This window comes from Dendronephthya gigantea, unplaced genomic scaffold (genome assembly GCF_004324835.1).
Source record: "Dendronephthya gigantea isolate DGI-Jeju-01 unplaced genomic scaffold, DenGig_1.0 000023F, whole genome shotgun sequence".
Lineage (NCBI taxonomy): Eukaryota > Metazoa > Cnidaria > Anthozoa > Malacalcyonacea > Nephtheidae > Dendronephthya > Dendronephthya gigantea.
The window spans coordinates 1,664,455-2,241,170 of record NW_021163033.1 but is presented as its reverse complement, the minus strand read 5'-3'; the positions used below and the strand labels follow the sequence as shown (position 1 = coordinate 2,241,170).

Sequence of the window (576,716 nt, the reverse complement as noted above, 5' to 3'; positions counted from 1 at the left end):
TCAAGCCCAAGCATGTACTATACTTCAATGACTTAATAATAAAATTGTGAAAATGATTTAATGTTTGAAACGTCTGCAGTATAGGTCAGAACTTACATTTTTATAGGTGAATAATTAATATTTATTTCTATTAATTATAATTGAGAACATTTTAAAAAATTAATATTACCTACGGAAAAATCAATTTGATTATATCTATCACACTGAAACAAAAAATGTGATTATTAAGGCCGTTATTGACATTGTGATTGTTGTTCTAAGTATTGATATTTTTTAGTATAGCCTACACATGTTGGCCATTCACGTGGTCCATTTTGTGCAAAATAATCTAGTTCAGAATGCATGTGCATTCTATACATGTGTATAGACGATTTTCAGAAAGGATTGTCAACATATAAACTAGAATACGCAACAGCTACAAGAAAAAGAGAAATCGATTGCAGTGTTGTTATTGCGCTCGAAGCGGTAACATCTGTATTCTTAAAAATTGGTTTGGTTTGCTTTATCAGCCAATCATATTCCTTCATTTTCCCCTGTCTTTTCAACTCGGGGCCGACTAGCTCTGCTGTTTTCTTGTGATAGTCATTCAACCATTTCAGCTGAAAAAGTCAATAATGAGTGAGGATATTTGATGCCAACTAGTTTGCATACCGCACTTCGTGCCAGCCTGCACGATAAACCTGGGCGCCCAGTATATAATAAAAGCCCGTATTTATACTATGAAATATTTTGGAAAAATCTGCGCGCTTCCTACTTTCAAAAATACATGTATTCAAAGGGCCACGGTCATGATTTGTTCTCTCACTATTTTTGTCAACTATTTTTGCAGGTAATGAGGCATCTATTACTATAAATGCTTGGTTTAAAATTGGGGACTATAAGGGAAGACTTGTTTAGTTCAGAACTTGGCCTTTCATACCTGATGGTCACTCATGATAGTTTCATCGATAAGCTTTCTTTGTATTGGAAACTATATGGGAAGGAATGCCATAAGTTCACGAAGTTATGGCGGTATTTAATGTATTGTATTTATTTTCTCGAAGAGAAAACGTACTCCCGATGTAGTAAATATTATACATACGTAACAAATAGGTTCAAACTTAAGGTAGTCAACATTGTCGAAACGATTCTGTAATAACAAAAAAGTATAAAAAACAATGAATTTTGAACTGTTTTAACGTACTGCCCATGCAGTTCTTGTAAAGATTGAATGCACGGAATTCACAGTGGTTTATGAAAGGAAGAATACTTACAGAAGTACTTCCGTTTTCTACAGTCAATGTAGTTTCGATTCTGACACCAAAATCACCATCTTCATAGAAACCAGGTTCTGTAACGAATTTGATAGCTACAGAACTGTCCAGAAATAACCTAACACTACGGTTGCGGCTCGGTTGCGGTCGACCGATAAAAACAGCAGACGACCGCAATGGAAAAGATACCTTCGCAGTGGCCGTTCGCTTCCGAACGAAACGTTATGAACAACTGAGAACGAGTCGACAACACAATAATCAAATCGAAAAAAATCTTAAGAAATGTCTGTCAGACCGAGGAAGGCCGAGGTTTTACCTCCGTCTCACCACGGTTCGACCTCGGTCTGACCTCGGATCAACCGCGGTTTTTGTAAGGTTATTTCTGGACATTACTGTATGAATATAAATTCAGCACAGCATACGAAATCTGCAAGCAAATAATTATACTCACCATCAGTGATCACGAAACCTACATCCAACGGTTTTTCCGACGCCGTTGGGCAACCAGGTGCAAACCAACCTGGACCTGAATGAAAACGTTGGTAGAATTTAAGTTTTTCAATAAAAAAAAATATAGGAATTTGTGGAGTGTAGATCGTGTCATCGCAGTTACGTGGCTGTGTTACATGACAAAGACAGTTCTCACAAACTTATTTGTCAGTAGAGCAAACAATTGCTGTAATAATATTCTTGTAACTTTGCATGACATAAAAAAGTAAATCAGCTTGTAGGTACACCACGTAAGTATTTAATACTGTATTAGATACTTACGTGGTGTACCTACAAGCTAATTTACCTAAACTATTGCTAAATCAAGGAAGCAGCTTTGAACACCCATCCCCTCAAAAGCAACATCGCAGTTTATTGCAATGCCGCGAAATAAGGAGCGATGCAAATAAAGCAAAAGTGGCAATTTGAACTGTCACTACCTTCATGGATATAAAGATATGAACCAATTCCATGTCCTGAACCATGTCTGTAATTCCAGCCATTTCGATACAGAGGTTCACGTTGAAATATTTCGAGTGCGCGACCTAAATATAGCAAACATTTGTAGTTTTTATGCACAATCAAGTCGCAGTATGATATTTTGCACCCAGTTGGGTGCTTTGTGAACTTTGTTGAAAATCGCGTGTTTATGGTTCTCGTCCTAATTGTTTCACCTTCTTACTTTTTTAGTTTCCAATGAACAATATATACTACTTTATATACAAAGCTCAGAAGCTCCCCTCTTCAAAAAAACTAAGGTTTGTTGAAAAGTTTATAGAAGGAATTATAATAGTGTTGTATTACGATTTGCTCTATGACCTTGCAAAGCTTCATTGCAACTTAGACTAAGGCCTGTTTTAAACGTCGTGCATGCTTCTTGTGTGCCGAAAAAAAACAATCGTTTACATGTAAAACAATCGTTGATCAATCGAGATGCATCATTATGTATTGTTTTACTGCATTCAGAACGCGACAAAAAAGCCAAAAAATGGGTTAAAGCGAGCGTACCGTACGTTCCTTGAGGGAAAAACGCTTTTGCAACATCGATATGTCCCATTAACACGCGAGTAAATGCACTCTGTAAATGAAATTTAAAATCTCATACGGAAAGACAAAGAAATTGCTTTGAAATTCGAAATAGGATTCTTGGTTTAATTCCTAATATCTTTGAAAATGAGCATTATGAATCACTGTTTCGGGAAATCATTTTTACCTTTTGTTTTGCCGTTGGCGTTCCAAAATGGACACTTCTAGTGACATCTGTAGTTCCTTCTCTATAAAATTGCACACGAGATTCGAAAGAAGTAAAACTGAGATTTGCGAAATATTCCTTGATCGTGTGATTTATAGATAAATCACAGATAAAAACTAGACTTACATCATGTGTAATGCATACCAGAGATAAAAACTTACAAATATTGCGAGCCTGTGTCAACCAAAAGGGTAGATTGATTTGTCACCCGCCTGTCAGTTTTCTTCGACGCTCTGTATATGAAGCAATGAAATAGAAGAAAGAAAGTCGTTTTCATTATACAGAGAGTTTGCCCATGATGTCATGCACAACCACCGTGCATGCTTTTTTTTCGAAGTCAGAAAATATTCAATATAAAACCTATATAGCGTTTTCTTCAGTTTCCTACAGTTTTCTTCTTTGCAAAAAGCGAATTAAAATCTATAACCTATAATTGCTTCAAAATGATAGCATATACGCGAGACTTTCTACTCGTTTGTCAGTAAGCAATTGCGACCGTTTTAACTCACGTGTAATGGATTACTGCGCTGTTTGGCCCAAATCCAATGATGGAAGGAAAACTAAGGCCTTTGTACAAAGCTTGTTTGCTGAAAATATAGACCAGTCACATCAACAATTCTTTCACGGAAACGTAGCTACCGCAGGGGTATCAACTATCACATGCATGGCATCCCGCCTCACAAACCAGGCTTTTAGAAGGCAGGTAGAAAAGCCTGGCTTGCAAGGTTGTAAGTAGTCTTGCTTTCCAGCATGAAGAAGAATCTTTGGGGATTTCTTATAATTTCGGGTATTTATCACAATATAGTAGTGATTTACGCATGATGTTTTCTCAATATGTCACCTGCGAAACTCTATCATTTTTTCACCCAACGACAGCTCAGTGATATTCGCTTTCTTTGCCACCTTTTGAAAACAGCCAAAGAAATGAGATTGCACTGGAACATTGGCCACACATATCATGTGACAACTATGATGACATGATCATGCACAGCTTAAAAGGGCATCTTAGAATGATCGAATCATTTCTGCAAAGGTTGGTTGCAAAGTTTTGTGAAATTTAAGGCCATGAGAATTGGTAAGTTTTTTTTTCAAACATGTACGATGAAAACAGCAATGTTTAGCCAAAGGTATAGTCATTTTTCCACACGCAATACAATATAAATATGCACAGAATTACTCCGCACAGAGTCATTCTATTATATACACGTACATTTTACAAATTTAAGAGCCCACAATTTGTGGTCTTACTTATTTTCAAATGCTATTCCTAGCAGTGATGGATTAGATAATTTAGATTCCGCGGTACCTGCATTGCATTATTCATAAATTTTCTTTATAGCTCTATATATACGATTATCGACGTTTATCGAAGTTTTTTTACCTGTTTTTCGGCATATAAGAAAAATTCCGCCAAAGCAACGGAATCCTTTAGCTGCAAAATATTCATTGAGTTTAAAATACAGAGCTGTTCAAATCAGAATATAGTTCATTTGCTTGAAGGGCGTAGCAAAACCGCTTAATTGGCGGGGGGGGGGGGCGTATATTCATTAATTCATCTTTATATACCGTGGGAACAATAGCGCACAAAAAAATCAGTCGGGCTAAGACAAATATATGAATATACACCCACCCTCCCAATTAAGCTTCAAGCTACCGTCCTGGTTGCTTGTGTTAATCCCTAGGAAGAAACGCGCAGCCTACATCGTATTGGTCAGAATTGTCAAATTCTCTTCTGCTGTAGCAAAATACTTTCCTACAAGAGTGGGCAAATTTTTGCTATTCCAGACCAACGTGCGTGTAACGTTGAAGACTTTCAAATCATATATAAAACACATATGAGTCATATTTTTGCAATTTTACTACATTACAGGGTCGTTATACATACGTTAGCTCTTTTCATTCCTTCCAATTCTACTTTATTCTTTTTGCCTTTCATCAAAATAATGGGTGAATAATCAAGATACACTTTGTCCTAAACAAGACGTTTCAGTAAATAGCGCATCGAATATTTGTAGCGTAAAAAATTTAATTTCATTGTGCATGTGGCCTGTAGCTTACGTCAGCAACACGTTGTCTTAGAGCATGACTATCCGTTGGACTGAACTAAAAATTTAGAAAGAAAGAAAGAAAGAAAGAAATGCACGGTGTTGAATTCTGAGCAACATGCATCAAAACATTAGAAATATACACATAAGAGTATGACTAAGCAAGGTACGTACTTTCGGATGCTACATGTTTTAGCACGAGTAAATTCTAAACAAGTTCGGATACGGGAGGATGCGTGCGTGATAGCTGTATAATATTCACCAGCATCATATATACAGCACTACATATATGATAGAAGATCGACGTTTTGATTAAAGTGAAAAAGCGCAGAATGCATGCACCTGTTTAGATACAAGATATCTCCTAAGCAAACTCTTGAATAATATAAAAAAAGTCATCCAATAGTAGATGAAATGCTTTTTCGCAGTCATGCTTTTTGAATTCCTAGAATGTATCGCACATAGCTAGTTTCTTACCCATATTTTTGTGTCGGGCGGTAAATTATTGCTTATCTCATGCAATTCATCTACAACTGAGTCGTACGACTTTGTCTTCACACAGTAGGATTTGCCGGAGCACTTTCTTAGCTGCAAATGGTCTTGAACGTTTTTTGATGATATCTTGTCTCCATCCACGAAAAACCTGTGTTTACAAACATTTGCCACCTTTTAAGACCTTCCCACAATCCTTGCAAATTTAACAAAGAAAAGGGATTCTTTGCTTGGTCGTATTTTTTGCCGAGGATCAGAAAACACGCAAATTTAGTTAGGATAAAGGCACAACTCGCATATATGAAGCAAGTCATAGCCATTTCAGTCCGTATAGGAGATTCAATAAATCTAGTCACATATCGTTTTGTCCAACAGCACCAAACATATAACCTAATTACTTACAGAACTTCATCCATCTTAACGATAACATAAGCAAAGAATACAGGATTGTATGAAATTTCATCACCACGCAAGTTTAATAACCCTGAAGGTAGCAAGAATTTCATATTTTAGTTTGATATGAGACTTCTGAGTGGAAACCAATGCCAAACATTTAAATTATCATTCCAATTATTTCCTTGTGTCTACTGCATGGATACTTACAAGCGATGGAATCTAAACTCTGCACAACATGAGCTGCTGTTTCCTCTTCTTTCATTTTCTTCTGAACATCTACAACTTTGTCATACCAACGCTTACCTGTTGTGAAATGATTGATTGTAAATTCTAAAAATCATTTCAACCTTATTAATGAAGATAGACGCGCGACAATGAACCTGATGAAAATGCATGCAGCAGCCAAATGAGTGATCATGATAACAAGGGGAAATTTCGTTTTAGACCAGTCAGCAAGTTTGTTTGTCCATTTTCAGTAACCCAATCAGAATGCATAAATTTTGACAAAGAGTACAATATATACCATTTTACATGAAGTATTTAAAATTTAGGCATTCTGTTTGTCTTGGCCTGAAAAAATGTAAACAAATATGGCGATTAGTTTAAAACGAAATTCCTCCTTGTTGATCATGACAGTTTCAAATGATCATCGCCCATGCGTAATCCGTGCATCAAAAGTTACATGTAACTACCGTCTGCAAAATTACACAAATTGAGTCAATTAAACATTTCTGACATAATTTAAATTCAACAAGTCAAACCTGTGTAAATAAATGGATGAACTACGATTTTTTTCTTTTCCTCTTTTGGCCGACCTGTCCATATGGCATCTACCAGATTTGTTTGAACGCCTCTCAATGTGATATTTTTCTTTTTCAATGTCTATAATTGTAAGAAAGTTTTCAATTAAATCTTGTCGTTTTCTGCATTTCCCTTCGACTAGTACACGTTATAGTGTGAAAAGGAATCGGTTCTCCTTTCACACGAGAGTTTTTTCCAAAACAATATCTCGATTTGAAATCTCAAAACTCAAAGAAATGGCTCATTCTGTTCATATGAAATCGTAATCTTCAATAGCGATACCTTAACTGTCTTGTCCCAAAAATCTGTAGAAGGTAAAATGTAGATAAAAAACAATATTAAGAAGCAGTATGATCTTTAATTTAAATAGTACATGCATGCATCTTACCTATACTGCGCAGAAAAGGATCAATTCCGACAACATCCCCAGAATTTAGCACCTGAGTTTACAATTGGTCAGTTTGAGTGGGAAAATCAGGGAGACATTTAAAAGGCAGCGAAAGCCAATCAAAATTGCCGCTTCGTCATTTACCATTATATTATGATAATTATATTTGTGAATACATCTATTCAACTATATAGGACTTAACGAACCTGTTTAAGCCACTCAGATTGCGATGGAACCCCTTTTCGGCCTATAATTTATAAAAGAATGTTCTATGTTAGGGAATTATAAAATACTTGAAAGCACTACAACTAAGAAGCTTGATTCCAAGCTGAGTTTCATATCATTAGAAAACCTTTTTTCTGTAAAATCCAATTACAGTCCAGCTGCTTATCGGCTTGAAGGAAGTATCTCCCATCGGTCCACAATGCACTGCCGCTTTTCATCGTCACTATGGCTGTACCTTTTAATCCAAGAATATAAGATAGTAGTTATATTTACGTTAATGGGAACTTGCTGATTGAAATATAGGACTACCAATGCCATTATTCTCAAGAATTATATAATTATTGGTTCGTGGATGAACTGCCTTATATTGCTTTCGGACCATTTGCCGGTAGTTGTTGCCGGTTGTTTTCGTCATGCAAAAGTACAAGAATATTAATGTTGGGTCTAAGAGGTAGCCTATATTTTAATGATCATTTTGATGGGGTGCAGCACGACGTTGAACAATCGTGCTTTTGGTCATTGTAAAACAACCTATAGCCTATATTGTAAAACAGCCACCCCCGAATGAGCGCCGCATTTGCGATAAATTTTTCTTAAGAGCGCTGCCCCCGAATGAGCGCCGCACTAATTATTTTCAAACTCGGCTGATATAGCTGCAAAAATATAGAATATCTAATATAGATGAAATTTCATTCGGAATTGCACTGTTTTTAAATAGCAATCGTAATTTAAATGTTGTGTAATGCTTACCAGCAGATCCGCTGAAACCACTTATAAATTCACGTCGCTTGTCACGTTCTTTCACGTACTCGTTCTATTACAAAATAGAAGAATGAACTATCAACGACTACTCAAAGAATTAAAAAGGTGCACATCATAGATGCGAAACTGGGTAATGAAACATAGTCTTGGTTGAGTCGATCAAGAATCGTTTCAAGAAACCTAACTAAATCTTAATCTGACTAAATGGTGCATGTATTATGATATTTGCAGATCATAATGATTTCCCGATAGCCACGGGGCTATATATTTCAGTATTTCCTTATTTATTCACTTACATTAATTCTATATATCTGCATGTTCAACATTAAAATAATACTTGCATCCTGACACAGTAAGGTTATACTTATACAGCTTGTGTTCGTCGGTACTTTGTGCATGAAAAATTCGTATAATATACTAATTTGGCAAACACAAATAGTTTCACTGTTAGTATCAAATGAAAGTGGTAAGATAGATACTTATAAGTAGGCCTATCTTCGGCAGTGCAACTGACTTTGTATTTAAACTAAGTCATGCAAAAAATGAAACAGATGAATGTGTATTTACTCACCCCATGTGAATCTGTTGAGGGAACAATGTAAGCTGCCAAGTTTTCTTTTTTCATTTTTTCGCGAAGTCTTTCTATGCGGTCTCCCGTTTTTACCACCGATCTGGGATAATACTTTCAGAAGAAAAACACAAATCGCAAATAAACTACATTCAAAACTGGTCGACGCTCCCAGAATGCTATTAATGGATGCCTTTAAAAATAGCCGAATTCATTCATATTAGAGACGGGAAACTTATGTGAATCCGGTCACAGACGCGTTTCTCATCCGGACTTTCCCGTCTAACTTTCCCGTCTAACTTTCCCGTCTAAACAGACGGGTAAGTTGGGCGGGAATCCTGTCTGGACGAGAAACACGTCTTAAATTCGCATTTAGACGGATAAATCAGACGAGCTTCTGAAATATCAACACGGTCAAGGATGGAACAAGGCTAAGAGAAAACAAACAAAATTTTTATCGTAATAATTACGATACCCTTTTTAGCATCACCCGACCCATCACGTATCAATTTATCCATGCATTCCTATTCATATTTAGACGGATTTTTACCATTAACTTTCCTGTCTAAGATGAGTTTCCCGTCTCTAATATGAATTCGGCTAATGTAGAGATTAAGTTTAATTTCTCCAACGTTCATTTTAAGTATTGGATAACCCAAAGAAAAGTCTTCCGGTCGATGTATCATTGTTGGTTAGAGCTTAAGTTTTAATCGGCTTACATATCTTAATCTTATAAAGTCTTACGTTGATAGCAAAGTCTGACTATTAAACTCACCGGTGGGTTTTGTCCACATGACCTTACATCAGCGCCATCGCCTGAAACGTGCCCAGCTTCTATCAACACTGTCGAAACAGAAACATATTTTCGCATAGATATTTAGTCATTACCCTAGTTTAATAACAATCCTCGTAATTTTTCCTTTTTTTCTTCTTTATTGCATTTTGGCCCGCGTTTGATTCTGACCCCCCTATCCTCCCCCCCCCCCTAGAATGTCAAACTATGTCTATCAGTTTATGAATGTGTATCTACACATCTAGGAAAAAGAAATAAAATTCTAAACGCAATTTTAAGTCGCTTGATATGCTAAAACTAGGCGCGTGCATACGTTTATAAAATTTATGTGACAATAGTTTAGACAGTTTGTCTCTATCGAGTGGAGGGAGGAATATTTAATATATTCTTTTTAAATGCTCTTTGTCTAGGCTATTCAAAGCATCCTTCACCACAGTAAAAAGTATGCATATCTATGTCTGTCATCTTGTTTTCATTATCATAATGGGCAACTCTGCCAAAGGGGTGGAGAAAATCTGCTCTGAAGAGAGAAAACTTTAGCTGTAGGCCAATAGCACAGGTCGTAATAATATCGATTGATCAAGACCACATGTAAGTGACAATGCCGATACAAACGTTTTAAACAATTTATTTTATATTTATATAGGCTATGAAATCGACCCTAAGAAGTCACATGTGGTGGCTTTATACGTGGTAACGTACCACGAAGAGTTGCACTAATATATATATAATTTGTTACGTCATTACTATTCTTCATATAAAGTTTCATCCTAATTAACATTATTGCATTAGATCATTAGCATTAACATGGAGCAAATTGCAATGCGGCGTATTTGAAGTCATTTAAAACACTTGAACTTGCGCATATAAAAAACGTGAGGCAATATGTTAAAACGCTTCTTCTTGTGTCTCAAATACTACATCATAAAAACAGTCACTCGTGCATGTTCTAAACTCTCGTAACCGCAGAGCTATATCCTTAATATCAATGATCGCGTGAGTAAATCCAATTTTCAAAGTCCCATGGGAATTTCAGACTGTCTAGGTATCCTGGCTGTCTAAAAGCCCTGTTACACGGTGCAATTTTTCTTGCAACTTGCGCATGCAATGCAATTCTTGTTTTGAGAGATGTAAATTTGGCAACTACAGAATTTTTGTCTTTATTACACTCCAGTGCGATTCTTACACTTAGATTTGGAACTGTTGACTGAATTACATCTCTTAAAAGTAGAATTGCTTTCAAGTTGCAAGAAAAATTGCACCATGTAACATGGCCTTAAAGCGCGGAAAGTCACGGATGCTCGTGTCTTATCATATGCAAGACGGCAGCTTGACACCGTCGTGCTTGTAGCTTCAAATTCGGTCAGAAAAAGTTCTCCCAGCCTTTAAGTAGTGAAAGCACTTTCTTTTAACACAAGCGCAATTATGTCAGAGCACAAACGGAACGCTCCGCCCATTCCTTGGAAACAGTGCGTGTGGCATTTCAAATGTCATATATTAAACAACCCAACATGCGTTGGGAACGCTTGTTGTTTTGCACGCAAACGGAATCCGCTGTAAGTTGAATTAAGGCGTTTATTTATTATTATTATTATTATTATTATTAAAAATTTATTTAAACACGGTAGCCCTTCAGCTAGAGCTGATTTTCAAGGAGCCGTTTATACTATTATAATACATTAGTTAAATAAAAAATAAATTAAACTAATATCTAGACTATAGAAAATATTTACAGTGTGACATCAATCGGTATATAAGCTTGTGTATACCGATTGATGTCACTAAAGGCTGACACGCGACTTTTCAGCGCTGATTTTTAAGCGGAATCCAGTATATATATCGTTTTAGTAGACTATTAGGTATATGTATAATCCTAGTATAAATAGTCGCGGCTTGTAGTGAGTAGTTTAATTAATAGGTCCGTATACTCCCACGAAATCAGCGCAAACAAAAAAATTGTTCAGTGCATAAGCACAGCGTCTAGAGCGGCTCTAAATTTCCTCTCGTCCGAACTAATAGCAATGGAACAACTAAAAGACTGTGTTAGAATCCTCAGTTGACTAACCTGCTAAAATGAATACATCCACCAGACGTTTCATCATGTCTGCTCTTTGAAATGAATAACAAACACAAATAATTTTTGTTATAAATGCCGTACGTTGCTAATATTCTCAAGCGTGTCGGAAGCATATGACTTGGATTTAGTCTTAAATGTCAGAGATCATGCAATTTATTGATTGAAATATAATGCACTATATATAGAAGATTATAATGATCATGCATAGTTGTGAAAAAATTTTGGCTACCTGCTGTGTAAAGATTGCATAATTAGATACATGTTTAAATCGTTTCTTAAGTCAAATATTCAGTCGTTCTGCCTAAGTTCCAAAAGAAAAAGTCAAAGGAAGCAAACGCTTGTTAATTTCAAAATAGAAAGCAAGCCTATCGTTTTAATCAACAAGAAACTAAATGTTTTTAACCTTTAAAGAAAAGATGATACTGTTTACAACTACATATTCAGTGTATAATAATCAAGATGACTCGTTCAAGAGAGATTAGGACTGCCTTCACACGGTGCCGGATTCGCTTGTCACAACATCTTCGTTTGCCAATATTAAGCAACGATTATTAGCAAGCGCTTTTTAATTTGAGAGATTTGGTATATTTTTTCAGATCTCGGACATTAAAGATCTCCACTGTCCTTCATTAACTTCGCAATTTAACTTGTTCCGATGGCAATCCTAGAGTGTTATTTAATTTTGACTTATCCACCGTTTAAGCTAAACGGGCTGGATACAACCGGCCCCTGCATGGCTGCATGTTTAATTTCAAAACTTCAGTTTGTTCATCAAGGTTTTAGAACAATTTATTTGGTTTCAAACTAACGTCAAAATTTAATACGAGGCAAAACACCCGATTTATATTCTCGTATATCAGGCGTTTCGTTGAAGAATCAAAGTTAAATATTCCCATGCAACATTTAAATTTTACATTGTTGTATAGTTTTCAGTTTGTTACTGTTGTGTTTCAGATGAAACTGATGGTCCACCATCACGCAAAGCGTTTTACTTGGGAAACAATCAAGTTTATAATGCTTTTAACCTGATAATAATCTGGATAGTAAGGTTGCCGGTCCTGCCAATAGAAGGAACATTATAATCGCAAAAAATTTTGGGGATCAAAAATGAAAACAAATAGGTGAAAAAGGGCCGAGATTTGAGCCCTGTGGTGAAATTTTTCGCATCTAGACATCTATACTTATATGTATATATATTCACTTTTTTCGGGAACTTCGGATACAACCCTGACAAGCAGAGGATTTTTGTGCCCCAGTGACACGCACAATTGATAGACGCAGAATTAATTAAGAAGGTGAAATTTAAACTATCAGACCTTTTCTGCTGAGCCCGGTTGTGAAGGATGTGCGACACTGATAAAACTTTAATTTTATAATTGACTGTGATCAAATTCTCATTCGTGTTAGGCAGCGGTTAGGGCGCGTTCAAAAAAGTATCTATGGCGTTTATTTATACATTCTTGAATAGGCGCTGCGGCGCTTGTTTGATAGCGGCGCTTATTCGAGTATAGCCGCGCTTGATCGATCATTTACGGTAGTCATTCCGATATAGAAATACAATCATTCTAAATTCCCAAACCGGGGGGTGGCTGTGAACTGAGTCTTTTATATTATGCTCGCGGCGTCAAAAGATGAAGTGCACCTTAGCGAAAAGGTAAATATAAATTCTGTTTCGCTTCATCATAATCTATAGAGAGACTAGGCCTGTACATCACACTCTTAGCAATCAAAGATCAAAATGTGCTATTGATTATCAATGCTAGCATTTTCTTAATCAATGAAAGAATTAAAGGCAATCTAAAATTTAAAGCGATTGATATCAAATTTAGGGCAAACCTATAAGGCGATTGAATTCGCCCAGTCAACGAGTTCGAGTCTAAGCGTAGCGTTTAGAATACTGAATACAGGCGTATGAATGCGCGTATTCGTGTTGTGTGCGTATATTGAGGTCAGGCACTGAGTCTAGCCGTAAATATGTCAATTCAGGTATGTTATTGATGGCTTTGTTTTTATGATTTGATGAAAAATAGCATGTGGAAATGTTTCCAGCATCCTTCTTTACATTGGCTGCGAATAATATTTAAAAGATTCCTTCCTTTGTAGGCAAAATTCGCAGAAAGGGTCATAATATTTTCTGATTATATGTAACCTGATCGTACAAAAACAATGTGTACTCAGGAAGTTGAGCGATCGCAGGGCTATACGAATAATAATCGATGACTCATTTTAGTATGTATACTGTAACAAATAACTTTAAAACATCAAACCGACATCCTTTATTTAGCTCGCACAATCTATCATAATATTTGAGGTGGTAACGTCTGTTACGCTATGCGTGTTACATATAGGGGTATTTTACCTATAGGGACATGTGCGTATAGGGGCATGTCACGTATAGAAGTATTCGACATATAGCGGCATGTTACATATAGGGGTATTTTACCTATAGGGACATGTGCGTATAGGGGCATATCACGTATAGAAGTATTCGACATATAGCGGCATGTTACATATAGGGGTATTTTACCTATAGGGACATGTGCGTATAGGGGCATATCACGTATAGAAGCATTCGACATATAGGGGCAAATTACATATAGGGAATGTTATACCGATAGGGACATGTTATCCAGGATCGAAAATATCCATGATAGATTTGGGAGATCTTTAAGATTGTACCCCTTTAATTTTCCAAAACGGAATAAATCGTCATTTTATTGTGACGGATTACCTCAAGGTTTTCGTACATCCTAGGATAAAAAGGAACAGATTCATTGCAGTTGGACTGTTGATGTTAACGTTTGTAATCTGGAAATATCGTGCAACCTCAGGAAAATACGGAAATTTAGGTGAAGTAGACATCAACGAGAGGATTTTTAAAAATCTTACTTTTTTCGCAGTTGAGAACGCAAGAATAATAAAAAAGAGTTTTGGGAGCCACATTTTGATCAGATTTGCCAATTCATTGAATAAGAAAGGTGCCGACACTCAGGTGATATTGACTGTCACCAATGCAATGTTACCGAAGAAAATTGTGTTTGAAAACGTGCTCTCAAATGAATATCCGACGAAAGAGAGAACACGTACAACGAGAAGATATGTTCGGGTATACGCTGGAAACGACGAAAAAATAACAATGAGCATTCGGTCATTGATCACGTTGTCAGGTGTAGCCAAAATTGGTGGGAGAAAAGTCGTGGCACCAAGGGTACAAGATACCTTTTTTGGGCCCAATTACCGTTACCCTCTAAAAATGTATTTTAACACAAGTCACTTCAACAATATTCTTGCACTGAGTGATTACGCAACTTTGGTCAGCGGGAAAGAATACGATACTGAATGCTCATTGGGTAACGCAAGTCACGTGTTTGTTTACTTTATGTATAAAAAAAATGACGAACGAACAAAAAATATGCTGCATGTTAGTCAGATGAAATACAACGCCATTAAAAAGTTAACGAATGAAGTTGGTTGGGTTAAATGCCCAGCTCCCAAAGGCCTCATCAACGGAAAATCGAAGTCAAAATATTTTTGCGTCAGTGTAAAAAAGGTAACAGATTGGTCTGTGTTGGAGGAAGGAGTCATTAAAGGTGCGAAATGCTTAACTCTCTCAATGTGGCGTGGCATTGGAGGTAGTTATAGAACAAACTTTACTAAAAAACATCTTAAAGTTGCTACTAGGGACGTTCAATTCGCTATCAAACCATCAGAAAGTATATTAAGTGAAGCTGAAAAGTTTCAGTGGCGTAAGTTAGATGGCCATTACATAGGTGTACATATACGTGGTGGGAAAGTTTATGAATCACATGGTTTTCCCCGATTGAAAAGCTGCCTGCGCGTACTGGTTGAACTCTTAACAGTTCTCAAATGTATAACGCGTATTCCTCGAGTGCTGATAGCATCTGATATGACAATATCTAGTTCTGATGCCTGGAGATTAAAAGGGCATAAGAATCATCGACAAATTCATCATCTTCATCGTTCCCTTATATCAAGTACCGGTGCTGTTGAGTACGAGCCAACCGCTGAAAATGTTGATCGTGGGGTAATTGCATTGGTGGATATGACTTTGTTGTCCCATGCGCAGCATCTAATAACGGTCGGCAAAGGTTCGTTCCAGGAATGGATTAGGATCAAATTCTTAGAACGCCATCGTGATGATCTAAGTCGAACATGGTCGCATATTTCGCTCTGTTCTGATGAAGAATAAAAATATTTTCAAGATGAGCTCGAGACAATATGATTTTGACAGCCTTGAAATCGTGCGTGAAAATATACTTCCAACGGCCATACAGGAAAAATGGAGCCTACGCCAAGAAAGTTTACTGCCCATTTCAATGTATTTTAGCATAATTACCTTCGTCATTCTGGCCCTATAAAGCGTAGGAAGATTTCTTCACTCCATCTTTTTTAACATCTTATATGTTTTCTCAATGCAAAAAAGTGATTTAAGACCTTTTTATTTATGCATGCATGTCTGTATGACCAGTGGCAGTCCAGGGTGAGTCAGAATAAATTACTACAGCTCTAACTTGCAATCATATTGATAGATTTTTACCAAAAACGTTGTTATTATAGTATTTTAAAGTTGAAATTAGGCTGTGTAATTTATTCTGACTCACCCTTAGACTCCGTTTACACTAGAACGAAAGTTTCCGGATTTGTAAAATTATCCGGATTCATTGTTACACACATGTATCGGATTCGTCAGGTGTTTACACTACACTTTAGTTGTCTCTGAATGCGGATTTGTCCGTTTAGAGTTTAGACTCACATTATTTGTTCTTGGAGAATTGTTTGGTCGTCACGTTTGAATTTCTTCGGATTCGTCGTGCAAAGCGTTTACACAAGAAAATTTTCCGGATTCAAATGTTTCTGGATACGAAGTTTCCACAAACTTTTACGGATTCAAAGTTTCCGGATACGGCTTAAAACCGAGTACATTTTCTATCGGATTCGTTGTTGCGTGTGTAAACAGCAACTTAATCCGCCAGTGCATGTGTATGCCTAAAAAATGAAAAAGTAAACTTTTTTGACGTAGTGTTTGAATCCTCTATAGTTTACTGATACGACTGATCGATACGACAGAGTTTCCCGATACGACAGATTTGATAAGCTAATTACTATATTTCATTTGTAAATTTACCACCGGAAAAGTTTCCTAAATCGAAATTGAGTAATAACTTGAAGATTATTTGCCTACTTACCGAAACGTTTTGTTTGACGGGGAAAAAACCGGCGGCATGTTGAAATAACAAAAAATTCGTGGACCCGATATTGCGAAATTCTCGTCGCGTGTTTTAAAAGGGAAAACACCGAATATTAGGGAAAACCCGCCAAAAATGTAAGTCGGAAACGTTTCCAAATTAGCAAGAGTTAAAAATAGATTCATTTGAATTCAAAGCAAGATTATTTTGATGTTAGAACTCAGGTGAATTATTTAGCAAATTAATTAATAGTTTATCACAATATTATGGATTCATAATATTACAAGTAGTTATTTCAAATACGTTGCAGGCAAACAAAAAGGAATTGTATTATGTATTGATAATTGAGCGTTGGTTGCCTGGTGCTATCTCAGTCAAGACTCAAGTGTAATAAACTTGTTTTGGCGCACTTGTTTGGGATGCATAGGGCAGTTTGGGGAAATTTTTTAAACCTTGGGTTTTTAAAATGCTATCCAGTACAGGGTTTTGAAATAGAATTAGGCGTTTATTACCGCGAAACATTGAAAGTCTTTGAGATGAACGTAATTCTATAAGAGCAAATATATTGTGCTAAATCATTTGTAGTTATTTATAGTTATTAGAATTGTATGATTTATTAACAACCTGGTAAATCCTTAATCAAATAGCAAATACAAATATGAATATAGATATTGTTCGCCAAAATATAAAAGTGCCGCTGTTATTCGCAAAGCGAATATACTTTTGTGTACGTCCCCTCACCTCTTAAAATAAGGTGTCGGTGGAATAGAGTCATCAAGCCGAGTATATTCACGAAACTTTTGATGCATGTAATAGTATGGAAATATTCCACCCTCCCCCCCACGCTTCCTGTAAATTGACACTCGGAAGTACAACCCAAACTAATCACTAAATACATTGTATTAATGTGTCTATATTACTATGTTTAAACAACGATTTAGAATGTTCCATAAATTTATGGATCATTATATCAAACTTTTAAGCGACTTGGGTAACCTCCTGCACTCATTAACAAGAGATATTTTTTAAAGAATATTTACTTTACAGTTATATTCTTCCTAGAAAAAGCACACACTTCTGCGAACGTTTATAATAACTCGCATTGTATTTCGGCTAAGCACAGCACGATGCCGGTCACGAGGCCATGATATTGCAAAATTAGTTTCGAGGTTTGTCTTATATAAGAGAGGGAAGATGCTTTCTATAGCACAGTCGATGTGGGCTCATTGTGCAACAAAGATTTTAGCGAATATATATATATGCGATGGCTTTTTCACCAGTAGAAAATGACGAATCTCGATCTACTTCTGGTTTTGACGTCCCATCTGAATGTACAGAAGGCAAGTCAAAATATTTTCGTTGTTTGAATTCTAAGCATATGGGTTCAGGATGATATGGGGTGAAACATTCCAAGACTTTCAAACCACCGATGTATTCTACACGGAATGCCGCGACGTGAGAATCCGCTTGAAATTAAATCATCACAAAATTACTGTTTTGAAATATCGATGCGCCGAAAGTAGGGATCGATCGATGGCTGACCTGAGCCAGCATAATTACACATATATAATCACAGTAATATAAAAGAAATAGCACCGAAATTTACGCTACGGATTAACGATGCCAATCTATTTGCTCAAAGTCAACAATGGTCAACAAAGACTTGTTTAAGCACTTGATATTGTTATATATTCATGCGGATATAATACCAAAAGATGCCGATTTTTGGATTTAAACGCCTAACCTCATTTAATGCCATAATGCATGGAAGAATAGTACTCCTGTGAAATTTATAGCGCTTGCTTTTACAGTTCGTCGAAGGTTTTTGCCCAGGATCGAGAGTTGACATAGTATGTTAATAAGTAGATGTGTTTATTTTATCTCCGCATGGTCTTATATCCGTATATTTATCCTTAATATTCCACGTGTCTATTCACCGGTTAATTTCTTTAAATTACTTCTTTAAACTTGCTATAACGCATGATATTAATATATATGTATCTTGAATATATAAAATTTCAGTGCTATTGTAGTTTTGTGTGAATCATAATGTAAAGTTTCAAACACATATTACGCGGCATGAAAAAAAAACTCGTTCACTTGTATACTAGGCCTATAGATCGTATTACAAAACATTGAAACACTCGTATAGGTCGTGGTTTATGTCGAGTATTTTTGAAATGCGTTACTAAAAACACCCCAAATCATGTTAGTTGATGTCTAATTTATATTTTAAATGTGTTTGACTATTTTTTACTATAATTCTGACGAAAGAGGGTGTTATTGGAAAGGTAAATGACTGCTCTTTCGTACTAACTACGTCGGATATAATTATATATCATTAAGTCCAATACATCCTGTATGTCTATTAATTTTCTTTTCTTTTTTCTTAAATATCTTGCAATTTTTAATCTATACGAATTTCATCCATCAGTTATGCGTTATTCATGTGGTGCTTGTCCAGAAGGTGGCTATCCCTATGAGATCATCTCGCTAATGAAAGGATATTCTACGAACAGTGACCAAGGAAAGCAAAAGCGTGCTGGATCGAGCACTCTGGTTAAAGGATCTAAGAATGTCATTGTTGACACTGGAAACCCTTTTGAAAAAGAGAAACTCTTAAAGTAGGAGAGCACTATCATGTAATTTATTAAGGCGAGGTTGCATGAAGCAAACATCTTTATTTATTTTTTAACTGTTTTCAACCACACTTAGGGGGGGGGGCTGTTGATGTATAATTCCACATGCCGTGCATGATCAACACTCGATCGAGAGCTTGCATGCATCATGAAGAGCGAATGAACCGTCTAAATGCGAATTACGGTTCCCTTTTCGGCGAAGAATATGACCGATGTGGATTTCCACTTAGTCGAAACGTCGCCAGTCAATTTTTTGTAATTCAGTGCCTTTCTCAAATCTGCTGCTGACGGGACACGATGTAAATCATGACTGGTCGCTAAGATTCCATGGCACAACCTTTTTAACTAAAAAACTCTCCCTTAATACCATGTATCTTAATCGAAAAGGAAACTATTCAGTGGAACGCAATCGGTAATCTCAAGTAAGCACAAATGATGCGCAGAGTAATAATTCTTATAAGGATTGTTTTTCATTGTGTTTATGTTCTCATTTCTTAAAAACCTCATTTAAATTATATTTAATATCATCTAGGGCGTTGGACGAAAGTAATACGAGTCCAAATGATATTCATTATGTCGTTTGTACTCATTGTTGCTTAGATCACGCGGGAAATTTGAACCTCTTCCCTGATGCTAAATTTTTGGTGTCGAATGTCTGCATGTCAAAGCGAGGCGTTTACGATTGTTTAAAAACATTTCCTATCAAGATAGATCACGGTAAGCTTGAGCTACGAATATTAAGCGACTTGTCAAATTTGCTTACATCTCTCTGGCTAAGCCAATCAGAATCCTAATTCATATACTTCATGTAAAATGATAAATAATGTACCTTTTTACCGAATGTAGTCAAAATTTTGGTTAGTGTTTGGGTTATTTAAAATGTGAACAAATTTCCTGGTTAGTCTGAAACCAAGTTCCCAGTGTTGGCTATAGTGGTCTTTAAAGAAAGTTTACGGTCTACGACGCGGTCATCCCACGACGCCAGTCACATATTTTGCTTGAAATAGCCTATGAGAAATTCTCCTGCCTGGACCTGTTGATGATATTGCAAAAACTCCGATGTCTGGTTGATATTTCCGTTTCATTTACGCGATAAAATGCACTTTCACATTGCAACGTCTTTCATATCGTTGAAAAGTGGCGAAAATGCCTCATTTGTAGGTGGTCAGGCTGTCGTAAGATAAAAAATTACGATACCTTTGCGTCCACGAACTGACTGCTTTGTAAATCGTCTTCGTTAGTTCCCTTTAAATGTAGACTTAACAGTAGTTTTACTAAAAATTTAAATGATATTTCCCTTCAGTTGTTAAAAAATCTGTAATAAATAACTGGTATAATCTCACTTTTACACTAAATATTTTCGGGCGCTTTCTCTTCCAGAGTTAGAGTGTAAGACTGAGAATTTGTAGCTCAATTGTTGTTGTGAGGGCAATTTAATATAGACGCAACTGGTTTTCTTTAGGGCTGAAGGTAGTTAGAACACCTGGAATTTTTGAAAGTGATATGAGCGTGATTGTGGAAAATACGCGACACGGCACAGTTGCCATCACAGGGGATCTTTTTAAGAATGAAGGGGATTTATCGGCGCAGGGAGAAAGTCGTAAAATGATTCTTAATCTTGCAGATTTCATTGTGCCAGGTCATGGAACAATGTTCAGAAATACGGAAAAATACACGCATGGCAATATGCATACGTCTTTACCAGTAGTTGCTGTGAGATTTTTAATTATTTTCGTTTCTTTTAAAAATCATGCACATACGTATTATATTGTAAATTACTATAATCTAATAAATAAAATTGACCGTTTGCTTATCATAGTTTTTCTTTTTTTTAAGTTTTGTATTAAAATGCACGTCACAAGTGGTGATGTGTTGCTTCCGATCCGGATTTCTTTGTGATAAATTTACCCGTTTTAAAAACTTAAAAAACTCATAAAATATTCAACAAAGCAAACAGCTATATTCTATACATCAAAATGAGAATAACAATGATAAACCAGCACGATAAATACGGATTATAAAGGATTGCTCGCCATAATTCCAAAACAAAGATACTTTTCAACAATGTGCTAAAGCACTTCCCAGGATGTGCATCAAGGCCTATACACCATGCACCGATATATACCATGACGTTTACAATCATATGACTGATTAGGGAAAACCCCATGATGACACTTGGGGAAACCCCAAAACAAACAAACGAGGTTATGATTGTAGTTTTTATATAGTAAGAACACGTGTTATGGTGACTGGATGACAGCGGAAATTACCAATACAAGATTATTCGAGGTATGAATCATTTGCGAGACCTGCACTGCACAAGCTGAAACAAGTAGGTCCGCGGGAGAAATCGAAACAGCATTGATGCTTGCCACGCAGGTGAGCCTACAAGTTGATGCAATCTCAAAATCAATATCGGCATGGATCAATATCAGCCGCTACATGTATTTGATTTGTTTTTATCTTCCTTGCACACACACTAACGTCTAATTTAGGGGAGTTTCAGCCCGGCAACCGGGGCCAAAATATTTTTCAATTACATGGCAAGATTCAGTCCGGGCTGTGTTATGACACGTCAGAATTATTTTAAGACCGAGGCTGAAACTCAGCCCGGGCTGAAAACACTCCATGTAATCATCCTCTTAGTGTTATGAACATCGAGAAATATAATTATCCCAAGACAAATGCATCTGTAGTGTGGTAAAAGATGTTTCTTCTAAAAAGCGATGGAGTTTTTGGAGGTGTCGATTTTTAAGTGCGGTTGTTAGGCTTGTATATTCTTCCATGCTTGTCAACAAATAGCTTGGTCGCATTTTGGTCAAAGCGATTTAAACAACAGGTAATGAACGACTAAAATGCGACGTATAAACTAGGCCAAATTTTGCGTGCATGTGCAGTACAGAAAGAAAGAAAGTCCGACGGAAGACATTTTTGCCAATGGGAAATTTTTGCCAACAAGGGAAAATCCCAATCTGCCTTTTGTCGGTCATGCGCGCGCGGAAGTGAAACGTGAGCAGGCATCTTTTATTGTATATTTATTGCACAACGTATATGAGTTCATTTCAAAACATTCATTTCATATCGTTGTTCCGACAAGATTCACGCTGTTTGGCAAATATAAACGAATTTCACAAGATTCACTCTTCCCAGAATATTTGATTGCCAACACTTGCCTCCGCGAACAAGGCAAAAATTCTGGGAAAATAATGTAATGTAACTTTCGTTCGAAAGTAGGCGAGGGCGAGCTCGCCATGACGATGCATGAATCGTTTCAATAATAAAGAGGAAGTACACAGGAATTGTGTGGATAACATCATTAACATCAGCGTTCTACGAGAGTGTGTTCAAATGGTGGTTTATTGATGGCTTCTCCACGGACTCCTCCGACAGAACACAGCGATCGCGAATGCAGTCGCGAAAATTGTTCAAGGCGAGCGAGACGTCACCATGTCCACGACTCTCCGGTTCAATGCTCCGAGGAAGAAGGCAAGTTGAAAACATTTTTGTTATAAAATTCTGAGCTTTTTGTTTATATGATAATCACGGTATGGACTTGAGTAACTTTGGGCACAGTATTTGCACGCAGTAGGCCTGATAAAAAGCCTATAACAGCGCCTTCGACGTCCATTGCCCGATCAAGCCCTGCAAGGTCAAAAATACAAACAAAGACTTTCCGCGTGTAAAAATTGAAACGCTTTTCACGGGTAGATCTTGAATGCCTTTAACCTTCTATATATAGACCTTTCTGCTCAAGCAAATATGAATATCTGATAGGTCTACTTCAGTAGAATAACACTTAATAACAAATATACAATTGCATGCAGTGGTCAGTTCATTAACTGTTATTCGTTTATATATTTATGAGTTTATACATTCATTACAACCCAAGCCACAGTCTATATATACTGCGCTTAAAGTAAGGCAGTTGTTTTCATCTTGATGGCTTTGCTTGAAGTTTTGTTCTGATAGAATAACGCGTATATATTGGCGATTAGGTTTGTTAACCATTTCAACGAAATGAATCTTAATATTGCATATAGCATGCATATAGCATATAGCATGTAATTATTTTACTGAGATCTTAACCCTTTAGTGCACCATGTCCAGTACACTGGACATAGCATTTTGATGTATTGCGCAACTTAGAAACATTCAAATTATGCAATTCGTGTTTTTATCCACGCGTGGGTATGTCACACTTATGTCATTATTTAATTGATGAGTCAGCTTTTATTCTGTGGAGTCCAAGATGGCGTCAAGGCCGAAGATATCAGTGAGGTGAGTTTTTTCAATTTTAACGCTTTTCAAGGCAACAATAAGTATGGAGATAAGCTAATAACTGTTGTTATACATAGCGTTATGTTTATACAATGATTATAAGTTATTTTCATGTGCCAATGACTTATATTTTACGAAAAATATTCGAATTTTGTTATTGTCCAATATACTGGACATTGTGCATTTATGTAACTATTATATTCTGAAATATGATAATGGCTAATAACCTGATTATTTCGCTTGAAGAAAGAAACATTATTGCGCTTTCTTAGTTTGTTTGTATACATTCTTTAGTTCATTTTATGGCAGTCGAAGACCTCCTGTGAATTTTACTACTTTGCCAACAGCAAATGTTAGTGAAGCTTCATCAGAAGAAAGTGATGATGAGGCATTTGATATTGAGTCTCAAGAAAATACCACAACCTCCGCTTCGGGTAAGTCTATTCTACGTTAGATTGTTATTATTTTTAACCAGATATGTCAGAAATAATAAACATTCAAAATTGAGTAATTATTCTCTATATTTACTTACACAGAAAATGGCAGTGATCAAGAAGAAGTTCTAGATCAAGCACCATCGTCTAGCCGTGAAGAGTTTGAATAGCTGTTGAGGGGAAATCAAACATGGAAAATTCCACCAAATTCAAACATTGATGAGAGAAAGCTAAAACTCAACCCAAATTTGGAAAATAGTCTTTCAAAGAATAGCCCACCAATAGAGTTTTTCAATTTGTTTGTTACAAGTGAATTGCTGGACATGATTCTAGAACAAACTCAAATATACGCAACCTCCCAGTCGATAAACAACAGCAGTGCTAATGAGGTCAATGAAATCAAAGTGGAAGATATTCAGAAAGCATTTGGAATCATTCTGTACATGGGTATTTTGAAGTTGCCCAACAGACGAATGTATTGGCAGCACAATACTAGAGTGGACATTATTGCCAACACAATGGGAGTGAATCGTTTTGCCAAAATCATGCAACTGCTTCATTATAACGACAATAATTTGATTCCTGCCAGTAACAGTGAAGATTACAACAAGTGTTATAAGATCCAGCCCCTTGTAGATTATATCAGAAACAAGTTCTTCGAAGTTGTCGTCCCAGAAACCTATGTCGCAGTCGATGAGCAGGTTGTCCCCTTCAAAGGAGCCAGTGGCCTAAAGCGCTATCTCCCAAAGAAACCAAAAAAGTGGGGGTATAAGTTGTGGGCTCTTGCTGGTGTTTCAGGGTATGTCTATACCTTTGAAATAGATGGAGAGAAAGGGAAAACTGGTCCTCCAAGTGGCTGGGATGCACCAGAAAAGTGTGGTGAAAGTGGGTTTGTCGTTTTGCGTTTGATCCAGAGGCTTGAAGCAAATAAGCACAAACTTTTCTTTGATAATTTTTTTTCTTGCCCAGAGCTAATTGCATATTTAGGTACTAAAGGTTTTTGGGCTTTGGCTACATTGAATTGTAATAGGTCTAGAAAATGCCCGTTGCCTAGCGAAAGCCAGCTGAAGAAAAGTGGCAGAGGTTCTTCAGAACAAAATGTAAATAAGGAAAGATCAGTGGTCGTAACGTCATGGTATGACAGCAAAAGAGTTTTGATGATATCCAATTTTATTGGAAGAGATCCAGTGGGAGAATGCACCCGGTATGTCCGCAAGGAGAAGGCAAACGTAAATGTCAAACGACCTGCTTCGGTTCAGTTGTATAACAACTACATGGGAGGTGTAGACAAGTCCGATATGATGCTGGCCCTGTATCGCACAAAATATAGATGTCGAAAGTGGTACCAGAGAATTGCATTGCACATGATTAGTCAATGTGCTGTGAATGCATGGATAATTTACAAAGAGATTGGAGGAACTAAAAGCTATTTAGATTTCCTCACTGAAGTTTGTGTCACCCTCATGGTTGGAAAGCCAAGAAGTGAGGAGTCGGATGAAGATCTGCCCGAACCACCACCATCACCAAAGAAGAGAATGAGAGCCTCAAGCATTCCTGAGTCTGTGAGATTTGATAAGTATGACCATTGGCCTATTCTCATGGACATACCAAATGCACAAAGATGCAAAATGGACGGTTGCAAAAAGAAAACAATGTTTATGTGCAGCAAATGCAATGTGTATTTATGTGTCACTAAGAACACTTGCTTTTTAAATTTTCATGGAAAATGACTTTTATGGGTTGTAAAAAATAGCTAGCAAACTTGGTAGGGCAAAAAACTTTACTGTATAAATAAATTTTTTTAGATATTTTTCAATGTTTTTTTTTTAAAGTTTATTCCCGACATGCACGTTGTCCAGTGCACTGGACAAAAATTTTCTCCTTCTAATTAACTTTTTTTTCAAAAAAAAAATTACTATTCAAAAATTAGTTGTTAAGGTAGCACTTTCACCAATTTTCATTAAAATCAATGCAGCGGAAATGCCTCGTGCACTAAAGGGTTAAGTTCATCTATACTGTGGTTAAATAAAGTAAAGCAATTGATTTCATCTTGGACTTGAAGTCTTGACTTTTTTTGATGGAATAAAGCGTATATTTGACTATAAGATTTATTGAAAATTTTTAAAATTGTAATTGTATGAATGATGTATGAAACTTGTATGAATTCTTAGCCGTTTTTATATGATAAAGACGCTCTCATGCACTACAGATCAGTTCGTAACCTCCGATATACGCAATTTGCATGCAAGAAATGCAAGATAGGCCTAATATAATCGCTATATCTACGCCGTTTTGGTAGCTACTACCCGACCTGAATATATATACAAAGAAAGGCTATTATATAAATTTGAATTCAAATCTACAACGACTCTTCAAAGTCAAAGAATATTTAATTATAGCTACCTTTCGTAAATAACATGCATATAGGTATGCGATGTGCAGAATGTGCATTTGCTCTAACCGTTTATGTATTTATATAAACCACAGTTTATATTAGTATATAACTTTGCCTAAACTAAAGCAAAAGTTTACATTTCGATATCTTGACTTGAAATTTTGCCGGGTTTGTTGAGAAAACAAGTATAACACGTATTGACTATTGTATATTGCGTTCGTAAACGGTATTTGACTTTTAAAACTTTCAACGATTTTAACTTTACAACAAGCCTGCAAGTACTAGACTTTCAAACCCTTTAATCTATATATGTTTAGTTGAACTTTGAAAGCGTTATATAAGAATGAAACCACAAATAATCGCCTGTACGATTGCATGAGTAAATATAAACAAGGCCTTTATTATATATGCTCATTGAAAATTGTGAGAAGATATCTACAACAATTTGCCTCAAACTGCCCAAATTATCGATACTATCGATTTTGACCTTGATACTGCAATATTACTGCGCAAAATACTGTACACATACGGCCAAATAACATGTGAAACAAACCAAAATAGCCCAGGAAAATCGTGTATTTTACATTGTATGCAAGACAAAGGTCTGTATATATTCGTTCTAAATATTGATGTCAAACGTCAAACAAAAACGAGATATATATCGATAGAGATCAATTGATTTATTTAGTATCACATTTAATATTAATATAGTTGGCACTGTCGTGAACTTGATGAACGATTCAAGCTATATAGTAAACTGACTGCAGACGGCAGATCTATATATAGAACTTAGTGGGGACGGTATAGTAAGATGCTTTTCATATATGCATATGCATGTATAAAGGGATAGCTATATCCTGTTTGTATTGTGCAGTCAAATATCAAATATATAAGAAAAAAAAGAGTATAATATCATAAAGAGAACCTCTAAATCCTTCACTTTGCATGGACTTCAAAACCCAGTAAAGTGGGAGAGTAAGTAAATTTATATAAGTATAGCTTTATAAAATTATAGTACTGAGCTTAATTTAGCATTTTAGCTCCTCGAAATGTTACCCTTGAAACATTAATTTGATATTGGCCCCATCTCGTTATAAAGTATATTTTGTTTGTTCAATTGGCCAGTAAAATAAAACGTGAGAAAATGCCTTGAAAATGTATATCCGCGAAAGTAATGTTTGATGTCATTGTTCAAAAGAAAATTCACTTAGCTATGTATAATTAGCTACATAGGTTATTAATAGCATGAGCTGCAGTTGTATAATATATTGTGTATTATAACTATTTATGTAATTATATTATAATTTCATATGCTTGTCCGATGATAGCATTTCTGCGGTGTATCAACAACGAAAACTACATATCATAAGGTTAATTGGGAACTGCCGATTTGTGCTTTTAAAGGACTGCACAAATGGATTTAAGGTGGTCCAATACAAAAAGATCATGATTTATTCAGTTATAAAAATTTCAAGGAAAGCAAACTTAAATGTATCCCTAAGCGATCCTGAATATTTACCGATTCAAAAATATTTAGAACTAAATAAAGCCAATTCTGTCGTTTTAGAGTTAAAATCTAGTTAGCTATCGTGTTTACAAAATTCGTCTATTTTCCACCATTGGGTGTGTCTGGTCTGGGTAACTATAGTGATTGAAGATTCTTACAATTTTTTTTCACTCAAAGCAACTTGACTTGCAATATGGCATGAAAAGATTTTTATATTTTTCAAATTAAATTAAAGAAAAAAAATTTTGGTATCGGACCACCTTAAAGTTGAATATTTTGCATGCATAACTCGTGAACATATTTTGCATGAATATTTTGCATATACTTTTCTTTCATAATCCACAGGCAATCTACCCGCCGCACTTTTTCGACAAGATGTATGTCAGGAAGGTGGTGCCTTTAATTTTGAAATCATCTCGCTGATCAAAGGTTATTCAGAGAACAGTGGTCCAGGAGAGCAACGTGCTACCGGTTCAAGCACTCTAGTTAAAGGACCGAAGAATGTTATTGTAGACACTGGAAATCCCTCTGAGAAAGACAAACTTTTGAAGTAAGACAAGCGCAGTTGATGGGATTTTTTAATTATATGAAGAAAAAACGATCAGTTAACAAAAAAGGTTCTTCACAGAAATGAACGTTGCCTTTTTGACGTGAATATTTCTAACATATATTTCATTCTCTTCACGTTTTAAGCTGGGATATAAAATGTCATTTAGGGCACTGGACGAAAAGGGCCATTTGCCTCCGGAGGAAATTGATTTCGTTGTTTGTACGCATGGTCACTCCGATCACGTGGGAAACTTGAATCTATTCCCGGATGCAACATTCATTGTTTCCTATGATGTATCAAAGAAAGATCAGTATATTGTTCACCAATTTAAACATGGCGTTGTATATAAAATTCATGAGGGTAAGATTGATTCATTAAGGCTGTTAAATAATAAATGATATTAATTAGTTATTCGCCAATATTGCTTAGGTACTTGCCAATATTATTGTTTTTTATGGCTATTTCGATTAGATTACTTAATACTTATAATAACTCGTACGAATGTGTAATTTAGAAACCTTTCTATATACTTTGATGAATTTATAATTGAATAACGCGATAATCATTTTAGATTATCATGTCAGTTATTCCTATAATGCTAACTCTTTAGATGTGGAAGTATGGCCAACTCCAGGGCATACGGACAGTGATGTTAGTGTAATTGTGAAGAACACTCGACATGGCACAGTGGCCATCACGGGCGATCTATTTGAAAAAGCAGCAGACCTTGCACGAGAGGACTTGTGGAAGGCGTATAGCGAGCACGAGGAATTGCAGAGAGATAATCGTGAAAAGATTCTTGGTATAGCTGACTATATTGTACCCGGTCATGGAGCAATGTTCAGGAATCCCAGAAAGTAAACTGTGTGATATCAAATATTTCTTTCTAAAAAGGCAAAGTTTTGCCAGACATGTATTTTGTATATAGAACGCGGTATGCAAATATGCCAAACAAATACACGAAGTGTCCATGTAACAATAGAGATTTGCAAAATATTTTTTGGAAGGGAATTCAGTATACTGGAGTGATAATTTTAATGTATATGTAACATGTTTGGCAGAATTTCGAAAACGATTGTCTTGAAATGCTTATCTTTGTTTTATATGCAAACATTTCTCTATCTTATGATATCACACAGCGTGTTCACATTTTTAACTGTACTATTAAAAACAAAACTATGTAATATTTTGTAATATTTTAAAATAAATTTCATTCTGTTTTTGTTTCAAGCCACCTACTGGGTTTCAAGACGCTGATCGTTTGGTTTTCTCTCATTTTATGCTGCTACCAGTCCCCTACTATGATGCATGTCTTCAAATTCCTACATCACCCAACTGTTTTTTCACTGCGACTTTGTGTACAGCTAACATCAAGTAACGGCTCACATACAAGCTTTAAATCTAAACTGTAGGCGCATGTTGGTATGATGGCCGGTAAAATTGGCGGGTAATTACAAAATATACTTCGTTGAATGTAGGACCATTCGACGAAATCTGTATAAAATTATGAATGGTCAGATTTGAGGCTTGCTGTGAGTCTCTGACTTGTAAATTGTACTGAGGATTTGCAGTAAGTGTCCATAATATCTGATTGTTTCAATATTGTTTTATACTGTTGTACATTATAGCTCCACTCAAGCTTTCTAGATTCAACATGCGACTCTGGGTCAGCGACAACATGCGACTCACTAGTTAACCATGCGGATGATGTGGTCAATTTAATTGAGAAGCAGTAATGCAGACAAATATGAATATTAAATCTATTTTGTCAGGCTCTACAATGAATTTGTCCATCAGGAGCTACAGATCTGATGATCATCAAGAGAGCTTAAAGTTCATTGAACAAAATATTGCGCAAAATATCGATCTAGTGTTCAAAGGATTGGACTCAAATGCAAAAGAAGGGAGAGAATAAGGGAATTTATTTGATGAAGGTATGTACTTCATGTTATCGGGATTATATGGATCAGCGTGAAAACAATATGCGCTTGCATTTTTTCTCATTGTTTTTTAAGAACACCTGGTTTTAGAGCTTTTATAGTTTTATTCGCAATTCGCAGGGGGGGGGGGCGAGGGAGTGAGACTGAAAGAGTGAGTCTGAATATCACGTTATGAGCCTGATGTTTTTATCCGATGCCTTTGTGTGAACGGGTTCAAACACTATTTCTGCAACTATCTCTGAACTTATTGTATTATAAACGCTTCATCATAAAACATTTTGAATAAGGTATGTCAATCTAGTGTTTCCTGGGTTAAAACATGATTTATGAAATGAAATATTTCTCTTCTCCAAATACTCTTTTCCCTTAATCCTAATTGCACCCTGTTTAAAATCCTGCTAAATTTTTCGACACTTGCACAATGAATATAGAGCAGCGAATACCGTTTTTGAACAATCAATACCTGTATATATTTTATTATAATTAATGATAATAAATAAATATTACATTTAATAACATACTTAGTCTTAGCATAATATAAACATACATATTAAGCTGATATAGCCTTTTTACATAATCTTACTATATTTTTCTCATGGCCGCATGGCTGTGAGTAGATAAACCGTAATTGTTTTCAACGATGGTGATTATTAGGTGCTGAAACAGCTTAGTGACATTTTGATACATATAGTTGTTCATGTTGTTCAAATGAAATAAGTCAATTTGATTTCATCGTAAGTCTATGATGAGGTCTCTGACTGCACTAGGATGAATTGAATAATGTATTTAATATGAAAAGCTGGGACCACGTTTTCTTTGGGCAACTCCAAAAAAATCGATTCTCATAAGATTATAAATTTCAATTTAAAATCTCTGTCTAAAACATTGGTGGTGGTGGGGGGTGCTAAATACGGGAAGCAATTGGACCTTAAGGCGGTTTTCCACTGGGCGGAATTTTTCGGTCGTCTGATATTCTTTTCATTTGTGAGAATTCAACCGTAGCGGATTCCCTTCATCGGTCACAATTGAACTGAAAATCGAGCGAAAAATTTCGTTGAAATCTTGTGGAAAACCGCAATTAGACCGATTCAAACATGTGATGTTGTGCATTAGGGCCCAGTGCAGTCTTTTATGGATGGATAATCTATAAATATCGTTAATTACTCGAATAAAAAAAGTCTTCTCGACATGAACGTAGTAAAATCTTCCCAATTTCGCAAAGTGTTTTGCAGCAGTACAACAGAACAAACACTCCTTGCTCACACTCATTTCCGTAAGTTAATGCCGAGTCAATAAATATCCACTGATGTCCATCATTTACAGACAGGTTTCTAAAACCTCCGTCTTATTGCATAACTCACAATCTACTCTGCAGCACCAAACAAATTGGCAGTTACATTTTACCGTCTTGGTAACCATAGTCCTCTTGTAGGTTCGCCCGCAACACATCGTGTCACAACCGTCGTTGCCTAGCGACGTACTGTTGCATGTTCGGCCGTATGTTCCCATGATGCCCATCGGGAGGTTTTGCACGCAAAAGTTCTCGGACTGAGCGAAATACGTGAGCTTTTTATCCAATTTTTCCTGGCCTTTTTCCCGCCTCGAGCGGTCTTTATCGTACAGGACGTTCGTGGTCTTGTTCCACTGCGACCTGATCGAATTTTTGTAGAGTTGCCAAATTTGTTCGCCGACTTTTTCAACGTCGGGAGCGACATGCCAACACGTTTTGTGCGTGCACTGGTCTGATTTGCCATGACACTTGCATTTTACCGTCTTGAGCTGACGAACAATCTAATAAAAAAGATATCAATTTGGTTAAGTTTTCAAGACTATAGAAGGAGAAAGGAAATGTAAAAAACATTTCTAATTAGAATTTAAACGGCCTTAAATAGGTGTTCAATATCTGTCTGATGCTCCACTGGAATGTAGCTATCGAGCCAAATAGGAGAGTACGAACTCGAATTTGTATTTCCTGAAGAGTACAAAGACTATCATATTATGACCGCCGTGCCTTTATGACGAGAAACTCGCGATAGGGCATTACATGCACTATACGACCATTCCGCATGTCTTTCCACTTCCAAAACCCGTATCGAAACATGAAGCAGACTAATATCTGGGTAGTTATTGTTCAATTTCAAACACATGCGTGGTAACATAAGGCCAAATTAAGGTATAATCATAATTAATCCGAGCGAAATTCTGGATACGATGTTTTTCCTTGCCAATATTTCTCAGAGGATTACAAAACAATTAACAAAAGAACAATTGCCGAACATTTATGGTGTTGCATTTTTTGAAACTTGCTTATACTGAAGTAAACTATTACTATTGATTATACTACATCGACCATCGTACTGCATTTTTCATTTTTTTCCACACTGGTATTCACCTTGATGGATTGTAATAATTGTTATTTAAAAAATTTCACGCTTTTACTTAATGAACTTTCGGATTGTTGGCCGTATTCCTAGACAAAATGGCATTAGGGATGCGGCCTAGTGTCGCGTGCTCGGCGAGGGGGGTGGATTTCAAAGGTGACTTTGCGACCACAAACCGCATTTCACACATTAGAGAGGAAACAAGGGCGTTGTCTGATTGCAAGTTTGGCAAAGTCATGCTCGGTACGGATAGAGGGAAAACCCCTCAAAAGTTGTGATATCCGGCATTAATCGCCTTGTTATCGTACGGAACATGTGGAATTGCAATCAAGGATCGAAAATTATGGCCTTGAACCATTTCGCGGTTTTTTGAAAGGTTTGGCTATGCCAAATGCACGGATAAACAAAATCCTGGGAAATTATAAACAGGTCATCGCAATAACAACTTAGCTGGCTATCCGTTTTAACGTTGCATTTAAACAGTGCAGCTGCGGCAACTGATGACCTATTACACTGATCAAGTTACAATGTCTCAGCTCGAACATACCTTTCTTCCAACTTCCTGGTTATGACTCTTGGTCTTTCTAGCGTGGTTGTTAATCTTCTTTGGGTCCATAAAACGTTTCGTGAAATGTGTACCGTATTGCATATTATCCGGGCAGCCACCCCAGGAGAACGATTGGCTTGCCCTGTTCATTTTGCGACGCGAATGCTTTGGGCGGTTTCCACAGCCGCAGTGTTTGTAGTTCTGTGTCGCGCACGCCTTGGCGACTTCTACCATAACGCTTGCTGATGTAAGGGCTTGCACGAACGCCGTCTCTCGAGAACCTAAGGAAACATAAACGGTTGTTAATGTAGGGAAGTTGTTAATGTAGGGAAGTAGCGTACAAAGCATGCTCGTGAATAAAGTTCATAGGACAATAATTCTTTCCTATATAGTAATAAACTCGTCGAAAAAGATTGCGGTGATCTGGAAAGCAGTAGAACGCGGCTGGAAAGGGCGCCTTTAAAATCGTCTATTATTATTTATAAAGGGACCTCAGACTCTGTTCGCTTGCGATTTTGCACTAAATGAGCACGAGTGTATCGATATATTGTCCAAGTGGGTCCAAAAACCTTTATACCAGTATATAATATATCGATTGTATTGCCTTCCCGTAAACACACAATGATTATATGTAAAACTATATGGAACAAGAACATTTGCTACATTTTTGATGCGGTACAATTTGCTCTAAAATCGGGGGGAAAACAACCAAACTAACCATAACTAAAATATATTTGTTTGCATCGTCCCAACGACGAAAATCGTGGAATATGCAACAAGGGCTGTGTTCTTTGTGGTTTAGTACAGCACTTTCGCGCAACATTGAATGGCGACGCTTGGAATTTCAAGATTAGGAAACAAGGAAAACAATTACTCTCTATAGGGCCACCTGGTTCATGCAAAACGTAGCAATACAGTACACTCATCAGTCTGATTATAGATCAGAAGGAATGATCACACGAATTTCCCAATAAGTGACATCTGCCAGAAATTTATATTGAATTTTGCAATGAATATAAAACTGTTTGTCACGAAAGTGTCAAGATTACGCCAAAACTGCAAGAGTTTAAATGCCAAAATGGCGTCGATTAAGTTTGATCGAAATGTATTCGTCTGTGGGGTAGATAACCCCCTTATTGTAGCATCTATGGGATGTTTTGTGCTTTTAAATGATTGTGAGAAAAATGTACATCGCTCATTAGAATGAATTCAGCATCCTTATTTAATTTTGCACCGCCTTAAGGCATAGCTGTTCAACTGAATGCGAACTGAATGAAGTTATCTTATTCACCTAAATATATCAAAAGTAAATAAAACGGTCGCTTGATGGCTGAAAGGAGCCGATTGCAAACTAACCTCACGAGTCAATTAAGCGTTGAGATTTTTGAAATTCTTCATCCATTTTATTGTAAATTAGTTATTTTTGAAAATACCGATTAGCCAAACGTGCTTCAAATCATTGAATTTTTCGTTGAATTAGACATAAATCTCTCAGACTACGGCGCCATTGTTTTCAGCAATATATTGCAAGGTCAAGCGTCTCGTCTTTCCCGGCATTTATAAAACTTTAGGATCTACGACGCGGCAGCTCGACGGCGCTACGTCGATTTATTAACCTCAAGGATAAGCCACATGGAATTTCATTAGTGAAATAAATGTCTGACACATTTGATAACCTTACGGAGAGCTAAGCTCGATAAAACCGTTGGAGAACTTCATGTAACCCTCTTTATGAAGCAAATTATCACGATGCAAATGTGACATAGTATTGCTATATAAAGTTCTACATGTGCATGAAGAACAACAGCATTATCTAAGATACTCCAGGAACCGTATATTATTTATTACTTTAGCTGAATTTTTCCACCACAGTATGCTTCGAGAGAAAGTTCATCCTATTTTACACGGTAAACTTTTGTTATTTGGTGTAGATTTGATATATATAGAGAGAGAGGTATTCCGCGTGATTATATTCATTCAGTTGGATCGGTATCGTTTTGTTCAACATGGGATACGTTGCCAAAATTAGCGTGCATGTCCGTTCACAGTGTATAGTGTGTCATGGTGCTAGTTAGCGCATACTGAGTGATGTCCAAAATAAAAAGCGCATCTTTTGAACCATATGAAGAGACGTGGAGACGTGCGAAGACGTGTAGGTCGTGTCTCATCGCGATTAGAGGGTACTCGGCGTCGTTAGCATATTTCGCGCGAGCACTTAGTTGATTTAGCTGTCAAATTATCGTGACGAAAGTGATCTGTGTGTGTTTATGGAATGCGCGACACGATATTTAGGGGCCTTTAAGTAATTAAGTAAAACGATGGTAATAAACTAACAAGCCCTTCGCTCTCAACGAGCGATCAAATTGCATATACTTGCATGCAAACTTTCCTCAAAATTACCCAAATTTGATTTAGCTTGTGAGTAAAAAGCGAAAAAAGTGAAATGTTAATATTGGCAAGATATACAATGCTGAGTGGCTTCATGCTGGTTATATTGCAATGCAATTAAACCCTTATTCATAAGCTATCGATTGATACCAACGAGGAGTATGTGTGCAAAAGATGTAATCTTTTTGATTTGTGATAAATTAATTCACCTCGTGTATCTATTTTATCAATGCTTTAATCGAACGCCAAATAGATTTGTATATATAAGGCCATATCACAAAATCAGTATTTAAAAGGATATAATCAGATATAAGCGAATGAAATTTGATTTTAATTAAACGAGGTTGCATTGGTTGTGATGGTTTAAATGTAATTAAATCGCTGGATATACACAATTTTCTCATGAAAATATTGCATTCACATTGTGAGTGTCATAAAGTGACCTCCAAGCATGCATTGATGTGAAGAATGAGGATTTTGTAAACATCTGAAAACCAATCGTGTATTTACGTCAATGGTTCGGCAATTAGTAAAATTGTTGATGGAAAAATTACTAAGTCGTGGTTAAGTGACTCTTTGATCGCGCATTAATGAAACAGACATTATAACAACCTCAAAAAGGCTAATTCAAGAGAGTGAAGTTGGAATGCAAGATAGATGATCATGGAACTGTTGCCTTAATTGGAGAACTTTAAGACCATAAAAATATCTATTTGGAACACTTATGCAATCATGCAGTATCCCTAATTTAGTTAAGACCCGTCGGCGTATTCTTCATTTTGAATTGCATGATTACCAACGTAGATACACATTGTGCTTCAGAATCGGCCACCATATTATCTTATAAACCAATTATCATCGAGTGAGTGCGTGAGAGACAGTGGATTTATTAATTAAAAAAAAGAGTGTGTAAGAAACTATAAGTACGTACACTACATGCTATGGGTATATATAAGGCCTAGACTATACTTTATTCAGTCGTGGTTCGAGAACCCGTAACATTTATCGATGACCATGAAAGTGAATTGGTTTGCTATAAATTAAAGGTTTGAGTGAAATTATTTTATTCATCGTTCAATAAGGTCTTTGTTGTTTTTAAAACATCGCACAAAATAACGCCCTCAATTTAATAGTGTCGTCGATTCTTCTGGAAAACACCATGCACAGTCATGCGTTTCAGCTGGACTGAGTTGGAGAAAAAATATCGTGATCAAGTTGCTCGAAGGTCTAACTAAAATGAATTTAAACTCTCCTCATTATGACTAATTTCTCTCAGGAAATATGACTTTTGTACTAGTGTATACCAGTGCATACTTGCAAACAAGACAGTGAAAGTTTAGGCGGGGGCAAAAAGAAACACTCTGCCAATGGTTTGTTATCTGAATACTTGGAAAACCCTCGAATTTATGCCACAATAGCAGGACTAAAACAACATGTTATTTTCTCCGTTGGAAAAACAGTCTTCTTTTCAAAGACGTGCAGAGAGCGGCATATTTAAGTCGAGCATGTTTGAATACCAGAACAGTGAAGCTATTAGCACTTAGGATCGAAACTGCGCATTTTGTGTCGGGAAAAATGTCGGTTTTGTTTTATTAAATGTAGGAGCTGTGCGTTAATTAAGAACCGTTACGCAGCGATTGTTGCCACGACAATTGCCCGTGCTGTTGTTGATTTGACCACCATGGGCCATTTTCGTGATGGCGTGTATTTTTAGAAAACAAACTCAGAGAATATAGGCAAAGGTGCATCAATACCAGATTTGTTTACATTATAAAACACCTCGCAAGTTCTCTCCGTCCATGTTTTGGTAAGAAAAATGAAAGGCGTAATGAGTACTGAATTTGAAGCAACAAAGATGTATATTGTTAACATCAAAGCGTAATTTGTAATTGTGAAAATAAAAGCTTAATTTGTAATAAGTATAAAGTCGATTTGCAGCTCAGATAAGCCTAAGGGAAAATACGAAGATAGACTGATGCGAATGTTTGTTTGAAATATGCAGTCGTGCACGTTCATCCTCAGACATATAACGATCTATACAGCCAAATTAGACGGGATGTATTACGATGATATGACGGTAATTTACGGAGCAATTAAATGAAAACAAGATGTTTCGTTAAATGTACAAATCATTAAGGTACACTTAATTTGTATACACTTGAAATCATTAATTTTATATTCTTGATATATTGGACTCTTAAGCCCCGACACGCGAATAAGGACGGAACGTGTTTTGCCGTGTTTTAAAAACTTCAGTAGGTATTAAAATATCAAAGGCATTGCTTTATATATTAGTTTGTGTTTATAATTATGTTAAAAGATTCTCTATCGCAATTATTTTTAGAAAATTCTCATTAAGCACAAAATTAATATGAATGCGATGCATTGTAATTGTCGCAACTCGAAACGTCGTCTAGGGGTTGATCAAACGAAGCTTTTAACAATATTAGTTGCACTGCATGTGCAAACGTTTAAAAGAGACTCCATACTTGAACACCAAGCATGTATAGATTATTCTTAAGAAATCGGAAGAGATATTCCAACTTAATTATCAATTTGTTTTTCATATTGGATCGTATTATTTTTAGAGTTTCTTATGGCTAGGCACTTGAGATCCAGTGTTTTTACCTCACAGGGGTCTCCAGGGTCAATGTTTTCATCACAAAAGGACGGAAATTGGAATTCCGTTATACTTGATTGAAACAATGTAGTAACCGGTGTTGGCTATTCGCTCAATTTCGACACTTTGAATATGGCTAAGTATCTAAGCACGAGAGATAATGTCAGAAAATAAAAGAAAAATCTCATTGCCTTCAAATTATGTCCGCCACAAGACGTCGATGATGTATTACGTTTCCGTACTATTGAAAAAGCGTAACAATCATTTGTACAACCACAAACATTGTCTCTGTTTACCTTATCTACACCACATGCAAAGGGAAGTGTTTTATATTCGGATAATTTTATACCAATTTTCCGAGTGGGTATGCATGTGGTCGAATATGGATTTCTAATTTTGTAGAGAGCATGTAATATTCCGTTTCTATATATACATTATTCAAACTGCATGTAAATATATTTTTATTCATCTTAGCAACTGAAAATCGTTTACAGCAAAAGACAAACTAAAACGGATTATATAGACATAAAGATGGGAAATCCTATTTGTGTAGAGTTCAATAGTCGGATATTACTTTTTTATTAATTTTTTAGTATTGATAAGAAGAATCCTCAAATCACTACGAGGCCAAATTAAGCGATAAGAACTTTTTCTCCAAACCTATTCGAAAAATGTTCATCAAACCAAAAAACAAACGATATACTTTTATTTTGTAGTGTGAAAGAGAAAAGAGAGAAAAATTTGAATTTAGAATCATTTTTATTTAAACACTCGAAACTATATAAAACCGACATTCCAAAATTCAAAACAACAAAAGGCGTTTGTATCGTTTTGTATAAGTACTTCGCACTTTTTATCAACGCTACTTCTCGACTGAGAGTACATTTCCGTTCAGTCGTGTTCACTTAGCCATACATCCTTCCGTAGTTCAGAAATTTTACAATGCATATTGCACGATGCTTTCAACTTTACAAACAACTAGCTGCTAGACGTTCTTTATATAAGCTGCTTATAAAATGTACACAATTTACTTGAGTATGAATGATGTGAAGAAATGAATCATTATTAAGCCATTTTTATGCCTTGAATTCTACACATGAGCAGACATTATAAGCTGATTATGAATTTAAAACGGAGCACAATTTCTATACGTGCTGGCGATATAGCCAGAAGGTGCACCGCTTTAGATAAACGAGTGATCAATTAAAACTAATTACATTCATTAATTTCTCATTAAATGTACAGCCATGTAGGCGATCTAGTGAATGTTCATGCAAATTTAACTTAATAAAAGAGTGCATGCACATGCGAGGACTTTTTTTATTTTCAGCGGGTTAATTCAATGGCAGTTGTGCTATATTTTGATCCCAGTTTTGATCCAAATATGGCATTAAAAGGTTCAATATATATCTTCAAAATAGAATTAGATTAACCATTAAGAAAGTGTATGATTTATAACTACATCACTCGTATGATTGTGTCAAAGTCATTCAACAGTGTGTTTAACAAATGCAAAATAGTCTAGAAACTTCGAAAAAACAGCAAGCATTTTGAAACTTGATTATCCCGACTTGAATGTGATTGTATCACATGTACTTGAATGCTATGCAGTGCATGGTTGCCGCAATTATATTGTTTTATACGGTGTTAATATATAACACCATGCACCATTATATGACATGCGACATGATTCCCATCAAAATGATGTATGAGGTGCGAGGTTTCGCAAACTTTCCCACCAACTCAAACTTTCCCACTGTTTCAAATCGAAAGCCTCACACGAATCTAATTTTTGTCAATCGAATCTTAAAACTCATCCAAAAATTCCCCGCGATGTAACAAAAACACGATGGAGGAAGGGCATTATTTTCACTCGGCTGGACGCAGGATCTGTGACACAACTGATCAGACCAAACAGCAATAATATAGCGCTTTCTATAGATTGTTCAGCTATATTTAGTGAAACTCCCAAAGAAGACTGAACGGAAGGGAATCTTAATTGTGTGTAAAAGTTTTATTTGGGGAACCTAGCGTGAGTTCGCCACGGGGGATCGGACAATTTTGCATCCAAATTTAACGCCATCTTCACAAACAACAATTTGATTGAATTTGGGAAACCAATCTGTCATAACTAGACAATATCTGGTTGACGTGTTATTTATCCGACATATTTTTGCATTTATATAATATCAGGCATATTTTAAACACTCGACCGAGTAATGTGGAATAAGATATGGCTTAAATTCTAGCGAAGTTCGTGGTTATAGATTTCATCGCATGCTTTTGTGCAGTAAAAATAGCCTGAATTTCAAATTCCATTTACCATTTGTCCTGCATTTAAATATTAATTAAAAATACCACGAGTGGTATTGCCCACACGCGTTTTGTCACCCTGTAATAAATTATTGCGTGCTCCAGACTTGAATGATATCATATTGGCATGAGTATTGACATGTTAAATGTATCATGCAACAAGAGTTAGTTTAAATCATTCAAATGTATCAATTTTGCTATCGAAGTGCAACAGTTTCCATGAACCACGCAGTTCATTAAGTGTTTCGAAATTGCGATAGATTTTACTATTTTATGTGAGAAATTCTGAAATTTTTCGGGCAAGTAAACGTTATACCGTGCAGAAAAATTGGTCACACCATGCGAATTATAGAACAAGGTGTTTTTGCCTAACGTGACTGAAATCGAAACCGAATTGTTTGTGTACTGTGTTTCTTCACCCTGGCCCGCAGGTCGAGGATTGCTCGAGTACTTTTAATTGGTTAATTGAGTCGTTGAAACCTCGGGGCTTTGGCTGGCAATATGAGATAATTGAATAAGATGATTACAAAACGATAGCGTAATAACCTGTTTCCTCATCGCGGGCATTAGCGTTTATTCAGCTGAAGTACCTGCTGGGGCTTATCGCGTGGTTTACACGGAACACAAAAAGCTTCAAATAGGCTTCCAATATGAGAATTCCGCGTCAACATTCATGACATTGCTATACGTCGATCAGCTAAAACGTTGGCATGTGCGCGCGCACTTGTTGAAAATGACCGATCCGTCGAACGATCCGTTTGCTGACAGACAGCAAAGTTAAAGGGGTAGAGGAATGAAAGACGAAGACAGCATTGCTTAGCACTGTTGAAAGCACAACATTGGTTGCATACTTTGAAGTATATCTGTAATAGTATATTCAAATCAGACGGGCATGCACTTCATCTTGTCATAGAGCTTTATCTATTTTTGATCAGGATCGTCTTGGCCTATAAGTGTGCGTTATTTGTTCGGATTAAAGAGAGGTCAAATATTCTTGCTTTGTAGTTTATAGAGCATTTTGCCCTTCGAAAAGGACGTCGAGATTTTTTCTAATATTCGAAACTTGCTTAAAAAAATGCGTAGCTAAATAGTCTACTTCACTGTGCACAGTCCACTTTACATCGTGACACAACACAGAACCGCTTTGTTATCCATAAAAAAACACATTGCGATGACACATTTTTTAATAACATTCACGCTGCTTTCTCTGTTTTTAATATTCCCGAGTCGACCACCTTGCGCCTTATGATTGAAATATGTCGCAGAATTTTTGCTAATATACCCGCCGTTTTCAAACATAAGAGCTTCTCGTAATGTAATTGTAGATTTACGATGTATGAAAAGTGCAGAGAAACATTTTATATACAAAAAACCCTTTAGGGTATTATAACGTTTATTGCTGAACAGAAGCGTCCTATCAAATTTGCCATTTCAAACGTGAACTGAGTTGCCTAGTCTGAAATATCCTGGTCGCTATTGGTAACAACACTCTGGGAAGCGTTTTCCCTTCAAATGAGTCAAAATGTCATGTCGCGTTTCGTTTATATCTGAATCGAAGTGTTGAGTTTCTTCGTAAAACAGTTTCGTTCATTTCATATAGCAAATAATGATGTGCCCTTGTCAACGATACGTTTCAGCGGAGTGAATTTCTCAATCAAAATAAACGGCTGAAAGGGTATACAAACCATTAAATATGCAGACTGTGGTCTCAAGGAGTTAAAGTACTGTAATTATCTGTCCTTGAGGCCTGCGATGTTTTAATTAAGCCATTATTACTCGAGTCAAGGCGCCCGTTACGTCTCTGTAACGACGTACGTGGATTCTTCGCTCAATCTATGTCAATATGAACACGATTCTGATGTTAAAGATTACATATTGTTATCGCACCGCTTCCGACGCTAATCTTACAGCTGACACTTGAAATACGATCGAAGTCAAAGGGACGTTTAAAACTCAATACAATTCGAGATGCATACGCTTAGATCATACAACATTATCAACAACTTACGCCTCTTGAGAATTCCACTTTCTTCGAAGACTTGGTTCCAAGTTAAGGGCGAGCAATTCCAGCGATAATCTTTGAACCTTTTTCTGCACTCCGTCAGTGCATTTCGTACACCTCTCTCGACTATTTTTATCATATCTGGCGATCTCATGCAAATGCTTCGCTGTCGCTTGTCGAACCAAGACATGACCCTGCAATACCTTCGGATATGCGCATTTCTGGTTCTACTGCGCTTTCTGGTCGTTTTGTTTCCATCACTAACGTAAAACACGCTGTAAGCAAGAAAAACAATAGGATACAGTCAGGGTGGAAGGCTTGTCAGGATTACGAGAATATGATTGTGGGATTATCTGCTTGCAAATACAAGGAATCGCCGGAGATGCAAGCGTGCAATCTTTCATGCATGATGCATTGGTGCTAAACATCTTTCAGACGTATCCTCTCAATGCGGTTTGACTGGTGAAAATATACAACACCCATTTTGTGCAATAAAAATACTGCTTGTTCCTGTGTGGAGATTATAAGCGCTTGATTAAATGAAGATGTTAAACAAATATTAGAGTAGGACTAATATTATTATAGCTATATAGTACTTCGCGATACCGCCAAAGAGAAAGTTAATTATCCATGTATAAAATGTCCGTCAAAATACACCATAAAGATAGGAAGTATTCTGGTGTTACCCTAGGTGAAATGCCAGACTGTTTCACTGTAATATATACAAACGATACAAAATTGTTTTGGCCACAAGGTAAAATTATAAGGAACTCTGGAATCAGTTCAATATTCTCTTATTAAGCGGCCTTGCTTATTACAAGGCTGCCTGACTATTAGCACATAGGCTTGGGCAGACGAGATTGGAGCCCGCGTGTCTGTTCAACGTTAAACGATTTTATTCATTTTTAAGTACCGGCGGAAAGTTGCACTGTAAATTTATTAAAATTGACTGAAGATTCAATACACGTAACAAAAATTGTATATTTTATAAAATTCGCGAGAATATTTATCTTCATAGGATTCGCATCAATCTTGCCAGCACACACGTATGGTGCGCGAAAAAACAATCCTCCCATTTTTTTCGGAAACGTAAGAATTCGTACAGTAAAGGTCAACTGGGCTTATATCAAGTTATTAATGGGATTTAGACGCGAGGTAAGACATATTTATTTTCGTGACATGAAAGGGATTTGATAAACATGCGTTATGTCAACAACATACTTGTTCAAAACAGCCATGTACCAATATATTTGTACATATATAAAGCTCTAATCGCAACATATAGCAAAAGCAATATTCACGAAATAATATTTGAGAACATTTAGCGTTTTAGCATAGCAATTAATCATCAAAGTAAAACAAATTGTTTCATTTGAATTTTAGGGGGCGGTTTTACCCTTAGAATTGATAGGACGCGTGCAGAGCGCTTAATGAATGTAACCGAAATTTGAAAACAATTCGCTGACTGTTTTTCCTCTGACAGATCCGAAAGGCTAGGGTTATATCTTCATATATCTGTACAGGAAAATTTTTTGACATACCTCACGCAGATAACCGCTATCAATAGAGCGTGAAGAAATCGCGGTCTGTGCGATGACCTTCCATTCGTTGCCATGATGAGGATACGGGATTTTTAAGTGGGTCTGAAGACGAGATAACGCTGCTTCCAAGTTACGCTGATGACTGATTTGACGAGTTTATGTGCTTCGATTTATGTAGCGAGTATCAAAGACACCCACTCGGTCTCGAACCGGTAGAATGTGTACACGTTGCGGTAGTGAGTTTCCTACCTCGCCCACTCTGCGCTTTCCTGCCTTGGCTGGTTTGGCTGATTTCGGCTTCTGCTTGCCGCGTTGTGGTAAAGGCACTTTATGTCTGAAAGAGTAACAACGAGCAGTATCCACTTATGAGGTTACCTCACAACTGTGCCGTGTCAAGGACAACAGCGCATTTTAATAGCCGCGCGCCTGTAATTATATCTGCGCGCATCTGATTGGCTCGCGTGATCGCTAATAGTGTGAGAAATTATTCAAGCAATCAATTGCTCAATCGCACGCAGGGCCATCGCTGCAGTGCTGCGTTTTAACAATCGTCAGGTCGAAAACTGTCGGGGAGTCGAGCTGACGTTTCCGAGCGCGTTACCTTGACGAGATCATGATTTTAGGAAGGAAAATGACTTGTAGGGATATTGGACGAGTCTTTAGCAGATTTCAGGCCGCGCGTCGTTTGAAAGCGATAAAGCAATTACGCGCTCAAAGCTAGGTTTAATTAACAAGTCTCTTGTGTCCTAGGCTGCGAGGATTAAAAATAACCTTTTGGAAAAACTATTCGTGCAATGTGACATATACTAAGTGAACATTATTGGGTCACTAAGGGTCGCAAATGGGGGTGTCACGACTTAGTAAGTTCTAGCAATAAACACCTGTGTGATTTCAATTCGAATTTACCCTAAATGAAAAGTTTGCCGATATGGGCAAAATTATGTGATAAAGTCTTAGAAATCAGAGTTATAATTTTCATGCAGTTATGCACTCAATGACTCAAACATACATACATGTATATTATCTTTTTATTACAAGCGTGTGTCCAAGCACAAAGTCGTTTCGTGCCAAATTTGCAATTGCACAAAAGCGGAGGACCATTGAAACGATCGAATGTGAAACTGTTGCAAATAAGTATAACTTTACGATGAGTAATTGTTTGTGCAATTATTGTATTTGTATATAGAGCGGCTATGTTTGCAGTAGCAATTTTATTTAGTCGATTATTAAAAAGTCGTTCCGCATACCGATGTCATGTTATGATCGGATAAACCGCAATGAAATTAACTTTTTTCAACACACTTTCTGCCGAAAATTAAAGGCAACTGAGTGAACGCGAGAATATGCCATAAGGTGGAATATGCATGTTTGAAATATATATACATTCAACATATACGATGAATGTTATATTTTACTATGCTCGTGAACTAGTTTAATGTTCGCGGGAGTGTACTTGACGAATCAAGACCATATTTAGGTATACTTGATCCTTAAAATTGTATACGGAGAAGCACAGAATAACAGTGAATTTCGGAGCATTTGGTTTATGAATTCATACAGTTCAGTCTGACAATAGCTTCACTTCCGAGTGGCAAGCGAATTGCTATTAATAGTATTATATATATTTATTAGATAGTCTTAGCTAGTTGTAACTTTATGAAGCATCATATGCTCGAATTGTATTTTTTTAACAATGTAGTTTAATCTTTCTTTTAAAACGAGATGTGTTGGAACTTTGCAACAAAGAAAGCCTCGTCACAAAGACACACTACAAGTATACCACTAACATGTATACATGCATATAATATAATATATATGCTTCTTTATTTCGATCCCTTTTAGTTAAATTAAAAACAAAGGTGGGTAACTGGCAATAAAATCGCTTGTCTGCGTTTGCGGGCCAATATTCGTAAGTGTAGCTACATACGCTTAGTTAAACATACGATGGAAGTATTTGTATCAATTTTAACGAAAAGATCTTTGTTGGTTTTTGGCTGTGGTCGTTTCGTCACCTGTTGTGTTTACACACTGATTTTATTAGACCTCGCCGAGTTTTGGCGGCAGGGTCTTTCCGAATCCAACATGCGTTGGACAAAAAGCCCTGTTGCTATGTCAATGGCAGGCGTTCATATATCTTTGACCTCGACGATGGGCAGTGATTGAATTTGTATAAATGAACAACACTACCAATTGGTAATTTCGTCAAAAACAAACACATTAACAAAACAGTACACGGTGTAATGTTTGTGTAGGCCGAGCATTCTGTGAAAATATTCGCAAGTCGATGATAGCTTACACGCCACATCATGCCGATGTTTACTTTACAGAAATGAACGAATATATCTGTAATTTTCATCTGGAATTTGGGAATTGGCAAAAGGAATTGTTTGCATGGTTATATATGAATGAAATTGTTAGTCAATCGAACATATATAATCGCTTCGGATGCCAGCTATATATTATAACTGAATGCTAATGCTACATATATATAGCAGTTAATTTCATAACAAAACTATACAAAATATATCACGGCGAATTCGGTTATTGATCAAGAGACAGTTGTTTGAAATTGAAAGTCGTAAAAGTAAAGAAGTATCAGAATTTAGTTTATATATCTGTTCATCTAATAACCAATTTCAACTTGAGTCGAAGTCTTATATGTATGCACATATATATGTTTACATGGGACATTTAATTCAGGGGGCGGTTGTTCGAAAGGCGTTTAGCTTAAACGGTGGATAAGTCAAAAATGGAAAACAAAATTATCTATTTATTGAACAACTGAGCTGAAATATTTCGATGTAAATGGTTTAATTGTCAATGGAAGTGCATATTAAATGCATAAGATGCAGGTTCAGTCATTCACAGGATGTATGAGAGTATTCTTAAACTTTGGCTTATCCACCGTTTAAGCTAAACGCCTTTCGAACAACCGGCCCCAGTTAGTTAACAAAATGTTATATACCATTAGCTACATATATATATGCACCGTTTAGCTGAGCGCCGATCAGCTGGCCTTTTAGAACTATAGTAAACGAAGCAATATTCATGAATAATACTTTTATTTCAAACGATCAAGGGCAGCAGTTGTATAGTCAAGTTTTACATGGACCTGCATGCATGCGACCCGCGCCAAATTGACCTCCCTTAGCTCTAACTTATAGTCTCGGTTTACAATTAAGCACACTGCCACTGGCAATAGTATCTTATTTCCCTGAACCTGACGAGTGTACACTGCACTATAGTTGAAGTCGAAACAAATGTATATATTCAGTGGCACATTCTCCATTTTAAAAACGTTTATAGTATTTGATTCACTTCATGTTAGTCTGGCGATCAACGTTTTGAACTATAGGAAGTTAACGAGAGTCAACCTTTTTCCTGTGGTCGTTTTCCCAGTGGCTAAATACGGGTTTTACGAAGTTGAACAAGCGTATGGTCATGATTATAAAATGGATCGTCATCTTGAGCTTAATTTTAGCAGTGTTCTTGACCGTAAATCGCCCTCAATATAGAGATTTAATATCGTGACGAGCAATTCTCTTTTTTTTTTGTAACTAGATAAAATATGAGAACCAGAATCAGGCCTCATGCGCGCCCTCATGCCCTCCCGTGACAATTATCATATGCTGTCTTCGACTTTATATTTGGAATGTACAAAACTTCAAAAGTTACTCTGAACTCAAACATCCGCGGTTGCGATGTGGCTCGTATCCGCTCACAATCATGCATGCAAACTGCGTAACCTATATTGTCATGATAAAAATATGCTTTACTCCATGCCAAAGAATGAGGAACTGAAAATCATAGTTTCGAGAAAGCCAAGTCATGAGTGCCTGTTTCATATACGCTTTGTTTGAATGAATGAATGCATGTATGTATATAATAAAGGTCCGCGTACGCTATGACCTGCATGCATATTAGGCGAGGTTAATTCCGGTGACTTGATTATATTGCGTGCATTTTCTATGAGGGAATTTTTCACATAACTTTTCACATTATTGGACATTCCAGCTAAAAATTCTTTAGCAACATTTTTTTGTTTTTATCACAGTGATGAAATCATATAGCAATAGCTACATAAAGTGCTTTTAAAAAACCATGCATTGACATTTTTTAGCCTCTCGGCAGGCGCAGAATTTGTACCAAAAGTCCAAACTATTTCTTCTATGAAAGATATTAATTCAAATGTATAGGTGTAAGAAATGAGTATATTTAAGACTTTCATGTTTTCGCTAATATTTTCATTATCAACATTTTATTGAGTTTTTCTATATTATCATATATATAACATACATGCATTCACGGGCTGTTTATGTGCTTACCAAAGCGAGTTTTATCGAAGAAAACAGACTAGATTACGCGAACTGCATGAATTCAGTTTATATAACGTCAACTTTTAAACGGTTTTCCATTGTGATGTTGGTAAGTGGTAACTCAGTGCCTTAAATGTTACTAATCACCTGGACCGCAGGCTACGAAAAACATTCTTCAACTGACAGTCTTGACCTGATGGCTGCTATTTCAAAAAAGAAGCTTAACTGAAAACGTTGCCCGAAGCCGTGGCATGCAAAAAATCGTAAACAACTCAATCTAGAACATAAAACCCAGGTATATCCACCCTCCACTTGACGGATTTACCTTTAAACTAACGTACATCTATGCGTGTACACCGTCATACCGAATCCCCTCAGGATCTCACAGCCAGGGAGAAAACGTTTATCGTCTTAAAACCGGGAGATCATAGGCGATTAGCAGACATTAGCGGGTTTTAGAGTCTTAGAAATAAACGCGATCTTGAAATTCCAAAGCCAAAGGGTATATGCTTTATTTTTCGGTTTCGAGGTAACGAGTAAATAAAAACGATGGCGACGTATATTAAGTCTATATAGAGCCATCGAATTTAGAGTTCAAGGGCGCGAATGCTATTTTCTTAAAGCGTTTACATTTTCTTCAGATTATTGACGCTTAGAGCGTTTAAAATGCGACAAGATATGAAGATTTGACGGTCTCAAGTAGTGTTTGAGGTTTTTTTTACCATATGCAATCAAGGTTGAAAGCTGCCCTTGCATCTGGGAGGTCAAAATGTTCTCGCGTAAACATTGTACTCGGATTCACTTATCGAACGTATATTTCCTATTTCAGCGAAGTGTCAAATAGCTTGGTTTGAGCGTCACAAACTAGACAATCCACCCAATTCTTCCTTCCGCTGTGCATGTCACAAGACGTATATAGTTTTGCGCACATATTCTTGTTTTAGGGATTATGGGCTAAAGGCGGGTATACCGCAAGGTCTCTTTTTGCCAGCATAATTAGCCCGACTTAATTGTCGCGTTTTATGTTTTCGCGAGACATATGAAAATATGCACGAAAACAGGAAATATCATGAATTATAATCATTTCGCATTAGATATGCCATTCATTGATTTATGTTTGGGAAATTTTTGGCGACGAATTCGCCGTTCGTTTAAATCCCTATAAAATCCTTAAAATCTTCGCAAATCCTCAAGAATTTCCCGGTCGACCCTGTCTAAAAGGATTCCAGTCTAAAATCCCCAATCAATCCCGTAGTAAACTAGTAATCTCCACAATCCCTTCTCACTATACTGATTTGCTGCCGGAAAGAATGAGGGCTCTGGTGAACATTATGTATCTGCAAAGGAGTGTAAATTTGGGTCGCAATTATGCAAATATATACTCTATATTTGAACCAGCGTAATTAATGACCAAGCCTTATCGAGAATCATAGACGGACTCAGGAAGCGAAAGTTTACTTTGATATGCCCTAAATGTGTTTTGAAAACCCCAAATAACCACAGGGAATAAATATGAAACCAATACGAAAAGTTGCATTCTTTATAGCAATACATGAACATATATTACAGAATGTGTCAAAATATTTCGCAACAAACCGCCGGGTATAGTTTCATGAGGCATTTTGCTTGCCTTGAAAATGAGATCTGTTTATAACCATTTCCGATTTCTGCCATTTAATTCTGTCGCAACCATGTTGCGATTAGGAAACCTTATAGAGTCGACTTGCCGCTTCAGCCATGTTTTTTTATAAAGAATATTCGCCCCCTTACCTTGGAAGGAAAAAACGACCCATTTTAGGAGGCTTTAAATGCGCGGCAAAAATGCTTCCGGTAGTCGCTTATCAGCGCAGAGCTCTATTTCAAGACTCGATTTGGTGAAATGCTAAGCTGATTTGAGTAATTTAGTTTTTTGTGGAAGGGGGTTCAGCAAAAATAGCTTTTTCAAGTTTTAAATTCTACATATCCTTACAAAATATAATCATTTATTTAGGCAGTAACAGATATAAGCATAATCAGTTCAAATTCATGGCAGGAATTAAAATTTGAAATTAGATTATATGTAGGCCTTATACAAGCTGTTTCGTATAGTTCTTGATTTCTTGTCTGCTAAACGTCGTTCAGATTACGAGTCGTAATACACACGTACTAAATAGAATCACTGACATAAGGATTAATCGAATCAGTTCTGCCTAATGTCACCAGTCACGTTAGGAAAAGACCACATCAGTGCAAACAAGCATATATTGGAATTTGGAAACACGCGTGCACGGAAATATGCATATCATGCATATTGGAAACGTTTTCTCATGAACGCAAGCTTAAAACATGCCTGATTTTGTGTGTCCGTTTTCAGCTCACCATGGGATTTGTTATATATGTGTATAGTATTGCCAAAAACCATAACATTAATGCTCTTTTTTTGTGTATGTGGATAAAATCATATATAAACATGGTAAGGTCAGATTAATATTATTAAGTATAGTGACCCTAATGGTATTGTAAAACTGCATGTCCAATTTGTCATTATTGAATAAGTAAAGTAAGATATGCAATTTCATTCACAGAATCAATTCTAAAAAAATGACATTTCAGAAACAGCTTTTAAAATGCACATTTAATTATTGAGCTGACCGATATAGAACAACATTTTATGAGTCAAAATGTCAAATACTTTGTGTCTAGATCCTAAAACTTGCATGGGTACCTTATAGCTCCTATACCCACAGTCAGAAAGTCTGTCCATATTGTTCACCATATTGTGGACACTTGTCAACAACTCTAAATATCTTTAAAACTTTAAAAATATTTCTCATTGTTGTTGACAGCTGTGAACAACATGGGCAGCACAACATTGTCCAATCCGGTTCTTATATCAATATTGCAACATTCTGATCGAGGTCAAGTGCTATCGTGAGTGCATTGAGCCGCTTTTCTCGTTACGTTATACTTCATGTAAAACAAAATAAAGGCATACTTGTGTTCCCTTGATACGCGTTTATGAATTTTCACAGTTTTAATTTTGTCGGTGTCGTAAACATGCAGTGTAAATTACATTCGATAAATGCCCTCACGTTAAAGACGATTGAGATATTTAGATTAAGAAGTGTTAATCCTCATCGGCTGAATATCCCACAGTCAGTACATAACTAAGACACTAAATTCTTTCATGATGATTTTGAGAGACATAAAAGACTGTTTTGTAAGGTTATTATATTACTTCACGTCTAGCAGCGCTTTTCAATAATAACATACAAGTGATACAACTTGTAATATAATAACCTTACAAAACAGTCAGACAGTCAGATCGAATTTTGCTTATGCGGCATACAGGTTTACGTGATATGGCGGCTTTGAAAAGAATTTTTCAAAGTGACTATATATACATGAAAAATGGACCTTTCTTACATACAAAAGAGACTTAGAGTGATGTAAAATGGACAGCGAGGCCACTATTTAGTTCGTTCTTCACTGAGTATCAAAGTTTTTTTACCACAGCTACTGAACCTAAATCTTAAATAGCCAGTAAATTCTAAGAAATTTGTGCCAATAATAAAGCATGTATAACCGTATTAAACGTTATAGTTCTCTTACTGAATATCGTCAGCGAATCCTTATAACTTAGGAATTATCGTTAAAACTTCCAATGCGAGAACTGAAACTTTCACTAGCAGAAGTTTACATCGCAAAAGGTAGCGCCTTACCTTGATTTATACCCTTCTTTTCGCCAACAACCAGGAATTTTGAACACAACCTAGCGGTGAAGCACGCAGAATGACGAACGTCAAACTAATCCCAACTTTTTAAAAAACCGAAGACATAACAATTCAGCAATTACCTATATTACGTTTCAATTTTCCGGCAAAACAAGAAATTATCGATCTAGGACTAGAAGTATGTAAAATAACACCAAACACGATATCGTCCAGTTTCTTATGATCAGTTTACGATCTCAGTTTCATCATAGAAACTCGGTTGCATGCCCTAAATACATCATCAGTAACCATGTGAACAATCATGCAGTTTTTTAATCCTTTAATACACCGGTATAAGGCTTTTTCGATTAGTATGTATTGCAATTTGTCAAGCAGGCGATCAGGGTACTTTCATTGCCATTCTGATTTATTAATATTTAGATTGTGGATAGACTTATACTCATTTTAAAACTGGCGGACAAATTATAACTGGCCATTTTACTTCTGGTTGTATCGATATAGAATTATGTAAAATAACACCAAATACGGTATCGTTCTGTAGTCAGTTTTTTTACGATCTATTGCGTCATAGAAACTCGGTTGCATGATTAAATACATAATCAGTGACCATGTAAACAATTATAAAGATTATTAATCTTTTAATATTCCCCAAGGCTTTCTATATAGACTATAAGTTTATACATATATTGGAATTTGGCGAGTAGGTGATTCTGATAGTTTAATCCCAGCGCTGTTCTGAGAATGTTTATCAGTATTTGGGTTTTCGATAAATTACAAAGCGGCGGACAAAATATGCATATATATATATATATATATATATATATATATATATATATATATATATATATATATATATATATATATATATATATATATATATATATATATATATATATATATATTCATTTATTTAATCTTAAAACAGTTTAGTTGCTACTTTAAGTTTCATGCATCTTGCAATCATCAGGCAACTGTTTATTTTGGTGACGCTATTCACTAACGGTTCTTTGTGCACGTGCATGCCCGTTGGTTGCGCGCGCCCGCTCGTGAATTTTGCCCCGTGGAATTTTTCTGTATGACTACATTTCGCGAAAAGTTCTGATCGGCGATTTAGGCTTTTCCTTGCCTTTAAAAGGCACAGCTTTTCTTCAGTGCATAGCCTGCAGTGTTTTCCGTTTTTATAAAAATATTAAATTTCAGACCGTGTTGAGCACGAGCCTACGCTTCCGTTCTGCATGCAACTTACGATTTAGCTTGTAGGAAAGTAAAAATAGGAAACAAATAATAGCAAAGTAAGATCAGTTCTATTATTCCATTATAACAACTATTTATAATTAATAGGCAAGCATCTATTTATCTATCAATAATTATGTCAATATACGATACTTTTTTTGGAACACGTTTCATTTGTAGCTACACCCCCAGCAGACTGCCTGAAAGTCACGCGAGCAAAGTTAATTTTAGTTACTTCTTTCAAACTAAGCCAAACTTTTCGATTTGGTAAGGAGAGCGGCGAGCTTTAAAGAGTTTTCTATATTTAACTGACTTCATAGGACCGAGATTTAAATTTGCCTTAAAGAGCCGGATAAATTGTTGCTCTTGACTCTTGCGTTGATTATCAGTAATAGGATGCGAGCTGAGGAGGTCTATCAGCGTATATAGGTACTTGAGTTAAATTTCATGTAAAAATAATTCAGGAATATATCTATTTCTTCTTGTCATCGCCTTGAATATTTTCAGTAAATTGTTATTTTTACATGGTTTCTATATTCAGTATTTTTGTCATCACCTGGATTATTTTCGGAGATTCAAAGAATAAATTCTTTCAGTGCACGAAATGTATAGCCTTCTGATCCCGTTGACAAATATTCCATAAACTTGTATGCCTGTGAAGGTCGCGGTGGCCGCGAATTACTAAATTTTTACTTTTTTTAAACATGTCTGGTCACTGAGTGTCTCTTAGTGATCTACGATGCGCACATGTGCGCAAAATATATGCATAATTTCTGTCAAAAATAGCTGGGCCGTTTACACTGTACTAAATTCACTATTAATAAAACGGCACGCCTAAAATTAGTACCCCATCCCAATTTTATCCGTGTTTAACCTAGCTGCCAATACAGATGCCTATATCGATACCAGGGGTAATGTATGATTTGTGATTTGAAATGGTTAACTTGCATAGAAGCTGAAAAGGCCGGTCTATATTGATAGTTGATACATATGATTATAACATGCATACTGAAGTTACTGATGTAACTACTTTTGTTTTACCATTGTGGACAGGCATATATAGCACCCCATATATAATGTGAATTTGCTAAAGAGAACGAATGTTTTAACTCTGTTGAAATATATAAACACCTTGTCTATGTCTTATATTCTGATTAGAGCAGCCTTAATGGAGGCAATCTTGATAATATCGTTCCGCGGGAAATTCCTCCCCTATACCCCTTTTCAAAAGGCGTTTCTTCAAAAGAAACCACTTTAACAAATTGACCCTTAGTTATTGCCAGGTCATTACGGGGGTCATAAATCTACGTAGTTTAGAGAGAAGATTCTGCGGACACTTAATGTTTCGTCTGCACTCGAGAAAATTGAGGAAACGCTGGCATTTATGGTGTATGTTGACAGCGGCGTCTTTGCAGACCACGCAATATACAAAACAAACCATATTACATGATATTTGAAGTATACCCCCCGCCTATAATTTTTAAAATGGAAATAATCTTGATGTGAACAACAGTCCCAATCTCTCGTAAAATTCACACTTGTGGCCATTACGTCATGGACGTTCTTCCTAATTATTTGAATTGTGTAAACATATATCACACGCACAATAGATGCATGTGTCTGAAAAATTGAAGTAGGAAGTACTTAAAACTAATCCCATTGGTAATTACCGGTATATGAAGTCGAATATTACAGCATCAATAGACATGGGAAAAGTATATAAAAACGTCGATATATTGTATATGAATGACCTTTGTATGTTACCTTTGTGCCTTTTCATAAACTTACATCTCAATCAACGTGTGGTATTTTGCATATTTGGGGTTGGATGCCAATCTATATATGGTGAAACGTCTTTATATTAATTCATTGGAAACGATTCAAAACATAGTCAGCGATATGATGATATAATTTATTAATGAGAAAATCAAAATAGGTTGTCAACAGATCGATTTTAAGGATTCGATTTTCGAGTATTTTAACTCGTTTATATATTCTTGGAGTGATTCTTCTAGTATCTATTATTATTTATTATAACCTGCTGTAATATTTTTCATAACAGCTTAAAAGTATGAACATTTTCTTAACTTAATTGTACATTCTCAGTTTCTTTCTATATTGGCGGATCGCGTGAATATAATATAATATGTCAGTTTAAACTCACTGAAACCTATACAGACTGTAGTACTGCATGCACGTAAGTGTTTGGTCTCACAATTAAGAATGGCTGGGGTCTATCTCATTTTCCCAAGCATTATTCTGCAGCGTATAGCTTTATAGAGGTCACATCATATTTATTGCACGATTATTGTCTGTATGCGAAGATTTCACGAATGATTTATAAACCTGAAATCTGAACGCTTATTAAGCGACCAAAATGTAATCCGTGCCGCACAGAATGTGCGGCAAGCTATATACCCAGCACTCCACTCGAACATCAATCACCATTGCACGCGTTTCACGATCAGTGCTATATAATTTTAGTTAATGTAATTTTATATGCACATGGCATGTCATGTATTTTTTGCGTCGACAACAAATATATGAAGATGCTTCGTACGTCAATTTATGGGGTCAGACAGTCATTACATTTAATAAAGTTATATTTAATCGAGTACTACATTAATAGAATTTAATTTTATTAACAATGCCAACACAACACATGCACGCGAATTTCTTCTACGTATACTATGTAACGAGTGTTCCCTTCCAAAAATGTGTTCACTGGATGTATTTATTAGTAATTCGAGTATGGCCTTAGTTACACCGCCGAAATCTCTTATATTAATCAAATTTGGAATTTTACAGGGGAAATTTCAGGGGCATATATACAAAGTGCTTGCATGAATCAAATAAACGTTCTCTTAGTGTTTGGTCATACATGATTTCCTTTACAATTCCTATATTGCTTATATGATTAGTCTATCTTTAATGCGTGTTAACAGAAAATAGGCATGCATGCTCAGACCTGTCAGTAAATCTTTCAATTCAAATTTTAAGTCAGTCTTGAACCAGTTAAGGTAAAATTTAAAGTCTAGATCTATTTATATATTTTTGAAATAATTACAAATGAGCTTCGAGAAAATTATGACAATGTTGCATGTCTCCAACTTGATAAAAAATTATACCTGAATGTTGAATGAAGTGTGAAGTGTATTGAGGTGTTTGATCCTAGAGTATAAGATTTTTCTAATCACGACAATATTAGTGTCCTTTGGCACGTTTTCATCGGCGTAAAAAACACATTCCGGATTTCATCGAAGTGTCTTTGTCAGAATGTGTTTCTCAAGAATGTACCCCCTTAAAATGTTTTAATATTACACCTGATATTTTTTCGAAGACAATATTCTGTGTACATTATAGTAAAGCTCTGGCTATTTCTGTACGAAAACAAGTTCGCCCTGTCAGTAAATCTTGGTCAAACAGTCACTGGAATCACTTCCTCAAAGAGAACAGGATGTATTATGTCAATACACGATACTTTTTTTGGAACACGTTTCATTTGTACACCCCCAGGAGACTGCCTGAAAGTCACGCGAGCAAAGTTAATTTTAGTTACTTCTTTCAAACTAAACCAAACTTTTCGATTTGTATTGAAATACAACTATAACTGGTTCTATATTGAAACAGGACGTGAATAATAACCACTCCACCGTTATCAGAGCGGATTTATTTGTAACGAGTAATTATAGTAACCCTTATGTGCGATCATGACCTTCTACTTTTTGAGAAACGTCTCACAACTCACAAGAAGCCATGTTAATGCTGATACAGCACATGATACAGAGAAAATCCATGCATTATCTAAATCTATGAAATACTGAATGTCCATTGTTGCAACAACAGCTTTTGTTTGATACATGAATGATGAATTCATCGTTTTTTATCTAGAAAATGTTTTGCCGAACATTTTAATAAAACCGCGTCTTATGTAAATATCCGTCGCTGAATACAATTGCGCAAGGTAAGGTGTGTTTTCCCATGACGGGATTATTTCAGTCTGAATTTACCACGAATTTGGAATGCAATCAAAAATCACACCGTTGGGGGGTAAATTTAACTGTTTGAAAATAACTGTGGATCCGATGCATTCGTGAAAACTGAGTCACTGCTTTAAACTTATTATTATTATTATTGAAATTACTCATTTCAACAGATTCAACCCTGATAGATAAGTAGTAAGAAAATAGAAACGACCGAGAAAATGAATCATTGCCAAGTCTGAGAATACGTGTCGTGTGGAGTAAGTACATTGCTTGAAGTCTTGAACATGGTTTTTGCTGAAAGACTGTTGACTAACTGCACCTCCGAACGCTGCATGGCAATTGGCACTTTTTGACTGAGAAATTACATACACAAAGCAAAAGAGACCAACTTGCTTCGTTTTCAGTATGCATGATAACCCTTTGTATCGTAAAGGCCCGTTTACACTTGCAATTTTGCTGTGGTTTTCGTCTTTCGAAACCTGTTCGTTTCGTCTTGTGAACGAGTGAACTATTTGCTGATGTTCAATTCTTATACATCAGGGTTTGGTTGTATCAAGCCCGTTTAGCTTAAACGGTGGATAAGTTCAAAATAGAAAGCAAGTCTGCCGTTTTATTCAACAAACGAACTAAATATTTTTAACCTTAATACAAAGATACCGTTTACAACTATATATTCAATGCATAATATTCACGTTGACTCATTCAAGAGAGTTGTAAGAGTGTTAAGCTAAACAGGCTTGATACAACCGGCCCCAGATCTATGCAAAGAAGATAATCGCACATTAAATAGCAACAAAAATCCCAATTGTAAACGAGCCCTAAAGAAATTAAAATTAATCAACATAGATAAAAAGTAACTGGAATCGGATTCGAAGGAGGCCCGCAACCCCTGTTATTTTGAACGGGGACAATTTGAGAATTTATAGACAAATGCGTGGGTTGAAGCGAAATGACCGTGTACTTTGTAACTGTGATGTAAAAGAGGCGAGGTTTTCCATGTTTCTCTACTAGTTGAGATGGGAAGTCGCCTAACTTGCATTATAGACGGTTTTCAAAGATTTAATTTATATTTTTTCATAGTATTGTAATTTATTTGATACTGCTAGAATAGTCTGAGTAGAATTTTATTGCGGCACTCCCATAGCTCATTGATGAGATAATCCCAGCTTTGTGTATAACTGAAATCAATTCTCTCCTTGAATGACTCGCCAGCTGTCGGTGACATATGAAAAATAGACTATACTCCCTAATGTTAGGAATGCAACAACGGATTATATCACAATTGCTGCGTATGTAGGCTCTGGTCGGAAGGGTGTAAAGTTTTAAACATTCTATACGACGTCATCGACGCATTGATAGACCACCCAAACAATAGAATATCGTAATTGGTGAATACCTGCGCACTGCTCCTTAAATATATCAAACGTGGCCAAAATGACAAATTTACTAACGGATGTCTTGAAAATTCGTGTCACCGGCAAGTTTTGCGGTGTATAGACATTGCAAACGAGCTTAACAGATGCTTAGACACATCAGACACGGTTCTTACAAGTTAAACACATTCAGGATGTTTTTCACACATTATTAACAACCCAAATTGTGCAAATATGTTTATACTTCATTAATATATTTGCTGGTCGAGACAAGTCTTTGTAGGCCGATAGGTTGAAGTCACGAAAGGCTTTTTGTAGCACCATGCACGCTGTGGCAAGTTTTCCCAATTTTTAAAAAGAGATATTTGGCTCATATAAAGAGTATATTTAGCTACTTTAGTGAACCACAGTGAACCAAGACGTTTTTGGTATTGATCCTAACCTTTCTTGTTAGTACATGCACATGACAATTTATAGGGCAGAACAGCGTTCTGTTTTGACTGTTTGAGTAATTGTGTACAGCAGAAGCTGAAGTGATAAATCAGTCCCAATCGATTTGACATTTAGCAACATTTTGTCCAACACAGATTTTTGTTTTTTGTATTAATCTTTCGAATCAAAATACTTTATTCATGCATATCCAAACATCAAAACTTTGCTCATTCTTTTATTATACTGGTTTTCCATTCACTGCAAACATTCGCGAGGAATTTGATATCCTATATATTGCTTTCGTTTGAAGCAGAACATATAGCAAATTTCATTGCATGACCGCACAGAATGTGATTGCACAAAATCGACTGTAAAATGTTTCACTGAATGGAAATTCCCATTGAATGTGGTATCTGCGGCTCAAAATTCCTTTCACGTTTTGGAGATGATGGGTAATCTTGTGTTTGTGTTGATGCCGCGCCTGAAAACAGGATAATTAAATAGACTTTGATAAATTGATTCTGTAGTGCCTTTGAGAAGATTTGAATATATAAGCTACTTGCCTAAAAACATGCGCGGATGCCATAAATTATATTGACCCACCCTTTAGGTGGTTTTGTCGTAACTACGCCTTATTTGGATCCGTATATGAAGGCTATTGACTGTTGTATGGTAATTCTGACGAAGCATACGGCAGGCAATTAAAGTTTATATCAAAGATCAATCAAGTTGTTTGGTTTGAGCGTCACTTGAAAACAATCTGTTGACAATATAATTTAGTATTGTTCCACTTCCCGTTTCAAAAATGCTACCAAGCTGTTTTTGCCAAATACTGATAGGCATATGAAAAATCAATTACATGAACTATTTGCCAAAAATAATAGCCCATCGGTATCGTCAATTTGTTCGGCTGGAGTTTGTTCAAATATATTTTTCATGGGAAACAAAAATATAAATGACATATTGAGGTGCGTATCATATAACCTCTTACAACTCCTGCTAATGTCATGAGCCCGCAACACGTGAGCCCGCAACACATGAGCCCGCAATACGAGTTCATTGCGGTTACATAAAATCGAGCCCTTTTTCAATAGCTGTCCTTCTGTGTCCATTATACTAAATATTATAATACCGTCATGCAAATGTCAATATAATTTGTTAATCCAATGAAACCAAGTCCCGCGTATACAAATTCCTTCGGACTTTAGCGAATAGCGCTGATTTTAAAGTTCTCGATAAAAGCGACCCGCACGGAAACCTTAGTGATGATCGTATTTTCTATCTAATTATAGGGTTTCTTATAACAAAAGCTCGCGATCAATATCGCCTTAAACGCATTCCTTGGGTAACAAATACAGGGCAAACCTATTTCCCGTATATATAATCCAATAATTTGTTGAGATTTTCTACAAATTGAACCGAAAACTTGTTATAATAAGCCATGTATATTTCTCCCTTCGTGGAGAGTTGAGAAACGTGTTTTCACAACTTACAAGGGCGTGTTAAATATTGAGACGATGAGAATGGCTTTAAATTGAAAAACCATGTTTTTTAACCGAACAAGATAATCGGTTCAACACTTTTAATTTAACTTAAAAGTTCCTTACGAATGGCGCCTAGCTAAAAAAGTCAAAACGCCTGTATGTATATCTTTAAGAGTTTCAGGCAGTTGATAAACTGTTTGAAAAATCAGATTCCTCTCTTGCCTTGTCATATTTATATAGCGTAAAATATAGACTAAATGAGCTCCGCAAACTCAGAGATGTAATCTGTTATCTAAACATTCAATTATCCAATATACGCATTAGACTCTGATTCCTTTATTGTGCACTAAGTGCAAAATCTCCTTTGTTTAATTAAAAGTACCGATGAAAAGCGAAAAACTATCAAATACAAAAGGTTTTAAGAGACACTGAGGAAATTATCCTGATTTTACACGCATTTGAACCGAATGGATGTGCATGTGTGGTCCCTTTGAGCGTTTGGGAGACAACTTTAACAAAGCGAGATACTGTTAACTGTTCAATGTTTCTAGTTTTCTTAAAATTGGCTTAAAGGCCAATATGAAGTTCATATCCTGCTGTTTATATAGTTTTATCTGGTTGCAAATCAGTTCTGGATAAAATCAAAACTTGAGTGTTTGATCTGACATAAACATGCATCACGTTATTCAGGGGTGATTATATAACTTCATGCATGGGAACCGGAACACGCTGTCATGCACTCCGTTGAAAATGAGATTTGCGGTACAAAGTTTTTAAGCAGAAACGCCGGCTGTAGTGGCGCTGGTTAATCGTCTAAAAATCACAATAGACCCATATTAATATAGTGTATACATTTTGATCTAACTAAAGAGATATACCACGGTGAATTTGTGCAGATTCACTTGATCACTTGGAGTTGGGTGCAGTATAAGCAAAATATAGAGATTCTTAATTCCTACATCAATTGTATAACCTTATAGTATCTATTGTGGTTTAATATGAACATGTAAAATCTTCTTTCAAGACCCTACAATCATGTGCAAAAATTATGAGACTTTACGTATTTTAAACACATTTTTTCATAGAAACAACATTGTTTTGGGGGGAGAGGGGGGTAGATACTAGGTGTCATGACCGTGTCTCAATAATTTTTGCACATGATTGTAGGTCGAAATTCGAAATATCAAGATTCATTCGACTGCATGGTGAAGATGTTGAAGGAATTATTGAGAGCTACCTGCAAATGTCAAATTCATGCACTGGTCTTAAACATTTGCCAAGTTGCCACACCGAGCAAAACTGCTGAATTTACCTCTGATGATGGTCAAGTCAATCCATAATTGCACCGCTTGCATGGTATACCATTTCAAATTATTGATAATCTCATGCATACCCGGTTTTTATACAAAGCTGCCCAACTTGGAGATTTCAGGAAGTTGTCATTAGTTTCTGAGCTTCAACTGCCTTTAAAAGCTAAATCAAGGAGTTGGGTAATTCAATTTAGAAATCGTAGGATTTAAAAGTTGACAATTCACGTGTTTTTATCCAATTATATCTCAGTCAGTGCCAACCCTATAAATATTTTTTCTGTTTACACTACCTGATGCGTTTAAATGGTGCTTGTGAGGCCGGGTGGAGAAACAAACATTAATGCCTTTAAAAGGGAATTGAAAAGACAAATTTATTTCTCAGCTTATGCATGTGAGTGACAAAAGAAGCTAAACATTAAAACTTTTAACAGAAGTAGGGAGCATTCGATTCATGTCTTTCAGTTTGCATTGTGAACGCCGAGTGAGGAAAAACAGGGTAACCTATAAAACAACTTTCCATTTTTTTTATCAGCAACTTTCTATATAGCTATTTTTCATTTCTATATTTGTATAAGTAAAAATCTTATAGTATTGTAGCAGAACAATGCCTTAAGTTGTAAGTCATAAGATATGCGGTACCTTTGAACCAAAGGTCAGGAAGTTTGTAAGATGCATAATTGGCCTGAACTGGGCACTCAGGTGGAAACGTCGAGAGGTTTTCCTGGTTTATGAAATAAAACGGATCTACTATTAAAACACATACGTTTAATTCTGTACAGATAAGATAAGTAGTTTTTCTTAAAAACTTCACATGCAATCACAAGTTTTGATAAGCATATATAGGCTACCACAACGTTGTTATTCAAGATTATCCTATCATAATTTCCTTCTGTAAAACAGTAATCGCGCGATTCTTCGAGCACGGAAGATCATATCCAAATCCTCACATAGAGAAACCGCATCTGCATGCTTTACCAGGCCGAGGGACGTTTTTGAAACCGACGGAGAATATTTTTCTATCCGGACCTCGCAGCCGGTAAATAACATAATTTTATAATTACATAACCCCTTTAACTATATACTGTTCCTTGTACAATGAAATTACAATAACATAAATAATGACTCTCCCGATAAAAGCCTGTTTACACTACACTCGATTTATTGGCACGGCACGGTTTAAATGGGTACCTGTTCCCATTTCAACTGTGCTCGGCCTTCTTTTTAGTAGCCTGAACACTAATAAAGTTGAGCACGGGTGTCAATTTTAGCCGTGCCGTGCTATAAATTGAGTGTAGTGTAAACGGGGCTAAAGTCCATTAGGTCGAATATAGGCTTTTTTGCATTTTCAAATTTGCTATGTATGATAACTTGCTTCCATGGTGACCATTTCTGGGTTCTTCTAAATCATTTATCTTGTAAATTGTTTTTCCAAACTACTCCTGTATAAACTCCACACACTTGAACTTTCATCCTGTTAATTATTATAACATTCATAACATGCCTTTTTTGGATGTTTATTCTAAGTACACACAGTAATTTGTTTTAGCAGTGTTTTCATTAAATTTGCTCTTTGAAATTAAATTTGTAGACACATCAAATCATCAGTCAAATTTTGGCAGCTGCCAGAAAAATTCTGCGAGAACGAATTAACGAGCGATATTTTCTCGACCAGAAAAACTAACTGTTCGTGTGTACATGCAGCTTACGAGAAACATAGATGTCTATGATATGCCATAAACAAACAAGTATAAACACGCAGGATTAGTATGTTAAGAAGAAATCTTGTCAAGATGGAGTAGAATACTCGTCTGTTCCTGTGAGGTCAATCTTGTCTATTGATATATACAAATATAAAAAGCTATATTTTGTTTGTCTTTGCCAAGGTATGTATATATTGAAGATCCATGCATGCACTTCCTTCGAGAATCAACAAGATTACTCCGAACTAGTAGATGATCCCCAACAAATAATACGTGCGAAAGTGAAAAGTAAAAGTAAATTGTATTCTGGTTTTATCAAAAGGTATACAGTCAAGTTTTACTATCCAACCGATATCCTTTTTATATCTATAGTGTTTTAAGATGCACCAAATCTGCTGACGCGGACGTGAGGTAAAAAGCCGTTATTTCTACATGTTCACATGCATCGGGGATACAAATTATAAACTTTGTATAACCATGTCATATCTGTATGTCACAGTAAACCAGATGTCTTGTTAATAAATTGCTCTGAGCAAATTGCAACCGAAACTTGTAAGTTCCCTCGTATTTAGCTTATATCATCTGATTTATTTTAATATGCACGCAATTTTACATGCATTTAAGATGTAGCGGTAGTAAATTTACAGTAACCGGCCGCAAAGTATTGAATTATATAAATGTATTTATTTACACTTGCGAGGAAACTTGCAAGTTCCGGTTTCAATTTACTGAAGGCAATTTAACAGTATTGTCAGCAATGTTGCAACATTGCGGGGAACAGAACACCCGGTTTGACAAATTAAAACTCGGTTCCTATTATATTAGCGGCTGTTTGCATGTCACCACAGTTATTAGAATATACATGGTTTGGAGACTATAGATGGAAGTACAATACAACTCATTATCTATGTTATTGTTCAGGTCACATGTCTATTGTATTTTTGCCCAACTAACCAATAGCAATGGCTTGGCTTAGCTCCTCAACCGTGACTTGAACAACATGTTAATTCAGACCTTACTATTGGTTTATTTGTTCAAAATACAATAGACACATGACGAATAAGGAATAATTTTTTGCATAAATGTTCCCCGACATAGTTAATGAGTTCTATTGTACTTTTATGTAGCCTCTAAACCATGTATATTCTATTTACTGTGATGTCACGACCGCGTCGTTGTATTTTTCAAACTCGCTAAAGCTAAAATGAACGGGTGATAGTTTTATTCAACCGGCCCAATTAAAAAGTGCACCATGTTTACAAATTTACAGATATTCACGAGAATTTTCTACATTGCTTTCTTCAATGATTATGCATGTATATATATTATACACTTAATGTATGCTCCCGAGGGAAATAGTGAGTTTTGTTTTCCCAAGAGTCTGAATGTTTTGAGACTCGAGGGAAAACAAAACTCACTATTTCCCGAGGTAGTTCACAAGTGTTTTGTTATATAGGAACGAAAACATACAAATGATACATGTTACGCAGTAATTTCGTTTAAAAAAGAAACCCACTCCCTTTACTTTGTTATGACAAGAAGCGGGCAACAATTTTTACTTGTTTTCCTGGCGGGAAACATTGCATTTATTTAAAGTCATGTGACTATACGAATGAACTAATCACATTCAAAATACTATACAACAATATAAATCATATGCTATATTCATGCAGATATAATCAGATTAAATACTTGTACCTGCCAATTTATTCCTCGCCATATATCATTTCATTCGCATTTTGATCATTATGTAGAATATAACATTACTAGTGGAAAGCTCACAAAGTTCCGACAGGTGAAAAAGAAACATTAGGAGCGAGTTTACAACGCCAACGGCGAAAAATGATCTTTTGGCTCACTTTCATCGCTTTATGTCTTGGAAAACACTTTGGTGAGTAGATTATATAGTATCTTTTGCTTTTTTTTACATAGTAGTTGTGCATAGTTTAATCAGTCATAAAAAAATTACAAACCGAAGAGACTGAGCAAAACGTAACACGCACACAAACTTTGAATAAACAAAACATCTTGTGATTTGTGAATACAATTTATGAATACATTTCTTGTATATTTCAAGTGCAAATATAGCTACATGCCTTACATGCTATACATGCCTTAAATATAGGTACATGCGCGCTACTACAGTTTTCGCGAAACGCGCATTAAATACCGGTTAAACCTGTTTGCTCCGAAAAATATTGAGAAATTCGTTTGCTTATATTTTTCTGTTGATTTATGGAATTTGTCAATTAGTTTGGGAAACTCTTTGAAAGATTCCTTACTTCCTGATCACTGACCAATCACGATGATCCAAGCACTTCATTGGTCAATGCAATGCCCACTAAGAAATGATCAATAGTTAGATCAGGGAGGTTTTGGAAATATCATGAATTGTGTAAGCCGACTGATCATGATAAATTTGATTTGAATCGCTCGATAATTTCGGAGCGCTTTAATTGCATCGAGTGTAAATCTTGGTTTTCACTCACGACAAAAGCATAAGTGTAAGAAGAGGCAAAGGCAAAACATGCGTCACAAGCATCAACATGCATAAGCACAAACATAAAGTGAACCCTGATTCCCATTTACTCGTGAAGTGTCGTGATTTGACAACAATGACAGATTTGAATAAGGTATAAAGACAAATTTACATCCGGGCTATTTTTCATCCGTGAAAATGACTTGTTTACGACAAGTAAGACTAAAAGGAAACCAGGCTTAAGGCCGAGGCTCGGCGATGAAGGAAAAAATATAAGAATAAAAAAAAGATAAGAATTCTGTCCATCCGAAAGTGCTCATATTCATAGGTTGTGTATGCACATACATTTTACAGGGAACGCTAAAGGGAACGCTATGAATGATATAACTGTCAACATATCAATTGACAACCGTGGTCTTGTGGTGACTGACACTGGTGAAGAGCACAATGTTAGTAACGAATGGCGACAACCTGAGCATTTCATCTTGCCAGGCGACATACAATTTGTGACGATAAAAGCTCGGAATGATCCAGGAGGTCCTGGGGGAATTCTCGCCTCCTTCAGCAATAACGTCACCACGGATGCTTCATGGGAATGTGCGGATATGAAAAGTTGCCAGACCTCTTGTGGTAATGTGAGATCTGAACCAGCGTGGAAGCAAGCCGTGACTTATGGCCAAAATGACAATTCGTCCACGATATGGTATAGGGCCAACAGAGGTAAATTAGACGGGATTGAATCAAAGGCATACTGGATATGGGTACAGAACTGGACGGCGACAGATGTATGGTGCAGAAAGACGTTTGGTAAGATTTATACGACTTCATTAAAGAATGTCATGATTTCTTTACTCCGTATGTTTGATTGTTTAAAACGGTGAAAATTGGTGTATTTACTTGGTGTATTTACTTGGTTGGTCAAACCTAATCGGCCAATCACAACGTATTACTTCCAGTGGTCTATGCACCAGTAACGAGTTTTCAACCCGATGTCTGAAATCTATACATCAGCTTATCTCTTTCTAAACGTCCATGATTTCATTTTCAGAAACTCGCTTGAAAATTCCAATTCGGATGCCAATATCCCCGCACGTTAAAGGCGGGAAAGGTAGGAAGTTATTACAATCCATCGCCATCTTTACTCAGTGAAATTTCGCGTAGACGAAATGAATCTATATTTTTGGAACTTGCAAAAATGAATTTTAATAAAACGTTGTGCAAAAAAATTATAGTTGATATATTTCTAACGATAGAATCCCATGCAGATCTATGTCTTTATCTATTTTTCAAATGGCTTGCTTTATCAGTTTAACGCTGCCGGGAATTTTTTTGAGTGGGCAAAATAGACGGTCCAGAACCTTCCCACGTTCTAATTGAATTTAGAAAATTACAAATCTGAAAACCTACAAATCTGAAAGTATATCTCACTGGCGCATACATGCTCATAATAAATTTCATAATAAATTAAAATTTGATTTCAATCAATAATTTTCATTTCAAAAATAGTTGATTTCTTAATGCCTAATTTCTTTAATTTCTAACTGTTATAAACTGAAGGAAGGTATAAATTGAAAGCTAAATAACCCCTCTCCAGACTGCATAAAAACTAATTAAATAAAAAATTCAATATATCCTGCAAAAAGGTTTGTTAATTTCTATTTCTCAGTTTAATAAGACACCCTGCATGGGTATGTATTTTCCTTGTCTTTCTGCAATAAATCATAATGCAATAATGGAAAGAATACAATGGAAACACTCCCGTTATTTCCTTCCTAGCTTGCGAACCCATGTATGCAATTCGTATGGAGAATTACAAGCTCGAGGGCTCCGTTTTTTATGAATTTCACGCCAAACATGTTGGGGATTGCGGCATGAAGTGCTTTGCAAATCATCAATGTTTGTCGTTCAATTACATCTCCTCTTCAAAGATTTGTGAACTCAATGATTCAGCTGAACAGTTGGGCTCAGACAAAGTGAAACCAGCTCCTGGGGTTACGTATTTTTTACCGAAATAATTCATAAACATGCAGACACACCTAGCCTCTTAAACGAGTGTCTCTTAAAGTGGACAAAATAGTTAAGTCATACATGCACCATGCACTGTTTTATTTCTTTCTTTTAATCTAAATTAAAGCAATAAATTATCTCTATAATCTACTATTTTTTAGTTTTAGCTGTATATTTTTGTTTACCTTTCCGGCGCTTATTAGGGCTGTTTACATGATCTGGCTTAGACCAGAGTCCACGAAGCGTGAGATGACTTCGAGGTGTTGAAACATGTGTTTATGACACGAAACAAGCACATGCTATTGTTGGGATGACTAACAGGGTACCAGGATTGTGTTATATGCTCATTTCAACACGTCAAAGTCATCTCACGCTTCGTCGAATCTCGGCTAAGTGGGATCATGTAAACAGCTCTTAATAGATAATGAGATGATAATGAAGCTTAATGAGATTTATCACATAATCTATTGTTTGAATTGCATTCGCCGCGACCAAAATGCGACGTATAACCTAGGCCTTAGTTCCTGTTGAACTAGTTTATATACATGCAAATGTGTTTCCGCCATTTTGTTTTTTCTGTTCAAAATCGTCAATTGAATTGCAGTATAAATAACTGTAATTCTCTGGACCAGTCAGAAACCAATCTTATTAGTCATCCACAGCACATCGGTCGTAGAGAATCTACGATGAATTTCGACGTATTAAGACCAGGCTTTATATCAGTGCTAAACTGATGCAACTTGAGGTTGAAGCGTTCAAAATAAATGGAAGAAATCTTAAAACGAGGAAAGAATAATCAGAAGTGTGTCTATGAATATTGAGTCTTGAGATTAAAGACACATTTTTGGACTTCGATTTGCAATGTAACATACGTGAGTGCGCATTATATACGTTTAACTTTAGTTAGTAATATATATATCTTACTTAGCAGCTTAAATTCCTTGGATCAGTATGGTAATGGACTTCGTATTGTTATTTGTTTTAGAAGCTATTAAAGACCCCCATTGCAAAGTAAAACCATACACTGATTCACAACAAATATCTGATTTCAATGCAAGATACCTTTTTGGGACACCCTGTATACAGTTTAACCAATCAACTGTTCTGTCATGTTCTGTTCAATGTCCTGTTCATGCAGATAACGTGTTAATCCCCACGATCGGCACACGTTAAATACAATATCACATGTCATCGTCAACTTAACACACTATATTTACATACAATACAGTATAATCATTTGCGTGGCCAGCCAGATGATTCAGTCCCGCAGTGCAAATTTTTAAGTTGTTATCATTATTTCTCCAGAAATTGATTGTTTCTGCAGTAAATTAGCACAAAATATTGGCATAGTGGTACTACATTGTCCGACTACTTTGGCTATAGAACATAATCATTTTGCTGGTGCATGTGATTATAAATCCAGCCGATTAATAGGTCTTCCAAAGCTAAGGATCATTTCTTTTAGCTCTTTGTCCTGGGAAAAATCCACGCCACTTCCAAATACCAGGGCCTGTTAATGTAACAATATTCACAATGACTTTTAGAACCACTATCTGGGAGAGAGCAGCACTATACAAACGTATTTTAAAGAGCGGGAGACTGGTTGCGAGTTACGCGAAAACGAGGTTAGTCTCAATATCATTGTTCATTAACTTTATTTTGTAACTTCATTTGGCTTGTCGCGAGTGAGACTTTAAAATATAAAATTTAAAATATTATACATTGAACGAAAGATGTTATAGAATGCTTTAGTCATAATAACATTTCATTTGTACGCGGGAAAATTTTTGAATCTAATGGTGTTTCAAATTGGCTTTGAGGGGTTTATCATCGAGTCCTTATAATCCCCGCTTAATCTTTTTATTACTGACTCTTCTACCTGACATATATTTCTTGCAACTTCCATCATATTTTGGCGCTCCTGAATTTGCTGTCGCAAGCTAGTGAAGATAGCAAATAAATGACGTAACGGTAAATTATTCTCATATAGAATATAGTAACGAATAGGTCAGTATTTTATGCTTAGCGCCTACTTCTCCCCCCCGTCCTGCGTTTTGGGTTCATGCAGAAAACTGGGAATGAGAGACAGTAGGAAGTCTCAGTTTACATATAACTTCGATACAGCGCATGTTCTGGGTCAGTCTTTTCCTTGACTTTGAACTACGTAAAGGCTACTATGCAATTTTGATAAACGCAATAAAAGTTTTACTTCGATTCTTTTTTAGTTTCCCTCTCGGTCTTGTTAGTTTGTTTTCGAGTTTGTAAGTCCTATAAGAAACAAACAAAAAATCAAAGTCATAGAAAGGCCACACAGTTTTTATGCATGAAGACAGTAAGTTTGTTTGTACCCACAAAGTATTTTTAATACCAATAAATTGAAATGCAGAGATGGATAACAATATTCACATTTAACGCTCAAGCACCAGGAACTTCCAAATGTCCTTATTGCCTATCAAGTTTTCAATTTTCGTTGGCCTATTTAGCATTTTATAAGTTGAGTTAATCCCCACGAGCAAAAATTCGCGAACAAGTCATTCAAATTTTAACATAGTGATTAGTTTAGTTTTGGGTTTTTTCGGGACACCCTGTAGAACTGGATGTGTGAATGCGCGGAGCGGAATTTTTCATAGTCGGCACGCTTTCATGCAGAAATAATATGAGAAGAGCTGTACTATAAGCTTATATGCAACCGTTTATAAGTAATGATTACACCATCCCCCGTTACACTACAATACTTATCAAACATGGTATAACAGCGGTCTAAAAGAGGCTTCTCAGACAGAGACCCATGCCCCCTTTAGGTCGAAAATCCTTCTAACTTCCTTGGCGAAGGCTCTTATATTAGTCTTAGCCTTTTATTAGGTCGAAACGTTGAGTAGTTTTGGCACTTGACTTCTCATTCACGGAAGTTTGAATATTTCGACCTAAACTAAAGGCCATCTCGTCCGGGAAGTTGGTATGCGTTACAATTTTCTGTCTATTTGGGAAGCCGTTATACGAAGATAAGTTTTTCGGAGTCGTCCGAATACTGAAGTGGGCGATATACGCTATTCCAGATTGCTACACAGTGGGTTTTGGGTGGGTCAAATTCTGCCCCTATTGAAAGGTTTGTGGACGTGGTAGTTATTATTTTCAACCAATACTAAGGAAATAGGCATTTGCCACTGCCCATTCCCAATCAAGTACAATATGAGCGGGAACGTCCTTCTACACAAATCGACCAGTCACCAGTGTCAAGGACCGTCTGGTAACATGAATATGTGAATATGCCCCCCCCCTCTCTTAACGATCTTTCGCCGTCCATGCTGTGAACATGTTCATCGTAATGATGACCAATTGACCATGACCATCCAAAAGAGCACACAATTTGTACCGTAAGTGGATTGTGTAGACATAAGTTTTACGAGTAATTTTCCCAACTCCCATTATTGCATAGTGTGTTTTTTTTACCCAATGTCGCATGCATGAGGCGTGCTTCACGGGTACCATGCATGCATGAGGCGTTTTCCACACAGGTACCATGCATTCTCCGTGTGGAATAACGGTCCGCGCGCGTGATGTACTTTTCCCTGACGTGGCATTTTTTTAACAAGTAAATAATTAATACACTTCCTTAGTTCCAATAAGCTGAAGCAGCTTCAAGCATATATATTATTTATATGAAAAAAAAAGTTTAACACACGCACGTGCTTGGTAATTGATGAGAAAAGGAAGTGTCAGAAATTGTCACATAAAAATTAAAAGAAAATAAAGGGGGATTCCAAAACGTTTAATGTAATTGTAGATAACATCCCGCATAATTTGCTTTATCAGCCATTCGAGTAGTTTTCCCTGCTGCATAAATCTGCATGTGATTTTCCTGCATAGTTAATCAAGTAGTTTCCCCTTTGCCGGAAATGCCAAATCGAACGTTTCGAATCGCCCCACTTCCGTCATGCGATCAACGTAAAAGCAATATATAAACACATTTGCATTTCGAATGTCTTCATTTTGTACAACCGTATTCAAGCGTGCTGTAAAGGCGTGATTATTGATCGACCGAATTTACGTTCACGAGAGCTAATGGCATTCACAGTAACGAGCCCAAATGTCGTGTATACCGATGAATATATCGAAAGTTTGTTTCACTACGAGTCTTCTGAGGTGAAACAGCATGGCGGGAAAATAGAAGTGATTCCTAAAAGGACGGTTTATACTTTTAAAACCGAACGAAAAGTGCCGAAACTCGGCTGCATGCTCGTTGGCTGGGGTGGCAACAACGGCACAACACTTACGGCGTCTGTACTTGCAAATAAACTCGGCATTTCATGGAATACAAAGTCGGGTATAAAGAATCCGAATTACACCGGCTCTGTGACACAAGCTTCGACGGTAAGCTTGGGAACAGGGCCAGATGGAGAGGTTTTTGTCCCTCTCAAAGCATTGCTACCGATGGTCGAGCCAAACGATATAATATTCGACGGTTGGGATATCAACTCGATGAATATAGCGGATGCCATGCAACGAGCCGAAGTTTTGGACTTCGACTTACAGCGTCAACTTCGCCCCCATCTCGAGAAACTGACACCCCGACCTTCGATCTATTGCCCAGATTTTATAGCTGCAAATCAAGCCGATCGAGCCGACAATGTCCTCAAAGGCACTAAAGCTCAAATGGTCGAACAAATTCGGGCGGATATTCGTGATTTCAAAGCGAAAAATGACCTCGACAAGGTGATTGTACTTTGGACGGCGAACACCGAACGATTTTGTGAAATTCGAGCTGGCCTGAACGACACCAGCGAGAACCTGCTTGCTTCGATCGCCCGCAACGAGGACGAAGTGTCTCCATCGACCCTGTTCGCCGTTGCAAGCATCAAGGAGGGCTGTTCTTACATCAATGGTTCTCCACAAAATACCTTCGTACCAGGCGTGGTTGCACTTGCCGAAAAATGCCAAACATTCCTCGGGGGAGACGATTTCAAGTCTGGTCAGACCAAAATCAAGTCGGTTCTAGTTGATTTCCTGGTTAGCGCTGGCATCAAACCCGTGTCGATCGTGAGCTATAACCACTTGGGAAATAACGACGGCAAGAACCTGTCTTCGGCCAAGCAGTTTCGCTCGAAGGAGATTTCCAAGAGCAATGTGGTCGATGATATGGTGGATTCCAACCCTATTCTGTACGAGAAAGGTGAGAAACCTGACCATTGTGTTGTTATCAAGTACGTACCCTATGTGAAAGATAGCAAGCGTGCCATGGATGAATATACCTCTGAAATATTCATGAATGGCACAAATACCCTTGTAATCCATAATACATGCGAAGACTCCTTGTTAGCCGCACCAATCATCCTGGATTTGGTTATTCTCTGCGAGGTGTGTGAGAGGATAAAGTTCCAAGCTGGTGGTGACACCAAATTCCAGAGTTTCAACACCATACTTTCCATTCTGAGCTACCTACTTAAAGCACCTTTGGTACCCAGTGGTACACCAGTGGTAAATGCTTTGTTCCGCCAGCGTGCTTGCATTGAAAACATTTTCCGTGCTTGTGTTGGGCTTGCCCCCCAGAATAATATGTTACTGGAGCATAAGCATTCCTGTGGTACCAAGCAAACTAAGCAAGAACATGAAATAAACGGTTGGATAGAAAATGAAGTTAAGTCTGACTTGATAAATGGACTCAATTCTGATCTTATAAACTCTGATGTACGTCACATACCCCAACTGAAGTCTATTGTATAATTGTAGTTATACTATTCCCTATCAAAACTTACATATTGTATTTAATTAAGAGATGTTATGGTTGTAATGCTATTTGATTTTTAGCTATTTATTGCTGTTAAAGAGTAGCATTGTCTATTTGTTTGGTAAACTTTGAACAATGCAAAGGACATTAGATGGCATTGATTTACAGGTACACTTGCACGCTAACAACAAATATGAAGTTTATTTTAGGTCTTTATTCATAATTCTTGCAAAACCGTTGTACTGTTTGTTAATATAAAAGTTTGATCATTTACATTCTACCTTTTTTATTCATTGGGCATGGGATGCATGGGAAGTTGTGGAACTGGGGCTATTGAGGGACTATTAAGGATAAATAAATTTAAAGCAAGATAAGGTGATGAACCCTTATTTTAAATTATGAAAATCAATGAGTAAATTATGCTTATAGCTAAGAAAAAATCGATTTTAACATTGTTTGAATTCTTTAAATGGTAATTTTTTCCGCACACAAATGTGTAACTATGACATCTTAAACCTAGGGTTCTACATTTTTTCACTCCCAGAAAAGTCACAAAACATTGCTACAATCATGAAGCCATTAACTCTTAAAGTATAGTCAGACGATAGTTTATTGGTATGACCTAAAAAGCTCAAATTTAAGCCCTTAAGAAACGGTTAATTAATAACTGGCAATGCGCCCACTCAGCACTAGATGTATTGTCGCTATTAAAGCGCCTTAGTTTTATCAGTAAAGGTGCTTGAGAAATAGGCAATTTACTGTATAATGACAGCAATGAAAATATTTTGTCATGCTCTTAAAATCGTTTCGATTCTTTATAATGCTCGTACAGAGCTGAAAGCTTTGTCATTGTGAACCAGAATTTTGTAAACAGATTTACGTCGCGACTACTACATAGTCATACTAGATTTGAACTTTGCACTAGAAACGCTGTTGTGCAATGTATAATTATACAGTATATATTTCAAGGCATTTAAGGAATCTACGATCGATTCTTTTCTTTGTATTTCTACAAGGGCACCGTCCTGGGAGCTTTGGTATGTATCGCAGCTAGGCACCGCGCAGAGCCCAGCTTAGCTATTCCGACTAGCGGCTGCTAGCCCATCAACTAGCTCATCTATTTCAAAGTGGAAAATGTAAAACGAATTTTTTGAAAAAAAGAGTTGGAAAATTACTAGCAAAATGTGTTTATAAATATTAAAAATCTGCGTATAGGCTTTATAGTGTAAATATAGCCTCTTTGTCTTTGTTCGAATCTCTCGATTTCATTAAAAATAATCATGCATACATGGTCATGGTTTCACTTATTTTTGAAAGACTATTCAAAATTTCAAAAAAAATTTCGCAATCAGCAATTGCAATACACAGGCATATATTGAGACATTGTGAATAATATTATATTGGTCTATACAGCATATATCACCAGCTAGATTACGTCATTGTACAATACGAACAATGACGTTTAAAAGCGTGTGCCGGTATCACATGCTTGTGATACTGCGCTGACAGAGAGCTGATATTTGATTCTGTGTACGGTAAATAGTTCCGTCTGCCAATAAAGGTCACACTCAAGAATCGAACGATACGAAGTTCAACGAAATAAATTATGAATGAAAAACTGCTATGGCAACAACACCGATATTTTCACTTTGAATTATTTAGAATAATTCTTAAACCGTGAGACATGGCAACGTCAACCGGGTATTTCCACATAATCATTTTTAACGGAGTACATTCATAATTTTGTATAGTTAGGCAGAAGCATCATAACTTAGTAAATTGCGATCTGTATACATTTAATACATTGACAATAATATATGATACAAGTTGTAAATATAACTTTGTGAATTGATCTAGCCCCATCGTAACGGCCCCAAGTGTTCAAAATGTAGATATCCACGACCGATTTGTTTTGCATAAGTCAGTGCAAATATGTCAGTGCGCGAGACGATATATTTTGAGGTATTAAAGTATGTTTTTACACCAAAAAAGCACGTGCTTTTGTAGTGTTACCACTATACCAGGTACATATCTCTCAATATCATCTCACGCTTGGCTTATGTAATCTCGAATAAGCTGGATCGACATGATTCATGTAAACATGTATTGGCTGTTTTCACACACTAGAGACGCATAATGCGTCTGCAATATTTTTTGACTGGTATTCGTCTTCAGTATAAAGACGGACAACAGACGCGTAATACCTCGAGACGATTAAATAATATTAATGTTCAGTTTTTCGTCTTAGCATAACCAACGGTTGTTGGTCTAGACGGATAATGCGTATGTTGTCCATCTTTATACTGAAGACAAATAATCAGTCAAAAAATATTGAAGCACCTCTGGTGTCAAAACGGCCATTTAAACAATATTAATCTTTAATATCACTGTATTATAGACCCATTATAGCCTATTTACGCTTGGTAAACGGGCACGCTGAAATTATTTCACCTCACGTTATGCCCTACATATGAACTATGAGTAGAACCGTGGTAGACCTTATATGACAATTGTTTCAAAACTTGATAATTGCAAGGTATACATTAGGCCTCTTGCGTTTTGTTAAATAAGCGTGCCTTGCAAGAAAAATCCAGGGGCAGGGTTGTATAGCCCTGTATCTGCAGTGGGCTATACTATATAAGAAAACTGCTCGAGTCTGCCATAACACTGACCTGTGTCTGTATGGTCTGACTCGGTCGTTTCAAATTTAAGATTTTACGGAGTACAAGTACCATTAGTTCAACCAGTGTATAACACTAGAATAATCATATTGCTTACCTGTAATTCTGCCATCAATTTTTCACATCTTTTTGTCACCTCTAAAGAAAAAGTCCCAATGTCAGTATGCCATGCAATGAGATATCTAGTTTACCTTTTCGTGGCACACCGCATTTTAAAACTAACCAAGGCGTTGTCTTCCTATATCTCTTAAATTGCCTTCTTCCTCTTCCAGTGCCTTAAATATATGAGACAAGAACGTCAACAATAAAACAAAATGACAACAAAACAACAACAACAAAACAACAACAAAACAACAACAAAACAACAACAAAAACAACAACAAAACAACAACAACAACAACAAAACAACAACAACAACAAAACAACAACAACAACAAAAAACAACAACAACAAAAAACAAAAACAACAAAACAAAACAAACAAAAAAAAAACAAACAACAACAACAAAACAACAACAAAACAACACAACAACAACAAAAAACAACAACAAAACAATGACAAAAACAAAACAACAAACAAAACAACAACAACAACAAACACAACAACAACAAAACAACAACAACCAACAACAAAAAACAACACAACAAACAACAACAAAAAAAAACAACAACAACAAAAACAACAACAACAGCAAAACAACAACAACAGCAACAACAAAACAACAAAAACAACAACAAAAACAACAACAAAAGGTCAGTAAATCATTACTTGAGCATTACGTGATTTTTAGTGATAAATTTCGAAATGCGACTATAAACTAGCTAGCTCAATACTTGGGGTGGGGGGTAACAAACAACCCGCACCACACTTTTCCAGTTGTGACGTACAGTACCTTAGTCATGTACACATATAACACAGCTATAATTGGCCAAACTCTACTATATATAGCTTATTGTGTTTATTGTAACACACTATGCTATAATAAGTATAATTGTGCCTGGCATAGGCATCACGTAGCTATGTATGGAATATTCCGAATCAGAATTTGAACGTAGCCAAAGTGTACCTCAGTAGTAAGACACAATCGGGAATACGTACCTGCTGGTACTTTTGTATATCTTTGCATAATCTTTGCTGTTCATCACATTGGCTTGCAAACTCGCTACATTGTTGTTAAATTAATAAAAACGCCTTAAATAAGCGAAGTAAAAAGATCTTGTTTAATGGCGGTGAGGAGGTCGTGGTGGGAGGTGCCCTGGGGGGGGGGGGTTACATATTTCCTAGTACATTGTTAAATTAGGGGTTGACAAAAATATGGAGTCACTAAACTTCATGCAAACAACTTTTACAGTTTTATAAACTCATAGACAAATCAAAGTATATTTATTTTGTATATACAGACTTTATCAGCTTATTTTCTCTACTTTTCATTACTGATCAATCAATTTCAACCATATGTGAAACAAATTCTACCCTCGCTAACTTCATTTTCAACACCCACAATGTATTACGATTTACGTACTCTTCTTTTTGTTCACTGGTCTTCCCCGAATCCATATCTCCGGAAGGAAATAAAATTTTCATTTTTACGTAACCTGAGAGCAACCTAAGAAAAAGAGTTATATGAGCATAATTTTAGTGTCCGGACGGGACGAGAGCCGAGTAAAAAGAGTGATTATTAAGCGCTGTCTAGGTTCTTAGGGAGTGATTGCTGGCCTAAACTGTGAGTACTGAAAAAGATGAGGGAATATTGGTTTATGGCGAATATTGGTTTATCACAAGATGAATGGAAGTGGAAAGGTGCATCTGCCATCCATGTGACCTTGGAGCTAGTTTTGAAGCTAGTTACAAAGAAGCTAGTTACAAAGGAGCTAGTTACAAAGGAGCTAGTTTTGAAGGAGGGTTGTGTATGCTAGTCACCATGCAAACCAGGAGATAGGAGTACAAACACAAACTGCAAGAGATATCAGAATGCACACTTGCTTTAGAAGAGATATAACATTTTTCTTACTGGTATTGTAAGTGCTTATAGATATTACCTTGAAAGTCTCAAATCCCAATTTCACAATAATATGTAATTTTAGTTACAGCCTATATATATCCTACACCACTACTGTATCTCCTAGACTAGACGGATGTACACTCTTTAGCAATATGCCAAAATAAATCCATCCCTGCCTGTAAACCTCAAATGTTCAAGTTAGGGCACCATGAATATTGATTTTACCTTTCCAGAATAAGTTGTTTGGTTGAATGTGTTGAGGAGACATCCAGTAACTCTTCTTGAAGACGTGACACACTATAAGGCATGAGTACAAAAAATCACTTTATTTTCTTAAGACTAGAATAGTAAATTTATGCACCTCTTTGATCTGACATTTAGATTGATAATTAAACATCACTGAAGTTTCCTCGTTTTTTAATGGTAACTAAATACAAACAACAAACCTTTCACACAATTCCTCTATGCTTGATTCTTCCTTGCCTTCCAGCTTCTCCTGATCTAGTTTTCTCACTTAAATACCCATTATATTTTTAAATTTTGCTAAAGCAACAATATTGGCATTCATACAGAAGACATTTATACAAAGTTACATACAAATCTGTCTACTAATGGGCATATCTTGGCTATAGATGCAAACAAGTGGGGTGATCAAACTATGTATGACTTACTGCTGTTAAGCTCTGTTTCATAATTCAACCTCTGCTGTTCAAGCCATTCCTTGCATCTGGAGAATGATGAAAGCATTAGGAGTAAATTTGAATGATAGCTAGCAATAACGCTAAGCATTTAGGGTACATGTTTTGTGCACGCAGTGATAATTTGGTATGTCATGTATGAATGCTGTAGGGGTATGAACAGTACGTGCTTTAGATATTTAAATTTAGGAGCAAATCATGAAACCATTGGATATCATGTTGAACTTGAAATCTTACATTTTCATTCTAAAAATAGCATTTTCATAGCTGTATGCATGTATGCATTTCCACCCAAATTTAGTATAATTCATATGCAGGACACCCCTTTCCTGCCACAGGTCTCCTATAAGGAAGCCTATCATTCTAGGGGAAAGTTTGTTTTGTTTGAACATTTGCACATTAATACTATAGAGATATGAGTGAATTATTGTTTAAATTAAATCAAATACAGGTTCAAACCACAGACGAAATACATACATGGTACATATGTTGTACCTCATATATGGTGGCTCTTACTTGAGGGTATGGTGACTTAACTTAATTTGAACATAGATCTAAATTACTCCTAACTGCAGCTTGAGGCTAGAATATGTGGTTATATGTAGAGCTATACAGTAATATATATGTATTTTGAATTCAAGCACAGTATAAAGATAATCTAATAGCGTTTAAAAAGTGTATGTAGTGCAATCAAACATGCCCTCACCCTTTCAAAGACATCAACGATTTGCTGGTATTGTCTTTGCTATTGTTATTGGCGTCCATTTGATCCATTTTAGCACGATATCCAGTGTTTAGTTGACATCCGCAGGATCTCTTTAGTAAATACTTTTTTGGAGTTTATGTGCCAGGTTTGTTTATTTTCTATACGATTGTTTTCTATCCAAGTACCACCAGTCAAGTAGCATAATAATAAAATGCTGAACAGTTAATTAGAAATTTCGCGCCCTTTTTTTATTTTTATCAAAAATGCTTCATGTATTAAGTAATCAATATTATAATATATAACAAGGGTGTAAAACGATTCTTGTAGATGATAACGAGAAAAGCATTAGATCGAAACAAGAGCAGTTACTTTTTTTTAAATAAATTGTTATTGCCTTATTGGCTTTATTGATATCGAAATTTTTTCGCACGAACAACGAAAATTATTGATAATAAAGTGGAAACAACATCCCTCATGGCAACAGCAATCACTGCATTTTCAAGGTGTATTTTTCAAAATGTCTTAAAAAAATGCGATCTAGCTTCCTGCAGTTAGTACATATGCTTGATCATTGTTTCTAATACTAAAATGGCTAATCGCGGTAATGAAGTGCGTGGTTTGTTGGACAGAATGACTCTTGGCGTTGTGAAAACTTTAGGTATAAAATAGGTATATCTAACATGTGATTGTTGTTTATAGCCACAATATTTCTGAATTATTTTATATTTATGCTAGCATTTCGTTGCATCATTCATCAAAATGTTTGTGCCACCTAATCGACTTTTATTTTTGTCGTATTTGAATATTATTTTTTTGTCTATAGCTTTGAAACTGTTAATTTTCTAGGTTTTTCCCTATTATAATTGTTAACACACTGCCCAAATATATACTTTTAAATTCTAATCAGGGGCATAGAGATGTAAAGCGAGCCTGGGCATTATTTGGGTGTAGATCTGCTTAAATGTTCAGCATTTGAAACTTTGATGGGGCCTGATTTTATCTTCAAGAAAAAAATAACATTTTACAATATTTCTTTAACCTTTTACAATATAAATCAAGTCAATAAAACAAGTCTCTGCAGAAAGGTGCTGTTACACTATGCGATTTCCTTGCAACTTGTAATGTAATTCTACTTCTGAAGCATCTAAGGTTGTCAAAAACGAACATTTCCTTCCTATCACCTGCTAACGTCTTCTTAGCATTTTGAACTGAACACTCTTTACTAATTAACATCCCTCAAAATTATAATTGCATTGCAATTAAGTTTCAAGGAAAGTTGCATAGTGTAACAGCATCTTAATTAAAGAAGGTAAACTGAATCGAAAAAGCTAATTCACTGAGGCATTATATTTTTTCTGTTTTTGTTGTCAGAAAGCAAGCCTGGTGTGTGTGATGTTCGATTTTTTGACAAGAAACCTGCTGATAAAAGCTTTATCTATTCCTGGGAACAGGTTGGCCTTGAACAAAATCTAATACAATTTTTTTTTGGCTAGTGATATGGTTTATACTTTATGTTGCACAGTTTCGACCTAATAAACTTCTTGATGCAATATAAGTCATAAATGTTGCATGTTAAGGTCCATTGATGCAATGGAATTTCTTGTTATGTGGTTTTTACCCTAATGCATATGTTAACAGTTGTGGCAATAGAAGTGTTCTGAAAAATTTTCAAGTAGTATAAAGTAGTTTTTGAAAATATCTGACAAACTCTCACTGTAAATTTCCAGAAAAATATAGGCAAGTGAATTGCTCACAAGTTTTCAAAACACTTAAATTATGTAGACTGTCTAGAAATTAGAGTTTTCCATCAGTAAAAGAAGAAAATGTTGCATTTGGACTTTAATTTATTGGAATGACAATTACAACATAACATGGTATGGTTTGTTAAAAGTAGTTAATACTGTTCATTGCTTTGCAGAAAAATATGTGTGCATTACCAAAAGATCTAAAAGATTTTTATATGACAACAGATGGTATTTCAATCCAATGGTCCATTAAATTTGATGGTAAGGAAGGTTTCTTTGTACTTATAATGTCATTTATTCATAAAACCAGCAGACAATAGTGATGATTGATTAACCAAACCAACAATACTGTGGCTAAATTATTGTTGGATGTATGTATGGTGATGTCATACGCTAGCTTAAAAACGTATTCCAGACAACTAATTCGCCTTTAAAACTGTGGCCAACTTTTTAATGCTTTCTCTTGCAAACATTCAGGTTCAACATTGCCAACTGGTAACATGGAGATAAATTCAATATCAAATCTAACTCCTATCAACCAGTCAATTGTGGTTTCTGATGATAAGCCAACACTGTTAGATATTGATGACTTATCTGATGAGGAAGATTCACAAGGTGTGGTTAGAGTTGTATAAAGAAAACAATATAAACACACTCACTTGTGGTTTACTTTGCGCTAAAGCATTGGTAAACAAACATAGAAAGCAGATGGGCTAGAGGATGGGATAACCCCCCTGTTCACTTGAAACCATATGCCTCTGTAATGTATTCATCACGAAAAAATCAGCCTGTACATACTACACCATTCAAAAATCAAAATGCTTTACAACGTTGTGGTAATGTGTACAGTGTCTGGTAAATTAAGGTTTAGTATTTCTTTGTTTTCTATTTATATTCGTTTTCCTTATATACATTTTCACATTCTTTTAAGGTCATTTCAAGCCACATTTTGATGAGAGAAATAAATGTTTTGAGCTGGATTCCTGCCTTGGTTTTGCTAAAGTTTGTTTAGTTTATAAGGACATAGTGTCAGGTATGTACTGCATAGTTTTAATATGCTTTTCATATAAATAGAATGTTGCTAATAACATGTCAGATCAAAATTTCAGTTACACTCTAAGAGTGACTCCAGGATCCCATATCTGTTGTGGGGGTCATAGAGGCCAGTCATTGCATGTCCTACTGTATAATACATGCATGTGATGTGGTTAAGGTTACCGGTATCAAGATTTGTTTCCCAGTGCGGATGTTTAACACTAGTTTTAGAGGGTGCATGGGTAGTGGTAGTAAAAGACACAAGTGTACAGTATGTATAATAATGTACCCTTGGACAGTAAATATACTATTAATTTGAACCTGAAACTGATGTATTTATGGATGCAAAGCACTTTAATGCGCAGTAACTTTGCTGCTGTTTTAAACCACCATATTAGAAACACAAATGGCAGGCTATAGTAAGTCAAATATGGCAGTTTCACTTATAGTCCAATTTCACAAGACACTTGTAAATTTGATGGAGAGATTGAGAATGTATTCTAAGCCTGCCTGTCTGAAACATTGCTTTATTATTGCTCAAAAAGTTTCGTTTTGGAATCTCAGTAGTTTTACAATTGATGTATTTTCTCTCGATTTTTTCAGCCGGTTTTACCAATTCCAGTCCCGAAGTCTGGTTGCTCGACCGTTCATTGCGATGGACATATCTCTCATCGTCGTTTCAAAGTTATTTCCGGATGTTGATTGTTCATCTTGGGTTACCTCTGTGGCAATACCGTTTCACGCCAACAGGGCTTAGTCCGGAGACTTTGGTAAGCGGCAACTTTAGTCTTTACACACGTTTACTCGGTATCGTAACATGCGTACAGTGTATACATTAGTCCGAGGCCGGTTGTACGTAGTCTGGATGGCGAATCCAAATTTATCAATTTGAAGTGTTTATCCAGGTTAGCAAACAACGGGCAATTTTGAGCGATTGAAAAAATCACTATCCGATGAATAGCGCTAACCGGCTTTCATACAACTGGCCCCAGTTCCGTGTAGCCCAGTGCAGTTGACCATTACAGCATTATTCTGTAATTTTTACACTTATGGTCTGCAGTAACTGTATTAGCCATTTCCCAATCGAAAAGGGTACTGGGTCTAGTCGCGAACCGCAAAGCATCTATGGACTCTTTGGGGGGGACAGGAAATATAAGTCTGAAATCATTTGTCCCTCCAAACAGTCCATGGATGCTTTGCGGTGCGCGACTAGACCCAGTACCCTGCTCGATTGGGAAATTGCTAATTGCCTCCGGTATTCAGCCTTGGCACAGTTAGGGGATATACTGTAGGACCTATTTTGTGCATTCCATCCACCGGAATAGTACCCGGACAAGCTAGTTCAGCTCGACGAGCTCGTTTATTTTTAAAAAATTGTCAAACATACATAGCATTGGCTAGCTATAGATTAATGCGTATGTGATATCACAGAATTCTATGCGTGGAAACACGAAATTATCGTATAATAACCCGACGTCGTTCAACTAATCAGTAGCTAAATTTTCTATAATCACCTTCGTGATTCTAAAAGTATTCAAAATTCCGATATAGCAATGGTTCAACTTGTATGCACCAAACAGAGTTGAGGACTGTGGTGAAGAACAAACCAGCGAATCCGGAGAAGCAAGTTCAAAATCTAAACAAGAAGATCAGCTCGTGAATCACCTCGATACAAACAGAGTGTTCAAGGGGAAATCTGACGCCATGAAACCGCAAACAAAACAAGGAAGAAAGAAGCCTGGAAGCAACGTAAGGACAAATACATCCACGAGATTTCTAGGAACTTCTGGCCCAAGGACACATCGATGATGGATCAGGTAACGTGAATTTGAGTTGTTATTTGCAGGGATTAATATACTCGGAGGTTGGTGGGCGATGGTGCTATACGTATAAAATGCTTCAAATCTAAACTTTTAGATTTGATATCATATTTGTTTAGACGAAATTAACCAGTCACCTATAAGCAGTGTTATCATATATGTTTTTCCGGTAATCTTAATCGGATTTCGGTGAATTCGAATCAACAGTAGCTTGATTTGATGTCGTGTCATTTGTATGAAACGGGAACAGAAATAGAATAAGGTGCGAGCGACGCGCTTCTTCAGCCAGCTAGGCAATCCTGCGGAAAATAATTTTGAATCAGGTTTCAGTGTAATGTGGTATCGACCGTAGCTTTAAAAATCTGTGTGACACAATTACATTTAAAGATTTGTGTGATACCGAATTAGAGCAAAATGCTTTTTCAGCCACATCAAGCAATCACGTATGTTTCTCCAGAAATGCTCTTAGTCTGGTTTCGATTAACGATATCGGCCAGTGCAAGCGTTTTTAACCTAAATACGAACGTAATGTCGCGATGACGCAGCGCAATTATCTTTTTTTGATTAATAGGCGGAGATTTGGCAGACGCCAGATCGAATTCTAATTTACCTATTATCAATGTCCAACATATAATGTTTAAACATGCCTTGCTACAGCAATGATGTAAATCGTTTCTCAAATTGTGCATGGTAGCTATTACCTGTTTGTATGAATATGCAGTATGGCTTCTTTATAATCTATTTTATCTTGCAATACGATCGCTTGTGAATAGATGAAAATTAGCTCGAATATTCACACTCCCTTTTATACAGCGCATTTTCCTCGCATGAAATTCGATCCAACAATAGATAATGAGGTAATAATGAGGCTTATTCATTAGTTTATCATCCCTCATTATCGATAATTTGAATAAACCTTTCTTATAATGACGTCAAACGCGGAAAGTCCGATGTTACACGAAATTTGATTGGCTCCACAAAACTATCGAGCCAATCAAACTTATTAAAAAAGTCTATTGCATCCGACGCGAACGAAAGACCTTACTGTAAAGTTTTCCATGTATCAAACGGCTTTCTCAAATATTATATGTCGAACATTAATTTATGTTTCCACTCAGGAATTAATATACAACTTTGCGTGACTAAAGGTTTCGAAATAGTAACAGTGCCAATATCGGTGCGGAAAAAGGGGCCGGCTAACCGCATGCGAGCGTCTTTCGTGTAATGATAATTTTTTCCCAAAATATATGTGGGGTTCTCCTCAGATGAATGTTGAATGGCCTAAACTGAGCCGATAGAGTTTTGTTGCGGCAGGCTGGTTCTTAAGTTCTTCCGTGACATGTAGTTTTTTTAGTACTGCTCACAATTTTTGCACTTAGTGTAAATTGTAAATTGAACCCAACAGTTTAAACATTTAAACTTGCACATTTTTATTTTATTACTGTTAATTTTCATCAACGGTTCGGATTCTCGTAATACTTGATGTTTATTTACTTGTAGCCACCTTGATCACCAAACAACTTCTTAATCATTTCATTGTGTGGATTGACATCACCCAGGAAATGTGGTACTTCCGTTTCCATCACATTCACGAGTACTTTGGCCGCTAGTGCCAGGGCGTTTTGGTCGGGATGGAAGCCATCGACTGGTTCGATAAGCTGCCAGGTTTCGTGATCTTTTCCCATTGACTTCCACATCCTGATAGCTTCCTCGAAGAAGTTTGGAATGAACGCCAAGTCGAAATTTTCATATTTTTCCGTCTTCGCGATATCCTGTAAAACTGCGCTCAGTTCTCTTGCGCGCTTGGACGTTGCATTTCGTATGGTCTCGTTGCTGTTGAGCCAACCTGCGCACGGGGAGATTTGCAGGCAGTTGAGGAAATCGTACAATCTAGCGTACGTGACGTCGTTTCGTAATTTTCCAATCGGGTGTGTACGGTTATGCATCGTGTCGTATAATACTCGTCCGTCCGCCAAACCTATCATGGCAACATGGCTGCCGTTAGGGAGGATCTTATCTAAACTTGACATGGTTTTCAACGCGTTTGCTCTCATCTGTTCAACCGTTGTCATACCTCCGCCCGTCGGGTCGCTGTGACAAACATCGTTGCCGACCAGCGAGTAGAAAACTAACGCTGGTCTGTCCGCTTTCTGGTCACGTGCCATAGCCCCGACGAGTTCGTCATTCATCGTAAACGAGTCTGCGCCGTTCTTCCCAATATTTTGATAATCTCTGTGGTTGCAAAGATTGCGTTCCACGATGTGTTTATAAACCGAATCTATTGGCCCGGAGATGATGTGCGGCCAATCGGATTGCTTGTAATAACCTGTGAAAGCTGAACATATTGGCCAATCAAATTCGTTTGTGAGAACAAACCACAAATCCCTAAAAATGTGTTGCGTGATTTCCGTCGCTGTCAGCCATTCAGGGGGAATGCGAAAGTGGGCGGTCACGGAATCCCCCAGCGCGATCGTCCCCTGGGGGGAACTTTTCGAACACAATATATCCTCCCATGTACGTAATTGCAGCAGATTGATCCCGTGTATCCCGTTGCAATTCGAATCGAAAAGCACATCGTCGTAAATCGGTTTTTTTCCCGGATAATGCGTGCCCAAAAAATCGTTACAATCCTTGCCGCGCCAGACAGAACCCCGCAACGTGAGATACGAACTGAAGCCGTCTCCGTCGAAGTCGAATTCCGGTTTTTCTTGTTGATATACGTGCTCAACTATTTTACAAATCCTGTCGATCACGGGCAACGTACAAATGTCAAAACCGAGCCCGAAGTCTTCGCCGATTCCTTCTGCTTCTACCGAGTTTGAAGGCAGTTTCTCATTCGCGAATCTTTTGGCACTTTTGAGACTTGGAGTAGACGGATGTTTTGGGAAATGCGGATATGCCTTGCACTCTGGTTGACCTTTCTCTGTGTAACATATATTGATTTTATGACAAATAACATCGGGAGAGGAAAATTGATACGGTAGAACTAGAACCCGGTGCATAAACACTTTACCGAGTATGAAACAGCCGTCGGTTAATGGTTGTGGTAAATACGAGCAAAGTCGCTTAAACGACTCTTCGAAACTTATGTTGTGGTACTCTGATAGTTGTTGGTTTAAACTGACGATTGCCGTACAGCCTAGACAATAGACACCGCCGTTTACACCTTTCGGTATCGCCTCTGAGCGAGAGACCATGAACGATGCCACGAAAATGTAAAGTAGATATCTTGCTTGAAATATGAACGCCATTTTGAGCGCTGATTTGTGATATATACTTGACCTAAACTGTATACACTTGCACAGACTTGTATATGCGATACTATTGCGTGGCCATAAGTACATCACGCGAGGGATATTTACTGAGTGAAGTGGCTAATATTTTACCTACGTCATGTAGGGATTAAGCGTCACATTTCCATGTGCGAATGCGGATTAAGTTTCATGTTGCTCGTATACCGTAATTACTCGAATAAACGCCTCCCTCGAATAGACGCCGCCCTTGAATTAACGCCGCATGGACAAGCAAAAATATCATTAAACGCCGCCCTCAAATAAACGCCGCAACCTTTTTGTCATTGCGGCGTTTATTCGAAGCATTTATTTATAACCACAGTTCAATTTTCCTATATAATTATATAAATAGAAAAGACACATAACTTTTATACTTAGTTTTTTTGGGGATTGATTGTATTGGTTAAATTGGCGTTTAAATTACACACTGAAATTCAGAGTTGTTACGAGTTTGCAATAAACGCCTCCCTTGAATAAACGCCGCCCTCGAATAAACGCCGCATCTTAATTGCTAAAAATTTTATAAACGCCGCGGCGTTTATTCGAATAATTACGGTAATTTCGATTTCAAGATAATCAAACTGAAATTCTTTTTTATGAACGCTTGTAGTAAGTCAATTTTAATTTCTCTCAATGTTAATATTTGTATTGTATGAGTAATATTTACATATCCCAAGTGAAATATGGATTTAGTGAAATGCAGTGTTTCCATGCAAATTTTTTCATTGATGATTTATTAAACTTCAGTACAAATGCATTAGAGCCATGGTGTAAATCAAATGTCTACAACTTAATATATTAAATATGTTAAACTGCCATCGTTAAGCGCCTGCCTGGGTGTAAATTTGTCTTTTTCTCTGCATTTGAAGTGACCATTGTTTAATATATTGTGCAATATATTAGATTATTTCACCGGGTGTCCCAAAAAAACTTCACATGTTTGATTTTGTAAAGTTGTATCTTTAATATTAAATCATGTACCCAAAATCTTCTGGATTATCTTACGTTACTCACACATACGCGTCCGTGTTGTTCTTTCTTTTCCCGCCTTATTCTAATTACTCCAGTTATTTATTAACTCAACATTACAGATTTCATATATGAAATGATAAAGTAAAAGCGATAAAAGCTGTCAAACCAGAAGAAACCCCATTTAATGTAGAAATGGCTAACTTAATTTTGATATTACATTTATAGTTGATTTCAGAAAACGTTTGACGCTCCAATTGCAAACTATGTTTGGAAGCTGTCAAGTGGGCGGGGAAGTTCTCACTTCCGTTTTGTAATTCGCAACGAAGTTCCGAAGTTCAAAGAGAACTTTGCGGGCAATTGGAATAAATCGCTATAAAATGGCCACTATAAAATACCAGGGCAAAGCCTTACAATAATATTTCTTTGCTGCATTGAAATTGCTATTTCCTATTTGTGGCCATTTTATAGCCATTTAGTCAAATTTCCCGCAAAGTTCGACTTGAAATTCCGAAGTTCGATTTGAACTCGCGACTTCGTTGCGAACTACAAAACGGAATTAGAACCCTCGCCCGGCGCTCAGTGCCAATAGACTGTTCAATTCTCGTGTATTTTCTTATAGATTTAAATGGCATGCATGTGTAACTTTTATGCTCGTTTTTCTTGAGGTCGATTGTATTGGTTAAATTTGGCAATTACAAAATAAATTCACAGTTGTTGGTACAAAGTTGGCAATATACGCCGCCCTTGAGGAAACGCTGCATTTTAATTAATTACTTATAAATCTTCTGGGCAATATCAAAATAAGCTGTTTTAGCATTAGAAAAATTCTATGTGTGTGCAGTCAACAATGACCGATTTGAATACAAAAATAAAGGCAAATTTTGTCAGATCCAATTCACTTCTGATGGATGTTTTATAGCCTGTTGATTTGCAATGTATATAAGTAGCAATGCCACTAAAACCAATGCTGTACTTCTTTATCAATAACAAATTACATTCCATACCTCAAAAGTCAATTGGATCAGAAAATTCACATATTTAGTTCACATGTTCACGTATTTGTAGTTCACATATTTACTAAAAGTCGTCAAGATTTTAGCTAAAATGCTATTTAGATTATTGGTCTTGTCCACGTGTTTTTGTACCTTTCGTCCCCGGCAGTTTTCCGGACACGTCGTGGTAATATACATGTATCCAATGACCAAGTATCTGTCTGTCGCGTTTCTTTACGTCGCTGGTACATAACTATATTCGCCACCTTCAGGACGGGCGTTCTTGTTGGTCAGCGAGAACAACGCAGTTTTTATTCTATTTAATCGTTTCACTCATAACAACTAAAAGTGTAAAAAAAAACATTACTTTGGCGAATTGGTTTTCGGGGTTATTTTAGGGAATTGGACTGAGTTTAGTCGTTGAAATTATTATAATGCAAAAGGATGTTAGGTGTATAACATCACTATAATTATGCAGTGATGTATATTTATTCGCATGTAGGGTAGTTAAAATTCTTTGAGCCTAAGTAGCCTAATACCTATCTGCTAGCTTTTAGAAATAATTAGTCCTTACATTGTTTGAAACATTCTTCGGAGAGATGTATATCGAAACTTTGTTTTATATTGTTCTTATTCCTGCCACTGGTAATGGTCACCTTTTAATTGGGAGGGAAGTTTCTTAGGTTTCTTATTAAATTATCATGTAATGCCCAATCTTATTATTACGAATTGGTAGTTAAAGTCTGACATGTCTATTTTGAGTATAATATTTAATGCAACGGTCACTTGAATATACGACTACCCAGGAGTATTTATTTTATTCAACACAGAAGGGGGGGGGTTGTGTCGTAAACTGCAGGCTGAAAAATTTTTGTTGAGTATATACGACTCAAATTGCATTGAAAGCCGTTAAGATCATATGATTCCTATTTTGTCACCTGTTTTATATGGTTCATGTGTTCAGTACTACTCCTGCAAGCTAATATCAGATATGACAAAAAACAGTGATGCTGCAGTGAAAAATATGTCAGCACTTATATGTGGACACACGTACGCCATACGAACCTATCTTTTTCAAATTCTTTATAACTTCAGCCAAAGTTGATCACACGCGGCCGCTGCCCCGCACTCCATTGCTACGTTTTCTTTAATACAGCTAATCATAATGCGTAACTCGTGTACGCATGATTTGTGTAATAGAGAACCACAGCAACTTGTTACCACGAAGTGTTCCCCCGCCCTCTTTGGTTTGAGGCAGAGGAAACAGAACATGGTTTCATCGTATGTTGCTCTGCAGATCGGACACGTGATGTTTCTGCTGTCAGTGGATGTCCTGAGCCATTCTCGGAAACACGCACAGTGATGAAAATGATTACAACACGGCATTTTTATCGCCCTTTGCTGTTTCTTCGTGTTCTTTTCCAGACAGATAGAGCAATGGTTTCCTTCTACATTATCTAACCATGACAAAATGCCAAATAATGGCAAAATCTTTGAAGATTTTGTATTCTCCTCAGATGCTAAAACACCAATGGTTTCCATCTTTAAATTCTATAGAAAGCAAAGAAATGATATCGTTATTTTTACCCGAAAAACGTACCTGAATCTTTTTGCTCAAATAGCATAACTCAAATTGATCACATGCATACAGGGTGTGTCAAAAAAACGCAACCACTTAAATATGCAAGAATATTAATATTTTTCGGGTTTGAACCATATAGTTCGGCTAAAATAACTTTTAGCATTTTAAATGAAGGATTAAGAGCCATTTTCAATTCCCAGATGTGCTTATCTATTGCGCTTTAGAGCTGTATTAATGTTCTTGCATATTTAAGTGTTGCACTTTTTTTGAGACACCCTGTATAACGTAAGAAATCTCATGCTTCATATGTCAAAAACGAACCATGTTTTGATGCTTACTCGAGAAATGATATATGAGTTGTAGTTTAGATCTGAGTTTTAAAAATATAGTGTCATTTTAAGCATTGAGGAAAATACCTAAAAATATTTGGAATATTCGAACGATGTGATGCATATGTGTATTTAAAGCGAGGTTAATTATGGGAAGTATTTCACCAGAAGGAAAGATAATTCCCGATAAATTGAGAAATAAAATTAGTTTATAGTTAATTACAGTTAAATTAAGCAACTATACTTATAGGTAAGTTCATTAATACCTAATGAGGTGTCCAAGCTTTAACTTGGAAGTAATTATTGTTCAGTTACTCAAGTGAGGCATTAACTTCTTGTCTTAGGCAAATACATGTGAAGTATCACTAAGAAAATGTTTTAGGAAACATGTAAGCAAATACCTATATATAGGAAAATTAATCAGCAGTTCCATTCCAAAGAAATTTAAGTTACTTTAAGCAAGTAAGTAAGCATTAGATAAGTACCCTAAAAATGAGTTGAATGGGCATTTATAAATTGGCAACTATATATAAATGATTAACCAAAACACGTATATGGTACAGTATGCTTGTGCAAAGAAGGTGGTTATTACTCAGTTACTAAAGTAAGTAATTCCTTGTTCTGTTAAAGCAATTGCAAAACGAATATAGTAACTTAATAACCTATGATTTCAGCACACAACTCAGTTTTAATAATTAAGCAAGAGTACAAATTGGCCATTGCATGGGCAGGCAAGTGAGTGACTAATGCTCATATTGTATGCATGCTTGTGCCCAAAAAATATAGGCATTGCTTTAGCAAGTGAATAATCAGTACTAAAGCAAGTATAACCATGCAATTACTCAAGCAAGCATGCAGGCAACATATCACCAAACAAAGTAAACAATTATATAATTACTTAAACTAGATTATGTATGGAGTACGTATTTCTACTATACATAACTTTGTGCAAATAGTTTTACTTTGTATATATGCCTCGCTGTAGCGAGATATGTTAGTGTAAGCCCTCGTCGATGTACTTGGTCTCGCTATAACATATTTGTTTAACAAAGTTGCTATATGTACAGGCGAGTGGTTTTGGAATAGTACGTTTTCTTATAGCTTCTTTACAGCTTGAAATTTCTACACTATAGCTATCAAACGTTTTTTAACTAACAGCTTTTGTTTGATATATTGCCCAACGTGCTGTGGGGTGAAGTACTTCAGCTAAAAATTCCACAAAACCTAAAGACATTGCTTTAATTTCTCTCTTCTTTTCTATACAAAGTTTTGATCGCCTGCATTCGAAATGCTCGTGTGAAATGTGAAAAAACCTTTCTTAATCAATCGAAAGTTTCAGGTAAATCATTGAAAAGGAAGCTCTTATTCGAGTGGAAATAACGCCATAGGATGTTACAACGCCATTGATATTTTAGAGTCAGTGTGCTTTTACAATACAGACGGTAATTTCGAAAATATATCGCTAGACATTGTCTTTCTATTACACTACTGTGCTTTAAGTAACGTAATAACAATACTAAAATCTAAAACATGCTTTAAATACGTATAAAATATCCTTACGTGACAAGTTAAAATTCAAATCCAAATCTTCGAAGAAATATACTAGCTATAGGTGACATGCGCCGTATGCGCCCACGTGCATGTATTATGATTTCCGTCGTTTAAGCTTTCCCGCCATCAGGTATTTCATGTTTTTTGAGATGCATTTCGTTTGGCATTCGGCATTTCCTTGACATGCATTTCGTTGATGTTTCAGACGCTCTCTCTGCAAGTCAACCAATACAAGTCTACCAAAGAGAAAAAACATTTCATCACATCGTTAAAAAAACACTTTATGTCATCATTAATTTGAATATACTTTCAAAGCTATCATAATGTATTTTAATAAAAATTAAGGTAGCTTTTAGATTCATCCTAGCATTCGATTCCATTTATATTTCCTAACATTCGATTCCATTTCGTACCAGTATAGCTTCAGCATTATACAGACACCAAAAGTTTGCTTGAACATAAAAAGGAAAACGTGGATGCGCCATGTTGCAGCGGTAATTCAATTATTGTCGATATAATGGACTGGATAAATTATATACTTTATCCATACATAATTCTATAGCTGTTGTGCATATAAATATCCAAGTTATATAATTTAAATATTTATAGAAATTTTGAGACAAAACTACCTGCCTATAACCAGTTTTCGAAATCCAAACATATGCTATATAGTTTATTTATTGTACGAAACGTGTCATACAGAATATATCAGAAATCTTGTATGAAAGTATGCCTTAACTTGTAGTTTAAGTTCTGCTTGTAAACTTACATTCGGCGCCTAGCTATGCACGCATAACATAACATAGCTTTTTTTAATGTTATTACTGCCGTTATATTATAACTTTACTAAAAAAAGATCGAGTCGCCTTGTAGTCGTCTTGTTCCAGGCCTTGCTGCATGACATACTCGAAAATTATTACATTGGCGAGGTTTCTGTGAGCATCTTAGAATTTTCCAGAATATATTGCTTGAAGTATCAGAATGCCGAATTCTACATAATAACTGCTTAGTTACCGTAAAGATTCCAACAACGTATAGATCGTAGTCAAAATATTGGATTTTACCCTGCAATATTTCGACTTTGATTGATAGCAAGTTGATTGAACGCAGCCTATGTTTTGATTACGTGAAATGTTTATTCTTTTGGTGTCAAAATCGCCGGTCTTTCATTTAAATACTGTAAATTTCGCGTTGCTTCAATTGTATGAGTAACGACGATTTACACATCTTTTCTCCACTATTATAAAGCTGAATAAAGCTCGTTCTCCCTGGTGCGGCACATGTGGATTCACGGCATTCAAATATATCAGGAACCCTTCACTTTCACATTTATCGACGTGGCCAAAGATTCATTGACACATAACGCATAATGTATTTTGATATAAACAAAACTTCTAAATAATTGCATTACATTGTATTTGACATTTAGCAATTCCCAATATCTTTCATATGGTAATTTTTTATGGCGTCTTTCTTTTAACTCCTTCAAGGGTAAAATGAATTCAGTCTGTGAAAACAACATTCTCAACTATGCTTTTATATTATACTGCATGACTCTGTTTTTTGTTGTACGAGCATGATCTTGCTTTTCTATTGGCTAGCAGGTTTGAAATTTAAATGAGCAGGGGCTGGTTGTGTCAAGCCCGTTTAGCTTAAACAGTGCATAAGTCAAAATTAAATAACACTCTTACATCTCTCTTGAATGAGTCAACTTGAATATTATGCATATGTTGTTGTAAACATTCTCTTTGTATTAAGGTTAAAAACATTTAGTTTCCTTCTTGAATAAACGATAGACTTGCTTTCTATTTTGAACTTAACCACCGTTTAAACTAAACAGGCTTGATATATAATTATTAATATTAAGGTTATTAATATATTTTTTTTTTGGGAACATCGAACGCGAAGAATGGTCGAAAAGAAGGGTCTTTTTTGTTGACGGTTGCTGGCGGTTGTTTTGCTGAAAATATTTTTTTGTTAAGACATTGTATAAGTGATATATCAGTTTAAATTCAATCAATTATTCCATTGTGTAGCAACATGTAGGTCGAAAATGTCTATAGACGAGCTGGAGCCAGCAATGTCAGCGAAGTATTCACTAATTTCATACAAAACAAGATGAGAAAAGCAAGCAACTGGAACATCTTTCAGATTTCAATTGGCATGTGGCGTAGGTGCGATATATGTGAGTACATATAAATTGCTAGAAATTGTCACTAGAGCGCCATTCCTTCAATTTCCTTATTTGCGCTGCGCGCGCATTTCAGCTAAGCGATGTTTCAGATAACATCACTATGCAGACTTAGGTTAACGGGTCGCTTATTATAACTGCCTTTCCTGACACTGCGTTGAGCCCACGCGTATCTGTCAAAATCCAGTGAACTCTATGTGAACAGGTGCGATAACTTGTGTGTTTCCAAATATCAGAGTGATTCTACATAAAAAATCCTTTAGTTCCCTTAGAAATTTCTAGCAACGTGTATCTCATCAAAATGTTAGATTTACCCATGCAATATATTAACCTTTCACAGTGTAAACTGGACCGAATAACCAGAAATGTTCATTCCTCTGGTGTCAAAATTTCCAATCTTCTTTAGATATTTTAAATTTTGACTCTTTAATTCTATGAGCAGCGACGGTTTACACATCTTTTCTCCATTATAAAGCTCAATAAAGCTCGCTTGCTAAGGTGCATAAAACTGGATTCATGGCATTCATGCATTATCAGGAACAGAGGAATATCACATTTAATCAACGTATCCCAAATATCAATTGACGATATGTAATGCATGATGTATTTTTACATCAACAAAACCTCTGAGTATTATTTGGCATTAGCAATACCTAGATCTATTTTTCATATATATGGCGTCTTTCTTTCACGGACTAGGGGGCTAAATATACTCAATCCCATGAAAAAAAACATTGTCACTAAAAGTAACTCTTAAAATTATAATTCAAAACTATAAACCTAATTTGTATCTCACTAATAAAACCTTTACCCTACGTGTCTTAAGAATTATATTATTTTAAGATTACTTTATGATTACTCTATCAGAGCATATATCGATATTGACACAATTCAAAATTATTTATAAAGCTATCGGATCTCTTTCACCGTCTTTAATGTTTGGAGGAGTTTTTTTACTCTCTTGGGTGGGCATACGTCCTCTTGAGGGCCGTAGCTCTTTGTCAATGGTGTCTGGCACGCCTTAAACAATTAAAGTATAGGTGGTTGTTTCGGGCCTTTTTTTCTTTGAAATAAACCTCTAGTATCAACTAGTGGTTGGATTGCTATGTGTGGTTGAGAGTATATGCTTCCTAGAAACGTGGATTGGTGAATCTTCGTGGATCTCGGGATAAGTTTATACGTTGATGAGGATTAATTATGCTGTTTGTTGGATAATGTTACAAGGTATGGCCAAAACAAAATTGAAGTATGGTCTTATGCATACTACGGTATATTCCTATCTTGTGTGTCGCTAGAAGCCGAATATGCTTTCAGGGAAATATGCCTTCAGGAAAAAGAGTGTGATGTCAACATAAAATTGTAGAAAGGATGTGTTGGTGTTACCTGTTGGAAGATTGGTACCTTCTTGAATCCCAAATATGATTAATGGTACAGGCACGGTGTACCCTCCTGAAAAAAACAATGTAAGTGTTTGTATGAAATGGAATATTAATGGTTGGCCTCCCTTTCTTTTTGTAATATCCCATCATTTTGTGGTTATAACCTAAAAGAACACCTGGTTTTGTGCAATGGTTTGAGGTGGTATAGAATGGTTGCTACCCGGTAATGTACCCCACATAATTTTATTCCCTTAACTAAGAACAAATGGTCTAGAAGCAATATATGGATGTAGAACCAAGGGGTGTGTAAAGGCGTCAGGCATTATACAAAAAAATGGCAGTACCTGATGATGAGAGATTACTTTGTGTGTCACTGGAACTAGAAGCCATAGTTCTTGTGTATCTCCCTAAAAAGGCAAGGGTATATGTGATGATATTAAATTAATAAGGACGAGAATTCCAATTTGTGTTAGTGGTTGAACTTATTATCTTTTTCTATGTTTTTGAGACCTAAAACATCTTGGTTTTTTGTTGAGCAAGTTAAGTTCCTCAGAACAAAGGAAGTAATATTTGTCCATCTGTAAGTTGTGAAGGACAGTAAATATTTTGGTTGTGTGATGGAAAAACAGTCTTGTTGGCTACATTCCCTCTTTCTAATGCTATATTATATGCTATTATTTGGGGGGGGGGGTATTGTTAGGTTATGTTGTGTAAAGGCCAAGAGTGTGAAGCCTGAGGTCATTTTAATTCTTTCAATACCTGCTAATTGTTGCTCTTTGAGCTTTAGATCTGGTTATTTCTCAGCTGCTGCTTTAGAAATTTTCATATGGCAGTATGGTTCTTACTGTTGTTTCTCTTGACTTCACACCAACTAAATAACCTTGAACATAATAAAAAATTAAGTTCAGACATTGTTAATCAAGGTAGCTTTATTTTAATTTCAGAATTTGCCTGTCTTTTTTAGAAACTACTCTTGTAGTGCACAGCCGTTATTCTTTGCAAACAACGCGACACTTTAATAGTCATGGATTTTCTTTACTAAGTCGCATGGCACGATCGGGATCTCACAAAAAAAACTTTCCGAGAAATTGGGAATTTCAGTGAATCTGGATTTCCAGAATAGGGAACATTTTGTGGAAATTCTTTCGATTCTTTCACGTATATATAATGGTTTGGCAAAAAATAGCAGTGATATATTTCTGATTTTGCATCAAATGCAGTAAAAATTGTTCTATCTAAACATACAAAGTCGCATTAAACGAAGAAATACTTACAACATTTTTCGCCGCCATGTTTGGGAAAGTAATTTCGCCCTGTTTTGTACGACACGATATACGCATGCGCCCATGATCCATTGTCGTCGCTTTCCGTATTATTTCGTATGTCTTCGTATTGTATAGCCTTTTGGATGTCGTCGACACTGAAGGTTTGTCGACCTGATAAATTGATCAGATTATTTGGAGAATTTCAAGTAGTTCATCTGAAAATGGCAAATTTTCAAAAACTTGGTAAGATCTGATAATGACAACCGAAATTCGTGTTCAACTGTTTTAGCCCTGCATGCGAGTCTTATTGCAACACCGCGTTGAACGTTAAAATTGAACAAATATTCTTCTCGATTCTTGCTTTTTATTAGCACAGAAGTGTATCAATCAGACGATCGATAATGACACTAATCAAAATTGAGTTGTACAATTGGGCTAAAAAACCATGACTTTCGTTTAAAAACCTGGTACAGTGCTTGGTAAATATCGTATATATTACTTATGTAAGCTCCGATCGGGTCTTTAAACGGCTCACATAGTCACTTCTTGTATACCTCAAATTTTTGCTTGAACTAGTTCAGTATTTTACATATACAGAATGATAACGCTAGCTCACATTGTTTAGCGATTGTTCGCTAGGGTATTCGATAATTCACTTTGATAAAAATATTGTTTTGTATATAAGCGATTTGTAGTTGTATAAGCGATTTGTACTTTCTACTGTTTTGAAAATATGCTTGCGATGTAAAACCCAGCTGGGGTGCTTTGGCATAACTACATGTTATTTTCATGATCATTCAAAGTTCTATTTATTGCTTATAATACCGAAGGAGATATATTTCACCTGTTTATAGTTATCGCCTTATGTAACCCGTGCTTACGTGAAAAATCCACTTGTTGTTCACTAAATTAAAAGTTTATTTGAAGAAATCGAAATTATGCTCACCTTCTATATCCTAACTAAAAAATTTAAGTATTGACAGACCATTGAAGCAGCATATCAGCTTTATCATCGATACTTTCCTATTAGAGGCTTTAAACGAGGAAGCATTTGATACGAGAACCATCATTATCTGACAATTTATCAACATCGTAAACTCTCTTATCCTTTAAAAATTCTTGAATCGTTGTTTTAGTCCGTTATATAACTTTCGTCTAAGGTTATCGCTGAAGCTTTTACCTGTAAAAGAAAATAACATTTATATATCAATAACGGCGAAATTACAGCTATGATGTTTAAACAATATTCTGAAAAGCATACTGGCTTGTATGTTCATTCATTTTGATGAATGCTACAGTATAAACAGCACTATACGCACAAATAGTGCCAACTGTGTTTCTGAACTGAATGTCTGTATGTTTTTGCATTTAAATATTGCTTTATATCATCCAATCATTTGTCGGTATTAATCATTATGTTCGGTATAAATAGTTGTTATATTTCATAGTTGGTTGGTCGTTAAATTCCTTCACAATGGGGGTTAACCATGTCGCACATTGTGCTTTCGATTTGTGTTGCGTCAAGCACCTCGAGACTCGATTATCTGTATCCTAACACCCCCCCCCCCTCACACACTTTTTTTGCGTTCACCACATATAGTTACCCTTCTCTCATGCAACATGCGAGATGCTGCTTTTGAAATGGTTCTTATAATATAGAATAAAAGTTTCAGTATATACTTGTACCTACATATACCATAGTATAAGTGTTACTAATTTATGTTTGGAAAACTGATCTTACTACAATCTCAACATATTCTTATAAAACAAAAATTTTTAGTACAATTATTGAAATCCTTGCTTCATATATAAGTGAATCTCGCAAATTCATAACATAAGTTCTATATTGTATAATGAACTATACATTCGTCTTTACAAGTACATATGCTGTTTGCTCTATACATGACTATTTAATTTATTCTAATTCATGACGTTTTGATGAAAAAGAATATAAATATATTTGTTACCTTCAAGATTTGCAATCCAGGCAGATTTTATTGTATAACACATGCTTTTATTCTATATATATGCACAGGAAACTATAGGCATGTGTCTAACTCATTGATGCATGTCCACCGTATCTATTTGCTACTTTGTGATCGACTTCAGTCTTGTGTCTCGATGCCCAATATTTGTAAGGATTATATATTTATAAGGAAAAACTGCACGAAAAGCATTAATGAGTTACCATTATGCATAAATATCCATTTATGCATGTAGTTTAAATAATCGTAGTTGCATGATACAAGACAATGCTATACCTGCCTACCACCTGTTTTTAAAAGCGAAACTTGATATGCTTACACTATTTCTAGTTACTTGCTATAATATAACGATTTCTCATAAAATAACGTATGCATGCCGTACAATAATGTGATCGATATTTACGTCTTTAGCTATATTACTTTCCTGCCGAATGTCAGCTGCATGCGACAACCTCTTGACAACGGCTATGTATATATCATGTATACAAGACGTTTGACCCGAAAACATATATGAATTTCATATGTAAACATGCAATGTCTTGGATTATATGAACTGAGACTGAGTCGTAGGATTTCTTCAGACATAAAAGTAAACCAGGCCTATAAAATCTATATATTTCAATTAGCTGTTCCTGTTTCATTTTGGAAGTGACGTTACTATTTAATTTTTCGAACCATAACAATATACAAATAGACTAATGTGAATGGTTTTCAGGAAAATGTTTATTACAAATACGTCTTTAACTGTTGTAGATTAAAGAGAATATTTGTAGTAAGTATTCAATTCAAGCACAATTTTCGTATATATGCCTATTTGCCTATACTGTATTTTCAATTATACCTTTAATGTTTCATTCTTTCTCAGAATTGCTAGTCTTTTCCTAAATTTTCGCCGATTCAACTGTAAGACAAGCGATAATCCGCACATATCCGCCATATCTTGAATAAAGCTCACACAATTCTTCTTCAATAAAAAAGACAAAAATGCATCATGCTTTTCCCTCTGTTCTAGCACCGATCTGCTGCGTGTACAAATGCCACGAATGATATGCGAAGTTGGCTTTTTGCGGGGGCGGCACATTGAACTGTAAACAAACTAGAATCCGGGGGGAAAATTGAAGCCAGTGCTTTTTACGTTTTCTGAGTTTTGAGCCGAAATACTTAACGCCTAATGTTGAGCCATATATGAAATTAAAGCGATTAAAAAGTTATATTTCGTGTAGAAATTTCGAGACTTGAGCTTAAAGGGAAATATCTAAAAAATATTTGAAAATTTCCCGGTTTTTTTCCGATTTGTAATTGTTTTTGTTTTTTTTAAATATTTCCTTTGTAGTTTAGTCTTGAAATTTCCACACCAAATGTAACTTTTCAATAGCTTTATTTTGACACACTGCCCAATGTCTGGCGTCAAGTATTTCGTCTCAAAACTCAGAAAAACTATTTTGACTTCAAGCTAAATAATGTTTGTCAGGAGTTATCGTTCCAGTTGTATAGAGTTCACACTGGGGCGGCATCAAGCGAGTCACGCCGGGCCGTACCGAGCCAAGCGATTTGAGTTTTACGAACGTCACCGAAGTCTGTTGACGCTTAAAAATCCAATCGCTCTATACCTGCACAAACATTAGGATCCGTAATGAAAACAATTAATCAAATTAAAATTACTCCTGTGTCAAATATACTAGGTCTACGATTCGTACTATAGACTAACCCTTACAGATATATTATTCTTTCCTATTTAATTGAGCCAACGTCTTTCCCGCGAAATAACCCTGACGAATGGATGATTTTTTATAACTTACCATCAAATGTGATATAACTGCCTAAAATAGACAAAAACACTTCTCAAACTGAGGGTCTTCGTCAGGAGAGTTAGTTGTTATATTCTATAAGCCTATAAGCTACTATATCACACGCTCTCGAAGTTTCCTTGTCAAGATGGTTTACTTCAGAGCCGTGTAATCAGCATGGTCAAGTAATAAAATTGCATGTAGACTATTAAAATTTTATTTAAATCGTATATTATCAAGACTTTCTTGACGTACGTTATTAGAGTTCTAATTTTTTTTAATATATATTAACACTATTTTCTCAGAACTAATAGAATTATAAATATATAATTATATTGTCCCAATTCCAAATTTATTATAAAGCTATTTGGTCACTTTCTCCGTCTCTAACGTTTGCGCGAGTGTTTTCGCTTTCTTGAGTTGGCGTACGTCCTCTTGAAGACTGTGGTTGATCTAGGTCCCGTGGCACTCCTTTAAGAGTAAAGTCGTTTGGGCTTATTTATTTTTAAATGAAATCAACTATTAGTGGGAGAATTACCCTAATGTATGTTATTAGAATATCATGCAACGCTCATCTGTTGTCCTATTTTATCGAGAGGGGTTTATAAAACAGGCGAATCGTTACTTGCTATATCCTAGTAAAACTCAGAAAGCTTATATGTTGAGGAAGCTCTGTTTTTCCGAGAAAGAAATGCATTGCTCCTAACTGTAAACATTCCAATGTACGAACTTGTTACGGGTCACACCTAGCATGGGTATATATATATATATATATATATATATATATATATATATATATATATATATATATATATATATATATATATATGTATATATATATAGAAAAAGGTTGCTTGTCAACTAGAGAGATATTATTCGAACATAACCACTGCTTTGTATTTTTTAATATCACTTTATTCACAAACGTTTTCGCTCTCTTAGCTCTTCAGGCTCTCTTAGCTCATCACCTGAAGAGCTAAGAGAGCGAAAACGTTTGTGAATAAAGTGATATTAAAAAATACAAAGCAGTGGTTATGTTCGAATAATATCTCTCTAGTTGACAAGCAACCTTTTTCTATATCTACACTTGTATTTGGCACAACGCAACTTTTATATATATATATATATATATATATATATATATATATATATATATATATATATATATATATATATATGTACTATTATGACAAAGAAAGGTGATGTGAACACAGAAATTTTAGAAAAAATCTGGATGTACCTGCTGATGTTGGAGGAATTGTACCTTCTTGTACACCAGTTATATTTAATGGGACAAATTGGGTACTCATTCCTAAAAAACAAATGGTACTTTTTTAAGAAAGAAACAATTAGTATCAGTATAAGTAATAGAACACTGATTCCTACTTGCACACCATTTATATTAGATTGAACAGGGTTGATATATATTTTTAGAAGTTTTAAAACTGTTTTGTGACAATAGAATATGTTCCTTATGAAATACAGTACTGTGCAAAAGTTTTAGGCTCCCAGTCAAATTGTCACTTGTTAGTAAAATTCACGGGATTGCAAGACGATCTAGGTAGAAAGACTTGTAGTGGTCTTGCACTTGGTACAGCCACCATGAGAGACCATTATTGCGGCACAATGCCCCGTCATTAACCTAACAAGGTTTTTGTTACATCTGGATAAACAGCCTAACGTGATGCCAAAATGGCATCTTTGATTCTTCCCAATGAATCTCTTCTTAACTTTTTCCCAAAAATGTTCAATGAGGCTTACGTCAGCAATCTCTTATAGCCCTGGGTTGGTCAATATCACTTTCTTTCAGGCTCTTTTCTGTATGACATGGTGCCCCATCTTACTGAAAGATATAATCTCCACCACAAAGCCATCTCATCTATTAGGAAAGTTCTAGATACAAGCCAATCATACCATTTTCCGTATCTAGTCGAAAATTTACGATCTTTGGACTTTCTAAAAGGTGGAGAGAGCTTTGCGGTTGAGACTTTATCTTTGAACAAGATAGGGCACCATGTGACAGAAAAAAGCCCCACAGAAAGAAATATCAATCAGTACAGGGCAACGAAAGAATTCTGACCTAAACCTGTTTGAATATCTCTGGGAATAAGTGAGGAAAAGGTCAGATAGAAGACTGTAAATTCCCTCACGTGAGGCTGTTGATCCAGATGTAACAAACAAGCTTGTTGCGTCAATGACTGGGCATTGTGCCGCAATAATGGTGTCTCATGGTGGCTGTACCAAGTGCAAGACCACTACAAGTCTTTCTACCTAGCATGCCTTGCAATATCACGAATTTTACTAACAAGTGACAATTTGTCTAGGGACCTAAAACTTTTGCACACTACTGTATGTGGTAAGACAGAAACTTGGAAATGTTTTCTGTGATTGTTGAATATTACTACCTCAATAGTCTTTGAAAGATGGTTATAACATGTTAGTAATTCCGGAATGAATTTAGTGGGACTTATTGAAGTAAATAACAAAATATTATTGATGTATCTTAATAGGCGGAAACTGGCTGAAGTTGCTATGTATGCAACTGGAACTAAATGCATTTAATGCTGCACGTTTCTGAAACCTCAAGAGGTCTTGTATGAGAAGTCATGCTAGTTTTTAGTACCTACTGTAATGGCTCACTGAATTTTGGAATGTATAGATTTTGATATAGGTGAATGCTTCTTTTTGTTGTCGTGAATCCACAAGAACCTATCAACCTGGAACATAAAAAAATATTCAGTGACATTTTTGTGCTGCTTCTTATTTAAAGACTGTTTGTTCCCTGTCAGTGCATAAGTTTTCTCAAACAACTGACATGCCTTGAAATTTAATCCTTTAAGTCAGATAAACCTAGTCCGAGTTTTGTTTTTTAGGCTTACTTTTAATGGAATTTTTGGGCTTACTTTTACCTATTCTGAATACTATACATAACTTTGTGCAAAATAGTTTTATTTTGTATATATGCCAGGCTGTAGCGAGATATGTTAGTGTAAACTTTCCTCGATGTACTTGGTCTCGCTAAACATGTTTGTTTAACAAAATTGCTTTATGTACAAGCGAGTGGTTTTGGAATATAATGTTTTCTTATAGCTTCTTTATGGCTTGAAATTTCTACACTATCAAACGTTTTTAAAAGCCATTGAGTAGTTAGCCTACAACGCCCTTTTTGTTTTAGAGTCAGTTTACTTTTACAATACAGGCCGTAATTTCGAAAATATATCGCTACACATTGTCTTTCTAATACACTACTGTGCTTTAAGTAACGTAATAACAATACTAAAATTTAAAACAAGCTTTAAATACGTATAAAATATATTACTTACTTTTTACTCTATACTCTTTATATTCTTGTGTAAAATTTCTATTCGCGGCGAAATATCCTGAATATAGAAATATCACGTGATATGTGCCATTTACTATGCATGTGTGCTCATCCATAATTTCTGTCGTCTAAGCATTCCCGCCATTAGCTATTTCGTGTTTCATGAGATGCATTTCGTTTGGCATTGGGCATTTTCTTGACATGCATTTCGTTGATGTTTCAGACGCTTTTTCTGCAAGTTTACCAAAGAGAAAAAAAAATTAAATTCCATACATCATGTCATTATTAATCTGAATACTTTCAAAAGTATCATAATGTATTTTACCTAAAAATTAATGTAGCTTTTGAATTCATCCCAATATTCGATTCCACTTCGTACCAGTATAGCTTCAGCATTATATAGATACCAAAAGTTTGCTTGAAACATAAAAGAAAAACGCGGATGCGCCATGTTGCAGTGGTAATTCAAATTATTGTCGATATATACTGGATATATACTTTATCCATACATAATTCTATAGCTGTTGTTCATGTAAATATCCAAGTTATATATTTTAAATATTCGTAGAAGTTTTGAGATATGGCTTACGCGCCTAGCTATGCACGCATAACATAACATAACTTATTTTTTAAGTTAATACTGCTGTTATATTATATCTTTACTCAAAAAAGATTGAGTCGCCTTGTAAAAGTAGTCGTCTTATTCGAGGCCTTGTTGCATGACATACTCGAACATATTACATCGTCATCGGCAAGGTTTCTGTGAGCATCTTAGAATTTTCCGGAATATGTTGCTTAAAGTATCAGAATGCGGGATTCTACATAATAAATGCTTAGTTACCGTAAAGATTCCAACAACGTAGATCTTAACCAAAATGTTGGATTTACCATGCAATATTTCGACTTTGATTGATAGCAAGTAGATTGAACGCAGCGTATGTCTCGATTACGTGAAATTTTTTTTCGTTTGGTGTCAAAGTCGCCGGTCTTTCTCTTAGATTCTTTAAATTTCGCGATGCTTCAATTGTAGCTAGGAGTAGCGACGATTTACACATCTTTTCTGCACTATTATAAAGCTCAATAAAGCTGGTTTTCCCTGGTGCGGCACAAGTGGATTCACGGCATTCATATATATCAGGAACCCTTCACTTTCACATTTATCGACGTGGCCAAAAATTCATCGACACATAACGCATAATGTATTTTAATATCATCAAAACTTCTAAATAATTAAATTACAATTGTATTTGACATTTAGCAATTCGCAATATCTTTCATATGGTAATTTTTTGTAACGTCTTTCTTTTAATTCAGTCTGAGAAAACAACATTCTCAACTATCGGCTTTTATTTTATACTGCATGACTCTATTTTTTGTTGTTTCAAAACGCTGTATGGCAGGGTTTTTTTGTTATACATACACGAACATGATCTTGCTTTTACTATTCGCTAGCTGGTTTGTAATTTAAATGAGCAATGAGTTTCATTGTACTTCCATCTAGTCTCCAAACCATGTATATTCTAATAACTGTGCTTCCATTTAATCGTATCTAAATGTCATAAACAAGTCATTTTCACCAAGGAGAAATAGTCTGGTTGAAAATTTGTCTTTATTTCTGTATTCAAATTGGCCATTATTGACTGCATTGCATGCACATAGAAATATATCACATCAGCCGCCTTGACATGTTCACGACTTCACGAAAACCAGGCATTATTGCTGAAGAGTTTAAATTCAATCAATAATTTCATTGTATAGCAACATGTACGTCGAAAATATCGTATCTATAGACGACCCTGAGCCAACAATGTCAGCGAAGTATTCACTAATTTCATACAAAGGAAGATGGAAAAAGTAAGCAACTTAGAACAGTAGGCCGTATTCTGTGGCCGATTATCGTTCAGTTTCGTTGCCCCCCTTCGGGCACTACTTGAAAACACGATAGAAAATTAGGATAAATTATAGAAAGTCTAAATTCACTTGTTTTCACCTCCACAAACCTGCAGTTTTCGAGCATTTCATCTTCGAAAAATCGGTAAATTTACATGTTTCGCAATACATCGACGCCATTTTGATTCAGGAAATGTTGAGGATACTTGGTGTAATATACGACGTATATAGCAGATTCAGCAGTTTTATACCGGTATTTAAATGAAGTTTCCAGCATTTTTGCTATGCAAGCAGCTTCAACCAGTGAACTGAATTGAGTTCACTGGCTTCAACAAGGAAGCTTTGAGTGGCGTTTCACGAGGTTTTTCGCAAATTTTCTTAGTTTTTTAAAACTAAATTAGTCAGGGAAGACTTAGACAACAATTAAACGGAGAAGCATTCGACAATTTGCGATTTTTTATAGCATTCAGCTCTTGGAATTTACAAATAAATTAGAACAACTTTATTTACACGCATCAAAATCATCAACGAGCGTTTTGTTTCTAGTCAAGTTATATAAAATAGTTACTACACAATACTTTTTCAGCATAACCTTTGTTTTATATTAACTACAAGTATAATACACACGTTTTCTCAACAAAACTATTAACAAAATCTCAGTTTCTTGAAAAAGTTAATTACCAAACGCCTTTATCTTATCATCAATCCACTAAAAAGATAATTAGAGTACATCTATTTAATACGTGATTTGCAACGTAGAACTACTGTACATGTTAAAATATTAAACACGCATACCAAAGTTGATATCAGCCTGATGTTTTAATACCATGTTGCTGAGCCGGACACGAAAACCAGGAAAAACCCCTCCGGAAAAATCTGGAACGTGTTCTCCCTCCCATGCTGCAGCAACGCTTTTGGAGGTTAAAAGCTAGCACTTCTCTAGAGTCATCCACACTTGTTGAGGCTTTGTCTCCATACAATAAACAAGTAAATTTGTTCAGCTCATTGACAAGATCTTCTGAAGGAGGGAAGTTTCTTCCAAGCATTGAAAAGCACTCAACAAACTCAGGAATTTCAGCCAATGTTTTCCACGCAGTTTTTTCCCCTTTCCGTGAAAAGAGCTCGTACTGTCACAACCTAAGCGTTAAGGGAAAAAATATATTTTCTAATATATATATTTATATATGAATATTTGAATATCTGTCTAATACCATTACCGGTAAAAGCATGAAAGCCTGGTAAACAAAGAGCAACATCCACGCCCAAGAATTTTGAGATAATTGCTACAGATACGCAACGACGTCTATCTCCCGTGCCAGTCAAAAAGAAAATCTCTTTCTGTATCTGTTGTTGCATGGCAATCGTAAGTATAAGAACATCTGTATCAGGGCTGTTGATAATAACTTTATCGTACGTTGCTGCTGCGTGGTTAGCATGTAGAATTAAACGAGTGTCTGCTTCTTCGTGGTTGCTATGAAGCGAAGCCACCTCATTACTGGTAACACGATCGTTCGGGGAATCACCGGGATATAAAACATAGCATCTTTCTTAGTTAGCAGTTAGGTACATAGTTGAAATGGAACACCACTGAGAGGAGTTACATGACCTCCAGTGTTCACATAAGAAAGATATGAGGGATTCCTTATTTTCACCGCAACTTAAAAACTTTTTCCACTGTTTTGGAACACTCTGATCTTTTCCAAAGATGTGAACTTTCTGGACTCCTTTTTCAGCTCTTCGTTGTCTCTCAGCATTCTTTATACTCAACAGAGGATACCTGTCTGCAACGAAATCTAATCGTTTGGAATTATACTTTTGTGCTAGCGTTATGAGGTTGTTTAAAAGAGCATCTGCAAATTCGCCAAATGTTTTCCATTTTCCTTTCATTGCCTGAATAACTGCCATAGCATCTACAATCAGTGCATTGTTGTTAAATGCACAAACATTGACTTCTGGATTTCCAGATTAATTTTCCAATACTTCAGCAAGTTTAGACTAGGCAGTTTTCACAAGTCCTCCAGTTGCCGTAGACAACGAAAGAGGGTATGTACCAAGGCTGTACGAGAGCAATTCATTTAGATCGACATGCCGACTCTTAGCAATGACCAATAATCGAGCAAACAAGTTTCTGTTTAACATGATGTTCACCTTCTTTCCTTCTTTGTTGTTCAAATATACGGATTTTGTTGAGGAAAATGTCTGAAGTTTGTTCTTTTTCAACTTCATAAAGATGTCAGGGTCTTCGCTCAACAGATTCGTTTTCGTAAATTCCAAAAACTGTTGCTCTCCAATGTTCTCTGCGTTCAGAAGAGTATCCGCAACATCATTTCCAACCATTACACCACTTGCCAAACTTATTAGCTCCTCTTGTTCTGTTTCAAATGGGTTTATCATACTTGAAATTGTACTCATCACATCAATGACAGATTTCTCATGGCGCTTGCACTTTGTATGATCAAGATCTTTGCGATTTCTGAATATAAAATTTAAAAAAGTTGAATGCATATAATACCTAATGATGAACAGCAGAATGCACAACGGCCCAATTTATAAAATTACCTTGGTATACAACTATTTCCAGCCATATCTTTGCACTTGTTTGTTATTGAAGCTCTTTCTGATTGCGAGAGTAGCCATCTATGAACAGTTGAACGATTCATTGAAAACCCAATCAAACCACCTTTCGTTTTAGAATCCCTGTTTGCAGTCTGCTCTATTGTCTGGTCACATGCAACTGCAGAGAAACCGTGTCTGCTTTGACGCTGAACAGCAAAGTTCTTAGAGATTTCTTCACGAATTCCTACACAGTGAAAAATATATAGGAGATTTCTTTGGTTACAGTATAATATTACAAATAATATTCTTTACTGGTGAGCTCTTTGCACGTGGTATGTTGTAAGTAGAATAATCTTCCTCTCTGTTCGAACAATCCTGCTTCAACATGAATAAAACTATATACTGTACCTGGGTGCGTACTTTCCAATGCGGTCATTTCTAGCATATATGCCGAGCCATATCTGGAATAATTGACTCTATCACAAATGAAAAACCATGGAAGCATAGCTCTGAAAGCTGCTAAGTGGAGATCCCAGTTTACTTCTCTTGTTGCTCTAATAAACATCAGTAGTACACCTGTATGTGTAAAAAATACTCTATTTTTAACGAAGAACGAACTGCAACAATATTAATGGAACATTGTATAATACAATTACCTGCCATCTTGATATACATGCTCCAAAATGAAAATGTTCTAGATTTACTACACATATCGTTAATGAACAACTCATATGATTGTAATATTTGCAGCATCTTTTGATTTTCAATGCCATCAGTAAGGAACTTGTCGTGTGGAAATGAATTTGCCATACTCTCAATGAATGAAGAAATATCGTCCTGGTCTTTTTCCGTCATGGAATCCAGAAAAGCTTGAAACCTTAGACGTTGAAGTGCTTCATACATAATCTTGTGACATGACACAGCCCGGTTGTAATGCTTGCCAGAGAGAATACCTTTGATTGATCCTTCACTCACAATACCAGATTCAATAAACGCATCCTGCAAGTAGAACAAGAATAAAACTTAATACTATACTGTATATAGAAATAGAATGAAAAGTGAAACTTTTACAGTTTTCTATTTTTGCCTCTTCTAAGTTCTCATCATTTTAAATGCACCTAATATGTTTAATATGATCATTTGGCCTTGTACAGCACCTAACACAAGAATCTATTATCATCAATTAATGGCAATTGAGAACTTTTGCTATTCATTTATTCAAAGTGAGGTTGGGATTGGTATTTTGCTCCTCAAGAACAAATACACTGGACATGAGGTTGCTGCACAATACAAAACAAATGCAAAAAAATGAGTCCTTACCTTTAAGCCTCCATCTTCAAAGATCTTTGACATGGCAGAAAGGTAACACATGATGGTGTGAAACTCACCAAGGCGAACAACAAACCGATTTAAGAATGTCTCTTCTTTCCAGCGAACATGTTGTACTTTAGCATAAACAGCTTCATCGAAAACTAACACAGCATATCTCAGCTCTAATTTATCTGCAATCTCAGTACTCCGTGTGAGGATTGTGTTGATGGTTGAATATTCTGTTGGGGATGCATCAATGACTGGTAAATATCCAACTCTGGATACATCAGGTATTTCATTACTACAAAGCATGGTGTTAAATCCAGTCCATCCTGGCAATACTTCCTCATCTGAAGAACATATATACTTTACTAAAATATATGCTAAGTCCAGTTTATAAGCATTAATCACGAGATCTTCTTTGAACAAAAGTTCTAGACATTCAGGATCCAGTTCAACAGTTTGAAATTCTGGTGTCATCTTTACTCCTATACTGTAAGGCACAATGTCAGTTGAAGGCATTTTTACTGTGCGTTGTGTCTTTTTAATAGCAGTTGATGGGTGTTCTGATGAATTCAATGGTGTTTGAACTGAGACTCTTTGTGTAATGATACCATTGGTTACATGAGTCTGCTTTTCAATCTCCTCTCCAAAATCTATGTTGTCGTAAACCAAGTTGACATACTTGGTTGCAACAAATTCCCTTTGAAGAATGTTTGATGTGTTAATTGTTGTTTGAGCAATTGCAGAGTCATAGGCCATGGTTGATGATAGTGATACACAATGTCCAAAACCATTTAAAATATTAATAAGGCCAGAACAGCCAGATATTTGCCGAACAGCTATTGCCAATGCTAGGGATTTTGGTGTTTGTACTTTCCCTTTATTAGCAACATACACCAAGTCTTGACATAGAGAAAAAACCTTTGCTGTTGTTTTCTCTTCTAATTCAATGTAATCAGTATCCTCTGGGTCATCTGAAAACCCTAGCAGCCATGTCATAAAATTAAACAAGCAAGGTGTTACCACTTTTCGAACATTTTCAGCAGTAATATCCGATGCAAGTGGTGGCCAGTTTTCATACCAAGTGGATGCTTGGTCTTCAACTCACTCTTTAATGTCATGCCTACTGTATACAATTCTTTCAGTGTTGCTCTCTATCATGCATGTTGCATATCTTCACCATCAATTTCAAAAGAATCTGACTCTTGTGAGCTCTGAGATGGTTTCCTCATTATTGCCATGAAACTTTCTGCTACACTTGCTGCTTGACGACCACATTCTGCATAAACAATCTCACTCTTAGATCGAACCTTTGGTCTATGAAATACAAGGTGGAAACCTTTTACGCAAGCGCTTCTTCAGTCGGAAGGATCTATAACTCGAGGCATCCTCTTTTTCAACACGTCGCGCAGTCTTGATGAACTCTTTCGTCAGTTTCTTCATGTAGAATATATTATCCTGTCTAATAATTCTTGCATTCACAAACTCCATACAGAAAACATCAAAGGACTTCTCATATTTGCATTCATGTTTTTCTGTTTCTTTCTCATTTGACTGTCTAGTGTGCCTCAGAAATGATGTATACTTTTCATAGCAACGTTTATGGTATTTCACTTCCAAAGCTACCATGTCCTTATTAGCAATTTGTATTAAAACACTTTCATCATTTTTCCTTGTTGCAGCTTCCTTGAGTTTCCCCCCATCAACCGTTTCTGCTGATACCAATTTGTCCAACTTCCTTTTTTCGATTTCTAAATATAGACATGTAACGAGCTATTCTTAGAAATTAATAATCGTCGAAACATGAACGCATGACAATTTATGATCTACAACAAATCTTATTAAAAGATAAATACAAAACTTTAGAGAGTAAGAAAAACCCCTTTTAAACAGACTTACCGATTCAGTGAAGTAAGACTTTTCTCTCTTGCAAATAATACAAATGTGCGGCAACACGTGCGGATTCCTCGATCATACTGCCGAACTCGTTGAGGCGGAACCCAGATTAGACCGCAGCATCTTTTTCGCAGGTTGAACTTCTTCTGGTTCTGTGTCGTCAATTTCACCAACAGAAGATGAGAGTTCAACTGCTTTACGTTCTTTTTTTTCATCCTGACACCGCACTTGAGTCGGAAGACGCCATGTTTACAAATAAAACTGCTGAATCTGCTATATATTTCGTATATTACACCAAGTATCCAGAACATTTCTTGAATCAAAATGGCGTCGATGTATTGCGAGACATGCAAATTCACTGATTTTTCGAAGATGAAATGCTCGAAAACTGCAGGTTTGTTGAGGTGAAAACAAGTGAATTTGGACTTTCTATAATTTATCCTAATTTTCTATCGTGTTTTCAAGTAGTGCCCGAAGGGGGGCAACGAAAATCGTTTTCTAAGCGACTTTTCGTGCCACAGAATACGGCCTACAGGGACATCTTTCAGATTTCAATTGGCATCTGGCCTAGGTGCGATATATGTGAGTACATATAAATTGCTAGAAATTGTTACTAGAGCGCCATTCCTCCTATTTTGCTTATTTGCGCGCGCATGTCAGTTAAGATATGTTTCAGACAACGATTGCGGCCAAAAATACTCGTCAGCTTTCGCTCCAGTCTAAAATTAAAAGGTCACAGTCAAATCAGACAATTTCCGACGCAAATGAGGGGTTGATCTGCTGCTTCGTGCTTAGATGATAAATTGTGACATGAAGCCTGCAGCTAACGTAACGAAAGCTTTGCAGATATCAAGTGCTGTTAATGAATATTTTTTATTCGTCATGCAAAATTGCAAGAATATTAATACTACTCATTCCTTGAAGTGCTTTTAGTGTTTCCTTTGCTCTATTGTTGAAATTTATTATTTTAACTTTTTATACTTTGAAGTTGAGATGCGGAATATAGAAAAGCGGTTGTGCCAGACTAAAAATGAACTTGCAATTCTAATTATAAGTAGCTTCGACAATTTATTTTTAAACTATATAAAACTCACTATAAACAAGCTGCACCCAACACAAACAATTTCACATTCATACTTGCATTTATCGTTATATGTTTGGTTTTCATAATACCGTTTATGTCTATTTCACTTGTAGCCACCTTGATCACCAAACAACTTCTTAATCATTTCATTGTGTGGATTGACATCACCCAAGAAATGTGGTGTTTTTGTTTCCATTACTTTGACAAGCACTTTCGCTACTAGTGCCATTGCATTTTGGTTGGGATGGAAGCCATCGACTGGTTCGATAAGTTGCCATGTCTCGTGACCTGCCCCCATAGAATTCCAAATGTTTATTACCTCTTCAAATACGTTTGGGAAGAACACCAAGTCGAAATTTTGATATTTTTGGGTCTCTGCGATATTCTTTAAAACCGCGCTCAATTCTCTTGCGCGCTTTGACGTTGCATTTCGTATGGTCTCATTGCTGTTGAGCCAACCTGCGCACGGGGAGATTTGCAGGCAGTTGAGGAAATCGTACAATCTAGCGTACGTGACGTCGTTTCGTAATTTTCCAATCGGGTGTGTACGGTTATGCATCGCGTCGAATAATACTCGTCCGTCCGCCAAACCTATCATGGCAACATGGCTGCCGTTAGGAAGGATCTTATCGAAACTTGACATGGTTTTCAACGCGTTTGCTCTCATCTGTTCAACCGTTGTCATACCTCCGCCTGTCGGGTCGCTGTTACAAACATCGTTGCCGACCAGCGAGTAGAAAACTAACGCTGGTCTGTCCGCTTTCTGGTCACGTGCCATAGCCCCGACGAGTTCGTCATTCATCGTAAACGAGTCTGCGCCGTTCTTCCCAATATTTTGATAATCTCTGTGGTTGCACAGGTTGCGTTTCACGATGTGCTTATAAACCGAATCTATTGGCCCGGAGATGATGTGCGGCCAATCAGATTGATTGTAATAACCAGTGAAAGCAGACATCATTGGCCAATCAAATTCGTTGGTCAAAACCAACCACAAATCTTTAAAGATGTCTTTCGTGATTTCTGTCGCTGTCAGCCATTCAGGAGGTATGTGAAAATGAGCGGTCATGGAATCCCCTAACGCGATCGTCCCTTGAGGGGAACTTTCTGCACACAATATATCCTCCCATGTACGTGATTGTTGCAGGTTGTAACCATAGATCCCGTTGCAATTCGAATCAAAGAACATATCGCCGTTAAATGGCTTTCTTCCAGGATAATGCGAGCTAAAAAAATCGTTGCAATCTTTGCCCCGCCATGCGGAACCTCGAAGCTTGAGGTAAGCACTAAAACGATCCCCGTCCAAGTCGAATATTGGTTTTCCTTGTCTGAATACCTGCTTCACTAAACCACAAATCCAATCAATCACAGGCAACGTACAAATATCAAATCCGAGCTGAACGTCCTGAGCGATTCTTTCTTCTTTAATGTGATTGGACAGCTTCCCATTCGCTAATCCTTCGACGTTTTTATTAGTTTTTGTAAACTGATCTTTGGTCGTCGTGTCTGGATATAGTTTGCACTCCGGTTGACCTTTCTCGTTGTAACATATGTTGATTTTATGACAAATAACATCGGGGGAGGAAAACTGATACGGCTTGATTTTGTGCATAAATACTTCACCAAGTATGGAACAGCCGTAGGATAATGGCGGCGGAAAGTAGGAGCAGAGTTGTCTAAACGACTTACTAAAACTTACGTTGTGGTACTCCGATAATTGTTGTGTCAAGCTAACAATGGCCGTGCAGCCAAGACAATAAACACCGCCGTTTGCTCCTTTTTCTACCGCCTCTGAGCGAGAGATCATGAACGAGGCTCCGATAATATAAAACAGAAATCTTTGTTGGAATATGACGGTCATTTTGAGTCCACGTATGCGACAGTATCTACCCCTGAACTGTTTTGTAGAAACGATAATACCTAGTCATAATAATACCACGCGACCATGATTATACTTACAAAGAGAAGGGAGCAATATTAAACTCATGACATGTGGCGATTCATTTTCTCCTTTCGATTTCAAAATAGTCAAATTAATTTGTTTTTAATGCTTACACGTGTTGTCATTGAAGCAATATAATGACTGGCACATTAATATTTACAAAGGCATTGTCTGCGGCCAGTTTATTTGGGGATTTTTGTAATTGAGTGCGCCGGAAAAAAGCAAAAATATTGTTAACGAGACGCCGATTTTATTACTCCGGCGTCAGCGACGGAGTTGAAAATTCGCCCCGGTTTTATTATTTTTTTTTTTTTTCTTATTTTTCGTCGTCGCAAGTCTGAAATGGCGCGAAACATTCTAGTATTTAAAATGTGTATGTAACCGTATTTATATACGTCCGAGTCTTATCTCCCAAGAGTTGTGGTGGACAGCTTTGGCTAATTTTCCGATGCGCGATTCGATTTCGCTCGCATGATACGGCAATTCCTCCAAGAGGAACAAATAAACCGTTGTTTTCATGCTGTTCGATTAAGTTCAGATTGAATTTGTGTAAGAATATATTTATACATGTAGATTCTGGTCCTATTTTAATAATATCGCTGTTATTTCGCCGTTTAACAAGATGATGTGGTCGTGTATGTGCGCGTTGACACGTCTTAGTTTGCACAGGATTGAAGATTTCATATAACTATACTATATAAGCGCGAATTCCAAAGGCAAAGTGTAAAACAAAGCGAATGTATCATGTTAAAGATTATTTTTGAACAATTGAACTTGTATGCTTTTTAAAGTACGATGTGATTCTTAATTTCGCGATCGAACATTTAGGTTCGCAAGGCATCTAAATGCGAATATGAACTGTATTGTAATAATAATAATAATATAAGTTGTAAGTCGAACAATTAGGGGTTAGGTTTTTTTCTGATAATTATCAACAGCCAAATTTTGATTGATGGTTTGCCTCCCTCTAATTGTGGAGATCGGACATTTAGGACTGAACCATTGGCAAGATTGGGCAAGGGATTCTTCAGGGTTCTTTACTTGGCCCTGCGAAATTGCTCGATGATTTTTCTCCGGATTCTAGAATTAGGACCGAACATCATCACCAATAATGCATGAGGTTCCACAGGGATATATATTGGACCCTCATATTTTAGTTTTACTATCGTGAATGGTCTGCCAAATAACAATCTAAATGATACCGAATACGATCATTAGTTCAGTTGCGCATATAGATCAGTGTTTCATACATCAGTTGCACATAGAGTTCAGTGTATCATTTATTTGTCACAAAAAGAGTTCCTCAGGGTTCTATATTGGACCCACATGTTTTAGTTTTATAATTATGAATGACCTGGCAGAAAAAACGTCTTGAGCAAAATGAAACCGAATACGAGTATTAGTTCAGTTGCGCATATAGATCAGTGTATCATTCATCAGTTAGTCATGGAGATCAGTGTATTTTTTATCGATGGCGCACTGAGAACTGTTTGCCATTCATCTTTTGCAAAAAGAGATCAGCACACAATAATTCTGACAATTTGGGCATGGCTGCGCGAGGGATTATCGGTTAAAATTGTTTACGCAATCATAGACCTCATCCTTTCGATGTTTATAGCGTAGTTGGACAATAGAAAATGAATAAATAAACTAATTTTTATTACGTTATTTATTTAAACCAATTAGATATTGACTTATGGAGAGTAATGGATGTGGGATTCTGATAAATTTTTTGAATGAACTCTTAATGTGGTAACTCTGCCGACTTTCATGTCTTAAGAACTTAGGACTGTGTGTGGTGGCAGCGGTCTGCCATTTGGCATTTAAAAAAGTATAGAAACCCTGCCCAGCTATTGGTGACTGAAAGGGCAAATTAATATCAATTACAATAAATTTTCTCTGAATTTGTCGAATAATTGTCGACTGAATTGAAATAGCTGGAGTGGAAATCAATGTGGGTTATATCACGTTTGCATACATCACGTGATTCCAAGATGGCGACAGGCAAGTTATAATCAGTGATGCTTTTTAAGAATTGAGGAACCATATTCTGTTTAACGTTTAACGGCAGCTTCTTTATAGAAATGTCCAATGACCGATATAATCAGAGAAGGTTAATAAAATGTTCTTTCTTTAACAACGACGTGATAGACTTTGAGTATTTACGTGTTAAAGATTAGACTGCAAACAAAACTGAACTTTTCTTGTTCTATAGTTAGACATTACTTCTAAAATACATTACTCGATCAATATTACTCTACTAATTTATTTACGTTTCTTTCTCTCCACGATGAAGAATTGGAAGTCAATCTCTATCCTCTATTAATTTTGTCGTCATGACTATATTTATATGGAATGTTTGATGCATGGCTATAATGGAAGTGGTTGATCATGTATAGATGGCAATAATTCTTGCAATGAGAAATGACCTCTTGGTGTTGCAATTCTTTCTTGTTCTATTATCGAATTTGTTCCAAAGCCAATAGCCAGTGGAAGTGGTTGATCATGTGCACTTCTAGTGCTGGTTGGTAAAGAGCGAATGGTTTCTTGTAAATGAGGCATTGTTTCTTGCACTGAGAAACGATCTCTTAGTTCTGTACTTCTTTCTTGTTCTTGCCTAGGGTTTGTTCTTAATGTTCTCGACATTTTTATCCAAATATCTGTAACAAGTAATACATACCAATCGATATCCTATTAGAAATTATATCTCCGGATATTTTTATCAAAGTCTGTTGTCACAATTGGTACCTTGAAACTGACTATAAACCTATAAAGAGCTATTTTAATTAGATATTTATCACAAAAGTCTTGGAATTTAGGAACAGAATGGTGTTAATATATAATCTACCCCATGCAAGTTTATTTACCATCTTTGTCAAATAGGACTGGTGATCCCCACAGAGCTTATTGCCCCATTGACAGGGTACTCTAATTTATATACTAATTATATTCACTACATCCAAGTTGGCTGTACCATAGAGACCTGCTATAATCTTCACCATATAATTTTCTTATACCTATGAACTAGAATATATAGCCTCCCATGTTTTAAACTACAGTTAATGTGGATGCTGCCACTATTGTCACCTTGAAACCTATTTTAAGGAACTTAATTTGATGTTCTTTTTGATGTTCTAAGACTTTGGATTTTAACTTTATACTATGCCATATAAATGATATAATAAAATTGTATTAGTAGAGTTTATAACAAGTTTCTATTGTGGTAAAATGAATGGATTTTTTTTACATCTCTGGTCTATAAATATATGCTATTTCATGAAGGCAAAATAAACAGCAGGAAGTGCTGTCCTTCTGGACAACACCTCACCACGTGAAGTGCATTTGTACAGGTCATTTTGGTCGAAAACGCGACCTGATGACCTGACCTAGAGACTCGATGGGTCAGTCAGAAAATATTTGAGTCGAGCTGACTGACCTGAACAGGGGTCCGCCTGTTCCCCTGTTATCTATAGAGGTCCACCTGTTATCTAGAGGTCCACCTCTTCCTCTAGAAAAACCTATTGTTTTTGCATGCTCTGTCGGGTTTTGAGTGCCCTTACTGTCTCAGTATAACTAATGGTGGTCCCTAGATCATCAGATCTTAACTCACTGAACAACATGCACAGAGCTGGCGCACACCCTCTGCAACTTAGAGGTCCTCCTGTTCCTCTAGGAAAAACTTAGGTTAATTACAGCCTCTAGACCTTTTTTTCGAGCACTTCCTGCCCAAATTATATGCCACAAAAATGTATAATTGTGTTGGTGCTTTGCTGAGTTGCCAGACGTTCAAAATCCTTATAAAGAATCTCAACATATAAGCTACATTAATTGCAAAATAAATATGCAAAAATATTTCATGTAACAACAATAACAGCTTGACTATAAAATTGAGTTACAAATCTTCACAGTTCAACAAATTATGTTGTAAAAACTGATTTTCACTGCATGAGCATAGTTCACGCATGCACATCTCCAATCTAATTTGCCATTATTTCACCCATAACTATGGCTAAACCGTCGTTTTACAAAAAATATATAAGCTACTTAAAAAAATAGAAATAGAAATTATTACTTTAAGACTACTTTAATCTAAAGTATGATTTTCAATTAATCACAAAGCCGGTGGAATTCCTGTCGTATTGTTGGTGTGACTTGGTGGAAGTTCTTCAACAGCTGTTAGAGGTTGCTCTGTTTCAGACAATTCAAATTCATCTGGTTCACGCAGATTAGAAAAAGGCGCTCCCATTGTTGTCAAATTCTGCAACAAAATTTGCGACTATATTTACAATATGCTTGTGAAAACAAGGGGGAAAAATGTTGACCAATCAGGGCGTTTGTTGACATTTTGGTCTCTAGACCAATCAGATTACGTGGAATTTGCAAAATGTAAACAGAAGGAGTGAAATCATAACACCCTGTTCTAAGCCTTCTGCAGCAGTCAATGTTTAGTTTTTCAATCTTAAAACACTAGAATCTGATAAAGCAATTCCTTTTCTACAATTTTGTCGTCGGATTTTTCCAGAATCGTCCTGGAGCGAAAATTATTTATGTTTGAATTGTCACGGCATGACCAGTGTAGATCACCAGTCCTGTCTCTAGACTCTACAGAAATTGCATTGTTTACAAACTGATTTCTCTAAAAAATAATGGTTACCAAGACGTTAACTAAATAATATATGACAAAGAGTGTATATTTACATTAACTAACAAATATTGCTTTGCTTACTTTTTAAAATATTATGAATATTATATCGTATACAGCGGGGAAAAATCGCGCGCTTTTTCCGAAAATGTTTCTTTTTTCTCAGCGTATGCAAAAAGGATACTACAAATTGTTAAAGTGAATAAAGTCTGTCAAAATGCCAAAATTTAAAAAGCAATGCAACAATCCGTTTCATAAAAAATGGTCGGGGCGTGAAGGAGAAAAGGTTTTAAATCTAAGAAATCGTGGCCTGCTTGTAATTTCAGTAGTTTTTGAGCAATATGTTAAGGAAGAACTTGGCGAAAAATCGTCTTATGGAATCCAGAATCTATGCGCAACATGCCTGCACAAATGCTTCACGAAACGGAAATTTACGCGATTGCTTCCTAAACAACAAGCCGACGAGTTGAAAAACAACGTGAAAAGCCAGGTATGACCTACAAAAAGCATTAAACTGATCAGTGAACTTGCTGTAATTATCAAAGAAAATCCGTTATTACAGAATGACAACATACTCTGGGCCCTCACATTGTAAATGCCCATACTTTTACATTTTAGAAATAAGTGGGTGGGGTGTGTAGGTGAAGAGCTGAAACCATATAATTACCTTATGGCCATTAGTATGGCCCTCAGAGAAAAAAAAGTCAATTAAGCACACTTGTAATTTAGCTTGTGGTATTGGAATCTTCTGCTAAAAACGAGATGAACAGGCAAGAATCTGAAAAAGAAACTACTGAAGTCAGCTCCCAAGGTGAAACTTCAACGGCTTACATCAACTCGCCTGTAGTTTTGAGTGGTGAAGAAACAATTTCCTGTTTCCAGCCAAACAATTGCAATTAGCAGTCAAGAATTGGAAAGCAATTCCAAAATTGTTACAGCCGAGCAAGAGTGCCAAACAGATGATGGTGTTTTTATGTCAATAGACAAATATGAAGAACTTGTAAAAAAGGCATCCTATCCAAATTTCAAAAATGATTTGAACAAACTCAGACCTGTCATAACAAAATTGGCAGAGCCTGAAATGGATCCTGATGTGTTTGAGATTATGTGCAAAGATGTTGGTGCTGATAAATTATATTCATCCATACAAGAAGCCATAACATTGGATCCAATGTCTGAAAAGAGAAAAATCTTAACAAAATGCGCACAATGGTCATAATCTACACCATGTTATACTCACAATCACAAAAATGCAACTCATTTCAAGTCACACTATCCAGGACACTGCAGCAGTTTGGAATCAGCAAACAAGGGCTTGAATCTCTACGGAATCTTGGAATTGTTGCACATCCTAAGACAGTCAACATATTAACTAAATTAGCCTCTTCAACCCACACAAGTCATGTTGTTACATTCATTACAGATGCAATTAAGAAGAACCAATTCCTTATTTTATGCATCGATGACTACCACAATATTCACACACAACACCGCCCGGAGACAAAAACCCAGACTCAAGTGGTTCACATGGCAACTTTGCTTTTAAAAGTGTTCCCAGAAATTCAAGCAGTTCCACATCAGGGAAGTGATATACTACCAAAACATCCAGTTGAAATTCCTGATGTGAAAAACTTTATTTCCATTAACATGCCAAAATTAGCTAAAACATATGCTGAAAATATGCCTAGCTGGGCATTATCAAAATATTTTGATCCAGAAGCTGAGAGACAACGACTTCTAATTCATGATTATCAACAAGTGGAGAATCATAACATTACATGCATGGATAACACCAAACTGGTTGACAGCATCGAGTTACCTCTCAAATCTGTAGAAAATGCACTAACAGCTATAAACAAAATGCTTACAAGTGGCTTGGAAATTTATCTTAAGGACTTTATTGCACCCTTTGTTGGGGACTGGCCCATGCAATATTTCATTAGACAGTTGGTTTATTCATCATCTCCCAGTGTGCCAACAGTGTTGAAAAATGTGGTTCCCCTGATTGGTCCACTACATATATCCTTAAATGCAAGAGAATGTGTCTTATTGAATTTTCACAATGTTTTTGCTGACCTTTATGCTTTCATCTTTGGGAAAAAAGCAAAGCTGGCTAAGAAACCAAAACCATGGCGTACATCTCTGTTGCTTGAAATCATTTATGGCGGATGGACATTGATCAGGGATCTTATTCTCTCGATGTTCTACAAAAGCAAAGATATTCAGTTTTTAACACTGTTAAATCTTCTCGACAATTATATCCCATTGGTGTTAAGTATCTACTCAATTAACTTCAAGTGTAACAAATTTGAACTTTTTTTCCAGTCCATACTTCACTGTTGGGTTATGTTTGTAATATTCCGAAGGCGCCACTATAACAAAGCTTTGTTAATAACCCTGTCAACATTTCTTCATTGGCAAGAAAATGCTTCAACTATGCTTGAAACCATTGGTCAACATTTACCTGCATTCGATGAGTATCCAGTGGAAAACTTTCACTCAGTCTTGAGAAAACAAACCAAAGAAACTGATACAGCTGATGAAATTTCACGCAAAGCTAAAGAAATTGATGCTTGCAAGCATGAACTCCATTTCTTCCAATCTGCATTTGTTCCACCCAGAAAGCCAAATTACAGCAGAAAGCGAATTGACACCTTAAAAGTGAAAGCAGCAGAATTCCTCACCCTGAAGTTTGAATCTATTTACACCCACCCTAATTCAACAATTCAACAACCCCAAGCCCCTAGACAGCCAAAACATACCACTAAGTGGAAGCTACCCCACCTTTTTGGTGAGAAGATCATGACAAATAGAGTCCTTCCACTTGGATTTACATCCATCAAAAATCCCCCAAACCCAAACAGGTAAAATTATAAATTAAAATTCAATTGACTGAGCCATGGATGATGCAAATTTTAGGGTGATTACATTTACAAGCCAGTCAGGGTGAGTTTAGCCACCCTACTGAAATTTATAACAGACAACATAGGTATTAAATAATATAACCAAAACACATGAATATAAGCTCACAGTTTGCAACGGTGGGCTCCTCTGCCCCTTAAGAGTTAGAAATGCATGTCTTATCGTAATATAGGTAATAATCTCCTGCAAATTTTGCCTGACAAGCAAAGTTTTTATTAAAACCTGTACTAGTTACTAAATTGAAATTATATTAAGTCTTACTTTATATATTCCCTGTCATAGAAAGTGCGATTTGATCAGCTGCGAAAGAGTTAACCCTCTCTGGAACGTTTTCCGCGGATGTGGCCATTCATTTCATATCGAATGCCTTCTGCCAAATATTAGCAATTGCCCTGTTTGTGAAGCAACGTTGCTGTCGAGTGTTCAAGATCTCGGTACGACTGCAAATAACGCTGTATTTACTCCAGCGACCTACTTTGAACCCAGTGAAGATGAAAACGATGAGCAGAGCGACGACAGTGATAGCGATGTTGGAGAGACCGAAGACGAACAGAATAAAACAACTGTGGACGAACTGCTGCGAAAAATAAACCTTTGGCAAAGGCCATCCTCTGCATTGCTGTGAAAGGCAGAAATCGCAAGGGTAATACAGGCCTGTAAATTCCAAGAAGTAAACCGGATGTATACCTACACTTTAGTGGGGCGTTTCCGCATAAATTACGCTCGAGTTTAAAAATACAACGTCAAGGATTAAGTTATTTTTTTCATAAATCGGTTTAAATCGAACCCGGCACTCTTAAATCTCAAATTTGATCGTCTGTTAAAACACGACTTTGTCCAGATAATTCAAACATAAATAATTTTCGCTCCAGGACGATTCTGGAAAAATCCGACGACAAAATTGTAGAAAAGGAATTGCTTTATCAGATTCTAGTGTTTTAAGATTGAAAAACTAAACATTGACTGCTGCAGAAGGCTTAGAACAGGGTGTTATGATTTCACTCCTTCTGTTTACATTTTGCAAATTCCACGTAATCTGATTGGTCTAGAGACCAAAATGTCAACAAACGCCCTGATTGGTCAACATTTTTCCCCCTTGTTGCTTGTGAAAGATTTTCGAAAAACTAGTAAAGCAATGAACGAGCATTAAATGGTCACATTTTAAAAGGCTAACAATTGCTGTGATCAATGATTTAGCTAACTCAAATCCTACCGTATGATTGGTGTGACTTGGTGGAAGTTCTTGAACAACTGTTGCATGAGGTTGGTCTGTTTCAGACAATTCAAATTCCTCTGGTTGGACTGCACCACCACAACACAGCTTAGAACAAAATCCTCCCATTGTTGTTAAATTCTGCAACAAAATTTGCTACTACAATCTCGGACAAAAGTTGTTGTAACACCAATCCCCTCCCCCCAAATTCAATATTGCCACGTGAAATCTCCATACAACATTGTTGCCACGTGAGATCTCCATACAACATTGTTGCCACGTGAGATCTCCATACAACATTGTTGCCACGTGAGATCTCCATACAACATTGTTGCCACGTGAGATCTCCATACAACATTGTTGCCACGTGAGATCTCCATACAACATTGTTGCCACGTGAGATCTCCATACAACATTGTTGCCACGTGAAATCTCCATACAACATTGATTTTGGGGGTGGGGTGTTACAACATTTTTGTCCAAGATTGTACATTTAATATATGCTTGTGAAAGATTTTCGAAAACTAGTAAAGCAATGAACGAGCATTAAATGATTACATTTTATATGGCTAACACTTGTTAATTGTGATCAATGATTTAACTAAATCAAATTCTATCCTAGTGTCTGTACACACACAACACGATAGGTACTGAATCCATCAACAATGAATGTATATATTCATGCTGGAGCACCTATGTGAACCAAATTTGCGAGTATACTCGCGTTGTCGATTTACCGGCTTATCAGGACGACAATAGAGCAAAAGCAATTTGATTTATTTTTGAACATAGTTATGAAGGTTTGGAACAGCTTGTTTGAAAGTCACAACTGTATTCCAAAAGCTCAGTCACCTTCAAACTTATTGAGTGGGAGATCTCAATCTTCGCATAAGGTTTCCATAGCGGTATTTCCACTCAAATAGGACCTTGATTTTCAGTGTTTTACCTTGGATCTTAAGATTTCCACACATTAATACAGGACTTTCTCATTAATCAGTGATAAGAAAATTTGTCCCACTCAGTGAGCTTTTTGAATACTGGCGTGAGTGTCGGCGTGATATATATAATTATGTATCCTACAGGGCATTACATGTATATATTGAACCTTGCATGTGTATGCTCATTTTGAAATAATAATCAAAATTACTGTAAGTTGATTGCGATGTTTAGGTCACCATTCTATCCCTAATTCTAATCCCGAATTTTTTGAAATTTTGGATATATATACCGTAGATTAACCTAAGGCTTTATTAAAGGGACTCTTTGTTTCTTTGTTTTTTGAATGGGCACTATTTTTTAGAAAGGTAGACATTTATATATAATAATATTCTTGTATATATGTTTGCATGAAGTTCCTGGTTTCGTAAGATATAAACATTATTTGGTATATATTGTTTATCAGTAAAAACATTATTGCCTAAACGTACTTTCGACTTAGGATATCACCACATGCACAATATACTGGTAAAAGAATCAAAACATACCGTTTAAATCAATATGATAGCGTTTATATGACTGGGGACGATATAGCCACGTTTCACTGTTTTTTTTTGCATATAATTATTTAAATGACTATGTAATTTGCATATTGGATTTCGGAGCATGTGTAGTTATCTAAGAATTCTTCAAACTATATACTTATATACAGTGTGGGCAAATATTCTGACTTCTGTTCGCATGAGACAAGAAATCAAAGCCTTACCTACAACATTGTTCGGCTTATTTTATCAAATTGAGGCTTTTAGGGTAACATGACTAAAAGGCTTCACAAATGTTATTCCAAACTACAGGTTGATTTTTAAGATTATACAGTAAATAACGTGTAGTTTATTGAGAGTATATATCTACGTTTTCTGCTCGGAAAGCTGCTTGGAAAAACGTATATAAATATAACACTGACGTCAGCACTCGACTAATTTATAACTGGAAAGTAATGTTATATTAAAAGGAAGGTTTGTCTTTAATTCCTATAAATATCTCTTCTATTACATTAGTATGTAATTATACATTAATTGTGTCCTGAACACGTGCTCTCTTGGAGTGTTCCATGTTTTGTTTCTCATCAGTGTAGAAGTGATTTGGAATGTTCAGAGAAGTAAACAGGCTTTAATAACTAATACATGCAGAGATTAGCCAAGGCAAACTTCATATTAAAAATTAATTTTAAGTAGTTTAGTGTCTAAATGAATGTTATAGAAGTATATTTCGCCAAAAAGTATTGGGGATTGGTTCGTTGCAAGATCAGGTTACATTTTTTTTCGCATATAAATCAAGGTTTTCAATAACAGCTTTACCTGAAGGTTGGTTTGATAATTTGCTGATGCCAAAATACCATGACAATGCAATTGTCACAGTCACAAAACACTTTCCCGTTTCAACCAACATGTTGTTCAGACTCATAGTGACCAGTGCTTCCAATGTGTTTTGAGCACAAAAAGGGTCGTAAATGTCTATATATTCTTTTCTTTAACAGCCGGTATTTCATTTTCAAATTTAATCTTCGCTGATTGTGTGCCAATAGAATTAACTATTCAAGACTGGTATGCAAGATGGTTCCCTTTTGGTTTTCACCTTTTTTCCAGCGTAGAAGGTATATTCATCTTTGTAATGAAGGGTAAAGTTTTTTTGAACTGTCTCCATATAATAAATAGTGATGGTATATATGATTTATACTAGATCGCTTTTATTATAGATGTATGCATGTTTATTGAACATACGCGACTTATTGCAATTAAAGCAGGCCGTATTATATAAATTTACTCAGTGTTTGGACTATGAGACTGTGGAATCTGACATAAACCAATCAAAGTCGACCTGTTAATTAATTAAATAATAGTTATAATCCCTCGAGATTTTCTTGCTTGTTTTGTACAAACTTATAGGTGAATTGATACAGGTGTCACTGTCCTGCTGAATAGTAATAGATGGCCTTCCTCGTTTAGTGAAAAGTTGCGAGCAAAAGACTGAAACAATTAGCCAAAACCTCACTGGGAATACCAACATTTAATAAAAGAGAGAGGGCGATTCTGATCTCGTTACCACTTACCAGTTTTTGTGAGCACGAGAAAGCAAGGCGTACGCGATTGGGGGGCTGGTTATATCAAGCCCGTTTAGCTTAAACGGTGGATAAGTCAAAATTAAATAACACTCTTAGATCTCTCTTGAATAAGTCAACTTGAATAGTATGCACTACATTAAAGTCCAAAACATTTAGTTCGCTTGTTAAATAAAACGATAAACTTGCTTTCTATTTTGAACTTATCCACCGTTTAAGCTAAACGGGCTTGATACAACCGGCCCCTGCATGTATTAGGGCCTGTTTATATGAAACAGGCTAGCTCAGCATTGCCGGGATCTCGCTTCACATATTTCACTATATTTGTAAAATTGCATTCAAATGGACCGGGCCAGCCCGGTTCTGGCGGGATCCTTTCTATCTTTACATCTAAATCTAATCACAAGTTTCATGTAGATAGAATAACAAAAGATATAATTGACTAAATACTGCCGAATGGATTTCTATTTCGACAACCCTTCCGCGCGCTGATTGGTTAAAATATGAGTGCAAGATCACATTGCTAGTACTTGCTTGATTAGATTTTTAATGTCAAATACCGAAATAAACATTTAATAAATATAGTAAATTTATCAAACTCGTGAACATTTGCCACTAAAATCTTTCGTATATCTAGCATTTTAAAACATATAAATGATTTGCAACTATGTCCAAATTTGCCTTAAATTTTAACAATATTCCCATAGTTTAGGACGTTTCAGTTATATAAGTACAACGGACAAAAATGCAAATTGCATGCCTTAAATGCAATAAACTATCCAATTATGATAATGTATTATTCTGTAAAGGCAAACAACTTTTTCCCTGGCTTATTGAAATATTGGTGTGTGCAAAATCATATTATAATGTAAATTTACAGTACGCGCGTGCTGATTGGGCGAGAAGCGTGTTTCTATAACTGTGTAAAAACACGGAAATTCTCCAGCCAAAATTGACGAGCCGGAAATTCTCCAGCCAAAATTGACAAGCGATGTAGTGTAGTAAGAATTTGTAATTGTTTCTCGTTCTCCCAAACTCCCACGCGTGTTTCGATGACTGTATAGAAACACAGCAAATGTTTTCTATTTCTTAATAATTGAACTCTAAAAGTCCAGACATCAAAGTTACGATTACTCCATGTATGACTTGCATATAACCAAATTTACCATAGCTATAGTTTCACTTAAATCTATAGATTACTTAAATCTATTTATATTATTATAGATGATTATATTTAAATATCTGGTAGGAGCAGTGATTCATTTTAGCAGATCCTTTAAGGCTGTGTATAAGGTACAAAATAGCACCCTTGTATATAATTTATAATTAATGATTGGTAAACCTTTAGAAATAATCGATATGTAGGTCGGTCCGAAAGTTACAGTCAGAGTTCTGAAAAGATATTCACACTCCAGTTATCCGTTCCAGCCAGTGTAACTCGAAAACAAGCAATGTTATGTAACAAAAAAAATAACATGAACGTAATGATTGTAAACTATTTATTTAATAGAACTCTCAAACTATCATAGTTAAGTTAAATTATATGACGGAAAGTTCATTCTTCCAAACTTGGTTAAATTCATTTCTAAATATATATGAATTATTAATGTTTTGAACTTCAAAATCGAAGCATCAAAATTCTACAATAGCTTTATTTATGATTAACTTAATCATGCACAATTTACCCCTATTTACGCATGCCGTTTTACAATAACGACTTTACTCCAAAATATACTCAATTAGTATTACTTTTTAGACTACACTAGTCACAATATAATTACTGCATATAAATATTACGTAATAGTAATAAATGTTCTTGATTCAGAGCTTTGTTTCTTCAGAATCATTACAAAGCGATGGGCACAATGAGAGACGTGTTATTGTGACTTCCTGACATTTCATCAACCACTATTGGAGGTTGTTGTGTTTGGGACAACTCGAGCTGTTCTTGTTCCGCGCCACAACCACACAGAAATGTGCCTTTCAGTTTATCGAAAACGGTTACATTTTATATGGCTAACACTTGTTAATTGTGATCAATGATTTAACTAAATCAAATTCTATCCTAGTGTCTGTACACACACAACACGATAGGTACTGAATCCATCAACAATGAATGTATATATTCATGCTGGAGCACCTATGTGAACCAAATTTGCGAGTATACTCGCGTTGTCGATTTACCGGCTTATCAGGACGACAATAGAGCAAAAGCAATTTGATTTATTTTTGAACATAGTTATGAAGGTTTGGAACAGCTTGTTTGAAAGTCACAACTGTATTCCAAAAGCTCAGTCACCTTCAAACTTATTGAGTGGGAGATCTCAATCTTCGCATAAGGTTTCCATAGCGGTATTTCCACTCAAATAGGACCTTGATTTTCAGTGTTTTACCTTGGATCTTAAGATTTCCACACATTAATACAGGACTTTCTCATTAATCAGTGATAAGAAAATTTGTCCCACTCAGTGAGCTTTTTGAATACTGGCGTGAGTGTCGGCGTGATATATATAATTATGTATCCTACAGGGCATTACATGTATATATTGAACCTTGCATGTGTATGCTCATTTTGAAATAATAATCAAAATTACTGTAAGTTGATTGCGATGTTTAGGTCACCATTCTATCCCTAATTCTAATCCCGAATTTTTTGAAATTTTTGGATATATATACCGTAGATTAACCTAAGGCTTTATTAAAGGGACTCTTTGTTTCTTTGTTTTTTGAATGGGCACTATTTTTTAGAAAGGTAGACATTTATATATAATAATATTCTTGTATATATGTTTGCATGAAGTTCCTGGTTTCGTAAGATATAAACATTATTTGGTATATATTGTTTATCAGTAAAAACATTATTGCCTAAACGTACTTTCGACTTAGGATATCACCACATGCACAATATACTGGTAAAAGAATCAAAACATACCGTTTAAATCAATATGATAGCGTTTATATGACTGGGGACGATATAGCCACGTTTCACTGTTTTTTTTTGCATATAATTATTTAAATGACTATGTAATTTGCATATTGGATTTCGGAGCATGTGTAGTTATCTAAGAATTCTTCAAACTATATACTTTATATACAGTGTGGGCAAATATTCTGACTTCTGTTCGCATGAGACAAGAAATCAAAGCCTTACCTACAACATTGTTCGGCTTATTTTATCAAATTGAGGCTTTTAGGGTAACATGACTAAAAGGCTTCACAAATGTTATTCCAAACTACAGGTTGATTTTTAAGATTATACAGTAAATAACGTGTAGTTTATTGAGAGTATATATCTACGTTTTCTGCTCGGAAAGCTGCTTGGAAAAACGTATATAAATATAACACTGACGTCAGCACTCGACTAATTTATAACTGGAAAGTAATGTTATATTAAAAGGAAGGTTTGTCTTTAATTCCTATAAATATCTCTTCTATTACATTAGTATGTAATTATACATTAATTGTGTCCTGAACACGTGCTCTCTTGGAGTGTTCCATGTTTTGTTTCTCATCAGTGTAGAAGTGATTTGGAATGTTCAGAGAAGTAAACAGGCTTTAATAACTAATACAGAGATTAGCCAAGGCAAACTTCATATTAAAAATTAATTTTAAGTAGTTTAGTGTCTAAATGAATGTTATAGAAGTATATTTCGCCAAAAAGTATTGGGGATTGGTTCGTTGCAAGATCAGGTTACATTTTTTTTTCGCATATAAATCAAGGTTTTCAATAACAGCTTTACCTGAAGGTTGGTTTGATAATTTGCTGATGCCAAAATACCATGACAATGCAATTGTCACAGTCCACAAACACTTTCCCGTTTCAACCAACATGTTGTTCAGACTCATAGTGACCAGTGCTTCCAATGTGTTTTGAGCACAAAAAGGGTCGTAAATGTCTATATATTCTTTTCTTTAACAGCCGGTATTTCATTTTCAAATTTAATCTTCGCTGATTGTGTGCCAATAGAATTAACTATTCAAGACTGGTATGCAAGATGGTTCCCTTTTGGTTTTCACCTTTTTCCAGCGTAGAAGGTATTCATCTTTGTAATGAAGGGTAAAGTTTTTTGAACTGTCTCCATATAATAAATAGTGATGGTATATATGATTTATACTAGATCGCTTTTATTATAGATGTATGCATGTTTATTGAACATACGCGACTTATTGCAATTAAAGCAGGCCGTATTATATAAATTTACTCAGTGTTTGGACTATGAGACTGTGGAATCTGACATAAACCAATCAAAGTCGACCTGTTAATTAATTAAATAATAGTTATAATCCCTCGAGATTTTCTTGCTTGTTTTGTACAAACTTATAGGTGAATTGATACAGGTGTCACTGTCCTGCTGAATAGTAATAGATGGCCTTCCTCGTTTAGTGAAAAGTTGCGAGCAAAAGACTGAAACAATTAGCCAAAACCTCACTGGGAATACCAACATTTAATAAAAGAGAGAGGGCGATTCTGATCTCGTTACCACTTACCAGTTTTTGTGAGCACGAGAAAGCAAGGCGTACGCGATTGGGGGGCTGGTTATATCAAGCCCGTTTAGCTTAAACGGTGGATAAGTCAAAATTAAATAACACTCTTAGATCTCTCTTGAATAAGTCAACTTGAATAGTATGCACTACATTAAAGTCCAAAACATTTAGTTCGCTTGTTAAATAAAACGATAAACTTGCTTTCTATTTTGAACTTATCCACCGTTTAAGCTAAACGGGCTTGATACAACCGGCCCCTGCATGTATTAGGGCCTGTTTATATGAAACAGGCTAGCTCAGCATTGCCGGGATCTCGCTTCACATATTTCACTATATTTGTAAAATTGCATTCAAATGGACCGGGCCAGCCCGGTTCTGGCGGGATCCTTTCTATCTTTACATCTAAATCTAATCACAAGTTTCATGTAGATAGAATAACAAAAGATATAATTGACTAAATACTGCCGAATGGATTTCTATTTCGACAACCCTTCCGCGCGCTGATTGGTTAAAATATGAGTGCAAGATCACATTGCTAGTACTTGCTTGATTAGATTTTTAATGTCAAATACCGAAATAAACATTTAATAAATATAGTAAATTTATCAAACTCGTGAACATTTGCCACTAAAATCTTTCGTATATCTAGCATTTTAAAACATATAAATGATTTGCAACTATGTCCAAATTTGCCTTAAATTTTAACAATATTCCCATAGTTTAGGACGTTTCAGTTATATAAGTACAACGGACAAAAATGCAAATTGCATGCCTTAAATGCAATAAACTATCCAATTATGATAATGTATTATTCTGTAAAGGCAAACAACTTTTTCCCTGGCTTATTGAAATATTGGTGTGTGCAAAATCATATTATAATGTAAATTTACAGTACGCGCGTGCTGATTGGGCGAGAAGCGTGTTTCTATAACTGTGTAAAAACACGGAAATTCTCCAGCCAAAATTGACGAGCCGGAAATTCTCCAGCCAAAATTGACAAGCGATGTAGTGTAGTAAGAATTTGTAATTGTTTCTCGTTCTCCCAAACTCCCACGCGTGTTTCGATGACTGTATAGAAACACAGCAAATGTTTTCTATTTCTTAATAATTGAACTCTAAAAGTCCAGACATCAAAGTTACGATTACTCCATGTATGACTTGCATATAACCAAATTTACCATAGCTATAGTTTCACTTAAATCTATAGATTACTTAAATCTATTTATATTATTATAGATGATTATATTTAAATATCTGGTAGGAGCAGTGATTCATTTTAGCAGATCCTTTAAGGCTGTGTATAAGGTACAAAATAGCACCCTTGTATATAATTTATAATTAATGATTGGTAAACCTTTAGAAATAATCGATATGTAGGTCGGTCCGAAAGTTACAGTCAGAGTTCTGAAAAGATATTCACACTCCAGTTATCCGTTCCAGCCAGTGTAACTCGAAAACAAGCAAGTTATGTAACAAAAAAATAACATGAACGTAATGATTGTAAACTATTTATTTAATAGAACTCTCAAACTATCATAGTTAAGTTAAATTATATGACGGAAAGTTCATTCTTCCAAACTTGGTTAAATTCATTTCTAAATATATATGAATTATTAATGTTTTGAACTTCAAAATCGAAGCATCAAAATTCTACAATAGCTTTATTTATGATTAACTTAATCATGCACAATTTACCCTATTTACGCATGCCGTTTACAATAACGACTTTACTCCAAAATATACTCAATTAGTATTACTTTTTAGACTACACTAGTCACAATATAATTACTGCATATAAATATTACGTAATAGTAATAAATGTTCTTGATTCAGAGCTTTGTTTCTTCAGAATCATTACAAAGCGATGGGCACAATGAGAGACGTGTTATTGTGACTTCCTGACATTTCATCAACCACTATTGGAGGTTGTTGTGTTTGGGACAACTCGAGCTGTTCTTGTTCCGCGCCACAACCACACAGAAATGTGCCTTTCAGTTTATCGAAAACGGTTACATTTTATATGGCTAACACTTGTTAATTGTGATCAATGATTTAACTAAATCAAATTCTATCCTAGTGTCTGTACACACACAACACGATAGGTACTGAATCCATCAACAATGAATGTATATATTCATGCTGGAGCACCTATGTGAACCAAATTTGCGAGTATACTCGCGTTGTCGATTTACCGGCTTATCAGGACGACAATAGAGCAAAAGCAATTTGATTTATTTTTGAACATAGTTATGAAGGTTTGGAACAGCTTGTTTGAAAGTCACAACTGTATTCCAAAAGCTCAGTCACCTTCAAACTTATTGAGTGGGAGATCTCAATCTTCGCATAAGGTTTCCATAGCGGTATTTCCACTCAAATAGGACCTTGATTTTCAGTGTTTTACCTTGGATCTTAAGATTTCCACACATTAATACAGGACTTTCTCATTAATCAGTGATAAGAAAATTTGTCCCACTCAGTGAGCTTTTTGAATACTGGCGTGAGTGTCGGCGTGATATATATAATGTATCCTACAGGGCATTACATGTATATATTGAACCTTGCATGTGTATGCTCATTTTGAAATAATAATCAAAATTACTGTAAGTTGATTGCGATGTTTAGGTCACCATTCTATCCCTAATTCTAATCCCGAATTTTTTGAAATTTTTGGATATATATACCGTAGATTAACCTAAGGCTTTATTAAAGGGACTCTTTGTTTCTTTTTTTTTGAATGGGCACTATTTTTTAGAAAGGTAGACATTTATATATAATAATATTCTTGTATATATGTTTGCATGAAGTTCCTGGTTTCGTAAGATATAAACATTATTTGGTATATATTGTTTATCAGTAAAAACATTATTGCCTAAACGTACTTTCGACTTAGGATATCACCACATGCACAATATACTGGTAAAAGAATCAAAACATACCGTTTAAATCAATATGATAGCGTTTATATGACTGGGGACGATATAGCCACGTTTCACTGTTTTTTTTTGCATATAATTATTTAAATGACTATGTAATTTGCATATTGGATTTCGGAGCATGTGTAGTTATCTAAGAATTCTTCAAACTATATACTTTATATACAGTGTGGGCAAATATTCTGACTTCTGTTCGCATGAGACAAGAAATCAAAGCCTTACCTACAACATTGTTCGGCTTATTTTATCAAATTGAGGCTTTTAGGGTAACATGACTAAAAGGCTTCACAAATGTTATTCCAAACTACAGGTTGATTTTTAAGATTATACAGTAAATAACGTGTAGTTTATTGAGAGTATATATCTACGTTTTCTGCTCGGAAAGCTGCTTGGAAAAACGTATATAAATATAACACTGACGTCAGCACTCGACTAATTTATAACTGGAAAGTAATGTTATATTAAAAGGAAGGTTTGTCTTTAATTCCTATAAATATCTCTTCTATTACATTAGTATGTAATTATACATTAATTGTGTCCTGAACACGTGCTCTCTTGGAGTGTTCCATGTTTTGTTTCTCATCAGTGTAGAAGTGATTTGGAATGTTCAGAGAAGTAAACAGGCTTTAATAACTAATACAGAGATTAGCCAAGGCAAACTTCATATTAAAAATTAATTTTAAGTAGTTTAGTGTCTAAATGAATGTTATAGAAGTATATTTCGCCAAAAAGTATTGGGGATTGGTTCGTTGCAAGATCAGGTTACATTTTTTTTTCGCATATAAATCAAGGTTTTCAATAACAGCTTTACCTGAAGGTTGGTTTGATAATTTGCTGATGCCAAAATACCATGACAATGCAATTGTCACAGTCACAAAACACTTTCCCGTTTCAACCAACATGTTGTTCAGACTCATAGTGACCAGTGCTTCCAATGTGTTTTGAGCACAAAAAGGGTCGTAAATGTCTATATATTCTTTTCTTTAACAGCCGGTATTTCATTTTCAAATTTAATCTTCGCTGATTGTGTGCCAATAGAATTAACTATTCAAGACTGGTATGCAAGATGGTTCCCTTTTGGTTTTCACCTTTTTTCCAGCGTAGAAGGTATATTCATCTTTGTAATGAAGGGTAAAGTTTTTTTGAACTGTCTCCATATAATAAATAGTGATGGTATATATGATTTATACTAGATCGCTTTTATTATAGATGTATGCATGTTTATTGAACATACGCGACTTATTGCAATTAAAGCAGGCCGTATTATATAAATTTACTCAGTGTTTGGACTATGAGACTGTGGAATCTGACATAAACCAATCAAAGTCGACCTGTTAATTAATTAAATAATAGTTATAATCCCTCGAGATTTTCTTGCTTGTTTTGTACAAACTTATAGGTGAATTGATACAGGTGTCACTGTCCTGCTGAATAGTAATAGATGGCCTTCCTCGTTTAGTGAAAAGTTGCGAGCAAAAGACTGAAACAATTAGCCAAAACCTCACTGGGAATACCAACATTTAATAAAAGAGAGAGGGCGATTCTGATCTCGTTACCACTTACCAGTTTTTGTGAGCACGAGAAAGCAAGGCGTACGCGATTGGGGGCTGGTTATATCAAGCCCGTTTAGCTTAAACGGTGGATAAGTCAAAATTAAATAACACTCTTAGATCTCTCTTGAATAAGTCAACTTGAATAGTATGCACTACATTAAAGTCCAAAACATTTAGTTCGCTTGTTAAATAAAACGATAAACTTGCTTTCTATTTTGAACTTATCCACCGTTTAAGCTAAACGGGCTTGATACAACCGGCCCCTGCATGTATTAGGGCCTGTTTATATGAAACAGGCTAGCTCAGCATTGCCGGGATCTCGCTTCACATATTTCACTATATTTGTAAAATTGCATTCAAATGGACCGGGCCAGCCCGGTTCTGGCGGGATCCTTTCTATCTTTACATCTAAATCTAATCACAAGTTTCATGTAGATAGAATAAAAAGATATAATTGACTAAATACTGCCGAATGGATTTCTATTTCGACAACCCTTCCGCGCGCTGATTGGTTAAAATATGAGTGCAAGATCACATTGCTAGTACTTGCTTGATTAGATTTTTAATGTCAAATACCGAAATAAACATTTAATAAATATAGTAAATTTATCAAACTCGTGAACATTTGCCACTAAAATCTTTCGTATATCTAGCATTTTAAAACATATAAATGATTTGCAACTATGTCCAAATTTGCCTTAAATTTTAACAATATTCCCATAGTTTAGGACGTTTCAGTTATATAAGTACAACGGACAAAAATGCAAATTGCATGCCTTAAATGCAATAAACTATCCAATTATGATAATGTATTATTCTGTAAAGGCAAACAACTTTTTCCCTGGCTTATTGAAATATTGGTGTGTGCAAAATCATATTATAATGTAAATTTACAGTACGCGCGTGCTGATTGGGCGAGAAGCGTGTTTCTATAACTGTGTAAAAACACGGAAATTCTCCAGCCAAAATTGACGAGCCGGAAATTCTCCAGCCAAAATTGACAAGCGATGTAGTGTAGTAAGAATTTGTAATTGTTTCTCGTTCTCCCAAACTCCCACGCGTGTTTCGATGACTGTATAGAAACACAGCAAATGTTTTCTATTTCTTAATAATTGAACTCTAAAAGTCCAGACATCAAAGTTACGATTACTCCATGTATGACTTGCATATAACCAAATTTACCATAGCTATAGTTTCACTTAAATCTATAGATTACTTAAATCTATTTATATTATTATAGATGATTATATTTAAATATCTGGTAGGAGCAGTGATTCATTTTAGCAGATCCTTTAAGGCTGTGTATAAGGTACAAAATAGCACCCTTGTATATAATTTATAATTAATGATTGGTAAACCTTTAGAAATAATCGATATGTAGGTCGGTCCGAAAGTTACAGTCAGAGTTCTGAAAAGATATTCACACTCCAGTTATCCGTTCCAGCCAGTGTAACTCGAAAACAAGCAATGTTATGTAACAAAAAAATAACATGAACGTAATGATTGTAAACTATTTATTTAATAGAACTCTCAAACTATCATAGTTAAGTTAAATTATATGACGGAAAGTTCATTCTTCCAAACTTGGTTAAATTCATTTCTAAATATATATGAATTATTAATGTTTTGAACTTCAAAATCGAAGCATCAAAATTCTACAATAGCTTTATTTATGATTAACTTAATCATGCACAATTTACCCCTATTTACGCATGCCGTTTTACAATAACGACTTTACTCCAAAATATACTCAATTAGTATTACTTTTTAGACTACACTAGTCACAATATAATTACTGCATATAAATATTACGTAATAGTAATAAATGTTCTTGATTCAGAGCTTTGTTTCTTCAGAATCATTACAAAGCGATGGGCACAATGAGAGACGTGTTATTGTGACTTCCTGACATTTCATCAACCACTATTGGAGGTTGTTGTGTTTGGGACAACTCGAGCTGTTCTTGTTCCGCGCCACAACCACACAGAAATGTGCCTTTCAGTTTATCGAAAACGGCTCCCATTTTGTTGAAAGCTGCAAAAAATGTGCACAGAGCAAGTTTAGTTTTTCTTATTTTTGCAGCTCGTTTGTTGGGAACGTGTCCGGCTGGGTTACCCTACAGGGTTTATTGCATGTATCGAACCAAGTATGTATTCCTTTTGAAATGACTTTTATAAAAACGACAATAAACTGCTGGATAATATTAACAACGCTATCAATAAGCATTAGACATCTGACATCTCACGATGATAAGTCAGCATTTATTTTCCATATATGCAATCTTCAGACGGTTCAGATGAGATTTTATATTACTGGCAAATACAGATGCGTATTACTGAATATCATCTGGCGGCTAAAAAATTGATACACCGTATCCGTAGGATTTTCTATTTATCACCTAGATTATATTCACTAGTATGAAAAAGCTATTTTAAATAGATAATTCGGTTTCTTAATTTTAAAGGCGAACTGTTTTGGAACAGACGCATCAGCTATAGACCTTTAATTGTAAATGTATTTTGTTTGGTTTCAAAATTCTCTAGATATTAAAATAATTTAGACACAATTATCAAACATGAGTGATATCGCCATTAAACATGTTCTTCAATTAAGTAAATATTGACGTTTTACTATCAAAAGAGAAAAGACATACCTTTTAAGAACGGCCATGCATTGATAGTGCTAATATGCAAGCGCGCGAGATGAGCTGTTTTGATCAGTAGCGTAACCAGCAGGACTATATTTGTCCCGCTATGCTAATATTTTGGTGTTTATTGACTGTGAAAACAACGAATTTCTAAAGAAATGAATAATTATAATAACACGAATGTTACATAGCGGGACAAAATCGTGAGGCTGGCTAGGCCACTGGTTTTGTTGATGTAGGTTTGATAGCAATTTGCATGTTAGGCTGGACAGGTAGAATATTTATGCCTTCATTTGCATAAATCGAAAGAACTGAAGCATTAGCGCAGTTGGAAGTGATTATAGTCGGCTGCTTCTGAATGTTAAGGGGGTTACCCGAAATACGTCACATAAAGGGATGGGAAATATCTGTATATAGGCGTGGAAAGGCTTTACCTAGATGGGAATTAAACTATGGCGTAAATTGTTTCTGATCAGTAACAGATATGATGATACCTATTCATGATCAATAACAGACAGATACCTATTCATGATCAATGACAGATATGATACCTATTCATGATCAATAACAGACGTTATTATATCTTGATATAGAGTTCCTCAGTTCCTCAACTAAAACATTTTCCGTTCATAGATAGGTGAAGTAGTGGTGTTTTTTTCGTTTGTGACAGTTTTTTGAAATAGTTAAATGCAAATTTTGAACAGGGATATTAGGTATTCATGTGTTTGAGTAGAAGACTAAAATTGGATATATCTATCAGGCAAAACACAGCTAGAGCTAAAATCTTTTTTCAACTTGCGCTTATAGCAACCGTCGCTATGGCAACAGAGCTGTCTTTAAATGACTGCCCAATGGGGTTTAATCCTACTTATATCGGAAACGAGTTCGGTGACCCCCAATATTTTTTTGGTCATTAAACGTTTACGCCATAGATGTTTTATCAATAGAAAATTCTGTAATGCGGACGTTTTTAAGAATCCAAAATAAGTTTTTAAAAAGAAAAAGTTAGGTATGCACTAAAGCTGTTTTTACCTCCGTTTAAATCCTAAGCTAATTTCACAAAGTTTAGGAAATCTTCGTTATTGCATGTTCCATAATTTTCACTTTTTTAAAATGGTCTTAACCATGAGACATCGTTTTCGCAAACACACACGCTTCTCGCACGGGTAAATGGACTCAAATGAAGCTTTGCAATGAATATACACGTTGTGTACCTTCAAACCTGTAACTTATACATTGTTGTTCGCAGAGAACTACAAGAATATTATGGCTGTCTTTGTTTTCATATGCATAAATGGATGCCGAACTCTTAAAGCCCACGCTTTTCAGTCAACGAAATTGTATAAGCGGTAATTATAAGCACAATGAATTAATTGCAATGCTCCTGTGTTTAGAAGAATTTTAGATATTTTAAACAGTCAATGGGGGGTGTAAGTCAGACAGAAGCATTATACAGTTTGAAAACAGTTCAGAAAGACTGGGATATTTCTGGAAGGCCATGTTTTCGCATATAAATATAAAAACGATTAAAGAAAACCGTCATAGTAGCTTCTTTAATAGTCAGTATATATACATCAACCGCCAAAGATAAACCAGATAGACTACTTGGTATTGAAATGTTGAGCTTGTCCTCAACGAAATATCAACGACAGCAAAATGCGGGGGCGTCATGTAATATAATTATCCAAACCATAAGACATAATTAACATATAACATTCATTGTAATTCTCAGTGTGATATGTGATCCGATATGCAACGAAATACAGCTGAGACAACAAATTCTGTAGGTGTTCTTGCAATCTAACTGTCGCGATTTTTAGTTATTTTTGATACTAAAAATATCACGGTAAAATATTTTTAGCATTATTTATATTGACATGACAAACAAGTTAGAAACATTCTGTCGTTTCTGTAGCAGGTATTTATATATATTCACATAATCCAAGTTGAGGCAGTATTTACATTGTTTAGGGTAGCTATTTTATAAAGGTCTCATATTTTTTAAAACTTAATTTTGAATATATGTACAAATTTATATATGCATATAGCTAAAATTGTTACCTTCTAACATGAATTACGAAAGGTGGAAGCAGCTATGAAGATTCATTGTATTACAGAGCTCGAGAACAACAAAGAATCAGTTAGCTTCCATCCCTTACGCCACATCTTTTAAGGTCTGTTTACACGAGCGATGAGCGATCCTATTTTGTCTGATTGAATTCACTTCTAACGTATGGTACGTACTCTTACGGCAGTCCTGCGTAGTTGGTTTGCTGCCATAAACTTCGCATGTCAACAGACAGTATAATATGCATCATAAATGAATTAGATCGGACAAAATTTGATAGCATGAACAGATCTTCAACTCGCTACAATCATGCAGTTCAACATCAAATTAAGCAATAAATCTCGCTACCATACAATCAGTTTAACCTACAATACCCTGTCTATCCGTTGTTGTCCCCGTATATTGTATTTCTTGCGGATTCTTGCGTGATTGGTTTGCCCTGAGTGCTTCGTCGTACGCTACTCCCCGCGTTAGCTCATTGTCCGCAGACAACTCATCTGAGCTATTATTTGATTCTTCTTCTCCACCCAAGTTAGCTGTGGATTGGGAATTATTGTCTTGGAAGTTATTTCCCGTTTGTGATATGGCGTCTGCATCACTGCTTGAATCAAGCTGATCTTGACCAGTCGGTTCTTGTGAACTTCCTTGTTGTATCTCTCTGTTTTCAGGTAATTGTGCAGTGGATTCTTCTGTTATCAGGCAGCCTCGAAAACTTCGTCGTAGGCTCCCAGTCTCTCCCAGAGGATTCGTTGACGAGTTTCCTGAGTTTATATCCCTTTCCACGTTGTCGTTGCCGTTTGCGGGCCCAGGATGGTCTTGTACTACATATGCTTCAAGCACTTGATTTGGTTGCAGTCTGCCATTCCCTCTGTTATTATTTCTTCCTCTTGGTGTGATTCTTCTGCGAATAAAGCTCCCTATTGACCTAATTCTATCCCAGAAATTTGACATGTTCAGAACCTGGAACGTACAGAAAAAAACTTTATATTGAGCACTCATTGTTCAAGTACGGACAACAAAAGTTTGTTACTATTTTCGCATAGTCTTATTGTGTGCATGCAGTACACAGTTTTAAATCAAGAGTGCTGTATAGGTAACAATAACGGTAGCCATATTGTCTTTCCTTGTGCTATACAGCTAAGAGTTTACCTTGGTATTGTAAGCGAATCCAATAAATAAAAAAATTGCAAACTCCCGTTTTCAAAAATTAATTATAAAGAATCGCAGTTCGTGGAATTTAAATCATATAATCATTCACATTGTCAATAATACGTGCGTCAGAGCTCAGTCTATAAAAACAATAATAATACTTTATGACTAAAGATACCTGGCATACCTTCGGAGGCACTATATAATATATAACAATATTAACAAAGGTTCGATTTAAAAATCAATAAATAATTTGCCACATATAATTTTAGCTGTTTAAAATATTCCTTTTATATGCATTCTTTATATATCGTACGCGCCAAGATATTGCATTTGTATTGTCCAAAAAGGGTGGTGGAAAAATCGCTGTGGTTGCATTCCTTATAAATATATTGAAGGAATAGAGGGAGATGAATCTAAGGGAGATAGATCTAAAGATAATTGTAGTCTGTTGTGTAAATAAAATCGGTTCTGTAAATTGTGTGTTATCTTCTAGAAGTTTATTTGAAATTCCAAACAATGTGGCTTATATAAATGTGCGTAACATATATATGTGAACATTGCCCCTACTGCAATTTGCCTACCCATTTCCCGGATTGAAATAATCAATGACCTTCCACATTAGGGAATCGCAAGGAAGATTTTCTTATCCATCTTATCTGAAGACGAAATACAATTCGCCATAGTTTTTTAGGATTATTTTCCTACGTTAAGAGCAATTGCGTCATATGAATTAAACCACGTAAACATTCTAGATCAAAATATAATTACCCAAATAGAAAATTCTGATTATCTCGCTTTCCAGCGTGGTTCAATTTTGTTGAAGGTAACTGCTGTTCTTTACTGAATACATAATGATTGTGATTTCCTTATCTGTTGACCAAGTTTGATTTTACTTTCAAAAGACAGATCGTTTGCGCTCACCTGAAATTGTCGAAGTTCAATAATACATTCCTAGCATGCAAAAATGCATGACGAACGATGACACAACAATTTTGTACCATTGAATGCTGCTGCTATGCTTTGGTCGCTTCATCTTCACTGAAATGATTATCATCGTAAAAATCTAATACAACAATATTTTTCGAATGTGTTCACGTTTTGTTCGTCACCCGCCATAGGTGAATTATTTCCCTTCTTGAAAGTTCATATCTTAAAAGTTATAGGCTTTATCCACCAACTCTGTCGATGATTCAACGGCATTCGCCATGTGAAAAACGAAACCACGGTTTGTTTTCCACCACATACCGTAGCCAAACTGAAATACCCCGAAATGAATTGCCATCTTCAACGTCCCTGCACGGCAGTATATGTATCTTAAATCGATACGTGGACACCATGCGAGTATTCGGAACGGACTGCGCCAAAGTGATCAATAATTGTTTAGACACCTACTTTTATTCATCTTCTATTAAAAGGGCCAATCAATAAGCGTTGCTTTTATTAACACGTGACTCTTTCAAATGGTATATCTGTTTTCATGGTTATTTATAACTATTTGGCTTGTCTAATAAATAGGTTCTCACAATCCCGCTGTGTTTAAAAAATTTCGCACATAAAAGTGATGCAATACATATATGGCCTGCCTTTACACTTGATAGGAAGAATTTTTTTGATTCGCCAATATGCTTAATGATAATGATATTTTGTAATATAACTAACCTACATCACCAAATATATATATATATATATATATATATATATATATATATATATATATATATATATATATATTATATATATATATATATATATATATATATATATAAAGCTTCAAATCATTGAAATCAAAAAGTTAAACATCATTTGAAGAAAAAAATATATATATATAACGTTTCGGGGCACAGCCCCTTCGTCAGAATATATATATATATATATTATATATTATATATATATATTATATATATAAATATATATATTTATATATAATATATGTATGTATATATATATATATATATATATATATATATATATATATATATATATATATACTTATATTTAATCGGAGTTGTTTTTTCAGTTTTATTGCCATATATACATATTAAACTTTTCGTCTTTCAACCGATTTGCACTACGTGCTCGTAGAAATTTTATGACGATTTTGTACGCACAAAATATTGTGTTCATAATTTACGCCCCTAAATCAGTTATCAGGTTTCCTAAGTTGCCAAAAAGCAATTGGTCGTATTGGGGTTTATCGCTGGACTTGTACCGGTCGGTTGATCAGCAATTCGTTGACGTATATATCCGACGGGTTACTGTCGTTTATTAACCAGACAGCATATTCTTGTGAGGCGTAATATAATAGGCCCAGATAGGAAATACTAATTTCCCATCGCAAAAATTTTGGAGAATGCCCACTCAACCGCTTATGTATAAGCTCCCAATTGCAATTTAAGTTCTATACGTTTTGTTTTTTTCTACGGCTGTTCAGTGAGCTCTATCAAGATTGGAACGATAACTGACGGGTCTTTCATAGCCTAGTAACAGGCCTTTTTAATTATGCAGGGCAGCCCGCGCAAAGAGGCCTAGCACAAAGTATTCAGATTTCAAAAAGTGTCGCTTATGCAAATATTTTGAGATCAGTATTGCATGAGAAAAATTTTCTGGCCGCCATTTTGAATTCAGAATTAGAAACATTTTGTGCTGGTCCTCTCCCGCACGTCCAAGCCGGTGACGTCACAAGAATGCAAAGAGCGCTGAGGGGGGCTAAGAACTAGTTGGTGGGTTGTCTGGCCGTATATTTAAAGTCGAATTGGGCACCAGGGCCAGGAGCTTTCTAGCTTTTGTCGACTGTTATGACAAAAGCAATATAAAGAGACTCGTGCCCATGCAATGCACCTTCAAAGTGGTTTCAAAGGACAAAGATCGCAACCGAGTTATCGATAGTTCCAGTTCACATAGAGTTCACTGTCTACAGACTAGGAGAACTTTCGGTTTGTTGGCAAAAGCAAAAGCAGGAATTATGTTTTGCCGGTTAATTTGACGATATAGTTGACCGCTGAAATTTTGGGAAAGAACGACACATTTGGTGGTTGTATTATAAGTATAAGTAGGTCCACATGCGTGCAGCGGCAAATGTTTATTAATTTAATTTCGTTATTATTCATTATTTTTATGTCCATATCTTACAATGAGGCGCAATGTCGCTTTATTTAGCAGGTCTTGCTATCGTTACTGCGTTTGGGACATGTAGAAGCATTCCATATTTAGATTTGGTGTACTGGCACCATAATATAATATTCTAAACTATTAACACTGACGATAGAAATCCAGTACAAGTAACTATGAATTTATAAATAACAAGCAATTTATCTTTATACAAGTATCCCGTAAGGCACAAAATTTAACCTTGATTTTTTCCTGGCAATAATAAATAGCCTAGCATTAAATTAAAGAATCCACTTAGACGAACAATGCGAAAGCTTGGTGTTGGCACAAATCAATTCAAACCAATTTATCAACGGTTATTCAGTATTCTGATTGTTGATATTCAATTGTTTAAGCATTCCTTGTTCGCCATCCCAACTGTAAATTATTTTTACAGTAATAGTGGATCTCTTTCGCTATCTCTCATGTGTTCAGAAAGTGCTACGCTTTCTTGAATTGGTCTTCGTACTCTTAAAGAGTACGTCTGATCCATAGCGGTCGGTACTCCTAAAATTGCAAAAAATATCGTGATATGTTCTCGTAATTAAAAACTAATTGGTAGTTAGTTGAATTAAAGTTTATCTGTGGGAGTGAGTCTCGCTGTAGCTATGAAAGATCATGATGGAAGTGGGATGGGTGCGTGGAACCATCTGGTTCATAAACTGCAGAATGGTTTGCGTTTTACAAGCAAGTTTGTTTTCAAGCATGTGCAACTTAGTTGTGTGTGCAGGGTGTATGTTGGGGGATAGGGGAGTGACCTGAGAGAGAGTTGAAGGGCTACAAATGGTAGGGTGATATAGGGGAAACAACTATAGGTTAAAGGAAAAAAGTTAAATGACTATTTATGGTGGGGAAGCCAAAAGAGCTTTGGAAGAAGAAGGTTTCCAAAGGTGGGGGACGCCAATGTATTATTATTGTATGGTAAAGAATAATTTGAACTCGTATCAAAAAAAGAAAAAATACTTGTTGTACCTGCTGTTTCAAGGTATGTGCCTTCTTGTATCCCAATTGTACCAGATGCGACAGTGTTGGTTCCTGGAAAGTACAGTAGATGTATTTTGCTCTTCTAGATTAGTTCTAATTTAGAAGCTTACACCATCTGTTGTTGCAACATAGTAAATTTATCCTTCTATAGAAGGGCATGTGTATATTGCTGCATGTAGTAGAATCTGTTCTACTGAGAGTGGTGTGGTGATTAACTGTGATTGAATTGAGCAAAGTAGATATAAATGGGATACCAATGAGATACGCGTGGTTATCTGGAGTTAGTTTCCGAAGGTAAAAACTTTTAGTATCTGCTAATCATATAAGATATATACGGCTGAATAACACTACCAACCGAATATTATTTTTTACACTGATGTAAAAAAGCTGGAGAACCAAAAAAAAACCGGCTGGAGCTAGGAATTATTAAAGAGAATCGCCAATTTTTAATTACTAAGGTTTAATCAAGGTTATGCTGGACAGAGGCAAATTTCAGAGCGATTGAAAAGAATACTATTCGGGAAACAATGCCAGAACCGGACTGATGTTTTCCCTTCAGTTGAAAGATCTATGTGAGATTAGGCTACTGTAAAAAGCATAAAAGGCTGCAGATGTATTATGTCCTGAGGAATTCCATGTTCTTTGAAAGACGTGAATGGTACCAGATGATTACAATAACTTTGTATGCTATTGAGGCAAAGTGCACTGGGTAGATATCCCCAAGTGAAGTGTCACAAGAAATAAATCATGATTTGCGGATTGTTCTGTTTAGACAAAATAGGCAGGAATATGCATGCATCTGCTATATATGTATAGTGCTGAGGTTTGTACTCTTTCCTAAAGCTTAAGATGTCCAGGATTATGTTGTAATGCCTGGTTAGTTGTACCTGATAATGCTCCACTGACATTTCTCCTTCGCCGAACTTCAGCTCTCGAAGACATTTTGATATAGACGAATATAGAGAAAACAGTTCTCGCTTCTGTTCAAACTGCCTGGACTTAAATTACTGTGACAAAAAAATTTATCTTACATTAATATCTATAACTTTAGAAGTCACCCCAAAGGGCAAATGGGTTTTTTTTTCGCATTCAACATGGCCGCCATTAAATGGCTTCATCAGTTAGATTTTCGTCTTCATATACATCATAATTGATTTGTTGCTAGCTATCGAAAAGTTAATAAAGCGATTACCGTTAAATTGCCCATAAATATACGTTTCTTGCGGAAAATATAAGGAAGAAGTAGCTACTTACCGCTAATGAATAGAATCTTTCTTGTTTTTGATTGAAATGTCTTTTCGGGAATCATTCTCCGCACCCCTATTCCATAAAGGATGTTGACCCCCCGGTTCCATACTTGTTTAACTTTCCATTTTTCCTCATACGCTTACATGGCCTAAATGATAATATAAATTCAAATTAAGACGAGTGCTAAAATATAACCGAAAGTAGTATACGATTAGATCGGGCGAGTCGCGATCTGGTTCATGCGGTTTACATCACTTTTATGTATTGTAGAAACCTTGTCTTAACATCCATTCTTTAGCCTCGCAGTTAATGCTCGCGTTACGCGTTGAAGTAAATTTACAAGCATTATGTTTATTTTCAATTTTGCATATATTTCTATATAATTTTATTATTTTTTTATTTATACTTCATATAAAACACCAAACTATACTTTTCATATTACTGGCCTCCATGCATGAAGGTCGCTCTGGTTCAACTGCGTTTTTTACCACTTATTTGTGCTAATATAATGTACATTCAGACTTTTTGTGGAGCTACCACGTAGAGACGAATGTGGACCTCTTCAAACACAACCATTCCATATTCGACATGTCATAAAACTCCTTGAATACCATATACAGCTTTTATAAATATTAGCGTATGCAAAGTGCGTTTAACTCCCGATTAATATGAACCTTCATTCTTAAAAGAAATGCAGAAAAGAACTTACCCGGAACAAAGACGGTCTCTTTGATTCTTTCAAATGAAGATTTTGTATTTCCTGTGCATCGTTGTTCCTTTTTCTCTGAAGAGGGCTTTAACCATCCTGTTACGTTCCATATTCGTTATATACTCTCCCGTGGTCTAAAATGTTATTAAACAACCCAACTTTTTATGTGTATTTGGGTGTTTGTGTCGGTTTCGCAGATATCCGAAATTGCTAGCTTTATATAGACTCTTTATATAGGGGAGAAAAAGACAGAATTTTGCAAGACATGCCTTTGTTGTTTCAATGAATTGCGTACTCATCAATCTCTGTTTAGCGTTTCCATACCATTATTCATGAAAGTAGTGCATTTGTAATAAAACAAATACCTCTGTGAGTTCAGACAAGAACGAATACCTTTATCCCTTTCGCTACAATTTTTTTCGCAAAGTCAGGCTGATTTTGAAAGCCTCGATTTTGAAATCGCTCACAGGCAATCTCGTTTGTAACATTTCTATCCAGTATATATGATCTTGTCTTGACTGTCCAACCCGAATATAATATGTTATTTCAGCTAGCTGAATCAGACGTTAAATGATACCGATTTTAAGGCTTCTATAGAGACCTCTATATTCTATCAGTGCTTATAATCTGTTTAGATATTTTATATTTTCTGACTCTTGTATCACTAAATTATCATTGAGATTGTGAGTGGTAGCATTAACAACGATACCTATACCTTTGAGATATCTAATTGGACTCGCATTTTGTGTATAATTTACAATGCTGAAGTCTAATAGCGAATCTACCATGCGTGACGTGGTTATGATTCTACTTACTGCCTTCCACCACGTATTTAACCATATAGAGTGAACACATAGATCAACATTCGGAACAATTATACCGGCCATGGAATGGATATCCAAAAAAATGCAATTCCATTTCAATATGAGCGTTAACAACATCGGGCATCGCACGCCATGAAAGTTGTATAACTTGTATTGCTTAGTCCTTGTGAAGTAGGTTATTATCAATCGCCTTATTTGTCATTGACAAGAGCTCCTCGACATTGGCATAGTCTTAACAACTTTTTAAGATGACATAAACCTTATACTTATCATCCAGCATGCAGTAGGTAGTTTCGATATTGGGGACCAATTATTTTCGCTAATTTATTTCACAACAACTTTAACGAAATAATACGAATTCATTGGACGATTTGAACAATCTCAGCAACCACCTGCTGTTGTTTGTAGAGTTACCCGCCACAATCACTTTAGCGAAATATACCCAATTATAGAAGATGCGGACAGATTCTATGAATATTTAATAAACCCGAATAGCCTGCGACGCTTCCAATATTATCAAATATCAACAGATGAAAAAAGCTTTATTCAAACGTACGTTAAAACATTGCATTATATAAGAACGTAAGATTTCTCACATATCCTTACACAAAAAATATGAAAAACACCAATCAAACCCGATATCTTCCTTTGTAACTGATATAGCTACATATACAGAGAATCTCTGGAACTAGGTTTGCTGTCAATGTCTGGTCGATGTTTTTGTATCGAGAAGCCTAGCTTGGACTTTTGTCCAAGGTTCGTGGTGCCCGACAAAACATTGTTCATACACAGTATATAGCTGCTTGTTGATATCATGCACTTATCTAGACCTCGTTGCAAATGAATGCGCAGGTGCCCAACTATAATGGAAAGCTCTATACAACGCGGCAAAGCACTTGTTCTCACGTCTTACGCCTGTGTTCTAAAGGCTCACTCACACTTAAACTCAGTGAGTAGAAGGCCTGAATCTCCTCATAACGATTCCATGACAATTTTCCACTCGAATAAGAGCTTGATTTTTAGTGTTTCCCCCTAAATCTTTCCTTTGATCAAGAAAACACTTTTACATTGATCATGCAGGAACATCAAAATATCTCGCACTCAATTTTTAGAATCCATGTGTAGTCTTTGGGGTATCGTATTTGTTGATGGGGTAATTTCAGCTGTTTGTCTTTGCGTTTCTGTTCTTAATGCTGTGCTCTGTTATGTATATTGGATCTTATAAAGTGAGCACAAATTAATTATCCTAGAGCAATATCGTTAAATACAGAATGAGTGGAAAGAGAGTAAAGTTTAAATAAAGTACTCTTCAGATTTTAACAGCAAATAATGCAGGCTCAGGACGGTTTGCGCCCACGATAATTGCCCAGATAGTTATTATAGTACTTCGTGTAAATGGGCTTTGCCTTTTCCATCTGAAATATTTCTAACTTTAATCATCTGTTTGTAGGTACCACCTACACCGCGTGTATTTGTAATAACTTTTTAAATTTTGACAATTATTCAGTACATGACTAGTCAATTAAGCTTAGAGCAAATTTCTAAACCTAAAACGCCCGCTTCAGTTTGAAAAGTACTTTCAAAGAAGTATTTCATGCAAGTTTAGTGGAAATTAAGGTTACCACATATTTGTGCTTTCTAAAAGACCATCAAATTTGTACCGTTTCGCTAGATATTCTTTTTTAACTCAAGAACATAGTGATGTTTTTAAAATGTCTCTTACATAGTCATTAATAAAACCAAGTTCATATTCTTGCTAAGTTTCCCCCAACTATCGTTCTGGCTACGTCACTGCTTGTAGTATGTGTTGATTGCAGAGGAATTCTAAATTATGTCCTTTTGGGACCATGCATGTGCCACATTTGAAAATTTACATGATATCTTTTTAAGACTATTGGCTATTTAATGTTACCTTGTGTTCTATTACAATGGCTGGTTAATTGCATGTACCTTATAATAGTTAAGAACTGGTGGCATCAATAAACTCTGAAATGCATGGATATTTGATGAAATTGAAATCTGCTTTTAGATTCATAGCAATCATAAGATCAATTTAGATTCATAACTTTTAGATGCATGGCAATCATTGTGCTTTGGCGTTGTTACCAAAGATGTGGATGTGTTACAACATTTTTTTATCTCTTGATGCCAGTCTAGTGAAAAATTTTACTTTTTTGGAGGCTTTTAGTGCTGGAAAAGAAATAGAATAATAATATTTTGCCCTTTTGCATTGCTCGTTTGTAATCAATCACAACATCCTCGATATTTCTAAATCGCGAACCTCCTCAATATCAACTTCATCCTCTTCCAATCCATCCCAACACTTCACATTTAACATTTAGCAAATTGCAATGTCTTAAATACGTGCATGTACTTTCTGTTATGTATTTACTAAATAACGTTTATCGACGATTTTTGCACGAAAACTAAATACTACAATCATTATATTAGTTTTCTAGTAAACAATGTTTTTAATGTATGATTATTGAAATCCAAGCTTCATATTGGTGCAGTGGATATTATAACTCCCTCATCGCTTCATCACGTGCAGGTAGAGAAGCCATTAGATGTTTCACTCGGTTTTGTACAATCGATTCTTGCATGATCGGCTTGTTTTGGAATATCGTGGTGTGCATATCCATCGATAATTGGGCATAGAGTGCTATATGCTGGTTGTTGTTTCTTCCGATTGCTGGCATTTTGAATTATAGCTGTAAGTAAGTACACAAAACGGCCAGGGTTGGCGAAAACGATAGTATACAATATCAATATTGTATTATTACAGACAATATGAAAAAATGCAAAAATAGAATAAAAAAAACACATTATAACTTACCAATGCATACATCTAAATGTCTGTTTAAAACCATGCGATACCAAGGAACTCTCTCTCTCTCTATATATATATATATGGAAGGCTCGCTCCCGTTCAAAGTGTGAAGCCAAACATGGCGGATCATGAAGGCTGCTTGGGTACCGAACCAGACCTCCAGGAAGCGTATAATGCGCGAAACGCGCGTGGAAATTAAAAACATGAATTATAAAACTATGACAAAAAATAAGAAAGCTAACATTACGGCCTTACCTGGCAATGTTATTCTTTCTAGAGAGGTAACTTATGCCGTATATTTGTGTTTTGCGTGGAGGTCTGGTTCGTCACCCAAGCAGCCTTCATGATCCGCTATGTTTGGCTTCACATTTAGATTACGCAATGTACTAGAGCGAGCCTTTCATATATATAGAGTTCACTGTGCGAGACGGGTTTTGGCCATTGAACAAACACGACCGAGTACCGACCGGCAACCGACCGAAGACTTCCACTGTATATTGACTGAAAAACATTTATCATGGGTGCCAGTCTGTTTTATATTTCGATTGTATATCAAGGTCATTGTTTTTGCACTGCAAGCCCGCTTCACCATTATTGCAAGCAGGAATAATTCTCAACACGAGTAATTGCTTCCCACATTGGCGCAATTAATCTCTTTTCGTAGCTTACGCCACTAAATTTTAAATGTTCAACCATGTTTGTTAAGGCATCCGTGTACTTTTTGTCTTCGTTCGTCAACTTTCAATGTCACAGTTGTATATATCCTGTTGTTTTCATTTGTGATCTTATGTAGCCGTAAATTAGTGCTTTTTCGTGAAGCTTTCTGGCCATCTGTAATTAATTTTCTTGGCTACGATCCAAATGCGAAAAATAGCTGTAGAATTTCGTCATCGTTTCATATTTCTTTTTCTTTATCCGCCATATAGTAAGAAAATGATTTATGGAGTGCAGGATGGTTCCACAAAACACATTGAAATACGACGGGGCAGTCAATACGAGCACAAGTAAGTAAAATAAAATGCCGAGTGCTTGGGCCCTAAACAAAAGTAAGTTCGGTTTAAATAATGAAGCAATCAAGCTTGAACTGCACTCAACTACCTTAAACCCTCCTTCGCTGCCACGAAATTCTCAAAAGAAAAATCGTACACGAAAGAGGATTTTGATATTTAGCGTTCATCACCTAATAGCAACAAAATAAAGGGATAGTCGAGCGAAATTCGAAGAAAAGATGCGATTCGTTCTAAAAGGAATTAAAAAGGATGGCAACATAAGCAGGGTAAAGTTGTACATAGAAATTCGCTATTACGTTGTTATGTTACTATACAACGTGATTGGCGTTGAATACCATACCTGCCAGAGGTTGAAAGTTTCACTTTTCGTAACTGTCTTTGTTAGTTGTGAGTCGAGCATCTCTTCGTTTTAAAGTGTAAACCAAGTAATAATGTGGGTTTCACTTTTACTTCTTTTGAATGACAAAGGATTACCGGGAAAACTCCAACTGTTTTTGATCGATCCATCCAATTATAAAGAATTATTCAATGAACAACCAAATATGGATCAATATTATTGTTCAAAAATCAAAACATGAATGAGTTTGCGTAAAGATAACAAACAAAATCGCTATCGTCGACAGCACAACAGACAGGAATAATAAAAATTTAATAATATATAGAGTTTTAAAAGAGCCACTGAAATTTTAACCTGAAGACATAGATATCAAAAACAACATTTCAGGCTTAAAACACAAACTTCGTCGGAGTTTCAAGACTATGTTTCAAACATCGGATAGATAAATGAGTAGAAACATCTGTCAACGACACCCAAACGAGAAGTACGCTTAAGAATTGTAGGCGTTCTAAAAAAATTAAATTCAGCTTTAATGCAGAATTGTTCCCAACCGGAAAGCTCGCATTTTTAATGGCTTATTTTTATGTCGTTTTTCCTTGCGTTGCTGTTCCTAATGCACAAAACTGTGATATTGGTCGGAACTTAAATGTTGGCATTGGTTTCGAGAGAAATATCGAAAAATTGAGAATGAATGGGGATATGATAGAGAGGAAAGTTATTGACATGAAGTACTGCATGTGCAACTCATAACAAGCACAAGATGGGGCTCATGAGATAACACGCGTCCGCATTAGACCCTTAACCAAATAGGTATGCAACGCGCGAAGGTAAAGGCTGTAAAATAGTATCCTCAACTCGTCATCTCTGTGCCATATTATATTGTTGTTAAGGCAAGACGTGTTTTGGCCAATTATTGAATGCAATATTGCAGAATTGCTCGAAAGCGTTATTGTAGTGCACGAAAGGTGAAAGGTTTTATTGCACGAGATAAACCTTCAGTTTTAACAAATATTTAACGACTCTTGCTTTGCTTTAAATAAATTATTACTGGGCATTTTACTTTGTCTTGGATGTAAATATTGCCCACGCGACCACTTATGTGACCTTGCATGCAACGTTTCCAGTTTAATATATTCTCGTGATTAAAGCAATCGTATCTTAATTCTGTTGAAACAAAGCACGCTATCAGCATGTATCGCTTAATTTGTGGCAGTTTTCAAAAGTCTTTGTTGGCTTCCAAGAGCCTATCCACATACATCTCTTCGGGTGGTTTAATTCATTGTGTATACGCGTGCGTAAAATTACTCATTTTAGGATTTTATTTAATCCATAAACAGGGTTGGGGCTCGCTTTACCAAATCTTTTTATATTTTATAAACGTTTCATGAAAAGATCTATGGATACTTTACAATGTGATCTAATAAATAGGGGAGGTAAATAATTATTCTCAAAATTATGTGGAAATTTGTAATAAGTCAGCATCAATCGTGACGTTTGGGATGGTGAAGAATTAGGCTTTAAATTGCACTATATAATATGCAATAAAATTTTGTAGTTTTTATGTTAGTATTAATAATTATACAGTTCTGTTATGTTGTTTCGAGCGACGAACCCACTTCTTGGACAGGCGTCGCGTGTTCCTCAGGAGGTCTTCTTTCACTTTCACCTTCTTCTTGTATCCCAAACTTTGTTCTTCCTGTATCTAAACGACATATCTCAGCACAGAGAATATTTAAGAAATGGAAAACATTTTCCGTGTTTCTATACAGTTATATGATTATTTCGAGTTCTCCCAAACTCCCACAAGTGTTTTTATAATTGTATATAGAAACACAGGAAAAAATGTTGTCTATTTCTTTTAATATAACTATAACTGGATAAAACGATTTTGTACAAATATTATAATTCGATCCAATTCGATCCTAACCTAATGTTAACGAGCTAAAGTCTTTGTTTCCATTTCATTCGGCACATAAAAAGTTCAACGTCGGAAACGGGCCTTAGCCCTACTTTCATATTTCATATCTCTCTAATTGGAAAAAAAAATACAAATGATCCTTTACCTTGGTTTTCATCTCTTTGTGGCGATATATTAACCTCCTCTACAGGTGCAGGTTGAATCGTGTTGTCTTTTACAAAACATGGACATCGCCATGGACATGGTTTTAACCAACGCGGCATTTTGTTGAATATCTAGGCAAGAAGAAAATTATGTTTTTTACTTCTTTTACTGCCCCGGTGCTACCCAGTTTGATGGTAATATGCTATTGAGGTTGGCTACTTATCAGATTTTAGAAACATTGTATGATTTTGTTGTGCATCACTTCCCACTTATTTCAAAATAATTGTATTCTAAACATTATGGGCATTTCATTTTCTTCTGTTGAGCTTTTTAAGCTCATCTTTATGCTCTTTATATAAGACTTCCGATAAACCGGATGCATGAAAATCATGGAACGTAGGCGAAATAACATTCGCAAGGATTTGTTATATCTTGCTCTATTTTATTTACTGAAACCCTCATTATAGGTAAAGGAAACAGAACCTGATATTTTTGTCTTATAGGTCAAAGTACATACCCTTTTAGTGTTAACTGAAATTTTATCTAACAATCGAGGGGAATTTCGATGCTACGCATAGCAACTATATTTCATTCAAACAAAAATTTCTTACTTAATTTGCATGCTAATTTCGTGTTCAAAATTGTGTGTCATGTTTCTCTGAAAAATAAGGTAGGAAATGTTACGTACCCTCCGTTCACTGTATTGATTATCTACTGCTTTTTAACAGCTCGATACACGAGAAAGCCCATCGTCTGGAACGGACATAAGACATGTATTTGGTTGGGCTTTTCGTTTGTTATTGTTTTAAAAAAGCCATGGCATTATCAATGCGTAGTAACCATGGCCATAGCCATGGTAACCATTCCGACCGCCGACAACGCGATTTAATTTCCGATATTTTGCTAAGGAACTTATAGGTAGAAAACCTAAATTCCTCGAATAATCGCGGACGGCAGTATACTGAAGTTCTGTGTCGTGATCGTTTTTTTCAATTTTTTTAATATTACTAAGATCTCAATTAAAATATTCCCTGTATTCGCATATAGTATACCTACCTTATCCAGTATGCGATTGTCGTATTTGATTTGATATTAGGGAGCTTTAGCGGTGACTACGTGTACGACTTTGAGTACGACTTTGAGTACAAGAAGGTTGTCTTCTCCTGTTTTAGAAGCAATTTTTTCACGCAAAAAGCATTTTCCTTTGCCAACATATATACACGTCATGTGTTGCTTAGGGATCGCTATTTTGGAATTTGCTTGATCCTGCACCTGTAAACACTGCCCGAGATGACTGCCCGGGAAAATAACTTAATTTAGCCTATATACTTAATATTGAGGTCAAGTTCCAGCTTTAGTTATTAAAACAGACCCAAATGAAAGCTTGATTTTCAACAAGTAGCTACCATGTAGCTTCACAAATCTATAGGAAAACGTTCTAGCATATATACATGCGGTTAATCGCCCACCATCTGTAATGGGGAAATTCTGACCTTAAAGATCACACTACCGTATGAATTATCTAGTAAATTAAAAATAGTAATAGGCAAAACTGAACCCTAAAAGTATATTTAAGTCCTGTAAGCCTCTGTAGCATAATCTTTATTATTTGCACGCTATATTGCCTATGCTTTTTATCTCTGCTAAAAATAACTGCTACTTTTGTGACCAGAACGTTCTCGGTTTCTTTGCAGAGATTCTGTGGGAGCACTCTCGAAGATTTTGTGAATTGAGCACTTGAAAACATGGATTACTAATCTTAAGGAAGCCCTTGGAGAAAATATCGGTGAGTGAATGAAGCAAATGAATACCTTTTCTTATTCGGATGTTTTTGCATTTACATTTTTACTCAATTGACCTGCAAAATCACAAAACAGACAGATGATTATTTCATTTATGACCTGAATCGAGTCTCATCATTGACAAATCAGGCAGTGCTTAGAAAAGTCATGAGCGATTGAAGCAATTCAGTGCCCAGAGCAAATATGCACGGCACATGAGAAATGTTCTCAGAATCGTTGTGAGCAAACGAGTACTTGCTCTGAGTAAGTTATCATTGGATTTTTTTTCGAAATCCATATACTATGGAAATTTGCTACACCGATACTGTTTCCATATACTATATCCTTAGTATGGAAATGGGAATTAGTATGGATATTGTAAACTTCCATACTATTTCCAACTAGCATGCATATATACTATATCTAAATACTATATCCATAGTATGGAAATGGGAATTAGTATGGATATTATAAACTTCCATACTATTTCCATGCAACTAGCATCCATACTATTTCCATATACTGTATCCATTTCATGGAAATGGGAATTAGTATCATCCATACTATATCCATAACATGGATTTTAATCAATTCCTGAGTATTAGCAGAATTATTAAGTTACCCAGAGGCAATTCTGGGCGAATGAGCAGCTCACTTGTCCAAAATTGCCCCTGGGACGAGCAAGTGTTCGACGGCACTTAATGAAAACTGACTTAATTATAAGTAAAAGCTCATATTAGTTGTCAGCAAATGCGTTAGAGCTCTGAGCAGTTACGAGCTTATTATTAAGAGCCTGTTTACATGGAGCGAGTTATCCCGGCTAGGCGAGGTAAGAAGCGCATCACATCAAAGGCCTAACCTGATTAGTCTTTCATTATACCGCAGTCATTAATGAATACTTAATAAGTAAGGGCGCAGAGCAGTTGTATAAAGAGTTGATTGTTGCAACAGAATGCAATGCAATGTTTTCTGTTTGGTAATAAAATTCGGCATGTAAAAGAAGCTATTGCCGTTTAAAGTTTAATGACGCCCACTCCTATCATTTACTCTTTATCCCGCTCTTTTATAGCCAATTCAGAGCACCCACAATACTCTGTATCCCACTCCCATCACTTACGCTTTATCCCGCTCTTTTATAGCCAATTCAGAGCACCCACAATACTCTGTATCCCACTCTTATCACTTACTCTTTGTCACGCTCTTTTATAGCCAATTCAGAGCACCCACAATACTCTGTATCCCCACTCTCATCACTAACTCTTTATCACGCTCTTTTATAGCCAATTCCGAGCACCCACAATACTCTGTATCCCCACTCTCATCACTAACTCTTTATCACGCTCTTTTATAGCCAATTCAGAGCACCCACAATACTCTGTATCCTCACTCTCATCACTAACTCTTTATCCCGCTCTTTTATAGCCAATTCAGAGCACCCACAATACTCTGTATCCCACTCCCATCACTTACGCTTTATCCCGCTCTTTTATAGCCAATTCAGAGCACCCACAATACTTTGTATCCCACTCCTATCACTTACTCTTTGTCACGCTCTTTTATCGCCAATTCAGAGCACCCACAATACTCTGTATCCCACTCTTATCACTTACTCTTTGTCACGCTTTTTAGCCAATTCAGAGCACCACAATACTCTGTATCCCCACTCTCATCACTAACTCTTTATCACGCTCTTTTATAGCCAATTCAGAGCACCCACAATACTTTGTATCCCACTCCTATCACTTACTCTTTGTCACGCTCTTTTATCGCCAATTCAGAGCACCCACAATACTCTGTATCCCACTCTTATCACTTACTCTTTGTCACGCTCTTTTATAGCCAATTCAGAGCACCCACAATACTCTGTATCCCCACTCTCATCACTAACTCTTTATCACGCTCTTTTATAGCCAATTCAGAGCACCCACAATACTCTGTATCCCACTCCTATCACTTACTCTTTGTCACGCTCCTTGAAAAGCCAAAGGAAGTGTGGCATTAAAAAATCTTATATAGATAACCTATATGTACATATATTATACAATTAAAAAGGTTGAAACGGATCTAAAACTTTATTTAAAAGACTAAATTTTCGATCGCTAACTGCGACCTTCTTCAGAGTATATACAAGCCAGAATAAAACAGAACAGCCCTATTTAGCTGGTCATGTCCAATCAAGTGTCTCTAGCAAGTCATTAATCTATAGTCTTCTGACAAAAGGAATGTATATTCGTGGGAACTCTTTGTGTTCATTAACTGCTTCTTTGTTATTTAGCGAATGAAATTCTTCAAGGAACATGCGTTTGTTATAGTTAATTGTTCGCCCCTTTCTCTAAAATATCCACATCCTCTGAAGCGACAGCATGTCGTATAGACTTTGATATAAACCGATCAACATTGGCCTTTTATGACCTACAAAAACTTGTGGGAATCCTTCTAGCAATAAGAACCCGTGATAGAAACACACTCAGCTTCTAAGGAGGGTGCCTATGCAGGGTGCAAACAAGGAGTAATAAGCAATAAGCAAAGAGGAGAACAAGCGAATAAGCAAACAAAAACTGCTTGGCTTTAAATATTGAGTATCACAGTTATATCAAAAATTATTTATGAAGTATACACTGCATGCATGAGCTTGTAGTTATAACGATACATCAATAATTGAGTGATATAATGTCACTGAGACTTCGAACAAAAGTTTTCTGTTATTCTATCGATGACTAATTTACTTCATTTGTACTATTTATCAGTGCCCCTAAGCATATGCCCATGGATAACGGTGTATATTTGGGTACTCTATTTATATAAAGTTTTTACATTACATTACATTACATTACATTATAATAACATTTATCATTACACTTTTTTTCAAACCGTTGTTTCGCAACCGACTTTACTTTCAAATAATTTATTATTATTTAAGACTACAATAATAGTCAGCAAACGTACATTTACTATTTGATAATTTGATCTGGGGTATCACAGAGATATTGGGACAATCAAGGCACGGTTGGTGCGACCTGATGCCAGTTCTTCAACAATTGTTGGAGGTTGCTGTGTTTAAGACGATTCAAGTTGATAATCTGGTTCCTCGTCATAATCACACAGAAATCTACTTTTCAGTTTATTCCAAACTGCTCCCATTTTTTTCAAACTACAACAGAATCCTATCAAGAATTTCAATGAACTACTGAAACAATGAACCAGGAATAAATTTTCACAGGCTATATATAGACCTTTAATATTCTGAACTATTATTTATTAATTAGATGCATGCATGTTAATACATCTGTACAGTCACAACTGGTTACTGAATGTGTCTTCTTCAATGCATTCAAAAAAATTCATGCTGTCAATTTTGAGAATTATCGCAAGGAAATAAAAATAGCATGCAGTGGAATTCATTTTTAATGATAGGAATAAGAGGTGGTCGAACAGTGACTTAAATTTAGAGCCCTGATTGTAGCCAATTTAATCTGTGATCATGCGGTGACGAAATTGGTGCATGCATGTTTCCATTTTAACTATGCCGTGTCAACAAGTTAGCGTTAGCGAGTAATGGCGCTTGTGCATGACATGCGTTCTGTAAAATAGTTATTCTCTCAGGGTTCTAATCTATATCGAATAATGTATGTATTCTATTCAAAATACTTTCAAAATGGCAGGAATTATAAGATAATGCATGAGTTGTTAATAGATAAATAATGTTATCAATAAGGATTTTACATATAATGATGTTAAGCCAATTTTTTCCTTTCATAAATGAGTCAAAATTTTGCTACGTTGCAATTTTACTCGTGTCCCAATAAAACCCCTTTGGAGGAACTGTGAGACTTCTATTTATTACCCAGGCCCTAATAGATGACATAAAAAAGTTTATCTAAGAGGGATTTTTGTTTCTTATTCTATAGAAGGGTCTTTTCTTTGAACAAATTAAATGGATTAAATACTTCACCCATACTTTCATGCATTCTAGAGCATAAATTATAAGTTTGAGTTCCGTAAAATATCAACATTTTGATTAGTAATTGTCGCCATAAAACGCGTGTTATTTAACTATAAAGAAATAATAAAAATATATATTGGTTAAAGAACAATAAAAAAACTTACCGTTTAACTGTACTTATCGCACAGTTCTGGTGAGGCAAAACTTCTTAGTAAATTTGCATATTTGTTTGGCGAAAATTCCTTTATATAAATCCGATATTGAACCATGAACCATAGCTCGTTAAGTTATGATGTAAACGTTTATGAAAACACTCCAGATTTACTTAGTAAGCAAGAATCAGATGTAACTGGCATGAAATAGCTATATTTCACAACGGTATGTTTATATTGGCAAACTGTAATCGAACGATACACCTGTCATTATACACGGAGATTACAGCCTTTACCTTATTATTATATATCGTTGTATATATTATATACAGGTCTATATATAGCATATAGCATTGAGCGGTTTTATAAAAATTAAACTTATACTTTTTGGGGAGGACAGTTACAGAGACCAATTAGCGGATGCAATATAGCAAACCGCGAATGGCAAACGGCTGATTTTAAGTAACCTTTTAACAGTTTTTAAGCAGTTTTTTTGCACTTTCTCGGCTACAATTTGTCTCAATTACATTTATATTTGAACATAATGCACCAAATTCCTGGCTTCTAAGACCTTGCCTTGATTTGCCGAGGTTGCAAAAATTCCGTATTCAAATGAAATCTTATTATATCTTACCAATTTCGACTACAAGCTGGCTATAAAGCTAAGATAATCAAGTAATCATTTCTTTATACAGTACAGGGCAATTCCTTATACAGTACAGCTAGAGTTTGTAGTTGTAAATGTGGTTATAGTAGCATATAAATAAAGTTTTATATAGGTTAACATGGTTAGCTTTTTTACCGATTGAATATTCAAAAGAATATAAGGGGGTGCATAAATAAAATATTAGCAGCTAACAGTAGCTATATGTAGAAGATTTAACAAGGTAAACTAATTCGCATGTCCATTTGAGGTTTTTTGCAACTTTTCATGGATATTTTGTATGGTACTAAAGGTAAATGCGCGTTGATATTTTGAGAATTTGTTGCCTAGATATCAAGTTTCTGAAAGATGTTTTATGTCCGAATTAATTAATGTTATATAGATTAGCTATGTGATAGTCTGAAGGAATATAGTATAAAAGTATTTTGCCTGAATGAAGTATTAAGATTGCTAATTTATATAACAAGATCAGATTGGTTTGCATTTTGTTTTGCATGTATAAATTAGGGTTTTCAATAACACATAACGTCACCTGAAAGTTAGTTTGATCATTTTCCTGTGCATTCCTGAAATAACTGAAACCAAAATACTATGACCAGCTCTTATAGAATCTCAAAACACTTTCCCGTTTAAACCTAAATGTCGTTTGAAATCTTGATGGTGGCCAGTACTACGTCCAATGATTAAGTTTTCAGCGCAAATAATCTTGTGAAGTATTTCTTTCATTTCTTAATAAGAGTTGATATAAAACTTCGCTATTCTATGTCCGTATTATTGACTCTTTGAGACTGGTGTATAAAATGTTTTCTTTACTGCGTTCCCACGTCCCTGTAGGAGGTACATTCATCTTACAATGTCGATAGACAAAGACGTTTTTAAAAGTTACTGAAGCTATCGTGTTTTGATATAATCCACGACTCCTGTTGATTTTAATTTATATGTATTAATCCTTATGCATTAAACATATTTCAAAACGTTGAAAATATACGTAATAAGTCGTTTTAAATGAAAATATAGGCTGCATCAGGCTCGCTATAGGCCTTAAAATTAACTAGTCAATATATATAAATTATTCTTCTTAATTTGAATTATTAGTCGTTCTGTGTTTTATTTTAAATGTAAGTAACTGCTGATTATAATAACCCGTTGTGCTGTTAATAAGTGATGGACTTTATAGACGTTATACTTTGTTAAACTTTGAGGAATATTTGATACACATTCTTCATTTCATTTGGATGTTTATGGAAGCATTTTCTTATTAAAAATGAATTAGAATTAAAATCCAGTATCGCTATAAAAGTAATTTTACGTAGTTAAAATCATAGCATATTTAGAAGGTCGCTTTTCCGTTATGATCACTTCTATGACGGACTACAGACCAAAATAGCATGTCTTCACCATGACGTAGTATTCTCGCATAAAATTAGATTATAATATATGTGTGATATAACTAGCAATTTCATTGGCTAATGCGGGTGCATTGTGCGGCATGCTTGTTTGTATTTCTTGAAATTTTCCCGCCTCTTGTGGAAAGTAATTAACGTCCAAGACTTAACAAAATGAGTTAACATCTTGAACATGAAATACTAAAATGCAATAGTCTAGTTCTGAAAACCAAAGCGCTAATGCCAGCGAAGAAATATTTGCAAAAATTTCGGAAAGAGAGCTGAATTTTGAGCTGTAAAGTCGCTTGCTGAAAGCAAACCGAGCTGTCTTTGTTGCTAAGCAACATCTTAAGTAGCGTGTAGAGAGAATTTCACTATTGATCAACAATTAAATTTTGTCGTTGCCCTGTAATTTCTTCTTATATTCTAAACGAAATAAAAAAGCTCGCCTCGTGCTTTTTTTGTGTAATAATGCACTCGGGGGAATGTTAGGAGAATACTCGACAAGCTTCTCTCGTAATCTCCCAACATTCCCTTTTTGTGCAAATTACTCCATAAAGACACGTGACTCGTTTTTTAATTCCTAATTAAACCTTGGGCTCTTTTTCTGTATTAATGGTGCGTTTTGTAGAAGTACTGCGCCAACCCAAATAAACGATAGAAAGAACAAATTTTCGTTGTATTTTGTTCCTGCGCCTCACGAACGCAAAGAGTTTTTCATTCACAAGAACACAATATAAGGCGAAAACAAGTATGATTTAATGATATGGCAAGAAAGCATACAAATTGCAATCATTCAATTATCAAATTATGATGTAGTTATTACAATGTGAACACGAATAGTTCCCAGCTTACCTAAATATTAATGTGTACACTAATTAATATAATTAAACCCCAAAAGTCAAGACACCAAAAGTTTACTATTATAGGCCTACTTCATCTACGACTTATATCCATAATCACTATGTATCATAGCTAATTTAATTTATATCGTTTGCGAGAACGATTTTACCCTTAAATATACTATAATACTATTACTATTCAGATTAGAATTACGGTTAGTTCCTTTACGATTATTATATAATTTTCTTTACTCCGAGATTTAGTCCTTATTAATTCATCACAGAGGCATCGGTACGATCAGAGAACGATTGGACGCATGACTTGGTGACAGTGGTTCAGAAACAGTTGTGGTCTGCTGTGGTTCGGGTGATTCATATTGACCTTGTTCAATGCCATAATTGGACACGTGACATGGTGACAGTTGTTCAGAAACAGCTGTAGGTTGATCTTCTTCCATGCCATAACCACACACAAATACGTTTTTCAGTTTACTACAAAATGCCCCCATTTTTTTTTTGAAAGCTGCAACAAATTTGCAAATATATTAATATATTCATTTTTTAACACTAAGCAGACAGCAACTATGGCAACGGCAAAGTAATGCACTTCCGGCCGGGTTTTACGTCAAAATTGCTTTGGCGGACAGTGCATGTATATAACCACGGATGTATTCCTTTTGAAAACCTTTTATCAAAATGACAACATAAGCTGCAGGATAAAATTTACAACATCAGCAATAAGTAATAAATACACACACTGTATCATGGTGTTTCGTTTGACTTTTTTTCTTTGCACTTCGCAATTTTAAACTCGCTACGTCTTCATCATTATAGACCAATACAGCATGAAAACGTGTGTCAGTGTTTATACACCGTTATTTGAAAATTAAGAGACCTCTATTTTTCACCTAGGTGGTTGTCTAATGAAGCAATATTTAAAACGATTAGGTGCTTTCGTGGTCATGAAGATGCACCTTTTAGCAACAGGTGGATATCATTGCGTTCATTACGAGAATGATCGAAATCGTTTACCGTTCCTATTGCCTTAAATACCAGAATTATTTAGTATTTTATAGTAACTGTAATCATCGCAATAGAACGCGTTCTTCAAATCAAGCCTTATCATTGTACTTGTGAAAAAAGGAGTAAAACATACCGTTTAAGACTGATGTTGATATGGTTTCAAAAGCATCAAATATAACCCCGGTAAGAAATATCTACGCTTGAAATGCATATACGCGGTCGAAATTTATGCAATTTTAATGCTTATAATTGTTATGGAAATTTTTGAATTTGCCTTTTATTGTCAACTCAACATGAAGTCCTACATGGGTTGCAAAACAGACCGCTGCCTTTTAGCATGTATACTACCGAAAGAGAGAAGCTAATAAGTATTTTTCCAGAAACAGCTGTATATTCTTCCAAAAACAAAATATTAGCCACTCTCGTTTTATAATGAAATCGTATAATTTTTCTACCTTTTACACCGTTATTTTCGCCGTTTATTTACATCGTTGATACAACCATCTGTGCCATAATATAATGGTTTATATATTTATAATAATTGATTTCTCAGAGCAATGAACTTATACCCCATTTACACCATTCCTGATTAAGTGGCGGATCCAGAGTAAGTCAGAATATATTGCTACAGCTCTAACTTGCACAATCACATTAATAGATTTTATGTAAAATAGCGTTGTTAGTATTTGGAATTTGAAGTTAAGCGGTGTGATTTATTCTGACTAAACCTGCCCCGATTCATATCGTCCTAACACTAAGTTTAACTACAAATACATTTTATTGAATCACTGTTAATAGAATATACATGGTTTGGAGACTAAAAAAGTACAATACAACTCATTAACTATGTTATTGTCCTGGTTTATGCAAAAAATGGTTCCTTTCTCGTCACTTGTCTATTGTATTTTAGGCAAATTTACCAATGACATTCGTTTTGCTAAGCTCCTTAATCTTGACTTGAAAAATATGTTAATTATAAGATTGGTATTGGTTTATCTGTGCAATAGACATGACATTGTGATGACAAAGAAACAATTTTTTGCATAAATTTACCTCAACATAGTTAATGAGTTGTATTATAGTTTTACGTGGTCTCCAAACCATGTATATTCTATTAACTGTGGTTTAACTGATTATCGTTATTTATTTTAGTTATAGTATTTATTTAATTTCATATACTAGTATATATACACATGCATTAATGTTTATTTTTTGATTGTCCGTATTATCAGTCTGTGCTATAACCGTCATCTTCTTGATTTTGTGCCTCTATTGGTTCTTCTGCATCAGCTATCATAGCGTCGTGTCCCACAGCATCTTGTGTAACCGGATTCCCAAGCATGATGGTTTGTCTATAAATGTTCCTTGCTTCTTGTATGAGTAGAAGGTTTGCTGACGGAGGCCTTGATGCTCGAACTTCTGCTGATGCTGGAACGTCATTACGGCCTCGCTGATTATTTTCTGCTATTCGGACATTGCTGCTTGGACCAGGCAGATCTTGAAAATTCTCCGCTTCCGACATTTCTGATGATACACTTACTGGTTGATCACCGATACCATCTTGTCTGATCGGGTTTCCCCTTTCAGTTTTTGTTATGCATCCAACGTCTTTCATTGAGAGAAGGTTTGATGACTTAGGTTCTGATCTTTGATTTCCATCTGCATTAGATGCATGTTGAACATTGCAGTCCTGAGCAGTCTCACCATGCGAGATTTCAGATGATTTTACGTTTTCTTTCGATTTCGACGCAGCTTCGGCATTTTGCTCGCCGGGAATATTTTCCGTGGGTGTTATTAAACTTGCTTCATCGCTTGATCCAGACTGATCTTGGACACCGGCCTGTTGTGACATTTCAGATGATACCATGTTCTCAGCTTGAACACTGTTATCTTCGGAAGCGGGTTCCGTTGCAGGCGTAGGGATAGGATTCGCGTCTGGTTGGCCTTCAGCATTTTCTTCGTTTCTCCTTCCGCGGTTTCTTCTTCTGAAAGAAAGACCCCTAAACGAGCGTCTCAATTTGTTCCCAAATTTTCCCATTTTGATTATTATCAGCCTAGAAATGGAAGAAAAAGTTTCGATGTTTTTTGGATTTTGCAATGTAAGCATGCCTAATTGTTGCCTAAGCATGCCTAATTTGGATTTTCTTGAACTAATTTGATTACGTTCGAAACGTAGATAATAAACGACTCTGTGCTCCTTGCAAAAGTATATAGGATTGTGTTGAAGTTTAAGAAGAACTAAGTAAATTTTGGCGCAAGCAAACAGTTTGCTAGCTCTGAGTATATACTATTCTGTTATACAAAATCAAGGTGATATGAAATTGTGTAATGAAGCTATATTAGAAGCGATTAGATTCTTTCTTGGTCTTGAAGGTGCACTTTTTAGCAACAGAACGTATACATACGTTTCTTATGTAGGGTTTTTGGCCATATGGAGAATAATCGTATTTATAAGTCGTATTTAATATGACTTTAAATATGAGAATCAAAACCGCGTATGTAAATGTTCCACACATTTACACAGTTTGTTTGCTTCTAAAGCAAAACTGATGAAATGTTTTACTCTTTTATACTCTATATACACATTTGTTTTGAGTATAAAGTGCCTCCGCGCTTTCAACATCGCACCTAGCTATTTTCAAGCAAACACACAACAATCTCCCCCTTACGTATATATAATAGCTGCTATATATACCTGTGCAAATGTACTTTTTTTACCTGTTATAATAGTCTTTTGGTGAACAAGCCTTCGGTACAATAACTTTCTTTACAATAATTCTTTTTATTTACTCCTTTTCACACGTGCAAAGGCCGTAGAAGAACCAGAAAATTGCCAATTAAAGCAAATGTTTCCTTCCTTTCCAGCATGAAGAATTCATTCGCTAAGCAATTTCTAGGCTTTTGTCCAATAATATATACGTCACGCATTAATTTGGCAATCAAAAATAGGGAATTGTCAAATCTATATGGAAAGAAATATTGAAACGATATTTAAGTATACATACTCTAATTACATAATAACAACCGTTAAATTTTTCAAAATGGATTTCATGCAAGAGTTATATGCGTGATAACCCTCATATAAGATCTCCTAGTATGGAAACGTTGGACTTTCTTAGCTAATATGTAAACATAAATGTCTACAATGTATAATTGTTAATTTGTCCTTTTTACTCTATGAAATTTGTCTTTAAAAAATATTTTTATCAATAATTCGAGTCAAAATCGGTTAATCAGGTTTGAAAGGGAAATCTTGTATGGGATATTTCAATGGATTTTATAAATATATATATGTATATAGCTTGTATATAGCTGTATAAAGGTCGTATAATCGTTAGAAAACCAGACGTAACGCCTTAATGAACACAATGTTGTGTTTGGTTTCCTGTGATGCAGTCAAATAAAGCATTGTGTTTTGAATCAGTTGTAAAAAGTTTATGATGCTATAATGCCACATGTATGGAATATAGTATAATGTATTAAGCGCAGTACGAGTATACTACGCCTAATACATTATATATAATTTCAAAACTATATGTTTTAATTTTATGGAAAACTGCTTACATGCATATGCATGTGTTAAGAACAGTGCATATTTGCGTCATTTAATTATGATATGTTTATGATGTTAGCAACATGTCACTACTGGGAGTAAAGCATTTTTTTCCAAAGTAGGTAGGATTCGTGTCATTATATGATAGGCTTTTCGACATAATCTGTACCATTCTGACCATTGTTAAGTTTAAATTTACTTTTAAAGCATCAAAATTATATAGTTACTCGCCTGAAATATTCGAGGTCTGTGCCAGAACATACCATGCATATATGCCTGGTATGCATGACGAATGACAGTGACGAATAATTAATTCCGTATCTCAAACAACATATCAACAAAAAAGCGCAGTAAATATAATCCTTCCACTTCGATCCGAGTTCAACAACATTCTGGAAGTTGTTTTTGTTAAGGTCTGATATCTTCTGGTGATAAGTATTTTACTTTTTCGGACTTATTAACCATTGATGTAAAACTTGAAACCTGGTCTTCTTTCATTTGCCACGCAAAGTTGACTGGAATAACATTTCATCTTTGCAACTCATTTGCCATTGATGTTAAAAATGAAACCAGGTTTGCCTCTATCCACAAAAGAAATGTGAATCAGAAATAATCGCAAATTACGTCCATCTGGCAATATTTAACATTATGAATGCCACACGAACAGTACATGCGAATAGTTGAAACTGCATGAGCCGAATGATCAATAAATGAAAAAATTCAGCCTTTTGTGAACATATTAGAGAAAGGCACCAATCAGTGATCGTTGTTTGTAGTCATGTGACACTGTGGTCATCCTTATTTTATGGTTATGTACCAGTCTGCTGGCTTAATCAGATTCTCACGCCTTAATTCACAGCTCGAAATTTTCACATGAGCGTCAAGTATATAAATAAACTTGTGAAAATTTTGTGACAAGAAAGAGTATTAATCACTTATCGAGATATGTAAGATGCCTGATGATAATCATATACAGAGATTGACAGCTTCACTAATACCATGCGGCAAAAGCAGCAAATACGATATTCGATGGTCATGGTGTTAGGTAATCTACATACAAAATAATTCGCCTAACGTTAAAGCCAATTTAGAATCAATTTATCAGTTTGTAAAGTCTTAAAAGATTGAAACTTTAATGTGATGGTAAATATTCTGACTTCAGAATTCGCATAGTCGATTAAAAAGATGCGCAATCTATTGACGATATGATCGGTTTTAATGATGTGTTTTTAAGCACGAGCCAAAATATAGCGAACGGTAAAACAACAACTGGTGTCTTCATCAGTATATGACTTGACTGGAGACTTAGTTCAGGATTACAGAGAAAGCACTAAAAATTGTGTATAAAGCCCACGCAACCACTTATGCGACCATTTCTGTTTTATCTATTCTCGTGATTAAAGCAATCAAATATTTCATTATGTTACAACGAGGCACGCTATCAGCATGTAGTAATTATTTCGTGGGAGTTGAAGATTTCTTTGTCTTCTTCCAGGAACCCACCTAGGACTCTTTGAGTTGTTGAATTCCTGTGTATATTCATGCGTATTATTTTCCTTTGAGTATATATTGTATAATCATAAACTGGGTATCGCTCGCTTTACCAAATCTTTTTATATTTTGTAAACGTTTAATGAAACGATCTGTGGATATTCTGTCACTTTGACTAATAATTTTCACTTAATGTTAAAATTATGCGTACCCTCGATTAAGTCATGCTAGATAGTTCGGCTATATACTCTTATTGCTCAGACCTCAAACATTGAAATATAATAGCACATCGTTTTGTTGATGACACGTTCTAGTGACAGCGCCAGAGTAAATTTATGATACAATGACCTGGTGACTTTAATATTGTTATTTCAGCACATAAAATAAGGCGCGTTTATTGTCGCTATATTTACCAGGTGATGTTATTAGTTATTGTGTTAGCCGCGTATATAGAAGCTATACATTCCCACTCATTCTGACACTACTACAGTATGTGCATATTATATGGCCCATATTTGCATATTTACTAGCTTATTCTATGATTTGACTCTTTGATTTTAGATCACTGAGTCACGATCAGTCTCATTGAGACCGTAAACCAGACGATTTCGCAGCTATTATGACCTCTGTTGAGAAGACTGACAATTTTTTAAATGACTCATAAAGTTAAAGTTAACATTTAGTTTATACTTTTAAGAATATAATTATTACGGATTTGGCCGAGCAAAAACACTGGGATGAGGTAGTAAAAGTAGGCGTGGAGAGGGTGAGATCAGTGGTATTTGGGCCTGAGAAGTTTTGTGTTTTGACAATGCCCTTGTGAAGCTATAATATAGGTAAAGATGTATACTCGTTCATGCAAATTAAAACTATTTGATAAAAAGATCGAGTGAATCGAAGTCTCCGTAACAACCTCTTTCGTGATAACTATTATTACACCTAATTTATTTATTAAACTTTTTAAAAGAATAATTATTGAAACTTGGGGGTTGCTTTAATCGACACGTTAATATGATAGCATTATTATTTGTAAAATGTTTACATCGTTAGTTCGCAGAGATTGGGAAATTTCCTCTGTGGAAGTTGTTCTTATCAACCCCCCCCCCCCCGCTGGTATTTTAATATTTAATGTCGGTTGAACTGACCGTGTCAACAATGAAGAGCAGAAGTCTGGGGAGAAGTATATGGCAATATCTCTTCATGGAACTCGGTAAAACATTCTTTCATCTTAGTAGAGATTCTCACAAATTCTCTTCCTTAATTGTGAGCCATTATCTTAATTTTTACGGTCTTGTTTTTATGTTGTAATAACGGAACTCTGTTGAACATCTCCTGTGCTTTCTTTTATTCAATTCAACATATGTGGTATTCTTAAAAAAAGTGGTCATGTAAACAAATTATTCGTTTCTTCTTTTATGGGCTTTTGCTATTTTGCGGCATAATATACTCGAAAATAATTCTGTGTGTCAATTATTAATTGCTACTACGATATTGCTACCATGCATTTATTTTCCGACTGTTACCTGTGTATACATTATTTGTATGTTAATTTATGTTTTATCTATTTTCGTGATTAAAGCAATCAAATTAATCTCTCGAGTTGTGGATATCTTTGTTTGCTTTTATGCAATAACCCACCTAGCACTCTTTGAGTGGTTGAACTCCTTGTGTATATTCATGCGTATGATTATTCTTTTCAGTATTATATAAACATAAACAGGTTATTTCTCGCTTTTCCAAATCTTTTTACATTTTGTGATCGTTTAATAAGACAATCGGTGGATATTTGTCAATTTGACCTGATAAATAAGAACAGTTTTCACTTTATTTGAAAATTATGTGGAGGCACAACTAGGTTTTGCTAAATAGTAAAATGAAATAACACAACACTTTGTTGGCAATATTACTATAGTCACAGCGACAGAATATATTTATTATTCAATGAACTAGGGTTTATGTTATATAGTACAAGTTAAAGATTTATCACACGTTATCGGTTTTTAAATTTACAATGTTTACATACCCATTAGGAGAATTACGAAATTGTGAAATTTCCTCTGTGGAAGTCATAATATGTACTTCCACCCCCCTGATTTCAAAATTAAATCTGGAAACCTACGTAACACCCGCTCTGAATATATTATATAGTAATTCAGTTTTTCAGTTGTCGTTAGTTCTTCTTCAATTAGTTATCCTATTTTTAAAGTGGTAATGGATCACGTTCTCCATCTCTTTGGTTTCCAGGAGGGGTCACGCTTTCTTGAGTTGGCCTCCGTACTCTCCACGAGTGCAGCTGACTAATGGCACTTGGCACATCTAAAACAGTAATAAAACCTGCTGCTATAGGTTTGGTTATTATCTTGATTAACAATTAATTGGTGGTTTCTAAAAGAAGGGTTTGCCACGTTTCCTGTTTTTGAAATCTCATCACGCAGTGTTGTAGTAATATAATGAAATATAGGCAACTCATTGTTGCTGTTGTAAGCCTGATGTCAGAGGATTGCCATGTTGAATGCTTTTAAACCATTGAAACAAAATTATCATGTCCTGTTTAATCAGCAATCATGGAGAGTGCTGATAGTTTTTTTTTAAATTGTTTCATTTTTATGCGACCAAAATAAGATTATTTATAAATGTTATGCTTGGGACTAGTGATTCATATGTTGCTATGTTATACCTTAATATATTCTATAGGGTATATCCTATTAAAGAATTAGTTACCCTAAATGTGAGATGTCAAGTTAGAAGAGGGGGTGCGGTGAAGGCAGGCGCCAGATGTTGAATTTTTTTAAGCATCCATTACAGCAAGGAATTTAGTGTCCGGAAACACAGGTTAGCCCTGTGTTTCTACAAACTAAGGGAGTGAAGCCCTATAATGGAAGTGGAATTTTTATGTTTTTGGAACCATATGGTTCCTAATTTTGTTTCAAATTTATGCAATGGAGTACGTAGTGTTTCACTGAAACTAATAGAGGTTTCCTGAATGGTATATGATAGTCATCTTGTGCCTTGTTGGATGTATGACAGAGAGGTTTCAATAAAGAAGGTTAAATTCTGGGGGAAGCTTAAGTAAAAGAGGGATAAAAACGTAAAGGCTTACAAGTGGTGGGCAAGCCACATTGTATGTTTTTTGGGTACATGCTGTGGAGAACTTATTGTTCCTAAAAAGTTGACGGAATGCTGAAGGCCAAAGTTTATTTAGAAATATCTGCAACTCATGCAGTGGGAATAGCTTGGCCTTCTAAGAGAAGATTGTGGAGGGATATAGTTATCTTGTTGTGTGCTGCTAAAAATAAACGCTCTAAAAATATATATATAATTGTACCTGCAGTTTCAAGACTTGTACCTTCCTGTATGCTGACTGTACCAGGGGGTATGGATTGTACCGTTTGGATGTTCGCTTCTGAAATGTATAGAAAAAGACCGTCAGTGTAGTTGGTAGTTTGATTAGTAATTTTAGTATAGAATCATGCGGTAAAATACTAACTGTATTATTTGTATTACCTGGTAAAGATTGATTATTGCTTCCTTCGTGTATGTTGTTGGAATCATTTTCTATACCATTTGTATTTCCACCTTGAGAAACAAAAATATTATAAGATAATAGTTTGTTTAGTCCTTCTTATATAGAAACATGCGGTTAAATACTAACTATATTATTTGTATTACCTGGTAAAGATTGATTATTGTTTCCTTCGTGTATGTTGTTGGAATCATTTTCTATACCATTTGTATTTCCACCTTGAGAAACAAAAGTATTATAAGATAATAGTTTAATCAGTCCTTCTTGTATAGCAACATGCGGTAAAATACTAACTATATTATTTGTATTACCTGGTAAAGATTGATTATTGCTTCCTTCGTGTATGTTGTTGGAATCATTTTCTATACCATTTGTATTTCCACCTTGAGAAACAAAAGTATTATAAGATAATAGTTTGATCAGTCATTCTTGTATAGAAACATGCGGTAAAATACTAACTATATTATTTGTATCACCTGGTAAAGATTGATTATTGCTTCCTTCGTGTATGTTGTTGGAATCATTTTCTATACCATTTGTATTTCCACCTTGAGAAACAAAAGTATTATAAGATAATAGTTGGATTAGTCCACCTCTTTCAGTGGATTGAAAATGTGATACCCTGCTAAAATCAAGTGCTTGTGGTTGTGTGGGATTATTTCACCGACAAAATTGTAGCATCTGGTGATTGGTAGAGTACAATTTATTATGTTATTAAACGAGTTTCAACAATGTTGGAATATTCTTCTATAAAGCGACGGTTTTTTGTAGTTAAAATTACTCTTCATGGAAAAGAAATGCTACTTAAGTGCTTTCATAAAGTTACGAAATTGTTGTAATTGTTTTGTATGATTCTGCACTGCTGCTGTTTTGTATGTTGCTTAACTTATATTCCTTGAGTGGTTATAACCTCGTAAAGCAAGGGTTAACAATGCTGTGGGTAAACAAAGGGTTAACAAAGTTTGTGCTTTTGAACGAGGAACGGTGATCGGTAATTACTTTCTTCCTGTATGCTGCTTGACCACGATGCAACACTGTTAGTGTGTGCAATAATGCGTGCAATTCTTTTTTTTGGACTGAAATTTCTTTGATAATTGTTTAAAATTATCAACACTGCTTAGGGATAGCTCCCTTTTTCTTTTTAGCCTGAACTAAATGTTCATTGGGAACGAGGCTAACTGTTAATTATAGCTGAATTAGTACCAAATTGTGTGCCACCAGAAGCTAGTGCAATGGAGTGAATGTACCTACCACAATATGTGTACAGTATTGGTATTGTGAAGGTTAAAAACTTTTTACTAGTTAGGTAGGTGCTCCTAACAGGAATAGTGCCAGCTAGCTGCATAGAATATCTAGCATATGCTACAGGTTTGGTGTGCACTCCCAAAGTGCCATGGGTTATATTATAATTATTGCAATGTCATTTTAACAGTACCTGGTGATGTTTCTCTGACGTTTGAACTTGTCCGGTCTCCAGCTTGTGGTGAAGACATTGTAATGTAGAACTATATAGAGGAAATGTCGAATTAAATTACAGCTCGGAGCCTTTCTCGGACGAAAGTTGGTGAAAATTTGACGAAAGTTGGATGCTAGTTCGCTTTTTCAATATGGCCCCAAATGCTTTAAGTTATGATAGAAAGTTAACTTTCGTTCATTGCTAGCTGTTAACAAGTTAAATAAAGCATTTTCGGTGAAATTGGATTATTGCAGACAAATATGACTATGTCTGCCAAAAATAAAAAGGAGAACTTACCAATAACAAAGAGAATCTTTGAAATCGACTTTTTAAATGGACTTTCTCACCGCACCCCTCATTGAGATAAGTAGTTTTACCCCCTGCCCCAACATCTTCAAGTTTCTTTATTACGCATGACCTGATAAAAAATTCAAAACTATATGTGTTTGTTTCATTCATGGTTATGTGTATGTGTGTGCCGAATGTAGTATACGGTTACTTCGGTTTATTCGTTATATTGGTCGCCTGTTTAAGGTATTACTTCGTGGAATTTGTGTATTCATCAGTTGTAAGCAAAGGGATAACTCTATTGAATTTAAACAACTGCAAATATGTATGTATCATTGTCGCTACGCATTCTATCCAACACTTTGCAAGTCGTGTAGTTTGAGCAATGTCTAAGCGTTTGTTAAAGAAACTGTATTCTAATGTTCTATATTTCTCATCGCACATAATCCCCGCGTACCACTTTGATTTCTAGTAATATTACTTTGCCTTAATATGTTGTAATATGATCACATTATAATTCCAAAAATAAAACTAATTATTCATCATTTCATATTACGAAAGTGTTGAAGTAAACTTATTAGCATACTCATTATTCTAAAATTTTCTTATAAAACAATTTACTCGCCTTTCTTGATTCCTTGAGTGTTCCAATTTGAGGCGCATGACAGAGTCTTAAGCGCACAGCTTTCGGGCAGGTATTTAACAATATAATGCTTTATACAATAACCGCGTATAGTTTGAAATGTCAATCTAGACCACGTCAAGTCCAACCATTCCATTTTGATAGGATTTGAGAACATCAGCTGTTGATATACGGCGTTAGACGTTGTCTAATTTTTGTCACTTGCCGCGAACAATTAAAGTCTCTCTCGACTTCTTCAAATGAATTCCCCTGTATTCCTGAACCAACTCTTTCCAAAGGGACTTTGGTCGCCCTGTTTCCGTTACCTTCCATACTTCCTCATACTCTCCCATTGCCTGAATCATTTTAAACAACCAAGTTTTGTAAGTGTGTTGGTGCGTAATGTAGAGAACTTTAGATTTGACTACGGCTACCGCTATGGCAACCAGACATATATTGACGTATTGACGTGACATTCCTGCATCAGCCATAGATTCGTAGTCGTCGCCCATCAGTCCACGGCATTTTGAAAAAACTTCGTAGTCTTCACCACGTGATTTAAGAAGCAATATGACTCGTTTTTTCCCGTCTTTTCCTGCAAATAATTCGAAACAACTCTTTCTCGAGGCCACCGCGGCTTTAATTGTGTGTATTTTTCGAAATGGCAAACGTAGATACTTCACAGAATAAATACACTTCATCAAAGTGGATGCTGAGGTTTATCAGGCCACCTCAAGGTGGCGTATATCCGTACAACACCACGACGACAAATCTCGTAGCCGCATAGCGGGAGCTGTAGTCAAATCTGAAGCTTTCTCGAGATCAATACAGTTAACGTTTAATTTCACCTTTTTAAATCAAACATTTAAGCCTGCTGGGTACATAGCATACGTTATAAATAATAATCTGCATATATATTTCCGGCACTTTTAAATTATCAATGAAAGCCTTTTTGAAACGGTTTGTCGAAGGACGATCACTACCTGCATGGAAACCGTTTATTTTACTTACCTTTCCAAATTGCTGATTTCTTCGAAGTCTATTTGCCATACATAACATTTACGAACGTTATAACATATCGCCCACTCGATGTGGCTATGAGTGTTTTATTACCGTTGTTAAACTGGTTATTGTCATTTGATGTCGTCGTATTCAGGCCTTGTCATTCTCGAAATTGTCATTGGTTGTCTTGACTCTTCAGATAACATAAACCTTATTCCTGAATTCAGTAAAGGAATTAACAGATCAAGTATCTTGAAATCCTACCAGCACACAATATTTTCGCGACTCGCAGTAATGTAGGGCATGCTATAATCAACAGAAGCGTTTTTCCTTTGCCATCTTATTATGAAACTTAAATTGATTTATCGACTTTACGACGTACGTTTTAACAATCGCCCGCTGTGAGTGTAAACGATAATAACCTTGGCCGGAGTTGAAAATGAAAATTTTGTATTAATATTTATGTAGCCTGCTAACTGCCTGCGCCGCTTCTAAAAATTTCAAGTAGCATTGAAAGTTCAAACTGAAATCTAGATACTGCCATGCAATTATTGTCTATAATGGAAGGCAACAATACTTCTTCAAACCGTAAGACCCAAAGCGGTTACATAATCTTCTTTATTCCTGGCAGAGTGTCGCCTGAACATGTCAAGGTGGCTGATGCGATAGAATAATTATTTCTATTTGTGTTTAACTAACAAAGGCCGATTGGCATACAGGAATAAAGACAAATTTACCACCGGACTATTTCTCATCGATGAAAATGACTTGTGCACGACAATTACAATTAAATTGAAACCAATGCTTTAGCAGACTTCGAGTTTACAAGATTCGTCGTTTTCCCGCCAAACTCGGTTCTGTTTGCCTACGTCATCTAATGAAACACGTACACGTTGGACAATTGAATACAAAATTATTCAACAAACTTGTACTCAACATTTCGACGACTACGAGTTTTAGCTAAGGGCGCAAGCAACCAACATCCAAGAATGACGAATCGTGTTCTCGTATAGTCGCAACCGTAGTTTAAAACTCCCTAATAGCATTATATTATTGCATGTTTGCATTCACAAGGCAAGTGGCCTCTTATGCCAATTAAGACGTAAGTGTTGTGAACATGTCAAGGAGGCTGTTGTGATGATCTCTATTTGCGCATGTGAACTAGACAAGACTCGTTCACGACAATGAACTACTTCCATAACAGACCAACTTGTGATCTATAAGTATAACAAGAAGGGGAAAAATCACCACACCTCAACGAGTAAAATTTTATTTTCGGTTTCGTATTGGAAGCGCTCCCCCTTTGAGAGGAATACTGATAAGAGTACTGTTTGACTTTTAGCAGAAAAATATTGCGGGCTCGTTTGCGGTAGTTCGTGCCCGCAATAATTGCTGGATGCATGGAAGATTGAATAGTACTGTACTTCGTATAGCTATTATTATTTTCCTTTTCAATTTATAATGTATTTGCTCATTTCCTTCTCAAAGAGTTCATGCAATGAGTTAGTAATGAGTTACATTTAAGATTTATAAAAATCGTATAATCATAGAAATTTTAAGACACATTGGTCTGTTTCATACTAGAGACGGATCATCGGCATGCGTCTAGAAGAACTTTAGCAAGCAAAGGATAGTTCGTCTTCTAGTTCGTCCGTGTTTACACACGGGCAAACAGACAGATCAACATGACGATTTTTCCGCATATAATTCGTCCATTTAGACGAATTTAAATGGTTGTTCGTATGGACGCATCATGCGTCTGTAATGCCTGGTTTCCATGCATCAAGTCGTAAGTGTTGTGAACATATGTCAAGGTGGCTGATGTGATAGAATCATGGAAAATTCATCATAAAACAGCTCTTGTGCACCCTTTACCACATAAATAATTTCCCTGACTAACCCTGATAACGTGGAATTATTATTAGGATACAAATTTCCTGTTCTGCTCCTCATATCATTCCTCGAGAAAGCACTAAAAATTGTGAATAAAGCCCACGCAACCACTTATGCGACCATTTCTGTTTTATCTATTCTCGTGATTAAAGCAATCAAATATTTCATTATGTTACAACAAGGCACGCTATCAGCATGTAGTAATTATTTCGTGGGAGTTGAAGATTTCTTTGTCTTCTTCCAGGAACCCACCTAGCACTATTTCAGTCGTTGAATTCCTGTGTATATTCATGCGTACTATTATCAGTATTTTCCCCGAGCCGGTGCGGAGCCACAGAATACCTACCAGAAGTAGAACTCTATACTATTTTTTCGTAAGTGTGATTCGTCATGATTCGTCACTTAGCAAGTGCATTTTTTTGAGGTAGTCACCCCCCTGCCAGTGTCCAAAATCAAGCCATATTTGATATTGGTAGGGGGGTGACTACCTCAAAAAAATGCACTTGCTAAGTGACGAATCATGACGAATCACACTTACGAAAAAAGTACAGGAGTTCTACTTCTGTTAGGTATTCTGTGGCGGAGCACCGTGCGAGGGTACTAATTCCGCTCGGATATTTACACCCACGATGTGCAAATGCGAAATCAAAGTTGTCCGCCATTATGCAATGGACCTCACGCCATGGACGGTCTTCTACGTTATGCGCATGCGCCAGAGTGAACCACTAAGCTCTTGATTGGTCGAGACAAAAATTTGTTTTTTCAAACGTCAATAAATAACTGTCATTTTGCAAAATTTTGATGAAATTTATAAATTTTATGTTTTCATAAAATAAAGAATATATGTATTTTTAATTAAATTAGAGGAAAACTCGAATGTGGTCAGGACTTTTCACGGTTTAACAAATAACAAGACCAAATTTTTGACCGAATTCACCGTGTATAATAAAGTCGGAAGATCAGTTTTACACTTGATAATATTTCATCCACAGCTTTAAAAAGTATACACAACTTTAATATTCTCAAATGTATTTCACTATAAAATCTGAATGTGTTATGTGATAAACGACATTATAATTTTATTTATAAACTCCGTTTTCATAATGACAAAAAAAAAGGAAATCAAAACATTCCCGTGCAAAAACCAGTCGAAGCGTAACATAAAACTTCGGAAGTTATATGAGACGTCTGATGTTATATTTCATGGTAATTAATAATTAAAATAATTTACCATAACACTGACTATAGATGAGTAACTTAACTTCCAGAAAAAGGTAAGAATCTTGTCGTATTTTTGCTATTTTTTCCCAAAAATATGAGGGTAAACTTTAATTCTTTAAAAATATACGGCCGTTGCGAGAATGCGAGTTGCTATGACTACAGTGCTTCCACGTGCAGAAAAATATTTCAACACTTCTCTCAATTTCTTTTTCTCACATAAGTAATTTTTCTAACAATCATGTTACCATCCCTATGCTTAATTAATAACTTATTTTGTTAAACCGAGGCGAGGGGTTTCTGCATGCATGTATTTCTAGTATAATCATTAACAGATTATTGCTCGCTTTACCAAATCTTTTTATATTTTGTAAACATTTCATGAAAAGATCTGTGGATATTTAGCATGCATGTGATAAATAGAAGTTATAATTTACACTATTTGGTCAAAATTATGCGCAGCCATGCACAATTAGAGACTGTTCGGCTTTTATATAGCCTTATTGCTTCGACCTCAAATTTTAACATAAAATGATCATTATAGTTGGGTTGACAACTAATTGGGTTGTCTTTTCAAACCATAAAATAAGGCGTATAATTTTATTTTGATTATACAGGGTGTATCAAAAAAAAGGTAATCCAACTTCAACAAGCTATTGTACATGAACTACTCAGTCTATGAGCGAATTGTTTTCACATTCGGAAAGATCAGGCTTTTAACTATCGGATGACATGTTTTTAATACCAAATGGTGAAAAAATGAGCAAATACGAGGCTGATAAAAAATGTTTGTCGCAATCGCATATTTTCACCTTTGAGCCTAATTAAAGCAGTGCATAACAAAAGAAAAAAACAATTAATCACGAACATGTCACAGCTTGCACTGGTTTTACGCCGCATTGCTTGGAATGTTTTCCTTATTCCTACTTAATATGCATATGCGGGTAGCTTATTCAAAAGCAAAATTCTTCAATTAAGTCCCAAAGAGAGTTAATTTTCAATGGTTTTAGTCCCAACTCTCAGAGGTGAAAATATGCGATTTCGACTAACACTTTTTATCAGCCTCCTATTTGCTCATTTTTTCACCATTTGGTATCAAAAACATGTCATTCGATAGTTAAAAGCATAACCTTTCGGAATGTGGAAAAAATTCGTTAATAGAATGAGTAGTTCACGTACAATAGCGCACCAAAGTTGGATTACCTTTTTTTTGATACACCCTGTATTGGTCAGACATTGTTATGGTTATCTGGTATCGCGTATAGAACCCACCTATTCTGACACAACTAAAATATATAGATATACTGGTTTAATATATAGGATTTATGCATAGGATGCAGATCTCATCATTCAGGGCTGCTCTGCACTGTCGCGTTTTTTGCACGTACGTACACGTACGGGAAAAACTTAAAACCTTCTAAGTTGTGGCATAATTAATTCTATGCCAAATCATGGACAGAATCCAACCCTATGCATCTATTCAATCGTTGATTTTATAAGTATTATTTAAATTATTTTAAACCTTTACGTGCGTATACGTTGTACAAAAAAACACGACAGCGGAAAACCTCCCTTAGTCTCTGATTTTATGTCTCTGCATCAGACTCCTTCTGATTTTATGTCTCTGCATCAGACTCCTGCTGATTTTATGTCTCTGCATCAGACTCCTTCTGATTTTATGTCTCTGCATCAGACTCCTGCTGATTTTATGTCTCTGCATCAGACTCCTGCTGATTTTATGTCTCTGCATCAGACTCCTGCTGATTTTAGGCCTCTGCATCAGACTCCTGCTGATTTTATGTCTCTGCATCAGACTCCTGCTGATTTTATGTCTCTGCATCAGACTCCTGCTGATTTTTTGTCTCTGCATCAGACTCCTGCTGATTTTATGTCTCTCCATCAGACTCCAGCTGATTTTATGTCTCTGCATCAGACTCCTGCTGATTTTATGTCTCTGCATCAGACTCCTGCTGATTTTATGTCTCTGCATCAGACTCCTGCTAATTTTATGTCTCTGCATCAGACTCCTGCTGATTTTATGTCTCTGCATCAGACTCCTGCTGATTTTATGTCTCTGCATCAGACTCCTGCTAATTTTATGTCTCTGCATCAGACTCCTGCTGATTTTATGTCTCTGCATCAGACTCCTGCTAATTTTATGTCTCTGCATCAGACTCCTGCTAATTTTATGTCTCTGCATCAGACTCCTGCTGATTTTATGTCTCTGCATCAGACTCCTGCTAATTTTATGTCTCTGCATCAGACTCCTGCTGATTTTATGTCTCTGCATGCATCAGACTCCTGCTGATTTTATGTCTCTGCATCAGACTCCTGCTGATTTATGTCTCTGCGATTCCTAAAGAACACGATTGAGAATTTTCATTTACAGCTATATTATGACCGGTTTCGTGATAGTTTTCATCATATCAGTTTTATTCAGCATTTCGAACAAGCATTAAGTTGGGGAACGGTTTAAGAAGGCAAACTATACCCACTGGTCGCGTATTTATAGCGTATAAATTGCACGCTTTAAACATTATATTCTCACACAGCATGAAATTCGTACAGAAAACGTAAACTTCAAGCGCAAAATACGGCATATTTGTTAGTTTGCTTCTCAAATCATTGTTAAATATCACAGCTACTCATGTAATAGGTGTTTAATACGTTTCCAAACTGGTGTAGAAGCTCTAATAGTAACAGTCATTACAGAGATATAAAATGAAGTATGTCGTTAGCGGTTTGACGATTACCGTATAATAGTCAGTCTTAAAGTCTCTCGGTGACCGGCCCCTTTTTGGGTAAGCCAGAGCGATCTTTCCTTGTCTAAAACAGGATATTATTTTATTACACTGTGCATGCTTCAAATGTTTACATAGCTAGTAGGAAAAAATACTGAAGTTCGAAATCTCCTCTGTGGAAGTGATGTAATGTACTAACACCCCCCCTGATTTTAAAGTTAAATCTTGAAACCTAACGTTATGAAACACCGCGCTAGATGCCTGCGCTCGTGAATCTCATCTTGTACACGGATTCCGTGTCGGCAATGAAAAGCCAGAAACTGGAGAAACGTATATAGCAATATCTGTTCATGAAGCTCTTGCAAGGAGAGTAAACAAATGATTTTCTCGCGCATTTCAATTAGACTCGCGTCAGTATAATTATTTTGTACTTAATTGTGTGGTTACATCGCGTGGTAGGTCTTAGTAGCAAACAGCAGCTATTATATACCTCTGCTAGTATCAAAGCCAAACACTAAACGTTTTCTATCGTTTTATAATTTATCCAGCTTTAACATTTTATAATTTATACAGTTAATCCAGCAGACTGTTCGAAAATTTTCGCCTCCATATATCTCTATGTTTCCAGTTCTACGTCTTCTACGTTGGTAACGGAACTCTATCAAACTCTTGTCTTTTTATGTTCAATCTAAAGTATTTGCGGTACTCCAAAAACACAATAGGCGATAAATACGCCCCGCGAGCCCTGATGATCACCATCCAATGAATTTGGTATTCCTAAAGCAGTGAGAGAAATGTGATTATGTGTTTTCTATTTTAAGTAAAATGTTCTTAGGTACGACATCTCATAATTAAAATACGTTCATCATTAAAATATCCACTTTGATTTTCATAGAAAGAGAAAGTAGAGATAGTTTAAAAAATTATAGTACTTTACCCAGAAACCATTCCCCCCAGTTATTTCTATCCTGCTTTTGAACAGAAAGTAGTGGTGGGTCTTTTTTTGGTGAGTTTGTACCACTCTCCTGTATGGGCTTGTGCAATTTTTGCGAGTGATCACCATCCAATGCATTTGGGATTCCTAAAGCAGTAGGAGAAATATGTTTAAGTATTTTATCATGTCAAGGAAAATGTTCTATAGTTGTTCAAGTAATATCCACTTTGTTTATTCGTTCGTAGAGACAGGGAGAGAGAAGAAAGAGGCAGTTTAAGGAATTGTAGTACCTTACCTAGGAACCGTTTGCTGCAGTTTAGTCTATTCTGCTTACCAACAGAAAGCGGTGATGCTATGGCTTCAGGATCTATTTTTGGCGAGTCTCCAACACTTTCCTGTATCGGCTTGTGCAATTTTTGTGAGTGATCACCATCCAATGCATTTGGGATTCCTAAAACAGTAAGAGAAATGTGGTCAAGTGTTTTATCATTCTAAGGAGAATGTTCGAGGGTACAATATATCGTAATTGCAACAAACTAGTATCGGATTATTCAAATTCATGGTTGAATAATATCCACTTTAATTATTCGTAGAGAGAGAAAGAAGAGGTAGCTTAAGAAACTATAGTACCTTACCTAGAAACTGTTTGCTGCAGTTTAATCTATCCTGTAGTTGTGGGTCTTTTTTTGGTGAGTTTATACCACTCTCCTGTATCGGCTTGTGCAATTTTTGCGAGTGATCACCATCCAATGCATTTGGAATTCCTAAAACAGTGAAAGGGATGTGGAAGGGAATTTAGTCAAATAAGTCTTTTATCATATAATTTTATCCTAAGTATTTATCCGAACATTATCCAAAGCATTTGGTTCTCCTGAAACTAAAAGGAGCCATCAACTATGTTATCATGACATATTTTTCTTCTACATTTACCAGTAGAGATAGGTTGCTTACGTACCTAAATAGCTCAGTTCTGAAAGTTCAAATGTAGTTATGAAAGAAATACCATATTACCTTTATGCAGTTTGTTGACACTATGTTGGATCGTTGCTTGAGTTGTATAAGACCGAATTAAACATAGTAGGAAGATCACAATAATTTCGTCACCACAATAAATCCCCATAACGTGAAAATGTGAAATAAAGTATAATTATAGCCTTCGTGTCTGCTATTAGTTTCCTTCTAACAGCAGTTCGGAAATAATCCCAATACTGTGTAAAATATTATACAACTCGCAAACTGACACTGCAGCTATTGATAACACTGCAGCTATTGATAACACTGCAGCTACAGTTCCGTGTCAGCGGAGTTATCAATAGTGCATGTAGTCACAAATATGTGTTTTAATTTAAATTAAGCCTCGCTCTTAAGAGGAAAACACGGAAAGCAATTGGCTCACAATTCGCAGGAACGAGGCTCCTATGCAAAATTGCGTAGCGATTCAAAAGCGTATATATAGCTAATATTATCTGAAGAAACCTACGTCATCGAACAACTGCATGAAACTAAAATATATTTTTGTGTAGGAGGTTTTAGGTAGAAATTATAACCTCACGCTGTGCGCAGCGTGCATCTAACACCAGGGTGTCTGGTTGAAACAGAGTGTTTCGAATTTTTAAGAAAATTAGAAAAATCAAGGCAGAACATATCCTTATGATAGCTATAATATTATTTTTTAAAAAAGTTAAAAGCTAACTTGAAATGTTGTTCAAAGTTGTCTCGAAGAAAATATCTGACGGAAGCTTTATTTTGCTATCATGAATTTTTAATTTTTAATGCTGAATTTAAGTTTTTTTTCTGATAAGATAATAGTTACCCTTCTACAATTAACGTCGTCAGGTATACAATGAGTACACATATTTATACTATCGTTTGTATTTAATATTAACCTTCATCGCAACTTATATCTACAACAACAACTAAGATTCTCGATTATCTTAAATTACAGTTTAACCAAGCATTGATGACACTGGCTATAATGATTATTCAAAATCAATATTGGCAATAGCAATACATTTGAATTAGATTACTCAAAGTTGACATCCCTTGTTCATTCTATGACCAGAACCAGTTCACGTATATATAGACGACTTATACTTTGGTTAGTTTTCTTTTGATATAGATAAGGGTAAATAAGTTATAAATATTCTCAAAGTGACACGTATAACAAGCATCCACTCGTCACCGAAATTCCCTCTTTCAAATAACAAGCACAGCATTTTTTTATCACTTAATTGTTCAAGCATGATGGTCTTTATCATTGATTTTCTATAGATCTGAGAACATTTTTAGTTTATAGTTTTGGAGCGGTTCTATATAGGAGAGCACAATTATTTCTCGACGAAATAGTATCATATATAATTTTAGAGTAATACCAATATTTATTTAGAGTAGGATACAGAATAGCTATTGCGATCACTTTTTAACTTCATAATTTGTAATAAATAGAGAAATTTACTTTGCGACCCTACATCAAAACTTTGCAATAAACGAATCAAACGTCATGTAGGAATAGGTATAATATTCCAATTTTGCAATCGCGCCAATCCTAATTAGCACTGACGTAATACAATCTGTAGAAATATTTCCTTTTTTACATTGCATGGATTTTAAAGAATTAGTATCACAACGTAGTTTCGCAGTGTCAGCATTGTTAACCTGCCTCACGCAGGCACACCTTAGCCACAGATCTCTATATATTACGCTGAATGTAGCCTTCATGTTTTCCAATAGAGCGCCTGGGTACGAGGCTGATTGTTAAACACCATGTTCTCACAATATCCGAAAAATATTGTCTCTCAAAAGTTATATACCTTAACTCAAAATTTGTCCTTTTTCATTAACATTTATACATTAACACAACACAATACTACGAATGAAGGAATTAATTTGACGAAAGAATCTTGCATATGATAATTTAATTTAGCCGACTAGATGTAGTCGGCTCATAATACGGCCGCCGAAGTTGCAGAACAAAGAAATTTGAGCCCGCAGTGCTATGGCGTGATTGTAATTTTCAGTTCACTTTTTATGAAAAGAATATTTATGTTTTCTGAGCATGAAACAATGGCCTATCATTCAAAAAATGAATATGACAGCAATGTAGGTAACCCGCGATTGCCATAGATTGCAGTGTCGTTCAAACTCAATTCTCTATAATTACACACTCGCTACCCTTGCAACTTAAGTTTAAGGATTAAGTTTATTAAAAATAGGTTTTCTACAAATAAACAAACCCATAATATTACTACATATACTTCACTTAACACGTTTCAATATCACAGAACAAACAAATGAATCCATAAACAGGTCTTACCGACCTTAATCAAGCTATCTTCTCTAAGTTCTCTTGCATCCTTCGCAAATTTGATTAGTAATAAATTGATATAAACGTCAATCTATTTTTACTACTTTCCATGTACATAATGGTAGCTACAAACACCATAATGCAATAAATATGTTACTTATCTCGTAAATTAGGTTTTTTTCAAAACATTGGTGTGAGAGCAATTCAAAAGTCTTTCATCTTAACTGTAAATTAGTGTTAAAGTGGCAACGGATCTCTTTCTCCATCTCTCATATTTCCAGGAGGGGTAATGCTTTCCTGAATTGACCTCCTTATTCTTGATGATTGCAGCTCACCCATAGCGGTTGGTACCCCTGAAACAGTGAAAATATATTCTGCTACAAGTTTGGTCAGTGTGACCATAAATATTCAAGTTTTCAGCAAAGCTGTTCAAATCTAGTTAGATTCTAGCATAAATTTGGTAACATCAATATCAGGTCGGACTATATCAGATCCGACTTAAAAAATTACCAGGTCTAGTCACACTGGGTTTGGTTCTTTATAAATTGGTAATTCTTGGGTGCTTCTTGCATTCGTGCACAGACAGCTTATAAAATATTGCGGGTAAAAGCCTAATGGCAGATGATGAACACGTCGAACGTGTGTTTTCATAGAGGTAAGCGATTCATAGCTGTGTTATCCTCATATATCTAGGGTATATCGATTTACCTTAAATAGTTAACCATGCATGACTAAGAAATGTGGGACATTTTATGAACCTATCTGACTATAGCGGTTATAATTTAATAACAATTTCATCCTCCTTCAATGAAAGGGTAATAGAATGTGACCTCGTATAAAAAAAACCCCAACTAGTTGTACCTGCTAATGTATCAACATTTACACCTTCTTGAATGCTTATTGTACCAGACGCCACAGAGCTTGGTCGAACAGCTTCTGATGGGGACATTTTATTGTAAAGTTATATATAGAACAAATATTGTCGCTTCTGATCAAAACAGGTCGACCTGACGTCCTAGTACAGAAGAGTGTTATTTTAAGGTTTTAACATGGCTGCCATCCATGGCATTGTAAAGTTATATATAGAACAAATATTGTCGCTTCTGATCAAACCAGGTCGACCTGACGCCCTAGTACAGAAGAGTGTTATTTTAAGGTTTTAAAATGGCTGCCATATTTATATATTTTTTGGTATATTTAACAAGTGTTAATAACAAAGCGATTTGGTCAAATAGATTAAATATGTTTACCTCTGGAAAGAAATCTGAAGAAAGAAAACTTACCCCAAACAAAAAGTTCGTATTCGACTTTATAACTTATCGGCGTATATGTTTACAAATTATATATTAAATGCGATTTGAACCCCCGATTCTGGACAAGGCTTCGACCCCCCTGTACCACTTTTCATACACACAACCTTTAGTAGTATACGATTTGGTAAGTCAAATATTTGGGCAGTAGTTAACGGTCTAAGGCAACAAAAGGGATGAATTTGTATACTCATTCACGCTAAACGTATCGTTTTCTCTACTATATGTAGATTGCATGTTTCGCATAATGTTGCCGATCTGTATGTAGAACATTATAGCCACCAAATTTATAAACATAAAATAATTTATTTCTATTTAATGTCTTGCCCTTGGCATTTTGAATGGACGGTTCTAAAACCGCCTAATGATGAGATAAACACGAATAGCCGTACCTGCTTAGCGAACATATTAGGTATATTTTCAATAATTCAAGAAAACACTCACCGCGAACAAATAAAGTCTCTTTTGACTTCTTCAAATGAAGGACTGCCTGGTATGTCCATCAATGAACTGCAGCCGCCGCTGCTAGGTTAAGTTCCAGATTTCCTCATACTCTCTCGTGGCCTAAATGATATTTAACAACCAACATTGTATGTGTGTCTAATATGATAGCGTCATTTGACATATATACGGTCAAAAATGTTTTGCTAATGAATTGCGCATTTATCAGTCTCTGGTTAGCGTTACGACGCCTTCGTGAGGTTAGTGAAGTTATATTACATGCAAATACGTAATATCAGACAAGCACATTACCCGTAGCATTGCCGCTATAATTTCATCCACGAGGAATTGCTGGACATTTTCAGGCTATAAAGATTGAGATGCTTATTAAATAAATTTACGGCAAAAACAGTTATTATATACGTTTACTTTAATTCGAATATAGATTCGAGAACGTACAAAAATCGATTTATTTCGTCTTGTTAAATCTGACGTTCAATCATCCTGGTTTTATAGCGTTATATAGATAGAGACGTATTTTATCAGTGCTTATTAATAATCTGTATCAGGCACTTGACTGTTTACTACCACTAAAAGTCCTTTCGTACGTGTCGATAAACGACTATCTCTACGTTTGAAACAGTTAAATTTTACTTGCCTTTCCAAGTTGCTGAATTCTTGGAAGTCCAAAAGCGTATGTTCCATATACATAGCGCAAAGGCGTTAAAACGCTCGCTCACGCGATATATGAGTATAGAGTAGAGTAGCGCAAGAAATCGAATAGTGTATTGAAATATTCCCATCCGTCCAGCACACAGTATTCTTGTAACTTGTACTGAGTAATATATAGTGTTGTTTTGACAGAAACATTGCAGATAACTTCGACTGTGAATTATTAAAGCGAGCAATCGTTTTTTTTATTATATAACTTGAGTTCATTGGTCGACTAGAAGGTTTTAACATTAATCGCCCGCTGTAGCCAGGTGAAAATTGCATAGAAGCTTGGTTCTATTAATATTTTATTATAATTCAAAACGATATTTCAAATTACAATCTAAATCATACTGTCATACAATCATTTCCCAGAGGGAAGGGAAACAAAATTTAATTTTTTGTAGAAACGTACGACGATGACATTGTCTTTTTCAGACGAATACAAGATTTTTCATTTTCGCGCGAAACTCGGGGGTGTTTGTTTACGTCATCTTGTAAATGTTGGGCTTTTGAATACGAAATGAATCAACAAACTTCTACTCAAAGCTCGACGACTACAAATTTTAGCAAATGGCGCTAGAAAACAACATTCGAGAATGACGAATCTTGTACTAATCGTAATCGTACTCGTAGTCGTAGTCACTGCTAAAGCTGCCTTATAGCAATGATATTGGATGTTTGCATTCACAAATGCTTCTTAGACGTGCGTACTTTGCTGTTGTCAACACTTAAAATCACTAACTCCCTCGCCTTTTAGGTGGAACGCCTGCATTCCAGGCTTCCCGCGCGCCAAGTTTCCTATTTCCTCTTCCCACGTTTTATTCGATGGGGCTAATTTAGTCGTTGTCTAGGCTCACTATTGTCGGTAGAAAATCTCGAAGGAGAGAAATATCGTTAAAACAAATTAAATAGGAAAGCGAGCCTGTAGTAGTACACAAAGTAGCGTCCAGTACTTAAGGGGCAAATAATGCGGGCTCATATCGGGTTAGTACTTCATATTATAGCTAATATTTAGCCAATATCGGGTTAGTACTTCATATTATAGCTAATATTTAGCCAATATTTGTCCATATTGTTGTTAAAGACTGAGTTCATGCAAACTGTTTTGAAGAATTATTGTTGGCTTGATCCACACGTACCCTTAGTTTTCATATTGTGCTGTCTAGTTTATAAAGATTACAATCATGGTTTGTTGCAATATGTACTTGGGCCCCCTGTCGCACAATCAGTAATAAAAGCCCGGATGCACGGCCCATCCGCCGTTATTGTTATGTTCCCACCACGTTGTCGTTTATTGTTGTTCTAGTACTTTGCTTTAGTGTACTAGTCTATTCTCTAGTGCTTGTATGACATCTTGAAACATGGCGGCAGCGGTGGGATCATATGATATTTGATCTGTTGATCTGTTTGTTAAAGAAACGCGTTGAAAGCGTGTGCTGCGTGTCTAACTTGGCTCCAGAATTATGGCCGACGAGGGTTCTTCTTTAACGCCTCAATCGTCATCTGAGCCTAATACTTCTACTTCATTGGGTGAGCAAGCATCAAGATCGTCATTGCTACCTGGCTATGTTTTCAAACCGCCCGAGCCAGTTAAGTTAGCGAAGAATGGCGTAGAAAATTGGAAAATACGGAAACAGCTTTGGCAGCATTATTGTGTTGTGTCTAATGTCGAACAACACCCAGCGTCCTTTAGAAAGTCGCTTCTCATATTGACGATGGGAGTCGAAGCTTTGCAGATATATAATGGATGTGATCCATTCGATACGGATACTGCTGAAGATATTCTTAATAAATTGGACGCACACATTCTTGGGGAAACCAATGAAACTTTTGAAAGGTACAAGTTTAACACTAGAATTCAAAAGTCTGATGAAACTATCGATGATTACTTGGCCAGCCTCAAGACTCTAACCAAAACTTGCAATCTCTGTGAATGTTTGAAGACGTCTCTCTTGAGAGATAGAATCGTCCTAGGTTTGAGAGATGATGTCACACGAAAGCGTTTATTGCAAGAAAGAAAGCTTACCTTACGTAAAGCCCTAGACATTTGTCGCACACACGAGAAAACCACGAGCCAGTTGAAAGTCGTTGCTGGGAAAGAAGATGAAGTGCTTCGAGTAAACATCAGTAAATACAACCGAAAGTATTCATCTGCGGCGAGAAATGCTAAAGGATATCAAGCCGCGAAAAAGAATAATGAGGCGAGTAGCAAGTCAACTCACAAAGGGAAAGTCAACAAATGCAAGTTTTGTGGTGCTAAACACATAATCAAGAAAGAAGCTTGTAAAGCATGGGGAAAGCAGTGCAATAAATGCAAAGGTTCAAACCACTTCGCCAGGTGCTGTCCTTCCCTGAAACCAACATATGTTGTGAAAGATGATTCTTCATCAGATTCTTCCACCGAATGGGTGTTTCCAGCAATAGCAGAATCAGTGAACTCTATCTCTACCGGCGCTGTTTACCCAGGCAAGATCCGCATCTGTCTAGATCCTTCGCAGATCCTTAACTAAGGCAATACGTCGACCAAAGTACATCATCCCCACGTTAGAGGAGAACTTGCACAAGTTACACAACATTAAGTGCGTGACAGTTATGGATGTGAAGGAGGCATTTCAGAACATCCCGTTGACTTCCCGCTCCTCTCTGATGACCACCATGTTTACCCCTTGGGGACGCTATAGATCGACTCGACTCCCTTTCGGGATATCTTCAGCGTCTGAAGAATGGCAGCGTCTGATCCATATGTTACTCGAAGGCCTCACAGTCATAAGCATTGCAGACAATATACTAGTCTCAGGATGTGGTGACACAGATACAGAGGCCAGGGTTGATCATGATCGTAATCTAATCGCAGTACTTGAACGCCTTGGGCAAATCATGTCAAGATCAATGCGGCCAAGATGAAATTCATGACGACGGTTGCCACCTTTATGGGTCATCTAATTACTCCAGATGGCCTTCAACCAGATCCAACAACAGTCGATTCAGTAACAAATTTACCGACGTCCAATGACAAGCAGGGAGTCCGCCGGTTGTTGGGATCCATCAACTACCTGAGCAAATTCTGTCCCCGACTGAGCAGTATCACACAACCATTACGAGCCCTTAATAAGGACGATGTGCCATTTGTGTGGTCAAACCAGCACCAGCAAGCGTTTGATGGAGCCAAGTCACTAACCACGTCAGCACCTTGCCTCAAATACTATGATGTTATCGCACCTGTGGTACTTCAGGTGGATGCGTCGGACTACGGCCTTGGGGCAGCCCTTCTACAGCCTTCCCAGGAAGAGGGGGATGGCACTTTTGATGAGAAGTCTCTTCAGCCGGTGGCTTATAATTCCAAAAGCCTGACCCCAACTGAGCAGCGCTATGCTCAAATAGAAAAGGAATGCCTCGCTATCGTTGAAGCCTTTAACAAGTTTGACCAGTGGCTTTTGGGAAAAGCTAATGTCACAGTGCATACTGACCACCAGCCTTTACAGTCCATCTTTCAGAAGGATCTTGCCTCAGCTCCAAAACGTCTTCAGAAAATGATGCTTTTCTTACAGCGTTACAACTTCACCGTCAGTTACCGAAAGGGCACCTCTCTCTACTTGGCAGACACTCTCTCTAGAGCACCGTGTGGAGAGAAACCAGGAGTTTCAAAGGAATCAGACATGTTCCAAGTTTTTCGTGCGCATGTCAGTCAGGTTGATCCAGTTTCCACTTCAATAAGGGACACGACTCGCGAGAAAGTGCGCAGAGCGACGGCGGCGTGTTCAGATATGCAGACCCTAGAGCACCATATTGTTCATGGTTGGCCTCCAACAAAACAGCAGTTACCTAAACAACTCCAATCTTTTTGGAATTTTAGAGATGAACTCACCGTCGCTGATGGCCTCATACTCAAGTCCACTCGCATCGTCGTTCCAGTATCATTGAGAAATGAGACATTAGTTAAGATTCACCAATCCCATAGAGGTCCAGAATATTGCCTTCGTTTCGCGCGCGGGAGTCTGTTTTTTGGCCCGGAATGGCAAAAGACATAGAATATATTTGCTCCAAATGCATCACTTGTGCTAAATATGGGAAGCAAGCCACAGCAGAGCCCATGTTATCTCATCCAGTGCCAACGTGTCCATGGCAATGTGTGTCCCAAGATCAATTTGAGCTCAACCAGAACTATTACCTTGTCACAGTTGATCACTATAGTGACTTTTATGAGTTGAACCAACTCAAGGATACTCTATCTATGACAGTGATTCAGCACACGAAAGCCCATTTTGCTCGAAATGGCATTCCTCTACGTTGTCTTACAGACAACGGTCCACAGTTTGTGTCCAATGAATACGGTTTTCGCGCAATCGTATGGGTTTGAGCATATAACCTCTTCACCTTATTGGTCACGAAGCAATGGAAAAGCGGAGGTTGCGGTCAAGGATGCTAATTCTGTTCTAAAGAAATCAGGGATTACCACCTCGCCCTCCTCAACATACGCAACGGGGTTAACTCCTCCACGGGGCTATTCGTTTTCTCCAGCGCAACGTCTAATGGGAAGACGCACACGTTCTAGTCTACCACTATGTGGAGAACATATTTTACCAGTTACACCCGATCCCCAAACTGTGACCCAAGAGATTGTCAACCGCCGAATAGCATCTAAGGCCTCTTATGACAAAACTGTACAGCCTTCCCTGCCTTCATTCCCCATGGGATCGTATGCATATGCAAAACCAAGACCAACTCGGCGTGGTGGGCAGCCATGGATGTATGGCAAAATTGTCAATTCACCTTCTCCACGTCTTACAGCATAGATATGGGCGGCTGTACTATTCGCCGAAATCGTACCCAGATTCGACCAGCAGCAGCACCAACCCATCTTCGTGAAACACACCCACTGCAACCATATACTAGCAACCATATACAACCTACTGTTCAAATTCCGTCTTATACTACCCGTGCGACTGTGCGACCACCCAGCAGTTTTAAAGACTATGAACTTTATTAGGGAGTTATTGTGGTTTACAATATTATTTGTCAGTACAGAGACTGAAAAAATCTGATAATTTTTCTCTATAGAACTATTAATTTTATAAGTTGTATCTCGTGTAAAGGAGGGAAGATGTCATGCGTCATAGTCGATGGCCTCCTGGGGGATAGGACTTGAAGGATACAGTTTTATTAGTTTAGGCAATGGTTATTAAATGTTATTAGCTTCTCATGTTGTTGGAATTATTAACACGCTTAACATTCGCATCTGGATCAACAGTCGTATGACGTTGCCAAGTTTAACTGTTGCATTTAAAATATGCATGCTTTAGGCAGTTGCAAAGCTCTTATGTCAATCAATTGTGTTTTGTATTCCGCGCAGTGGAACATTTTAAGCATTACCCCAGAGAAAGCTTAATTCGATTAAAATAGTGGTATATGTAGTTAAGTTGTAAAATAAGGTTCACAGAAGCAATGTTTGAAAATTTTAATAGCTGTTGATGATAAATATTTTAAGTTGTTAACATTTTTAAGTATTAATCGTTTGAGCAGAAGACCAACTGGATTAGTGCGACAACGCCTTAAATAAACAAGATATGAGAGCTGGAAAGATCTTTTAATGCTAACCCACAGTTCACATTCACAACGCTGATTGGTTGGATAAGGATCAGCCCACTCTTGTTAATGACGTGTGGGGATGTCCCTCAACCGCTACTATAAAAAGGCGTGCACAACACCAGAACCTTCAGTGGACTAACGGAGTCAAAGTCATGTGGAACGTTTAAGAAGCTCAACAATACAGAACCAACGATAAAGACAAGAACAGTATCGACGAAGATCTAAAGGAAAAGAAGAGAAAAACGAAGCAAGAAACGAATATTAATGAGCATAAGTTAATCGATTGAAAAGATCCTACTACCTCGCGTAGAAAATAAAAAACTGTTAACAGTTGTATTGCACGAGATAGATCTTCAATTTTCACAAACATTTGAAAACTCTTGCTTCGTTTGAAAATCAATTACACGTATGTTGTTTACCAATTTTGCGACGTTACGTTTGTGAGTTATAGATAGCATCAATTAATGAGTAAAGTAGAAATTAATTTACTCTATAGTTAGAATACTAGTAGAAACAATATCAGATAAATGCTCATAATGCTGCGTCTTGAGGTCTGCATTTCAATATGTCATTACCAAGGGTCTTTTCTTTTTTGGGGTTATCAAGTCGGTTTTTAACACTCGTCTCCAGAATTTTCTAGTTTTCACACATCGGTGTAACAATTATGAAGCGCCGCAAGGGCCACATGTGATTAAATGATAAATGATTACTCTTTTGTTGGCGATAATAGAAACTCAACATCAGTTAGTGTTTTTTTTTAATTTTTAAATATTAAACTGAAATTTGTTAAAATATCTTTCACATGAACAATTCTATCTTTAAGTAAATTAGCTTGTAGGTACACCACGTAAGTATTTAATAATGCACAGCTTTCGGTCCATTAACCCGGGCAATAAAGCCCCTAAGATTTCTTCAGTGCATTTCATGAAGGCCCGGGTTAACGAACCGAAAGCTTTGCAGTATTAAATACTTACGTGCTGTACCTACAAGTCACCATGCATACTTACAAGATTATTAATTCTATCTTTATTCCAATACTATTTTTTTAAATTAAGTTATTTATGGTGCTTGACAGTCCTAAAATAATAAAAACATTGGATGTAATAATGTTAAGAAAAACGACCCACCCACAATGTTAAAAAAAACAAATTCCGAAAATATATGACATCCTGAGAGTCAATATGTTATTCAAACAAGATACAAGTTGAAACTGCAAAGTCATCTTCACGAAATCATTCACCATATTTAGAATAAGTTAATTTAGTCTTTGTAATTATAGAAGGCGCCACTAAATGAATAAATGCGGCTAATGTTTAAATGCCACTAGTAATTTTTTCGTCTGGTATCGTATCATACCACAAGCATGATTGTTTTGTCCCTTTAAAATCAGTAAGTATACTAGCAAATATCAGTACAATTTGTAACTTACGTGTCACAACTCTTTCATTATTTCACTAAGTGCAGCCTGGAGAGGTATTGGTCCCTCAACTCTTCCCGGTAAACTTGTTTCTTGCATGATAGGTTTTCTTTGGATGTTAGATAAGTGTATAAGTATATGCTGTTGCTCTTGCACTGGGATTCTGTGTTGCCTGTTGTTTCCCAGAACTCTATTCATTTTTGTCTAAAATATAATATTCATAAAAATATTCTTCTAATTTTGCATTGTGACGTCAAATTAAAGTGAATTAGCTTGTAGGGATACCACGTAAGTATTTATACTGCAAAGTTTTCGACTCTGAACACATGTTGCACTGTTGAAGGCCCGGGTTGACGGACCGAGAGCGTTATAGATATAAAACCTGGTGTACTTATACAAGCAAATTTACTTATATGTGTGAAATATGTGTTGTAAATCCAGAAATTTATTTTATCCAAAAATTTAAATTAACACCCAGATGAAATAACTAAGCCTTTCCCTATCATGTCACCAATCATGCATGTGGTATATGATTGCTTGGTTTTAAGGGAATATTGATACATAACTGAAAACGTTACACATACGCTCTTCTTGCTCTATATTTGTTTGCAATGTTCACACTCAGTCTGTGATATCTTTCTTTATCTGTTGTTTGCCTTAAACTACGACAAATGATAATAAAGCCATAACACTTTTTCTTGTGTTATATCTATCCGTGAAACGTTATATCTTGGACAACAGATTGCGGCATTATCTTAGATATCGGTGGATAAAGTTTTTGAAAACGTTTTGTGCAAAGCAAAACGACATTATTAGAGTATAAATGGTAAATCGAAACACAACGCTTACATAGATAGTGATTTAAAATCGAATTTAGTCAAGCTCTATTTTATACTCAAACATGCTTGTAGCATCTACAGAAATCTATCCCATCCTAAATTGTAATAAAATTAACTTACATCAATTGGATTACTTTGGTAATGAATCGCTGAGTCGAATTTCAAAATCTTGTAATGGTGGACAAATACTCTTTATCACATAATTCTTTTCTGTCGCGACGACGTGCCAATTTAACCCAAGCGTACGTGGAATAACGGCAAATCTAAAAAGTGCATTTAAGTAGTGAATAGAATGAACCTGATTTCTATATTCCTGTCTGTAGACGAAATCGCGTTACTGACTGGCCAGTCGGGAAACGTTTTGACATTGTTTTGTGCGACGAAAGCTTAATTTTGTATTTTCTTAAGTATTGTAGCGAAACCGTCAAAAAGGACAAGTCATCGGTTTCATAATAAATACTGACTAGGCCTGCCGCAGAAAGTTGTTTTAACTTTGAGACATGAACAGAGTTTTGTATGAAAGCTAGGCAAGACATGTACAAGACGTACAACATAAATGCATTATAATATAACGTACGGCTTTTGAAACGTGAACATCAACACAACTAGAATGGGAAATATTTACTGGAATAAAAAAATATGGCCAGTATTAAATAAAGATAAAGTAAGACTACCTTCTTTATGCGGATAATTTTAGTCTTTTTCTTGCCTGTTTTAGCGGTAAATGCTACGGAATAGGAGACCAAAATACAAAACTATACAAAATCAGATTCCCGTAAAACGTTAACCCGTCAAACCCAGTTAAACAATTGCTCGTATTTTTTTTTCCTCGGTGAAGTTCTATATAAAAAGACAACTTTATTCCATCAATCTTTCACCGTAACAAAAAATGATGAAATTCCTGATGAAAGTCAATTCTTCCTGTATTTGCCCTGAAAACTATGTCAATAAGAAAACGCGCGCACTGATCTCTGGTATGAAATTCTATGATGCTTTGCGAGCTTGGGGCGAGATTGCATAACTTACATATTGCTTAAAAAAACGTATATAATTACCTTCATGTATGTGTGCCGTGGCGTAATAACTTTTCACTTTATAACATTCACCTGTTTTAAACCGCTTTCAAAGTAGAAGTATTCTATAAATCCAAAGAAATTTTTGAAAACGAGTACAATTACAACAATATATAGCTACTCACTGTATGAGCTTACACAATCTGGTTGGCTGAGATATACTCGCGGTATATCAGCAGATAAATGGTGCACGAGCAGTGAAAACAGCCAGTATATACAGTGGGAATTTGTGTCGAGAATTTAAAAACGTTTAAACACATCGAGCTCATGGTATAACTGTTAAATCACTGTTATAAAATCAGGTCAAAAGCTACGTTTCATTGTCGTTTTATATGTACCGCCAATTTCATAGCAAGTGAAGGACGATTAAGAAATTGTTGTGACTAAAAATAACTAAGACGTTTCGTGCGTGCCGGGAACAGGTTAACAATGTCAAAACAATTCCGTTGAATAAATATATGGATGTTGAGATTATATACAGTATGGTTTTACACAAATGTAACACTACAGTATCCCTTATAACCTTCAATTAGGGCGCTTTCCTTTACGGTAAAAATGGGCAGACCGATCCCGTTGTATTTCAGTACAGACAGATTACTGGTATGTTTGAGTGTTTTATTAAATAAGAAACCTGCATTCATTCTTATCAATATTTACATTCGCCTGGCACGAAGAATGCAGTTTCACCGCTATATTTTCAAAGAAGTAGCTACTGGTCTGACCATTTTGGCCGCTTAATAGAAAGCGCCCTTAGAAAGACAGTTTATGGCAATAGGAATTTACGGCGCAGCTATGTCTTATAGTGAAACGAAAACATTGCTGTAGCCACTGTTGCTATAGCGACAATTCTTAAATCTTAAAATGCAATATTTCTTGCAATTCTTGCTTATATTATGGCAAAATCCCAGTATATGTCGGTAAAAATAACAACTTGGAAATGAAAAGTTCAATGAGTTTAAAACGTTTAAATGCTTTCACCTCTTCATGCAATGTTGCAATTACTTACTACCTGATAAATTTCGTTTTCGAGATATCAACACAATTCTGTAGTAATGCCATGACCGGTGTGAATGGTAATGCAGCATTCTCTCTATCCGAATGATTCAACTTCTTTTGACTTAAAAACACTCAGCTAGATATAATCCTACGAAACGCCCGCTTTTGAAGCTCTCGCCTCTATCGTGGTTTTATAATAAATGGAATAATGCCGAGTTGTTGTTAAATAGCGTTAACTTGTTTTACATCAATTTTGATTGGCTGGTTATATGAATAACAATGTTGACAACCGTATTTCCATAGAAACACGTACGCGTGGGAGTGGGAATATTTCTATTTTTTTTTCCTCGCGGTCCGAACCCATATTTTAGCGTTTCCTGGAATCTGATTGGCTACGCGAGCGGTCCGTATGAGGCCGTACGGGCCGCGCGAGATTTAAAAGCACGGAGCCAACGCTAAAATATGAATTCGGACCCCAAGAAAAAGTAATTATTATTTACCAGTTTAGTCGGTCCGTATAGGGAAATATTTTCCTATACGGACCTCCAATCTGGTAAATAACATACATATATGTTATATTGTAAAACACCTTTTACTTGTTTTCTGGACAACCTTCGTTGTGATGTAAATGTGACAGTGAATTAATTTACGTCGCTTGATCTATAGCACTCACATTTCAAAGTTTGAAATGGCGAAAGGGAAACAATTTTAAAAAACCGCGTCATATTGCGGCCGTTGGTGTGATGCAAAAATTCCATGGTCTATTTCAAGAAATCCTTGTATCTCATGCTTGTACACATAATATATTCACTGTGCGCCTCTTGTAATATTTTTAGCTAAATAATCGCAAAATGCCATCCTTTTTTATTCTTAGATTCACAATTCCCAATAATTTATTTATTTGGAAGAATTTATTTTAAGCATTTGGATGTAGAAGGAAAATAATTTTGTCGTAATTATATGGCTGAATATATGTCATTTGCCGAAAAATAGGCCAAATCGTTTAACTGTATTGAACGGAAATGGAAAATACTGAAAGGGAAGTTGTTTTAATTAATCTAATTGTAACATTTTGCTTCAAGAACTCTACAAGCTTGAAGCTTTTAAATTTGTATAATTAAGACAGAATCGCGTAAGAGCTATATAAGCATGATCACAAACCAGTTCCCTACCATTTTAAACTATAGAGACAATGCAAAAAAATCAATATGAGACAGTACAAAACAACACAATGGTAACATAGGTTTTGCCAACGAAAAAAGAAAGGGTATTAATATGCGTGTGGCTTATAATAAAGCATTCACTCAGCTGTCTATAATTTAACAAACTCATAATTACTCCGGCGTCAGCGACGGAGTTGAAAATTCGCCCCGGTTTTGTTTTGTTTTTGGTTTTTTTTGTTTCTTTTTATTATTCGTCGTCGCAAGTGAGTAATGGCGCGAAATATACCTGTGTTTGACATGTGTATGTAACCGAATTTATCTACGTCCCAGTCGTATCTCCCAAGAGTTGTGGTGCACAGCTTTCGCTAATTTTCCAATGCGCGATTCGATTTCGCTCGCATGATACGGCAATTTCTCCAAGAAGAACAAATAAACCGTTCTTTTCATGCTGTTCGATTAAGTTTAGATTGAATTGGGGTAAGAATATATTTAATACCTGTAGATTCCGGTCCTATTTTAATAATATCGCTGCTATTTCGCCGTTTAACAAGATGATGTGGTCGTGTAGGGCGCGTTGACACGTCGCGTTGTTTGCACAGGATCGAAGATTTAATATAACTATATAACCGCAAATTCCAAAGGCAATCTGTAAGACGAAGCGAATGTGTCATGCGGTTTATTTACATTTTTGAACAATTGAACTTCTAAACTGCGATGTGCTTCTGAATTTCGCGATCGAACATTTAGGTTCGCAAGGCATCTAAATGCAAATATGTATGCGAAACAATACGCGAACTGTATTGTTTATGTTCAGAAGCTCTATATTGAAGACTGGCACGTGCGCCGGAGTTAACGCCAGAACGGCGTCTTGTTTATTTAGATCTTAGTTTGTCCACCTCAGCATGAACAATATTTTTCTAAAGATTACAAAATCTGCAACAATTTCGTAAAGTATAGGACTCGTTGGTTGTGTGTAAAATTTCTTTCGGAACTTTTAACATGACACATGCCTTCAGGGCACCTGCCACCCTCATTTAGCAAAAGCAAATTTTCTTTGGCAATTTGTTATTGCAAATGCATTTAAACAACAGATGGATGCTAAATTTAAATTCATTGGATGAAACAAAAACATATAAATGGAAAGCTCTCTAGTGCGGGTGCCTGGCCAACGATTTTTGTCAATCGTTCAACGTAAACCGAAAATTAAACGTTTTGATAAATTTTGCCTTACATATACCAAAATCTTTCCTGGAACGACAGATGAAAGCTATCTGCTGTGGTATTTGAGCGTTTTCTTTTACGACAATCCGGCGTCCAAACATGAAAGCTACCTCCTAATGCCATGTAGTCACTCATATAGCTGTAATGTTAGCCAGACACCATGGTCAGACTTAACGGACGTATTGGCCGCTGATGCATGATAAACTAATCTGCCATCAATGCTGCAATCTTGCACGTTTATTTCGACGCTCTTCAGTCGTCTGAAAGCCGGTACTGAAGGAAATGAGTAAAGAAAAATTTACTTGCTTTTACCTAAAAATAGTCGCAAAACTTTCAATGTTTACTTTTAGATTTACTTTGCGTAAAATCATCATGTTGATGCAAGTTCTTAAAAACATGCAGGAGTGAACAATGTTGTGCTGCACCATGTGAACAGTATTGTTAACAATGTTGTTGAAGCTTGTTGAATAATCAATACTGTTCCTAGGGTGCAGCACAACATTGTTCACTCCTGTTTTTAAGATCTTACATCAACATGATGATTTTTACGCGTGATAAGAGATCATTGACATTTTTTAAAATTATGAGTGCGTAAGCTACTTCATGTAATGCAAATTATAACGGATCAAAATGCTAATTGTGGATTAATGCCATGAAAAAAACACATTTTTGGGTAAACTATGGTCAAATGACCGCGCAGGCGTCACTTATTCCGTATTCCGTACACTGATTCCGTACCAACGAAAGAAGCAGGAAAATGGGAGAGCTTTTGACCATTTGCATATGACGTCACATTAGGCATGTGGAGGACAAATTAACGTAGCATAAATTTTGCGAAGGCGTAAATTTTTGGGCAAAATACAGAAATATTTACTAGTGTGAAAAACTTTGCTTCGTTAACTGCTTTTGAGCGCTATATAAACTTTCACCGATTATTTTTAGTGAAGCATGCAAGGGAAATCTTGAGGACAACTTTTAATGATTTTGACGTCAGTGCAATGGGTCTATAGCGATGGCCTATTCATGAATCTTTGAAAACATGGAGTAAAATGCATGGAATTACAAGAGTGTAACGCGGAAAAAACTCTATCACACATTTTGTGAAAAGTTGTATGGTTTTCCCACGCTTTTCTTCACCGCGGTGTTGTCATACTTGTAAATCGTTGGGCTTTTTAGGAACGAGCATCGGGATGATACAACTTTTCACATGAATGCCATTCGTTTTCGGGATCATATATACTGGCTACTGCTACGAACTGCTAAAATTCAACGTGAACTTATTGTTTCAATTGCAAATCGTTCAGTGCATAACACGTGCTTCCTTTAATTTAAAATTGAGCTCGATGTTCGTACATCTTCTCAAAGTACAAAATGTTATCTTCAATTGCTCTCTTAATCTGAGTATTTTCTACCATTGGTACACGGTTTCTTGATTTTGCCAGCTTTCCAATGCCGCTACTTTCCATCGCATTCGTATACCACTCGGCAGGATCCCATCCATCGATATGCCCTGGCTTCCAACTTGACATACCTTTCCTATATGGCAGACCTGTCTGGCCACAGTAGTACTCGAGGACTTTCTCAGGATATTCAAGTAAATCGTCAGCGAATATTACAACTGGTGAACGGTCGAGATTCTTACGGACAAAGTCAAAAATATTATACACCTGAGAAAAACCACCCTCGTGACTAAGATCGATGGTTTCAGCGTCGGGGTACAAATTGCTGTTGTCATACATACGATATAGAGAGGGGATTGTTTTTTTTGGATGCCGTATCAAAAAAGTATGTTGAAAGCCACTCAGTTTCTCGTCCAACACAAAATTCGGAGGCAGGCTGACGTCTTTTGCGCTTTCCTTACAAAACACAAATTGTTTTCCTGCAGACTTCTCAAGAATTAAATCATTTGTTTTGTCAAAAGAAGATTTAATTTCCTCAGGAGGAAGGTTGGACGTTAAACCATACGTATCTCCCCATAAAGAATAGTGACCATGCCAGTATGGTTCCAAAAATACTTCGCAGTCCTCAAGATTGAGCATAGCTCTTGTAAATGCGGTAGACAAAGATCTCGGAGGTGCCCAGAGAAATACTTTGCCACTCATCTTGCCAAATTTCTGAAATATCATGAAATGAATTTAATATAAAGCGAATTTTGCGTAGAACAAAATAAAAACTCGGATATAGCTGGTTCATCTCCATAAATGAGATGACATTTACCATACTAATTTATTATTAGCGTGCTAAAATTGCTGCATGCTGGTCGAGTGGGGTACAATGATCTCATTAATTCTACTGCAGTACAACACCTGCAAAGCAACCTAAAAAACGAATATAATTTTTTAAACAAATTTAGTTGTTGCTAACGTGGTTGCCAAGGAGAGGCATCGATCTAGCCAATCACCGCTTGGCTTAGCATCCGGGACTTGAAATTGCTCTCCATTATCGCGCTCTCTTTTTCGACTTATGTTTCCGATACCAATGCCCCCTCTAGTGTTATTTAGAAGCTCTATGTTCTACGTGACGCCACCATTTTGAAAATATTAGGCAAAATTTTATGATAAATTATGCTTTTTCAAAATACCCGCGAAATGTGGGTATTTTGAACGGCCGATCCCCGGGCCTTTTCCCTCCTCTCGCTCTCAGCCCCAACCCCCCATATAAAGTCCCAAAAGATCCTGGCAATGAGGTTACAGTCTTTTAGCCTTTTCCAGATAGGTTTTCACACATTTTAGCCGTACGTTGCTTTGGTTTTGTCGTTTTGTTTACATTTTGCATACGGCCCTTTGTGAAACGCTTCTCGGCTAATCAGATTGCTTCATTTACACAGTTAATAAATAAAGATCATTATCTCCAGCCACGTTGGAACGTTTGTAGCTGACGGAAAATTGTTTCTCAATCAGTGTTACAGATTACTTAATTCATCAATACCATGATAAAATTACTGCATGGAAATCGGTCTGGAGGAGAACAGTTATTTCAATAAACAGCCTGCAGTATAAACATTAAAGATTTTGGCAGAATAAACTCGTCTTTATTCATATAGACGAAAATAATACCAGTCACAATATAGCGTATAGTAAAGTGAAGTGAAGCTAGGTTTTTGAACAATCGTACGTATATAAGGGAGAGAAACTGACAAATCGAAATCTCAACAGACTATATTAAGTTTACATTACCTAACTTTGAATTACGATTGCCTAATTATTACAATTACGATTGACCCTAACCCTTTAAATGCCGATATCTTCGAAATATGCCTGCCTATTAAATTAACAGCCGTGTGCTACACAAAGAAGATACTCATTATTCTTGTTGACAAATCTGAGAGGCATTTCCAAACTCCACTTAAATTAGAAGCTGGTTATATCAAACGAGTCTAATTATAAGCTATAGCTACATACGTTTAACTGCTGTGTCCTATCGATTGTACGGTAAAGCGTCGGATGAAATTATGTTGAATGAGGCTAGTTTAGCACCGCGTTTATCTACCGGGTGATATGAGCTTTATATATTATAGCTCGTGGCTATACTGATAAACATAATGTATATGCATGTCAATAAGATTTCACCTACCAAATGCAAAGTTAGCAAAGTTTGACAATATCCCAATTTTTCAATATGACCTTCTTACAGCAAATTGATTTATTCGTTGGCAAATATACAGGGTGTGTATATTCTTCAAAAATCATTAGTAATTCATAATATGCACTTTAGCTAACCTATGAAATCAGCCCTAAGAAGTCACATGTGCTGGCTTTATACATGTTTAAGTACCGTGAATTAATCCCATCATAAATGACAACAATTTTTTACCAGATGTCTTTAGTAATCGGGGAAATTCTGTGGGGGAATTCGCGAAGATTTTGTGAGATGTCATAACATTCATAACCATTTCTTTAAGAAGCCCATGGAGAAAAATTGGTGAGTTAATGAACACACAAATTAATACATTTTGCTATTTGCATGTTTTTGCATTGGCATATTAATTTTATTCGGCTCACTATGGAAAATCACAAAACAAACGGATAATTATTTCATTTATGGTCCTGAATCGAGTCTAATCATAGACGGTGCTTAAAAGAGATGAGCCAGTGCTAAAGGTGATGAGCAAATAAGAGCATTTGAGTGCTGAGAGCAATGAGCGTATGAGAATATGCTCAGATGAATTGTGAGAAAATGAGCCAAAGCTTGTAATTAATAAAGCCATGAGCACATGAACAATTCAGGGCTCAGAAAATATATACACGGGGCAAGAAAAAATATCTTTAGAGCAGTTGTGAGCAAATTAGTACTTGCACTGAGCAGTTAAGAGTATAATTATTAAGCTGCCCAGGGGCATTTCTGGGCAGATCACTGCAGATGAGCAAGTGTTCGGTGGCGCTTGATGTGGACTTAATCATAATTAAGTGCTCAGAGCATTGATAAGTTTTTAAATATAATTAAGGGCTCAGAACAGTTGTTAGCAAGTGCTTGTTGCAACAGATTGCAATTTTTTCCGTTTGGTGATAAAATTCGGCATGCAAAAGAAGCTATCGACATTACACGTTTAGTCTACCAGCAACCAACATGAATCGTTTAGTTAAAAAAATGTTTATGTATACATATCATGGCAGAGTTTCAAAATTGAACTCGATACTTATACAGCTGCTCATAGTACCAAATGTTATCTTCAATAGCTTTTCTAATCTTAGCAATTCCTTTTTCTCCTATTGGTGCATAATTGGTTCTTGATTCCTCCTGTTTCCCAATGCCACAACTTTCGGTCACATTTACATAGAATTCAGGAAGTAACCACCCATCAATATGCCCAGGCTTCCAACATGACATGCCTTTGTTATAAGGCAGACCAGTCTGGCTACAGTAGTAATTAAGTACTTTCTCAGGATCTTGAAGTAAATCGTCAGCGAATATAACCATTGGCGAAGTATCGAAATGGTTGCTGACAAACTCGAAGATATTATACAGCTGTTTAAAACCACCTTCATAACTAAAATCGATGGTATCGACGTCTGGGTATGAATCGCTTTCAGAAAATACACGATACAAGGATGGGATTGTTTTTTCAGGGTGTCTTATTAAAAACGTATGCCAAAAACCGTTTAGCTTCTCGTCTTTTAAAAAATATGGAGGATGGGCTACATTTTTTGCAATTTCCTTACAAAACACAAATTGTTTATTAGCTGACTTCGCAAGCACTGAGTCGGTAGTTCTGTTCATTGAAAGCTGTATTTGGTCAGGAGGTATGGTGGTCAAACCCTTTGATGGTGCACAGATATCTCCCCATAACGAATAGTGGCCATACCAGTAGGGTTCCATAAAAACTTCGCAGTCGTTAACATTCATCATAGCCCTTGTAAACGCTGTCGACAAAGACCTCGAAGCCGACCAGAGAAATACTTTTCGACTCATCTTGCTAAATTTCTAAAATTGTAGAAATGAACACAATGTTTTAAAAGGTTACCCTTGGGCGTGATGAGGGGTGAAATAGCGCACACAGATTGGTTAATCACCGGTCTTGAAAATTTATCTTGCCCGCTCGTATGTATAGAGTTTCCGAGAGAATTTTACTATTCTGGATAAGCAAATATAAGTATATTCGTCTGAAAATTGCACTTATACTCCCCCCATTTCCATTGTCACGAATGACACTATATATGTACATACACTATATAATAATAAATTAGTTGAACTAATTTATTATTAGCGTACTAAAATTACTGCATGCATATTGTTCGAGAGAAGTACAATTAATGTCATTAATTGTACTTTAGCACAATTATGATTTTGCTTGGATTTTGTCAAAATAAACAAAATGGCTGAAACTAAAAGAAGGCCAGAAAGGTAGACAAAAGTAATGCAAAAAGAACAAAATAGTGAATAAAAGTCTGGCAGGATTGTATTTCTCTAAGAAACTATCGTGCTTGCATTGAAAATTACGACCGAAAGGTTCGCGACAAAACGCTGCGAAAGTTGTACGATTTTATTATGCCAACAATAAACAAATAGGCATGCGATGTTGCTGGTATAATTTGGGATTAATAGTTCTCCTGATGTTTGATATCGGCTCGAGTAATTTTAGCAACATTTTCAAACATCGCTCATTCTATTGGTATTTTATTATTATTTATATTTCATTTTATTCAGTACTAACAGCGGCACACAAATTACACTCTTAAAAATTTGAAGCACGTCCAAGCTCCACTGCATATCAAAATGTATGTAGATCATTATCTCCAGCTACGTTGGAACGTTTGTAGGTGAAAAAATTGCTTCCCAATGAGTGTTACAAATTACTTTATTTATTATTATATAGCCTGATAAAGTCACTGGATGCTATCGGTCTGATGAGAGTAGGGAATATTTCATTGGATAAACCGCAGTATAACGAATGATTTTGCCAAAATAAACGAAATTGCGGAAAGATATTTGCGTACAAACTAGACAGTATTGCTTGGGGGGAAATAGCGAAAACTTGGATAAATATCTGTCTGGCATGCATTGTTACAAGATACTAACTTACCCCACAATCTGACGTCTAATATGATTGTTTATTTAATTTACTTTTAACTCAGTAAGGAGGCCAGATCTGTGGCGCAACTTCGCTTCAATGCAAGTTAGGCTGCTACTTGCACCAGATTCAACGAAAATCACAACTTAGAACTGTATTTTTTAATGTTTAATAACACTTTATGCACAGGTATATTTTGGCACAAAATATGAGACATAGTGCACGTCGATAACGCAATACTCTTAAGACAACACGCTTACGAAGGACAAACTCGCACACCACACAATTCAACTAATAACCAATCTCTTAAAGTTTACAATTCTACTGATATTTATACTAAAACTAGGGGATATAGTTACAGCCAGCCCCCTTGTTTAAACAAAAACGCGGCAATTTTTACTAACAAATGCTTAGGACAAATTTACATCTCATTTTATGTATACAGACTAGAATAATATATACGATTCACATGCAACAAAGCGACGGAAGTGAAGCTTGGTTCTACAACAGACTTAGTTATCAGAATGATAAAGAGAATTGTCTCAAAACCCCAACCGACGCATATAAGGTTTACATTACCTATCTTTAAATTACGACAGAGTAATCTAGCATCAAATGTGGTACAACAACTGCCTGGAATAGACAAAACACTTCTCGACGTCTCGACCTGAGGGCCTTCGTCAGGAGAGTTAAATACTAACCTCGGGTCGAAACGTCGAGTGCTTTGTCTATTTTAGGCAGTTGTTATACCACATTTGATGCTAAGTTGTTTGAAGACGCTACCACGCTGCTCCCTGGTTATATTGGAACTTATCTACGATAGAGTAATGCCCATGTTTTCTAGATATGCCTATTAAATTAATAGTCAATGAACAATTAACGTGCATGTGCCACACAAAGAAGATGCTTATGATCAAATATGATGCATTTTCAAACTCTGCTTTAATTAAAAGCCGTTTATATCAAACGCATGCATGTCCCGAGTATCAATACTATAATAGTAAAGCGCTGGATGAAATCACGTTGAAAGAAGCTTGTTTAGCACCGCATTTAAGTACTGGCAGATATGAGCGTTATATCATGTTGGATTACGACCAGCCTTTGGTGTTGCTGTACATAGGGATTCGTGACCACAATGGAGAACATCATGTATATGTCAATAAGATTTCACTTACCAAATGAAAAGTCAGCAAAGTTCAACAATATCCAAATCTTTCAGTAACAATTTATTGACATATGTCAGTACAGGGTGTATAAACAACCCCAGCCATGCACTTAATTATTTCGATTGTGATTGTATAGAATTGAAAGCTTTTATCAGTATGAATATTTATAGTGACAAATGTGTTTCTGCACGAGAAACTGGTCGCCACGTGCTGCTAATCTTTAAATGAAACTTTATTGCCGCAACGGAATATGCAATGTTTTCCGTTTGCTAATAAAATCCGGCATAATCAATTATGATTTTTGGCACTTCACTCGACGCAGGTAAACTCTAGAGGTTTAAAGGGTCTTAATTTCGAGTGGAATTATACACACTTCAAATTCAAGCCGGAAACAGTTGATGGAAAAATAAGTCAACTATCGGTCCCCAGGTTTTGCGATGGCGGTACAATGCTGTCAGTGGCAAGAGTCACATTCGTATATTATCACTCGGCAGGATCCCATCAATCGATAGGCCCTGGCTTCCAACTTGACATGCCTTTCCTCCTTTATGGTAGACCTGTCTGGCCACAGAAGGTGGTGACGTTTTTTGAGGAATGCGAAGGCTTTCGCATTACTTGACGCGGATTGACTTACAATTTGTCATTGAAAAATTTATTATGCACACGTTAATATTGCTTACAAAAGTAATCTCAGACGGTTCTATCCGGGTTAATGCATTCATATTATTCATTCTGGAAATATGACAGCATAAAATTTTACTGGATGTATGAATTTTATTTCTAGTTTAGTATTATTTACCATGCAATGGAAGGCATTGAGACAAGAAAATTATTTATATCTGTACCCTATATGAAGAGTTAGGAACATCTTTCATCGATATGTCTGGTCTTTGTTATGTTCGAAATACTTACTATGAAAACTACCCTTTCTCTACAACAAAAAGAAAACTATCATTTCTTTAAAACGTTCAAACATTTAAACACTGAAAATCTCCAGCATTAAGTGAGGTACTATCTTTATAAGATGTCAACCTATCTTAGCTAGCCTAACTATGAAATGCATTAGGACAGAAAGTTTACTTATATTTATCAACGATTAACCAACATGCTTGTGGTGTATTTGATTATGAAAACTACAGAAAAAAGGCATAAATGCGACTTGCTATAATTCCATTCAAACGTTTAAACACTGAAAATCTCCTTCGTTAAGTAAGGTACTATCCTTATCAGATAGAAGTCGGGTGGCTGGTGACGAAACTTTGGTTGTATGTCCTGCTTTGTTTGTTGCCTCTACTGTTGCGAATATCGTGTCACCTTTGGACAAACCATGATCTTCAGTTAACTCAAACTTGGCCTCAAAGTCGATGTTGAAGTTTCGAAAAGGCAGGACATCGTCTCCCAGTGGCTTTCGGCCAATGGCAACCCTGAATGCACCAATATCGGAATCGTCGTCATGGAAACCCGTCCAGTAAACGCGCAGTGTTGTGTTGAGGAAGTGACATCCCGTGTGATGACGTAATATGTCGTGGTTTGGATCCGGACTGATGATAACCAATCCCTGAAATGGAACATTCAAAAAAATGCTGAATGTTGGGCCTAGAACTTCAGTCAGAACTCCATGCAAACAGAAGAAAAGTGATATGAAAGTCAGCTGAAATCTTATTTCTTTGCTCTATCTGATTTCTTGCATCTTTTATTTAATGACGATGTAAGTAATGATAAGGTGTAATCTTATAAGGTGTAATCTAACAACCTTCGATTTCACACGTAACAACGCCTCAGTTTTGTTGTCCTTGATTCCTGGAATTCTCGCTGAAAAAACTTGTTAAACGTACCTTCTCTGGTGGGCTGTTATCAACTATTACTTCATGCGATTCAACTTCATTGCTCTTTTCACCAAGAATATTAGTACAAATGACTGCAATCTTGTATTTTCCCCCATGATTGAGTCTCAGATTAGGAGTCAATAAATTATTTTTACTGTTTGTAACTTGTGCTGGTGTCACACTTGTTCCTTCGGATGTTTTTACACTATATTCGCAATCTCGCATTCCACTTTCGTCATCAACAAACCCTCTAAATGTTGCACTTAAGTTACATGTTTCAGTACATGGCATGTAGTATGGTGTCAAGAAAATCACACCAGATGTTGGTGGGGTTAAATCTACGGTCACCCCTTTTGTGTGTGCCAAACTGAACAGTCCCGCCCTGTTCCAAACTCGTACGGTCATGAAGTAGGTATGGTTGTGTTTTATCTTGCATTCAAAACATGTGACACTTGTAATGTTGCTGGGGACACGTCTCATGTCTGCTACTTGACAACCAGCGTCCGTTGTACCAATGCAATACTCAGTAAAATCAATACCACTTTCGCCATCGTAAGTGTTCCATTTTCCGCTAAGGTGGTTGCCTGGTCCCATTATCTCTCGCGCAGTGTAAGACGGTTGAAGTTCAACCTGTAGTAATATATGCTGAGGATAAATGATATGAAACAAAGATAAAAATTAACACTTTCAGACGCCTGGCTATCGCCGATAATGTAAAGACGGAAGAAACAAAAGAAACCACGTCTTAGGGTACCTCACATCCGAGTTAGCACTGTTCTGATAATGTATACATTTAACAATCTCACAAAGTTAAATATAATTAATTCACTTTTTAAATATTTCTTTAAAGGTATTGGCAGTAAAAAATAAGTTGGTCTTATATAAAAGAACTCTGAAAACTTTGTATTAAGTTTTATATTCAAATTTTCATATCTTTCTTAGTTCTTGAAATATCTACGCTGGAATTAATTATCTTATAATTAGATCTAATTAAATGACCTAACAACAAAGGAAACTTAAGATTATTATTGTTTAAAATGAGCGGAATATTCTATCAACGAAGAACAGTAAAGAAAATCTGTAAACGGATTTTGCAATATACTGTATGTCTCTTTAAAATAAGACGAAGTTAATTTTTGTTGCCAATGTCTTTTAAGTTTTTGGGTTGATCAGATCACCAACTTGGTAATCCTACTTTGACAATACATACCTTAGTTATAATTGGTGAGGTTGCATCCACTTCAATACCCCTGGATGAAGCACGTGACTTCAAGCCTGCATTGTTTACTACTTCCAACGTGACGTAATATATGAACCCAGAGCTCATAGTGAGATTTGCGATTTTTACCTCAGTTGCCATGCCGACCGTAACAAACCCACGTACGTCGTCGCGGTACGCCCCAGAACCCACAGCTACCAAATACTCCTTGACGCCACTTTCTGGATCGCGACTTGGGTCCCAGTACAAGTCAAGGGTATTTGTCGAGGATTGGTAACGACTTTCCGAAGTGTGGTTTTGGTTGGTCATGTGGTATATTCCGCCCACTGTCGGAGGAGTCCCATCGCAAAGTATGCCATCTGACTCTGCGGAGGTTTTAAAGCCGTCAGGATTCCTGCATTCTATAGTCGTTATATATTTTAGTCCAGGGACTGTCGTAAATCTGTGAGTTAGAGATCCACTCGCGTTGACGTCTATTCTTAGAAGAGAGAATTCACTCTTGACGTTCTTACCAATGACGGTCAACGTACATCTCTCGATATCAGTCTCTGGATCAGTAAACGCAGACCATGTGCTAATCAGTGCAGTGTCGACCGCGATGTTGTCCAGGTCCTCGACCGATCCGTCAATGACAGTCCCGGCGATGGGAGGGGTGAAGTCAATTTTGATCACATCCGAACTGACGATTGTTGTCAGGCCAGCATTGTTGGTTGCTATGACAATTCCGTAGAATGGCGTAGCTAGATCAGCCGGGGTGAACCCTTGCACTGTTCCTTGTAAATTTAAGCCAGCGCTCGTCAAAGCTGTCGAGCAAACATTTTCAAAATAGCCAAGACAGAATTCAAACTTTTTCATTCCTGTTTCAAAATCGCTAAAGCCACTCCAAGTTAGGGTGTAATCTACTTCATTTGTTGCCTGTTTTAAAATTCTGTGCGTCGCTTTAACAACACCTGCAGTCGGTGGGGTCGTATCAACGAGAAATCCGTTTGAAGATTTATTACTAGTCCTCCCACTCAATGTCGTAGCGCGGACAGTGACGTAATACTTTACCCCAATATCTAGAATGATCTCGTTTGTAGACAGTGATCTAGAAGCCTTTGTATCCAAACCAACCTCAGTGAACTGCACGATATCATCAGGTAATCCCAAAGTTCCTACAGCCCACTCGTATGCAACGATCGGGTCATTTGCATCCCCATAAAACGCGTCCCATGATGCACCAAGAATCTCACCAATGACGTCGTATGCCAAATCACGTGATCCTAGTCCATCGTAAACATTTGACGTAGCGGGCCATTCACCAACAACCGACCAACCATTGGAGTATTGGTGGCTAACTATCCCAGCGTTATTCAAACAGCGGATTACGTTGACATACCGGGCATTTTTAACCAACTGTATTGGGACAGTTATTCTCTCTGTATGCCGAACATCATACGTTATGTTAGCTAGGCCAAGCGCCCGTACATAAGCCATTTCGATTCTATTACCATCCTGCTTTTCGATGATCCATTCACACTTTTGAACACCACTTTCAATGTCCCGTGCACCATACCACGTGACGGTAGGCAACCAATCAAGATCGACCTTTTCCAAGTCTGGACTTCCAGCCTTTTCTCCATCAAAGACGTGGCCTATTTCGGGACAACTTGGGTCAACAATGACGCCATCAGAAACAAAGACAGCAGACAATCCTGCAGTGTTTGTTGCACGAACTCTGACAAAAACCTTCCCATCCGCCTCTATCTTGCAGTCATTGCATTCGAATGATCTGTTTAGGCCGACTGCGGTGAATGATTTGACAAGGCAATTGTACGGTGTGGTGCCAACACAGTATTCAAACATACTCACCATGCTTTGCTGTTCTTCGATGTTTTCCCAAGTTGCCGAAACCGAGTCATTCAGAGATATAAAATCGATATCATATCCAAAAAGACCATCTTTTACACTACCGTCTTTCTCAGTCGGCGGGGTTCTATCAATCTTTATTTCCTCTAAAAGGAGTGATCTGACGAGTCCGGCTGCATTGTGAGCCCTTACAGTGATAAAATATGTTGAATCATGTTTAAGATCCAACCCGGTAATCTTAATATCAGTGCGCAAACCAATTCTTGTAAATTCATAAACGTCGTCTTTAAGTGCCTGTGTTCCCAGACCGATTTCGTAAAATTCTATGGGGCTTTCATCGTCCAAAAAGCGTTCCCATGCTACCTTAACTGAGGCGAGATTAGACTGAAAACGTCGTCTCAGTGCGCGGCCAGTGTAATATGGCGGAGTGTCATCGATAATGAACGCTTTTGAATGAACTGAAGTTTCGAGTCCTGCATAATTAATGACTTTGAAGACTACTGAATATCCTGCTCCTGGTGCCAAAATACCGAGTGAAATGTTGGCCATTGCTGTGCTAGAATTCAGAGCGTAATTTCCCATAGACGTATTCAATTGTAAAACAGATATTTCATATTTATCTATACCACTTTCTAAGTCTTCAAAATATATCCAGCTAACGTGTGGTTCTTCGGTAGAACTGAAATAGCTTTTCTCGACCCCAGTACGCGAGGTTATCCGGATACTACCGGGACTAGGTGGCGTGTAGTCGAAGAGAAGTGGTGACGAGCAAGCACGTGATACGAGGTCTCCACGGTTTCGCGCAACGACTGTCACATAATAAGGAACTCCTGGCCGGAAGTTGGCCTCACTTTTAGTCGTGTTTGCACGCGTGGACGAACCGATATTGACAAGCGGTTGAATCTGGGAGCCACATTTTGATGTTCCTATTGACCACTTATAGTACCATATTTCACTTTCGCGTTCTTTGAAATCCTCCCAATTCACGGATACCTCAGAAGATGAGGATGAATAGTAAGTCCCAGTCTCTTCGTTGAAACGCCAATCAGATCCCATAGTAATGGCACTCGGTACGGGGGGAGTCGTGTCAATAGTTACACCATTTGATTTCAATTCCCGCATAATCCCGGCTCTGTTATATACACGCAACACCACCGTGTAGTTTTGTCCATGTTTTAGAGACAACTTTTTGGTAACGTGAGTTTGAAGTCCAACATCAACAAAATCGGTAACAGGTTTTCTATCTTTTTTTTCAACCCTCCATTTGAATCCCGCTACTCTGCTCTCCAAATCCCAAATTCGTTCCCAGTTCGCGCTTATTTTCGTGGTCGAAGACTGATAGCGAACATCCGGTTCAATTATGCCATCATACACTACACCAGACGTTGATGGAGTTGGATCAATGAGGACACCGTCGGAGGCGAGACATGACTTCAATCCTGCATTATTTATTGTGCAAACTATTATGTAATACACGTCATTATTCAGACTTAGTCCAGTTAATTTTGCCGACATATTGCGATCTACGTCTTTGAATGACGTCACATCTGGTACCCCAGCTCGATTCCGGCTAACCGCTACTTCGAAATGGTGTATGCCTGAGTCATAGTCTCGGATTCCTTTCCACGTCGCAGACAATTCCCCCCTGCTGAATTGGTAATCGATGTCATCATCTCCGCTACCGTCCAATACCATCGCCCGTGTTACATCAGGGGGGGTTACATCCACGATAAATCCGTCTGAAGAAACAGCCTCGGTTTGAACGCCAGCCAGATTTTCCGCTTTAATTTTCACACAATACCTTTGACCGTTGATCAGGTTCAATCCTTGAATCTTCAGTGAGGTAGCAGTAGCTGGACTAACCGGTATAAACTGGTTATTGGTCACGTGATAATTTCCTTGTATGCAGCTGCCGATTGCGTAAAAGTATGCGCGAACCTTGACGCTGGGCGTTTCAAAGCCTTTCCACGTCGCGTGGACTTCGGAGGTGTTCGTTTGGTAATCGATGTCAATCGTCGGGTCTTTGCCATCCGAGACCGTACCGAGGTCGGTTTGACTTAAGGGGATGATAATGGGCGATTTTATGTCAGCATGAAGGCCGGCGTTGTTTATTCCACGTATTGTAAGTTGATATTCTTTGTTGTTTTTTAAGGACAGCGAACTATAATAAAATATTATGCACATTACGATGTCGGATTTGGAAGGTGTTCTTAAGGTTATACACTACAACAATACGAGTACGAATACGAATAATTCAAAGGAATTCATTGTTCTATATATGCAAAACCTTTTTATCGTTTTTCTTAGCAAGTGATTCCCCTTATTTCCCTTCCATTTCTTGTTCTCAAAAAGTAATAAAGCTAGAGTTTTCAGGGCTGACTTTAAACACATTTTCTTGTAGATTAACTAGTTCAGCCTAAATAAAATAGGGACAGTTTTGTGTGATGGATTGTGGATGTTTTACATTCATGGCGTGCTAAGCTTTTGAAATATTATAGTTCTATTTCAGCTCCTAGGCAAAAAATACCTAAATAAAATCAACTTAATCGTTTCAGCGTTAAAATTTGCTTGGAGTTGTTGTCGACGACTAACTTCACAGACTTTACCTTAAAGTAGTTGTTGTATCCAATTTAACTCCAGGGACATCCTTCCACAATACAGCTGTCTTCTTATTTCTCTCGACAATTGACCACTGATACTTCAGCATTCCGCTATGTTCGTCTAGAAACTGAGGCCAGGAGACTGTCACTGACTCGTTGCTTCTGATATAAACAACCATTTCTCCATTCTTTATCGCTGTCTGACCCTGAACAGTCAGATTTCCTGTATAAACTGGGTGACTCGTGTCGATAAAGACACCGTCTGAATTTATCTCCACATAGTTTCCAACTTCATCAACAGCCCGTACTGTGATATAATACGTGTTGCCATTTACAAGGTTCAATCCAGTAATGGTAGTCTCCGTTTGAAGACCAGAAGACGACCACTGTGTAACAATTCGCCCGTCATTTTTATTAGTAAACTTGTATTTATATTCTGCAATTCCACTTCCCTTTTCACCGTCCCTGAATCCATTCCAATTTGCGTGGAATACGTTTTCTCCCGATTGGTAGTCGATATCCCCCGAGACTCCATCGTTAACTGTGCCTGGTTGCGGGGCATCGTGGTCTATAAGAAGGCAATCTGAAATGGCCTGGGAACTTAGTCCCGCAGCATTCACCCCTTCAACAACGGCGCAGTATTCTTTTTCAGAGGTTAGTGTTAAGCCAGATATGCTACCAGTATGTTTTTGCCCTACCGCGATTAATCCTGATCCAACAAACCCACCATCTTTTTCCTTCACACCTAACCTGTATTGAACGATGGGTGTGTGAGCATCAGTGAATGGTGTCCAGCTTGCATTGTAGGTCGTAGTCCAGTTAGCATATTTGAGATCATTCGAGTATCCGTCTGAGACATTTCCTAAAGTAGGTCTGGAGGTATCGATCGTGACACCATTGCTGGAAACTTCTGAATACAGCCCGGCTTTTGTGAATGCCCTTACTTTTAAAGTGATTTTACTACCGTCTGTGATCGCAGTAAAGGTTTTACTAAAAGATGCTGCAAGGTTGACGTTAGTTAAAGGCTGCAGGGTATAGTTCATGTTGTGAACTGCCACTTCATATTTCCCGATGCCAAGAGTTGTTCTGAATCCTCCCCAATTTGCGCTGATTATTTTAGTTGATTGGAACTGAAGATCCCTAGAGCCCAGGCCGTCCCTGATCCATCCCCCGCTCGGTCTACTGGTATCTATGGTAACCACATTGCTACACACTGGTAATCCAGACTGTCCGCGCATATCGTAAGCTTGTGCCACAACCTTATAAGTCTCGCCGTCTATCAAGGTTAACACGTTTAAAACGTGGTTGATTGTGTTAGATAGGCTACTGTGGTTTTTGCCGAGGGCGCAGCTATCTTGGCTTTTCAGTAACGACCATTTTATATCTAGAACGCCACATGTGACTGAAAAATTACTCAGTTTGAGGTACAGTTTATCTGTGTTGGACTGGTACGAAATTTTAGTTACAAAGTTCGAAAGAGTTAAAGCGATCTGGCCGGAGTTAATTTTAATGTTGTCGATTGTCTGTAGCGGACATGTTCCCAACAAGCCATCGCATCTGTGGAGGAAAAAAATTACCATAATTGCAAAACGCAATCGGATTCTTGCACGAGGAATTCTTATTTTCCTCGACGCGTGGGAATTTATAAAGGTACTGTTGTTTTCCTTTATTAATTTTTTTATACAATTACCATGCAAACCGTTCTGCCGTGCAAGATTGCATGATCTCCATGCACTTTTAATGTTGGTCGACTTCGACTTATTGCTCGTGTATTTGCTTTCCGAAATCTCAACATCCTTCTGCGTTGATCATGCAAACCTGCACGGAAAACCATGTGGTATTGAGGTATTCCTTCACTGCTTTTTGTATTTTTCTTCGTGTGCCCCATAAAACTAATAACATTAATACACATTGACTAAACAAATATTTGGGGTATATTCTAGACACACTAATTTATTCTAATCTTTGTATATTACATTTCCAGATCTTGCCTGGACATAGCTATGACTCTAGCTCAGCCAAACATGAGTGGAAACAGCTTTCTTGGTTAATCTACCATTAGGCAGCATAGATAGTCTTAAAACGATAATTTTCTGTCTTTCTACGCTTAGAAAAAATTCCTTACGAAACAACGCCTGACTTTAGTAGGGGCACCTAAAATATTTAATCGTACCTTTCAGGTTGATCACATTTATCCACAGCTGACTGGCATATCGTTCCTCTTTTTCTCACGATATCCCTACATGAACCATCACCCACACACTCAGAACGCTGTATACAACTGGACTGTGGGTACGATGAGTTACAACTGAATGCCTCGCCGATACATCGACCGTTGTTACATAAATCATTTTTGGTACAAGCGTTGCTATCGTTACAAAGGACGGCAGGTTTGTTAGTCCACAACGAACTTGCTTTGGAAGCATTATGGTACAAATCACACCATTGACATTCGTTGCTCGGATTTAGTTGTTGATGACTGTACTCTTTGCCTATTGCCATTAAAATTTAATGCAAGTTTAATCGTAATTATAACCATAACTATATTACATAATAAAGACGTAAAACCCGTAGCACTGTTTCCATCAGGGATCCCAAAATTTGAAGGAAACTTCTTCAACAACTACTACAACTATGAATGAGGGAGGGATTAGTCTTAATAGAATATATTATTCATTCTTTTCAAAAGCTCTTTGGTTCTCTCTTTTGTCATTACTACCTCCCTATGAGGACAGTCATATGCAAATAAGTTTTGAAAACCCTGCCTTTCATAGGAAAAATTAGAAAACCTAGGGTTAACAGTGTAACTCTGTTACCTCTTGTCCACAGTCCGTTTACTTACCTACAATTTTGCAAGTACACTTCCCTGCCACATATCCGAATCCAGTGTGTAAACTGCAAGCAGTTCCGTCGCAGTATTGACACGGTGAGGTGCATTGGAAACTGATTCCTCCACACTGGCCGTCTTGACACTTGTCCGATCGTGTGCACTTCTGTCCGTCGTCGCAGGACGTACCATTTCTGTTTGTCCATGTTGACGTTGTTACATTTGGACTACACCACTTGAAAAAACAATGTAAACAAGGTCTTCGGAAGCTACGGTTTACAGACCAATCGATCTTATTTTTCTACCTAGCTTGTATACAAATTTCAAGGACTGGTCTCTTGTAAAAAGCCCTTGCTTAAAATAAGTACACTTCAACTTTTGCCGAAAAAACCGAAAGAATCCTACCTGACAGGGGTTTCCAGGTTTTTTCATGTTTGCGCCATAACACGTCTCGGTATTGTTGTACTTGATGATGCAATTCCCAAGCTTCAATTTACACGTGTCGTCGTAATGATCTTGACATGTCAGACACGTGTACGGCTGGCCGCGACATTCTCCCTCCCAACACAAATCGTTTCTCGTTTTCACGTTCTTGTCATTGCACTTGAGGTTGTTGTGTGCTGATGTCCATCTTGTTGGGTTGTTGTCGTTGCATTTCTAGGAGTGAAACTTTTGTTACCCCCTCACCACCCTCAAAATACATCTTGGTAGCCCTGGAGCTACTCAAAAACCGTTAGCTTAACCCTTGGTTAAAGCGAATCTTTATATTCATTTTTTAAATTAGCTTTGAACCTAGCTTTGAACAACTGGTCCTAGGAGAAATATCGCTCAATGCAGTATTCAGTAAAGATTGTATTGTTAATTGGTGAAGCATCTTTAGAGCAAACTTCGAACTGACCGAGAAATTATAGGATTAACGGATTCGTTGATACTGATATAAATAGGGTGGAAATTGCAGCGGTTTTAAAACGTTCCTGTTGGTTAGGAAGACTTGCTAAACATAATTTCTGCCTTTTAGTATGTTTTCTAAAATATTCATATTAAAAATTGATTAACGATTTCAAAAAACTTAGGCAACCACCAAACGGTTCAGTGTCAAGAAATAAAATTTGTTATTCTTCTTTTGTATTTCTTTTCCCCAAACCTTTTTACATATATAGCTATACCGCCACTGCAATACAGCACACTCTTACCTGACATGGTTTTCCAGGTCGAAAATCCCCGTTTCTGTAACAATTCCCACCAATCACACAGTAACCAGGCTTAATGCTGCACCCATAACCATTACAGCTTTCGCATGATCTGCACGTGAATGCAGTTCCTTTGCACACGCCGTTCAGGCAGCGATCATTTCTTGTGCACAAGTTGCCATCACTACACGATAGTGCATTGTTGTTTGTCCAACGGGTCTTCCGGCTGCTTTGACAATCCTATAAATGAAATACAAATTAAAAGGAGGCCTTTCAAGATGAAAAATGCTTTTTCATGCGTGTGATGATCGAAAATGGATGATCACCAGCCCCTATTAATTCGAAAATAGATGATAGCCAGCCCCTATTACATATCCACTACGTATAAACCGCTACGATACATTACCTGACACGGATTCGAGGGGTTTACCCTACCGTAGTTGTAGCATCTACTTCCAATACGGCACTGTCGTAGCTCACATCTAGTGCCAACTTTTGTGTAACATGAATAACAGCTACATGTGTAACTTCCCTGAACATTGTAACAATTGTGCTCACATGGTTTTGTCGACAGGCATTCGTTTGTATCTGCGAAGCATAAATAGATGCTTGGATGTAAAGATGCTGATTGTAGTGATGGGGATTGTGGGATTGTATTCATTGTGTTAGTGGTATGAAATTGTTGTATTTAGGTTTATGTTAGTGGTTTGAAATTGCTTTTGTGGCTTTAAACGTAAACTAGTAAACGTAAACTTTTGGCTAAACGAAAGATAGAGTAGCTAGCAACATGCACTCACAAAACCTAACGATGCAATTTTTTTAATTTGCCCACTTCGACTAAGATTACCGGTCGTCGTTAATTTTTTTGATGAAAAGATTGTAATGCTCCCCATGACACTGAGTAAGAGGCTACGTAAAAATAACTACGTAAAATATTTTTTTTCAAAATTTGTGTTTTTGTCCGTCCGTGTACCCATGCACCCATCCATTTAGAATCATTATGCTAACTACCTTTGTCGCAGCATGTTCCAGTCCAACCCGGCCTACAATTGCACCGGCCATAAGTTGGTGTCCCCCCATTACGACACGCGTCTCTGTTGCATGCTTTCGTCTCGCTAAATTGATATGGGCATCTCCCACCGCAACATTCAGCCACTGTCTTGCTCCTTGAACGCGACTGCGTGCCGGCATTGCCACACTGATGTGAACAACTGCTCCACGATGACCATGGTCCCACACTACATTGTCGTGGTGGAGGTGGAGGTGGAGGTGACCGTCGACTACCGCCGCCGCACCCATTCACCAGTTGGTAATTCAAAATCAAGATCAACAGAAAAATCAGCTCCATTGGTTTATTCTCTCTTATAAGCAATGAGTTTGGCGTCGATGTGAACTCCCAAGTAGTTCGGATCTGTGTTCATAAAATACACTCTCGTGATTCAAAAATTGGATGGTGTATGATATATAAAGTTTACGGTGTGCTACGTTCTGGAACTGACCTTTGTAGTGTTTGTATTTGATAAGTGGTGCCAATTAAACACTTAAAGGCTTATATCGCACAGGCCTGATTGGGCATATAGGCGTAGGATTTCTCATCGAGTCAAATTATTTTCATCGGACAAGTGGTACCCGCACTCACTACGGGGAGTGGACTGTGACGCAGGCTATACTGGATCCGACAAGTCTTGTTTTGAAAAGTGTGTCCCAGCTTGGTTGTTAGCGCAAAGTTTCAAAGAAACTTTTTGACAGTTTATGCGCTTCATAAACTTATGTTAGAAATTACGAGCATTCAATTAAGCACAAATATAATTTGGACGGATATTCCATACATAGAGCTTAGAGCTTATGAAGAAACGACGCTGTATTGTTTATGTATTGATAGATCTCTTACTATACAAAACGGACATTTTGTGCAGTAATCAAATCATTTTAGTGGTATACAGTATTGATTATAAGTATATTGCTTTGTATCAATTTACGCGTCGAAGTATCCACATCATAGACATAATATTCACAGAGGTTTATTTACATGCATTATTTACAACGCAAGTATTTTGGCTATTCTTTTGAAATGACGGATAAATTGTTGCCATCATATACATGTAGTTCATGTAGTCACAGTTGTTTGACGAAGAGAAGAGACATGGTCTTTTTTGCCGAACTCTGTAATACTAAACATAGAAAATAGCGTCCGCTTTGCATGAGCAACTAAAATCAAAATTTAACATTACAATATCGCGGCTAACGTAATTTGAGTACTTTGAGTAATCTCCTGTTTGATTAAGGGTAATGTTTAACCTATAGTTATTTATATTTTTACCGACATAAGTCAAAACGTTTGTTGGGACAAATGTCTGGTTGCTTAGCACTATCTATGCAACTTTGCACTATCCTTGGCTCCCTAGTTTTATTTAATTATTACCCCAGCCGTGCAGTGAAGTGTCATTTTTTCACAATTTCAAATCGCCATATTTAAAAATTTTTTTTCAAATTCAAACAATAATGTAATGATCTCCTGCGAATTGTAACCGTAAACCAATAAAAGTTACAGAAATATAGAATGAACTAAATAAATTTTTATACCATATATAATGCACAAATGATTTAAAAGATCTACCGCTATGTTTAGAATCTATGGTTATAATGAATAATGTAATAATATCAGTCCTAAAGTGTTACACGCAAGTTAGTCATTTTATGGACTGTAACTTCCCTGGCGCCACGAATTTATGCTGTAATGCATTTAATCAACATGAATTTGAATTTTGAATCAATATTTGTCCTCAACTTGTCGATTCAGTTCTGCTGTGGAAAAACTTTAATTTAAAATTTATTGTTGTTGTTCATTTCTTTAGGAATTGGTTGTTTGTCAGTGTATAATTATAAATTATAAACACCGAAATATTTGCGTCTTAAAGGCTTTATATGCGCGAGTTTGCAGGTTTTGTGGTCATTTAAACTTTCGGGTTACTTTAAACAAACTAACGAGCCAGTAAAACTTCATGTAGCTGATGTCTTCTAGCTTGCATTTGACGCCAATGGGAAAGGTCAGTTACATGACCAAAATCTTTGATAATGCCGTAAAGACGCTAGAAATCAGTCGCGAATAATTTGATGTTGCGCTATCGAACCAAATTTATATATAGACTTAGAACTAAATGTACTGTGATGTTATTGCTGTAAATATGTAAATAGTGCTAATGTTTCGTATGTGAATGTTTTTGTATATAACCCGGTCTGGCATGTATAGTTGAACTGACATAATATATATACTTCTTGTGAGTGCGTTTCAGTTTTAACGTAGTTCAGACTTTAGGGCATAACAGCACTATACATGATAAAAGTGACAATTTATACTGGGGGATTTAGCGAAGCAATAAATGATTCGATGGCTTCGTTTGTTTCGTAAAATAAATGTATGAAGAAAATATAAGATGATTGCATCAGTAGTAGTAGTAATTGAAGTATGATGAAGTACGATGTAAGCTAGGTGAGTGAAAGTGAAACTTCGAAACTGAATCACTGCTTTGCTACAGACGTGGGTATATAAACTGCTCTTAAATATTACAATTTATACGTATGAAACGTTTATTCACTACAAAATTGGAGTAAAAGTTATCTGTGCATCTGTGCATGCTGGTAAAACTTAATCAACATGGTAAACTTGGTAAAAATTGGTTTGACATTTTAACGTGTAGATGTCTACGTAAAAATCTGTTACTTTCTCTTTGCTACCGTATGCTAATATATTCTGCAAGTTTAAGCAAGTTTACTTTCGATTTTAGGTTCCCTGTAACTAAGAAATGTATAGGTTAACACTAGGTGGTCGATGCTATAATTACTCAGTTTCCGCTCAGGGTACGTTATGGCTAAAAAGACGTGAAAGTACAATAAATAAAAAACTGTTTACAGTCTTATATGATAAGTTTTATATTGTCAAATTCAACTGCAGCACCGATAAAGCGATGTTGTCTGAACCGAAGATATAGTTGAGACGGGTGTCGATCGTCGGTTCAAGTGATTATTCCTATGTGTCAACAAATTTAAAATTATTATATTTTGACGAGCGTTGACGTGCGTTCTCTCAAAATGGTCTGCTCGTATAAGCAAGTTCTCATTGGATTAAAGTGTGAAGGTTGATCAAGTTTCGCTCGATGCGACGACTCTCGTCAATTTCTATGTATAGGTTTTGCAGTTTACTGGTTTGGCTGATTAAATGCGTTTCTACCAATTTAGATTGCCTTATCGATTTATAGATAGCAAATCTAAACATTTTTCGCTAAAGCACCAAAAAGTGCTTATGCCTTCACTTGATTCATTGTCGGTCACTACTACAGAAAATTACAGTACACACAACCGCATTTTTCCATTCCTACCTTTATTTTTAAATGCCTTTGAATTAGCTCGATTCAGAATTGGTCTGTTGAATAGCCGATCTTGCTAGCACCTGAATTCTGTTGTCATTTTTGAAACTTCATTGCAAGCAATAACCTGAACACCAATACACAATATCCGAAATTATATTTTAATATCTCAAACTCGACGTCTCTTGTAATTGACTAAAGGCTGTTTTCCAATAAGTTAACGAGACAAACAAATCTCGACAATGTGATTGGTTAACAAAGAGAAACGTTGCAAAAATCCATTCTCAATAGCCAATTATATTGCCGAATTCTTTTACCCGCCCACAAACATCCCATCCCCCCTTTTCTTGTTGAAATTTGGTATTGTTTCAAAGGAAAACATCTTCGTTTAGACTTTAGAGAACAATTAAAGATGAAGTAGCGACGATCAAAAATATTTGTCGCAAATCGAAATGCGCTTTTGGGCATTTTTTTTACAGTTTGTTTCTCTGTTTCATTCAGCAGGTGCTGTTAATCATTTAGAAATATACCCTGGATTAAAATGCAGCTATGATTATAACCTTGAAGTCCATACTCATCGCGGAGAAAGGTCTACTAAAGAGCAGGACTCTAAAATCAATGCTAAGGTATGTGACTTCAGGAAAAATAGACATAGGCTACATGTAACATATAAGTTATATGCTTGGTTTCAATTATATTTATCTGATATCAAACACTTAGTTTGGTAAAATTTGATATGGAAACCGTTTGAACCCAATACATTATGCTTTAATTTTTGTTCTTCAGTTGTCACGTTTGCATAACCATTTGATAAAATAATTATTATAAAGTTCATGTACATATAACATTTTCAATGGTAGCTACTGCATGTATTCCTATATATTAACCGCTCGAGCTATACAACGTACCATTTTTATTATTGAATGAGCGTAGTGAGTTGAAAGGAGTCGGTTGCACTAGCCCGGCACATTTTAGTAATCATATAGCGCACTATAAAAACATTGTATTGTATTTTAATAGAATATAGCCTATCTTTGAATATATCGCTTGAATGCGAGACTACATACCTATATGAAATATATTGAAATTCATACAGTATAGGGTTTGAAAGTCTCAACCGACAATGGTATAAATTTGAAGATATTGTTCTAATTCTTAGAACTAGATTTTTAGGAAACACTAATCCCGGCAAGGGATTAAGATTAAGCATTATCAATGATCACCATGGCTCCAAACTGGATCTTTTTTAATTTACTCCGCAATTGAGGAAAAGAGCAGTAATCCCTATAAAACCGATAGTAATCTTTTGTAAATAGTGCTGTATCTTTTTATGTATCTGAATAATCACTAAATATTACCATAATTTCAAACAATATAATTAACAGTGGTCATACTTGGAGGCTGTTTAAATGAGCCAGGTTACCGGAGATTCAATGAAGCGTGAGAGGACTTTGAGGTATTGAAAAAAGTCTTTATGACACCAAACAAGCACATACTATATTGTTGTGGTGATTATACGACTGCCAGGATCATGTTATCTGCTCAGTTCAATACCTCAAAGTCCTCTCACGCTTCGTTGAATCTCGGGTAACCGGGCTCATGTAAACAGCCACTTAGAATATTTTCATCTAGCTTGAAATTTCGTCACACAAAGCAAAATCGACGCATTAAGCAAAAAGTGTTGAAATGCCTATTGTAAAGTGCACGCTTTAAGGTAAAAGTATTGTATTAGTTGAAAATTTCTGAAATTTCCGCCTTTGTCAGGAAGTAAACATTTTACAGATTACATTTTACATGCAGGGCCCTAATTAATTTCCCAGTTTCACTTCCCAAACGCAGCTTCTCCTGCTCCTTTGTAGGGTTTCAATCATGAATACAATTGTCTTAATAATAATCGTAAATCTTATATCTATTTTTCAATAGCGCAGGCTATAGTATCTGCGATGAATCATGTTATTTCATGTATAGTATCATGTTGTTTCTAAGATTATCGACAAAATCATGCTCATGATTCTTTCGATGGCCTGTAAAGCTTCCCATAGCTCCATTTCTGAATGTTAAAAAACTATATAGGACTACATTGTAAAAAAACAAGTAAGACATGCATTAGCATGTAATGAAATGCAAAAGGTGAAGCGTTTTATGGGAGAATCTATAAATTACATAATAATCAAAACAAAAACTCAAAGGGACACCGCAGGATATAAATCCAACTTGGCTTTAGAATATTCTGGGCTTTCTGAAGACAAACAAATAGCTCAGTAGGTGCGATTACGTTCATTAGTGTGTCGGGAAATACCAGGAAAAATCGCTGGTAACGCTAACAATGATTATCAAATATTAAAATAAATGTCATTAAATTGACGAACCGCGCCAATATCAAAAACAACTATTGTCTTGTAGCGTTTCAGTGAGGCGGCGCTTATCACATGCAAATGCTGCAACTTTTAAATTTAAAAATATTTGAATATTTAAACGCATGGAGATAAATCTAAGTATTTTCCCACGCCTGTTTCTATAACGTATAATTTCTTGAATAATAATTGGTATTATTTACAATGTTTGTTGAAAATTGACATATATTAAGATTATGTTCTAGTGTTCAAATAAATGGTTTCTCTTTGCCTTTATATTCGCGAAGTGCAATCGTGTTATTTTATCGCCGTTAAAATAAATTATTTCTTAAACTTAATTACACTCGCCGTTGGAGTCTTGGGTTATTTATCAACAAATACGCGCGAGGCGGCACTTTCAGTTTTCATTGCTGAAATTATAGTGCTTTGTCGGCATACGGGAGGGCTTCAATATTTTTTGAGACGATGAATGTTTAACCTGCATAACTTGTATACGACATCTCATTCAGTATGTAGGCTTTGCCGTCGTTATCGACCTTAGTTATTGTATGCAAATCAATATGACAGGAGGTCCAACTAGGCAGCAAACAATATAAAGTAAGAAGAGAGGCGACGGTGATCACTTGGTTGTTAAAATGTGCATTTACAATACCGCTATTATCATGAGAAAACATTTAAGTGTGTCACCTGTGTGTAGCTATAACAAAAAAATCCCGCCTAATGAAAGGGAGGCATGATACGGCATGTTCTCCCTGACCAGGTGCACGACAGTTATTTACATACGAAGTAATACTAAATAAAAATGTTTATTGATGTCCTCTAGGGAACAATTCTTCGGAAATTTCCTTTGCTCAATCAGTACTATAAGAACTATTGTAAATGATAGTCAAAATCTACTTTGTCCATAGGAAAAAATTATGCCTAACTACCTTTTTAAAACATCTTCAGGTAAACTTAGAAGTGGTTGACCGTTACACTACAGAGAACGACGGTTACGTCACGAAGCTTGAATTACGCAATCTCCGCGTCATTCGTTCAAAAGGCGGACGAACAATCAAGCATGTTGTTAACCGCAATTTGGGAGAAAAACTATCCCAGCCGTTTTTCTTCTTTCAAGATTCAACAGGAGAAGTCACTCGCGTGTTTTATCCACATGATGATTCTCCAGATATTATCGGATTGAAGAAAGGTAAAATTATTTAATAGTTTATAATTAGTTATAGTTTTTGTTCACAAAGGAGTTTAATTTTCTTTGACCCGAAAATTATTCCCTGTCGTAAAATTTTCTTTTAATCTCTTTAGGGGTAGTTAGTGCTTTTCACCTCAAACTTCATCCGAAGTTTCAGATTATGTCATTCAACACAACGGAAGAAGACGACTCAGGTATCCACGTCACCAACTACATCGTCAACTATCGCAACACCACTCACGTTGACTTCACAAAACAATGGAGCGGTAATGATTATTTGAAACACGCAGACGGACGACCCGTGGAAGGCAAACAACACGTGAAAAGCCGCTACGACTCCGCTGTAAAGATCGAGGACAATGTCATCCAATCTGTGAAAAGGACTCATTTCTCCCAGTTGCATAACGAGAAGCACTTCAAACGACCATTGACTCACCCAGATTTTCAAAATCAACCTAATTTTCACATCAAAGCCTCAGGAGAGAGTCAACTTGTCATGCTTAGCTGTTCACGAAAATATAGACGGGGTAAAAGATCTTTGACTGACAAGAATTTAGTGACCTTGTTGGCGAATCTCAAACAAGATACCCTAACTCACACAGACGTGCATCGTTTGCACTGGTCAAAAATTGGAACTCCCAAGAAACCCTCCCGAACATTTTATGAGCTAATCCGGTGTTTTTGGGATAGCTCCGTAAAGAAAAACGAACTATCGCAATGCGTTAAAGAACTTCATTATCTTGCCCGAACAGACAATGAAATTCATCGAACCATAATCGACCTTACGTTATCTAGATCTCATCAGAATTTTTCATCATGGTCTGCGTTAGTTGGAGCTTTGGTTGTTAAGGGAGATTATGAGACTCAAAAGGTTTTATCCCAGGCACTTTTGTCGGAGGATCCCCGGCCTTTGACTGAGAAAGAACATTCTTCACTTCTCGAAGTTATATTTTTCATTCCAGCAGGACCTCTGCACCCGGAACTTTTAAAAGCTCTACAGTCACTGCATAAAAATACCAGCAAAAGTGAGGAGGTTACAGTTCGTGCGATGCTGGTCATGTCTGGCTTGGTTCGCCGAGTGCACGAGGCTGGCTACAACAGGTCACTGTCAGATAGGGTTGCGCAATATTTACATCGAAGCTTTAAAACCCATCCCGCACGTTTCCATGACGACGAAAGCGAGTCACGCGAGACATACCTTCGTAACCATATATGGGCTTTTGGCAACTTAGGCCATGCATCACTACTAGATACAATCGTCCGTTATTTGGACCACGGCAGCTCTGGAATCCGCTACTCCGCTGTGTCCGCGCTGCGCAAACTTGCAGCTCAAGACACTGATCATCACCTACTGTGGGTTTTGAAACATGATGAGCACGTTGCAGTGAGGGCTGGTGTGGTCGAAGTATTCCTAGAGAGCCGACAGAACATTTCAGACGACATGCGTGAGGGTATCGAAGATGCACTTTGGTCCGCTGAGGAGGGTGACGAGCTCGATTCGAAAATTACGGAGTTTTTAAACAGGCATGGCGATGACTCGCATCACACAATCAAACATCTACGAAAGCGGAGGGAAGCCATAAAAAGGAAGAAAAGAGCGCTTCACCCAGAATTGAGACCAAGAGAGTTCTCACTGGGAAGTAAGCGAAAATGGTCAAAGGCATTTGGCGGAAACATGGCTGGAGCAGAAGCTTTAATGAGGTTTGTTTAATTTGTATCCGGGCGATAGAAAATCAGTTGGCAAAAACGATTATTTGATTAAATGTTTTTTGGACTAAAATTTTATGATTTTATAAAACCATAATACGGATTATTGAGCGTTAGAATCCTTTGGCCTTGGCCAACTTTTTTCCCACTTCAGGCTTTCAGTATGGCCTTTGACGAAGGAGACTTGCTGTCAGAAACAAAAATAATTGTTGCGTTATTTATCAAAATGTTTTAATAATAATAATTACTAGAAATACATGCATGCAGTAACCCCTCGCCCATTTGAACCAAACAAACTCTCCCCTCCCCTCCCCTCCCCAGTCGCCACGCCCCCTGAAAGTCTTGCGAGGTTGTTCTATTTATTACTATATAATCTTCATCGATCCAGTGCCTAAATTTTGTCTCAAAGAGATTTCAGTATGGCGATAATATCTATTTTAGTTTTGTGAACCAAGTGAAATTACAGATCGGGATATTTGGAGGAAAGTTCGAGGTAAACATGGATAATGCAGCACTCTTCCGCGCAAACATATTCTGGTGGAGATTTGACGTCCTAAACGGTAAAGCAGCGTTTAAAATGTCGGCAAGATTCAAGAACGATATTCCCAAAGACCTTATTCATGCGATAGCGGATACGGGCGACGATATTCTTGCCAGTGTTGATTCCATGACCAGCATTTTTACAAAACACATCCAAAACTTCATTGACAAGTTAAAAAACTATCTTCCATTGGATTCAAATGCTTTTCTACAGTTCATCACAAAGGCTGGCGAGTTTATAAAGCGCTCTCTCCAGGCTACACGCTTCGGGCGATTTTTCAGTGAAATTGTAAAGTTTCTTACGACCGCATTACGTACTAACGGGCTTTGGCAAAAAATTGCTTCCTTTGTCAAAAAGCTGTTGCAAAATCTAAATAACTTAAGTCTCTCCGAAGGCCCGTTTAACGGGGGATTTCAATTTCTGACAAATTTACTGAGTCTCGTTTCGAGCACCGCCTCAGAGCTTCCGAAGGGTTTCACAAAAACTTTTAGCATCAAAGACTTTCTAAAACACATATCTGGTAGATTTGAATCGATCGACGTTGCCGTGGAAGACTATTTTAAGAAATTGGGCCTTAATGTTCCTGAAAATTTCTTTCGCATGTTCCATTTCAAGATCACGCTGGGATTTCCAGATTCTTTGGAAAATTTCAAGAACGTATTGGTTCGCTTAATAACTTTCGGAAACAATTTTCTAGAAATGCACTCTGTTTTCCAAGATTTAACGAGAATTGAGTTACCTAGGCTTAGTCGTTTAGACCCTGGTCTAACATCTGGTGAAAATCGGTTTTTTGACTTCGGATTGTCATTCGATTGGAGGTTGAAGTTCAATTTTAAGATCAAAATTTCCGGACAAGATTTTCAGAAACTTCAGAATTATTTCCTTTATCTAGTTAAAATTTTCCGGCAACTAGATGGTCCAAATGTTGACTTCGAAAAGTTTTTCCAAAATTTCCTACCCAATATGAGAAACGAGTTAGAATTTATCGACACAGATCTTTTCAAAAATACGAGACGATTGAATATAGAACAGTGGTTCAGACAAGTTATTGAGGAGTTCGGGAATATCTTAGAGCAGCAAGATGACAAACTCTTAAACTTTAGTAAAACTGTAAAATTCATAAAGGAATTACGAGTCGAAGCTGGAAAATTTTCTAAGAAAGCGCTTAACAATGTTTGCAAGTTTCAAGGATTTATGTTGAAATCCTCTGGAAAATTACAAGACTTTGGCGAAAATTTAGAAAAAGAGGCAATAGTTGTGATCCGACAAATTGAGAACAAAGCTCAAATGGTTATATCGGAGGTTATCAACGTCACTTTGTTCGTTGATCGGCTTATCGATGACCTTCAGAAAAAGCTATCGGACACGGCTAAAAAATTTGTGAACCAGTTTTTGACCAAGTTAGAATCTTCACTTGAAAACGTAAAAGAATTTGCGGACAACGTTGCGGAATTCACGAGCAACACCACAGACGTGAAGCTCGCTGGGTTTTGCTACAAAACTGCAGATTTATCTGGAGAAATTCTGGACAATATTCAGTCGAAAGCCGCGGAAGCTGTCAAGGAACTAGCAGAATTTATTACCAGCAATTCCCATGGCATTACCGATCTTGTAAAACGGTTCAAAACCGTCGTTACTAACGTAGAAAAATGGCAAAGGGAGAATTTGCAAAAACGGTTGGGAAAATTTGCTCTGGTTGCGGAGACGCTCGAAGAATTCTTGTCCTTGCTTAAAAACGAGAACGATTTCTTAGGAAAAGTTTACAAGATTTCTACCAGCATCAACAGTGTTATTAAGTTTTTGATAAACTTTCCCGAGCACGCCGAGATGGCCCGTCAGGCTGCCGATAAGGTAAACGACTTTGCCACGAATGCCACCCGATGGGAAGCCGAAGTCAAGAAACTCGACTTAAGAAGGAAATTCAAATTAGACTTTGACGATAGGTTGCGAGAACTCTGCAATAAGTTTCACACACTCGCTCAGGATTCTGTGAAAAAAATTCAAGGCGACAACCTTTTCAGAACCTTTCGGGACTTTGTAACCAGAAGAACAGACGCTTTAATTTCTACCGGAGTTGGAAAATTGAATTTGTTGAAAGAACCGTTGAAGTTAGTTCGAGGTGAATTGGAAAAGGTTTCAGAGTCTGTCAGCGACGTCGAGGCTGTCTTGGTAGAAATGAGACCATTCTCGAAAAACTTTTCCCCGATTCTTAAAGAAGTCAGTCAACTACCGAACTGTTCTGAAATTGAGCTTGTTTTCAATAATTTTCTCACGAAATGCGGAAAAAGTGCGAAGGCCTTCGGTAAACAAGCTTATGCGGAGTATAGGGATTTAAGATCGGAGGTGAAAGCATTTTCAGAAATTTTGCCTGACGAATGGAAGATATTGAGTCTTCGAAAATGTGTGAAGCGAGGTACGTGTTGGTCTGAGGCGTTCACGAAGCAAGCTCAAGATGTTTCGAGAAAAATTAAAATCTTAAAAAGGAAATTTGATAGGAAAGAATTGTTTGAAACTTTGGAACCGTGTAAAGGTTTTGTGCAGGAAGTATCTCATGTCGTCAGGAAAGTGAAAAACATTTCAATATTAGTGAATGAGTTTACTCTGAAGGATGATGTGATGAAGATGAAGGACTTGGCTCGCAGAATTACAGGGAAGTTTTCTGGGAAGGAGGATTATCAGGTTTGATAGACGATTTGTTATCGTAAAACCCTCAGCAGTCTAGGCAATCCAAACTTTATAAATGCGAGATGTGTTTTATCGAGTCTAACACCACTCGCGCTCTTGGTTTTAGGCCTAATAAGACACATTCTTTCGTTCATAGACTATACATAAATGAGATAAGAGGACACCACTATAACGTATACACATTTAGACCATACCATTGTGCGACGCACATTCCATCTGTCAAAAAGGCAATAATTCTTTCTTTATATATTTTTATACTCTATGCAGGACAAGAAACGATCTGTTGGAAACCTCTTTAAGAAAGTCAAAGGCCTTGCTCACTATGTTACGAAAGCAAAAGAGACTAAAGAAAAACTAGAAAAACTGGTTGAGGAGGTATTTGGTAAACTGAAAAGCCTCTATTCGGACAACATCGAACCTTTTCAAGAAAGCTTAAAGGATATTCAACAAAACCTAGGCTTGTCATACCAGCTTGGTAAAAGTTCAAATTCCTTCAACTCGAGTTTGCAGTCTGTAGACTCTGTGGTTGCTGCTATGACTCTATTTACTGAAGTTGTTCAAAAAGTTGTCGGCCCTTTAGAGGGAACTGTATTGGAAGTTCTTTCAAAGACCGTTGACTTTAGCAACATTTTTTTCAGCAAACTTGAGAACTACGGTGAAACGGTGAAAAAGGTTTCGGAAACGGTGAACGACTTTCTGGATAAGATCATCTCATTTTTGAATATGATTCAACTACGCCAGAAAGGGTTGGATATCCGGGATTATAAACCCTGGGACCAATACCCGTATTGCTCGGAGGAAGTATGCCTAAGATTAATCCGCAGGTCTTCAAAACTTTACCTCACAGTTGTTTTCTTATGGAAATATCCACATTTGGAGGACCTGTCCTCCGTTCCCAACACAGGAAAATGGCTTGTACCCGGGCTCTTTGATGACTACAAAGTGCGAAGCATTGCACCATGGTCTGAAACTAAAATGGTCCTTGGTATGCGAGGCGTCGCTGCAAACATCAACAAAGCTTCTCTGCTAGTTGTGGTCGACATAGGGTCTTCGAGCAGTCAAATTACGAAAATTATTCAACTTCAACAAAACGGTCAGCCTTTCACAGGCGACATGGGCGGCGTTGCTGTGGTCAAAGATACTTTTATTTGGACAACCAGTGGAAATAGTTTGTATGCTATCAAGTTATCCGATGTCCGTAATAGCATGTCAACCAGCGGCCCTTCTATCGTTAATATTGCTGAAACAAAGTCACTCTCCCATCAAGCAACCTCGCTCTCTTACGACAGTCGAGACAGTCAAATTTGGGTTGTCGACGGTGGTGGTTCAAAAGCCCATTCCTATGACGTAAGTCCCTCTGGCGGCGTATTACTACAAACGAAAACATTCGAGGCAGGACAGCATACGCGTGGGTTCGCGATCGTAAGACAATTCGGCGTGAAATACGCTGCCGTAGCTAAGTGCGCGCCGGTTGCTGGTTTCCAATGCAAGCTGGAATTCCATAGCGTCGACTCGAGCGTTTTAGAGGACTCGACTATTCATAGGGTTGTGCGAACACCCACTGGTCTAGAAGGCATCCAAACCGTGGACTCAGAACATCTCGTGACCGCATTCTCAAGCGGAACAATTTCGGAGAAAGACAAGATCGAGCGAATAGCAGGCGATTTCGAAGATCGATTTTTCAAGTTCAAGATGCCGATTCTTTCAACAGGTTTTAACATCACAGAGAACTGTATCTTCCTTAAAGTTGGCTGGGACTGGATTATACCCGCCAAGCGTCTATTTCCTGTTGGTGAGAAGATATGTGGTGAACGGCGAAAACGTAGCGCTCTGGAGAAAGCACTGGATACTGATGTGTACACCAAGGAACTAGAGGGACATAGGAGGGTACGGCGACAAGCGACCGAAAGCACTTCTTGTGCTTGGAATCTGGAAGGAGATCCCAAGAGAGGTCTGTGGTGTTGTTAATTTTTGTTTAGTTACTGCGAACTTATGTAGCACAGATTGTTTTCAAGTCTTAAAGAGTATTGTAGTTTTTGAAGTGTTTTTATCCGAGAAATTTTCTGCTCATTTTTTATTTTCACTCTAACAGCATAGTTTGATCAACGTAATGATCAACAAATACAACAGATAATCAGAACCTTCAATGTCTATTTTAGGATCGTTTCCAATATTTCCTGACATCGCACTCTCTATTCCGGTTTTCGGTATTGGTGTCTCCTTTTTCTTCGGCGCAGATACTTCTTACTATGCAAACTATAGAGTTACACTTTGCCTACCCGAAAAAGAAGTCCGCCTTGCGATCATCCCTGGGGCGTGGGTTACGGTATTCGCCGGGGCAAGGGTTTCGTTACTGATCATACAAGTGGGTGTGACGGTTGAGGCGAGACTACTAGAGACCTATCTTATCCCCGAACTTGCTGTGCGTGTAGATAAATGGCCGCTGCGTGCGTGTTTGGAACTCAAAATGCAAATGACCCCGTTGTCTATTCGTGTCCACCTTTGGCTCCGGTTTAGACTGTGCTTAAGCATCCGTGTGAAAAGTTGGTTTAGAATTCGCATCTCAATACGTTGGTGCAGTAAAATAACTTTAGCGGAATGGAGTTGGTCATCTAAAGCCATACACAATACTCTGTTCAGTAATTGCGAACGCGATACCGACGAGACACCCCCAAAAGTTGGAGAATGTACCGCAAAGCAGGTCGGAAATAAGAAATATGTCGTTCAATGGCACGGCTTCACCGAAGACACAAGTATTCAGAGTTACGTCGTCAAGATCGGTTCGTTAAAGGGTTCTGGTGATGACCATTATTCCATCCACGGAGAACGACAGAGTCTGGTAATTCCAGATCTGGATATAATGCACGGTCGTTCCGTCTACGTCGCTGTGTACGCGTATAATGGTCATGGACTAAAAAGTCCAGCAGCGAATTGTCCTACTTTCTCTTCCTGGCGAACACCCCCAACTATAACTTTCGTTCACGATGGTGAAGCGTCGGAAGATATAGACTACCAGTCAGACATGACAAGCATCGCTGTTCAGTATGGTTTTGTTGGAACTTTTGCAGACTTGGCAAGCGTCAAGTGGGGGGTATCCTCATCACCAAAATGTACTCTGTCTGAAAGCGAGGCTGATGTTCTTGGTATGCAAGATATTGGAGAGAGCTATGCAATTAAAAAGACTGGACTGCAGCTTACAAATGGAGGGAAATATTACACTCGTGTACAAGTTATAAACCACCTGGGATTAGCCAGCGTAGCTTGTAGTGATGGCGTTACCATAGATACTACGCCACCAGTACCGGGTAACTTCGTTGTGGGGAAAGACGGTACGGGATATGTACCTTCGTTGAGACGAATCTTTGGCAAATTCCAACATTTCTTGGACAACGAGAGTCCCGTGGTGCGCTACGAGTGGAAACTTGTTGACGAAGAAACTGGAAATGACACCGTACCCTTTAGAATTATACCGCTGTACCAAAAGTCACCGTTGCTTGACGGCCTAAGTTTAGTTTCCGGGAAAAAGTACACTTCTGTTCTCAAAGGCACAAATGCTGCAGGCTTATATTCAACAGTAAACATTTCAGGTGTTATTCCTGATGATACTGCCCCGACATGCGGCGATCCACCGAGTGACGTCTTAAGTTTCACTGACGATGTAGACAAAGATTTTGTCCGACATCTTACAAACCTCACCGCCAGGTTTTCGTGTTACGACGATGAAAGTGGTATCCAGTCTGTTCGTGCAGCTGTGGGAGCTTACCCGGGCGGGGAAAACATCCACGCGTTTGTTGACATTGGGGATTTGAGGAGTAGAACATCTGATGACTTCAAGACCACATGGATAACTTTTGATTATTTGAATGTCACGTCGCTGGTTCGTTATCACATTACGGTAAAAGTTCGAAATAACGCTGGTTTCGTAAAGACAATGTCTTCAGATGGGATACTTACTGATACGACAGAGCCAACGGTATTACCTAGCTACATCAGAGATGGATATCGAGGGATAGACAAGAAGTTTAGTTCAGGTTTTGATATCTTTCCAGCTCACTGGGAAAACGCATTTGCTGACGCCGAAAGCGGAATTGGAGAATACTTTGTAGGGCTGGGAACGAGCCCAGGATCGGACGATCAATCAACTTTCAGAAGCAATGGTGTAAGCACACAAGTCGTGATAAGCAGCGGTGATTTAAAAAATGGTGTAACCTACTATGTAACGGTAATAGCCTGTAATCGAGTGGGTATGTGCGTGAATGGTAGCAGCAATGGCGCTATGGTCGATTTTGTACCACCTCACCTGGGCGCTGTCATAGCCGGTCATATTGGTCCTCCTCTCAAAGTCACGTGGATCAACAAAGCAGCCTGGGCCCGCTGGCAGTGGTGTCCAGCAGATAAAGCGAAACAACCATTCGCAGCCGATACGTGCGACTCGTTAAGCTTCTACGACAAACATTCTGGAATTAAGCAATTTGGTTTGTCTGTGCTCTCGTATGATACTGCGGAACTACTGATTCCCGTTAAGACTGTGGGCCGTGTTGTGACCAGCGGTCTACATGTGAACATGCCAAATGGAGTATTTTCTGCCGTTGTTGAAGCCGAAGATCGTGCCGGAGTGCGTTCGAATGCAATATCAGAATCATTTATTGTTGATGCAACCTCTCCCCGGCTAGCAAAGCTTCACCATGGTAACGAAGATCAACCAATCAGATACACGCGTGTCCAAAATCATGTGTTCTCTGCGTACTTCGAGGTAGTCGAAGATGTATCAAATGTTGCTCAGTACAGCGTTGGAGTGTCCTCGTATCCGGGAGGTGAAGATGTGATACCGTTTGTAACCTACCAGCCTTATGCTACCTTAAATGTGATTCGTGCAAATTGGACAGCCAGAACTGCAACAACTTTAAAAAATGGAGGAAAATACTACATCTCAGTAAAGGCCGTCAATTCCGCCGGGCTAACAATTGTTGCCACGTCACAGCCGTTGATTTTCGATATCGATTCACCTTTAGTTGCGCATGTTTTGGATGGTTGGGGCACGCTGGACGCTCAGTATCATTCGCTCGCGACCATATTCCGAATGCATTGGCAAGGTGTCACAGACATTTCTGGCATCAGTGAAACAAAAGTATGCTTAAGTTCCACCAAAGAAGCCTACAATTGTGATATTCATCCTCTGGTGAAATTATCTAACTCATTACTCTCCTACTCGTTTACGAATATTAGTCTTTTAACAGGAACAAACTGCTACGCATTGCTGCAACTCAAAGACAACGCAGGTAACCTTGGCAGCTATTGGACGGATGGCGTGTTAGTTGATACCAGCCCTCCGGTGAGCGGACGAGTCACGGACGGGCAAAGCGGAAGCGACATAGTCTACCAACGTGAAACCAACATACTGCACGCAAGCTGGAGCGGCTTTTATGAGAACGAATCCTCAATTCATCATTATGAGTTGGCCTTTGGTACTTCGGAAAATACTTCAGATATTCAACCTTTCACTGATGTTGGTCTGGTCACATCATCCGCCAGTTCAAACCTGCTTGTCTTAGAACTTAAAAATGGAGTAAAGTATTACGCCAGAGTTGTGGCATTCAATACGTTAGGGATTCCTAGCAAAATCGAAACTTCCAATGGAGTGGTAATCGATTCTACGCCGCCCACCTTTTCGTTACCAGTTTCTGACGGGGACAACCCATACATTGAACTTGATTATACCAATCAAGTGACCTCGTTGTCTGTAAGTTGGGCGTGCAATGACACGGACAGCGGGTTGCTTCGCACGTTTGTCGGGTTTGGGTCTCAGCCTGGTGTTGTGGATATCGTGGACTACCAGCGTGTGCTGCCATACCAAACTTCGTATACTGTGAAAAAGCTTTCTCTCTCCCATGGCTATAGATATTTCGCTACCGTGAAATGCATCAACCGAGTTGGGCTACAAAATTCACTGTCTAGCGATGGCATCACAATAGATTATACGCCACCGTTGCTAAGTTACGTGCATGACGGGATTAGTGCCTATAAAGATGTCGATTATATTTGGATTGCCTCTAATGTGACTGTAAACTGGAAATTTGTTGACCCGGAGAGTCATGTGGTGAGGTATGCAATTTCCATCCATCATCTTACAGATGGCGAGAGAGTTTTTGGACCGTCGGTAATACCCGGAAATAAGCGAAGCACAAAAATGGCTTTGGCGGGAATCAAGTTAAAACAAGGTGAAAGGTATGCTTTTACGGTTACGGCTCAAAACGGCGTTGGACTCAATACAACTGGAGTAAGTGATGGTTTCGTGGTCGATGGTACGCCACCAGTGTGTATTAACGTATATAGCGCAACCATTGATAGATCTCAGACTGCTTTTATCGGCCAGACAAGGAAGATTGCGATCCACTTCGAGTGCGGTGACAATGAGACGGGGATTAATGGGTATCACTTTGCTATTAAAGACCTCAATACTTCTAAGTATATTCTTCCATTTCATCAAATACAAGGAATCTCGGCGCTCTCGACCCTTGCGGTCGTGGACGGCGCTGGTAAACGAAATCTCCAACTTCAAAATGGCGGACACTACCAAATAGGCCTGCGCGCCACGAACAATGTAAACCTAGTGAGAGAGTACTGGACACCAGACGTTATAATCGATACTACTCCCCCCGTATTTAGTAAAGTCGTAGCCACGTTCAAAGTTCAAAATGAAAGCATTGAAATTACTTGGCAACTGAGTGACCATGAAAGTGGCGTAGAGTCACTGTCGTGGTCTCTAGAAAGATCACCCGACGTGGATATTCCTAGAAACTTCACTGAAATTTCGCATAACTTTTCAAAACTTCTCATTTCTGGATTCTCGTACCAACTCGGTCAGACCTACTATGTTCACCTGAAAGCTTCGAACAGAGCCGGTCGATCTGCGTCGTTCGTGTCTGACGGTGTCATAGTTGATCGCACTCCTCCCTCTGCTGGTCGAGTGTCGGCTGATTTCGTAGTGCCCTCGAACTACGATGGTAATCCGAACACAACCGACGGTGCTTCGTTCACAGTGAAGTGGAGTGGCTTCGTAGACCAAGAGAGTGGGGTCAGGGCGTATAGCTGGGCAATAGGTTCATCTGATAGAAAGACCAAACTGCTGGGGAATGTGTTTTACACAGGAATCACGTTTACAGGTTATTATTTTCAATATCATTTCATTATTTTCAAATACTCTCATAATCATAGCTGTATTGGCAACGTTTATTGGAGTTTGTCGAGAGCTTTCCAACTATTACTTTATTGCCTATGTTGGTCGTGTTCGGCACCGTTGATAACCTTATAATTATGCTAACCAAAATTTGCCTTTTAAAACAGGTACTTTAAATGGTTATATTATAACCGACCAAACTGTTTACACCAACACAAGTTACTATGTATGTATACGAGTCACAAACAGCGCTGGCCTGTCCACTACAAGTTGCTCCAATAAAGTATTGGTGAAACTGGGCAAACTAACTGCTGGTGTGGTATACGACGGACCGTTGCCTCAGGATATCGACTTTCAACTAGACGATAAGGCAGTTTGGCTTCATTGGACAGGATTTAAGGATCCTGTATTCAGCTTAGGGCATTATGCATGGTGTTACGGACCGCTCACAACCGCTGAAGAGTTAAATTGCACGACATCACTAGCTCAGGTGGATCCTCCTCTCAAAACATCGACACATCAGTTCCATAATATCTCGTTACTTCCTGGTCAGCGGTACGGCTTCGAAGTGCAAGCGTCAAACGAAAGGGGCAAAACTGTATCGGCTTTATCTGATGGCTTCACTGTCGATCGAACAGGGCCTTTGGCAGAAGGTATTCAAGTCGGCGGGTCGCGTGGTACAAAAGTAATTTATGTATTTGATGTTACTCCACCGATAATCTCATGGACAATGAATGAACGGGAAAGCGCAATAAAGGAATATCACTTTGGCATCGGCGGCTCACCCAAATCCGATGACTTGCACTCCTTCACTAAACTGGATGGAAGTCAACATTCGATGAACCTCGCAGAAATTAACTTTAAATTTATTCACGGTATTTCATTCTACATCACAGTTATCGGAGTGAATGTTTTGGGTCTGGAGACAAGCATGATTTCACCGCAAGTTATCGTCGATTGGTTACCGCCAACGCCTGGCGTAGTTCGAGATGGAAATGGCACAATTGATGTAGATTTTCAAGCGAATACTAATCACGTCTCAGCGACATGGAGTGAGTTCCTGGACCCGGAAAGCGATGTGGTGGAATACATGTACTGTGTTGGCACGGCACCAGGTAATTGAATCAATTCACTTACGATAAACTTAAACCAGAGACTTCTTTGCTTTAATCTTCTGTATTGTCAAATTCATAAAAGAACATAAATTATGATCGATGAAATCAGACTAATTGTTTTAGTAATTCATTTATAATCCACAACTTTGTAGGTCAGAAACAACTTAGTAGGTTAGAACTAAATGATTGTTAAAAATTGTTTTTATTATTTCACAGATTCTTGCGACGTTACCAACCAAACCTCTGTCAACTTGAACCTTCACGCAACGGCGCTCGTAAGCCTTAAGAAAGGGGATACTTACTTTGTCACAGTAACTGCCATTAATGGAGCTGGATTATCAACATCGTCGTCTTCAAACGGTTTCACCGTTGACATTACACCTCCCGAAATCAAAGGGTTCACAGCAACTGCTGTTATAGCCGTTGAGCTGAATTTCGCAAATAACACCACCAGAGTTACTAGTGTTTTGACTGATCCGTACCAGATTTTTGCCACATGGGATAAGGTGTTTGACCAGGAAAGTGGACTCAAAAGCGTTAGTCTTTGTGCAACCACGACTAAGGTTGATTGTAATTTGTTCTCGGAAAAATCTGTTGACCCTTCCTCTGAGAATCCGAGTCTAGACTTCGGTACCTCGCTTCAATCTGGGACGGTATTTATGCTAAAGCTTGAAGTACAAAATGGAGCAGGTTTAGTGGCTATTGCATATTCAGGTAGCATATTAGTAGACAGCACTCCGCCATTGAAAGGAACGGTCACCGTTGGCAACAAGAATGCTTTGGTGTTCCTACAAGAAGGACAGTTTCTTCGTGCTTCATGGCAGGGCTTCGCAGATCCTGAGAGCGAAATTACCATGTACCAGTGGAAGGTTTGCTCAGCGAGTCAGAGTTCAAAATGTGTATCTGAGCTCTTGAATGCAGGCTTGAATACAAGCCTATTACTAAGCGACGTTGGCATTGATCCCGGTACTGAGTTTAACTTAGTGATAAAAGCATGGAACCATGCTAAACTGGAAACAACAGCCGTTTCAAATCCCTTTATTCTCGATAAAACCCCGCCCGAATCCGGCACGGTATTTGATGGGGATACGTACTTAAAGGATGAAGTATATCAGAGTTCGTTTGAACAACTTTCTGTAAGTTGGAAAGGTTTTCGAGACAGAGAAAGCGGGATCGTCCACTACGAGATCTGCATTGGGTCAAAGTCGGGTCTTTGTGATGTTCTTGGGTTTCAAGATGTCGGCTTTACGACGAAAGCATTGATTAATAACCTTAATCTTACACACAATGAGACATATTATACAACTGTTCGTGCCATTAACGGAGCCGGTCAAACCAGTTTTGCGAGCTCAAATGGGATATTCATAGACCTGACGCCCCCTGTGGGTGGAGGACTTCGGGATGGAGATAGTTCAGATATTGATGTGACATTGTATGATTCCTATGTCAGTTGCAATTGGGATGAATTCCACGATACCGAATCGGGAATTTTGAAATACGTCATTTGTGCCGGTACCGTGAAAGGGTTATGTGATATATTACCACTTACCACAGTTGACCGTGGCTTCGCGTTAAAGTTGCAGTTTAGGCTAACTTTAAGTCCTGGGGTTGTTGTGTATTCTACGCTGAGAGTTTATAACAAGGCTGGTGGCTTAACGGAGGTCCATTCGAATGGATTTTTGGTGGACAGCACACCGCCTTATCCAGGCAACGTAGGTTTTCTATCTTAATATTTTATACGAAATAGATCACTTGATTAGTTTCAAAGATTTTACCCTGTTAGTCCAATAATAGTACATTGGAAACTGGAACTAAACTAGCTATGTTTGCGAATGAAAACTAAAACTTTAACTAAAAGAGGCATCTTACAAAATCTCTCTGAAAATTTGGTAATCAAGCCTATAGGAAGAAAAATCAACTTGAAACGCATATATATTTTGATTTTCTTGTCATCCATATCTACCTAAACTTACTATTTATTTTCAGGTCAAGATCACATCACCAAGCTCAGTGGTTGGCGACATACTATACTTGATATCGAAAAGCGCGGTTTGTGCCTCATGGGACACCTTCACCGACGACGAGACAGATATTGTTGATTATCATTTTTCTTTATGTTTGGAAAACAATAAACAGAACTGTCCAATTCCAACACGAGACCTCAACAACAGAACGTCAATGTGTATCGAGGAACCAGACGTCGCAGAAGGCCAGAGCTATGTTATAAACATTACAGCAACGAACAAAGTTGGTCTTAGCACATCTGCAAATTCTGCCGCATTTATCATCGATACAACCGAACCTGATGTTGGAAATGTCAAAGCATTAAATCCCTTGGGAGAAAAATATGATTTCGTCTCATCAGCCATTCTTGCGCAATGGCATGGTTTCATTGACCTCGAGACCGGGGTTCGTGGTTTTTCTGTGTGCATAGGTACGGCACCTTCCTTGTGTGATGTAACCAACCTGGTTACCGTCGGGAACACGTCGAGTTATACTTGGTATAATTTGAGCTTGATTCACAATGAAGAATATTTTGTGTCTATAAAAAGCATCAACAATGCTGGGGTTTCTACCAATTTTACTGTCTCACAACCCATTTCTGCAGACACAACAGGTGAGCGTACTCTATTTTTACTTCACAAGTATAAACGATATCTTCACTAAAGGTTGAAAAAAGCTAATTTAGACTTTTGTGTCTTATTAAACACATATCATTAAAAGCTCTTATCCTTTTCTTACAGAACCTTCACTAAGCAATGTTATCGATGGTCTCGAGGCAGAAGACATCGACTACCAACAAAGTCGCAGGAAGGTGTCCGCTTCATGGTTTAAGGTTGAAGATCCTGAGAGTGACATCATTGCCCTTATGTGGTGTGTAGGATCCAGGCCTGGTTCGTGTGAACTGTATCCCAGTACTTCGTCGGATGTTACCACGACCAAAATATCGGTTTTCCTGAATCAGCCAATCAAAAATGGGGAAATGTATTACGTCACAGTCAACGCAACCAATGGCGCGGGCTTGACCAGCGTCGTGGCATCAAACGGTGTTACTGTTGATTACACACCACCACGTGTTGGAATTGTTATTGATGGTGAGAGTGATGATGTTGATTATCTCAAGGGTGGCGACACGGTGTACGCTCGATGGACAAATTTTGAAGATCTAGAAAGTGGGATTAAATCGTACCTGTTTGCTTTATGTGAAAAAGAAAACGTAACCGTTTGTCCAAGGGCGTTTTCAGACACGGGACTTCAGACTAATATTAGCTTATCCGGTGAGTTTATTTCGCTTCTTGGCGTTGACACAAGTGAAAACATACATAAGTCAAAAAATGTATCATAAAGTTCATTCGAGCACTCTCTATTATTACGATGCCATTATTATTTCCCTCGTAAGAATAATAATGCCGTCAACTCTAAAACCTTTAAGAGACATTGCTGAAGTTCTCGTTGAAATACAAGTTTTAGCCATTCAGAAGGTTGTTGATTACCAGTCTTTACCAATAACTCATCTAGTCCATTTGCGATTTCGTCGGCAATCGCTTATTCATTTATTAGTTAATGAGGCAAAACACTACACACATGAACTGAATTTTTCCATGCTTTCCTTAGGGATGGAGTTACAGAATGGTAAAGAATATGTGATTATAGTTCGTGCTATCAATATGGTAGACTTAAAGAAGGATGCCACATCAGATGGATTCACTGTTGACATAACGGCACCTGTTTCCGGACGAGTCGTGATTGTGTTCCCATCACCGAGTAACTTTGATATTCATCAGATCACAGCGAGGTAAATGCAAACTAAAATGTCTTTGAACCCAATAGATAATAGTTCTTTTATCTGTTCTAAAAAGAAAACAAACTCTATTTATGCTGAATAACTCTGTCAGTTTAATTCGATCCTAAATTGCTAAATTTAAAATCCCATTCATATACTGAAATACAGCAAACGTCTTTTTATGGAATATGTTTTTTTTCAGATGGGAGAACTTCATAGATGCCGAGTCAGATATCTCCAAATACGAAGTTTGTCTTGGCACAACGAAGGAAGAATGTGATGAGATCGATTTCCAGTTTGTTGGTTTGAACATGAATCACACCTTCATTGGACACAAATTGCGACATCAGGAAACGTATTACGTCACAGTAAAAGCAACAAACAATGCAGGGATGTCCACTCTTGTTTCATCCAATCAAATAAAGATTGACCTGACTCCACCACACCCAGTAAGGCAACTAAGTAGAGTCTCTTTTGATTTGGAGAAGATCTGTAGAAAAGGCATCTTAGAGGGATCTTGTAATAAAACTGGGCCAGGTACAGCTTTATATAATTATACTAGATTAGTAGATACCTATATTCCTTCTTAACTGTTCCGTCTAGCGGTCAAGTAAGATTGTCTTTAACTTATCTGGTTTTACTATTGGCGGTGGCAATAACTAAGAAAGCGTTAGTCATACTGTTATCTCTGAAAGTTTTAAAGTGCATTTTTTTGGAGGTCGAGTACGGACATTTCGTTTTTATCGAGTGTCCTTATTTGAGAAAAACCAAAACCAAATTGACTTTGTCTTTGACAGTAAGAACCATAACCTCTTGATAAGCCAGCAAAAGTCAACTTTTTTTGCATGTGGAAAGCTGCATATTTCAGGCATAAAATGTATGTTAAAACACCTGTTGATGTGGCAATAATTGCCTTTTGAAACTTTATTATTTCAGAAATGACAGAGCGTGTTCTTTTAAAAATTACGTGCGTGCGTGATTTGATCAAAGCCTCGTGGCTGGAGCATGAGGACGAAGAGTCCGGCATAGCTTTAATCGAATGGTGTGTCGAAAGCATAAACAATACGTGCGACGTAAAACCTTGGCAAGCGTTACCGACCAACCTACTGTACACATCTGCCGTTATTCATTCACTTTCCAAACAAACTAGTGTCCGAGTTGTCGTTCAAATCACCAATGGTGTAGGAAACAAAGCAGTGCTTGAGTCGCGTGCATGTAACCCGGTGAAGACGTTCCCATCTGAACTCAGTGTTGTCGAAATAAATGCCCAGAATAACTCACTGGGCAATATAGATTACCAAAACGATCTTGAAGCGATTGTGGTCACGTGGTCATCAAACAACGTGACGTCATATTCCAATGTCCAGGCTGCTTTAACCGAGCCAAATAAGAGATTGAACATAAATGGTTCGTTGCGAAAAAGATGGAGCGGCGAGCCGTTAGCTTACGGTTTCGTGGACATTCCGCGTGAAAGAGCGTATATCAGGTTCAGCGGTGATATGATTAAACCATACAAGAAATATCGCCCGGTGATTAAACGATGTAACGAAGAAGGCCTATGCACAGATTCTTTTGGAGATGGAGTTGAAATAGTGCCTGATGCACCCCCAAAAATACAGGTAATTATAACATTGCTATTGCTGACACTTAGCACTTTTGACAATTCCTTGGCCACTGTATACCAGTAGGAAAATTAAGATCAAGTAGAATCTAGCTTTACTTTGTCTCACTTGCCTATTCGACGCTGTTAAGGTGGCTCGATACAGTTTCTCGAATTTTTTTTGGGCTCATTTTAAACAGGGATATTAACACCTAAATATTTCACCATAAGGCTAAAAGTTAATATACTTTGCAGGAAACATATCTAGAGCGGAAATGTTCTCAGAACTTTTGCCTGGCAACCGTTACCATGGCAACAGAGACGTTACAAAATGGCCGCCAAACAGGGTTTAATCGTGTTTATATCACAAACGAGTTCGGTGACCCCCAATTTTTTTTGCATTAAACATTTGACCGACCGTGCCACTCTTGTCAATTGTTGGATAAGCTAGTTAATTAAGACAGAACATCATATTTTAGAAAGAATAGGTAAATAAGAAACAGGAAAGATTAGGTTCAAATTGTAAAGAAACCATTCGTTTACAAAAGGTCGTGAGTTCCAATTTAACTTTGGAATTCTTGCTATTTTAAAAAATTGTGTTAGTATTAATGACTTAACAAAGCGATTAGTGCACCCCAAAAGCACAACCAATGCAAGACGAAGCTTTAACGTAGATATTCATGATCTCTAGCGAGCGTCGCGTCGTATGTGTAGGCAAGCCCGGGGTACCATTAGTATTTCATTTGTGGATCAGTTCAATTTATCTAAATTAATTATAACCCAATACAACATTGCACATATTTTCTTCCCATCAGGTGAACGCCACGGATACATTTGAGGGTACTGAACAGGAACGATGGCAAAAATTCGTCAAAATCCCTCGTTTACCCCGAAGACCGGTCAGAGACATCCTATCTGATCCATTCAGCGTGGTTATAACAGCAAACTTAGAAAACCCAAGTACATACTATTTGGCAAAGAAACGTATGCGAGAGACTCTCCAAGCTAGCGTTTACAGGATCACATCAGGCGCCAACGAAACACAAAATGAAACAATTGATATTCGACATATTTTTGAGCATTCACATATACACGATGACGCTGACGTTTGCTGTAAAAGGACGAATAAAGAGCCGCGCACTGTTCACCCTGATCAACAAATTAAACCCGTTCAAGAAACAAAGGCGTTCGGCGCGTCTGTGAGCTATCTGAAAAACAATCCAAATGTAACTATAGTATCGTCTCAAAATTCTGCATACGTTTTTTCAAAAGGGTCCTATGAAGGTCCTCCACTTACTTTAGTGACGTTCAATTCTACTATGAATGATAGTTTTGTTAAAGTTAAAGGGTTTACTGACACTGTTTTGATATCGGGTAACGGGAAATTGCTGTTATACAGAATTGATACCGGAAAATCTAGCTCGAAGCGTGCCGATTTTAGGAATAACCAATTGTAATCAAACAAGTACAGACACGATCGAACCTTGTACGATTGACGACGGATGGTCTTCCTCGGAAGATGTCGGGAGAGAGTTTGCTTCTGACGGTGCAAAAATGATTGCGGTCAGCGGAAAGCATCCACAACATGGTTACGGTGTTGTTGCAATATTTAGAAATGACTCCCGTCTGTTGGGATTGGATCATGTATTAGGATCGCAAGAGAAAGACCAATCCTTTGGGAAGGCAATCTCAATGAATAAAGATTTTTTGGTTATAATCGGATCTGGCGTTTATATCTTTTCAAGAATGTCTAACGGTTCCTGGCAGAAGAACAATGCACTTTCCAAAAAGTTTAACAATCAATTTCCAGACAATATCTATCTGACAAAACAAAATGAACTATTTCTTCTATCAATTTCAGACAAAACATTGACAGTTTTTGAATTGCAGCCACCAGGAAATGCGATCAGGAGATGTCGAATGGTTTATTCAGGGCTTGTTCAGCTGAGTGGGAGTTTTGATGTGTTGGAAGGCGAGTCAAGTGTTTTTGCTATTGGTATCATGGTTGACGGTCACGATGGAAGTGATTTGGGTGTTTTCGAACCAGGGAATAAGTGTGCAAAGATTGGGAGAGTGGTGGCAAAAAATGACCTTCGTTTTGATGATGGTAAGGCAAAGGCGTCTGTAGCAATCACAGACGGTCATGTTGTGATTGGCAGTCCAAGTTTGAATACTTGGCCGAGCGATTATGTGGGTGCAGGAACTGGACGTGTGTATTTCATGAAATTCTGTCAACGCAATTTCGTACGTTTGAAAGTGTCTGATCTTGGACATCAGGTGACAGTAAAGTGTGTCGCGTGTGGCCTGGGGGAAGAGGCATACCCTGGCTTTGAGGAGAAATGCGTGAATTGTAGTCGTAGTATTTGTTTGAAAAACTCAGGAGGTTTAAGGTTCAAGCTTTCCCACTGTGATAAATACCCTTGCGGTTTAGTTAATAATCGAAGTATAAGCCAAAATATTTATCCAGCTAATCTTACAGTTACCGAATATGGGCCCAGCTTTGGTGACGACGGATTTTACCTTCCCGGAACAGAACAGAGTTATTTCGTTAGGATCACCCAAAGGTCGGCTTCGGGACTCACGACTACCTCCGACAGCATTCCGTTCTCTCTCGACAACACCTCGCCAGAGCCGGGATCTGTCTACGACGGCTTGGGTAGCGACGAAACCCGAAACTGTTCAGCAAATACGACATTCGGTTCGGAGCACCAGTGTTCAAGTCGAAGTTTCGCCAACACCGATTTGGATTTCACGAACAACACCGCCTCAATCAGTGCTCGCTGGATCGATTTCCGGGACAATGAAAGCGGCATCGGGCAAATGTTTTGGTGCATCGGTTCCAAGCCTCTCCGAGATGATATCATGGGGTGCAAAAATGCAACTAACCATGCGAACAGAACTCTGACTGGGCTATCGATGCAGCACAATGATTCGTACTATGTGACAGTATTGGTATGTAATAATGCGGGACTATGTACTGCCAAGTCAAGCGATGGAGTTGTGATCGACACCACACCACCTATTATAAATTATGTCCGAGATGGATTGATGGGTCCAGATATCAATTTTCAGGTCAGTTGCCTAAGGTTGCTAGGTTCCAAAGTCTTTAGATTTGCTGCACCTTTAAGATACTTTGAAAACATAGATAGTTTGTCCACTTTTACGATATTTAAAGCATTTTTAACTGCTTTCAAATTTTTAACTGCTTTACAGCATTGTTTTTCCTTTTTTACCTCATTTTCATATCCATCGGTTGAACATTGAGTATTCCGTATTTTTTAGGTGTTTACCAACATCATATTCGGCAATTGGGCAGCGGAAGATCCCGATAGCGGCATAGTCTCGTACGAGGTTGGTTGGGGTTCGTCTCCAGGACTGGATGACCTCTGGGAGTTCCAAGAGATTGGAAATGCCACAGCCTACTATGCAAAGTTCAAACACGGAGATCTGGTGAAGGGGCGCAAATATTACGTAACCGTGAAAGCCATCAACGGTGCAGGCCTGGAATCTGAGGCAGTGTCTTCGAATGGCATCATGGTTGGAAAAACCGAGTTTGTCTTTTCGAAAAATGATTCTGGATCGTTTTTCTTCGATACTATGAATGTGAACGCCAACGAGACACAAGAAAAGGATTCGGATGTCGGAAATACATTTGGAACTTTAGACGTTCCCTCCGGGGCTGTCGAAGATGAAGTGAAATTTCAGGTTTACAGCCTTGGCAAGGAAGAGTTGAAGAACGGCACAGATGATAATACGACTGTCGTTGATCCTGCTGTCATGAAGCCGCCAAAAGTAAATAGATGTGTAACTTTATTTTTTGCGCATGTAGTTACTCTCTACGAGCCACAACATCGCAGTATAGCTACCCACACTGATTCATTAAGTTCGAGACATTTTTTCTGATGCTCATAACAGACAGGCTGAAAGCTTGGGATAGATTACCATAAAAATTCGCCTCGGTAGGCCTATTTAATATTAAATTTATTCCCTTTTAGCATTTCAAATTGGGCAACTACAGTTTCCAAATCAAAGCTTACGAACCAGAAAACAATACTTTGCAAGAAAAATATCGTTTCAAAAAACCAATAACCATCTCGCTGTTCTACGACGTCGATCAAATGTTGAAACAAAACAAGAAAACTGTTAGTAGTGAAGTAAATAATAACGATATCGATCCTGTGCTTCTATTATGGCACACCAAAAATCAAACATGGTGAGTAGTAGTGAGTGAATACAATTTCGGGAGGATCTTGTAAAAGAAGCTTCAAATTTATTTTTTATCTTTTCCAGGTTCGATGCAGCCAAAACCTGTCCTGAGCCATGGACGTTTGTTGATCATGCTGCGAAACTTCTCAAAGTCCACGTCTGTCATCTGACCCAATTCGCCCTATTCTGGACGTTTACAGCAGAAAATGGAATAATTGAATTCCTCAATGGTTTGTTTCGCTCACTTTAAGTGCCTCTAAACTGTTTAGTAGCCGTATTTCCTTTTATCAATCTAGTTTTACTGCGGGCGGGGGGGGGACCTGAATAAAGTAACCTTATACTGAATAGAGCAATCAGTTCTAGCTTTATAATCTTTCTGAAAGTCCAGTAAGTATAATCCATCATTTGTCTAGTGGTACTACTTGAAGCAGGGGTACCAGGTAAAACGAAGTTGATCAAACTTGGTCATAAACCTATATATTTCAATAGTGATAATACTGACAATAGTTATTCTAGTCACATAGACAACGTAGCTCACATGTAACATTTTAGGTTCCTCGACTGGCCAGCCCAAACAAGCCATGTTCGACGGAAGCAGTAACAGTATCATTTATGATCCTAAACGATATGGCGGTGAAATTATTCTTAACATAATTAGGCGCAAGGGTTCTACCGGAAGGATTAATGTCACGTGGATCGTCATCAGCCAATCAGGTGGTAGCATTCCATTTAGCGTTTCCCCAATGAGTGGTGAATTGAGTTTTTTGGAGAGCCAATGGAATTCCTACGTTCATTTAAAATTCGGCGGTTTTCCATCAAAGATGAGTGAAATGGTATTGTCTGTGGAATTGTTGAATGTGTCTGGTGGTGCGATGCTGGGGAATTCGCGCAGGGTGCAAATCGTCTTTCCCGCAAAGCTGGACAGAGAGGGGCCGGAAGATAGTAGCTTTGCACTGGAGATTGTTCTACCGTGCGTTGGTGGTGTTTTGGCAATTATTATTATAATAGCAGCGGTTTGTTTTGTCCGAAAACGACGCAGGTAAGGTGTTAATAATGTGATGATGGGAATGTGTTAGTGATGGCATATGATTATTGGGAATAGGATAATGATGATAATCGCCAATGGTGATGGTAATCATGTACCATTGCTCCGGCTGATGTTGATTGATGTTTTGGTGGTGATGATGATGCATGAGTTGTAGTGATTATGTATTAGTTATCATGTTCATGTATTGGTAATCAACACAATAATAATAGATGGAGGATGATGATTTATCGGTGATTATTAGTGACCATTAAGATGGTTTTGATATTAGAGACAATGCTTGTGAACCTTTTGCATCTTTTTTTTACCACAGCCGCCAGCCTGCGGTATCATCCAGAGGGAGAGAAAACCCTATTTATAGAATAGGGTAAGTGTTGCGTTTAATACCCGAGAAAAAGCAAAATATGTAGAATTGTTTTTATTTCTTTGATATTTGTTATATATTATATTATTATTCTATGATTTTCTCCTTTTTTTCATTATAGTTACGGTCAAACGGATAGCATTCCTGAAACGCTCCAGGAGACATCATTCACACAGCCCAGGTGAAGAGCAAGCCTTTGTTAATGCATAAAACGACATGCACTTATATTAGCTATATACTAAATACTTTAATAAAAAAATTAATTGCGATAGATAATGGAATTGGGAAATAAATAGATGTACATGTATTTGAATTGTAAAATTTTCCGACGGCTGGATTGTATTATAAACAAGTAATCTTTAAAAGAATATCATAGGCGTATGAATAGCATTAAATTGTATGCACAACAAGTTAGTATATCTAACAAAAATTAATACACCTGGGATGAATTTAAAGTTAAAAATATTTTCTGAAAATCATTAAAACACACGTAATAACCTCAGACTACTGCAAGTCTTGTATGTAATATTTGATCAATATTCTAAAATACGTTCTAATAAACTACCTAAAAAAGGAATTCTCTAAGTTTTGACCTCAGGGCTCGCCAGCATAGTTAGTAATTAGTATTTATTTGAAAGATTCACTGCCTCTGATTGGCTTACAGCCAGCCATGTGTGCTTTCGTCATGTCCTACGAGTGACGTCAAAACATAGGATATACTTTTTTTCATGCTATGACGTCATAATCACGTTATGACCTCAGGCCAATTGCGAGCGAAAAAAGCATTGTTTAAAATTAAAATTCGGTTCTCACATGTTATGAAGGTTTATCAAACTTCAGTTTTTCCTTATCAACCACACTGAAATAATTCAATAATATATTAGTATGATAATACTCTCTTCCGATAATACTAACCGGTCTGACTCTCCTGATAAAACTCCGGCCTGACAAACTCAGACAAAGAGAAGGGTTTTTTTAGTGTTTTTATTAACACCCTAAAGTCGCATGCATGGCCTGGAACGAACGACCTCCAGCTAATCTGAGATCAAGACGTCATAAAGCATCTCATTTGCCTGGTGTTATCATTTGCCTGGTGTTATTTGTCCTTATTCTTCCAAGTAATAGTATAAAGGGTGAAAAATTTAAATTCTAAATGTGTCGAAGTCATATGCAATCAAGGAAATGAACATTTAGTTTTGTCGAAGATCTGGCTTCTGATTGGTTGATTTTTACACCCAGATCAGCTGGCCATGACCTATGACCTCAATGCCTATGACGCACTGGCCCCTGGTGTTAGTGGTGTATGCATATGGCTATGTCCTTTGTGATCGCTTTAAGCGATCACATTCGCTTTCCCCTGACAATTCACAATTTGAAGAGATTTTATACACAAAACACAAATATTGACCGCTCAGCGCCGGCAATCTCACAAAGTTCAAATGACGGAATTGTCCTGAGAATATTGGCGAAACCGGGCGAAAAGGAAAGCAGAATAACAGGTCAGCCTATATGTCTTTCAAGTATCGTATTACAGTACATTTTAGTATTTTGTTGTTGTAATTGTGACATATTGAGGAAGTATGTTGTTATTGGTCAATATCGCACAGTAAAATGTCACATAAACTATTATCTATATCCCAATACATAATTATGGCCTGCTGAGTGCTGAGTGTGAAAAATATCTAGACGTTTACCCCATTATTAAAAGGGATTGCATTAGGTCTACTTTGGCTCTTTCAAATCTGACAGTTCAATATGCTAAGAATTTTACTCGAAAGTGGAGAGTTGTGACAATTATATTTATTATTGTGGTCAATGAAAACAAAATTACAAATATTTAGCATGACTAGTAAAAATGAATTTAGTCTGATAATCTCGAGCATGCTGTGAATGTGTTTGGCCAGACTCTTTCTTGTGATGTAGTATTTTAAAGTTGGGTTTCAATGATTGTATAATTTTATGTTTGCAAACATCTATGATATTGTTGTAATAATTTATAGACAAGACTATCAGTGTTCCTAACCCATCCCTGGGGATGAAGGAAGGCAATATTCGGTCCTTGCAGTACCATAGGCATAGCTTACATGGAGAAGATTTTTCTGTGTTGTCAAATAATCACAGGCTGCATTAAATACTATGTACAGGAGTACTATAAAACATTATATATATTGTATGATTCCTAAAATACCTGAATGCCAATAAGTTGTGTTTATTTTAAAACTAGACTGTTACTGTGATGATGCCTTAAACTTTCATTCAGCAAATTGCAAGCTCTTAATTTTTTCTGATTTCAGACATTACAGAAAATAGTATTGGACCTCAAATTGGTGCTCCTAACAACGAGATAGAGGTAAATGCTGAACTGGTGAATTATCTTGCGATGGTATTGCAAGTAAGAAAAACAAACATTATTGTTGAAAAAGGTTTGAGATCTCAGATTAAGTCAGTGCTGATAAATAAAATGGCATGACGGTTGATAGAGCTTTGATAGAGAAAGGTGCAGAATCATTTGCAATTGATCTAAACATTTAACATCACTTGTACAAAGCATAATGTATATAGCCTACTGACCATTTATATCCTATTCTTTCTCACAAAAAGTCTACTTTCTAGCTGAGGTAGTCATTTTAATTGTTGATGCCAAGGGGGTAGGAAGCTAGTTTTCAATTTCAACTTGCATACTATGATTACATTACATGCTATAATACATACTAATTAATTAGAAGTTGCAATTTAACAGTTTAGGCGAGTTATTCAAGCCTAAATATTTGCTAACCCCAGGTTAAATAATATATATAGTCAGTTTTTAAAATGACTTCTGAAACAACATATTTAGGTTAACATATACAGTTAGAAATTGTGACCTCTATTTGAAAAAGGGTAGGGCATATCATCCTATTGACGATTTAGTTACCCTAAATGTGAGATGAAATTGGAAGAGGGGGTGGGGTGAGGGCAGGTGCCAAATATTCAATTTTTTTTATGGAAGTGGAATTTTTATGTGAACAACATCTGCCATCAATGACAAATTTACAACCGGACTATTTTTCATCTGTGAAAAAGACTAGTTCACGACAATGAGCCACTTTCATAATAGACCAACTTGTGATCTTGGTAACAAAAAGGGACAAAATCACAACAGCTAAAAAGAGCATACTGAAATTAGTATCATTGCCAAGTTTGGCTGCAAAACGCATGTAGTACGGAAAATATAGCCATGCCAAGTAGGCAATTTTTGTATACCTTTGTTACACAGTTTAATAGTATGTTCTTCTCGGAAATTCTCTTTTTGTCGCCTGAATCAAAAGTTGGTCTGTTATGCAATTGGTCCAATATAACGGAAACCAGGCTTTAGACGTTGCATATTCTTTGCTGTTGACAACGCTCCAAATTACTAACTCTCACGCTTTATGGTTGAAACGCCTGCATTTCACACCTCATATCCAGTTTCGTATTGAAAGCGCTCCCTCTTTACGAGGAATATCGATAGATAATAATAATAAGACTAGCATTTAATTTTTAACAGGCAAATAATGGGGCTCCTTTGCGGTAATTTGTGCCCGCATTAATTGCTGGATGGCAGATTGAATAGCTATTATTTTCCTTCTCAATTTATAATGTATTTGGTCATTTCCTTAATCTATACACACATTAATATTGCTTACAAAAGTAATCACAGACGCTGCTATGTGGGTTCATGCAAATACTCTGCAAATATGACAGCATAACATTGTACTGGATATATGAATTTTATTTCTAGTTTAGTATTATTTACCATGAAATGGAAGGCATTCAGATAAGAAAATTATTTATATCTGTACTCTATAGAAAGAGTTAGGAACATCTCTCACCGATATGTCTCTAGTGTCTTTCTTATGTTCGAAATACTTACAATGTCTATAAAAATTACCATTTCTCTACAACAAAAAAGAAAACTATCATTTCTTTAAAACGCTCAATACACTGAAAATCTCCTTCATTAAGTGAGGTACTATCTTTATACTGACGATGTCAACCTATCTCAGCCAGCGTAACTATAAAATGCATTAGGACAGAAAGTTTACTTATATTTATCAATGATTAACCAACATGCTTGTAGTGTATTTGATTATGAAAAAACTTCAGAAAAAAAGGCATAAATGCGAGTTGCTATAATTCCATTCAAACATTTACACATTGGAAATCTCCTTCGTTAAGTAAGGTACTATCCTTATCAGATAGAAGTCGGGTGGCTGGTGACGAAACTTTGGTTGTAAGTCCTGCTTTGTTTGTTGCCTCTACTGTAACGAATATCGTGTCACCTTTGGACAGACCATGATCTTCAGTTAACTCAAAATTAGCCTCAAAGTTGATGTTGAAGTCTCGGAAAGGCAGGACGTCATATCTTAGTGGGGCTCGCCCAATGGCGACGCTAAATCCAGCAATATCGGATTCTTCGTCATGGAAACCCGTCCAGAAAACACGCAGTGTCGTGTTAAGGAAGTGGCATCCGGTATGCTGACGTCGTTTGTCGTGGTTTGGATCAGGACTGATGATAACCAATCCCTGAAATAGAACATACAAAAAAATCTGAAATGTTTAATTAATATATGAAGGTCAGCCGACGCTGAAAAAAAGAGGTTGTAAATCCCCGCCTCTCCCCTCCTATCCTCTGCCAAACTATCCTAAACAGTCCCTATACAACCAGCGATTTCTTACGTAACAACACACCAGTTTTGCTGCCTTAAACACGTGCTTATATAACACGCTATATATAAAAACGTACCTTTTCTGGTGGGCTGTTGTCAATGTTTACTTCCTGAGAATCGACTTCTCTGCTTCTTTCACCAAGATTATTTGTACAAATGAATGCAAGCTTGTATTTTTCCCCATGTCTGAGTGTCAGATTAGAGGCCAAGATATGATTCGTACTGCCTGTGACATGTGCTGGAATAAAACTTTCCCCGCCGGCTGCTTTTATTCTTAAATTGCAATTTTCCATTCCACTTTCGTTATCAAGGAACCCTTTAAATGTTGCGCTCAGACTGCAGTTTCCTAAGCATGGTATATAGTTAGGTTTTATTGAAATTATACCGGATGTTGGTGGGGTTAAATCTACGGTCACCCCTTCTGTGTGGGCCAAATTGAATAGTCCCGCCGTGTTCCAGACTCGTATCGTCATGAAATAGGTATGCTTGTGTTTTATCTTGCATTCGAAACATGTGACACTCATACGGTTGCTAGGGACACGTTTCAGATCTGCTACTTGACAACCACCCTTGGTTGTACCAATGCAGAATTCTGTAAAGTCTATATCACTTTCATCATCGTAAATGTTCCATTTTCCGGTTAGGTAATCACCTGGTCCGATATGGTTTAGTGCTGTATGAGATGATTGAAGTTCAACCTGTAGGAATATATGTTGAAAAATATTTTAGTAAAACAAATGTAACAAGATCACAAGACAAGTCGATTCATACGCCCAGTTGCCGCCGTTCTCATAATGTGTAAACATTGTCCTCTCAAGGCCTCTCAACCTAGTTGTCGTTGTCGGGTAATGTACGTTGCATTAGATTCCTCTTTGTTTTATACCGATTGGATCATCAATGTTTTCTACTCGGACTTGTCAATACGTACCTTAGTTATAATTGGCGCTGTTGTGTCCACCCCAATACCATTTGACGAAGCACGTGACTTCAAGCCTGCATTGTTCACTACTTCCAGTGTGACGTAATACGTTGTTCCAGAGTTCATCGATAGATTCGCAATTTTAACTTCAGTAGCCTTGCCCACCGTAAAGAACTCACGCACATCGTTGCGGTAGACTCCAGAACCCACGGCCACCAAATACTCCTTAATGCCACTTTCAGGATCGTTGCCTGGGTTCCAGTACACTTCAAGGGTGTTTGTCGAGGATTGGTAAAGACTGTCCGAAGTTTGGTTTTGGTCGGTCATGTGGTATATTGAGCCCACAATCGGAGCAGTTCCGTCACAAAATATACCATCAGACTCTGCAGAAGTCTTAAAGCCGTCAGGATTTCTGCATTCTATACTCGATAGATATTGTAATCCTAGGACTATGTTAAATTTGTGAGTTATAGATCCACTTGCGTTTACATCCATTCTCAAAACAGAGAATTCACCTTTGTTGTCCTTTCCAATGACAGTCAGCGTACATCTTTCGATACCAGTCTCTGGATCGGAAAACGCGGACCATGTGCTAATCAGGGCAGAATTGACCGCAATACTGTCCAGGTCTTCGTCCAACCCGTCAATGACAGTCCCAGCAATGGGAGGGGTGAAGTCAATTTTGATCGCATCCGAACTGACAATAGTTATCAAGCCAGCATTGTTGGTTGCCTTCACAATACCGTAGAATGGCGTGGCTAGATCAGCCGGGGTAAACCCTTGCACAGTCCCTTGTTGGTCTGAACCAGCGCTGGTCAAGGCGGTCGAGCAAGCATTCTCGATATAGCCAAGACAGAATTCAAACTTTTTGATACCTGTTTCTAAATCGCCGAAGCCACTCCATGTTAGCGTATAATCTACCTCATTCGTGGCCTGTTTTAAAATTTTGTGTGCCACATTAACCACACCGGCCGTTGGTGCGGTCGTATCCACGATAAATCCGTTTGAAGATTTGTTACTAGTCCTTCCGCTCAATGTCGTAGCGCGGACAGTGACGTAATACTTCACCCCTGTGTCCAGATCGATGTCGCTGTTAGGCAGTAATATTGAAGCCCTGGTGACTAATCCAACCTCTGTGAAAACCATGATGTTATCCGATGCGTCAGAAGTTCCCACAGCCCACTCGTATCCAATGACCGGGTCTTTCGAATCCCCGTAAAATGTGCCCCATGATGCACCAAGAGTGTCGCCGATGACGTCAAATTCTAAATCATGTGGTCCAAGTCCATCGAAAACATCTGACGTCATTGGCCATTGGTTGACAAGCGACCATCCATTGGAATGTTGGTAGCTAAACATACCAGCATTATTCGAACATTGGATTACGTTGATATAAGAGGCATTTGTATCTAATCGTAGTGGAGCGGCATCTGTATGCCGTACGTCATACGTTATGTTTGCTTGATCAAGTGCTTTTACATAAACAGTTGCGATCTCGTTACCAATGCGCTTTTGGATGACCCATTCACACTCTCGAACGCCACTTTCAATGTCCTGTGCTCCAAACCACGTAATGGTCGGCAACCAATCACGATCAACCTTCTCTATGTCTGGGCTTCTAGTCTTTTCTCCATCGAAAACACGGCCTATGTCAGGTGGGCTGAGGTCTACGGTCACGCCATCAGAAACAAAGACAGCAGACAATCCTACACTATTCGTTGCACGAACTCTTGCGAAAACTTTCCTGCTTGCGTTTATTTCACAATCTTCGCATACGAATGATTTGTTAAGGCCGATTTGAGTGAATGGTTTTACGAGACAATTGTATGGAGTGGTGCCAACACAATATTCGAACATATTTATCATGCTTTGTTTTTCTTCAATGTTTTCCCAAGTTGCCGAAACCGAGTCGTTTAGAGACATGAAATCGATATCGTACCCAGAAAGACCGTCTCTAACGCTACTGTTTTTCCCAGTTGGCGATGTTTGATCGATTTCTATTTCTTCTAGAATCAGCGAACTTCTGAGCTTTGCTGTATTGTGGGCCGTCACAGTGATAAAATATGTTGAATCATCTGTTAGATTCAAACCGGCAAACTTTATATCAGTACACAAACCAGTTCTGGTAAATTCATGAATGTCGTCTCTATGTGGTCGTGTCCCAAGACCGACTTCGTAGAATTCTATAAGGCTTTCGTTGTCTGAAAAATGTTTCCACGTTGCTTTGACTGAAGTTAGATCGGACTGAAAGTGTCGTTTAGGTGCGCGGCCAGTGTAATATGGCGGAGTGTCATCAATAATGAATGATTTTGAAGAAACAGTGGTTTGAAGTCCTGCATAATTAATGGCTTTAATGGCTATCGAATATCCTGACCCTGGTGCCAAATTACCGAGGGAAACATTGACCATTGGGCCACTAGAATTGAAAGTGTAAATTTCCGTATCCGATTGTAAAATAGAGATCTCATATTTTTCTATGCCACTTTCCAAGTCCTCAAAATCGGACCAACTAACATGGGGAGGGTCTTCAGTAGAACTGAAATCGCTTTTCTCAGCCCCATTACTTGAAGTTATCCGGATACTACCAGCAGTAGGTTGAGTGTAATCAAACAGGAGTGGTGACGAACAAGCACGCGACGCAAGGTCTGCACGGTTTCGCGCAACGACTGTGACGTAATAAGGAACCCCAGGCCGGAAGTTTAACTCACTTCCGGTCGTGTTTGCACGCGTGGACAAGCCGATATTGATAAGTGGTTGAAGCTGGCTGCCACAGTTTGATGTCCCTATTGCCCACTTGTAGTACCAAATTTCACTTTCGTGTTCTTTGAAGTCCTCCCAAGTCACGTATATGCCAGCAGTTGTGGATGAATAGTAAGTTCTCGTCTCCTTGTTGAAACGCCAATAAGATCCCAAAGTAATGGTACTCGGTAAGGGGGGAGTGGTATCAATAGTGATTCCATTTGATATCAGTTCTCGCATGCCACCTGCTCTGTTATATACACGCAATACAACCGTGTAGTTTTGTCCATGTTTTAAAGACAACATCTTGCTACTTGTAACATGTGTTTGGAGTCCAACATTAACAAAGTCTGATAGAGGCCTTTTGTATTCTTCCTCAATTCCCCATTCGAATCGCTCCACTCTGCTCTCTAAATCCCAGACTCGTTCCCAGTTCGCGCTTATCTTTGTTGTCGACGACTGATAGCGTACATCCGGTTCCAGTATCCCATCATACACCACGCCAGAAGTTGAAGGGGTTGGATCGATGAGGACGCCGTCGGAGGCCAGACATGACTTCAACCCTGCATTATTTATAGCGCAGACTATGATGTAATACACGTCATTGTTCAGACTCAATCCAGCTATACTTGCCGACATATTGCGGTCTACGTCTTTGAATGACGTCAAATCCGGTACGCCAATCCGATTTCGGCTAATTGCTACTTCGAAATGGTGTATGCCTGAGTCGTAGTCTCGAATTTCCCTCCACGTTGCTGACAACTCCCCCGTGCTTGATTGGTAATCGATGTCATCATGTCCACTACCGTCCAATACCATCGCGCGTGTCAGATCAGGGGGGGTCACATCTACAATAAATCCGTCTGAAGAGACAGCTTCTGTTAAGACCCCAGCCAAATTTTCCGCTTTGATTTTCACGCAATATCGTTGACCATTGATCAGGTTTAATCCTTGAATCTCAAGTGAGGTAGCAGTAGCTGGACTAACTGGTATAAACTGGTTATTGGTCACGTGGTAATTTCCTTTGACGCAGCTGCCGACTGCGTAAAAGTACGCTCGTATTTTCACGCTGGATGTCTCAAAGCCTTTCCACGTCGCATGAACCTCAGAGGTGTTCGTTTGGTAGTCGATGTCAGTCGTCGGGTCCTTGCCATCCGAGACTGTACCAAGATCGCTGGCTTGGCTCATGGGCATAATAATGGGTGATTTTATGTCAGCGTGAAGGCCGGCGTTATTTATTCCGCGTATTGTAAGTTGATATTCTTTGTTGTTTGTTAGTGACAGCGAGCTAAAGTGAGATATTGCAAAAATATAGCATGTTGGATTGGAAAACGGTCTCTAATTTTGTTATAGCTTTGGATTTTTTAGGCTTTTGAAAACAACGGGAAATATTCGCATTTGTAGTTAGTTTCTTGAATATGAAATAGTCAAAACTAGTCGAAGGAAGTCTGGTGTGAAACGTTCCTTTTCGTCGTTTTCCACCTCTCTCGTTGCCTGTTGGTCATGCTAGTCTAAATACTGATTTTCAGTTGCTTGTAATGTTATCCCGGGAAGTCCTTGATATTTTGGATTGGGGCGTAAAAGGGGCGTAACTAAAACGATAATTTGGGGGGGGGGGGGTGAATATTCATATATTCAGTTCCGCCCGACGGATTCCCATGGTAAGCTATTGCGCTTACAAAAGAAATCCGTAGGGCAGAACTGGATATATGAATGTTCATAATATTGTTCTAGTTACGCCACTAATTGTATATTGTACATGTTCCACTCATATGAACCTTTCTTGACAGTGAAGTTCCTCTACTGCTACTAGTCTGAATGGCTAAACTCAAGCTGGATATGATATATCGACCCAGCGAAGGGGCGACAGGCCGACCTAGCTTCGTACGTTTGAGTGTAGACCTTACCTTATGATTGCACTTGTATCCAATCTAACTCCAGGAACATCTTTCCACGATGCAGCTTTCTCATCCCTTTCGACCATTGACCACTGATACTTAAGCATCCCGCTATGTTGGTCTACAAACTGGGGCCAGGATAACGTCACTGACTCGTTGCTTCTAATATAAACAATCGTCTCTCCATTCTTTTGGGCTATCTCGCCCTGAACACTAATATTACCTGTATAAACCGGGTGACTCGTATCGATAGAAACACCGTCTGATTTTATTTCAACATAGTTTCCAACTTTATCAACAGCACGCACTGCAATGTAATACGTTTTGCCATTTACAAGGCTTAATCCAGTAATGGTAGCTTTTGTTTGAAGATCAGAAGAGGACCACTGAGTAATAACTCCTCTGTCGTTTTCCTCCACCAGCCTGTATTTATATTCCCCAATTCCGCTTCCCTTCTGTCCGTCGCTGAATCCATACCAGTTTGCGTGAAATACGTCGTCTCCCGATTGGTGGTCGATATCCCCCGAAGTCCCGTCGTTGACCGTGCCAGGTTGCGGTGCATCGTGGTCTATGAGAAGGCAATCAGAAGTGGCTTGGGAACTGAGTCCCGCAGCATTCACCCCTTCAACAATGGCGCAGTATTCGTTTCCAGAGGCGAGTTGTAAGTCCGATATGCTACCGGAACGTTGTAGTCCTTTCGTTGCTAATCCTGATCCAATCAACCCGCCATCTTTCTTCTTAACACCCAATTTGTACTCCACGATAGGTGTGTGAGCATCCGTGAATGGTGTCCAGCTGGCATTGTAGGTCTTAGTCCAGTTAGAATATTTGAGATCATTCGAATATCCGTCAAAAGCATTTCCGGGAATAGGTCTGGAGGTATCGATCGTGATGCCATTGCTGGAAACTTCAGAATATAGCCCAGCTTTTGTGAATGCCCTTACTTTCGTAGTAATTCTATCACCGTCTGTGATCACTGAAAAGGTCTTACTAAAAGATACAGCTAGGTTAACGTTAGTAAACGACTGGAGGAGATTGGTGTTGTTATAAACTGCCACTTGGTATTTTCCAATACCATGACTTGCTTTGAACCCTCCCCAGTTTGCACTGATTGTTTTATTTGATTCGAATTGAACGTCTTTAGATCCTAGGCCATCGCGGATCCATCCTTCGCTCGGTTTACTAGTATCTATCGTAACATCGTTGCTGCACACAGGTAACCCAGCCTGTCCACGCATATCGTAAGCTTGTGCCACAACCTTGTACGTCTCACCGTTTATCAAGGTTACCTCTTTTAAAACGTGGTTGATTGTGTTAGATAGGCTACTTTGGTTTTTTCCGAGGGCGCAGCTATCTTTGCTTTTCAATAAAGACCATTTTATATCAAGAGCGCCACAGGTGACTGAGAAACCATTCAGTTTGAGATATAGCACATCGGTTTTTGACTGGTAGGAGACAGAAGTTAGAAATTTGGAAAGTGTTAAAGCAATCTGACCGGAGTAAATTGTTATATTGTCGATGATCCGTAGCGGACAAGTTCCCAACACACCATCGCATCTGTAGGGATTAAAAGATATAATTTTTTTTCATTTATTCATCCTTTGAAAACATAGCTAGGAGGCATTTTTTCTGGTTCGTCCAGCTTGACAAACATGGAAGCTATTTTTTAGTTTGTATACCTTTGGGCAACATAGATTGATACTGTATTTCCTTGTTGGTTCATATTTAAAAAAACAACCCTGGACAACGGTATTTTCTTTTTTCCACATTGGAAAAATATCACACACCAGGAAAAACAATCTTAGGAGTTGCACCTACATTTTTTTAATAAGCGAATTTTACCTTTTACCTTTCAGGTTGATCACATTTATCCTCAGCTGAGTCGCATATTGTTCCTTTGTTTCTCATTATATCCTTACATGAGCCGTTACCCATACACTCAGAACGCTGTATACAGCTGGATTGTGGGTATGATGAGTTACAACTGTATGAATCCCCTACACACCTGCCGTTGTAACAAAAATCGTTTTTGGTACACGCGTTGTTATCGTTACAAGAGATCGAAGGTATGTTAGTCCACACAGAGCGTCTTTTGGAAGCATTGTGGTACAAATCACACCATTGGCACTCATTGTTTGGGTTTATTTGTTGATGACTGTAGTCTTTACCTGTTGCAATTAAATGTAAGTTCGAATATGATTTTATTTCGTAAACAAGAAGTCTTCAGTTGGGAGAAAAAGATTACCAGTCTACGATTTTTGAACTAAACGTGTCTGTACAACTGAAAAAAAATTATCGCAAAACTGAACTTTTCGAAATTATGCTAGCCAGGACTTTGCGTTGTAGAGGTCATCCTTATCGAGCTAGCACTCTCAGCCTCACCAATTCAGCCTCACCAAAGAAGAATTGTATTGCAAATTGCAAGAAAAATTGCACCGTGTAACAGGGCCTTAAGAAAAAATCTATTTTTCTAGTCGGTTATATTCCTCCCATCTGATTCTTTTCTGCAATTACGCCTTCAAAAGATATCCATTGGGTGTGACTGAATATTTGAATCCCCCCTCCCCTTTTGAATTATCGCGCTAGTTACGACCCAGTATCCAGTTTTTTCCAAAAACTAAATTAGCGATATTTAACCACTATTTTCGTCGGATGTCCAACAAATGTTTCTCTTTATCGATATACTCATTTCGCCGAAACATAAAAGGAAATTATCCAGAGAAAACTCGAGGTGTTCTACGCAGCAAATTGATAGCATAGATAAATTCTGTATTCACCCACCTGCTATTTTACAAGTACAATTTCCTGCCACATATCCAAATCCTGGGTGTAAACTGCAACCATTTCCGTCGCAGTATTGACATGGTGAGGTGCATTGAAAACTGATTCCTCCACATTGACCATTTCGACATTTGTCGGATCTTGTGCACATCTCTCCGTCGTCGCAGGTCGTACCGTTTCTTTTAGTCCATGCCGACGTCGTTATATCCGGGTTACACCACTTCAAAAGACAATAAAAGTGGGGCCTTGTTGACCTATATTTCTTGGACTAGTCAACACAACACTAGTGAAAGTAGCACTATGACCTGAACGAATTCATCCTGTCATTGCTTTGCCTTACTTTAATTTAATTGGCAAAAATTCTTTACCTGACATAAGTTTCCAGGTTTCGTCGTATTGGCACGATAGCACGCGTATACATCATCGTTCAACTTAATGGAACAGTTCCCAGACTTTAATCTGCACACGTCGTTGTGGTGATCTTCGCATGGAAGACACGAATACGGTTCGCCTTTGCATACTCCCTTCACACAGCTATCATCCCTCGTCTTCTCGTTGTTATCGCTGCAGGTGCTGTCTGCTTCTGACCATTTCGTTTGGTAGTTATCGTTGCATTGCTAGGAGTGAACATGTTTGTTACTACTAATGATTGTTTGCAGATTGCAACACGTAACTAGAATTAATTTCAGGAAACTACAGGAGTGATTTATCATACTCATTTCATTTTTTTTACATTATTACATAACTATCTCCTAACGACTTCACTGATTTGATTTTTCAAAACCCACACAAACACTACTTGCTAACCTGACATGGGTTCCCAGGGCGAAGATTCCCATTTGTGTAACATATTCCATCAATCACACAGTAACCCGGATTAATCACACATCCAGTTCCATCACAGCTTTCACATGATCTGCACGTGAATGGAGTTCCTACACACACGCCGTTCACGCAGCGATCATTTTTCGTACACAAGTTGCCATCACTACACGATAGTGCATTGTTGTTTGTCCAACGGGTCTTCTGGCTGCTTTGGCAATCCTTGTTTAATGAATTAGAGAAACATTGGGATAAACATTGCTTTGAAACAGAAAATTAAACTGTGCTGAACTATATTGATGTTAAGTAACTTGTCACAAAGATTTTATATTCTAATATTAGCTGGTATACCTTTGTCTCAAATTCGAGCCTTTTATTAGGGCCGCATAAGATAAAAGGATCTGTCAGGAATAGATCATCGTTGCAATTTGAAATTTGAACGAAAGCTGTCTGCTTGGCAAAATCTTTTAAGGATACCCAAAAGGTTGAAATGTGGAGAGAGGACTAGGGTTAGGGTCCCAATCCTCTCTTCACATTTCGACTTTTTCATTTTGAGCTCCTTACGCCGAAGGGCACGCATGAAATTTTCTGAGCGTATATCTCCAGTGTGCGCCAGTGTTTTTAAAGCCTGGTGCTTACTGGCGAACTTAGCACGCACACATGTCGCTCGTGACAATTGTCGCCTACACATGCTCCTAGTCTGGGGGGAAGTATTTGGGATATTTATGACATTCTTGCAACTCAGACTAGGAAAATGTGTAGGCGACAATTGTCAAGAGTGACATGCATGTGTGCGTGCTAAGTTCATCCGTAAGCACCAGGCTTAAGAAACAACGCTATGACCGTGTTGATATAGAATTTATTATATATGTATTGAGATATACGCACAGTAGAAAGATAAAATAGAAATGTGTTTCCTTTGGAAATGAACTTCGTAAAATTTCATTGGACGTAGCTACTAAATAAGCTACAATTTTTTCGGTCAAAAATTGTTGTACGGATTTTGAGACAAATTGTTTACATATAGCGTCGGAGTATACGAGTCAGGTTCAAACCATTTTTTCTTCAACATATAATACAATCGCGAACAAAATTACGAATAAACCGAACGATGATAAATATCTTTTTATTTGATCCATAAAACGTGACCTGTTGGCGTTGGAACCTGTCAACCCATAGGCGGCCCAGAACTGATCTCACTGACCTCGCGCGACGCTTATGTTGTCTGAACAGTTTTATATAATGACAAGGTAGGCAACTCTCACGCCAAATAAGCTAAAAACGCACGACGGTTGACCCAAACACTTTCACAAAACCGCAAATATTTCATAAAAATATGGCGAATAAGAAAAAAAAAGTACAACACATTAAACTTGAATAATTTTACTACATTTATACTATATTTTTAGCATTCAAATGTGTTCCTATGCATGTATAAAACGTGAATGTTTTTATGGTTTCTGGCAAATATATTTCAAAACCTATGCTGGGGACACCTTGCCTATACCTTCGTCATATTTTTAAATTGAGAATAGAAAGCTGATTGGCTCTTTTTAAACGACAGCCAATCAGCTTTCTATTCTCAATTTAAAAATATGACGAAGGTATAGGCAAGGTGTCCCCAGCATAGGTTTTAAAATATATTTGACAGAAACCCAAAAAACATTCACGTTTTATACATGCATAGGAATACATTTGAATGCTAAAAATATAGTATAAATGTAGTAAAATTATTCAAGTTTAATGTGTTGTACTTTTTTTTTCTTATTCGCCATATTTTTATGAAATATTTGCGGTTTTGTGAAAGTGTTTGGGTCAACCGTCGTGCGTTTTTAGCTTACTTGGCGTGAGAGTTGCCTACCTTGTCATAATATAAGACTGTTCAGACAACATGAGCGTAGCGCGAAGTCAGTGAGATCAGTTCTGGGCCGCCTATGGTCAACCCGGTGCGAAGAATCGCTAACATATCGACAGTTTAGCGGCTGTTATGCATGACAAACTCGATTAGATAAGTTTGGAAAATCACCTTGTCATGCAAGTTTGTTGTGTTAAGAAATAAAATTCTGTTGTTTGTTTAAATTTGAAATTCCAAAGTTTGTGAAAAAGCTTAAAGATATAGCATTTATGAAAATTTGCTGAATAAGACCTTCAATTTTGGCACATAGACAAAAAAGCACTACTTTTAGGGTTCTATAACCTTTAAATTGAAAACGACCTCTTGCATGCTATTGTCTTTTTTGTTGCTGGGCTTTTACAGCGGAGCCCGAATCAAATATCATCAGGGGCCGGTTGTTCAAAAGCCGGTTAGCCTAACCCTGGGTTAAGGCAAATCTTTACATCATTTTTTTAATCGTATTTTTACAAAGTTGACTATCCTTTGCCAGAAATATTTATTATTATTATAAAAATAAATTAAATAAAATTCAATTCATGCAGGTTTGAAATCGAACAATGTTTCAGAACACTCAAACTAAAACAATGAATTCAACTTGGGGTAAGCGCTAACCCAGGTTTGAACAACTGGCCTTAGGGAGTTGTCAAGGGGAAGTATTCTAATGATTTAGTAAAAAATATAAGAAAACGGTATCTCTAAATGTTTTATCAATTTATGCGTGAAAAAGAGACGATTTTTCCCTTCGCGCTATGCAATAGTACTCGGCTAGGTTTTTTACCAATCCCATTTAGTTATTTGTGTTAACCGCCACACACATTTGAATCTTTTTGAATTTTTTGGCCGTCCTTAAAAATATGCAAAAATTCAAAATTGAATATTACCTGACACGGATTCGAGGGGTTTACCCTACCGTAGCTGTAGCATCTACTTCCAATACGGCACTGTCGTAGCTCACATCTAGTGCCAACTTTTGTGTAACATGAATAACAGCTACATGTATAATCGCCTACGCAACTATCGTCTCTGCACTGGTCACAATCGTGCTGACATGGATTTGGTTGGCAAAGGTGGTCATCTAAAACATTGAAAAAGATACATGATTAATCTGATTGAAAAGCGAGGATCAGGAAATTTCTTCCGAAACACTTGCTTTCTTCCAAAGCACGAAGAAGTGCTCATATGTTACTTTTGTTACAATTGCATTTCAGTTAGCTACTATTAAAAAGTTTCCTATAGAGATGTGTGGATTTAAGTAAGATATTCTTTCTTTGGGTGTTGCTGGTTGTTGTGTAGTGTAATCTAATGTTGTAATTACAACAGCGATATATTTTTTTTAATGCTTGATAATAGATATGTGATCATCAGGAATTTCAGCTAGGGGTTTTGCCCATGCAATGTTTTTATGATCTCTAATTTTGGCGCTAATTTTGTGGCTATAAAACTTTAAGCAACCTACATGTCTCACAGCATGTCCCTTTCCACCCCCTCTTACACTCGCACCGACCGTAAACTGGTTTTCCCCCATTACGACACGCGTTCCTGTTGCATGGTTGGCTTTCGCTGAACGTTTCATGACAGCTTCCCCCGCAACATTCAGTCACATCTTTGCCCCTTGTACGAGTCTGCATGCCAGCATTGCCACACCTGTGGGTACACGAGCTCCATCTACGCCAAGGCCCAGGTTCACAGTTTCGTGGGGATGGACTTCGTCTACGTCTCCGGCTCCAGAAAATGGTTGATACCTGTGGGACAACCAGAATCACCATCCACACCCAAATCAGCCTCATTGTGATGCTTTTATCTTAACTGATAATGAATGATTTGAATTTCAACTAGGTGACTTTTGTGATCGTGGAATGAAAGCATTAAGAACATATAAATTGTCTTTTTAGGTATACCTATGCAAAGATTAATTGCATGAGCGAGGTTACAGTGAAATTCTAACCCTGGTCGAGGTGAGTTTTTTATAAATTTGAAAATTTCAAAACAATTTCTCGATTAAATAGATTATTTAACAATGCACTCGGACAATAGCCTTGATAGCCGAGAACAGCTATTAATACCTTTCTGAAGACTATCACGGTACGCCCCATTATTAAGTATTTCTTGTCGTATATTAAAGAAAAGGTCGCGCATGCGTATCGAACAAATACCTGGAGTGTCCACCGTCTTGGGTCCGGCTTTTGTAATTTTGTATATTTGACAGGAAAGGCCTAATTAAGGTGTATATTGAAACGAATGCCTGCATGACTAGGGGTAAAAGCAGCAAAACGTTTTGAATTTTAAACCTTTTTTCTATTGAGATGTGTATTACAGCTCGATTCGGTGAACCGATAAAAGCATGCACAGCGTTGGGCTTAATGTCGCGGTACCGTTGTTACAATTTCAATTTTGGGATCAGAGATTATGCTCAGGATTCGGGGTCAAATCTCGATTAGCGCCGAACGATAATAATGTTGAAAGCGCGCGCGATAAACGAATGCAATGGAAAACAGCCTTAAAGGTCGGCACAGACGGGACGCGATGCGAATTTTTAATTTTCACAAGCACATGAATTAATTTCTTGAAGCAAAATTTAGAATCTATGGCCGCCAGAGAAGTCAAAGTGTATTATAGTTTAGTAATCTACAAGAATATAATGATAGAAAATAAAAAACTTGGAAAAATCGCTCGGCATTGCCAAATCGCGTCCTGTCTGTGTGGGTCACACTAGACGCGATATAATACCCTAACCCGACAACAGGGACCAAAAACAATAACCAATCATCGCGTTTGTTGACATTTTCGGTGCTAGGCCAATCAGAATGCGGGAATGGCGACAATGTAAACAGAAGGAGTGGTGAAATTGTTGTTTACGAACATGTTTACGATGAAAATCCGCGTATCCAAGCTTTTTGTAATACTATAATTGGTATATTTTTGAGAGTATAGTCGTTATACGGGTTTACGGTTAATCAGAGTTTGCATATTCAACAATTTTCCGCAAGCCGCACGGTAGAACACAAAAATTCAAGTTTTGAAGTTTTACGTTCTAGACTGATTTTTAAAAAAACCCACGAGGAAATTAAAGAAAATAATACGTAATTTCACAATCGGGCACTTTTGAAGTAAAAATTGTGATAGCAAATGGCTCCAAAAGAAGGCGCTATTTTCACCACTCCTTCTGTATACATTGTCGCTATTGCCGCATTCTGATTGGTCTAGCACCGAAAATGTCAACAAGCGCGATGATTGGTTATTGTTTTTGGTCCCTGTTTAACGCGACGCGAATTTTTCATTTTCAGAACGACCAATTCTGGACGAACAATTTGAAAGATATGGGTACCAGACCAGTCAAAATGTGCTATCATTCAATAAATAACCAAGATTATTATTAAAACTTTATTTCATGAGGGGTTCACATTGTTACCTTAAGGTATTCTTCCCAATGGCCCTCGAAAGGTAATATGAAAGATTTCATCGCGAGAAACATTGGCAACGAATGATATGCTCGCATACAGTGCAGCTAAATTCATTTACATGGTCTACTTCATTGTTTAATTGAAGAAAAAAGGTTTTAAGCTTTTTTTTAAAAGAGTTAGGTGAATAATTTTCAACGATTTTTAACTCAGAAGGTAAAGAATTGAATAGACTTGCACCACTGTAAGATATCTTAGATTTAGCCTGCTCGGTCTTGACTAAAGGGATCTTTAAATCTGTCGTTGTCGATCTAGTTTGAATTGGGTGAGAGTCGCGAACGTAAACAAACAACCTTCGAAGATCATTTGGTGGCCAAGAAGTTTTTAAAGTATTGAAAACCATAAGAATTTTTCTCATTTTTATCAAGTTGAAAATAGGTATCCAATTAAGTTGGCGGAAAAGTAATATTGAGGGTACTTCGGTTGGTAATTCAAGAATTAGTCTTGCAGCTCGTTTCTGTAGTTTTAGTAGGCACGTTATTAGTTCTTTATTTGCGTTTCCCCAGAGTGAACAACAGTATAATAGATGTGGGTAGATTAGTGCAGAGTAAAACTGAATACGACATTTTAGAATAAGGTGACTGCGTATGCGTTTTAATAGGTATAGTCTAGAGTTTATTATGTTGTAGATAGTGTGAATTTGCCTATCCCATTTCAAATATTGATCAAATGTGACACCAAGTAGAACAGCAGAAGCGATCTCCTTAATAGTATGGTTGTTGATCTCAATAATTATTGGGTCAAGATCTGAAAATTTGTGTTGGGAGAATATTTTCATAATTTTAGTCTTTTTCGAATTGAGGGACATTTTGTTGTGAGTAGTCCAATATGACACTGAAGTAACGTCCGACTTTAGGGAGTCACTAAGTTCGCGGACATTAGTTCCGGAAGAAATAATAGTAGAGTCATCCGCAAACAAAAAGGGCTTGGACTTGTTGATGTAGATGGGTAAATCATTAATAAAAACCAGAAAAAGAATTGGGCCTAGAATAGAGCCTTGGGGCACGCCAGATTTTATCATCGCAGGATTTGATAGGGATGAAGAGATTTGTACTTGTTGATAGCGGTCATTCAGGAACGATTTGAACCATCTTAACGCCAAGGGTGTAATTCCATATTGTTTTAGTTTCTGTAATAATATGTCATGGTCGACTAAGTCGAATGCTTTGGAGAAATCAATAAGAGACATTCCATTGATCAAGCCTTGTTCAATGTTATTAAGAAGGTGTTCATAAATTAAGATTAAAGTAGATTCCAAGAATGATGAGCTCGGAAACCATGCTGACAATTCGACAAAATATTGTTTTCACTAAGAAATTTCATATATGAATCGGCAACATGACGTTCCAGGAGTTTGGATAGGATGGGCAGTATAGAGATAGGTCTGTAGTTGCTTCTCTCGGTACGGATGTCAGCCTTATAGATTGGAATCAGTTTGGCTTTCTTCCACTTGTTGGGAAATATACCATATATATATATATATATATATATATATATATATATATATATATATATATATATATATATATATATATATATATATATATATATATATATATATATATATATATATATATATATATTATCACAGCATTGTCAAAGTTATAGCAGCTTTTGAAAACTGAAAAATTCGTAAGAATCGCGTCGCGTTGGCAAATCGCGTCCGGTGTGTCAGTCTTTAGTAGGGCTGTGTAAAACCCCGCCGTTCCACTTCTAATATATATATATATATATATATATATATATATATATATATATATATATATATATATATATATATATTAAATACACTCTGTGTTTCACGTTTCTTCTGAAACGATCATCATACTATAAATATGTATTTAGAATCATATATGAGTACGGTGCTCGATTAACCAAAGTATACAGCTAATAAGACGTTATAAAAAACATATATGATTTTATTCTGACTACAAATTTGTTTCGTATAACAAGCAGTGCTTGCCACACTTATCACGTGAATCTAAATGTCGTGGAGATGGGGATGATTGTAGTTCAAATTATAGTTGTAGCCACTCTTATGTAAGGCATCTTGGTATGGGGGACAAGCGGAGTTGAATTACTTTAACGATGGACATATTGGAGCGAGTTGCCTGGTTTCATGTATGGTTTAAATGAAGAGGTTCTCAGGTGAAACGTGACATCTAGGTAATTGGCACATTTTTTGTTGGCTTCCATCGTTATCTTTAGCTTATGATCAACAAAAACACGGCAGATGTTGATTGAATTTTATTCTCGTCTTATGTATGTATATATACATATATAATTGCCGTAAAAGTCAATTTACCTTGCATGACCTCTAAGGCAAACCACAACCGGAAGACGTCAACTGCAAACTGCGATTCGATCACAAAGTTGGCCTTCATGTTTTCTGAATTGCATATGTTCATTTTTCAATTTTGTTATCCATAATTATAGTAGGTGCATGAGACGTTACACATTGGATACACGGATTGGAGAAAGCCGTAATTTGTTAACTTTGCTTTCGTCGTATAAATTTAATGCTTGAAAGTTCATGAGATTATATAATTATTTTTAAAGCAAACGTTAAGACCATAACATTTACCGATTGTTTGCTAATCACCAGGTAGATAATTTATTTCATAACAAATCAGTGCATGGTAGCGAATTTTTGCTGCAAAGCATTAAACTATAAAAACTCCTTATGTGGCACAAACAATGAAATTCCTTAATCGATTCCTTCTTAGGAATCCAGGAAGAAAACAAGTTGTACAATTATAAAATCGTGTTTATTTCCGTCTTCACTAGCTGTAAGGTATATTACGTATAAAATATTTTAGCTCGAATTTATTATACTCTCTTGATCTGGCAATGTGTTGGTAATAACCAAAGGAGTACTCCTCTATGAGCACATGTCAACAACGTTGATGGGCTTTGAGAAAAGTTTCACATTTCACAACTTTCGCCAGGGTATAGCTTTAATGTTCATGATAGCATCGTCAATTTTTTATGTGACAAAAACAAAATAAAACTCTATATTCTTACCTGTATAAGGTCACTTAAATATGTCCTCTAGATAATTCCTTTCACCTGAATTTTGGATTGTGTTGAAAAACTATTGCAAGCACAAGCGAAACATGCTCCCTCAATGAACGCACAAAATACGAGAGTGCTTATCACAAATTTGAAGCCTTTTCCTCATTGATAAAGGCCGTTTCCAACTAGGCGAATTTCCTCCCATAGGGCGTTGCGAAACACAAATTTCGACACTGCAATTGGTTAGCGAGAAATATCGTTCCGAAAATATTTCCACTAGCCAATCACATGGCCAAATTTGTTATTTGATTGATTGAAAAACGGACTTAATGCCTGTGACGATGATAAGCAGGAAGCCTACAACTCCCTCTTCAGATTTATTAGCGGCTAGAGAAATGATTTTCGCTCATTGACTCCTTAGAGATGGAGTAGCGACTATAACGAACAGATTCATCCTGCAAGCACAAAATGTATTTGTGGACATATTTTTTCCCTTTCTTTTTCCTTCTGTTTTACTTGACAGATGCTGTGACGTATTTAGAAATATATCCAGGACAGCAATGTAGCTATAACTATGACCTGGAAGTCCATACCCATCGCGGAGAAAGGTCAACCAAAGAATTGAACATTAAAATCAACGCTAAGGTATGGAATTTTAAGAACCTTTAGTTTATTGTATATGCAGTGTGTTAAATATACAGTAGCGTTTTATGCTGTGCTACTATTTGCCTTTCTTTCTTGTCCCTGGGGTGTTATTTACTACAAATAATAATATTCAATGTCCGATAACAGCTTCCTTTGAATAAAATTTAAGAATGGAAGCTTTTGAGTAAACAACGTATGGTTTAGTTGTTGTCATGGACATGTTGCCTTTCATTGTCATATTAAAGCATTCGATAAAATATTATAGTATAATCAACCTACCTTCTTTGCATGGTACTTTCATTGTTAATACTTTCTGGTTTTAATGACCAGTCAAAGTATTGCTGAATTATATCTATTTTAGTATAAAAGTTCTGAACTTGTATTACGTCTATTGCTAATTAAAAAAAATGATCGCACTATCCCGATATAACGTACAATTTTAACTATTAAATAAGCAGAATCGATAAAAAAGGCGTTATGATAGAAGAGCAATTGATAAAGTGTAATTTATGTGATACCAAACATTGTGTGCGGGTGTTTATTATGAATTCTTTTTAACAAGACTTTGTCATAAGTGAATCTGGGTCAAGTGAATACATAAAGAGTCTCAAGTAAATTATACATTAATTATTATATTAAAAATCTCGACTATCGCGATAACGATATAAATAATTTTTTATATACACGCGTAAAAATACGCAGGTTAACGTTGTTATAAAAACAGGAGTGAACAATGTTGTGCTGCCTGTGAACAGTATTGTTAACAATGTTGTTAGGCCATAAATACGGTTGCAGCTTGTTGCAACATTACATCAACATTGATTATTTAACAAGGTTCAACAACATTGTTAACAATACTGTTCATGGGGTGCAGCATAACATTGTTCACCCCTGTTGCGACAACCTGATCAATTTTTTGCCTTGTATAATATTTCTGTGTAATAATGTTTCCGTGTTCCTGTCACGCTTTCCGTGTAATAATGTTTCCGTGTTCCTGTCACGCTTTCCCTTCAAGACAAAGAGTCCAAAATTCAAAGAGAGTTCAAGTTTCCTGCCTTTTGTTCAGTTAACAAATAGAGCACTTAAAACATCAACCTTGGCTGTCATAAATTCCATGCTGTTCCATATTTGGAATTATGCGAGACTATATAATCATTATTTTTATAATGCGGTCATATTATTTTAATAGCTTTAAAAAGTCATTGTGCCATACCTGTGGTTTATATAGTCTATTTTTTAATAGCATTGATTATCATCCACGACTGCAACGCTTGTTATCATTAGGACAACCGAAATCCTGAATCTGCCGAGTTAGTAGCTATACCTTTTTTAGAAATTTTGCTACTGAAATTTGGGAAAAACCGTAAAAAAGTCCGGGCCATTTCATGCGTCTCTCTAATTCAAGACAGAGATTTACAGTTTGTGTCGGTATTTTTCTAGAACGTCCTGTCTTTTGTTTACTTCTTTAGGGGGAAACATTTAAGGACTAAAGAACATTCACTTCCTTCAGCTCTATCTTTTTTGCTATATATATTAATATATATATATATATATATATATACACCCATTTGCAAAAACGTTGGCCGCAGATAGATAGATAGATAGATACTCAAAGTCTAATTAGAATTGCATATGATTACATTTGCATGGGATTTCAATCACATTACACAACATATGCAATTCTAATTAGATTTCGAGTATCTATCTATATATCTATCCGCGGCCAACGTTTTTGCAATCGGGTGTATATATATATATATATATATATATATATATATATATATATATATATATATATATATATATATATATATATATATATATGAAATATATGATGTAGACATGTCCGGTATTATATGACAATACTATTACAAAAGAGACTTCAACTTCTGCGGACATAAAATTTTTTATATTAAAATAATTAAAAACGTTTCGCTATTTACAGCTTCATCAGTTTGATGATGAAGCTGTAAATAGCGAAACGTTTTTAATTATTTTAATATAAAAAATTTTATGTCCGCAGAAGTTGAAGTCTCTTTTGTAATAGTATTGTCATATATATATATATATATAATATAATATATATATATATATAATATATATTATAATATATATAATATATATATATATATGTTTACTTGGAGTTGTATCTGGTTTAAAACAATTTATTAAAAAGATTCTAGATTAAAAAGTATTAAATTTTCGGTAGCTAACTGCTACCTTCATCAGAGTTCTAATGTTCAAGCAGTATAGACAGACTATTATATAGTGTCACTATCCTTGCATGATTGAATAATTGGTATGTAAATTTGAGGAAAATGTTTATGCTCATCCACTGATCTTTTGTCCAAAACCGAGTGCAATGACTCAAGGAAGAGTCTTTTGTTTGTGTTATGCACTTTCTTTTCCAAAATCCTAGCATTCTCCATTGACACTTCATGACCGGTACTTTCTGCATGGTCTTTAATCGCTGACTTAATCTCTCGTCGTACGCCAGGTTTATGCTCAGCCCATCTCGATTTCCATGATCTTTTACTCTCGCCGATATAAGTGAATTGACAATCTGGGCATTCAAACTTATATACAATGCCTTTTATTTCAGAATCTAATTGTTTATCTTTAGGTTTCCCAAGTATATCACCCAAATTTTGCATAGGTTTATATGCCGTACGTACGCCAGCGGTGTGTAGGACTCGTTTGATTTGTTCGGATACCCCTCTTACATATGGGATGCTTGTGAAACAAGTGGCATTACTAGATGTAGATGGAGCTTGAGTTGGTTGACTGGAATGGTCAATGAATTTGTTAGGGTAACCATTAAGTATAAGTTCTTTTTTAACTCGTTCTCGCTCATTTTTTCTATTCAAGGTGGTTGAGGGAATATTATCAGCCCGGTCAAATAGACTTTTGACAACGGCTCGTTTGTTTTGAATAGGATTGTGTGAATTGAATGACAAGTATTTATTTGTATTTATAAAGGCATTGTATATAAGTTTGAATGCCCAGATTGTCAATTCACTTATATCGGCGAGAGTAAAAGATCATGGAAATCGAGATGGGCTGAGCATAAACCTGGCGTACGACGAGAGACTAAGTCAGCGATTAAAGACCATGCAGAAAGTACCGGTCATGAAGTGTCAATGGAGAATGCTAGGATTTTGGAAAAGAAAGTGCATAACACAAACAAAAGACTCTTCCTTGAGTCATTGCACTCGGTTTTGGACAAAAGATCAGTGAATGAGCATAAACATTTTCCTCAAATTTACATATTAATTATTCAATCATGCAAGGATAGTGACACTATATAATAGTCTGTCTATACTGCTTGAACATTAGAACTCTGATGAAGGTAGCAGTTAGCTACCGAAAATTTAGTACTTTTTAATCTAGAATCTTTTTAATAAATTGTTTTAAACCAGATACAACTCCAAGTAAACATGTTTTCAACTGGTTGCCTAAACAGCATATATATATATATCTATCTATATATATATATATATATATATATATATATATATATATATATATATATATATATATATATACATACATATTAGGAAAATGCAATCACGAATGTATTTAATCCGGAATAGAAGTCAACCAACGAAATTAAATTTTGACACACTTAACAGTGGTGAGAACATTGAAAAAGTCTTTAATAAAATACATATAAGGTACTAACGCTCGGAACCGACGTTTCGATGACATCTCGCCATCATTAGAGAGCTTTAGATTTGACTACGGCTCCCGCTACCGCTACGAGATTCATCACATTGACGTGATATTCGTGATACTTCGTACTGACGTAGCCGTCGCTCATCTGACTACGGCATTTTAAGAAAACTTCGTAGTCCTCACTACGTTAGTAGCGAGGTTCAGATTTGACCTCCACTACCACTACCGCTACCTTTAGCTGACCTATTTAGCATGTGATTGGTTAATCAGGTAGACTGGTCGCATTTGATTGGTTTATTTCCCATAAGGTCTCGGTAGTGGTAGTGGAAGTCAAATCTGAGCCTCGCTATTTAAAAGGACAGGACAACTTATGGAAATTTAGATTTTATGGAAATATGGAAGTTATAAACATAAAAGCAAAACAATAGTCTATTGTTCTAGATCTTTCAAGTGAATATAATAATGTCTTATATTATATAATAAGTAAATACTTCAGCACGTATTAAGTCTGATTGAACGTTAAGTGAACGTTTGCTTATATGTTTATGTTTATAACTTAATGTAAATTTCCATAAGTTATCCTGTCCTTGACAGTGATGGCAAGATGTCATCGAAACGTCGGTTCCGAGCGTTAGTTTTTCCATTAAATTTAGTAAAATACTCACGTAAACAAACAACCACAGGTATAGACACAGAGGAGAGATTGACAGAAGCTCGATTCGCGGCTCCACGCGTCCCCACTCATTTACCAACGCACGCGCTAGTAAGAGTTTACACCTGATTCTTTTCTGGTAAGCTCCGAGCACATTTTTGATAAGGTAAAATGAAATTTTTGCCAGTAAAAATGCAATTTAAATAAATTTAACCACTTTGGCTAAAATGTTCCAAACGTCTTTTTTGTAGTGTAAGGTAAGTGCTAAAATATATTTTCTTTAGAAAATATAATATATATGCTTGGTGAAAATTTGATCAAAAAAATTTGAAAAAGGACTGAAAAAGTATGTAATCGAACAACAACTCTGCTTGAGAAGTAAAGATACAAAATTATGAATGTTTTCAGTGAGTCCAAACGCTCTGCCCACTAGTTCACAAACAATAAAAAAGCAGCTCTGACAACGTTTTACGTTCGCAAACACAATTTGACAATTCGTGTACAAATATGGCAGTCGACAAGGCTAATCAGATCGTACTGACAAAACGAGGATTTTAATATTGGTTTTAAAAAAAGCACGAACAGTTAAACCCAACAAAACAAACAACTTACCGTTAATCTCCAAAATTTTAGTCTAAAATGAAGATCATCCGATCCAGTTTCATAAAAAATCAATTTTTCACCTTTCGAACAGCGTTTTCTCTATATTTTTGTATTGAAGAAGCTTACCAGAAGAGAATCAGGTGGTTGCATGGCGCATGACGCGGACTTGGCAAAACTCGGGGCACTGGTTTCAACATAAAATCGGAAGTCGAGTCTCTGTCATGCATATCTCCTCTGTGGTATAGACGCATAAAACAAACCTAATTGAAACGAAATTCCATAGCAACAAAAATTCATGAAATTATAGGTAATACGAGAAATATGTACTGCATGAGTAGTTTAGTGGCGAATATTGTATAGTTGCCTAAACATTTTAGTATTGTCTCTTATAAATTCTCATGTAGTGTGTTTAAGATGAAAGTTCTATTCGGGATTATCTATTATACTTTATTTCATATAGTATCGGCTGGAAACGTGCCGCAATTTAACCACGTGTAAAAGTTATAATCTTATATACCTTAGTAATGATTCAATTGCTCTTGAGAGACATACTATGAGCCAAAATCAGACACAACTGATGCACATTCTTTGTGTAGGAGAATTGGTCATATAGGGGTGAAGTACTCTAGATTAGCATACTGTACTGTTGTACATCCCAAAAGACTCATTAAGGCCTTATGCTTTCCTCCTGTGCGGGATCTACAGGGTGTCCCCAAAAAAACGAACTATTGAAATCACTCATTTTTAAAATTTGAATGCCGTGTGCACGAATTTTAGCCCGTGGGGATTTAATGCAACTCAGTGAAATGCTAAATGCTTTGTGTTGCTAGAGAAAGGGGACATGTCGAAGGTCATGGTGATTGAGATGCACATTTAAATATTGTTAATAAATATCATTTTCGCGTACGAGCAAATTTTACTGCGTCATATGCATGCATAAAAATGCAAAATGGCAAACATTTACACACTTGTGGGTCCCAACAGAGTGCTTAGGCATTCAAACTCTAACAATTACATTGTTATGGGTGATTTCAATAGTTTTCTTTTTTTTGGGACATCCTGTATAAGCCCCACTAGGAGAGACTGAATGCCCTATAGGGGTGATAATTCCCAATAGAGCCCTGCTAGAAGGGTCGCGACCCCATCTAACATCAACCTGAACCACGAAGTCATAATCCCCTTGGCCAGTCCCTACGATTCGACTGAATATATATACATTAAGGTCATTTGAGTCTATGGGCCTGAAGGTGATCATTGGGAGCACTTCAACCCCACATGACCATTTTATTTATTACTACCAAGCTGAAAATAAATACAACAAAATACCGGTGCATGTTTTACATATGAGATTTTAATACGTCCTGAGGTATGGTAGCAGTGTCCTCCAATGTTCGCATTGTTTCTATATAAGATATCCGTGACGTAGGTGCTTCCAGTGTTCTCCTTCTTACCAGTGCATATCCCGACTAAATGGTGTCGGTGGGTGGGTAAAAGTTTCGCAGCTTTGTAAACCCGTAGTGTGCCTCGTTGGAACTTTAGAACACAGTGAACACAGTGACTTTCGGCAAGCATGCATTATCTTTTGTGTTCATATTCCTGGTTTTTGATTGGTTAAATTCATGTCAAATTACGCAGGTAATATTCTGATTGGTTGTAGGAATTTTGTGTCATCTGCTGTGCACGTGCAGCAAAGATGAATACGAAGTAACCTTTGATATTTCAGACCTAATATAAACTGGATGACCTTTCATCACCATCGGCCGCATATTTTAGTTGTGATAGCCTGAAACGCAATTTAACCACATGTAAAAGTTATAATCTTATATACCTTATAAGATTAATGTGTATATAGCACTACACGGCGTTTTCACCTGGAACAAAAACATACAGATAGACCAGCCCTTCCGATATAACAAAAAATGTTGATATTTAAGTTAATGAGTTCACGGCAACCAGGTATATAATCCATCAACTTCATGATCATCATCTTCATGAAGACACTAGACCAGAGTGTCGAAACGTTGGGTCGTGAAAGTTAATCTTTGTGTGGTGATTACTTTCATTTATTAAAACCAGAGTAGAGATAATTACCACTGAAATGTTGATATATCCATGCAGCGTTCTGTGCCGTTCTCTTGGTAAGCTCCGCACAATAATTGAACGCGAAATTCGCGCGCAAAATCAGGTACAAAGTTAACGCATGTATTATATATATTCCCACCTTTTGCTTCAGCTCATCCAGCTAATTATTTGGTAGGTGGCTTTTTGAAGTAGCCTTTGCAACTCTTAAGCCGTATTGAAAACTAAAAGTACCCTCCAAATTATACTGCATAAAGTAACCTTATTGCAAATTTTTAGGTAAACTTGGAAGTGCTTGACCGTTACATGACAGAAAACGATGGTTACGTCACCAAACTTGAATTACGTCATCCGCGCGTCATTCGTTCAAAAGGTGGACGAACAATAAAGCACGTGGTTGACCACAATCTGGAGAAAAAACTATCCCGGCCATTTTTCTTCGTTCAAAGTCGTAAAGGAGAAGTAACTCATGTGTTTTATCCACATGATGATTCCGAAGATCTCATCGGAATGAAGAAAGGTGAAAAAATCGCCCGCTTCACAATAGTAGCGCTACCAGCTATTTGGCTGGGCAGCACATAGTAAACAAATTTTGAAAAAAGAATTATTTTCTTTAGCGAATAATTTTATTTCTTCATTGCTAGTGCTTCATAGTTAGGTATTTAGGAATTAAGGTTAGCGTGCGATATGGAGTTACATAGATATAAAAGGAGAGAAAAGATTAAACTAGTCTTACCCGTAGAATATCGCAACAACGCAGTAAAGTCGCGTGCGTCCGTGTGTCCTATATATATTAGCTGAGGAATAACAGATCAATGTTATTTACCTTTCGTCGGTAGGCATGATTGGAGGCATAGAAGTCTATTGTGATACGTTTATTTTCCCGTTCAGGATTCCTTTTATTTCAGCTTTTTTTAACATCCCAACCTTCCTGTGCTATGTGCAGAGATTTCTTTCACCTGAAAATACTATTACGTCTATTACTTATTGTAGAAATTCTTTTTAACTCTCTTCAGGTGTCGTTAGTGCTTTTCATTTGAAACTCCATCCTGATTTGAAGATTATGTCATTCAACAACAAGGAGGAAGACGATTCTGGTATCCACGTGACTTACTATGACGTCAACTATCGCAACACCACTCACAGTAACTTCACAAAACAATGGAGCGGTAATGATTATCTTAAACACGCAGATGGACGACCCGTGGAAGGCAAAAAACATGTGAAAAGCCGCTACGACGCCGCTGTAAAAATTGAGGACAATGTCATCAAATCTGTGAAAAGAACTCATTTCTCCCAGTTGCATAATGAGAAGCACTTCAAACGACCACTGACTAACCCTGATTTTCAAAAACAACCGAATTTAAGTATCAAAGCCTCTGGAGAGAGCAAGCTGGACATGTTAAGTTGTTCACAAAAACCTCCACGTAGGGAAAGGTCCGTAGGGGACGAAAGTCTGGTCACCATGTTGGCTGATCTCAAACAAGACAGTCTAACTCACGCAGACTTCCATCGCCTGCATTGGTCGAAGATTGGCAATCCTGAAAAGCCCACCCGGACATTTTACGAGCTGCTGCGTTGTAATTCTGATATCTCCGTCAAAAAACACGAACTATTGCAATGTATTAAAGAACTTCATTATCTTGCCCGAACAGACAACGAAACTTATCGAACCATAGCCGAACTTACGTTGTCTAGATCTCATCAGAATTTCTCAACGTGGTCCGGGTTAGTTGGAGCTTTGGTTGTGAAAGGAGACTATGAAACCCAGAAAGCTTTATCCCAGGCACTTTTGTCTGAATATCCCCGGCCTTTGAGTGATAGAGAACATTCAATACTTCTCGAGGCAGTATTCTTCATCCCGCTCGGACCTCTGTACCCGGAACTTTTACAAGCTCTGCTTTCTCTGCATAAAAATAATAGCAAAAGTGAGGAGGTGACAGTTCGTGCGATGCTGGTCATGTCTGGGCTGGTTCGCCGAGTACACGAGGCTGGCTACAACAGGTCGCTATCTGATGACATTGCGCAATATCTACACCAGAGTTTTAAGACTCATCCCGCGCGAGTGCATGACGATGAAAGCGAGTCACGCGAGACATATCTTCGTAACCATATATGGGCCTTTGGCAACCTCGGCCATTCTTCATCCTTGAATACAATTGTTCGTTATTTGGACCACGACAGCTCTGGAATCCGTTACTCCGCTGTCTCTGCGTTGCGCAACCTACCATTTAAAGACACTGAACATCATTTACTGAGAGCTTTGAAACATGACGAACACGTGACTGTGAAAGCTGGCGTGATTGAAGTGTTTCTAGAACGAAGACAGAACATTTCAGACGACATGCGTGAAGGTATCGAAGATGCTCTTTGGTCCGCTAAGGAAGGTGACGAACTTGACTCGAAGATTACAGAGTTTCTGGACAAGCATGGTGATCAGTCACACCACACAATAAAAAAACTACGTAAGCGAAGAGCAGCCATAAAGAGGAAGAAAAGAGCGCTCATACCAGCATTGAAACCGAAAGAGTTTTCTTTGGGACCTAGGCGCGAGTGGAAGAAAGGCTTTGGAGGAAGCAAAGCTGGGGCCGAAGCTATGATGAGGTTTGTTTTGTATTCAGGCAATGCTGAAGTTTTTGAAATTAGTTTCAAGATAAAATTAGAATGTCCAGAGGTTACATAACTTCTTTATAGAGTTAAGATTTGATATTAGTTTCTAGAGCTAATTTCTTCAAAAGAAACTTTTGAAAAAACACCGTTTGCCTGTTCAATTTAGCAAATATTACAATCATATGTATACTATTGATTTGTATTTGATCAGCTAATCCGGGAATCACGTAGCGACTCTAGTGTAAAATGAAATTGCTGCGCACTAAACTCTTTTTCTCGCGTCCTTTATTACAAAGTGCGTACGGCACTTTTGCCAACACTCACTCTCGTTTGACCATAGCCTTAATTATGTTGATAATATCTTTTATAGTTTAGTAAATCAAGTGAGATTACAGATCGGGCTATTTGGGGGAAAGTTTGAGGTAGACGTGGATAATTTAGCACTTCTTCGCGCTCACGTGTTCGTATGGAGTTATGAAGTCCTACGCGGTAAAGCGGCTTTCAAAATGTCGGCGCGGTTTAAGAACGACATCCCTAAAGACCTAATCCACACGATTTCCGACACGGCCGACGATATTCTTGCTGCTGCCGATTCCATAACCAGCATATTTACCAAACACATTCAAAACTTTATTGACAAATTGAAAAACTATGTGCCTTTGGACTCAGATGCTTTTTTAGGATTCATCACAAAAGCTGCTGAGTTTCTGAAGCGTTCTGTTCAGGCTACACGCTTCGGGCGATATTTCAGTCAAATTGCAAGATTTGTTAAAGATGCATCACGTACTAACGGGCTTTGGCAAAACATTGCTTCGTTGGTCAAAAAGCTTTCACAAAATCTGAAGCACCTAAATCTTTTATCAAATGGTCCATTTGAAGAAGGATCTAAATTTTTGAACAGAATCATGGTTTCCCTTTCTAAGATCGCCTCTGAGCTTCCTCAGGATGTCACGAAGAATTTCAACATCAAGGACTTTCTGAAACACATCTCCGGCCGTTTTGATTCGATTGGAGATGCTGCGAAGGATTATTTCAGGAAAATAAGCCGTAAAATTCCGGATAACTTTTTGGGAATGTTGCATTTTAAAACCACCCTCCGTTTTCTAGTATCTTTGGATAAGTTTAAAACCGTCACGATGCGCCTAATAAATTTTGGAAATACTCTTCTTGAAATGCTGTCTGTGTTCCGAGGCATAATAAAAATTGAATTACCCAGGCCTAGCCTTCCAGAATTTGGTCCAATTAGTCAAAATCACCGTTTCGACTTCGGTTTATCATACGATTGGAGGGTGAAATTTAGTTTTAAGATCAATTTCTCCGGAGAAGATTTCCAAAAACTTCGAAATTTTTTCCGTTATTTGGGAAGAATTTTTCGACATATGGACGGCCAGAATATTGACTTGCAAAAGATTTTCCGCGATTTCCTACCTAGTGTGAGAAACGAATTGAAATCAATAGACGCGGATCTTGTACGGGATACAAAAGTCTTGAATGTTGCGCTGTGGTTTCAAGAAATTATGAAAAAGTTTGACACCATTTTGGGGCAGCAAGATAGAAAACTCTTAAACTTTAGTAACACAGTCACATTCCTAGAGGAATTAGGAAAGGAAGTTGCGAAGTTTTCGAAAAAAACGCTTAACAAGGTTTGCAAATTTCAAGGATTTATGTCGCAGTCAGCTGTAAAATTAGAAGAATTTGGACTAGATTTGGAACATGAGACAGTAGCTGCGATCGGACGAGTCAAAGACGAAACCCAATTGGTTATATCAGAAATTTTTAACGTTACTTCATTTGTGGATCGAACCATAAATAATCTTCAGATAGATCTCTCGGACATGGCAAAGAAATTTGTAAATCAATTTTTAACAAAGTTGGAATCTTCGCTTGAAAATGTGAAGGAACTGGCCGAAAACGTTGCTGAGTTCACAACCGAAAAAGCGGCAGGATTTTGCCACAAAAGCGCAGATTTCTCCGGCGAAATTCTGGACAATATCCAATCAGAAGCCGAAAATGCCGTTAAAGAACTAGCTGATTTTATTACCAGCAATTCCCATGGTATCACTGATTTTATAAGTCAGTTCAAAACTGTCGTCACTAACGTAGAAAATTGGCAAAGAAAAAACTTGCAGAAGCGATTGGGAAAGTTTGCTCTAGTGGCAGAGACGCTCGACGAATTCTTATCCTTGCTCAAAAACGAAAACAATTTCTACGCGGAAGTTTACAAGGTTTCCAAGAATATTAAAGATGTTTTAAAGTACCTAATAAAATTTCCGGAACACGCCGATAAAGCCCGTCAGGCCGCCGATAAGGTGAACGACTTCGCCTCGAACGCTGCACTTTGGGAAGCCGAAATGAAGAAACTTAACATAGGAAAAAAATTCAAATTAGACTTTGACGAAAAGTTGCGAAATCTCTGCAACGAGTTCCACACACTTGCTCAAGATTCTGTAAGAAAAATCCAAGGAGATACCTTCTTCAGGAAGTTTCGAAACTTTGTAACGAAAGAAACAGACGCTTTAATTTCTAGGGCAGTTGGCAAATTAAACTTGTTAAAAGAACCGTTAACGCGTGTTCAGGGCGTTATGGAGAAGATTTCAGAGTCTGTAAGTGAAGTCGAGGCTGTCTTGATAGCTATGAAACCATTTTCTAAACACTTTTCCCCGATTCTGAAAGAAGTATCTGAACTACCAAACTGTTCTGAAATCGCGTTTATTTTTGATGATGCTGTTGCAAAATACAGTCAAGGTGCCAAGGCCTTCGGTAAACAAGCTTATGACGAGTATAAGGATTTGCGGTCGGAGGTCAAAGCATTCCTAGAACTCTTACCCGACGAGTGGGAGAGTCTGAGTCTACGGAATTGTGTGAACGGAGGAACGTGTTTGACCGAGGCGTTCACGAAACAAGCTCAAGGTATCTCGAAGAAGATTAAAACTTTGCAGAGGAAACTTGATAGAAAAGAATTGTTTGAAAGTTTGGAACCGTACAGAGTTTCCGTGGAGGAGGTCTCGCGCATCGTAGAAAAAGTGAAAAATATTTCATTAATGGTGAAGGAGTATTCTTTCAATGACGAAGTGATGAAAATTATGGATTTGGCCCGCAGGATAACTGGGAAATATTTCGGCGAGAAAGAACGTCAGGTTTGAAAATTTTTGCTCCTTTCTTTTGTCTTGTCCGTACAGTGATATAGCATTGCATACCGTCCTATGTCATACTTTGCAACCAAAACGTTTGTAATTATGGCAATATTTGTATGCCTACAATTCCTACAAGGGTAAGGTTTCAAATTTGTCGAATTACGATGTGTAATTGTAAGGGGGGGAAATGGCCAAATTAAATCTTGTTGGCGCAACTAAGTGGGCATGAAATAGATAACTTAGGAACACTTAGGGCCCCATGAGAAACAAATCCTAACTGTTAAAACACTTCTATACTTTCTATTGAATAAGTGAAGTGTGTAACTCCGCCATAAAATGCATACTTTAGGTCAGACAAACATCCTAATACTTAATTACCAAAATATTTCTGCTGTTTCCTCACATCTTTTCATCCATAGCTTGTCAAGGATAAGAAAAAAACTGTTGAAGACTTTCTTGAGAAAGTCAGAAGCCTGGCTCACCACGTGAAAAAAGCGGATGATACTAAAGAAAAAATAGAAAAACTTGTCGAAGAAGTATTTGGTAAACTAAAAAGCATCTATTCCGACAATATTAAACTCTTTCAAGACAACATAAAAGTTGTTCAAGAAATGTTAAGCTTGTCGTATGTCTTCAGTAAAAAATTAAACTTGTTCAACTCGAGTTTCCAAGCCGTTGACAGAGTGGTTGGGGTTATGACGTCCTTCACTGAAGATGCTCAAAATATCGTGAGTCCGTTAGAGGGGACGGTATTAGATTTTCTTTCGAAGTCTGATGATTTTATGGACATTTTTTCTGGCAAACTCAAAAACTACGGCGAAAAAGTGGAAAAGACCTCTAAAGCTGTGAACGCCTTTCTCGATAAAATTATCTCATTTTTGAATACGATTCAAATACGCCAGAAAGGATTAAATACCCGGGATTATAAACCCTGGAACAAATACGCGTACTGCTCAAAGGAAGTGTGCCTCAGATTAATCCGAAGGTCAACAAATCTTTATCTCAATACCGTTTTCTTATGGAAATATCCGCATTTAAATGACCTGTCGTCGTTTTCCAAAACAGGAAAGTGGCTTGTTCCTGGGCTTTTTGATGACTACAAAGTGCGGGGTATTGCACCACTGTCCAATAATGAAATGTTACTGGGCATGCGCGGCGTCGCGGCAAACACTAAGAAAGCTTCTCTGTTGGTTGTGGTTGACATAGGGTCGTCAAGTACTAAAATATCAAAAATCATTCAACTTCAACAAGACGGCCAGCCTTTCATAGGCGACATGGGAGGCGTTGCTGTGGTCAAAGATACCTTAATTTGGATCACAAGTGAAAGTAGTTTGTATGCTGTAAGGGTATCAGAGGTTCATAATAGCATGTCAACCAGTGGCCCTTCTATCATTAATATTTCGAAAACAAAGTTACTTCTGCATCAAGCAACAACCCTGTCTTACGACAGTCGAGACAGTCAAATCTGGGTTGTCGACGCTTTTCGAAATAATGTCCACTCCTATGATGTAAGTCCATTTGGTGATGTGTTATTACTTAAAAAAACAATCAAAACAGGAAAACATACACGCGGGTTTGCGATTGTAAGACAATTTGGTGTAAAGTACGCTGCCGTGGCTAAGTGCGCGCTGGTTGCTGGTCTCCAGTGTAAGTTGGAATTCCATAGTGTCGACAGGGGCGTTTTAGGCGAATCAACCATCCATAGAGTTGTACGAACACCCACTGGCCTGGAAGCCGTCCAAACCGTAGACTCAGAGCACCTGGTCACCGCATTTTCAAGTGGAACGTTTTCTGAACAAGAAAAGATCGAGCGAATCGGCGGCGATTTTGAAGATAGGTTTTTTAAGTTTAAATTACCGATTCTTTCAACGGGCTTTGGTATCACAGAGAACTGCGTCTTCCTTAAAGTGGGCGGGGATTATATTATACCTGCTAAGCGCCTTTTTCCCATTGGTGAACGGCATTGTGGGAAGCGCCGAAAGCGTAGCGCTTTGGAAAAAGTCTTGGATGCTGATGTATACACCAAGGAACTTGAGGGACATAAGAGGGTACGGCGACAAACGACCGAAAGCGTTTCTTGTATTAAGAACGTTGAAGGTGTGCTGAAAAAAGGTTCGTGGTTTGTGTCTTGTAGTTTAATGCCTCATAAATGCGGTTGTGCGCCTATGTTTCTTTCCCTAGAAATTATATATTTTTCATAAAACTACCTGATGAAATGTTTTTTAAGTGAAATAAGGCAATTACTCAAACTTTCATAAGGTAGTTGTTAAGCGAAGTTTTAAAGTGTGTAGTTAACATTTGTATGTGTTTGCTGTTTGCTGTTTGCTGCTAAAGTTAATTGGTAGATTATTCCATGCATAAGTTCCACAGAATAGGAAGTTTGTTCCGTCGAGTGTTTGTTAGGTTTATCAAAAATAGGCTTGTGTCTGTTGCTACGAATTTGGTAATTTTCATTGTCACGTAGTTTAAATATAATAGTAAGGCGCATTACGTTTGACTCTTTAGACTAATAGGCATGTTATTTTAGAGTTGATGCACAAGTAAAAACAAGAACGAAAAGAGCAGTCAGTTCAAACATGGCTTTGTTTTTTAGGTACATTACCGCTCGCTGAAGTCAATTACTTTATAATAGTTTACGGGATACCAATCACACTTTATTTCGGCGCAGAGGCCTCTTACAATGTGAACTACAGAATCTCGCTTTGCCTACGCGAGAAAGAAATTCGCTTTGGAATCATCCCAGGTGTGTCGCTGTCCGTATACGCAGGGGCAAAGGTGGATTTATTTCTCGTAGCAGCGGGTGTGACGGTGGAGGCAAAACTACTGGAAACTTACCTTATCCCCGAAATTGCTGTGCGCATCGATAAATGGCCGTTACGTGCATGTCTGGAACTCAAAATGCAAATGACACCGTTGACTATTCGCATCTACCTTTGGTACCAGCTCAGACTGCGTGTAGAAGTTCGATTGAAAAAATGGTTCAGAATTCGCGTTGAACTCCGTTGGGGTCGAAAGAAAACGTTTGCAGAGTGGAGCTGGTCGTCTCCTTCTATACACAAGACCCTATTCAGTAACTGCCAACGTGATGTGGACAAGACACCCCCCGGTGTAGGATCATGCAGCGCAAAGCAGGTCGGAAGTAAGAAATATTTTGTTCAATGGCATGGCTTCACTGAAGACACGAATATTCAAAATTACGTCGTCCTTATCGGCTCTATAAGGGGATCAGGTGATGACTATTATTTAATCCACGAGAAACGACAGAGTCTGCTAGTTCAAGATCTCCGTATTATGCATGGTCGCTCTGTCTACATCTCAGTATACGCCCGTAATAGTGTAGGTTTGAAAAGTCCATTCGCGCATTGCCCTGTTTTCACTGCCAAGCGGAGACCGCCGATCATAACGTTTGTTCACGATGGTGAAGCATCGGAAGATATTGACTACCAAACGGATGCGACAAGCCTCGCTGTTAAGTACGGTCTTGCAGGGGCATTTGCAGATTTGGCGAGCGTCAAATGGGGAATATCTTCGTCTTCAAAATGTACTTTGTCCGAAGACGAGGCTGATGTACTTAGTATGCGAGAGATTGGAGAGAGTTACACCATCAAAAAGACCGGACTTGAGCTTACCAGTGGAAAAATGTATTACACTCGTATATATGTTGTGAGCCTCTTGGGATTAGCAAGTGTAGCTTGCAGTGATGGCATAACCGTAGATACCACTCCACCAGTACCACGTAACTTCACTGTGGGAAAAGATGGTACAGGATACATACCTTCAGTGGGGAGAATCTTTGGCAAATTCCAACATTTCTTGGACTCTGAAAGTCCTATGATGCGCTACGAGTGGAAGCTTATTGATGAAGAAACTGGAAATGAAGTCGTAGCTTTTAAAACCATACCGCTGTATCAAAAGTCACCGTTGCTTGACAGCTTAAGCTTGATTGCCGGGAAAAAGTACACTTCTGTCCTTAAAGGTACCAATGCCGCTGGCTTATATTCGACGGTAAACATGTCAGGTGTTATTCCTGATGATACAGTTCCAGAATGCAATGGTCCACCGGATGACGTCATAAGTCTCAATGACTTTATAGACAAAGATTTTGTCCGACAGCTTACCAACCTAACTGTCATGTTTTCGTGTTATGACGATGAAAGTGGTATCCAGTCTATTCGCGCCGCCGTGGGAACTTACCCAGGTGGAGATGACGTCTACGCGTTTGTCGACATCGGAGAGCTCACGAATAGGATGTCTGATGACTTGATCACCACGTGGGTGGCTTTCAACGACATAAATGTTACGTCATTGGTTCGGTATTACGTTACGATCAAAGTTCGAAATAACGTAGGTTTCGTAAAGACAATGTCTTCGGATGGAATACTTGTTGATACGACAGAACCGACGGTGTTATCTAGCTACATTAGAGATGGATATCAAGGGATAGACAAAAGATATACCTCAGGATTTGATATTTTTCCAGCTCACTGGGAAAACGCATTCGCTGATGCCGAAAGCGGAATCGGAGAATACTTTGTAGGTCTGGGAACGAGTCCGGGAACAGATGACCAGACAGCTTTCAGAGGCAATGGTGTGAAAACGCAAGTCGTGATAAGTAGTGGCGCTTTAAAAAGTGGCGTAACATACTATGTGACGGTAATAGCATGTAACAAAGTGGGAATGTGTGTGAATGGTACCAGCAATGGGGCTATGGTTGATTTCATACCACCCAACCCTGGCACTGCAATCGCTGGTCATAATGGACCGCCTCTCGAAATCACATGGATCAACAAAGGAGCATGGGCCCGCTGGCAGTGGTGTCCAGCGGACAAAGCCAAACAAGAATTTGGAGCCGACACTTGCGATTCGTTGAGCTTCTACGATAAACACTCTGGAATCAAACAATTTGGGTTGTCTGTATTTTCGTACGATACTGCTGAATTATTGGTTCCCGTCAAGACCGTGGGCCGTGTTGTAATTAGTGGTCTACACGTGGTAATGCCAAATGGTGTATTCTCAGTGGTTGTTGAAGCCGAAGATCGTGCTGGAGTGCGCTCAAATGCGATATCAGAATCATTTATTGTTGATACAACCCCTCCCCAATTAGTGAAGCTTCACCATGGTAACGAGAACCAACCAGTCAGATACAAGCGCGCCCAAAATCATGTGTTCTCGGCTTACTTCGAGATGATCGAAGATATATCTGCTGTAGCTCGGTACAGCCTTGGAGTGTCATCGTATCCCGGAGGTGACGATGTGATACCGTTTGTAACCCACGAACCTAATGTTACATCGAATGTGATTCGTGTTAATTGGACAGCTACAATCACAACCACTTTAAAGAACGGACGAAAGTATTACATTTCCGTGAAGGCAATCAATTCTGCCGGACTATTAATAGTTGCTTCGTCGCCGCCATTGATTTTCGATAATAAAGCTCCTTTAGTTGCGCGCGTTCTCGACGGTTGGGGCACGCAAGATGCTCGGTATCATTCATTTGCGACTATTTTCCGAATGCATTGGCAAGGTATCGAAGACTCTTCTGGCATTGATGAAACAAAAGTATGCCTAAGTTCCACCAAAGAAACCTATAATTGTGATATCCATCCTCTGGTGAAAATTCCAAACTCTTTACTCTCCTACTCATTCACAAATATCAACCTTCAATCAGGAACAAACTGCTACGCACTGCTGCAGCTTAAAGATAATGCAGGCAACCTTGGTAACTACTGGACGGATGGCGTCCTTGTTGATACAAGTCCACCTGTAAGCGGGCGAGTCACGGACGGGCAAAACCGGGAAGACGTAACTTACCAACGTGAAACCAACATACTGCATGCAAGTTGGAGCGGCTTTTATGACAACGAAACTTCGATTCACCATTATGAGTTGGGCTTCGGCACTTCAGAAAATATTTCAGACATTCAACCCTTCACTGATGTTGGCTTGGTCACCTCGTCGGCGAGTTCAAACCTTCTTGTCTCAGAATTAAGAAATGGGGTCAAATATTATGCTAGAGTTGTTGGATTTAACACGTTAGGAATTCCCAGCAAGATCGCAACTTCGAGTGGGGTACTAATCGACTCCACACCGCCTACTTTTTTGTTACCAGTTTCCGACGGGGTCTACCCATACCCTGAACTTAACTATATAACGCAAGAGTCCTGGTTGGCTGTTAGTTGGACATGTGATGATACAGACAGTGGGTTGATGTACACATTTGTCGGGTTTGGAACTCAGCCTGGAGATGTGGATGTCGCAAGCTATCAGCGTGTGCTTCCATACCAATCTTCGTATACTCTGAAAAATATTTCTCTCTCCCATGGCTATAGATATTTCGCCACCGTGAAATGCATTAACCGAGTTGGTCTACAAAACTCGCTGTCTAGCGATGGCGTTACAGTAGATTCTACGCCACCGTTGCTAGGTTATCTAAATGACGGAACCAGTGCTTACAAAGATGTTGACTATATTGGTATTGGCCCTCACGTGACTGCAAGCTGGAAATTTATCGACGCAGAAAGTCATGTCACCAGGTACGCAATATCCATCCTTCAGAGTAAAAATGGCAAACGAGTCGTTGGTCCGTCGGAAGTACCCGGAAATAAGCGGAGCGTGCAGATTGCTTTGGGGGGGAACGAGTTGAAACATGGTCAGAGGTATGTTTTTTCAGTGACGGCTCAAAACGGCGCTGGGCTCAATACGACCGGAGTGAGCGATGGTTTCGTGGTGGATGGTTCGGCACCAATATGTAAAGATGTATATGGCGTGTCTATCGCTGGAACTAAGACTGTTTTTATTGGCCAGACAAGGAAGCTTGCAGTCCATTTCGAATGCGGTGACAATGAGACAGGAATTAACGAGTATCATTTTGCTGTTAAAGACCTCAATACTTCTCAATATATTCTTCCATTTCATAAAATACGAGGTATCTCGGCGCTCTCGTCCCTTGCGGTCGTAGACGGGGCTGGTAAACAAATCTTCAAACTTAAGAATGGCGGACACTATCAAATTGGCCTTCGCGCCACAAACATGGTAAAGCTAGCGAGGGAGTACTGGGCACCAGGAGTAATAGTCGATACTACTCCCCCCGTATTTAGTAAAGTTGCAGCCGCGTATCGAGTGGAGAACAAAAGTATTGAAATTACTTGGAAATTGGATGATGATGAAAGTGGCGTAAAAACCCTGTCATGGTGTCTAAATACATCACCCGATGTCGAAAACCCTAGAAACTTCACTAAAATTTCGCATAATTCTTCAAAACTTGTCATTTCTGGGATTCCATTCAAACTCGGCCAGACCTACTATGTTTACTTCAAAGCGTCAAACAAAGCTGGTCGATTTACATTGTTTGTGTCTGACGGTGTCGTGGTTGATCGTACCCCTCCTTCCACCGGTCGAGTGTCGGCCAATTTCGCAGTGCCTTCGAATTACGATGGTAATCCGAACACAACCGACGGCGCTTCGTTCACAGTGAAGTGGAGTGGTTTTGTCGATCAAGAGAGTGGCGTGAAGACGTACGCCTGGGCAATAGGTTCATCTGGTGAAAAGACCAAACTGCTGGGGAATGTGTTTTACACGAAAATCAAGTTTACAGGTTAATATTCTTATGTCGTTTTTTGAATTGATTCAGTTCTTGTTTTGGATCTATTAGCAATACTAATAGGGGTTGTGAGATTTTCCATCATAAGAAAATACATGATCCAAAGAAGACATAGTCTAAGTAGTCAATAGGGATATTGTATGGAAACTCAGTCATAGTGTTTGTTAATGCAAAATTGTACTTAATGAAGAAAGTCGATATTTTCGCATAGTGAACTAATCATCTAACGTCGAAGATTGAAATATTAGTAAGGCAAATTTCAGATGATTTGTCGTCGGTGTAGCGGTGTCAACATCAAATTCTAGCTCATTTTACACGATTTGAATTTCCCTGATTGTTTCTGCTAAATATGTCTCTATTGGCTCTGCTAACAGTTTGTCGAATTCTCGGAAATTTTTCCCCTAAGAAACACTAAATGATTGTTTTGTCTTTAATTTTATAATTTTCTAACAGGTAGTATAAATGGGTATATTATAAGTGGCCAAACTGTTTACACTAACACAACTTACTGCGTATGCATACGGGTGACTAATGGCGCTGGGCTATCCGCTACAAGTTGCTCAAATAAAATATTGGTGAAATTGGGCAAGCTGACTGCTGGTGTGATATTCGACGGACCGTTGGCGCAGGACATCGACTTCCAACTCGACGATAAAGCTGTGTGGCTTCATTGGGCAGGATTTAAGGACCCTGTGTACAGCTTAGGGCATTATGCATGGTGTTACGGGCCGTTCACAACCGCTGAGCAGTTAAATTGCTCGACATCATTAGCTCGGGTAGACCCTCCTCTCAAAACATCCACACATCAGTTCCATAATATCTCCTTACTTCCTGGTCAGCGGTACGGCTTTGAAGTGCAAGCGTCAAACGAAAGGGGCAAAACTGTATCGGCTGTATCTGATGGCTTCACTGTCGATCGAACAGGACCTTTGGCTGAAGGTATTCAAGTCGGCGGGTCGCGTGGTACAAAAGTAATTTATATATTTGATGTTACTCCACCGATAATCTCATGGACAATGAATGAACGGGAAAGCGGAATAAAAGAATATCACTTTGGCATCGGCGGTTCACCCAAATCCGATGACTTATACTCCTTCACTAAACTGGATGGAAGTCAACATTCGATGAACCTCGCAGAAATTAACTTTAATTTCAATCATGGGGTTTCGTTCTACATCACAGTTATCGGAGTGAATGTGCTAGGGCTGGAAACGAGTATGACGTCACCGCAAATTATCGTCGATTGGTTGCCGCCAACGCCTGGCGTAGTTCGCGATGGAAATGGCACGAGTGATGTAGATTTTCAAGCGAATACTAATCACGTCTCGGCGACATGGAGTGAGTTCCTTGACCCGGAAAGCGATGTGGTGGAATACATGTACTGTGTTGGCACTGCGCCAGGTAAATAAACATAATTTTGCTTTGCATGGCTGAGACGTGTGGCTTTACATGAATGAGAATAATTTTTTTTGTTAATCCTCCAGAATCTAGACTTCACTTTGAAAACAAGACTCAAATTCAAAATTCTTGTCCATTTTATTGTTTTGCAGATTCTTGCGACGTTACCAACCAAACCTCAGTCAATTTGAACCTTCACGCAACGGCGCAAGTAAGCCTTAAGGAAGGCGATACTTACTTTGTCACAGTAACTGCCATTAATGGAGCCGGATTATCAACAACCTCGTCTTCAAACGGTTTCGCCGTTGACACCACTCCCCCCGTAATTGAGGGCTTCTCAGCAACTTCCGTTCATACCGTTGAACTGAATGTGACAAATAGTACTGATTTTGTCGTCACAAGTATTCTAACAACTCCTTCCAAGATTTCAGCCACCTGGGACGAGGTGTACGACCTGGAAAGTGAAGTCAAAAGTGCCACCCTTTGTGCAACTACGATTAAGGATGATTGTGATTTGGTGTCAGAGAAATCTGTGGAACCTGCCTCTAAGAGTCCTAGTCTTAATTTCCCCAAACCTCTTCAAACTGGGACGGTGTTTATGCTTAAGCTTATTGTAGAAAATAAAGCAGGATTAGTGAACATTGCTTATTCAAGTAGCATATTGGTAGACAGCACTCCGCCTTTGAAAGGAACGGTCACAATTGGCAACGAGAATGCTTTGGTCTTCTTACAAGAAGGACAGTTTCTTCGTGCTTCGTGGCAAGGATTTGCAGATCCCGAGAGCAAGATTAATATGTATGAGTGGAAGGTTTGCTCAGCAAGTCAGAGATCAAAATGTGTATCCGAGTTTTTGAATGCAAGGTTGAAGACAAGTCTTATCCTAAGAGGCGTTGGAATTGATCCGGGCACGGAGTATAATCTTGTCATCAGGGCATCAAACCACGCCGAACTAGAAACAACAGCAGTTTCGAATCCGTTCATTCTCGATAAAACGCCGCCCGAATCCGGCATGGTGTTTGATGGGGATACGTATTTGAAGGATGAAGTGTATCAGAGTTCATTTGAACAACTTTCTGTAAGTTGGAAAGGTTTTCAAGACAAAGAAAGTGGGATTATCCGCTATGAGGTCTGCATTGGGTCCAACTCTGGTCTCTGCGATGTTTATAGGTTTCAAGATGTCGGCTTGACTACCACAGCCTTGATAAATAATCTTAATCTCACACATAATGAGACATACTATACAACTGTCAGAGCCGTGAACGGAGCTGGGCAAACCAGTTTTGCAACTTCTAATGGGATATTTATAGACCGGACGCCTCCTGTGGGTGGGAGTCTTCGTGATGGAGATAGTTCAGATATCGATGTCACATTGTATGATTCCCACGTTAGTTGCAACTGGGACGAATTCCACGATGTAGAAACTCGAGTTTTGAAATACGTCATTTGCGCAGGCACAGTTAAAGGGTCATGTGATATACTACCTTTGACCACAGTGAACAATGGACTCGCGTTATATTTACAGTTTAAGCCAGCTTTAAGTTCTGGGGTAATTGTATATTCTACGCTTAGAGTTTATAACAAGGCTGGTGGGCTGACGGAGGTCTATTCAGATGGATTGTTAGTGGACAGTACACCGCCTTATCCAGGATATGTAAGTGTCTTTTTATATACGTGTGATTTTACAGTCCCCCCTTGGTCCGATGTTAGTGCAGTAAGAACTTATCATAGGAACCTATGTTAGCTTATTTCAGCGTTACTGTCATTCATGCTAAAGGTAAATATATGTATTTTATAGGTCAAGATCACATCACCAAGCTCAGTGGTAGGTGATACAATATATCTGACATCGAAAAGCGCCATTTGTGCCTCATGGGACACTTTTACTGATGCGGAAACAAGCATGGTTGAGTATCAATTTTCATTATGTTTGGAACATAATAATCAAAGTTGCCCCATCCCAACACGAGACCTCAACAACAGAACGTCAGTGTGCATTGAAGAGCCAGAAATCACAGAAGGCCAGAGTTATGTAATAATGATCACAGCAACAAACAAAGTTGGTTTAAGCTCATCGTCAGCTTCACCTACATTTATCATTGACACAAGCGAACCTGACATTGGAGATGTCGTGGTATTAAACCCCTTGGGAGAACAATATGATTTCGTCTCGTCAGCCATTCTTGCGCGCTGGCATGGTTTCATTGACATCGAGACTGGCATCCGTAGCTATTCAGTGTGTGTGGGTACTGAACCTTCCTTGTGTGATGTAACCAACCTGGTTACCGTCGGGAACACGTCAAGCTACACTTGGTATAATTTAAGTTTGATTCACAATGAAGAATATTTTGTGTCTATAAAAAGCATCAACAACGCTGGGATTTCTACGAACTTTACTACCTCACAACCCATTACTGTAGACACAACAGGTGAGCGCAAAAAAGTATAACCTACCCATGAAGGCTTCTTAGTACGACTTTTACAAAAAAACGCGTAATATAAAAAACCTATTTATACTGTCATTTTTTTTTACAGCTCCACCGTTAAGTAATGTTGTCGATGGTTTCGAAGAGACAAAGGATATTGACTACCAACGAAGTCGCACACGTGTGTCTGCTTCGTGGTTTATCGCTGAAGATCCTGATAGTGGAATCATCACCCTCACGTGGTGTATCGGGTCTGGGCCCCGATTATGCGACCTGAATCCCAGTTCCTCGTTGAACGTTAACGCGACCAAAATATCAACATTCTTGAATCAACCAATTAAAAACGGAGAAAGTTATTACGTCACTGTCAAAGCAATCAATGGCGCTGGTTTGAGCGGTGTTTTGGCATCTAATGGTGTTACAGTTGATTACACGCCACCACGTGTTGGTACCGTAACTGATGGCATAGATGATGATGTCGACTATCTCAAGAGTGGTAACACCGTGTACGCTCGATGGTCTGAATTTGAAGATCCAGAAAGTGGAATTAAATCGTACCAGTTTGCTCTTTGTGAAAAAGAAAACGTAACCGTTTGTCCAATGGCGTTTTCAGACACGGGACCTCAAACTAATATTAGCTTATCCGGTAATTATATTTTGCTTTTTCGTGTTGACACAAATAAATTATATTCCTTTTTAAAAACTTGTATCATGAAGTCCCGAGTATTCATTATTTTAGTCGGGTGCTTTTTACTACACTAGAAACAAATTCATGTATTCCACCGTCGTCACGCCCTGAAATAACTATATTTAACCAGTATAATTGTGACGTTGTCAGCAAGGCGGGCGACATACATGAACTGATTTTGTTCATGACTGTTTTCCTAGGGACGGAGTTACAGAGTGGTATTAAATACGTGATTATAGTTCGTGCTATCAATATGGTAGATTTGAGGACGGATGCCACATCAGATGGATTCACTGTTGATTCAACGGCGCCTGTTTCCGGGCAAGTCGCAATTGTTGTCCCATCACCGAGTAACTTTGAAATCCATCAGATCACAGCGAGGTAACTTTTATCAGTTTTAAAATTGCTTTTTCTGGAGATCCAGTAAGGAACAGGTGGACGTAGCGTCATCTTTCAATGGTGATTGGTCCAATCATAGCAATAAAAAAATTCAGTTAAAAAACTATAGTAGAACTAAAAATCCCAGTCCAGTGAAAAAGAAATAATGTAATTTTAGCCGTTTATGACCATTAATTTGATTCATGAATTGTTTTTTTTTCAGATGGGAAAACTTCATGGATGCTGAGTCAGATATCTCTCAATATGAAGTTTGCCTTGGCACAACTGAAGAAGAATGTGACGAGATCGATTTCCAGTTTGTTGGTTCGAACATAAATCACACCTTCACTGGACACGAATTGCGACATCAGGAAACATATTACGTCACGGTAAAGGCAACGAACAATGCAGGGTTGTCCACTCTTGTTTCATCTAATCAAATAAAAGTTGATTTGACTCCACCAAGTCCAGTAGAGGAATTAAATGGAGCTTCGTTTGATTTGGAGGAAATTTGCACAAATGCCATCACAGAAAGATCTTGTAATGAAACTAGACCAGGTATTTGTCTACATACCGTTCTTACTTAACTGTGCCCTAACTTAAATTTACGGGTGCTGGATAGCTCAATAAAGCCATTCACTCCAGGTGGAATCATAAACATAGCTTAAAAAAAAGGTTATTCCGAATAGATTCATTGCGTAAATAAAATATTTTGACAAATACACAACCAAAGTTAAACTATATTTCGATTCAAATCTGAATCATCATCATCAGGAGATAAGATTTTAGGATGTCCTTATCAAGCAACGTTGAGTTCCTTTTGATCTGAACGAAATCTGTACAAATATTCTCTTGTAGAGATCTTGTAGAGTTTTACATCTATATTGTCACTGCTACAGGGAACCAAAACTAAGCTAACTGAAATTTTGCTAAATATTGATCGATTGTTACTGCAGGTAGAATTCTAAAAATCTTTGAAAGTTAAATTAGCTTACACTGGATAGCTCTTTCTGTTCCAAGAAGTCCTGTCAGGATTATGTTTTATTTAATACCTAACCTGTACGGACGCTGCATAACCATGCAACGCTTTCTTCCCGCTGATTTGTCAATAAATAGCTCTTGAAATTTTTAGAAACGAATGAACGTGTTCTTATAAAGCTTTCTTGCGCAAATGATTTGATCAATGCATCCTGGGTAGAGCACGAAGACCGAGAATCTGGTATAGCCATGGTCGAGTGGTGTGTCGAAAGCATGAATAATACATGCAACGTACAACTTTGGCAAGCATTATCGACCGACCTACTATCGAAATCTGCTGTTGTTCATTCACTTTCTACACTAACTAGTGTCCGAGTTGTCCTTCGCATCTCCAATGGTGTTGGCAACAAAGCGGTGCTTGAGTCAGCTGCATGTTACCCAGTGAAGAATTTCCCACCTGAACTAAATGTTGTCGAGATAAATGCCCAGAATGACTCCCTGGAAAATATAGATTACCAAAACGACAGCGAAGCGATTGTAGTTACCTGGTCACCAAACAACCTGACGTCATATTCCAGTGTCCAGGCTGCTTTAACTGAGCCGAACGACGAATTAAACATAAATGGTTCATTGCGACGGAAATGGAGCGGCGAGCCGTTAGCTTACGATTTCGTGGACATTCCGCGTGAAAGAGCGTATATCAGGTTCAGCGGTGATATGATTAAACCATACAAGAAATATCGCCCGGTGATTAAACGATGTAATGAAGACGGCCTATGCACAGATTCTTTTGGGGATGGAGTTGAAATATTGCCTGACGCACCCCCGAATATACAGGTAATTAGAAGATTGCTATCACTGACCCTTAGCACTTTTCCTCCGTCCCTACTGTATGAGAGTAAGGAACGTAAGGTGCACGAGAATCCAGTTTTACTTTGTCTCAACGATGTACTCTAGTGGACGAATAACGTTACTATTCTGTGTCTGCGTTTTGGATTTTACGCGTCTTGTGCTCGCAATTGAAACATTGTTATGTAATATAACGTCAGTTTATTGTTGATGTTAGATCCCCAGAGATTGACCGATAGCAGGTTGGTCCGTAGAGCACATTCCCTGAAAATTTGTTCTCCGCGTAGAGGCAAAAAGCAAAGCAAGAAATAAGTGTATGTCCCGAGTAAAATTCACTTTATCCAAATTAATTACACCTTTGCATATACATCAGACCTTAGACAGAGGTAGCAGGCAGAACACTATAGCCACGTCAAGTTCAAGCAACTTTTATTTTCTTCTGCAGGTTAACGCTACGGACACTTTGGTGGACACAGAGCAGGAACGTTGGCGGAAATTCATTACTATTCCTCGTTTATCCAGAAGTTTTGTCGAAGATTCGTATTTTCTTCCTGATCCATTCAGCGTGGTTATCAGAGCAAACCTAGAAGACCCAAATGCCTTCGACTTGGGAAAACAACAAATCCGAGAGACCGTCCAAGCTAGCGTTTACAGGATCACATCAGGCGCCAACGAAACACAAAATGAAACAATTGATATTCGACATATTTTTGACCATTTACATATTCACGATGACGCTAATGTTTGCTGTAAAAGAAGGAACAGAGAGCCCCGCACTGTTCACCCTGATCAACAGATTAAACCAGTTCGAGAAACGACTGCGTTCGGCGCATCTGTGAGTTATTTGAAAAACAACTCTGATTTGATTGTAGTGTCGTCCCAAAATTCTGCATACGTTTTCTCAAGAGGGTCCTATGAAAGTACTCCACTTACTTTAGTGACGTTCAATTCTACTATGAATAATAGCTTTGTTAGAGTTAAAGGATACAACGAGATCCTTTTTATATCCGGCAACGAAAAATTGCTGTTGTACAGAATTGATACCGAAAATCTAGCTCGAAGCGTGCCGATTTTAGGAATAACCAATTGTAATAAAACAAGTACAGACACGATCGAACCTTGTACGATGGACGACGGATGGTCTTCTTCGGAAGACGTCGGAAGAGAGTTCGCTTTTGACGGCGCAAAAATGATTGCGGTCAGCGGAAAGCATCCACAACAAGGGTACGGTGTTGTTGCTATATTTATTGCAGATGACTCGAATCAGTTAGAATTGCAACATGTATTGGGATCGCGAGAGAAAGACCAATCCTTTGGAAAGGCAATCGCACTGAATAAAGATTTTTTGGTTATAGTTGGTGCTGGCGTCTATGTCTATTCAAGAATGTCTAATAATTCCTGGCAAAACAACACCGCACTTTCCAAAAAGTTTAACAATCAATTTCCAGACAATATCTATCTGACAAAACGAAATGAACTATTTCTTCTATCAATTTCAGACAAAACATTGACAGTTTTTGAATTGCAGCCACCAGGTAATGCGATCAGGAGATGTCGAATGGTTTATTCAACACTTGTTCAGCTGAGTGGGAGTTTTGATGTGTTTGAAGGCGAGTCGAGTGTTTTTGCTATTGGTATCATGGTTGACGGTCACGATGGAAGTGATTTGGGTGTTTACGAACCTGGAAATAGGTGCGCAAAGATTGGGAGAGTATTGACTAAAAATGGTCTTCGTTCTGATGATGGTAGGGCAAAGGCATCCGTAGCAATCACAGATGGACACGTTGTGATTGGCAGTCCAGGTTTAGACACATGGCCAAGCGATTATGTAGATGCAGGAACTGGACGCGTTTATGTGACATCCGTCTGTTCACGGGATTTCGTACGTAAGAAGGTGTCTCATCTTGGACATAAGGAGACAGTGGAGTGTGTCGCTTGTGGCGATGGGGAAGAGGCATACCCCGGATTTGAGGAGAAATGCGTGAACTGTAGTCGTAGTATTTGTTTAAAAAAATCAGAAGATCTAATGTTTAGAGTTTCACATTGTGATAAATATCCTTGTGGTAAGGTCAATAATCGTAGCATAAGCCAAAATATTTATCGAGCTAATCTTACAGTTACTGAGTCTGCGCCCAGCTTTGGTGATGACGAATTTTACCTTCCCGGATCCGAACAGAGTTATTTCGTTAGGATCAGCCAGAGATCGGCATCGGGACTCACGACTACGTCCGACAGCATTTCGTTCTCTCTCGACAACACCTCGCCCGAACCAGGGTCAGTCTACGATGGCTTGGGTAGCGACGAAACCCGAAACTGTTCAGCAAATACGACACTCAGTTCCGAGAATCAATGCTCGAGTCGCAGTTTCTCCGATACCGACTTGGATTTCACGAACAACACCGCCTCCATTAGCGCTCGCTGGATCGATTTTCGGGACAATGAAAGCGACATTGAGCATATGTTCTGGTGCATTGGTTCCAGGCCACTTCGAGACGATATCATGGAGTGTGAAAATGCAACTGATCACCCTAATAAGACTTTGACCGGGCTTTCTTTGCAGCACAACGATTCATACTATGTGACAGTCTTGGTTTGTAATCATGCAGGATTATGTACAGCCAAGTCAAGCGATGGCGTTTTGATCGACACCACACCACCTATTCTGCAGTACGTTCGGGATGGATTGATGGGTCCAGATATCGATTTCCAGGTCAGTTGACATAGAGTGTTTTAGGTACAGTCTTTAGAGTTTGTTCATGTGCCACTTCAATATTGATTGTATTTAACCTTGCAATTTTCCTACTATTGTAACAATACTATTGCTCGGCATTTAGAACTCAGCAATAGAATTGGTAGCTGTGTTAAACAGCATTGCCGTTCCTTTCTTTAACCTCATTTTCATGTACATAGGTTGAACATTGAAAGAATTTTCAATCATTTAGGTGTTTACCAACATCATATTCGGCAATTGGGCAGCGGAAGATCCCGAGAGCGGCATAGTCTCGTACGAGGTTGGCTGGGGCTCGTCTCCAGGACTGGACAACCTCCATGAGTTCCAAGAGATTGGTAATGCGACAGCCTACTATGCAAAGTTCAAACACGGAGATCTCGTGAAGGGGCGCAAATATTTCGTAACCGTGAAAGCCATCAACGGTGCAGGCCTGGAATCTGAGGCGGTGTCTTCGAATGGGATCGTGGTTGGAAAAACCGAGTTTGTCTTTTCGAAAAATGACTCTGGGTCATTTTTCTTCGATACTATGAACGTGAACGCCAACGAGACACAAGAAAAGGATTCGGAAGTTGGAAATACATTTGGAACTTTAGACGTTCCCTCCGGAGCTGTCGAAGATGAAGTGAAATTTCAGGTTTATAGCCTTGGCAAGGAAGAGTTGAAGAATGGCACAGATGATAATACGACTGTTGTTGATCCTGCTGTCATGAAGCCGCCAAAAGTAAGTTGTTTGTGCATGTAGTTACTATTCCATGCCACAACATCGTATTGTATTGATGCCTACACTGATTTATTACGTTTGAGACATTTTTCTCCTGGGACCTGTTGTTGATCCTGTCCCTAACTACAGTTAAAAGTTAACTACAAATTGCCCCCGATAGTTACAATAGAGACCATGACAGACTGAAGGCTTATGATAGAATACCTTCCTTACTTGATCAGGACAGCTCATTGTAAAATATTACCTGGGCTATATACATCCAAATTTTTAGGACTTACTTTTGAGGTTGCTAGAGCACAATCAGAACAGCTTCTTAATTAAAGAAATTCGCCTCGGTGGGTATATTTATTTTTTTATTTTTTGACTTTAAGCATTTCAAATTGGGCAACTACAGTTTCCAGATCAAAGCCTACGAACCAGAAAACAATACTTTGGAAGAAGAATATCGTTTCAAAAAGCCAATAACCATCTCGTTGTTCTACGACGTCGATCAAATGTTGAAACAAAACAAGAAAACTGTTAGTAGTGAAGTAAATAATAACGATATCGATCCTGTACTTCTATTATGGCACACCAAAAATCAAACATGGTGAGTAGTAGTGAGTGAATACGATTTCGGGATGATCTTGTGACAATATACTGGCCTTCAAATTGTTTTTTTTTATCTTTTCCAGGTTCGATGCAGCCAAAACCTGTCCTGAGCCATGGACGTTTGTTGATCACGCTGCAAAACTTCTCAAAGTCCACGTCTGTCATTTGACTCAATTTGCCCTATTCTGGACGTTTACAGCAGAGAATGGAATAATTGAATTCCTTAATGGTGTGTTTCACTCAATTTAAGTGCTTTTAAAATGTTCAGTAACCGGATTTCCTTTTATCGATTCTGTTTTACGGCGTGAGGGACCCATACATGGATAGCTGTATTAGTTCTTTATAATCTTTCTGAAGGTCCAGTAAGTAACCCATCACTTGTCTCGTGCTACTCTTTGAAGCAGGAGTACCAGGTAAAACCAAGCGAAGAGTGGGTCAAACCTGATCACATACCTACTCTAATAGTGATCAGGGTTTCCAAAATGCAAGGAGATTTCCTTGCAATTGACAACCACGTCTGTGTTAATAGGGATCTGTGTTAATAGGATATATTATCCCTTCTTTTCAAAAGTTCTTTGTTTCTCTTTTTTGTCATTGCCACCCCCCTATGTAGACAGCCATATGCAAATAAGTAGTGATGATTTATTCTACGAAAACGAACAAAGTAACATTTAACATGTATCAACTATTATTTTAGATTCCTCGACGGGTCAGCCAAAACAAGCCATTACTCTTAACATAGTTAGGCGCAAAGGTTCCACCGGAAGCATTAATGTCACATGGATCGTCACCAGCCCTTCAGGTGGTGACATTCCATTTAGCGTTTCCCCGATCGGAGGCCAATTGACTTTTTTGGAGAGCCAATGGAATTCATCCATCCATTTAAAATTCGGCGGTTTTCCAACAAAGATGAGCGAAGTCGTATTGTCTGTGGAACTTTTGAACGTGTCTGGTGGTGCGATGCTGGGGAATTCGCGCAGGGTGCAAATCGTCTTTCCCGCAAAGCTGGACAGAGAGGGGCCGGAAGATAGTAATTTTGTACTGGAGATTGTTGTACCGTGCGTTGTTGGTGGTGTTTTTGCAATTATTATCATAATAGCAGCGGTTTATTTTGTCCGAAAACGACGCAGGTAAGGTGTTAATGATGTGATGATAGGAATGTGTTAGTTGAGAAGATGAAGATAATGTAGAAGCAATGGTGACGGTAATCATGTACCATTGCTGCAGCTGATGATGCTATATTAGTGATCATTAAGATGGTGTTGATATAAAAGACTCTGTTTGTAAACATTTTGCATCTTTTTTACCAACAGCCGCAAGCCTGCAGGAGAGAGAACCAGAGGGAGAGAAAACCCTATTTATGGAACGGGGTAAGTGTTAGATTTTGAAACCGTATCTGCAAAGTAGTATCTGTTATATATAATCAGTATTATCCAATGATTTTCTTCTTTTTTGCATTCCTGAAAGGCACGAGGAGACCGTTGAAACGTCATTCACAAAGCCTAGTTGAAGAGGAAGGCCTTGATAATCCGTAAAACGACACTTACTAGCTAAGAAACATAATTGTGATAGGTAATAGAATTGGGAAATAAAATAGATAACATATGTATTAAATGTTAAAATTTTTTGGATTGTATTATAAACAAGCAATCTTTTAAAGAATATATCATAGGCGTATTAATACCATTAAATTGTATGCACAACAAGTTATATCTAGTAAAAATAAATGCACCTGGGATGATTATTAAAGTTAAAATTAATTTTTGAAGATCAATAAAACACACATAATAACCTCAGACCACTGCAAGTCTTGTATCTAATATTTGATCAATATTCCGGCTAAAATACGCTCTAATAAACTACCTAAAAAGGAATTCTCTAAGTTTCGATCTAAGAGCTCGCCAGCAGAGTTAGTAATTAGTATTTATTTGAAAGATTCGGTGCCTCTGATTGGTTACAGCCATGTGTGAAATCGTCACGTCCAACGAGTGACGTCATAACATGGGATATACTTTTTTCATCCTATGTGGCTATGTCATGACGTCATGATCGTCTTCCACGTTATGACCTCACGCCAATTGCGAGCGAAAAAAGCATTTTAAATTTTAAATTAAAATTCGGTTTTCACATGTTATGAAGGTTTATCAAACTAACCACATTGAAATATTCAATAATTTTTTGTCGTATTAGTATGATAATACTCTTTTCCGGCAATACTAACCTGTCTAACCCTCTTGATAAAACTCCGGCCTGACAAAGAGAAGGTTTTTAGTGCCTTTATTAAGGAGCTGTTTACATGAGCCCGGTTACCCGAGATTCAACGAAGAGTGAGATGATTTTGAGGTATTGAAATAAGCAGATAACATGATCCTGCATGGCAGTCGTATAATCACCACAACAATAGCATGTGCTTGTTTGGTGACATAAAGACTTATTTCAATACCTCAAAGTCCTCTCACGCTTCGTTGAATCTCGGGTAACCGGGCTCATGTAAACAGCCCCCAGCACGTAAAGTCGCATGCATGACCTTGAACGAACGACTTATGACGCGCTGGTCTATCCATATGGCTATTCCTTTGTGATCGCTCCCCCCTGACAATTCAGAATTTGAAGAGACTTTATACACAAAACACACATTGAAACATTTCGGAGTGTTTACTTTCAAAATCTCGACGATATGGACATGATTTCGCTTTGTAGGAAGCGTGTCAATTTGGATTCACCAGAGACTAAGCGGAGAAGCCCACGAATAGCTCAAAAAACTGTCACGACTGCTAAGAAAACTGTCGATGTACCGTCCAATGGCGACAAATGTTTTTCAAATATTGACCGCTCAGCGCCGGCAATCTCACAAAGTCCAAATAACGGAATTGTCCTGAGAATATTGGCGAAACCGGGCGAAAAGGAAAGCAGAATAACAGGTCAGCCTATATGTCTTTCAAGTATCGTATTACAGTACATTTTAGTATTTTATTGTAATTGTGACATAGAGAAGTATGTTATTGTTATTGGTCAATATCGCACAGTAAATGTCACATAAACTAATTTTCTATTTCTCAAAACATAATTATGGCCTGCTGAGTGCTGAGTGTGAAAAATATCTGGCGTATAATGATCCCTTATGTTAGTTATGTAATATTCTCTAGACGTTTACCCAATTAAAAGGGATCGCATTTGGGACCGTTTAATATGCCAAGAATTTTACTCGGAAGTGGAAAGTTGTGACAATTATATTTATTATTGTGGGCAATGAAAACAAAATTACAAATATTTAGCATGACCAGTCAAAGTGAATTTAAGCTGACAATCTTGAGCATGCTGTGAATGTGTTTTGCCTGACCCGTTCTTGTGATGTAGTTCTTTAAAGTTGGGTCCCAATGATTATGTAATTTCATGTGTAATTATATAATACACTATAAGTATAAAACACTAGCTAGACAAGCTAGTGTTTCTTGTCAACTGGTAATGTACCTAAATGTTCTTTAGCCCACCATTTGTTCTACTGAATGTCGGATGATTAACAAGAGATGCTTAAAGTTCAAAAGTATATTCTTTGCCAGTGTCTCATGAAGGCCTATTTACTGGGGATGAAGGAAGGCAATATTCGGTCCTTGCATTACCATAGCTTGATTGTGTCTATAGTTTTGGGGGTTTCAAGTAAACTAATCTTTATAATTCATGGAGAAGATAATACACTGTTGTCAAATAATCACAGGCTGCATAAATTAATACAAGGGTACTAAACATTATATTTATATATCATATGATTCTTAAAATACCTGAATGCCAATAAGTTGTGTTTATTTTAAAACTAGACTGATACTGAGATGTTGCCTTAAACTTTCATTGAGCAAATCGTCAGCCCTTTTATTTCTCTGATTTCAGACATTACAGAATATAGTATTGGACTTCAAATTGGTGCTCCTGCCAGGGAGATAGAGGCAAATGCTGAACTGGTCAATTATCTTGCGAGGGTATTGCAAGTGAGAAAAACGAACATTATCGTTGAAAAAGGTTTGAGATCTCAGATTAAGTCAGTGTTGGTAAATAAAAATGGCATGACTGTTGATAGAGTGAGAGCTTTGATAGAGAAAGAAATGAGAAAAGGTGCAGAATCATTTGATCTAAACATTTAACATCAGTTGTATAAAGAATAATGTACATACAACTTACTGAATTTCCCACTTCCATATTATGATTACGTATATACATAGTGACCATAATTAATACTAATTAATTAGAAGTTGCAATTTAACAGTTTGGGCAAGTTGTTCAAGCCTAAATCTTTGCTAACCCCAGGTTAAATAGTATAGTCAGTTTATAAAATGACTTCTGAAACAACGTATTACTAAAGGTTAATATATACGGTTAGAAAATGTGACTTCTATTTGAAAAACTGGTCCCCAAGATAAAATTTACCATGTATTGGATGATAAATATTAATCTTTCACTGAACAAAACATGGGCTGAATTAACAGTAAATAGCAGAATACTTATAACCAGATTGGCTGTGCCAATAGCATTTATGCAAGGGTTCCTTTATGCTATATATATACCAAGCCTCACTCCAATGCAATATATTTCCCCTTATATCAAAGTGATGCTCTATAAGTGGCAAAGGCAATAGCATTAGGGCTAATATTGAATAAGTGCTATTGAATTTGAACTCTCAATGACAGTAAATGGATAGCAGTCAATGTATAAATTCATTGAATATATAACATTAAATTATATAGAGTGTAATTTTACTATGATGCATACATACATATATTTATTGAAATAAGAATAATTATCATACAAGTGATGGATTTTAATAGTATTTTTATAAATGCTTCATTTTCTTTGTTGTTGAATGTATGTCATTCAGTTGTTTCGCCTCAGACCTGACAACAGCAGGTAATGTGGCGTACGCTTTCCTGTAACTGGTCAAGCCTGTTAAATTCCTCAAACGCTATAGGGAAAAAGGAATACAGTATATTACTAGGGGTGACAGGCAATCGACTGCTATTTGTCACTGACTTACTGCAGTTGATTTTCATTTTAGTTGAGGAATGCCAACAAGGAGAGAAACTAATCCGCAAATTTGTTTACATTTTTGGGGAAAGCGAATCAGAATGCCTTAATTTTTAATACTTCATGTAAAATAGAAAAATGTACCGTTATGCATTCTTATTGGGTTAAATGTAAACAAATTTGCAATTGGAAATTCTTCCTTTATAAGCATGCCTGAAACAATTTACTGTCAGGTGTCTACTGTTATGAGTCATGAGATCTATGTGAGAAAAATTCAAAATCAACATTTTTCTTAGCTAACCAGATTTGTTAAAGAGGATTAGCGGATTCTGCTGATCGGTTCTGCTCAGAACATTTTAGGCAACAGTCATTTAAAAAAAACATTTGTATCAATTTGGGTGGTGTGTCAATTTGTTTACGTTACGGTAACTTAAACAAATTGACACACCAACCAAATTAATACACAGGAAAGTGTATAGTCTGATGATGAAGGAGATGTAAGACGAAATTCTCTGAAAATAGATTAAGTTTAACTCACCATTTCTTCTGCCGTTATTTCTGCGGGTTTCTTGATAACGAGCGGCGTTTTCTCTGCAAACACCCGATTGAAATTTACTTCTCTATTTTTCAGTTCAAGACGATACTTCTCAATTTCCCTCTTTAAGAATTGTACTTCGTCATCTTTCTGAATAGTCCAGGCATTGAATAATAGAGCAAAATTATGGTTAAAACTCCATGACACGGTGTAATTTGATCATTATGTATAACTGTTGAATTTATCCTTTTAACATAAGACAACTTTCAATCCCATACGTGTGCGCAAAGGAGACTGTTATCCGTAAATTTAGAAAGCTGTGTAACATTCTAGTCTTGTGGGGGAAGATACACAGATTTATAGTGTTTTTTTAGAAAATTTATACATTTGGCGAACATGCCTTAATCTGGGTTTGGACATGCCAAAAATTCCAAAATATCTAGGTCTCGTAGTAGAGAAATTTCATTGAGCGATCTTTATCAGATGCCATTCCTAATTAATCAAACACAAAGACTTAAGACAACTATTATGACTTTGGTTTCTGGATAATCTCCCAATAATTACCTGTGTCGGCTTTGGTTTTAATTTAGCCAAAGCTAATGCGTTGATATCCACTTTCTTAGGGGATGAAGGTCTTGTCCTCTCTATCGGCTTGTCCGAATATTGTTTTCCTAAAAGCAACTTGTTCATTTGTTCATTTAGCTGTTCATGATTCCTCTCCAACGCTAGTTTTTCAGCAGCGATTTGTTTATTCTTCTCCTCTAGCTTTCGGGTTCTTTGAAGGGCCCGTTCTCCATGCTTTCTCGCTTCGTGCAGTGATTGCGTTAACGTGCGAACTTCATCGTGCGCGAACGATAAATCGTCTTTCAATTTCGTACATTCCAGTTTTAAGGTTTGGTTTTCGTTTAGCATGTTATTCAAATTCGCTTGTATAAGTTCAACTTTGTTGTGTAGATCGCCCACCAAATCCTTCTGTTGGGCCAAATTTTCCCGCTCGCTCGACAGTTCGTTTGACAGCACTGATTTCTGGCGTCTGAGCGCTTCGACTTCCTCTGGAGAACGACTGGCAATCTCCTTCTTCAAATTCTCGATTTCGGCCAACGCTTCGCTAAGCATCGCGCCCCGTTCGATCACTCTTTGTTCCGCTTGTAATTGTTTCTCGTGTAGCGTTTCCACGGTGGCTTTAGTTCGTTCGCATTCGTCCGTTTTCATCTCGAGTAGCGTGCGAAATCGCTCCAAGTCGTCCAGTTGCTTCTCAAGCCAGTTCAGTTTGCCTTTCCCTTCTTCGGTGACACGGCGAATTTCTTCTTCGCACGCCTTCTTGGTCGCCGAAAGCTCGAGTTCCTTTTCATGATTTCGCGTGAACAGCATCTGCACGACCATGGTTAATTCGGCAATTTTTTTCGAAAGCTTTGCTTTCAAGACGTCAGTCTCGGCTTTATGAGACATGGCAATCTAACAATCACGGTCTTTGCCTTTAGTAAGTGATGTATACCCTCCAAACAATACCTTGGTTGTGGAAAGTACTTGTACAGCTCGGAACTATTTGTAAGGTTTAGACTTTAGACATTTCTATGATATAAACCGCAACTTTATAAAGACTTCCGTAACTAAGATCCAACGAATTGACAGATTACTAGGTGATAAACTCATCAAACACAAGCTTTATTTTAGTCTGTCTGCTTTGAAAACGCAGCCATAAATAATATACGAATTTGACGTTCAAAAAACATCAACACAGACAGCACTCGATCTATAAACACCCAACAAACACAACACAGATTTACCGCACCAAGTTGTATTTTCTGTATTGTTTACGGCCTACACGGTTTGTCATTATTCCCTCTTATCCTTCGTCGCTTAGCGAGTGTTGACCTAAGAAATTCCGCCTGACATACTAGAACTGTGAGAAGCGACATTTAATTATGTTTATGGCAAATAACTTTAGCCAAAGAATAGAATGTCAACTGAATCAATTGGTTCAGATTACAGTTTATCGTTTTGTTACCATGGCAATAACACAGCCTTTGATGTTTGATGTTCATATGATCCATTAATCGGTCCATATCCCAGAATATAGTTTTATTTCGAAATCACTATAAATCACTTTTGAATTTTTTATTGATAGAGTGAGATATCTTAAGGCTTTTAGAAATGATATATGGGATGCGGAAAAAGTTTCCAAGAAGCCACTCTACGTACGAGATTGAGCCTTGCCCAAGGGCCAAGGAATTAGGATAATGCTTCTGCCGTTCTGCGGTATAAAATACTTCCAAAATAGAGTAAAGCACTTCCCGCCGTCTTAATCAAAGCGTCTCCGTCAGAAGAGTTAGTTTGCATCTATATATATTACTAGTGATCTATTTTTACGTACATCCACAGTCCACACTAATAAAATTCTCCTCACGAAATCCTCAGGTCGAAAGGTCGAGAAGTTTTTTTTGCTATTTTAGGCGCGTGTTATACCAGATTTGATACGATTACGCTGTTGCTTGGTTTCAATGAATTTAGAGCCTGTTGATAGCGGACATGTTAATACGGTTGAAAAAGAAAGATAAAGATTACGCTTTGACTCTTAAATTATATGAACAGTTACGCTGCACTCATAAGACACACAAGAATGGAATGAAGAAGTTTGATCTTCTTGAAGTGCGATCTTCTCATTCTTCTGTCATGTCAGCATCTTCTGATTCTCCTCAGCGACTTTTGTTTTTTTACGTCAAAGTTGTATTACCATCTGTCGCCGCTGAGTCTGTCCGCTTGCTCCGCGTTTTGAACCCATAAATTGCTTGTAAGATGAAGTACTTGTGATCACACAATTCTCAACAAAATGGCGGGCTTTACAAGTGTTGCAAGTTTTCAAAACAAAACGAAAACATCATAAAGTGGTTAAATTATGGCCGTATCTAATCAAGTACTCCTGATCGTGTCTATTCTTGAAGGTGAATTTTAAACAGCATCCTGCTCAAAGTATTTTACTTTTATAGCGTATATTTTCTGCCTTGTATTTGAGATATATTTGAGATTGATTCCTGTTCAGGACTTGATTTACAATGAGATTAACTTATGGTTTTACACCAAATTATTAATCTCGTAACAGGTCGAAGGTTCCCTCGCAGGTCAAAGCATCAAGTTATTGTAGAAGCAAAATTTGATGGCGAAACATTGTGCACAGATCCCATCGATCATACGGAAAGTCCAAACTTCACAACAGAATTGGCATGGGAGTTAGATAAGAAAGCATTACATCAACACAAACTACAAAGGACGCCCATTAAATTACAGGTTAGATAGCCTACAACATGCACATTGAACAGTCTCATGTGTCGTATCAGCACCATGATCACAGTGATCAGATTTAGGAATGATTGAGCTTCAGATTAGCTCATTTGTAATGGCAAATTGTTCTGAATATCGAATATTTACCTTTGAATTTGTACAGTGTTATGCAATTGACACAGTGCTATCCCAAAAAGAAATGGTTGGTTATATTATCTTAGATTTGCGGTCTGCCCAGGCAAAAATACAGGTATGTGATATGTTTTATAAATCAACAGAATATAATGGTGTAAAATATATAAAGGCTTTTGCCTTCTGCTCAGTGAATATAGGCTGTCATCATATTTGCCCTTAGAGAGTAATTGTTGATAATTGCTGCTTGAGACTTCTTAAAAGTCGTATTATGTACTTTTTTCAGTATTTCTATGGCCTCTTTCAACATGCATACTTTAGAGCTATACTCTGAGTTTTGGTGGAAGATCATTTTCTTCTACAGGGTTGGAGCCTCATCTCCTACATTTTACACCCATTTTCATATAAAATTGATGTACATCCACCTTTAATTAACCACAGTTCCTGTAGTTAATCAGTTCAGGAAAAGAAGAAATTTAATGCATTAAAAATTAGGAACAGTCTTTTCCAGTCACATTTGTTTCCCTCTAATTAATAATGGACAGGCAGTAAAATTTACCAATAAGATGCATTCTTATTTGGCAGCGTCCACAGTGGTTTCCACTGCTGAATAGTAAATATCAGCGTCTAAAGCCAGAGCTACAAGTCAGGTTAAATTTAGAAGATGACTCAGGGAAAAAGCCTGACCAGAATTCTCTGCCCCAGCATTCTACACCAACCAGAAAAGGTATGTTTTCACCCCTCTCAGTTGACCTCTGCAATACCCAATGTCAAATACAGCACAATTTCACTTGTCAGTGGAAGAGTGCCATATCAAACTCAACCATTAAACTGTATTGAGTTGTGGAATACACATTAAATGTATGTAATGTACTATATACATTATACATAATATGTGAATTTAGCACAAGGACATTAACCTCGAAGAAAATGTGAAAATGGTGGGGAAAGGCTGTGATATGGCCAAATGTGGATGTGCTATCCCATTTATTCTCCATTTTCATGTCATATTTGATGTTCGCACTCCCAAACTAAATATGTTGCATATTTTACTGTCATGCCAAATGGATTTACTCAATAGTGAAAGAATGCTTCACAGAAATAATAGTTTACAAAAGTAAATGCAATTATTCTTTACATAAAATCCACATAGAATGGTCCACATAAAATCAATTGGGGGTAATTAATTTTATTTATCAAAACAATCCGCTTCAAAACAAATCATTACAGCACAATAGCTTTAGTATATGCATGAATAGTTGCCTCAATTTGGTGTCTATAAGCTTCTGACTTCTGAATATAATTCCCCGGCCACTTACCTTTTTTAAAGAATGGATTTATTGTTCGTATCTCAATAGATGGCATTGATCCACTTGCTTTGAAACCTATTTTGAATGATGAAAAAGGTTTTTATCAGCTTGGACCCATGACTGAATCTGCAGAGATATTTGTGTTTTCTGTGACAATCAGTTATGCTGTGAATTTAGCAAAAGTAAGTTTGATATTTATAATATAATAAACAAATTCTAGAAGGTTGCAATTTATTATTCTAATTTATCATTAAACTAGCTGGTTTTATGTTTCAAATCTTGTATCAACACAAATTATATTTTTCTTGTTGTTTAAACATTTATATTGCCCCAATTCTCATTCATTTTGCTTTTATTTATTATAAAAATTGAAATGCTTTTATTTATTATAAAAACAAATATTTTATATATACCTGCAAGGTACGATTTCCATAGGCATGGATACTTGTTCACGGCAAAGTTCAGAACTGCGAAACATTTTAAAACTTTGTCGAAAATCAGACCGCAAGTGTCGAAATATTATAACTCGCAATTTCATGACCGCTCTTCGGCACTTTTCCTGGTTATTTCGCGACCGAATAACTATCATTTGAAGCTCTAAATATTCGGTTTAACTAACTCTCCAAAATTGTCTTTTCCCAACAATCGTCCACCCCGTTTCAACAACGGAAATGCGATTTTTTTATACAAAAACTCGTATGACTCGCTCTTTCGATCTTGCTTGTTTTGTGGCGTGCGCATAACTGAAAAATGAGCGGGAAAAATTTAGAAACGGGTACAATAACGTTCTTAGGGGGAGGGGGTGGAGTGAGATAAGGTCTTGAATTTTTTTACTTTCGATAGTTGGCGGGTCTCAGCAAAACTACTTTACAGTGAAGGTTGTACTGTATATCGCCTAAAGCTAATGGTAAAACGTGTTATTCACTGTAATTTTTCTGTGCTTTTGCTAAATGGGAAGGATTTTAAAAAATTACGAAGCGTGAGGACCATGCTCCTGATTGCCTGATTGGTCAACTAGCTGGCCTCAATGACCAATCGGAAGCATGTTTTGACCGCAAACTGTCAAAATGGTTTTGTTCAATTACTTACCGGTATCAGGGTGTCAGTTTTACTACAGCAGTATTATTTTATACTTACTTTCATTCTAACTGTTTTTTAATAGTTAATACCATCGTCATTTGTCGTACCTGATGGTCAGGGATTCTACTTTCAATACAGTTTGTTTGGCAACAAGGTTTCCAGCGAGATTTTTTCAGACCTTCTGCAACCAAACTTCTCTCCAGAACGAGCTTCTGTCCGGATAAATTCCCAGCTGAAGCTTCTTCGAGCCTTCCTGCAAAATTTTCCTGGAATTACAGTGAGTTTTTTTGGGCTTTTTGCTATATTCTAAATCGCTCAATCATGCAAAACGAAATATGTCTTCTTAGTTCTGCCCAACACACAGTCCCTTTCCTGACCTGCCATTGCGTCATTTCAGATCAGCTGATGCTATTGTATATTTTATTACAGATCACACTCTATTGCGCAGGCCGTCCACTCGGTGAAACCAACATCTCTTTACGATATTTACTTCCTACGGACGAGCCGCTCAAATCGCCTGCAATCCTTGAAGCATTATTTCCTCTCACATCCACCGAGGATCCTCGCTCAGGGTCCAAAGAAAGCCCTGGTGTTGGCGTTTCAATATTGTTGAAGAAAGAGGAAGCTAATGTGCCGTCTGAACAAGAAACACACTTGCCACCGAATGTCCAAAGAACAACAGACAGTCCTCAGGTATCCCGCGTGCCACATTTATACTTGCATTTTAAAAAACAGCGAGTGTCAATTTTGTCATTTTCCTCATTAAAGGAACGCCTTTGTAATAGTTGATGAATACTATGATAATTGGTAGATCGCGTATGTCTATTCACGCCTTAAGACTGACAAAACTAGCCTGTATTTCTCCAGAAAACACAAGCACAAGACGGATATCCTGGTGAAAATCAGCCGTTCTCTGAGGTGACCGTCAGTCATACCCGTAATAGAACTGATGAACAGCCCATGGCGGATAGGAAAGACGAGTCGAAGGTGAATGTCTGCATGTATAGTAGCTATATAAATATGCCAGTGTTTTGAGAAGAATAAGTAAGAACAAAATTTTGGCTTCATTCGTGAGAAAATTTGCGGGAATTTACCTCCAAACACGCGTGTCTAGGGGTAAGTCCCTCGAATTTTGGCTTCACAAAAACAATGAGGAGGTATCGTTCCAGTTATTTATTAGAGTGCGCTGGTAAAACCCTAGATGGGATGCAAAAAAAAACTTTTACACTTCGCGAGTGTCAAGTGTTAATACGTGGCCTCCAAGTGGAAAAGCGTCTTCGTAAAGGAAATATTCGACCTCTTTAAGTTCCATCGTGTATTTTTGCATTGTAGATCTCCCCTAGTGCAGGCCTACCCGAAGGACAACCGGACGAAAGCAGACTTTCATTTCATCATTTCTGTTACTCTGTTGACTTGCGCAGTATTTGTGATCTGCAAGTGACTTTCCCAGTCAATTGTTACTTGAAGTAAGTTCCCTCGCGACGTTTTTTAAATATGAAATCATTTGCAACACATTCAACATTTATTCCTAGGTATTCGTACCCATTCTTCGGCAGCGCTACCCCGGTCATCACCAGTCCCCCTGTGGAAGTGCGTCGACATATGGAAGTCCTTCTGCCGAAGTCTTTTTGCGCGTTTGACTTTGCTACCAATTCAGATGTCTTGAAAGAAACGCTTTCTAGGTAAAGTGAGAGTCAAAGAATATATCTCCCCGTATTGCTTTATGTCTATTTTATACAATAAGGTCAACTTTATAATAAAGCGTTAACAACTGAACTCGCGTGTCTCGGCCGCTGAGAACAGAGCAGTAATTTTCATGCGATTTGCTTTGCAGCGTTCCTCTAGTGATCGAAATTTGGCATCGCGATCCCGTGACCAAAGATGTCTTACTTGGCGTTTCCCGGGTAACGCTTGGTCACGTGTTTGCCGCTAAGAAACTCAAGGCCGCAGTAAGTTAAATACTTGTTGAGTTTCAATGTTTAGCTCCCTTGTGTTATCCATATTTTTTATGGCTTTGTATTTTTCGTTGTTGTAGAGAGGAAAACCAAGTACGTACGGACAAATCCTAAGTGAAAGGGTTCATATAATCTCCGTCGATAGGTAAGCATAATTGATAAACAAATTGAGTGTACGACTGACCTTTAGCCTGTGTCGTAATTGTCGTGAACATGTCAAGGTGGCTGATGTAATAGAATATTTCTGCCTGTGTGCAAACAACAATGACTGGTTTGAATACAGAAATGAAGACAAATTTACATCCGGACTTTTTCTCATCGTTGGAAATGACTTGTTGATGACAAAATGGAAAATAGGCTTTTCTTAACTATGCTCAAAAAGTTAGAGCGGTGTTTTGAACTGTATATAATCTTTTTAAATCCTTAAGGGAACCAATCGGAGAGCTGAATGTTGTTTTGGGATTAGAGGATCTTGGTCCGGTATCCCGCGAAGATTTGCAAGCTCATTTGGATATGTCTGAGGTAGACTGTTGGGCACAGTAAAGATTGTGAATACCTATGATTTGAAGCTTTCTTGGTAAAGATCTTACTTGATTGTACATTTTTTCCGGCAGGCATCGTCAAGCCCAAGACATAAATTAGGCGACAAATCTCGGAAAGAAAGTTCCCGGCAAAAGGACCCTGCTGACAATGATCCTAGGAATAATGATCCTAGGATGATGGCGGAATATCAAACAGCCCTCGAGCTTGAAATGTGGAAACAAAATCAGGAAGAACTGTTTGCATCCCAAGTACGTTTATATAAAAATCATTAAGAATTATATCACTTTGAACTCTCAAAGAAGTCAATTTTGACAATATATTTTCTTTCCGTTCGTTCGGCTGGTATAACTTTGTTGCATATTCATTAGTTGAAGGCAAAGGAGACGGAAACAATTAAAACATTGACAGAAGAATGGAGAAAACGGGATAAGGAAAGGGAGATATTAGCAAAGAAAAAGGTGGGTACTGGAATGTATATACTTTAGAGTGCACGAGTGTTTGGAAAAGTACATAAGAGCCATCCCTTTCTCAGAAGATTTAATTCGCAGAGCATGGAGGGACAGCTAAGTGAGGACAGGCGTCAAACACATGAAATATTTCAAGTATTAAATTTCCACGCGATCAGAAATGAAACATTTAAAAATCATATCCAACATTTAGTTTGATCTGCTTGCATTGTCATATACCTCTTGTCCCTCCGAAAAAGGATTTGCGCAACCCAGTGGCATAATGGAAGATTTCTGTCCAGTGCAAAATGTCGCGCGATCGATTTTTTTCAATCGCACTTTTTTGAAATGTGTTTAATTCAAACTCACCTAGATTTGGTTGACAAATTTTCGCAACTATTTCTTGCTTGAATTTGAGATGTGTTTGATTTCCAGAGATTGGACCTTAATGCATGTCTTTAGAAATTATCCTACATGCAACGAGCGATTGTGCCACAAAATCTTCATGCTCACCTAATTATATACAAACTTCATATTTTTCCTACAAAGCTCGAAGAATATTCACAAATGGAAGACAAACTTAAGAAAACTATCGCTGATATAGAGAAGCGAGAAAGACAGCTGTCAGCCAGTGAGACTGAGGTTGGTAATTACGTTACGTCTGATTATTCCTTTTATTATTCTTTTTGTGGCGCTTAATTGCCTTTTAGCGGCCAATATGGTAAACTGGTCATGTTTTGAAATGAAACAGCTATAACAGTGCATGAAGCTGTATTTTTCGTGCTTGGCAGACGTGAATAATGATATGTTTATGTGCAAATTTCTTTACACTCTAAAACACTCTAAAATACCAGTAATTTGTTCGGAATGAAGTACAACAGGACCGGCCTGGCGATATTTTAAACTATACTGCAGACCTCTAGAGGGGTCCATACATGTATAACGTTATATTCGGTATGTTCAATCTTACCGAGGTCACAAACGATATATTCAGCCTTACCAATGTCGATCCTGTATATTTTACCGTATCATGCAGGATCAAAAGTGCCGTATTCAGGTATATTCGACCTTACCTAGGCTGAATATATACCGCTTTCGGTATTCGATCTTTACCACTTTTTTATTTTGTCAGTCTGTGCTATTATACCTTTCCTATTATACCTTTCCATAAACTAGTTAACCCGATCGAATACCAAGGAGTTTAGATCTTTGGGAGGAAAGCTTGTCTTATTTATTGCCAATTTCGTATTTAATTTTTTGCGAAATTTTTACTGATAATTCGCATCGGTCGCAAGAGTTTGGATCCGGCACTGTATTCACTTAGCTGTCTGTCTATCGAGAACGCTCCGAATTATAAAGCCATGCAAATGGATACCGGCTGATTCTACTTCTATGTCTTATTATTGGCTTATCAAAGAGATTCCTGCGTCTGTCATGAACTCGATAGTCTCCTTGAACAGATCCTCATACCTGTCGTCGTTGGCTTGACGCGTGTAGAGGTAAAAGGCTGCCCCTGGGCAGATGTTTCGTAGCTGGATCCTTGCCCTTACTGTCATTTTAGCGCAGCGTCGGACGCTCTCGTCCGCATTGGATGGGGCTATGCAGGGGATGAAAGTGGAATAAAGAATTACGTATTTTGGACAACCCTTGTGTCTTTTATCGAAATTGGGTATCATCTTTCCAAGCCCATCGTTTATGAAATGTTGATACTCTGACAACGCGCGGCTGTTATTCGTTTTGTCTTGTCTGCCTTCTTGAAGAAAAGCTACTCTGAAATTGGTGGTCTCCGGTGATAGCGGCCAAACGTGTTCGTTTGTTTGAAAACCTTTCTCCATGGTTAGAGCTTCCTCAACTTCCTTGTCATCGAATACCGAGTCGTTAACTTCGAATGGTTGGATATAGATATATACAAAATGCTGTCCCTTCGATAAAGCTTCGCCTACGTAAAGAAAACTCAACTAGCAAAGGCTGGTTCTAAAAAGGGTGGCTTTAGGGAATAAATGAAGAACTCGTAATGGCAAACACAAAAGCAAGTTCACAAAACCATACAAGGTCATTCACTTAGATCAATAGGTTTTCGGCACAGATCGTATACATCATGATTATTCTAATCTTGCTGTACACCTATGGGTGCTATAGGCTAGGTTGGTATAATAAATGGTATAATGCAAATTCATAGTAATGGAAGTGGCAGACATAAGAATCAGATAGCTTCCATATTCGGGGAACTGTCTGTACTTTGTCTATAATTGCTATATACTATTTCCGTACTATAGATCTGCTAAAGTTTTTTACTCCATCAGGTTTTCCTCTGTGAATGATCATATAGTATTTCAAACGATTAAATAGTGTCGGGCATCTTGCAAGAATCTTCACTTGGCAGGCGTGCAATTCCGTCACCATTTACCCCCACAACAGGTTGCCATATACTTGCGAAATATTGTTTTGCAGGGATCTTTATTGTGTCAACGGTTAGTTTCCTTATCTATGCCACCTACCAGCTGCTTTACGAGCTTTTTGCTCAAGTTCTTCTGCGACTCTTCTCGGTGATTTTGAGTCTGTCATTCGCTTGCTTAACCTTCGAACATTTCCTAGAATCCGACTCTCGCCGAAGCTCGCCGAGAACAGAAGCCAAGCGACACATATCGCTTCTGTGATACTCATTTTCTTGTTTATTTGTCCCGACGGACAGGCCACTTTTTGTGTGGTTTAATGATCCTTCTTCTCCCTTTTTTTCAACCTCTGATGGTTTTATCGGATTAACTTCGGGTATACCTGTGCAGTTCGCGACAACTGTAAATAAACTATAGGAAACAATATCTATACGTGCATATACATATCACGACTATACCGTAAAAGATATAACGTCTCTCCTTTCCTTCTAATGGCTAGAATTACTGGCTAATTGGGACTTAGTATAGCTAAATCAGATAACGCAACATTATTGTAACATCATTAATATAAATGGCTCTAACACTTATGAATAATGACTGTTTGTGCAAAATAATTTCTGGATACTACTCAATTTTTATAATTTTAACATAAACAGATTTTTTACGCTTGTCATAAAGTTATTCAGGTACCATCACTTGATCCGACAATACCCGCAAAAATCAAACAATGTGAAAGATTAGTGCGCTTAGTCATGTAAAGGAATAAAATGTGTTTTTACATTGGACCAAAGCCGATTTTTTTCACTTTATTGATGTCGTAAGCAAGGATTTATTAGCTCAGAAAATGAGCTTCACAAAGGCAGTATGGGCATTACTATTTTTTACTGCTCGCTTCATCGTCTGTTTAAATTTGGTAGAACCCGAGTCTAACTTGAGAAAAAGAACGGAGTTTAAATCACCAGGAATAATTGCTGAAGAACTCGAGCAGTTGGTTCGCTTTGCTGTCGGTGAAGGTGGGTTCTTGAGAAAATTTTGGATGTTTCCTTTCACAAAGGACTACCTTAGTTTGTGGAATAACAAGTATCACCTTGCTCTGGGATGATACCTCGGGTTGTGGGTGTCATGTACACCTTCTGCTGAACAGTGAAACGTGTCGGCATAATTGGCGATGAAAGCTTGAAGTTTCATTGTACGCATCTCTCATAGCCTTGTTGTGGAAATAAAAATGAAAGAAGTTGAAAAGAACAAGGTCATCTTAAAATCCGATATGACTAAAAATAAGACGAATGTATATGCTACTGTATGTTTTCGATTTCATTACAAACTTATCACCATCTAACAACGTAAATTCGTATATTTACCTCTTCCTTCACATCTTCTAAACGGGGCTTAAGTGTAGTGTTAACGGGGCTATAATCAGAAATGTTCTTGCACCATTTCAGATAATATTATATTCTATACAAATAATTATGTTTCGTTAAACATCTAGCTGTAAATCAATGCCCCCAAGTTTTAGCCATTGAAAGAAAATTAACCCGAATTTAACTTTATTTCCACTGGACAGCTTTATCGAGCCAACAACAATTTTCCTATATTTATATACAACCCTGGGAATCCGAGGACCTGATATTCGATGACATCATCGTTAAAGAGGCTCTGAGTACAGACAGTAGCATCGAGTTACCCCAGGAACAAAACGTCTGGCCCTTATCACCGGAAAACACAAATTTCAGAATAGCATTTTCTACGTCATCTGACGAATTTGCAAGGAGCTATGCAGATGCTGAGTATCCTTTACTTGCAAACAAGAATTTTGTAAAAATGGTGACCTCGTTCAAAAGGAATCACAGCTGCCCACGATATGTTATTCTGTACTCAACTCTTCTGTCCTGCATCCGTCCAGCTTATCAACTGGGATCACCCGGTACACATTGTTCCGAGGTTACTGCAAGAGGAGACCTCAAGAGCGTTTGTAACGAAGCGACATTTTATCTTTACACCTCTGGACTTGAAAATGCACAATACGAGGACGCATTTAAGGACACGGAAAAATTTTTCAAAGACAATGGAATCATGTGGAATAGAATAATATAGAATCTGAAATTTGCAGAATCTCAAAGAGCTAGTCTTTAAAAATTTATACTTTTGATTTCTGTGTCGTATTCATTTTAACATGCAGGGATTGCTTTTGATGCGTCGTAATTCAATTCGGTTATTCACCCAACTATTTCCGATTTGTTTACTTTTCGCGAAGAGAGATTTGTTATTTATTTTATAAGCGGGCTTGTAATTTTCCTTGTATAATTATAGCGTGTAAAGACTCCATGCACAAATAACATAATATATACTATTTGAACAGATTAATTCTAGAGCTGATTTTTAAACACCCTTTCAGCTAACCTCCTTAGCTCAGTTATAAATTATATCCAACAACTATATAATTTATCAGGCTCGAGTCGATTTCAGTTATTCAGTATAATCTTCTTTTGGTGAAATGGGGTTTTTATTCCATGAACTGGAAATGCTTACCACGCATGCATATCTTTTCATTCGTGTTTTTGTTTGAACAGTTGTTGAGAATCAAGGAAGAACATAGACGAGATCATGAAAGAAAGATGGTCGAACTACGCGAAGCTTCTCGTCGAATGAAGGAAGATTGCGATCACCAGATCGAAATTGAAAGGTTCGTATGGTGGAAAACATTAAGATTTAAGAATGAAACTTTCTCTTCATGGAGGTACATATAGATGTAATTCGGTGCAATAAAAATGATGGCGGTATGTTGACCTGAGAAACATTTTTCTACTAATTTTAAAAAACAATTTTAAAATGTCAATTTGCTTTCGTCTATAGCTTCCGTCTAACAAGTTTCGTTCTGCCAAAAACATAACCTTAATTGTAGGTACAAAAGTAGCCCAAAAGGTCGCAATCTTTAGGACTTATGGATGTGACATTTTCACAGTTTAACATTGCGTTGTAACTACATTGAATTACCAAAGAAATATTAATATTCTATTATAGACTATTCGGGAAAAGACTCAATAGACTGTGGATTTAAATATCGTTTTATCGTTTCTTGCAGAGCGAAAGTTCGCGAGGCTGAAGAGCAAAGACAGACAGCGATACAACAGGTATAGATTACAGGTGGATTACTTCTTGGTCGGCGAGTGCTAACGATTTTAATGCACGTGTTTTGTATAGGATCGAAACCACTCTACTGCATGTGCATCCACCGTTTCAGCTAAACGGGCTTGATACAACCAGCCCCTGATGAAGATATATTTTGACCAGAATTATTTGCCTATGATATACTACTACTTTTTTTAGCTCCGCGATGCTGAGAAGCGTTATCAAAACAAAGAAAATGAATTATTGTCCTATAAAGAACAACAGATGTCCAAACCGGAAGTGAAGCTCGAGGCTGAACTAAGTCTTCTACGTGTTGAGAAGGTAGGTGCATGTTTAAAATAATTTACGTTTGTATTTTGAGGAATCGTGCTCCTTAAATACGTGAAGCATCTCGGATTTTAGCGTGTTCTTTTCATTTTGTGTATAGCTGCAACAAAAAACGAATGTACTGGCTTTTTGTTCCAAAATTACATAAAATGAAAGAGATAAATACGCGAGCAAGCTCATACACGCTATAGATGATTACAGTACGTAGATGGCGCATCTGCTGCATAATAATCTTGAAGCAAGATGTATTCCAGCAGTTTTCTATATCACTGCAATCTAATGCAGCTTCAATTTTTAAATGGCGGAAAAGATTAATGAACCTGTTATTGTGTATATACGATATCTTTTTGCACGCAATGCAAACAGTCATGCACTTTCATCAAACGCGATGTTTAAATGATAAAATAAAACAGTTTCTGACTGATTATACACGAGAGACTTATACTATCTTATTCGCAAGTCTCTCAAACAAATATCCTCCCTTTAAGTCCTTAAGAGAGAAACATATTTCAAATATTCGTTCGGGTGATATGTAAAAAGCAAAATTTCGCAGTGCTATTTTACATATAATGCTATCTGTAGATCTCTGAAAAGTTTTTCAATCATCTAATCTATACTGACTTATATATGCAAACTTTTGCTGCGTCAAACATATATTGATAAGAATTGGTATATCAGTTGAGTTCTCCGCCTAGTATATGAATTAAAAAACATTAAACGAAATATATATGAATTAAAGAACATTATATGATAATATATAATAGTCATGGCATAATGTTTAAAATTTATACAATATATTATAATTATGATATAAATATTTCATTTAATATATATTGAAGTATAAATAGCAAAGTGGAATAGAAATTTTTCCATTTTCAAAACAATTTTTTCGGGTTAATGTTCGAATAAAGCTTTGCAGCGATATAACTATATAGCTACGTGGTGTCAAAAAAGGATTGGTTGTTTGTTGTTGACTGTTAAACACTGAGGCGCTTTCAACAAATTATTGTCTTCGTGTTTTTGCATATGTCTTTGTTTTAAGAGTTTTTGTCTGCCTTCGTTATCGAGAAATGCCTTCAAAGCCGATATAAATCGGTAAATAATTCAATTTTTAGTAATGTATGTTTTCTTGTGTCGGTGTGCAAAGTTTGTTATTGGCTTAACGGGCACAGCTGCTTGATATTACACTAATTAACGCAAGATATACTCGTCTTTTTCCATACGGCATACAGCATGGAGAACAAAACGGTGCACGTACTCTTCCTGGAAAAAACAGCTCAGAATGGAACGTTGTACGATATATATAGATTTTCAGACGCTGCGGTTGTTATTCTTGGAATTCTCGGTAACACGTTGGTTATCATTCCCATATTGCGACAAAGATGTCTGCTGAGCAACAACTACTATTTTCTCGTTTTACAACTGGCAATATGTGATCTAGGATTTCTGATTACAATACTATTCGACCTCGTTCTCCTTCATTTTATCAAGAGTTCACAATTCATGGAGAGTACATTGAATTGCCTTCTCAATCATGTACTTTACGTCTTTCAAATCGGAGGAATAGGAGTGATGTTGATGATTTCAGTGCTTCGCTATCGTGCTGTACGCCCTTCAAAGCCCGCTGTAAGTCGGCGAAGATTGAAGAGCATCTTTCGTTTGATTTGTCTCACCGGCTTCATCGCTGGTTACGGAGCATTTCTACCTTTATGTTTCATGGAGGCAAGTACGGCTGCCTCTGCTTGGAGTTATCTTTATGTGTATATTATATCGTGTTTCTATTTCTTCCCGACGTTATTCATGGCCATAACTTATTATAAAATATGTCGGGTACTTGTCAGACAAAACAAGTTTCTGAAACGTTTGTATTCCAACCCGAGGAGGCCAATTACGGATCGTTCCTCTTTTAAAATGCACAACCATCTTCGACACAGACGTAATTTTCTTGTTTGTGTCAGCACAGTGCTTTGCTATGGTATTGGGAATTTGCCTATTTCCGTATGCTATGTGTGGTACATTACTGGTAAGAATCATCTCATAGTCAAGTACCTCTGGCTTTCGCATTTTGGATACATTCTACGTGTTGCCGCATCTTGTTCGGTTAATCCTCTTATATATGGATTGTTGGACAAAAAATTACTCTCCTTTTGGAGACTCTTCGTCACAAGAAAACAGAAAAGACAAAATTGAAATACTGAAACGTTCGCACTTGAAACGTTCGACTTCTGAAACGGGCCTTAGCCAAAATAAGCTAAAAAGAACTAAGAAAAGGCCGTTTGTATAATATGTAAATACGATTGATGTATACTGTAATCTGCAAGAACTACACTCTTATGAACGCATCTTACCGTCAAGCAGCAAATATAGCTTGTGTAGAATTACTTTGCTATATGCAGCGCTCAGCGTAGCCTATTACCCGAGTTAATTTCTTTAAAATTGTTTGGTTTCATGAAAAGGTATTCCTTAAAAAATATAATTGCTAAGGTTTAATGTGTGTTTATTTCTAGTGAAATGCATACACGACTCAAATTCAGGCCAGCAAGATTTGATACGGATGTGCACACTACGCCTTGCCTCCTTCCCCCCGGCAAGAAATCTACATTGAGCGACATGCCAAAAAATCGTAATAAGAAATGAACACCAAAATATTGCTTTAGCGGGATAAAACCGTCAGCTGGCTACACTGCTGTTTGTATTGAGTGTATATGAGAAACTATACCATTATAAACAGCTGAATGTTTTCACGTATGTTTTGACTCTCGGAATAAGCCGTCTGCATGTTCATGGCCCGACTATATTTGATAGTTTAGTCGGCAGTTGCAGTATATACTTACCTTAATTATTCTATTCGTCAGAGTCCATTCCCATTTGGACAACGATTACGTACTAAGTTGGTATGAAAAATGAAATAAAGAATTGTGTTTTCCACATAGTCCTCCTATATTTAACCGACGTACGAAATTTAAGTCATTTTGTCATCCCTATATCGCAAAATCTAATCATCAAAGCTGTCTCATTTTTCTGCCACGTACGCGCCACACTTTCGGAACAAATGAAATTTACAAATCTCATCAGTCCATAGTTTCTGTAATTGAAATTAGCAAGCATGCATGCACATGCATGCTATTAACCCGCATTTGTCCAGCTCGCTCTGGCTTAAATGTAAAACATGTTCGACCATTGGTTTTTTATCAAAACATGCATTGCGCTCAGGGGAAAAGGATCATTTACAGGTCTCCATGGTCAAGAATATCATGTATGCATGCGCAAAACGTCTACTATTGTGCGCTAGTCTTAACCCTTGCGTTTTCTTACTTGGGGCCGTTGAAGCGATAACGCCGCCATCATGCCCGAAACTCACAAAGCAATGGAAAATTAATTAGCTGTTTACATGCATCAGCGAAAAAAATATGCTAAAAATAATCTGTCTATAATCCTCTATAAATGAGTTTTTGTTTTTTTCACTCATGGTGGGTACGAGGGTTAGCCTCAAATATTGCATTATGTCGTCTGAACGAATGAAAGTATGCTAATGAGCACTTTTAAGCCGGTTTTTAAAAGAAACATTTCCGGAATTTTTAGAATTCTCAGAAAGACAATTCCATTGCATAGCATCGCGCTATATCGAAAACTTTTCCTTAGAAATTCACTATCAGGTTTACAGGCAGGCATAGATCTGTATCGCCACCACACCACTCATAGTTAGTCCGAACTGCATTTTATTGCAGAAAACCTCATTTAGATAAGGAGCCGTGTGGTTGTGAAGTATTTTATACATCGTTATAACAAACAATTTATTCACTAAGCGTGTCGCATCAAGTGTTTACCAACCGAGAGCCTCCAAGACATCTGGGTTCGGATGTATGAAAGCCGGATAGCACTATCAACTGGTCTCTGGATTGTGATTTTATCAACCGTTCTAAAAATGCTTGAAAAGCGATAAAATTTCAGCTTTGAAACCAACAGTTATTAAAGAGGAGCCTTGATTTAGGAATACTAAGATTTGATCAAAGTTATACCAAACAACGGGCGATTAATCAAGCGATTTATAAACCACTGATAGCGCTATCCGGCTTTCATACAATCACGACCCCTGTAGACTTAACCTCTGTATATCATGTATATATATTCATCAGTGTCTATAGGAGCACATCTGTTATGTAAAGCACACGAAATATAGCGGTTTATTGTAATATATTATTGATGGATTTAAAATGTCTCATGCTAAATTATTTCCTGTTTAATTTTGGATGTAAACACGCTTTGCCCGCCTTCACTTGGTGTTTTAATGCGATAGTGTATTGTATGCCAAATATTTGTATAATATAGCATGCGAGCGTTTTAGTGCATGCGAGGTATTTAGAACAAAATCTAGATACAGCTTTCAATATAGATGCATTTTCCAAATGGCCACACAAAAAGACGATACTCTGAGTTATATTAAGCGATCGGTGAAAAACTGTCTGTTGTTTTGATTGAGATGAACGGTTTTAATTAACACAGATCCTTATTTTCATATGTAATATAAATGCGAAATTTATGACAGCATGATTCACAAAAGCCATATCCTACGCCAAAATGCATTGCATGATTCATCTCTTCCAGGCTGCCCGGCTTATCGTTAATAGCTATTATCAGCATTCTACATCGAGCAAACTCTTTAGAAAAGTTGAAACGGTGGTTGGAAATCGTTGTTCCCATGATTAATGTGTATGTGATATGAATTTAATAATTTTTTTAAGTAGATTTATTTTAATAATACACATGTCACATTTATATCGGCGTCTATTATTTGATGCATAAAAGATGAAAAGTGCAAAATCGTTCGCTTGATACATAATCTTTTATGCTTAAGTATACATGCTTATATATATATACGTGGTCGATTTTACGGACTGTTGTGACTTGATGTATCAATCGCTAAACACTTGTGGTTATGATATTTTATTGATGTTTCACTGACTGAGACTGGAAGAGCACACCTGCATGGTTCGTCGATCTACGTGTTTGAGCTTGAATTGAATGTCAAAAGCAGATTCACGGGTCGATTTCACAACACAGGTCGATTTCAGAACAAGACAATGCGTCAAGCAACCTACGAAGCCTACAGATACACCTACATGCCAGTCGTTTTATTTGGAATTCTCGGAAACACGTTAGTCATCATCTCCATATTCAGACAGAAGAATTTGTTGAAGAATAACTACTATTTTCTTGTGCTCCATCTCTCGATTTGTGATTTGGGCTATCTTATAATCGTGTTGCTGTACCTCATCAACCGAGAATTTTTTACAGATTGGCCTAGTTTTAACATTCCCATAATACGTTGTCTCTTCTTTCACATGACCTTCTTCTTCCAAGTCGCTGGCGTCTACATGATGTTGACCATTTCAGTGCTTCGTTGTCACGCTGCTGTACATCCGTTAAAGCACACTCTCGTCCGACGAAAATTGAAACTCGTTTGTGGATTGAGCTACGTTCTTGGTTTGATCGCTGGCTATGGCGCGGCGCTTCCAATATGCTTTATACCAAACAAATTCGTTAGCCTTTTACGGTTTATCAGAACTTCCATTACGTATACGCGATGCTCTTCTGCTACATGGCACCGACGTCCTTTATGGCTGTACTTTATTACAAAGCATATGGGGCGCTTCAGAAGCAAAACAGATACCTCAAGAGCTTGTGTTTAAATCCGGAAACGCAAGGCAGTTCCTGCTCACCCCTGACGAGATATCTGAGAAAGCGACGGACGTTTTTTGTCTGTCTCAATACCGTGCTTTGCTACGGGATCGCAAACCTTCCCATGACTGTGTATCTTATTTTATTGATGGCTGGCTATGAGAATGAATGGATGAAGTACTTTTCGGACATTTTAAGAGTAGCTGGTTCGTGTTGTGTAAACCCTCTAATTTACGGGATATTGGACAAAACGTTGCTGCCCTTCGGGAAACTTTGCCCCAAAACCGGTCGGAGACGCGATGAAAATGAACAGCTGTTGGATCAGGTTGGAAAGCAAAACTAGTGACGAAGCGATGTGATGTTTCTGCAGTAGTGGCCTATCGCTTGTATATACATGATGAAATTTTCAATTTTTTATTTAAGTATTCAATTTTTGAGTTCGCATGAAACGAAATTCTGTTAAGATCATGGGATACATGCGTATAAGATTGAGAGCTTGTGAGCTGTTTTATGCACAGCAATAAATAAAATGAAATTCAAAAAAATGAGCCGATTGATATATTCGCTTTTGCTCGTGACACGCGTTGATACAAAGGGTAAAATTAATGTGGTTGTATATGATCATTCATCATCATGTGTTAAATTCTACGCAATATATACGCAAATAATCAACAAAAACAATCCTTCACACATGCGTATTACCGCGTCCCTATCGCGAATTTCGACTTTGAGCGATTATCAGAAATTGGGTCGACATTCATGCAATGACATACATACAGTTGATTCAATGACTACATACAGACAATGTTAGTTTGTGTTTGTTCATCATGATGATTATATTTATCAGGTTCTTTCCAAAACGGTACTCAGCCAGCAGCTGACAAATTATCAATGATCGAACTATCTTCAGCATTTTTGATAACTGTATCCTTGGGTTGTTATGGCCATTTGTAATAATAGGAATTGTTTTTGTTAACGAAGAAATTCAATAAGGACTTTGTGCGTGCCAAGTTCTATTTTCATAGCGTGTAAAATGCGTTGTAAACTAAGATTTTATCAAACGATTTAAAGTACCTGCCGTGAACAGCAACGGCTGTTTGAAACGATGTATGCAAGAAGATAATACAGTGTAATTAAAGGATAATAATTTATCATTGTATAATTAGGTCGTTGATCGAAAGATTAACAAATGCAGCAAGTTCTTTATATGCATGAATAGTATATTTTAGAACGAGCTCTTAAAACGAACATTAGAGCTGTTAGAAGGAAGATTATAAATGTTGTATTGTTATGGTGTATTTAGAATTATTAAACACCATTTAGTGAGTTTTGTAAAGCTTCAGATGGCAATCACATCGTTTTTTCTAGTCCTATTAAAGCCCGTTTTCCAACAGGCGAATTTGTTCGCGCGAAAAGAGAAAAGTAGGAAGCGTTTCTACTTTTTCACGGCGAATTTTTTTCGCAAACCAATCACATCACCGGATTTCAGATATCGCTAAATTCGCCTAGTGGAAAACGGGCTTAAGTCTCCGTGCTAATTTATTATTAGCATGATAAAATTGCTGAATGCTGATTGGTCAGGAAGAGTACAATTATTTTGCAAATGGCGGAAGTTTATTTGTATATGAACTAAATTGCCCACAAGGGGCTAAAAAGGCCGGAAAAAGAAACGAAAATACTGACAAAAGTATGAAATATTGGATATAGTCTGACACGACTGCATGTGTTTTGACAGAAACTATCCTGCTTGCATGCATTGAAACTTGCATCTCCCAAAAGATATCGATGAAGCGCTCGTTTAAAAATCGTTGCATTTTAAGGGCAAAACAATCACTTTAAAGGCGGTTTTCCATTTGGCGAAATTTTCCTATCGAACGATATTTTTCGCTCGCATTTCTTTTCAATTGTGACCGGTGAAGGGTCGAATACTCACAATCGAAAAGAATATCTGACGAAAATCTGGTTCGGTCGAAAAATTCCGTCTAGTGGAAAACCGCCGTTATATTGAGCCCGCATTCTTCCGACAGAACGTTCGGAACATGTCTGGCAAATTGCCGCTTTTACGGAAGCCCATGGACGGCCAGCTGAAATTTTCGCTCCTGATTTTAGCTTCTAAATGGGATCGTTGATAGCTAAAATTTATAGGATAACTTAATCTAAACTGTTAATTATAGCGTTGATTGACACAACCTGAAAAGGTATTCCTTAAAAAATATAATTGCAAAGGTTTAAAGGGTGTTTATTTCGAGTGGAATGCATACAGAAATTAGAAATGATGTGCAAACTATGGTCTCCCCCCCCCGGCAAGAAATCTACATCTGACAACGTGCCAAAAAACCTTAATAAAAAATTTAATATAGACCTTTAATTATTAAAATTACGCCGTTTAAAGTTGAATTTTCATGATTGTAGCACTATATGCCCACTGCCACCTGATATGTTGTGGCATATTTGTTATATGCTGACTTCTCATTGGCAGGAAACATATCGTTGTGCAAATTACACTAAAGTTAAATGTTTTCCTTTTGTCTTCTTCATCAATATATCAGTGTGAGACTCATAAGTTTGGCGGCTATATATCAGTGTAAGACTTGTAAGTTTTGCGGCCATATATCCTTGTAAGTCTCGTAAGTTTGGCGGCCATATATTGGTCGAAAAACGTCAAAATTCCATCCACCAGAACGACACGATGAAAAATGCTACTGAATACGATGGCTTGAGATATTCTTCGATTTTAGTTGCTGTATTCGGAATTCTTGGCAACGCTTTGGTTATTGTCTCCATATTAAGACAAAGAAGGTTGTTGAAGAACAACTACTACCTGCTGGTTTTACACCTCGCATTCTGTGATTTGGGATTCTTGGTTTTTGAATTCATTCTCGCGTTTAACCTTTATTTCGTCGAAAAAGATTACAAATCCAGCGTTTTTTATTGTCTTGTTATCGATGGGGAGTACGCCTTTCAAATAGCGGGTGTCTACATGATGTTGATCATTTCAGTTCTTCGTTATCGCGCTGCTGTACATCCCTTGAAACACGACATCAGTCGACGGAAATGGAAAGTTGTTTCTGGTGTGGGGTATGTTGTTGGTTTGATCATGGGTTATGGAGCTGGTGTCCCGGAATGCTTTGTAGAACAAGATAACGTAGCTTACTGGACGTTTCGCTATTCCTACGGTCTGCTTCTATATTCGGTTACGCCATTGATAATGGCCGTACTGTATTATAAAGTGTATCGGGCATTAAATAAACAAGACAATTACTTGAAAAGCTTGAGTGGCCGTCAGATGACGGAAAATCCCTGCAAATCGTCCTTTAATGTTTACAGCTATATTCGAAATCGACGAAGTTTCTTCGTTTGTCTCACTACAGTGCTTTGTTATGGCGTTGGGAATATTCCTATATTAGTGCATCGTGTTTTGAGCATAGCTGGAGACGATTGGGTTGAACAATTTTCTCGTATTTTGCGCGTTGCTGCATCACACGCAGTAAATCCCCTGATTTACGGGATTTTAGACAAGAAATTACTCATGACCTTCTGTAAATTATTTCGCAATATGAGGAGAAAAAACGATGAAAATTAATAAGATCTTGTCTGAATCGTTTAAATTGCTTATTTATTGAATTACGTAATAATTAAGATAGTATATACACGCGAATGCTGCTTTATGAATGTTGTAGGGAAATGACACATTTGCGTTTTGTAAATATTTTTAAAGGGAGTATTTATAGCCCTTTCTATGAATATATTGCATTTATTTTTGATAATGGATATTAAAATTCAGATTAAGTATCCGTCAATTATAAAGACGTTGAAAATAACTGCATGGCAATGACGGTCGGTAAAAAAAACTGTGTAAAAGGTCGTATGTTTATTATTATATAATTACTAAATGGTTTTCCTTGTTTCGATTACCTGATCACGCGGGAATGTTGCGAGAGTTGAAACGCAAGCCAAATATAAAATAACAACAACAATGCAGTCTTCCAAGTTTTATTGCAATATAAGCGAATTAAATTTCCCCTGTTTGGATGGCCTGATCCAAATACTATTGTTATTGTTGAAAGCTAACATACTTGAAGAAGACAAAAGTCTTCATGCATTCAAAGTCTTCAGTCAAAATGCATTTACAATATTTTCTTTCTAAAAAGATAATTATTATATAAAATTTACAATGACTATAATATTATCGAAATTTACAATAAAACCAGGTCTCCTTTGTGGACCTGGTCTGAAATGGCTACGTTTTATATACGTGCTATTGAATGGTCACAACATCTGAAATGGGTTAATTTGCATGCAAGCAGGAAAGATATTGTAGATTTCCTCGCACGAAAATCAATGATAATTTCCTTTGTTTTTTTGTAATATTCAGTACCATTTTTTGTTCGCGACAAAACGTTGATATCCTTTGTATATTAAGTGCGTGTTTCCAATAGGATGATTTAATACATTCAGGATTTGCGAAAGCGTAATGTCCTCGAAAAACATTGAAACGCGGCAATGTTGCGAGAGTCGAGAAAAGCATAAGCACATATAAAATAACAACAACAAGGCAGTCTTCCAAGGTTTATTGCAATACAAACGAATTAAATTTCCCTGTTTGGATGGCCTGATCCAAATACACGGGAATGTTGTGAGAGTTGAGAAAAGCGCTCGAAACGCGAGCCAAATATAGCTATAAAATAACAACAAGAAGGCAGTCTTCCAGGTTTTATTGCAATAAGCGAATAAATTTCTGTGTTTGGATGGCCTGATCTAAATACGGGCTTAGGCCAATCAGAACACGCGTTATATACATGTTATTTTAAATTGCGGATGTAAAAGTTTGAAATTAAATGCCGGATAAAGTGAGGCAATTTTGTATGATATATGTCTATATGATGAAAACAAATATTTTTTAGTCCTCAGTACTATATAGAATATTATTTTGTCGATGTGCTTTCGAATATACGGGACACAATTAAGTTTTCCAATTACATGCACGCATAAATATAGGAAGCTTCTTTGCAAAAACATGGCAAAAAAATAGCCTTTACTTTCGGCCGCTCACTACTGAAAACAAATATGTTTTTTGTCCTCAGTACTGGAGTTTTTGTCGATGTGCTTTCGAATATACGGGGGGCAATTAAGTTTTCCAATTACCTTCATAAATATAGGATGCTTTATTGAGGAAAATTACAAAAACGTTTGAAATAAACAGCCTGTTTCGACGCAATAGCAGATAAAATGGAAAGAGGATCTAAAGTTATGGTATTCCTTGCTTGTTTACATTTCGCTATCAGAAATAGTTTGTGTTATTATTGCATAATATTGGCGAACCGCCATTGTGGAAAGCGATTTATGATGCATGACATTCATGATAGTTCATCAGTAATAACACATGTACGATAATCGTGTGATCCACCAATCAGGAAGCAGGTACACGCGCCCTGGCTTTGAACTTTGCCAAAATGCAATTTTTATTATGTAATAAAAACAAAAATACATGCATGGATGTTTGAAAATAACAAATTTATTTCTTGTGCTCAGAATGGTTTCTCACTACCTTGCAACCAGGCTTTTCCACCCACACTCCACGAACCATGCAGCGGCGAACACCGTGGTTCAGGCTGGTCGCGCGTAACAGCACAAAATATAAGCCTTATATACTACGGCTTAATTCATTTTAATACCTGGGACAGTCTAGATGGCTTTGTACTACTCCATGCAAAGTACTGATATACTAAAAATAACAATTCGCACAATAAACTAAATAAATACAGTCAGTATGGCTAAGCAAAAAAAAATGAAAAGAAAGTTAGAATGAATCGAATTTAGATTGAAAATTTATGTGTATACATAGACTTCTTAAGTAGCGTAGGTTTAATTTGGTTTATGATAGGTTTCGTAGGTTTGCGTTATATCATTCTGCCCTCACTCGTTCTCAGTCAAAACTTGAAATAAATTCCATATTTCAGCGCATTTTTATATGTTTTTCCAACGAACCTAATACTAAATGTTAAGAAGAAATAGAAATACCAAACCTTAGCTTGTATTTAATTACCAAAACATAATCGAGTTACACACAAAAAATGCTGTTAACAGACTGCGGTTGGTTATTAAATTATAAGGAATTCATAAATATAATATGACTATTATAAGAAAGTTTGAATGCTTGAATAAATAGCTTATCTCGTTTGACTATACCGGAAGATCATTTCTCAAGGCTGCACAACAGCATATTTTGTATCAGTATGAAGATTTTTTGCAGTTGTGTTCCCAAGGTTGTTTGAGTGGACCTGCCGGAATTAAATTGAGCCGACAGCTATTTTTATTTGAAGTCGCGAACGTAAAACCCTGCCGTTTTAGATTTCACATACTCCTGACGCAAGAGTTCACCGTTATATAATGTAGACCTGGCGTCCGTGTTGTTTAAAACGTCGCTATTTTAATCCCACTAATGCATGTTTGTTCCGTTGTTGACTTTTTATTGAAAGAATACATCTGGTATCGTCGTGCATGTATAATATTGTATACTATAGTGTAAAGCATTTTCCATGATTATCCCGTGTGCATCATTGGAGTGTACTAGTGAACTTTAGACGTTAGTTTTATAGAGATAAAGTGATATGTCATCTACTCTTGAGTTAGTTCCATTACGTTTTGTTTTGCACCCGAAGCTTTGGCTGTGAAGTCCGTCTTTCTCGAACTAGAAATCCTTGAAATAATTCCCTCGGCGTTGCCTATTTAAAGTCAACTATACAAGCGGCCTATATAATTATACAACAGTTTATTCTATCACGTTTTGTTCTGCATTTTAAAGCTATGTCTATGAAGTCCGTTTTCTCGGTCGGGCAAACTTTAAATAATTCGCGCGAATTTGTCCAGTTAATTTTAACTATATTTTTATACAACTGGCCTATAAGCTTAACTGCAATTGCAAATTTTTTTGTGAAATAAGGTTTGAAAAAGTGTGGCATTGATAAGTACTAGTTAAAATGCCAGCGGCTGATCTAGATTTATGAATATTTTAACGTGTTTGTGAAATGAATAGATTAGTACGCTTAATGCATATTAGGGCATGTGTGTAACAAAGTTTTGAATACTAATTAAGATTAGTTGTATCAAAGTTAATACAATATGAATTACTAATTCATAAGACAGATGTATACATGTGACCAAAATACTGCGCAATGATTGGAAGTTAGACCATTAATTATTCACGACTTTCACAATTCAATATAAACCACTCCTTACTATTTCGAGATCAAAGCGCTATGCCAATTTCCGTAACTTGTTTGTGTTGCGTCATTCTCGAATGGCATGCTGAGTACACTTGACGTCGTCGTGTATGTTGTTCCAAAGTAAAGTAATTCTGCCTTTTGCCCGCCTGCTCGTCGGACGAAAATACGAATGAGATACGCGTTGTGCTTTGTACTATATGTCAAAAACCTTACAACTTGAACAACACGATGAAGAATACTAAGGAATATGATGTTTACCGATACTCTTATATTTCAGTTGTTTTATTTGGTATTCTCGGCAACATTTTGGTTATCATCTCCATAATGAAAAAAAAGAAATTATTGAAGAACAGCTACTACTTTCTTGTTTCAAATCTAGCATTCTGTGACTTCGGATATTTGGTTATCAACTTCGTGTGGGGCATCAACCTTTATTTTGTCGAAAAACAATATAAATCCATCGTTTATTATTGTCTTGTTATCGATTTGGAATACGCATTTCAAGTGGCGGGAGTCTACATGATGTTGATCATTTCAGTTCTTCGTTATCACGGTACTGTACATCCCTTAAAACCAGACATCAGTCGACGGAAATTAAAAGTTGTTTGTGGTTTGGGGTATGTTGTTGGTTTGATCGTGGGCTATGGAACGGGTGTCCCGGAATGCTTTGTACAGCAAGATAACGTAGCTTATTGGAAGTTTCGTTATTCATTCGGCCTGTTCTTTTATTCCGCTCCACCATTATCACTGGCCGTGCTGTATTATAAAGTATATCGGGCGCTCATTAAACACGACAGACACATGAAGAGTTTAGGTTGCAGTCAGATGGCACAAAGTACCTCTACCCCTTCCTTCAATAACGAAAGCTATATTCGAAATCGGCGAGTTTTCCTTGTTTGTCTCGCTACAGTTCTTTGTTATGGCATTGGAAATATTCCAATATTTGTGCATCGTTTGTTGAGGATCACTGGAGATGATTGGGTTGATCATTTGGCTGGCGTTTTGCGAGTTGCTGGATCACATTCAATAAATCCTTTCTTATATGGAGTATTAGACAAGAAATTGCTCATCAGGAACGTGTGTCGAAAAAGAGCGAAAATAGCCAATGAAATTCAAATGGATATTGTATAGGAACTGTCAAAAGAAACTAAAATCTTTTTCAGCACTTTAAAATACCTGCTTGTATATCTTCTTTTTATATTCTTTTTAATTTACATGCCATAGTATGTGCCTATATATTATTTGGCTCTTAATTTGCTCGGGCGCGAGGAAAATATAGAAAATGAAAAAAAGGGGAGAAAATTCGGTCAATATGTCGGTCTGATAAAGTTGCATGAATATCTAACCTGTGATCATTATAGCTCCATTGTCATACAATTATGAATGGATCAAACACAGTAGTTTGGACTTAGTTAATAAACGATACTGGGCCCGTTCGCCTGCAGGTTTGGCAAACAGATAAAAAAAATTTGTGAGTAAGACTCGCTTTGTTCAAAAAAAGCAAAGTAGTATTGTGACTGTTTTGACATTGACATTGGACCCAAAACGTTTAGGCATAGTGCATTGAGTATCGTCCATTAACAAAAAATTGTACCCGTTAAAAATTACCAATTATAGCTGAATGACTTGACAATCGTGTGCATTTTTTGTACATAAAATATTTCAATAATCAATGAGCATGAGTAATGCATTACGGGTGTGTTTAGCAATGGATGGATTCATCACAACGCCTCCAAGGCAAGGCTATTCAATTGTTCAATCAGCCGTTATTCTGGAGCCCAAACAGAAAGCGTAATAACAATATAATTAAACAAATCTTCTCAAAGTGTACCGGAGCGAGCTTTCATTTTGCTCTCGTGCAAGATGATGGAAAACTAATATCGAAATTCGATTTCATCTTTGACAAGCTTGGCTTGCAGTATTTCAACCATTCGCCGAAATTCGTCAAAACCTCCAACTCAATGAAAAAATAAAAAAATCACAAAAACTCCTTGGAATAGCGCTGAATAGTACACTTGAAGATTCATCTATACCTTACCTTCTTTTACACTGCGTCATGCATGTTTGCACTCACGTATTTACTTATAGCTATTATATAGACCGCTTAATCGGGGAATGTTTATTAACATATTCATATTAACTTTAAACAATCGTTTTCGAATGAGGCCAGTCATTCATAAGATGAATATATGAATCTGGGGGCAGTTGTTCAAAGCTAGGTTTGCGCTAATCCTGCGTAAATTTTAATCCACTGTTTTGGTTTAAGTGCTCTGAACCACAGTTCATTTCAAAGCCTTTACAAAATGTGGCTTTGTCGGTCCTGAAAATTTATATATGTTATTTACCTTGAGAAATATTTTCCTATACCGACTAAACTGGTAAATAATATATTTTTTTAATTACCCGCCCTCTTACGTGCGTGCGTGCGTGCTTTTAAATCTCGCGCGGTCGGTACGGCCTCATACCGACCGCTCGCGTAGCCAATAAGATTGCAGGAAACACCAAAATATGAATTCCGACCGCAAGAAAAAAAATTATGTTATTGAATAGCGTTAAAATATTGAGAAATTGTTGCTTCACTTATAACCTCAGAACATAATAATAAATAACTAATAAAAAATACTACGGAATATGATGTTTACGGATACTCCTTCATCCCAGTTGTTGTATTTGGAATTATCGGCAACATTTTGGTTATCATCTCCATTTTGAGACAAAAGAGATTGTTGAAGAACAAGTACTACTTTTTGAACCAAGAAGTTGCAGTTATAATTGTAGCCGTCACGTCCGTGTCGTTAAAAGCCTAGCTATTTTAAGTTCAATAATGTTTGTTTGTTGCGATGTTGATTTCTTATTGGTCGAATACATCTGGTATCGTCGTGTGTATTGTATACTATAAACTAGGTCAAGCATTTTTTATTTGCCCTGTTCATCAACGGGAGTGTAAAATTCGCTTAATTTTAGCTGTTAGTTCTATATGCACGAGATTAAGTGATTTATGTGATGAGTACATCCGTCATGAGTACATCCGTCATGTCATGAGTTCAGTTAATTATATAACGTTTCGTTCTGCATTTGAAGCTATATGTCTACGAACTCCATCTTTCTCGAGCTAGCCAACGTTGAAAAAATTCCCTTTAATTTGTCGAGTTAATTTTAAGACTATTTTATACAACCGGCCTGTATCCAAACTCTATGGCAAATTTAATGTGAAATGGTTTAAAAAACTGTTGCACTGAAAATGCAGTATAGACCACTTCTTATTATAATTAGATGGGTCAATGTGGAGTTTTCATGATCAAAGGTGTCTTTCCCGTATTGTCGAAGTACATGCACCTGTCATTGTCGTGTATGTTGTTCCAAAGTCAAGTATTTTTTTATTTTGTCCGCTCATCGGAAGAAAATACGAACGAGAATTGCTCGTTTTGCTGGTATTATATGTCAAAAACCTTACAACTTAATTGAACGACACGATGACGAATACTACAGAACATCATGTTTACCAATACTCTTTTATTTCAGTTGTTGTATTTGGAATTATCGGCAACGTTCTTGTTATCATCTCTATAATGAGACAAAAGAAATTATTGAAGAACAACTACTACTTTCTTATTTTACACCTCGCGATCTGTGATCTCGGATATTTGGTTATCAACTTCGTGTGGGCCATCAACCATTATTTTGTCAAAAAACAGTATGAATCCATCGTTTATTATTGTCTTTTTATCGATCTGGCATACGCATTTCAATGGTCAGGAGTCTACATGATGTTGATTATTTCAGTTCTTCGTTATCGCGCAGCTGTACATCCCTTGAAACCTAGCATGAGTCGACGAAAATGGAAAGTTGTTTGTGGTTTGGGGTATGTTGTTGGTTTGATCGTGGGCTATGGAACGGGTATCCCGGAATGCTTTGTACAGGAGGGTAACGTAGCTTATTGGAAGTTTCGTTATTCATTCGGCCTGTTCTTTTATTCCGCTCCACCATTTTCAATGGCCGTGATGTATTATAAGGTGTATTCGGCGTTTATTAAGCAAGACAGACAACTTAGGAACTTAGAGTCCAGTCCGATGACACAAAGTTCCCATAGTTCCTCCTTCAATATCTATAGATCTATCAGAAGTCGACGGACCTTCCTTGTTTGTCTCGCTACAGTTCTTTGTTATGGAGTTGGAAATATTCCAATATTTGTGCATCGTTTGTTGAAGATCACTGGAGATGATTGGGTTGAGCATTTGGCTGGTGTTTTGCGAGTTGCGGGATCGCATTCAGTGAATCCTCTTTTATATGGAATGTTAGACAAGAAATTGCTCATCAGGAAAGTTTGTCGAAAAAGAGTAAAAGAAACCAGTGAAATTCAAATGGATATTGTATTACAAGAAAACATTACAAGAAACTAAGATAGTCTCATATAAGTCTAATTCTACTGGAATTAAAAGTTATTGTATAAATGTTGTGACAAAGATAAAACAATAAAAACAAACGTGAAAACATTGCAAGAAAATGTTTAAGCTTGCATGCAGAAGAACCGGTGTTGAATGTAAAGTTTCCCTTAATATAACTGATTATCGCTCTTTGCATGATATATATCAGTGGTTGAACATGTTTCAGAATTATTTCAGAATTTTAGAATTTATTTACGTCGAAATAGTTCAATAACAGTCCCAAAATGAACGTAGACGATTACAGCATGCTGACGTTATTATAGAGTTTAAATTATAATGTTAAATTATAGAAATAAGGGATTTCCATGCACATCACCTTTTTCAGTAACAATGCCTAGCTTGTTGCATGTAGTTAAGAATTAAAACTTTGCCCTTACGAATCTTGTAGCAATGTTAAATAACATGGAGAAATAAATATTGATTATCGCTTTCGTCTGTAACAATGCGAAGTTGTTTATATTTCAGAATTAACTAAAGCACAAACCTTGTAGCAATGTTAAATTATTGGCATTATGAGGAATTAGTTAATGAATTTTTGTGATAATGAAGATCACTAGAGATGATTCGGTTCGCCTTTTGGCTGAAGTTTTGCGACTAGCTGGACAAATTCAGTAAATCCTCTCATTTGGAAATTATGTCGCTAGCGGATAAGACGAACGGTCGAAAGTTGATCGAATAGACCTTTCCCCTTTTAGCACTAGGCGCGCTAAGCATGACGGTAGGAGTATGCAAAGTTGCTTTCGAACGAAATGGCTGCCGTATGTGCGGTGAATTTCGTGCGAGAGAAGAATCGGCGGATTTTTAACATCATTTCGTGTCCATCGATATTTGTTTTCTTTGGAAAATTGCGAGAAGGTTCGTCACTACAAAACACCGAGATTTCATGACGATCTGGGCGTTAATGGCGATAAAAATCCGTCGAGAAGATGCCAAGTTGTGAACAATATTCGCTCAAATTTGCTTGCGAAAAGTTGACTAACGTGTACTGAAACAGGTGAGTTCGCTTTTCAACTTGCGATCGGCTGATTATTTTTACAAAATAAGCGTAACTGATTGTGTTTCTTTTTGGATCTCAGCAGTATTTTACTTTTATTCTTGTGCAAATATCGTTTTAAGCTTCCAGAAATTGGCATATGTTGCCAAGATTTTGTTCGAATTTGCCACTAAGCTGCCCTTGGCCCTCGGAAATGTTTTTAGCTTGTTTTGGCGCGAAAATACCCGTATTTAAATAAGCAACACAAGCCGTAGCAACAATATATAAATTTGAAAGTGTTTTTCTTGGTTTACTGCTGTTGTTTGTCCTCTAGTTGAAGTCTGCATTGGTTCACACCCTCCACTGTAATTTAATAAATTTCTCGTTGGTTATAGAATATCATTTAGGTAAATAAATTTAATTTTTTTAACAATATAACATAGTAAATAAATATTTAGATAGGATATTTTAGGTAAATTGGTTTAAGATAGTTTAAAATTAAATAGATAGGATATTTTAGGTAAATTCAATTAACATAGATAGATTATAGTTTGAAATTAAATAAATATATAAATATAAGCATACAAATTTTTAAACCATATAATATGGAGAGTGAACCAAGCACTTCGCATGAGACGAATAATAGTGAAACTTATGAAATTACTGGTCAAAGAATGTGTAAACGATACTGCTGTATACCACAGTGTGAAAGTGATAGTAGAAAAAATCCTGAGATGTCATTTCATAAAATTCCAAAAAATCCAGAGTTGAGGAAAAAGTGGGTACGTTTGTTGAAAAGAAAAGGTATAAGGGATCCTGGATCAAGTCATAGAGTATGCTCAGCACATTTTGTGGGCGGTGCAAAAACATACAGCAACAATGTTCCAACAATTTTTGCCACTGCTACAAGCAAACCTAGGAAAAGCCCAACTATTCGGACAGTGGCAGCTAAAAATCCAGTAATTACTGAAGAAACATATTTAGAAAATACAAGTAAAGAAAGCTCTGTTGTTGATGATAGCACAAGTAAAGATGACAACTCTGAAAATACAGTGCAGGAACTTAAGGATAAAATATTATCACTAGAAGCACAAAACATGGCATTGAACACAAAATATAATGAAGATATTGCTAAATTAAAATGTGGGGTATTTCAGATGGAGAAATTTATTAACAGTGACAGTGATTTTAAATTTTACACTGGCTTTCCAAATTACTCTTGTTTCAAGGCATTTTATAACTACCTTTCCCCAGCCTGTGAACACCTTCAATACTATGGTTCAAATACAGCTCCTATAACCTCGGAATCTCAAAACAAATGTGGCAAACCAAGATCTATGTCTCCAGAGCAAGAATTATTTCTTGTACTCATAAGATTGCGCTTGGGGTTACTTGTACAAGATATTGCACATCGCTTTAATATTTCCACAACACAAGTTTCTAGAATATTTAAAACATGGATTGTATTCTTATACCAACGCCTTCGTTCTTTACCAATTTGGCCCAGTCGGGATTTTGTTGATGATAACATGCCTGGCTGTTTTAAACTAACATATCCTAAAACTAGAGTGATAATTGACTGCACTGAAATTTTCATTGAAATGCCATCATCATGCAGAAGTCAGTCCATTACATTTTCGAGCTACAAAAACCACAACACTGCAAAGGGCCTAATTGGGATATCACCAAATGGATACCCAAGTTTCATCTCTAGCTTGTATGCAGGCCGAACTAGTGATAAGAAAATTACTCATGACTGTGGTATTTTGAAGCTTCTTGAACCCGGTGATGAATTAATGGCAGACAGAGGATTCGACATTGAGGCTGACATGCCAAATGGTGTGTCTTTAAACATTCCACCTTTTTTAAATGGACAGCCTCAGCTATCAGTTGAGGATGAAGCAAAAACACGAAAAATTGCATCAGTTCGTGTACATGTTGAACGTGCAATCGCAAGGATAAAAAGTTATAGAATTTTGCATCAAGTAGTTCCCCTGACATTGGCTGAGAACTAGAGCACATTTGGCGTGTATGCTCCTATTTAACTCTATTTTTACCACCTCTCATTAAGGAAAAACAAGATTAGTTTGTTCATTTACCAGTGACTTTTTGTTAAATGTAAATGTAATTGCAACTTGATAACTTAATTGTATTGTTTATTCTATATTACAGTTCTGGCAACATGTATTCAGAGTAAAAACTACTTAGCTCTGGAACAACTTTTTGCCAGAAGTCATTATCAAAGTAGATCCTCTCAATATGCAAGTCTACATTTGTGAACACAACAAAATCACACCAGCTAACATTAAGTGTAGCCATGCACCCTTGAATTATGAGAAATAATTGTTGGTTTTTTTTAATTTGACTTTTCCGTTCAATTTTTCCAAAAGAAGTTTTTGTCATTGCAAGCATCATCAATGCTTAAGTTCTTTTTTGAGAATGGGCATTTGACTTCTCCAATACCAAATGATGTTGGTTCTGTGCTGTCGAACACTAAAAAATCTGGGCTAGCACCTAACCATGGAAACTTCAAATTCACAACAAACCCACAACTTGCACACACATCAACATTTTTTCCTTCATTTTTTTTAAATTTATAGTACTCTTCAATTGCTTTCGCTTCCTTATCTTTTCCCCACTGGCAAGGTTTAGGACAAGTGGTCTGCTTTGACTTGCGAATATTTGCCAACAGTGATTTGGGGAACCTTTGCTTTCTGCGCTTTACTATTGCTCCAAAATTTGAAGATGTAAGCCTTTTTTGTCGTTCATCAAACCAAACATCACTTGAGGACTGCTGCCTAGTGTTCTGCTCAATTTGAAGAACTTGTGCATGTGTAATTTTGACTAAGCCACTTAAACTATTAATAGCATCACAATTAGTTACCAATTCTTCAGCTGTAGTGGAAGGTAATCTCTCAAGTATCTTATCACGGACACTATAGTTATTTATATTGAGGTGCATTGATTCAGAGTATCGCTTCTTTGATGGCATATCTAGGTGCATTGTGTCAAAAGGACATGGCTGACAGTCACTTGACTTTAGCAAGTTGCCCAAATAACTATTCTCATCTGTTTCAATCAAAGCATTGGCAAGCTTTTGAATATCATTTTTTTGCACTGTCCGTGAGAAATGTGGAGTGGGATTGTATATGGGGAGTGACTGTTTGTGTTTCCTCTTTTTAGCCTTAATATCTTTCTCATACACATTCTTTTCAAACACAATGTTCTCATAGAGAACAGCTTCGTCCGACTCATCTTTTCTTGGTACATGCCATTGCTGTAATAACTGTGTGCAGGTAGGATGATCTGGGACCTCAGTCATGTCTAATTGTTTATATTCGATAACTTGAAAGAGCAGAGCAACAACATGTTTACATTTACCACCTTTGCCTGCAGTACACGTACAGCTGCTATACACAACCTCCCCATTTGCTTCATTTAAATGGACATAAACAGTGTATGTATTGCTTTTCATTGCAGCATTAACAATGCATTTAAGTATGAAGCATGATATGTTCCCTTAATGACATTTGGTTTAACCTGGACTTGCCCAACATATTTGTCTTTGAACATTTGGTAACCCATTTTTTTGTGTTTCTGAGCACCTGTACCAGAATGTTCAGTTCCCAAATGTTTGATTAACAGCTCATATGTAAATTCTGGAATGCCATGTAAATCTTTTGTCCATTTTTAATGCTGGTATTTCACTATTATTCGTCTCATGCGAAGTGCTTGGTTCACTCTCCATATTATATGGTTTAAAAATTTGTATGCTTATATTTATATATTTATTTAATTTCAAACTATAATCTATCTATGTTAATTGAATTTACCTAAAATATCCTATCTATTTAATTTTAAACTATCTTAAACCAATTTACCTAAAATATCCTATCTAAATATTTATTTACTATGTTATATTGTTAAAAAAATTAAATTTATTTACCTAAATGATATTCTATAACCAACGAGAAATTTATTAAATTACAGTGGAGGGTGTGAACCAATGCAGACTTCAACTAGAGGACAAACAACAGCAGTAAACCAAGAAAAACACTTTCAAATTTATATATTGTTGCTACGGCTTGTGTTGCTTATTTAAATACGGGTATTTTCGCGCCAAAACAAGCTAAAAACATTTCCGAGGGCCAAGGGCAGCTTAGTGGCAAATTCGAACAAAATCTTGGCAACATATGCCAATTTCTGGAAGCTTAAAACGATATTTGCACAAGAATAAAAGTAAAATACTGCTGAGATCCAAAAAGAAACACAATCAGTTACGCTTATTTTGTAAAAATAATCAGCCGATCGCAAGTTGAAAAGCGAACTCACCTGTTTCAGTACACGTTAGTCAACTTTTCGCAAGCAAATTTGAGCGAATATTGTTCACAACTTGGCATCTTCTCGACGGATTTTTATCGCCATTAACGCCCAGATCGTCATGAAATCTCGGTGTTTTGTAGTGACGAACCTTCTCGCAATTTTCCAAAGAAAACAAATATCGATGGACACGAAATGATGTTAAAAATCCGCCGATTCTTCTCTCGCACGAAATTCACCGCACATACGGCAGCCATTTCGTTCGAAAGCAACTTTGCATACTCCTACCGTCATGCTTAGCGCGCCTAGTGCTAAAAGGGGAAAGGTCTATTGAGGGACCGCTGAAATGAGCTAAAGTGCGCGCAATAAATGTTAGTCGCAAAATGATTTGACATTAAAGACACGCTACATCTTAAAAAACACACGACTGTATAAAGTTAAATCTACAAATATTTGGCGTTAGAAATATTCCAATATTTGTGCAGCGCATTTTGAAGATCGCTGGAGATGATTATAGGTTTATCATTTGCCTTTAACTTTTATTTTGCGACTTGCTAAAAATATAAAGTGTATATGAAAAAGCTACGAATTTAGTCTTTTGTTCTATATTATATAACTATATAAGTTAATAACATCACCATGCATTTGCTTGCATGAAGGATACTCCTGGATACGAAGCCTTCAGATATTCTTATGTTTTAATTGTTGTACTTGGAATTTTGGCAATACTCTGGTGATCATCTCCATTAAACGACAAACGAAATTGTTGAAGAACAATTACTATTATGTTGCTTTACACCTTGCATTGTGTGACTTCGGATATTTGGTCATTGACTTCGTACAGGCCATCAATCATTACTATTTTGCCGAAAAACAATACAAATCCATCGCTTATTATATATTGTCTTTCAATAGATACGCAGTACGTGTCCTTTTTCTCAGGTAACACATGATGTTGATCATTTCAGTTCTTCGTTATCGCGCTGCTGTTCATCTCTTGAAACCACACATTAGCGAAAGGAAAAGGAAAGTTTTTTGTGGTTTTGGGTATGTTGTTGGTTTGATCGTGGGCTATGGGGCAGCTGTCCCGGAATGCTTTGTACAGCAGGATAACCTAGGATATTGGTTTATTCGTTATTCAGTCGCCCTGTTCTTGTATTTTGCTCCACCATTATTGATGGCCGTGCTGTATTATAATGTTTATTAGGAGCTCAATAAACAAGACAAAAACATTAAGAACTTAGGCAGCGGTCAGATGGTTCAAAAATACCTCTAGCTCTTCTATAAATATTCATAGATATATATGTCATAAACCGACGAACTTTGCTTGTTTGTCTCGCTACAGTTTTGTGTTAAAGTGTTGGAAATATTCCAATAATTGTGCAGCGCATTTTGAAGATCACTGGATGTGACTGGGTTGATCATTTGCCTAGTGTGCATGTAAAGATGAATTGCTATTAAAACAGTCAATATTTAATATTGTAATATAGGTGCTGTGTATTTTAAATGTGATTAGTTTATTCGTACTCACATGACTTTAAATAAATGCAATGTCTCTCGCCAGGGAAACAAGTGAAAAATTGTTGCCCGCATATTGTCAAAGACAGTAAGTAAAGCATAGGTGTACGAGATATAGGAGGCAGGGGGGGGACTTGCCCCCCCGAAAATTTCGAGAATCAAGAAATTCGGGCAAAGTTCAGCATTATCGGCAACATTTTCGTTGTCATATTTACGAAGATACCAGATGTATTCGACCAATAAGAAATCAACATCGCAACAAACATGCATTAGGGGCTGATTACATGAGCCCTCTTACCCGAGATTCAACGAAGCGTGAGATGACTTTGAGGTATTGAAATAAGTCTTTATGATACCAAACAAGCACATGCTATTGTTGTGGTGATTATACGACTGCCAGGATCATGTTATCTGCTCATTTCAATACCTCAAAATCATCTCACGCTTCGTTGAATCTCGGGTAACCGGGCTCATGTAAACAGCCCCTTAGTGAACTTAAAATAGCTACGCTTTTAACGATAGGAACGTCACGGCTACGTTAATAACTGTAACTTTTTGCCGCAAAAAATAGTAGTTGTCCTTCAACAATATCTTTTGTAGCGAAATGGAGATGATATACTATAAGGTCAAGCAATTTTCATTTGCCCTGCTCATCAACGGGAGTGTAAAATTCGCTTAATTTTAGCTGTTAGTTCTATATGCACAAGATTAAGTGATAACGTTAAAAAATTCCCTTTAATTTGTCCAGTTAATTTTAAGTATATTTTAATACAACCGGTCTATATCCAAACTGTAATGGCAAATTTAATGTGAAAAGGTTTAAAAACTGTTGCATTGATGCAATATTGATGCAATATTGACACTTATTATTATAATTAGATGGGTCAAAGTAGAGTTCTCAAGATCAAAGGTCTCTTTACCGTATTGCCGAAGTACATGCACCTGTCATTGTCGTGTATGTTGTTTCAAAGTCAAGTAATTTTTCATTTTGCCCGCTCATCCGACGAAAATACGAACGAAAATTACTCGTTTAGCTGTCAAAAACCTTACAACTTGAACGACACGATGACGAATGTTACAGAATATAATGTTTACAGATACTCTTATATTTCAGTTGTTGTATTTGGAATTCTCGGCAACATTTTGGTTATCATCTTCATAATGAGAAAAAAGAAATTGTTGAAGAACAGCTACTACTTTCTCCTTTTACACCTCGCGATCTGTGATCTCGGATGTTTAGTTATCGACTTTGTGCGTGCCATCAACCTTTATTTTGTCGAAAAACAATACAAATACATCGTTTGTCTTGTTATCGATCTGGAATACGCATTTCAATGGTCGGAAGTCTACATGATGTTGATCATTTCAGTTCTTCGTTATCGCGCTGCTGTACATCCCTTAAAACCTAGGATGAGTCGACGAAAATGGAAAGTTGTTTGTGGTTTGGGGTATGTTGTTGGTTTGATCGTGGGTTATGGAGCGGGTATTCCGGAATGCATTGTACAGGAGGGTAACGTAGCTTATTGGAAGTTTCGTTATTCATTCGGCCTGTTCTTTTATTCCGCTCCACCATTGTCAATGGCCGTGATGTATTATAAAGTGTATAGGGCGATTATTAACCAAGACAGACAACTTAGGAACTTACAGTCCAGTCCGATGACACAAAGTTCCCATAGTTCCTCCTTCAATATTTATAGATCTATCAGAAGTCGACGAACCTTTCTTGTTTGTCTCGCTACAGTTCTTTGTTATGGAGCAGGAAATATTCCTCCATTTGTGCATCGTTTGTTGAAGATCACTGGAGATGATTGGGTTGATCATTTGGCTTATGTTTTGCGAGTTGCTGGATCGCATTCAGTGAATCCTCTCTTATATGGAGTATTAGACAAGAAATTGCTCATCAGGAACGTTTGTCGAAAAAGAGTAAAAGAAACCGGTGAGATTCAAATGGATGTTGTATTACAAAAAGCTATTACAAGAAACTAAGATGGTTTCATATAAGTCTAATTCTACTGGAATTAAAGCTATTATAAAAATGTTGAACAAAGATAAAACATTAAAAACAAACATTAAAACATTGCAGGGGACTGTTTAAGTCATTGCATGTAGGAGAACCGGTGTAAAGTTTGCCTTAATATAACTATTGTATTAATATCGCTCTTTGCATGATCTATACCAATGCATGGTTGAACATGTTACCTTCAGTAACAATGCCTATAGCTGGTTGCATGTATTCAGAATTAAAACTTTGCCCTTACGAAGCTTGTGGCATTGTTAATGAACATGGAGAAATAAATATTAATTATCTCTTTCGTCTGTAACAATGCGAAGTTGTTTATATTTCAGAAATAATTAAAGCACAAACCTTGTAGCAATGTTACATTGCCATTATGAGGATTTAGTGATAATAATTTTTTTGTCTGTAACAGGACGTGCATGTTTGTGAATTATTCGCAAATATGGATTAGTCCTTTTTGTAGTTGGACTGAACTTTAATATAAATTTTTGTAAGTAAGAGGATTATTGATCTTGGAACTTCCATTTTGTAAATTATTCTATGTCGAAGATTGTTGTGTGAATGGCATAAAGTGTAAGTTGTGTTCTTAGGCTCCTATAGCAGTGAACGTGATACATCTGTCCATATGAAAAATTATTAATATCTATGAACAAACATCGTGATCGTATGCTGACAGTTCTTAAGAGATTCACAAACTAATGTTTCGTTTAATTTAGTTTTTGTATCTAAATTGTGGGAAGCTGAACAGAAATACGAACATTGCTCTCAAACCCTTTTCCCGATTGTATGTCTGTCTTTCCTCAGAAATTCATCGCCAACTCTTCATAAATTTCCAAGTCGCTGCATGTATTTTATTGTTTATAAATTTCTGTGAAAACTTAGTTGGAAAATATACTTTTAATATAATGTGATATACATACAAGGCTTAATTTTAAATTCAAAATACTTTAATAGCAATACACTTTTTATCCCGCCCATTTTCAAGTATGGAGTTGAATGGAATAGAATATAAAATGGTTTAAATATAAAATTTATACGCAATAACATATATGCAATCTGATGTGAAGTTAAACGCGTGATTACGGTAGCATTAAGGCGGCCAACTATTGAAATAAAATCAGACAATATTTTGCGCTCTGGCGGCAATTCAGCAAATTCTGACATAATATATGAAATATTACTTATAGATGTTTTAACCAAATCCAAAGTGATAGTTTCAGCATATAGGGTGCAAGGTCTTAAAGGTGCTTCATGGAATATTTAATATAGACCTTTTCTTATGCAGACGGTTCAAAGTGGAATTTTCAAGATCAATGTCTAAATTTGACATCGTATATTTGTGCTTAATTCTTCTTATTGGCAGAATACATCTGCCATCGTCGTGTATATTTCTAAGTAAAATAATTGTGTTATTTGTCCTGTTCCTCGTGCCGGAAAGTGCACGAATGAGCTACAAGTTAGAGTCGTGAGTTGTATATTAGCAAATAACGTCACACCTTCATTATTGTCTCCTGAACGACACAATGACGAATCCTACAGAATATGTTTACCGATGCTTCTTGATTTCAGTTGTTGTATTTGGAATTATCGGCAATATTTTCGTTATCGTCTCTATTTTCAAGCAAAAGAGATTGTTGAAGAACAACTACTACTTTCTTGTTTCACACCTCGCACTGTGTGACTTCGGATATTTGGTTGTCAACTTTGTGTGGGCCATCAACCTTTACATTGTCGAAAAACGATATAAACCCATCGTTTATTATTGTCTTGTTATCGATCTGGAATACGCATTTCAAGTGACGGGAGTCTACATGATGTTGATCATTTCAGTTCTTCGTTATCGCGCTGCTGTACATCCCTTGAATCACGACACCAGTCGACGGAAATGGAAAGTTGTTTGTGGTTTGGGGTATGTTGTTGGTTTGATCGTGGGTTATGGAACGGGTGTCCCGGAATGCTTTGTACAGCAAGACAACATAACTTACTGGAAGTTTCGTTATTCATTAGCTTTGGTCTTTTATTCCGCTCCACCATTATCAATTGCCGTGCTGTATTATAAAGTATATCGGGCGCTTAATAGGCAAGACAAGTACCTGAAGAGCTTAGGTTGCAGTCAGATGTCGCAAAGTTCCTCTAGCTCTTCTTTCAACATCCACAGTTATATTCGAAGTCGACGAACTTTCTTTATTTGTCTCGCTACAGTTCTTTGTTATGGAGTTGGCAATATTCCAACATTTGTGCATCGTTTGTTGAAGATCACTAAAGATAATTGGGTTGTGCATTTTGTTGAAGTTTTGCGAGTTGCTGGATCAAATTCAGTAAATCCTGTCATTTATGGAATATTAGACAAGAAATTGCTCATTTGGAAATTATGTCGCGAGCGGAAAAGACAAACCGTTGAAAGTTGATTGAATTGAGGGACCGCTAAAATGTGAGCTAAAGTGTGCGTAATAAATGTTAGTCGCAAAATGATTGACATTAAAGACACACTACATCTTAAAAAACACATGACTGTATAACTCTTTACAAACTCATAACTCTTTACAAATATTTGGCGTTAGAAATATTCCAATATTTGTGCAGCGCATTTTGAAGATCGCTGGAAATTGGGTTTATCATTTGGCTTTTATTTTGCGACTTGATGGATCACAATCAGTAAATCCCCTCATTTATAGAATATGAGACAAGAAATTGCTCAGTTGGAAGTTCTGCCAGAAGTGGAAATGACCAACCCTTGAAATTTGATCGAAAACCAGCAAGTATATTGAGGACCGCTGAAATTATTTCGTTCATATACACTTTCTCCATGCAAAAATGCAAGCTACGTTATGAATATTGTCGCAAGAATGAATTGACATTAAGAGTCACTACATCCGTAAAAACACATGACTGTATAAATTTCGGAGTTAAGGTGGCTCCCTAGGGTTTTGAGAATTTTTTTAAGTGCAGGTTTGATGATGCAGAATTAAACACCAACATTGTAAACTATAGTCTAAAATTAGCTTTAACGTATTGACTACCATGTTCGAAATAAGAAAATATTGATTGGCCAATTATAGAAGCTGTTGCCATGAGAACAATGACGTTTCAATGGCCACCAATTGCATGTTTGCACATTAACATACGTTAAATGAATATCATAACATCTCATAGTTGTTGTACAGCATATATTTTTCAGTTTACTTATTTACTTTTTTCTAGTTCACTTATCGGTAAGGTTTTCTGTAGAAAATTAATATATGCTGCTATAACAATGAAATAAAATCACTGGACTCGAACTTTTGCCTCCTACTGTACATTGATTTACAATAAAGTGTAAATGAAAAAGCTACAAATTTAGTCTTTTGTCCTATATTATATAACTATATAAGTTAAAAAAATCACCATCCATATACTTGCATGAAGGATACGATGAAGAATACTTCTGGATACGAAGCCTTCAGATATTCTTATGTGTAATACTTATGCTTGTATTTTGCTCCACCATTATTGATGGCCGTGCTGTATTTAATTAAAGTTTATCGGGAGCTCAATAAACAAGACAAAAACATGAAGAACTTAGGCAGCGGTTAGATGGTTTGGAATACCTCTAGCTCTTGTATAAATATCCATAGATATGTCATAAACCGACGAACTTTCCTTGTTTGTCTCGCAACAGTTCTGTGTTATTGGAAGTATTCCAATATTTGTGCAGCGCATTTTGAAGATCGCTGGATGTGACTGGGTTGATCATTTGCCTCGTGTTTTGCGAGTTGCTGCATCGCATTCAGCAAATCCTCTCATGCATAAACGGAATATTAGACCGGAAATTACTCATCTGGAAATTATGCCGCAAAAAAACACCAAACTGTTACACTAAACTGAGATAGTTTCATATAAATTCTTTCAACCGGAATTAGAAGTCATTTGATAAATATTAATTGTATCATGCAAAGATGAATTGCTATTAAAACAGTGAATATTTAATAGTGTTAGAGGCTTGCATTGCTTATTGTATGTCTATGATAATACGAGAAGTTTTTTTGGACCAGGAACTGGTCCCCACGCGCGGCTAATCTTGTTGTTGTTGTTGTTGTTGTTGTTGTTGTTGTTGTTGTTGTTGTTGTTGTTGTTGTTGTTGTTGTTGTTAGGGGGTGACGCTCTTTAAAAAAGCTTAAGGCTCCGTCAATTCGCATCAGATCGCAATTAAACTTCGCACAACTATTCTTAGCGATATTCCCCATCGATTGACGGGGTTATAATTTTGATTTTTTTATTTTAAAGAAATTTAGAAGCAACTCAAAATTGTAGCGTAGTAATCCGTATAGATTATATTCAATATTAGTATGCATAACTGAAGCAAGTTCAAATGGCTAAGGCTCCGTCATTTCGCACCAGATCGTGATAAAACTTCACACAACTATCTTGAAGGTTATTCTCTATCGACTTACGGAGTTAAATTGTTTGTGCTTATATTCTGCAGAAGATTTGCAAGCTATGTCAGATTGTGACGGGAGGCAAATTCTAATATTATTAATATTCATATACTATGAGTTCAAGCCAGAAGGTCGTGTATTTCTTTGTTTTGTACACAATATATATTCATGACTATAGGACCATTGCGTTAAATGCGTTTCTCTCTAGGGCATTACTTATTTTTTATTTATTTGTTTAGGGTTTGCCCAGCATACATATACCTAAAAAACGACTATAATGACAGTGACACAACGCTAGCTTCTCGCCAGCTACAGCGGCATAGATTAGGACATAGATGTGCAACTCGGCATATTTTAAATGTCTTTGTATTGAAAGCAGATGAGAAAATGTAGAAAAGCGATAATTTTAACATAACCGCAAGATTGCCTAGGTTCATAGATATTTGAAAATTTATCCTGGAGAGAAAGATTGAATCTATACTTCACCAGTTCCTGGTCCAATAGTACGATCGTACTTGTTTATGTTCCCGAGCTGAAATAAGGGGATATTATTTCTTCCTTTATATTGATCAGTAAAGTTGGTAGTTGCATACATTTTAGTTAAAAACAACTTTAAATAACAACTTCCAATTTTGTCTTCCATTATTGAAAGGACGTCATAGATAGTCTTCTACGTTATGCACATGCAGCGCCAAAATGCCGTGAGTTGTGTATTAAAAATTAACATACAATCTTCATGCATTGGCCTAAATCTACTCAAGCGATTGGTCGAAATCAGTCACGTGGTTTCTTGCTGCCGGGCGACAGATCATGCATGGAAATCATTATTTATTCGCAATAACCCATGGAAATCGTGGCTTATTCGCAATAACCCATGAAAATCATGGTTTATTTAAAAATGACAGCCTGTAACGAAGCTTGGATCTTGAATGCAGCAATCAATGAACTCAGATCGTATATTAAAAGTGTTGGAGGCTTTATGTTCGTGTTTTGTTGACAAATAAACGCACATGCTGACCATACAATGAACTCGAAATTTCAATATCGCACTTGGCCTACGGCCTCGTGCAATATTGAAATTTCTCGTTTATTGTATGGTCAGCGCGTGCATTTATTTGTGAACAAAACACGAACATAAAGCCTCTAACCCTTAAATAACCTCAGAAAATAATAATAAATAACTAATAAATAACCTGCTATGGAATTTTATGTATACTACGCAACATACTGCGGAATATTATGTTTACGAATATTCCTTAATTCATGCATGCAGTTGTTGTATTTGGAATTATTGGCAACATTTTGGTTATCATCTCCATTTGCGACAAAAGAGATTGTTGAAGAACAACTACTACTTTCTGACGCAAGAAGTTACAGTTATAACTGTAGCCGTCACGTCCGTGTCGGTAAAAGCCTAGCTATTTTAAGTTCACTAATGTTTGTTTGTTGCGATGTTGATTTCTTATTGGTCGAATACATCTGGTATCGTGGTGTATATTGTATACTACAAGCTACGTCAAGCATTTTTCATTTGCCCTGTTCATCAACGGGAATGTAGAATTCGCTTAATTTTAGCCGTTAGTTCTATATGGCACGAGATTAAGTGATAACCGATATACTGTTCAGTTAATTATATTACGTTTTGTTCTCCATTTGAAGCTATGTCTATAAAGTAAGGTGAAATAAGGTTTAAGTAATTATTGCATTGAAAATGCAGTATGGACCACTTCTTATTATAATTAGATGTGTCAAAGTGGAGTTTTCAAGATAAAAGGTGTCCTCCCCATATTGGCGATGTGCATGCACCTGTCATCGTCGTGTTGTTGTTCAGAAATAAAGTAATTCTGCCTTTCCGCGACTCGTCTGTCGAAAACACGAACGAGATACGCCTTTATGCTGTGTATTGTATGTCAAAAACCTTACAACTTGAACGATGAAGAATACTACAGAATATGATGTTTATCGATACTCTTATATCTCAGTTGTTGTATTTGGTATTCTCGGCAACATTTTGGTTATCATCTCCATAATGAGACAAAAGAAATTATTGAAGAACAACTACTACTTTCTTGTGTTACATCTCGCATTGTGTGACTTCGGATATTTGGTTATCGACTTTGTGTGGGCCATCAACCTTTATTTTGTCGGAAAACAATATAAATCCATCGTTTATTATTGTCTTGTTATCGATCTGGAATACGCATTTCAATGGTCGGGAGTCTACATGATGTTGATCATTTCAGTTCTTCGTTATCGCGCCGCTGTTCATCCCTTGAAACCTAGCATGAGTCGACGAAAATTGAAAGTTGTTTGTGGATTTGGGTATGTTGTTGGTTTGATCGTGGGCTATGGAACGGGTATCCTGGAATGCTTTGTACAGCAAAATAACGTAGCTTATTGGAAGTTTCGTTATTCATTCGGCCTATTTTTTTATTCCGCTCCACCAATATTAATGGCCTTGATGTATTTTAAGGTGTATTCGGCGTTTATTAAGCAAGACAGACAACTTAGGAACTTACAGTCCAGTCCGATGACACAAAGTTCTCCGAGTTCTTCCTTTAATATCCATAGAAATATCAGAAAACGACGAACCTTCCTTGTTTGTCTCGCTACAGTTCTTTGTTATGGCATTGGAAATATTCCAATATTTGTGCATCGTTTGTTGAAGATCACTGGAGATGATTGGGTTGAACATTTGGCTTATGTTTTGCGAGTTGTTGGATCGCATGCAGTAAATCCTGTCTTATATGGAATTTTAGACAAAAAATTGCTAATGAAAAACGTTTGTCGAAAAAGAGTAAAAGAAACCGGTGAAATTCAAATGGATATTGTTTTGCAAGAAACCATTACAAGAAACTAACATAGTTTCATATAAGTCTAATTCTACTGGAATTAAAAGTTATTATATAAGTGTTGTAACAAAGATAAAACAATAAGAATAAACATTAAAATATTGCAGGAGAAGGGTTAAGCTATTGCATAGAGAAGATTGGTGTTGAATGTAAAGTTTGCCTTAAGATAATTATTATATATCGCCCGTTTCATGATCTATATGGTTGCATGGACATGTTTCTGAATTAGAATATTATAACTGTATATACAATAATATATAATTATATATATTATAGAAATAACTGTATATATTTCAGAATTAATAAACAATAAACCTCGTAGCAGTGTTAAACTAATAATGCTAAAATTATGTCTACTATATTCTCTAATGATTGTTTTAACCTTTTTCAAAATGGAATTCAACGCTGCCCTATTTTTTATGTCTATACATGCAGTCTTGTCAGTATAGCTACATGGGCTTATAACTGCTTATGCGATCAGCTCGTTTCATTGTTTATTTGACGACTCACTCAGGCGTCTTGGATATTTTGTAATTCAGTGTGCGTAATGTCACAGAAAGTATACACTCAAAATAACGTTTAACCAACGGTTTCATTCTTTACGCGTTCAAACACAGTCAAATCCTCTTTTATCCGTACCGGCAAACGGCGGAAACAATACAAACAAAAACAGTTAACAAATCATGTCCAATCAGTAACAAAGTTACCAAGACTCGTTTCCCCTTTTTAACTCGACATGAAAAACAAAACGACATCACGACGTTGTTTCTTGAGACCGCGACTGTTGTTCATGTATGCTTCGTTTAAATTTCCGAACGCCTGTCCAATAACTATATCTATATTGACATTAATATTTGAGAACGGTTTGCAGCAACAAAATTGTTTTAAGTTCACGCCTTAATCACAATACTGTTCCTGTGTAAATAGTTAATAATTTTGTATATGGTTGCTTACATATTACATGTGCCTTATACACTACTGTCCAGAAATAGCCTAACGAAAACCGCGGTTCGACCTAGGTTAACCGCGGTGAGCCCGTTGTCGTACCTTGGTCGAATTAGGTCTGACAGACATTTCTTAAGACGTTTTCGATATGTTTATTGTGTTGTCGTTCTCAGTTGTTCATAACAATTTACATTCCGTTCGGAAGCGAACGGCAACCGCGATCGTATTTTTTCCCTTGCAGTCGTCTGCTTTTTCTATCAGTCATCCGCAACTGTTAACAGATTACATCCGCCTTATACAGTAGTAACAGTACTGTCCAGAAATAACCTAATACTGCGGTTACGGTTGACTGATAGAAACAGCAGACGACTGCTAGGTGAAAAATACGATCGCAGTTGCCGTTCGCTTCCGAACGGAAACTTATGAACAGCTGAGAACGACAACACAATAAGCATATGGAGAACGTCTTACGAAATGTCTGTCAGATCGAATTCGACGAAGGTTTAACATCGGACTCAGCACGGTTAACCCAAGTCGAACCGCGGTTTTTGTTAGGTTATTTCTGGACAGTACTGTATATGAAAGAGTATCAGAGTTTTGTGGTGTGAAATTACGATCATTTCCTGTATAATATTTTATACTAGTTGTTATGTCTATGACATATTGTTGCTAAATGTGTACTAATTTATTTTGACTAAATATATTCACGTAAACATTATTTATGGTATTGTAAAAAGTTAATGCGCGACAAAATATAACGACCCGAGGTTAACACCGAGTCGGCGTCTTGTTAACAGCCATGCAGACGGTTCAAAGTGGAATTCTCAAGATCAAAGCGCTATGTCTAGTACCGCGTTGTTCCTTTGTCATCGTATATTTGTGCTTAAGTCATATTGGAAGAATACAGCTGGCATCGTCGTGTATATTTCTAAGTAAAGTGTTTTTGTCATTTGTCCTCTCCCTGATAAAAGTGCAAGAACGAGCTACGAGTTTAGCTGTGAGTTGTATATTAGCAAAGAACATCATCAGAATTTCATTAATTTTTCTTCAACGACATGATGAAGAATACTACAGAATATGATGTTTACCGATATTCTTATATTTCAGTTGTTGTATTTGCAATTATCGGCAACATTTTGGTTATCATCTCCATTTTGAGACAAAATAAATTATTGAAGAACAACTACTACTTTCTTGTTTTACACCTCGCGATCTGTGATCTTGGATATTTGGTTATCGATTTCGTGTGGGCCATCAACCTTTACATTGTCGAAAAACAATATAAATCCATCGTTTATTATTGTCTTGTTATCGATCTGGAATACGCATTTCAAGTGGCGGGAGTCTACATGATGTTGATCATTTCAGTTCTTCGTTATCGCGCTGCTGTACATCCCTTGAAACACGACACCAGTCGACGGAAATGGAAAGTTGTTTGTGGTTTGGGGTATTTTGTTGGTTTGTTCGTGGGCTATGGAACGGGTGTTCCGGAATGCTTTGTACAACAGGATAACGTAGCTTATTGGAAGTTTCGTTATTCATTCGGCCTGTTCTTTTATTCCGCTCCACCATTATCAATGGCCGTGATGTATTATAAAGTATATCAGGCGCTTAATCGGCAAGACAAATACCTGAAGAGTTTAGGTTGCTGTCAGATGTCGCAAAGTTCCTCTAGCTCTTCTTTCAACATCCAAAGTTTTATTCGAAATCGACGAACTTTCCTTGTTTGTCTCGCTACAGTTCTTTGTTATGCAGTTGGAAATGTTCCAATATTTGTGCATCGTTTGTTGAAGATGACTGGAGATGATTGGGTTGAGCATTTGGCTGTTGTTTTGCGACTTGCTGCATCATATTCAGTAAATCCTCTCATTTATGGAATATTCGACAGAAAATTGCTCATTTGGAAATTTTGCCTCAAGCGCAAGACGAACCGTCGAAACTTGATCAAATATTGTGCAGCAAGTATATTGAGGAACTGCTAAAATGATTTCGTACATACACTTTCTCCATGCAGAAACGTGAGCTGCGTTATGAATGTTGTCGCAAGAATGAGTTCACATTAAGGCACACTTTATCCATAAAAACACTTGACTGCAAAATTTCGATGTAGCATTATAAGCATTTATTATAAATCGCTATGCATTATATAATTTATATGTCGCGATGCATTTATTTCAAATTTACATTTACGGATTTTCTAGTTAGTAAACCTATATTTATGCATGTATTTTAAATTGTTTGAAAATGGGATATATATTTAATAAAGTCAGACCTCACGTCCTGATGAAGAATAACAATTGTAAAGATATTTAATTTTACAGGTACTGTGCGTGAGACTTGACAAAGACTGTGTTAAAAAGCTCAATTGTTGTCGTGATTATTTAATAACAATCCCGGGGGAAGCCTGACAATTGCGACATGTTAGCTTTGTGCTCTGACAATGGTCTACACAATGTATACGGATCGTATTTATGCATAAGCTTTTATGCAGGACGAGTTCTATTAATTCTGTAGGAAATTCTGTAATAAGTTTCGATACTTATCGGTGTTATTAGTTAGGCTTGTCAATTAGTAATAAAATATTGAAATTATTAGTAATAAAATTTGAATTCGTTCGAATTATTGTTCAATAAGACAGTTGCGCAGCCATACAGCCTTTTACATGCTAATATTTTGGTGTTCATTGACTGGAAAGCAATAAATTTTTAAACAAATGAACAAAAATAATATCTTAAAACTTGCATAGCAGCACTAAATCGTCTGTCTAGCTACAAGCGATTGCTTTTATCCGTTGCAAAATAAATGTTTTTTTCTATTATTTTGGCTTGGGTCTTTTCCATGTATTAACGCGGGATTAAATGATATGCGATTTACTGTTCAGTCAAATATATTTATAAATACGTTTCGTTCTACATATGAAGCTATGTCTATGAAGTAATTTGAAAAGGTTTAAAACATTGTTGCATTCAAAATGCAGTAGACCACTTCTTATTATAATTAAATGGGTCAAAGTGGAGTTCTCAAGATCAAAGGTTTCTTTCCCATATTGCCGAAGTACATGCACCTTTCATCGTCGTGTTGTTGTTCCAAAGTCAAGTAATTTTTCATTTTGCCCGCTCATCGGACGAAAATACGAACGAGAATTACTCGTTTAGCTGTGTATTATATGTCAAAAACCTTATATACGACTTGTACGGCACGATGAAGAATGCTACAGAGTATAATGGTTACAGATACTCTTATATTTCAGTTGTTGTATTTGGTATTCTCGGCAACGTTTTTGTTATCATCTCCATAATGAGACAAAAGAAATTATTGAAGAACAACTACTACTTTCTCGTTTTACACCTCGCGATCTGTGACTTTGGATATTTGGTTATCAAATTCGTGTGGGCCATCAACCTTTATTTTGTCGAAAAACAATATAAATCCATGGTTTATTATTGTCTTGTTATGGATCTGGAATACACATTTCAAGTGGCGGGAGTCTACATGATGTTGATCATTTCAGTTCTTCGTTATCGCGCAGCTGTTCATCCCTTGAAACCTAGCATGAGTCGACGGAAATGGAAAGTTGTTTGTGGTTTGGGGTATGTTGTTGGTTTGATCGTGGGCTGTGGAACGGGTATGCCGGAATGCTTTGTACAGCAAGATAACGTAGCTTATTGGAAATTTCGTTATTCATTCGGCCTGTTCTTTTATTCCGCTCCACCATTATCAATGGTCGTGATGTATTATAAGGTGTATAGGGCGATTATTAAGCAAGACAGACAACTTAGGAACTTACAGTCCAGTCCGATGCCACAAAGTTCCCATAGTCCCTCCTTCAATATCTATAAATCTATCAGAAATCGACGAACTTTCCTTGTTTGTCTCGCTACAGTTCTTTGCTATGGAGTTGGAAATATTCCAATATTTGTGCATCGTTTGTTGAAGATCACTGGAAATAATTGGGTTGAGCATTTAGCTTATGTTTTACAAGTTGCTGGATCGCATTCAGTAAATCCTGTCTTATATGGAGTATTAGACAAGAAATTGCTCATCAAAAACGTGTGTCGAAAAAGAGTAAAAGAAACCGGTGAAATTCAAATGGATATTGTATTACAAGAAACCATTACAAGAAATTAAGATAATTTCATATAAGTCTAATTCTACTGAAAATAAAATTTGTGATATAAATGTTGTTACATAAGATACAAATGTTGTAAGATAAAACAATAAAAACAAACATTAAAACATTGCAGGAGAATGTTTAAGCTTGCATGCAGAAGAAGGTTGTTGAGTGTAAAGTTTGCCTTAATAGAATTATTATATATCGCCCGTTGCATGATATATTAATGCATGTGGTTGCATGAAGAAGTTTCAGAATTATTATATCATTACTTTATACACATTGTAGAAATAAATGTATATATTTCGGAACTAATAAACAACAATAAACATCGTATAGCAGTATTAAACTGGCACTATATAATGCTAAAATTATAACGATTGTTTTAACCTTTTTCAAAATTGAATTCAACGCTGCCCTATCTTGTAGGTATGTCTATACATGCATATATTTATTCATTTGAATCAGTCAGAGCGCGTATAAGCTCCTCAAGACACCAATCAATTATAAAATTGGTCCCAAAAGTACAGCATATCAGCCTGCTGCGATTAAAACTGTGTATTGACTCTATTTACGTCGAAATAATGCGATAACAGTCCTAAGACAAACGTGGACGATAGAACAGTCCCAAGCGCCTTCTTTCCTTAATTCTTATTCAACATTATAATTGTCACTCTATCGTCTAAGTTCATTTTTTATTAAAATATAAAATAAAGAAACTTAAAAATTATTTTCTCTATGAAAGCGCGTTCATGTTTGCAAATGAATTCTAAATTTTAGAACTTCGATTTTGTAATTTAATTGCGAATTAAGATGGTTGTGTGTTTAGCATATCAGCGCGTTCGTGTTTGCAAATGAATTCTAAATTTTAGAACTTCGATTTTGTAGTTTAATTGCGAATTAAGATGGTTGCGTGTTTAGCATAAAGTGTAAGTTGTGCTCTTAAGGTCTTAACAGTGAACGTGATACACCTGTCTTCTTCCCAAATTATTAATATCAATGAACAAACATTGGGTCTTATGGCGATATTTCTTGAGAGATTCACAAACCAACATTTGTTTAATCTATAGTTTTTGTAATTAAATTGTGCGAAGCCAAATAGCTCTCAAAGCCGAACATTGCTCTCAAAACTTGTTCACGATAAATGTTTTTCCTTGGCCGTTTGTGCTTTATTCTTCCTCTTATATTGGCAGCCCCTCATTTTCACCAGTCAATATCATCCCTGTCAGAGTAGCTACATGCATGGGCTTATAATCTATCTAAATTGCCATTGATATTTGAGAACGGTTTGCTGCAACAAGATGGTTTTATATTGGCAATTTAAGTTCGCGCGTCAATCAAAATAGTATACTTTGGTAAATTGTTAATAATTTTGAATATGCTTGTTAACAGATTACGTGCGCCTTATACTGTAGTAACAGTACTGCATGCCCAGAACCAACCGCAGTGTTAGGTTATTTCTGGACAGTAGTGCATACGAAAGAGTATCAGAGTTTTGTGGTGTGAAATTGCGACCATTTCCCATATAATATTTTATACCACTTTTATATTTTATACCAGTTGGCAGCCCCTCATTTTCACCAGTGAATATCGTCCCTGTCCTTGTCAGTAAGTACATGGGCTTGTAACTGTTCACGCGTTAAGCCTCGCTTCTATATGTTTATTTGACGACCAACTCACGCGCCTTCGATATTTTGTAATTCAGTGTGCGTATTGTCACAGAAAGTATACACTCAGAATAACATTTAACTAACGGTTTTTCGTTCACGCCTCAATCAAAATGGTATACTGTGTAAATATAGTTATAACATGTCGAAGATTGTTGTGTAAATAGCATAAAGTGTAAGTTGTGTTCTTTGGCTCCTATAGCAATGAACGTGATATACGTCTGTCCATTTCAAAACCTGTTAATTAATATCCATGAACAAACATCGTGGTCGTATGCTGACAGTCCTTGAGAGATTCACCAACTAGAATTTTGTTTAGTTTAGTTTTTGTATTTAAATTGTGCGTATAGCTGAACAGAAATACGAACATTGCTCTCAAACCTTGTTCGCGATTGTATGTTTGTCTTTGCTCGGAAATTCATCGCCAACTCTTCACAAATTTCCATGTCGCTGCATGTATTTTTTTCTTAGTAAATTTGTGTGAAAACGTTCAAAAATAGTGTACTTTTAATATAATGTAATATGCAAGGCTTACTTTTAAATGGTACGGTTATCATCTCCATTTTGAGACAAAAAATATTGTTGAAGAACAACTACTATTTTCTGACGCAAGAAGTTACAGTTATAAACGTTCCTGTCGTTAAAAGCGTAGTTATTTTAAGTTCACTAATGTATGTTTGTTTGTTGCGATGTTGATTTCTTATATTGGTTGAATACATCTGGTATATATATATAGTCGTGTATATTGTATACTTTAAGCTACGTCAAGCATTTTTCCTTAGCCCTGTTCGTCAACGGGTGACAGTGTAAAGTTCGCTTAATTTTACCGGCTAGTTATACGCACGAGATTAAGTGATATATGAAATATTCTGCTAATAATAATAATAATAGACTAACTGCTCAGTCAATTATATTACGTTTCGTTCTGCATTTGAAACTATGTCTATGAAATTATGTGAAATAAGGTTTAAAACATTGTTGCATTGAAAATGCAGTATGGACCACTTCTTATTATAATTAGATGGGTCAAAGTGGAGTTTTCAAGATAAAAGGTGTCTTCCCCATATTGGCGATGTTCATGTACCTGTCATCCTCGTGTTGTTCAAAAATAAAGTAGTTCTGCCATTCCCCGATTCGTCCGTCGAAAATACGAACGAGATACACCTTTAGCTGTGTATTGTATGTTAAAAACCTTACAACTTAAACGACACGATGACGAATACTACAGAATATGATGTTTACCGATACTCTTATATTTCAGTTGTTGTATTTGGTTTTCTCGGCAACATTTTGGTGATCATCTGCATAATAAGACAAAAGAAATTATTGAAGAACAACTACTACTTTCTTGTGTTACATCTCGCATTGTGTGACTTCGGATATTTGGTTATCGACTTTGTGTGGGCCGTCAACCTTTTTTTAGTCGAAAAACAATATAAATCCATCGTTTATTATTGTCTTGTCATCATCGATCTTTCATACGCATTTCAATGGTCGGGAATCTACATGATGTTGATCATTTCAGTTCTTCGTTATCGCGCTGCGATTCAGTATGATGCATATAAACTGGGTCTAAGAAAGGCATATTTCGGTTCCGACAGCCACCCTTTTTGTCTTAAGTATCCGATTGCACTTAGCATCTGTGCGTGTGTGTTACTTTAATTAGTGGATTGTCATAGCGACCTACCTCCTTTTAAATATTATAATTTTCCCACTTCAAATTGTCTATTCTGAGTATAAGATGACGGTCTTTCGCGGGAATGTTTCAAATATTACAGTCTCTTTCTCCTGCTTGAAGTATATCATCGGAGATCAATAAGCTGTGGCAGTACAATAATTCCCTCATACATATTAATGCTTTCCAAATGGAACCTGTGGGAAAATATCGTCGAAGCAACAGTTGAAAAGATTGTTGTGTTAATTCTGATATGGCAGTTTTTAAGGTCGAGTTTCGTCTAGCAAATTTTAACAAGAAAAAGAAAGAAATTCAGAAAAAGATATGTGCTCTATTCAACAGCAACGGCGGGAAACTTCATTTAATAGCGACTGATGCAAACTGCAACACAACTATTAATGCTGATGCAACCATTCGCCCGATCGAGCAACAGTTTACACAAATTGTTGGCTTATATGAAGTGCATAAAAATATCAAAGTGTTAAAGAAAGAGTACAATACGATTATAATAGCCGTGAATAGTCTGTCTGTGTTGTGTACCTTGAATACCAATTTGTATTTGCCAACTGATATGCAGATAGCAATTATTCAGGGATATGATCAACAGGCGCTACAAGAAACACTCGAGCGGCGAGTTGTCGAGATTCCAGAGCTGAAACTGCCGGAAGTTTTCACCGTGGGTAGGAATTGTTGCATGCGTGAGTCGAAGACTGTTCAATTCAAAGATTTGAAGACAGAAAAAACGGCATGTACTAGTCTCTTCGAACGGATTGTTAATAACAAGTTCGCGGAAACTATATCTGCCTTTGCTAATGCCGGGGGTGGGAGTATTTTCTATGGGATCAACGATGAGGGTATTGTGGTTGGAGAGGAATTACATGATGAGAAAGAAATTAAGAGTAACAAGGAGAACATCGAGACCAAAGTGAATGATCAAATTAAATGGCCAGCGGAAGTGAAGGGTAGCGAGCAGTGTAAAATAAAGTTTGTTCCTTACTACGATCAACAAAAAGGGACATTAAAGTTTATAATTGTGTTACCTGTCTTACCTTGCTTGGGTGGTGTTTTTGCAAAGGAACCAGAGAGTTATTATGTCGATGATAAGGGTGAAGTAAAAAAAATTTCCGTGGAATCTTGGAGAAGGAACATATGCTTTAAAGTTACCGAGTCATTTCCAGAGGTTAGAAGACAGAAGTGGAGCTCAAAGTTTGAGGAAAGAAAATACATGGCTTTAACTCAAGGAATGGAAAAATTTAGACAACTTGGAAAGTGGGAGAGCATTGAAAATGTCTTCAAAAATATAAAAGATCGAAGTGACAGTGTGAATAGCAAACTTGTGTTTCTCTTTCAGATAACTGCCGTTAATTATCTCAAGGGTAATTATGAAGTCGCATTACAGCACCTGCAAAAATTTAGGGAAGCAAAGCCCAGTGCGAAGGATCCATCGATTTTCGATGTCGAAGAGACGTATTCGGCTTCAGCAATAGAGCGATCCCGCGGTAATCTTCAAAGAGCTTGGGATATAGTTGAAGACGGTTTACGATTGGCTGAAAATGCTCCAGCTGGTTTCACACTGGCTTCTTTGTTCGTGAACGGTGCGTCAATCCTAAATAATTTAATCAGCGAAAGAGTAAGTGGGGACGACAAGGATTTCAAGTGCGAAATGCAGAAACACGTTAAAATGGTTGAATATTTATGTAATGTGGCGTTGCAACATCTGATGTATGTCAGCGATGATTATGAAATCGCTAAAGAGGAACTAAAACAGAGGATTAACATTACATTAGCGTCGTTGTATTTACACGAGCCAGTCTCCAGTCGCGACATAGAGATCAGCGCGATCAAGCTAAGCGAATCAGAAGCTTCTCTTCATAAGCTTCGTGATACTCCAAAATTGAAATACAATTACTGTCGACTGTTATTGGGTAAATCTGACCTTTATTTCAGAAAATATCACTTAACCAAGAAAGGTACCGCTGTTGAGAACCTAAAGGAGTCTTTGGATTATGTTCAGAAAACTCAAAAGCTTGCAGACAATTATAGTTTCGAAGAAATCAAAGGACTTTGTGAATCTCGCAAAGAAAAGCTGCGGAAAGAAGCTTTGAAATGTCTTCAACGAGCTGGGAAACTAGCAAAAGGCGAGAGTTTTGAAGAAGTAAAGAGGATTTGCTTGTCTGAGATACAAGGCGACAAGTTAGTGGAAGACATTTCCCGCAAATTTAGAGGGCTTTGTGAAGAAAGTTTCGGAAAAGACGTTTTAAAATATTTTGAGGAACATCAGAAACGGCAAGGTGATGTTTTTGAGGAAATAAATTGGTTATTAGAACAGATTGATAACGACGAGGAACTGAATGAAAAATGGTTAACCGAATGTGCTTTGACAGGGAAGTCTTCCATTGATGCGTATAATTGGGTGGCATCAGGCGGAGAAAAATAGTGAAAATTTACATTTTGCGACAAAAGGAAAAACACGAAATGCGTGGCCCTATACACGAAACAGTCGGATTTTGACAAGAGCTTGCATGGGCTGCGCGCGTGGAGTATACGCGAGAAATATGTTTATTTCACTTAGGTTTTAAAACCACTATTTCTTTTGTTTTGAACCACTAATTTTCATGTCTCCCTATTTGCTTGTATTTCTTGGTTTTATTATTATGTTACGAATTTCGTGATTTGCGGTTAGGAAAGGCTGGTGGTAAGGCTGTTGGGCGCTTAACATGACAATATGCAGTACTCGCTTGCTGATTTGCTTATAACTGCTATACCAACTGCAAAAAGTAGGTCGACTTATAAAATCATGTCGGATACAATTTAGTGCGTTTACACGTTAAAATAATTCAACAAGCACTATATATTACTTGCACTTGTGGCCTGTCTAGCTAATTAATAACAATTAAGCTCTTACATGGCGCATTTTTCTGTAATTTTTTCTTTGTAATAAAAGCATAAAGTAGCTATTATTAAACTTACAGTGTAAACGACACTTTAAGAAAAGAATAGGGACTATATATCGCTTTATAAACGTTTCAAATGGCTCCAAGATGCCGGGCATTATTTCTTGATCGGGTATTTGTGTACTTTTATGAAAATTTATGCATCGATCGTTTATGGAACATATTATCATGAGTCAACAGAGTTACGCATTTTGGGAGTCTAACTAAGTAGTCGAAATTCAAAATTTGTTTCATAAAGAAACGTAGACACGAACAGTTGGAATGAAATTGATTTCTGTAAATTGCTATGCATATAGGGCTTCGCAAAGTTTGTTTCAAAGGCCTAAATCAATCTGAAAGTTACAAAATGGCAGGCTAAAATAAATGTGATGCATGCATGCACCTGTTTCCTCTTGAATTTTTTAATATTAATGAAGAAAACCTCTTAACATACATGCATTAGTCTTAATTCTTGCGTTAAATTTTTTGACGTTTTTTTATACTCCATAAGGAGCTTTAGGCCACCAGTTTGTACCAGTTTGTTGTTTGAATTGTGTCCAAAATGGAGAAGGCAACTGCATCTTATATTAAGAGATATACATACATTTCAGTTGTTGTATTTGGGATCCTCGGCAACTCTCTTGTCATCATCTCTATATTGAAACAAAGACGCTTATTGAAGAACAACTACTACTATCTCGTTTTCCATCTTGCGATCTGCGATCTGAGTTGGCTAACTGCTTTTCTTGAGATGCTTATTCATCGCAACTTTGCCGAAGAATCGTTCTTGCCATATACTCATTCCACAATATATTGCTTGGCAATTGACTTAAGGTACGTCTTTCAATTCGCAGGAGTATACATGATGTTCGCTATCGCAATACTTCGTTACCACGCATCTGTACATCCCTTGAAACATAAAACACTTCGAACGAAGTTGAATGTGCTTTTAATTCTCGGAGGCTACGTCGTTGGTTTGATTATAGGATATGGAAGTGGTATCCCAGAATGTTTTGTACAGCCGAGTAACAAGGCTTACGGGATGTTTCGTCGATCATTCGGGCTCTTCATATATACCGCTCCGACATTGTTAATGAGCCTACTGTATTACAAAGTATATCGAGAACTCGTGAAACAAAACAAGTACCTAAAGAGTTTAGGTTCAAGTTCAGTGGCACCCAGCGATTCTAATTCTTCCGCAAAGATTGTGAACTTCATTCGAAATCGACGAGCTTTTCTCGTTTGTCTTAGCACTGTTATTTGCTTTGGAATTGGAAATCTACTGATGGCTGTGTTTAATATTTTTAAGATCGCTAGCCGCGGTCATCCACTCATGCAATATAGTTGGATGCTTCATTTGGCGAATATTTTCAGGATCACTGGGTCGCATTCAGTTAATCCGCTCATATATGGAATATTGGATAAAAAAATGCTTTCGTTCTGGAAACTTTTCGCCCCAAAGCAAAATATTACATGTAGAACTTAAACATTAATTTTCTTCTGATTTCATTATATATTTAGCTATTAATTTTAATGAGTTCCAATATAACCAGGGAGCAGCGTGGCAGCGTCTTCAAACAACTTAGCATCAGTTAGGCATTTGTTATACCACATTTGATGCTATATTAATTCTAATGCATGTTCACAATTTTATTGGATAACAATACCCAAGTGACTAGAGTGCAAACACCCTAAGACCCATGAGAGGCAACTCTCCCGCATAATCAGATAAAGATTAAAATGGTGGCGAACGAACAGGAAGAATATTTGCCGCCTTTTGAGAGCCTATGGTAGCAATTAAGAAAGTATTTCGTATTTCTTAAGATTTTATGGAAGGTTTAGCTTATATTTATGCATAGGACAACTATTTCTACAAGTATTAGCTAATTTTTAACACAATTCGATATAGGGAAAGTCAGGGAACATCAACTTGAAATAATATTGATCTTTCGAATATTTGTTTGTCAATATTTTTTAATTTTGGACACCTTTGCTTATTTTTCGTTATCTTCAACGATTTTGAAGAATTTTGTAGTTGACCTTTGTAGAGGTCTTAAGAAAAAACCTTCCTTGCACGATTTCTGGAATACCTCTGGCACAAACTTTGAATCGAATTGTTATAAGGAATATACATATATTAACTGATTATTGGCCGCGCGTCAGGTAATGTGAAATATCAGACTGAGGCTTTCTAGTATGGACCGAGCGTCGAATGAACGAGGTTCATGCGAAGAACCTCGGTCTGATATTTCAGACCGAACAAGTGAGGTTATTATATGGCTGAACTGCATGAGACATCCGGGATACTGGTCCATATACGAGCTTTTACGGATCGCTCGTCAACCAATCAGAATAGAGGATCTTGAAAAGCCATATATAATAAAATGTTTTATTGCATGCATTTCACTGAAATGACCAATATAGAATCGTGTTGACCTAATATAGAATTTTCCAGTCTATTTCATCTAAAGAGTTGCACGTTAATTGCGGTACAAAACCTTATGGATTGAAACCACAAAGCCCACAATTTGTTGTTTGATACCCCGTGTGATAGAATACGCGGAGGAGATTCTTGAGGATTTGAAAACATGCCACGCATTCCTTCTCAAGGCTCGAGCAAGGATCTTTGTATAAACAAAAAAGGGTGCCAGTTGACACTTGGCATGCCGCACAGACCTCTATGCTCGGTAGTGTACAATATCCGTGTCTGAATATTAGGTCTCGTTTAGTTTCAAAGTTATTTATGGTTACAAATAAAAACGCTTGTGGAATTTCCTTTCACATCATTATATTTCGATATTTATCATTTTTCCTAGCTTTGCTTTTAATTCGGTTAGTATAATTTTTCTGTCGATTATGAAATCTCCCATGTGTAGTGTATGTTTTAATTGTTTCAGGAAACCGTGTAGACTGGTGCTTACACCAAGTATCTGACACCAATATGACCCCCTGTCAAAGCAGTTGCTAACCAACGTTGAGAGCATTTCCTTTCTTTTCATTCTTGCACGTATATTTTCGATCGAACACCGCTAAGACTCGGGGAAACTTCACATCGATGTAAGTCACAATGCGAAATTTTTCATCCACCGTCATCGAGTGCTTCAAGTACATACGTTCATACGTTCTTGAAAATGCGATAAACATGGTCGAAATATAACCAATTGCTTGATATGTTCAATATATCTTATTTCCTTATTTTTCAACCCATTCTAAAGCCTGCAGTCCATTGTAACTAGTTATGCGAAAATCTCGAGCTGTTTCCCCATGAATCAAATTTGTAAATTGCGATTTTGAAACTGGTGTCTAGCATCAATATTTTTGAATACTTCATGCAATCATAAAGCGGAAGCATCTTTATCAAGTTGCGTATCAGCATTAAAGAACTTTGTCCCCAAGACCGATTTCCCTTCAATATTATAATTGTTTTTAAATTCCTCGCTTCTGATTGGCAGGATACCTCTGGTTTCCTTGTTTTCGTCGTATTAAACCCAAGTTTAATTCCTTTCAACGTTAGTTTCGTCCTTCGAAAGAACTGCAGCGGCCATCTTGCCAGTTTGCCGCGCTTTTGCAAACCGATGCTATGGAAAAAGGGCCCGTATATGATGCCAAAAAATACTCTTATATCTCGGTTGTGATCTTTGGGATTATTGGTAACTCTCTTGTCATCATCACGCTATTAAAACAAAGACGTTTGTTGAAGAACAGCTACTATTTTCTTGTCTTGCATCTTGCAATATGTGACCTTGGATGGCTGAGTGTTATTCTAGTTGTTATAATTAACCGTTTCTACGTCGAAAATCCATTTATTCCTTTGAACTCTCTCATCTACTGTCTTTACGTCGATATTACGTATTTCTTTCAAATCGCTGGAGTTTACATGATGTTAGCAATTTCGGTGCTTCGTTACCACGCTACCGCGCATCCCTTGAAACACAAGATCAGCCGAAGAAAGCTAAAAATCGTTTGTGGTTTGGGATATGTGCTAGGCGTTGTAATCGGCTACGGCGCTGGCGTCCCAGAATGTTCTGTACAGCAGTACGGGAGGTTTCATAGTGCATACTTTGTATTATTCGTTTATTATGCCCCAACGATATTCATACTTACAAAGTTTATCGCGAACTTTTGAAACAAAACAAGTACCTCAAGGGTCTACGTTCAAATCCTGTCGCGCAAAGCAGCACCAGTTCAACTCAGACATTCTTGAACTATATTCGGAATCGACGAACGTTTCTAGTTTGCCTCAGTACCGTTCTCTGCTATGGAATCGGAAATATCCCAATGTCTGTGTATCTTATCTGGGAGACAGCCGGCGAGGATGATCTGCTGGTGAAGTACTTATGGGTTCGATACTTCGGTGGTGTTTTACGGGTTGCAGGTTCAAACTCTGCGAATCCTCTCATATACGGAATATTGGACAAAAAATTGCTCACGTTTTGGAAACTCTTCCCTCGGAGGAATCGAAACTCACATAATATAAAAACAGCTCATGATGGATGAAACTCCTTTCCATTTTTTGTATCTTCGATAAGTTTTATTATCAGTCTTGGACTTTTAAAGATTGTGCATGAAGATGTAATATTTGAAATGACTAATGTTGTGTATATCTCTTCAGGGTTTGTGAACCCTCGATTCAATTTACGACGGTTAATTATTTTAGGTCGCAAAATACGCTACAATGTAGTCACTATGAAGTTATAGTTATTTTACAGCGAGATTTTTAAAATGATTGTTTCTTTTCCTTTTTAAATATAATAATTTTGTTGATGATGCTGGTTATGGAAGATCGAATTAAAGTTCAAATTGTTACAAATTTAAGCTAAGAGTTGTTTGTCTTATTTATTGGCAAAAATTACTTTTGGCAAACCTTACATGTCGGCCGTAATATGTCACTTGCATGCATGGAATGGCTGCAAAACTCTTCTGGCAAACATTTGTAATCCTAATTATAACACATACTTTCAAAACAGACTAGTCTTTGTTATTTATCGAGCTGATTTATTCTATTAGCTGATAATATATGCCAGACTATTCAAACCAATATTGGACCAGTTTAAATCTCAAGGACTATTCTCTATGATTCTAAAAATATGAGTAGCTGCATGAATTTGCTTTCGTTGCCAATAAAAGTGGGCATTCCTTGACTTCCGCGACAGAAAGTGTCGTGTTTATATGTGCCAGAAAGTTCAAAAGTTTATTTGTATTTCTTCAACTAAAGCATTGAGCGCGCAGGATATGCCGCGTCGTATATCAAATCGTTTCTAGTTCAAAATTGGACTAGTTTGAAAAAGTATCTCTGCATTGCACGAGCGTGTATTGCACGCTTTTGCATTGTTGCAAATGACAATGAAACTTAAAATCGATAAAGTACGTACAGCAACGGAAATCATTACTTACATATTGACCTATATTAGCTCTATGTTGTTCAACATAGAACGCAATTACCCGCAACTAATCATGCATTTCAACGGACATAGCTGAATAAAAAACTATATTTATATATACTCGTTTATTTGATGGAACGGAAAGAATTAAAGTCTTGTTTACGCTGCATCAAAATGCCATCTTTGCGGAGTCAAAATTTGTATGTAAATAATAGACCTTGAGGTGCTTACGTCACGGAACTGTCAAACAATAAGTTGCAATGCAATCTGGGAAACAAGTAGGAAAAATTAACCTCATTTTACATAGATTGAAAACTGTGTAACGTAAGCACCTCTATATAAGGTCTATTCGGTGTTTTCAAGAGATAAAAATAATCAAAAAATAACCAAGGCTCGGATTACATCGTAGATTTTTTATGATTACAGAATGTGTAATCCTTAAACGGCAAAATCTTAATTGGTAAACCGCCTAATAATATTATACTAATTAACATTGAGATTTTCCCATCGTTATATTGTTAACAAATTCTTTAAAACCTGGGATTTACCGATGCAAATTTTCTTCAATGAAAATTTGACAGGGTAAACCAGGAAACCAGAAAAACGAAGATATCGTGCAGAGCGAGTTTGGGGCAAACTCTCTTGTATGTAAAGTAAAAAAAGTGAAGATATTTCTTTCTTTTAAACGTAAGGTTTTTCCCCTAAACGCAGGTTGAACTGGAGCGCAAGTTGGAAAGTTCAAACAAGTCAAAGATCCACTACAAGCAACAGTGGAGTAGAGCATTAAAAGAACTTGGGAAAGTGAAACAGAACGAACAGACGGTTGCTAAAGCAAGATTGAAACAACAAGAGAAGGAACTGGATGAAATGAGGCTGAGGTTTCTGGCAGCTCAGGAAAAAGAGGTGCTATAAATTATTCGTTTAAAAAGATTCATCGGAACCACCTTTGAAGTGTGTTTTATGCTTTCTCCCTAACCTTAAATAACGAAAATTGAATAGAGTTTGTAGTTCAGGTAGAGGTTGTAGATGCTTAGTTCGGGGAGGAACAGATCGGGCTACGAATCTGTAACGTAGTTTAAAAATGCAAATTATCTCCTCTGACAGGAGTTGAACGTATATTTCTGTATATTCACTGGAAAAGGTTCCGTCCATTATTTCCTCTAAACTATATAGTTTCCCTGATATATGTACCACCTATTCTCTATTGTTTGTTTCTGGTGATGCGTTGTAGATTGCAAATACCGAGAAAAAGGAGTTAGAAGACATAAAAAATGAACTCAACAGGTATAAAGACTAAAGAGTAAACTCCTTGTATAATACTAGATCTAGAGGGCTTTATTTCGAGCCAAAGATAGCCAAGTTGTGGCTGCTAAATTCGACACTCATACGCATACGTGTTGCGGAAAGTTTTAGGCATTCGAGTATTAGTAGTTCAAGTCACAACTCAGTTACTCCACTTGTAACAGCGAGGGAAATTAAATTCGGTAACTCAAAGAGAGGAAATATGAATGACATTATTACCAACAGGAAAAACGGTAACTTCATCGTTGGTAGCGACAACAGCAGTATCAACAACAACAATTACATAATTACAACAACAAGTAACAAAAATAACAATAACAGCAACAATGACAACTACGTTACTCTCATCAAAACAAGCTTAATCAAATTGTTTGTATTCTCAGATTAAAAGACCAAGAACGTTCAAAGCAACAAGATGCTAATGCACAACGAGAACAGCTGGAGTCTCAACAAGAAGCAGAAAAGGCTATGTTAGCTGCACGCGAGAGAGAGGAAATTCAACGTAAGGAAGAACTTGACAGTAAAATCGCCAAACTTATAGAAGAAAGGGATACATTACTGCAGACTGGTGTTTATACGACTGATGACAGGATCATTGCCGAGCTGGACAGACAGATAAGAGAAACCATTGCAAGCAAAACATGAATTGCATAATCATGTCTTTTATCGTGTTGATATTTATGTTTGTGATGTCTGTTTCAAGAAATTGACTGGAATGGTCTGAACGTTTCGCTTAGATAGTATGTTATTGTTGTCAGATACGGTGTTATTTATATGGGGTGATGTTCTGAAGTTGTCATGCATATAAATTTAAAGCTAAATTGAAAAATCGGTGCGATTCCAAATTAATAATATGAAGAGACTGACGCTAGTCCTCAATGCGGCGTAAAGAAGTTTCAAAGATTCATCGAAAAATATCATTCCTCCTATAAGTTTTGAGTTGAAGCTGGTGGTTCAATGCTTAACGGTGGAAAAGCGAAGGTTTAAATACCCTCATACGTCTTGTGAATGCCTCAACCTACCGGGTGACTAAAAAATATACTCAGGTTTTTCACTCAAAAACTTCTTAATGTGTATAAAGCTATCGAAATGAAACACGTTTTTAGTTGGAGAAAAGACTAAAGTAGATTTTTATATGTTATAGTTTTTTTAAGAAAATTCATGAATTAAGATATTACTTTTCATAATCGGTACATTTCGGGATGTCTTTGATTATCTTTTAACACCAATATCTCACTGAATTTTTGAGTAAAATATAATTAATATATAAATTTGGGTACCTGTCGATGGGGCAATAAAGCTTTGTGGGGATCACCGTCACATTTGAGAAAGATGGTAAATAAATAAATAAATTGTAATATACCAAAATCTAAGTTAACGTTCCCTCAATCTAATGAAATTTTTTTCATTGTTATTGGCTATTCATTGGTTAAAAAGTAATTATCAATCAAACCGGAGTACTTTTTTAATTTGAGAGACCCGGTACATCTTATGCATATGTACTTCCATTTAAATTTAAATTTTTACATAGATGATCGACTTATCTACTGTTTAAGAACGCCTCTTGAACAACCGACCCCTGACCTATTTACTTTTGCACTGCAAGTCGTCATTTTAATGAACTTATTTATGTATGCGTGTCGCCAACTTGTCAAAGGTTCCTGTTGATGCATATGTTTTCTGTTTGCAGTTTGTCTGGTATGATCGTAGAGTGTGAAATTCAGCATTTTCCATTTGCTGCATGTGGCGCAGTTTAGAGAGAGTTACAAAGTCACAACGATGGGAAAGACAGCGGTTGAAGACACCTACCAGTACTCTTTTTTTTAATTGCTGTGTTTGGGATCACCGGCAACAGTTTCGTTATCATTTCCATATTACGGCAAAGAGGTTTGCTGGACGGAAACTACTACTTCCTTGTTTTACAACTTGCGATATGTGATCTGCTATGGCTGATTATTAACTTCATGGAACTTGCATTCGCAATCTTTTTCTGTCCTGTCGGACTTACAACGTACCTCTTTCAAGTCGCAGGAATATACCTCATGTTGGTCATTGCAGTTCTTCGTTATCGCGCCACTGTTCATCCCTTGAAACCTGCCATCAGCAGAAAGAAATTGAAAATTGTCTGTGCTTTGGGCTACATTCTTGGCTTGATTGCAGGCTACGGCGTTTTTATGCCATTATCCTGCTTTGCTCCTTCGGTATCTACCCGTAAGTTCCTGATGGCATACTGCGTATTCTTGCTTTACTGTCCTCTGACATTAGTTATGACCGTGTTCTACTACAAGATATATCGAGCACTCGTTAAACAAGACAATGACATGAAACACGCACGTTTTAATCCATCGTCACAAGTACAAAGTAGTAACTCAACCTCAAGCTTCAAAATCATCATAAAATATCTTCAAAATCGGCGAACATTTCTTATTTGTGTGACGACCGTTCTTTGTTACGGAATTGGAAATTTGCCCATCTCAGTGTATTTTTTGCGGTACATCGCCGGGGGATATTTACAGAAGGAATATATTTGGCTTTACTCTATTGGGATAATCGTGAGAATCGCTGGTTCATGTGCGGCAAATCCACTTATATATGGCGTGTTGGACAAGAAGCTGTTCAAATTTCTGAATACTTGCTGCAAGAAAACGCAGCCTCGTAACAGAATTTCCGGACATCCAATATGAAACTTTGGTAACTTTCACTTGCATATAGTGTTCACGAATAACGAATATTACACACCCGTGAGATATATATATAGCTAAGACTAAACTGAACGTTATTTATAGAAATCTATATACGGTCTTCACTCATTGTTGTAAAGATCAAAACAGTTAGTATATTGTTTTATCTTGCCATCTATATTACATGTAAGATGATAATTATTAGTGTTAAATACTTTAAAAAAGTTTCCTCGTTTTACTAGAATCATGACTGGATTATTATTGAATTATTAGTATACGGGACGGAATCATATTTTTTATGTAATATGAATGACATGAAAATAATATTTAAAAAAATTGCATCTGCTCTTTAATCGTGCATATTTCGTTTTGTTTATTTAAGAATTTGAGAGAGTAGCTATGTCTCGACAAACTGCCGAAATATATCCGCAGACAGCTGAAACCTCTGGAACAAAGTCAATTTACGTTTGGAATATTACAGTACCCTTTAGATAAGATAGATTAGATACGGTTTCATAAATTAGAATACATATATTTTGCCGGTTCTGTGAAGATTTATTTCATAGATGCCAAGGCATTTTTGTTACAAACGTCACTGTATATGGGGACAAGGTGGCCTTCGTAATTGTTTTATTTGCTTGCCAAAATTTATGCTTTCTTTTCATATTGACATTTTGATGAGTAGGACATTATCATAAGTGTTTTCCACTAGGCGGAATTTTTCGATCGAACGAAATTTTTCGCTCGATTTTCTTTTCAATTGTGACCGATGAAACCGGTGAATATTATCATGTACGTACGTCATTCACTGTTCATGCTATCGAGTCGTACGCAAAATTTCAGTATTATTATATAGAATAAGCTATATTTCGGCAATTTAAATTATTCTTGTTTTCTTTATAAGCTGGTATATTTATATAAGCTTATATATATAAGCGCTGGTCTTGCCCGCCAATTTTCAATGTTCTTGCATTTGGGTTAGCTGTCGTCTGTCAGCTGTGTCCGGGACAATGGTCAGGAATTGACTTTCTTGGCGAAGGTAAGGTTTGTTGCACGTCGCCAGCATAAACTGCGAATGAAATACATTAGTATGTACTTATAGTTTATCCGTGTTTCTAGTTTCCTGCACCGTTTACAAAGTAGAGGACCGGCAGACTGGGCAAATTGTGGCGGTGAAAAAGGTAAATATTTTTCTATAAATATCCATTGATCGTGTCGGTCGAGTTAGTGTACGTTCTAGTTTAAGGATTTAAAGTAGTCTGTGATTACACTAGATCTGTATGTATAATTTATGATAACAATTCACTTGATGCTTTTGGGCATATAAAATGTGTTTGGCACTGCCAGTATAAAACCAATATAAAACTGGTCCAGACGACGAGACGAAGAAGTGCCTCCAAATTATAAGTAAATTACTACCCTAATATTTCAAGGTTCATTCCTGCCGAATTGGAAATTCATTCAAATGGAAATTTGTTTGCACCATTCAATGTGGTTTGCACTGTTCATTTCTTTGTAACGTATACTCTATGGTGCTCCCAGTAATGATTTTTTTAAATTTTCCTTAAAGATGAAGCTTGGAAGAAGGAGTGAAGCAAAAGATGGTACATACTATGTCTAAATGATATTGAAAGATATTTTAAGGAGATTTTAGAGATTTTCAAAACTTCGTTCTTTTGCTGTCAGGGATCAACAGATCTGCCTTGAGGGAAATCAAAATGCTGCAGGAAATTTCACATGAAAATATAATTGGCGTAAGTTTTACAGTATTCATTTTACGTTTACTGTACTGATTATAGTTTATAATAATATTTTTTTAAGTTTGCATGGTGAGATCAAATAAATAAATTGGCTTGTAAGTACACCACATAGGTGTTTAATACTGCAAAGCTTTTGGCCCGTAAACCCGGGCTTTAGACAAGTGCACTGATGAACTTCCGGGTTAACAGACTGAACGCTGGCCAGTATAAAGACTTATGTGGTGTACCTACAAGCTAATTTACTTAATTAATCATGTCTTTTATATATTTTCATATTTATGTTTGTGAGGTTTGTTTCAAGAAATTCACTTGACCGGTCTAAACATTTCGCTTAGTCTTAGATAGTATATTATTGCCGTGCTTTAATTTCGTTTCCCGGGCTGTTTCCTCGATCTAGCGAATAAACGCAGACTCTGGGATAATCCAAACCGGAAACCAGGAATCCTGGCTAACACCAACAGCGTGTATTGATTGCAAAAGGTTGCTTTCACTTTAAATCTCTGTGAACGTGGCTCGGTCGCCATCTTTGAAGTCAATTGAAGCTGTATTGAAGGACCAGTGCCAGTCCATATCTACTGTTTTTTTCTTCACGGTCGACGATCGCGCCGACAAAAATAATAATAAGGGTTTAGGACTGGTTATGGTGTCTGAGGTGATGTGATTGGTTAGCGAGAAAACTCGCGCGAAATCGTTTCCTACTTTTTTACTTTTTATTTGTTCGTGCGAATTCACCTAGTGGAAAACAGGCTTTAGGCTGCCGAGTAATTGCCAGTTATTATTTTTCTCAAATAATTAAACAGGATTCGTTTTAGTTGTATTGTGCAGTCCATGCTGAAAACGAGGGTCTGGCAAAGATCGTATCTCCTCTAAGCTTTTAGCTGATACGTGAGCTAAGTCGTCATTTTAGTTCTTCGCAACAATGGAAGAGGCAACAGTCGATGAGGTCTTCAGATATTCTGTTTTGTTTGTTATTGTATTTGGGATTCTCGGCAACATTTTGGTTATCATCTCCATATTAAAGCAAAATAAAATTTTGAAGAACAATTACCACTTTCTTGTTTTACAACTAGCGATATGTGATCTGGTATGGCTGATTGTTAACTTCATGGAACCCGCATTCGCAATCTTTTTCTGTCCTGTTACACATGCAACGTACCTCTTTCAAGTCGCAGGAATATACATGATGGTGGTCATTGCAGTTCTTCGTTATCGCGCTACTGTTCATCCCTTGAAACCTGCCATCAGCAGAAGGAAATTGAAAATTGTTTGTGGTTTGGGCTACATTCTTGGCTTGTTCGCAGGCTTCGGAATTTTTATGCCATGGTACTGCTTTGCTAATTCGTTATCCACTCGTAAGTTCCTGATGGCATACTGCGTATTCTTGCTTTACTGTCCTCTGACATTAATTATGACCGTGTTTTACTACAAGATATATCGAGCACTCGTGAAACAAAACAATGACATAAAACACGCACGTTTTAATCCATCTTCACAAAGAAGTGACTCAACCTCAAGCCTCAAATTCATCATAAAATATCTTCAAAATCGGCGAACATTTCTTATTTGTGTGATGACCGTTCTTTGTTACGGAATTGGAAATTTGCCCATTTCAGTGTATTTTTTGGGGTACATCGCTGGAGGATATTTACAGGAATATATTTGGCTTTACTATATTGGGATAATCGTGAGAATCGCTGGTTCATGTGCGGCAAATCCACTTATATACGGCGTGTTGGACAAGAAGCTCTTCAAATTTCTGAATCTTTGCAAAAAAATACGCCCTCGCAGAAGAATTTCAATATGAGACTTTGTTTGATGTATACGTTCCCGAATACTGCACAATATTTGCGTGAATTTAATTGTAAAAGATATATAAATTATTGAAAATAAAGAAATATATGGCTAAATATAATTTTTGTTCATTCCAATTGTTAATTCCTTTTTTTAAGCATTACAGCTTAAGTGAAGAATATACTATATTGGTCTTCCCTCTTCGCCCACAATTTACATAATTTTTAGAAAAAGGAAAGGAAAGAAAATTGTGACATTATACGCTATAGTCTGAGCTGTGGTTTTTATGTAAAATTTGGATTTTGGAATTTTTAAAAACTTGCGGGCGAAACGCACTTTGTTTTTCAAGACCGTCGCGATCGCCTGGGCAGATTTTCAAAAGCCGAATGTAATGGAAAACAACCTCAAGATATACGTCACCAAGAGCTTAATTCGATAAAATTGTTAATGATATGAAAACCCCCAAATATTTATCCAATATTTTTCACTTAAGAAGCTTTTAAGCTTTTACGCCCAAAAGCTTCAGTTCAAATTATTTAAGACTACATCCCCGAAACCTGTTTTCTGATTTGAGGCTTGTCATTTGAGAGTTGTTTACAAGATCCGGCTTAACCGAGATTCGACGAAGCATGCACGAGATGAATTTGAGGTATTCAAATGAGTCCAAAAAAAATACATGCTATTTTCGGAGTAATTACGCTATTGCCGGGAAGGTGCTATGCCTTTCAACAGAAATATCGTAGTCATTTTTGTTACAAGTGTGCAACAATAGTAAACATCATTCTATATAATGACAAAGTTGTCTTTCGTCGTAATAGTTATATTTGCGTTCCGAAATTGACGGCAGTACAGTACTGTCTGTCGGTCTGAACTCGGTTTGACAGACATTTCTTAAAATGTTTTTTATTTGATTATTGTGTTGTCGTTCTCAACTGTCCATAACATTCCGTTCAGAAGCGAACGACGACCGCGATCGTATTTTTCCCTTGCGGTCGTCTGCTGTTTCTATCTTGCCGAACCGCAACCGCAGTGTCAGGTTATTTCTGGCCAGTAGTGTGTATGTGTTGATTTTTTCGTTTAAACTTCGTTTCCCGCGAGTCTAGAAGTCACAGTCAGTAGTGAGAAAAAACGCGTCAGCGTCAAAGTCATAAAAATGCCTCCAAAGTCTATTACAGATAAAGCTCTCGAAGCATCGATGTTTTGATAAATCATATTTTAAAATAAACAGGCATGCAATTGAAATTACATTTTTTAGCATGACTCATGCAACTTTGAATTCAACTTGATACGTGACCTTTAATACCAGTTGTTTCCTGCATCAATTTTACTTGTAACCCCCCCCCCCCCAATTTTTTGGTTAAAAAGCTTTAAGCTTTTACGTTTAAAAGAGTCTGAATTTAACTGAGGTCCCGTTTACACTATACCAGATTCGCTTAATTAATTGTCACGATATCTTCGTTTGCCTTTCAAGGGCATTGGTTGCAGCAAATGCTCATTAGTTTGATAAATTTAGTATATTTATTTTGATCTCTAACAGTAAAATGTTTTACTGCCTTTCAATAGCTGCAAAATTTGACCCACTCCGCAAGCAATCATGTATAGTAGTGTTAACGAGGATTGACATGCATAAAACTACATTCACTGAAACATGTTTACCAACGTGAGGTTTGTCATTAATTGTTTAGATCAGCAAACAGTCTTTCCTCCACGCTGTTGCTGAAATTGGCGTGCGAAAGATAATTCAGGCGACTCTTTGCATACTTGATTATCCCATTGAATTGGTCCTTGACTGCCAACTCGCAGGCCTTGTTTGCCCACTCTGTGGCTTTTCTTGTATATCTTTTGCATTGATCTGTATCAAGCTGGGAGCGGCGATAGTTCAAGTCAGACTTCACCAAATACAGATAGCATTCGTTAACATCTGTAAGCGATTCTCCGTTCAAAGAGCTCTCTTCCACCACAAGTATGCTCGCAATCGCCACTTTAATGCCTTCATCAGTAACTTCTTCGATGTCACTATATTCTTCACATAATGGCGTGCAATTGAGGGAGAGCATTGCTAGTCGAAGGTGACAACGATGTAGAAGATTCGATTTTAAGAATAGAAATTTCTCGTCGGTTTCATTTCTTTCGCCCTTGATGGCATGGGTGTGCGCGATGGCTTTGGTGTACAGTGAAAGCGCTTGTTGCTTCAGAGATTTGCGGACCTCGGGGTTTCTCTCGTCGCCCGCTAGGATGTTGAACAAGTAGCCTGCGTCGTTGAGCATCCAAGCTGTATGCCAACCAGGAGATATTCTTTCCATTTCTTGCAGTCCGCCATAGGTAACTTCGTAGCTCCTGTCGTATTCGCCTTCACCTCTTTGAAGGCATGCGAGAAGATGGAGCCTCTGTATTTCAAACTCAGTTGAGTTCTCTGTCGATGCGATCAAAGAACTTGCCTTGGTAAGCTCTTCGTATGCTCCATTAAAATTTCTTCTGCGATACGCTCCTAAGGCAAGCATAAAACGGACCGAAACCTCTACATCAGCCTCTTTAAATGATGTGCACTTTTCTGCCTTTGAAGCAAAACGCTGAAGCTCTTCAAAGTTACCATCTTGTATGAGTTGCTCCATGAAGTCGGTTATCCTTCGGCAAAGAGTTCGGAATGGGCTATTTGGGGTTGTAATTTGGGGCATGGTAACTGGAATGGAAACGTGTTCAGAACCACGTGCACTTGTACTATCTGGTTCTGTAACCTGCTTTTCACTGTCATTTCTCCAAGAATTCTCTCGGCAAAATTTGACAATATCACGCATATGGGCATCGTGTAATAGCCTTTTCTTCCAACGTCCGAATTCCATTTTCTGCACTTTCTGGTCATCGCCAATATCGTAGGCTTCTGGATACGCAAGGAATACGCCTCCTGGGCAATAAGCAATCGCGACTACGATCACATACAATTCAGGAATGATTTCTTCGTTTGCATCAACCACTGGAACAAATGATATATTCCAGTGCTTGCCAAGCTGAGGTTTGCCATGTTCCTCTGGCCACACAATATTTTCTACCGCGGATCCGATCTTGTCTTGTATTCTCTTCTTTTCCTTTTCATCGACTACTTGTCCACAGATTTGATACATCTCATCGTCGATCCCAATGTAAACGTGCCCGCCTTTGTGGTTTGCGAACGCCACAATGTAATGCGCTATCTTGTTGGCGATTATGCGATCTGCCAGCGTTTTGTTTTTATTTCTATCAGATTTGATCTTTTTAAATTGCACTGTATTAGACTCTCTTTGGTCTTTCGGCATAATAGAATCCTTCTTAAATTTCTGTTCATAGTCATGAAGTTTTGAGTTATCCAATGGTCCAGATTTCAGGAGTGGTGCAATCTTCTCCAGCGGTTCCGTTCTGAGAACTTGTTTCACGAGAAAATCAGTTGGTAAGACCAAATTGTACTCCATCGTACAAATACGGTCGCTTGGAGAAACTGTGAAGTTGATTTCCTTACCACGATCTTTGATTTCTATTTTGCAATATTCGCGAAAGCTCGTCAAACCTAGGAACTCTATCACTGTTTGCTCGATTCCACGAACTAGTTCGTCATAGATTTCAGGAATCAAGGAGCTTGGAGACATAAGAGTGAGGACTCCACCATAGCGACTGTTAAGAAGAGCGCAAACAGCAGTACAAGTGGTTTTGATTATTTCTGTCTTTTTTGCCTTGTTCTTCAGGATCTCCCGCGCAATCTTCACCACAATTTCTGCTTTCTTCGACTGTTGTTTATCTTCTGACATCTGTTCAAAATATTATTAACCTGTTGGATTTATGAATATAACTAGGCGCCTTATTCTGGGTAAGAAATGAATTGTATAACTAACCAAGTTTTAACACCGTAATGGTGGAATTACTTTTTTATTTACTTAAATATGTTTGCCTAGGTGCTGAACTAAAGCAAATAAATTTGGTGCGATAAATAAAAGTTTGACAAACTTTTAATTAAAAGTTCTCAGTGTCAGCTATCTCACGAAATATAGTTTTTTATTGATCACCTGGGCAAAATTTAGCGTTTGTAGTCAGTCCTGAAATTTTTGTCAAGTTAGTATTTTCCTTTTTGAAAGATCGATCGAAGGAGATATTTTATATTGTATCTTTTAAGTTTTTCAAAACAGAATAAATCGTATTTTTTTGTAGTGTACCCCCTTAAACACGATTGGTTTATCAAGATAAAAGCATTTGCATTTAACTTAGAGTAAAGCTTCAAACTGAAACTTTAATGTTTTTAGAACACTGTTGATAGAAAGGTATATTGAAGTGCAATACCAGCTTTTTGTTTAGCTCTAATGCTTATAGTACGAATAGCAGCGACTGAGTTTAAGAGTGTCGTTCTTCCCCTAAGTGTGCATGCATTAATTGTTACGCCGCATCTCATTAATTTCTCATAATTGTCGTGTGTATATGAAACATAAATAGGCATTACGTCATCCATCTCCCGAGATAACGATAATAATGATTTCCGTGCCGTGTAAATCTTCTTTGTCCCACAATTATCAGTTTACGGTATCTCTGTCCTCAGTACTTTTTCATTCGGCTAACCATGTTAAAGCCATCATGCTATTATACTTTTGGGGGGTAAAGCTCGCTTTGACGTGGCTAATTTTGATGTCGTGACCCTGCGAATCTAGTATGGTGTAACAATTAAATCCTAAGACAGAAGTTTTTCTATCTGCGCTAGTTTTGCATGCTTGAAGACCGTTTCATGAAGTCAGGTACATATATTTTACCGGTTCTGTGAAGATTTTGGGCGTAGATACTTTATAATAGCATTTATCGTTTGATTCTCTACACGAATAACAATTATGTTTTTTTCCGGAATTGCATATATTTCTTACGGCCCATTTACACTATGCGATTTATCGTATACGATTCGTACCCTGGCGTATGTGAACGTGTGAACACACGTACAAACGTGACACTTTAAATTCCACCCTGGACAATATGAATGAAGATTGTGGCAAAGGCCCTCTTTTGCATTCGTCAGAATAATAATTGCATACAACTAATCGTGTAGTTTAAATAGACCTTTATAATGCTATTAAAGAAACAACCACACACAAATTTACATGAATAACTCTATGTTACACTGTTTTAGAATATTCATTTTATCCCGTACCTACACTTTGTGGCCACATTGATAATTTCAATTTTACTTTCCGAATGTACTTTCAAATTTCATCGATACGGAATACTGATAGATGTGAAAACAATAGGATATAAAAACCATATATATATATACATATATATATGTGTGTTCTTGTTGTTAACTACGAAATTTCATGGACATTTTAGTATATCTAATACCTACCTTTTATTCTGTCGTATTCAACAAAGAATGCACTAGAATTGAACACAAGGATCCAAGAAAAAAATCATCTTTATGACAGTAATGTATTGTACGTTGCGGTTAAGGGATTTCCCCTAAAAGTTTCGAACTTTCAACGTAGATATCCAAGGCATTTTTGTTACAAACGTTCTACAGTACTAAACATCACTGTATACAGGGACAATGTTGCCTCTCTTCGTAATAGTTTTATCTGCTTGCCAAAATTTATTGCTTTCTTTTCAATTTCGACAATTTGATGAGTAAGAGATTATTATAGGTTTCTGTGACTGCTCAGTGCCCCACGCTTTTCTTTCATCTTGCCCGCTAATTTTCAATGTCCTTGCATTTGGGTTAGCTGTGTCAGGATCCAATATGGCGGACCGTTCGAAGCGGTATAAGAAAATTGACTTTCTTGGCGAGGGTCAGGTTGGTTGCACGTCGCCAGTTTTAACTGCGAAATTAAAAAAATACGTTCGCATGTACTTATAGTTTATCCTTTTTTCTAGTTTGCCACAGTTTACAAAGCAGAGGACCAGCAAACTGGACAAATTGTAGCGGTGAAAAAGGTAAATATTTCTCTATCAATATCAATTGACCGTGTCGGTCGACATTGTGCGTTCTAGTTTACGTCTTCAAAGTAGTCTATGATGTAGTCTAAACATTAAGATATCACTCCGTGTGTATAATTTATTATAACGATTCACTTGATACTCTTGAGCATATAAAATGTGTCTGGCGGTATAAAACCAATATGAAACAGATTCAGGGCCCATCATTGAATTGGGCTGTGCCATGGTGAGCATATGACGAGACGAAGACATGTCTTGAAATTATGAGTAAATTACTACCCTAACATTTCAAGGTTCATTACTGCCCAAATGGAAATTCATTTGAAGTTGTTTGCACCATTCAATGTTGTGTGCACTGTTCATTTCTATGTAACATAATATATGCTACATGTATATATATATATATATATATATATATATATATATATATATATATATATATATATATATGGTACTCCCAGTAATGATTTTTTAAATTTTCCTTAAAGATCAAGCTTGGAAGAAGGAGTGAAGCAAAAGATGGTACATAATTACATAATATGTCTTAAAGATATTGAAAGATCTATATTTTAGGGAGATTTTGGAGATTTTCAAAACTTCATTCTTCTTTTGCTGTTAGGGATCAACAGAACTGCCTTGAGGGAAATCAAACTGCTGCAGGAAATTTCACATGAAAATATAATTGGCGTAAGTTTATTTTAAGTTCACCCTACTAATTATAATTTATAATAATATTTTTGTAAGTTTGCATCGTGACATCTAATATGGTAAATTAGTTTGTACACACCATGTAAGTATTTAATACTAAAAAGCTTTTGTTTTTGTCAATTGCACCAATAAAGGCCTGCGTTAATGGATCGAAAGCTTTGCAGTATAAATACTTAAGCGATGTAGCTACAAGCTAATCTACTTAATTATAGTTTGCTGTAACAATGAAAGCTGCCGCAATAACAGGCCCTGAATTGAGGTTGGCAATCATCATGCTCACATGATTTTCAAAAAAGCTCACATTTGTACTTGCTGATGTGAGTACCGTGTATGATGGTATATATATTCGAGAATGTAAACAGAAACTTTGTTTACATTTGATAGATAATATCTACCAGTACAGTTAAACTGGTTAAATTTAATCAATTCCAAATTCAACCAAACCCAAGCAGAATCTCTTTGATGCTTTAGAGTTAATATATTATTCAACTAGATGGGGGCAAGACTGTAAATTTCGACAGTATTTCAAAGTCATGACAGTCTTAACCTGTGTCTTGAATGATTGAATCATATATTATATTAATTCTAAAGATGTCTTGTCTTTTTGGAATTTCTTTAAAAATACTTTCCTCTTTTTAAAATGTCAGTTTTTCTAGTCTACAGATAAAAATCTTTCCTTCTCAATCTTTTGCTGACTTATTCTTTATTTAAATTTTTATGTGTAACTAACTATTCAGAGGCCAATCAAACTGGAGTAGTTTAACTCAATGGATGATTATCAATGTGTTAATCTATCAATCTATCTCATAATATATAATTGTAATGCGGTCAACAAGATTTTCTTCTCGACTAGTTCTTTTTCATTACTGAGCCAATAGCGCTGCTCGAGGGTCGTAATTCCGCCCGGCTATTTACACCAAAGAATTACGGGCCTTCTGAAGTTCATCATTTATCACGGGCGTATAGCGATGCATTGGTGAACATCTTACTTTCGCCAGTCGATATATTAGGCAAATGCTACAGTCATCTCACTTAGTTTGTGGACTGCAGACAGTGTCTTCCTATATAATCTGGGATCACTAAGTCTATTCACACTACCCAATTTTGTCGGATCCAAATCGTTTCTGATGGATGTTTTGTAATCTGTTCACTTGTATTCTATGTGTAACCAATCTGTTACCGCAAACGCTGTATTGCTTTTAATTACAAATGTCACAGACGGTGATTAATATGAATTAATATTCCACATTTCTGCCAGGGTTCGCATATCCGCATATCAAGTATTCGATTCACTCAAGTATTTGATCCTATATACTTGCCGTCGATGACAAAAAGCTTAGACTACTTGGTCGCAACGGTGAAAACTTCCATATTTTAGAGTACAAATCTCGTCTTTAGTCCCTCGATTACAGAGTTGACTCGTTTCCCGTCTTTACTATTGGCGAATTCGAGCTTTGGTCCCGTCGACTTTCGGAGAGCGTCGACTTTCCAAAACGTAAACATTTTCTTGTCGAATATTCCATAAATAAGCGGTGCACACAACCGTTGCAAATTGCCCCATCCAGATGTGTTTCATCAGCAGATATTTCTCGCCAGCCAGATTTAAAAAGGCAGATAAGTGGAATATTACCAGCGCCATAGCAGAGAACGGTATAAAGACAAACAATGGAATTTCGACGATCGCGAATATATCTCACTATTCTTATGGTCTCACTATTCTTATGGAAGAGGTTGATTTACTTTGCGGCGTTCGACAGTTTGATCGTACAGTTTTTAATTTCCCCTTAAAATTTAACCCAGACATATCATAAAAAACGACCTGTCATTTTAAAACGTCTCAACACATTTTAGCGCATCTTTTGTATTTGCCTTTATTGACATGACTTCCTTAGCATTTAAGTATTCTGTCGTTTATTATTTAGCACATTTATATGAAAGTTGAATATATCTCGAGCAGGTGGAAAGCCTCACCTGGCACCCATTTTCCCCCGCATATTTTAGTTCAATCCTCGATCATTAATATATATCGTTTTCTTTTCTCAACTGAAGTCAGAGTGTTAATAGTGGTTAACAGAGTGGTTAGTGTAATAACTTAGTGTAATATCACCAGACAAACGCGAAACGCTTGTTTATGTCTCGTATTTATTCAATCATTACACAAAGCGTTGAGACAGAGAAGTTGGTGTGACAAACTTACACTTATCGACACGGTCTAAAAAGTAAAACGATGCAACGGACTATATCTATAGCTTGCTTACATTAAGTAACTGATTAGAAATATTTTACATCTTGCTAATTGATGACAGACAGTGATAAGACACGTCACTTCATCAACGTTGTACATGCGCGCATGTTACTTAAGAATTAAACAAATAAACCTGGTAAAGATGGCTTCTAGAAGATAGAAAAGGGTACATAACTTCTGATTTTATCTATTAATATTTCGCGCATTACAATCTTCATCTTTTTGGTTGATGTGATTGAGGGAACAAGTTATGGTTTATTCGTATATATCTATGGCTCTTACGAGCATCCGTAACTTACTCCTTCGTTTACATCCATCAAAAAAGGAATATTCTGCTTAGAGTTGCAGCAAAAGTTTTAAGTGCAATAAGGAAGTATTTAAAAATTTATAGTCTTCGCAAAATTTGCATCATTTTTTTAAAGTGACAATCAGTAATTTGATGTACTGTCTTTAAAAATAAACATTCACACTGAAGTTCAAGATCGATGAAAATTGTTGTATATTTTTCGATATCAGAATTCGTTGTATAAAGTATATTCATAATATAAACGTTTCGTCCTTAAGGGTCGATAGTTCCTCAATCATATCACGTTTTCCTTCCTCACTGCCAGAAGTGTCTGGTCATTTTCAAATCCATCCCGCTTCCTCCAGACGCATGATATCCAAAACGTAAACATTTCTTTATCGAATATCCCGTATAGAAATGGATTTGCAAAATTTGTGCCGGCGGTACAAACAACGATTGCAAACTCCTGTATCCAAGTATGTTTCATCAGTAGATTTTGCCGGCCAGCTAGACTTAAAATATAGCAGGAAATTATCGGAATGTTGCCAATGCCATAGCAGAGAACGGTACAGAGACAAACAAGGGAAGTTCGTCTTTCAAAAATATATTTCGTTATTCTTGAGGAGGATTTAGAACTCCTTCGCAATGGTCCAGTTGAGCGTACAGTTTTCATGAGTTTGTTTTGTTCGATGATCCACCGACATATTTTATAGTAAACTACGGCCATAAACGACGCTGGTGCGCAATACAAGAGCAGCGCTAGTGAATTACGAGACATCCAATAAACTGTGTTATTCTTCTCTACAAAACATTCCGGGATACCAACGCCATAACCTATAATCAAACCAACGGTGTAGCTAAAGCCACAAACAACTCTCAGTTTTGGTCGACTGACGGCTGGTTTCAATGGATGAATAGTAGCGTAGTAGCGAAGAACAGAAATTATTAGCATCATGCCCACTCCGGCGAATTCAAAGATGTAGGTTACGTCCATGGCGAGGCAGAAAAGTCTTGAATTTGGCGGGAGAAACGTTTGCTCGACAAAATCCCTGCAAATGACTCGCATGAAAGTTACAACAAGCCATCCAAGATCGCAGATCGCAAGATGCAGTATTAGAAAGTAATGATTGTGTTTCAATAGTTTCTTTTGCCTCGATACGGAGATGATGACCAAAATGTTTCCGATAATTCCCGATGCAATAACTAAAATGTAAGAATATCTGAACGCATCGCTGGCCCGCTTTTCATCATCCCGCCGTGTGTAAAGTTTGAAACGTGACTCTCATTGTCAGAATGCATTCTATATGTAATCCGACCTTTACTCGCTTAACTCTTTGTATGGTTCTCCCGAGGAGCAAAACAGATGACAAAGTGTTTTAGCACGTTATATAATCAGGTGTATTAGTAAGTGCGATTAGATCCCCCAGCTTTCCCCAGGAAAAAACGATTTTTTCACGAGGAATCGTGTAGCGGCAGACGTGATCATAAGTTGGAATATTCTGTTGTTATGTGTTTTCACTTGACAAAATGATTTCTTGACAGATGCATGTCGTCAATGATTCATCACAAATCGTTTTTTAATGTTTAAATTTTTATCCTTTCAGTTATACTGAATTTTACTTGAAGCTTACCATTTTCCAGCATGTAAGAAAGAAATTTTCACACAATGCCTTCAAATGTTTCCAAAATGCATTTGAAAATACGAATATTTTGTTATCCATGCATATACAATCAATAATGTCATATTACTTTCGCTATTCTAGTGCAAAAGATAAGATATTATCACTTAATTATTATCTCTTACTTATATATGAGGCATTGTTTCTTATCCAAATTTTTAAGTAAATGTGTAAATACGGTTGAGTTTTATAAGGTGAACTACAGTTATCACGCAGATGAATTTTCTGGCATAGCGCATAAGCCATGCACGTAATTTCTGGCGATGCAAAGGCCGACATCACCATTGGCGTTGTTAACCGCGTTTCCAAACTTCGTGCAACGAGGCACGTGTGATATGACATAGCGTTTGCATTTGAATGCAAAGTGTTTTATTTGAATGCAAAGTGTTCGATCTTATAAACAGATCCCAAAAAACCGAGTAAGATCTCTGCATACTGATTTGTGTAACTTTGTCTAATGTCACCCACGAACGCTAAAAAACAGACAATATATAACTGACTATATCCAGACTCTAGTTTGCATACATGAAGTAACCGATTAGGAGTATATTATTTCACATTCAAACTATTGATATATTCAATTTACTCATCGCACAAAACTGTTCCTGTTTATATGTTACATTGACTGATGAAGTTCAGCTGAATAAATGAATAATGATAGACATTAAAGAGAAGACATGTAAAGAACCTTATCAACATTATACATGCACATATACGTGACAGGAATTGAACTCATAAAGCCGATAGGAAGAGCTTGTATACAATGTCGATTTCAACGTTGTCGCTGATCGACAACGTTCCCAGCTCCAAACATGCGCATTTCATGGCTCTTTTCGACCGATATGGCACCTATACATTGGCGTATTCCTTTGTTTCGAAGTCGTTAGTTCTACTCGACTGTTTAGAAAACAAAGAAACGACAGTCTTCGTTTCGAGACGGTTCTGCATACTTTTTATATATGCATGTTCAAGGTTAAAATGCGTAAACTTCTTAAACTTTTTTAGTTTGAACTTGAACAAGTAATACAAAGTCCCTAATGTATAAAACGTTAACAAACCCGTTGAATCGTTCACGATTCATAACTGAATGGTAGTATATGTCGTATATTATTATGTGGACATGCAGGGGGGGGGGGGTTACTGAGAACTATAAAACACTCGTAGAACTCATACTTCACTACATCCGGGGTATGTCATGTTTAGAGTGACATAACGAATTTCAAAATTTTCCCGCCATATATTCATTATTATTGTTGTGAAAATACAAATGGTCTTTAGTTCGTATAAGAAACGAAATTATATAACGTTGGAAATACAAACGAAAACACTTTAAAGACATCTTGAGATAAGTAAAATTTATCTTCCACGCCTTATTTATATACTTGTCGTCTTTGTGCATATTTTTGTCACTCTGAATTCAGTCCATATAATAAACGGAACAATACATGCACGGTTCGCTCGAAGATATGGATTTTATGTTCTCGTGTCAAAAACAATATCTCACTCGTTCGCATATTGTCGATATACACTTTCAGCTTACATTTCCTTCCGAAAACTTATCGATAATTCGCGTCACCAGTTGGTGAATCGCGTTCGGTGTGTGTGCATGTAGGCCATGTAATCGTTAAAACGGCATCGCTGCATGTTTAGAATGCTGTAATGGCTCTAAATACAATACAATTAAGGTCTATACGTATATAGTAGCTATTTTACAAACCCCTGAGTGTAGTCATTTTTTTAAAAGGCAAAAAATATCGCAATGCGTATTCAAACTTGAAGTGTAATTATTGTAAAATGGCAATCGTTTATCTATCTATTAAGGTAAAGAGTTGATATCGATGGTTGATTTTTCTAATCTTTCAGACATATGGCGCCTTTCATATCCTATTCTTGTTTATTCCATCAAACGCGGAAGGCATCGCGATCTTTTGTATCCTGCAGTCCATTTTATTTTCATAGAATTGTCTCGTTTCCTACGCTTGCACTCAGAAATGATTCGTTCTCTTGTCTTTGTCGATTCTTGCCCGGCGATCGTCTCCAGAACGTGAGCAATTTTTTGTCGAATATCCCATATATGAGTGGGTTTGCTGAGTTTGTCCCAACAGTGCGCAGCACTTCGGCAAGATGCAACGCCCAAATATGTTTCTTCAGTAAATCGTCCGCGCCAGCTAACTTTATAATGAAATAAGCAATCACAGGTAGATTACCAGCGCCATAGCAGAGAACGGTAGAGAGACAAACGAGGGAAGTTCGACGGTCGTGGATATATCTCACTATTCTCGTGGAAGAACTAGAGTTACTTCGTGTCGTTTGATTTAATCGTAGGAATCTGATGTCTCTGTTTTGTTTCATGATCGACCGACATATTTTGAAATAGATAACGGCCATGAATGAGACTGGAGCACAATACAACAGCAGCGCGAATGCATAACGAGTCATCCAATATCCTGTGTTTTCTTCACGTACAAAGCATTCCGGAACACCCGTTCCATAGCCCATGATCAAGCTAACGGTGTAGCCAAAACCACAAACAACTTTCAGTTTCTGTCGAGTGATGGCTGGCTTCAACGGATGTACCGTCGCACTGTAGCGAAGAACGGAAATTATCAGCATCATGGAAACCCCGGCGAATTCGAAGACGTAGGTTATCGCATTGACGAGGCAGTGTGCGTTTGAACCACGAACGAAGAACGGTTTTTCTGCGAAGTTGAGGTTGATGGTCATCATGCAGGTTACAACAAGCCATCCCAGATCACAGCTCGCAAGATGTAGAACGAGAAGATAGTAGTTGTTCTTCAGTAAATTCCTCTGTCTTGATACAGAGATTATAACTAACATGTTACCGATGATACCAAATGTGACAACGGAAAGAAAGGAAAATCTGTACGCCTCGTATCTTTGTGTAACATTTGAAGTGTGGCTTTCGTTCAAATTCATTGTCTGTAGTTTTGCTGCGGATTCGAGCGACTCGTTCATTCAGTTATCCTAAAGAAAATGCAACATATGGCAAAGTTAACATGGTCTATCAGACTAAATATACCAGATGTGCTCAGTTTTGTTCTGTCCAATGAAATTATTTTTGAATATTTAAGAACAATTCAGTCGATGGCGTACACAATGGAGGCGTTATTATTATAATTTTACAAGCAATTTCACATAACAAAGCCAAAGGCAAAGTTTCTTTTAAACTTCTTCTTTTTTAACCTAGCGTATGGGCGTCTAAAAATAGCCTACACGTTGACGTATTTTGCGGATAATGCCAATATTCCTGGGCGCTTCGACCAGTCAGAAGCATGCTTAATTTGTATAAGGACAAACGAGAAGCTAATTAATCATTTGCATGATTAAAACTCCAAACTGCGTATCAAAACAGGATTCAGATACGTTTTCAGGACCGTCGCTAGCAGTTTAACTCGAGGGTACATATTCATACATTCGTCTTTTGCGCGACTGATTTCCTTTGTTAGCTATTGTTTCTACGGTTGTACGAACATGAATATATGAATTATATACACCCCCCTCCAAATATAGCTTCTAGCGACGGCCATGTACGTTTGAATGATATTGTATGGCTTCTCTAAAAACGTACTGTTATTACGTTTAAGTACTGTTATTACGTTTTGAACCGGCAGATTAGAATACAATCTACAAAGCCTAGTTTACACTGATTCCTAAGAATAAGCACTCTACTTTCTTCTCACTTGTTTAATGTAAAGTCTAGCGATCTTCTATTGCTCAAACAGACGTCTCGTTTTCCACACTCGCTGTCAGAATAGTCCCATTCTTCGACTTAAAAGGCCGTTTCAAAAAAGCAAGCAATTTCTTGTCGAATATTCCATATATAAGTGGATTTACTGAATTAGTTCCGGCTGTTCGAAAAACTGCAGCGAATTGCTCTATCCAAGTATATTTCATCAGAACATCATTCTTGCCGGCAAGCCTCAAAAGAAAATAAGCAATGACCGGTAGATTACCGACGCCGTAACAGAAGACGGTACACAGGCAAACGAGAGAAGTTCGTCGATTTCGAATATATTTCAGTAATTTTGTGGAAGAGCTAAGATAATTTTGTGTAACTGGATTTGTACGTAAGATTTTTATGTCGTTGTTTTGTTGAATGATCGAGCGACATATTCTGTAGTAAACTATGCCCAGGAAAGACACCGGAGCGCAGTACAACAGCAGCGCAAATAGATCACGTGACATCCAATATGCCGTATTCTTCTCTTGCACGAAGCATCCCGGGATTGATGTCCCATAGCCTACAACCAAGCCTATGCTGTAGCCCAAACCGCAAATCATTCTCAGTTTTTTCCGACCGACTTCGGGTTGCAAAGGGTGCACCGTGGCGCGGTAACGAAGAACCGATATGATCAACATCATGTAGACTCCTGCGAATTCAAAGATGTGCGATATGCTCATAACCAGACAGTGCGTTCGGGAGGTTCGTGGAAGAAACGGGCTTTCAAAAATATGCAGGTTAATGATGTATACGAGGGTTGCAAGTAACCACTTCAGATCGCAGATCGCGAGGTGTAAAACAAGAAAGTAGTAGTTGTTTTTTGTTAATTTCGCACGACTCATTATAGAGACGATGACTAAAACGTTTCCGAAAATTCCAAATACGACAACCGAAATCAGAGAGAATTTGTATCCGTCGTCTGTCCCCTCTCCCATCTTAGTCGCTTTCGGTAACTTGAATTGCGGAATTCTTTGCTGTCGAAACAATCCAAGAGCGTATTTATACACGTCGCTGGCTTGTCTGTGCTCTTCTGAAGAGCAAAAGCAGATGGCATATAACAATATTTGAAAGCCAATATTTTCCACATGTTTGTAACAGGCGAAATATAGCTACTTAATTCCACCAATAAGGACCCCATGCGAGAGATAATTCTGTTTGAAATACGATTATTCAAAAAGATAATGAAGAACATTTTCATTCGTGTAACGCATGGACGTTATCCTAATCGATGAAAATTGTTAAGCATCAAAAAATATTGTCAGTTAATTAATTCCTAAGCGCAATATCGAATGCGTCGCACATCTTTTTGTAACTGCTTATCTTTTGCGGTTTTTTAGCCTGCCTGCTTTAAGCGTACGTAAATACAAAAGGCTTGTGCTTTAATCGGTTCATTTCCTAAAGTCCACCTTTAATTCCGAAAGTATAATATATAACAATAAGCTTCAGTCCTATCGTGTGTCGTATAATATACAATTTATACAAATATACAATTATTCAAAATATTTGGTGTACAAGTAGTACAATAAGTTGACTCAAACGTCAATGGTTTTTTATGTCGTGTTATAATCAATGAGCAGCATACAGCGTCTTCCAAAAACTTCCCATCAAATGCGTTCAAAGAAATTCTCGAACATTCGACATAAGGGCCCTTATGTCTTTATGACAATAATACTCAGCTAGAAAAGTCTAGTATCTATTTATAGTTTGTTTTACCTCTACTTTTGACAGTTTTCAAAATTGATTTGATGAGACTTTGTTACATCCATTCTTTGTAAGATTTTTTCGCTTTAGGTTCTTTAAACGTCGGATATATCAGATCGAAGTTCCCATAAAAGACATGTATACCACTTCATTTCTACGTAATGTTATACTTATGAATAAGTATATTTATTCAAGTAATTGTATTTTTCTTCAACAGCGTGACGCGGTCGACAGGGATGCTAATTAATAAACATTTTGTATTTTCCTTTATCGTGCAATTAACTCCATTACAGGGTCGTCCTTCAATGGCATCAATATACAACAGAAACCTGCCCCTAATTAACACAAATCACCTTAACCTTTTTATTACGCATTCATTATCGAGATGACGAAAATACGTTCGTGACAGTATAGAACCAGAATGATGTGCATGATGCAATTCACTGTTGTAAGACAGTAACTAATGGAGGTCTGATTACTCCCAAATCTTCACCCAATGCCTTAAACTGAACAGGAAGATAACCACTTATCTGGTCTCATCCAGTCTCCAGAACGTAAACATCGGTCAATAATAAGCTGTCTTAAATCTAGTGCCTTTCCACAATGTCAAGATCGACCCAGCTTGTTAACATGCCTAATTATACGAGTCAATATATTATTTATATATATAAAAACAAACCGTTTGAATTTCCCTCCAAAACCTGCTTTCGCGTTTGCCAGACAAGAATAAAAGGCGTGTTTAAGTTTAATGGCTAAAGCGTGGCAGTTAACATGTTGTAAATAGCGCGTTACGCCTATAGAACTTCATGTATCAAACGTAAACAAGCGCTCACGGTTAACGGTAGCTTGCAAATGGTAGTAGTACTGATTTAGTTCTTCCTCAACGTTTATGAAATTTAGGAAGCCGAAATTGATTATGTTTATTATTGATAATATTGTTTCTTTTCTATATAGTTACTGGATGTTTTTGGACATAAATCAAACGTCAGTTTGGTATTTGATTTCATGGAGACAGATCTCGAGGTAGTGAAACTGTACCTGAAACAAGCAGGAATTTCGTTTTAAACTAACCGGCAATTTTGTTTACATTTTGGGGTTTTTTTTCAAAGCCTGAATGATTTTGTTCTTCTTCAGGTGATAGTGAAAGACACAAGCATTATGCTAACACCTGCACACATAAAAAGTTTCATATTGATGACTTTACAAGGATTGGAATACCTTCACCTGAGCTGGATACTTCATAGGGTTAGTAATATCTCAATTCGTGAAAATAATACGCAAGCATAATACATATTAATGCTTCATTTTCAAAGTGAGCCAATAAGCTCGTCAATGAGGACCTCTTCTTTGAACTGATCAATTGTTGTTTATATTTTCAGGCTAAGCCAATCGGAATGCCTAAATTTTTAATACTTCATCTAAAATGGTAAATAATGTACCTTTTTACCGGTGTAGTCAAAATTTATGCATTCTGATTGGGTTACTGAAAATGTAAACAAACTCGCTGATTGGTCTAAGAGGAAACGATAGGATTTGACATTTTTCTGGTGGTAGTTTTCTCTATTATCCCAGCTTCTCGTTGATTTGAGATTTAATTATATTCTTAGGATCTAAAACCCAACAACTTGCTAATTGATCAAAACGGCGTCTTAAAACTTGGAGATTTCGGTTTGGCGAAATATTATGGCAGCCCAAACAGAATATATACACACCAAGTTGTGACAAGGTGCATTAAAGGATTGTTTTGGCTAGTCTCCATTTGATATACTGTAGTCTTACAACATTGTCTGCTTGAGAGGTTTAATGCAAAGGCCCATTTACACTATGCGATTCGTCGTATACGATTCGTATCCTGGCGTATGTGAACGTGTGAACACACGTGCAAACGTGACACTTTAAATTCCAACCTGAACAAAATTGAATGGAGATTGTAGCATAGGCCCTCTTTTACATTCGTCAGAATGATAATTGCATACAACTTATCGTGTAGTCTAAATAGGCCTTAAAATCGTCGAAGAAGGGCGTCGTGGTAAGGACTGGTATTAGCCTCCTGAGCCCGTAAACGAAAAACTTAACGAAAAAGTAAATCTGCGTACATGCTTCGTAGTTTTTCATTAAACGAATGTCTTAGTTAGTTATCATTGCCATGCTAAACTACAAGATTCGTATCGATCAAAAACAATCGGAAATGTTTCGTTTCAGATGGTATCGTTGTCCAGAGTTACTGTTTGGTGCTCGTATTTATGGGACTGGTGTTGACATCTGGGCTGTAGGATGTATCATGGCTGAACTCCTTTTACGAGTGAGACCTCCTTCTTGTTTTTAATATTCTTATAGTTGATTCTACCTTTGTTTGAATTAAACTTTCTTAGGAAGAAGGACACGTTCGCCCCTTGCTTAATAAACTGGAGAAACGGATGGAAATAAAATTTAAAACCGACTTCCATGTTGACTCGTGGGCGATTTGACACCTTTTCTTCGATATTTTAAACATGCAGGTTCCATTTTTGCCCGGAGAGTCAGATTTGGACCAACTCAGTAGGATATTCCAGGCTCTCGGGACACCTACTGAAGATTCGTGGCCGGTAAGATTTTTATGCTGGAACAATCTCATGCTAAGCGTCCTAAACCGTTTTCACAAAGACGACTATTCCTCATATTGGATTTCCTCAATAAGTATAGTCAGTAGGTCCAACTAAATACAAAATACCTTGCTACAAAAGGCGGTGAAACCTACTAATGGATCAGCAAGGGAACTAAGGATGACGGTGATAACATAGATAGCGATCATATGCAGCGAGGATTTTTTTGTATTTAGGGCTTGAAGACTCTACCTGACTACGTGGAGTTTAAGTCATTTCCCGGCACACCTCTCAAAGATATCTTCAGCGCCGCTGGTGATGATTTGCTAGACCTCTTGGCTAGATTACTTGATTGTAATCCCAACGGTCGAGTTTCATCAAGTCAGGTAAGAACATACATATGGTTTGTTTGCTATTCAGGTGATTACATAAAAGTCCTGCAAATTAAGTCTACTCCCAAAGTTCATAAATAGCATTTTTTCTAAAGGCTTTACAGATGCCATATTTTTCCAATAAGCCGGCGCCAACTCCACCAAATTTACTACCAACTCCAAAAGTTCCCGGGGCGGACATCGTAAAGGTTGATGAGAAGGCGAAGAAACGAAAACTGGCTGGCATTGCCGAGGCAAAGAATGGTGGGTGAATAGCATTTACATTGAATGAATTACCACTAACAATATTTAGAGCAACGGTAAAGGAAGTCTTCCTTTTGTTATGAATCCTACCGTTAAAGAGATACTCTAACTCTGTTCTGTTTTTGATATTTCTAGTTGGAAGCAAAAGACTTTTGTTTTAAGAGTGTGAAATTGACGAACTTAGTGACAATGTATCCGCGTATAGTTTGCAAGGTGTGGAAATGGTTCAAAAATTAAGGTGGTCAGAAATATGATCGGAAATCGGTCGAAATTCAAAATCGATTCAGTTAGAGAAATAGTTGCAGCAAACATTTTCAGCAACTTGAAAACAGTAATTTCGGCTTCAATTCCTCCGTCTACATCGCACACCTAGAGAAATGTGTCGCGTTCTTTATCGGAGTTTGCCGAATCATGACATTGTGGGTTGGTATATAGTTGTTTGGGTCAGCGTTGTTCATTGGGAAGTGATTGATTTCCTAAACCTCGTCAAAGAGAAAAGGATTGATATTTATAGACTAAGAGAAGTGTTTTCATTCCTTGTTTCTATTTACTAAAGTTGAAAACATGAGTATCCAACGGATATTTACAATATCCAGCGCCACTATTACCTCCTGAAAAGAACTACAGGTAGATCTAGTTTCGCTAGTCCTTCCACAGGCAATAAAATTGAATAATACAAATACTATAAGAAGATATATTTAATAATAAAACACATTTCAGTTAAAGTTGGCGATGATATAAAAATATTAAACAGTAAAAACAAAATAACACAGGATGTATTGTCAACCATGATGTCACCAGTCCGCACTCCACGTCGTTAGTTGCTGGCTCTCTGATTCCTTTATTCTGTTTTAAACAACAAAAGCTAACAGAAAACTATGGTTATGATGATATTATTTGCCTTATATTTTGACAAATTTACCAACCCTAGTCCACTGATAAATGAGTTTGAAACTTGTTTGAAACTAAGTTTTTTAAAAATAATAATCATTAATAAGGCAGAGAATAAAGACTGGAATGAGCTACTTCTATGCTATGGAACTGGAACAACGTGTGGTCTAGTTCCGGTCAAGGCAGGCTAGGCAGCCCAAAATGTCGGCCACCCAGCTTCGTTTAGCTTCGTGGATTTTAAAAGATCACTACGGTGAAATTGTAGCGAATGTGTGTTTGCAAATTTTGCGTAGCGGATGGGCAACCCTTGCAAGTATCATAAAGGAGACTGCTTTACCCATGTCAAAGGTAGAGTAAGTTTTTAATATCCTTTTGTGAGTTGTGGCTACCAATTTTATTCATTTTAAGCAACACTTGCTTCTTTAGTGCAATATATGAAGCCAGTGATGACCATAATTTAGGTTAATAGGTAAACGCATGGTAAGCAGGTTAACATATTACCTGAGCATACCTGTGTTCTTATTTTCTTGAAACTGTGTGCTTGTTTTAACAGCAATCTGCAGATTTATAATCTTGCAAATATATAGTGCTACATTTGCCTGCATTTAATTTTTTTCTTGCTAGATTAAGAGAGCGGTTTGTGTGTTGATTCAGCACAACATGGTGAAGTTCCAGAAGGGTGCAAGAGGCCAGATTATGTACAGTGCTCAAATTTCAAACATACTAGCAATTGTCCACTTCCCTAAGCTTGTTTACTGTGCAAAAACCGCATTTGGTAATGCTGCTGAACTTATCATCAAAGAACTGTTGTTGCATGGGAAGATGACCATGTCGTCGGTCGTCACAAATGTTACAAATCAATTGCTCGATCCAGCTTTGAACCAAGCAGAGGAAATAGATCAACATAATGTGGCTGATCAGTTTGTCAAACTCGTTGAGGAGCATTTGATAAAACGACACCTTGGTGATGATAAAGGCACAATAGATTCAAAAGAAGAACAAGATGCAAATCTTGGTATCAATAAACCAGAGAATGTGCAATATGATCTACCAGTAGGATATTTCAAATCAGGTATTTTCAAATTTGCACATCAGCTAAGTTAACATCTGTGTTGTTGGCACAATTACATACTTAGGTATGAATTACAGAATATTTTGAATGGTTTTTCCAGGCTCGGGTAAAAGGAAAGCTGGGCCATCTGATGGTGGACCCGCACCCAAAAAGCGAAAAAACTCAAGGTATGATAGAAATAGCCCCATTAAATAGACATCTTGAAGATGTTTTAACTTAATAATTAAACGAATCAGATTTTTAAAAGATTTGTTGATTCTTTTCTTTCAGTGAACAAGTTTCAGTAAACTTTGAGGTGAGCAGGTCTGCGCACAATAAGATCAGTCAGTATCATGGCAGAATTGTGCTAGGCCTATCGTCTGATTCAATCATAAAAAAGTATCTGGTAACTGGGAATAGAGGAGTTAATCTTTAGTCAAATGAGTAAATTAATATATTTGATCATTATGTGATATTTGATCAAGATATATTTGTGATAATTTTTTATTTAGGATTCTGGGATGCTTTGGCAAGTGAACATTATTCAATTCTATCATTGTTTTGTTAATGAGGTGAATTGTATTCTGGCGTTAATTACTTTATACAGAAGTGCTATATACATACATGCATGTCCATATGCCTGTTTTTAGGATTCAGGAGGATGGTATATATGTAGAGTTTTAATATCCTCGATATATTTTCTTGTCTTTGTACATGTGTTCGCTCATCAAATTCACTTCATATGTTTTTAGATGGTTGAAAATGCTGTAAAGAACAGGTTGGATGAGGTTGGTACATGGTTGTTATGGTTGTATATGGTGTTCCAATACTTACTGGATGAAAATGCAGTAATTCAGCACTCTGCAATTGTGTAATGATTTTGCAGTAATTAATCTATATCGGTTGATGCATATTTTATTTCAGTCAGCTGCAGAAATTGTGAAAGTCATGTTAAATTTAACAATATTATCAAGAGATTACTTCTCTCCAGAGACAAAACCTGTTTCAGTTAATGATGTAAGGAAAAGTTTGTTATATACATTTGTACATTTCCTTTGAAAATCTTTTAATTTATGTGTGTAGTTTGAACAACTGACGAAAACCGATTGTTCCACTCTTTAACTTGGTTCTTTGAAATTTCTGTAGATTGACCAGAGATTGAATGGGAGTTTGAATTTGGGTCGAAGTAAGATAACACAATATCTCAATTTGCTTCAGGATGATGAGGTACATAATATGTCAGAACTATATCCTCAAAGATGTGAAATGTTAAGTTAAAACCCTCGTACGAGATTTCCTATTGCTCTCATTGATTTTAGGTTGTATTTAGAATATCAGATCAATAAGCCATATATATGTGTACCAAATAGCATAGATCTATAGAAGTTTGATTTTGGTTTGGGTAAAAACAGCTTCATGGCTGGCACAAAACTGTTTGCATATCAGAATTTTGCATGTCAGTGCAGTATTCTAACACTATAAGATATTCATCTGCATTGTATGGTTCAAAAATCCTATGATTATACCTACTGCATAGTTCATTTTCCAACATTTACTGTTTGGCCAACTGTTCAATGCTTTCTGCATGTTTAACTGCTTTGCAGGTTGGTTTTGTTTCGAAAGTTGGTGAGAATGCTGGAGGAGTTTATGTTGTCAGTATCCTTTCATTGTTTTCATGCACCTGGTTTCAGTCATGACACCCGCTAGGAAGGAAATTTGAAATTTCTTGTGCCCTAGCCTGGCACGCACTCGACCATGGTCAAATACGCCTTTTTCCGGCGGACTCGACCATGGTCGAATACGCCGTTTTACCGCAGACTCGACTATGATCGAATACGCCGTTTCCGGCCGACTCGACCATGGTCGAATTAGTCGTTTTCCGGCGAACTCGACCATGGTCGAATTAGTCGTTTTCCGGCGAACTCGACCATGGTCGAATTAGTCGTTTTCCGGCGAATACGACCATGGTCGAATTAGTCGTTTTCCGGCGAATACGACCATGGTCGAAGTAGTCGTTTTCCGGCGAATACGACCATGGTTGAATTAGTCGTTTTCCGGCCAACTCGACCATGGTCGAATTAGTCGTTTTCCGGCGAATACGACCATGGTCGAATTAGTCGTTTTCCGGCGAATACGACCATGGTCGAAGTAGTCGTTTTCCGGCGAATACGACCATGGTTGAATTAGTCGTTTTCCGGTGAACTCGACCATGGTCGAATACGCCGTTTTCCGGCGAACTCGACCATGGTCGAATTAGTCGTTTTCCGGCGAATACGACCATGGTCGAATTAGTCGTTTTCCGGCGAATACGACCATGGCCGAATTAGTCGTTTTCCGGCCAACTCGACCATGGTCGAATTAGTCGTTTTCCGGCGAACTTGATCATGGTCGAATTAGTCGTTTTCCGGCGAACTCGACCATGGTCGAATTAGTCGTTTTCCGGCGAACTCGACCATGGTTGAATTAGTCGTTTTCCGGCGAATACGACCATGGTCGAATTAGTCGTTTTCCGGCCAACTCAACCATGGTCGAATTAGTCGTTTTCCGGCGAATACGACCATGGCCGAATTAGTCGTTTTCCGGCCAACTCGACCATGGTCGAATTAGTCGTTTTCCGGCGAACTTGATCATGGTCGAATTAGTCGTTTTCCGGCACTGAACTCGACCATGGTCGAATTAGTCGTTTTCCGGCGAACTCGACCATGGTTGAATTAGTCGTTTTCCGGCGAATACGACCATGGTCGAATTAGTCGTTTTCCGGCGAATACGACCATGGCCGAATTAGTCGTTTTCCGGCCAACTCGACAATGGTCGAATTAGTCGTTTTCCGGCGAATACGACCATGGTCGAATTAGTCGTTTTCCGGCGAATACGACCATGGTCGAATTACTCGTTTTCCGGCGAATACGACCATGGTCGAAGTAGTCGTTTTCCGGCGAATACGACCATGGTTGAATTAGTCGTTTTCCGGTGAACTCGACCATGGTCGAATACGCCGTTTTCCGGCGAACTCGACCATGGTCGAATTAGTCGTTTTCCGGCGAATACGACCATGGTCGAATTAGTCGTTTTCCGGCGAATACGACCATGGCCGAATTAGTCGTTTTCCGGCCAACTCGATCATGGTCGAATTAGTCGTTTTCCGGCGAACTTGATCATGGTCGAATTAGTCGTTTTCCGGCAAACTCGACCATGGTCGAATTAGTCGTTTTCCGGCGAACTCGACCATGGTTGAATTAGTCGTTTTCCGGCGAATACGACCATGGTCGAATTAGTCGTTTTCCGGCGAACTCGACCATGGTTGAATTAGTCGTTTTCCGGCGAACTCGACCATGGTCGAATTAGTCGTTTTCCGGCGAATACGACCATGGTCGAATTAGTCGTTTTCCGGCGAATACGACCATGGCCGAATTAGTCGTTTTCCGGCCAACTCGACCATGGTCGAATTAGTCGTTTTCCGGCGAACTTGATCATGGTCGAATTAGTCGTTTTCCGGCGAACTCGACCATGGTCGAATTAGTCGTTTTCCGGCGAACTCGACCATGGTTGAATTAGTCGTTTTCCGGCGAATACGACCATGGTCGAATTAGTCGTTTTCCGGCGAACTCGATCATGGTTGAATTAGTCGTTTTCCGGCCAACTCGACCATGGTCGAATTAGTCGTTTTCCGGCGAACTCGACCATGGTCGAATTAGTCGTTTTCCGGCGAATACGACCATGGTCGAATTAGTCGTTTTCCGGCGAATACGACCATGGTCGAATTAGTCGTTTTCCGGCGAACTCGACCATGGTCGAATTAGTCGTTTTCCGGGAGACTCGACCATGGTCGAGTACGTCGTTTTCCGGCAGACTCGACCTTAGCCGAATACGCCGTTTTCCGGCAGACTCGCCGAGAAGTATGTGTGTCCAGTTATAACACTCTGTATTGCGACTGTGCGTCCGTTACTGACCGTAGTATATGAAACTGGACACATACTTCTGGTGAAAAATATAACACTGAAACTTGCGAATAACACTACCGTAATATAATTGACGCTGAACACACGTACTCGGATCTATTCCCTCCCCCACCTTCGTAGGTAGGCCAGGCTCGTACTCAACACCGCTATTTTTTCAACAAAAGCACAACGTTTTTCACTAACTCTGTTTAAAGATATCAAAAAATCCGTGGAAGCTGTTTGTTTACAAAGTATTGAATCAGTTATTCGCGAAAGGTCAGCCCATCTTTTTTAAACCCTTGATTATCACAGTCTTGATTATCACAGTATCAAACCCTTGATAGTCACATCGAGATGGATATGCTATGAAAATGGTCCTTATTCACTTAGATGCGGTTCAAAGTCTTTACGAATTTTCAACCTGTTAAGAATTAAACGCCACTTGGAGCAAAAACAGGTGTGATTTAAACGTTTTTAGATTTCAATCATTTTTAATCTCTGTTTCATCCTAATCTTCAGAAATAATGCGATGGAATTTCCATCGCATTAATCATGGAATCGCCACATCAAGATTGAGGTTCTCCACTCGATGAGTTTGAGTCTTTTTGACTACAGTGAGCGAGTTGTACGACTGAGCTTTTAGAATAAAAGGCGTTCGCGTACGTGGCTAGAATTGTCTTCTAATATATAATATAATTGCTTCAGGTGGAAGATCTCATAATGGTGCCCTCTAAGGAAGCCAAGGAACGTTTATACAACTTGTTGTCCGAAAAGTTCATAAATTTGCAGGTAACAATAACAGAAAAGATGATGACAGAGAAAAGAGCAGGAGATCTGTTACACGAAAATGAGGCTACTCAGGTTTTCTATTGCCAAAACCGCCATTTGTGTATTTTAAAAGTTTTGATTGAAAGAAACTTTGTTTTTTGGTAGCTCGAAAGAGTTAGATTGAACACGATTTGGAAATTCGGGAAAAGGTCCGCTAGTTTCGCTTTCGTGTACCTCCTAAGAGGCCTCTTGCTCTTTTTCGTATAGGTCTATACACTCTGTACAGAGTTTATTTATTATTTAGAACTTGGGATTTACGAATGCAAATTTTCAATTGTGAAAATAGGAACTTTGACTGCGTAAACAGGCCCTCATCGACGTCTATATTGTTCTAGGAAGTTCCACGCGCGACTGATTACGCCCCCTCGAGGACATTCTATTTATTTTCTGTGAACGTATCTCAAGTGTGTCGCATGCTTCTTGATAGAAGTTATAAGGTATTTGTTATGTACTTATGTATGGTATTTACAATCTAGGACCACTGATCTCATAATACACTGGACATAGCAAAACCACTGATCTTATTATACACTGGACATAGCAAAACCACTGATCTCATTTGTACACTGGACATACAAGTATACCTATCAAAAAATGAATGAACTTTGTTAGGGGTTGCTTGCATCAGGCTCCAAAGCAACCACGTCCCCAGGCTCAGTGTGTTGATTGGCCAGAAAGTTCACTACTTCTTTCATCTCTAGACCGTGGGTAATCTGATGTGTCGTCGCAATCACGAGACAGAAGAACAAAAGTATGATAATTATTATTGATCAAGGCGTGGCTTATCAAGAATATAGGGTAAGCTATCTCATTGTGTCCATATAGGCGTCTGGTAGAAAAGTCTGAGAAAATCAATTCAACAATCTTGGCGCTGAAAACGCAAGGCATGGATGATGATTCACCAGCAGTTCAGGAGGTGAAAGAGATGATGACAAATCAAGAAACACAACAGCTTGCCAAGCTTCAAACTGTTGTATCCAAGTGAGTACTTGATAGCATTGGCTAGATTACATTTGCCCAAAACTGATGACTACAACTTCTGTGGTAATGATTACAACTACAATTAATATCCAACCATACCAACTGTTGAACACTTTGATATATTTGCACATGAGAGTTAGTCTCAAGATGGGTACCCCACAGAAATTGGTGGGGCTAAGGGGAAGTGAGCTTAGGTAATGCCAAAGGTGGATGAGAAACTTTCACAAGCAGCAAAAGCTTGGAGGTTTTTGGTACCTTTAGGAGATATATGAGAGTTCCAGCCAGGAAACATGTGTAAACACTGTACACTTTTTGGTGTAGATTGGAACAAGGTGAACTCCAAGTTGCTGATACAATATTGACATTCACACAATTCTTGGCACTAAGCAGCTAAGTAATAATTGTGGAAGGAACAAATTCTATTTTCTTAAAAATTGTAAATAATATTTATTCATGCAGATTAATGGCAATCAGCATTCTAAGCAATTCTCTTTTGTCTCATCTATGTTTTACAGCAGTCACTATTTTCTTTCCAAGTACTTTGACCATCATCATAAACTTCCTAGAAACACAAAGATCAAATTATATCTTTTGATTTTCAAATGTAGTTGGTCTCTGCAAGGCCAACAAAATGGAAGTGGTAAGGGAGAAATAATTGCATACTAGTATTGATATACAAGTAAACTCCTGGATTGATAAGTATAGAAATCAAATTGTGGTAACCTTCTTCCATATTGGCACAGTTGCCTTCAGTGTGTCAATGCAATACTGGACTGCCTCTAGTGACTCTTTGCGGTGTACTGATGAGATAGCGATCACCACACTTGCCTCGGAAATTGGAACTAGTCTGTAAAACAAAGGTAGAAATGAATATTCAATAGTTTGTGTGTAGACCTTACACATATTAGTTTCATAGATAATGCATACCCAATTCGGTGCACAATTGCAATTTTTAAGACATTCCATTTCTTGTGAATATCTTGACAAATTTTTGCAAGCTCCTTTTTTGCCATGGGTTCATAAGCTTCATATTCTAGCCTCACTACTCTCTTGCCATTAAAGGTGTCTCTGGTTGTGCCTGAGGTAATAAACAAGTGTAATATTAAACAGAGATCATGAAGGAAACACTATGAAATTCCTTGACTCTGTTGAAGTTTCTGCCATTTAAAATACACCAGTTTGGCATATTTCACAGATTAACAAATAGCTGTAAGATTGGATTTACCTACAAATATTGATGTAGCACCTGCAGAAGGACTGCCTACCAGGGAGGATGTCTCTGCAATGGAGATTGCATTCTCTGTGATTTTGATAAAATCTGATTCCATGATTGAAGTCTGAGTTTAGATATTGCTTCTTCTTTGCAACTGACAGCTAAGAAGCTCAATTTATGCTGTATATTTTCAACCTCCACTGAGTGGTGGGATGACAGCTATTTCATCCGAATCATTCAAGTTTATTTCTTCCACAAGATCAATATACGTCTCATTCAAAGCAAGCATAAGACATGATGAAAGTGGTTTCAGGCTGCAAAGGTAATCAAAAGTAATTTGTTTGATCTTTGAATAAATTCATGTTTAGGTAAATGGCTTAAAATCCATGTCAGGCACACACTGACTTAATTATCAAGCCATGGAGCACTGTGACACTAAATTATCAGCAAAGCCCTCGATTGGGAGGGCAAAGTGGCACTGTGGGATCCATAGTGTAATAATATCTATCACTTGTGTTACATGTGATTTTGCATAGACCAGGTGGTGATTTAGTAAAAATAAACCTTTATCATCACCTTGGCCAATTACAAATGATTTCTTCCAAAATAAAACGACCTTTGACCCTTCTTGGCAAGCGAAGCACTCCTGCACCTGTATTTGCAAGTTCTTTAGCTTTAGCAAATAGCAAAATATTCACCTGAAGACAAACACAGTAAAATAGTACCATTAGAGAACACCAGTACCATTAGAGCACACCAGAACCATCTTACTATGATTGTAGATAAGTCAAATATTGGACTATCAAAAACAATTGAATAAGGTGACAACATTTTCCTGTTCAAAAAGTAGGCTAAAATATATATAGTATGAAAGTGATGCTTAGTGGTTAAGACATAAGTAAAAACCCTCATGAGTGCTGACAGTGCTATTATGCTGATTTCAAAAACATGAATATTAGTCATTAGACATTTGTCTGAATTGAGTAACTTTTCAGCTTATGTGAGTTACGTCCTAATCGGTCCTATGGAGTGAAAGCAATCAGGCAAAATGAATACCTCAACTTTTCCGGAATGGCGATCTTCGTCCATAAATTTCTGCAAAAACCATTATATCGGTAATTTTTCTCCAAGGTTTGCGAGTTGTTAATATTTCACTGATTTGGAATCCGCTCGGTCCAGCCTCCCAAAATTTTTAGCCTTCCGTAATTTTGGCTCGAAATTCAAAATTTCGCTAATTCTGCCCTCGCTTCGTCTCAAAATCTAGGTATCTGAGTTGGTTTATTGCAAAATTACAACTATGGCATGTGGCAGAGAGATGGGCCCGTCGCGTTTTTGTACATTCATTGCCGGAAGTTGGAATAAATCGTGTGGAACTTTGGAGCTCCGAAAGGCGAAATCTAGCCTTGTCCGTCGGCAACTGCTTATTCAAAATGGTGGGGAAGATAACTATAGACAGACTTGTAAACAATTGCTTCAAAGGTTTGTGAATATTTACAGTATTGCTGTACAATCGTTAGGATTTTTTGGTACAAAATAATATTCGAATTATTTAATTTGATACATTATAAGGTGTTCTTTTTTAGTAGGTTGAGTATTACACGAAGTATTTGTGTTCGACGATAATGTTAATCCACTGAACTAAATTTCCAATAGAGCTCAGTGTGATAATCAGACGATAATGTCTTCCACTGATCTATTTATGATTTATGTAGTAAAAGCTCACAAATTTCGAGTTTTGGTAATCGTTGCTTTCTTGCACAATTTATGCCTACTGAAATGACAGTGTTCTTTTCATTTATCACTATATGCAAAATTTGTTGGCATTTCCAGCTATTGCCTCCTTTGCCTTTACTTTGTTTGAGGAAAGAGGAGTAAAATCGAACGACACAGCTCTAAAAAGAGCATCTTATAACGAGAAAAACTATCGCTGCCACGCTGCGCACTAAAGTTTGTTTGTTTGCAAATTGTTTCAAAAGTGTGGAAAATATAGTCGGTGCGCCTGCGATGCGATTGTATCACTCGACGTGAACATTTTGAAGTCCATTGAAAGTTTGAAGCAAAACCGTGCACTGCTCTTATCAGTTTTGCTTGGATTTATACAAGCTTTACTGTGGGATCAGAATTTAGTCTATGACTGAAAAAAAATATCGTAAGCGGTACATGTCGCAGTGCTCGGAAGCTTTTGTGCAGTTGGATAATGCTTTTCTGACCGCTTTCTAAAGAACGAAGCTATGCTATTGGTTGAGACAGAAATGTATTGTAAAGTTCAGCCAATGAAAATCATTCTTGCGAGGAGCTGCGACCCTACCCTCGTAAGGCCCTCGTATTTTATTCATGACGTTACAAATAAATCTGTCATCATGCAGGCGCCATCTTGGTTGACATTTTTATATTATAATTTGTCAGTTCTTTTCAAGAGAACAAACTAAGCACCAATAGTTGTTTTTTTTATTAAGTAACTGCTTACCATATCTATTATAATATTGGGTGAATCTTTAAAATGTAATATTAAAATACAGCAACAATATTTTAATTATGATTCGTGATCATGTCTTGAAAGATAAATCAAGATGGCGAAATATGCTAAGACTCGTTGTCTACTTTGGCTGTTTTCTTGTCAATTTTTTTTATTTTCTCAAAGTTTTACTATAAATTAACATGCCATATGATTATTATGATCTAATCAAGCCACGCAGGTGGTTTCAGTTTAATCAAATTGCCGTGGCTTTCAGTACAAACATTAATCGAGGATGCCGCTTGCAGATTACATCGCTAAAGTTAAGGAGTATGTAATTCCGAAAAGATTTGGCATCGTCGCCTATGTTTGTATTATTTTACACTTTAATGCTGGGTTGTTGATTTTTGGTGCTACGACGGAATTATGGGTGCGCGAAGGCCGGAAATTTACTTGTTCTTTCGGCCATAAAACTACGGAAGCCTACCAGAAGCAGGTCGTGCAGACGTGTTTATCAAAATATCGCACAGCTTACAACTCTCCTTTACCACTCTACCAATTTGTCTCGTTGAGTTTTGGTTGCGCGGTTATTTTGAGTTTAGTCTACTCGCTGATTGTTCAGAGACGGGTCAATGAAATAGAAACAAACCTGAAACAAACTGGTGATGAAGATTTGGATGAAGACGTACGACAGCACTGGGAGACTGTTTACATTTTCTTCTTTTATTTCAACCACCTCTTTCTGCTTTCAATTTTTGGGATTATTCTAACGATCTTGCAACACACATATTTTTTTCCCAATGCCATTAGTTTTAAGTCGAAGTACACATGTATTTTACCACCCTTTTATGCGCAGGATATCAAGGCTGGGCAACACGTTAACATCAGTTCACTTCTTATTCAATGCGAGAACCCGACTTCATTCGAGAGATGGATTTGGGGCATATTGGTTTCCATAGTAAACCTGATGTTCTCTTTTGTCCTGCTTGGGGAAGTATTTTATCTTTGCCAACGTTGGAAAATCTTTCAATTTCATCGTACGGTGGCTTGGGATTCTGATGAAGGATTTGTGATCGACTACTTTTTGCGCAAGCCATATATATCTTGCGAGAAAGGTATCGAAATATACAAGAAATCAGTCTTGAACCGCGAGAAGAGGACAGGTTTGGGTAACCTGTACGTCGACGTTGTAGCCCAGAATGATCGATCACCTCCTGGATTTTCTCAGCAGATGAGCACGAGCACAGAAGATGTCCTCAAAGGCAATGCTAAGCTCCCTCCAAATGCGGTTCGTTTAGAGACGGTTAAAGATCTATTTTCGCCAAACAAAGACACCAAGGGCGAATTCCCGCTGACTATTTTGGTGATAGGACAGCCCGGTATTGGAAAATCATCTTTGGCCGAAAAGGTAATGGCAGATTGGGCAAACGAAATCGACGGTTATTATCGGGATAAGATAGTCTTTCTTATCAATTTCACCTTGTTTGTGGGGAAAAAGAATGAAAATTTTACCCTCAAGCAGTTTCTCCAGTTGGGAACGCGTCTGAGCAATCGTAAGTTTCAAAGTATTTATAAAAAAGTTGTGGAAAAACCATCCAAAGTAATTCTTATTTTTGATGCTTACGATGAATTTTGCGGTGACGCCTTCAGTAACTTTCAGGACTCTTCAGAGATAGTTGACGACCTTGATAAACCCATGCCTATCGTGGATTTATTCATTAAACTGGTCTTGGGTGATATGTTGAAAGGAGCAACTGTTTTGGTCACGACGCGTCCAACCACCGATCATTTCTATGCGGAAATAAATTTTGATCGAAAAGTGGATATCGTTGGTTTCACCTTGGAGAAAGTTGAAGATTTTGTCAAGAGATTCTGTGACGAAGTAAATCGGGGCGATCTCGAGGAGATCATATTGAACCACATAAAATCTTCCTCGGATCTGTCAAACTCGTGTAGTATTCCAGTAAACTGTCACATTGTATGTAGCACGTTGTCGGCACATGTACGTGATCCAGGTGCATCACTCCCGGCAACGTTGACCGAACTTTACCAGAGTGCTCTGGATCCCTGTGAGGGAAGGCGTTTGACAAATGCATACATGCAAAATTACATAAAGCTTTATTTTGAAAAGGTTGCTCAAACACAAAAAACATGATTTCCTCCCAAGGCAGCGACGAACAAATGGCTACGCGATAAATAGAATGCAAAGCAAAGGACTATATTATATGTATATATCATGAGTATAAAAGATTATTTACAAATATGAATGTAAGAAAATTTAGGAAAAGAGAGAAACTTTTTTTAAATGTTGTCGTTGTTATCCGCATTTCGTAAACTATATAAACAGCAATAACACGGCAGACACATACTACTCGTTATGTTTTACGTCTTGTAGGTTAGGTGATTTGTCACTCAGGGGCCGGTTGTTCAAAGCTAGGTTAGCGCTAACCCTGGGTTAAATCTTACTCCGCTGTTTTGTTTTATATGCTTCTGCACCGCTTTTTTTTCAAGACTTTACAAAATAAGACTTCTAATGATGCACAAAATATTTATGAAAAAACATGTTTAGCTTCATAAACAAGCGATTAAAAAGATTGATGTGAAAATTTTAGTTAACCCTGGGTTAAGCTAACCAGCTTTTGAACAGCGCCTGGTCTCAATTAATGGTCTCAATCGTTAAACTCGCGTAAGTTTTCGGAAGGTGCGGAGAAACTTCAATTTTATAACAAATTCATAAAACATTCCGATCACGGATAAATAATACGCACAATTTACATTAGACTAGACAATCATATGCTAAAATGCATCCGCGCTGTACTGATTTACAAGATTGCCATGCAGCAGTTCGCTCAACGAAGAGAACAAGTTGCATTATTATATACCACTTGTCAAAGTTTGGTGTTCGTAGCGTTTCATTGGTCGAAAGCGAATCACGCGAGAGTGACGAAATTTTGATGTCGCCAGCGCGACCCCCTGCAGAGTAAGATAACGTGTTGTGTCATGGGAAATAACAACTTTTATCCATTTGAAATTATGTCTTTTATGAATAGTTATTTTGTTCTTTACCTTGTAAGTTAGTTTTTGTTTGACAAGTGGTATATAATAAAAAACTTATTTACTAAGAACTCAGAAAACATTATGTTTTGTGGACTCGGCTTCGCCTCGTGAAATATCGACAGGTCTCGGGTCGACAAAACATAACGTTTCCTTCGTTCGCAGTAAATAAGTGTTAATTATGTGCCACTCCATGCATGCGATGGCAACGAGTATGCCATGGGGTCTTATCAAAGACACACAGGTGGTTCATTCTTACCAAGTTACCGTGAGACAGCTGTCGAAAAAAGATAAACTTGGACGAGATACGAAACGAACGTTGATCCCAGTGATTTCGTAAGTTGATCGTCGATTTCCCTGTCACGAACGTAATTATTAAAAACATAGCAACAGATGTGTTAACTCCGAGTCAAAAATTTAACAAACCTTTTTTTAACTGCAGTAAGAAAAAACAAAATGCCGGCAAGATCTCTGGATATATAGCACCTATGATCTCATCAACGTTTTACAGGTGGCTCGTTTTAATATAACTGCTTTGCCACGAACATCAATTGCAGATGAATTTTACGTGGATACAGGACGCAGTTCCAGCTTGGTTAGCTCCGAGAAAATTTAGCTATGTCGCCTACGTTTGTATCTTTCTACACATCGCTGCTGGAGTGGCGATCGCCTCTGCTACAGCAGCGTTGAGGGAGAGCGAAACCCAGAAATTCGATTGCTTTTACGATGTGGAAACCTTGAAGACGTCCAAGACACAGGTGGAGCGATCTTGTTTCTTAAAATATGACAAAGTTTACAACTCTCCTCTGCCACTCTACCAATTTGTATCGCTCAGTTTCGGATTCACTGCTGCCATTACTTTCGTTTATTTGTTGACTGTAAAGAGACGAGTCGACGAAATAGAGTCGAACTTTAAGAAACAAACTGATCAAGAAGATGTGAACGAAGATCATAAGCGCAAGACTGCTTACGTTTTCTATTTTTATCTTGTCCATCTCGTTGTGCGTTCAATTCTTGGGATAGTATTTACTGTCTTACAACATGCATATTTCTACCCTAATGGTTCTCAGTCGAATTTTAACTGCGTTTTATCCCCCGAAGAAATAAATGCACCAATGGTTAAGAGTCGGTATCATTTTATACAATGTGAGAACTCGACTTCATTTGAAAAATGGATTTGGAGTGTTTTGGTTACCGCAATAAACATTACGTTTGCTGTAATTCTACTTGCAGAAGCTGTTTTGCTTTGTTCAACAAGACGAATCTCTAGATCCGTGACCGGCGACACAGAGTTTGTTATCAACTATTTTCTTCGCAGCGAATATAAGCCACCTTTAACAAGCGATGAATGCGTCACGAGCTACAAGAATGATGTTTTGACTAAAAATGACAGTTTAGGTCGATGGTACGCAGACGTTTTGATCCAAAGAGTTCCTCCGTGTTCCAAACCTTTGAACAAAATTACAGATCTACTATTTCGTTCGGACGAGGAAGATAAAACGGGGAAAACGCCGCTAAAAATCCTGGCGATAGGCTGTCCTGGACTTGGAAAGACATCCTTAGCAAAACAAGTTATCGCTGACTGGGCTAATGGAACCGATGAATATTATCGTGACAAGATTGCCTTTTTTTTCCAGTTCAAGCACTTCAATGACGAAAATTTGGGAAATTTAAACGAGAAACAGTTTCTCCAGTTCGGAACTGAAGTTCAGGAAACAAGAGACTTTAAAAGTATATATGACGCAGTTGTGGAACAGCCGTCTAAAGCCCTTTTTGTTTTTGATGGATTGGACGAATATGGCGGGGACGCCGATAGTTGCTTTACGAATTTTGAAACAACGAAATACCAACGCAATATGCCCATATCAGGAATGGTTTTCTTCTTGAAACTGGTCTTGGGTTCTATCTTCAAAGGAGCAACGATTTTTGTAACCAGCAGGTCGTCTGCAGCACCTACTTTTTTTAAGGACATAAATTTTGATCGGAAAGTCGAAATTATCGGTATGACTTCGGAACAGATTAAAAACTATGTCAACACACTCTGTGAAAAAGAAGGGCGAAACGACTTTAAGTCACTCGTATGGAACTACATAAATTCCTCTTCGCATGTTTTAAACCTTTGTCGTATTCCTGTAAACTGTTACATTGTGTGCATCACTCTGTTTCAAGAGACTGAGAATCGTAGCCTTAACAATTCAGGTTCAACAACGCTGACTACTTTTTACTGTGAAGCTGTAAACCATTTGAAAAAGTTTCATTCGAAAAATGTAAGTGGACGCATCTCGCAAAAGGAAGACCAGGCGATGAAACCTAAAAATCAAGAGTTTCATTCGAAAAATGTAGGTGGACGCATCCCGCAAAAGGAAGACCAGGCGATGAAACCTAAAAATCTTGAGCAATTAGCATTCGATCTTATGAATTATAGGAAATCAAATTTCCATGAAGAAACGGTTGATAGGCAAATTTTAGCATCCGGTTTATTAAACAAAAAATCCCACCATGGTTTACAAGCACAGTACTCCTTTCTTCATTTCACCTTTCAGGAATTTCTTGCCGCAAAACACGTCGCCGAAACATATTCCTCTGTCGAAATAAAAGACTTCATTTCCGGTCACGTTAGCAGCGACAGGTGGCATTTAGTTCTCCAGTTCATTGCAGGACTGTTGGCCCGGAATACGAAGATGCTTGTTGCAGCATTTAAGGATTGCATTCACGCGTATGCAGAATACATGGAAGTTGTTAATAATGAAATTGAGCTAAATAGCAATCAAGTCATGGTAATGAAATGCTTAAGAGAAGTGGATGATGAAGGAATTATTCAAGACATTTGCAACACGTCGATATTGAATGATGTTGAAAAAATTTATGGCGCTGATAGCTTTTCTTCAAGCGATTGGGAGGCAGTAACGTTTGTTTGTAGATTTATGAAGAATTTGACGATTTTGGATTTGGATCCAATGGGCGAAGATGGTCTTCAAGAAGTCATAAAATTGCTGCAGAAAAGATGCTTAAAAGAGCTAACGTTGCTACAACAACAGTCAAAGAGGGGTGGCTGCTTGACGGAACAAGTGTGTGAATCGTTAACGAAATTGGACTGTAAATTAGCTCATAGTTGTGCCCATCTGGTCTCCTTAAAGCTCAAATGTCGTCTAAAAGACGACACAAGTTTATCTAACACATGTGCATTTTTCAAACGCGATCGTGCAAGTTACCTTAAGAAGTTGCATTTTGGTATCACAAGAACATCTGATAGCGTAAAACTACTTGACGTTTTTTGCAATGGAAATTGCGGCAAACTTACTGAGTTGCGCTTTGAAATGAATGCATTAGAAAATGATGTACTGGTGCTGTGGGATACGTTGATTAGAAGTTTTCATAACTTTCATCGTCTTACCAGGTTAGAACTCCCTAGATGTTCTTTAACACATCAATGCATTCCCAGGTTGTGCGAGGCATTGCAAAGTGAACATTGTCATCTGACTGTCCTATCGCTTTCAGATAACAGAATCGATGATATCGGCGCTGAAAGGTTGTTTGAAGATGCTTTAAGTAAAGAGAATTGCAAGCTGACTACGTTGTATCTTGATTCTTGTGATCTAACCGAGAGATGCATTGGCAGTTTGTGCGATACACTCCAAAGTGAACATTGTAAGCTGACGGTTTTATCGTTGTCGCGAAATTTCCTAGACGATAATGGCGGTAGTACGTTGTTTAAAAACGCTTTCAAGAGAGGGAATTGTAAGCTTACTACCTTGTATCTAGACTCCTGTTATTTAAGACGTCAATCCTCAATCGATTTGTGTAACGCACTGCAGAATGAACATTGCCAACTCACTTTCCTCTCTCTGTCTAATAATAATTTTGTAATTTCTCCTATGTTGTTTAATGCTCTGACAAATAAGCATTGTAAGCTCACTACATTATATCTTGAGTCTTGTTCAGCTTCATATTCACTCTTCGAGACTTGTCAGGCAATCCAAGAAGAACGTTGCCGACTTACTTTTCTATCACTCTCACATAATGCCGTTGGTGACAAAGATGTGAATGGTTTGTTTTAATTTGGTCTGACAAACAAGTATTGTAATCTTTCTACCTTGAATCTTGAGTCTTGTAATTTGACTAATGGATGTATATCCACGTTGTCTGGGGCATTACAAGACGAACGTTGCCAGCTAACTGTCCTATCGCTGTCAAACAATTCTTTTAGTGATAAAGAGGTTTCAGCGTTGTTCGAAAAAGCTCTCACAAAAGAGCATTGTAAGCTTACTGAGTTAAGTCTTGACAATTGTGGGTTAACAGATCAATGCATACCAAGTTTAAGTAAGACACTTCAAGATTATAAGTGTAGGTTAAATAAATTACACATTAATTCAAATAAATTTACCGCAGATGGTATACAATCTCTTCGTGATCTACAGCAAAAACAAGTCTGTAAAAACAGACGTTTGAAAATTACCTGTAGTACGTATACATAGATCATAAAGCAATGTAATAACGTATACTTGTGTAAATAAGACTGTATTAAAAACATGTAAAAACTCTCCGTTATTTTTTCCTCTACTACTAAGCAAAGATATTAGAATCCCGAGATTAGGTGTCCCGCAGATATCTTTCAATACAGCAAGAGAACTCGAATAAGCATAAAATGCGATAGCTATAATAACTGCCTAAATATTTTTGTGCCCTTTAAGCAGGCAATTTGATGAAGTTGGCTGCTTTGTTGATCAATATGTTCAGGGCTTTTTTAATTCTCTTGCGAAACATTGCATTCTGCTTATCATTTAACAAAATTCTACTGCAAAACACACAACTGAAACGTCTCATCCTGCTGACGTAGGGACTCATTTAGTTCTTCGGCGGACAGTGGTACGAAAGCTATCCGCTGCTTAGCTGTTGTGAGCCGTTTTAATCGCTCAAAATTTGCCGCTTTTTGTTATAAATTGGTTTAAACTTTAGTATTCCTAAATTAAGAATTCCCTTCAAAGATTGTTACTTCAAAATGTGTCATTTTATCGCTTTAAGGCATTTTTACAACGTTTAAAAATCTCTATCCCGGCAAAGAGCATTTTGGTCAATGCCGAAATTTTCAACAAGCGAGGCAATTCGACTCACGCGCATTACGTCATCTTAATTCACACAACGCAACTTGACACGTTGTTAAATTAATGACGTAACACATGACCGTTCCGTTTCCTCGTTCTATCTGCTCTTGAAGGATATCCAGGAATACGTCGAACTTCTCTACTCTCCAGGACAAAACGTCCATATTTTAAAAAGGTATATTTTGTAGCGAAATTGGCTCGGTGGTAATCTGACAAGAAATACACGACACTCAAGCTCTTATGCAAATCATAAGTAATTTTCGAGGCCTTGTTAAAAGGCGATATGGGAGATAAACAGAATATGATTGTTCGATTAATGTCTATGGAACGTTTCCTGTCGTTCCCCTGAGTTTTGGAGGATTGTATCGGAAAGTCAGAGTGTATTTTAGTTTAGAAAGGACTCGTTCAACGGTTCAACGTTCAGAATGTGCTTTTTTGGAGTCTGCGTATGTATATCATTTAACGACGTAATTTTAATGAGAAGACCGCACTAATGAGCATTCCCGATAAAAGGAAGTCGCGTTCCACAACGATATTCGAAGGGGAAAATGAGACTTCACAAGAGCATAATTCTCGATCCGTGACGAAATTGCCAACCGGAATACTTGGAGTACCTTTGGTAGATCACGATTTGCCCGGAGATGAGGTAGGCAACATTAATATGCACTGTTGCAAAGCGACGAGGAATTTTAAAATCTCAGCTTTGTAGAGTGGAAAAGAATGAAGGATTCGTTCAACAAGAGCTTCAGCGTTTCGAAGGCGATAAAAGCATCCAATTTCACGAAATATATTTTTATGCGTGTGTAGTTTCGTCCCACGATCCTCGTTTGTGGGTGATAGGAAAGGATTCTTTCTTGAATGCGCAACAGCGTGTTTTAATTTTCTTTCATTTTTCACTTGAACATTGGGTGAGACAGTGTAGCCGCGTTTTAAATCAAAAATGCTATCTACGCTAATAGCTTTTTGTGTATGGAAAGTATCGGTCTGTTATATATATGGCTAATTGCAGTTTATTCTGCGATGTTAGGTGCAATTAATTCTCTTCCATTGAGGAAAAAAGAAGAGATGTGTTACATATATTTTAAACCGGGGAACTTATACACCAGGGGTCGGTTGTATCAAAGCCGGATAGCGGTATCCACCGGATAGTGATTTTTCAACCGTTCTAAAAATGTTCGAAAAGCGATAAAATTTTAGCTTGGAAGCAACAATTATTAAAGAGGATCCTCGATTTAAGAATACTAAGATTTAATCAAAGTTGTGGCAAATAACGAGCGATTTTGAAGCGATTGAAAAAACCACTATCCGGTGGATAGAGTAAGGTGCAGTAAAATTAGAGATTCATAAATCGTGGCGCGTACTTCAATGCGAATTACAACGATTTGTGAAATACGTAAATCACAGTTTATGTATGAACTCTAAGAGACAGCCAGGCCGGCATTGAGTCTTCTTCGTCGTAAAGGCCAATTAATTTTGGCACAATTTTGCTACAATTTTGCATTTTCAATTATCATCACGCGCTTTGTTTATTCGTTTGCTTTAATTCTTGCGGTTTCCTCACGAATTTTACGCTAATTTCTTCTTCAATGAAAATTAGATTCAATTGATAGATGTCTAGACACACGTAACACTATAACATCAACAAAGAATATCGCTTGCAGGTTTTCAATTAGAAAAAGATGAATCTCAAACGATAATTTGCACATTTTTCGAGTGTGTATCCAATATTAATTATTCCATAATTTTTTTTCTTGTTAAAATTCCTAGCAACAAATAACTAAATAGAAATTCGATGATGATGAATTTGCACGTGAAAATTTGCACATTCTGCCATCGGGGTGAAACGCGACTCTTGACAATATTTTTCGCTATAAATCCATTAAATTTTCGAAGAATATTCCTCATAGGCTTTTTTCTTCGCGTCTCCAGCTGCGAATTTCCAACCACCCCAAGCACCCCCGCGCGCTCAGTGCTGTACCACGAAATACTTCCAAGAGCCTGGGAACGAGGCTTGGCTTTTATGCGATGCCACTGTTGCCTCAAAGACTAGCAGTCACGTACGGCTATTCAGTTATTTACAAATTTCGATTGTTATCTAATTTCTAGACGTTCGTTGTTATTGCAAGAAGATTTGGCAAACAGATTGTTTATCGATTCAACAAACAGAAAAGTCTTTGCTTATTTTCCCCACGAAGTTCGCTAAGACAGTTCGTCATTTTCCTCACGACGAATCAGTATCCTTTGCATATCTTACACATTTACAACTTTTAATATATTTAAACAGTAAACTGTCCATTTTCTTCGGTTTGTGGCCAAATGTACAATATGTGCGTGAACATGTGACATGAAAAAAACTGATTTCCATCAATGCGTATCAATATATAATAACGACGTTATCAAATATTGTCAAATATTTGGCACTTTTTGACAAAAATTATCCAGGTGCAAATTTGCCAGTACCTAAAAGGGAGAAAATGTTCCGGAGGGATGCCTTCGAGGCTAAACGGTTTTCGTCCCTGCCCCGGGGGGGGCGTTTTTATACTTGAAAAAGCTCTGCTTAAATGGGTTTGCTCCTAATGAATGGTACGTATTTCTTTAACTGCGATTCTAAAGATATTTCGAGTTGTTCATCTTGGTGTTGATCATTATCAACTGCATTTTGTTGGCTTTCAAAGACCAACCTGAGGAAGTCGAGTATGTTGTTTTGAGGAATGTAAAGGCCCCTTTACACTTGCGACTTTCCTCTTTTGATAGATGTGAATGAGTACTTAGTTACAAATGCTCTGATATATAAAAACTCGTATTTGAACATCAGTAACCAATTCACTCGTTCACATCTATCAAAATAAGAAAATCGCACACGAAATCGCAGCCAAAATTGCAAGTGTAAACGGGCCTTAACATGCCCTGGTGATGCTAGTTCAATTTCTTTTGTGTGACTGTGAATCTCGTCACCGATAAATAAAACCATTTAAAATGTTTTATATCGTAATGCAGGTACGTGTTCGCAGCGCTGTACACGATGGAAATGATTTTGAAGATCATTGGAAAAGGATTTTGTCTTCATAAATTTGCCTATCTTCGTGATCCGTGGAACTGGTTGGATTTTATCGTTGTTATTTTAGGGTAAGCTTAAACTTGGCACATAGGGGCGCACCCCAAAGTGACCCCATCCCCTTGTGCCCTTTTACGAAATCTTCTACGACTAGCGACACCCTCACTGCATGATTGTTACGGCCTTGTGAAAATATGAGTACCTTGTTTGAAAAGCCTGTTTAACTCTTTTGTACTTTTCTAGGAATATTTTGAACATTTTTAAAACGTTTTATGTTTCATCGCTTATTTAGATATCTTACTATGGCACCCAGTGTAGCTAATCTCTCGGGCATAAGGACATTTCGTGTGCTGAGGGCTCTAAGAACGATATCTGTCATTGAAGGTTCGTGTCTCAGGCAGTAGCGTAGCCAGCCTGTCGATTTGTCCCGCTATGCTAATATTTTAGTATTAATATTGACTGTGAAAACAATAGATTTCTAAAGACATGAATAATTATAATAACTCGAAATGTACATAGCGGGACAAAATCGTCAGGCTGGCCACGCCGCTGGTCTCAGGTTGTGTTTATTTGACAATTGTATTCAGCTGAATTCATTACGTCGTTCAGTAAAAACTTTAAATGAAATAAGACTCAATTTGTATTTTAATATTTTAATCTTTTTTCATTTAATGGTTGCGAACGAAGACTCAATTTGAAGTATTTTAATCTTTTTTTCATTTAAGGGTTGCGAACAATGGTGAATGCTTTCCTAAGATCAATGCGAATGTTGACGGACGTTCTTGGGTTGTCCTTGTTTTTTATTTCCATATTCGCTCTGGTTGGCATGCAATTGTTTGTGGGAGTTCTGAGGAACAAATGCGTTTTGAATCCTGGAGTCAATGTTTCGGATTTCGATGCATTCGTCGCTAATGAGAGTAAGTTTTCTGAAGTATAGTTTCTCCTTCAACCTGGCGTGTGCTGTCTCTCAAGCGGCCAAAATGGTCAAACCGGCCCATATTTTGATTTGCAATGAAATGTTTCGTTAAAAATACAGCGGTTAAAGTACTTTTTCGTTCTAGGTAGACTTTAATTACAATATGTTAGTTCTTGAAACACTGTATATGCCAGTAATCTGTCTGTACTGAAATACAAACAGCCTTAGCTATATATGTATATATTTGTTCGTACTAATCCAATGAAATTCCTTACCATGTGAACACTTGTCGATGTTATCAGGTAATTGGTTGTTCGTCGACGATGATCCAGTGGTCTGTGGCAATGGTTCAACAGCAAGGTTGGTAAGAAACGCGATGTGCTCACTCGCTACTGGTTACCTTCGAAGCCCGCCAAAAACTTATTAAAATATTATAAAAATATTATCTACGACCTGGTAGCTCTCTGTGGGAGTCGATCGATTGACATTTTTACCATTACAGCTATTGCTTAGAAATAAAGCGAAGAAAATGTTTAACTCAGTCATGTTCAAACAAAGCCTCATAACAAAAATTGTTAATAGTGACTGGAAAGCTTAAGGCCTGTCCACATGGGTCATTTTAGTTGCGATTTTCTCCTTCTGGTAGATGTGATCAAGTGACTAAGTTACGGGTGTTGAAATATGAGCTTTGTATGCATACAGCATTCATAGTTATTTACTACCTTTTTTGTATCGCACAGAAGTTAATCTAACGATGAACAGAGAGTCGAATGCAATTCAAACAGATCATAAAGGGATCCTTAAGATAAACGAAGTGTCACGCCTCCTTGCATGGCTATTTTTTGAATTGCATTTGACGGGATAAAATGCGGCGTATAAACCAGGCCCTATACATTCATTCTTGTTTCTCAGGTCGTGTCCAGCAAACTACACGTGTTTCTCTGATATTGGAGACAATCCTAACCATGGCTACACGAGCTTCGATACGTTTCCCTGGGCGCTGTTATGCACTGTGCAGCTGGTGACCGCTGATTACTGGGAAAATGTCTACGAATACGTAAGTAGCACATTTAGGCGAACTACTCTCAGTTGAGTGCTTGAATAAACACTGTCTAATAGACCCTTCATGTCAAACGAGGTTTTATCCCGTAGCTGTGGTGATTTGACCCTTATTTTCGCTCCCCTATAGCCATACCCTCTGAGGCATGCTTTTGTAGCTAGAGTATCCGGACTTTTTCCATTATAAATAATGTTATTTACCAGCTTTCCTTTCGACGTTTTCCCCGACAATGGCTTTGTTTATAATATTCTTGTAAGTTTGCATGGTGAAATTAATAAGTAAATTAGCTTATAGGTACACCACGTAAGTATTTAATACTGGAAAGCTTTCGGTCCGTTAACCCGGCCTTCATCAGTGCAAAGCTGTGCTAAATACTTACGTTGTGTACCTACAAGCTAAATAAATTTACTTAATGGCTTTGTTTGGTATACTGAATTATGACGTGTTCTCTGTTTTTTTTTGGTATTAACCCATAACAAATGGAGCATTATTTTTGACATGAACTCTCGTTTGCCAACTCTCAAATAATTCTTTCATGCATTAAGAATCATTTTCCGTTGTAGATAATCGCATCAACTGGTTTCTGGTCAGTGTTTTATTTTCTCTTGGTTATATTCTTTGGTTCATTCTACATCCTCAATCTCATCCTGGCTGTCGTGGCATTATCATATCAGCAGGAAATGGCTAATTTGAAAAATAAGGTGAAGATTTTTGCATTCTGTTTGCGTTCGTATCGTCTCAATGTTCTGCCCATTTGTTTTTCGAGAGATACGACTAACCAAAGCCACTCTTGCCCTCACCTCACTCGCGTCCTGATTTTATACTGAAGGATGCCTTAATCGTCTTTAGGAAGCCGATTACCACAGGCTTACTATCACAATCCTTAATCTTCGTTAGGAAACTTGCTAGCTACCACAAGCTTCTTCCATAAGCCTTAATCTTCTTTAGGAAGCCGGTTACCGCAGGCTTACTATCGCAGTCCTTAATCTTCCATAGGAAGCTGATTACCGCAAGCCTCTTCCACAATCTTTAAACTCCTTTAGGAGGCCGATTACCACAGGCTTACTATCACAATCCTTAATCTCCTTTAGGAAGCTGGCTACCACAATCGCAATCCTTAATCCATGCACTTACTACCTTAGTCTCTTTTTAGGAAGCTGACCACCACAAGCTTCTTCTATAAGCCTTAAACTCCTTTAGGAAGCCGATTACCACAGACTTACTATCTCAATCCTTAATCTTGCTTAGGAAGCCGATTACCACAGGCGTACTATCTCAATCCTTAATCTTCCTTTGGAAGCTGATTACCGCAAGCTTACTAACAGAATCCTTAATCTCCTTTAGGAAGCTGACTTTCACAAATTGAAAACGACATCATCTTCTTACTCACTCCACGAATCTTTTAAAGCTCAAAAGTTGTTCCCAACGAAACCTTTAAACTTGTCTTCCATTCGTCGTCGCTCAACCAAAACCTCACCTTATGTTGGTGTCTCGGCCGCTTCCCCTGGGCCGTATCACCCCTCATCACCGGATGACGGAAACATAGCGGAGCTAAGTCCCCTAACCTTAGACAAAGTGACACCTTATGCTTTTGATAACGAGAGCGTGGCGTCGTTCTATAACTACGAGCCTAGCGTGATGGAGGAAATTAGAAACGGTTCAAAGCATAATTTAGACAAGGATAAGGACTTCAGGGAAAACGAAGGGATTTGTTATGATAAAAAAATCGATGGAAGTGACCCAAATGGAAAGGAAAAGATGGAAGAAATTTCCATCAGCGTTGAGAAGCAAAACATTGAAAGAATTCTTGAGAAACCTCATTTTGACGAGCCAAGAAGCCTTGATACGAGACAAAAAGGGAAAAAACGTAACGCCAATGATACAGGGGTGCAAATCCATGCGAAGAAATGTGTTAAAAGTCCTTATACGAAAATAACGGCCAAAGGTAATTTAAACTCTCCAAACAGAAGCGAAAACAATGCAACGAATAACTTAAAGGAAAAGTCATCACAGCGCAATGAAAACATGAGCACAGTAACGGAAAATCCCATCACGTATTTAACTGAAAAGACCAAATTAAGTGAGACTGCTTCAAAATCAAATGAAAACGACAGAAATGAGGTATATTCCAGATCTATTGAATCGCCTCTTCAGTCGAAAGTCACCGGGGAGAGCCGTACCCGCCAATCTGTGGACCATTCTGAGCACTTTGAGTTAGATCGCATTGGGGATAAACATTCCGGTCTAAATGGTACCAACAGCAATTCACAGTTTGAAAAGAACTCAGAATATGTATTAAACAAGCAATCTGATCACGAGGATACCAACGGGATTCCTCGAGAAAGATCAGACATGATGATCGATATTCCGAAGAGTGTCTCAAAACGCACGTCTTGTGCAACGACCTTGGCTTGGGAGGGATCGCCGCGTCTTAAGTCGATCGATAGAGGCCTGATGATAGCGCAGGAGACCGGTTTGATGATCGTTCAAACCTCTTCATTGTGCGTGGTGATCCCACGGGAGACTGGACAAGACCACCGTTTATTTAATGCTATTCGTCGGAAATGCGCGAGTTTCATCGTTCATCCGATGTTTGATTGGTTTATCACCAGTGTCATATTTCTAAACACTATCGCCTTGGCCGTAGAACATCATGGGATGAATCGCAAATTTGAGAAAGCATTGGATAACATTAATCTCGTAAGTATACAGAAATTGTATTAGGATTAGAATTAGTTAAGGACAAAATTGGCCAATCAGAGTCGTGTATTTCTGAGTTAACTAGGATTTAACTATGCAAAATGTAGTCAAAGAGTTAAGCTTGTTTCATCTCCCTTTGCATGGTTCATTTGATTCAAATGCAAGCCCCAGAGAAAACCAGCTTTTTAGTTAACCAGACTGAATTCTTCAATTTTGTTCATGTCCTTTTGAAACAATGATTTTTCGCAAATTAAATTGACTACATGCTCATTTTGGGCTATTTTTAATTCGTGCAATTACCCAGTTCTAATAATTTTCGAAATGTTTTTGAAAATCATCCTCACTAAATTACAGTAATGTCGACCACGTTTGCAACCATTTTCATTGGCGTTATAAATATTTCGCAAATGTCTCGCTAACATTAGCCATTAAAAATACTGTTCAATTCGACTATCGAAGGTATCCTGCCTACATCCAAGTGGAAGTGTTCTTCTGTCTTGTTAGTTCTCGACCAAAACTAATTCTTTCCACTGCGAAATCACCATCCTTACTGCTCTGTTTCGAGAAAAATTTCCATACATTAAAACCAACTTGATAAAACTCTTAAAACCTTCCTTAAACATTATTCAGTTGTACTCTTTTCTTTTTTCTTTACAGACGTGTACTTTTGTGTTCATTCTGGAAATGTTTCTCAAAGTTACAGCGCTCTCATTACAAGGCTACATTCAAAGTCGTTGGAACATACTGGACGGTTTGATCATTGTGATAAGCGTGGTGGAGCTGTTGATAGTGTGGTGTGTGCCTGATATCACCCATGGCCTGGGCTTCAGTGTACTCAGGACTTTTCGATTGGTAGGTAACTTTTGTGAAATGTGTTTTAAGTTCTACCCGTGATAATTATACTCATCCTGAAACGGAAGGGTTAATTTGAAGCCAAAATCGACATCAGCAAATCATCGTCGTCTTCAATACTTCAATCCTCTGCCGACAACTTGTGATCGTTTTTTCCTTGCTAGAATTGCTTTCTACCCTAAGGTTTTCTACTCATACTTTGTAAAAGTTCTGCGCCAAACAACGCGAAGTAGGAATTTGGGAAATCAGTGAGACGATGACAGATGTATATTTGAAATACCGCGTAGTCCCAGTGTATAGTGCAAACGCAAGATAAATTTTTAAGAAGTTGGTAGATTTGGCAATGAATTGGTGTGATTAGATTCGTTTATACCCGCATAACCGCGTATCAGCAATTCGTAGAATCACTAAAATGCGTGAAATATTATTTCCTACCAGGTGCGTATACTAAAGCTGGCACAATCCTGGGTAACGATGCGAGCTCTTCTGTCCACAATCGGCGCAAGCATTGGACAGCTTGGTAACCTCACCTTGCTGCTCGCAATCGTGACGTACACATTCGCTGTCATCGGCATGCAGCTGTTCTCTGGAAGCTTCACCCCGGAACATTTCGAAGACAGGAAAGTGCCGAGATGGAATTTTGGAGATTTCCTGCATTCGTTTATGATCATTTTCCGCGTCCTCTGCGGGGAATGGATCGAGCCGTTGGTTATGACCATGCACGTGACCACGCCGACTTCGGTAGTATTTTACTTCGCCGTCTTGATAATTGGAAACTTTTTGGTAAGTACAGGGGGAAGGGGGGTAGTTAAACCTAAAGACGGGCCTTACACTAGCAATTTTTGCTGCGATTTTATATATGCGATCATCTTCTTTTGATAGATGTGAACGAGTAATAAGTGACAAATGCTCTGATGTGTGCGAGCTCCTATTGAAACATCCGTAACTAATTCGCTTGTTCTCATCTACCAAAATATGAAAATCGCACATGAAATTGTAGCAAAAAGTCTTAACGGGCCTTAAGTTCCCTCAAGCCATTTGTGATATCCCATGCATTTTTTTACATTCAATGAAAAGTTATTCAACACATCATTCATGCCCTTTATTTCATACTTAGCTTTACATTACATTGCATTTTTCTTTCAGATTTTAAATCTTTTTCTTGCCCTTTTGCTAAACTCCTTTTCAACGGAATCATTGAACAGTGGGAAGCGCACGAGAGGATCAGCGAATATTCGAGAACGATTTCGTACCCTTATGAAGAAGTATCTGAACGTGATGCGCGCGTTTCGTGCGCCGCGCGTGTCTGCCGAGCACGAAACGAAAAGCGAGCGACATACGGAAAACGAAGGTGGTTTGCGTTCCGATGCCGTCCGAGAATGTGAATGTGAAATCGCGAGAAGTGGAGTAGAGATCGATGATAATCACCACATCCCTAAAAAGTTCTCTGTCTCGTCGAGATCGGAAGTCGTCGATGAAACATGTTCGCGGACGCAGTCACGTGACACATGGATGACGTCATCAGAGCATTCCCCGAAGCCGTTTGTTCCAGATTGTTTTCCGAAGTTTTGTTGCATGTGTTTTGGTGAAGAGAAGGCACGTCGTTCATTGGCGTTTAAGGCGTTCGTATTATCCCGAGGAAAAGTTCTCAGCGTTGTCAAACACAAATATTTTGATGCCTTTATTCTGTTTGTCATATTAATCAGCAGCATGTCATTGGTGAGTATTAGGCTCATGAAACTGCCAGAATCATAGAATTGTTATTTAAGGATGGGTCCCTAAGACCCTTGCTCTTTTTTGTGATGACCAAAAACTTTGGGCTAAAAAGTTGATAAGCATTTGGAAAATTCAAAACTGTGCGAAGCAGTTCCATGCTGGTCTCAGTTGTATTGTGCTATGGGTTTTTTTTTGGTGGTTATTTACCATGATGGTAGCCCATCTGTCTAAGGAAAAAGGAAGATATAATATTGCCGTTATGGAGTCAGAATGGGAGGGAAAAATCTACCTTTACAACTGTGTTTATGTAACAATAGAATGTTTGTGATGGTTCTTGTTTATTTCGTTTTGTGATGGTTAATTAGGCGCTTGAAGATATCCACTTGGACTCCAAACCAGATCTGAAAGCCTTCCTAAAGATGTTCAACCTTGTTGTGGCCGTTATTTTCGTCTTGGAATTCCTGCTGAAGTTGTTTGCCTTTGGTTTCGTTCACTACTTCCGTGATGCTTGGAATTGTCTTGATTTTTTTATTGTCGTGGTAGGTCAATGTAGTAATTATTCGCAAAGCGATCTATCAATAGATGCGTACTCGTGTTCAACCATAATTCAACAAAGATCGAAACAATAAATTGTAAAACACCGAGCAAACGAGAAATAATTGGTTATGGTTTATCCAATTCAGACTTGTTGATCAGGGGGCGGTTCTTCAAAGTTGAATAAAATCTTTACATTAATTTTTTTATCACCTGTTTACAAAGTTGAATGTTTTTTTCATAACGAACAGTGGTTCAGAAGCACATAAACTAAAACACTGGATTAATATTTAACCCAGGGTTAGCGCTAATTTAGCTTTGAACAACTGGCCCCAGAAAATTTGATTTAGTCAAAGAATACCCGAGACAAAAGGAATTACCAGCAACCGAAGATATGATTGGTTAAAGCAAAAAGCTTTTGATTTCCCTGACGTCGGTGTTTCTTCTTTTTTGTAGGTGTCTATCGTGAGTCTTGTTGGCAGCGCTGGTGATGGGAACCTGACCGCGTTCCGTTCTTTACGAACTTTGCGAGCCTTGCGACCATTAAGGGCAATCCCTCGTTGGAAAGGCATGAAGGTAAAGTGAATTGTGTCTTCCAAAAATTTTCCACAGGAAAGCAGCCTTGCGTTGTGGCGGTATGCAAAGGTTGCGCAAAAAGACTAACGAATCATTTTCAATTAATTTGTGGAAGAACTTTGACACCTTTTTAAGTTTCCATATCAATACTGAGCCGTGCAGAAATACATAACTCTGAAAATTTAGTACCAATATATTTTGCTGAAAGATTTTGCTATTTTATTCGGCGCTATATTCTTGAAGTAATGTTGTTTTTATTTATTTATGGTCCGGTCAATATTTGCCTGAGATTACATTACTTTTCAAGCATTCTTGCGCTGCTTGAAAAAATCACTATCCAGCCTTCGTTCGACCGCTCCCTGGCCCAGTATTTCTTTATTTCCATACCTAACGCATCTATATTATATAGGTTGTGGTGAACTCACTTTTATCCGCTATTCCTGAAATTGGCAATGTCTCCTTGGTGTGTTCAATATTCTGGCTTATATTTAGCGTGATGGGCGTTCAGTTCTTCGGGGGAAAGTTTTACAAATGTCTCGACGAGGATGGGGATATCTTGCCGCATACGACAGTACCAGACAAAAACAGTTGCCTCGCAATGAACTACACTTGGAAGAATTCCGATATTAATTTTGACAATTCGATCGCGGGCTTTCTGGCACTTTTCCAAGTGGTACGTTTTTGTGTTGCTTGTCAGTGGTGCTGAAACGTTGCATTAAATGGAAAATTAAGTGGCCAGTCAACCTGACCTCCTCCATAAATAGCTACTTAGCAGACAGTTTGTGTGTACATGTTACGAAGCGTAATCAGGGCCCTGCTTTCTGGCAACCTGCAATGCAATTCCACTTTTAAGAGATGAAAATTGGCAAAGAGTCTTTTAAATGTCAGTTTAAAGAACTTTCATTGAGTGTGATTACCACAAACGTTTCTTAGTTGTTAAATTTGCATCTCTCAAAAGTAGAATCGTATTACAAGTTGCATGAAAAATGGCACCGTGTAATCCAGAGCCTTTAGATAGGCCGATGTATAAAGTGCAAATTAACTACCAGCAAAAATGAGAAATTTTTTTTTTGGCGTTCACCCGACTAGATGTCATTAGATTGTTGCATCTTCACCGCTTCTTCGCGTCCGATTGAGTTTACTTGCGAAATTGACAAGTCGCTTTACGTTGTTTTTTAGGCAACATTCGAGGGTTGGATCGAAGTAATGGCTGACGCAGCCGACGTGACAGAGGTATAGGCCTCTTTCTATATCACGACTTAGTTGATTGCCCTAACCCCTAATCCCTGATCAGACAAAAGATCTAGAAAATTTATAAATTGATAAGCTTCGCACGCTTATCACATGACAGACATGCTTTCTACGAAATGTTCGCGAAATGAAACTGCAAAAACAAGCATTCCCGCTATCTTAAGGACCATAATATCGTGAAACAAATTCAATCGAATATCTTTCCCTTGACAAACTTGCATGTGCGTATTTCAATTCAAACACTTGGATTTTGGCAAACAATTTTAGGGTCAACAATTTTCTATAGCTTGGTCTTTTGTTTTTACGGTGTTCATGCAGAATAATATGCTCATAAATTCTTCCAGGTTGATCAGCAGCCGGAAAGAGACAAGAATCACATCGCCCACCTCTACTTTGTCGTTTTCGTTTTGTTCGGATCGTTTTTCGTGCTCAATCTCTTCGTTGGCGTGATCATCGATAATTTTAATCGCCTCAAGAAGGAATACGAAAGTGGAGCTGTTGGTTTGTTTCTCACGGAGACGCAGAGAGCGTGGTACGACACGTTGAAGAAAGCTGCTCGGAAGAAGCCCCGAAAAGTCACGAAAAGACCAAAGGTACTTAAATATATGATTTTTTTTATAAAGTTATGTTTAGATGCCGTGGTTTTCATTAGTCGAGCTAATTGATGAGAAACGCGGTGTCTGAAATGAAATATAGTAATGCACCACTTGATATCAAAGGCGGCTGAATAAACTGCTTGGTGTTTACCACCGCGCTCCGCACCAAATATATCAAGCTCTTCCGACTGACGTTTTGGTCAGTTCTTCTTGCAATTTTCGCTGGCAAATGACTTTAAACTGATACGGTATTTAAAAGGAAACAAGCGTATAGAATACGAAATTTTTTTGCGGATTCAAATGGGTCGTAAAACGGCAATCGCTTAAATAAACAAGACGCCGATTCGGCGTTTAACTTCAGTTCCTTTAAGCGCTGCAGGGTCAATGAATAATGATTTTTATTATTATCATATATTCATGGGCTCATTCAAGAGTGGTAAAAGCATTGACTACAAATACGATTGCCCACACAGGGCTCGACAATGGGGTTATTTCACCAGAAGATAATTAAAAACGTTCGGCTGAGAAGATGTTCAGTTTATTAAAATATCAGGAACGCACTTTAAAGCACTTGCGATATTTAGCAAGAAAGCTAGCTTGCTGCATAATTGCATAAGTCTATTAAACTGTTATCTTGAGTTAAATTTATTTAAATTTTGCTTTTAAACAGTTTCTTAAAGCGCACAGAAGTAGAAAAAGGTTCATTCTATATCGGCAACAATGTAGCTGAGAGATGTATGAAACGCGCGTTTAAGCAAATACGTTAAACTTTGTGAAACTCCAATGCTTTTTCCGCCAGAATATGATTAAAATGGCCTTTCCATTTAGTATATGTTGATTTTTAAAGTCTCGTTTATTGAAATATCAAGAGCTTTGTCAAATATTTAGCAAATAATGAGTTCAACCATTTATATTTTATATCTATATACTTGGCGGCAAAGCAAGCGGTGAATGTTTCGCTGCAAAAAAACCATCCAATTATATGCGAATGTGTACCGGCAATGCTTTGCCAAGATGGCCGGCCTACTAGACTAACATCAGTGCCTTCATATTTTGAATAAACAATTCGCCATTTGGCCGGCAATGACGGTTTTTTAATCATTTTTAGCCATTATGTCATTAAAAAATGTACTAGTAAGTAGTTGAAAGTTAAGTAACTTCTTTCTTGCCATGTAGCTACAAATTGAATCGCTAGACTCATGAAGCATTGCGGCAGGTTATACTACGCTTTCAAAAAAGGTTTGTGTCTCGTATTTGACTGAGGATAATAGTCCGCTGTTCATAGAGTAGCCTCGTGTCGTCTCGTTTCCCGAACTAGCTATCCGGTGCAGAGGCTTTTCATTTTTACGATGGTTTCGTTTCATATTGGCTGACCGTTTCCAAAACGTCACCAACTGCTTGTCCAATATTCCATATATGAAAGGATTCGCTGAATTCGAGCCAGCAATGCTCAAAACTTGGGCAAAATATTGTAGCCAATTATATTTGATCAGCAGATTTCCATTACCAATCTTCAAGATAAGAAACACCGCCATAAGAATGTTTCCAACACCGTAGCAGAGAACGGTTACAAGACAAACAAAAAAAGTACGTCGATTTCCACGATATTCATATCTCGATGTTTTCCTCGTTCGGCTGTACGATCGTGCGAACTTCATCTGTTGTTTCTGCTTGTCGAGTGATTGGCAAACTTTATAATAGACCGCAGCGAGGAATATTACTGGGACGACATAAAATATCAGGGCATATGAATAGCGAAAGGTCCAATAGGCCGTGTTCTTCTGCCGTATCAAGCATTCCGGGATGCCTGCTCCGTAGCCTGCGATCAAGGCAAGAATGTAGCCCAAACCACAAACAATTTTCAATTTCCTTCGACTGATGGCAGGTTTCAAGGGATGAAGAGTAGCGCGATAACGAAGAATTGCGATGATCACCATCATGTAGACTCCTGCGAATTGAAACACATACCTGATATCGTGGAAAAAGCAATAAATCGTGGAGCGTGGTAGAAACGTCTTCTCCACGAAATATTCGTTAAGGACGTGCGCAAAGGTTGCAATCAAAATCATCAGATCGCAAAACGCAAGATGCAATACGAGATAATAAAAGTGCCTTTTTAACAGGCGCCTTTTTTGGCTTGCTAAGGAAATGATGACCAAAATGTTACCGAGAATTCCGAAAACAAGGAATAAAATGTAGGAATATCGAAAGGCATCGCGCGTCGTCCTCTCCATCGCGTCTCCACACTAGGTTAGACGGCCCTAGTTTATACGTCGCGTTTTGATCGCATCAAATGCAGTTCAAACAATAGATAACGAAGTTTTCCCCCTCTCTATTGTTTGAATTGCATTTGACGCGACCAACATGCGACGTATAATCATATTGGTCGGAAAACATTGTTGATTTTAACTTAATTAACTGTCGCGCGCAGCTATTTTGCGAGTCAAACAAATTAGGGAAGTTATTGTACTTATTAAAAACAATCCACATTGTAATTTTTAAATCCTAAGTAGAAAGCCATTTTCAATGAAGTTTTAAAGGCCCCGACCCGTTGCTAATTCTGCAAGTCGATCATCTTTGTATGTAAAATAAACTTACGTGGTGTACCTACAAGCTAAATTACTTATCGTCTGTTACCATGCAAACATACAATAATATTATTAGTTTTTAAAGTCAATAAACTGCGTCTACACATGCAGGTGGCTGTAAGTAAATATATGAAATGGCTGCATTTTCAGTAATTATTATGTTCGTGTTTCCTGTTCCTGGCCTAACTGTGAAATGTGTATGATTTTCTTCCGAAATTTATAATTGTAAGACCATTTATCTCTAGAATACGATTCCAGAGCATTCTAATTGTCTTACTTTCTTTCCCTCTTGAAACAAAGTCTCCAAAATGTTAGCAATTTTTTGTCCAATATTCCATATATGAGAGGATTGACTGAGTGTGATCCAGCAATTCTTAAAACGAAAGCTAAATAAATGAACCAAACGTGTTTCGTGGGTATGTTATACCTGTCGACAACTTTCAGAATGAGAAACACAGACGCGAGAAGATTTCCAACTCCATAGCAAAGAACGGTTCCGACACAAACAATGAAAGTTCGCCGGTTTTTGAAATAATTCACGATTGTAAAGAACGAGTGAGTAGTACTTTGTGTCACCGGGTTTGACCCTAAGCTCTTCAGATATATGTTTTGGTTCACAAGTGCCCGATATACTTTGTAATAAAGTACAGCCATAACTACTGTTGGCCCATAGTAAAAGAAGAATGATGTGAATGTATAGGTCAACTTCCTATAGTTGCTTCTAGCAAGGCGGTTTTCTACAAAACATATCGGTGTAGATCCTCCGTAACCTATAATCAAGCCAAGAATGTACCCTGAGCTACAAATAACTTTCAATTTCCGTCGACTGATGTCTGATTTTAAGGGATGAACAGCAGCGCCATAACGAAGAACTGAAATGGCCAACATCATGTAGACTCCTGCGATTCGAAAGACAACTCTACCTATGAGAAAAAGGCAATATGCTTTCGCAGGCGCTCTTTCGGCAAGGAATACATCCTTCTGGTCGCAAATCCTTAAAACCAGCCATCCCAGATCACAGATCGCGAGGTGTAAAACAAGAAAGTAGTAGTTGTTTTTCAACAATCTTCTTTGTCTTAATATGGAGATGATGACCAAAATGTTGCCGAGAATTCCGAATATAACAACCGAAGTAAAAGTATATACAAATGCAGCTGCACTGTCCATCGTCTCTGAATGCATCGAAATTCTGACTAAACCGTAATTATATTTCTAGTGAGCAATTTAGGGTGAAATTGTTCTGTTGTTCTTTCTATCTGTGGTTTTGTTTAAAAACGAAAAAAATTCAAAATAAATTTATATAATGTTATTCTTTTAGTGTAATTTGAATAACTGCTATATACTTGAATACCAGATGTATTTTCTGAACTATTTATTAGGATCGAATACTCGACGACCATAGGTGGTGCTGCTGGTGGTAGTAGTAGTGCTTTTTGAAGCCCAGACAATAGAAAGGTTTAGGCAGATAACATCACTTTGGACCATGATGATATAAAAATCATTATTTTCAACGCGATTATCTCAAGATTGTGTTGAAGAATAATTATACTGTATTATTCACAATGCATAAATTGCTATAAGAATCTCGAGTTTATATCCTCTCAATTAACAATAACAGTTTGTTGTCATGGAAAAAACCATTTCTAAACTACAGCAGCTGTATTTATAATGTGCATGCATCGAATAATATTGTCTTTAAGAACGGGTTAGAAACATGCATGTTCCTGCTTTATATAAATTGATTTTCAATTTCAACCCATCAAACTGCAAATCAGTAAATCAACTGTTCATTACAAACGTAGCCATAATAAATCAATCATCATAGAATATATCAATTGCTCATATTGATCGGTTGCTTTACAAAAATCTTCAGATGTCTTCGGAAAACCTCCCCTGTATCTCCTTGTTCACTGACCAATTAGAATTTCCCAATAATAAAAGAAAAATTTGATTGGTCGATGATGCGCGTAAGCCGCACCAGGCAACCTCGCAATATTACATCTGCTATATTGTATACAGCTGTAGAAAGAACAAAACGGTAGTAGGAACATAAAAAAGACGTGCAGCAACATAATTGAAACGAAAATTATTTGCATTTAAGTTTTCATTTTCGATCTCATAAGTAACATGCAACGATATTAGCCATTTTCCAATCGAGCTAAGTGAGTACTGGGTCTAGTCGCGAACCGCAAAGCATCTATGGACTGTTTGGAGGGACAAATGATTTCAGACTTATATTTCCTGTCCCTCCAAATAGTCCAGAGATTTTTACCGCTCGCAACTAGACCCAGTACCCTGCTCGATTGGGAAATAACTAATCGGTCAAACGCGGATAGTTCTTTTGTGCGATTCCATGGATTCGCGAATAAAATTGTCTAAATTTATTCTTATATTATATAATTACATTAGGCAAATATGGACAAGTACACTATATGCATGCAATAACCTTTTAATGAAGGACCCCACTGAAAAACACTACATAGGTGATGTGGGTATCCTGGTTAAATATGATAATAATAATGAACCGACGCTCATTCACAATCCTCGACCAATGTTAATTAATATTTACAATTTTTGAGTAAGCCAGACTTGCAGGTGTTGTGCACGCATTCATTGTAATCACAAAACAGTTCCTTGTTGTATTCTCCTGATATTTTTATGGCTTTTACGAGCCAGCAAGAAATGTCTGTCATTGATAAAAATGAAGATAGAAAGTGTTTTCAGAACTCTTCAATTTTCACGGATCATTTTTAGGGAGATAGTTATTGCGAGCTTCGTACAAAACCATACTATAGCCTGTACTCAATGAAAATATCTCGTTAATATGCATCTACAAACGCTTACTTCTTATGTCCCGTTAAGCCTACTAGTCGAGTGATAATAATAAGCCCGGTTTAGACTACAATTAATTTATTGCCCCGGCACGATGCGTGTTCAGCCTTAGTATTGATAGTGTACAAGTGTAGTGTAAACGGGGCTGCACCTGCAGTAATGAAAACGTAGTTCAAACTTTTATTTTATTTCAAATGTCAGTGTTTTCAACTAAAAGATATTCGTTTCTTTAACTTGATTTTGACAAATGTATGATTTTCAAACAAAGATAAAATCATTTGCTCTTGCGAAAGTGATACCAAAACAGTTTAACTGTCTTGTCCTCCTACCCTTGCCGAAAAAGTCTCCAAAATGTCAGCAATTTTCTATCCAATATTCCATAAATAATAGGATTGGCTGAGTGTGATCCAGCAACTCTTAAAACGTAAGCTATATGAGTTATCCAAACATGTTTCATCTGTAAATTAAACGCGCCAGCGATCCTAAAAATAAGAACTGAAGAAATGGGAAGATTTCCAACTCCATAGCAAAGAACGGTACCGACACAAACAAGGAAAGTTCGACGGTTTTTAATATAGTTCACGATTATGAAGGACGAGCCGGAAGTACTTTGGGCCACTGGACTGGAACCTAAGCTCTTTAGATATTTATTTTGGTTCACGAGAGCCTGATATACTTTGTAATAAAGTACAGCCATCACTACTGTTGGGGCAAAGAAAATGAAGAAAATATTGGCTGCATAAAGGTTCTTCGTATAGGTCGCATCAGGGTTAAGAAAGTTTTGCTCCACAAGACATAATGGCACACTTCCACCATATCCTGCGATCAAGCCAAGAATGTAGCCCAAACCACAAACAAATCTCAATTTCCTTCTGCTGATGTCTGGTTTCAATGGATGAACAGTAGCACGATAACGAAGAACTGCAATGATCAACATCATGTATAATCCTGCAATACGAGGAATGAATCTCATTTTATAGAAGAAGCAGAAGGTTTTGTCCGATTGTTTCTTGCCTTGAAGAGAAACGTGTTGAACATAGCTGGAAATGTTTAAAACGAGCCATCCCAGATCACAGATGGCGAGGTGTAGAACAAGGAAGTAGTAATTGTTCTTCAACATTCTTTTTTGTCTGAATATGGAGATGATGACCAAAATGTTGCCGAGAATTCCAAATACAACAACTGAAGTATGCGAATATTTATATTCAGCTGGCATCGACAGCTCCATCGTTTCTTGGAATGAATTGAATTTCTGACTAAATCTTCGCTAATAATGGTTATCAGATTCACATCGTTCTTTCAGCACGATGCTTTGTTGAAAAGCTGAACAAATCTAAAAACGATTTATTTAACCTTCTCAGTACAATGAAGAATACGGTATAGATACAGAAAGTTGTGTTTCGCCCACTATTAATTAACGTCGACCATATTGTTCCGCAAGGCTTTATTATGTTCAGTTATTTGCATATTAAAATTATAGTTATAAAAGTAGGAAATATCACCTGCCTTGAATGGATAAGTAGTTGACTATTGCCACAAACAATTGGCCTTTTGCAACCATCAATTATTTTTTCTTCTGCAAGCTTGACAGTTTGAGTGAATAATTAATGTAGTATTAATCTTAGTGTCGATCATTTTGACCAATCTGTCGTTCTTAGGTAAACAGTGGGTTTAGGTAAGCATGTAAAGTTTACACATCTTAAAAGCCGAAGCGAAGCTAAGTTTAATCTTAAAAACAGGTCTTATTAATAATTATAATAATAATCTTAATCTTAATAATAATAATGATAATCAATGATAAAAAAAATTTAAGTTGTGAACATTTTTAAGTATTGATCGATTGAGCTAAAGACCAACTCGACCAGTGCGTCAACGCCTTATAAATTATAAACAAGATATGAGAGCTGGAACGAGCTTCTAACGCCAACCCACATTTCTAACTTACAACGCTGATTGGCTGGATAAGGATCAGCCCACTCTGGTTGATGACGTGTGCAGATGTCTCTCAACCGCTACTATAAAGGGGCGTGCATAACACCAGAACCTTCAGTGGACTAACGGAGTAAAAAGTAGTATGAAACATTGAAGAAGCACAACCTTACAGAACAGTAAGACGAAGATCTAAAGGGAAAGAAGAGAAGAACATCCAGAAAAGAACATCAAGAACATTAGTTAACCTATTGTAAAGATCTCCTACTACTTCGCGTATATAAAGAATAAAAATTTGACAATATGTTTGGATTTCGTCTAAAGCCCAATAGTAAAGTTTAGGCAGATAACGTCACTTTGACTATCAATACATATAAGTATGATTATTGTCAGTTTAAGATTTTTTTACAATATAATATTCTTTTTCGTAAAGCAAACCGGCTTTAAACGGATCTCGCAGGAGAATTGACAGCTTGATTGACAGCCTAATCGCTTGATTTTTTTATTAAATATTATTTCCTCGTCCCCTTCAGAAACCGCGCTTTAATGCTATATGCCTGAACTTTGTATAATGACGCTTTGTGATTAGAACATGGGAGGAAAGTAAGTTTAGGCTACAGTTCATAACTGGAATTGTGTGTTTGACGTCCATTTCGCAATCACGACGTTTTGAAATCCTCTTTCGTCACGGTCTATACCATTATAATAGCTATATATTATTTTGACTAAGTGTTGAATTTTGTCAATTTAAGTTCCCCACAGCATCCCCAAAATATGTACGCAATCTTGTATGCAGATATAATATGGCGCCACAGAAGGCATATTTTGCATGATTACATTTTCAATATTGCATAAGCTTGATTAATTGACACCAAATTTGGCAGTAGAAACATTTAATGATAAATCACTTTGATGGCAAAATAATTTAAGCGAAAATTATTATAGTTATCTTAGTATAAGTCTAGACTAGAGTTTTCGGTACATGAAAAGTTCGACATCTAAACCTGGTCTAAGTCTCTCATTGTTTTATCATGCACATTTATATCTTCTAAGCGTTTGAAAGAGTCATGACTATAAATGTCTGTAATAAACCTTTTTTATTTTATTTTCGAAGCCATATATCTTTAAAATTGTTTGTTTTTTGTAAGTTTATAATAGGCACATCAAATAAAATTGCACAATAGTCATATAACGAAAACAAAACAATATATTTATTTCCGCAAGCCGGACTTAACTAGTGCAAACTAGCGAACTTCATTAGGTTAATAAAAGGCGTTACATTAAGTTCGTTTTTAAACCCACATGCAGGTGGTTGTAAGTAATAATTACAAAGTATAGTAAACTTTCTGATCTATATATATGAAATGGCAGCATTTTCAACAAATATTATGTTCATTTGTCCCGTTCATGGCTTGAATGTGAAATTAGTAGCTTTGATTTCTCCTCGGATTTTAAAATTATAAGACCATTTACTTTCTAGAAAGTGATTCTAAATCAGTCTAATTTTCTTGCTTTCGTACTTTCTTTGAACAAAGTCTCCAAAATGCTGGCATCTTTTTGTCCAATATTCCATATATGAGAGGATTGACTGAGTGTGATCCAGCAATTCTTAAAACGAAAGCTAAATAAATGAACCAAACGTGTTTCGTGGGTATATTATACCTGTCCACAATTTTCAGAATGAAAAACACAGACGTGGGAAGATTTCCAACTGCATAGCAAAGAACGGTACCGACACAAACAAGGAACGTTAGCCGATTTTTTAAATAGTTCACGATTGTAAAGAACGAGCGAGTAGTACTTTGTGCTACCGGGTTTGACCCTAAGCTCTTCAGATATTTGTTTTGGTTCAAAAGTGCCCGATATACTTTAAAATAAAGTACAGCCATAACTACTGTTGGACCATAGTAAAAGAGGAATATTGTGAATGTATAGTTGAACTTCTTATAGATGCTTCTTGCAAGGGAGTTTTCCACAAAACATATCGATGTTGTTCCTCCATAGCCTACAATCAAGCCAAGAATGTACCCTGAGCTACAAATAACTTTCAATTTCCGTCGACTGATGTCTGATTTCAAGGGATGTACAGCAGCGCGATAACGAAGAACTGAAATGACCAACATCATGTAGACTCCTGCGATTTGAAAGACAACTCTCACTATGAGAAAAAGGCAATATGCTTTCGCAGACGTTCTTTCGGCAAGGAACACCTCCTGCTGGTCACAAATCCTTAAAACCAGCCATCCCAGATCACATATCGCGAGGTGTAAAACAAGAAAGTAGTAGTTGTTCTTCAACAGTCTTCGTTGTCTTAATATGGAGATAATGACCAAAATGTTACCGAGCATTCCAAATACAACAACTGAAGTATACGAATATTTATATGCAGCTGGCTTCTCCATCGTTTCTTGGAATAAATTGAAATTCGGACTATAGATCTTCGCTAATAATGATAATCAAATTTACTTTGAAGCGGTTACATTGAAATCCTCTTTCGTTCAAGGTTTATACGATTAAAATGACTATTTTGACTAAATGTCGAATTTTGTCAATTTAAGTTCCCCAAAGTGTTCCCAAAATTTGTACGCAATCTTGCATGCAGGTATAATATAGCGCCACTGAAGGCATATTTGCATGATTATATTTTCAATATTGTATAAGCTTGATTAATTGACAACAAATTTGACAGTAGAAACATTTAATGATAAATCACTTTGATGGCAAAATAATTTAGGTGAAAATTATTCTAGTTACCTTAGTATAATTCTAGACTAGAGTTTTCGGTACATGAAAAGTTTGACGTCTAAACCTGGCCTAAGTCTCTCATTGTTTTATCATGCACATTTATATCTTCTAAGCGCTTGAAAGAGTCATGACTATAAATGTCTGTAATAAACCTTTTTTATTCCCTTTTGAAGCCCATATATCTTTAAAATTGTCTGTTTGTTGTAAGTTTATAATAGGCACATCAAATAAAATTGAACACTAAATAGTCATATAACGAAAACAAAACATTATATTTGTCTACGCAAGATTTAAGTAGTGCAAACTAGCGAACTTCATTAGGTTAATAAAAGGCGTTACATTAAGTTTGTTTTTAAACACACATGCAGGTGGTTGTAAGTAATAATTACACAGTATAGTAAACTTTCTGACCCATATAGCTATATGAAATGGCAGCATTTTTAACAAATATTATGTTCATTTGTCCCGTTCATGGCTTGAGTGTGAAATTAATTGCTTTGATTTCTCCTCGGATCTTAAATATATAAGACCATTTACTTTCTAGAAAGTGATTCTAAGTCAGTCTAATTTTCTCTCTTTCGTGCTTTCTTTGAACAAAGTCTCCAAAATGCTGGCATCTTTTTGTCCAATATTCCATATATGAGAGGATTGACTGAGTGTGATACAGCAATTCTTAAAACGAAAGCTAAATAAATGAACCAAACGTGTTTCGTGGGTATATTATACCTGTCGACAATTTTCAGAATGAAAAACACAGACGTGAGAAGATTTCCAACTCCATAGCAAAGAACGGTACCGACACAAACAATGAAAGTTCGCCGGTTTTTGAAATAGTTCACGATTGTAAAGAACGAGCGAGTAGTGCTTTCTGCTACCGGGTTTGACCCTAAGCTCTTCAGATATTTGTTTTGGTTCACAAGTGCCCGATATACTTTGAAATAAAGTACAGCCATAACTACTGTTGGACCATAGTAAAAGAAGAATACTGTGAATGTATAGTCGAACTTCCTATAGATGCTTCTAGCAAGGACGTTTTCCACAAAACATATCGGTGTTGTTCCTCCATAGCCTATAATCAAGCCAAGAATGTACCCTGAGCTACAAATAACTTTCAATTTCCGTCGACTGATGTCTGATTTCAAGGAATGAACAGCAGCGCGATAACGAAGAACTGAAATGACCAACATCATGTAGCTAGACTCCTGCGATTTGAAAGAGAACTCTACCTATGAGAAAAAGGCAATATGCTTTCGCAGACGTTCTTTCGGCAAGGAACACCTCCTGCTGGTCACAAATCCTTAAAACTAGCCATCCCAGATCACAGATGGCGAGGTGTAAAACAAGAATGTAGTAGTTGTTTTTCAACAGTCGTCTTTGTCTTAATATGAAGATGATGACCAAAATGTTGCCGAGAATTCCGAATACAACAACCGAAGTAAAAGTATATACAAACGCAGCTGCACTGTCCATCGTCTCTGAATGCATCGAAATTCTGAGTAAACCGTAATTATATTTTTAGTGAGCAATTTAGGGTGAAATTGTTCTGTTGTTCTTTCGATCTGTGTTTTTGTTTAAGAACGAAAAAATTTTAAAAGAAATTTATATAATTTTATTATTTTAGTGTAATTTGAATGACTGCTATATACTTGAATACCAGATGTATTTTCTGAACTATTTATTGGGATCGAATACTCGTCGTCGTCGACCAAATGTGCTGCTGCTGGTGGTGGTAGTAGTAGTGCCTTTTGAAGCCCAGACAGTAAAAAGGTTTAGGCAGATAACATCACTTTGGACCATGAAGAAAATAAAATGTCATTATTTTCAACGCGATTATGTGAAGAATATGTTGAAGAATATATTGTATTATCCACAATGCGTAAACTGCTATAAGGATCTCGAGTTTATATCCTCTCAACTAACAATAACAGTTAGTTGTCATGGACAAAACCATTTCTAAAGTACAGCAGCTGTATCTACAATGTGCATGCATCGAAAAATATTATCTTAAAGAACGGGTTAGAAACATGCATTTTCCTCCTTTATAAAGATTGATTTTCAATTTCAATCCATCAAACTGCAAATCAGTAAATCAACTTTTCATTACAAACGTGGCCATAATAGTGTTCCGAAAAATATATCAATTTGCTCATATTTGATCGGTCGCTTTACAAAGATCTTCAGATGTCTTGGGAAACGCCTTAAAACCTCCCCTGTATCTCCCTGTTCACTGACCAATCAGCATTTTCCGAATAATAAAAGGAAAATTTGATTGGTTGATGATGCGCATATCTTAAGTCGCACAGGGCAACCTCGCAATATTACATCTTCTGATTGCCGTATAAAGTTGTAGAAGGAACAAAACGGTAGAAGGAACATAAAAGAGACGTGCAGCAACATAATTGAAACGAAAATTATTTCCATTTAAGTTTTGAGTTATATCCAGCGTTGATATCGGCAAACGATCTCATAAGTAACATGCAACGATATTAGCCATTTCCCAATCGGGCTGAGTGAGTACTGGGTCTAGTCGCAAACCGCAAAGCATCTATGGACTGTTTGGAGGGACAAATGATTTCAGACTTCCCGTCCCTCAGTCCATAGGTTTTTGCGGTTCGCAACTAGACCCAGTACCCTGCTCGATTGGGAAATGGCTTATTGGTCGAGGATTGTGAATGAGCGTCGGTTTTTTATTATTATTATTATATTTGACCAGAATACCCACATCACCTATAATGTTTTTCAGTGGGGTTCTTCATTACAAGGGTTATAGCATGAATACAGTGTACTTCCATATATGCCTAATGTAATTATATAATATAAGAATGAAATAGGACATAATTTTATTTGCGATTCCACGGAATCGCACAAAAGAACTATCCGCGTTTGATCAATGTTAATTAATATTTACAATTTTTGAGTAAGCTAGACTTGCAGGTGTTGTGCACGCCTTCATTGTAATCACAAACAGTTCCTTGATATATTCTCCTGATATTTTTATGGCTTTTACGAGCCAGCAAGAAATGTCTGCCATTAATAAAATTGAAGATAGAAAGTGTTTTCAGAACTCTTCAATTTTCACGAATCATCTTTTAGGCAGATAATTATTGCGAGCTTCGTACAAAACTATACTATAGCCTGTACTCAATGAAAACATCTCGTTAATATGCATCTACAAACGCTTACTTCTAATGTCCCGTTAAGCCTACTAGTCGAGTGATAATAATAAGCCTTGTTTAGACTACAATTAATTTATTGCCACGGCACGGCTTAAATGGTGTCTGTGCCAACTTCATGCGTGTTCAGCCTTAGTATTGATAGTGTGCAAGTGTAGTGTAAACGGCGCTACACATGCAGTAATGAAGACGTAGTTCAAACTTTTATTTTAAATGTCAGTGTTTTCAACTAAAAGATATTCGTTTCTTTAACTTGATTTTGACAAATGTATTATTTTCAATCAAAGTTAAAATCATTTGCTCTTGGGAGTTGGGAAAGTGATGGCAACATTCTTTAACTGTCTTGTCTCCTACCTTTGCTGAAAAAGTCTCCAAAATGTTAGCAATTTCCTATCCAATATTCCATAAATAAGAGGATTGACTGAGTGTGATCCAGCAACTCTTAAAACGTAAGCTACATGAGTGATCCAAGCATGTTTCATCAGTAAATCAGACTTGCCAGCGATCGCCAAGATAAGAATCGCGTTCATGGGAAGATTTCCAACTCCATAGCAAAGGACGGTACCGACACTAACAAGTAAAGTTCGACGGTTTTTAATGTAGTTTAATATTGTGAAGAACGAGCCAGAGGTATCTTGAGCCACTGGATTTGAACCTAAGCTTTTTAGATATTTGTTTTGGTTCACGAGTCCCTGATATACTTTATAATAAAGTACAGCCATAACCGCTGTCGGGGCATAGTAAATGAAGAATATTGCGCATGCATAAATGTTCTTGGTGTACGTCGTATCAGCAAGTGAGTTCTGCTTCACAAGACATAATGGCACGCTTCCACCATATCCTGCGATCAAACCAAGAATGTAGCCCAAACAACAAACAAATTTCAATTTCCTTCTGCTGATGTCTGGTTTTAAGGGATGAACAGTAGCGCGATAGCGAAGGACTGAAATGACCAGCATCATGTAGACTCCTGCAATGCGAGGAATGAATCTCATTTTATAGAAGAAGCAGAAGGTTTTGTCCGATTGTTTCTTGCCTTGAAGAGAAACGTGTTGAACATAGGTGGAAATGTTTAAAACGAGCCATCCCAAATCACAGATGCTGAGGTGTAGAACAAGAATGTAGTAGTTGCTTTTCAACAGTCTTCTTTGTCTTAATATGGAGATGATAACCAAAATGTTGCCGAGAATTCCAAATACAACAACTGAAGTATACGAATATTTATATGCAGCTGGCTTCTCCATCGTTTCTTGGAATAAATTGAAATTCGGACTATAGATCTTCGCTAATAATGATATTCAAATTTACTTTGAAGCGGTTACATTGATATCCTCTTTCCTTCAAGGTTTATACGATTAAAATGACTATTTTGACTAAATGTCGAATTTTGTCAATTCAAGTTCCCCAAAGTGTTCCCAAAATTTGTACGCAATCTTCCATGAAGGTATAATATGGCGCCACTGAAGGCATATTTGCATGATTACATTTTCAATATTGTATATAAGCTTGATTAATTGACAACAAATTTGGCAGTAGAAACATTTAAATGATAAATCACTTTGATGGCAAAATAATTTAAGCGAAAATTATTCTAGTCACCTTAGTATAAGTCTAGACTAGAGTTTTCGGTACATGAAAAGTTCGACGTCTAAACCTGGCCTAAGTTTCTCATTGTTTTATCATGCACATTTATATCTTCTAAGCGCTTGAAAGAGTCATGACTCTGGATGTCTGTAATGAACATTTTTTATTTCTTTTTGAAGGCTATATATCTTTAAAATTGTCTGTTTGTTGTGAGTTTATAATAGGCACACCAAAAAAAAATTCCACAATAGTCGTATAACGAAAAGAAAACAATATATTTATTTACGCAAGATCCAACTAGTGTAAACTAGCGAACTTCGTTAGGTTAATAAAAGGTGTTACATTAAAAATTTGAAGTTTGTTTTTAAACACACATGTAGGTGGCTGTAAGTAATAATTACACGGTATAGTAAACTTTCTGATCCATATATATGAAATGGCAGCATTTTTAACAAATATTATGTTCATTTGTCCCGTTCATGGCTTGAATGTGAAATTAGTAGGTTTGATTTCTTCTCAAATCTTAAAATTATCAGCCGTCTACTTTCTAGAAGGTGATTCTAAAGCAGTCTAATTTTCTTGCTTTCGTACTTTCTTTGAACAAAGTCTCCAAAATACTGGCATCTTTTTGTCCAATATTCCATATATAAGGGGATTGACTGAGTGTGATCCAGCAACTCTTAAAACGAAAGCTAAATAAATGAACCAAACGTGTTTCGTGTGTATATTATACCTGTCCACAATTTTCAAAGTGAAAAACACAGACGTGGGAAGGCTTCCAAGTCCATAGCAAAGAACGGTACCAACACAAACAAGGAAAGTTCGACGGTTTTTTAAATAGTTCACGATTGTAAAGAACGAGCGAGTAGTACTTTGTGCTACCGGGTTTGACCCTAAGCTCTTTAGATATTTGTTTTGGTTCACGAGTGCCTGATATACTTTGAAGTAAAGTACAGCCATAACCGCTGTTGGGGCATAGTAAATGAAGAATATTATGAATGTATAGTTGAACTTCTTATAGATGCTTCTAGCAAGGACGTTTTCCACAAAACATATCGGTGTTGTTCCTCCATAGCCTATATGATCAAGCCAAGAATGTACCCTGAGCAACAAATAATTTTCCATTTCCTTCTGCTGATGGCAGGTTTCAAGGGATGAACAGCAGCGCGATAACGAAGAACTGAAATGACCAACATCATGTAGACTCCTGCGATTTGAAAGAAAGCTCTCATGCACTATGAGAAAAAGGCAATATGCTTTCACAGGCGCTCTTTCGGCAAGGAAGACCTCATGCTGGTCACAAATCCTTAAAAGCAGCCATCCCAGATCACAGATCGCGAAGTGTAAAATAAAAAAGTAGTAGTTGTTCTTCAACAATCTTCTTTGTCTTGATATGGAGATGATGACTAAAATGTTGCCGAGAATACCAAATACAACAACTGAAGTATACAAATATTTATTTGCATCTGCACTGTCCAGCATCGTATCTTTGAATAAATTTAGGGTGAAATCGTTGTGTTTTTCTTTCTGTCTTTGGTTTTGTTGAAGAACGAAACAAATTTTAAAAGAAATTCATATTTATTCTTTTAGTACAGTTTGAATGACCGCTATAGACTTGAATACCAGATGTATTTTCTGAACTATTTATTAGGATCGAATACTCAACGACCATAGGTGGTGCTGCTGGTGGTAGTAATAGTGCTTTTTGACAATAAAAAGGTTTAGGCAGATAACATCACTTTGGACCATGACGATATAAAAATCATTATTTTAAATGCGATTATCTCAAGATTGTGTTGAAGAATAATTATACTGTATTATTCACAATGCATAAATTGCTATAAGAATCTCGAGTTCATATCCTCTCAATTAACAATAACAGTTTGTTGTCATGAAAAAAACATTTCTAAACTAAAGCAGCTGTATTTATAATGTGCATGCATCGAATAATATTGTCTTTAAGAACGGGTTAGAAACATGCATGTTCCTGCTTTATATAAATTGATTTTCAATTTCAACCCATCAAACTGCAAATCAATAAATCAACTTTTCATTACAAACGTGGCCATAATAGCATTCCGAAAAATATATTAATGTGCTCATATTGATCGGTTGCTTTACAAAGATCTTCAGATGTCTTAGGAAACGCCTTAAAACCTCCCCTGTGTCTCCCTGTTCACTGACCAATCAGAATTCCCCAATAATAAAAGGAAAATTTGATTGGTCGATGATGCGGCGCATCTTAAGCCACACCAGGCAACCTCGCAATATTACATCTGCTATATTGTATAAAGCTGTAGAAAGAACAAAACGGTAGAAGGAACATAAAAAAGACGTGCTGCAACATAATTCAAACGAAAATTATTTGCATTTAAGTTTTAAGTTATATCCAGCGTTGATATCGGCAAACGATCTCATAAGTAACATGCAACGATATTAGCCATTTCCCAATCAGGCTGAGTGAGTACTGGGTCTAGTCGCGAACCGCAAAGCATTTATGGACTGTTTGGAGGCACAAATGATTTCCTGTCCCTCCAAACAGTCCATAGGTTTTTGCCGCTCGCAACTAAACCCAGTACCCTGCTCGATTGGGAAATAGGTAATTGGTCAAACGCAGATAGTTCTTTTGTGCGATTCCGTGGATTCGCGAATAAAATTGTCCAAATTTATTCTCATATTGTATAATTACATTAGGCAAATATAGACAAGTACACTATATACATGCAATAACCTTGTAATGAGCCGACGCTAATTCACAATCGACCATGCAATGTTAATTAATATTTAGAATTTTTGAGTAAGCTAGACTTGCAGGTGTGCTCCTACCCTTGCCGAAAAAGTCTCCAAAATGTGAGCAATTTTCTATCCAATATTCCATAAATAATAGGATTGGCTGAGTGTGATCCAGCAACTCTTAAAACGTAAGCTATATGAGTTATCCAAACATGTTTCATCTGTAAATGAAACGCGCCAGCGATCCTAAAAATAAGAACTGAAGACATAGGAAGATTACCAAATCCATAGGAAAGAACGGTGCCGAGACAAACAAGGAAAGTTCGACGGTTTTTAATATAGTTCACGATTATGAAGGACGAGCCAGAAGTACTTTGGGCCACGGGATTTGAACCTAAGCTCTTTAGATATTTGTTTTGGTTCGCGAGAGCCTGATATACTTTGTAATAAAGTACAGCCATGACTACTGTTGGGGCAAAGAAAATGAAGAAAATTTTGGCTGCATAAAGGTTCTTCGTATAGGTCGCATCAGGGTTAAGAAAGTTCTGCTCCACAAGACATAATGGCGCACCTCCTCCGTAGCCTGCGATCAAGCCAAAAATGTAGCCTAAACCACAAACAAATCTCAATTTTTTTCTTGTGATGTCTGGTTTTAAGGGATGTAGAGTTGCACGATATCGAAGAACTGAAATGACCAGCATCATGTATAATCCTGCAATTTGGAAGATGAATTTTATTTTATGAAAGAGGCAATAAGTTTTGTCCGATGTTTCCTTTCCTTGAAATAGTTCGTGTTGGACGTAGGTGCAAATGGCTACAACTGACCATCCCAGATCACACATGGCGAGGTGTAAAACGAGAAAATAATAGTTGTTCTTTAACAATTTCCTCTGTCTCAAAACGGAGATGATAACCAAAATGTTGCCAAGAATTCCAACTATAACAACTGAAGTATACGAATATATAAATGCAGCTGGATTCTCCATCGTTCCTTTGAATGATTCTGAATTTTTTGTTTATCTTAGTGACAAATCTAAGGTGAAACTGTTTTTTTGCTTTATCTGAGTATAGTTTCTCTTGGAGAACGTAACAAAGTTAACTTCAAAAGCGATTTATACAATTTTAACGACGAATGATCCCAGATGTATTTCGTTCACAATATATTATAGGATGGAAGACTAAATGACCATAGGTAATGTGAAAAAGCCAATAGACAGATTTAGGTGGATAACATCCATTTAAACCATGAAGATACAAAAATATGATTATTGACTGACGCGCCAAATTATTTTTCTTATCCTTTACATCCAAAGTGCATAAATTACTGACGATTTCGAGTTTATAAGTGCTCTCAATAAATGAGAGTTAGTGCACTAGAAGCTGACAATGACAAAAGCAATTTCTAAAGTACAATAGCTGAATTTTAGCTGTATCCATGCATCAAATATTGTTAACCTCGATGACGACTTAGAAACATGCTGTTTCTTACATAAAATGATTTTAACCGATCAAATTGCAAATCCGTAATTCAACTTTCGCCACAGACGTGGCATAAAAGCGTTCTGCTTAATTTGTTCATATTGATCGGTTGATTTACAGAGTTCTTGAGATGTTTTGGAAAACGCCTTAAAAAACCTCTATGTATCTCCCTGTTCATTGACCAATTAGAATTTTCCAATAGTAAGTTCAATGCATCAAATAATGTTAGTTGCTTCTTATGTTAATGAAAAAAGATATGTCATATTTCATTCTCATGTTGTATATAATTACATTATGCAAATGAAGAAATTACACTATATTCATGCAATAACCTTGTAAGGAATATACAGACGCCCATTCAAAGTACTCGACCAATGTTAATCAATATTTACAATTTTTGAGTCAAGTCAGACTTGCAGGTGTTCTGCACGCATTCATTGTAATGACAAAACAGTTCCTAGGTATATTCCCCTAATATTTTTATGGCTTTCACGAACCAGGCAGAAATGTCTGTCATTAACGAAAATGAAGATAGAAATTGTTTTAAGAACTCATCAATTTTCACGGATAATTTTTTAGTGGTTTTAAGAAGATAATTATTTCGAGCTATACGCACAAAACCATCTTAAACTGTACTCAATTAAGGTGCTGTTTATACATGAGCCCGGTTACTCGAGATTCAACGAAGCGTGAGAACACTTTGAGGTATTGAAATAAGTCTTTATGACACCAAACAAGCACATGCTTTTTTTCTGGTGATTATATGACTGCCAGGACCATGTTATCTGCTCATTTCAATACTTCAAAATCATCTCACGCTTCGTTGAATCTCGGGTAACTGGGCTCATGTAAACAGCCCCCTAAACGTCTCGTTAATATGCATCTACAAAAGCTTCCACTTCTAATGTCCTGTTATCATTAAGCCCACGAGTCGAGTGATAATAATAAGTCCCGTTTAGACTACACTTAAGCTTAATTTATTGCAACGGCACGGCTTAAATGGTGTATGTGCCAACTTCATCTGTGTTCAGTCTTAGTATTGATAGCCTGAATGCTAATAAAAATTGGGTACGGGTCGGGTACCCATTTTAGCCGTGCGGTACAAGAAAAAATTGAGTGTAGTGTAAACAGGGCTACACATGCGGTAATAAAAACGTAGCTCAAACTTTTATGTGAAATGACATTGTTTTCAACTAAAAGATATTTGTTTCTCCACCGTTCCTTTAACTTGATTTTGACAAATGTATGACTTTTCAATCAAAGTTAGAGTTATTTCCTTTTGGGAAAGTGATACCAAAACAGTTTAACTGTCTTGTCCTCCTACCTTTGCCGAAAAAATCTCCAAAATGTCAGAAATTTTTTATCCAATATTCCATAAATAAGAGGATTGACTGAGTGTGATCCAGCAACTCTTAAAACGTAAGCTATATGAATGATCCAGACATGTTTCATGTGTGAATTATACGCGCCAGCGATCCTTAAAATAAGAACTGAAGAAATGGGAAGATTTCCAACTCCATAGCAAAGAACGGCACCGACACAAACAAGGAAAGTTCGACGGTTTTTAATATAGTTCACGATTATAAAGGACGAGCCAGAAGTACTTTGGGCCACTGGACTGGAACCTAAGCTCTTTAGATATTTGTTTTGGTTCACGAGAGCCTGATATACTTTGTAATAAAGTACAGCCATCACTACTGTTGGGGCAAAGAAAATGAAGAAAATATTGGCTGCATAAAGGTTCTTCGTATAGGTCGCATCAGGGTTAAGAAAATTCTGCTCCACAAGACATAATGGCGCACCTCCTCCGTAGCCTGTGATCAAGCCAAGAATGTAGCCTAAACAACAAACAAATCTCAATTTCCTTCTGCTGATGTCTGGTTTTAAGGGATGAACAGTGGCACGATAACGAAGAACTGCAATGATCAACATCATGTACACTCCTGCAATGCGAGGAATGAATCTCATTTTATAGAAGAAGCAGAAGGTTTTGTCCGATTGTTTCTTGCCTTGAAGAAAAACGTGTTGGACGTAGGTGCAAATGACTACAACCAGCCATGCCAGATCACAGATGGCGAGGTGTAGAACAAGAAAGTAGTAGTTGTTTTTCAACATTCTTCTTTGTCTTAATATGGAGATGATGACCAAAATGTTGCCAAGAATTCCAAATACAACAACTGAAGTATACGAATATTTATATGCAGCTGGCTTCTCCATCGTTTCTTGGAATAAATTGAAATTCGGACTATAGATCTTCGCTAATAATGATATTTAAATTTACTTTGAAGCGGTTACATTGAAATCCTCTTTCCTTCAAGGTTTATACGATTAAAATGACTATTTTGACTAAATGTCGAATTTTGTCAATTCAAGTTCCCCAAAGTGTTCCCAAAATTTGTACGTAATCTTCCATGAAGGTATAATATGGCGCCACGGAAGGCATATTTGCATGATTACATTTTCAATATTGTATATAAGCTTGATTAATTGACAACAAATTTGGCAGTAGAAACATTTAAATGATAAATTACTTTGATGGCAAAATAATTTAAGCGAAAATTATTCTAGTTACCTTAGTATAAGTCTAGACTAGGGTTTGCATGAAAAGTTTGACGTCTAAACCTGGCCTAAGTCTCTCATTGTTTAACTATGCACGTATATATCTTCTAAGCGCTTGAAAGAGTCATGACTATAAATGCCTGTAATGAACCTTTTTTATTTTATTTTCTAAGCCTTTTCGAAACACTTTTTCTTTTCGAAGCCATATATCTTTAAATTTTTCTGTTTGTTTTAAGTTTATAATAAGCACACCAAATAAAATTGCACAATAGAAAAGGTGTTACAATAAGAATTTAAAGTTTGTTTTTAAAATAGCGTTGACACAGTCATGCAGGTGGCTGTAAGTAAGTAATAATTATACAGTATATAGTAAACTTTCTGATCCATATATATGAAATGGCAGCATTTTCAACTGAAAAATATTATGTTCGTTTGTCCCATTCATGGCTTGATTGTGAAATTATTAGCTTTCATTTCTCCTCGAATCTTAAAATTTTATAAGCGATCCACTTTCTAGAAAGTGATTCTAAATCAGTCTAATTTTCTTGCTTTCGTACTCTGTTTGAACAAAGTCTCATAAATGATAGCATCTTTTTGTCGAGTACTCCATATACATAGGGATTGACTAAGTGTGATCCAGCAACTCTTAAAACGAAAGCTAAATAAATGAACTTAACGTGTTTCGTGGGTATGTTACACTTGTCGACGATTTTCAAAATGAAAAACACAGACGTGGGAAGGTTTCATAGCAATTAAGAACGGTACCGACACAAACAAGGAAAGCTCGACGGTTTTAGTTCGATTATAGTTCAGGATTGTAAAGAACGAGCGAGAAGTATTTGTGCCACCTGGTTTGAACCTAAGCTCTCCGTGATAACGAAAAACGGAAATAACTAACATTATGTATAATCCTGCGATTTGGAGAATAGGACTAATGACATAAAAGAGGCAAAAGGTTTTGCCGGATAATTTTTTGCCTAGAAATAGAGCGTGTTGGACGTACATGCAAATGACTACATGCAGCCATCCCAGATCACAGATGGCGAGGTGTAAAACAAGAAAGTAGTAGTTGTTCTTCAACAGTCTTCTTTGTCTTAATATGGAGATGATAACTAAAATGTTGCCAAGAATTCCAAATGCAACAACTGAAGTATACAAATATTTATTTGCGACAACACTGTCCAGGCGTCTCTTTGAATGAATCGAAATTCTGACTAAGCCGTAATTATATTATTGTTAGTCTGCAATTTAAGGTGAAATTGTTCTGTTGTTCTGAAGGTCCCGAAGGTCTGTGGTTTTGTTCAAGAACGAAACAAATTTTAAAAGAAATTTATCTTTCAGTACAATTTGAATGACCGCTATATACTTAAATACCAGATGTATTTTCTGAACTATATATTAGGATCGAATACTTGACGACCATAGGTGTTGCTGCTGGTGGTTGTAGTAGTGCTTTTTAAAGCCCAGACAATAGAAAGGTTTAGGCAGATAAAATCGTTTTGGACCATGAAGATATAAAAATCATTATTTTCAACGCGATATCACAATGCATAAATTGCTATAAGGATCTCGAGTTTATATCCTCTCAATTAACAATGACAGTTAGTTGTCATGGACAAAATCATTTCTAAAGTACAGCAGCTGTATTTATAATGTGCATGCATGGAATAATATAGTCTTTAAGAACGGGTTAGAAGCATGAATGTTCCTGCTCTATATGAATTGATTTTCAATTTCAACCCATCAAACTGCAAATCAGTAAATCAACTTTTCATTGCAAACGTGGTCATAATAGCGTTCCGAAAAATATATCAGTTTGCTCATATATTGATCGGTTGATTTACAAAGATCTTCAGATGTCTTAAAACCTCCCCTGTATCTCCCTGTTCACTGACCAATCAGAATTTCCCAATAATAAAAGGAAAGTTTGATTGGTCGATGATGCGCGCATCTTAAGCCGCACAAGGCAACCTCGCAATATTACATCTGCTATATTGTATAAAGTTGTAGAAGGAACAAAACGGTAGAAGGAACATAAAAAAGACGTGCAGCAACATAATAGAAGCGAAAATGATTTGCTTTTAAGTTTTGAGTTATAAGTTATAAGTTTGAGTTATTTTGAGTCAAAGTTAAAATCATTTGCTCTTGGGAGTTGGGAAAGTGATGCCAAAATTCTTTAACTGTCTTGTCTCCTACCTTTGCTGAAAAAGTCTCCAGAATGTCAGCAATTTTCTATCCAATATTCCATAAATAAGAGGATTGACTGAGTGTGATCCAGCAACTCTTAAAACGTAAGCTACATGAGTGATCCAAGCATGTTTCATCAGTAAATCAGACTTGCCAGCGATCGCCAAAATAAGAATCGCGTTCATGGGAAGATTTCCAACTCCATAGCAAAGGACGGTACCGACACTAACAAGTAAAGTTCGACGGTTTTTAATGTAGTTTAATATTGTGAAGAACGAGCCAGAAGTATCTTGAGCCACTGGATTTGAACCTAAGCTTTTTAGATATTTGTTTTGGTTCACGAGTCCCTGATATACTTTATAATAAAGTACAGCCATAACTGCTGTTGGGGCATAGTAAATGAAGAATATTGCGCATGCATAAATGTTCTTGGTGTACGTCGTCTCAGCAAGTGAGTTCTGCTTCACAAGACATAATGGCACACTTCCACCATATCCTGCGATCAAGCCAAGAATGTAGCCCAAAGCACAAACAAATTTCAATTTCCTTCTGCTGATGTCTGGTTTTAAGGGATGAACAGTAGCGCGATAGCGAAGGACTGAAATGACCAGCATCATGTATAATCCTGCGATACGAGGAATGAATCTCATTTTATAGAAGAAGCAGAAGGTTTTGTCCGATTGTTTCTTGCCTTGAAGAGAAACGTGTTGAACATAGGTGGAAATGTTTAAAACGAGCCATCCCAAATCACAGATGCCGAGGTGTAGAACAAGAAAGTAGTAGTTGCTTTTCAACAGTCTTCTTTGTCTTAATATGGAGATGATGACCAAAATGTTGCCGAGAATTCCAAATACAACAACTGAAGTATGCGAATATTTATATGCAGCTGGCTTCTCCATCGTTTCTTGGAATAAATTGAAATTCGGACTATAGATCTCCGCTAATAATGATATTCAAATTTACTTTGAAGCGGTTACATTGAAATCCTCTTTCCTTCAAGGTTTATACGATTTTATTATATAAAGTGTAGTGCTTTATAGAGATTTCGAGCACTGATAAAACTGATAATTTCACATGTGAGATTATTTATGATAATTTTACATGTGAAAATTATTGCTTTTCAACCAATCACGTAGCTTGTTGATAGTGGGAAAAATCTGATTAGTATGCAAGCAATCGCAAGAAGTGGAAGCATGTATTTTGACAATTTTGACTATTTTCGAGTTTTGTATTTTTGTTTTTCATCTTCTGTAAACTGGCTGTTCTTTTTGATGTACAATTTCACTTAAAATTTTTAAAGTATGGCATCGAATCGCTTTGTACCTCACAGTGAGGACGATATTCAATGTTTTGTGGACACAGAAGCAAATACAAATACGAAGAAAAAAACGGCAAGTGATGTTGGGCTCGTTAAACTTTTTCTTGCGAATGAGGGAGAAACTAGACCCATTGAAGAGATTCCTCCGCCAAATTTAGATCGATATTTATCTAAATTCCTTTTATCAGTCCGAAAAAAGTCTGGTGAAGAATATGAACCAACAACTTTGCGAGGTTTCATAGCTTCTGTGGACAGATACCTTAAAAAATTTAGATACAGCGAGTCAGTTATCAATGGTCAAGGTTTTGCGAATACTCGAGATGTTTTGAAGTCAAAACAGAAGCAATTAAAAAGACTTGGTAAAGGGAACAAACCGCAAGAAGCTGCTCCACTTACTGATGACGAGATAACTGCACTGTTTACTTCGAAAGTTATGCCTTATGGGAATTCATTCAGCAGAAGCCCTCGTTAACATTCTCTGGTTCAATAATTGTTTGCACTTTGGTTTGAGAGGAGGCAAGGAACAACGAGATTTGAAATGGGGAGATATTGAATTAAAAACCGACCTAAATGGCAAAGAATACCTCGAATACTCTGTAGAGAGGCAAACAAAAACTAGACCAGGTGATAATCCTGCAAATCGAAGAGCAGTAAAACCAAAAATGTTTGAAAACAAAGCCGTTGGACCGGAGCGAGATCCGGTTTTTGCCTACAAACTATATCGAAGTAAACGACGAGAACAAACCCTATCACCAAACTCGCCATTTTACTTAAGTGTAAACCATTGTCGTTCCCACGAAACATCACTCGAAGACTGCAAACCCTGGTTTAAAGCACAGCCAATGGGTGTAATCAAACTTAATACTTTGATGAAAAATTGTGCTGCAAAGGCAGAGATTGGGGCTAATAAGCGTATTACCAACCACAGCGCAAGAAAAACCCTTGTCCAAAAACTTCAGGATCATAACGTGCCACCAACACATATTGCTCAAGTGACAGGCCACAAAAATCTTCAATCTATAAACAATTATAGCTGTTTACGTGAAGAGCAACAAGAAGCCATTTCATCGTTGTTGTCTGCAGACACTCCGTCGCCGTCACGAACCTTGTCACAAACGACGAATGACACGTACTCAAGGGCATTAGTCCTTGAGGCAGGGAAGCAAAACAATGAAACAGAAACTTTATCGATGTTCAGAGGTAATTATACTGGTGGTACTTTCAACATACACGTTGCAAGCTCTACAGCGTCAAATAGCCAAACTTTAATAGCTGAAAGTCCGAAGAGAAAATATCGTAGACTCTGTCCTTTAGAAAGTAGTGATAGTAGCCAAGAAACCTAAGTATATTTTCAAACTTTCTGAATAATCTGTTGCATAAATAGCATGAATTATAAAATGCCATGTAACCTACTTTTAAGTTTTGCATGCATTGCCATTGAAAGGTTTCTCGTTTTAAATTTGTTTTTTTTCAGTTGAAACACGTTAATATTTATTAAATAAAGCATTTGAAGTTGATGAAAATGGATATATATTGTTTTTGTAAAAACTATACGCTTTATATAATAAACAGAAAAATACATGGATGCTTGGAAATATGGAATTTATTTCTCGTGTTGTGAAAGATATCTCACTCGTTCGCTGCGCTCACTCGTTCGATATCATTCTCTACACTCGAAATAAATTCCATATTTCCGCGCATCCATGTATTATTCTCTATAAAATGACTATTTTGACTAAATGTCGAATTTTGTCAATTCAAGTTCCCCAAAGTGTTCCCAAAGTTTGTACGCAATCTTCCATGAAGGTATAATATGGCGCCACGGAAGGCATATTTGCATGATTACATTTTCAATATTGTATAAGCTTGATTAATTGACAACAAATTTGGCAGTAGAAACATTTAAATGATAAATCACTTTGATGGCAAAATAATTTAAGCGAAAATTATTCTAGTTACCTTAGTATAAGTCTAGACTAGAGTTTTCGGTACATGAAAAGTTCGACGTCTAAACCTGGCCTAAGTTTCTCATTGTTTCATCATGCACATTTATATCTTCTAAGCGCTTGAAAGAGTCATGACTCTGGATGTCTGTAATGAAAATTTTTTATTTCTTTTTGAAGGCCATATATCTTTAAAATTGTCTGTTTGTTGTAAGTTTATAATAGGCACATCAAATAAAATTGAACAATAGTCATATAACGAAAACAAAACAATATATTTATTTCCGCAAGATTTAACTATAGTGCAAACTAGCGAACTTCATTAGGTTAATAAAAGCGTTACATCAAGTTTGTTTTCAAACACACATGCAGGTGGTTGTAAGTAATAATTACACAGTATAGTAAACTTTCTGATCCATATATATGAAATGGCAGCATTCTCAACAAATATTATGTTCATTTGTCCCGCTCATGGCTTGAATGTGAAATTAGTAGCTTTGATTTCTCATCGGATCTTAAAATTATAAGACTATTCACTTTCTATAAAAGTGATTCTAAATCAGTCTAATTTTCTTGCTTTCGTACTTTCTTTGAACAAAGTCTCCAAAATGCTGGCATCTTTTTGTCCAATATTCCATATATGAGAGGATTGACTGAGTGTGATCCAGCAATTCTTAAAACGAAAGCTAAATAAATGAACCAAACGTGTTTCGTGGGTATATTATACCTGTCCACAATTTTCAGAATGAAAAACACAGACGTGAGAAGATTTCCAACTCCATAGCAAAGAACGGTACCGACACAAACAAGGAAAGTTCGCCGATTTTTTAAATAGTTCACGATTGTAAAGAACGAGCGAGTAGTACTTTGTGCTACCGGGTTTGACCCTAAGCTCTTCAGATATTTGTTTTGGTTCACAAGTGCCCGATATACTTTAAGATAAAGTACAGCCATAACTACTGTTGGACCATAGTAAAAGAAGAATATTGTGAATGTATAGTTGAACTTCCTATAGATGCTTCTAGCAAGGACGTTTTCCACAAAACATATCGGTGTTGTTCCTCCATAGCCTATAATCAAGCCAAGAATGTACCCTGAGCTACAAATAACTTTCAATTTCCGTCGACTGATGTCTGATTTCAAGGGATGAACAGCAGCGCGATAACGAAGAACTGAAATGACCAACATCATGTAGACTCCTGCGATTTGAAAGAGAACTCTACCTATGAGAAAAAGGCAATATGCTTTCGCAGGCGGTCTTTCGGCAAGGAATACCTCCTTCTGGTCGCAAATCCTTAAAACCAGCCATCCCAGATCACAGATGGCGAGGTGTAAAACAAGAAAGTAGTAGTTGTTCTTCAACAATCTTCTTTGTCTCAATATGATGATGATGACCAAAATGTTGCCGAGAATTCCGAATACAACAACCGAAGTAAAAGTATATACAAACGCAGCTGCACTGTCCATCGTCTCTGAATGCATCGAAATTCTGACTAAACCGTAATTATATTTTAAATAGGAATTTAGGGTGAAATTGTTCTGTTGTTTTTTCGATCGGTGGTTTTGTTTAAGAACGAAAAAATTTCAAAAGAAATTTATATAATTTTATTATTTTAGTGTAATTTGAACGACTGCTATATACTTGAATACCAGATGTATTTTCTGAACTATTTATTGGGATCGAATACTCCTCATCGTCGACCATAGGTGCTGCTGTTGGTGGTGGTGGTAGTGCTTTTTGAAGCCCAGACAATAAAAGGTTTAGGCAGATAACATCACTTTGGACCATGAAGAAAATAAAATGTCATTATTTTCAACGCGATTATGTGAAGACTATGTTGAAGAATATATTGTATTATCCACAATGCATAAATTGCTATAAGAATCTCGAGTTCATATCCTCTCAATTAACAATAAAAGTTTGTTGTCATGGAAAAAACTATTTCTAAAGTGCAGCAGCTGTATTTATAATGTGCATGCATCGAGTAATATTGTCTTTAAGAACGGGTTAGAAACATGAATGTTCCTGCTTTATATAAATTTATTTTCAATTTCAATTCATCAAACTGCAAATCAGTAAATCAACTTTTCATTAGAAACGTGGCCATAATAGCGTTATAGCCGAAAAATATATCAATTTGCTCATATTGACCCGTTGATTTACAAAGATCTTCAGATGTCTTGGGTAACGCCTTAAAACCACCCCTGTATCTCCCTGTTCACTGACCAATTAGAATTTCCCAATAATAAAAGGAAAATTTTGATTGGTCGGTGATGTACGCATCGACCAATTAAAGTCGCACAAGGCAACCTCGTAATATTACATCCTCTGTATTGTATAAAGCTGTAGAAGGAACAAAACGGTAGAAGCCGGAACATACAAAAGACGTGCAACAACATAATTCAAGCGAAAATTATTTACATTGCTATAAGGTAGTTAAATTAGGTCTTACTAAGTTTTGAGTTCTATCCAGCGTCTATCTCGGCAAACGATCTCATAAGTAACAGTTCTTAATCCCATTCTGACTTTCGTTGCAACGATATTGGTCAAACGCGTATAGTTCTTTTGTGCGATTGCGTGGGTTCGCGACTAAAATTATGTCCTGTTTCATTTATATATTATATAATTACATTAAGCAAAAAAGGACAAGTACACTATATTCCTGCAATACCCTTGTAATGAACCGACGCTCACTCAATCCTTGACCAATGTTAATTAATATTTACAATTTTTTAGTTTACTTGCAGGTGTTCTGCACGCATTCCTAATATTTTTATGGCTTTTACGAGCCGGCAAGAAATGTCTGTCATTAACGAAAATAAAGATAGCAAACGTTTTCAGAATACTGCAATTTTAACGGATAATTTTTTAATGATTTTAGGAAGATAATTATTGCGAGCTTCGCACAAAACCATCCTAAACTGTACTCAATCAAACGTCCCGTTAATATGCATCTACAAATGCTTTTGCTTCTAATGTCATGTTATCATTAAGCCTACTAGTCGAGTGATAATAATAAGCCCCGTTTAGACTACACTTAATTTATTGCCACGGCTTAAATGGTATCTGAACCAACTTCATGCTTGTTCGGCCTTAGCATTGACAGCCTGAACACTGGTACGGGTACTTATTTTAGCCGTTCCGTGCAAAAAAAATTAAGTGTAGTGTAAACGGGGCTACACATGAACAAACTTTTATTCAAAATGTCAGCGTTTTAAACTAAAAGATATTCGTTTCTTTAACTTGTTTTTGACAAATGTATGATTTTCATTCAAATAAAGCTTAAATCAATTGCTCTTGATACCAAAACTGTTTAACTGTCTTGTCATCCTACCCTTGCCGTAAAGATCTCCAAAATGTCAGCAATTTTCTATCCAATATTCCATAATATAAATAAGAGGATTGACTGGGTGTGATCCAGCAACTCTTAAAACGTAAGCTACATGAGTGATCCAAACATGTTTCATCAGTAAATCAGACTTGCCAGCAATCGCCAAAATAAGAATTGCAGACATGGGAAGATTTCCAACTCCATAGCAAAGAACGGTACCGACACAAACAAGGAAGCTTCGACGGTTTTTAAGATAGCTTAAGATTGTGAAAGACGAGCTAGAGGTACTTTGGGCCACTGGATTTGAACCTAAGCTCTTTAGATATTTGTTTTGGTTCAAGAGTGCCCGATATACTTTATAATAAAGTACAGCCATCACTACTGTTGGGGCAAAGCAAATGAAGAAAATTTTGCCTGCGAAAATGTTTATCGTATAGGTGGAATCAGCATTAAGAGAGTTCTGCTGCACGAAACATAGTGGCGCACCTCCTCCGTAGCCTGCGATCAGGCCAAGAATGTAACCCAAACCACAAACAATTTTCAATTTTTTCCTGGTGATGTCTGGTTTTAAGGGATGTAAAGTTGTACGATATCGAAGGACTGAAATGACCAGCATCATGTATAATCCTGCGATTTGGAGGATAAATCTAATTGCATAAAAGAGGCAAACAGTTTTGTCCGATGATTTTTTTCCTAGAAATAGAACGTGTTGGACGTAGGTGCAAATGACTACAACCAGCCATCCCAGATCACACATGGCGAGTGTAGAACAAGAAAATAAAAGTTATTCTTTAACAATTTCCTCTGTCTCAAAACGGAGATGATAACCAAAATGTTGCCAAGAATTCCAATTATAACAACTGAAGTATACGAATATTTATATGCAGCTGGATTCTCCATCGTTTCTTTGAATGATTTGTATTTTTTTGCTAATCTTAGTCAGAAATTTAAGGTGAAACCGTTTTTTTTTTCTTTATTCGAGTATGTCTTCTCGTTGGAGAGCGGAAAAAAGTTAACTTCAAAAGCGGTTTATATAATTTGTTAGTGCGATTTGAACGACGAATGATACCAGATCAGTGTATTTCATCCACAGAATATTATAGGATGGGACACTAAATGACCATAGGTGGTGTGAAAAATCCAATAATAAACAGATTTAGGCGGATAACATTCATTCAAACCATGAAGATACAAAAATATGATTATTGCCCGACGCGCAAGAATATTTTTCTTATAGTGCACATCCACAATGCATAAATTACTGACGATTTTGAGTTTACAAATGCTCTCAATAAATGACAGTTATAGGTATGTTTCAGACGTTGAACTTCTTATGTGCCGAATCAAATGCAAATGACTTCAACAAAGACTTTATCTCATTGACATTAAGTTCAGCACATGAAAAGTTCGACGTCCGAAACGGCCTTGTGCACTAGAAGCTGTCAATGACAAAAGCAATTTCTGAAGTCAATAGCTGTATTCATGCAACGAATATTGTTAATTAACGTGGATAACGACTTAGAAACATGCTGCCTCTTACATGCATAAAATGGTTTTAACCGATCAAATTGCAAATCCGTAATTCAATTTCGTCACAGACGTGGCCATAACAACGTTCTGCTTAATTTGCTCATATTGATCGGTTGACTACAAAGTTCTTGAGATGTTTTGGGAAACGCCTTAAAAAACCTCCATGTATCTCCCTGTTCATTGATCAATCAGAATTTCCTAGTATTAAGTGCGATGCATCGAATAATGTTAGTTGCTTCTTATGTTAACGAAAAAAATGTCATATTTCATTCTCATGTTGTATATAATTACATTATGCAAATGAGTAAAATTACACTATATTTATGCAATAACCTTGTAAGGAATATACAGACGCCCATTCAAAGTACTCGACCAATGTTAATTAATATTCAAAACTTTTGAGTAAGCTAGACTTGCAGGTGTTGTGCACGCACTCGTTGTCATGACAAAACAGTTCCTAGGTATATTCCCCTAATATACCTTTTTGTCTCATAAGAGTCACCAATAAATGTATGCATCGATGTATGAAAAATAATGCTATTGAATATACTCTAAACCTTCGTTTGCTTTTAAAAGGCATATCTTTAAAAATGTCCATTATTTTCTTGTAAGTGTTTATAAAGGTCTACAGTAAATTTATTTCCGCGTCAGCGAGATATACGTGTAAACAAAACTAAATAAATATTTATAGTTAGTTTTTAAAGCTAAATTTAAATTTAAAGTTAGTGTTCGCTGTTCGTTCTCCAGCGTTTCTGTAACTTGATTTTGACAAATGTATATGATTTCAATCAAAGTTAAATCATTTGCTCTTGCGAAAGTGATACCAAAACCGTTTAACTGTCTTGTCCTCCTACCCTTGCCGAAAAAGTCTCCAAAATGTTAGCAATTTTCTATCCAATATTCCATAAATAAGAGGATTGACTGAGTGTGATCCAGCAACTCTTAAAACGTAAGCTACAAGGGTGATCCAAGCATGTTTTATCAGTAAATCAGACTTGCCAGCGATCGCCAAAATAAGAATCACAGTCATGGGAAGATTTCCAACTCCATAGGAAAGAACGGTACCGACACTAACAAGGAAAGTTCGACGATTCTTAAGATAGTTTAATATTGTGAAGGATGAGCCAGAAGTACTATGGGCCACTGGATTTGAACCTAAGCTCTTTAGATATTTGTTTTGGTTCACGAGAGCCCGATATACTTTGTAGTAAAGTACAGCCATCACTATGGTCGCAGTATAGTGAACGAAGAATGTTTTGAAAACATAAATGTACTTCGTATAAATCGTGTCAGCATCAAGGAGGTTCTTCTGCACAAAACATAGCGGCGCACCTGCTCCGTAGCTTGCGATCAGGCAAAGAATGTAGCCCAAACCACAGATAATTTTCAATTTCCTTCTGCTGATGTCTGGTTTCAAGGGATATACGGTAGCGCGATAGCGAAGAACTGAAATGACCAGCATCATGTATAATCCTGCGATTTGGGGGACAAGTCTTATTTTATAGAAGAGGCAGAAAGTTTTGTCTGTTGTATTCTTTCCCTGAAATAGATGATGTTGGACGTAGGTGCAAAAGACTAAAACCAGCCATCCCAGATCACAGATGGCGAGGTGTAAAACAAGAAAATAAAAGTTGTTCTTTAACAATTTCCTCTGTCTCAAAACGGAGACGATAACCAAAATGTTGCCAAGAATTCCGAATATAACAACTGAAGTATACAAATATTTATATGCAGCTTGATTCTCCATCGTTCCTTTGAATGATTTGAAATTCTGAGTTAATCTTTGCTAATCGTAGTGACAATGTGAAACTGTTCTTTCCTTATCCAGTCGCGACTGCGGCTTCGTTACAAACAAACTTCAAAAGCGATTTATATCATTTTTTAGTACAATTTGAACGACGAATGATGGCAAATTATTTCCTTCGCAAAAATTTTTAAAGGGATCGAACACTAAATGACCATAGGTGGTGTGGAAAAGCCAATAAAAAGGTTTAGGCAGATAACATCACTTCCGACTATGAAGATATGTACAAAAATATGATTATTCACCTGCGTGCAAGTTTATTTTTGATATGCTGTATATACACAATGCATAAATTACTCGGGGTTTCGAGTTTATAAATGCTCCAAATAAATGACAGTTAGTGGCTAGAAGCTGTCAGTGCCAAATCGATTTTTAAATTAAAAATCCAATATGGAGTCCCATATAAGAAGTGAGTGGGGAATATTTTAATGTTTTAAAAGAATTGGTTTCTATGTAACCCACAATTGAGAAGTCACGCTTGTCCACGTCTGAAACATTGATTTTGATTTTTAACCACTGAAAATTTGAGGACAAGTCGAGACAAGAAAGAATATTTTTAGGTACTTCATAGCTCTAATTTCTGCATCAGCAAGTGTCCAGAAAGCGATAAAATTAAAAATTCAAGATAAAAAAAATAGTCAACTATTTTTTAAACTTTTCATATCCATGTAAAGGTCAAAATTAAACTCAGCTTTTCTTGCAATCGATTATATAATAGTCAAAATGCTCCCAGAAAATTAGAGCCAGAAATCCGATCAATATGAGCAAATTGATTTTTTTCATAATATATATTTTTTTTAAATCAACGCTGTTATGGCCACGTGCGTAATGAAAAGTTAAATTACTGATTTGGAATTTCTTCGGTTGAAAATCATTTTACATATCAGAATCAAAATGTTTCTACTTTGTGCTTAAGGTTAACATTTTTCAATGCATGTCATGGATACAGCTGTTTAAATTCGCGTTAAATCACGCATGCGCGGCATCCATATTTGCCTGCATTTCTGGCCATGATTTTGTTAGTAAAAGGCGCGTTGAATAAGATTTCAAAGCGAAGCGTCTATACACGCAGGTACCTGTAAGTTCTCATAAAATATAAATAACAATAACAGTAAAGACGTCATGCTCGTTCATCGTCCGCTCGGGGCTTGATTGTTAAAGGAGAATGATTTCCTCTCGAATTATACAATTATTCGACCAATAACCCCCAGGAAAGTTATGCTTTTCTTAGTTATGGTCTTCTTGCCCTCATGCCATTTTTGTGCAGTCTCCAAAATTTCAGCAATTTTTTATCCAATATTCCATATACAAGAGGATTGACTGAATGTGTTCCAGCAATTCTTAAAACGTAAGCTGTATGAATTATCCAAACCTGCAGCAGATCATACTTGCCAGCGATCCTAAATATAAGAACCACAGACACGGGAATATTTCCAACTCCATAGCAAAGAACGGTACCGACACAAACAAGGAAAGTTCGATGATTTTTAATATAGTTCACGATTGTGAAGGACGAGCCGGAAGTACTTCGAATCACTGGATTTGAACCTAAGCGCTCCAAATATTTGTTTTGCTTCACGAGTGCCCGATATACCTTATAATAAAGTATAACCATAACTGCTGTTGGAGTTAAGTAAAGTACGAATATTGTGAATGCTTTATAGCCACTTGCATAGGGACTACTTGCAAGGGTTTTCAATAACAAACAAGGGGACACACTTCCACCGTAGCCTACGATCACGCCAAGAATGTAGCCCAAACCACAAACAACAAACAATTTCTGTCGACTGATCTCTGGTTTCATGGGATGGAGGGAAGCGCGATAACGTAGAACTGAAATGACCAGCATCATGTATATTCCTGAGACGCGAAGTGCATATCTTAGTTGATAAAAGAGACAGAAGGTTTTGTCCGATTTTGCCTTTCCTTGAAATAGATGATGTTGGACGTAGGTGCAAATTACTACAACCAGCCATCCCAGATCACAGATGGCGAGGTGTAAAACAAGAAAATAATAGTTGTTCTTTAACAATTTCCTCTGTCTCAAAACGGAGACGATAACCAAAATGTTGCCAAGAATTCCAAATGCGACAACCAAAGTATACGAATATTTATATGCAGCTGGATTTTCCATCTGTCTTTTGAATGAATTGAATTTCTCAATAAATTGTTGTAATAGTAGTGAGCAATTCAAGGTAAACTGCTCTTTTGTTTTTTCACTCTGCGGTCTTGTGAAAAACGGAAGAAATTTCAAAAGCAAAGTATTTAATCTCTTTACTATAAATTTGGCGACGACAGATACCAGATGTATTCCGTCTTTCGTGACTTTTGGGCTGAAACACTTAACGACCATCTGTTTGGATGACGTCCGAAAGACGGTGGCCAGTTGTCAGGGTCAGTTGTATAAAAAACTAGCTAACTTTTAACTGTAGTTAAGGACAGAATTGGCTAATCAGAGTTGTGTTCTTCCATAGTTAACTGGGATTTAACTATCCTAAATGTAGCATCAAATGTGGTACAACAACTGCCTAAAATAGACACAACACTTCTCGACGTTTCGACCTGAGGGCGTCGAGAAGTGTTTTACCTATTTTAGGCAGCTTTTATACCATATTTGATGCTAAGTTATTTGAAGACGCTGCCACGCTGCTTCCTGCTTATATCCTAAATGTATAGTTAAATAGTTTCCAACAACTTGCCCATGAATAGAAGAGTTTAAACAAATAACATCACTCAGGACCATGTATATAGAAAATAAAGTTATTGTCAGCGCGAGTATAGCTAATTATTTGTCATAATGTATATCCACATTTGTAAATTACTGAGTGTCTCGAGTTTATGAAGTTAAATGCTCTCAATAAACGAAGCTCCAGAAGCTGTCCTTGGCTAAAACAATTCATACTTTGAGGTTAGGAGTCTCTCAAGGCGTCTCGTAAATAATTAATTGATGACGTCTGAGTAGTAATGACCTCACCGATCCCAGTCATCCAATATTTGCATGCGCAATGTGGTGGCATTTTAATTAAACTATGACAAAGCGAATTCGCATGATTATACTTTATCGCGATTTTGTATAGAGCGGACTAACTGACAGCAAATATGGTAGAAATATAATAAGAATAAGACAGCAAAATTGAGTTGCAAAATAATTTCCAAGCGAAAATCATTCTAGTTACATTGCAAAACTGTAAGTTGTATCCAGCAAATATCGGCAAACGTCTGACATGATTCTAATGGGGGTGGCGAACCATTCAGGATTAGGGGTTGTCATGTTATATTGAGCAAGTTTTATAATGACCACGTTTTATAATGAAGACGTCCAAATATCCGCGAAAATGAAACGATTTGACTCTCAGAATATGTCAACTTTAACAACAACTTTGCTTCCCCTTCCAATGCGTATGTATGCGCGATTTTTATTTATTTGGTTATGAACCATATCAAGACAAATAGTTCTAGTGACATAATGTTATATACATAACATATAGGCCTATATAGGAACGTAGGTTTTATGGGTAACATTAAGCGAGGGAATATTCAAGATGCACCAACATGGTGGTTACTGCTTAGAGAAAATTTATCATATATACTAAGATCCTGAAACCGCCTATTTTTACTATGACTAACCTTATAAATTCGGAAATAATCCTGTATGTGACCTAATATAAGAAATTAACTGTGATTTTATGCTGTATTTTTCTGACCAATAACAAAACGGTTAGATCAACTTTAGTATTGGAAGCTGTCACATCCTCCCATACCCTCATGTGCCACACCCAAAACGTTTACCAGTCTCTTATTGCATTTCTGACTTTCGTTTGCCTTTAAAGGCATATCTTTAAAAATTGTTTATTTGTTGTTACCGTTTATAGGAATTAATGTCTACAAAGATAAATCCATATATTATTCTCGATTTATTAGGTGACATCCTAATTTTGATAAATATTATTTCTCTCGTCGACCTTCAGTGACCGTGCGTCAATACAGCTCTTGATAGAAGGATGCGTACGTGTTGCGTGTCACTAACGTTATTATACTTACTCTTTGTAAACATATATAGTTATATAAAGCTTGGAAGTAAAGTAAATATTTCGCCGGCTGCTGAAAGTTTGTACAAATTTGGTCTTGAACGAAATAAATACCTGCTTGCCTCAGCTATACAACGAATTTTAGATGTTTCAAATTATGTAAATCCCGACCAAAAGTGTTCCCATAAATATAATTATGCCATCATTGCGTGCGTAATATGCCGCCGTTTAAATCATCGCACACAAGGCAAATTCACATTGTTACATCATCGATATGATATCATTCACAGCAAATATAGCAGCTTAAACATACTAAAGCTTACATGAACCAAGTTCTAGTTCTTTTGCCAACCTTTACGTATTTGCAGCGATCTCGGAAAACGGCTGACAGAATTAGCACAGGTTTTTTTTACTATTCTTACTTTTGTTTTGGATATATATTAGTATGTCATTGAAGGTCAAGCATGCATAGCTCTTTTTTTTGCGGTTCGCATTAGAAATACGAATAAAAATATGTCATAATTAATTCTCATATCGTATAGATATAAACGCAATTATGATATAGCAATTAGAACAACTGCATTCTGCATGCAACAAAATACATTACAAAAAGATGTCAATCAACGCAGAGACCCTTCAAGACAAAATACTCGACCGGTAGCATACATTAATATTTACAATTTTTAACGTATAGCTAGACTGCAGGTGTTGTAATAATTTATTGTAATCATAAAATTATTATGTTATAGGTATTGCTCCAACTAATATCTTAAAATGGCTTGTAAAAGGAATATATGTCCAATATAATACAAACGTTTGTTGATCTAATGTTCTGAAAGTACCGGCTACGCCAACTAGTCAGGTTGGAGCCAATTTCGAACGTTTCATGAATATGATAAGTTCACAAAATAATTGTCGACTTTCTATGCTTTCTAATAGATTTTTAGATTCTTTTGTTCCCTTCCAAAATGAATATCGTAAAAATTGTCTGTAAAACTGTCTAAAGTATAAGACAATTTTTAATGTACTACGAGATAAATTTATTTCGCGAGGACATGAAAACTAGCGAAGTTTATTATGCTAATAAATAGCGTTAAATTTGATATTTAGAATTTAATGTTAGTTATTTAAAAGTGTCTACCCATGCAGGTGGCCGGCAGTTGGAAGTTCTCGTATTGCAATAATACTGAAAGTAATAATAAATACTTTCTCTTCCAAACTTAGCTATATGAAATGGCAGCATTTTCGATAAATAAGCTTACGATGTTCCTTCGTCCACATTCCTAACCAGAATTTGAAATGTGTGTTATTTCCACTCAAATGTAAGATATATGAGACCAAGAACACTCCATGAAGTTATACTAGAAACGTCTAGATATCGTGTTTCCTCTTTGAACAAAGCCTCCAAAATATTAGCGATTTTTTATCAAATATTCCATAAATGAGAGGATTGACTGAACACGATCCAGCAACTCTTAAAACGTAAGCTGTATGAATTATCCAAACATGTTTCATCAGTAGATCATACTTACCGGAGGTAATAAAAATAAGAACTACAGACATTGGAAGATTCCCAAATCCATAACAGAGAACGGTACCGACACAAACAAGGAAAGTTCGACGGTTTTTTAGATACTTGCCGAAGAAAGAGGTGGAAAATGCTTGTGCCGCTGGATTTGAACCTAATCTCTTCAGATATTTGTTTTGCTTCACGAGTCCCAGATATACTTTATAATAAAGTACAGCCATAACCGCTGTTGGGGCATAGTAAATGAAGAATATTGCGCATGCAAAAATGTTCCTCGTATACGACGTATCATCAAGTGAGTTCTGCTTCACAAAACATAGAGGCGCGACTCCTCCGTAGCCTGCGATCAAGCCAAGAATGTAGCCCAAACCACAAACAAATCTCAAATTCTTCCTGCTGATGTCTGGTTTAAAGGCGTGTAGAGTTGCCCGATAGCGAAGAACTGAAATGACCAGCATCATATATAATCCTGCAATGCGAGGGATGAATCTCATTTTATAGAAGAGGCAATAAGTTTTGTCCGATGTTTCCTTTCCTTGAAGTAGTTCTTGTTGGACGTGGGTGCAAAAAACTACAACCAGCCATGCCAGATCACAGATGGCGAGGTGTAAAACAAGAAAATAATAGTTGTTCGTTAACAATTTCCTCTGTCTCAAAACGGAAACGATAACTAACATGTTGCCAAGAATTCCGAATAAAACGACAGAAGTATACGAATATTTATATGCAGCTGGATTCCCCATCGGTTCTTTATGTCTTGAAACCTTGATTAAACTCTTTGTAGTTATTAGTCAGCAATTTTTGTAGAACTCGAACAAGTTTCCAGAACGGTGATTCAATACAATGTAAACAATGACAAATACCGGATGTATTAATTCGACTGTAGAGACCAGTTTACACTTTGTGACAACAGGTCGCGTCATAAAAACTGCATGAAACGGAATAAAAACAGCTTTAAATTTCGCAGATAACATCATTTTGGATGATCAAGATAAAGAAATATTAATATCATGAGTGCATGTGTTTTTGTTTTACTGTTTATCCATTATGCATTAGACTGAGGATCTCAAGTTTGTGAATGCTGCAAATAAATTACAGTAAGTGCCATTGGCATTGAACTAGAAGCTGTCATAGGCAAAACTGGTAAAATGACAGACTAAAGGAGAGCGCTGCGTTTCACGCGGACTAGAATTATATGCTGCTTCGTATGTAGAATGATTTGCATTTGCAACATCAAATTGTAAATTGTCTTTTAATTGTTGGTTTTGATAACGTGGAATGAGATAAAAATTTTCTTTTGACCGCAATGGAAGTTTTCATTGCACGATCTAGTCGGGCAAATGTTTTTTTTATTTACTGAGGTTTTCCCGAAAAAGTGTGCATAACACAATTCACATGTCAAGCAATTTTTGATCCCAATAATTAATTTCGAATCGATCGATTCATTTTCAGCAGCTATTTACAAGATAACATGTAATCTACCAATGGAAATTTCGAACATGCAGCGACAATACGTGATGTATTGTCCCGTAGGCCCATTATAGGCCCGGTCTCTGACGTCAAACTCTCCGTGTGCCGAACCTAATGTTGATAAGATAAAGTCTTTGTTTAAGTTCATTTGCATTCGATTCGGCACGTGAAAAGTTTGACGTCTGAAACGGGCCTAAGTTCCCCCACTTTGAATTTCAAAAGCATGGAGTATATAATAATGATTGCTATTCATCGACTGTTATACATCTTCATAATAGTATTATTTACGAAGGTTCGTCTACAAAGCAAGGTTATTCATGCTCTAGGTAAATATATCAGCAACTAGAACTACTTAGCCTAATATTGATTATTGTAATAAAAATCGAATGACATGCAACAACGCGCGTACGATTTGTGTCAAATCATAAATGCTCTAAGTTCGAACTTTTCAAACTATAATAATTATGTATCACATTGAATACGAACTTTAGGCATTTCGCAACGGTGATCCCAAATTGCGAGTTTCGATGTGAGTTGACTTTCATTTCCGAACATATTGTCTATCTGGCATGAATTCAGTAATAGACTATTTTCAACTAGAGTCAACTACGTAACTGCTGAATTAGGAAAATTTACGACCCAACTTTCTACAAAAGTTGCCTCGAACGATAAAAGCTGCTTGAGGTTTGTCAAAAGGCAAAAGGTTGACAAAAGATTAAGACAAACTATCAAAGTCTATCCAGCTATGGTGACGGTTTTCCTAGTTTTAAATTCTGTTTTATAGGGAAATGGTCGAATAAATTGCTCAGTTGAGAGCGTGTTTAGGCTTTCTGACGCATCATAATGTTTTGTTTTGTTTTTCTTAGGGAAAATGGCGAGCGTATTTATTTGATATTGCCAGCAGTTCGAGATTTGAGATGACCATCATGGTGTTGATCATATTCAACATGGTGATTATGATGGTGAGACATCACAGACAAAGTGAGCCTGTTACCAAGATACTCTATATCCTTTTCTATTGTTATACAACAATTAACATTCGCAAATCGTCTGTAAATTGACCATGATTTGAAGTGACCATTTGACGGCCTAACATTCCAAATTTTTTTTTGCAAATTTTCTTATTAAGAGGCTGTTTACACGAGTCTGGTTACCGAGATAGAATGAAACGTCAAATATGACTTTGGGGTATTAAAATGAGTCTTTTTGAAACACAACGAGCATAAGGAATTGTTGTAATGATTACATAACTATCAGGATCATGTTATGTACTCATTTTAAGTCCATTTTAACATTGATCTTAAGTTAACATGTTCATTGAATCTCTGTCACCAGACACGTGTGAGCAGCCCCTAATCATATGTCTGGTGACAGAGATTCAATGAGGATCTCTAGGTTATCGGTGCATGGTAAATTGAACAAGGTGATGTCATTCGCTAAGGTATATTTGTTAAAGATGCATACATGTAAGACTCTTAATTTCCTTGACTAACACCGTGATGCTGTTCGCGGGGAATACTTTACAGCAATGTGATATTCACGGCCATATTCTGCTTGGAAGCTTTCTTTCGACTTCTTGTTCAACATTTAGACTATTTCAAAGAACCCTGGAACGTATTTGATTTTATTGTGGTTTTGCTGTCGATTGCCGGTATGTATCATAAAATTGCTCCTTTTATCGTATGATGATTGACAAAAAGACTATTAAATCCACGTTCAGGTTTTTAATACGCCACCGATTGACCGAATTATAGTTCTCAATCTGGGATAGGAAAACAGCTTTATTCAATGACTACAACTACAGCGTTTATCTCACATCTTTCATTTCAGGTCTTGTTATGGAGCATCTGAATCATTCCTTCATCATCACGCCAAGTATATTCCGCGTGGTTCGTGTATTTCGCGTGGGGCGCTTGTTACGTTTCTACAAAAACGCGCGTGGAATTCGCCGTCTGTTATTCGCCTTGCTTATTTCGTTACCAGCCCTCGTGAATATCGGCGCACTGCTATTTCTTTTGCTTTTTATCTACGCCATCATCGGCATGTCCTCGTTTGCTTACGTGAAACACTCGGGTGCAATAAACGATATGGTAAACTTCGAGACGTTTCGTAACTCTATGCTGTTGTTATTTCGGCTTTCGACTTCTGCTGGATGGAATGATGTGTTAGCTCCGCTGATGGTTCAACCGCCCGAATGTGATCCGACACACGACGACCTCCCGAATGGTAACTGTGGCAATCCGTATTTCGCAATATTCTATTTTGTCACTTTTGTTCTGAGTACATCTTTAATCATCATCAATATGTATATCGCGGTCATTATGGAGAACTTACATGAAGCCTTCAAGGCTGAAGCCACTGGCATAACGAACGATCATCTGGATATGTTTTATCACAAGTGGGAACATTATGATCCACAAGCAACCCAATATATCCCTCATGGCCAACTGTCTGATTTCGTGGACTCGCTGGAGGAGCCAATAAGGTTACCGAAGCCGAATAAATTTGCGTGTATAAATTTGCACATACCTATACAACAGGTAAGTAATGCATCTGCGGAAATAATATTATGTTATGTTGCGTTGCGTTGCGTTGCGTTGCGTTGTGTTGGTATTTTGCACTGGACGTTGAACATGTTCCTGCATGTCTGATAAAGACATACAAACAGAATCCTTTGTTTCCAAAATTTTAGGAGCGGTGAAATCTCCTGGGGCCGGTTGTATAAAAACATAGTTAACTTTAACTATGATTAGCGCTAATCACTGTAATTAAATCCTTAACTATGATTAGTTAACTACACGACTTAACTGCGTTGCACAAAACGTAGTTAGTCGGATGATTAACTAATCACGTAGTTAACTTGCGTGGAGCTTGCGTGGGGTTGTTAAACAGAGAAATAGCATGAAGTATCTAGAAATTATTGACCGCTATTACTGACTTTGAACAAGACTGTGGACTCGTATTTACAAAAATTGACAGTATTTTGATCTAAAATATTGGGAAAAATGCAATAAAACAAGGAAAAAATTCAAAATAATTCAACGAAAAAGGCGCTCTTAATATAAAAAGGTCCCTTTGAGCCAAAATACCGGGTGCAGTTGAAAATGGAGATGGCTAATCTTTGCTAGGATCGTTATTTGGCATCGACACCTCTCCCGAAGCAAAAATATACTCCGTTGCTGCCCAAATGAAAAAAATAAAAGCATATTGAAAGTTTACAAGCTTCAACGGGGCCTTTTCTGAGTGGATAACAGTTCACAACCTTGGTGTGTATTGATTTTAATGCTTTCTCACTCCTCAAAATCTCAAGACGCCATTTTTAACTACGATTTGGAAAGTTAACGATGCCCTTTTTTAACTGCAGTTTATATAAGGCTAACTACACTTTTATACAACCGGCTTAACTACGTGATTAAAGTTAACTACTTTTTAACTACTTTTTAACTGCAGTTAGCGCTAACTACGTTTTTATACAACCGGCCCCTGAAGTACACTTTACTTGGGTTTTTAGCATTTATATCAGAGCTATAGTTCCTATAACCTTATAACTTAGCATCAAATGTGGTATAACAACTGCCTAAAATAGACAAAACACTTCTCGGGCCTTCGTCACGAAAGTCAGTATGCAGATGCTGCCACGCTACTCCCTGGTTATATTGGAACCTATAGTTCTTATAATTAAACATAATCACAAAAATTTCGGCTAGTTTCACAAAGAACAACAGGGATTTCTACTTCGATAACCTTTCTTAGCGCTGATTGGCTAAAATATGAGCGTCATGCATGCAAATCACCTGGAATATGTACATGTAAGTCGCTTAATAAATCCATCCTCAATTCAGTTCACCTGTTTTTTAGGGGGACCGTATTCATTGCGTGGACGTGCTACAGGCGTTGGTTCGTCAACTACTAGGTGACATTCAGCGTGAAAACCCAGATGCTTTTAAATTGATGCAGCGGAAGTTAGAGGAAGCATTCCTCGTGGCGTTTCCAAACAGAGCAAAGCAACGTCGTGAAACAACAACATTCGTACGGAATAGGGAAATCTATGCCGCGGTTGTTATTCAAAAAGCTTGGCGGAGAAAAGTCGTGAAAAAACGAACATCGCAGCAAGTCATTTATGATGCTATTCAATCCGGCAAGTAATGTATTGTTTCCGAATGAACTTTCCGAGTTAAAGATGATTGTGGTGGTTGTTAGTGGCCATTGTTGTAAGCTATTTTGTAGTGATTTAATTACTTAGAGGGTTGTTTGTAATTGTATAATATATTAACCTCTTGTTTGTTTCCTAATATTACGTAACAGTTACTCTAGATCTGGTAGAGATTTTAGATGGCTTTTCCCTCGGGTTAGTTATTCCTTAGTAATTAGCAGATATGCAACATGCACGTACGCCTACTGTCTTTAATTATCTACGCATATGATGTCTATGATGTTTACACCTGGTCATTCCTGCACTATTGGGCATTATTCCATGAAATCAACAATCACTCCTTAGAAAGAAAAACAAATAAAACAAAGAATTTTGCAAGGGTTTCGGAATTTTTCAAGCACTGCTCTCAAATGTTGAAATATAGGACAGGACAGCTTTTATCAATGGCAAAGCTTTACATGATGACAATGAACTTCTGAAGCTTCTGGGGCCAGTTGTATAAAAGGCTTGTTAACTTTTAACCTTAGTTAAGTGAGGACAAGCTAAGTACATTAAAAAACCTAGCAATCTCCGCTCGGCGGTCTAATCACATTTCTCTCTTTGATATTTAAAAGTGTAACAATCAAACAAATCATTCTTTAAAACTGGAAAGCACTGGAAAGGACAACTTTTTTTCAAGGCGCTTTCAGTGATCAGGATGATTTCCGAACGAAACTTGCCTTGTCCTTGGTTATTTAGTGACATCGCTCACAATGACATTTTTCGTAGCGAAATCGCATGTTCGGAATTGATCGGCATGTTGTCGTCGCCTGATCATCATCACACCATGTGATGCTATAGGATCACGTGGTAAGGTTGTAGCCAATATAATCAACTGTCTTGCACCGGGTAAAAATTTGCCCGAATGGATCGCGAAGGTGAACAGCAAGATGAAGACGAAGCAGGCAAGTTTGAAAATTGTTCGAGGAAGAAGGAGTTCGTTGATTGAAAGGTGGGTTCCGGCGATTATATTCGTAATCTGAGGTTATTTTCTTCGACCTCGGAGAGGGGGCGTTTGCATCCATGGGTTAAGACCCCCGCTCATTGCTAGTTCCCACTGTAGGCCTTTGCACTTTTCTACGGGAGGGCCGTTGGCTAGCCTTAAGGAAAACAGTGTAGCTGAGCTGAGCCCTTTCATTTTCGTTGTATATAGGTTTATCTGAACAGCTAGTTGTCAAGATGAACGTGAAGAGAAAAGATGAAATAGAATTCAGTTCAAGACTCGCTCGCTCAAATTCAAAATGGCGATGCCGATGAAAACCGTACTATGTGGACTTTACGGACCTTTCTGAGCAGGATTGTTGTGTTTTCATGCCAAAGTTAAGTACTTTCCTATCAATCTCTCTTCTGCTAATCATTTGATCAGAACTGAAAAACAGAAAACTATATACAATATGTAATACCGAGCGTACAAGTTTATAGCTAATGTTCTAGCTCCCATTCGGTCTGCCAATGACGATCATTTTTCTACTGAGAATTCATGAGGAGCTTCCGAACCCATATTCGCTAAAGCGAACTCAAAATTTCGCCTGTTTTAGATTGCTGAGAAGCCGAATATATCATATGTTCATGGAATGCGGATGGACCATGCCACCTGTACCGCGTGGTTTTGAGGTAAGACTTAGATCATGGTCTGAGTTAGTTTGTTGTATTGTCTGGTCAAAGTTAAGCATTTCGCTTTACTTTTAAATCCGTGCTGCTGATTTTTTTACTGCTGAGAGTTTATAAACATTTTATTGTCCCCGTAAAGATTTCATATCAGTGATTTGTAACTGAAATTCTTGCTTTGTTGTTATAAAACAGCAAATATTAGTATATAATATATCAGCGGCTCATAAATTCTCAATATATGAAATAAAAAATATAGACCCTGGGAACGAGGTTAAAAAATATATCAACTGCTCTGATTTTATACAGCCAAAAAAATTGACTTCTGACTGGTAAATTATATATTTTGTTGTATAAAGAGGAATTTAACTAGGATCTTTTGCATTTACTTCCAGGGGATTTTTTAATAACTAAGGGAATGAAAAGAGTCACAATTTTAAACTTTAAAATGCCACTATTTTGTTAGGATTACTGCCAATTTTACTGGTTAAGTTTGCTTCTATATGGTCGCAATGCTGTGTCAATAAACGCCAGTCTCAGTGTTTTTGTTTTGTTGTTCAAATTCCTGTGGTGGTCTTACAATAAATATAGCAATGTTGGTTTATATAGCAAGATGAAACGACTATCGATTACCTGGACTATATTATAGTCCAATACTGCGCAATCCTGATAATTCAAATTGGGATTTTGTATTCATGTTGTCTTTTTATTAAAGGTTTTTCTTGGTCTAAAGTGCAATATGAGCTATGTATATGTGCTTTACTATTAGATGTTCATTGATTGGAAACCTGTTTAGTCAGAGATTTCTGCCCCAAGGTGATTCTAATTCAATGCCTTCTTTGCTTTGTCACTGAAATTCCGGATCCTGTGGTGGTCTTAGAATAAATATCCATGAAAAATACCAACAATAACGATTAGAAAGTTAGGAGAAACGTTAGGTTTAAAAGATGGAAGGAAATGAGATTTTGTACCCAAAATGATATTAGTCTTACAAAAAAAATTTAAAATGTCGTCTTTCACTGCCAGCGGCAAAGGCCGAGTGGGTTAAAACAGTAGTTAGTCCATAGGTGGTGGTTCAAGCCCTTGCCTGTCATAATACGAATCAGCACCTTTTAAGATGAAATGAAAAGGTAAGGGTAAGCCTTACCATTTTGGTCAATTTTGACGACTTTTTCAATGTTCCAAAAACCAACCAAATATGCTCTAAAATGAAAGATACTAGTCTTAGGAAGCCATTTTTAGCATTTTAAGACAGTTTTTGAACAGTTCAAAAAGTCGTCAAAATTGACCAAAATGGTAAGGGGTAAGCCTTACCATTTTGGTCAATTTGACGACTTTTTCATTGTTCCAAAAACCAACCAAATATGCTCTAAAATGAAAGATATTAGTCTTAGGATGTATTGCACCATAAAGGCCCAAACCAAAAACAAAGATACGCTTGTTTACTGAGAACCGAATCCGTACCACTATAACCCCATCGGTTTTCAACTTTTGAGAATCTCCTGCGACAGACTTCTCCCGGCCAGTCAGGCAACATCTTAAATTATCAATGAAATTAACTTTTGGTTTGGGATTCACATGAAAATACACAAATAAACTGACAATTTCTTTCTCTGTTAAGATAACAGATTGTGCTGGGCCTATTGCAAAATCTTCCACTGGCATCAATGGGAAACGGATCTGGTAAGATCTTCCTAAGACATTTAATATCTTTCATTTTAGAGCATATTTGGTTGGTTTTTGCAACATTGAAAATGTCGTCTAAACTGACCAAAATGGTAAGGCTTATCCCTTAAGGCCCTGTTACACGGTGCAATTTTTCTTGCAACTTGCAATGCAATTGTACTTCTAAGAGATGTAAATTAGTAAAGAGTCTTGCAGAAGAACAGTGCAGGAAGTGTAATAAACACAAAAGTTCCCTTGTTCCCAAATATACATCTCTCAAAAGTAGAATTGCATTGCAAGTTGCAAGAAAAATTGCACCGTGTAACAGGGCCTTTACCATTTTGGTCAATTTTGACCAATTTTTAAACTGTTCAAAAACTTTCTTGAAATGCTAAAAATGGCTTCCTAAGGCTAATATCTTTCATTTTAGAACATATTTGGCTCTTTTTCGGAACAATGAAAAAGTCGTCAAAATTGGCAAAATGGCCAGCCTTACCCCTTACCATTTTGGTGAATTTTGACGACGTTTTGAAGTGTTCAAAAATTGTCTTAAAATACTAAAAATGGCATCCTAAGACTAATATCTTTCATTTTAGAGCATATTTGGTTGGTTTTTGGAACAATAAAAAAGTTGTCAAAATTGCCAGCCTTACCCCTTACCATTTTGGTCAATTTTGACGACTTTTTCAATAGTTCAAACACTGTCTTAAAATGCTAAAAATGGCTTCCTAAAACTAATATATTTCATTTTAGAGCATGTTTGGTTGCTTTTTGGAACATTGAAAAAGTCGTCAATTTTGTCTTCAAGTATTAAAATGTATTATTTTATAGTAAGTATCAACACAGAATGCATTGGCCTAGTTGTTAAGGCTACCGCCCTACCAAGTTGTGAGCGTAGGTTCGAATCCTGCAAGGGAGACATGCAATTTTTGCCACCTAAATTGCTATTTAATCTAAAATTCTGCGAATATTATTACGTCGAATAAAGAACAAGAGCATTTGATAAATGATGCTGTGGTCCAGCGGTTAAGGCTGCGGACTACCAGGTTGTAAACCCAGGTTCGAATCCTGCATGGGAAAGGTTTGATTTTTCCCATCGAAATAATTGTTTAATTTAAACTTCATCGAAAAGGATTGGGTCAAATAAAGAACAATAGCTTTCGACAAATGATGCGGTGGTCTAATGGTTAAGACGTTCGTGTCTTAATCCGAGGACTAACGTTTCAACTCCTGGCAATGCAAAAAAATTAGCCTGAAAAATTTCGGTGTGATTTGGAATGTTTAAAACAATTAAAAGACTTCTCTGCCTTTGCAAAAGACCATAAATTGAAAAAAATTTGAAATATAAAAAACAAAAAAAAATTATCGCCTTCAAATGTACCTGAAAATTGAAAGAAAAGCACAAGAAAAAAAAGTTTTAAAAACACGTGTCTTCTAAAAAGCCTGAAAATGAAGAAAAAAACTAGAGAAAAAAACTAACTAGAAAAACTAAAGAAAAAAAACTAGAAAAATAGAAGAAAAAATAGAAAATAAACTAGAGACCACAAGACAAAAATCAAGTTTCTTCTTAAACTTTTCAAAAAACATTTAGAAAATACTTAGAGAAAAACATTAAGAAAAAAACTAGAGAAAAAAACTAGAAAAAAAAACTAGAGAAAAAACTAACTAGAAAAATAGAAAAAAAAACTAGAGAAATAGAAGAAAAAACTAGAGAAAAGAAAACTAACTAGAAAAATAGAAAAAAAACTAGAGAAATAGAAGAAAAAAAGAGAAAACGAAGAAAAAACTAGAGAAAAAAAACTAGAGAAATAGAAGAAAATACTAACAGGTTTAACTTAGAAAAAATACAAAAAAATACTAAGAGGTTTAATTTAGAATCGTCAAGTCACACAGAAGAACTTGCAAAATAAAAACACTAACACCATCAGACGAAAAAGGTTTATTTCTTACACTTTACAAAGAAAAAAGTTACAAAAAACTAGAGAAATAGAAGTAAAAACTAGAGTAAAAAAAAACTAGAGAGAAAAAAAAACTAGAGAAAAATAACTAAGTAGAAAAATAGAAAAAAAAACTAGAGAAATAGAAGTAAAAACTAGAGTAAAAAAAACTAGAGAGAAAAAAAAAACAAGAGAAAAAAGAACTAAGTAGAAAAATAGAAAAAAAAACTAGAAAAATAGAAGTAAAAACTAGAAAAAAAAAACTAGAGAGAAAAAAAAAGAAAAAACTAGATAAACAGAAGATAATACTAACAGGTTTTTTTTAACTTAGAAAAAAAACTAAAAAATACTAAGAGGTTTAATTTAGAATTGTCAAGTCACACAGAAGAACTTGCAAAATAAAAACACTAACACCACCAGATGAAAAAGGTTTACTTCTTAAACTTTACAAAGAAAAAAGTTATCTTTATAAATCCAAGTTTTGAAAATTGTCACATAATTCATCACATTCCACACTAAAATATATGAATTAATGAATCCGGGTTTCCTATTCAACTTTCTTCAACACTAAAGTAAAAAAAAGAATTTCATCAAAAAAAATAAGAGAAAATATATTTAGAAAAATAACAAATACTAAGAAGAAATTAAAGAGAAAAGAAGTATAAGAAAAAGCCAAAGCAACTGTCAAAATCTTTTCAATTGTGAAAGCACACGGAAAACATGCAAAATCGAAACAACAAACACCACAAGACAAAAATCAAGTTTCTTCTTAAAGTTTTCAAAAAAACATTTAGAAGCAACTGCCAAAATCTTTTCAATTGTGAAAACACACGGAAAAACATGCAAAATCGAAACAACAAACACCAGAAGACAAAAATCAAGTTTCTTCTTTAACTTTTCAAAAAACATTTAGAAGCAACTGCCAAAATCTTTTCAATTGTGAAAGCACACGGAAAAACATGCAAAATCAAAACAGTAACACCACCAGACAAAAAAGGTTTACTTCTTAAACTTTACAAAGAAAAATTTCTCTTTATAAATCCAAGTTCTGAAAATCGTCACATAATTGATCACATTTCACACATGTTATCACACACTAAAATATATTAATTAATGAATCTAGGTAAGGGCTAAAATAATTCAGGTTCTTCAGGGGTGCCTTTCAACTTTCTTAAACTTCATTCATTCTAAACTCTAAAGAGAAAAAGCATTTCATCAATCCTTTTAGGCAAAAAGTGGCAGCAAAGTTTGTATTTTCAACCTGACATCATTATTAAAAAAATATTACTCATTATCTTACTTTAGTCATCTGTTTTATGCCAATTATATTTTTGCCATTTTCAATAAAAAGAATGTGTCACAGGTATATATTCAACCCAGACATATGTCACTATTTAATTTGAACACAGAAAAACTGGGTATCACCCTTCTGAGTACTAAAGAATATAAATCACAGGGAAATCAGAAAAATTTCTCCCAAGTTCTCCCACTTTTTCGTGGATATTTATTGTAAGACCACCACAGGAATTTTAGTAATCAGCCAGACTGGTTTAGCTGTTATAGCATTAAGTTTCATCATTGGTTTCACACATGGTGACCATAGAAGCAAATTTAAATTTCATAGTTGTCATCTCAACAATGTAGTGGCTTTTTAAAATCAAATGCTGACCATCCATGACAAATCAAATTACCTCTGTGCAGAAATCTTGTCACTTCCAATGTTCATCTGACAGTAAAGTTCATATCCATAGCTCATGTTGCACTCTTGACCAAGGAAAATCTTGAATATAGATATATAAAAAAGACATGATTAATATAAAATTCCATTTAATTAACTCTTAACTTATGTCTAGTTTTTGGTCAGGTATTCTATGGTTATACTTCATCCCTCTACATATAACTATGGTTGCTATTTATTTAAAGACCCCAGAATTATTACTGGTGACACATAGTGAGCATAGAAGCAATGTTAACTTAGTAATCTTAACAAAATTTGTGACTGCCTGACGATTTTCCAAAAAAAGATCCTAGTTGCAGCAAATTCCCCCTTATACTAAATAACAAAATATATACCGGGCAGTTGATATGTATTACAAGGTCACTACAAGAATTTCAGCTGCAAGCTAATATAACTTTTGAAGGAACAATCGATTACCTTTGCGCAGAATCTTGTCATTTCCAATGTTCATCTGACAGTAAAGTTCATATCCTAGCTCATATTGCACTCTTGACCAAGGAAAATCTTGAATATAGATATATAATAAAAGACATGATTATATAATTCCATTTATTCACTATCTTAATTATTGTCTAGTTTTTGGTCAGGTATTCTATGGTTATACTTCATCCCTCTACATATAACTATGGTTGCTATATTTATTTAAAGACCACCCCAGGAATTTATTACTGGTGACACATAGTGAGCATAGAAGCAATGTTAACTTAGTAATCTTAACAAAATTTGTGACTGCCTGACGATTTTCCAAAAAAGATCCTAGTTGCAGAAAATTCCCCTTATACTAAATAACAAAATATATACCCGGGCAGTTGATATGTATTACAAGGTCACTACAAGAATTTCAGCTGCAAGGTATAACTTTTGAAGGAACAATTGAATTACCTTTGCGCAGAAATCTTGTCATTTCCAATGTTCATCTGACAGTAAAGTTCATATCCATAGCTCATGTTGCACTCTTGACCAAGGAAAATCTTGAATATAGATATATAAATAAAAAGACATGATTAATATAAAATTCCATTTAATTCAACTATCTTAATTATTGTCTAGTTTTTGGTCAGGTATTCTATGGTTATACTTCATCCCTCTACATATAACTATGGTTGCTATATTTATTTAAAGACCACCCCAGGAATTACTTACTGGTGACACATAGTGAGCATAGAAGCAATGTTAACTTAGTAATCTTAACAAAATTTGTGACTGCCTGACGATTTTCCAAAAAAAGATCCTAGTTGCAGAAAATTCCCCCTTATACTAAATAACAAAATATATACCCGGGCAGTTGATATGTATTACAAGGTCACTACAAGAATTTCAGCTGCAAAGCTAATATAACTTTTGAAGGAACAATCGAATTACCTTTGCGCAGAAATCTTGTCATTTCCAATGTTCATCTGACAGTAAAGTTCATATCCATAGCTCATATTGCACTCTTGACCAAGGAAAATCTTGAATATAGATATATAAATAAAAAGACATGATTAATATAAAATTCCATTTAATTCAACTATCTTAATTATTGTCTAGTTTTTGGTCAGGTATTCTATGGTTATACTTCATCCCTCTACATATAACTATGGTTGCTATATTTATTTAAAGACCACCCCAGGAATTTATTACTGGTGACACATAGTGAGCATAGAAGCAATGTTAACTTAGTAATCTTAACAAAATTTGTGACTGCCTGACGATTTTCCAAAAAAAGATCCTAGTTGCAGAAAATTCCCCCTTATACTAAATAACAAAATATATACCCGGGCAGTTGATATGTATTACACACAAGAATTTCAGCTGCAAGGCTGATATAACTTTTGAAGGAACAATCGAATTACCTCTGTGCAGAAATCTTGTCACTTCCAATGTTCATCTGACAGTAAAGTTCATATCCATAGCTCATGTTGCACTCTTGACCAAGGAAAATCTTGAATATAAGAAGACATTATTAATATAAAATTGCATTTTCAACTATCTTAATTATTGTCTAGTTTTAGCAAAAGGCACACAAACATCAAAGTAAAATACTTAACTTTGACCAGACAGCACAACAATCTTGCTCAGAAAGGTCCGCGAACGGTCCACGTGTATGGGATCGCCATTTTGAATTCGGCGGCCGGGCGAGTCTTGAACTGATTTCTATTTTCTATTTCAACTGTTCTCTTGACGTTCGTCTTGATAACTGGCTGTTGAGATAAACGTTAATGACAAAATGTTCAGTTCTGCTTCAGTCTATGGGTGCGGAAGTTGCTTATGACATAAATTTTCAGTAAAAAATTATCATTACAGGCAGAATTAAACTCGAAACTTTAGATAACCTTGTACGCAGAATATTTCATATTGTATATGGTTTTTTGTTATTTCTGGCCAACAATTAGCAGAAGGCACACAAACATCAAAGTAAAATACTTAACTTTGACCAGACAGCACAACAATCTTGCTCAGAAAGGTCCGCGAACAGTCCACGTGGATGGTTTTCTTTGGCATCGCCATTTTGAATTTGGCCGGGCGAGTCACCTTCATCTTGACAACTAGCTGTTCAGATAGACCTATATACAACGAAAAAAAAGGTTCGGCTCAGCTACACTGTACTCCTTAAGGAAGGCCTACGGCCTTCCCGTAGATTAGTGTAAAGGCCTACAAGTAGGAACTAGCAGCGTGCGGGGGACCAAAACGCTCTAGGCAAACGGTCCCCCTACTGGGGTCGGACAAAGCAACCGCAGATTACGCATATAATCGCCGGAACCCACCTTTTAGTCAACGGCGAACTCCTTCTTCCTCGAACAATCTTCTATCTTGCTGAGCTTCGATCTTGCTGTCCACCTTCGATCGCCACCTAATTAAAGAAATTTTTTTTTAACGTTGAGATTAGTTTTATAGGCGATAATTACCATGTTATCATAGCAGATCACGTGGTATGATAATGTACGACAACATGCCGATCAAATCCGAACATCATCGTGAGCGATGTTACTATAAACGAATCGCTAAAAGCCTGGAAAAAAGTTGTCTTTTGAATTGTCGCTGTGTGCCGAATTCTTTGTATTTCTGATGTCAAACAATCCTGTACTTTTTGGCATCATAAATATAAGCTCCTTTGTTTTGGAGACATACAACAGTTTTTTTTTATTTTAGCCAAAACATATAGCAGCAATTACAGATTCACTAAGTTCATTCTCATCTTGATTCACAAATTTTTAAAGGACTTGAATCGATTCCATGCGGTCTACAATAGCTGGGCGAACGTCTTACACCTAAAGTCAGTCAAAGATTGTTGTATCTCAATTCTTTAGCTTCAGTGATAAACCACATGAAGAAAAACATCACACTTAATCACAGAAAACAACACAGATCAGTATACCATGAGAAACATTAAAAGGCCTTTATGATCTCTTATAATAATTACCTTGGCAAACATTTTGCAAGAGAACTCTCACAAAGTCCAGTTAACTGATAACACTAAATGACATGCCTCCGAATAGCTTTTGTTCTGCCCCGGGAAGGTCATCGTTGGCAGTTCGTTGCATGGCTAGCAATAATAGAACAAAATGATTAGGACTCCATATTCTGGATGGCGTTGGCCTTGCAGCACTTGTCCACAGGATGTAAATTGACAGTCATCTCAGGCAGTCATCTAAAGTAGTCATCTCGGGCAGTCATCTCAGGCAGTCATCTCAGGCAGTTATCTAAGGCAGTCATCTCGGGCAGTCATCTCGGGCAGTCATCTCAGGCAGTCATCTCAGGCAGTCATCTCAGGCAGTCATCTTAGGCAGTCATCTCAGGCAGTCATCTCAGGCAGTCATCTCAGGCAGTCATCTAAGGCAGTCATCTCAGGCAGTCATCTCAGGCAGTCATCTCAGGCAGTTATCTAAGGCAGTCATCTCGGGCAATCATCTCAGGCAATCATCTCAGGCAGTCATCTCGGGCAATCATTTCAGGCAATCATCTAAGGCAGTCATCTCAGGCAGTCATCTCAGGCAGTCATTTCGGGCAGTCATCTCAGGCAGTCATCTCAGGCAGTTATCTAAGGCAGCCATCTCGGGCAATCATCTCAGGCAGTCATCTCGGGCAATCATTTCAGGCAATCGTCTAAGGCAGTCATCTCGGGTAGTCTTCTCAGGCAGTCATCTCGGGCAATCATCTCAGGCAGTCATCTCGGGCAATCATCTCGGACAGTCATCTCGGGCAGTCATCTCAGGCAGTCATCTCGGGAAATCATCTCAGGCAGTCATCTCGGGCAATCATCTCGGGCAGTCATATCGGGCAATCATCTCGGGCAGTCATCTCAGGTAGTCATCTCGGGCAGTCATCTCGGGTAGTCATCTCGGGCAATCATTTCGGGCAATCATCTCAGGCAGTCATTTTGGGAAATCATCTCAGGCAGTCATCTCGGGCAATCATCTCGGGCAGTGTTTAGTGGGACCCTACAATTATGCAAAGTAGAACACAATGGAACTGCAAACATGAAATATTGAAGATGATAGGAATCTGAAGTTTACTGAATGATGTAAGACTCACCGTCGAGAATTTCACAGGCAAGCTCTCGCCGACGAGCGAGATTTTCACGTCGTCCACTCGGGCTAAAGATATATTTGAATGTTCCGGTTAGTTTGAGTTTGGTTGTGTGGTCGGTTTGAGCCAGCATTCGTTGTCTCGTCCTGTTTGAGGTCGAAATTTACCGACCGTCGATGTTACCTTATCTTGCTGATGTGTGTCAACGGACGAGATAGAAAAGTCTTCCCAGTAAATTTCCAAGGGCGATTTACTAAGAGATTTACCACCGGCTATCAGTGCTGGTGGTGAAAGACTTAGAATTTTTTAGACTTATCACCTTATCCAGACTTTGAAATTAAATGAGAATTGGTAACTTATTTTTTTGACACTGCAAGAGCTTGAACCACCGCCTATGGACTGACCACTGTCCTAACCCAGTTGGCCTCATGCTGGTGATAAAAGACGAAAGTTTTTTATTTCATTTAATTCTTTCTTTGGAGACTTTGAAATTAAATAAGAACTTGACACTGCAAGAGCTTGAACCACCGCCTATGGACTAATTACTGTCCTAACCCACTCGGTCACCGCGAAAATTTGTTTATTTGCAAAATTGAAGAAAACCCCTTTTTGTGAGGTGGTGTTAATTGTTCTGATTTTGCATGTTTTCAGGGGCCGGTTGTATCAAGCCCGTTTAGCTTAAACGGTGGATAAGTCAAAATTAATTAACAAATCATGTGAACTAATTCATGAAGACAGGGCTAAAATAATTCATGTTCTTCAGGGGTGCTTGCCAAATTTTTTCTAGCCAGTATTAATTCCTTGAAATACTGGTCAAGACTGTACAAAATTTTATTTTCTTGAATCTTTTAAAATTATTTCTACCCTTATGAATTGTCTAGGGTGAAACTGGCGAGGGTCACTGGCACTGAGTTATACTACAGGGTGTCTCAAAAAAAACGCAACACTTAAATATGCAAGAATATTTATATTGTTCGGGTTTGCACCACAGTTCAGCTAAAATGACTTTTAGCATTTTAAATGAAGGATTAAGAGCAGAGGTGCTTATCTATTGTGCTTTAGAGCTGTATTAATGTCTTGCATATGTAAGTGGTTGCGTTTTTTTTGACACCCCGTTTTTTTTGAGACACTGGTCACTGAGGGGCTTGTTATTATTGAAACCTCCGACAGTCCGACCGGCCAGCGGACATGCACAAAGCAGATACTTCATATTGCTTGAGTATTCGAAGAACAAAACAATATATGTCAAGAAATTGCCTGTGGCTTTAGGAAATTTGCGATGGCTGTAAGATATCTTTCTTAAAATTATTTTGTTTTCTTGTTTGAGGGACGAAATCTTTGGGGTTTTTTTATTGTCTTATTTCTCTGCCCTAGAGCAATCTACTAAAAGAGCTACCATCTTTCAATGAACAAAATTTCTCCAAATTCAAGGCAGATTCAACGATGAAATGTTCGGTAAGGCTACACACAAACTCTAGTGAACGCACAGCAGTTATTTCTACATCAAACTGTATTGCTTGGCTTTTTTGTAGCACCACAGACCGATCGTTTACTTGCCAACGAAGGAATCCTCTGATCAAGGTATGAACATTTTAATAAAACTGCTGTTATTTGTGTACTTATGTACTTATTTTTTATTGCATAATATCTGTGGAGCTAGTTTAGATGTGAATATTTAATTATATTTTGCTTATTCATGGTGTTTGTGCAATACAACGAACTGTTTATAGTCTGTTATAGCCATAAAACGCTGTTGATTTAGCTGTCCTATTTGATTTAACTCAATATTTGCTTCAAAATATATATACAGTATATTCAGATCAGAATCCGATTGAGCCAAAAAAATATGAGATGTACTGACCTGGATCGTTTATGTCCCTGCACTCTATAACCAGATTAAAAGAGGAAAGCATTGTTTAGCTTCTTTGCAACAAATTTAACGAGTTTTCAAAAACCAATCAGGAGTAAAGTTTTCACCTATGCTGAGGTTGGTCTTCATACAGCTTGAAATCCTGTCAAAACGGGGTGCATGAAGATTTATAAATCTAATTGACTAAATAACTAAAATTTAATGTAATTATACTGAACAAACCAAATCAGACAAATCTCTATTGAAATTATATATTTTTCAAATTTTATAACATTTTAATTAAGACTAAATTTGGCATCATGGTGCCGCTACTGCAATGACTTATTTGAATCTATTTGGCGAGAAAAAAATAGTAAAATTAACTATTTGTTTGTTGTACAATGATATATGAATATTTGACCTCATATTACCTCTCTTGTTGAAAGCCCTAGGGTTAAAATGTCAAGATTTTTTGTCTATGTTAGGAAGTAATTTCTCATACCACATTTGATAAGATGTTTTTCAGATATGCAGCCACTCTCCTTTGGATATATATTCACCTTCTTTGCATGGCATTCAGATATATTGATTCAATTCAATAATTAAAATGTACCATGGAGACCTTTTATGGTCAAGCCAAGTCCTTGCAAGCAATACTTCCCTGTGACTATAAAAACTATCAAAATGCATTGTGTTCTTTTTTTCTAGCTGTAATTGTAACAGACAAAGCAAATATCCTACTCCGATGCCTGCATCAACATTGGGACAATAAGGTGAATAGTTTAGAATAATTGTTAGTATTGAGTAATTATTATATTACTTTTAAATTAATCCTGGGACTATCAGCATACCAGGATGATATGTGCCCATTATGCTGTAATGGGTATGTAGGTATAAAATAGACAGTGTGATGGCCAAATTTGAAATGTCTGTAATGAATGAGTTGCCTATATTTCCAGCAACAAAGAAAACGGGATTCATCACGAGCCAGTTCACCACCATCAGACTACAAACCATCGGTCAAAATACCAAGACGAATGGATCCCGGAGAATGACAAAGATCTACTGTGTATTTAAAGTTATTTGTATTATATATGATTTATGTGAATAAGGTGTTACATTTTATTGATGGAAAAAGAGAAAAATATAGATGCATGTTCATGGAGAAATGAATACAACTCCAACTGCACATTCTAAGTGCGATAAAAATAATTCCTGTTCAATTCAAAGCAGCCAGGAAATCAGCTGAGGCTTTCGTGAAAGTTGCTGTTGCAAAAATCTGTTGCTAATTTAACAATTACAACCTCAATTTGTTGCTGTAGTTTCCAAAACACAATGACCATACTAGATATAGAGCGAGAAACTTTATTCACACATATAAAATGCTGTGAGCAAGTTCTTGAACTCATATTTCAGTTGATATGGCACATGCACAACAGTTTTCCTAGCTGTTTTCAATTTATAACCTATATTTTCTTACAGCAGTTTTAGGATAATCAGTTTAGCCCTTTCTAGTTTTATTAATTGGCCAAATTTTCTGATTTTGCATTAGGTTGGCTAATTAAAGGAACTGAAATGTTTAAAATCCATATAAAATAAAACCCTAGTTGTTGCTATCTATCAGGTCTATGGTAAATAAACATTGCAATGATAACTAAAATAAAAGCTGTAATGAAATAGTCATTGAATTGAAGACCAAATAAAAAAACAGATAATGTTGTACTTATCAACATAGCCCCTGCGATTAGGATAAGTCTTGTTAAACTGCTTGCTTGTTTCATAATCACTCCATTAATTATTCCACTTAATGCCTAATTAAATGAAGAGATACAATGCCATTATTTTGGTTATTGCTAAGGTCTGTTCACACAGTGCAATTTTGTCGGATATCCAATTCACTTAATTCTGATGGATCTTTTATAGTCTGTTGCCTTGCAATGTATATTGAGAGCAAATAGCCAATGTAGCACTGCTCATTGGATCCGACAAAGTCGAATCGTTTGAATGCAGGCCTTTTACACAACATAATAAAGAATACCCTATCACATAATAAAGAATACCCTGTTACTATTGATTATTGCGCCTGAGAAAAGTCTAACTTTTCTAACTTTTTTTAACTTTTCTGAGGATCGTCTTACTTTTAGAAACTACTTTCAAAACATTAAAATTATGCATAAACTTAACATAATCTGCAATCTTAATGATTCCACAAAATGAAGGTTCCTTTTTATACGGGTCCCAAAGCTGTTTTGTATAATTTTGATTTCATCACACTGACTGATCACAGTAAAATAAAACAGTGTGATACACTAAAAGTATAATCATACCTGAGAAACAATGATGATTAGAGTCCATTTTGAAAAGCCTTCAAATACGTCTCCAGTTTCTTTGAAACCTATTTGACAAACAACGGAATTCAAATTAATTAAACATACAACATAGGAGCTCCCCCTGTTGTACAAGGCTGGATAGCGTTATCTAGCGGATAGTGATTTTTTCAACTGTTGTAAAAATTTGAAAAGCTTTAATTGAAACTACACATTTTGACGTACCAATTGTTAACGAGATCCTCTGTATACATGCAAACCTCAACACTCTTTAATTTGTAATAAATATATGTTTTAAAATCGAAGTTATAGAAATCGAAATTTATAAAAGAACGCAGTCTACCATGTGACCAGGTGGTCCAAATGGTCCAATGAGGAGCCAATGAGGTGATCTCGCGCTCATATTTTAGCTAATCAGCACTCGAAATCCATTCGGCGGACGGCGGTATATTTTTGTTCTTTAGGCAGGGCCGTAGCTAGAAGCTTAATTGGGGGGGTGCATATTCATATATTCGTCTTATGCCCGAATGATTTCTTTTGTATGCTATTGTTCCTTATGGTATATAAACATGAATATATGAATATACACCCCCCCAATTAAGCGGTCTAGCTACGGCCCTGTCTTTAGGAAACTAGTCGATTGTTTTTGTGGTTTGGGTTTTGTGTATAACTATATTAAAATACTAAGTTTACAATTACTTTCCATGTTTGGATGACCTGATCTAAACACGCGCGAATGTTGCGAGAGTTTATTAAGAAAAGCGCGAAGCAGTGATTGTAAGTGATGTCTAGAAAATATCCTAGCACCCATTTTTACTTAGGAATAAGTCAATAAGAAAGAATGCTCAAATGCTAAACTTACCCAGATTTTCATTGGAGCTGGCTCTCAAAAGTTGTGATACAAAAAAAGCAAAGAAGTTCATTCCAACACCAAAGATATACAGCATGATACTCTGAACAGCAAATGGCAACTAAAAACATGATTAAAATATATATAAAAGTTCAAAAGATATGTCAATTAATTAAGTGATAATTAACTTTTCTAAATTCAAAATAAATGTATTTACCTTTGCTTGTTTCTTTAAAATGTATTCTATATAAGTATTAAAAAATGAATTGCCAGTGTGTAAAACAGAGTATTTTTGGGCTGGTAATATACTTCTATATATTACTGTACAATGTTAATTCAGCTGCCTTAAAGGCCTCATGGGTGAGCAGGTCTTAATTTATGGCCTTCAGAAGCTTGGAATAAGGGATCAGTAGGTTAGGTGACATATACATACTATATATGATGAAAAACTAGTCATAATCATGCCTTTAAATATACCTGTGTATACACCTGCTGTACCAGAGATACAACAAAACAAAAGGATGAGAAAGATTCCATTGAATGTCACATGAATTTCCATCAAAGAATGATGTTCTGGTAAACTCTGATTTGATAACCATCCACCATAGCTGCAGAAAGTGCAATCATATCAGTGAAAATTTAGAACAAAGTAAATGTATAACCAAACAGTAATGTATAGCCAAAGAGGAATTAGCTTTTTACAAACATTGTAATGTATACATATATTTGATTGCCACACTATAACAACCTACCTATTAGAGGCACCGGCTATTGTGATCAATGTAAATGCAATCCACTTGTTTGTTGAAATTGGTCTAAAATTTGAGTGAATAATGAATACAACCACACTTATCAAAATTGAGTTTAAATTCATGTTGAAAATGTAATAGACTACTGGTATAGTTTGGTATTTACCTTTTAAGCATAATTCTGTACAAAATGACAGTGGTTACAATTTTCAAGTTGCTAAGCACCTTTAAAAAAAAATTGTTGCATATGTTATCAACAAAGTTGAAAGTTACTTCAAATGATAGATGATAATAAATAATTAATAAAATTTATTTTGCCTGAAGATCAGGCTGATCAGCACAGTATTGAGAACAAAACATATTGAGTTACCAGGGTAATGATTTTTAAGATCGACCGTAATATATGAATCATTGGTGATTGCCTGGGCCAAAGCTAATTTCAGCCTATAGATCAGCTGTCCATTTTACCTGAAAACTAGCAGGGTCCATGTAAGCTTGTATGTGGACTACAAGATTATTGTTGACAGCATATAAAATCCCTGGTACTGAGAACATGATGAATTGCTTTGGAGTTGGCAGCACCATGGTAACTCTGTTGTCTTTTCTAAATTCGAGCAATAACATCAAAATAGATAGCATAAGCTGAAAATAGGAGGTTTATCTGTTAATTCACCAAACTTTATGTTTGAACCAATGCAATAGGTTAGAAATAATTAAACTACAAGGTGGTGTCACATTTCTATTGATGAATTGGACAAGCTATCAGTATGTGGCACAGGGAAGAGCGGGTGCATGGTGCTAAGGTTGATATTGGTGGACTGGCAGATGAAAGGATATTGGTTGAGGAATGGGGTGAAGATGCAGTGGTAGATTGAGGACATTTGAGGTTGTAGCAAGGAGTGGTTGGAGAGTAAAGCTGTAAAGGTACTGTAATTGGTGGTTGCTTATAACTAGACCACTCTTACTTTTAGTTCAATTTATCCAGTCGTCATGAAAACATTAATGCTTTCTTTACATTTTGCAAATTAAATGAATTTAAACTACAGTCTGTGCCAGGTAATTTTTTAATATGCAGGTACCCCAACCTCGTAACCAAGGTCTTTACTCATGGCTTTTCCTATGAGGTTGTAATATTATAGGCAGAACCTCACTGGACATTACACCTTTAAAATTATAGAGATGAAGTATTCACCTTTGTTAATTCAATAAAGAACACAACAGCAGCTGAGTTAAATGGGATTTTGCCATCCACTTTACAAATGTTCAGCATAACGACATGCGATCCATACAAAAACGAGCTGAGGAAAAACGGAATACATAACTTCAAATCAACAATATTACTACAAATAATGAACATTTGCATCAAATAAAAGATCAAAATTGCAGCCTGCAGACACTATAGAAAAGGCAGAACTAACTATATGAATATTCACCCCCCAAACCCCACACCCTCCCAGCTTTTGTTCTAGTCATGCCACCCACAAAGTAGTGTTTTTGAAAGGTACAAACCATTATGTAAAAACTAAAATGATTTTAATAAAAAATCAATGCTCATGGAGGCATTTTTTGAGGAACAACTTTTAGGGTTCATATAATATATAGCCCATTCATTATTATATTCATTCAATTTCTACTTTTTGCAAAGCATATGCTTATGCCATTTCATTATTTTCATACTTTTATAAAGCGCGTCACATAACTCCTGTGACGGCCTCACACTGTGTCACATGATCATTGCATATTTACGACGTTTCAACACAAAAAACAATGAAGAAACTACACTCTACATCCCTCACCCAAAAAGAAGCATAAGATTCCATAAGAGCCCGCCATAAAAGCTCGAAGGAGAGGCCATTCTTTGAAGAAATTGTGAACGTTCTGAAAGTGTCACTCTTCGCCTTCGGCCATGTTATTTTTTACATTTTACAAGTAGTTACTGTAACACGAGATACTTCATTTTAACATCAACAATATGTCTCCCTCAAAAGTGAATAGAAGTTTTGATCTGCTTGAACACTGGATGATCGACAATGAGCATTTTATAATAATAAGAGAAATATTTATTTTTAAATATTAATTTTTTTTAAAATCCTAAAAAATCCTAAAATAGAAACTTATAACTACGTAATAGATCTTACGTCACACAGTTTCTTCTACACGTTTCTCACATTGCATTGCAATTTATTGTTTGACAGTCCCGTGACGTAGGCACCTCTAAGGTTTTTAGGAAAACTACAACTCGCCTTCAATTCAGAATCCTGCATGTGCCAGATTTCCCTCAATTACGGTTATACAAAAATAACGCGAAAATAACCAATCCCAGAGCGCTTAGAAGGAACACGTTCAGTTCAAATTGAAATAAAATGTACGAGAGAAGAGTGGTAACTACCATAGCCGTTGACGTAATAAAGAGTCTTGTTATATTGCTAGCATGTTTCATGACAGCTGACATTATCAAGCCGCAGCAAGTCTAGAAATAAGGGGAAAAGGTTTTATTTTTCACGCCAAAACATATTTTCGCACTACGATCTAGTTCTTTAAAAGTCAATCCTCGTTGAAGGTACGGTGAGGTGTGGTGATGAGGACTAGTGCAACTAAATTCAAGTTAGCAGTAACGAACAGTAAGAACTTAAGTAATATTAACAAGTCCCTCAAAAAAACGACCAAACGGTTTTATTTATAAACCAAATTGTCACTCGGCATGGCGACCTGAAGCGCGCGCATGCGTACAGGTAAAAGAAGACTGCGGAAAGAAAAAGCTAAACAAATCTATTCGTACCTCTGAGCAAACGATGGCTACCACCCATATGTTATAATCGTGAAAAAGGTTATTCAACTTTGAGAAAATGCTGCTATCGCCTAGAAAAGAACAAATGAAACGGATTAATCAACAGTGACTAGATATACTATATATTACTAGCCGAGTAAGCCGACTTGTCCATAACCGAATTGCATTGTGAGAAATGTGTTGAAATTTGAATAACGCATGGCTTGCCGTTCCATAATGGGCTAAAAATAGTCTTACCCTCAACAGGAGAATTTGAGGACGTTTTTACTTCTACGGTGAAGATAGCCAAGAAGTTAAACAATACGCCAAACGCGTATAACATGCAGTTCTGCTGATGGATGGAGACTTCATATTGTCTCTTCACTATTAGTTCTACAAGATAGACGTTGCATAAATATAAATGTTTTGTTATCCGTTTTGAACCTATTATTTTAAATTGAAACAAGACTGGCGGGGTTTGAATAAGATAAAAATCGGGCCATCTTTCAATAGACCGATGACTGACCTGTCCAGATGCCAGCAAAAGCACTAACCGCGCAATACACGGTCATTATCACAAGCCCGGTTACTGTGACATGGATTTTATTTGCATTGTCTTCAAGCTTATCCTCCGATACAAGATTGCCGAATCTATATTCACCAAAAAATGCCTTTCAAATAGATTTTCAGCTATAATGACATCAAGCAACATAGCAACCACACAATACAGCATCCTAAGTACTTCTATTTTAGCTAAACGCCACCACTCCCCAAAGGCTAAACAGAAGTTGCCCTTTACATAAACCTATGTCAGACTTACGAGTTTAGCACACCTGCCAAGGTTAACAGACAAACTGCAAGCCACTTCATCCAAGTCAGCGGTCTAAATTGTGATTGAAAACAAGGCATTTCGTCAGTGTTCATCAGCTAAGGAAGGGGGACATGCGTGACATGTAGTGACATGTAGGGGAGAGCACGAAACTTTAAATGTTACCTTTTAATAAAAATTCGATATAGTAGAGCCGTAGTTGGGATCTTCAAATTGCTGACGATCTGAAAGATAATACATACATAAGGATTGTTTCAGTTGGACCGATCGATTAGGCACTGTCGGGCGCCAAAGGTAATCCATGCATTAAGGCCTCCGTATAGGCTCTTTTCCATTTATCGCATTGGCGAACTCGCAAGCTCGCTGCGAGGGTTTTCATCCAATCAAAATGCTTTCAGGTTGATTTTAATTACATGCAGCCTCTAATACTCGCAGCGAGCTTCCGAGTACGTTTTTGCGATAAGTGGGAAAGGGCCTTTGAAGCAGAAGAGGTCCATCTCGAATGTAGAATGTAATATCTTGCTCCCTCAAGATTATGCTTTAATGTTCACCGGCAAAAATCCCTTTTCCATCCCCAGAGGGAATGCTTCGACAACATTGAACAGTAGCAACAACCAACACAGTGTTATGTTCCAAAAGTGATATGGCACAATCTAACAACCTACCACATAGCTAGCTGGGTCCAAATACCGCTGGACCAGGATAGCGACGTTGTTGTTGAAGCAATAGAGGAGAGCGGGAACTGAGAATGCAAGCCAAACGATCAGCGGTTGTCTTTCCACCTGACCTCTTTTCCATAATGGATAGATATTGATCAGCGAAAAAACCAGCTAAAATAAAAAAATTAAAATATAATCGAAAAGGGCTCGTGCTACGTGCTCACTTATATTAATTTTGCTTCTTAAATAATACAGTTTCAAAAAAATTGGGCCTAGCTCGCTCACAGCACACACCTTTCCAAATTCTATAAGCAAAACTGCGGACGCTGTGCTGTACTTGATTTCGTTGTTAACTTTGCTCAACGTGACATACAAAGGATAACATCCGTACAAAAACACTCTGAAATAAACGGAGAAATCAAGCTCAGTCGTAGAAACTATATAACGGAAATTCAATTAAGATAAAAAAGCACGCATTGGCCCGCCGCACACGAGAGCTGTCAGCTGAGCTAAAGACCTCGCGATGCTGTTCAGCTCAGCAAGTTTCTCTCGTGTGCAGATGGTTTTCATATGAGGAATTCGCCTCGAGAGGCTAGTTTCTCTCGTGTTTTCGGGCTGAGCTAACTGCCTCGCCAGGTCGTTCAGTTGTTAGCTCAGCTGATTATAGCTCTCATGTGCGGCGGGCTTAAGAAGCGCTGTTACTTGCACTATGCAATTTTCCTTGCAACTTACAATCAATTATAATTTTGAGGGATGTTAATTTGTAAAGAGTGCTCGAAATGTGAAGAAAACGTTGGCAGATCGTAAGAAATGTTAGCATTTGACAACTTTAGATGCCTCAGGAGTGGAATGCATTGTCAGTTGCAAGGAAAGTTGCATAGTGCCATTCAGTAAGGGCCATATAGCTAGAAGCTTAAGCCCGTCGCACATGCACGTGAGCTATTAGCTGAGGTGAAGACCAGGCGTAGCTGTAATCTCAGCAAGTTACTCTCGTGTGCGGATAGTTTTTCGTGAGGAATTCGCCTCGAGAGGCAAATTTCATTGCAGTGATGTGCACCGGCGATACTATTTGCAAGTGAGTTGCATTCCTATATAACGGCCGGCAAACCATACTAACTTTCCTGACGAAGGCCCTCAGGTCGAGACGTCGAGAAGTGTTTTGTCTAATTTAGGCAGTTGTTATACCACATTTGATGCTAAGCTGTTTGAAGACGCTGCCACGCTGCTCCCTGGTTATATTATGTGAGTCAAGTGTTATAGAATAGATCTTATTCACTGGTTTCTTAGCTACTGAACACGTCTTCGAAAAATGCCACGAGTCATGTGTCATATACTCGAAAAAGTTGAAGACCAATATTATAAATAACACTTGCTGTAAATACTACGAAGACAAATAATACGGGACAAATTTGTAGTAATTGCATGCCAGCTTATGCAACACCTTTCAAATTCGTACAAGTAGTTAGAAATAAACTTACTCGATGACCAGAAAAGCAAACCAAATTACTCGTGGAAATGGATTCTGTGGAGCGGAGACTTCTCCTCCTAGTAAATTTCGCTATATGAAAATAGTATAAAATATATGCACAATTCATAACTGACACAGTGATAGGAGTATAGTATATAGTATATATAGAGTTATTAAAACCATTCAGACAATGACATAAAATTTCCACTGTTCACATGCAACCCCAATAATGATATGCGTTAAGGAATAAATTACCATGTAATGCCTGGCTAGGCATGAATATAGCTTTGTGAGGTAAAGACAGTATAAATATGAATGAAACCTACTAGTTTTGCTCAGTTTTTTCCAGCGAACGAGCGTGGAGATACAAAACGAACAACAACCCGCCAACCCGATTACGCGGGTCGTAAAAACAACTAGGCCAGGCTTAGTTCGCTGGGATCACCATTTTTTCCCATACCTTAATTCAACTGAGCGTCATTGCGGGGGGTTGCGAATATAGAATACTATTTTTGCGCGGTCATTTTTCAGTGCTTTATCTTATTTTATGGTAAGCTCTTTCCACAAAGGGCAATGATATTTTCGGGTCTTCCCTGTCCATTCCGTCTAAAATTGGACGTTTTCAGATTGGCTATGTCCGCTATGATCGATGCAGCCGTATATAATAATGCAAACAATGAGCTCCGGCTCCCCGTGTTCGTCGTTGAGATATGCACATAAAATCGCAAGTGTAAACGAGCCTTAAGATCTTACCTTCGGACTTTGCCGAATTCACAATCTAATATGCTCGTATATATCTAAAAGTCAACCAGCAACGGCGTCTGGAACTTCAATCGCTTCAGTTTCATATACAGCACAGCGTTTATAGTGCGTGTATTTCTGCTAAAAACTCGGAAAAACTAAAGTGCACTAGACTGTCTTTATTTTCCCAGCTCCTGACTTATTGTTGCAGTTTTATTATATATAGAGTTTCCTTGTTTATATATATTGCAGTTTGATGCCACCTTTACTTAAATGCAGCGCCCGTCGAAAAGTTCGCGAATGATTAAGGGGAAAGCAAAGGCAATATTTCAACTTGATATATTTCTGAATTTCAGTTCCTGAGGACCAAAGGTTCTATAAAACTGACCATATTATCATAAAAATTCGAGAACAAATTTGGCTAACCTTTGAGCTGATATCTCCGTTTTTATACAAGCTTTCCTTGTCAATATTTTTGCCCACGAAGATTTGGTGCGTAGTCATGGCGCTTCGCTTTGAGAGCTTAGCTTAGGTCCGTCGAATAAATAATTATACAATAAATACTCTTGTCATGCAGAGACGAATAGTTTCATCGTGGCATTCACCTGGTGGCAACAGTGATAATTAGACAAAACCACTGAGCTATTATAATTCCTGGAGGAGCTGCATTTAAGATGAAAAGTGAAAATGTGAAAAAAGCATGGCAGATATTGGCGATTGTTGACGTCTGAATGCTGAGGTGGCCTGACGGAACTAGGTTTGCGCGCATTGAAAGTTAGGAAGTAAAGCAATAATCGATCGTACAGCGAATTTCAATCTTCGTAGATGCGTCTTTGTTGGCATAGTTAACAATTGCAATGAAACTGGTGTCTGCAACAACCTGTCGCTAGACAATAAAAACTAAATCCAGTTGTCAAAATCTGTGCATTTCATAATCATATTACATGTTGTCTTAAGAAGGCTAATTGTTCGATATGACTTGAATCGACTATATTTTTGCTAACGAAATATGTCTAATTATTACATGCATTATTTAAGTATTATATACTAGTTTTTTTCCCATCGTCTTAAAGATCGTATATATACGAATACGAAGTCCACGCGAGCACCTGACGAAACCTGTACGAAGTCGTCAACATTGCATCTCGTCACGCGGTCAACTGCATGGGCCAATAACGTAGTCCCTTCAAGGAATGGCGGGAGAGAACTGGGACTGGTTGTCAAATCTATTTCTTGGTTGAAACAACTTAATATCTCTTGAATATACTTCATTTCGGTTTAAAATGATGTCAGAGCTATAGTTCATATAACTAAACATAATCACACGATTTCCGTCTATAGTTTCATCAGGAATAACAAAAATATAATCAAATAAATACTGCAGGATTAAAGCAGAATTGATTTCTTTCTCGACAACCATTCTGGGCGCTGATTGGCTTAAAGAATGAGCGGTAGATCACCTGGTTCCCGCGATGCCATCACAATATATTACCCAGGCGAGAATCTTCCGAGGACATTTTCAGGGGGGAGCCGTCTGCCAACGTTTTACCCATCGCTGTTTGCGAGTGATGTTTGATAGTGTTAAGTTGCGCAGGTCATTGCCAACACGGTGTACGTGTACAGCGGTAACACAAGGTTATCGATCTGACTCGTGAAAGCCTCGAGTAACGAGGATAATACGACGGCGAGACCGACCGACACGAGGTTCATATCCATTCCTGTATATGGAAAACCGGAATATATTTCGCGGTATGAGCCATTAAAACGTTCTCAAAATTAGACTTATTTCGGCTAGCTTGAATTAAACTAAACGTACCATTTGTCTTCAACAAAAATATGACAAAAAACTGCGACAAACATGATGCCAGAGTTCCTTCGACAGTCTTCGTCGTTCCTGGAAATGTGCATGTATATAAGAAATTCTATTTGGGAAGTCGGAAGCTTTGCTGTTTACATGAACCCGCTTGGCCGAGACTAAGAAGATACTTTGAGGTATTGAAATGATCATATAACACGATTTTGTCAGTAATGTAGTCATCCTAACTATTGCATGTGCCTCAGTTTGGTTTCATAAACACTCATTTCAATACCTCAAAGTCATCTCACGCTTCGTCGAATCTCAGCTAAGAGCAACTGTGCGAACATGCCCTAACTGAACAAGTGGAAGCGATGAAGTTTAAGGTGTAATTACCTTTCCAACGATGTTTGCCAAACTTTACACCAAAAACAGAGGCGGCTGCATCTCCAACGCCGATTGAGAGCACACCAGAATAAAGCAGCAAATTGCATCCTTGAAATGAGAAACACGGTTATCTTGGTATTTGGATGTAGATTCCAAAGAGGGCAATTAAAAAGTATATTCTATAAAGATTTGAAAGGAACATGGTTTTTGTTACAAAATGTTATAAAATGTGGTAAATAAGGCCCTGCAAATATTTGTGTTTATTTCTACAGGCATGGTAGAAATTAATATCTTTGAGCGGACAGGTTCAACTTTAAGTCTGGTTTAGTAAGAATTTTACAGAATGTAACTGGTTACCACAGGTTAGTTACAACAATACCATTTTGAGACAGCTTGTGATAGTCCAAGGGAAATAGCCACAAAGGCAGTGCACAGCCGGTTAGAAGATAAACATGAGTCAATATGAGAGGACCAGAGTCTCGTTGATCTATCAAAGGTGACAGGTGTCTGTGAAACATTTCCCCAAACGGTTTGATTCGACCAAATCTAATAAACTGAATCAAACAATGCTTTAAAATACGCCCCTGGAACGCCATCCATTCGACATGCATTTGGCTTTTGTTGTGATGTCTTCCATCCAAAATTAAAAATGATACAGTTAACGCATATGAGAACCTTTACAAGTTCTTAATTGGCTAATTTAAACTGGGGAGGAAATTCAGTTGGGAGGGGAGATCGACTTTATAATTTGGAGATTTTTACCTCTATGAACAGAAACAACGAGGTGGCAACAGATGAACACATGTGGAGCAACGAGGGATCGTAAAGGATTCCAGGGATGAATATAGCTACAGCTAGGATATGGAAAATCTTTCTAACTATGATATTGGGAGTCAATGGGCGGTCGTCTTTCTTCTCGTGATACGAACTCTTCCAAACCACAACGGCGAACGAAAGAAGGACAATCGCGAACCAATATATTATGAGGCGAATCTGCATGTAAAACAATGTTTTTAATGATATTACCATGCTGTGATTTTAACTACAAATAAACAATAGTTTTGTGATTAGCATATGACTATAAGCCTTATAACAAAAAATGATAAAAAAATTCAAGATTTCCATGTCCTGATAAACAAAGGGTTAAACAAAAAAGTACAAAATTATCGGGCAAATTTCGGCTGCATTATTATCGAACAAAAATATAACACGCTCAGGAACTAAAAATGGTCCGTTTTGTTTGATTTTTCCCTTGCACTGACTCGTCGTGTATAATACAACGTGTAAACTCACCCTTGTAGGATTTAAAGACAAAAATTTTACAGCCCAAAGGACGGGATTTACTCCTCCCAGTGTTATGTAGAATGACGGTAGAAAGACAGACATAAATGAAAGTAGGCATATGGCATAGAACGAGAGACAGCCTATCCATAGCTCGGCTGGTTCGCTGAAACAGAACAAAATTAACCTACTTTAATGTTGTTTTAACGCCATTCTCAGAGACTGTGGAGCAATTTTTTGATAAAAGAGGAGGGGATGGAGATGGGGTCTTAGGAAAATATTATTATTTTTCCACAGTGCAAACGAATTCATCAGCAGCAGGGGCATAAAAAAATTCTTAAAAATCAGTGAAAAACAGTGCAATGCATTGTTAGAGAATATTAAAACAAGAATAATATTGTCTTTTTTATTGAGAGGATAAGTCTCCGCTTGCCCTATAGTCCCGGTGCTGCAATAACATAGCCCATACCTCACAATACTAAGATAGTAAAACACAGGTAAAAGAAGCAGGCCAGTTATCAGAGTTCCAACAACAAATGTCTAAAGGTTAAAAGCAAAACACACGCCGTTGGTCCAATGGACACGCTCGTTGATGGCAATTTCTCCACGTTCAACCCTCCCCCAACACATAACAACCAAACTCCCACCCTTTCCCCCATTATGACCTACAGAAGTAGTAACGCCCGTTCTACTGATTCAAGTAAAAAAGTACATTAAGAATCCACACAGATCTCACTTACTTGAAGAACGAATGTTACTTCAGATCTTGCGAATGGCAGCTCATCAACGTTGGTGACGGCGGTATAGTAGGAGGAAGGAAAGACGAAACGAAGCTGAAAGAACGGTTTGAGTGCCTTATTGAAAGCGAAAACGGCAGATCCTGGGTTCACGTTAACACGTTTCTATTCAAGCGTGAACACGCAAAAAATTGCGAACGTTCAATTGTGTGATCCACATACAGTTTGTAAGCTTCGTATTTCATTAATTCGAGCTAAGTGCGAGCGCGCGGGGTGCTTCGGGTGCTTTTTGTTTTGTTTCTCCCAAGCACCCCTGCGCACTCGCTGTTCTTCGCCATTGATCTCTATAATCTATATAGTACCTGGATGAAATTTTTATCTTTCCAAGAATGAACATGCACTGGAGTTTTTAGTTTAGTCATCAGTTTTTAAAATAAAATTGTCCCAAATAAACGTGCATAATCCCGACATTTTGCAGGACCACAATAGATGTTTTTTAGGCAATTAAACTCATGCCTTAGAAAGTAAAAACTTACCCTGCTGTAAATACTTATGCCGTTATCAATAAGAAGGATTGTCATAGTTTGAGCAACGACCATCATTTCACCGAGTGTAAACGAGTTAGGTAGGCATATCACGATGAAAAGAAATATTGCAAAATACAACAACAGGCATGAAACGAGAAAAACTTCGTTTGTGTCTAAAAAAAGCCGGAATATTAAACAATCCTAGTAATTTACAGACGGGTTTTTCTTTTCATAGCAATAGGAAACACTATTTGTACAAACTACAGGGTGTCTTTAAAGTATTTGTACAAACTACAGGTCGCAGAATGATAGAAATTCGTATACAGCTGGGGCCAATTGTATAAAAAACTACGGTAGTTAACTTTTAACTATTTAACTAAGGGCAGAATTAGCCAATCACGGTTTTGTATTTCTAAGTTAACTAGGATTTAACTATGCAAAATGTAGTTAAATAGTTTTATACAACCGCCCCCTCCTGTATTGTTATATTGACTATTCTGGACTACATAGTCAGAAAAAATCTAGCCAACATGCAAAAACTTGAAGTTTGATGAATTGCGTACCTTTTTTCCATTCAAATTGTACGATTTTGGCGACAGCAAAACAAATCAGTGGAACTAGTGCTAAAGTTGTTAGGTTTCGTCTTCCATTTAACACCAATATCACCAAGACTGTAGATAACCCCATCAAAAGTGCTGCATTGTAATACAACTGCCACTGATCTTGAAAATAATTATGTTTAATACAATGAAACTGCTAAATTGCTGTTTATTGGCAGGGGGGGGGGGTTGAAAGCAGGTTAAAGTGGAAAGTGTAGGACTGCATATTTGCTCTGTCATATTTGCTGTGTCAGTTTTGCCTGCCAACTAATTACTTGACTTGCAATAATAAACCTAAGGTCCATTTACACTGCAATTTGTTGTATACAATTCTTACCCTGGCGGCTGGCGTATGTGAATGTATGAAGACTCATACAAACGTGACACTTTAAATTCTACCCTGAACAATATGTATGAAGATTGTGGCATAGGCCCTCTTTTGCATTCGTCAAAATGATAATTGCATGCAACTTATTGTGTTGTCTAAATAGGCCTTTAGAATGTTGTTGACGCTGAGTAGATTGCTTGCCAATGGTAATTACCAAGAGACAAGTGGAATATATATATATATATATATATATATATATATATATATATATATATATATATATATATATATATATATATATTAAGTTCCAACAAGGCAAATTACCTTGTAAGATAAATGGGTAATGTTTTCCAAACACAATCTGACTCAACAATACCAAGGGAACCATAAAACAGCCAAATTCTATGCCACTATCAGCCCCTGGCCTGTAAAAACACATTCAGAACACATGTGAAATATTGTGTAAAATACAATATATTATAAATGGTGAAAAATGCATTAGGTCTTTCGGACTGATCGACCCTGTCTCTTATCCATTTTACTATGCAGAAAAACACCCTGATAAACACCCAGAAGTTGTTTGATTGTTCTTAATTTGAGGGAAAAGTCATATAATTGCCAAAACAAAATTGAAAGAAGGTAAAATCGCACCACAAATTGCATATCTGAGATCCGGAAGGATCCATGACATTTCATATATCTGTAGATCTATCTCATGCAATAAACTATAAATAAAGTCAGGCGGCTTTCCGAAAGGGGCATCGCTTGAAGCTTAATTGAGGGGGACGGGTGCATATTCATAAATTCCTCTTACACCAAACAAACTCCTTCAGATATTGATTGCTTTTAACATGAATATATGAATATGTGCCCCTCCCCCCAATTATTGTGTCTCGTACTCCACTGGTTTTTCAATGGCCCTGCCTCTCCCTTTTATGAAATTTTTGGACTGTATACCACAGGCAATACAAAATTAATTGATAATTAACTTTTTAATAACAAGTTGTCAAAATGGCATTGATGTCATTCTGTTGTGCATTATTTTGCTGTGGTTTCCAAGACTTAATAAACATACCTCAAACTAAACAAACCCAGTGCATCTTTATAAATTTCTTCAAGGTGCACCATTGGTGCACACTCCGCAAGGAGTACTAAAATTAGAGACAAATTAATTATTAATATTGATACTAAATATAACATACTCTTTTCTACAATTTTCTACAAGAAACTAATCTCGATTTTCTTCGAGAACTGCACTTACTCAAGAAATGAAACACGAATACTCCGGAGTGCTCTTCCATTTTTAAGTTTTTAAAACTAAAATAGAAACTTGTAAACAATAGTATTGCTTTGCTCGGCTGCATTTTTGTCAGCAAATGTCTAATGCGACCTTCGAGCCTGCTGTAGACAAGTTATACTACACGGGGAAGGGGTCGCTAGGGTAATCTTGCTCGTATTGTGAAATCACGGTACCGCTCTGCATAAAGTGTTTTAATACACAACAGTGATCTGTTTTTTATTATGACAAATCTGTACAAGTGTTACGTGTATTCAAAAGGTTATTTTTAAATTCATGCTGTTCTTGTTTAAAGTGAAATCCGGGGTTCCGATAATGATTACACAATTTCACACTCGCACCCTCCCTTCCCAGACGTGATCGTGACGAGGCACTTCACTTCCGGGCGAAATTAACATTCAAAGTTTAAGCTTGCAAACTTCGAAGACAAAATGAAGAAAGTGTTCGGGATGAAAGGGAAGAAAAAGGCCGACGATTCGGACGAGGATTGTCCTAGCTATACAGACCCGGCCGTTCTACACGCTACGGATCCGCCATCGCGAAACTCTCGTGGTATTACACATCCACACTACCCACCGCCAAGACCTTGTCATGGAGGTAGCTCGCCAAATCCACGTCGAAAAAATCAAGATACGGTGCCCGTACAGGGAAATAAAAAGCCCCAAAATACAGAGAATAACAGGAATAGTTTCCCTGGCGTAGTCACTAGCGAACCTAAACGAGCTCCGCCAAGGATAAACATTACAAAAAAGGTAAATAAACCTCTTGAGTAAAAGTCGTTTCGACATGTTCCATTCTCCTTGTAGACTTCTATATCTTCCCTAAAAGCACTTTTTAGGAAACGCTGTTTATTCCCTTAAAATGATGTGTAGAGAGTGGGAATTGCATTGTAATCTGCGAGTCGAAACACTGAATATTTGGCGATAAATGTCGGGGTTTTCTAATCCATTTCACACTGATGTTGGCTTTGTTTTCGCGCCTATGTTGTCCAATTTATCGACATAATTCAACTGTAAACAGATTTCTAATATTTTGTAGCAAATATACAGTGTTGTAGTTTGTAAAACTATAATCCACGGCTCCTAATCTCGCCTTTCATTGAGAACAGCTCAATTTTTTTCGACTAAGATCCATAGGTAAATCATAGTGTGTTTATGTGAAATAGCTAAAATATATAGGAGGAAGCATTATAAAGACAACGCAGTGAATTATGTTTATTTATGAGAACACACCTCAATGACCTCACGAGTTTGACGAATTGTGAATCCTTTGAATTTCATTGTAAAAATGTTCTTTGTCACAATATTTTTCCTTTGTAAGAGCACATTTCGAATCATAATTGCAACAATTAGCAACATTCTCGGGTTACATTTTGGCACATTTTACTTTCGTGCTGTATGTTTATTTATAACTTAAATATCATGAAAAGTAGTGATAGTAAAGTTACTGTGATTTTCAGGCCCGGAATAGGAACAGTTGGGAATATAAAGAACCGTGTTTTATCGAATCTAATGCCATTTTCACGCCTTAATTTATATGAACAAACCAATCACTTTAATGTCCCTAAGGAGAGCTAAGTACATACCTGGAACATTTTTAACCCTGGGGTTGCATTCGAAATGTACTAAGCTATTAAAATCACATTGATAATACCATTAGTGTCAGAGTTAATGCCTGTGGGTATTGAATAACATAGAAAAAATTGTTATGAATATAGTAGTAATATTTCTTAAAATAATAGCCACAGCTAGAGTATACTAGATGGTACTTGTTTCTAGAGACGTGCTGTCTGTAGTTAACGGTTTAATGAACAGTACCATCTCCTTGTTTTTAACCCATTTTGAAGCTCTATAACACCCTAATGTGGACTTGGCTACAAGATTATTACATTTCTGCAATTTGTTGTATTTATAGCAGCCCTCAGATACAGATGATGATTATTGTGACCCGATTGATGTCCAAAGGAAAGATGATTTCATTCAAGAAATGAAAGGGAGCAAGCCAATTAAAGATGACTATTGTGAGCCCTGGGATTCAACAATTAAGACAGATCCTGCAAATATGTCAAAGAAACCAGGCACCTCAGAAGATGATGTCAATGAGTATCTTGACCCATATGACACAGGGAAGGAGGGGATCATTGAGAAACGTATGAGCCGAGGATTCGGTCCACAAGGAAAAGTTTTAACCAATGAACAGAGAAGAAGTGCTTTTGAGATTGATCCAAAGAACCCAGCATTTGACCAAAGGTTAGAATTTACTTTCTCCCTTTCCTCCCTTTCCACGATCAAAATCTGTAAATTTATCCATGTCTGGTTCTCTAAACTTGCATTAGACAGTGTAAATGACAAGGCCAAATACCTTAAATACAAAACAAGTTCACAATTACTAGACACTTTCCGAATTTGCTTGAGTGTACACAAAACAATATAGCTTGGAAGCAAGGTGGGCAATGTTATCTATTGTTATTAAGGTTGCTTTCATTGCCCAAGAAAAAATTCAGGAAGCATCTATTATAGCTTAATGAAGTTAGTCTGACACACATATTTGTTTACTGTCTAGTAAGTCAGGATCTGATGACTACGACACACCTTGGGAATGGAAACAAAAAATTCAAATGCAGGGAAGAATGAAAATTCCCAAGCCAGCAGGACTGCAAAATCAGCGACCAAAATCGAACCCTCAACCCAGTGAGCAAGACAAATCGCTCTCGGGGAAACCCCCAGGAAAGCCTATGGGACATGCCGACGATTATGACGAGCCCTGGGAAAGAAAACAGAGTTATTTACTAAAAACACAAGCACCAACCCCCAATGCAAAATCAAGATCACCCGTACCGCTGCCAAGGCAGGTACAACCCCCCAACAATGAGAGCCAACTGTATGAGCAGCCATGGGATGCAATGAACCAGTCGAATGGTCAGCAACCGCAGGCGGAGGGGGTTTATGAAACACCTTGGGATGCAACCGGGGGAGCTGCAGCCGACGGCCACCGCAGGTTTTCGCAGCCCACTCGACCGACAAGTGCTCCCAACAATACCAATAGAAAGTTTTCACAACCAGCTGTAATTCCACCTGGTTCAACTGATGATTATGACATGCCATGGGAATATAAAAACAAACAGCCATTTGGGAAAATCGGACCTCCCAAACCAACTCGTGTTCAAGAGATTGTGAATCCACATGACATCAATCCAGATTTACCCCTTGATCAACAGAGGTATTAAAACACCATATTTTCAACCAGGGAATCAAGTTGTGCACATTGAGGCTTAGCAATTGTTGTAAATTGTTAACAACTATGTTTGTGGGGTGCAGCTACCTGTGTACTTTTAGACTAGATTGGCCCAAATATGTACTTCAATTATTTCACAAGGATTGTCACAATTATTTTACAATGTAATTTTCCTTATCCACAAACCTTTGATCTTTTATAGCTGGTACCATGGTCCATTGAAGCGACAAGAAGCTGAGGAGTTACTTCGCGATGCACTTGACTGTAGTTTTCTTGTCAGGAATAGCGAAAGCAGTAAAAAAGATTTCTCATTGTCAATGAAGTAATTACTTTTATTACTCACTCTACCGCATCATAATCATCATTAGTTAATGATCAACTAAATCAGTTATGAACCAGCGCGCATGACAGTCGGCATGGGAAGGTTAGCCACTGATCTATGTAAGCACTGTAGTGTGCGTATTTTTCAGTTATCTTTAGCGCCTGCATGCGAGCTGACGAATATCAAAATTGATGTAGTTCATAAACCACTGACCACTGAAATAGTTCTTTTAAACACTGTGTTATTAGATTTCTGGCAATCATTAGCTTACTTGGTTTATATATTTCTAGAAACAACGAAAACTTCCTCCATCTGAAAATTGTTCGCCAATTAGACGGTCAGTTTATCCTGGGCCAGTTCAGCAAGCCATTCATGGACATACCTAAAGTGATCTGTCACTATTCAAAAACCATACTCAATATTCGCGGGGCGGAACACAAATACTTAAAACACCCGATCGGCGCTCAGCCGGAGTACCACACGATCGAGCCCGAGGTCGATGAGGACGAGGACGATGTCGCTCTATAACGTTCCGAGAAACGGTAATGATTCATGGAAATAATCCGAGGATTCTAGAAATTTTCCACAAAAGCCGTGCGCCGGCCAATGACAGTTATCGCTTGGCATGCTTGCCGCGGTTTTGGGAAGCGAATAAATGAAAGTGGAGATAAATTAGTATTGACTGTTGGATAAATTAATTGATTTTATATACCTTAGTCACTCCGGGTATGTGGTCTGGATATTCGGATCAAATAGCAAATAGAAAAGTTAACTCAGGGTGTATCCACTGATCTGATAATATGCTGGATATAGCGGCCACACGTATGAGAAACGAAGCCAGAGGTCATTAACTTCCGGGGACCCAAAATTACTAAAATACATAGTTACCCAATAAATTGCTCTCATTTGGTCTGAAGAAGTTAATTATTTCTGGCTTTGTTTCCTTGAGTTATTTCTTTAAGATTTTGTTGGGATTTCCTGATGCAAAATTTCAACTGTAAACCGAAATTTGCAGAAATCCAGGCGACATATTGGCTGGCTATGTTTATATTGAATGTACATAATTATGATGGAAGTCTATAAGAGTAATTGATGTTGAAGTTATATATGGGTCGCAGTACAGTAACAGTTGCATCTTGAATTTGAGAAACGACATTTGATTGGCTCCACCAAACTATCGAGCCAATCAAACCTCGCGTAACATCAGACTTTTCGCGTTGACGTCATTATGAAAAAGGTGTATTCCGAATGCTTCGGTACTTAAATAAAGAGGATATGACGTGTTGAAGGTGGAGATATTTTGGTGGCGCTAAAAGTACTGTTGAATTTGAGCAGGGGTGGGGTGAATTCGTATGAACTTGAGATTATAAATGTTGTGTTATAATTGCAATGAAGTAACGTGTGCGCACACGAGCGCTTATATAAATTAGAGACTATTACTGCGTTTTATGAATGAGATCTTTCATACGGAATAATGCTTGTCTTTGATTTTGTGGAATCAACAGCAGTGAATCTGACCTTCATATGGCTGTATGATACCTGAGCGCATTCGGGGTTGAGAAATGAAATTCGATAAGCCGAACGCTTCACGTCTGTCCGCACTCGTTTTGATACTAAAGCCTCTGAGAGTGAAACTAGGTAATGGCCTAGGCATAGCTCGTGAGAAAACAAAATACAAAAGGTTTATTAAGGATGATCTGCATTCAGTAGGTGCGAACGAATTCTGGAACCTCTTGTGTATTTTCGAACATTTACATTTAAGCAAATTATAGTACAAATAAACAATTTTCTTTTGACGTTTTGACCTACCCTTACAAACTTTTCCACAATATATTTCCCAGTTCATAATATACCTTCCAGTTCCGCGAGCCTCTTCATTTTCCTAAATCAAAGCTCAAATTCAGTCTGACCAATCATCATCGTCGTCGTCATCCCATTCGTCGTCATCGTCGGAATCCTCGTCACCTAAACAAATCAGTCGAAGTTCGCTGACCTGCTAATGCACTGGATATAGTAATAATTCCTATCAGAAAACGAAGCCAGAATACACGATCTCCAGAAGATCCGGAACCGTGAAAGTTCATGTATATATAGTTGTTATATCCAGTGGAGTACCAGATCAGTGTCAAACAAACACATTTCTTTATTACATCCTTTTTTATTATATTAGCTCGAGCTGTGGTAGTCTGGTAGAGTGTCCACAATCACAGTGGTCTTATCGCAAGTTCCTAGTGGTTAGCAGGGTGGCAAAATTTCTACATGGCCCCACCTACCGAGTACTTTGGCTCTATTGTCCAACGCTCGTGCCAGTGCCCCTCGCATGCTATTGCTCTGCACCTTGGGAATTTCTTTACGTGCGCTGGTCGACTCACTAACCTTGGAAAAGAAGATGACCACAGTGTTGATGCTTCATTTTAATTGACGTTTCATGAATTTACTACTCCTTTTTTTTAATAAAATGCATGGAGGGATGTTCACATTGTGTATAAAATTCGTTTATAATTTTTTTCTGAGCCGCAACAATTTTTCATTTGGCGGGAAACATTGCATCTATTTAAAGACACGTGACCACGAATTAGCGAATCACAACCGATGTAAGATGTACCTACATAAAAACGCAGTGATTACACCAACCTTTCTCAATTTCGTTCCAGCTTGAATGCTTTGTAATAGTCCCCCTCTATCAACGCTACCTGATGCAGGCTTCGCGCTAGATGGACCGCCCGAACCTGCCCCAGGGGTGGGTGCAGGTGGCGGCGGAACAAACGATGGTGGAGGCGGTGGGGGTGGTGGGGCAGCTGCTCCCGCTGGAGGCGGTGGTGGGGCAGCCGCTCCCGCTGGAGGAGGCGGTGGTGCAGGTGCCGCCTCCATGGGGGGAGGTGGTGGGGAAGGTCTTGCCTCGACAGGAAATGAAGGTACTGCAGCTGGCGCCGGTTCTAGTGGTGGCGGGTGGAAAGTGCTGTGTGTTTCATGTGATTGTTTGGACCTATGGCTACGAGCCACATTTTGTGCTAAAACGGGAAAATTTAGTGCGCTGTTTACATTTTATCGTTCACAGTTGCGTCCTAAAGATCACGTAAAATATCGTAAAAACTTCTCTAAATTTTACTGGCTTCCTTCTAGAGTTCTTCAATCTGCAAATGAGTGATCTTCTCCGGAAGGTTTCATTTTTTAACTCTATGGGCGGTAGCGTAGCTATCCTGACGAGTTAGTCTTGCTATTTTAATATTTTCATCTTTATAAGTCGATTTCTTAATCGTCAGGCTGCCTACGCCACTGACTATTGCGACGTAAGACATTTCTATATGTTGTGTTTGTTTTTATAGCTGTGAAAATTTCCAACGTGCAGTCAAACATACGTATTTTTGCGGTCTGCGGATGGTGAGGCACCTGACTTGTACTTTGCGGAATTGCGAAGTTTGAATGATATCTTCCTGCCGCTGGACCACCGAACATTCCTAGAGAAATGATAAGACCGCTTATGATGTCACTTACTTGAACGATACTTTTCTGTATTCGGCCATGCAAAAGTCAAATATACCATATTCCGCTATATTCGACCATGGCCGAGTATGCCATATTAATTTTCGAGTATACCATATTCCGATATATTCGACCATGGTCGAGTGTACCATATTTCGGTACCTACTTCGATCATACCATCCAACCATGGTCAAGTATACCATATTACGATATATTTGACTAGGATCAAGTATACCATATTCCAGTATAATTATTCGACCATAGTCGAGTAACTATATTCTGGCATATTCGACCTTACCTTACCTTAAATTCGAAATATATTGGAGAATACGGTATAGTCGACCATGGTTGAATATACTGGAATATGGTATACTCGAACATGGTTGAATTTACCGGAGTATGGTATACTCTTTATTTAGATTAGTTTGTGAAATTTTGACTAATGCAATCGCATGAGTCGCGTGCATCAGACTAGATCCTGATATCATTTGAGGTAGGAAAACACAACACAAAAGATGCGCTTAGATGTGCTTAGGGCTCTGGAAGGCCTAAGAGGAGGAGGGCATGGGGCAACCCCTCCCGATGATTTCCAGGATCGATTAGTTTTCATGCACTTACCAGACATGGTGCTGGGTTGACCATACATTGAAGCCATTGAACCACCAGATTTCAGACTCCTTACGAAGGCTTGCCTTGCCTCAGGCGGCATACTGTTGATCATCGCTTGCAGTTGAGCCCTCTGGTTAGCCGCTAATGCCGGAGCCCTCATCTGCATTAACATCATGCTTTGCATCTGGGGAGGCATGAATTGCATGCGAAAGTAAGGATTCTGCATCGCTTGCATGGCGTTCATCTGGAAGTTCAACTGCTGTTGCTGTTGGTAGGCTGCCATCTTCCGCTGTCGCATTTCTAGAAGCAGAAAACTGCGCTGAATGAACCAAATTTTGATATCGGGGAGAAGATGTAAAAGATATATTAGGGCGATTTAGCATGAGGACGTGAACGTCAAAGACGACGTGAGAATGGCGAATAAATGGCGTGATGCGCCCAAATATGGACATGCCACGCCATTTACTCGCCATTTTCACGTCGTCTTTGACGTTCACGTCCTCGTGCTAAATCTCCCTTTTGTTTCTAATCAGCGTGGTCGCTCACCATCTCTCTTCTTTTTAAAAACATTCACTCTCTCCATAATGGCGGTCCGGAACAATGCGGCTTCCTCTGCGTTGGCAAAATTTATTCCCGCTCTGCAATCCTGAAAATATTTCACTATTTATGTTTGGGCTATAGTTTGCTTGGTAGAATTACGTAGACGTCTCATCGAACATTTCAATGAACCATGAATGAATATGCTCTAAAAGTATATACTTCCAATACAGCAGGAGGAAGGAAAGATGACTTACATGTGCAAAGAATGTTTGAAAGGATTTCGAGACGGCTCTATATTTGAACTGTTTATACAGCTCTTGCTCCCAAACGATGCATTTCTCCTAGAAATTGAATCGAATGTGTTATATTTGGTTAATTTAACCAATGCCGTTTTACTATTCTTGAATTCGTCCGGATTAAGTGCTTGCAGATAAGAATTTGATCGCCGGGTCGAAATCGTGCATGGACAAATTTTAGCGCCATTTTCTTGCTTTCTATAGATCTATTGCCATATATATGCAATGTTATCATACTGCTACTGACTCTACATACAGGCAGCACATGCAGGCTGGTTGTACGAAGCTAGGTTGGATAGTGTTATTCACTGCAATAGCTTTCTAAAGCGTTGTAAATATGCTTACAAAGGAATAAAACTATACATTTGAAGATAGCCTGGAAGTGTTAAAGAGAATTCACAATTTAGAAATACTGATGCCTATACGCTTCACGCCTTCACCGCGAGCTCCGGGCAATTTTGGAGCGATTGAAAAAACACTAGTGAGTTTAAGCTTCACCAAATCTACGACGCAGACGCATGAAGTTACTACTGTCTTCATTTCCATAGTTTGGCAATAGGAATAAAAATTATGGACTCCTTTTGGTAAACAAGGTCAGAGCTGTATGTAAAACCATTTTAAACTGGTTTTCTAACAATTCCGGCTGATTTCATGTTACGTCCACGTCGTAGATTTGGTGCATCTTAAGGTCCCTACTATCCCGTTGACAGCGCTATATCCAGCTTTCGTATAACCGGCCCGCCAAGTTCCCCAAGCCCACCTTGATATCGAGGAATCTAATGAAGAATGATTTCTCTTGTTTATCCTTCACCAGACATACCACTCCAGCCCCGAGTTTAGTCCATCGCGTGCGATCACTAGGCAGGGCCAAGTAGATCTGTGCGACTGCCGTGGCTATCGACTGAAAAACATACAATTTTAGGAAACGATTTGTTACATCAGAGCTTCCCAGGGGCTCTGGGAGAGAGCAGTTGGCCTCCGCGACCTGAGATTGTCTGTTGTAAACCAATGGTGTAATGCTTATCCTAACAATAGCTGTTCTGGTAGAAAGTTACCAAATAAAATATTGTATGAAATTGATGAAATTAAGATACAGGATCGAGCCGATTTTTATCAGAAGTTCAGTCGTACTGAGACATTCTAGACTAAGTAAAATAATGAACCCAACAAGGCGGAGTTTTTGTTTGAACTAATCGGTAAATTTGTTTGTATTTTTTAAGCTAAGCCAATCTGAACGCTTATATTTTTATTATTTCATGATTTAAAAGGTGAATAATGTACTTTTTTACCGGAAGTAGTAAATAGTTATACATTATGATTGGCCGTTGTTGCAACTGTAAATAAATTCGCTGATTCAGCGAGTTATACATTATTAATATTATTGATAATATATATCTGCTAGTGTAGCTAGTATTTTATTACCTCACAATTTGATATAATAAATGAAACGATTATTTAGAATTCTTAGCCGTGTTTCTGTTGAAAAAACCGGTGGTACGTCGGTTGCTACGGAGAATGACCCGATGTGAATATGTCCCAGAGGCAGAATAACATCGAATGAAAAATTTGTGGAATTGAAATTGTGGAATTCATATCGGTGTAACGTTTAGTACTGCGCTTCAACTTTAAGTCATTATGCATGCGCTATAGAAGTTGAAAACGAAATTCCACCTTGTTAGCCTCAAGACATTCGAAACTAAGTAAATAAATGAACCTTCTTTCCTTTTCCCAGTGTCTGGACCACCAACTTGTTTTCCTTCGGGGAAAGTAGTAAAGAATCTACACTTTCTGACGCGGCTTTACTCATTATGAAAACTTGCCAATGAAATGTGCGTGTTGTTTTTATGATTTAACGATTAATGTATATTTATTGTTACGTCACCTGATTAAATGCATGCTTGCAAATATGCGCGCGCAGGCTATTTGAAAAATTGATTAGAAATGATCTTCAGAGGCTGTTCATATAATTCCGCTTCAGTGCTGGATTAAAATTCTAGCCGGAATGCATGATTTTCAGTATGCATTGCAGGCAATGCTTAGGATTTAATGTTCGTGCACACCATATATATGCTTTTTGGCCCTTCTCAAAGCTGAGAACTCATTTCGCCTTCTTCAAAACTGGCCAATGAGGAAACTGATATGGAGACGACAGCGAAAAAAAGAGTTTGGCGCAGGAACGTAACGACGAATCTTGTGATTGCAGTCACATTCTGCCATGAAGTGACGATAATTTCAAGTCTCCTTCCAGACAAAACGTGAATGGCCTGATTTTGCTCGTTCACTGAATCACCTTTAGATGCTTCAAAGCATAAATAGTTGCTTCATAGACATAGTCGCCTGGAATAGAAAAATTTTATACTAAAGTTGAAGACGTCCGGCATATCAAATGACGTCAATAAAGAGATCGGAACTTCTCGTGAACTTCTTGTGAATAAATTACAAGAATCTTCTTCTAGCTGTACAAAGTTTTAAGAATATTAAGACAAATGTCGCTCAATTTTTGACATTTTTAAGCACGAATACTTAAAGTGATAAACGTTTTGTTTTGTTTAGACTGTAGATAAGCAGTTTTATAACACCTGACTTTGCTTAAAGGTGGGTTACAGTCGATGATGTTAACAAACGCCTTGCCTTTGTTTATATATTGAATCAATATATGTATCTTAAAATATCCCATTTATATGCTGTCGGAATATTTATTACTATTTCATTTCACTATATCTTTAAATGTATAAGAGATATATAGTTTATGTTCGAAGAAATTTACAACATGCGAAATTTGGACAATTTCTAAATCATGGAGTCCCCCCCCCCGCAGTCGGTTATGAGCAGAACCGATGGCCATGCAGAAGCCGCTGTAACATGTCTTTAAAGGCTGATTTCCGCTTACGTTTTTCGTAGGCACGTTCACGTACGGAATATTTTAAATGCGTCTAATATTTTATTTTTTAACATGTAGGTCAGCAAATGCATACTAACTAAATATGCGGAAAACTAAGTTCTGATTTATTCCGACTTGCGTATGTGCATATACGTACGAGAAACGTGAATGTAAGTGGGCGAAAAGCATCCCTAATTCTGAAAGACTTTATTGTGAATTCAAGTCCAAAGTATTTGAAATATTTAACTTTAACTCTATGCAACTTGCAACTTTGATTTAACTCTTGGGTACGATTAAGCGCTTTGTTTACATATTGAATTAATATATCTCTTAAAATATCCTGTCCTGTTGGAATATTTATTACCATTTCGGTTAGTATATTTCTAAATGAATAAGATTTAAAGAAATTCAAAATATGCTAAAATCGGGGCAATTTCTATGTCATGGATTCCCCCAATGTTACCAGCAGAACCGATGCCCAAGAGCCCCTGCATGTAACCCCTTTTTTAAAGTTAGTTAATTACTGAAAAACCATATTGAAAAAACTGATTCTTTATTGCTAAAATTGAATTTACAGCGGTATAGAAACTTGTGCTTGTAGGTGCTTGTTCTATCGTATTCAGGTTTAGATTGACGGGATATCCGGCATATATCTACGTAGTTTCTCTTTGACGTAAATCAGTAATTCCCTTCTCTCAGCTCCGGTCGTGTGCTGCATGAGGCGGCACATGCATGCAGCATTCAATATATCCGGCAATGATTGGCAAGTACTCTTAATCACCGGACAAACGACAAATATTATTAATATATATATCGTTATGCTTGTTATACGAAACAAATTTGTATAGTGAATAAAATCATATGAAGTAAACCAAGGTTATTGTATTTAATTCATATATGCATGATTCTATAAACACATACTTGGTATATATATAAATAAATAAATATATATTATATATATATACATATATATATATATATATATATATATATATATATATATATATATATATATATATATATATATATATATAATGAAAATATTAAAAATATATGGCAATGACGCTCGTTCTCATGTAGCGTGTATATACGAGCTTTTAACATATTTATTTCAATAGGGTGCAAACGATGGCTTAAACTTAAAGAGGCTTGCATTGTCATTGAAGTGCAATATTTTTACAACCACTTGACCATTGACACATTTGTAAAGTATCAAATTGAAGCGGTAAAATTAAAGATTAGGAGATAGCATTAATCATCGATCTTATATATAAGCTGGCTTCGGGAATAATTGCCCTGTTCATGCAGCTGTCGCAACCCCTATATAATGTATGCAGATGAAAGACTTTCAGGCCCGATTGTTAATTTATAGTCGAGTGGACGATTTGTTAATAATATACCTGAAACGTTTTACAACTTGGTCATATGATTAATTTGAGTTTGACCACCATCGTTGTTCGACTTATTCTAAGAAGAGATACAGTTGGCGCCTGTTTGGGATTTACTTGAGTTGTCGAGTTCGAATATACGTGGTTTATTTCGTCAAAACATTGCTATTATTGAAAAAAATTACACATTTGGGACGACGTCTGTTTACACTAACAAAAAACAAACGTTTAAATATTACGGTTATATTTGCAATTTATCCCTGGACACTATTCTGTTGAACTCCTACGCAAACCGGCGACAAAGCATGGATGTACAATAACTCTTCTTTGCCATTGGCATTGGTTTATTCTCAGTCACCGCGATGTCTGTTCGACCGAAGAATTGTAACAAGACAGTGATAACAGGTAGATTGATTAAAGTCATTGCATGCTTGCATGTGTTTCAGGCTGCATGTCTACGACTACGTGTTCCGCTTACCCAGAATTAAAATGTGAAACCTGGGAAACCAATCAAAAGAGCAAAATTGTTTAAAGCACTAGTGTATATCAGTGGACCATGGAACGATAACTGTATAACGATAGTTTACATCTGAGTGATAAACATACCCATATAAGTTGTTCGAAGCCGAAATAGTTTTCTATTTTAAAGATGTTTTAAACTGCGACATATTGGATTCCGATCAAAACGTCGGTGACATATCAAACTAAGGTCATTTAAAATTACTATTTGATTTAGAAATTAGTCAGAACTTTATGTTATAGGCATAGTAGAGGTATAAATAATTAAAAACGTCCATTGGGCCTCTTTAATAATAGTTTATATGTCTTTCTTCAGGTAAAGTATTGAAATTTCTACATCATATTTCAATAGTTTCAGTTTTGAGACTTAGAGAAACTAAAAGGCATCCGCCCTAAGCCCCCTCTCTGGGTTATCGCTCCAGTTGTAGTTGAGCTCACTGATATATACTTGCCAATATGTGAAAACCATCTATAGACGCAAAATACCCATCACAAAGACAACTTCATTTTTTCAAGTGTGATTCGTTATGGTTCGTCATTCGGCCAGTAATACAGCAATCAGCCCTTGCCAATATTTAAAAATGGCGTCATTTTAGATATTCGCATTCTATTTACGGTACTTGCTGACTGCTGAGTGACGAATTACTATTATTACTAAAACTTTATTTATAAGGGATTTATACTGTTGGCCCTCAAATGACGAATCATGCATGACGAATGGCTTATACAAAAAACAATGGATGATAATGGTTATTCTTTGCCTATAGATGATTTTCACATGACGTTAGGCCGCCATGTTATGTTGGTGTACTCAGATATTTTTAATTAATGGGTTTTATTTTCAAATGAATATCATAAATATGGCGGACTTATGACGTAGGGAAAAAATCCCTATTATGACGTTGGTGAGAACCATAGATATAAACACAAGCCAAAGGAAATCGCGCCCACCCACTGCGCCCACCTAATTAATATACAACCTCGTACCCAGGGTCTTTACTTGATTAATATAGTCATAGAGATCAGACCAGTGGTCAGATTCTACAAAAAGAGGTGTCTAATTACCGAAGGTCATTTCTTCTAGTTTGAAAATTTACTCGAAGAAAACTCGTGACATTTCTAGGAATGCATAATAAGGACTTAATGGATGGACATAATAGGAATGCATAATCAGAAAAATTATTCGAACATCGTAATTACAGTTATAAAAAAACTCGCAACGTTATAGCAGTAATTAAGGACAATGCAACCCAGCATACCCCGAGGCAAAACCTCGTAGACAAAACCACAGTTTTGACACAATCTGTCAAATGGAAAGGCCGCTAGGAAAGGAAAGGCTTGCTAAATTCTACTTGATATTGCAGTTTCGGCTTTCGATCACGATGAATGAAAATTCCGAGATTCTTTAAGGTATCAACACTCGTATAAAAGCCGGAATTTCGCACTTGCATGAATGATATCAATTATTGCATAAATTAGCATTTGACCGCACGAAATTTCATAAATAAATTTGAATTTCGAATGCAAATCATAGTTCGATTGCTTCCCAAACACAACAAACTTGACCTTAGCGATCTACTATTACAAATTGAAACTGGCTAATTTATCACGAGATATGTTGAACAAAGACAGGCGTAAATCAAAAATGAATCAGCGAGCTATCATCGGTGAATAATACTTGAAAATAGCTGTAGTTTTATGGTGGATTAAGAGTATTAAATATAAAGGCGTGTTTTGCTCAGGATAAAGAATTTTTTTGACTTGATTTTGTGGTCATTTTAATATTTATTAAATATTGGAGACGATCATGTCTACGTTGGCTTGTGTTCCAAAGTTTAAAACGAGCACGGAAGATGATCACGAAGGTATTAAAGAATAATATACTAATATACTAATCGAAACACTTATAATGCAATATATGTATTTCCGAAGACGACGATGGAATTTTGCTATAGATCGATTTTAAATTTAGTGCTTTCCACATATTCGGCATTGTTGACAAAGACCAAAGGGAAAGTAAATTCGAAATAGGCAGAGTCTTTAAATAGCTCAAAAGTGATTTTACAAGCCGATCACTTGCACTCGTGTTAAGCGTTTTGCTGAAAGGTCGATAATATTTGTCGTAAGATTTTTTGTTGTGGTCTTTGTGGTCTATTTCTCATATTTTAATATCGCTCCGTCGACACTTCGGACGGAAATAAATTGTGATAAAATTTTAAACAATATTGAAAACTATAAATGAAATGCACCTTGCGTTTTGCATTCCGTAATGACCCCTAGCAACCTTCTAGTATAAAGCATCTTTATACTGATATTTTTATCTTATAAGATTAGATTTAGATCTAAATTTGCAATCATTCAGGACAAGTATGCCATAATCCCACTTCTTATTTAACTATATGCCTTGGTGATGCCAGAAATGCCAAATATATTTTTCCTCTGTCCTAATATTGATCATCATGGGCTAATTAGCCTAATTTTACTAATATATTGGACAACTTTCCTCCTAGTAGTTTTAGTTGACCATTAACCCTTTTATGCTGATGTGATAGCACCTAGTTGCAAAAAATTTAACCAGGGTACACAATGCACCTAATGCATGCATTGCAAGAGCTACCCTATTTTAATTATGTGCTGTTTTTTTTGTTATTGATCGCTTTGAACATGACAATGTTGTTGATGTATTAGAAAATTGCTATGTGTTTTAATTCAGTCTTGAAACAATGACAAGTTCAATTTCGACTAAATACATTGGCAAAAATAACTTGTTTACATTAACAATCAGACTAAATGAAAAACAGCCTTAACATAACTTAAAAGACTGTCTCACTGAAAATAACTCTGCGGACAAAAAAATTCTCTTTTGTAGACCCCCACTCACAGACATCATAATTTATAGTCTAATGAATCAGATATGGCTTCCCATATATATTATTTCAAATCCTACTCTTATGTTTCAGTATGTGACCACTATGCAGACATGCCAAGTCTCACGCATTATGTGTGTGACACACGCCTCAGCATTATTTCTCACACTGATATGATATATCTCACACATAAATAGGGAGTTAGCTAAAAAGTCAAAATTTAGAGAAATAATAGTCATTTTCAAAAAGATTTGAACAAGTTAAATGCTTTATTTAGTTTACTTTTTAGAGATTATAGTAATATAGTTCCAATTTTAAGCTATATTATACACAACCAGCCGGATATTGCAATATTACAACAACCGGTATACTATATCAGCCTATCGCAGTAACGCTATCGAATTACGGATTAGAGTTTGATGCATTTTACTGGGCAAGAATGTGTTTTAATACCATGATCAACCTCGTACCCGGGGTCTTTTTACCTCCGCATCTCTTGATCTCACCCTGTTAATACGGATTTTTATATGGCCGGTTTTGACTTATATTTGGTCAATAGTGACTGAGCTTTCTCTCTACTTTTTTAAAATATATCCTCAGAATGCTTAAAATGCCATTTCAGAGACCCAAATTTCAAAAATTTCCAGGGGGGGCATGCCCCCTGACCCCCCTAGAATTGTGGGGGTGTGCCTATCTCACGCATGGCCCATCGCTGAACTTGGCATCTATAACTATGACATACTATATATACCATGAACCTCTAATTTCTTACCTTCTAACTTAGTTGGCTCATTTTTTCTGCATTTCAGAAACTGACAGAGTTATAAAATGTAATGACACTAATCATACTGTTGAACAAGGTTATGTGGTATGTAAATCAACAATGATGCAAATTGTTACATATATATAGGGAAACCTTTTACTATTTTTAGCATTTCATTTCTGATCCGATAGTGCATGGCCATCCCACATACACTCACCTGGGCCACATGAATTAAAATTAACTCATTGGGATGATAGAGATAAACCATGACCCTTGACGTTATTCAAGTGTTGTGAAATGCTGAAAGTGAAAGTAATTACCTTGTGTCTTTGTTGTGAATACCAGTGCAAGTATTATAACCTCACTGCTATGCAAATTTGAATTACCATATGTACTGTAATTGTGTACATATACTTGCACTGATGTCCTATTATAAAGCACAAATAATGTAAATGTGGTAGCCTTGGTGGACTCTAAATTTACTTCCTGAAAGAATTATATAAATATCTAATGCACATGTGCATGAGTGGTCACAGGTTAATTTTAGCATTGCCAACATAAATTCAGATTTCAGAATTTAATTATTAATGCCTGCAACATCATCCGATTAATATTAATTTGCATAACTTTTTTTGTCTTTCAGGATAACTATATTTGTACTTCAAAATACACTTTGATATCATTTCTGCCAAAGAACTTATTTGAGCAATTTCATCGTCTGGCTAATATCTATTTTCTTTGTCAAATAATAATAATGGTAAGTGGCCAATTGCACTGGAGCAAAGTTATATATGTATACTAGCTGCATTTGCTGTAAAGTAATGCCAATGGCTATGATCAACTAGAAATCACATACTTACTGCACCCTGATGTACCTACTAGATGTGCAAAAAATGGGTCAAAGTGACTGTTAATTATCTTAAAGAAGATCTAGTGATCTTGGTAACAGTTATTTGATTTAATTCTAGTGATGGTTACTTTGTTTTAGAGATTTAGTGACTGGTTTTTAGAAAAATCAATCCTAAATTAGCCCTGGGATAGGTTAATAGCCGTAGTCATTTATTATATTTATGTCATTTTAGTCCATTCCAGAACTAACAGCATTGAAACCTGAGTCAACAGCAGTACCCTTGTTCTTTGTCTTACTTGCAACTGCTGTGAAGGATGGTTATGATGATATAGTAAGTACACTTTAGCTAGGTATCTAGTTTGAGTGCAACTGACTGGCTGTAGTTGAAATTAAGAGCCATCAGATGGTGAGATATCTTTCAATTTTTCGCTGAGGCAATACCATGCGTAACTGTTTTGATTACATTACCATAGAAACGTCACATGAGTGACAATGAGGTTAATGGTCGCAAAACAAATGTACTCCGTGAAGGTCAGTTGAGGGAGGAACAATGGCTGTCTGTGCAAGTCGGTCAAGTACTGCGTTTAAACAACAATGATCAAGTACCTGTAAGTTCAACAGTATATATAGTTACCTTAATTGATGGGGAGGGGGTAGGAAATGGCCCCAATCAGTTATGGTGTTAATTACCCACAATTACTTTTAGGAATATATTGATACTAATTTAGTTAGTGATGTCAGGAATGATTTTTTTGTTACCTAGCAATAATTCCCTTATATCACAATATGTTGCCATTTTTGTCAGGGTGTTTGGCTAATTTAAACAATGGATAACTGATATTCATTTGTTGTATAGGTAGTTGTCATTAGCTAGTTGTTTACTGGTGGTAATTAAAATGACCTATATACTCATGTACCAATACTGAAATTAATCTATATTTTCAACTAGGCTGATCTTTTAGTTTTGACCACAAGTGAGGACAGTGGTCTTTGTTATATCGAAACTGCTGAGTTAGATGGGTAAGGTGGAGATGAGTGTCTAACTGTTTAACTGGTATGGTTTTTCAATGTTTATGGTACACAACCTCAGTTTCTTGTGGGAAGGGAGAAAAGAATTCTATCATTTGAAATGTTACAAACATCTAATATCCTGTGGTTTTAAACTTAATCCTGAAGTACCATCAGTTCAAAATTTGACTGACATCATTTCACACTATCCAATAACCTGTAATTTTTTTATTGGTAGGGAAACAAATCTAAAATGCAGACAACCTTTGGTTGAAACAGCTGAAATGGGTGATGACCAAAAGGAGTTGCAAGAATTCAATGGTGAGGCAATCAGTACTGTATTTTAATACGGAAATGGACCATTGACTAGGAGTAATTTTTTGAGTGATTTCTCTTTTCTTTTTCAAGGCGAGATTATTTGTGAAACACCAAACAACACTCTTGATAAATTCAGAGGTACCTTGTATTGGGAGGGCGAAAAATACAGCTTGGACAACGAAAAAATTATCCTACGTGTAAGTAATTTTGAGCCAATATCTAGACTGAATTAAACTAAATTCACTTTTGCTTTTCACTTTTGCTGAACTCAATCAACAGGAATTCGCAATTTGAATTGTAATTTTGTTGCATAGGGTTGCGTCCTACGAAATACCCAGTGGATATATGGTGTTGTAATTTTTGCCGGAGCTGATACGAAACTCATGATGAATACAGGTACACCCGCACTCTTGCATGGCAACAATCAGTTGTTTATAACAGCAGACGACCCTGTCTTTATTTTTGTGTTGAATGTGACAATGTTTTTTACAGAAAAATACCCCCAGCAGTATAGAAAATACTATGCTTATAAAATACTAGAGCTCTGAGCAGTTTGGCAGGCTTTCATATTGACATGGCCACATAACTGTAGATCTTTTTGAGACAATTTTCTACAAATTCAAATCTACAAATTTGCTATATCACATTACGTGGAAAACACTGGTTACCTTTAGTTTTGACGAGTTTTTATCCCCGCATGCTGTCAATTTTTTTTAAAAAGGCTAAAATCTCTGCAAGTGAGAAAGATATAGTTTTATACATATCAATATTTTCAATATTCAATCAAGAAACTTTTACTTTCATTACAAAGCTTCACACATAATTTTGCCGAAACGTGGCCCGATCCTCACTTAATACATGTGACATGATTAAAACATTTTAACATTGCTCTATCGTTACCGATTTAAATTCGCAAAGAAAAATCTATTTCTTTTACCAGCATCCGCCATCTTTGTTATTATAGCAAATCCGATTTCCCCCCTAATTTTCGCGCTCAAAGATCCGGAGACTGAAATTCGGCAACGTGATTGGTCAGCGAGAATATTCCTTGCTAGCCAATCACGTTACCGTATGTGTTTGTTTTTCTCGCCCTCTTGGAAGCTCTACTGCAAATTTTGATATAGCTACACAGCTAAGTAAAATAAAATCCGAAACTGTACAGCTAGAATTAAAGAGCTTTTTAGAATGAATGAAATTGCAAAGTTTGTCCGTGCAAAGTTAAGTTGTACATGCGCGGGAAACACATTAGCAGAAAGCAGTCAATATAATTATGTACATTTAAAACTTGTTTTTTCCTAGCTACATTAAACTGCATTTTCACTTATTAAATCTAATTAATTCTAGGCCAAGCAAGGTTTAAAACGACATCTTTGGATCGTTTGCTCAACAAGCTTGTTGGAGGAGTGAGTTTCTTTTAAAAACATATTTGGCATAAAACAAAATAGCGGAAAATATTGGATAATGATGATTGTGAACACTTACTTCATTTTCCCTCTTAACCATAATACCTAGGGTATTAGGGTTTACCCTTATGAACAATAAACCTATTCCAAGACCTCATCCTAACCTAAATCTAACTCAATCTCAAGGATTAAATTTATGTGTTAAGGATTTACTGAACATGAAATTATTACTGTAGAATTTGCATCAGTTCAAATACTTAAATCATTCTCCTACGCGACCATTTACATGTGATCTCTTTTATTCAGATCGCTGTGCTGCTTGCAACAATATGCGTCTTCTGTTCGATTATGTCCGCGTTTTGGGAAAGCGAAACTGGCCGGGTAAACTAACCAGTACATTTTGAAAATAGGAACATCGTATACCGGGGCTGGAGTAATGACGCAGGCTGTGTGATTAAATGTAGTATGAGTAAAAAGTGTATTTTTTCTAGTCAAACTCTTCCTATGTAGACTGGGGGAAATACATGCATGTGCTAGCAGAAATACTGAAAGCAGTCGCGTGATAATATTAGCCACTGATCTTATAATTACACTGGATATAATAGCAACAATTTGACTATGAAATTAGTCACTGGCAAAAGATAAAATATAGTTTGAAAATAATAATTTATGCTTCAGGTGTATATAGTATTTTTTATGCTTTCAATTCTACAGAATTTTCAGATATATTTGAAATGGGAATCCTTTTATAAAGACTCGCCAGCTTTGATCGGAGTATTTCACTGGCCGGGATATATTATGGTGTTAAATACGTTGATACCCATTTCTTTGTATATAAGGTAATTTACAACTTTCCTTATCAAATTTTGATACGGTGCCCTATAAAATGTGTGCAATTCTATATTTATAAAATATGCGTAATTCTATATTTCAGTGTCGAAATCATTCGTTTGGGCCAAAGTTTATTTATTAATTGGGACTCAGAGATGTACTACAAACCCAAGTCTACACCAGCGAGAGCCAGGTAACATTTTGTGCAATTTTGTAACTAACCGAAAATCGTATACCTACAGTAACCATCAAATCTTCGCCACTGGCCTAATATACACTGGATGTATCATCAGATTAGTGACCTTAGGGCCTTGCCTTTGCCTTAGGCTATGTGCACATGGTAACGTTTTCGAGCGTTTTCACATTCGTTTTCATGCCAAAACGGTTTCAAACACCGTCAATTTACAATAGAAGTTGAGGCTAATTTAACGTATAAAGCATATTTTCCTTGATACGTGTGTACAGGGCGTCCACGTTGGTCATATTCGGCAAATTTTCTCCCGGTAAAGAGGGCTCAGTTTCCCAGCGGTCTTCGCATGAAAAATTAGAAGCTTTTCGTTTTACGCCTTGCTCTCAATTTTATGTAAGTTGTCCGCTGACAATATGAGCCTGCACGAGTGGGAGAAACTTAGCTAAGTTGGACCTGCGTGGTCTAAACAATAAAATAGACAAAAACGATTTTCATCACGCTCGAAAACAACGCTTGTGTGCTCATAGCCTTACTTTGATTCACTGGCGTAGCCAGCATCGATAATTGGGGGGTCCATATTCATATATTCATGTAAACAGACTGTAAGGACAATTGATTTGAAAAGAAATTAATCCTGCGTATCACGAATATATGAATATGGACCCCCCCCCAATTATCGTTCTGGCTACGCCGCTGCTTTGATTCATTGACTTGTAACATTTGCATGTTGTTTTCTTTTGTATATTAGAAATACCGCGGTATGGTTATAGCATTTTCAATATTTCCATCATTTAGAACCACGACTCTTACTGAAGAATTAGGACAGATCCAGTACATATTTTCGGATAAAGTGAGTATAATATACTTAAGTTTTCCTCAACGCATTTTGTCTTAAGCTCTCTGGATCAAAACCGTAACAATCTATCGTTTCATAGACTGGTACCCTCACTCAAAATATAATGACATTTAAACAATGCTCCATAGCTGGTACCTTATATGGTGAGTAATTTGGAAAGTCACTCAATGAGTTTGAGTGTTATAGTGTGTTTTATTCCAGGTTGTCTATAGTTGCTTGCTGTAGTAATACTTAATAAAAAACCTCGTAATCTACAGTATAATATTTACCAAACAAGGTTTTCAAAACTTTTAGGTAATTTGAAAGGTCCAGAAGTCAGTTTGCAAAGCGGCGCTTCCATGAGATCAAGAGTAAGTTATCGAAACACTTTGGAACTTGCGTGTATTTACGTTTTCCCAGGATTTGGTTAAAGGGGCTCATCCATTGTGAGGTTCACGAGACTTGCTTGTCCTCATGTGCAGTATTTCGTCTTTTATTTAGAAATCTGTCGATTTTTCTGGCAACCAACTTGCCGATGACCATTTTCATTTCTACGATCAAACGCTGGTGACTGATATTCAAGGCAACAGCAAGGTAAATTATTTTACTCGCCTGGTTCGGCGGAGGATGATCTCAATATACGTTCATCTGGAGTGAGAACTGCGCCAATGAGCTTTGTTTTCAATTTCAGAAAACGCACGACTTTTTTCGACTCATTGCGTTATGTCATTCGGTAATCTCTGAAGAAGTTGACGGTGAGTTCACTCGCAAGCGAAACAGAGTCGGGATTTTGCAGTTGATTTTTGGAACCTTAGTGTAAAACATGTCTTGATAGTACAAGTATTTTTTGATCGCTAGGTGATCTGGAATATCAAGCCCAGTCTCCCGACGAAGCTGCTCTTGTAACGGCTGCCCGAAATTTTGGATTTGTGTTCTTGGTATGTGCAGCATGTGCTTCAAAAACGTCATTCTATGATCTCTGAGGAATGCTGTATTTTATTCCCCGGGGTGTGTTTTCTCCCACATGCAAAGAAAGGTGATTTCCAGGGGGGGACTGATTCGGGTTAAAGAAATGTTCCCAAAGGAGGTGCTTAGTAAAGAGTGATGCTTTTTAGAGTAATGTCGTGATAACGGTAACTGTACAAGGTCTTGCAAATGTCAGAAATACAAACCAGGATTCTAGCAGATTTCAAGTCATTCAATTTGTCAAGTGTTTCATGATTTATTTTTACAGAGAAGATCTCCGACAACTGTGACCCTTGAATGCTTAGGAAAAGAGGTACGATTGTTCACAGCTATTCCTTAATATCTCTCAACTCAAATTTCTCATAATCCTTCTTCAGAGACCTTTCTATATTTCCAAGAAAGGTAGAAGAGCTGCCACTACCAGTGGTGAACTGAGATAAGAGCATACGATCTTATCATTTGATCGTCTTCAGTTGCTTAATTTTATTCATATCTCCTACTGTCTGGGGTAGCCTGTAGACCATCGGTCCAGGTCTCCATTAAAAATGCCATTAACTGGATGGTGCCTTAATAAAAACACGTCATCGTTTACCACCAGTGACGAATGCCTTTGCCAACGATAATAACGCGAGTTCTTCATTTAGGAAACGTGGGAATTGCTGTGCATTTTGGATTTCGACAACGTGAGAAAGAGAATGTCGGTAAGCTGACGGACTGAGCGGTTGCTTTTATAAATTTCTTGTCGTGTTAAATATTTTTTAAAATTTTTATCCAAGGTGATTGTGCGGCGTGATAATGAGATAAAGTTGTACTGCAAAGGAGCAGGTAGAGTAGTATGTTATGTTAACTGGGATATGTCTTGCCTCTACACGTGTGGGGAGGGAGGGGGTGTAGTCTGCTTAAAAGGGGAGGTGGGGTCGGAGTTTTTAGCACCTTCTATAATATCAGTTCCATATTGAACAGGGGTTCACAAACGAAATGTTAAGAATTTTTTTGTATGAAACCCAATCTTCTCTCGCCTTGCAACATTCTGAGAAATGTTTTTAAATATTCCTTTTAAAGATACCATTATTTTCGAGAGGTTGGACCCGAGTTGCCAAGAACTCGTGGAGACAACAACGAAACATCTGAATGTAGGTGGCAATAATGAGAAATATGGCACAAATAATGTTACATCTTTTGCCTCTAACTATATAACGAGATTTTCGTTTTGCGTGTCTACCCTAGACATTTGCCAAGAGTGGTCTTCGCACATTAGTTCTTGCCGAGAAGGATATTACCGAAGAATATTTCAAAGATTGGATGGGACGATACCACGAAGCCAGGTATAAAAAACTATAAAATCTAGTGTTTTGACATTTTCCGTACGATTATACGAATTAACAAAATTTCTACTATGTATACTTGCTGTTTGAACTCTGTTTTACCTTGCTAGATCAATAATTGCGGCTATATTTAGGTCTATAGTTTAGTTTTAAGGAATTAAGGAGGTCACAATACTGTCAAGACATGGTCATCACAATGCATTTTTTAGTAAACGCCTAAAAGTTCTACACAGTGGGGTGACTTCTATTATTTAAAAGAATATTCAATTTTTGTCAATACTGTATGGAATACTATAGCAACAAGCAACTAATCTACGAAAACTTCAAATACAGCATGTAAGAAGTTTTAAGTTTAAATTAGGTTTTTAGTCCAGGTAATCGCATTTGGGAAGTTGTAATTCGCAGTGGCTCAATTTATTTCCTTTGCATATTTTAATCGGTTCGAATTCGCAAAAACGGGTGTTGCGATAGTTTTGCGTGCAAATGCGATCAATTTTGGCACGTTCGTATATGTCGTTTCTCTTTACTAAGCATGAACAAAATTATATGCCCTTTGCATTCAGTGTTCATTTAGAAAAACGATTTTCTCTTTCAAACTGTAGTACGGCAGCGGATGACCGGGATGAAAAGATTAACGAGGTAAGATTTCGCGTTGAATCATAGGTGGCCTAAACTTGCGCGATAATTTAAACGCGATAAATTTTTCGGCAATTTGCCGAAATATTTTTAGCCTTAAATTATCCCGCAAGCACAGTGCATTGACAATTTTTTTTAACTGAGATCAGAGTAGTTTTGATAAATTGCCGAAAAATTATTCTCGTCCAATTTATCATCACACAAATAAAGTTGAACGTTTTTCGGAGTGGCTGTAACTTCGAGCAGTTGTACATTTATGTATTTAGAAATCCTACCTCTTCCCAGAGAGTACTGTATTCTTTATTCTGTATCACCCTTGACATTTCGTCTGTTTCTGATAGACTTACGAGGAAATTGAAACGAATATGAAGTTGATAGGAGCGACAGCAATTGAGGACAAACTTCAAGATGGCGTCCCTGCTGCTATCGCTAATTTAGCAAAGGTACGCAATGTCATTCGTCAACTTTCTAATAAATCATCTTCTAAATCGTTTTTCCATCTTCCTCTTTTCTTAAAAATGGTCGTAATAATTTTAGGCGGACATCAAAATCTGGGTTTTAACCGGAGATAAACAAGGTAGGACAGTTATTGAATTAGATAGAATTATTGAATGAAGTTTAGTATGATCTTTAAATTTAATATTCAACTCGTTTTCCCATTGGTCAATTACACAGAAACGGCGATCAACATTGGCTACTCGTGTCAACTTTTGACAGATGAAATGGAGGATCCGTTCATCGTAGATGGCGAGGACGAGAGTAGTGTTCGGGCCTCTATACGGGATTATATGAACAAAGTTCGTGGTTCGTCGAAAGCGAGTAGCTCCATGGAGAACAGCATCGCGAATGACGATGTTTCTGTGGGAATATTACCTTATGCTAATAATGATGCCTCGCTTAATTCTGTTCTTGATAATAGCACGGTGAGTAACAGCCGCCTGGACCCATCTCCTTTTCAGATTCCCCCCCTGAATCTATCTCACCCCCCCTGAATCTATCCTCATCACCCCCCCTCCTGAATCTATCTTCACTCTCCCTTTTGTTCTTTTAACATGATCCATTTTTCAACAGAGTAAAAGTGCGTCGAATAGCTCGGAGTTTGCATTGGTTATCCGCGGTAAAAGTTTGGTAGGTACAGTTTACACTAGAGTACGCATTAGCGCATTGCATGGGCCACCCTTGTAACATGAAGTATTGTAGGGCAGGATTGGAAGAATTAGTGCCACCATGCAAAATTTAATGTTCGTGAAGTAAATATCGAAAATTACGAAATAACGTCGGTAGAAAATAAACTGCGTATGTTTGTTGTCTTTGACAAAGCTGATTTGTGCTTCAAGGTGGAGCGCTTGGAGCGCAAATTCCTTGTGCGGTATACACGTATTTCGTGTTGGAACGTGTGTTTAGGACGCAATTAAACTGCATCGATTGATTTCAAATAGCACGATATAAAACCCTATTTTTAAATTACTTATCACTGCTTTTTAAAAATATTGCCTTGTCTTTCAACGCCACATTTGAACAGTTATCGATGAAATTTTGTGTCATTGTTATCAATTTACATAATCATTTCTTGTGCTCGATTTTAGGTGTTTGCCCTGGATCCCTCGTTTGAATTAGAATTTTTAGAATTAGCCACCCATTGTAAGGCAGTCATATGTTGTCGAGTTACGCCGCTTCAGAAGGTAACCAAGTGTTGAAATATGATGATTTCTTGATAATGAACTTCAATATATAAAGCCTGGTTCACGCTTGTTCCAAAAATTGACCCGGTGTTTTGTTACGTGCAGGCACTAGTGGTGGAATTAGTGAAACGAAACGTGAAGGCTGTCACGTTAGCCATTGGAGATGGCGCTAATGACGTCAGCATGATAAAATGTAAGCAACTTACTACGTGATTGGTCACATTGTCTAGGAATTTGATACATCGTTGCCATGATAACAAAATGAAAGTGTAAAACAAACCTTACAATATTACTGAATTCACAACCAACAAACATGTAATATTACTTAATTTTAGCTGATTCTTTCTAAGAATATTTTTTTGCCAAGCTGAAGAATTTGTGTCCGTAATGCAAATTGTGCATATCCTCGCATCCAAAAATTGTGCATATCCTCGCATCCAAAAATTGTGCATATCCCCAAGTCCAAAATTCGACTTATGAGAATGAAAATGGGCACCGTTAGGAGGGTTACCCATCCCAAAGTAACCTTTGCTAAATACAATATCATTAAAATGATATCTTTTATTTTAGCGGCCCATATTGGTGTTGGTATTAGTGGTCAAGAAGGAATGCAAGCTGTTTTGGCGAGCGATTATTCCTTCGCACAGTTTAGATATCCTTTTTTCAAACTTAAAACTGGTTTAAAAATTATTCAAAATTTATTCAAAAGGCCTGTGTGGCAAACTTGTTTTTTTTTGGTTATTTTTCTTGACATTTTGCAAGTTTCTTGAACGTTTGCTGTTAGTTCATGGACGCTGGTCGTACATGAGAATGGCAAAATTTTTAGGTTATTTTTTCTACAAGAATTTCGCTTTCACGCTTTGCCAGTTGTGGTTCGCCTTTTTTGTCGGCTTCTCGGCGCAGGTAACCCATTGTATTTTCTTATCATGATGGTGTTTGTCAAGGAAACGAACTGACACAAAACGTTGGATTATCTCAAGACCACACCGGAAACATTGCAATATTTACAACTTAGGTCATTGGCTTACACGGATACTCCTAACCCACCATCCGACTATATTTCGGTTAAGAAAACCAAGAAAATGGATCTCTCGAAAAACCCATATTTTACATCTACAATCGATGTAACCTCGTTTTAAGATCAGAGTTGATGTTCTTGAGCATAAATATGTTTTAGCCCGACTTACAACACGTTTAAGCTGTGATTATTTAAATAAACTTGGGACTGATTCTGTTTTTTCGCCTTGAATTCTTACACATCCCTGGAAAAAGTTTTTTTTTGGCAAATTAAGGCCGAGAGATGTTGACAAGGTTTAAAACAGTTTTATCGTAATTTTTGTTTGTTTTTTCCAGACTTTATACGATGCTTGGTTTATATCTTTCTATAATGTGTTCTTTACGTCATTACCTGTTGTTATCATGGGCATTTTTGATCAGGTACGCGCTCTAAAGTACTTTTAGGTTCACCCAGAGATTATTTGCCCTCTTATGTTTCTCTAAAACATGTTTTATTTAGGATGTTTCGGACAAAGTATCTTTAAAAAATCCCAAACTGTACGTACCTGGTCAGCAAAATATTCTCTTCAACAAGAAGATATTCCTCCTCAGTCTCCTGCGCGGCGCTGTCGTCTCTCTCGTGCTTTATTTTGTCCCGTACGGTATATTCCATGATCACGTGAACAATGATGGCGAAGTGGAGTCGGGCCTGCAGTTCTTTGGCACAGTTGTAGCGGCGACACTCGTGATCACAATGAACCTCCAGGTATGCCAGCTGAGGAGAAAAGAAGCATATATTAGCATACATTACACACTTTTTGTACACTTTGTATCCTTCAGGGCCAGGTCATTTTCACCGATGTGAAATAGTTCACTCACAAACACACAATATTTTCACGACAATTTACTACGATTAAATGAAAACCAGCCCTTGGATTACCGTTTGAATTTACCGTTTAAATTTACCGTTTTGTTAGCTAATTGCATGGTCGTTAGCAATACGTTAGAAAAGATCAACCGTATTCGACCAGAAAATCTGTCTGGAAGGTGATCTAGCTTATTATTAAAGCTGTTGGAAAGTTTGATTCATAGTTGTTGCTTTACCCGGAACAAGGTTAACCAGCTTTTGAACAAGAAGGACTGACCTGTGGGTGTGTGTATTAGATTGACTGAGTGAATGAACATTTATGACGTCTTTAACCAGTCGTCTTTCATTTCAAGTCGTAAATATGCCGATTGCTTCAAAAATTGTGAAATTTCAAAGCTTCTATTTCTGAAACATAGTTCAGGTGATTTTAATAGTGACATATTTCGTCTTTTTACCGCTTTCATTGGTGTAAATTTACAAAAATTTGCCACATGTACACAACATAAAATTTTAACAAGATATGAAATATTCGCCCACAAACCAAAACAATGATTGGTATGCGGTAATTTTCATCGACGCGAAGGACCTATATGATGTGGGTGGGCGGCACAGTCAGTGCATTTAAAATATAGGTCGTATGCTCTAAGTGTAGTTAAAAGCATAATTTAATTTTTCATCGATTGCAAAGTTGATTGAATATGCTTTGAATTATAGCATTGAATTTCATTCTAGGTGGCTCTAGATATGCAGTCCTGGACAGTCCTGAATCATATATCGGTTTGGGGAAGCATTATCGTTTATTTTCTGTTCTACTTCGTCTTCTATTCCGCGTTTGTTTTCGGCATCGCGCCACAACAGTCGTACTACGGCGTACAATACGCAGTTTATAGCAGTGGATCATTTTGGCTTTGTGTCCTATTGACACCTGCCATCGCCATTCTACCCGTTTTCGCATACCGCTCGCTGGTTCTCGAACTTAAGCCGACGATATCCGACAGCGTACGGCGAATGTGGAAAACGGGAAAAACTGTTAATAATCAGGTCAAATTTCTTGGCATGACTGCGAGGTCGAGCGGTAGATCAGGCTCAAAGAGACTTGGGTACGCGTTCGCGCAGGAAGAGAGACTGAGTACTAAAATTAATGCTGGACGTCAAAAGCGGTTAAAATTTAAATCTAAAAGTAAACGGTAGTTGTAAATAGTCCATGTATTTTCCGACGGCGTGAATCATCTAGAAGCGCCGGACCGTATCGTTTCTCTTATCCATGATTGTGTGAAATCGTCTGAAAGGTGTATCGCCGTGCCTTGGTGATTGTGTTTATTATCGCAGTAGCCAAAACTCTCGAATTGACACATATTGCACTAATGCGGCTCCATTCTTGCTCAAACTTCAACTTCAGTAATTACCGAATGATTTTTCTAGGAAAAAATATAGCTTCTTATATTCACCATAGTCAATCAAAACCGTGTAACTAAGATATATAATAATTGTAATGCTTACAGTCATAACATACATTGTAACAAGAATACATTTTTCTTTCTCTTGACGTAATTCATATTGTTTTTGCTCATGTTCATTGCATGCATGAACTTTACCGCTCAAATTTCGTTTCGACGGCCTGTAGTCATCAGGATATCCAAGGCTAATGTTTCGACATACAAATTTTTCAACTGTTCTAAACCTTTTTTATGGCATTTTAATACAATTTTACATTTACTCTTTATTCTATTATCATAGCTTTATAATCCTGAAATTAATATGTTGCAAAAAAATCATCCTACCGACTGTAAGTCTACTCTAAATTGCATGCATCGTTCTATTGCCTTCCTATCAATGTACTTCTTGTGAGGACCGACGTACAAGAAACGCATTTTACGATTGTTCACGAGAACTGCTTGACTTTCTTGTAACTTTCATTCCCGCATTGGGCAAAATTTCCAAAATGCCAGCAATTTTTTATCCAATATTCCATATATAAGAGGATTTAGTGCGTTTGATCCAACAGTGCGCAGAATTAGTGCCAGATAATCCACCCAATTTGGAAAGTATAGCTTATCAAATATGTACAGGGTTTTATAGACTATATTCGGCGCAACACCAACTCCGAAACAAACAACGGTCCCGAGGCAAACAAGAAACGTTCGTCGATTTCGAACATATCTGCTTCTTACTGCGTTTGAACACACACGCTTCATGTGTTTGTTTTGTTTCATGAGAGCTCGACCAATCTTGTAATAAACCACGGCCATAAAGACTGTTGGGAACAAGTCAAAGCAAAGTACGAAGTAACCGAAATAAAATTTACCAAATGGCGGTTGAGCATCATTGAGCTTCTTAAAACATAACGGTGCAACACCTCCATAGCCTGCGATAAGGCCAAGAATGTAGCCCAAACCACAAACAATTTTCAATTTCCTTCTGCTGATGGCAGGTTTCAAGGGACGAACAGTAGCGCGATAACGAAGAACTGAAATGATCAACATCATGTAGACACCTGCGACGCCAAAGAAGAAGGCAATTTGAATGATCAGACAATACGGGATGGAATAATGGAAAATAAGGAAAGTGGTTCTAATTTTTTCTGAGAGGAATATAACCAGCCATCCCAGATCACAGATGGCGAGGTGTAAAACAAGAAAGTAGTAGCTGCTCTTTAACAACTTCCTTTGTCTCGATATGGAGATGATGACCAAAATATTCCCAATAATTCCAAATGCCGCAACTGAAATATGGGAATATATCAAGACCTGCCATATTCTTCCGTTCATTGCTTCCTTCAAGATGTTTCAGCGGTGGCTGTAGTTGATGACATTTATCAATTGATCGAAAAAAAACTTGCAGCTCGTTTTTGTGTTCCAACAAATGGCGAATGCAATAATTTCAACATGATATATTTGAAATTACCAGATGTGTTCCGCCAATTAGAACCTCAGTAAAACATAAGGACATAGCGTCCGTAGAACCAATTAGCCTTTCTCACGATGACGTTTTGGGGTACTTTCAATTTTCTGCTATGAATTTAAAAATTATGTTTAAACATCAAAAGCAATTTTTTTAGAATAAACAGACCATTTGAAGAATAAATTCAGCCTAAAATTAAAGACAGTCGCCGTTACCAAGTCTTAAGCCACCAAAATGGCGGCATATTCGTCATCGTGAGAAAGGCTATAATTAACTTAAACGATGTTGTAAAAAAACAGTTTCAATAACATTCCGAATTAACTCGATAATTGTCCGTTTTAAATATTCGTGAAACCATATGGTGAAACCTTTCAGGAAACTTATTCTTATAAGCAGCAAATTATTCCTGTTGCAACGCCGTGGCAACGTGAACGACATTTTTTAACCGTTCATTCGAGGAGCCAAAAGGGAGACAGTCAAAAGAGAATATATCCAAAACAATATTTTAATGAAATGGCATTGAACAACAAGAATGGCCTGTTGCACACTAAGCAATCGATCATGATTGGCAATCGTCAAAGTTATATATCAGACGTTTTAAGATGGTTTTCAATTGCAAGATTCACACCTGAACACACTGAACTATATTAGCCCTGTTTGAACTATATTAGCCCTGTATGACCGGATTGCCATCGGAGCAGCGTCAAATTTTGAAGTTAATAAAAGGCAGTGAAGATTTTTAATGCCCGATACCTGAGTAAATATACCAAATCTATCAAATTAATAAGCATTTGCTAATCAAGGTTGCTTCATAACGACAAACGAAGATTTCAGACAAAGGTTTATATTACTAGGTTTATTTATTAGGTTTATGATATATAAGCTAATGGGGGCAGAGGGCGAAACGTTGTTATTTTTGAAGCAATATTTTTACGTTCTAAGAGTCTCTTAAACTTGTAATCAATAAACGCAGGTGCATCACTTGTTACCTCAGTTTTGTATATCACGAAATAAACGCATCGTGAAAACTGTTTCGTTCCCAAGCACATGGACTTTCACCTGATCTTTGATTAACAAGTACGATCGTACTATACAGGGTGAGTAAAAAAAACCCGGACACTTTGAGATTCAAATTAGTCGCATAGCGGCTGTAATGTGACAGAAGTTGCTTAAAATATTTGGTATACGAAGCATATCATATTAATTAACATAAGACATAAAGTTTGTTCCCATTGGGAGTTAAAATGCATTCTAAGCTCTGTAAATACAAAAGAACAGTATTATCAAATCGTTTTTGCTGATTGAACATTAGCCTGCAACGCAGACTATATATTGGGGTATATATAGTCTGCTAATCAGCGGCACAAAGCTTGTATGGTCACGTGAATGTTCGAATTATTTCCGCTATTATAATTATTATTATGTATATGATTTGCGCGCAAATTGCATAATTATTTGCGACAACATGGCCGCGCTGATGTGCGTGCTGTTTCTCTGTGCTGGAAAAGAAGTGAGATATAAATCTTGTAAAAGGAAAGCGTTCTCTCGACATTGCGGCCGACATATTACGATGACAATGCTGGTTCCAACGACTTGTTCTTCGAGAAGGTCAGCGAGGAGAGGAACCGCTTGGAAAACTAGAGACTTCCCGTAGCCTGTGCCAGCACTAAAGAAGATATTCTTACCGAGTAAGAAGGCTTTGAGTGCCTCGAATTGCTCTCGATGAAGACTTTCCACTTGAAAAAAACAGCATACAATCCGAATAGCTTCCGAAAAGTGCTCTTCTTCAAGCAAAGATGGTTCGATGAAGGACGCCATGTTGTTTGTGAAAATAATAAATATTCTGAAATTTTGATTATTTTGCATAATTATAAGCTAACCAATCAAAATGAGTCCCACAATTTCTCGGGAAACCCACGTGACCATACAAGCTTTGTGCCGCTGATTAGCAGACTATATATACCCCAATATATAGTCTGCGTTGCAGGCTAATTGAACATGGGAATTGTCATATTCCAGCCATAAGTTCGCAGCTAATTTGAATTTCAAAGGTGTCCGTTTTTTTTTGACTCACCCCGTGGTGGACCAGGAACTGCGTAACCGAGTTTAATTTCTGAACTGCATTGTATTTATAACAATGGAGAGGACAATGTATTTCTAATCGTTTCCGTTTACTTATACAGGGTGTCCCAAAAAAAACGAAAACTATTGAAATCACTCATTGTTAAAATTTGAATGCCGTGTTCACAAATTTCAGCCCGTGGGGATTTAATGCATCTTATAAAATGGTAAATGCTTTGTGTTGCTAGAGAAAGGGGACATGTCGAAGGTCATGGTTTTTGAGATGCACATTTAAATATTGTTATCCATATTTGTAAATTGTAAATATTGTTAATAAATATCATTTTTGCGAACAAGCAAATTTGACTGCATCATATGCATGCATAAAAATGCTTATGGCAACCCCGATTTATACACTTGTGGGCCCAACAGAGTGCTTAGGCATTCAAACTCTAACAATGGCATTGTTATGGGTGATTTCAATAGTTTTCGTTTTTTTTGGGACACCCTGTATATAGGCTGAATATTAATATATGTATATATTATTTGCTGCAAATATATCAAGAATTGCTTGTAACTTGCTTCAAAGATCAAAAGTAAAAATTGGAACTCCATCAATTGATGCGGAATATTGCTTAGAATAATTGTGCCAAGTTTCATTCCGATAAAACAAGCAATGCTAGAGCCTTAGGGTTTTTTTAAAGAGCGTCGCCCCCTAACAACAACAACAACAACAACAACAACAACGAGATTAGCAGCGGTTAGGGACCAGTTCCTGGTCCAAAAATTATACATGCTTTAGATCTTAGACAAAGGTTTAAATTACTAGATTTATTTATTAGGTTTATGATATTTAGTCTACCGTGCAATTGCAGCTCGTTTTCGTGGATTCGGTGTTTTAATAAATGAGGAATGCAATAATTTAAACATGATATATTTGAAATTAGCAGATGTTCCGCAAATAAGAACCCAACATAAGAACATAACGTCCGTAGAACCAACTCAGTGAACGATGTTGTAAAAAAATTATTAGAAACTTATTCTTATACATGCAAAAAGTTATTCCTGTTGCAAAATGACTAAATTACTTTTTTTAAGCTAATGCGTGCAGAGGGCGAAACGGTTTTTTATTTTTGAAGCAATATTTTTACGTTCTAAGAGTCTCTTAAGTCTCAATATTATCAATATAGGCAGATGCATCACGCTCTTTTCTATTTTAACTCAGGTTTGTATATTACCATATAAACTAATTGAGAAAACGTTTCTTTCTTCCCCTTCACCTGCATGATCTTAAATTCAGAATTTTATGCTCTTCAGATCTCAAGCAATGGTCTAAATGTTTAGGTTTATCTATCTAGGTGGTATTTATCTATCTTTGGTTTCTATCAGGGCTTCACTAATTTTTAACATGCTAGAGATAATAATTGCGTAGATATTCGATCATTATGTTTTAACGCAGACCGGTAAGGTAAATATTTGTAAAATTCCAATTCCAATCCTATAAACTAGCTCAGACGTTTTTCGTGGTATTTTGTCATTTCTGAATTTTTGTCATTTCGTATAGCAATGTTTAAAACCACTTCTAATCAAAATAATTTATAGTGCAAATAATCTGTTTTTAAAATAATATGAAACCTCTTTTAAAATAATATGAAACCTCTTTTAAAATAATATGAAACCTCCAATACGGGATGGAAAGATGGAAACTAGAAAAAAAAAAGGTTGTAATTCTTTCTAAGAGGAATATTACCAAACATCCGCGATCACAGATGGCGAGGTGTAAAACAAGAATGTTGTAGTTGTTCTTTAACAACTTCCTTTGTCTCGATATGGAGATGATGACTAAAATATTCCCAATAATTCCAAATGCAGCAATTGAAATATGGGAATATATCAAGTCCTTGCATATTCTCTTTTTCATTGCCTCCTTCGGGATATTTAAGCGGTGACCAACTTTCGTTGATATAAACACCAATTTATTGAAAACAAACAAGCAGCAGCTCGTTTTCGTGGATTCTGCGTCCCAGAGTAAATGGCAAATGCAAAAATTTCGAGCGCGAACTCCGCGTTATATTCAAGAAGTACCAGATGTGTTCCGTCGATAACGACTCTCTAACTTCAGGGCATCGCGTTTGTAGTTAACGAAATTTTAAAATGCAAACAATTCAATATAATAAACTTAATATAAATACATTTATTTACTGAGCAATAAAGTCTTGGGTTTCAGTATAGTCTAACGCAAGCCAACAAACTTAGTATTTGTAAAACTGAAATTAAAATCCTGCCATCATTAATAAGTCTAGTTCCAACTCGATCTTGTTGAAGAACAAAGAGACGACCGGATTCTGTTCTTAATTCTCTTTAATCAACTAAAATTGCTTCGATTCATATTGTATTGCGTTATTTTTAATCAAACACTATATACGTACATGGTGCTGTGGTCCCAAATTGTTTAATATTGTTCAATATGTATTTGCTTCATTTTAATTTGTTTAATATCAATCACTTGAACTTAACGGATCACACGTTAATTGTTAATTTAACTCGTGTCTTGGTGTAGAATATATAATTGTTGTAATGAACTTAGCATGAAAATTTCAAAATTTAATCGTATCAACACGCCGTTTTTTGTTGAGTATTCCATGTGTTTCTCAACTGTCTACTTCTATTTATCATTGCAGAAAACATTTGTGTTATTTGATTGTTCAGTTTGGAAATAATTTTTTAAAATTTTATGACTGATTTCTCACTAAACATGACTTGGAAAATTAAATTTGAACGTGGGAAGAACTTTAAATGCAGGGGCCACGGAAGATCGTTAGCAGACCGCGGTAATAACAATTAACTTCAAAAGAAACTAATAATGCTGAGCGCGAATATATGAATATTTGTCCCCCCCCCCTCATTTAATGATCTTCCGGGGCCCCTATTTAACTGCGTTGGAGTTGGGCTCTCGCCGACCACAATGAAGATTATTTGATCAAGAACACGTTAGGAAGTCAAAAAACCCCCGATGTTATTAATTTTACTCCGTGCATTCTAATATAATTTTACATTTGCTACATATAAACCTTATTCACAATGACGTCACAAGCCGTGACGCCTGCAAGGAATTCTGGTCTTAGTCATCTGGTCTTATCATCATAATCATCAAATATTTATGTTGGAAAGATTATATTAAAAGATCATGCGCTATCATTACTTGCACACTGCCTAATGTTTCCACCTGTAAATTAAGTTTATTCTATATTTAATGGTCTTTTTGCACTTTTGTATGAATGTACACAAATATCATCTTCGTGGCCGTCATCCGACGTACAAGCAACGACTTTCATTTCCGGATTGGACAAAATTTCCAGAACGTTGGCAATTTTTTATCAAACAATCCATATATAAGAGGATTTAGTGCGGTTGATCCGGTAATGCGTATAAGTTTACCCAGATAGAAAAACCAATTTGGAAAATATTGCTTATCAACAATATACCTGGCTAAATAGACTAAACCAGGCGCAGCAGCAACACCGTAACAAAGAACGGTCCCGAGACAAATAAGAAAAGTTCGTCGATTTTGAACATATCTGCTTCTTACTGCGTTTGAACACACACGCTTCATGTGTTTGTTTTGTTTCATGAGAGCTCGACCAATCTTGTAATAAACCACGGCCATAAAGACTGTTGGGAACAAATCGAAGCAAAATGCGAAGTAACCGTCATAAAATTTATGATACGCCGTTGGGGTGTCGTTCAACTCCGTGATACAGAACGGTATAACACCTCCACCGCCAGCGATCAGGCCAAGAATGTAGCCCAAACCACAAACAATTTTCAATTTTCTTTTGCTGATGTCTGGTTTCAAGGGATGAACAGTGGCGCGATAACGAAGAACTGCAATGATCAACATCATGTAGACTCCTGTGGCACCGAAGAAAAAAATCATTTCATAGAACAGACAATACTGGATGGAAAGATCGAAAATACTGAAAATGGTTCCAATTGTTTGTAAAAGGAACGTTATCAAACATCCCAGGTCACAGATGGCGAGGTGTAGTACAAGAAAGTAGTAGTTGTTCTTTAACAACTTCTTTTGTCTCGATATGGAGATGATGACCAAAATGTTCCCAATAATTCCAAATGCAGATATTGAAATATGGAAATATATAAAGGCCTGCCATATTCCCTCTTCCATTGCTTCGTTTAAGATGTTTCAGCGGTGGATTTTGTTTATGATATTTACCAATTGATTGAAAACAAACCGGCAGCTCGTTTTCGTGGATTCTGTGTTCAACAAATAACAAATGCAATAACTTCAGCACGGCACGCTATATCAAAAAATACCAGATGTGTTCTGCCAATAAGAACCCAACACATAAGGACATAGCGTCTATTAGACTATCGGTTACCAATAACAACTTGAACTATTGTTTACTCTAATATGATCAGTGAAATATTATTTTGAAAAGAGAAATTAGCTTCATTGAAAAGATAATTTTTCCAAAACATTATTAATTTTGAACTAAATGGCAATGGAGAGAAGACAAGCATTTCTAACCTTTTTTTGCTAAACATGATTGAACATGCACAACCGCCAAAGTTTTATTAAACCTTTTTTGGTTTTTAAATATAAATGTTTACCACACTCTGCATTATATTTCATTATGTGAAATTATTTACTGTTTAGAAGAAATTCACCAATATTCTTGCAAAGGTCTTAGTTGAAAATAACCTTGTCTGAGCTAATGCATGAATGCAGAAGACGTAAAGATGTTTTTAATTTGAAGCAATAGTTTAAAGAGTCTCTTAAGTTTTATTAACCCGCCTCCTTAAACTTGACGCAGATGCCGTTTCAATTTATTTCAGTTTGTATATTACCAAAAAAAACTGATCGTGAAAACTGTTTCTTTCCCTCACTCTCGCTGATTTTTTGTTCAAAATTAGAAGTGGCATGGCCTGAAATGTGCATTGTCTGGTTTCTACCATTTTTACTGCAAAACAGAAAGACTGTTCTCTTCTTGATTTTCTGTAATTTACTGCATAACTGACTTCCCTTTTATTTCAATATTCATATCAACTGCTGCATGCGCTTTAATGCAAAAATAGTTCGGGGTACCAAACCCTCTCCCCTGTTATGCGGCCCTTTGGGAAATGGGAAGACGCTTAGTCCTATAAACTTGGTCGGTGGTGTAATTATTCTTTCGAACTCTTCAATTTGGTTCCGGGCCAGAGTGCAACAAAACCTTGAAAGCAATAAATTTGGGTCCAGGACTTCTCAAAGAGGAGAAAGAATCTACCAATCAGAAGTGATTATGATGCTACTAATTCCTTTCAAAGGTTCCCGAAGCCAGTATCACAACTTTATTATTAGAAACAAACTCCCGCGTTTTAAGAGCCTGTTAACTAGTTTTTCACAACGTTTCCGCTTCGTTTGCCAGACAGAAAACCGGATATGCTTGCGTCTTATGTTTAATTACCGAAAGACAATAGACAGGTGCATGAGTCATGTGTTAATTGTAAATGCGCCAACAAGGGGTATTTTCGTTTAGACCAATCAGCAAGTTTGTTTACATTTTGAGTAAGCAGGGTACAATATATATCATTTTACATGAAGTATTAAAAATTCAAGCATTCTGAATGGCTTTGCCTAAAAAATTTAAACAAAAAAGAAATTCCTCCTTGTTAAATGCAATTCATTCTTGTACATTGCAGTATCTTTATGTGTTTTATACTTTTATTTCCAGATATAGGAAAAAGTTTTCAAAATGAAAGTAACTGCCCAACTAAAACTTCACATAATTAGAGGAATTACTCAAATTAAGAGGACAAAAAAGTTCGTTTGGAAAGATAAAATCCATTCATCGTTTCTCTTGATACAGAACGGCATAATACTTCGACCATATAGCCTGCAATAAGGACAAGGATGTGGCCTAAACCCAAAGAGGTTCACAACGCGGTCAGCTCGACGACACGCTTGCAAAGCAAAGAAACTCCACACGCGAGACGATAGGTGTACATAACTTGTGGTCCCACGACAGCGTTGCCATTCTCACGACGCCGCAGTTGACTTTCCTTTAGCTTTCATTTCCAGATGGAGCAAAATTTCGAAAACACCAACAATTTTTTATCGAATATTCCATATATAAGAGGATTTAGCGCGTTTGACCCGACAACGCGTAGAACAGCAACCAGATAGAGAACCCAACTTGGAAAAAATTGCTTGTCAACAATGTACCGGGTTCTATAGACTAAATTTGGCACAGCACTTACTCCATAACATAGAGCGGTCGCGAGACATACAAGAAAAGTTCGTCGATTTTGAACATATCTGCTTCTTACTGCGTTTAAACACACACGCTTCATATGTTTGTTCTGTTTGATGAGAGCGCGACCAATTTTATAATAGACAACAGCCATGAAGACCGTTGGGAACAAATTTAAGCAAGATGCTGTGTAACCGATATAAAATTTAGCGTATACCATTTGGGCATCGTTCAGCTCTATGATACAGAAGGGTATAGTTGTTCCGTAGCCTGCGATCAATGCAAGAATGTAGCCCAAACCACAAACAATTTTCAATTTCCTTTCTCTGATGGCAGGTTTCAAGGGATGAACAGTGGCGCGATAACGAAGAACTGCAATGATCAACATCATGTATATTCCTGCGACACCAAAAAAAATAGTTATACTTCGGACCAGACAAAGCGGCTTGGAATAATCGAAGATACCGAGAGATGCAATTCCTTCCAAAAGGAACAATACCAAACATCCCAGATCACAGATGGCGAGGTGTAAAACCAAAAAGTAGTAGTTGCTCTTTAACAACTTCCTTTGTCTCGATATGGACATGATGACCAAAATATTCCCAAAAATTCCAAACGCCGCAACTGAAATAAAAAAACATATCAAGACCTGCCGTATTCCTCCGTTCATTGCTTCGTTGAAGATGTCTTAGCGATGGATTTTGTTTATTATATTTTTCGAATTGATTGAAAACAAACTGGCAGCTCGTTGTCGTGGATTTTGTGTTCCAGAAAATACCAGATGTGTTTTGCCAATAAGAACTCGACACATAAGGGCATAGCGTTTATTAAACTATCGGTTACCAATAACAACTTCAACTATTGTTTACTCTAATATGATCGGTGAAATATTCGTTTTAAAAACGCTGTTTGAATGCGTGAACAATCTTTTCTTAGTCTCATTCGAGAAAGTGAAACAATCAAAAGGGAATTTTTCCAAAACATTAAATGGCAATGCCGTCAATGAAGAGATGACAAGCATTTCTAGCCTTTCGTTACCTAAATATGATTGATCATGCACAACCGTCAAAATATAAATCCCCTTATACCACACTGTGCACTATATTTCATTATGTTAAATTATTTACTTTTTAGAAGAAATTCACCAATATTCTTGCAAATTTCTTAGTTGAAAATAACTTTGTCTGAGCTACCGCATGCATGCAGAAGACGTAAGGATGTTTTTAATTTGAAGCAATAGTTTAAAGAGTCTCTTAAGTTTTATTAACCCGCCTCCTTAAACTATACGTAGATGCCGTATTTCAGTATCTTATTTCAGTTTGAATATTACCAAAAAAAACTGATCGTGAAAACTGTTTCTTTCCTTCACTTTTGCCTGATTTTTCTTTCAAAATTAGAAGTGCTTTAGACCGCAGTAAAGGTTTAAATGATTATAATTACTGATTTTGAACACTGCTAAGAATCATATTTACTTATTTCGTAGCAAAATTATATTTGCATATCTCTGATGTTAAACTAAAGGCTGACAACTAAATACATGCAATATTGTCTTACAAAGCTTTATCACATCCTACACGACATTCAGCCTCAAATTCGCTTACAGTCGTTTTATAATTCCCATTTGTTGTACAATAACGATTTTGTAATTCCTTTCAGTACCAAGCTTCTCCCAAAAATAAACTAGGATAAACCAGATGGCTCTAAGCTTAAACTGTAAATAATTATTGGCATTAATTCAGTTCCATAGTGCAGGTTCGCAAGGTGAGCGTTTGTAAAATTCTAGTTTTACACCTATGATCATTATAAAAACTTGCCCAAAATTTTTGTGTCGTATTTTGCATGGCCTGAAATGTGCATTGTGTGGTTCCTACCATTCTTACCTCAGAACAGAAAGACTTTTCTCTTCTTTATTTTCTGTAATTGACTGCGTAGCTGACTTCCCTTCTATTTCAATATTTATATCAACTGCTGCATGCGCTTTAATGCAAAAATAGTTCGGGGTACCAAACCCTCTCCCCGTTATGTGGCCCTTTGGGAAATGGGAAGACGCTTAGCTCGGTGGTGTAATTATTCTTTCAAATTCTTTCTATAATACAATACTTTACAAGGCATATATTTCATTCTGTCTGAAGATGACTTTGTAATAAAGTCGAAAATTTACAGTCTCAATCTGTGTCTTGTTTGAATTATATTTTGATTCTCAAGATGTCTTGTTTGCTCGGAATTTGCTTTTTACTTTACTTTTTGAAATTGTTGACTGGTCTTGGTTTTTTATGTTCGAAAGAGTTCGACTCATTTCTCTCTTCGGCCGCACATGTTCGAGAGAGCTCGACTTGTTCCCTTCTTCGGCCGGCCTTTCGTGTAAGCTTTTATTTGATAGCTGCCTACTATACTCTAGTATTCTCTGAAAACCTTTAATTCTTTTGCCCGGGTAATATTGTAAGTGTTTTCATTTGGGTCCAGGTGAACTTTTTAAACGATCAAAAAATGTAATATGCTCCTCTTTTTGCCTTAAACATCTGACTTAGGGTCTGGTTACGAGTTTGGTGTAGTCATGGATTCGCGAGGCTAGGCCCAGAACAATGGCTGATGAAGTCATGCATATGAAGGACCACCTGCAGAAGACGCTTGAATTTTTCTTCTACGCAAGAGCTGCTTGATTATCATGTGGTTCTTCGTTTCTGACGGAAACAAAGTTTCCAAAATGCGAACAATTTCTTATCAAATATTCCATATATAAGAGGATTTAATGAGTTTGATCCAGCGACGCGCAGAACTCTACCAAGATATAATACCCAAATTGGAAAGTGTTCTTTAGCAACACCAATGTTCTCTGTTAAAGTAACAGAGTAAAGTGAAATAACAGAATGAATTACAATACTTGCTCCGTAGCAAAGAACGGTCCCGAGACAAACAAGAAAAGTTCGTCGATTTTGAACATATCTGCTTCTTACTGCGTTTGAACACACACGCTTCATGTGTTTGTTTTGTTTGGCGAGAGCTCGACCAATTTTATAATAAATTACACTCATTAAAACTGTTGGGAGAAGATAAAAGCAAGCTACGACGTACATGATATGAAATTTTTCATACACAATCTTGGCATAGTGTTGCCTCACAATACATAACGGAATAGTTGTCCCATAACCTGTTATTAAGCTTAGAATGTAGATTAAGCCCGAGGCGATTTTCAATTTCCTTCTGCCGATGGCAGGTTTCAAGGGGTGAACAGTAGCCCGATAACGAAGAACAGCAATGATCAACATCATGTAGACTCCTGCGACGCCGAAGGCATGATCTATGCGCACTACCAGACAAAATGAGATGGAATTATGAAAAGGCTTAACAAAACTACGAATGGTGTTTTCTGAGGAGATCATAATCAAACATCCCAGATCACTGATCGCGAGGTGCAAAACAAGAAAGTAGTAGTTGTTCCGCAACAATTTCTTCTGTTTTAAAATGGAGATGATAACCATAACGTTACCAATAATTCCAAACACAAATACTGAAATTAACGCATATATAAAGGCATTCGATGCTGTTGTTTCCATTTCTCCTTTTTGAAGGCCTTTCGTTATCGCGAAATACAATTGAAAACAAACATCACGTGGATGCAGCTCGTTTTAAGCAGTTCTCCTCTCAGAGAGACAAGAAATAACAAGTGCACTCAAGAAACACCAGAGGTGTTCCACCAATGAAAGCGCAACTTTTAATGAAGTCATATTGCCCACTGTACGCAACGTTAGGAGAAGCAATTATAGAATAACATGTTTATAACGTGTGTTCTGATTGGTCGAAGCCCCTGTTTGGATCAGGCCATCAACCGATTTGACTTCAGCCAATTGTTTGGATCAGGCCATCCAAACACGGAAACCATTAAGTAATTGTATATATCATCAAGCATGCCAGACATCCGAGTTTCCAAGCACAATTTAAACGTTTGTATGATTATTTCAGAGTTCTGGCAGCAAAATTAATTTCCTGTAGTTTAACAGACACTTATATATGTGGACCTTGAAAAAATGAATAATGAATTTAATTAAATAACTAAAGTCGTGTATTTAAATTCTCGTGCAGGAATCATCTACAAGATTGAATCTGATTAAAGCACAGATAAATGGACGACTTGCGCTTTAGACTAATTTTTGATCAAAGTAACTAGAGGAAAATAAATCACCACAGCTAGAAAGATCTTACTTAAATTAGGGCAAATGCAAACTTAAGTTTGGCCGCGAAATTTTGTAAAATACGGAAAATATAGCCATGCGAAGTTAGCATATTTTGTATACTTTTGTATTACGTGCGGAAATGTGTAACTAAATTAGTTACAAAATTTCGGCTGCAATACAAAAGTATACAAAAATCAACAACTTCGCATGGCTATATTTTGCGTAATTTACAACAACTCCCAGCCAAACTTGGCAGTTTTACTAATTTTAGTAAGCTCTTTCAGAAAATATCCTTTTTATCACCGATGTAAGAAATTAGTCTAAAGCGCAAGTCGTCCATTAGAGGACAGAAAACACTCGGCGTCAAACATAAAGAAACCATAAGCCATAGTCTATTCTGTGAGAGTTCTTACTGGATCGAAAAAAATTGATTTCATCAACTTACTTCCTTTCTAGCCTGAACGATATTTTCCCACCCTCCTTCTGGGTTTATTACATCGTTTGCGATATTTTGAATACCCTGATAGTGTCAGGCAGCAATGATTGCTCCTGAACATCTCACAGTCGAGGTTGCTCGTGCAAATTTTTTTATGGCCATCTAGAAGAAGAAAAAGTCAGGTACTTTTTTTCAAAACCGTGAGCGTAAGACCTCGTAACAGCGACTGTCTTTAATCTTAGGCTGAATTTATTCTTCAAACGGTCTGTTGATTCTAAAAAAATGCTTTTCATGTTGTTATAATTTTTTATGCAACCTCAAAAACGAATTTAAATAACACTGTTACAACTCTCTTGAATGAGTCAACTTGAATATTATGCAATGAATATGTAGTTGTAAACAGTATCTTTGTATTAAGGCAAAAAACATTTAGTTCGCTTGTTGAATAAAACGGCTGACTTTCTTTTCATTTTGAACTTATCCACCGTTTAAGCTAAACGGGCTTGATACAACCGGTCGCAGGTCTTATCATCACAATAATCAAATATTTACATGTTGGAAAGAATATATTAAAAGATCACAAGCTATATTATTACTCGCCTACTGCCTATAATGTTTCCACCTGTAAATTAAGTTTATTCTATATTGCATTGAATTTTTGCAATTTGCGTTTTTTTTGTACACAAATATCTTCTTCGTCGTCGTCCTCCGACGTACAAGCAACGCTTTTTATGCTTGTTTGCGAGAACTGCTTGGCTTTCTTGTGGCTTTCATTTCCGGATTGGACAGAATTTCCAGAACGCTAGCAATTTTTTATCAAATATTCCATATATAAGAGGATTTAGTGCGTTTGATCCGGCAATGCGTATAATTTTGATATGACGGAAAAACCAAATTGGGAAATATTGCTTATCAACAATATACGTGGCTAAATAGACTAAACCAGGCGCAGCACCAACACCATAGCAAAGAACGGTCCCGAGACAAACAAGAAAAGTTCGTCGATTTTGAATATATCTGCTTCTTACTGCGTTTGAACACACACGCTTCATGTGTTTTTTTTTGTTTGATGAGAGTTCGACCAATTTTATAATAAACCACGGCCATAAAGACTGTTGGGAACAAATCAAAGCAAAATACAAAGTAACCGTGATAAAATTTACGATAAGCCGTTAGGGTATCGCTCAACTCCTTGACACAGAACGGTATAACACCTCCACTGCCTGCGATCAGGCCAAAAGTGTAGCCCAAACCACATACAATTTTCAATTTCCTTCTGCTGATGTCTGGTTTCAAGGGATGAACAGTAGCGCGATAACGAAGAACTGCAATGACCAACATCATGTATATTCCTGTGACACCAAAGAAATATACAGTTTGAAAGACCAGACAATACGGGATGGAATGATCGATACTGAATGCTCTAACTGTGTATAAAAGGACCATAACCAAAATTCCCAGATCACAGATCGCGAGGTGTAAAACAAGAAAGTAGTAGTTGTTCTTTAACAACTTTCTTTTTCGCAATATGGAGATGGTAACCAAAATGTTCCCAATAATTCCAAATCCCACAACAGAAATATGGGAATATATCGAGGCCCGTGATGTTACTTTCCCTTCCATTGCTTCATTCAAGATAATCCAACGATGGTTTTCGTTCATAAAATATACCAATTGATTAAAAGCAAAGTGTTCCGACGAATATGACAAATGCAATAATTTCAACACGATATATCAGAAAATACCATGCACATGTATTCTACGAATAAAAACCCAACACATAGCCTAAGGACATAGCGTAAAAATAAACAATGTTACTCATAACAATTTCAGTAACTATTGAATTAACTCTCATGCATATGTCCGTTTTAAATATTAATGAAAGTTTTATGGAAAATAATTCTTATCAATGCAAAGAAATATTCCTTTACAAATTAGGCTGTTGCAATGCGTGAACGATACTTTCTTATTTTTTACAAATTAGAAATTCACCAATATTCTTGCAGAGTTCTTTAAGTTGAAAAATAACTTTGTCTGAGCTATATAAGTCATGCACAAGACGTATAATGCGATGTTTTTCCCTGTTTCTTTGGTACAAGTTTACCTGTTCTTTAACTTCCTACAGGACGTTCAGTCTCAAATTTGCATACAGCATTTTATAAATCCCTCTTATTATACAATAACAATTTGGCCTTCTTGCCTCTTGAGCTTGTTTAATATAATTACACTGAAGAGAATTCAGAATACAGAGGCAATATTAACTTCTTAATAACCGAGCGCGAGGTCTTTACCAAGAAATTTCGGACCGAGGTATATATAAACGATATTGTAAAAAAACATTGAATATACTGCCATGTCCGTTTTAAATATTCATGAAACATATTGGGAAACTTATTCTTATTTGGCAGAGAATTATTCCTTTAAGAACTCCTATTTCTTTGCAACATGTGGACAATCTTTTTTAACTTCATTCTTGAAAGCAGTAGCGTAGCCAGCCCGACAATTTAGTCATGTTATGCTAATATTTTGGTTTTCATCGACCGTGAAAACGATGAATTTCTAAAGAAATAAATAATGATAATAACATAAAATTTGCATAGCATGACTAAATCGTCAGGCTGGCTACGCAACTGCTTGAAAGCCAGAAGAAAGACAATCAAAGAGGAATATATCCCAAACAAAGACGACGAGCATTTCACGTCCTGTTGAAAAGTAAACAGTTTGACATGGACCAATCGTCTAAGTTTTATTCGACGTTCAGTTAAAATGGTTTCCAATTACAAATCATGCACCTTTGCCACACACTGAACTATATTTAATAATAAAAAGTGATTTAATATTTATATGGCATTAGAAATAACCAAGTCACTTTTTCTGAGCTAATGCACATGCACAGAGGACAAAACAAAGTCCTTGAACTTGTAATCAAGAGACGCAGGTGCATCACGTTCTTTTCTTTTTTGCTTTCTAGGGTTTTCTACCTACATTTTAAACAATTTTCGGGATTATATTTACTTATTTCGTTGGAATATTAATATTTAATTATTTTTCTATGCAGAGTGCAATAATATTTTGAATGCGTTTTGTTTGGGTCCAGGCCGCCACGAAAAAAGAATAAACCAGATGTTCTTAGCCCAAACTTTGGATGGACTAGCTTCCGTTGTATCTAATATTTATTTGAAATTTTCAGTCTCATTCTCTGAAAACCTTTTATTCTTTCCCTGGGTGCAACGATATTCAAAGTGTTTTCATTTCAGTCCAGGTGATCTTTTCAAACGATCAAAAAATGTAATATCCTCCTCTTTTTGCATTAAACATTTGATTTAGGTATCGCGGGTCTGGTTATGAGCTTGATGTAGTCATGGATTCGCGAGGCTAGACCCAGGACAACGGCAGACTTGCTTTCTATTTTGAACTTATCCACCGTTGAAGCTAATCGGGCTTGATACAACCGGTGCCAGGTCTTATCATCACAATAATCAAATATTTATGTATACACGCCTATACTGCCTATAATATTTCCACCTGTAAATTAAGTTTATTCTATATTGCATCGAATTTTTGCAATTTGCGTTCTTTTTGTACACAAATATGTTCTTCGTCGTCGTCCTCCGACGTACAAGCAACGCTTTTTATGCTTGTTTGCGAGAACTGCTTGGCTTTCTTGTGGCTTTCATTTCCGGATTGGACAGAGTTTCCAGAACGCTAGCAATTTTTTATCAAATATTCCATATATAAGAGGATTTAGTGCGTTTGATCCGGCAATGCGTATAAGTTTACTCAGATAGAAAAACCAATTGGGAAAATATTGCTTATCAACAATATACCTGGCTACATAGACTAAACCAGGCGCAGCAGCAACACCGTAGCAAAGAACGGTCCCGAGACAAACAAGAAAAGTTCGTCGATTTTGAACATATCTGCTTCTTACTGCGTTTGAACACACACGCTTCATGTGTTTTTTTTGTTTGATGAGAGCTCGACCAATTTTATAATAAACCACGGCCATAAAGACTGTTGGGAACAAATCACCGCAAAATGCGATGTAAGCGTCATGAAATTTATAATACGCCGTTAGGGTGTCGTTCAACTCCGTGATACAGAACGGTATAACACCTCCACTGCCTGCGATCAAGCCAAAAGTGTAGCCCAAACCACAAACAATTTTCAATCTCCTTCGACTGATGTCTGGTTTCAAGGGATGAACAGTAGCGCGATAACGAAGAATTGCAATGACCAGCATCATGTAGATTCCTGTGGCCGCGAAGAAAAAAATCATTTCATAGAACAGACAATACTGGATGGAAAGATGGAAAATACTGATCGTTACCAAAGGGGTCGTTACCAAACATCCCAGATCACAGATGGCGAGGTGTAAAACAAGAAAGTAGTAGTTGTTCTTTAACAACTTCCTTTGTCTCGATATGGAGATGATGACCAAAATGTTCCCAATTATTCCAAATGCAGAAATTGAAATATGGAAATATATCAAGGCCTGCCATATTCTCTCTTCCATTGTTTCGTATAAGATATTTCACCGATGGATTTTTTTATAATATTTACCAATTGATTGAAAACAAACTGGCGGCTCGTTTTCGTGGAATCTGTGTTCCAATAAATGACAAATGCAATAATTTCAGCACGGCACGCTATATCAGAAAACACCAGATGTGTTCTGCCAATAAGAACCCGACACATAAGGACATAGCGTCTATTAGACTATCGGTTACCAATAACAACTTCAACTATTGTTTACTCTAATATGACCAGCGAAATATTATTTTAAAAAGAGAAATTAGCTTCATTAAAAAGGGAATTTTTCCAAAACATTATTAATTCTTAACTAAATGACAATGCAGAGCAATGAAGAGATGACGAGCATTTCTAACCTTTTGTTTACTAAACATGATTGATCATGCAAAACCGCCAAAGTTTTATTAAACGTTTTTTTGGTTTTTAAATATAAATCCCCCTTTACCACACTCTGCACTATATTTCATTATGCTAATTATTTACTGTTTAGCAGAAATTCAGCAATATTCTTGCAAAGGTCTTAGTTGAAAATAACTTTGTCTGAGTTAATGCATTGTGGAGAAAGAATCTACCAATAAGAAGTGATTATGATGCTACTAATCCCTTTCACGGGTTCCCGAAGCCAGTATCACAACTTTATTATTAGATGCAATCTCCCGTGTTTTAAGATCCTGTTAACTAGATTTTTACAGCGTTTCCGCTTCCTTTGCCACGCAGAAAACCGGAAATACTTGCGTCTTATGTTTAACTACCGAAAGACAATAGACAGGTGAATCATGTGCAGGTGAATCATGTGTTAATTGTAAATGCGCCAACAAGCGGGATTTTCGTTTAGACCAATCAGCAAGTTTGTTTACATTTTGAGTAACCAGGGTACAATATATATCATCTTACATGAAGTATTAAAAATTTAAGCATTCCGATTGGCTTTGCCTAAAAAACAAAAAACGAAATTCCTCCTTGTTAAATGCAATTCATTCTTGTACATTGCAGTATCTTAATGTCTTTTATAGTTTTATTTCCAGATAGGAAAAAATGAAAGTAACTACCTAACTAAAACTTCACATAATTAGAGGAATTACTCAAATTAAAAGGACAAAAAAAGTTGGTTTGGAAAGTTAAAGTCCATTCATCGCTCCTCTTGATACAGAACGGCATAATACTTCGACCATATAGCCTGCAATTAGGCCAGGATGTGGCCAACCCAAACGAGATTCACGACGCGGCCAGCTCGACGACACGCTTGCAAAACAAAGAAACTCCACACGCGAGACGATGGGTATACATAACTTGTGGTCCCACGGCAGCGTTGTCATTCTCACTACGCCTTCAAATGAAGCATTTTCACGGCTTCGCGATGGCATGAAAGCAGCTGTTTGATAGCTTGTATACAGAAACTGCAATATCATGCATGCCAGACATCCGAGTTTCCTCGCACAATTGATACGTTTGTATGATTATTTCAGAGTTCTGGCAGCAAAATTAATTTCCTGTAGTTTATTTCAAGCAGAATATTTCACTAGCGACGTCGAACTGACCACGTCGTAGTTCGTAAACTCCCTATTTATCAACAGACGCTTATGCGGACCTTGAAAAAATGAATAATGAATTTAAATAACTAAAGTCATGTATTTAAATTCTCGTGCAAGGACCATCTACAAGATTGAATCTGATTAAAGCACAGATAAATTAGAGGACAGAAAACACTCAGCGTCAAACATAAAACAAACCATATGCCATAGTCTATTCTGTGAGAGTTCTTACTGGATCGAACAAAATTGATTTCATCAACTTACTTCCTTTCTAGCCTGAACGATATTTTCCCACCCTCCTTCTGGGTTTATTACATCGTTTGCGACATTTTGAATACCCTGATAGTGTCAGGCGCGGATTGTTCCTGAACATCTCACTGTCGAGGTTGCTCGTGCAACCAATGGCCATCTAGAAGAAGAAAAAGTCAGGTACTTTTTTTCAAAACCGTGAGCGTAAGGCCTCGTAACAGCGACTGTCTTTAATTATAGGCAAAATTTATTCTTCAAACGGTCTGTTGATTCTAAGAAAAATGCTTTTCATGTTGTTATAATTTTTATGCAACCTCAAAGACGAAATTAAATAACACTGTTACAACTCTCTTGAATGAGTCAACTTGAATATTATAAACTGAATATGTAGTTATAAACAGTATCTTTGTATTAAAGTAAAAAACATTTAGTTCGCTTGTTGAATAAAACGGCAGACTTGCTTTCCATTTTGAACTTATCCACCGTTTAAGCTAAACGGGCTTGATACAACCGGTCCCAGGTCTTATCATCACAATAATCAAATATTTATGTTGGAAAGAATATATTAAAAGATGACACGCTATATTATTACTCGCCTACTGCCTATAATGTTTCCACCTGTAAATTAAGTTTATTCTATATTGCATCGAATTTTTGCAAATTGCGTTTTTTTTGTACACAAATATCTTCTTCGTCGTCGTCCTCTGACGTACAAGCAACGCTTTTTATGCTTGTTTGCGAGAACTGCTTGGCTTTCTTTTGGCTTTCATTTCCGGATTGGACAGAATTTCCAGAACGCTAGCAATTTTTTATCAAATATTCCATATATAAGAGGATTTAGTGCGTTTGATCCGGTAATGCGTATAATTTTGATATGACGGAAAAACCAAATTGGGAAATATTGCTTATCAACAATATACGTGGCTAAATAGACTAAACCAGGCGCAGCACCAACACCATAGCAAAGAACGGTCCCGAGACAAACAAGAAAAGTTCGTCGATTTTGAATATATCTGCTTCTTACTGCGTTTGAACACACACGCTTCATGTGTTTTTTTTGTTTGATGAGAGTTCGACCAATTTTATAATAAACCACGGCCATAAAGACTGTTGGGAACAAATCAAAGCAAAATACAAAGTAACCGTGATAAAATTTACGATAAGCCGTTAGGGTATCGCTCAACTCCTTGACACAGAACGGTATAACACCTCCACTGCCTGCGATCAGGCCAAAAGTGTAGCCCAAACCACATACAATTTTCAATTTCCTTCTGCTGATGTCTGGTTTCAAGGGATGAACAGTAGCGCGATAACGAAGAACTGCAATGACCAACATCATGTAGACTCCTGTGACACCAAAGAAATATACAGTTTGAAAGACCAGACAATACGGGATGGAATGATCGATACTGAATGCTCTAACTGTGTATAAAAGGACCATAACCAAAATTCCCAGATCACAGATCGCGAGGTGTAAAACAAGAAAGTAGTAGTTGTTCTTTAACAACTTTCTTTTTCGCAATATGGAGATGGTAACCAAAATGTTCCCAATAATTCCAAATCCCACAACAGAAATATGGGAATATATCGAGGCCCGTGATGTTACTTTCCCTTCCATTGCTTCATTCAAGATAATCCAACGATGGTTTTCGTTCATAAAATATACCAATTGATTAAAAGCAAAGTGTTCCGACGAATATGACAAATGCAATAATTTCAACACGATATATCAGAAAATACCATGCACATGTATTCAACGAATAAAAACCCAACACATAGCCTAAGGACATAGCGTAAAAATAAACAATGTTACTCATAACAATTTCAGTAACTATTGAATTAACTCTCATGCATATGTCCGTTTTAAATATTAATGAAAGTTTTATGGAAAATAATTCTTATCAATGCAAAGAAATATTCCTTTACAAATTAGGCTGTTGCAATACGTGAACGATATTTTCTTATTTTTTACAAATTAGAAATTCACCAATATTCTTGCAAAGGTCTTAGTTGAAAAATAACTTCGTCTGAGCTATATAATTCATTCACAAGACGTATAAAACGATGTTTTTTCCTGTTTCTTTGGTACAAGTTTACCTGTTCTTTAACTTCCTACAGGACGTTCAGTCTCAAATTTGCATACAGTATTTTATAATTCCCTCTTATTATACAATAACAATTTGGCCTTCTTGCCTCTTGAACTTGTTTAATATAATTACACTGAAGAGAATTCAGAATACAGAGGCAATATTAACTTCTTAATAACCGAGCGCGAGGTCTTTACCAAGAAATTTCGGACCGAGGTATAAACGAGTTTGGTGTAGTCATTGATTCGCGAGGCTAGGCCCAGGACAATGGCTAATGAAGTCATGCATATTAAATTCTCGTGGGAGGATCACCTGCAGGAAACGCTTAAATTTTTCGTCTACGCAAGAACTGCTTGATTTTTGCGTGGTTCTTATTTCCGACGGAAATAAAGTTTCCAAAATGGGAACAATTTCTTATCACATATTCCATATATAAGAGGATTTAATGGGTTTGATCCAGGGACGCGCAGAACTTTACCCAGAAGGAATACCCAAATTGGAAAATAATGTTTAACAACCATGTTCTCTTCTGCTAAAATATAACATCATTAATGTAAATAATAGAACGAAGCACAACGCTTACTCCGAAGCAAAGAACGGTTCCAAGACTGTTGTGAACAATTTTAAGCAAGATGCTGAACCGGCCTGGGTGTATATTTGGAAATACAATAGTTTAAGACTACCAGTGTTTCATCGCCTTTAAAAACAATGCCTCCTTTTGAGAGACAATCAGTTACAGAGGACTGGGTCACGCACTCTCTACAGCGATTTGAAACTTCAATAAATGTAAAAACATTGAAATAACTTTTTTACTCCCTTTCCGTATAATTTTACATTTGAAACTAATGGACCTTATGCATTATGACGTATTATTATTTATTATTATTACTATTATTATTAAAACTTTATTTAACGAGGGATTACACTGTTACCTTAAGGCATTCTTTAAAATATTTTATTAAGAGTAACATTGGTGGCAACGAATGAGATGCTTGCATTCGATACAACTAAATTTATTAATATGGTCTACTTCATAGTTTAATTGAAGAAAAAAGGTTTTGAGCTTTTTTTATAAGAGTTATATAAGAGAGGTGAATAATTTTCAATGATTTTCATCTCAGGTGGTAAATAATTGAATAGACTTGCACCACTATAAGATATCTTAGATTTAGCCTGCTCGGTCTTAACTAAAGGAACCTTGTCAATCTGGTTTGAATTAGATGAGAGTCGTGAACGTAAACAAACAACTTTCGTAGATCTGGTGGCCAAGAAGTTTTTAAAGTAGTGAATACCATAAGAATTTTTCTCATTTTGATCAGATTGAAGATAGGTATCCAATTAAGTTGGCGCAAAAGTAATATTGAGGGTACTTCGGTTGGCCATTCAAGAATTAGTCTTGCAGCATGTTTCTGTAGTTTAGTATGCATGCATGCTATTAATTCTTTGTTTGCATTTAGTTACAAGCCGTGACGCCCACAAGAAATTCTGGTCTTAGTCATCTGGTCTTATCATAATCATCATTGAATATTTATGTTGTAAAGAATATATTAAGAGATCACACGTTATCATTACTCGCCAACTGTTTAGTGTTTCCACCTGTAAAATTCAGTTTATTCGATATTTTATCGTCATTTTGCACTTTCGTTTGAATGTACACAAATATCTTCTTCGTCATCGTCATCCGACGTACAAGCAACGCCATTTATGCGTGTTCGGGAGAACTGCTTGATTTTCTTGTGGCTTTCATTTCCGGATGGGACAAAATTTCCAGAACGTTGGCAATTTTTTATCAAACAATCCATGATCAAACAATCCAGTTTGATCTGGCAATGCGTATACGTTTAATCTGATGGAAAAACCAATTTGGAAAATATTGCTTATCCCAGATCACAGATGGCGATGTGTAAAACAAGAAAGTAGTAGTTGTTCTTTAACAACTTCCTTTGTTTCAATATGGAGATGATGACCAAAATGTTCCCAATGATTCCAAATGTAGCAAGTGAGATAAAAGATACGTCAAGGCCTGCCATACTCTGCCGTCCATTGCTTTATTTATACCAATCGCTATTCTGATATGCAAAATAGACATTATGCATTGCGTTTATTGAACGTTAAGCAGTTTAGAAAATATAAAAAGCGCTCGTAGTTTTTTCCATTTTCGGCCGAACATATTCGAGAGAGCTCGACTTGTTCCCCTCTTCGGGCGCACTTTTACCTGGCCGTTCGTGTAAGCTTTTATTTGGTAGCTGCCTACTATACTCTGGCATTCTCTGACAACCTTTAATTCTTTCCATCGGGTAATATTGTAAATGTTTTCATTTGGGTCCAGGTGAACTTTTTAAACGATCAAAAAATGTAATATGCTCCTCTTTTTGCATTAAACATCTGATTTAGGGGTCTGGTTACGAGTTTGGTGTAGCCATAAACTCGCGAGGCTAGGCTTAGGACAATGGCTAATGAAGTCATGCATATGAAGGACCACCTGCAGGAGACGCTTGAATTTTTCGTCTACCGGCAAGAACTGCTTGATTATCTTGTGGTTCTTCTTTTCCGACGGAAACAAAGTTTCCAAAATGCGAACAATTTCTTATCAAATATTCCGTATATAAGAGGATTTAATGAGTTTGATCCAGCAACGCGCAGAAGTTTACCCAGAACGAATACCCAAATTGGAAAATAATGATTAACAACAACAATCTCTCCCGCTAAAATAACATCAATAACGTAAATGAAAGAAAGAAGCACAACGCTTACTCCGTAGCAAAGAACGGTCCCGAGACAAACAAAAAATATTCGTCGATTTTGAACATATCTGCTTCTTACTGCGTTTGAACACACACGCTTCATGTGTTTGTTTTGTTTGATGAGAGCTCGACCAATTTTGAAATAGACCACGGCCATAAAGACTGTTGGGAACAAATAAATGCAAGATACGGCGTATATGTTATAAAATTTGTCATATACAACCCTTGAATAGTTTTGCTTCAGAATGCATGACGGGATAACTGCCCCATAACCTGTTATTAAGCTTAGAATGTAGACTAAACCACAGGCGATTTTCAATCTCCGGCGGCTGATGTCTGGTTTCAAGGGATGAACAGTAGCGCGATAACGAAGAACTGCAATGATCAACATCATGCATATGCCTGCGACGCCGAAGGCATGATCCATGCGCACGACCAGGCAAAATGAGATGGAATCATGAGAAGTCATAACAGAAACACCGATGATATTTGAGGAGATCATAACCAAACATCCCAGATCACAGATCGTGAGGTGCAAAGCAAGAAAGTAGTAGTTGTTCTGCAACAATTTCTTCTGTTTTAAAATGGAGATGATAACCATAACGTTACCAATAATTCCAAACACAACTACTGAAAAATACGTAAACATAAAGGCATTATATGCTGTCGTTCCCATTTCTTCTTAATTCGAAGTCTTTTCGTTAGCGTGAAATGTAATTCAAAACAGCACTGGTAGCTCGTTTTAAGCAGTTCTCCTCTCAAAAAAACAAGAAATAACAAATGCACTCAAGAGACACCAGATGTGTTCCTCAGTAGTTATATCCATGCACATTAGTGGGATTAGTGGGATTGCTGAGTCAGCATTTTTAATATTTGGATTATATAGTGGGATTAATTAAGCACGTGTTGTTTTATAAGGATTAAGGATTAACGTAATTAAACACGTGTTGTTTATAAGGATTAAGGATTAACATAATGACGTCACACGATTCTCCATGTGTCAATAGTATGACGTCACTGTTTATGTTTGCACATGTCCGAGAGAGTTCGACTTATTTCTCTCTTCGGCCGCACATGTTCGAGAGAGTTCGACTTATTCTCTCTTCGGCCGCACATGTTCGAGAGAGTTCGACTTATTCTCTCTTCGGCCGCACATGTTCGAGAGAGCTCGACTTATTCTCTCTTCGGCCGCACATGTTCCAGTGAGTTCGACTTATTTCTCTCTTCGGCCGCACATGTTCGAGAGAGTTCGACTTATTTCTCTCTTCGGCCGCACATGTTCGAGAGAGTTCGACTTATTTCTCTCTTCGGCCGCACATGTTCGAGAGAGCTCGACTTGTGCCCCTCTTCGGCCGCCCTTTTACCTGGCCGTTCGTGTAAGCTTTTATTTGGTAGCTGCCTACTATACTCTAACATTCTCTGAAAACCTTTAATTCTTTCGCCCGGGTAATATTTTAAGTGTTTTCATTTCGGTCCAGGCGAACTTTTTAAACGATCAAAAAATGTAATATGCTCGTCTTTTTCAATTAAACATTTGATTTAGGGGTCTGGTTACGAGTTTGGTGTAGTCATGGATTCGCGAGGCTAGGCCCAGGACAATGGCTAATGAAGTCATGCATATTAAATTCTCGTGCGAGGACCACCTGCAGGAAACGCTTAAATTTTTCGTCTACGCAAGAACGCAAGAACTGCTTGATTTTCGTGCGGTTCTTCACTTCCGCAGGAAGCAAAGTTTCCAAAATGCGAACAATTTCTTATTAAATATTCCATATATAAAAGGATTTAATGAGTTTGAGCCAGCGACGCGCAGAACTTTACCCAGAAGGAATACCCAATTTGGAAAATAATGTTTAGCAACAACAATGTTTTTTTCTGCTAAAATAACATCATTAAGGTAAATAATAGAACGAAGCACAACGCTTACTCCGAAGCAAAGAACGGTCCCAAGACAAACAAGAAAAGTTCGTCGATTTTGAACATATCTGCTTCTTACTGCGTTTGAACAGACACGCTTCATGCGTTTGTTTTGTTTGACGAGAGCTCGACCAATTTTGAAATAAACCACGGCCATAAAGACAGTTGGAAGCAAATAAAAGCAAGATACGGTGTATATGTTATAAAATTTGTCATATACAATCCTTGCATAATTCTTCTTCAGAATGCATAACGGGATAACTGCTCCATAACCTGTTATTAAGCTTAGAATGTAGACTAAACCACAGGCTATTTTCAATTTCCGGCGGCTGATGGCAGGTTTCAAGGGATGAACAGTACCACGATAACGAAGAACAGCAATGGTCAACATCATGTATACTCCAGCGACGTCGAAAGCATGATCCATGCGCACGACCAGACAAAATGAGACGGAATCATAAGTCATAAGAAAAATACCGATGATTTCTGAGGAGATCATAACCAAACATCCCAGATCACAGATCCCGAGGTGCAAAGCAAGAAAGTAGTAGTTGTTCTGCAACAATTTCTTCTGTTTTAAAATGGAGATGATAACCATAACGTTACCAATAATTCCAAACACAACTACTGAAAAATACGTATATAGAAAGGCATTCCATGCTGTCGTTTCCATTTCTTCTTCGAAGGCTTTTCGTTACCTCGATGTGTAATTCAAAACAACCGTCTGGCAGCTCGTTTTAAGCAGTTCACTTTTTAAAAAAAACAAGAAATAAGAAATGCACTCAAGAAACACCAGATGTGTTCCGCCAATGAAAGCCCAACCCTTAAAAGCCCAAAGCAATTATGGAATATAACTGTTGGATCAGGTCATCCAAAAGCGGAAATATAATTTGGAATAGTTGTTAAAAATTATATTTACTTATTTCGTTTCAAAATTATATTTGCATATTTCTGATGTTAAACTATAATATATGCAATATTGTCTCACAAAGCTTCATCACATCGTACACGACGTTCCTTTCCCTTTGAAATTTATTCCCTTTCATTGTACAACTAGAAATACATGCATTCAACATCCCCTCGCCATTTTAAACGAAACAAAATATTCCTTGAGCTAGCCAGACCTTACACTCTAAGCTTATATTATGAAATGACTTAAGTAAGCCGATAGCTCATGTTTCAAATTTTTCGGAAACAAACACAATCGTAAAGGTAAAGTAAAACCACCCGTTTTCTTGCTGCATTTAGCCACAGTTTGTGTGAGAGGTAATACTTCACTATTGCACAAATTAATTCCCCAAGCATGTATAGCTAAGCGTCGAATGTTGTTTTCGATTATTGAATTTATGCAATGGTTGCAGTAAAGCCCTAAATGGTCGGTTAGGTCTTCGCAAAACGACATGCCAAGTTCATACTTATGAAAATAAAACGTATTCTTACAGCAAACACGAAATAAACAAAATAGACACCCATGCACCACTTCAAGGTTTATAAACAACGAGTCGTTCCTATTTCGCCCACTGTTTCAGTATGTGTTCTGATAATCTTTTAATCTTTTACCAGTGTTTATATTATTGTATTTCATTCCATAATTTTATTTCATTTTGATTAAAGTTTACGAAACATGTTTACAAAAATAGTTTGCAAAATGACAACTCAGTAATATGTTGACGTTCTCATTGAAATACAAAGTTTTTGTTTCGGCCAATAAACAAAGTGTAGATTAACGTTCTTTACTCGTTCAAATTTCGCCCATGTGTACAAACACCATAAACATTGAACGGTCTATGGTCCATGACATTTGGGCACCTTTGGACTCCGCTATGTTCTGTTACAATACCCGTGTGTAATTTCTAATCTCCGGGCGGAATTAATACCCTCGCACAGTGCTCCGCACCGACTCGGGAATAAACGATTTCTCCTTTTCTGCATGTTAATAACTGAAAGTACTTCTCTTGTAAACATAAGAGGACGCGCTAAATTATTCTGAGTAAAAGAGTTGAATGAATGTGCAGCTTTCCTATACTCACAGAATACGTGTTATCATGCAGGGGCCAGCGCTATCCACCGGATAGTGGTTTTTTCAATCCCCTCAAAATCGCCCGTTGTTTGGTATAACTTCGATTAAATCTTAGTATTCTTAAATTAAGGATCCTCTTTAACGATTGTTGGTTCCAAAGCTGAAATTTTATTGCTCCTCAAGCATCTTTAGAACGGTTGAAAAAATCACTATCCGGTGGATAGCGCTATCCAGCTTTGATACAACCGACCCCTGATGTGTAACTAGAGATTATTTTCGTGTCCTTAAATTTTCCCAAACATGTACACGTCATGCATGCAGACGCAACGACACTTGCTTGATTTCATTCAAAAACATGGGAAAATTATAGCATAAAAAACTTAGGTAGTCAAAATGAGCCATGCATGATTTTATAACTTTTCAATTGCATATTAACATTGATATTTACGAGTAATTCCATTTCATTATGATCGTTTATTCATCTTAATGTTGTTATATAGTTTAATAAAAGATCACATGTTATGAGTCGTTGCTTGTTTATAGTGTTTCCTCCTAAAATGAACGTATATCCGCATATATTTGCGACTTTTCTATAATGCATCGTGAATATCATGATTTTTCAAACAACTTCTGATTAAAATAGTTAAACTTTCTACTACAAATCATGTTCTTGGATGTTAAATCAGGGTTTTTTTAAACTGAAGTCATTTTCTTACAAATGTTCACTCCACATGCAAATCCCTTCTTGGGGAACCTCTCATTCTTCGGACATACAACTACGATGAAGTAACACATTTTTCGTCCTTGTTCGTATAGGAACTGCAGTTGACTTGCTTTTAGATTTCATTTCCGAATAAGGCAAAATTTCCAAAACGTCAGCAATTTTTTATCCAATATTCCATATATAAGAGGATTTAGTGCGTTTGACCCGATAACGCGCAGAAAAGCAATCAGATATAGAACCCAACGTGGAAAAAATTGCTTGTCAACAATGTACCGGGATCTATAGACCAAATTTGGCATAGCAGTTACTCCATAACATAGAGCGGTCCCGAGACAAACAAGAAAAATTCGTCGATTTCGAACATATCTGCTTCTTACTGCGTTTGAACACACACGCTTCATGCGTTTGTTTTGTTTGACGAGAGCTCGACCAATTTTATAATAGACAACAGCCATGAAGACCGTTGGGAACAATTTTAAGCAAGATGCTGTGTAACCGACATAAAATTTAGCGTATACCATTCGGGCATCGTTCAGCTCTATGATACAGAAGGGTATAGTTGTTCCGTAGCCTGCGATCAAGGCAAAAATGTAGCCCAAACCACAAACAATTTTCAATTTCCTTTCACTGATGGCAGGTTTCAAGGGATGAACAGTAGCGCGATAACGAAGAACTGCAATGATCAACATCATGTATATTCCTGCGACACCAAAAAAAATAGTTATACTTCGGACCAGACAAAGTGGCTTGGAATAATCAAAGATCCTGAGAGATGCAATTCCTTCCAAAAGGAAAAATACCAAACATCCCAGATCACAGATGGCGAGGTGTAAAACAAGAAAGTAGTAGTTGTTCTTTAACAACTTCCTTTGTCTCGATATGGAGATGATGACCAAAATATTCCCAATAATTCCAGATGCCGCAACTGAAATAAAACAATACGTCAAGACCTGCGATACTGTGCCGTCCATTGCTTCTTTCAAGATGTTTCAGCAATGGCCGTTTAGCTAGTCGATGATTTTTATACCAATTGATCGATTGAAAACAAATCGGCAGCTCGTTTTCGCGGATTCTGTGTTTCAACAAATGAAGAAAATACAAGACGTGTTCTGCCAATAATAACCCAAAACATAAGAACATAGCGTCCGTTTAATGCCCTTTAAATATTCATGAAACCTTTCATTAAAATTATTCTTGTAATAAAGAAAAATTCTTAAAAAAACGCTCTTGTGATGCGTGAACCATCCTTTCTTATTATCTTTTAAAAAAGTTAGAAGACAAACGATCCAAAGGGAATTTATCCAAAACATTATTTTAACTAAATGACAATGCAGAACAATGAAGAGATGACAAGCATTTCTAGCCTTTTGTTTACTAAACATGATTGATCATGCACAACCGTCAAAGTTTCATTAAACGCTTTTTGCTTTTTAACGCTATTATTAAACGCTTTTATTAAACGTTTTATTAAACGCTTTTTAAATATAAATCCCTTTACCACACTCTGAGCCATATTTCATTATGTCAAATGATTTACTTTTTTATATAAGAAATTCATCAATATATTCTTGCAAAGCCAAAGCCAAGGTTGTAGTTGAAAAATAACTGATGCAGAAGACGTAACGATGATTTTTTCTGCTGCTTTTGTAAAAGTTCACCTGCTCTTAATTCATTCAGAATTAGACGTGCTTTAAATTAGCTTCATCCAAAAGGATTATTAAGTCTATTTACTTACATTTTGAATATTGTTTATATTAAAATAATATTTACTTATTTTCTTTGCAAAATATATGGGATATTACACGGTTGCGAGTATAGATATGGATTTTATGTTCGAGTAGCAAAAACAATATCTTTGACACGAAAACAGCGAACCGTGTAATGTTCTGTTTATTATATGGACGAAGTTCAGAGTGACAAAAGTACACACAGAGTCAAAGACGACAAGTAAATAAGCTGCGAAAGACCATTAATTATAAAAGCGAATATTTTTTAATTAAATTGTAGCCTAAACATTAAAGTAGAATAAATTCACTAATCTCAAGATGACTTTTAAGTGTTTTCGTTTGTATCTCCAACGTTAATTTTGTTTTATATATGAACCAAAGGCCATTTGTATTTTAACAACAATAGCAATAAAAATGGCGGGAAAATTTTCGAAATCTTTATGTCACTTCTAAACATGACATACCCTGTATGTAGTAGCGTATGAGTTCTACTAGTGTTTAATTCTTAGTAAAATACTCCTGCCAGTATCATAGCAGTATTTATTTATCTTCCTAAACCTAAGGGGGTATACTACAAAAAAAGTTAAGATGTAGATTACTGTTTTCATATTACTAGGCAAATTATTAAAAGTAAGAGTAAAAAAAGAGTTGTTAAACAACTCCAGATTAAAATAGTTAGAATTTCAACTACAAATAATATTCTTGGATGTCAAATCAGAGTTTTTTAAAACTGAAGTCATTTTCGTACAAAAGGAAAATGAACAAGTTTCTTCTTCTTTCATAATGACGTCAAACGCGGAAAATCTGATGCAACATGAAGTTTCATTGGCTCGATTGTTTTGCGGAGCCAATCAAATTTCATGTAACATCAGACTTTCCGCGTTTGACGTCATTATCAGAAAGGTCTATTAAGTAAAACTTTTTTCTCCTTGTTTTTAAGAACCGCAGTTGGCTTCCTTTTCGATTTCATTTTCGGATGGGACAAAATTTCCAAAACGTCAACAATTTTTTATCAAATATTCCATATATAAGAGGATTTAGTGCGTTTGATCCGGCAATGCGCAGAACAGAAACCAGATAGAGAACCCAACTTGGAAAAAAATGC

General features: G+C 37.0%; 40 protein-coding genes, 12 long non-coding RNA genes and 1 pseudogene across 65 annotated transcripts; 22 read left to right on the top strand and 31 right to left on the bottom strand.

The window, feature by feature from the left end:
- Nucleotides 1-79: 79 nt before the first annotated feature.
- LOC114522564 (xaa-Pro aminopeptidase 1-like) lies at nucleotides 80-11,704 on the bottom strand. The gene is made up of 26 exons (XM_028543283.1): nucleotides 11,530-11,704; nucleotides 9,447-9,514; nucleotides 8,675-8,785; nucleotides 8,092-8,155; nucleotides 7,469-7,576; nucleotides 7,323-7,363; nucleotides 7,117-7,168; nucleotides 7,011-7,033; nucleotides 6,689-6,809; nucleotides 6,135-6,230; nucleotides 5,934-6,015; nucleotides 5,517-5,682; nucleotides 5,053-5,097; nucleotides 4,880-4,966; nucleotides 4,376-4,426; nucleotides 3,836-3,897; nucleotides 3,504-3,581; nucleotides 3,156-3,227; nucleotides 2,956-3,016; nucleotides 2,751-2,820; nucleotides 2,183-2,287; nucleotides 1,705-1,779; nucleotides 1,254-1,330; nucleotides 1,082-1,129; nucleotides 920-970; nucleotides 80-599 (listed from the first exon to the last, which is right to left on the bottom strand). Exons 1-26 carry the CDS (start codon nucleotides 11,564-11,566, stop codon nucleotides 375-377), a joined length of 2,076 nt encoding a protein of 691 aa, XP_028399084.1. The 5' UTR covers nucleotides 11,567-11,704; the 3' UTR covers nucleotides 80-374.
- A 1,425-nt stretch (nucleotides 11,705-13,129) lies between these two features.
- Nucleotides 13,130-16,634, top strand: LOC114522538. The gene is made up of 2 exons (XM_028543248.1): nucleotides 13,130-13,195; nucleotides 14,296-16,634. Exons 1-2 carry the CDS (start codon nucleotides 13,173-13,175, stop codon nucleotides 15,749-15,751), a joined length of 1,479 nt encoding a protein of 492 aa, XP_028399049.1. The 5' UTR covers nucleotides 13,130-13,172; the 3' UTR covers nucleotides 15,752-16,634.
- Nucleotides 16,635-19,028: 2,394 nt separating this feature from the next.
- LOC114522737 (metallo-beta-lactamase domain-containing protein 1-like) lies at nucleotides 19,029-21,286 on the top strand. The gene is made up of 4 exons (XM_028543480.1): nucleotides 19,029-19,372; nucleotides 19,920-20,104; nucleotides 20,850-21,100; nucleotides 21,224-21,286. The coding sequence occupies exons 1-4, from the start codon at nucleotides 19,110-19,112 to the stop codon at nucleotides 21,284-21,286; spliced, it is 762 nt and encodes a 253-aa protein (XP_028399281.1). The 5' UTR covers nucleotides 19,029-19,109.
- A 375-nt stretch (nucleotides 21,287-21,661) lies between these two features.
- On the top strand, nucleotides 21,662-29,702 carry LOC114522659 (metallo-beta-lactamase domain-containing protein 1-like). Its single transcript, XM_028543395.1, has 5 exons — nucleotides 21,662-21,766; nucleotides 22,622-22,873; nucleotides 28,347-28,551; nucleotides 28,718-28,911; nucleotides 29,162-29,702. Exons 2-5 carry the CDS (start codon nucleotides 22,750-22,752, stop codon nucleotides 29,410-29,412), a joined length of 774 nt encoding a protein of 257 aa, XP_028399196.1. The 5' UTR covers nucleotides 21,662-21,766; nucleotides 22,622-22,749; the 3' UTR covers nucleotides 29,413-29,702.
- On the top strand, nucleotides 23,545-25,898 carry LOC114522658 (piggyBac transposable element-derived protein 3-like). Of its 2 annotated transcripts, none has more exons than XM_028543393.1 (3): nucleotides 23,545-23,665; nucleotides 23,960-24,099; nucleotides 24,202-25,898. In XM_028543393.1, exon 3 carries the CDS (start codon nucleotides 24,423-24,425, stop codon nucleotides 25,827-25,829), a length of 1,407 nt encoding a protein of 468 aa, XP_028399194.1. In that variant the 5' UTR covers nucleotides 23,545-23,665; nucleotides 23,960-24,099; nucleotides 24,202-24,422; the 3' UTR covers nucleotides 25,830-25,898. Both variants share the same exon structure in this region, with proteins under 2 accessions (XP_028399194.1, XP_028399195.1).
- Nucleotides 29,703-30,968: 1,266 nt separating the features above from the next.
- LOC114522530 (protein Wnt-7b-like) lies at nucleotides 30,969-44,653 on the bottom strand. Its single transcript, XM_028543237.1, has 4 exons — nucleotides 44,284-44,653; nucleotides 42,749-43,017; nucleotides 33,420-33,700; nucleotides 30,969-32,282 (listed from the first exon to the last, which is right to left on the bottom strand). Exons 1-4 carry the CDS (start codon nucleotides 44,355-44,357, stop codon nucleotides 31,809-31,811), a joined length of 1,098 nt encoding a protein of 365 aa, XP_028399038.1. The 5' UTR covers nucleotides 44,358-44,653; the 3' UTR covers nucleotides 30,969-31,808.
- A 19,077-nt stretch (nucleotides 44,654-63,730) lies between these two features.
- LOC114522605 lies at nucleotides 63,731-68,398 on the top strand. Of its 2 annotated transcripts, XM_028543341.1 has the most exons (6): nucleotides 63,731-64,013; nucleotides 64,203-64,241; nucleotides 65,585-65,721; nucleotides 66,664-67,116; nucleotides 67,358-67,417; nucleotides 68,086-68,398. In XM_028543341.1, exons 3-6 carry the CDS (start codon nucleotides 65,673-65,675, stop codon nucleotides 68,322-68,324), a joined length of 801 nt encoding a protein of 266 aa, XP_028399142.1. In that variant the 5' UTR covers nucleotides 63,731-64,013; nucleotides 64,203-64,241; nucleotides 65,585-65,672; the 3' UTR covers nucleotides 68,325-68,398. The 2 variants fall into 2 exon arrangements, with proteins under 2 accessions (XP_028399142.1, XP_028399143.1); XM_028543342.1 differs by lacking the exon at nucleotides 63,731-64,013 and having other exon boundaries at nucleotides 64,181-64,241.
- Nucleotides 68,399-69,352: 954 nt separating this feature from the next.
- Nucleotides 69,353-80,306, bottom strand: LOC114522607 (uncharacterized protein KIAA2012 homolog). The gene is made up of 11 exons (XM_028543343.1): nucleotides 80,129-80,306; nucleotides 79,396-79,451; nucleotides 79,171-79,237; nucleotides 78,950-79,021; nucleotides 78,245-78,328; nucleotides 77,821-77,884; nucleotides 76,946-76,997; nucleotides 76,820-76,860; nucleotides 70,526-70,584; nucleotides 70,196-70,256; nucleotides 69,353-69,826 (listed from the first exon to the last, which is right to left on the bottom strand). The coding sequence occupies exons 1-11, from the start codon at nucleotides 80,194-80,196 to the stop codon at nucleotides 69,728-69,730; spliced, it is 723 nt and encodes a 240-aa protein (XP_028399144.1). The 5' UTR covers nucleotides 80,197-80,306; the 3' UTR covers nucleotides 69,353-69,727.
- Nucleotides 72,266-74,314, top strand: LOC114522604 (inositol-3-phosphate synthase-like). Its single transcript, XM_028543340.1, has one exon. It carries the CDS (start codon nucleotides 72,379-72,381, stop codon nucleotides 74,035-74,037), a length of 1,659 nt encoding a protein of 552 aa, XP_028399141.1. The 5' UTR covers nucleotides 72,266-72,378; the 3' UTR covers nucleotides 74,038-74,314.
- Nucleotides 80,307-80,618: 312 nt separating the features above from the next.
- LOC114522577 (tubulin polyglutamylase complex subunit 2-like) lies at nucleotides 80,619-93,943 on the top strand. Of its 2 annotated transcripts, none has more exons than XM_028543306.1 (8): nucleotides 80,619-80,786; nucleotides 81,500-81,579; nucleotides 82,047-82,134; nucleotides 82,351-82,488; nucleotides 82,805-82,906; nucleotides 83,512-83,678; nucleotides 84,460-84,725; nucleotides 93,864-93,943. In XM_028543306.1, the coding sequence occupies exons 1-7, from the start codon at nucleotides 80,717-80,719 to the stop codon at nucleotides 84,715-84,717; spliced, it is 903 nt and encodes a 300-aa protein (XP_028399107.1). In that variant the 5' UTR covers nucleotides 80,619-80,716; the 3' UTR covers nucleotides 84,718-84,725; nucleotides 93,864-93,943. The 2 variants fall into 2 exon arrangements, with proteins under 2 accessions (XP_028399107.1, XP_028399106.1); XM_028543305.1 differs by lacking the exon at nucleotides 93,864-93,943 and adding an exon at nucleotides 86,229-86,745.
- Nucleotides 86,140-88,065, bottom strand: LOC114522576 (annotated as a pseudogene).
- Nucleotides 93,944-96,464: 2,521 nt separating the features above from the next.
- LOC114522668 lies at nucleotides 96,465-99,441 on the bottom strand. Its single transcript, XR_003686927.1, has 6 exons — nucleotides 99,229-99,441; nucleotides 98,292-98,497; nucleotides 97,777-97,897; nucleotides 97,362-97,424; nucleotides 97,022-97,087; nucleotides 96,465-96,658 (listed from the first exon to the last, which is right to left on the bottom strand). It is a non-coding gene; the product is annotated as an uncharacterized LOC114522668 (long non-coding RNA).
- Nucleotides 99,442-109,089: 9,648 nt separating this feature from the next.
- On the bottom strand, nucleotides 109,090-112,001 carry LOC114522565. The gene is made up of 5 exons (XM_028543284.1): nucleotides 111,143-112,001; nucleotides 110,479-110,821; nucleotides 110,231-110,398; nucleotides 109,826-110,066; nucleotides 109,090-109,739 (listed from the first exon to the last, which is right to left on the bottom strand). Exons 1-5 carry the CDS (start codon nucleotides 111,893-111,895, stop codon nucleotides 109,262-109,264), a joined length of 1,983 nt encoding a protein of 660 aa, XP_028399085.1. The 5' UTR covers nucleotides 111,896-112,001; the 3' UTR covers nucleotides 109,090-109,261.
- A 2,102-nt stretch (nucleotides 112,002-114,103) lies between these two features.
- On the bottom strand, nucleotides 114,104-116,079 carry LOC114522567 (acyloxyacyl hydrolase-like). The gene has a single exon (XM_028543287.1). It carries the CDS (start codon nucleotides 115,972-115,974, stop codon nucleotides 114,220-114,222), a length of 1,755 nt encoding a protein of 584 aa, XP_028399088.1. The 5' UTR covers nucleotides 115,975-116,079; the 3' UTR covers nucleotides 114,104-114,219.
- A 3,214-nt stretch (nucleotides 116,080-119,293) lies between these two features.
- On the bottom strand, nucleotides 119,294-124,570 carry LOC114522672. 3 transcript variants are annotated; one of them, XR_003686929.1, is made up of 7 exons: nucleotides 123,881-124,570; nucleotides 123,162-123,351; nucleotides 122,774-122,901; nucleotides 121,938-122,048; nucleotides 121,750-121,872; nucleotides 121,365-121,475; nucleotides 119,294-120,313 (listed from the first exon to the last, which is right to left on the bottom strand). It is a non-coding gene; the product is annotated as an uncharacterized LOC114522672 (long non-coding RNA). The 3 variants fall into 3 exon arrangements; XR_003686930.1 differs by lacking the exon at nucleotides 119,294-120,313 and adding an exon at nucleotides 120,332-121,194; XR_003686928.1 differs by lacking the exon at nucleotides 119,294-120,313 and having other exon boundaries at nucleotides 120,332-121,475.
- A 21,487-nt stretch (nucleotides 124,571-146,057) lies between these two features.
- LOC114522698 lies at nucleotides 146,058-148,171 on the bottom strand. The gene is made up of 4 exons (XR_003686934.1): nucleotides 148,111-148,171; nucleotides 147,744-147,863; nucleotides 146,845-146,907; nucleotides 146,058-146,379 (listed from the first exon to the last, which is right to left on the bottom strand). It is a non-coding gene; the product is annotated as an uncharacterized LOC114522698 (long non-coding RNA).
- Nucleotides 148,172-148,198: 27 nt separating this feature from the next.
- Nucleotides 148,199-149,817, bottom strand: LOC114522457. The gene is made up of 3 exons (XR_003686905.1): nucleotides 149,629-149,817; nucleotides 148,814-148,947; nucleotides 148,199-148,252 (listed from the first exon to the last, which is right to left on the bottom strand). It is a non-coding gene; the product is annotated as an uncharacterized LOC114522457 (long non-coding RNA).
- A 1,943-nt stretch (nucleotides 149,818-151,760) lies between these two features.
- On the bottom strand, nucleotides 151,761-153,892 carry LOC114522612. The gene is made up of 3 exons (XR_003686913.1): nucleotides 153,818-153,892; nucleotides 152,474-153,503; nucleotides 151,761-152,348 (listed from the first exon to the last, which is right to left on the bottom strand). It is a non-coding gene; the product is annotated as an uncharacterized LOC114522612 (long non-coding RNA).
- Nucleotides 153,893-155,232: 1,340 nt separating this feature from the next.
- On the bottom strand, nucleotides 155,233-156,657 carry LOC114522611. The gene is made up of 3 exons (XR_003686912.1): nucleotides 156,565-156,657; nucleotides 155,878-156,007; nucleotides 155,233-155,516 (listed from the first exon to the last, which is right to left on the bottom strand). It is a non-coding gene; the product is annotated as an uncharacterized LOC114522611 (long non-coding RNA).
- A 9,844-nt stretch (nucleotides 156,658-166,501) lies between these two features.
- On the bottom strand, nucleotides 166,502-168,622 carry LOC114522610. Its single transcript, XM_028543346.1, has 2 exons — nucleotides 168,385-168,622; nucleotides 166,502-167,720 (listed from the first exon to the last, which is right to left on the bottom strand). The coding sequence occupies exon 2, from the start codon at nucleotides 167,702-167,704 to the stop codon at nucleotides 166,895-166,897; it is 810 nt and encodes a 269-aa protein (XP_028399147.1). The 5' UTR covers nucleotides 167,705-167,720; nucleotides 168,385-168,622; the 3' UTR covers nucleotides 166,502-166,894.
- A 4,040-nt stretch (nucleotides 168,623-172,662) lies between these two features.
- On the bottom strand, nucleotides 172,663-174,288 carry LOC114522744. Its single transcript, XR_003686939.1, has 3 exons — nucleotides 174,215-174,288; nucleotides 174,036-174,113; nucleotides 172,663-173,026 (listed from the first exon to the last, which is right to left on the bottom strand). It is a non-coding gene; the product is annotated as an uncharacterized LOC114522744 (long non-coding RNA).
- A 62-nt stretch (nucleotides 174,289-174,350) lies between these two features.
- On the bottom strand, nucleotides 174,351-177,583 carry LOC114522736 (AAC-rich mRNA clone AAC11 protein-like). Its single transcript, XM_028543479.1, has 6 exons — nucleotides 176,603-177,583; nucleotides 175,987-176,107; nucleotides 175,669-175,738; nucleotides 174,689-174,781; nucleotides 174,545-174,616; nucleotides 174,351-174,451 (listed from the first exon to the last, which is right to left on the bottom strand). The coding sequence occupies exons 1-6, from the start codon at nucleotides 176,638-176,640 to the stop codon at nucleotides 174,351-174,353; spliced, it is 495 nt and encodes a 164-aa protein (XP_028399280.1). The 5' UTR covers nucleotides 176,641-177,583.
- Nucleotides 177,584-182,300: 4,717 nt separating this feature from the next.
- Nucleotides 182,301-183,020, top strand: LOC114522735. The gene has a single exon (XM_028543478.1). It carries the CDS (start codon nucleotides 182,301-182,303, stop codon nucleotides 183,018-183,020), a length of 720 nt encoding a protein of 239 aa, XP_028399279.1.
- A 14,207-nt stretch (nucleotides 183,021-197,227) lies between these two features.
- LOC114522674 lies at nucleotides 197,228-199,119 on the bottom strand. 2 transcript variants are annotated; one of them, XR_003686932.1, is made up of 3 exons: nucleotides 199,054-199,119; nucleotides 198,119-198,261; nucleotides 197,228-197,363 (listed from the first exon to the last, which is right to left on the bottom strand). It is a non-coding gene; the product is annotated as an uncharacterized LOC114522674 (long non-coding RNA). The 2 variants fall into 2 exon arrangements; XR_003686931.1 differs by lacking the exon at nucleotides 199,054-199,119 and adding an exon at nucleotides 198,673-198,994.
- Nucleotides 199,120-206,848: 7,729 nt separating this feature from the next.
- On the bottom strand, nucleotides 206,849-210,206 carry LOC114522526 (branched-chain-amino-acid aminotransferase-like protein 1). Its single transcript, XM_028543232.1, has 2 exons — nucleotides 210,135-210,206; nucleotides 206,849-207,872 (listed from the first exon to the last, which is right to left on the bottom strand). The coding sequence occupies exon 2, from the start codon at nucleotides 207,858-207,860 to the stop codon at nucleotides 207,069-207,071; it is 792 nt and encodes a 263-aa protein (XP_028399033.1). The 5' UTR covers nucleotides 207,861-207,872; nucleotides 210,135-210,206; the 3' UTR covers nucleotides 206,849-207,068.
- Nucleotides 210,207-210,772: 566 nt separating this feature from the next.
- Nucleotides 210,773-218,764, bottom strand: LOC114522524. Its single transcript, XM_028543230.1, has 4 exons — nucleotides 217,625-218,764; nucleotides 213,162-217,179; nucleotides 211,961-212,581; nucleotides 210,773-211,683 (listed from the first exon to the last, which is right to left on the bottom strand). The coding sequence occupies exons 1-4, from the start codon at nucleotides 218,659-218,661 to the stop codon at nucleotides 211,300-211,302; spliced, it is 6,060 nt and encodes a 2,019-aa protein (XP_028399031.1). The 5' UTR covers nucleotides 218,662-218,764; the 3' UTR covers nucleotides 210,773-211,299.
- Nucleotides 218,765-219,002: 238 nt separating this feature from the next.
- On the bottom strand, nucleotides 219,003-221,857 carry LOC114522734 (protein psiF-like). Its single transcript, XM_028543477.1, has 6 exons — nucleotides 221,639-221,857; nucleotides 220,851-221,102; nucleotides 220,461-220,680; nucleotides 219,792-220,110; nucleotides 219,085-219,175; nucleotides 219,003-219,020 (listed from the first exon to the last, which is right to left on the bottom strand). Exons 2-6 carry the CDS (start codon nucleotides 220,875-220,877, stop codon nucleotides 219,003-219,005), a joined length of 675 nt encoding a protein of 224 aa, XP_028399278.1. The 5' UTR covers nucleotides 220,878-221,102; nucleotides 221,639-221,857.
- A 4,695-nt stretch (nucleotides 221,858-226,552) lies between these two features.
- Nucleotides 226,553-249,709, top strand: LOC114522522. Its single transcript, XM_028543228.1, has 14 exons — nucleotides 226,553-226,625; nucleotides 229,302-229,542; nucleotides 229,656-231,243; nucleotides 231,691-234,469; nucleotides 234,743-236,426; nucleotides 236,635-241,638; nucleotides 241,820-242,767; nucleotides 242,984-244,479; nucleotides 244,754-245,384; nucleotides 245,512-246,045; nucleotides 246,383-246,563; nucleotides 246,754-247,088; nucleotides 247,488-248,170; nucleotides 248,967-249,709. Exons 3-14 carry the CDS (start codon nucleotides 229,703-229,705, stop codon nucleotides 249,606-249,608), a joined length of 16,458 nt encoding a protein of 5,485 aa, XP_028399029.1. The 5' UTR covers nucleotides 226,553-226,625; nucleotides 229,302-229,542; nucleotides 229,656-229,702; the 3' UTR covers nucleotides 249,609-249,709.
- LOC114522525 lies at nucleotides 249,617-254,250 on the top strand. Its single transcript, XM_028543231.1, has 7 exons — nucleotides 249,617-251,223; nucleotides 251,434-251,943; nucleotides 252,147-252,364; nucleotides 252,442-252,587; nucleotides 252,910-253,396; nucleotides 253,716-253,769; nucleotides 253,888-254,250. The coding sequence occupies exons 1-7, from the start codon at nucleotides 249,706-249,708 to the stop codon at nucleotides 253,949-253,951; spliced, it is 2,997 nt and encodes a 998-aa protein (XP_028399032.1). The 5' UTR covers nucleotides 249,617-249,705; the 3' UTR covers nucleotides 253,952-254,250.
- Nucleotides 254,251-257,618: 3,368 nt separating this feature from the next.
- On the bottom strand, nucleotides 257,619-265,538 carry LOC114522523. Its single transcript, XM_028543229.1, has 4 exons — nucleotides 264,020-265,538; nucleotides 259,383-263,400; nucleotides 258,532-259,152; nucleotides 257,619-258,311 (listed from the first exon to the last, which is right to left on the bottom strand). The coding sequence occupies exons 1-4, from the start codon at nucleotides 265,246-265,248 to the stop codon at nucleotides 257,928-257,930; spliced, it is 6,252 nt and encodes a 2,083-aa protein (XP_028399030.1). The 5' UTR covers nucleotides 265,249-265,538; the 3' UTR covers nucleotides 257,619-257,927.
- Nucleotides 265,539-265,855: 317 nt separating this feature from the next.
- On the bottom strand, nucleotides 265,856-271,390 carry LOC114522733 (neurogenic locus notch homolog protein 1-like). The gene is made up of 6 exons (XM_028543475.1): nucleotides 270,964-271,390; nucleotides 270,389-270,582; nucleotides 267,599-267,835; nucleotides 267,160-267,408; nucleotides 266,792-267,011; nucleotides 265,856-266,178 (listed from the first exon to the last, which is right to left on the bottom strand). Exons 1-6 carry the CDS (start codon nucleotides 271,292-271,294, stop codon nucleotides 265,856-265,858), a joined length of 1,554 nt encoding a protein of 517 aa, XP_028399276.1. The 5' UTR covers nucleotides 271,295-271,390.
- A 3,368-nt stretch (nucleotides 271,391-274,758) lies between these two features.
- LOC114522645 lies at nucleotides 274,759-309,509 on the top strand. Of its 3 annotated transcripts, XM_028543376.1 has the most exons (21): nucleotides 274,759-275,131; nucleotides 275,692-276,625; nucleotides 283,914-284,154; nucleotides 284,651-286,238; nucleotides 286,615-289,381; nucleotides 289,798-291,490; nucleotides 291,972-296,972; nucleotides 297,432-298,379; nucleotides 298,529-300,027; nucleotides 300,172-300,802; nucleotides 300,909-301,445; nucleotides 301,688-301,868; nucleotides 302,089-302,423; nucleotides 302,998-303,680; nucleotides 304,138-306,402; nucleotides 306,635-307,144; nucleotides 307,516-307,733; nucleotides 307,819-307,964; nucleotides 308,433-308,865; nucleotides 309,046-309,105; nucleotides 309,203-309,509. In XM_028543376.1, the coding sequence occupies exons 2-21, from the start codon at nucleotides 276,449-276,451 to the stop codon at nucleotides 309,243-309,245; spliced, it is 19,956 nt and encodes a 6,651-aa protein (XP_028399177.1). In that variant the 5' UTR covers nucleotides 274,759-275,131; nucleotides 275,692-276,448; the 3' UTR covers nucleotides 309,246-309,509. The 3 variants fall into 3 exon arrangements, with proteins under 3 accessions (XP_028399177.1, XP_028399178.1, XP_028399176.1); XM_028543377.1 differs by having other exon boundaries at nucleotides 274,759-276,625; nucleotides 309,049-309,105; XM_028543375.1 differs by having other exon boundaries at nucleotides 274,759-276,625.
- An 833-nt stretch (nucleotides 309,510-310,342) lies between these two features.
- Nucleotides 310,343-311,930, top strand: LOC114522638 (UPF0235 protein C15orf40-like). Its single transcript, XM_028543367.1, has 2 exons — nucleotides 310,343-310,656; nucleotides 311,621-311,930. Exons 1-2 carry the CDS (start codon nucleotides 310,413-310,415, stop codon nucleotides 311,869-311,871), a joined length of 495 nt encoding a protein of 164 aa, XP_028399168.1. The 5' UTR covers nucleotides 310,343-310,412; the 3' UTR covers nucleotides 311,872-311,930.
- A 523-nt stretch (nucleotides 311,931-312,453) lies between these two features.
- LOC114522637 (spindle pole body component 110-like) lies at nucleotides 312,454-315,250 on the bottom strand. The gene is made up of 3 exons (XM_028543366.1): nucleotides 313,848-315,250; nucleotides 313,287-313,433; nucleotides 312,454-312,686 (listed from the first exon to the last, which is right to left on the bottom strand). Exons 1-3 carry the CDS (start codon nucleotides 314,730-314,732, stop codon nucleotides 312,558-312,560), a joined length of 1,161 nt encoding a protein of 386 aa, XP_028399167.1. The 5' UTR covers nucleotides 314,733-315,250; the 3' UTR covers nucleotides 312,454-312,557.
- An 872-nt stretch (nucleotides 315,251-316,122) lies between these two features.
- LOC114522585 (centrosomal protein of 120 kDa-like) lies at nucleotides 316,123-379,997 on the top strand. Of its 2 annotated transcripts, XM_028543317.1 has the most exons (22): nucleotides 316,123-316,225; nucleotides 316,384-316,568; nucleotides 316,726-316,812; nucleotides 317,280-317,421; nucleotides 318,053-318,186; nucleotides 319,167-319,361; nucleotides 319,514-319,777; nucleotides 319,952-320,071; nucleotides 320,417-320,550; nucleotides 320,617-320,766; nucleotides 320,919-321,033; nucleotides 321,120-321,184; nucleotides 321,468-321,561; nucleotides 321,654-321,830; nucleotides 321,951-322,040; nucleotides 322,578-322,670; nucleotides 326,992-327,104; nucleotides 327,504-327,552; nucleotides 327,749-327,871; nucleotides 378,746-378,937; nucleotides 379,266-379,318; nucleotides 379,720-379,997. In XM_028543317.1, exons 1-22 carry the CDS (start codon nucleotides 316,180-316,182, stop codon nucleotides 379,979-379,981), a joined length of 2,883 nt encoding a protein of 960 aa, XP_028399118.1. In that variant the 5' UTR covers nucleotides 316,123-316,179; the 3' UTR covers nucleotides 379,982-379,997. The 2 variants fall into 2 exon arrangements, with proteins under 2 accessions (XP_028399118.1, XP_028399119.1); XM_028543318.1 differs by lacking the exons at nucleotides 378,746-378,937; nucleotides 379,266-379,318; nucleotides 379,720-379,997 and adding an exon at nucleotides 327,978-328,063.
- An 11,300-nt stretch (nucleotides 379,998-391,297) lies between these two features.
- Nucleotides 391,298-405,810, top strand: LOC114522480 (cyclin-dependent kinase 7-like). The gene is made up of 12 exons (XM_028543167.1): nucleotides 391,298-391,356; nucleotides 391,437-391,496; nucleotides 391,988-392,021; nucleotides 392,119-392,186; nucleotides 402,815-402,883; nucleotides 402,995-403,105; nucleotides 403,468-403,586; nucleotides 404,063-404,162; nucleotides 404,359-404,445; nucleotides 404,679-404,828; nucleotides 404,930-405,077; nucleotides 405,213-405,810. Exons 1-12 carry the CDS (start codon nucleotides 391,303-391,305, stop codon nucleotides 405,236-405,238), a joined length of 1,026 nt encoding a protein of 341 aa, XP_028398968.1. The 5' UTR covers nucleotides 391,298-391,302; the 3' UTR covers nucleotides 405,239-405,810.
- Nucleotides 405,811-406,166: 356 nt separating this feature from the next.
- LOC114522518 (DNA-directed RNA polymerase III subunit RPC3-like) lies at nucleotides 406,167-413,246 on the top strand. Its single transcript, XM_028543222.1, has 16 exons — nucleotides 406,167-406,316; nucleotides 406,593-407,040; nucleotides 407,141-407,207; nucleotides 407,311-407,335; nucleotides 407,532-407,591; nucleotides 407,772-407,807; nucleotides 407,944-408,036; nucleotides 408,166-408,246; nucleotides 408,624-408,675; nucleotides 411,173-411,233; nucleotides 411,348-411,414; nucleotides 411,663-411,746; nucleotides 412,121-412,222; nucleotides 412,487-412,536; nucleotides 412,611-412,766; nucleotides 413,088-413,246. The coding sequence occupies exons 1-16, from the start codon at nucleotides 406,170-406,172 to the stop codon at nucleotides 413,158-413,160; spliced, it is 1,602 nt and encodes a 533-aa protein (XP_028399023.1). The 5' UTR covers nucleotides 406,167-406,169; the 3' UTR covers nucleotides 413,161-413,246.
- LOC114522519 (molybdopterin synthase catalytic subunit-like) lies at nucleotides 413,210-414,756 on the bottom strand. Of its 2 annotated transcripts, XM_028543224.1 has the most exons (5): nucleotides 414,678-414,756; nucleotides 413,992-414,045; nucleotides 413,694-413,844; nucleotides 413,490-413,613; nucleotides 413,210-413,328 (listed from the first exon to the last, which is right to left on the bottom strand). In XM_028543224.1, exons 1-5 carry the CDS (start codon nucleotides 414,724-414,726, stop codon nucleotides 413,269-413,271), a joined length of 438 nt encoding a protein of 145 aa, XP_028399025.1. In that variant the 5' UTR covers nucleotides 414,727-414,756; the 3' UTR covers nucleotides 413,210-413,268. The 2 variants fall into 2 exon arrangements, with proteins under 2 accessions (XP_028399025.1, XP_028399024.1); XM_028543223.1 differs by lacking the exon at nucleotides 414,678-414,756 and having other exon boundaries at nucleotides 413,215-413,328; nucleotides 413,992-414,118.
- Nucleotides 414,155-415,234, bottom strand: LOC114522680 (molybdopterin synthase sulfur carrier subunit-like). The gene is made up of 3 exons (XM_028543418.1): nucleotides 415,036-415,234; nucleotides 414,556-414,677; nucleotides 414,155-414,293 (listed from the first exon to the last, which is right to left on the bottom strand). The coding sequence occupies exons 1-3, from the start codon at nucleotides 415,066-415,068 to the stop codon at nucleotides 414,170-414,172; spliced, it is 279 nt and encodes a 92-aa protein (XP_028399219.1). The 5' UTR covers nucleotides 415,069-415,234; the 3' UTR covers nucleotides 414,155-414,169.
- Nucleotides 415,235-416,756: 1,522 nt separating this feature from the next.
- On the top strand, nucleotides 416,757-418,114 carry LOC114522618. The gene is made up of 2 exons (XM_028543352.1): nucleotides 416,757-417,987; nucleotides 418,095-418,114. The coding sequence occupies exons 1-2, from the start codon at nucleotides 417,402-417,404 to the stop codon at nucleotides 418,112-418,114; spliced, it is 606 nt and encodes a 201-aa protein (XP_028399153.1). The 5' UTR covers nucleotides 416,757-417,401.
- Nucleotides 418,115-420,002: 1,888 nt separating this feature from the next.
- LOC114522701 (nucleotide-binding oligomerization domain-containing protein 1-like) lies at nucleotides 420,003-421,677 on the top strand (the record flags this gene model as incomplete). The annotated part of the gene is made up of 1 exon (XM_028543443.1): nucleotides 420,003-421,677. A coding segment is annotated over exon 1 (1,632 nt), but the record flags the coding sequence as incomplete, so codon positions are not given.
- An 83-nt stretch (nucleotides 421,678-421,760) lies between these two features.
- On the top strand, nucleotides 421,761-423,630 carry LOC114522702. Its single transcript, XM_028543444.1, has 2 exons — nucleotides 421,761-422,885; nucleotides 422,987-423,630. Exons 1-2 carry the CDS (start codon nucleotides 421,792-421,794, stop codon nucleotides 422,988-422,990), a joined length of 1,098 nt encoding a protein of 365 aa, XP_028399245.1. The 5' UTR covers nucleotides 421,761-421,791; the 3' UTR covers nucleotides 422,991-423,630.
- A 1,132-nt stretch (nucleotides 423,631-424,762) lies between these two features.
- Nucleotides 424,763-483,003, top strand: LOC114522460 (sodium channel protein 1 brain-like). Of its 2 annotated transcripts, XM_028543143.1 has the most exons (22): nucleotides 424,763-425,236; nucleotides 426,697-426,824; nucleotides 427,204-427,284; nucleotides 427,588-427,716; nucleotides 427,938-428,029; nucleotides 428,371-428,562; nucleotides 428,864-428,921; nucleotides 429,474-429,618; nucleotides 430,185-430,322; nucleotides 430,966-432,321; nucleotides 432,979-433,173; nucleotides 433,612-433,956; nucleotides 434,320-434,892; nucleotides 435,255-435,428; nucleotides 435,880-435,999; nucleotides 436,409-436,672; nucleotides 437,179-437,232; nucleotides 437,595-437,843; nucleotides 479,475-479,613; nucleotides 480,128-480,259; nucleotides 480,439-481,148; nucleotides 482,467-483,003. In XM_028543143.1, the coding sequence occupies exons 1-22, from the start codon at nucleotides 425,084-425,086 to the stop codon at nucleotides 482,752-482,754; spliced, it is 5,715 nt and encodes a 1,904-aa protein (XP_028398944.1). In that variant the 5' UTR covers nucleotides 424,763-425,083; the 3' UTR covers nucleotides 482,755-483,003. The 2 variants fall into 2 exon arrangements, with proteins under 2 accessions (XP_028398944.1, XP_028398945.1); XM_028543144.1 differs by lacking the exons at nucleotides 479,475-479,613; nucleotides 480,128-480,259; nucleotides 480,439-481,148; nucleotides 482,467-483,003 and adding an exon at nucleotides 447,146-447,498.
- Nucleotides 483,004-488,994: 5,991 nt separating this feature from the next.
- LOC114522622 lies at nucleotides 488,995-491,624 on the bottom strand. Its single transcript, XR_003686918.1, has 2 exons — nucleotides 491,584-491,624; nucleotides 488,995-489,204 (listed from the first exon to the last, which is right to left on the bottom strand). It is a non-coding gene; the product is annotated as an uncharacterized LOC114522622 (long non-coding RNA).
- Nucleotides 491,625-492,014: 390 nt separating this feature from the next.
- On the bottom strand, nucleotides 492,015-493,437 carry LOC114522615. Its single transcript, XR_003686914.1, has 3 exons — nucleotides 493,152-493,437; nucleotides 492,496-492,581; nucleotides 492,015-492,294 (listed from the first exon to the last, which is right to left on the bottom strand). It is a non-coding gene; the product is annotated as an uncharacterized LOC114522615 (long non-coding RNA).
- A 636-nt stretch (nucleotides 493,438-494,073) lies between these two features.
- Nucleotides 494,074-497,159, bottom strand: LOC114522626. The gene is made up of 4 exons (XR_003686919.1): nucleotides 496,235-497,159; nucleotides 496,119-496,142; nucleotides 494,264-494,325; nucleotides 494,074-494,169 (listed from the first exon to the last, which is right to left on the bottom strand). It is a non-coding gene; the product is annotated as an uncharacterized LOC114522626 (long non-coding RNA).
- LOC114522625 (DET1- and DDB1-associated protein 1-like) lies at nucleotides 495,364-497,826 on the top strand. The gene is made up of 5 exons (XM_028543357.1): nucleotides 495,364-495,542; nucleotides 495,632-495,712; nucleotides 495,790-495,838; nucleotides 496,815-496,879; nucleotides 497,066-497,826. The coding sequence occupies exons 1-5, from the start codon at nucleotides 495,537-495,539 to the stop codon at nucleotides 497,159-497,161; spliced, it is 297 nt and encodes a 98-aa protein (XP_028399158.1). The 5' UTR covers nucleotides 495,364-495,536; the 3' UTR covers nucleotides 497,162-497,826.
- Nucleotides 497,700-501,940, bottom strand: LOC114522623 (probable UDP-sugar transporter protein SLC35A4). 2 transcript variants are annotated; one of them, XM_028543355.1, is made up of 10 exons: nucleotides 501,829-501,940; nucleotides 501,225-501,330; nucleotides 500,501-500,674; nucleotides 500,199-500,257; nucleotides 500,036-500,098; nucleotides 499,761-499,891; nucleotides 499,501-499,526; nucleotides 499,296-499,404; nucleotides 498,434-498,501; nucleotides 497,700-497,917 (listed from the first exon to the last, which is right to left on the bottom strand). In XM_028543355.1, exons 1-10 carry the CDS (start codon nucleotides 501,885-501,887, stop codon nucleotides 497,720-497,722), a joined length of 993 nt encoding a protein of 330 aa, XP_028399156.1. In that variant the 5' UTR covers nucleotides 501,888-501,940; the 3' UTR covers nucleotides 497,700-497,719. The 2 variants fall into 2 exon arrangements, with proteins under 2 accessions (XP_028399156.1, XP_028399157.1); XM_028543356.1 differs by lacking the exon at nucleotides 501,829-501,940 and having other exon boundaries at nucleotides 500,501-500,636; nucleotides 501,225-501,309.
- A 190-nt stretch (nucleotides 501,941-502,130) lies between these two features.
- On the bottom strand, nucleotides 502,131-507,154 carry LOC114522616 (probable UDP-sugar transporter protein SLC35A4). The gene is made up of 10 exons (XM_028543349.1): nucleotides 506,923-507,154; nucleotides 505,766-505,845; nucleotides 504,582-504,687; nucleotides 504,294-504,458; nucleotides 503,794-503,852; nucleotides 503,620-503,682; nucleotides 503,326-503,450; nucleotides 503,058-503,192; nucleotides 502,812-502,891; nucleotides 502,131-502,502 (listed from the first exon to the last, which is right to left on the bottom strand). The coding sequence occupies exons 1-10, from the start codon at nucleotides 506,998-507,000 to the stop codon at nucleotides 502,311-502,313; spliced, it is 1,083 nt and encodes a 360-aa protein (XP_028399150.1). The 5' UTR covers nucleotides 507,001-507,154; the 3' UTR covers nucleotides 502,131-502,310.
- Nucleotides 507,155-507,414: 260 nt separating this feature from the next.
- Nucleotides 507,415-513,657, bottom strand: LOC114522662 (dolichol kinase-like). Of its 2 annotated transcripts, XM_028543398.1 has the most exons (13): nucleotides 513,412-513,657; nucleotides 513,226-513,301; nucleotides 512,475-512,575; nucleotides 511,787-511,945; nucleotides 511,233-511,396; nucleotides 510,700-510,792; nucleotides 510,429-510,499; nucleotides 509,972-510,125; nucleotides 509,441-509,671; nucleotides 509,058-509,232; nucleotides 508,688-508,786; nucleotides 508,313-508,390; nucleotides 507,415-508,214 (listed from the first exon to the last, which is right to left on the bottom strand). In XM_028543398.1, the coding sequence occupies exons 1-13, from the start codon at nucleotides 513,512-513,514 to the stop codon at nucleotides 508,078-508,080; spliced, it is 1,641 nt and encodes a 546-aa protein (XP_028399199.1). In that variant the 5' UTR covers nucleotides 513,515-513,657; the 3' UTR covers nucleotides 507,415-508,077. The 2 variants fall into 2 exon arrangements, with proteins under 2 accessions (XP_028399199.1, XP_028399200.1); XM_028543399.1 differs by lacking the exons at nucleotides 513,226-513,301; nucleotides 513,412-513,657 and having other exon boundaries at nucleotides 511,787-511,940; nucleotides 512,475-512,513.
- A 189-nt stretch (nucleotides 513,658-513,846) lies between these two features.
- On the top strand, nucleotides 513,847-518,291 carry LOC114522661 (SH2 domain-containing adapter protein F-like). The gene is made up of 5 exons (XM_028543397.1): nucleotides 513,847-514,199; nucleotides 515,362-515,696; nucleotides 516,010-516,666; nucleotides 516,884-517,003; nucleotides 517,294-518,291. The coding sequence occupies exons 1-5, from the start codon at nucleotides 513,879-513,881 to the stop codon at nucleotides 517,529-517,531; spliced, it is 1,671 nt and encodes a 556-aa protein (XP_028399198.1). The 5' UTR covers nucleotides 513,847-513,878; the 3' UTR covers nucleotides 517,532-518,291.
- Nucleotides 518,292-518,881: 590 nt separating this feature from the next.
- On the bottom strand, nucleotides 518,882-519,748 carry LOC114522462. The gene is made up of 3 exons (XR_003686906.1): nucleotides 519,638-519,748; nucleotides 519,277-519,379; nucleotides 518,882-518,968 (listed from the first exon to the last, which is right to left on the bottom strand). It is a non-coding gene; the product is annotated as an uncharacterized LOC114522462 (long non-coding RNA).
- Nucleotides 519,749-528,270: 8,522 nt separating this feature from the next.
- LOC114522540 (phospholipid-transporting ATPase ID-like) lies at nucleotides 528,271-543,803 on the top strand. Its single transcript, XM_028543251.1, has 36 exons — nucleotides 528,271-528,584; nucleotides 530,396-530,454; nucleotides 530,993-531,106; nucleotides 531,432-531,530; nucleotides 531,673-531,807; nucleotides 532,149-532,219; nucleotides 532,446-532,528; nucleotides 532,616-532,722; nucleotides 532,840-532,921; nucleotides 533,870-533,928; nucleotides 534,235-534,309; nucleotides 534,643-534,767; nucleotides 534,863-534,952; nucleotides 535,745-535,799; nucleotides 535,885-535,948; nucleotides 536,100-536,155; nucleotides 536,286-536,378; nucleotides 536,476-536,539; nucleotides 536,643-536,722; nucleotides 537,019-537,063; nucleotides 537,395-537,451; nucleotides 537,527-537,575; nucleotides 537,813-537,883; nucleotides 537,978-538,075; nucleotides 538,678-538,714; nucleotides 539,053-539,154; nucleotides 539,249-539,288; nucleotides 539,387-539,634; nucleotides 539,783-539,839; nucleotides 540,298-540,393; nucleotides 540,499-540,586; nucleotides 540,964-541,045; nucleotides 541,155-541,296; nucleotides 541,747-541,830; nucleotides 541,910-542,155; nucleotides 542,990-543,803. The coding sequence occupies exons 1-36, from the start codon at nucleotides 528,527-528,529 to the stop codon at nucleotides 543,446-543,448; spliced, it is 3,570 nt and encodes a 1,189-aa protein (XP_028399052.1). The 5' UTR covers nucleotides 528,271-528,526; the 3' UTR covers nucleotides 543,449-543,803.
- Nucleotides 543,804-576,716: the final 32,913 nt, after the last annotated feature.

Coding starts and splice junctions, on each gene's coding strand:
- LOC114522735 (XM_028543478.1), top strand. CDS start 182,301: ATGTCTCTGCATCAGACTCCTTCTGATTTTATGTCTCTGCATCAGACT.
- LOC114522607 (XM_028543343.1), bottom strand. CDS start 80,196: ATGGATCAAATGGACGCCAATAACAATAGCAAAGACAATACCAGCAAA. Junction 78,329..78,949: donor AAACAACTTATTCTGGAAAG/GTAAAATCAATA, acceptor TCTTTTTCTTAG/GTTGCTCTCAGGTTACGTAA. Junction 70,257..70,525: donor GAAACTAAAAAAGAATCGAA/GTAAAACTTTTA, acceptor TATCTTCACTAG/CTTGCGACAGCAAATTCAGG.
- LOC114522530 (XM_028543237.1), bottom strand. CDS start 44,357: ATGGCAACGAATGGAAGGTCATCGCACAGACCGCGATTTCTTCACGCT. Junction 43,018..44,283: donor ATAGCGGTTATCTGCGTGAG/GTATGTCAAAAA, acceptor TCTTGCTTACAG/CGTGTTTTACGTTAGTGATG. Junction 33,701..42,748: donor AAGTGGAATTCTCAAGAGGC/GTAAGTTGTTGA, acceptor ATGTTTCCTTAG/GTTCTCGAGAGACGGCGTTC.
- LOC114522637 (XM_028543366.1), bottom strand. CDS start 314,732: ATGTCTCATAAAGCCGAGACTGACGTCTTGAAAGCAAAGCTTTCGAAA. Junction 313,434..313,847: donor TAAAACCAAAGCCGACACAG/GTAATTATTGGG, acceptor TGGACTATTCAG/AAAGATGACGAAGTACAATT. Junction 312,687..313,286: donor AAATAACGGCAGAAGAAATG/GTGAGTTAAACT, acceptor TTTTCCCTATAG/CGTTTGAGGAATTTAACAGG.
- LOC114522659 (XM_028543395.1), top strand. CDS start 22,750: ATGGCTTCTCCACGGACTCCTCCGACAGAACACAGCGATCGCGAATGC. Junction 22,874..28,346: donor TCAATGCTCCGAGGAAGAAG/GCAAGTTGAAAA, acceptor CATAATCCACAG/GCAATCTACCCGCCGCACTT. Junction 28,552..28,717: donor GAGAAAGACAAACTTTTGAA/GTAAGACAAGCG, acceptor AATGTCATTTAG/GGCACTGGACGAAAAGGGCC.
- LOC114522616 (XM_028543349.1), bottom strand. CDS start 507,000: ATGACTACGCACCAAATCTTCGTGGGCAAAAATATTGACAAGGAAAGC. Junction 505,846..506,922: donor ACGGAGATATCAGCTCAAAG/GTTAGCCAAATT, acceptor ATTTTCATATAG/CGAAATTTACTAGGAGGAGA. Junction 504,688..505,765: donor TTTGCTTTTCTGGTCATCGA/GTAAGTTTATTT, acceptor CGTTTATTTCAG/AGTGTTTTTGTACGGATGTT.
- LOC114522658 (XM_028543393.1), top strand. CDS start 24,423: ATGATTCTAGAACAAACTCAAATATACGCAACCTCCCAGTCGATAAAC.
- LOC114522522 (XM_028543228.1), top strand. CDS start 229,703: ATGTCATTCAACACAACGGAAGAAGACGACTCAGGTATCCACGTCACC. Junction 244,480..244,753: donor CACCGCCTTATCCAGGCAAC/GTAGGTTTTCTA, acceptor ATTTATTTTCAG/GTCAAGATCACATCACCAAG. Junction 246,046..246,382: donor GACTAATATTAGCTTATCCG/GTGAGTTTATTT, acceptor TGCTTTCCTTAG/GGATGGAGTTACAGAATGGT.
- LOC114522736 (XM_028543479.1), bottom strand. CDS start 176,640: ATGCGCCTCAAATTGGAACACTCAAGGAATCAAGAAAG. Junction 175,739..175,986: donor AAAGATTCTCTTTGTTATTG/GTAAGTTCTCCT, acceptor TCCTCTATATAG/TTCTACATTACAATGTCTTC. Junction 174,452..174,544: donor CAATAATCAATCTTTACCAG/GTAATACAAATA, acceptor TTGTTTCTCAAG/GTGGAAATACAAATGGTATA.
- LOC114522480 (XM_028543167.1), top strand. CDS start 391,303: ATGGCGGACCGTTCGAAGCGGTATAAGAAAATTGACTTTCTTGGCGAG. Junction 391,357..391,436: donor ACTTTCTTGGCGAGGGTCAG/GTTGGTTGCACG, acceptor CCTTTTTTCTAG/TTTGCCACAGTTTACAAAGC. Junction 402,884..402,994: donor TCATGGAGACAGATCTCGAG/GTAGTGAAACTG, acceptor GTTCTTCTTCAG/GTGATAGTGAAAGACACAAG.
- LOC114522585 (XM_028543317.1), top strand. CDS start 316,180: ATGGCCGTATCTAATCAAGTACTCCTGATCGTGTCTATTCTTGAAG. Junction 320,767..320,918: donor TTGAAAGAAACGCTTTCTAG/GTAAAGTGAGAG, acceptor TTTGCTTTGCAG/CGTTCCTCTAGTGATCGAAA. Junction 378,938..379,265: donor TGGCAGCTCAGGAAAAAGAG/GTGCTATAAATT, acceptor GATGCGTTGTAG/ATTGCAAATACCGAGAAAAA.
- LOC114522680 (XM_028543418.1), bottom strand. CDS start 415,068: ATGGACGAAGATCGCCATTCCGGAAAAGTTGAG. Junction 414,678..415,035: donor GCCATTCCGGAAAAGTTGAG/GTATTCATTTTG, acceptor GTTTGTCTTCAG/GTGAATATTTTGCTATTTGC. Junction 414,294..414,555: donor ATCATTTGTAATTGGCCAAG/GTGATGATAAAG, acceptor TTACCTTTGCAG/CCTGAAACCACTTTCATCAT.
- LOC114522734 (XM_028543477.1), bottom strand. CDS start 220,877: ATGAAAAAACCTGGAAACCCCTGTCAG. Junction 220,111..220,460: donor GTGTACTTGCAAAATTGTAG/GTAAGTAAACGG, acceptor TAATGGCAATAG/GCAAAGAGTACAGTCATCAA. Junction 219,176..219,791: donor AAATGTGATCAACCTGAAAG/GTACGATTAAAT, acceptor TTTCCTCCACAG/ATGCGATGGCTTGTTGGGAA.
- LOC114522610 (XM_028543346.1), bottom strand. CDS start 167,704: ATGGGAAAATTTGGGAACAAATTGAGACGCTCGTTTAGGGGTCTTTCT.
- LOC114522519 (XM_028543224.1), bottom strand. CDS start 414,726: ATGGTACTGGTGTTCTCTAATGGTACTATTTTACTGTGTTTGTCTTCA. Junction 414,046..414,677: donor TTTACTGTGTTTGTCTTCAG/GTGAATATTTTG, acceptor TCTCCATTGCAG/AGACATCCTCCCTGGTAGGC. Junction 413,845..413,991: donor TGCTACATCAATATTTGTAG/GTAAATCCAATC, acceptor TTATTACCTCAG/GCACAACCAGAGACACCTTT.
- LOC114522540 (XM_028543251.1), top strand. CDS start 528,527: ATGTCTACGTTGGCTTGTGTTCCAAAGTTTAAAACGAGCACGGAAGAT. Junction 538,715..539,052: donor GGGATGAAAAGATTAACGAG/GTAAGATTTCGC, acceptor TGTTTCTGATAG/ACTTACGAGGAAATTGAAAC. Junction 542,156..542,989: donor TGATCACAATGAACCTCCAG/GTATGCCAGCTG, acceptor ATTTCATTCTAG/GTGGCTCTAGATATGCAGTC.
- LOC114522524 (XM_028543230.1), bottom strand. CDS start 218,661: ATGAACTATACCCTGCAGCCTTTAACTAACGTCAACCTTGCAGCATCT. Junction 212,582..213,161: donor CCTCACCAATTATAACTAAG/GTATGTATTGTC, acceptor ATATTACTACAG/GTTGAACTTCAACCGTCTTA. Junction 211,684..211,960: donor ATAACAGCCCACCAGAGAAG/GTACGTTTAACA, acceptor GTTCCATTTCAG/GGATTGGTTATCATCAGTCC.
- LOC114522526 (XM_028543232.1), bottom strand. CDS start 207,860: ATGAGTCGAAAAGTATTTCTCTGGTCGGCTTCGAGGTCTTTGTCGACA.
- LOC114522737 (XM_028543480.1), top strand. CDS start 19,110: ATGTCTATTAATTTTCTTTTCTTTTTTCTTAAATATCTTGCAATTTTT. Junction 20,105..20,849: donor TCCTATCAAGATAGATCACG/GTAAGCTTGAGC, acceptor GGTTTTCTTTAG/GGCTGAAGGTAGTTAGAACA. Junction 21,101..21,223: donor CGTCTTTACCAGTAGTTGCT/GTGAGATTTTTA, acceptor CTTTTTTTTAAG/TTTTGTATTAAAATGCACGT.
- LOC114522538 (XM_028543248.1), top strand. CDS start 13,173: ATGAAGTGCACCTTAGCGAAAAG. Junction 13,196..14,295: donor AAGTGCACCTTAGCGAAAAG/GTAAATATAAAT, acceptor CGTACATCCTAG/GATAAAAAGGAACAGATTCA.
- LOC114522702 (XM_028543444.1), top strand. CDS start 421,792: ATGAAACCTAAAAATCAAGAGTTTCATTCGAAAAATGTAGGTGGACGC.
- LOC114522645 (XM_028543376.1), top strand. CDS start 276,449: ATGTATTTGTGGACATATTTTTTCCCTTTCTTTTTCCTTCTGTTTTAC. Junction 284,155..284,650: donor TCTCATCGGAATGAAGAAAG/GTGAAAAAATCG, acceptor AACTCTCTTCAG/GTGTCGTTAGTGCTTTTCAT. Junction 309,106..309,202: donor AACCCTATTTATGGAACGGG/GTAAGTGTTAGA, acceptor CATTCCTGAAAG/GCACGAGGAGACCGTTGAAA.
- LOC114522604 (XM_028543340.1), top strand. CDS start 72,379: ATGGCATTCACAGTAACGAGCCCAAATGTCGTGTATACCGATGAATAT.
- LOC114522662 (XM_028543398.1), bottom strand. CDS start 513,514: ATGCAGCCGAGCAAAGCAATACTATTGTTTACAAGTTTCTATTTTAGT. Junction 510,500..510,699: donor AAGTAACATTCGTTCTTCAA/GTAAGTGAGATC, acceptor TTTAACCTTTAG/ACATTTGTTGTTGGAACTCT. Junction 508,391..508,687: donor TGGCAAACATCGTTGGAAAG/GTAATTACACCT, acceptor GCACATTTCCAG/GAACGACGAAGACTGTCGAA.
- LOC114522661 (XM_028543397.1), top strand. CDS start 513,879: ATGAAGAAAGTGTTCGGGATGAAAGGGAAGAAAAAGGCCGACGATTCG. Junction 514,200..515,361: donor GGATAAACATTACAAAAAAG/GTAAATAAACCT, acceptor TTGTATTTATAG/CAGCCCTCAGATACAGATGA. Junction 515,697..516,009: donor AACCCAGCATTTGACCAAAG/GTTAGAATTTAC, acceptor TTTACTGTCTAG/TAAGTCAGGATCTGATGACT.
- LOC114522605 (XM_028543341.1), top strand. CDS start 65,673: ATGATCTTTTGGCTCACTTTCATCGCTTTATGTCTTGGAAAACACTTT. Junction 65,722..66,663: donor ATGTCTTGGAAAACACTTTG/GTGAGTAGATTA, acceptor TACATTTTACAG/GGAACGCTAAAGGGAACGCT. Junction 67,117..67,357: donor ATGGTGCAGAAAGACGTTTG/GTAAGATTTATA, acceptor TTTCATTTTCAG/AAACTCGCTTGAAAATTCCA.
- LOC114522564 (XM_028543283.1), bottom strand. CDS start 11,566: ATGATGAAACGTCTGGTGGATGTATTCATTTTAGCAG. Junction 9,515..11,529: donor GGATGTATTCATTTTAGCAG/GTTAGTCAACTG, acceptor CTGTTTCGACAG/TGTTGATAGAAGCTGGGCAC. Junction 1,130..1,253: donor TAGAAAACGGAAGTACTTCT/GTAAGTATTCTT, acceptor TTGTTATTACAG/AATCGTTTCGACAATGTTGA.
- LOC114522733 (XM_028543475.1), bottom strand. CDS start 271,294: ATGAGGCTGATTTGGGTGTGGATGGTGATTCTGGTTGTCCCACAGGTA. Junction 267,836..270,388: donor ACCCCTCGAATCCGTGTCAG/GTAATATTCAAT, acceptor TCATTAAACAAG/GATTGCCAAAGCAGCCAGAA. Junction 266,179..266,791: donor TTGTACTTGTAAAATAGCAG/GTGGGTGAATAC, acceptor TAATTGCAACAG/GTAAAGACTACAGTCATCAA.
- LOC114522638 (XM_028543367.1), top strand. CDS start 310,413: ATGGACATGATTTCGCTTTGTAGGAAGCGTGTCAATTTGGATTCACCA. Junction 310,657..311,620: donor AAAGGAAAGCAGAATAACAG/GTCAGCCTATAT, acceptor CTCTGATTTCAG/ACATTACAGAATATAGTATT.
- LOC114522518 (XM_028543222.1), top strand. CDS start 406,170: ATGTCGGCCACCCAGCTTCGTTTAGCTTCGTGGATTTTAAAAGATCAC. Junction 406,317..406,592: donor CTGCTTTACCCATGTCAAAG/GTAGAGTAAGTT, acceptor TTTTCTTGCTAG/ATTAAGAGAGCGGTTTGTGT. Junction 411,747..412,120: donor AAAAGTTCATAAATTTGCAG/GTAACAATAACA, acceptor ATATTGTTCTAG/GAAGTTCCACGCGCGACTGA.
- LOC114522625 (XM_028543357.1), top strand. Junction 495,713..495,789: donor ATTCAACGATGAAATGTTCG/GTAAGGCTACAC, acceptor GCTTTTTTGTAG/CACCACAGACCGATCGTTTA. Junction 496,880..497,065: donor ATCAACATTGGGACAATAAG/GTGAATAGTTTA, acceptor CTATATTTCCAG/CAACAAAGAAAACGGGATTC.
- LOC114522567 (XM_028543287.1), bottom strand. CDS start 115,974: ATGACCGTCATATTCCAACAAAGATTTCTGTTTTATATTATCGGAGCC.
- LOC114522577 (XM_028543306.1), top strand. CDS start 80,717: ATGGCTAATCGCGGTAATGAAGTGCGTGGTTTGTTGGACAGAATGACT. Junction 80,787..81,499: donor TGGCGTTGTGAAAACTTTAG/GTATAAAATAGG, acceptor TTTTGTTGTCAG/AAAGCAAGCCTGGTGTGTGT. Junction 82,135..82,350: donor ATGGTCCATTAAATTTGATG/GTAAGGAAGGTT, acceptor GCAAACATTCAG/GTTCAACATTGCCAACTGGT.
- LOC114522460 (XM_028543143.1), top strand. CDS start 425,084: ATGAGCATTCCCGATAAAAGGAAGTCGCGTTCCACAACGATATTCGAA. Junction 433,174..433,611: donor TACTCAGGACTTTTCGATTG/GTAGGTAACTTT, acceptor ATTTCCTACCAG/GTGCGTATACTAAAGCTGGC. Junction 480,260..480,438: donor GGTTTTGCTGTCGATTGCCG/GTATGTATCATA, acceptor CTTTCATTTCAG/GTCTTGTTATGGAGCATCTG.
- LOC114522623 (XM_028543355.1), bottom strand. CDS start 501,887: ATGGCCTCTCCTTCGAGCTTTTATGGCGGGCTCTTATGGAATCTTATG. Junction 500,258..500,500: donor TGGACCCTGCTAGTTTTCAG/GTAAAATGGACA, acceptor TTTTTTTTAAAG/GTGCTTAGCAACTTGAAAAT. Junction 499,405..499,500: donor TTTTAAAGAAACAAGCAAAG/GTAAATACATTT, acceptor TCATGTTTTTAG/TTGCCATTTGCTGTTCAGAG.
- LOC114522523 (XM_028543229.1), bottom strand. CDS start 265,248: ATGCGTGGACAGGCTGGGTTACCTGTGTGCAGCAACGATGTTACGATA. Junction 259,153..259,382: donor CAGCGCCAATTATAACTAAG/GTACGTATTGAC, acceptor ATATTCCTACAG/GTTGAACTTCAATCATCTCA. Junction 258,312..258,531: donor ACAACAGCCCACCAGAAAAG/GTACGTTTTTAT, acceptor GTTCTATTTCAG/GGATTGGTTATCATCAGTCC.
- LOC114522525 (XM_028543231.1), top strand. CDS start 249,706: ATGATTGCGGTCAGCGGAAAGCATCCACAACATGGTTACGGTGTTGTT. Junction 251,944..252,146: donor CTGTCATGAAGCCGCCAAAA/GTAAATAGATGT, acceptor ATTCCCTTTTAG/CATTTCAAATTGGGCAACTA. Junction 253,770..253,887: donor AACCCTATTTATAGAATAGG/GTAAGTGTTGCG, acceptor TTTTCATTATAG/TTACGGTCAAACGGATAGCA.
- LOC114522618 (XM_028543352.1), top strand. CDS start 417,402: ATGTTCTCTTTTGTCCTGCTTGGGGAAGTATTTTATCTTTGCCAACGT. Junction 417,988..418,094: donor GGGAACGCGTCTGAGCAATC/GTAAGTTTCAAA, acceptor AGTAACTTTCAG/GACTCTTCAGAGATAGTTGA.
- LOC114522565 (XM_028543284.1), bottom strand. CDS start 111,895: ATGGCCTATGACTCTGCAATTGCTCAAACAACAATTAACACATCAAAC. Junction 110,822..111,142: donor TTGAAGATGGAGGCTTAAAG/GTAAGGACTCAT, acceptor TTCTACTTGCAG/GATGCGTTTATTGAATCTGG. Junction 110,067..110,230: donor ATTGGAAAGTACGCACCCAG/GTACAGTATATA, acceptor TTCACTGTGTAG/GAATTCGTGAAGAAATCTCT.